The 576,716-nt window shown below is 45.2% G+C and overlaps 10 protein-coding genes and 4 long non-coding RNA genes across 33 annotated transcripts in view; 5 read left to right on the top strand and 9 right to left on the bottom strand.

The window, feature by feature from the left end:
- Window positions 1-74,571: 74,571 nt before the first annotated feature.
- LOC310766825 lies at window positions 74,572-86,190 on the bottom strand. Its single transcript, XR_014550429.1, has 3 exons — window positions 85,466-86,190; window positions 84,849-84,909; window positions 74,572-74,933 (listed from the first exon to the last, which is right to left on the bottom strand). It is a non-coding gene; the product is annotated as an uncharacterized lncRNA (long non-coding RNA).
- A 62,889-nt stretch (window positions 86,191-149,079) lies between these two features.
- LOC310764054 (potassium channel, subfamily K, member 16-like) lies at window positions 149,080-170,351 on the bottom strand. 6 transcript variants are annotated; one of them, XM_083617182.1, is made up of 7 exons: window positions 168,868-169,272; window positions 167,945-168,827; window positions 160,321-160,521; window positions 158,951-159,071; window positions 154,961-155,124; window positions 153,170-153,332; window positions 149,080-149,620 (listed from the first exon to the last, which is right to left on the bottom strand). In XM_083617182.1, the coding sequence occupies exons 2-7, from the start codon at window positions 168,413-168,415 to the stop codon at window positions 149,364-149,366; spliced, it is 1,377 nt and encodes a 458-aa protein (XP_083473308.1). In that variant the 5' UTR covers window positions 168,416-168,827; window positions 168,868-169,272; the 3' UTR covers window positions 149,080-149,363. The 6 variants fall into 6 exon arrangements, with proteins under 6 accessions (XP_083473308.1, XP_083473310.1, XP_083473309.1 ...); XM_083617184.1 differs by lacking the exons at window positions 167,945-168,827; window positions 168,868-169,272 and adding an exon at window positions 170,238-170,351; XM_083617183.1 differs by lacking the exons at window positions 167,945-168,827; window positions 168,868-169,272 and adding an exon at window positions 169,341-169,655.
- LOC310766573 lies at window positions 164,461-287,475 on the top strand. The gene is made up of 3 exons (XR_014550264.1): window positions 164,461-165,511; window positions 189,150-189,543; window positions 287,425-287,475. It is a non-coding gene; the product is annotated as an uncharacterized lncRNA (long non-coding RNA).
- On the bottom strand, window positions 174,636-219,292 carry LOC310765360 (potassium channel, subfamily K, member 16-like). Of its 5 annotated transcripts, none has more exons than XM_083620207.1 (6): window positions 219,154-219,283; window positions 185,737-185,937; window positions 180,191-180,314; window positions 178,090-178,253; window positions 176,936-177,098; window positions 174,636-174,898 (listed from the first exon to the last, which is right to left on the bottom strand). In XM_083620207.1, the coding sequence occupies exons 2-6, from the start codon at window positions 185,929-185,931 to the stop codon at window positions 174,738-174,740; spliced, it is 807 nt and encodes a 268-aa protein (XP_083476333.1). In that variant the 5' UTR covers window positions 185,932-185,937; window positions 219,154-219,283; the 3' UTR covers window positions 174,636-174,737. The 5 variants fall into 5 exon arrangements, with proteins under 5 accessions (XP_083476333.1, XP_083476332.1, XP_083476331.1 ...); XM_083620206.1 differs by lacking the exon at window positions 219,154-219,283 and adding an exon at window positions 187,634-187,782; XM_083620205.1 differs by lacking the exons at window positions 174,636-174,898; window positions 176,936-177,098; window positions 178,090-178,253; window positions 180,191-180,314; window positions 185,737-185,937 and adding exons at window positions 195,324-195,589; window positions 197,068-197,230; window positions 198,188-198,351; window positions 199,928-200,048; window positions 201,495-201,695 and having other exon boundaries at window positions 219,154-219,292.
- On the top strand, window positions 211,823-252,448 carry LOC310766563. Of its 2 annotated transcripts, none has more exons than XR_014550254.1 (3): window positions 211,823-211,938; window positions 251,086-251,225; window positions 252,345-252,448. It is a non-coding gene; the product is annotated as an uncharacterized lncRNA (long non-coding RNA). The 2 variants fall into 2 exon arrangements; XR_014550255.1 differs by lacking the exon at window positions 211,823-211,938 and adding an exon at window positions 246,883-247,130.
- On the bottom strand, window positions 235,121-251,169 carry LOC310765353 (potassium channel, subfamily K, member 16-like; the record flags this gene model as incomplete). Its single annotated transcript, XM_083620190.1, has 5 exons — window positions 235,121-235,508; window positions 244,707-244,869; window positions 246,720-246,883; window positions 248,407-248,527; window positions 250,975-251,169. 5 exons carry the CDS (start codon window positions 251,167-251,169, stop codon window positions 235,342-235,344), a joined length of 810 nt encoding a protein of 269 aa, XP_083476316.1. The 3' UTR covers window positions 235,121-235,341.
- On the bottom strand, window positions 256,229-283,889 carry LOC310765390 (potassium channel, subfamily K, member 16-like). Its single transcript, XM_083620238.1, has 6 exons — window positions 283,743-283,889; window positions 274,574-274,774; window positions 272,824-272,944; window positions 262,297-262,460; window positions 261,609-261,771; window positions 256,229-256,494 (listed from the first exon to the last, which is right to left on the bottom strand). Exons 2-6 carry the CDS (start codon window positions 274,766-274,768, stop codon window positions 256,334-256,336), a joined length of 804 nt encoding a protein of 267 aa, XP_083476364.1. The 5' UTR covers window positions 274,769-274,774; window positions 283,743-283,889; the 3' UTR covers window positions 256,229-256,333.
- Window positions 287,476-318,884: 31,409 nt separating the features above from the next.
- Window positions 318,885-501,789, top strand: DAAM1 (dishevelled associated activator of morphogenesis 1). 3 transcript variants are annotated; one of them, XR_014547560.1, is made up of 27 exons: window positions 318,885-319,172; window positions 378,692-378,914; window positions 400,029-400,118; window positions 429,280-429,351; window positions 438,380-438,474; window positions 442,995-443,328; window positions 444,951-445,061; window positions 445,786-445,889; window positions 447,081-447,147; window positions 447,982-448,099; window positions 450,276-450,414; window positions 452,657-452,715; window positions 453,661-453,848; window positions 455,896-456,204; window positions 457,118-457,225; window positions 469,625-469,654; window positions 473,108-473,211; window positions 482,067-482,151; window positions 483,197-483,303; window positions 485,965-486,053; window positions 486,735-486,903; window positions 488,308-488,415; window positions 491,359-491,419; window positions 492,795-492,926; window positions 496,089-496,259; window positions 497,107-497,494; window positions 497,532-501,789. XR_014547560.1 is itself a non-coding variant. In XM_083611704.1 (26 exons), exons 2-26 carry the CDS (start codon window positions 378,732-378,734, stop codon window positions 497,314-497,316), a joined length of 3,243 nt encoding a protein of 1,080 aa, XP_083467830.1. In that variant the 5' UTR covers window positions 318,885-319,172; window positions 378,692-378,731; the 3' UTR covers window positions 497,317-501,789. The 3 variants fall into 3 exon arrangements, 2 of the variants coding, with proteins under 2 accessions (XP_083467830.1, XP_083467831.1); XM_083611704.1 differs by having other exon boundaries at window positions 497,107-501,789; XM_083611705.1 differs by lacking the exon at window positions 469,625-469,654 and having other exon boundaries at window positions 497,107-501,789.
- LOC310767010 lies at window positions 469,661-471,336 on the top strand. The gene is made up of 2 exons (XR_014550574.1): window positions 469,661-470,790; window positions 471,044-471,336. It is a non-coding gene; the product is annotated as an uncharacterized lncRNA (long non-coding RNA).
- Window positions 501,790-510,234: 8,445 nt separating the features above from the next.
- Window positions 510,235-512,098, bottom strand: GPR135 (G protein-coupled receptor 135; the record flags this gene model as incomplete). Its single annotated transcript, XM_083609807.1, has 1 exon — window positions 510,235-512,098. One exon carries the CDS (start codon window positions 512,096-512,098, stop codon window positions 510,242-510,244), a length of 1,857 nt encoding a protein of 618 aa, XP_083465933.1. The 3' UTR covers window positions 510,235-510,241.
- Window positions 512,099-513,481: 1,383 nt separating this feature from the next.
- Window positions 513,482-523,944, bottom strand: L3HYPDH (trans-L-3-hydroxyproline dehydratase). Its single transcript, XM_083622247.1, has 6 exons — window positions 523,082-523,944; window positions 517,884-518,053; window positions 516,780-516,902; window positions 515,496-515,633; window positions 514,728-515,044; window positions 513,482-514,686 (listed from the first exon to the last, which is right to left on the bottom strand). The coding sequence occupies exons 1-5, from the start codon at window positions 523,701-523,703 to the stop codon at window positions 514,919-514,921; spliced, it is 1,179 nt and encodes a 392-aa protein (XP_083478373.1). The 5' UTR covers window positions 523,704-523,944; the 3' UTR covers window positions 513,482-514,686; window positions 514,728-514,918.
- A 473-nt stretch (window positions 523,945-524,417) lies between these two features.
- JKAMP (JNK1/MAPK8 associated membrane protein) lies at window positions 524,418-531,519 on the top strand. 4 transcript variants are annotated; one of them, XM_083619379.1, is made up of 7 exons: window positions 524,418-524,581; window positions 526,002-526,090; window positions 526,355-526,509; window positions 526,976-527,182; window positions 528,232-528,413; window positions 528,914-528,990; window positions 530,731-531,519. In XM_083619379.1, exons 1-7 carry the CDS (start codon window positions 524,578-524,580, stop codon window positions 530,947-530,949), a joined length of 933 nt encoding a protein of 310 aa, XP_083475505.1. In that variant the 5' UTR covers window positions 524,418-524,577; the 3' UTR covers window positions 530,950-531,519. The 4 variants fall into 4 exon arrangements, with proteins under 4 accessions (XP_083475505.1, XP_083475506.1, XP_083475508.1 ...); XM_083619380.1 differs by having other exon boundaries at window positions 524,427-524,581; window positions 526,008-526,090; XM_083619382.1 differs by having other exon boundaries at window positions 524,544-524,618.
- Window positions 531,272-565,755, bottom strand: CCDC175 (coiled-coil domain containing 175). 2 transcript variants are annotated; one of them, XM_083613755.1, is made up of 21 exons: window positions 565,613-565,755; window positions 560,409-560,494; window positions 559,724-559,835; window positions 558,118-558,253; window positions 556,804-557,032; window positions 556,387-556,509; window positions 552,123-552,232; window positions 550,973-551,054; window positions 550,348-550,484; window positions 547,982-548,092; window positions 546,927-546,998; window positions 545,461-545,596; window positions 543,412-543,543; window positions 541,753-541,891; window positions 539,965-540,044; window positions 538,234-538,386; window positions 536,367-536,469; window positions 534,689-534,732; window positions 533,353-533,514; window positions 532,325-532,445; window positions 531,272-531,382 (listed from the first exon to the last, which is right to left on the bottom strand). In XM_083613755.1, exons 1-20 carry the CDS (start codon window positions 565,689-565,691, stop codon window positions 532,425-532,427), a joined length of 2,247 nt encoding a protein of 748 aa, XP_083469881.1. In that variant the 5' UTR covers window positions 565,692-565,755; the 3' UTR covers window positions 531,272-531,382; window positions 532,325-532,424. The 2 variants fall into 2 exon arrangements, with proteins under 2 accessions (XP_083469881.1, XP_083469882.1); XM_083613756.1 differs by lacking the exon at window positions 565,613-565,755 and adding an exon at window positions 562,163-562,315.
- Window positions 565,756-571,716: 5,961 nt separating this feature from the next.
- RTN1 (reticulon 1) overlaps window positions 571,717-576,716 on the bottom strand; it is a 137,073-nt gene continuing 132,073 nt past the window's right edge. For 3 of the 4 annotated variants that reach the window (XM_083613653.1, XM_083613654.1, XM_083613656.1), the window contains 2 exons: window positions 574,433-574,491; window positions 571,717-573,068 (listed from right to left, as the gene is read on the bottom strand). In XM_083613653.1, coding sequence (XP_083469779.1) covers window positions 573,026-573,068; window positions 574,433-574,491 — 102 coding nt within the window. In that variant the 3' untranslated portion in view covers window positions 571,717-573,025. Of the gene's footprint in view, window positions 573,069-574,432; window positions 574,492-575,371 lie in introns of those variants that run through there. The other variant, XM_083613655.1, reaches the window with a different exon arrangement.

The raw sequence follows: 576,716 nt of genomic DNA, 5'->3' as shown, positions 1-576,716 counted from the left end.
TGTTCCTTAATTTATCTTAACACAATTTAACCTTGAATTTTACACTTTAACCCATTCTAATCATATTTAACAAAACTTCCAGGACTGATATAAAAAGCAATGGAGAGATTGGGCAGCCTTGTCGTGTTCCTTTCTCAATCTTAAATTCTTCCATCACTACATTGTTTACAATTAACTTGGCTTTTTGTTCTAAATAAATTGCACCTATACCGTTTCCAAAACCTTGACCAACCCCCATCCCCAATAAATTCTTCTTCATAAAACTCCAAGAAATATTGTCAAAGGCTTTCTCCGCGTCCACAAAAATCAAGACTGCTTTAGTATTAATCTTCACTTGTAGCTTTTCTATAATGTTAATTATATTCCTCGTATTATCAGACAAATGTCTACCCGGGAGAAAATCCGCTTGATTTTTATGAATTTCTTCTGCTAGCACCTTTTTTAATCTTTTGGCCAAAATGTCTGCAAAGATTTTGTAATCCACATTAAGCAGTGATAGGGGCGGTAGTTCTTAAGCTGCGTCTTTTCAGTCTCTGTTTTCGGTATGAGTGTAATGTACGCTTCCTTCCACGACTCTGGCGCCCTTTTCCCTTCCAATATTTCATTACAAACTTCCTTTAAAGGTTTTATTAACCATTCTTTCAAAGATCTATAATATCTAGAAGTCAGTCCGTCCAGTCCTGGAGATTTACCTAATTGCATATTCTGAATGGCCCCTTCTACTTCCTGTTCCGTTATTTTGTAATCCAACATTAATCTGTTTTCTTGGGAGATTTTTTGTAGTCCATTTATTTTCAAAAATTTATCAATGTCCATTTCTTTCTGCTTCTCCTGTGTATATAATTGTTTAAAGTACCTCTGGAAACACTTTCTGATTTCCACTGGACAACTCACTTTTTTTTTACCCTTCCGCCACCCAGCCATTTCCTGATGGTGTTTGCCACACCATGCCTTTTCCCCAGAACAATGGGCTCCTTGCTTCTGCACCAATAAACTTGCCACTTTCTCTTCTCTTGCCTCCCTAAAACAAACGAGTCCTTCTATCTGTTCTTTGTCTCACGCAGAGCTGGTTCTCCCAATGATTGCTTGCGGGCGCACAATTTCAAAGGGGCGTGTATTGAAACCACATGCTCTTCCTCATTTTAGCAAGTTTTCAGGACAAACTAGCGTCTCTGAAGGTGTGCTTCCACCTGATCGGTGCTGGGAGTGAGCCTTCAAAGGAGGCGGCTGTAACTCCCTGTCAGCTGATCGCTGGTTACAGACATCCCCATTGAACTTTGACAGGTGTCAGTCGCCTAATGTCATTGACAGTTGGGCAGTCCCACAGAGGGTGAAGGACTGAAAATACCTGTCTCAGGTACCAAAATAATTTGCCCAGCGTTGGATAGACTGCACTTTGACTTGTGAGTGCCATTTGATATATTGCCTTGTGAAGCAAAATGTCTTGGGCTGATCCTGGTGTCATGATGACAATGAACACTACACCTTTCCCTTTTTTAAGGTGCTGTCTTAAAAAGTAAAGGACCCCTGACAGTTAAGTCCAATCGCGAATGACTCTGGGGTTGCGGCGCTCATCTTGCTTTACTCGCCGAGGGAGCCAGCGTTTGTCCGCAGTTTTTCTGGGTCATGTGGCCAGCATGACTAAGCCGTTTCTGGCAAAACCAGAGCAGCACACGGAAACGCCGTTTACCTTCCCGCTGGAGCGGTACCTATTTATCTACTTGCACTTTGACGTGCTTTTGAACTGCTAGGTTGGCAGGAGTAGGGACCGAGCAATGGGAGCTCACCCCGTTGTGGGAATTCGAACTGCTGACCTTCCGATCGGCAAGCCCTAGACTCAATGGTCTACACCACAGAACCACCTGTGTCCTGGTGCTGTCTTAGTCCTGCTTATTTCAGGTGATGACGGATGAGTGAGAATTGCAGAGTGGCAGATGCTCATGTTAGAATATTTACAACCAGCAAAACTGACGGGAGGAGTTAGAGAAGTATTGAACCAGAAAATATTTGGAGAATGGAGAATATTTAAAGATTATATAAGATCATATTGTACCAACCACACCATATTAGCAGAACTTGAGTGATACTTGTAAACACAACAAATACCGTTTGTGGAGTAGACGGGAACAATATTAAAGAATATAAAACTGTGTGAAAAAACCCACGACAGCATGAAAAGTAAAATGAGAATGATTGGAAGACTCGTTTTGTCAGAAGTCTTTTTTTATTTAATTGTTTATTTAAGTATTAATGAGGAAGATTAAGGCTTTTTTATGCATGTAAATCTGCTTTTTCTTCTTTCTTTTTTCTGTATTTTCTTCTTCTCTTTTTTCTTAATTGTTTTTTTCTTTAATCTTCTTTTTGTAGTATGAGATTGCAAATTCTTTGTAAATTCTTTGTATATGTGTGTAATTTAAATTAATAAAGATTATTTAAAAGAGAGAGAGAGAATTGCTAAGTAACGCATAACAGTGTTTCGTATTTTAAAACATGTGCAGGGATGAAGGTGGAGACCGTGATCAAGCAGCAAGCTTAGCTTTGGTCCTGCCTCCAGATATCTGGGATTTGAACTTGGCAGCACTTTAGAAATTGCATCCATGGAGAGTTGCCAGAAATAAAATAAAATAAAATTTGACCTGCCCGAGACGTAACGTTCTAGAGACAGAACGTTTCCAGTCCAGTGAGCGTGTAAAAGTGATCCCATGAGTCGTTCAGATTGAAAGGAGTTAATGGACGAAAACTCTTGAAAGCCATGAAATAAATAAATAAAAAAGGCTACTGGGAATTTCCGCCCACAAAAGCTAGCGGACTCTCTGCTTACAAAGATCTTCACTCTGAAGCAATGTTCAGCTTTATTGCACTGCAAATAGAAAATTCTGGATGAGGCATTGTGTAATAGGGCCGAATTGTTACAGGTGTTTCCTGCAATGAAGTCCTCTGGGTATAAAAGCAAATTCTGAATTTTTAGCAGCATGTTAAAAGTTCTCTTAAATGTAAGATTAATGTGGACAAAGTGTCCAACACAGACTTAAGGGTTTAAGCACTCTTGACTCTGTCTTGGATTGTGGCCAAAATCTGTAGCCAGGTACAGAAAACTCTTCTTCCACCAACAAACGTTATGTAGAATTGAAATGTGTTAGGTGGGGTTGCTCAACATAAATTGCAAATCTGAAAGCTGCATGAAAATTGCAAACGATCCCAGAAAAAGGAATTATGGTTCCTTCCAGGCCAGTGTCAGAGCTGTTGTTGAGCATCTGCTGAAGTTAGGGACGAGGGAGAAATTTGATTCAGTTCTCATTTAAAGGTGAATCTACCACATTCACACTTACCCAAGGAATATGCAAACTGAAACATCGATGCCCTTTTAAATTTGCACTTCTTCAGATTTTGCAGCTAAGTTGTTGGCACCTGCCTGCTATGAGAGACCATCTCCGGGGGTGAAGTCAAACTACCGGAGAATCGCAGCACCTGCTGTGGCTGCAGAGACCGGTAACTTGTAATAATAATAATAATAATAAATTTTATTTGCATCCCGCCCTCCCCAGCTGAAGCCGGGCTCAGAGCGGCTAACAACAATAAAATAGCACAACATTCCAAAATCACTTCACTACAAAATTAATTTGAATCAAATTGATGGCAACCATTAGGCTAAAGTTCTGTGAAGATTGCCAAAGGAGGGAGTCAGGCTGTGCCCTGACAAAAGGCTTGGTGGAACAGCTCTGTCTTGAAAGATGTCAAGTCCCGCAGGGCCCTAGTCTCTTGTGACAGAGCGTTCCACCAGATTGGAGCCACAGCCGAAAAAGCCCTGGCTCTGGTTGAGGCCAGCCTAACCTCTCTGTGGCCTGGGACCTTCAGGATGTTTTTATTTGCAGACCGTAAGTTCCTCTGTGGGACATACCAGGAGAGGCGGTCCCGTAGGTACGAGGGTCCTAGGCTGTATAGGGCTTTAAAGGTTAAAACCAGCACCTTAAACCTGATCCTGTACCCCACCAGGAGCCAGTGCAGCTGGTATAGCACCGGGTGAATGTGATTTTGCAGTGAGGACCCCGTAAGGAGTCTCGCTGCGGCATTCTGCTGCCTCCCATATTGTTTTTGCTGTGTTAGCAGCATTGAAGCAACTTCCCTGGGGCACAAGCCTGGGCAGTGTGTATAGTGGTCCTGGGCTGCCCAAACAACAAGACCCCCCTCTCAGCCTCGCAGCCTCCAAAGGAGAGCAAAGCAAGACGTTTGGCACCAGCTTAGCTGCAGGAGATGCCCAAAGGAGGCATACAAGACACTATCCAACCATCTTAGGCACCCTCTCACCTTTGCAGCCTTCCCAGGTGTCCACACTTCAGCTAAAGCCTAAATACATCATGAAGTAATTCCCTGGGGTTTTTTTTTCCAGATCAGGAATTGCTGGCAGCCAGGGAGGCTGCAGAAATGTTTACTGAAGAGAAAGACACACCTCTCCGTTTGCAATGACAAGCTAGACTCAAGGCACCAAATGCACCCAAATTTCAGAGTGTCCTGAGAACAAGGCAATCAAACAAGAACCTCTCTCACAGGGGAAGAAAACTTTTGAAAAATTGCAGGGCAGATATCAGCACAGCACTAGTTTCAGTTGAGCCGCTTATGTACACAAGAAATGCATTCAGTTTCTGTAGTTCCAGCACGACTTGCCAGGAGCTAATATGTTTTGAAGTGACTTGCTTCCCCCTGTACTTGGGAATGAGCATTATTGAGGCTAAGGGAGCTGGGCATGTTTAGCCTGGAGAAGAGGAAGTTAAGGGGTGATATGATAGCCATGTTCAAATATATAAAAGGATGTCACATAGAGGAGGGAGAAAGGTTGTTTTCTGCTGCTCCAGAGAAGCGGACACGGAGCAATGGATCCAAACTACAAGAAAGAAGATTCCACCTAAACATTAGGAAGAACTTCCTGACAGTAAGAGCTGTTCGACAGTGGAATTTGCTGCCAAGGAGTGTGGTGGAGTCTCCTTCTTTGGAGGTCTTTAAGCAGAGGCTTGACAACCATATGTCAGGAGTGCTCTGATGGTGTTTCCTGCTTGGCAGGAGGTTGGACTCGATGGCCCTTGTGGTCTCTTCCAACTCTAGGATTCTAGGATTCTAGGATTCTAGGATTTCATTAGCACTTACTTCTAAGCTGGCATGTTTAGGGTTTTCTTGTTAATGAGAACAGAACATATGCTAGGTAGGCAGATGCTGAGGTTGGGAAAGGTTTCCAAGTTCAGCTGATCTGCACTTTTTCATTAATGCAAGATTTCTCCTGGCCCCAATCTTCTCTAAGGTCTTCCTGGTGGGTATTAACTTGGACTAGGTGTCAAGGGGCACACAGAACAGCTGTCAAATGGAGCCGTGTGCAAGTGTTTGGCAAGCTGGATTCTTGGCAGATATTACGTGGTAATAGTAGAGTAGTATCGCAACCTTTGTCAGATCCTAGCTGAATCCATCCCCATTCCATGCAATTATTGTTATGGCTAATTGTGAGGAGTTAAAGAATCAGTTGCTAAGAACTTTAAAGGAGGAGTTAAAGAAGGGAGTTGTTAAGAACGTCCTTTAGTCTGAACTGAAATGGGTTTTAAGTTGTATTCAGCCTTAGGGGCCCGAAAGTGCTACAGGGACAGGTGACATTGGGCTGGAGCCACACTAACTTAGTTACGCATTCATGGAGTTATGGCAAACTTTTCACACTGATTTCAGTGGGAACTAAGCTGAGGCTCCAAGACTTTGGCCACCTCATGAGAAGAGAAGACTCCCTGGAAAAGACCCTGATGCTGGGGAAGATGGAGGGCACAAGGAGAAGGGGACAACAGAGGACAAGATGGCTGGACAGTGTTCTCAAAGCTACGAACATGAGTTTGACCAAACTGCGGGAGGCAGTGGAAGACAGGAGTGCCTGGTGTGCTCTGGTCCAGGGGGTCGTGAAGAGTCGGACACGACTGAATGACTAAACAACAACAACAACAACAAGTGTAACTACAGTCGTACCTCGGAAGTTGAACGCCTTGCTACTCGAACGTTTTGGCTCCCAAACGCCGCAAACCCAGAAGTGAGTGTTCTGGTTTACGAACATTCTTTGGAACCCAAACATCCTCTGCGGCTTTCGCTTGGCTGCAAGAGCTTCCTGCAGCCAATTGGAAGCCGCGCCTTGGTTTCCGAATGTTTTGGAAGTCGAAAGGACTTCCGGAACGGATTCTGTTCGACTTCTGAGGTACGGCTGTGATTTAATCTGTATTTCATAGAATGTCCTTATTTACTAGGGTACAAAGTGTTTTCTGGTCACTTTTCCTGTTAAACCACTACCCCTATTTTTTTATTATTTATGTGGGCAACAACTCATAGTTTTTAGCACTGCCATTCTTCAGGACAGAGTAATCCAACCCCTCTTCCCTTACACCAATGGGGGTTTGTGTGCATTGGATCAAGCAGAGGTGTTCCTCTGCTCAGATGGCTGAGCTGGCCTCCTGTCAGTTGCCAGATGTGTGGTTGCAAGGGGTGGGGACCACATTCAGCACCAGTGGAAAGCCCAGAAACAGGTTGTCCATGGAATGACGTCTTCTGATCCACTGAGGTGGTGCACAGTGGAGGGTGACCAAGCTTTCCCCCCGCAGCTGTTGGAGCCTCCACCTCTCCCAAGCTTCTACCTTTGCCAAAACATGGATAATCGTTGCCTACCACCGACACAGAAAGTGTTTTGTTTTAATATTGCTGCTAGCAACACCTTCGTTATGGGCTGCAAGGCCACAGATGCAGTGAGAACGGGGAATTTCTGTGGCCCGGGCTTGGAGGAACTGAAGGCTGAAGGCATTCTGTTGACATTCACTTTGTCAGCATCAGGTCTCCGTTTCTGCTGATCATCTGTTCTTTCGGGGTGGGGGACACACACACACAGGGAGGGAATGGGGAAGAGTTATGATGAGAGAATGACTGATCCAGCTGTAAGGAGAAAGGGTCTGGCAAAGCCCTCTCCCCTTCTCTGGACCACACAAAGCTTTGATGGGGCGACCTTCGTAACAAGGAAGAGAGATTTATGTGGTGGGGAAAAGATTACAAAAAATAAAAATGAGGAATTTCTTTTTAACCCATAAGATAAATCCTAAATGAGTAGCCCTGGTGGATAGGTATGGCAGCAGAAAGACAACATACATACTTACACCACTGTTTTTATATGGTCATGGCTTCCCCCCAAAGGATCTTGGGAACTGCAGTGTGTTGAGGATGTTGAGTATCGGGGATTGCAGTTTTTTTTGAGGATGATTTTTTCCCCTTGCAGTATTTCTTTTCTCGTCAGCATTTTCGTATCAGTACTTACATACCAGATTTTGTATTCATTTCCCCTTAATTTAAGTGATCTTGCCTTTTTGCATGGAACTTACCTATGCATTTATATGCACATTTTACCTTGGTACATGCATTTTTGCACACAAGACTAGGCTGGAGAGCTTCACTGCAAAATTAAGAGAAGTGCAAATTTCAAAGGATGGGTGTGTCCCAGTTAGCATCTTGTTTCAGAAAGTGCAGATCTGAAGGTTCGCTTTTATAGATGCAAGCGGAATCAAATTCCTCCCACACACCCTATGGTCTGACCACATTCTCCATAGGGGGCGAGGGCAGGGAATCCAATGTCGAAACTGGTCACACAGAGCCTGTACCATAAGGCTGAGAGTTGTTTGGTGACCCCTAGTCCCTTCACAGAGCTATCATTCCCAGAGTTCCTTGGGGACAGACATAGACACACTGGGAACTGCAACTTTGTGAGAAGGCAATACGGGTGGCACTATGGGTTAAACCACAGAGCCTAGGACTTGCCGATCAGAAGGTCGGCGGTTCGAATCCCCGCGACGGGGTGAGCTCCCGTAGCTCGGTCCCTGCTCCTGCCAACCTAGCAGTTCGAAAGCACATCAAAGCGCAAGTAGATAAATAGGTACTGCTCTGGTGGGAAGGTAAACAGCGTTTCCGTGCGCTGCTCTGGTTCGCCAGAAGCGGCTTAGTCATGCTGGCCACATGACCCGAAAGCCGTAGGTTGGCTCCCTCAGCCAATAAAGCGAGATGAGCGCCGCAACCCCAGAGTCGGCCATGAGTGGACCTAATGGTCAGGGGTCCCTTTACCTTTTTAACAACTCTCAACAGCCTTAACAAACTACAGCTCCCAGGATTCTTTGGGGAGAAGCCATGACTGTTTGCAGTGGAATGATACTGCTTTAAACATTATAGTGCAGATGGGCCCAAAGCACCCCTGAGCCCCATCTCTCTTGCCCCTGCATCTCCACACCAGGAAAAGCGTCACCTTTAAAATTTGCACATGCCAAGTGTTACTAACACATTGCCGCTTTTCCCTGAAGGCTTATCTAGGAAGACGACCTCACTGATATAATCAGAGTCATCCATCTGCCTCTTAACAAGAAGCTATCATCTGATGGTTGTGCTGGTTTGTCACAAGAAACAGCTGCTTTTTCTGTTAGTCAGAGGGAAAGGTGTCTGGATGCCGAACGACTCAGTGGAAGCCCTGATGTGACAGACAGATTTCAACATTGTCGAACACAATAGATGTGATGACTGCAATTCATTCCTGGTCACTTGATTTCAAATGTTTGTTTGGTTAAGGGAAAGAGCCTGCGGTTGAAATGTGCTCCTATTTCACAATGTGGTCTCCAAGGCTGAAATGTAACCCGCTAAGTCACTTTAGCTTAGCAGGGTGTGTGTGTGTGTGTGTGTGTGTGTGGGTGTGTGTGTGTGGGTGTGTGTTCATGCATGCAGACACACAAAACAAACACCAACTGCAGGGTATTTTGCCAAACAACAAGGCCAGCCACTCACCCAGCCATAATCCACAAATCAACTGTAACTAAGCAGTCGGATTTAAGTCGCTCTAGACTGCTGCCGAAAGCTGGGAGACCATCCTTTGTTGAGCTAATGGTTTGCTAATAGACCAAGATTATAAGTAGATGTCATCAGTGGGAACTAACAGCAAGAGAAGGTAGTTGTGCCCAGTGGGACCACATTCATTACATATAAACCTTGTTAGATACTGTGAAGAAGTGTGGATCGAATTCCCTCAGAAGGTGGTGGACTCTGATTCACTGGAGGCTTTTAAGCAGAGGTTGGGTAGACATCTCACGGGGCTTCTTTAGCTTTGATTCTTGCATCGCAGGAGACTGGACTAGATGACTCTTAGGGTCCCTCCCCACGCTAGAATTCCATGGTTCTATGATTAAGCGCTATCCCGAGTTTCATATAGATATATACATGGCTAGGGAGGGAATTGTAAACTCTACAATTCTATGATCCTATGCTAGCCCAATGGGCTTTACCACCTCTCCTCCCCTGTGCCCCCTGCACCTCCCCAAATTCACTCTGCAGGGTGAGGAGCCCTAATCCAGTCTCAAGGTCACCAATTCATGGAGATCTGGGGTTTTGTTTGCAATTATCCAGGGATGGCTGCAGCTGGCTTATCCATTTAACCTGGCAGAAAGGTAATACAGTGGTACCTCGGGTTAAGTACTTAATTTGTTCCGGAGGTCCGTTCTTAACCTGAAACTGTTCTTAACCTGAAGCACCACTTTAGCTAATGGGGCCTCCTCCTGCTGCTGCACCGCTGAAGCACGATTTCTGTTCTCATCCTGAAGCACAGTTCTTAACCCGAGGTATTATTTCTGGGTTAGTGGAGTCTGTAACCTGAAGCGTATGTAACCTGAAGCGTATGTAACCCGATGTACCACTGTAATGTATGTACAGTGCTTGGCACACTTGAAATGTGCTATTAAAGGTTCGTTCAAAAACAGATCAAGAAATGCACAATTGTGAACAGTTATTGCAGGAATGTAATTAATGGTACCGAGCAACAAAAAAATGCTGGTAATCCTACCAAAACTCTCCTGGATTATCGGCAAGAATCTGCCCCGAGCAGATTTGTTACAAACTTTGTAAAATGACCCCAGTTTTATTTCCTTTTGGGACTCTTACAATAACACCACACTGCAATTCAACATCTCCATCTCTGAAATAATGCTGTAATATATTTGGGAGTTGCTGTTTTTTTCTCATGACCTTTAGAATGGAATTATTGCTTAAGATTGAAATCTTGCTATTCTCAAAAAGAAATTCCCTTCCAGTCCCTCCGGTGGAAACTGAAAGATACAATCTGGTTGAATCATTTCTTCTCCATCCTATGAATGAAAACTGGATTAATGGGAACCGACGGTGTTTTGACTTGTTACTTTTATTTATGTCCCGTTCTGGTTCTGCAGAGGAGATCACAAGGGGGAAGTGGGCCAGTAGCTGAAGGACCAGGTAAAGGTAAAGGGACTCCTGACCATTAGGTCCAGTCGTGACCGACTCTGGGGTTGCGGCGCTCATCTCGCTTTATTGGCCAAGGGAGCCGGCGCACAGCTTCCGGGTCATGTGGCCAGCATGACTAAGCCGCTTCTGGCAAACCAGAGCAGCGCACGGAAACGCCGTTCACCTTCACGCTGGGGCAGTACCTACTTATCTACTTGTACGTTGATGTGCCAACTGCTAGGTTGGCAGGAGCAGGGACCAAGCAACGGGAGCTCACCCTGTTGCGGGGATTCGAACCGCCAACCTTCTGATCGGCAAGTCCTAGGCGCTGTGGTTTAACCCACAGAGAGATCCAAATGACATTCGAATGCAAACTAGCCTTTCAAAGCCTCTGCCCCAAGATTGCCTCTCCCAGGCTCTGTGGCCTTGTTCCGAACTTCCTTTCTTAAAGGGCCAAGACAGGCAATCCTCTATGGCCTCTATGTTCTATGGCCTCCTGCCTAGTGGACAGGTGAGGTACTATTGGAAGCAGTCACTCAGGCTCAAAGGAAGGCACCTGTGAGGTTGCGGCTCTGGCAGTACAGACCTTGGTGCCAGGGCTGTCTTAAGCATATGCGGCGCTGGGTGCAAAGATCTGCCTGGCGTCCCCCCCCCCCATTACCCAGTCCCAGGCGCGCAGGAGGGCGGAGCCGGCTGCCTGCCTCAGCGTCTCACTGGCTTGGTCACCCCGAACTCGCAGCGCATAGCCGCCCACCGCAGAAGAGCCCACCACGGCGCTCCAACAGACAGACAGGCTCTTCCCCGGACTCAACTCTTGGGTCCTGGACTCTCCGCCTGGCACCCCTGAGAGCCCGGCGCCTGGGTGCCCCGCACCCCTAGCACCTATAGGTAAGACGGCCCTGCTTGGTGCTATGAGAGGTTGTGCTATGGGCTCCTGCTAGTCAGACTGAGTGGTCTCCCAGGGTTCAGTAGCAAGCTCAAAGCCCTGAACTTTGTCTTGCTCCAGCTCCATGTCTTGATCAGCGCTGGACTTGTAGGATATAAAGCTGTCAGTCAAGTCCAACATTCCGAGAGGACTAACTGCCTCTGTGTGGCAGGCAGTTTTGTCAGTTGGTCAGTTGGTCGGTGGCTGCAAGGAGAGTTAACTGGTAACTGCTCGGATGCAGTCTTCTCATGATTCACTACTATCTAGTTGTTATGTACTGAGTTGAATAGGATCCAAACTGCAGCAGCCTGATTGGTCCTAGAACAATAGGATTCAGAATGCAGCAGTCTGATTGGTCCTAGAACAATGCAGCAGTATGATTGGTTGGCAGGAACCACCCAATCATGCTCCAGATAGAAGTGAATCCACAACCTGATTGGCTTACAGTAGAATTCCGGAACTAGCCAATCATGTGCAGCCCATTGTGTAAATAATGTATATAAAGCAGATACTTTGAGGGGACTTCCATTCATTCCTCCTCACCACTATGAGCTGAATAAAGAGCATGAAATCACTTTGCGACTCTGAGTATATTACACTAGTATAGAGTTTATCTGTTATGTAACCTAAGTTGCCTTCAGGAACAACTCTGTAAACCTGAATGAATCTGATAGTAAAGTACAGTGGTACCTCTGGTTATGTACTTAATTTGTTCCGGAGGTCCGTTCTTAACCTGAAACTGTTTTTAACCTGAAGCAGCACTTTAGCTAATGGGGCCTCCCGCTGCTGACGTGCTGTCACCGCGCGATTTCTGTTCTCATCCTGAAGCAAAGTTATTAACCCGAGGTACTATTTCTGAGTTAGCGGAGTCTGTAACTTGAAGTGAATGTAACCCGAGGTAACACTGTAGTTCACGTTAATATGATTCAGATTCATGTGTGTTTTCTTTAAGAGGGAAAGAAAGTGCCTACAGAGGGTGGTGAATATAGCACAAGATATTATGGGCTGTCCCGTGAATCCACTGGATGACATTGCGGAAGAACGTTGCCTCAGAAGAGTGAGGAAAATTCTCAGGGATGATTATTCACACCCTAGCTGGCACTTTCTTGATCTCCTGCCCTTGGGCAGAAGATATAGAAGCAGGAGTAGCCGCACCAACAGGGTAAAGAACAGCTTCTATCCTGGGCTGTTAGGCTGCTGAATGAAAAGATAACAACAGGGCAACTGACTTTTGGGTTTGGTGGGTGTGCGTCAGTAAACGAGGGGAATTAAGACTAAAAGAGCTGAGTGGGGGGTGCTCGTGTAATCTCACTGTATACAAGTTTAGTCGTTGTTTAGTCGTTTGTTTAGTCGTTTAGTCGTGCCCGACTCTTCGTGACCCCATGGACCAGAGCAGGTCAGGCACTCCTGTCTTCTACTGCCTCCCGCAATTTGGTCAGACTCATGTTCGTAGCTTCGAGAACACTGTCCAACCATCTCGTCCTCTGTCGTCCCCTTCTCCTTGTGCCCTCCATCTTTCCCAACATCAGGGTCTTTTCCAGGGAGTCTTCTCTTCTCATGAGGTGGCCAGAGTATTGGAGCCTCAGCTCCGATACTTTGGCCAATACAATACAAGTTGTACAAGTGACAATAAAGTATTTCATTCAAAGGGATTATCAACCAGGAAGGTATGATTATTGATAGGACTCAAACGAGTTAGCAACCTGCTTGTCGCTGCATAAACTCAAACAGGGGATCGTTTAAACTCTGCTAAATTATATAAACATTCCCATAGGACTCATGGGTCACGGCAAGATATGAAGACCCTGTTGGATCTAGGCCAATGGCCCCTCTAGTCCAGCATCCTGCTCTTACAGTGGCCAGCCGGATGCCTGGGGGGAAACCACAAGTAGGACCCCAACACAAGAGCCCTCTCTCCTCCCGTGGTTTCCAGCAACTGGCATTCAGAAGCATTGCTGCCTCCAGGTGTGCAGGCAGAGCATAGCTATCATGGCCAGGAGCCACTATGGCTAGTAGCCATCAATAGGCCTCTCCTCCATGAATAACAATTTATTATTATCTGCCTTTTCATGGAATGTTCGGAGTAACAGATACAGAAATCTAAGGAGCTTCAAAAAACAAACGAACCAGATGACGTTTTAAAAAAGTATTCAAAGGTCTCGTAAAGACCAACAGGCATATTTTCCTGGGGGTGAGGGAGGGAATTCCGAAGGTATGGGGCCACCACTGAGGAGGTCCAGTCTCATGTAATGTAATGTAATGTAATGTAATGTAATGTAATGTAAAAAATAAAATAAAATAAAATAAAATAAAATAAAATAAAATAATAAAATAAAATAAAATAAAATAAAATAAAAAAATAAAATAATAAAATAAAATAAAATAAAATAAAATAAAATAAAATAAAATAAAATAAAATAAAATAAAATAAAAATAAAATAAATAAAATAAAATAAAATAAAATAAAATAAAATATAAAATGGTAAAAGGCAAAGGACCCCAGGACAGTTAAGTCCAGTCAAAGGCGACTATGGAGTTGCAGCACTCATCTCACTTTCAGGCCGAGGGAGCCGGTGTTTGTCCACAGACAGCTTTCTGGGTCATGTGGCCAGCAGGACTAAACCGCTACTGGTGCACGGAGGACTATGATGAATGCCAGAGCGCACGGAAACACCATTTACCTTCCCACCTATTTATCTATTTGCACTGGCATGCTTTTGAACTGCTAGGTTGGCAGGAGCTAGGACAGAGCAGTGGGAGCTCACCCTGTCGTGGGGATTCGAACCACCGACCTTCCAATCAGCAAGCCCAAGAGGCTCAGTGGTTTAGACCACAGCGCCACCCGCGAATAATAATAATAACAATAATATTAATAACATGCTGCCCATCTGACTGGGTTGCCCCAGCCACTCTGGGCACTTCCCAACAAATGAAAACACAGTAAGACATCAAACATTAAAAACTTCCCTATACAGGGCAACCTTCAAATGTAGCTAGCTGACAGTAAGCAAACACCTGAAAGAACTAGTGTCTGAAGAAATGTCAGGGAAAAAGAAGGGGTGATGCTGGTTTATCAGGACATGATAGGCCAGAACCAACAGTGCTTCCCAAACCCAAGCAAAAGTGTACCCGTTAAAAATTGTCATCACTGATTAACATTTGTTTCCCCCAGTAATTAATTTATTGCTTAACCTAATTAAAGTTCACAGCTCTGTAAAAAAAGGTTTTGTAACATGTAAATTTATTTAAATGCACTCTATTAATTAATTGATCCACTGGTTAAAAGCCAGGTAATTAATCAACAAGAAACCTCCATTCCCTGACAACCCTAAAAAATATGGGCACCATCTTTAAAAAAGCAAAAATGAAAATACCGGGCGTTGTGCCAACTAATCTGTCATGACTGAATGGGCTGTGGCAATATCGCATCTCTAGTTGATTGTCCCAGAATCCCACCTTGTGCCTTAGGATGTTGGAGACTTCCAGTGACAATGGGAGTGGAAATGGCCAGTTCCATTCTTATTCGTTCCATGTCTGAATGGAAAATCAATCCAGCGGATGCAGTTGATATTTGCCATTGATTTCAGTCCACAGACGATAACGTAATTGATCAAGCTTGCCCCCCACCCTATTTGCGTTGTGTTTCCTTTGCACGAAAATGAACGAGGTGGAATAACAAAGCAACGTAATTTATGTAAGTTGTGCAATTTCACCACAGCTGACGGCAAGATGAATAATGTAGTTTTTGGCAGAAGATGAATTGCAGCAGAACAGAATCAGTGCCGCATGCGACAAGTATGGAGCTGAAATTAAAATGCTGCCTTCTTCCATCCCTTATGACCAACTTAAGGGGCTGCAGTCAGCCAGTCAAAGTTGCTGGCTCCTTGCTGTGCCTTATTGCGTAAATATAGGTCAGCCAGACAATACGGCTCCAGCCTACAAATCTTCTTTTCAGAAGCCAAACTTCCAGCCTCATAAATGTGGAATTTGTTGAGACCAGGAACGTTAGCCCATTATTAGCCAATCCGAGCCTTATGAAAACAAAAAACTCTTGCAGCACAAGCCATGAGGAATAATTGTGAGTTTAGCAGCAACGTTGTGCTGTAACAGGGGATGCAGAAATCTTCTGTAATGTCTTGCCAGGGGGGGATTAACTACACAATCACAGCATTTTAGGCGGTCTGTTTTTTATGATGTCCCTCACTCCAAAACTGTTGTGGGAGGTAGGGCGAGAGCTGGCTATCAACAAGCAGTTGCAATGAGCTCTGCTCCTAGTGTGCTGCACATTTTAGCGGTTTTTCTATCTCATCAGCATTCTGTGCACATGAGATATCTTTAAACGTTTAGCTTTGAGCTAAACAGTATGGATGGGTCCAGGCATCTCTACATAGGATACAAAATTCATTGCTTTCCAGAGGGATGGCTGTGTTAGGGCACTTACAGGGTTGTTGCTAATTTCTGGGTGGGATTCATTCACGCCCCGGCAAACTCAGACCATACAATTGTAGTTGATTGGCAGGTCTTCCGCCAATTAAAGCCCCCCCTCCAAATCAGAATTTTTGCAACAAGGAAAGTGACACTAAAATACAGTGGAAGTTTGGGATAACTATTGCAAACAAATCTGAATGGATGTCCGTTCAATGGTCAACATCCAATCTCCGCAAACAAATCAGAATGAGGGCACAGTAAACAGGTCGCCTGTAGTCTGTTGCAACAAGGAAAGGAACACCTGAAAGAGTAACAAATTTATTCTGGCATATGTTTTCATGGACTAGAGTTCACTTCATCATATTCCTTTGGGATTCCCTTCCAACTCTTCAATTCTATGGCTGCAGTTCTGAGATAGGCTTTGGCTGCTTTAAATATTATTAACTTCGATGAGATTTAAGTAATCCAACTGCATGTCCACAGCTTCCAAGTTTACACTTCAATAAACGTGCTGTTACCTGTCCTATGCAGGGATCCAGGTCTCTTCGCTATTGAAAGTGTGTCTGTTCATTTATCTGACATTCAGATTTGATTGTGGTGAGCGTATGACTCCTTCTCCAGCTGGCAAACAGAAAATGTGCATTCCAGTGAACTTACTGCTACACGCACCCAAATACCTGATCAGTAAGCAATCTCAGGGGTCTCAGAACACACTCTGGAGTTTGTTTCCTTGAAATGAAGGTCGCTCGAGAGACTGCGGTGTCTTTGTGATATACGGTTTTATTTACACTGTATACAGGCTCAGCAAAAGATGGGAGGTTTGCAGTGTTTGTACAGATCTTGCTTGCCCACCAGGTTTTTGTGACGAGGCATCAAAGCCACAGCTTTTGATTTTGCACAGAGAGCAAAAATCAGACACCATCTCTCTCTCTCTCTCTCTCTCTCTCTCTCTCTCTCTCTCTCTCTCTCTCTCTCTCTCTGCAGTACCAAGACAAGACTGGCCTCAGGCCTGTTGTTTTCTTAAAGTCACCAGGGACATCTCCAGCAAGAGGACAGGAGAAGGCATGCCTCTCTTTCTCCACCCGCCTTTGTGAAAGCATCAGCCAATTTATTTTCGTGCCAACCGGTCACCTGTACGCTTTAGAAATACTCCACAGATACTTAACTTCAGAGATCCTTTTAAAGAGATACTTAACAAAGGAGATTCACATGACCACTTTAGGAGCCTTTCATTCTACAGAATCCCAGAGGCTTGGCGGAGGTTAAAGGATGACACCCTATAACAATACACTACTGCCTTGTTGTTGTTGTTGTTGTTGTTGTTGTTGTTGTTTAGTCGTGTCCAACTCTTCGTGACCCCCTGGACCAGAGCACGCCAGGCACTTCTGTCTTCCACTGCCTCCCGCAGTTTGGTCAAACTCCTGCTGGTACCTTCAAGAACACTGTCCAACCATCTTGTCCTCTGTCGTCCCCTCTCCTAGTGCCCTCCATCTTTCCCAACACAAGGGTCTTTTCCAGGGAGTCTTCTCTTCTCTTCACGCTACTGCCTTACAGCAGCCCTTTTCAGGGGGAGACTTTGGTCTTTCAGATTTCAGCGGCTCTCTGTGCGAGGTCAAAATCTGGCACCTCCCTGCCTTTCAACCTTCTGTTCCGATCAATTCTCTGTCCTAGTTGTGCCACCCTGCGGCACCCCCTAGACTCTGCGCCCATGTGGCGGAACCGGTCACACTGCCCTAAACCTTCCCCTGTCCTTTTCACATGTTCACATCCTGCACGGAAGGAACACACGGAGGAGAAGAGCAGGATCACACCTGCGGTCACTACTCCTGATCTCCACATGTTCACTGTCACTCAGAAAAAGTCATCACGCTTACAGCTTGCTAGTGCAAGGGCTTGGTACACACAGCGGATTACCAGGTTGAGATAAGGGCTGGGGAGAGCACTTTCGGGATCTTGCCACCAAAACAGCGGTGCTTTTTTTCAGGGTGAGAGTGTAGGAATGTTGAGGATAGTAGGAGAGGATATATTGATTACTGTAAATACTATCCTTCCTCACTCACGGTAGTGAGCTAGTAGCAGAGCACATTCCCTCGTACATAGAAGGAAGCTAGTTGATAGATTTGTTAGAACCATTTGAGTTAAGCAATCCAGTCTGGCTTGTCCAGATTTTGATGTTCCTGGTAAATCCCTTTGTTCCCTTTTAAAAACAATAATGACACAACAGTCTTCTTTTAGAAAGTAATGATAAGGTTTACTTACATTCAGTTCACAGTATGGTCCTGAAGGCAGGCTTTAGCTTTCAGTTACAGTTACAGAGAAAAGTGTGGGTTCATCCTCTTGTGAGGGATGAGCCCATGTGCTGCTGGCTGAGAGCCAGCAGACAGCAAAAGAGCAAGAGAGGAAGATGGCTGCATGATTGGCCCTTTTGTAGGGTCTGCCAGGGTCACGCCCATCTACACGCAGGGGGAGGATGCTCCAGACTAGGTGTGACAGGAAGTTCTCCTGGCTGGAGCAACATTCCCCTGTGTGTCCACTCTGGGCAAACAGGAAATGTTGTATTTGACTGCTTATGTTACATCCCACAGAGGGTGCAATGCTGGTAACGTGAGTGTATCCCAGAAGACGCGCGTCCCAGTTTTGGGTCAGGAAAAGTTGGATGGCATGGACACTGGCCAATATGTTGATGACTCTTGCCATGAAGTGCCCCAAAGCTGCCCTCCTGCATCTGGAACTAGGACATCGCTCAAAACGATAGCCTGGTTTCTGGTTAGGTTCCAGCCCTGCCCTTTCCCACAAGTCACCATTTCCACGGCTTTCTCGCTTCCAGCGGTGGAGGCTCTGCAATTTGCTCCATGATTTCAGTGCCATTTTGTTATTACAGATGAAAGTTGGTCATTAAGGGCTTAATTCCAAAATCACCGCCCCATTCTGCATTCGTCCCTGAACATTGCTTTTAAAAATAAAAAATAATTAAAAAAATCTCCTGCTTCCTTAGTTATTATTGCTAAAATGATATCTTAGCTCAGTAACACCACACACGCTTTCTCTTGGGCGTCTATGCCTTGCTCTCACTCGCATCGTCGGTTTTTGCCATCACGCCTCTTCTGATGCCAACGACGCCTAATACAAATAAGCATCTTTATGAGGTTTGCAAAGCTCCAGATTTGGAAGCGAAGAAATCAGGGTGGAAAAACAAACCAACACTTTTTCTGTGCTATGGAGAGCAGATTTATAGCAGGTCGCCTGCAGCCCAGCTGGTCCCTTACCACCACTGCCAACAGTGCTTGCAATAATAATTGTCATGGGCATGGCTATACTGTAGCTCAGGGCAAGAGTTTCTGCTTTGCAGGCAGAAGGTCGCAGGTTCAATCCCCGGTGACTCTAGGTAGGTACTGGGAAGACCCCTGCCTAAAACCCTGGCAAATCCCTGCCAGTCCATGTAGACCAGGGGTGCCCAAACTTTTTCAAAGAGGGCCAGATTTGATGAAGTGAACATGTGTGAGGGCCAAAGTTGTTGAGTTGTTGAAGTTGTGATACCCGGGTGCCAGGATGTGTCCACCATCTGGAGGTGCATGCCTGGGGATCCTTGGATCTGGGCTGTTTTCACACACTAGCAACACACCCTGTAGAATTCTCTCTGTTATATTTTATCTACACAATCAGAATGAATTTCAGGAACCCCAAAGTCATATTGAAAAGTGGCAACTAGACATTCTGTTTTGGTGACTGTATTTTTTTTTTTTTTTTTTTTAAAATATTTTTATTCAAAAGTTTTTCCATGTAAACACGACATACATAGACATACAAAAACAAAACGAAACAAAAAACATGTACCATTTCGTATCCTAATTTCTTATACCTTCCTTCCCCGACTTCCTCATACCTCCCATTTCTGTATTCCAAATTCTTATCAATTGTTCAGCAAATCTTCCCTTATTTTAGTTAAAGTTTAGACTAATCTTCCTTATTCTCCTTGTCTTAACCATTACTAATAGTAACCATTTACTTTCTAGTCCAACATCATTCTAACTTTCATTAACTTTATAATATTTCTTTAAATAGTCCTTGAATTTTTTCCACTCTTCTTGCGCTGTTTCTCTTCCCTGGTTTCGGATTCTGCTCGTCATTTCTGCCAAACCCATGTAGTCTATCACCTTCATCTGCCATTCTTCCAGTGTGGGTAGATCTTGCGTCTTCCAGTACTTCGCGATGAGTATTCTAGCTGCTGTTGTAGCATACATGAAAAAAGTTATATCCTTCTTTAACACCCCTTGGCCGACAATACCCAAGAGAAAGGCCTCTGGTTTCTTGGTGAAAGTATATTTAAATACCTTTTTAAGTTCATTATAGATCATTTCCCAGAATGCCTTAATCTTTGGGCACGTCCACCAAAGGTGAAAGAATGTACCTTCCTTTTCTTTACATTTCCAACATTTATTGTCAGGCAAATGGTAAATCTTTGCAAGCTTGACTGGGGTTATGTACCACCTATAGATCATTTTCATAATATTTTCTCTTAAGGCATTACATGCCGTAAATTTCGTCCCGGTGGTCCACAACTTTTCCCAGTCAGCAAACAAAATATTATGACCAATGTCCTGAGCCCATTTAATCATAGCTGATTTAACCGTTTCATCTTCTGTATTCCATTTCAGCAGCAAGTTGTACATTTTTGACAAATTCTTAGTACTGGGTTCTAGCAATTCTGTCTCCAATTTTGATTTTTCCACCTGGAAGCCAATTTTGCTATCCAATTTGAACGCTTCATTTATTTGATGATAATGCAGCCAGTCTCTCACCTTCCCTTTTAGTTTCTCAAAACTCTGCAATCTCATTTTGTCCCCCTCCTTTTCCAAAATTTCCCAATATCTTGGCCACTTGGACTCCATATTTAACTTTTTAACTGCCTTAGCCTCCATTGGCGACAGCCACCTTGGAGTTTTATTTTCCAGCAAATCTTTGTATCTGACCCAAACATTTAATAGTGCTTTTCTGACAATATGATTTTTAAAACTTTTATGTGCTTTAACCTTGTCATACCACAAGTATGCATGCCACCCAAAAATGTTATTAAAACCTTCCAAATCCAAAATGTCTGTGTTTTCAAGAAGCAGCCATTCTTTCAGCCAGCAGAAAGCTGCCGCTTCATAGTAAAGTTTAAAGTCTGGCAGGGCAAACCCTCCTCTTTCCTTTGAGTCCGTTAATATCTTAAATTTAATTCTGGGCTTTTTGCCCTGCCAGACAAATTTAGATATATCTTTCTGCCACTTCTTGAAACAATCCATTTTGTCCATTATTTGCAGTGCTTGAAACAAAAACAACATTCTTGGCAATACATTCATCTTTATGACTGCAATTCGACCTAACAAGGAAAGCTTTAAATTTGACCAAATCTCCAAGTCTTTTTTCACTTCTGTCCAAGTTTTTTCATAGTTATCTTTAAATAAATTCACATTCTTAGCTGTCATGTTTATACCCAAATATTTCACTTTTTTAACCACAGTCAACCCTGTCTCATTCTGAAACCTTTCTTTTTCCACCTGTGTTAGATTTTTCTCCAATACCTTTGTTTTTGACTTATTCAATTTAAATCCTGCCAATTGACCAAACTCTTGGATTATTTCCAAAACTCTTTTCATACTAGCTTCTGGCTCTTGCAATGTAAGTACTAGGTCATCTGCAAATGCTCTCAGTTTGTATTGTTTAGCTCCGACCTGGATCCCCTTAACCAACTGGTCCCTCCTGATCATATTAAGCAAAACCTCCAGGACCGATATAAAAAGTAATGGGGAGATAGGGCACCCCTGGCGTGTCCCTTTTTCAATCTTGAATTCTTCTGTGACCACATTATTTACAATTAGTTTAGCTTTCTGTTCAGAGTATATTGCACCTATACCATTCTCAAACCCTTGGCCTACCCCCATCCCCCGGAGGTTCTTCAACATAAAACTCCAAGAAATGTTGTCAAAGGCTTTCTCGGCGTCCACAAATATCAAAACTGCCTTAGTGTTTATGTTCACTTCCAACTTCTCCAAAATGTCAATTATATTCCTTACATTATCCGACAAGTGCCTTTTCGGGAGAAAGCCCGCTTGGTCCCCATGAATCTCCTCCATCAAAACTCTTTTCAATCTCCTTGCTAAAACATCAGCAAAGATTTTGTAATCCACATTTAGTAACGAGATGGGTCGGTAGTTCTTAAGTTGAGTCTTTTCAGTCTCTGTCTTTGGTATAAGTGTAATATAAGCCTCTCTCCACGTATCGGGTGCCTTCCTCCCCTCCATGATCTCATTGCAGACTTCCTTCAAAGGTTGTATAAGCCCTGCCTTTAAAACTTTATAATATTTGGAAGTCAGTCCATCCGGTCCAGGTGATTTGCCCAACGTCATGTTTTGAATGGCATCTTCTATTTCCTGTGCTGATATTTCCTGATTCAAAATTGTCTTACTTTCCTGTGAGATCTCTTTCAGCCCATTTTTCTCGAGGAATTGTTGTATATCTGTTTGTTTTTGCGGCCCTTGTGTGTAGAGTTGTCTAAAGTAGTTCTGAAAACAATTCCTAATTTCCGCTGGGTTGCTTATGTTCTTTCCTTCCACTTCTAAATTTGTTACCGTGTTGAGTTTTTGTCTCTTCTTTATTTGCCAAGCCAATAGCTTGCCACATTTATCAGCCGATTCAAAAGTCTTTTGTCTCATTTGCTTAATTTTCCACTCTAGTTCTTGATTCGTCAGTTCCATATATTGTGTTTGATATAGTTTGATTTCTCTTAAGATCTCTTGTGATTTTGGCTTCGATCTTAGTTTCCTTTCCCCTTCTTTTATTTTTTCCAGAATTTTTTCCTTCCTCTCATTTTGTTTCCTTTTCTTTAATGTATTTTGTTGTATCAAGAACCCTCTCATCACGGCTTTGCTTGCGTCCCATATTATTCTTTTTTCTACTTTAGTCCTTAGATTAATTTCAAAATAGTCTGTCAAGGTTTTTTGGGCCTTCTTACAAATCTCCTCATCTCTAAATAAGGTGTCATTCATTCTCCATCTGAAGGAGCCAGTTGTTGTTTGCCTCATCACCATCTTCACTGCATTGTGGTCGGAGAAAGTTTTTGGGCAGATTTCCACTCTCTTTATGTTTTGCGCCATACTGCTAGTTACCCAAATTTGGTTGATCCTTGTCCATGTCATTTTGGCTTCAGAAAAGAAGGTTCCCTCTCTTTCTAGTGGGTGTTTTGTTCTCCATATGTCAATCAAGTCCATATTGTCAGTCATTTCAAAAAAAGTCTTTGGTAGTCTTCCATCTTTTGTTACTACCTGTCTTTGTGCTTTGTCCATATTTGTTGAAACTACTCCATTCATGTCTCCCATCATGATGTTTTGGTGACTGTAACCCTGGTTTAAGGAGACATTTGACAACTAGTTTATTTATCAGAATTTCTAACTCTGCAGGCACTGTCCATAGACCAGGGGTGCCCAAACTTTTTTCAAAGAGGGCCAGATTTGATGAAGTGAACATGTGTGAGGGGCGATCAAAGTTGTTGTTGACCTTTTTTAAGGATTGAAGTTACTGAGCTTTTTTAAGGATTTTACCCCAGGACATATACTGCCAGGGGGGCTGGATTAAATCGACTGGTGGGCCAGATTAGGCCCCCGAAACAGACTTTGGACATGCCTGGTGTAGACGATAGTGAACTTTCCATTGATGTGTAGATCATGAGTTTCCCTTAAACATTTAATTGTTGACAGCTGTCTGTCTCGGGAAACAATAGAGTTTCAATGGAGTGTGCCTTTGGGGGTGAAGTCAAACCGTTGGAGAGTTACAGCATCTGCTATGGCTGAGGAGACCATCATATATTATGTTCACTGCATTGCACATCCCAACCAAAGCATTGATAGCCTGTCAGAAATCAATATAGAGCATCTGTCTAATGGTCTGATGTGGCACTGCCTTTCGTCTTCTTCTGGGAAAGCGAAGACTGATTCAGCCCCAGCGGTGAGGAATGTGGGGGGCAGAAGGATGAAAGGCCAACTTGTCCTAATATGTGTAATGTTTTCGCAGAGTCGCCTCGTTTCCTACCCCTGATGTAATCAAGGGCTCTGTGCCTTCATGAAGTAAGAGCTCTCTGGGGGCACATAACGTGAACCTTTGCAGCTTGCGCCACTGGAACATAAATTCCTGCCCGGTGACATATATGATGCCACTTCTCCTTTCTGAGTCCCACCTTGCCATCTGCTCAAGATCTCCAGCACTCCCTGCTCTGAAATGAAATTTCCAATGCGCAACCGCTTTCCGCATCCAGAAACGTCCTCCTGCAAGCCAGGAGTCACTTCTGAGCCTTTTGGCATGGATAGGCTGCAAAAGGCTTTGGGGAAACGAAATGGGTTGGCTTTTGGCGGCTAGGAAGAGGGGTGCACTAGGGTTCCAGTTGTTAAATGTTATGGGCTCAGGGTTGGAAGTGGAGGTGATGCTCACCTTGGGGTTCCTGCTTAAAACAGAAACCATGCATTCAGTTCCATCATATGCGTTTCACCACTCCTTGGCCCCGTAAAATGTGCTCCTTTTAATAAAAATTACAAGGGGAAACGAGGAGTGACGTTGCTGGTATGGGGTGGTCAATGTAGTGTTTACTTTTGGACTTAATCCACAGAAGGTTCTGTATGCAGAGGAATATAAGGCCATTGCTTAACGGCAGTGGTGAAGCTGCATGCTCTGGCACCGGGGGCAGAGAGCAGGTGGGGGCGTGGTGTGCCATCTGCAGGTGTGTGCCCTGGGGGCATGGTGCCCAGCGTGGTGGGGGTGCACAGCACATGTCCGGGGGGGGGCAGCCGCAATGGTACTCCTCTCCCCGATGGTGCTGCGGGCGGTACGCTCCCCCCACCCCCTGTCCCTCCACCAGTGCTTAACAGAACCATCTGGGTCCATGCTGGCTCCTCTGACTGAGAATAATTCTCCAGAGTTCTGGGCCTGCTTGCTGACTGACGGAGACACCAGGGCAAATGGGCAATTCATCTGACCTGGTATAAGAACATAAGAAGATCCTGTAGCCGGATCAGGCCAGTGGCTCATTTAGTCCACCACCCCGTTCTCACAGTGGCCAACCAGATGTTAAGTATAATTGTTTAACACAGTATAGTTGTTTCCATTGAAATGGAAAATAACTCCGTATGTGAACTGCTAAGAGCATAGTATGGAAACTTCCACGACAGAGTTGCAGAGAGCTTAACGTTAATGATGGACTGTTAATGTATCGCTGCTGCTGTCTCGAGGTGTTTAACTCAGATCACATGAGGCATTCAGTTGCAAGTCTCCCTTCTGGGTGTGTGGGTTAGTCTTTGTTCTGAAAGCAATCGAAGAGGAAGGACTGCTAATGGTTCTCTCCAGGGGGAAACAGCCTCGGGCCAATGGAGGTTGTTTGCAGGAGAGTCTTTAGCTCTCGGTAGAAGAAATTAATATTTCTAAGATACTTTACCTGTGCTGGGACCAGCATATGATATTATGCAACTATCTGGGTGTAACATTCTTTGTTTTGTGTCTGTTTTGGAGCAAGTTCTGCTAGTAAAGCTTTTGAACCATATTTTTGGACTGGACAATTTTTATTTCAAGAGGAGTCAGTTTTTATTCATCCTATTGCTTCCAAATGTGCATATTAATACCCGCAATAGATGTCTGTATGGGAAGCCTATGGGCCTCAGCGCATGATCACCCTCACCTCCTGAGGTTTACAGCAACTGATAATCAGAAACATTGCCGCTTCTGACAGAGGAGCTGCAATGAAGCGTCCTCTGTCCCTAAGGATGCTTAAAGCACCCTGCCTTTTACCGAAACTAGTTCCACTCTAGAGAAACACCCTCACACGACAGCATCATGTTACCCTAGCACCCTTCCAAGTCAACTCTTATTCCCCCCCCCCAGTTTGCAAACGATACCAATATTTCACACTTTTGTGTGCCTCTGCTGATCATTAGAAACTGCATGCTGAATAATTATAAGCATATTTGCGCGGCAGACTGTTCAAACACTTTGGAAGTAATGAGTCTTCTCCCAAGTATTTGCAATGGGGAATTTGCAACAATGACCTTTGATCTGGCGTCTCAGCTGCATGAGTTATATGCGTGCTTCATGGCTCGGTGTTCTGATTTTCACCCACATCAGCCCACAGAGACACAGCTTGTTTCATTCTTTAGAAATATTCCGAGTTTTGAGGAAGGCAATCTGGGCTCCATCTATTATGAGTTGAGTCTGAGGTGAGCACAGATTTCCACCACTAGAGTTCTAAAAGCTCATTAAAAGCTGCTTTTTCATCTGGCCCAGGATTTTTAATTATCTGCTTCCTCGCCGGTTCTCCATGTTCCATCATCATCATCATCTTCATCTTCATTGGAGATATGGAGAGCAGGCATGACATAAGAGCCTTCTCTGTTTTGGCACCTAAGTCGCTTCCAGACAACCTGTTTATTGTACATCTATCCTGGTTTGCTTACAGGAAGATTAGATGAAGGGCCTTTCCATTTACAGTGATCTCGTTGGTGGGCCTTTCTTTTGGCAAGCTGCAGACAGACCAAAAAAGACTCCAGCTCAGAAGATGGCTCAGCCATTCTGCTCACTTAGCCGATCTCTGTAAAGTCAGAATCATTTCACTTTGTCTACCTTACAGGACTGGGGTGAAGTTATTTTAATTACTGTTAATAATTATTTTATCTTTGGCCATGTCAAAAAAATTGTGTCAAAGTGAATACGGGTTCTTTTTAAGGATATAATACCAAATCAAAATACATCAATATAGATCTTGCTGGAATACCAAGCATTTCACCAGGAGCTAAGTGCCCACGCAAGGCATGAGCTGACCTAATTGCTGAGCATTAAGTTGCCTGTTCATCAGTGTACAGTCATACCTTGGAAGCTGAACGGAATCTGTTCTGGAAGTCTGTTCAACTTCCAAAACATTCGGAAACCAAAGTGCGGAAACCAAAGAGTTTCCTGCAGCCAATCAGAAGTCGTGGAACCCCCATCGGACGTTTGGCTTCCAAAAATAGTTCGCAAACCGGAACAGTCACTTCCGGGTTTGCGGCGTTCAGGAGCCAAAACGTTTGAGAACTAAGTTGTTCGAAAACCAAGGTATGACTGTACTTGGACCGACCTGAAGAAGCGTGACAAAACAGAGATTTTACCCGGATATTTCATTGTCAAGAGTCCTCCCTGTACAGAGTTTCTCAACTACAAGATTTAGCACAGAGAATCTGCACGTTGGCCTTCAGTACATTACAGTTGAACTCTTGAACCCTGGGACATTGAATAGTAATCTGTAAATATTTCTTCAAGATTGATCTGAGATGGTATATTCGTATTCTTTCAGCTCGCATTATTCTGAGTTATAGTACGTGTTGCATTGAGATATCTAGTGTACAATATGTTCTCATTTCGTAAACAGAGCTGTGCTTGATGAGGTTCTACTCTCTGTATTCCTTCGTTGTTTGATACGAAGTAGGATGAAAATGGCAGACTTGGACCAGAGATTCACAGAAGATTGGAAGAAATATACTTGAAGAGCAACTGTAATCAACAAATCACGCTACAAGAAGTTTTGTAAGGAAAAATATATGAAACATTGCAAAGTAGAGAAAGAATAGAGATATTATTTATGAGATTTAAATGTAATAGTGGAAGTAAGAAATGTAAATTAAGTGAATAGATTGGAAAATTTTCAGATGTGATTGATGGAAGTAAAAAAAACTGTATAAGATATAAAAGTACATTTAATTATTGTTGAAAATGATATGTTGAAAAACTAATAAAAAAATTATATATATAAAAAAAGAAAATGGCAGACTTGGGGCTTTCACATTTCAGCAGCGTCCTAAGGTGTGATGCCAAAATTTGGTGCCCTCCTTCTCTCGCTTTCCATTGTACATCATCGTCCCCCCCCCCCCGGTGCCTTTTTGGCTTGGCATGAGTGCAGGTGAACCAGTCGTGCTCCCTTAAATCTGCCTCTGCTCCCTTGGTCTTGAGACTTATTAAAAGCTGGACTCTTCAAACTCTTCGCTGTGAAATAATCCCACAGACTTCAAACAACAGACTTACCCCGTGCACGTGACTTACACTTAACATTGGCAGCCCAAAATGTGTTATTCCGCTCCCTATGAGGTGAATATATATTTAGGTTCTTTTGTTTTATCGCTGTGAATACAATACCAGAGTACGGATTTAGCCAAGCAAATTCCCCTACCCCTTTGGGCCCATAATGCTTCTTGTTCACGTTCGCTTTCCCTCAGAGTCTGCCGCTGAAATTATGCTAATTTGCTAGCCCACTGATGGAGAAGGAGCTGTTTTCAATGGGCTCACACTGGGCGTGAGTTTTAGTCCACAGAATTCGTCAAGGAGGAGAGGGAAAAACAGCCTGAGAAATTCTACTCTTGTAGTAGCTGACATTTCGACCTCATTATTCACATACATTTTCGTTCCATTATCCCCTAAACAATTCAGCCGCACTGTGCAAAATTAGCGGATAACGTCGGCGGCACTCAAGAAAACCAGGTGCCTGACAGACGAAGAAAGAGGTTTAGATCTCACCATTGCCATCACTCCCTCAAATATATTAAGTTTAGTTAGGACACAGTTCCAGGAAGGACCAATCCACAGTATAGCCAACCGTTGCACAATAATGTCTGACATCAAATTCTCTGAACCTGTCACTCAAAGGCCGTTACCCTCACCTAAATGTTAACCACTCTCAAATCATTTCCATCACCCAAATGGAATAGCAGCGCTTTGAAAAATTGCTGGTGCTGTGCTACTTATCATATCAATCGATTGATTGAATATTTAGCAGTTCCTCCCCAAACAAGCCCAGGACAGCAAACAGATAAACAATTTAAAAACAAAATTCTGGGCGCTGCAGTTTAAGAAGGAAATTTACAACACACTTACTTCCAGGTAAGTAGGGTTAGCACTGTAGCCTTATTGAGCCAGGAATTGACCGTGCAAATGTGCCATTCTCCCCTTTCATATCCTGGCTTGTTCGGAAACCTTAATCATAGTTTCCTGGTTTGCATATAACAAGAAACTATGGTTAAGAGATGATTCCTGCCTGGTTTGTTCTTGGGTAAAAGGGGGAACATAGGGGCTGCCTTTGACTCCACAGGGCTTGCATTTCCTGATTATTAAGTCCATATTTGACCTTGCAAATGAAGCTGTTCTCTGCTTTCTCCACCAAATTCACAGCTCCCTCCTTCCTTCCAGCGTAAATTGCAAAAGGGAGTAGAATTTGGCTAGGCTCCTCTGCCTAGACATGAGAGTCGTTCAAGCTGCATATGCCTTTCTGACAATGTCGTGCTTCTGTTCCAATGCAAACAGACTTGCAGGATCAACCCCCCGGCCCACTGCAGCTTAACAACCTTGACTTCCTTTCCGTGGGCGCTTTGTTCAACAGGAAGAGGAAACCCCACACCTTGGGATGGCAGCTCCAGTTCCGAATGTATGGAAAACCTTTGTACGCCTTCTTTAGAAAAAGCAGCTTCCACCTGGGCTAGCCTCTGGTTTCAATTAAGAGTTCTCAAAAAAAGCAAAGGGGAAGTTCTTCCCCTACTGAATCATTTATCTGTTGTTTAGGGTGTGAGCCAGGTTTTTGTTTTTTTTAAGGATAAAGGTCACTTGCCTGCAATGTGGACAGTAAGTACTTGACCATTCTCACTGAACAACCAAGAATAAACCTGCTTTTGAGGTTGCAATCTGGAGCGGCTGGGTTTCCAGCAATTCTCAAATTAAATGTATTCAGTTATTTTTTTTAATTACAAACTATGCCTTCAGTCATACACCCTTATTAGAGACCCCTTACAATTGTACAGAGGGGGCGGTTATTGTGGCGCTGTAGGGACGCGGGTGGCGCTGTGGGTTAAACCACAGAGCCTAGGACTTGCCGATCAGAAGGTTGGCGGTTCGAATCCCCACAACGGGGCGAGCTCCCGTTGCTCGGACCCAGCTCCTGCCAACCTAGCAGTTCGAAAGCATGTCAAAGTGCAAGTAGATAAATAGGTACCGCTCCAGCGGGAAGGTAAACGGCGTTTCCATGCGTGGCTCTGGTTCGCCGGAAGCGGCTTAGACATGCTGGCCACATGACCCGGAAGCTGTACGCCGGCTCCCTCGGCCAATAAAGCGAGATGAGCACCGCAACCCCAGAGTTGGCCACGACTGGACCTAATGGTCAGGGGTCCCTTTACCTTTATGCCTTCAGTCAAAAGGCCTTCAATCATACACCCTTATTAGAGACCCCTTACAATTGTACAGAGGGGGCGGTTATTGTTTCATTTGCTATTATGTTATGTACCGTATTTTTCGCTCGATAACACGCACCTGACCATAACACGCACATCGTTTTTAGAGGAGGAAAACAAGGGAAAAAACATTCTGAATGAAACAGTGGATGTATCATTTTTGTGCTTCATGCTGTGGCCACAGACATGTGATCTGATGGTGAATTTGGGGTGACCCAATGCAAAAATCCTGAGAATCCCTGTGGATCCATGCTTTGTAACCACGTTTTTGCACCATTGCAGCCCCAGGCAACAGTGGGTGTGTGATTTTGGGGGGGGCAGGCTGTAGCCATGGACATGCTATGTGCTCTGATGGTGAATTTGGGGTGACCCAATGCAAAGATCCTGAGGATCCATGTTTTGTAACCACGTTTTTGCACCATTGCAGCCCCAGGCAACAGTGGGTGCGTGATTTGGGGGGGCAGGCTGTAGCCATGGACATGCTATGTGATCTGATGGTGAATTTGGGGTGACCCAATGCAAAGATCCTGAGGATCCATGTGGATCCATGCTTTTTAACCACATTTTTGCACCATTGCAGCCCCAGGCAACAGTGCGTGTGTGATTTTTGGGGGGCAGGCTGTAGCCATGGACATGCTATGTGATCTGATGGTGAATTTGGGGTGACCCAATGCAAAGATCCTGAGGATCCATGTGGATCCATGCTTTTTAACCACATTTTAAGTGGGGAAGGAAGGAAAAATACAGAATGGACAAGGAGCACGAGAGGGGTGTGCAGAGAAGCAGCTGGCTAAGAATGCAGGAGAGGGGTATAACGGGAGGGAGGAAAGGAAGGCAAAAGTTTTCCCTCACCTACCCACCCAAGCCAGCCAGCTCTCTCTCTCTCTCTCTCTCTCTCTCTCTCTCTCTCTCTCTCCCCCTCCCTCCTGCATGTTTTCAGCAGCACCGGAGCACAGAGACGACACTCTGCTTGCCTGGAGGGGAGGGGCTTTCCCTGCTCTTTGTTCCGTTTGAGCAAACACAGCAAGGAAACAGAGAGGGTGGGCAGTAAGACCCTGAGGCAGAATGCAGGAAAGCAGCCACTTCCTCTTTTCAGGTTTCACTTCTCCGAGACGCGCGATTTGATTTTTGCCTGATTTTTTTTGCCATTTGGCTCCAGGGACCACACATTCGCTCAATAACACGCACAGACATTTCCCCTTCCTTTTTAGGAGAAAAAATCTGCGTGTTATAGAGGGAAAAATACGGTATTTTTTAATACAGTGTAAACCACTCTGTGACCCTCTGATGAAGGGAGGCTGGCAAATTAAATTAAAACAAATCAATACAGACCACCTGTCATGGTACACAGAAGTCTTCTACCTGGAAATATACTCTGAGGAGCAGCAAGAAGAGGAGATACCATGAAAAATGGGGAGTTGGGGGGGGACGGATGGACAAAAGACATTTCAAACTCTATCCCAGGATAACCCTGCCAATTCCTCGGTGACAGACCAGAGTCTACAACAGTGTTAAAACAACAAAGCAACAACAAAGCAGGGTTCATTCGTCATCTAAGGTACCGCAGATCCTTCTAGAGAGTCTTGTCTCATGCAACAAAAAATGAGAAAACCACCACTTTTGGTCATTCCCACTGAGATGCTAACAAGATCTCATGGTGCCAGAGGACTCCTGGGTTGGGGATGAGTTTGCGCTCACAGCCAAAATGAGAGAGGCCCCCCATCCTTCAAAAGAAATGGGCCATCTGTCTGGACACTGTGGCAACAGGATACTGGGCTCCATGGGCCTTTGGTCAGATCCTGCAGGGCTCTTCTTCTGTTCAGAAATCAAAGTGATAACCACCATCAAACGTAAGGAGCAGAGGTGTGGTTTTCTGTCCATACAAGCATAAACGACAGTTTCCTGTTGGTCTTTAAGATAGGCATAGTATTGCTCATTTGCTTAAATTCCTAGTCTGCCCCACTTCAGAGGCTTAGGGAAATTAAGGGTGTGTATGTGTGTGTGTGTGTGCGCGCGCGCATAGAATAAAATGACCAAGTGCTCCATTAAAACAGACCTAACATCTAACTAATCACCCAAGTATGAAAACATAAAATGTGTTAGACCAGTCACAGTCTAGCCTTGCATCCTAAAATCACTGGATGGAAGGAACTCATCTCGTCCAACCCATTTTCTAAGGCAGGATCAGTGTCAAAGCCCCACAATGGAGCTCAGGGAGGTGACAGCAAAACAATGCATTTTTAAAATAAAAACGTTTAAAGACAATTAAAAACATATAAAACCATTTTCAAACAGCCATATATCCTCACAGCTAATGATTTCTAGGCTGGTGGGAACAATATTTCAGCCGTCTAATGCCTGGGTAAACAAGAATTGTTTTAAAATTCTTCCTGTATGTTCACAACAAGGGAGACAGATGCCCCTCAACAGGGACAGCATTCGACACATATTTTTGCAAGCGACTTAATAAAATGCATTCCCCCCAAATACATTTATGGAAATGAGAAGGGAAGTAGAGAAGGCTTCTCAAGCGAAGTGAGAATGTCTCAGCTCAAATAATGCAGGGCTGTTGCCCAAAGTAAAAAAGAAATATTTTTTGTATAGTTCGAAGAGACCCCTGAGGGTCATCTAGTCCAGCCCCATTTTGCATGTGATTTTCACTAAGAAATTAATTTCTATGTACATTTCCTGCCAATATATGCAGGGGTTTTTTGGTAGACATTAGCTGCCAACTGCATCACGGCATTCGGATTAATTCAAATTTCAAGGTATGTCTGAAACTTTGGTTCTTGTGTTGTTTTGGAACATGCACCTTTGATAGATTCTACATAAAATGCAAACTGAATTGAATTTCTCTTCATCCCCACCGGAGTCTTATGGAATAGGATGGATTCCTGAACGCCCTGGGAGATTTTCCAGGTGACAGAACTGGAGGTTCTGTCCAGGTCCCGGCCTCGCTGCAGGATGAGGTGAGCTGTCAACACGATTTAACTCCTGCTTCTGCTGCGCAGACGTGCTTTGTAGCTCTGGGTGAGCCTAGCGTTCCTCATCCTTTGTTCCTCATCTGTAAAATTGTTAAACAGGTGATTTATTCCACAGAAGTGTTGGCAAAGGCAAGTCGATTAAGGGCTGAATGGCCCGCCACAAATGAGAAGTGCCACCTCTACGTTTGAAGAGGTATGTAGGAAATAATGCAAAACAAATACCATCCCATCCTTTATGCATAGATTATATGCTTGATTATTTCTACAGTTGGTTTTGCGAGGGGGAGGCTGAGGGGAAACGTGACTTGGAGCACATTTTCTTTTTTCCAATCAGAAAACCCTGCTGAATGACTCCTTGCATATCGTGCGCTTAAACTGCTAGCTCCGCTGACAATCCATCCAGCAGGATTGTATTTGGGGAACAGTACAAAACCTGTATGTTACATTGAGGGGGGGGTGCTTTTCATTATGCTGCTTGCAGATGTTTGGCCAGCCGCACAGGGAAACTCTTGTGCCCTGGATGTGGCAATGCAGCTGGGTGATGCCAGCCAACTGGGCCGCCTGCCAGGGCTGTGAGTCGAAGCCCCTCCACAGGCACACTGCAGAGTCTCATTCTTGTTTGATGGATGGAAAAGTGATAAAAACATCGGCAGGCCAAGAGACTCTGATGGTCTCGCCTGCCTGAAGAAGCATCTGCTTTGCATGCAGAAGGTCCCAGGTTTGCTTCGGAATGGCATTTTCAGGTAAGGCAGGAAGAGAAATTCCAGAAGGCCTCTGCCAGTCTATGTAGACCAGCATTTCCCTCAAGCGTCCTGGAAAAACTGGGATATCGCTTTTTTTTTTTAAATCACGAGAGAACAGTGACCATTTTGGTTGCCGTGACCTCACGGGATTTCACAGCACCATTTCTCCCCCCAAAAGCAGTTTTTTTTCCAGGGAAGGGGGGAACGTGGCACAGAATCACTAGAGATCATGGCAACCAAAATGGCTGCGATAAAAATAATAATGGGAAGATGGCGTTCCAGATTTTGGCTTCAAAGTGTTGGAGAGTATAGAGCAGTGGTTCTCAAACTTTCCTCCTGGGCCACACTTTCAGAATAAAAACTTGCGTGCACCACTCTGAATTTTTTCTGGGTAAGAAATACATAGAAAAAGATGTAGCAGTGCTTTATTGATAATGCGGAACACAATTAACTTTATAATATGAACATGGGACAGCCAGAAAGGATAAAACAACGCAGCTACATAAGAGCATGAATCATTTCCAAAATATAATTATAAACGAGCCTCTTACTTTTGTACCTTAAATACGTATACACTGAGAGGTGTGACCTTGTTTTTGCCAGGTAATCTCCTTTATATTTGGTCTAGTTTGACACAAACCCTCATCTCCTCATCAACCCAAAGAAGCCCTTCTCTTTTCTGATCTTTCATATTTGTCAGAGTTGAAAATCCCTGCTCACAACAAAATGTCATGGAGAACTGAAGAACAATAGCAAATGCTATTCTCCAGCACCCCAGCGATACTGGGTCACTACTAGGATTGTCCTCAACTAAATCACTGTCCACCACTACTGAAATTGGGGCAGCATCTTTGCATCTCCCTGTCCATCCGAGACCAAGGTAAGGTCGTTGCTTTGTCTTTCCTGATTAAGGGATTTGTGGGGCTCTGAATTTCATTTCATCAGATTCACATGGCGCGGTTGACTTTTTCAAGTTCAGTTCCTTTTTTAGACGGAGCTGCAGTAGCTGAGTAAGCAAATTATCCGGTTTAATAGTCCCATCTGCTTTAGACAGATCTGAAAGGCCAGTGTACCAAAGGCATTCTGCAAACACCAGCCTTTTACTGGAAGTATAAACTCAACACACCTCTCCAGGACACCAATAAAATGCACTGGGTAGCCGTCTGAACAACAGCCTGTTCAACAGGCAGCCTAATCTCATTGTATCTCTAGCGCCTAGTGTAATTCACAGGGGGTGGGTTTAGAAATATACTCTATTGCTCGGGGATCCCCCCCACTAACCTTTCCTAAATTGAAGGTCTTGCTTTTGTGAGGTGTGCCAATGGACTTCATGTGTCGTATCTCTTCTAAGCAAATTAGGGGATAGACCACCAGCCAGTTTTGCTTGCAGAAAGTCCCAGGTTCCTTGAGAGGAAGGTTGAGATACAAATTCAATAAAGAAAGAAAGAGAACCCAGTTGCTGCACCAAAGTGTGAACTGATCCTGACTCCTCGTTTATTAAGAACATAAGAAGAACCATAAAGAAGGCTGATTGCCGAAGAATGGATGCTTTTGAATTATGGTGCTGGAGGAGACTCTTGAGAGTCCCATGGACTACAAGAAGATCAAACCTCTCCATTCTGAAGGAAATCAGCCCTGAGTGCTCACTGGAAGGACAGATCCTGAAGCTGAGGCTCCAAGACTTTGGCCACCTCATGAGAAGAGAAGACTCCCTGGAAAAGACCCTGATGTTGGGAAAGATGGAGGGCACAAGGAGAAGGGGACAACAGAGGACGAGATGGTTGGATAGTGTTCTTGAAGCTACCAGCATGAGTTTGACCAAACTGAGGGGGGCAGTGGAAGACAGGAGGGCCTGGCGTGCTCTGGTCCAGGGGGTCACCAAGAGGCGGACACAACTAAACAAGAACAACAGCCTACAGGATCAGCCCAATGGCCCACTTAGTCCAGCATCCTGTTCTCACAGTGGCCAACCAGATGCCTGTGGGAAACCAGGAAGAAGAACATGAGCAAAAGAGTCCTCTCTCCTCCTGTGGTCTCGCCTTACTCGCCTTTTCTCTCAAAAGTCCCCAGCGCCACAACCTTTCCCCTCAGGGGAGTTGTCCCATCCCATTGACCATTTTCGTTGCTCTTGTCCGAAACTTTCTCTGCTCTACAATGCCCTTTTTGAGGTGAGGTGACCAGCACCGTACACAGTATTCCAAATGCACCATAGATTTGTATAATTGCATAAGGATACCAGCAATTTCATTCTCAGAAAACGACAGACAGCAGTCTAAATATGGTAAGATCAGTTCAGCCAAAGGCTTTCCAAAGGATCCAGGTTTATTGTTATTTCAAAGTCTTCTCTGGCTTATCCAACAACTACATCGGGGGATTTCATGCAAGTGAGACTGGGCCTTCAAAGCACTCCAGTTAACAGAGGTGTCAAGAAAGGATGTATACTGGCACTGTTCCTATTTAATTACTATATAAACAATCTCATTCCTGATATGGCATCCCCATCCTTCTTCGCCCCCACCCTCAGGAATCATAAAGTGCCAGTTCTGCTCTATGCCGATAACTTGAAGTTTTGTTCTCCCATAATAAAATCGGACTTAGAAGGATACTGGTTAAACTTGGACAGCTGTGTAAAATAGAGCATCTAAAAATCAACTACGTTAAAACCAAGGTCACTGCATTTGGCAAGAGGACTACCAAGTCCAGGTGGACGCTGTAGATGGTCACACCCTTGAGCAAGTACCCAGAATTAGTTGTCTAGGATTACTTATTGATGGGAAGTTATCATGGAAACCCCATCTGGAAGCAATTGAGCTAATACCTGGCTGTTCTACTGGGCAGCTATATAGGTTCTTCCATTCAAAGGGCAGCCAGTTAATCATCTAATCATTTTAGACAGATCTAAAATCATCGTCCAAATGCTCTATGGGGCTGAGATATGGGGAGTTGGTGTCAAATCTGAAATAGAGGTCCTACAACATGAATTTATGGGGCAGATTTTGAGCCTTCCCTGTGGGACACCGGCAGCCCATTTGAGAGCCAAGTTGGGCCTCCCCTCACTAGCAGCCAGAATTGATCCAGCCTATTTGAGATACTGGCACAAACTAAATGCCTTTGAGGGTCTTACCCTTACTAAGCTCTGCTGGTTAGAGCACCTAAGGAGGCTGGGCACAAAAATGCCAAGATAGGCTTAGGGCTTATAGTTTCCAAATGGAGAACTACTTAGTCCTTAGCCTGTGTGACTTTAGAAATTGGTTTTTTGATCAGGATGTCAACCAAGACAGAGCATCCTTCATTGCTGCCTGTTCCTCGGCTTGGCACCCCCAAATTAAGCCTCATCACTCAAGGCCCCATTACCTTGAGACTCTGACCTTCCCACATGTTATGTACTGAGTTGAATAGGATCCAAACTGCAGCGGTCTGATTGGTCCTAGAACAATAGGATCCAAAAGGCAGCAGTCTGATTGGTCCTAGAACAATAGGATTCAGAATGCAGCAGTCTGATTGGTCCTAGAACAATGCAGCAGTATGATTGGTTGGCAGGAACCACCCAATCATGCTCCAGATAGAAGTGAATCCACAACCTGGTTGGCTTACAGTAGAATTCCGGAATTAGCCAATCATGTGCAGCCCATTGTGTAAATAATGTATATAAAGCAGATACTTTGAGGGGACATTCATTCATTCCTCCTCACCACTATGAGCTGAATAAAGAGCATGAAATCACTTTGCGACTCTGAGTATATTTCACCACAACAACACAGCTCCTTTGTAGAACTAAGATTTCAATGGATGCCCTCTTCATATTTAGAGGGGAGATATAAGGGAATTCCCCTTACGGAACGCAAATGTATACATGGGTGCAATCAAGCAGAGGATATCACACTCTCTCTGCTGATTTGCCTTCTGTATACAATGCCTAGAGGGCAATTTATATTGCCAGTTCTTAATTGGCTTCCAGGTCGATCCGCACAGGAGCAACAGTTGAACTCCTTGCAGCTAAACGTCTATATGTTACACACCAGATAGCTAAATTTGCACTAGCAGCCAAGAAGCTCCGTTCCAACTATGCTGGTCATGTTGTGTGGATGCCTGATGATCGTCTTCCAGAGCAACTACTCTATTCCGAACTTAAAAATGGAAAGCGTAATGTTGGTGGTCAACAAAAGAGGTTTAAAGACTGTCTCAAGACAAATCTAAAAAAAAATGTAGTATAAACACTGACAACTGGGAAACACTGGGCTGTGAGCGCTCCAGTTGGAGAACAGCCTTTACCAAAGGTGTCATGGGCTTTGAAGACACTCGAACTCAGGACACAAGGGAGAAATGTGCTAAGAGGAAGGCAAGCTTGGCAAATCCACACCGTGATCAACTCCCACCCAGAAACCAATGTCCCCACTGTGGAAGGACGTGTGGATCCAGAATTGGCCTCCACAGTCACTTACGGACTCACTGTTAAAACCGTGTTTATGGAAGACAATCTTACTCAGCTACGAGGGATCGCCAAAAAAGAAGAATGATAACAGATGCAGCCCAGAATGCAGTGTTTGATATATATTTTTTTATCATGGGGCATACTACCAAGTAAACACGCCGAGGATCAATGCCTTTGTGTCTCTAGAACTTCTATTTTACATATATAAAAACTAGTTTTCCCTGTCCTGGAAAGTATTCTGTAAGAGAAAGAACTAATATTTATCCTGACATAAAAGTGCACGTTTCAGAACCAGAGTCCCTTATTATTATCTTACTGTAATAATAATATGTGCAGATTCTGCCATTCCTTCGTGAACTTTAGGGCAGGGTACATATTATCCTCAACCCTGTCTCTGTGTGTTTTTCATAGTTTTCATTAAAGATTTTCTTGTGTAAAACGCAAAGTAAAGCAAAAACAAAGAAAAGTGCATATAGTGTATTGACTTTCAAGTCGTAGAGTCTTTAAGCACCCCAAAGTTCTTGCAGCGAGCATCATGGGAGCAGGAATTTGAATCCGCCTCTCTCTGGGCGCAGGCCAATTTTCTGTCTACTGCATCATGCTGGCTTCTCTTTTTTCGAGGATTCCGACCTGACTGTTTTGCTCTTTTCTTTTCCCCTCTTGCAGTATATTTGCGCTCAGCATGGCTGCTTACTCCTTTCGGTGGGTAGCTTGGAATTCTCCGCTCTTGGAAAGAAGCAGATTTCTTTCTTTCTTTCTTTCTTTCTTTCTTTCTTTCTTTCTTTCTTTCCATGCATAACATGAACCACAGCGGAGTGCGGTTGTATCTGGGCCCAGTGAAACGATTGCATACATTTTCTCTAATTCAAACCATTTGTTGCTTTACTGAATCAAAGTCCCCTTGAGAGCGTCCAAACTCCACATGACGTCTTTGACCGTTGCGTTTCGTACGAGGCCATTTCTGAGACAGTTGATTGGAGGGAGGGAGACGGGCAAACAGCCTGCAAAATTCTCACACAACGCTCTCCTTTTTTTTTTTTAAGGGGTACATCTAATCCGCAGAACTTTTTTTTTTATCTTCTGATAATTACACCATCTGTTTTTATTGCCATTGCTGTACACCACCATGGCATTACATTAACACACAGCGGTTAAAAAAATTGTCAGAAAATAAACAAAGCCCTGCTACGTGGGGTGCTTTCACTGGAGAGAATAGAATCACAGAACTGTATACTAGTCCAACACCCTGCAATGCTGGGATCTCAGCTAAAACATCCAGGACAGATGACCATCCAACCTCTGCTTGAAAACCTCCAAGGAGGAGAGTCCACCACCTCTAAGGCTGGATTCAGACACATCAAAGAAGTGTTTCAGTTTAAAGCGTTGTAAATTTAAACAGGGAAAGCAGGTAGAGAAAAACGGGACCCCACGTCTCCAACTGGTGGCACAATGTTATATCGCACATACGTGGTGGTGTTATTTATTTATTTATACCCCGCCCATCTGGCTGGGTTTCCCCAGCCACTCTGGGTGGCTCCCAATAGAATATTAAAAACACGATAAAACATCAAACATTAAAAGCTTCCCTACACAGGACTTCCTTCAGCTGTCTTCTAAAAGTCAGATAGTTGTTTATTTCCTTGACATCTGATGGGAGGGCATTCCACAGGGCGGGCGCCACTACCGAGAAGGCCCTCTGCCTGGTTCCCTGTAACCTCACATCTCGCAGTGAAGGAACCGCCAGAAGGCCCTCGGATCTGGACCTCAGTGTTTGCTTTTTCTTTACCAGTCTTGCTGAATCCTATGTCTTCTTAAGTATCTACTTTAGCAGAGCAGTGTGTAGGATTTGGCTGTGAGGAAGGGGAGGATGCCAAGGACCACATTATGGAATTGTGAATTGAACTGGAATAGAATTGGGCCCTTTTCGGAGGGGGGTAAAATGACAATTCCAAGCACCATTACAAACGTTAACCGGGTGCTTGTTTGTCTGTGGGTGACGCTGCTGAGACTCAGGGAACCAAACATCCCACATTTTATGGATTACAGTATATAGAAATGGGGGGTGGGCCATCTAATATAGGGTGTGGTTTCTTTGTAGGTTTAAACCACAGGATAAGGTGCCAGACCACATGAACAAGCTATCAGATGCCCCGGAGTCTGTTTTCTCTGGACGGCACTTCTCCATATGCTTTGGAGTCTCTGATTTTAAGTCTCCCCACAACCACCAAACAATGACCGCAACGAGGACCACTTATTGGAGCTATTTTATCCTGCTAGTTCATGGGTTAATTGCTTCCATAGCATTCCCCAACCCTTGCCAGAGCTTTGTACATCCATCCGTGAAAACTTTTTTTTTCTTTTTTCTTCCACTCTTGGCCAGAGGTTTTCCTCTCCTGTGGTCTGAGCCCCCCACTCCATTGCAACAGGACGTTGCACGGAGATGAAGACATAGAATCTGGTTGCTCGATCGGCTCGCAAAACTATAGATGCAGCATAACAAGAACAGCCAGATGTAAGTTTGCAAAAATGGTCAGCACCTGTAAGCAACAATACACCCACCAGTACATCCTATGGGGCTTGTGAAAGTTTGCAGTAAATATCCCCTCAAAAACAAAAAAACCCACCATGCATAGAAGACCGTTTGCTCTTCCTGCTCAATTCCTGTTTGCACTAGTGTGGCCTTTCCTACGTTGAACATGCTCCCTTAAACATGTCCACATTTCACTGGACACCAACCCCATGGGTATGCTATCTCCAGGGGGGATGCCGGTGGTGCTGTGGTCTAAACCACTGAGCCTCTTGTGCTTGCCGATCAGAAGGTCGGCAGTTTGAATCCCCGCAATGGGGTGAGCTCTCATTGCTCTGTCCCAGCTCCTGCCAACCTAGCAGTTCAAAAGCACACCAGTGCAAGTAGATAAATAGGTATCGCTGTGGCAGGAAGGTAAACAGCGTTTCCATGCACTCTCGTTTCTGTCACGGTGTCCCGTTGTGCCAGAAGCAGTTTAGTCCTGCTGGCCACATGACCCGGAAAGCTGTCTGCAGACAAACGCCGACTCCCTCGGCCTGAAAGCGAGATGAGCGCTACAACCCCATAGTCGCCTTTGACTGGACTTAACCATCCGGGAGTCCTTTACCATTTTTTCCCCACCTATCTCCAGAAAGGACTGGGAAAATCTCTTGCCTGAATCTTTAGGAAGTTGCTTCCAGGCATTGTAGACAATCTTGAGCGAAATGAACCAATTGGTTTGCCTCAGGTTAAGGCAATTTCTTTTGCCCCTACTTAAACCGAGAAGTGTGAAAACTGGAATCTTAATATTATTGTTAAGGGAAGGGCCATAGCAATTGCTTTGCATGCATACTGCCTTCGGCATCTTCACTTAGGGCTGGGGTTTGCCTCCTGTCCAAAGCCTCCGAGAGCTGCTGCCAGTCAGTGTAGACAATACTGAGCTAGATGGATGAATGGTCTGACTCAGCCTAAGGTGGCTTCCTATATGCCAATGAGAGAGGAGTGAGGACGCTGTTCTAAGGGTACAGGACAACATATAAAATGTTAAATGGAGAACTGGGCCCAAGCTAACAAAATGAATGTCAACAGGGACAAATGTCAAGGTTCTGGACTTAGGCAGGAAGAACCAAGATGCACAAATATAGGATGGGGGACACCTGGCTTACTAGCAGGACATGTTACAGGTATCTGAAGAAGTGTGCATGCACACGAAAGTTCATACCAATAACTAACTTAGTTGATCTCTAAGGTGATACTATCCATTCTGAAGGAAATCAGCCCTGAGTGCTCACTGGAAGGACAGATCCTGAAGCTGAGGCTCCAATACTTTGGCCACCTCATGAGAAGAGAAGACTCCCTGGAAAAGACCCTGATGTTGGGAAAGATGGAGGGCACAAGGAGAAGGGGACGACAGAGGACGAGATGGTTGGACAGTGTTCTTGAAGCTACCAGCATGAGTTTGACCAAACTGTGGGAGACAATGGAAGACAGGAGTGCCTGGCGTGCTCTGGTCCATGGGGTCACGAAGAGTTGGACACGACTAAACGTCTAAACAACAACAACATCAAAGGTGATACTGGAAGGATTTTTTTTATTTTTTGTTTTTTGTTTTGTTTTGTTTTGTTTTGTTTGTTAGCAGCACATGTGAAAAGGATCTAGGAAGGTCTTAGTAGACCACAAGCTTAACTTGAGTCCACAGTGTGATGCAGCAGCAAAAAAAAACTAGTGCTGTTCTAGAGTGCATCAACGGAAGTATAGTGTCCAGATCAAGGAAAGTAATAATACCACTCTATTCTGCCTTGGTCAGACCACACCTGGAGTTCTGTGTCCAGTTTTGGACACCACAATTTAAGAAGGATGTTGACAAGCTGGAAGGTGTGCAGAGGAGGGCAACCAAGATGATCAAGTGTCTGGAAACAAAGCCTTATGAGGAGTGGTTGAAGGAGCTGGGAATGTTTAGCCTGGAAAAGAAGAGACTGAGAGAAGATGATAGCCACCTTCAAATATCTTAAGGGCAGCCCCATGGAAGAGGAAGCAAGCTTGCTTTCCTCTGCTTCTTCCTTTCAGGTTTTTAAGCAGAGGTTGGATGACCATGTGCCACAAATGCTTTAGCTGAGATTCCTGCATTGCATGGGGTTGGACTAGATGACCCTTGGGTGTAGCTTCCAACGCTACAATTGTATGATTTTATTATTCTTAGTCAAAAGACTCTCCTCGTTGCTCACGTTTAGGAGGAAGTAGGATATAGGTCTGTTAAATAAACAGGCATGTCAGCTGAGCAGAGTTCTCAGAGCACGGCATCTCTAAGCCCTCTTAACAAATCCCACCACTTGGTTAGAATCACAAAATGCATGTGGCCCTGCTTAGGGGACATCCTGTCTCTGGAGCTCATGGAATTTTAAAGCAGTTTCGTGTTTTCAGATCAAATAGAAAGACATGCGTTCCTGCCCTTAAAATGCACATAATTGCAAGGTCAGCAAACTCAGCTGCTAGATTCAGGATAGGAAAGTGATGCATTGAATGAGTAGTAGGATATCCTACTCTCGATGCTAGCATCTCTCAAGGGTTTGGGGCAAGGGATCTTCCCAACCATCTGCTCTCTGATCCTTTTTTTTAACAGGAGAGACCTGCCAGCAGGATTCGAACACAAGAGCCCTCTCCCCTCCCATGGTTCCCAGCAATAATAATAATAATAATAATAATAATAATAATAATAATAATAATAATAATAATTTATTATTTATACCCCGCCCATCTGGCTGGGCTTCCCCAGCCACTCTGGGCGGCTTCTAACAAAATATTAAAATACAGTAATGCATCAAACATTAGAAGCTTCCCTAAACAGGGCTGCCTTCAGATGTCTTCTAAAAGTCTGGTAGTTGTTGTTCTCTTTGACATCTGGTGGGAGGGCATTCCACAGGGCGGGTGCCACCACCGAGAAGGCCCTCTGCCTGGTTCCCTGTAACTTGGCTTCTCGCAGTGAGGAAACTGCCAGAAGGCCCTCGGCGCTGGACCTCAGTGTCCGGGCTGAACGATGGGGGTGGAGACGCTCCTTCAGATATACTGGACCGAGGCTGTTTAGGGCTTTAAAGGTCAGCACCAATACTTTGAATTGTGCTTGGAATCAGTCTGTGTGGAAATCTGCGCTTTGCTATGGATTAGGCTGAGAGATTGTGACCAGCCCATGGTCACCCAGTGAGCTTTATGCCTGGGGTCAGATCTGGACCCCAGTCTCTCCCACCTCGTCGTCCGCAACACTCTAACCCCTAGGCCACACTGCTTCTCTTTCTGAGACCCAGTTTGGCCGGAAAAGCAAAGGGAACGGCCCTTCCGTACCGCCTCTCTGAGGGCAGATTTTCCAGAAGGCTCAGCGAGGGACACAAGCGCGGCTGTGTTAATTGGCACGGGCTTAATGCCAGCTTTCCGAGGCATTAATTGGTGCTAAAGGCCTGCCCCTGTCCACTCCAGGGGATTGGCTGATCTGTAGCAAACCTTTCTGGACTCAGGTTTCCTATTAAAAATAAGTGTGCATAATATTCCTTTGGCAGCGGCCAAACCTCCTCGAGGAGTCTGGTTACTTTTGGCAAGTTCCTTGCCCCATTTCGCTCGGGGAGTGTTTTAAGTTAGGATATATTTAAACAGCTGTCTTGTACCGCAGTGATCTTACTGCCTTGTCTGAGGTACCTAAGGAAGGCTTTCCTAGTCCCCTTTCCCCAGAGATGCTACCAGGTTGAGACTCCTGGTACCTTAAACAGAACAGAGCCTACCCCTGCTGTTGTAGTTTGGCACTACGAAAACACATGGAGAACTGCAACAGAATGTTGCAGCATGCAGTGCAGATATTTGGGATTACAGCCATTCTGTTCCATTCCATCCACCCAATTCCTGTCTCCTATTCGCACCCTGACAGTTAAACAGGCAGCATTATGCAGTGGTTGAGTGTTCACAGTCCTCACTGCGATGTTTTTCAGTCTCCACCCCCCCCCCCCCGCTTTGGGGTCTCATCCCGCACTGGCCTGATCCAGGAGGGCTCCTCTTATATTTCTTATATTCTTACTTCACATTATTTCCACTAATTTATGCATTTGTATATACCCCCCCCCAAATTACATGCATATTATATGCTGGGAAACTGCACCGCGAAATTTCAAAAAGTGCAAATTTCAAAAAGGTGGCTGTGTTTTGCCTTTTGTCTCGTTTCAGAAAGCGCGAATGAGGTAAGATCTCGCGCTCTTTCCATGCATTTAAAGCATATTTAAAATGCACGACTGCCCATAAAGAATCCCGGGAACTGTAGCCCTGTGAGGGGTAAGTTCCCAGAATTCTTTCTGGTGCTTCAAACGTACGGTGTGTACACAGCTTGTGCTATGAATCGCTCACTGAATGCTTTCATTTGTTTGGTTTTGTTGTGTTTCCCTTTGAGTTTAGAGGCTTACGGAAAAGGGGGATAGGAGCTGATTAAGCTACTCAGGCCCCCTCAGAGCAGAAATAACAACAGAGGGTCGCCGCGTGAATTAACGACATGAAGATATGGAGCCGCTTAGAAGATGGAAAGTGTTCTGCTAATGGCAGGGCAGGAACATTTACTGAACACTAAGAGAGAAATTGCGGGAAGGTCTCCTTTAATGGCAAATGTCTGTCCCTTGTCTGGGCTTCAGAGAGGGGAGCCAGCTTCCTCTCCCGTCGCATTGACAAGTCTCCAAGGTTACCGGCAGTTGCCTGAACATGCAGCCGCCAGGACTGCATAAACAGCGAGCCGAGGGCCCGTGGAAAGCTGTGAAATTGCATCAAAAGGAGCCACAAGGAAAAAGGAAACCGACTGCAGCCAGGCTTCTCCAAAAGCTTAATGCAAAACGCAGAGCAGAAGACGGACTTGCCTTTTGGATTAAGCTCTCAAGCAGCTACGTCTGAATTTGATGCAGCGCAACGTTCCATCGTAACTGGAAACAGGCACAAAGGCTGTGTAAACATAATGCATTTAAAGGAACCCACCCCCTCAAGAATCTTGGGAGCTGTAGTTTTGCCCTTTGCAGAACTATGGTTCACAGCACCCTTCACAAACTACAGTTAACAGGAGATTTTTTTTCGGGGGGGGGGGTTAAGGAAGAGGATAAATAAATAAAAAAATTTAAAAGAATTATTATATATACCCCACCCGTCTGGCTGGGTTTCCCCAGCCGCTCTGGGCAGCTTACAGCATATGGGCTGCTTACAGAATGTGTTTTAAATGTATGGTTTGTTAATGTTACCCACTGTTAAAAACACCATGGAAGCATAGAATTGTAGATTTGGAAGGGACCCCAAGGGTCACCTAGTCCAACCCCCAGAAATGCAGGAGCAAATGCTTCACAGAACAAAGGGCAAAAAGGGACCCACACACACAACTGCATTACATTCGTATATGGTAATTTATATATAAAACTGCAGATTTAGAAATAATTGCAGCAATTTAAATGGGGGGGTATGATTTTGCATGGGGTAGAGAAAGTGGGTTGGGGGAAGCTTTTCTCTGTCTCTCGCAGCATTTGAACTCGGGGCCGCCCAACGAAGCTGAGCGTTGGGATGATTTGAAGACAGACGAACAAAAGGACTTCTTTGCACAGCGCATAAAACTCACTCCCGCGAGAGGGAGTGATGCCACCAACTTGGATGGTTTTAAAAGAGAGTTTGGAGCAGGGGTCAGCAAACTTTTTCAGCAGGGGTCTGGTCCACTGTCCCTTAGACCTTGGGGGGGGGGGCTGGACTATATTTTGAAGGGGGGAAAAGGTCGAATTCCTATGCCCCACAAATAACCCGGAGATGCATTTTAAATAAAAGGACACATTCTACACATGTAAAAACACGCTGATTCCTGGACCATCCATGGGCTGGATTTAGAAGGCGATTGGACCAGATCCGGCCCCTGGGCCTTAGTTTGCCTACCCATGGTTTGGAGGAATCCATGGAGGCAAAGTTACCAGTGGCCGCTAGCCACAATGGCTATGTTCCACTTCCACTGCTGGAGGCAAGATGCACCTGAATTGCCAGTCGATGGGAATCCCAAGCTGGGAGGGGCTTCTTGCACTCGGTTCCTGCCTGAAGGCTTCCTATAAGGGAATCTTGTTAGCCCCTGCAGGCCGCCTAGGCGGTCCTGGTGATCTGCTGCATCAGACCAAATAACCGGCAGATTGTGAAGTTATCTAGCAGGTTAACCAGATCTTAGGTTAATGCAAGCAAGCAGGCAAATGTTTTCTCAAGCAGTGTGAAAGTAGCTTGAAAGGGGAGAAGCCTTTTTCAGCCTGGCAGGAAAAACCCCGAGAAACTAGCCCTACAGTTTAATTTCTACTCCAACTCCGCTTTGATGTCATATCTGCATTCAGAAGAAAGACAGACACACACACACACACATATTAATTTCTGCCCCTGCTGGCGTGCCACCTGCATCGGCAGTTGTCATTTGTCATTCCCCCCCCTATGTAAATTTATTACTGACAGCTAATGACATGTACCAAACAGCAATTGGAATTATCACGGGGAAATGAGATTCAGTGAAGCATCTCGCCTCATTTGGAAGCTTGCGGTGCCTGAGTTTCTCCAAATGCAAATGCCATTTAAAGAGCTGTTTCTCAAAAAATAATAATAAAAAAGCACCGTCCTCTTACCAGTGAGGTTTGCCTTTCCTCCAGATTCTCCCGGTCTCCTTTGCATGGAAGAACGGCAGCCAACATTATTGCTGGGATATTCCTATAACTTGCCCAGCGTAAGGTTGAAAGCTGCACTGGGATATGCAACGTGCCAGATGTTGTGGGACTACAAATCCCATCATCCCTGACTACAGGCCAGGTTGGCTGCAGTTGTTGGGAGTTGTAGTCCATATAGAAGTCCCCTTGTTGACTACCCTTGATCTTCCCTACAAGTGACATTGAGAAAAACGGAACTAATCTCTGTATGTCAAAGGGCCAGTCTAGGTAAGATGTTAGGCCCTCGTGACCGGATTAATCTATAGGCTAAGGAGTAAACCCTACACAAATCCAGAGAGGAGGGAGGTCAAGAAGCAGAGGTGAGTCAGGCTGCTGAAGAAGCCAGGGAGTCTTCCCCTCCTGCTGCAACCAGCTCCCCTCCCCGCTGGTCTCTCAGGACCAGAAGAAGTATGAAGAGGGGGGGAGCAGAGACAAGAATGTCAACAGAGTCTCAGACTGCTTGGGAAGGGCTCTGGAGAAGAGGAGACCTAGGCAGCTCTGGGGAGGCAGGGAACTTCAGTCTCCACAACTGCCTCATAGGGGCAAGACCTACCGAGAAGAGTTGAGATGCTCGTGAAGCCTGGCGCTCCTGAGCTGACCGTATTTCTACTAACAAAGAGTTCACCTACTCCCTGTTAGGATACAGTTCCGTTCCACCTTTAGAACAGGCATGTGGAGTTGTTGTATGACACGTGTCTGTTTACTTCCAGCACAGTCTGCTGGGAACTTCCGTTGTATATTGCTTTTGCTTTGTTTTGCTTGAACACGAAGGGAAGCAGACATGTTTTTCCTTTGTCCTGCTGCTGAATAAATGCTGTAAATATGCTTACACATGTCTCTGTCCGCTACTTCTGCTGCAAAGAGTTCTTATCTCTGCTGGATTGCGTGCTCGGTCTCTAAAGGTTTCTGAGGCTTGAGTCGCAGTTTTGATGCTGTTCCGAAATCTGGAGTTTCGCCCGGCTGCCGGCCGGTGGCTAGAGCCAGCTGGGGGCCTGCCAATTGCCCCCGTCTCCCAGCACCATCCCAACACTTCCTGCGATTTATTCCTGACACCCGTGCAGTTGGGTCTTTTTGCTGAACAGAATCCAGTTGGGGAGGGATGGGCTGCTCAAGACATCGCCCAAGAATTTAGGAGTAATTCCACCCATATTTCTAAATTACACCAACATCTAACTTCTACTTAAAGAGCTCCAAAGGAGAGGCTACCATTTTCTGAAATAGCTTGTTCCACTGTTGAACAGCTCTTACCGTCAGAAAGGTCTCCCAAATGCTTAGTCAGAATCTCCTTTCTTGCAATTTCAATCCCTTGGTTCGGATTTTACCCTCTGGAGCAGCAGAAAACAAGCTTGCTGCATCATCCATGTGACAACCCTTCCAATGTTTGAAGACGGCTATGCTATTGCCCCTCGGTTTTCTCTGATTGACAGTCAGGTTGTCCCACCCACCGGTCAAAATTGGCCCATGGGAGGTGGGGTCATGGTCAGGAAAAAATCCATGCTTAATCTTTGGATTAAGGATATTGATGTACAGCACTCTGACTGCGGCTTGTAAAACTTGCTCTCCAATTCATCCTGGGTTGTCTATTGACTTTTTAAAAGGCCATGCCAATTATTCGGATAACCTGACTGTTCCAAAATATCCACTGATCTTTGTGGAGCAAGATTTAATTGCTTTCCTTCCACTGTGCTGGATGGCTGTTTCTCCCCCTCCTGCATTTCCTGTAAAGAATGGTTTTGTCTCTGCGGGGACAGAGGAAGAGACGCTTTAATGCCTTCCCTTTCTATAGGAAACATTTGCAGAAAAGAGCAAAATAGATAATTCACTCCTGGCTTACTAAAACACCCAGGAAGGACTTTTGTATGGGATCCGGCTTTCTGGCTGATATGGTCAAAAGAATAACCAGATTACCATTTTATTTTCTCTTATCAACCAATTGCAAAGATTCACAAAGGGATTCTCTCTGTTTAAGTGCAGCTCTGCTTTTTTAATTATTATTTTGTATCCCCAATATTAGCTCGTTTTATATTAGCAATTGCACAACTGCAGTGTTTTATCTCCTGTTTAACAGGTAGCTGTGACTGAGTACAGTCGTATCTTGGTTTTCGAACAGCTTAGTTCATGAACAACTCGGAACTCGAACGTTGCAAACCTGGAAGTAGGTGTTCTGGTTTGCGAACTCTGCCTTGGAAGCTGAATGTCTGGTGCGACTTCCAATTCGCCGCAGGATGCTCCTGCAGCCAATCAGAAGCCGCACATTCGTTTCCGAATGTTTCTGAAGTCAAATGGACTTCCGGAACACATTCTGTTTAAAAACCAAAGTACGACTGTATAATAAAATTTGATTCTGCCAGATGTTAGATGTGAAGGTTAAATGCCTCATTTATTTCACTCCAGATGGTTGGGAACACAGCGAGCAGCATTATACCAAATACAGTACACAAGCTCCGCCAGAAATAGTCAACGTGGTGCCCTTCCAGACATTGTAGGAGTACAGCTCTCATTGGCTCCAACCTGTTACATCTGTGGATTATTCTAACCAGACTTTATAGAGTTGGAAGGGATCTTGGAACTGTCCATGGATCCAAGACAGTTTTCGTTCACCCCGCTGCTTTCCCCAGGATGTTTCCTGCTGAATCAGAGCAAAATGCTTGTGGGTTGACGCTTCTTCCGACTCAGCAGTAAACTGAAAAAAGTAAAAACCTCTAAGTTTAGAAATAATAGAACAAATTGAAGAGTGGATTAGCCTATGCTCTTGGGAGGTTTCTCCAAAAGGCCAGCTGGAATCATGACTTCTCTCTATCTCAGTACGTTTCTGAGCACAATTCAAAGTGTTGGTGGTGACCTTTAAAACCTTAAATGGCCCCAGCCCATTATACCTGAAGGAGCGTCTCCACCCCCATCATTCCGCCTGGACACTGAGGTCCAGCGCTGAGGGCCTTCTGGCAGTTCCCTCCCTGTGAGAAGTGAGGTTACAGGGAACCAGGCAGAGGGCCTTCTTGGTAGTGGCACCCACCCTGTGGAACGCCCTCCCATCAGATGTCAAGGAAATAAACAACTATCTGACTTTTAGAAGACATCTGAAGGCAACCCTGTTTAGGGAAGTTTTTAATGTTTGATGTTTTATTAGTAGCTGGGCAAGCCCAGCCAGATGGGCTGGGTATAAATAAAATAACAATAATATCTCCTCTCCCTCAGTGTTGTGTTGGAAAGCCAGGAGAACAACTGAGCTTGACCTGTACTGCCTTCCTGGCCACTTCTGCAAAGTTCTCGCCATTCCTCATTGCCCTCCTCTAAGTCCACCCCAGCTGACCAGCACTTCACCCAGAACTGGACACAGCTCTCCAGAGGCAGCAGGAGCTGTCACCAAATGCACTCTCATCCAGAAATAAGACCCAGGAATCTCCCTTAGAGTGTCAGGCGATTGGTCTCTCAAGCCCGGAATTGCTGACTCTGGTATTGGCACAGACCCTCCTAAGTCCAGTGTCTCCTTGAAGGGTCTTTGCTAGCCTTGCTAGCTGACGTCCTTTCCTTTCAAGATGCCAGAGTTTAAGCTCAAGACTTTCTGCCTCCCTTCACCTACTTCTGCACTGCGCCCCCCCCCCCCCATCATCTAATCTCGGTAACGACTCTTAATTTGATACATCATGCTTTCCATAGATTGCACACATTCCAATTACACATGAAAATTATACGCCAACATCAGTGGGCTATGTACCTACATATGTTTACACAGGGATCATCTGCGCAAAACCATATACAATTACTCGGCCTCACACACAACTGTGCAACATATAATTCTCCGCAATCAAAGGCAGAAAGGCAATGCACACAAGCCATGCTCACATTCGCTGGTGCGCGCATGTAATTGCAAACAGCAGTGATCGAAACGCAAGGGCAGATTTAGCTGGTGTGTAATGCAGAGAATACTAATGAGGGGCTGGTGGGCTTGTGGCGAAGGGATACAGCACAAGTTCAGTCCGATGGCCTTCTTCAAATCCTGAGCAAAAGAGGGAGAGGAGAATGGGAAAAGGCATTTGCTGGGGGTAAAAAATGGATGTGACTGATCAGCGTCGACATCTCTTCCTGGGGGATGAGGAGGCTGCAGCCACTGCAAGATAAATGCCACTCAAGGCTGCACATCACCAGGTGAATCGAGGCTTCCAGGCCCCCATGCAAAACTGGGCATCAGCTTGGTTTCGAGGCTCAGAGAACAATGGACACAGTATGGGGAATAATAATAATAATAATAATAATAATAATAATAATAATAATAATAATAATTTATTATTATTTATACCCCGCCCATCTGGCTGAGCCTCCCCAGCCACTCTGGGTGGCTCCCAATCAAATGTTAAAAACAGTACAGCATTAAATATTAAAAACTTCCCTAAACAGGGATGCCTTCAGACGTCTTTTAAAGATAGGATAGCTGCTTATTTCCTTCACATGTGAAGGGAGGGTGTTCCACAGGGCGGGCGCCACTACCCAGAAGGCCCTCTGTCTGGTTCCCTGTAATCTCACTTCTCACAATTAGGGAACCGCCAGAAGGCCCTTGGCACTGGATCTCAGTGTCCGGGCAGAACAATGGGGGGTGGAGACACTCCTTCAGGTATACAGGACTGAGGCTGTTTAGGGCTTTAAAGGTCAGCACCAACACTTTGAATTGTGCTCGGAAATGTACTGGGAGCCAATGCAGATCTCTCAGGACCGGTGTTATGTAGTCCCGGCGGCCACTCCCAGTCACCACTCTAGCTGCCACATTTTGGATTAATTGCAGTTTCCGGGTCACCTTCAAAGGTACCCCACATAGAGCGCATTGCAGTAGTCCAAGCAGGAGATAACTAGAGCATGCACCACTCTGGCAAGACAGTCCGCGGGCAGGTAGGGTCTTAGCCTGCGTACCAGATGGAGCTGATAAACAGCTTCCCTGGACACAGAATTAACCTGCGCCTCCATGGACAGCTGTGAGTCCAAAATGACTCCCAGGCTGCGCACCTGGTTCTTCAGGGGCACAGTTACCCCATTCAGGACCAGGGAGTCCTCCACATCTGCCCGCCTCCTGTCCCCCAAAAACAGTACTTCTGTCTTGTCAGGATTCAACCTCAATCTGTTAGCCGCCATCCATCCTCCAACTGCCTCCAGACACTCACACACCTAGCTCTGGCACACCTAGCTCTGGTAACTGACAATATTTCCCAACCTACAAGGCTCAGAGACACCCCAGTGATCTGGATGTTTGCATGGTCTGGCTTGCGAGAGTTGGAAGCACATTTGACTTGTGAGATGAGAGAGAGAGGATGAACTAGACAGACTTGTCATCTCATCCAGGGAAGGCAGCTAACATGTTCTCTTTATTTTGTTTGAAATAATTTTTATCAAAAAAAATAATTGTTGGATTACAAAAGAATGTGCAATGTCTCTCTCTCGCACACACCACCCCGCAATGTACAGTCTTTTCTATAGATTAATTACGTTCAATGTATGTTGTATCCAGTATAAAGTTGGAGGGGAAGAAAGGTATTGTGCAGGAGTAGGGATGGGTTGATCAGTTCATCCCATGTCACATGTGAACCTTGGGTTCGTTAGCCCCTTTTTGTCCTGTTTCCTCGTTAATCTGTTTTATTGAATCTGCAAAAACATCGAGGATTCACATTTAAATACTTCTGCATAAATATTTTATCACAAAATATTATCTCACTGCAAACACTTCCAAACATTTTTGGTCTTTTTTTGGGGGGGAGCTGTAAATCAGTTGCAAAATTTGGAGACGTGCAAAATCCAAAGGGCCGTTGCCCAGGAGATAACAGCCCAGGAGTTTGTGATCAGGCCATCAAAATTCACTGAAAAAGAATTCCTCCAGCTTCTCTTTCCAGGGAGTTAAGAAAGATGTCTGCAATGGAAAGCAAATATTTCCTCCCCACCCTGGTTGTTAAAAACAGAAAGTCTGTGTTCAAGGCAAGGCTGTGGTTGAGCCACTACTGAGAGCACGGAAAGCTGAGCGAAAGTGGTTTAGCTGTGCTCCTGGCATCTTGCAGCACACTTCCATGAAAAAGACTCTTCTTCACTCATCACTGTGAGGCGCATTGAAGTTGGCTGCTCTCTCTCCTGAGATACAGCAGGGATGTGACAGCAGGCAGAGCCTTTTTCATAAAAACAAAAAACAAAAAATGGGGAAAGTGATGGTCCACTAAGTGCCCACACAACTTGCAATCTCACAAGCCAAACACACATAGATTGCCAACCAGGTGGCGTAGGAGCTGGGAGAGCTTGAGCAAACCAATATCCTGGCGGCCACGAAGGTAGGCAAATACTCTTTCCTGCTGGAATACGACAGCTTCCTAAGTGGTGTGCAATACTCCAAAGCCTGCACAAATCTCATATAAATGTTATTCTCTAGTGCGGCCTCCGCGATGATGGAACTATATCAATGTGGCATGGCACAACAACCTTGTTTTCATGCACTGGCTGGATGCAGAGGAATGGTGGGAGGAACTAGCTGGGGAAACCCCCCCCCCAAGGTAGGAAGGTTCAGAGCCTGGGGGTTGGTGGTGGGATGACAATGAGCAATCAGTGAGAGAAGGAGAAGACTGGGAGGAGGAGGTGTCAGAAGATGATGAGGCAACAGGGCTTAGTGAGCTGGAAGAGTCTGTGGCAGAGAGAGGTCCAGAATCAGAATCAGGAGAGGAGGGAGGCCAAGAGATAAGACAGGCTGGTTAAGAAGCCAGGGCATCCCCCCCTCCTGCTGCAACAAGCCCCCCTCCCCACTGGCCTCACAGAACCAGGAGAGGCATGAAGCAAGAGGAGCAAAGACAGACACGCAGGCGCAGTCTCCGATTGCTTGGGAAACACCCTGGAGAGGAGGAGACCTCAATGGCTGTGGGGACCACAGGGACCTTTAGTCTTGGCAACTGCTTCCTGTGGCAAGACCTGAGTTGCTGCGCTCATTAGGCCTAGCACTCCTGTGCAGATCCTGTCTTGCTCATAATTAACTCCAGCTGGTCTAGATAGCCAGTTGAATCTCCACCAACCCTACAGTTCTGTGATTCTGTGTCATTGTTCTGGAATGAAGGGCTGTGGGAGGGGTTCCTGGTTTTCTGACTCCCAGGGCACAGTATAGATAACATCATTATACTGGAAGGTGACCAGGCACCATCAAGACTGGATTTGCCTTTCCTAGACAAGAATCAGCCTGGAACCCCTTTCTCCACAGTGGCACCTAGCAGCTGTGGAGAGGGTACTGCAGTGTCTGGCTGTGGATGACCCAAACCTTGGAATGTTATAATCCAGTTTGATGCAGCTTTTGCATGCAACCTGTTGGTAGATATGGCTGCCCTCCTCAGACATGATGAAAGAACTGGATTGTGCAGCCTGGCGAGGAGCCCACTCAATGTCTCCTTAAATTAAATCTCCAGCATTCACAGCAGGGCAGTGGCCTCTGCCCGGGACATGTTTGATGTACCTTATTCCCTATCTCATACACCCATGGAAATCTGGATGCAATCTCCCCTCGTGGCTGTGCTCCAAAGCCCTGGAATTACTTTATTCCATACTTTGCACTATTCCCCGGGAGCCTCTTCCCCTCAGTTTGGCCATACACAGTGGGGCTTGTCTGCAAACTCACCATTATTATTATTATTCCCCACGCCACTTCCAAATATTCAAGTTATTCCTGTCGCTCCTTACAGCTTCGCCCCGTCTTTCCCAGACACAGCACACTTGTGATTGCCTGCAAATGTCTCCAGTTTCCACTCTGGCTTCCTGTAGAAAATTCTTCCTTCACCTAAAAGCGTGAGATTTGAGGCCCCGGGGGCTTCCGTGCTTCATTGTGCATGTGTCACGTTATTTAGCAGCCTGAATACTTCCCCCCACCCACTAAACTTCGTTGAAATTACCTAGCTGTTTGTAGAGGAACAGTCTCTAAAAGCTGCTAAGGCGAGTTGTTTGCCACGACAGCTCCAGGAAAAGTCTGCCTGAACTGTAAGGCAGGGAGATGTGAAAGCAACAGAGTAAGGGGTGTTTGCTAATGGGAGAGAGGGCCTGGCTCTGAGAGAATGGTTGAGTTGGAAGGGAACCTCAGGGTCATCTAGTCCAACCCCCTGCAATGCAGATGATGCACGAAAAACGGCCATCCAACCTCTCTTAAAAAACCACCAAGGAAGGAGAGTCCACCACCTTTCGAGGGAGACAGTTCCACCTTCAAACAGCCCTCACTGTCAGAAAGTTCTTCCTGGTGCTTATTCAAAATCTCCTTTCTTGCAATTTGAAGCCATTGGTTGGGGTCTTATCCCTCCAGAGCAGCAGAAAGCAGGCTTGCTCCATCATCCATGTGACAACCCTTCAGATGTTTGAAGATGGCTGTTGTATCTCCTCTCAGTCTACAGGGTGTGGTGTAGTGGTTAAGAGCGGTGGACTCGTAATCTGGTGAACCGGGTTCGCTTCCCCGCTCCTCCACATGCAGCTGCTGGGTGACCTTGGGCTGGTCACACTTCTCTGAAGTCTCTCAGCCTCACTCACTTCGCCCACTCAGTGCAGTGCAGCATTCATTTATGCTTAGACCTATTTAGCTCTGTATATAGTTGTATAATAGTTGTAGATAGAATAAAGAAGTTATTCTACAGAGCTGCTCTCCGAGTCGTTTATGCTCTGCTATACTCTGCTGTGTGATGACTGTCTACTTGTGGAAGTGAATCCGGTGCTCACAACTCTAAGCTGTGAGTCCACAGCACTTTGACCTGTTCCTGTGCAGAAGGTGGTCTCTGGAAGTGCTACGCAGCTTGCCTAGCCCAGTCGGGGCTGAAGTGGATGAGTCCAGTTGGTGGCACTGGCTCAAGGGCGATGCTGACACTCACAGAGTGTTTGTTGTGGGGGAGGAAGGGAAAGGAGATTGTTAGCCGCTTTGAGACTCCTTCAGGTAGTGATAAAGCGGGATATCAAATCCAAACTCCTCCTCCTCCTCCTCCTCTTCTTCTTCTTCTTCTTCTTCTTCTTCAAACATACCCAGGCTAAACAGGTGAAAGTGTCGCATGCCAGGGAACAGACAGAAGTTCATTCAGTATCTCAGAAAAAAGATTTCCACAAGAGTTTAGTGTTGCTCAACAAGTTGTATGGCTTTGAAAAGGGGATTGGACATTTCTGGGATATGATATATAATGAACTGAAAAAAATGTTTGAAATAACTTTTGTAAAAAAACAACAACCCAGAAGCCTTTCTGTTAGGAATTATAGCTACCGACATTCCAAAGGAAAAGGAAAGACTCTTTATGTATGTGACAACAGCAGCACGGATGCTACTAGCCCAGAGAGGAATGGCAAATTAAGCTGTTAGATTACGCTGAAATGGCAAAATTGACCAGAAATCTCAGGGACCAAGAAGACAAGAAAGTCAAAAAGAATGGGAAAAGTTTATAATTTATTTAGGATACCACTGTAAGCAGATGAAAACATTAGCAGGATTTTAATCTGACTTGTAATGTAACCAATACTATGGACAATATGGATAGACATAAAATATAATTAGGAAATAATATGCAGTTGACAATGTTGACAATAGACCCATGGAGAGGATGGGGGGGGGAGTCCCGAGATTCAGAGTAATCTCTTTATACGGATGTGTATTTGGTATGGTTATATAAATTCATATTTTTAAAATCAAATAAAAATTATTTTGAAAAAAGAAAAAAAGGATTGAACAAATTCATGGAGGAGAAAGCTACCATTGGCTGCTAACCCTGATGGTGATATTCTGTCTCCATTTTCAGAGGCAGCTTTTAAATTTTGGAGGCTTATTTTATATTTTAAACTTTGTATATTGTATATTTTATTGAGGCAAAGTGCTTGGAGACCTACGAGGCGAAAAACAGGATGCAAAAACCCATATATATATATATATATGTTTGAACTGTTTTCATAATGCAATAATACTGGAACCATTCCTGAGATGTGGACCTGTTTTCAAATGTGCCAAATTGATTCAAATGTGCCAAATTGATTTCAAATGTGCCAAATTGACCCAAATAATTACCGCCCAGTCAGTCTGACATCAATACCAGGGAAGATTCTGGAGCAGATCATTAAGCAAACAGTCTGTGAGCACCTAGAAAGGAATGCTGTGATCACCAATAGTCAGCATGGATTTCTGAAAAATAAGTCATGTCAGACGAACCTGATCTCGTTTTTTGACAGAATTACAAGCCTGGTAGATGAAGGGAACGCAGTGGATGTAGCCTACCTTGATTTCAGCAAGGCATTTGACAAGGTGCCCCATGATATTCTTGTAAAGAAGCTGGTAAAATGCGGTCTTGACTATGCTACCACTCAGTGGATTTGTAACTGGCTGACTGACCGAACCCAAAGGGTGCTCATCAATGGTTCCTCTTCATCCTGGAGAAGAGTGACTAGTGGGGTGCCACAGGGTTCTGTCTTGGGCCCGGTCTTATTCAACATCTTTATCAACGACTTGGATGATGGACTCAAGGGCATCCTGATCAAATTTGCAGATGACACCAAACTGGGAGGGGTGGCTAACACCCCAGAGGACAGGATCACACTTCAAAACGACCTTGACAGATTAGAGAACTGGGCCAAAACAAACAAGATGAATTTTAACAGGGAGAAATGTAAAGTATTGCACCTGGGCAAAAAAAATGAGAGGCACAAATACAAGATGGGTGACACCTGGCTTGAGAGCAGTACATGTGAAAAGGATCTAGGAGTCTTGGTTGACCACAAACTTGACATGAGCCAACAGTGTGACGCGGCAGCTAAAAAAGCCAATGCAATTCTGGGCTGCATCAATAGGAGTATAGCATCTAGATCAAGGGAAGTAATAGTGCCACTGTATTCTGCTCTGGTCAGACCTCACCTGGAGTACTGTGTCCAGTTCTGGGCACCACAGTTCAAGAAGGACACTGACAAACTGGAACGTGTCCAGAGGAGGGCAACCAAAATGGTCAAAGGCCTGGAAACGATGCCTTATGAGGAACGGCTAAGGGAGCTGGGCATGTTTAGCCTGGAGAAGAGGAGGTTAAGGGGTGATATGATAGCCATGTTCAAATATATAAAAGGATGTCACATAGAGGAGGGAGAAAGGTTGTTTTCTGCTGCTCCAGAGAAGCGGACACGGAGCAATGGATCCAAACTACAAGAAAGAAGATTCCACCTAAACATTAGGAAGAACTTCCTGACAGTAAGAGCTGTTCGACAGTGGAATTTGCTGCCAAGGAGTGTGGTGGAGTCTCCTTCTTTGGAGGTCTTTAAGCAGAGGCTTGACAACCATATGTCAGGAGTGCTCTGATGGTGTTTCCTGCCTGGCAGGGGGTTGGACTCGATGGCCCTTGTGGTCTCTTCCAACTCTATGATTCTATGATTCTATGATTCTATGATTCTATGATTGTAACTGTTTTACATATGGAACCATTCTTTATTGCTTTTACTCTTTTCTTTTCTTTTTAGGTTATAACTGTTTTTGTAGTCGTTTCATTTATCGCTGCAATGCACCCTGAGACCTTGTAGGCAAAGGGCAGGTAAGAAATAAATCAGACCAGACCATAAAAACTGATGCTCACGGATCTATCTATCTATCTATATCTATCTATCATCTACCTACCTACCTACCTACCTACCTACCTACCTACCTATATCTGGTTTTCCACATGAGTAAGACAAATTCGTTGTTGGGTTATCCTGGAAAAAGCGACACCCGATTCTGTTGGTATGAAAGCTACTTCACATTTATATAAGGCTCCCCGCAAAGAATCCTGGGAGTCGCAGTGTTTTTGTGGTGTTGCTGAGAGTGCAAACTACACCAAGACATTCTGTCATTTGGCCTGGAAGAAAAAGGTCCTCCTTAGGAAGAACAATCTTGTCCAAAAACATCTCCAGGGCACCAGGTTGGAGGAGGCTGATCTACGTCGTCAAGTTACGTGGCGGATTCCCCCGATGTTAGGCAAGATCTACGGCACGAATGCAGATAGTAGCCAGCCCTCTGATCTGCATCACGGCAGATTTCAAACAGACCATGGAAGTGGGTGGTCTAAGCCGTCTGCAGACAGCCTTAAATCCCAGCGAGAGAAAGTTCTCGTTCCTGGAATGCGTCTAATATTGCATATCAAAAGTGCCTTTGATTCCCAGAAACATTCTGGAGGCGCAAAACATCTCAATGTATCGCCAGCGTGGAGACGGATGGGCTTGCTTAGAGCGCCTGGGAAGACTCCTGCTTGCTAATCTCTGGGAGTCAAACGTTGATTTGATTTAGCACGAGTCGGGAGGAGTGTGTGGTGTGGGACGCAAGGGAGAGTCACTTTGTATTTCTGGCTAGAGTAGCTGAACACAAGATTCACACACGACACTCAGTTTAAAAGTCTATTGAATGTAACCAGAGGTGTATTGGTCCAGGGTCAGGGTGGGGTAGGAATTAAGAACCGTTACTGTTTCTGCAGCAGGGTGCCTGTAGGGTCCTGTTCTCCAGCATCCTAGAGCCGTCCAATCAGCATAAAGGGGAGTCTTTCAGCTCACCCAGCTGGAGCCAATCAGAGTGGAAGAAGACGAGTCAGCCACTGAGGATGGGCTCCTGGGGTCACTCTGCAGATGGCACCTGGGAAGAACATTGAAGAGTTCTTCTGTACGCTGCAAAACCAAGCATGTAGCAAGACTGAAATGCAACGTGTGCCACTTTCAAGAGAAAGAGTGCATGTTCTGTTCCATTCCATGGACGATCAAGGAAAACACTCCCTTGAGAGGGAGAAGATTGGGAAGAAGAGGTGAAGGGGTAACAGGGCTTAGTGAGCGGGGAGAATCTGTGGCAGAGAGAAGTCCAGAATCAGAGGCAGAAGCTGAAGCAGGAGAGGAGGGAGGCCAAGAGGCGGAGATGAGTCAGTCTGGCGAAGAGTCACAAGAGTCTCCCCATCCTGCTGTGACTGGAGATGAACTGCTGTGCTCATTAGGCCTGACACTTAGGCAAGTCTGTGAAGATTGTGTTTTTGGGCTTTTTTGAAATAATTTTTATTTGGTTTTACAAATATAAATTTATAACCATACCAAATATACATCCATATAAAGAGATTACGGTACTCTGAATCTCGGGACTTCCCCCCCATACTGTCAACATTTTCAACTGCGTATTATTTCATAATCTATATTTTATAACTATCCATATTGCCCATATTTCTTCTTTCCATCTCTGGGCTGTGAAGATTGTGTTTTTGCTAATAAAGAGTTAACTTCAACTTTGAACAGCGCGATTTACTGCCAGCTCACTCTTTGACATATGTATATATGTGAAGGCATCACTACCGGTGGTTTCTATGCCAACCCCTTGGTGCCTGGCTCTGAGAAAGGGCCCAGGAGATCTTTCCTCTCAGAGCTGGGCCTTCTGAATGAGGTGGCCAAGAGAATGCCTGCATTGCCTCTCTGGTTTCCCTCTGATGAGAAGGACTTTCTCAGAATCTTGCCAGCCACTGCAGATGGGAACTGAGCCTAGCACCCCCACAGTCTCATGCAGGAGCCTCTCCTGGCTCCACGTGCAGATGCCAGGGACCAAACCTGGGACCTTCTGCATGCAAATCAGATGGTCTGCCACTGAGCTACATGAGTCTGGTGCTTTACAGAGCTACAAGAGGGCAGGTTCTTAAGCAGCCTGCATTTTCACATTTGGCACAGGAAAGAGAGGAAGGGGAAGGGAGAAAATAACACACCATTATTTGAGGTATATGTATTTTGGCTAAGTCGCACACTTAGCTGTTGTAGTCCTGGGAACTAGGAGGTTGCGCCAAAGGCGCCGTGGAAAAGGTGCAACTTGAAGGATGTAATATAGGTGGCAGGTGGGTGGCTGCTCCCTCAAGGGGGCTGTATTATTTTCAAAAATGAAAATGAAAGCTGAGATGGTAAGGATACTGGAAGCAGTACCAACTGCTGCCCACATGTGGTACGGCCGTTGACTGCCAAAAGACCGGCCGACGGAGCACATGCACACCAACAGAGCGATTTCGCCAAAAGGGCACGCCGGAAGAACAGAAATAAATCCAGATTTTCCATTGGGATGAAGTTTGGAAAGCAATAAAAAACAGAAGTTCCTCCCCCCAAAAGTTTGCTTTTTAAAAAATACGTGACTGTCAATATCTGACAACTGTAAATGAACAGCTATTGAGCTGGAGGGAGTCTTCGGAGGACGGGGCAGGGAGTGTAATTACAGGTCGTAAAGACCGCATAATTTTTGCAGACAGAGAGGACTTTGTCTCCCGTGTGACATGCTGATTGCCATCTGGCCCAAAGTCCTACGGTTTGGCTAAGGAGGGTTTCCCCCTCGCTTTTCCGGGAGTAGATTCCCACTGCTAACGGAATATGGCACATTCTAATTTCATTAATGCTGCAGGATTATCACAGCTTCTTCCTTCCTGCGGGGAAAAGGCTGCGCTAGGAACTCTACCTCCAGATGCAATTAGCCGTATATTTTTTTTAACAGCAGCATGCCGTCCATATGCACGGCTGCATGGGAGGCACTGAGGTCGCATCCTGCCCAAATGAGGCCTATGCATGGGCAGCACGGGAGCAGCCTCCCGAATGACAGCTGTTCCGACTTAAAGGGAGGAGGCCGGACTGGAGCAAAGAAATGGAACAATGATGCAGATCACCTGGAGGCAGGGATAGCCCTGATGTGAGGCACGCTGAGCAATGTGGCTCAGGCAGTAGATAGGGGGAAGGTGAGCAACAGATCTTACTATCATCACTGCTGCTGCCTCCTTGGCCACTGCCATGGGCTGGTTGGATGCAGAGGAATGGTGGGAGGGACCAGCCGGGGAACAACCAAGGAAACAAGGCTCAGAACCCAAGGAATGGTGATGGGACAACGATGAGTAGTCAGGAGGTGAAGGTGTTGGAAGCTGAAGAGGTTAACAGGGCTTAGTGAGCGGGGAGAGTCTGTGGCAGAGAGAAGCCCAGAATCAGAGGCAGAAGCTGAAGCAGGAGAGGAGGGAGGCCAAGAGGCAGAGATGAGTTTGGCTGGTGAAGAGTCACGGATGTCTCCCCCTCCTGCTGCAGCAAGCTCCCTTCCTCCCTTGTCTCCCAGAACCAGAAGAGGCATGAAAAGGGCATAGGTTGCATGTAGGTGCAGTCTCCGATTGCTTGGGGAAAGCCCTGGAGAAGAGGGGACTTAAGATGGCTGTGAGGAGGTGGGGACTTTCAGTCTGGCAACTGCTTTTCATGAAGAAAGACCATCGGGAATGAGCTGCTCTCTTCATTAGGCCTGACACTCAGCCAGGTCTGTGGAGATGGTGTTTTTGTGAATAAAGAGTGAACTGCAACTTTGAACGGTGTGATTTACTGCCAGCTCGCTCTTTGACAGCCACTGCTGTCAATCTCTTGCTTTGGATGTCATCACCCATGCAACGGGCAGAGAGAAGGCAAGTAAAAAGAGCACATGATAAAAATACATGCAGTGCTTTTCCCCCCAGGGGAAGGTATAAGGGACGCGGGTGGCGCTGTGGGTTAATCCACAGAGCCTAGGACTTGCCGATCAGAAGGTTGGCGGTTCGAATACCTTCAACTGGGTGAGCTCCCGTTGCTCGGTCCCTGCTCCTGCCAACCTAGCAGTTCGAAAGCACGTCAAAGTGCAAGTAGATAAATAGGTACCGCTCTGGCGGGAAGGTAAACGGCGTTTCTGTGCGCTGCTCTGGTTCGCCAGAAGCCGCTTAGTCATGCTGGCCACATGACCCGGAAGCTGTATGCTGGCTCCCTTGGCCAATAAAGCGAGATGAGCGCTGCAACCCCAGAGTCATCCGTGACTGGACCTAATAGTCAGGGTTCCCTTTAATAATAATAATAATTTATTATTTATACCCCGCCCATCTGGCTGGGCCTCCCCAGCCACTCTGGGCGGCTTCCATAAAAACCAAAAATACAGTAAAATATCACACGTTAAAAACTTCCCTGAACAGGGCTGCCTTAAGATGTCTTCTGAATGTCAGGTAGTTGTTTATCGCTTTGACATCTGCTGGAAGGGCGTTCCACAGGGCGGGCGCCACTACCGAGAAGGCCCTCTGCCTGGTTCCCTGTAGCTTTGCTTCTCGCAATGAGGGAACCGCCAGAAGGCCCTCGGCGCTGGACCTCAGCGTCCGGGCAGAATGATGGGGGTGGAGACGCTCCTTCAGGTATACTGGACCGAGGCCGTTTAGGGCTTTAAAGGTCAGCACCAACACTTTGAATTGTGCTCGGAAACGTACTGGGAGCCAATGTAGGTCTTTCAAGACCTTTTACTCGAAGGTACGCAGTACCTGCACCTCTTTTTTGCTTTTAAAAAGTGTGGTGCTTCTGTAACAACTTCATGGTGGGTACTGGCATCTATTTTTCTAGGGGAAAAACCAATGAGTACATGAACTATGCCTGGTGTGGAGAAAGAAGAGAGGGAGAAAAGGTTCTCTCCTAGCCCTTAGGGCCATCCAATAAAGCTGAATGTTAGAAGATTCAGGACAAAGAAGCTATTTCTGCACACACAGGAGAACTGTGGGGGTTTGCTCCCAAAGGAGGAAGTGATGGCCACGCACATGGATGGGTTTAGAAGAAGACTGGAGAAACTCGTGGAGGACAAAGCTATAATCGGCTACTTGCCATGATGACTAAGCTCTTTCCTGCTGGAGGCAGCAATGTTTCTGCATGCGGGGAGAGTGATCTTGCAACCATGCCCTGCTTGCAGGCTCCCCCAGGCATCTGGCTGGGCCCTGTGAGAACAGGATGCTGGACTAGAGGGGCCATTGGCCTGATCCAGCAGGCTCTTCTTATGTTCTCATGTTTCTGCATGCTATTATGGCTTCTGGATTCCTACCAATTCAAATGGAAAGCTACACTGAATAAACACCCACCAATAAAAGATAATGGGAGAGGATTTACCCAGCAAATTATTTGTCAAAATTACAAATACCCAAATACAGACGATCATTCACCCTTGCTAGATTCAACGTGCTGCCATCTGCCTTATTGCAGGGCAGATTTGAGGGTAAACCATACACGGAACGAGTCTGCCCCTGTGGCTTGATGGAGGTAGAAACTGTCTCTCATGTCTTGTTACGCTGCCGTTTCTACGGGGATATACGCTCGGTATTTATCACTCCTGTTATACAAAAATATCCAAATGGGTCCGAACTTCAATGTCTAAAACTCCTGGTAGAGGACAAGGATCTAGAGATCATGCTAAGGGTGGCCAAATTCTGTGTGACTGCCATAAAACTTAGGGAACAAGCTGTACTAGCAAGATGATTAAGCTTTTAAATGACAATTTTAGGTTATATTTTAGTGATCAAGATTTAATACATATTTTTAACTGCCGCTATATCTGAATTGCCTCTGTTATACCCAACTGCAATTCAATGTATTCTTGTTGTGTTTTATGATTTTCCGATATTGTAAGTGAGCCAGAACTGGTCTATGACTGTAATAATAAAATTCATTCATTCATTCATGCTATTATGGCTTATAAATGCTTACATACACACTATTTACTCCAGTACAATTTACGTTATCTCAGTGCATGCTTTCTGGCTAACGAACTGCAAAACTACTCGGACCCCAAAAGCCTAGAACGCATGGGACAAGCGGTCACATACTGGTAAATACTGACCGCCACTGCCTGGCATTGGTGAGAAATATCATATCTTAATCCCAAATGCAAAGTATCAGCTGAGCACACGCGCATTTGGAGGATATTCACTATCCAAATTCACAGAGCGTCTCCAAAACTTGGAGAAGCAAACATTTCAAAGAATGGCTGCGCTTTGGCTGAAATGTTGTTTTGGGGAATGCAAATAAGGTAAGTTCAGGTTTAAATGTTGAACGGAATCAAAATTTCCCCCTGTTCCTATGGGTCTGCATGGCATCTAGCTGTGTGCCTCTTTTAATAAGGGAAGTATCGACAAGTGTGTTTTGGACAGCATTCATTTCCCAACGCTAGGGCATATTGTTGTTGTTTAGTCGTGTCCGACTCTTCGTGACCCCATGGACCAGAGCACGCCAGGCACTCCTGTCTTCCACTGCCTCCCGCAGTTTGGTCAAACTCATGCTGGTAGCTTCCAGAACACTGTCCAACCATCTCGTCCTCTGTTGTCCCCTTCTTCTTGTGCCCTCCATCTTTCCCAACATCAGGGTCTTTTCCAGGGAGTCTTCTCTTCTCATGAGGTGGCCAAAGTATTGGAGTCTCAGCTTCAGGATCTGTCCTTCCAGTGAACACTCAGGGCTGATTTCCTTCAGAATGGATAGGCTAGATCTTCTCGCAGTCCATGGGACTCTCAAGAGTCTCCTCCAGCACCATAATTCAAAAGCATCAATTCTTCGGCGATCAGCCTTCTTTCGGGCATATTAGCTACAAATAAAACCGAACACCACAATATAGCATGCAAGGCTTACTGATACAGAAGGGGGTAACTTATTATCTTAACCATATAATTCAGGAACACGGTAGCAATTTGAGTTTAATTTCTACCTGTTGGGATTTCCTGAAGCAAGGTTCACGCTTGGAATGATTCCATTGCCCCCCATCCCCATGGAGATGCTCTATATATAGTCGCATGAATTCAGTCCAATTATGTTGCGCTGGAAATCTTTCAAGTTGGCTGGTCATCATTTGCAGATCGTCTTAAACCCAATTGGGGCAGCTCTCATGTTGGGAATTGTGCAGAATTGGCAGCCGGTGTGGCGGCTTTTACCGAGAGTATAAAAGCTCTTTTATGGAGCTGGTGCTTGGGTCTTTGTTTGTTTGTTTTTAGCATAGCTGCCTTGGCTGATCAGCGGGAACTGTAATTCTCCAGCCATTGTCCAATAAATCACAGGCAGGGCTATCCTGATGCTTAAACTCCGAGAGCACTTATTTTCACAAGGGCACCGTGTGTTCTTACTAGCCACACAATTGCAGCACCGTCCCCTGGGCACGCACTGAATGCGCGGCCCGTTTCGATGTGGGCTGCCATTTCCATGAAATGTTATCTTGCATGACAAGGCCTCGGCCGTAACAAGGCATTTTAAAAGCAGCAGTACACAAGCAGGGAGAGCATTAACGCAAGGTGCACGCATTAAAATCCCTGCACAAGCCGAGTGTATTTTGTTCTCTCCTACTGCCCGGCTCAACAGAGTAGCAAATGCTTTTTTAAAAAAAAGAAGAAGAAGAAGCTAATCTTCATTGAATTTTTTTTCATTATGAAAAAAGCCAAAGAAAGAAAGGAAAATAAAATAAAACCAGAGAGAATTAAAATCCACACTCACAAGGAGAGACTCCAACTAAGTTTCCAGAATTTACAGTGTAAAAGCAGAACAATTAAATCAGCAACCAAATCTAAGAGAGGGGGGAAATCATTCTGGTATACAAAAGTGCCAATATACATGGAAACACGACATATAAATAGGGTACAAAGCAGTGAGAGAAATAAGAGAGCATGCTATGAGCCACAATTTATAAATATATACACTGCCCTGGACCTTTGGATAAAGGGTGGTATATTGTTGGAATCTGTTGCATACCCTCCAACGTTTCACTGATGAAAATAGGGATGTGCTATTCCATAATAGTAACAATAATTTTATTGTTTATACCCTCTGCGGGAGGCAGTGGAAGACAGGAGTGCCTGGCGTGCTCTGGTCCATGGGGTCACGAAGAGTCGGACACGACTAAACGACTAAACAACAACAACAACAAACCCCGCCCATGTGACTGGGTTGCCTCAACCACTCTGGGTGGCTTCCAACACACATAAAAACATAATAAAACTTTAAACATTCAACAAACTTTCCTATACAGGGCTGCCTTCAGATGTCTTCTATAGGTTGGCTTGGGGATTGCATAACTCCATACCCTCCAACATTTCTCCAGTGAAAATAGGGACATCCTAAGGAAAAGCAGGACACTCTTCTTAAAGGTGGAGTGGAAAGAGGAGCCAGGCAGCTTCCTCAGGTAGCGAAAGAGCAACGGGATCAGGCCCTCTTGACCTTTGAGGAGGTGTCTGTGTTTTTCACAGAGGAGGTGTGGACTCTGCTGGATCCAGGCCAAAGAGCTCTGCACAAGGAAGTCATGGAGGAGAATTATGAGATGGTGGCCTCTTTAGAGACTCTGATACTCAAGTCTGAGCTCATCTCCTCACTTGGAACAGAAAAATACAGGGATGTTGTCCTGGACCAATTAGAATTTTGAGGGGCCATCTGGTAAAGGCTGTTCTCCAACTGGAGCGCTTGCAGGCCAGTGTTTCCCAATTGTCAGTGCTTATACATTTTTTTTAGATTTGTCTTTGAACCTCTTTTGTTGAGCACCAGCATTGCGCTTTCCATTTTTAAATCTGGAATACAGTATTGCTAGAACGCAAAGGGACTTACACATTAGCTCCCTCGCCCCCAAATCTCAAGCAAGTCCTTAACTTCTGCTGTCCTCCAGTGCCCCCCAATCCCTGTCTTTCCTGCACTGCAGCTGAAGTACTGCTTGGTACAGCGATGCTCCAATGCAACCACATACAGGAAAAAATGGGAAAATAAAAAGTAGGGAGATTAATAATCATCATCATAATAGTTCACGTCTCACAGAGCTGCAATTCCCTGCACCCTTAGCCAGCCACAGTTCCCAGGATTCTTTGGGGGAAGACGTGGTCAGTCTATTTGGAGCTGGCTTTGGGGTCCACTCCTCACACACATTTTAGAATTGGCAGGTTCCGCGGACCCTGGAGCAGCTGGGAAGCGTCACAGCCCAGGCAAAAATCCCAGGAAAGGACACAGGGGTTAGGGGCAACGCTTCATGCTTTCATCCAAAACATCATTGCTGCTGCTCACACCATGGCAACAAGAAAAAAACACTTCACAAGAAAATTAGGGTGGTTTTTTTAGGGGGAGGGGAAATACAGTAAAGCGCACAACAGCTGTTGAAGGACCCTCATTACCATGGCAAAGTGAGACAAACAGCTATCCATGCAAATCAAAAGCTTTTCGTAATTCCAGGACTGTCCCTGGAAGATCAGGACACTTGGAGGGTATGTTCTGTGTCCTGTCAGGTGATCAGCTCCAGCCTGACTTGAGAGGTCCTTGGCTGAGTGTCCGACAGCATTAACGAGGCCCTGCCTCCCTCTTTGTCACCATATGAACCCCAAAATCTGGGATCCCCTCGATACTGGTGCCAAAGTTTTGCAACGTTTCGCAGCAACCCGCAAACAGAGTAATTGATACATCAAAACAGGGTTCGTGGTTAATTACCCCAATCTCAGTGTAATCCGATTCACTCCAAACCGGAGCCAGACTTTGGCAAAATGAGGAATTTGCACTGCAAAACTGTTGCCAAACTTCCTCCATCTTGGAGAAAGAGACACATACACAGAGGCATGAGGCTCCGTCCTGCTTTTTAATCCTCCTGCAGTTCCTCTCTTTATTATTATTATTATTATTATTTTATTTTAAATGCTGCCCACCTGACTGGGTTGCCCCAGCCACTCTGGGCATCTCCCAACAAAAGATAGTAAAAACACAATGCAACATCAAACACTAAAAACTTCCCTGAGCAGGGCTGCCTTCAGTTGTCTTTTACAAATCACATAGCTGTTTATCTGTTTGACATCTGATGGGAGGGTGTTCCACAGGGCAGGCGCCACTACTGATTTGGCCCTCTGCCTGGTTCCTGGTAACCTCACTTCTCACAGGGAGGGAACCGCCAGAAGGCTCTTGGTGCTGGATCTGTGTCCGGGCTGAACGATGGGGGTGGAGACGCTCCTTCAGGTATACTGGGCCGAGGCTGTTTAGGGCTTCAAAGGTCAGCACCAACACTTTGAATTGTGCTTGGAAACGTACTGGGAGCCAATGTAGGTCTTTCAGGACCAGTGTTATATGGCCCTGGTGGCCACTCCCAGTCACCAGTCTAGCTGCCGCATTCTGGATTAGCTGTCGTTTCCGAGTCACCTTCAAAGGTAGCCCCACACAGAGCGCGTTGCAGTAGATAACCAGAGTATGTACCATTCTGGTGAGGCAATGCACAGGCCTCTGTGTCCTGACACCCCCTATCCGTCCGCTCATAATAGTAATACATCTCTGGTGCCATTTCCGGCTGCAGCCCGACATGCCCGATTTGAGATTACTGTAATAATACTGCATGAAAAGGATAAACAGCCTTGTTTTATTCGGTGATTGGTTGCATGTGTTTGCCTAGGAAAGCCAATTCCTTAAGAGGGGAACATGTGGTTCCGGGAGACACATCTGCAGTGTATCTTGGTGCGTTGCCTCTGGTAAACGCTGTGCTCGCTTTAACGATCAGATGTCGGGCGGAATGTGCCAGAAAACAGCCTGAGTCTGCCAGTGCTTATTTTATTTTTATTATTTAAACGGAGGGGAGGGATAAAGTATTGCACCAATGCGCTTTCCAAGGCAGAAAGCTGCGTTTCCTGGCGGTGTGCGTGCCTTTTGCTCCTTCTCTTTCTATCACCCCCTTGAGTGCTTTTTGGGGTGGCTTCCGCCTTCCTCTCCACCTGTGTGTACAGCCCCAAAGGTTTCGCCCCAAAGCGCAAGATCTGCTTTCTGTTGAGTCTTGAGCGCTTTAAGAAAGGCACCACCTTCAGCCAGGATTCAATGTGGCTTTTGTTCGCACAGAAGTATACAAAAGCTCAGTTGTGATGGCTGTGCGTTTCGAAAAATCCTAGGGTTTCCAAGCTTCCGCCTTGAGGCTATGTTATATTTCACGTGAGATTCCAGGCCGTAAGAGAGAGGGTCTTGGCTGGCTTCTTTTTGAATGCACCTTCTTTCTGCAGAACCGTTTTAGCTACAAGCAAAAATTCGCAGCCAGCCCAACGACTTTTAGGGCTGGACCAATTAAAGCAGGAACTCCCAGGGCAGTTTCAAACAAGGGTGCCATTATCGGCACAGCGGTTGAGGTGAGGAGTGGGGGAGATACAGAGAGATCGTAAAACGAGAAAGTCGCCAGGATGCCAGTACAATAGCTGTAGTGAGCTGAATTTCCCCCACCTCCAGTTAGGAAGTTTAATAACCCTGCAATATTATGCTGAGTCTCTTGATCGCAAGCCTACAAATGCTTCTAAGTTCACTCCAGAACTCCAAAATCCCAAAGAAGGGCTTATCTGTGTGGGTCATTTTCAGCATTTCAGAAATGGCACAAATGTTCCAGTTATAATATGTGCCTAATAACAGCTGTGGCAAGGGAGATGAGCTCAGCACCCCATCGTTGCCTTTGACTGGACTTAACTATCCAGGGGTCCTTTACCTTACCTTACTATGACTACAGGGTTTGTTTGGCAGACAAAATGAATCACTTGCAATGCAGGTTCCAGAGAGGGAACAGCAATGGTCAGCTGCAGCAAAATCAATAAGGAGTCCTGCAGTATCCCAAAGACTCACAGTTTTATTGTGTCTTAAGATTTCAGGGGGTACGCAGGTGGCGCTGTGGGTTAAACCACAGAGCCTAGGACTTGCCGATCAGAAGGTCGGCAGTTCGAATCCCCGCAATGGGGTGAGCTCCCATTGCTCGGTCCCTGCTCCTGCCAACCTAGCAGTTCAAAAGTACAGTGGTACCTCAGGTTACATACGCTTCAGGTTACAGACTCTGCTAACCCAGAAATAGTGCTTCATGTTAAGAACTTTGCTTCAGGATAAGAACAGAAATCGTGCTCTGGTGACGCGGCAGCAGCAGGAGGCCCCATTAGCTAAAGTGGTACTTCAGGTTAAGAACTGTTTCAGGTTAAGAACAGACCTCCGAAACGAATTAAGTACTTAACCCGAGGTACCACTGTATGTCAAAGTGCAAGTAGATAAATAGGTACTGCTCCGGCAGGAAGGTAAATGGTGTTTCCGTGCGCTGCTCTGGTTGTCCAGAAGTGGCTTAGTCATGCTGGCCACATGACCTGGAAGCTGTACGCCGGCTCCCTCAGCCAATAAAGCGAGATGAGCGCCGCAACCCCAGAGTCGGTCACGACTGGACCTAATGGTCAGGGGTACCTTTACCTTTACCTTTAAGATTTGGGGGACCAGATCCCGCTTTTTCAGACACAGGAAGTGCTGTCTTCAATTTACTTCAAACTGCTACCTGTCAAATATCATAGAACCATAGAAATGTAGAGTTAACAAGAAGTAATAGGGACTGGAAGCATGAGTTAAAATACCTTCCTTCTCTGACTGTCAGGAGGGTGCATGTGATGGCCTGGGAATCCGATTCAGAGGCTGAACCGGAGGAACCCCAGCCTGCACAGGAGTCCCCGCCTCCAGGGCTGGCTGAGCTGGGGCAGGGCCTTGATTCTGAAGCACCTGCACCTGTGCCGGATCCTCAGGAGCAGGCACCAGGTGATTCCACTCTGGCTCCGGAGGTGATTGAGGACCCATTGCCTACAGGTGCACCTCTCCCAGCCCTGTCAGGGGAAGGTGAGCCTCCCCCTGGGTCCAGTAACCCTCCAGCCTCTCCTGAGCTGCAGAGGCTCAGGGCAGAGAGGCGGAGGGAACTGGTTTCTCCCAGGAGGAGTGCTCGCCTTAAGGCCAGGAGAGGCGGGTCTCCTGGGAGCCGGGGCCGCCCCTGGCCTCAGAGAAGATAAAGGCCAGTCAGCCCGGTCTCAGGTTGCGGGAGCAATGTCGTTGAATACCTGCTTCTGCCCGGACCCAGACCTGTCCTTCCAGAGTTCCCGTCCCCGCCCGGCTTCCTGCTTCGGACCCCGCCTCGCTCTTTGTGAACTGTTTCCAGACTCGTGACCCAGGACCGGACTTTGACCACACCAACAGTAACCTTCCCCCCGGGACCAGCACAGTGTATGAGGAGCAGTCGTCTCCATCTCATTGAGAGCAGAGGGCAAGGGAAAAGTCTCTCTAGTTATAGGTGCTTGCAGCAGCTGTCACCACTGAGACCAATTCAACAGGTGGATGGAAGCTTTGCTACATGTGGTGCCTCACACGGCCATTGTATGAACTGGATCTTGATGCCGGAGCTCTCAGCCTAATGCATCCATTTGCTTGAGCCGACCTTGAATTAGATGACATTTACAGTCTGTGCCTGACAGTCTTTCATGGCTGATTCACAAAACCTCTTGGAACAAGCTCACCCGATGCTACAAGAAGCAATAAGCAAAAAGTGTGTGTGATCCACAACCAACGTTACTTTAAAGCAGCAACAGATCAAAACCTTTTCACACTCCAAGCTGCTTTCTAAGTTGACAGAGTCCTTTTAATGCAAATTCACTTCAAACCGTAATTTCAGAGCAAACTTTAAAACCCTCCATAAGGCTTAGAACCTCTACAATGTCTCATTGTTTTTTGTTCCAAAACAGTTGAAAGAAAGACCCTCTCTTTTCCATCTGGAGTCAGCGAGGTTTGGCTTGAAGAAAATAACAATCCCAACACGCAAACGCATTAACTCGAATTGTTAAACTGAAATTCTTCTACAATAAGAGATCAATGAAATTAAAGACCATTCGCATTAAATTACTTCCATCCATTATCCACGACGCATTACATCTGCTGCACTTTTGCCGATGGAATATTACTTTCACTGTTATGAGGGCAAGGAATAAAGATCCCAATAAAAGAACACACACATCAAACATCGGTTCCTTGTGGCATTCCCCTTTGAAGTCTCATTGGCTTGCTTCCAGGATCCAGTCACAAATTGATTTAGAATTTTCATATATATATATATATATATATATATATATATATATATATCCCAGCCCCCCTTCTGAAGAGTGCTCTGGGACCGTTAACCAAGATGGAAATTCCAGTCTCTGATTGAATCTCCAGCCATGTTGCATTAGTAAGGGTACTGTATTTCAAACGGATTTCTTTCTTTTCAGCCAACCCTGTTTCTCCTGGCTACGTATGAAATGCACGGCGTTGCCTTTAGCTTGGCCGTGTAGCATTATCAGCCATGAAAGAATTTGAGCTCAACTGGCTCGCTTGATTCAACTGGATGATATGTTTCCATTGGCAAACGTCCCCATTAAAACCAACATCTTGAGAATACTTGGGTGAATTTAGTTCATGTCGGCTCTGTTTTCCCACAGGTTGTCGAGGAAATGCCAGAAACACACATTCTCTCTCGTAACGCTAGAACCCGTCGTCATCCAATGAAGCTTGAAGAGTGCGGGCTTCAGGGCAGACAAAAGAAATAGCTTATTCACACTGTAGAATTTGCTACCACAAGATATGCTGGCTGTCGCCATCTTGGCCACTTTCAAAAGGGGGTTAGACGAATTCATGAAGGATAAAGCTATTAATGACTATTTGTCATTGCAAGCCATATTACCTCCAGTAGGAATATTCTAGAAAGAACTTGAGAATTGGTCTTGTACAGGTTGCTAAGCAACAGAAAAATCTACCCAGCAACAGGATCCTTTTTTAAGGGCATGTGGTCAATCTGACCAGATTGGTTACAATATCATCAACTCCATGAGATATTTAAACTTGATAAACGAAATGGTTTTGCGATGGAGCCTTCCAGATTTGAAAAAGAATTGATTAACTCCAAAGGAAAAACTCTTTCTAAAATGTATCGACTCCTCCTTGACTGGGAAGGAGAGCCAGTGTGGTGTAGTGGTTAAGAGCGGTAGACTCGTAATCTGGGGAACCGGGTTCGCGTCTCCGCTCCTCCACCTGCAGCTGCTGGGTGACCTTGGGCCAGTCACACTTCTTTGAAGTCTCTCAGCCCCACTCACCTCACAGAGTGTTTGTTGTGGGGGAGGAAGGGAATGGAGAATGTTAGCCGCTTTGAGACTCCTTAAAGGGAGTGAAAGGCGGGGTATCAAATCCAAACTCTTCTTCTTCTTCTTCTTAAAACCGGTAATAGTTAAATGGGCTCAAGATCTTGGTTATAACATCCCAATGGATGCTTGGGAAAGACTATGGAAGGTAGATATGAAGTTCACCGTGTGTTATGTATTGAAAGAAAATTTTATGAAAATGCAATTCCGCTGGTATTTAACACCATTAAACTATCTAAAATGTATAAAAATACCTCAAGTAAATGTTAAATGCTGGAGATGTGGGGAAGCGGAAGGTACAATGCTACATATGTGGTGGAACTGTAGGAAAATAAAGGAATTTTGGGAGGTAATTTCTAACAAGCTCAAAAACATGTTTAAGATCTATTTTATTAAAAAGATGGAAGATTTCCTTTTGGGTATACTAGGTTCAGACATCCCTAAAAAGGTGAGGAAAATATTCTTGTACGCCACGGTAGCTGCAAGAACGTTAATCGCTAGAAACTGGAAAGGGGACACAATCCCGACCAAACTGGCGGGGGAGGAGCAGGAACAGGAGTCAGGAAGCCAAGAGTCCAAGGGTCAGAGAGCCAGGAGTCAAGAAGCCAAGGGTCAGGAAGCAAGAAGTCACGAAGTCAAGGGTCCAAGTCTAGCAAGGGTTAAATATATTGTTTGATTCACACAGAAATGAAAAATGTAAATGTATCAAAGAAGGTTTAAAATGGAAAATGGCTAAGTGTATGAAGCTAACCTTGGGGTTTCCCCAATGTTGTTTTATAAAGGACTCTGAGCTGTAACCAGTTGATGATTAACCTGTTGATCACTTCTCTGCACTGAGAGTGAACCTTTGATCATGTGATGAAGGTATTGAGTTGCAAATTTGCCATCTTGAAAGGGTGGTGGCTGTTAAGTCTTTCTGTGAACGCCGTGGAGAACAAAGCATGTCATCCTGAGTCCCCAAGAGCTGCATAACCTGGAGATTGGAAAGCAGGTTGGAGAGAGAGATGTTTGTTTGGATTATTTCATGTTTTGCAAGATGCTGAACACAAGATATTGTATGGATATTTTTGATGTTTTAATTCTTTTTTTTAAAAAAATAGTTTTTATTAAAGGTTTTATTGGATTACAGAAGTACATGCATTGTCTCCAGGTTCAGATTATAACCCCACCTATCTTCTCCCCTAACCTTAAACTGTGTACAATACTGAAGTCTCGCATCGAATAAAACATTGTTTTCTTTCTGTTTTAAAGAAAGTTATGCCAGTAAAAATTTGAATAATTTTTCCATGGGCCTGGACAATGCTTCATTTCCAAAGGAGTCAGTCGCTTCAAAGCATTCTAAATTTCAATTTCCAGTTGTTGGGAAAATTGTTGATTCATTTCATAAAATTCCCACGCTGCTTGGTTTTTATTTTTTAACAAACACTCACCAGTGGTTTCCAAAATGCATTTTTTAAACCCTTAGCACACGGAGAGCGCACGCTGTGTGCTGGGGGCTGACATGGGTGTCAATGCACCATCATAGGCACATGTCCTGCACCGGCTTCTAACACAGGTCATGATAAAACTATTTTGAGAAAACAGTGGGAAAGAGAGGTCAGCCGCCAGCGTAGGGTTGCCATATTTCAGAAAGTGAAAATTCAGAGTTGTTGAGCTTTCAGTGGGGGGCAATTTTTTTTGAAGCTGTAAAGGAAATTTTATAGGAAATTTGCCAAAATCTAGCCTTCCGACAGAGCCTAGGACTCGCCAATCAGAAGATCTGCGGTTCGAATCCCCGCAACGGGGTGAGCTCCCATTGCTTGGTCCCTGCTCCTGCCAACCTAGCAGTTCGAAAGCACGTCAAAGTGCAAGTAGATAAATAGGAACCGCTCCGGTGGAAAGGTAAACGGCGCTTCCGTGCGCTGCTCTGGTTTGCCAGAAGTGGCTTAGTCATGCTGGCCACATGATCCATAAGCTGTACACCGGCTCCCATGGCCAATAAAGCGAGATGAGCGCTGCAACCCCAGAGTCGGCCACGACTGGACCTAATGGTCAGGGGTCCCTTTACCTTTACCTAGCCTTCCGACATGGGTTGCCATACATCCGGACTTCCCCAGACATTTCAGCAATTACCATCCAGACCCTGTTTTTGTCTGCCATATTCCAGATGTATTGCAACCCTACGCCAGAGCTCACCCTTTACTCCAACTGGCACCCCTGAATTCCAGACTCTGAGCCTCAGGCAGGCCTATTTAATCACCTTAAATGTGATCATGGGTGAACACACACACTCATGTTCCTTCTCCATCTCCATACCCTGAGAAAAGACACACTCCCCCCCCCCGGTTTTTCAGCCCCCCAAAACAGATTTAATGTGTGTTGTTCCAGATTCAAGCTTGCCATGTGATTCTCTAATAAAATAATTAATATGTATGAGCTGACACAATAGGCTAACAGCTTTAAGGCACCCGCCGCGTTCTATTATGTATGACTTGCCGAAAAGCAAATACAATTATTATCCTAAGTTATAATAATTATGTAATATTTCCTTGATGGAAGCAATTGCCATCTATTGTGCTGGGGAGTAATTACAGCCTTCTGAAAACCTTGATGGTCTTTGGAATCTTGAACAGGCAGCAGAAATGACATGTGCGTTTAAAACAAAAAAAGGCCAACCTACAACACCGGGGACGATTTCTTCAAAAAATTTGGATGTGCCTAGAAGACTAAGAGGTTAAAGTGGTAACGGTTAGCTTTAAAATATGGTGTGTTTTTATTCTCTTAGCAGTTTGATGGGGTGCCTTCCAGATGTTTTCGACTACAACTCCCATCAGCCATAGCCGTGGCAGAAGAAGGTGTCCGATTTTGCACCATAGCATTTCTTCTCTCTGTGTGCTCCTCCCATTTATTATTATCATTTATCAGGACAGAGAAAAGAAAGTGCTTATTCATGCAGCGCGCAGTTAAAACTTTTGAACTCGCTCCTGCAGGAGCATAGCTGTCAACGTTTCCTTTTTTAAAGGGAAATTCCCTTATTCCGAATAGGATTCCTCGCAAGAAAAGGGAAAAGTTGACAGCTATGCACAGGAGGCAGTGATGTCCACCGGCATGGATGGATTAGGGTTAGACAAATTCACGGAGGCTATCGATGACTACTAGGCAGGACGGCTATGCTCTGTCAGGAGTGTGTGCAGGAGCCAGGCCCTGTGACCAATAGGACTCTGCAGGACTGGGGCCTTCCTAAGTTTGTTCTGAAGAGGCAAGGCGCGGCCACACAGGTGAGGCCGATTGGTAACTCACAGCACCTGGTGGCAAGAGCCGAGAAGGGTCAGCATTTTCCCTTTGGCTCTTTGCCACAGCAACACGTTCCCTGCCTTGCTGCGTTTGACTCCTTGCTTCTTGATCCTCGGACCCCTGACTTCATGACTCCTTGCTTCTTGATCCTCAGACCCCTGACTTCGTGACTCCTTGCTTCTTGATCCTCGGACCCTGACTTCGTGACTCCTTGCTTCTTGATCCTCAGACCCCTGACTTCGTGACTCCTTGCTTCTTGATCCTCAGACCCTGACTTCGTGACTCCTTGCTTCTTGATCCTCGGACCCCTGACTTCGTGACTCCTTGCTTCTTGATCCTCAGACCCTGACTTCGTGACTCCTTGCTTCTTGATCCTCGGACCCCGACTTTGTGACTCCTTGCTTCTTGATCCTCGGACCCCTGACTTCATGACTCCTTGCTTCTTGATCCTCAGACCCTGACTTCGTGACTCCTTGCTTCTTGATCCTCGGACCCTGACTTCGTGACTCCTTGCTTCTTGATCCTCGGACCCCTGACTTCGTGACTCCTTGCTTCTTAATCCTCGGACCCTGACTTCATGCCTCCTTGTTTCTTTATCCTCAGACCCTGACTTCATGACTCCTTGCTTCTTGATCCTCAGACCCCTGACTTCATGACTCCTTGCTTCTTGATCCTCAGACCCCTGACTTCATGACTCCTTGCTTCTTGATCCTCAGACCCCTGACTTCATGACTCCTTGCTTCTTGATCCTCAGACCCTGACTTCGTGACTCCTTGCTTCTTGATCCTCAGACCCCTGACTTCATGACTCCTTGCTTCTTGATCCTCAGACCCTGACTTCGTGACTCCTTGCTTCTTGATCCTCAGACCCTGACTTCATGACTCCTTGCTTCTTGATCCTCAGACCCTGACTTCATGACTCCTTGCTTCTTGATCCTCAGACCCCTGACTTCATGACTCCTTGTTTCTTTATCCTCAGACCCTGACTTCGTGACTCCTTGCTTCTTGATCCTCAGACCCCTGACTTCATGACTCCTTGCTTCTTGATCCTCAGACCCTGACTTCGTGACTCCTTGCTTCTTGATCCTCAGACCCTGACTTCGTGACTCCTTGCTTCTTGATCCTCAGACCCCTGACTTCGTGACTCCTTGCTTCTTGATCCTCGGACCCCTGACTTCGTGACTCCTTGCTTCTTGATCCTCGGACCCTGATTTCATGCCTCCTTGTTTCTTTATCCTCAGACCCTGACTTCGTGACTCCTTGCTTCTTGATCCTCAGACCCTGACTTCATGACTCCTTGCTTCTTGATCCTCAGACCCTGACTTCATGACTCCTTGCTTCTTGATCCTCAGACCCCTGACTTCATGACTCCTTGTTTCTTTATCCTCAGACCCTGACTTCGTGACTCCTTGCTTCTTGATCCTCAGACCCCTGACTTCATGACTCCTTGCTTCTTGATCCTCAGACCCTGACTTCGTGACTCCTTGCTTCTTGATCCTCAGACCCTGACTTCATGACTCCTTGCTTCTTGATCCTCAGACCCTGACTTCATGACTCCTTGCTTCTTGATCCTCAGACCCCTGACTTCATGACTCCTTGTTTCTTTATCCTCAGACCCTGACTTCGTGACTCCTTGCTTCTTGATCCTCAGACCCTGACTTCATGACTCCTTGCTTCTTGATCCTCAGACCCTGACTTCGTGACTCCTTGCTTCTTGATCCTCGGACCCTGACTTCGTGACTCCTTGCTTCTTGATCCTCAGACCCTGACTTCGTGACTCCTTGCTTCTTGATCCTCGGACCCTGACTTCGTGACTCCTTGCTTCTTGATCCTCAGACCCTGACTTCATGCCTCCTTGTTTCTTTATCCTCAGACCCTGACTTCATGACTCCTTGCTTCTTGATCCTCAGACCCTGACTTCGTGACTCCTTGCTTCTTGATCCTCAGACCCCTGACTTCATGACTCCTTGCTTCTTGATCCTCAGACCCCTGACTTCATGACTCCTTGCTTCTTGATCCTCAGACCCTGACTTCGTGACTCCTTGCTTCTTGCTCCTCGGACCCTTGACTTCATGACTCCTTGCTTCTTGATCCTCAGACCCTGACTTCGTGACTCCTTGCTTCTTGATCCTCAGACCCTGACTTCGTGACTCCTTGCTTCTTGATCCTCAGACCCTGACTTTGTGACTCCTTGCTTCTTGATCCTCAGACCCTTGACTTCGTGACTCCTTGCTACTTGATCCTCGGACCCCTGACTTCATGACTCCTTGCTTCTTGATCCTCAGACCCCTGACTTCATGACTCCTTGCTTCTTTATCCTCAGACCCTGACTTCGTGACTCCTTGCTTCTTGATCCTCGGACCCCTGACTTCATGACTCCTTGCTTCTTGATCCTCAGACCCTGACTTCGTGACTCCTTGCTTCTTGATCCTCGGACCCTGACTTCGTGACTCCTTGCTTCTTGATCCTCGGACCCTGACTTCATGCCTCCTTGTTTCTTTATCCTCAGACCCTGACTTCATGACTCCTTGCTTCTTGATCCTCAGACCCCTGATGTGCTGATCCCAGGGGGGTTACCATGAGGCGTGGTCAAAGTCCGGTCCTGGGCCGAGGGTCTGGAGAAGGTCCACCAAGGGGGAAGCTGGGTTCAAAGCAAAAAGCCGGGCGTGGTCGGGAACTCCGGAAAGACAGGTCTGGGTGCTGGCAGAAACAGGTTTCCAACATCGTTGCTCCCGCAACCTGGGACCAGGCTGACTGGCCTTTATTTTCTCTGAGGCCAGGGGCGGTCCCGGCCCACAGGTGACCCGCCTCTCCTGACCTGGAGGTGAGCACTCCTCCTGAGAGAAACCAGTTCCCTCCGCCTCTCTGCCCTGAGCCTCTGCAGCTCAGGAGAGGCTGGAGGGTTACTGGACCCAGGGGGAGGCTCACCTTCCCCTGACAGGGATGGGAGAGGTGCACCTGTAGGCAATGGGTCCTCAATCACCTCCGGAGCCAGAGTGGATTCATCTGGTGTCTGCTCCTGAGGATCCAGCACAGGTGTGGGCCCTTCAGATTCAAGGCCCTGCCCCAGCTCAGCCAGCCCTGGAGGCGGGGACTCCTGTGCAGGCTGGGATTCCTCCGGTTCAGCCTCTGAATCAGATTCCCAGGCCATCACACCTGACTTCGTGACTCCTTCCTTCTTGATCCTTGGAGCCCTGACTTCGTGACTCCTTGCTTCCTGATCCTTGGACCCCTGACTTCATGACTCCTTGCTTCCTGACCCTCGGACCCCTGACTTCTTGATTTCCGGCTCTCTGACCCTCGGACTCTTGGCTTTCTGACTCCTGGCTTCTGGACTTCCGTTCCTGCTCCCACCCCACCATCTTGCCCTCGGTCCCGACATCCCCAGCCGGGATTTCGATTGCCTGCAAACCGGACCGTGACATGCGCTGCCTCCAAAGTTGTGGGAAGCAATGCTTCTGAACACCACTTGCTGGAAACCATAGGAAGGTAGAAGGATAATTTGCTTGAATCTGGTTTGCGGGTTTCCTACAGGAAACTGGTTGGCCGGTGTGAGGACAGGTTGCAAAACTAGATGGGCCAGCAGACTCTTAACTGCTAGCCATCAGTAGTGTTGAAACAATCTCCAAGGTCACGGTGACATAATCATTGCTATAAAAGAAGTTTGGCAGTGATTTGAGAAAAAGAGGGGAGGGTATTCCAAACACACGGTTCATGTATCGGCTCAGTTTTCTAAAATGTTATTCTGACGCTGGCCTGAAAATATTTGGTGCTGAAAACGTAACAATATGAAAAATGTCACTTTTCCTGCTCTGCCATTCTGCAAAAACACACCACAGAAATCTGAGATGAAGACGCATGTTGGTTTGACCATTCTTATTCCACACTGGACAGTGTTTTCCAAAGGATTTCCTGAGGAGGAATAAGAGATGCTTAGGGAATAAAACCAGCATCTTAAAAAGCAGAGACATCACCTTACCAACAAAGGTCCGTATAGTTAAAGCCATGGTCTTTCCAGTAGTGATGTATGGAAGTGAAAGCTGGACCATAAAGAAGGCTGATCGCCAAAGAATTGATGCTTTTGAATTATGGTGCTGGAGGAGACTCTTGAGAGTCCCATGGACTGCAAGAAGATCAAACGTATCCATTCTTAAGGAAATCAGCCCTGAGTGCTCACTGGAAGGACAGATCGTGAAGCTGAGGCTCCAATACTTTGGCCACCTCATGAGAAGAGAAGACTCCCTGGAAAAGACCCTGATGTTGGGAAAGATGGAGGGCAGAAGGAGAAGGGGACGACAGAGGACGAGATGGTTGGACAGTGTTCTCGAAGCTACAAACATGAGTCTGGCCAAACTGCTGGAGGCAGTGGAAGACAGGAGTGCCTGGCATGCTCTGGTCCATGGGGTCACGAAGAGTCGGACACGACTAAACGACTAAACAGCAAGGGAATAAAACAAAGCTCCAAAGACATAAAATGTAAAAGACTTTGGTTCCTGCCGTGGTAACAGTTTGTGTTTCATGGAACGGGCTGGAGATGACGGAAAGGGTCAAGCGAGAGGTGGCAAAAAGGCAGACATGGGTGGGTGTGGAGAGGCCAAATGGAAAACACACACGCACTCACACACAAAGGGCCATGTTTGAACTGCTCCACCCCATGTCAGGTGTGCGTGCAGGAGCCAGGCCCTGTGACCAATAGGACTTTGCAGGACTGGGGCCTTCCTAAGTTTATTCCGAAGAGGCAAGACGTGGCCACACAGGTGAGGCCGATTGGTAACTCACAGCACCTGGTGGCAAGAGCCGGAAAGGGATATAAGGTCAGCATTTTCCCTTTGCCACAGCAACACGTTCCCTGCCTTGCTGCGTTTGACTCCTTGCTTCTTAATCCTTGGACCCTTTACTTCATGACTTCTTGCTTCCTGACCCTTGGCTTCTTGACTCCCAGCTTTCTGACCCTCGGACTCTTGGCTTCCTGACTCCTGGCTTCTGAACTCCCGTTGCTGCTCCCACCCTGCCATCTTGCTCCCGGTCCCAACGTCCCCAGTCAGGACTTCGATCGCCCATGAACCAGATCATGACACCCCAGCTGATTTTTAAAGGGCCCAATTAAAAGAAATTTCTACCAAGATCATGTTGGGGGCCGGGTGTTTTCTACTACCATCCCCTGCTGCAAGCCCACCACCCGTTCCCCAAACCTGCTGCACCAAGAGATGTACACTAAAAAGGATATACCAACGTGTACTTACAACGTGTAAGTACGATAGTTTTAAGGTAAAACGTTTAAATACAGGAATAATGTATTTGTGTTTAAATTTACTATCAGCTTCAAACTGTTATTCTTAGCAGAATATACACGTTTTTCTTTTCAACTCTCGAGTAGGAATTATTCCTTATATTGAAACTTGTGGCCTGAGCTCTTGGTATATCCTTTTTAGTGTATTTCCAACAAGAACTCCCATTTCTTTAACGAGCACCAAGAGATGTGGCAGCCATTTGCACATTGCACACACACAAGGAAAGGTGTGTCCATCACCACAAAAAAGGACATAGATATGCACATTTAATATAGGTGTATAGGTGCGAATTTAGAAATAACTACCCAAACTTAGATCGATAGCTAGATGCTATTTTTATTCATCTTTTTTTTTTCACTCTGTGCAAGAAGAAAGGAAGGCTGTGGCCAGGTGATAACTGCTGTCAGGCTGCTTCAAAGACCCTGCAGCTCGGAGGGCAATTTATTTATCCATTTCAGAATGGATATATGTATTGCTTTCAAAATTGGTTTACAAAACCAACTGCAATATGAACAACTTGGCTGGGTGGGGGGAATAGATAAGAATCATCCTTGTAATAATAAAAGAAACATATAATGGAGTGGGGGTCGGGGGCGAAAAATTCACAAAAATAAAAACTCTCATTGGAAATCATTATTTGCCTTTCTGTTTGTTGATCTACTGAATTGCAATTCTGACATAGCTGGAAAAGGGCTAACGTTAGGGAGGCAGCATGGTGTAGTGGTTAGTGTGCTGGACTAGAAACAGGGAGGCTGGGGTTCGAATGCCCACTCAGCTATCTTTCTTCTTCTTTGGCGACCACTTGGAGCTGAGTGTCTTTGTTCCAAGTTTATTTATTTAGGGAGAGAGGAACAGGGAGGTTGTTGACTGCAACCACTGAGAGATGATTCACCATGGAATCTATTCAAACACTTTGGGGAACCGACTTCCGGTTTTCAGGGGCTACCAAGAGTCAGGAAGTTCAATTTCCAGTGTCTTCCAGTCTGGCCCTAATTCTAACGTATCGCCAATATGTCCTCCACCCCCAGATATCTTTTTACATTAAAAAAAAAACAACCAAACACTTAAGAGACGATTTGTTCTCTTTCTATGCCCCCCCCCATTTTTGTAAGGTACTGACTGCATAATCTCATACAACTCAAAGAGAACAAGATTAGAGTGTATTCCCCAAGTCTCCTAGTGAGATGAGGAATTAATATTTGAAAAAAGTGAGGAAATCCTGGCTTAACACACTTCTGGGAGAATGCGCTACAGCCAGTCGCTCGACCATGGTAAATCCTCCTTTCTTGTTTTTTGTGATATGAGGATGCCTCCCTTTAAAAAGGGGGTTTAGCTGGAATTCAACGTGACCTATGAGGTGGGAAAGGACTTGAATAAGGGACTCTCCGAACCATTTCCCCTGTTCTTTGACCAGCTCTTTAAACTGTGATGCCCAGAACTACATACATACAGTACTGCAGGTGGGGTCTGACCAAGGCAGAATAGAGCAGTACTATTGCTTCTCTTGAAAAATCAGAGACTTGGACAGGACCCTGAGGATCATCTAGTCCAACTGACCTTACTATCTGTGAGTACAAACTTTCATGCAACTTAATCTTACTGGGGTGAGATACCAGTGGCATATAAGATCATAGCTGTCAACTTACAGATTTGAAAATAAGGGACCAGCAGCCTCGAAAATAAGGGATCAGCAGTCAAAATAAGGGATTTTGATTAGCTTATACAGAAATCTGCCACTGATGGAGCCATGCTGCTTTTGCTGCCACTGACTGTGTTTTGCAGGAGGTTGGACTAGATGATCCTCAGGGTCTACAACTCTGACCAAAGAAGAGGGGCAGACAAAAACTGATGAACGACGTCAAAATGGCAAAGCTTACAGGCAGAATTAGAAACCAGGAAGAGGACCTCTTTAATAAAGAATGGGGAAAGTTTATAATTTAGTTGAAAAGCTATTGTAAAGAGTTACATACATTGGTAGGATTGATAGAAAATTTGTGGTAAAAATTTGAACTATGGATGGACAAATGATTTATAAAAATAAGAGTTATGAAAGGGATGCAGAGGGGGAAATCACGACATTAAGATGCTGCACTGGTTGGAGGGTATGCTAAGCAGCACGTTGGGGCTGCCGTCGTCCTGGCGCGAGGAGTTCCATCGGCCCTTCCCCGCCTTATCTCGGTGGGGAGGGGTGTTATGTACTGAAGTTCTCACCCTGGGCCAGCAGGGGGATACTGTAGATAGTTTTCACTCAGGTCCACATATGCAAATAAGGGATCGAAAGTGACGTTCAGTGATTGGATAGTTACAGAAAGTTGTTACAGTTACCTTGTACTGGTGCTCTATATAAGCAGGCTGGCTGAACCCTTCAGTTCAGTTCTGTTCTGACCTGTGAATAAACAAGAGCTGTTTGGAGAATTGCTGTGTCGTCTGATATGTTCACCCACAACTTAACACCATCCCCTCCTCTTCCTCCTCCCTCAGGCTGCCTCCTCAGCTGCCGCCGCCGCTGCCACCTCCGGCTTCCCCTGGCAGCGCAGTGGAAGTCTTGCAAGAGAGGGGCTGCCTGTCCGCCCGCCGCCACCTGTCTCCTCAGGATGCGCCACTGAGGGGGGAAAGGGGAGACAGAGACGCGGCAGCTCATGCACGTGCTCTCTCTCGCGGTGGAGGACCCTGAGCCACTGCTTCCCTCCCAAGCTGGGCAGGCATGAAACCCTGGAAATTTAAGGGACATCATCAATAAGGGGCAGCAGCGGGACACAGCACTGGGATAAGGGAGTTTCCCGCCAAATAAGGGACGGTTGACAGCTATGTATAAGATACATACCTGCATATATCTTATTGCTGCAACCCCCACGGGGACCTTATGGTAAAGATAAGGTCAGGGAAGAATAAATGGAAAGGAAGCCAGAAGTAAAGCCACAGGTAACATACAGGTAACATACCTGCTATCTGGATGACGTGTTGATGTTGGACTGGGTAAAGGGCCTTTTAGTGGTGGCACCCCAGCAGTGGGCTGCCCTCCACAGGAGCTCAGTGTCTCCTCTGTTGTCATCTTGACCTTAGCTCCCCCTGCCCCTGCCAATATATTCCCAGACTCTTTCCCAACAGGCTATCTGGATTTCATCAAGAAGAAAGTATTGCAAAACATAATTGGATGCAAACACCCAACTAGGTTAAAGGAAAGGAGGCAAACTGTTCCTTTTCAATGCATCCAATAGCAAAAGGCTGTTGTTTCTTCTTCGTTCAATGAAGATCTACAAAATAATACAACAGCAGTTACCAGCCAGTTACAAAACCTTTGCCACAATTTGGATGTCGGCCTCAAAGTCTCTTCTTGGTACCCAGAAACAACTTCTGAGCTTCTTCTTCTGTTGTTTTAAACAAAGAGGAAGTTGCTGTTCTGACTACTGATGGGCCTCGGGGACATGTTCCTGGGTCACTGGTCATACCCTTGGCTCTCGTGTGCTAAAAGGAGGAAGGAAGGCTAACTTTCGTTAATGTCACAAGGGGATACAATTCTTCCACCAGTGCACGTTAGGAAAATATACAGGCCAGGCTTCAGGTTTTTGAAGGCCCTGAGAGGAAAAGATCTCCAGTGTTCCCTCATCCCCCATCTCTCTCTCTCTCTCTCTCTCTCTCTCTCTCTCTCTCACACACACACACACACACACACGGTGACTCTGCTATGAAGGAAGAATTAATAATAATAATAATTTCATTATTTGTATCCCACCCATCTGACTGGGTTGCCCCAGTTTGCAGTGCTTGGGACATTTTACTTGAGAGAAAAGGCAAGTAAGAGGAGATACCACCAAAGTTTATAAAATTATGGCACGGATTAAGAAAAGGTTTCCTTCCTCTCTCATTCCACAATACTGTAACTTCGTTGTTCTGTATGGGACAATGACAAAAATTATCGTATCATATTACATATGGTATGTACAGTTGTTTATGTTTTTTTATATTATTTTTGCTGTAAAACTGTGTGAGATTACAATATTGTATTTATTTGCATTAACTAGAGCCTGTTCTACTGATGAAGCCTAGGATGGAGAAAAAAAGCGAATATTCCGGAAATCCTTGTCTTAGACTCTGTGAAAGGATTCTGTGGAACTGTAACAACCTTTCATGTGGATTGTTGGACTCTATGAACCGACAGGTGGAATAGACACTTATACATGTATGGACCTTATGCATGAACTGACTAGAGAATGAACTGATCCACTGGGTCTCCTGCTTTTTTCGTTGAACTTTATGAAATCTACAATTTGATACAATAAATAGTATACCTTATTTATTCAAAAGTACAGCTGGTTACATCTTGTGTGTTTATTGAGTATGTTAACCATAGGTTTGTTGTTGTTGTTTTGGCTTTGGACAACGGCACGTTCATCCGGGTCTTCTGCTGCAGCAAATCTGCCCAAGGGATTCCCAGCTCCTTCCTTTGAAGAGATTTTCTCCAGGGTCTGGGCTGGAGGGACTCCTGACATCATGTATTTGGTGCTTTGCAAATACTCCAAGGTGCAAACAATTGAGCCAAAGTATATCTGGAATTAGTAAGGGACGCGGGTGGCACTGTGGGTTAAACCACAGAGCCTAGGACTTGCCGATCAGAAGATTGGCGGTTCAAATCCCCGCGACGGGGTGAGCTCTCGTTGCTCAGTCCCTGCTCCTGCCAACCTAGCAGTTCGAAAGCACGTCAAAGTGCAAGTAGATAAATAGGTACCGCTCTGATGGGAAGGTAAACGGCGTTTCCGTGCACTGTTCTGGTTCGCCAGAAGGAGCTTAGTCATGCTGGCCCCATGACCCGGAAGCTGTACGCCAGCTCCCTCGGCCAATAAAGCGAGATGAGTGCCGCAATCCCAGAGTTGGCCACGACTGGACCTAATGGTCAGGGGTCCCTTTACCTTTACCTATATCTGGAATTAAGAACACGTGAGAGTTCCAAGCCACCTCTGCTGGGGAGCTTTCCATGACGACAAGCTTCTCTTTCAACTCTGCGGCTTTCTGTGTTCAAAGTTGTGTAAACTTCAGGAAGGATTCCCGATTGCAAAACCAAGCTTAGCACCCAAGGAGAGAGCGTGTGTGTTGTGGTCTGCGGAGACCGCAGAACAGAGATTGCGAACAAAGAATGGGGCGAAGGGAGTGGCAGAGGCAAAGGGAGGTCAGCAGCCAAAGTGGCTTAGCTGTGGGAACTGTGTACAGCCCGTTGATTGGTTCTAAATATATACCAAATTCCTTCTCGAAAGCTATAATTAAAAAAACTCCCATCTATTTCAGGGGACTTGTGTGCCAGAAAGAAGATGATTTAATTACAGCTTTCAAAGTGGAATTTGACCATAAGATATACAGAAATCAATAAGCAAAGAGCAATGCAGTTCCTATGCAACATGCAATAATGTCATGTATCTGCTGACCTTTGGGAACTCTTGCTATGATGCCTCGAACGAAAAGGAATATGCTCCTATCAAAGGGAAGGTAGAGGAGATGGCCAGCCTGGGCAGCTGTTTCAGAGGTCAATTCCTCAAGTAGATCCCTTGCAGTCGCTAGATACCTGATTAATGTTTTATTTCAAAAGAGGAGAAATGGATCACTGTATGACTCTGACAGCTTAGCTAAACTTAAGAACCATCAATAAGTGCCAGAACTAAGACGCATACCCCCCAAAATCTGATGGATTTGAATTGCGGTTTACATAGAGGGAGCTTATTGTGTATAGTGTTTACTTAACTGAAGTAAAATTGGTTTTATATGGGTGTTTTAATTTGGAACTGTTTAAATTGTATTGTTTTGGATAAATTTTGATGTATTGTTTTCGATATGGGCCAATGGCCGCAATAAATCTACCTTGGTTTACCTCAGAGGTCAATTCCTCACATTAAAAATAAAATAAAATCCTTCCACCAAGACGTTCAGGGTGGTGTCCATATTTGCTCTCCCCTCTTCTTTTACAACAACCCTGTGAGGTAGGTTAGGCTAGGTTGAGAGAAGGTGACTAGCCCAAGATCACCTTGTGAGCTTCATGGATGAGTTTACTGAGGGGGGGGTGAGAATCAATTTTTAAGCAAACAGTTTGGATTAGCATATCCGATTAAAAAAGGAGATTCAAGGGGTGTCTGTGTTTACGTTTTAGAGATTTAGTGGTTGAGGAAGATCTACAGCTGGTAGTGAGAATCTTAACACGGGCAAGAAGAGGAATTTCAGCAAGATGGAAATTTACACAGATGTCTTGGGGAAAACATGGAATGAGGCAACACTGACTAAACTGAGCCCTTGTCATATGAGAACCAAAGAGGATCTCACACATTACATGTTGTATTGTCCCATCTATTCGGCCTTCAGGGATGCGATGCTACAAACTATTCCCAAATCAATAGCCAACTCTGAGGACCAAGTAAAGTTTTTACTGGTGGATGCTGATCCACGGATTTCTCACGTGGTAGCGGTCTTTGTGGTGAAGGCTATGAAAACTAGGGTATGGTTCCTGGAGGAAATGGTGAGGTTCCTCCCATTGCTCTCCTAACCTGTTGGTGTATCTTCTTTCCTGAATGGTGAGGTTTTTTGGGTAGTTTCCTTGCTGGGACAGCATGGCATGAATTTTAGCTTATTTTTATAATTTTATTGTTTATCTTTTAATAATGTTTTATGGTATTTTGTGTAAAGGCATGGACCTCACAAATCTAATAATAAACTTTGACTTTGACTAAACTGAGCAATTTTGTGGGAATCAGATCTTTATGGGACACCACTGCTGAGGTGCAGCATGAGATCTGTGTTATCCCCCTCCCATTCTCTACTCCTTCTTTCTTAGCCAACTTCTGCTTGTAAGATACCTGCCCTTTTATTCCATGACTGTGAAGTTTATGTAGGAGCTTCCAGTAAAGGGACTTTCTCTAAATATTTTTGGAAGGCCAATCATATGATGTACTTGGACTGCTCTTATCTACGGATTTGCTTGTAGCCTTTTAAAAATCTTTCAGGATTACTTGCCGACTGTAAAGCGGGTCTGAATGTTACTGTAAAAAATAAATTTGGGTCACTGGGGAAAGAGCTAAAAGCAGAAGAAATCCTTGAAAAAAGTAAAAACCTATGTTCTATCCAAACTAAAAGCAACACACACACACAGAGAGAGAGAGAGAGATTAAAGCAGTACAGTACTTGTAAATATAGCCAGAGTTCTGTGATTTTATAGCATTTCATATTTATGAACTATGGTTCACTAAAACCATTTAAAACAGTATCGCCAAACCCCACTGATCCACTGGGCAGACAGTGAGATGGTTTTCAGTGCTTTACTGCCTGCAAACGACACTAACAAAAAGAATTATAGGTGATGTGTTGCAGCTCTGCCGACAAAAACACCAAGAATGTTACACAGAGCCACAACAAAAGCATCTCCCTATGGAACAAGGTTTCTTCTGAGCCCCGATGTTCTGGCAAGAAGTAATTCAAAAGTTCAAAATTACTCCGCCCCCACCCCCACCCCCAGCCAAAGTTAAGCACTTGCGCTGATGCCTGAGAGATGTAAGGATGTGATTTGAACGCTTGGCAGCACCCTACCCTCCCATTAGTGTCCGTCTCCCCATTAGAATTTAGACTGCAAACTCCTTGGGGAAGAACCTTCGCTTCTTGCTTATTTAGGGTCCTATGGAATCCACACCTTTGCACAATTGGTTCCACGTGGCCAAACCATGGGCTCACCATGCAAAAACAACTGGCTGATTGCCAGAGGGTGTTGGGTAGGTGGGTGGGGATCTGCTCTTTGGGGAAAATTTTTTAGGGCTATCTCTAATCTACTCTTTGACTCCTGAACCATAATGGTAACAGGAAGCCGTGATTGCCACCAAGTTGTTAGGTAAAGGTAAAGGGACCCCTGACCATTAGGTCCAGTCATGACCGACTCTGGGGTTGCGGCGCTCATCTCACTTTATTGGCCGAGGGAGCCGGCGTACAGCTTCCGGGTCATGTGGCCAGCATGACTAAGCTGCTTCTGGCAAAACCAGAGCAGTGCACGGAAACGCCGTTTACCTTCCTGCCGGAGTGGTACCTATTTATCTACTTGCACTTCAACATGCTTTCAAACTGCTAGGTTGGCAGGAGCAGGGACCGAGCAATGGGAGCTCACCCCGTCACTGGGATTCGAACCGCCGACCTTCTGATCCACAAGGTTTGGACCACAGCGCCACCTGCGTCCCAAGTTGTTAGGTATAGTGATTTAATTTAATGAAATGGGGAATGCTTCAATGCATTACAGTGTTTTTAATTCTGAAATGTTCCCCAGTAACTCTCATGTGATTGGTTAGCTCTGGTCACACAAGAGGTATCTTATTACAGTGGTACCTCGGGTTACATACGATTCAGGTTACAGACTCCGCTAACCCAGAAATAGTGCTTCAGGTTAAGAACTTTGCTTCAGGATGAGAACAGAAATCGGGCTCCAGCAGCAGTGGGAGGCCCCATTAGCTGGTACCTCAGGTTAAGAATGGACCTCCGGAACGAATTAAGTTGTTAACCCGAGGTACCACTCTACTTGGATGCCTTTAAAAGATGACAGCACAAATTCGTGAAGGCTACCCGTGGCTACTAGCTGTGACAACTACGTTGACTCACTACTCGGGAGGCAGCGATGCTTATTTCCAATTACTGGAAACCATAGGAGAAGAGAGGGCTTTTGTACTCAGGTCCTGCTTGCCGGTTTCGCTAGGGATCTGGTTGGCCACTGTGAGAACAGGAGGCTGGACTAGAGGGGCCCCTGGTCGGATCCAGCAGGACTTTTCTTACATTCATGAAACACAATCTCCATTCATTTCGGTGCGAAGGAAACGCAACACAAATGGTCCGTTTGCAAAACAATTGCCTATCATTTGTTGCTTGAGGCCCACAACAGCAGCAAATACCAATTGCATTTGCTCAGTGGGTTTCCATTCCAGACATGGGACAAATAAGTGAGCGTTGACAATTACTGCTCCCGCTTTTGTCAGAGTTATCTGACACCTCTAGTCCCTATTAGTAGCACCTCAGAGAAGAGGTAAACAGGATTCTTCACTGTAATGAAGCTATCCTGCATCCAGAATCTTAGGCTGGGCAAAAGGAACTCTGGGAAGGAAGCAAAGGGCAAGGGGAAGTTGAGCTGGGCGAGGGTTAAACAAAAGTATTCCCAGACCTGAACTCTCCACTGAACATCTTGTTTTAAGTCCTGTGCCCGCAGATGCAACCAAAAGGCAGCAATGGTAGTTGGCCCTCAAAAATTTCAGCCCTCGAGTGCCTCAGTGTTTTGGATGGTGGCTTTGAAATCCAATCCATTTCCTAGAACTGGAAATGAAGAATTAATCCTTGAACTGTAAAAATAACATCCTGCATGGGAGAATTAATGGAAACAAGTAACAGGCCAGCCAGTAAGACACTTTCATCCTGGATTTTTAATTCTCTGGTTTATTTTGGACCAAACACTCGAAGCGTGCGTTGTTGTTTTTCTCCTTGCCCGCCCCCCTACTTTCTTGGTATCCAATGTACACATGATGGTTGCAATAAATTAGAATATTTAGCTGTTTGAACTCTTAACAAAACACTCTCCTCCTCCGCCTTCAGTTATGTTCCTTTAGGCTGTCCCCAAGCCAAGGGCAATTCAGATCTCAGGCAGATTTGGGCAGCATATGCTCAAAACATGTTTCAGCTGCTGACCTCACCAACCCAACACATGAAAGCTAAAAATAAACTTGGGATGGCAGAGCTAGACAAATGGGAGCCCACATTCCTTCCTGGGAAAGGAAAGAGAGACAGCGACTCCTCTGATCTGTTTATTGTAGGAAGATAAGATCTGATGTCAAATGTCCGAACGGAGATTGACTTTCTGGATTCTGTCTTCCGGACAGCACAGTCATCTTCTAGATGCATCCTCTGAGAATCCACAGTGTTCTCCATCTCCATGTTGCATCGAACCAAATCCACAATTATTTCCTCGACGTCCCCCATGCACTTATTTAATCCACCTAAATGGCTGGTTGAAGATCCTCTTTGCGAACTCTCTAGCAGCCCATCCAATTATTCCACTCTTCTGGGCGCTGGAGGGGGACCTGATGCTTAAACCATCTCCCTCTAGTTGAGCGCCTTCTAAACAGACATGGACCACAGTCCTCTCAAACGGTGTGTTGAATGACTGTAATGCACTAAAAAAAATTTATTAAGGTTCATAGAGGAAAATACAAAATTTAATATCTTCTCTCATTTTTTAACCAAACCAAGACTTTTATCTAGATACAATAAAAACACCAAAAAGGGCGGTGCAGGGGAGAGAAATAGAGAAATGATATCATGGGCTGTCCCTTGAGTCTGCTAGATGATATCGCAAGGGGTCATTGCTTTAGGAGAGTGAGAAAAATTCTCAGAGATGACTCACACCCCGGCCATCACCTCTTTAATCTTCTACCATCAGGCAGGAGATAAAGAAGTATAATCAGCCGTACCAACAGGCTAAAAAATAGCTTCTATCCGTGGGCTGTTAGGCTGCTGAACGGAAAATAACATAGCGAAATTGAGTTGAGAGATGGTGTGTTGTTTGATAAGCACACAGAGTGCAACGAGACTGAGTGTTTGGGGGGGAGGTTTGTTTAATTTCATTGTACACAGGTTGTACAATGACAATAAAGGTATTATTAAAGAATTTTTTTAAAAGAGTAGAAAAGAGAAAGATAGAAAAATAAGATTCAGAAAGTAAAGTACCGTACTCTCGGTTCTTCATCTGTCCTCTATACAGTTGTACCTCTGGTTACGTACTTAATTCGTTCCGGAGGTCTATTCTTAACCTGAAACTGTTCTTAACCTGAAGCACCACTTTAGCTAATGGGGCCTCCAGCTGCTGCCGTGGCGTGGCTGCGCAATTTCTGTTCTCATCCTGAAGCAAAGTTCTTAACCCGAGGTACTATTTCTGGGTTAGCGGAGTCTTGTAATCTGAAGCGTCTGTAACCTGAAGCGTATGTAACCCGAGGAACCACTGTATAAGAAAACAATATTCACTTTGCCCAATCCAATATAACAATGTGCTTTTTGATATGCACGTACGAAGATTCTATTGGCCTTGCAGAAATGGAGCATTTATATTCACATTTTAACTTCAATGTGCTTTCTGTGCTATTGGTTGACCCGGTATGTGCTTTACCGTCTTGTCAAACATCTTTTTTAAAAAAACAAATAAATGAAAAGGTGTGTGTGTTCTGCACCAGGCAGGAGAACAGCCTGTTGGATCAGGTCAAAGGCTCCGGCTAGTCCTCACAGTGGCCAAGCAGAACAGCCAGGCGACAGCATTCTCCCCAGCCGTGTTCTCTATCACTCAATGGCATTACTGCATCCAGCTATGGAGGCAGCACACAGACATCAGGCCCAGTAGCCACTGATAGCCTTACCCTCCACGAAGGAGAAGGTGGCTCCCTATGTAACTCACAATGAGATAAGATAGAAATTGATACGTATGTATATATATATTGTTGTTGTTGTTTAGTCGTTTAGTCGTGTCCGACTCTTTGTGACCCCCTGGACCAGAGCACGCCAGGCACTCCTGTCTTTCACTGCCTCCCGCAGTTTGGTCAAACTCTTGTTCGTAGCTTTGAGAACACTGTCCAACCATCTCGTCCTCTGTCGTCCCCTTCTCCTTGTGCCCTCCATCTTTCCCAACATCAGGGTCTTTTCCAGGGAGTCTTCTCTTCTCATGAGGTGGCCAAAGTATTGGAGCCTCAGCTCCAGGATCTGTCCTTCCAGTGAGCACTCAGGGCTGATTTCCTTCAGAATGGAGAGGTCCAAAACAAGCTGTAATCCTGGGGAACTTGTGCAAGAGGAAGTTGTGAAGCAACACACCCCGCGCGCCTGCAAATAAACAAGGCGTCAAACAAGCAAAGACTTTACCGTGTCCTTTTGAATGCAGTTTTGAATTGTGTTCCCCTTTTCCGTATAGCAGAATGCATCTCATTTCTGAATAGTGGCAAGGTGAATCCTTGGAAGCGGTGCTGATGATTCACAAGTTGTCATTAAAGCAGATTTGAAGCCACTCCCCAACACATACTGAGTTTGGCTAGGGGTGCTCTCTCTTGTAGGGCTACATCACAGCACTGTGGTGAGTACAGCTCTATTCACACAGCTCACGTCTGTCAAAGCAAAATGAAGAGGGGGTGGAGATCTATTCACGTATATTTTTTTCTCTACTCATTTTTGTGTCCTTTTGTTTTTTCTTTGCATCTTTATAACTGAAAACTTTTCAGTATTGATATTTGATATTAACATTAAAAAAGAGGGGGTAGGGATGCAGAGTCCTGCCTCCTGGTCTCATCCCTGACTTCTATACTGTTAGACATATAGGGGAGCCCCCCCCCCAAAAAACCCATTAATAAATGGTAGGATTTTTATTAGTTGGGAGTATTGAAGAGAAAATTGCAGGCCAGTGGAAAATACAGGCTAAGCTTCCTTTTCAAGCCAGGGCCTCACCTGAAAAAATAGAGGCATTAACATGACAAAAGTTGTTGATAGCCCATCTAAGAAGAATTCTTGGGCCTGGGGAGACAGAGGTTGCCATGGTGAAGGGGTGTGCGTTTGAGGTGTCAGGAAAAGAGTCTTTAGAGCAAGGTGTGCTGGGAAAAAGGAGGAGAGGAAAGGGACAGATCCATCTTGGGCAGGCTGGCTGAAGGCTGGCTGGGAAAGAGGCCTTGCTATGGGGAACAAGCCCTTCTTGAAATGACCGTGCTGTAAGTTCTGGACTCCCTCCACGCAGACAGAAGGTGTAAATATGTGAATAAATCGTATTTCGTATTACCAACAGCAGCCACAATATTGCTGGAAGTCTTGGAAGTATCACAAGATTCTTTACTGTTGTTCTATCTTGGGAAGGTTTCAGGCTGAGCAGGCATCAGGGATGGGTGTTTTACTTATATAACACCCCTGCCTTCGTGGCAAGGGGTTAGCTGTTCTAAACACCATCAGCACTGGCGAAATAAACATCATTTCAAGCCTCCTTTTTTAAAAGGTGAAAGAAAAGCACGGGGAGCAGCTACGAAACAGTACAAGGGACGGGAATGGAAACAAAGAGAAAGGAAATCCCTTATTTCATAATGGGGCAAACAGAAGCACTGGGAGGAATACATCAAGTGAAACCTAAAACCATCCCTAATGCATTTAAGAGGAGGCAAAATGCGAAGTATATCCTGCCTCTGGGAATAATACTGGTAGGAAGCTTTCACCAGGAAGGCTGGAGGACTTTCTATTTGCCCTGGAATTTGAGCTGTTGTTTGCAAAACCTTCCCAAGAGTCCGGTTGTTTTTTAAGTGTCCGATACTTCTGGCCAATCTGTTTTCCAGAATGACCAATTCCGCTTTCTCTCTGTTACATTATCAGAAGCCAGTTGTTGTCAGAACCAAGTGAGGAAAGCGACAACCCGTCTGCCCGAGATGCAGGAGGACAGAGGAGAACAGGGATTTTTGAGCAAAGTATCTTATGCGGCTTCATGCTACAGGAAAATAGGAAGCTGTCATCTGTTGAGCGAGACCAATGGTCCATCTAGCTCAATACTGTTGACGCCAACTGTCAGCGACTCTCCAAGGTTTCGGACAGGGGGGCAAGATGCTGGGGATTGAACCCTCTGCACACAAAGATGTTCTCTCACTGAGCTACAGCTCTATATATAGACAGGAAGAGCAGGACAGCTGAAAAGGCAGCAACCCTCAATCACAACAGGATTGCAGAAGGTAACATATTTTTACAGTGCCGTGCTTGGCACTAAATGCCCCAACAAAAGCTCCAGGCTGGTGTTTTATTGCAGGCAAATTCTGAAACATCTTCTTGAGTTAGGCTTCGTCTGCACTATGCATTTGAAGCAGTATCGTGCCACTTTAAACCGTCATTGCGTCTCCCAAATAATTCTTGGAGCTGCTGTTTGTCTAGGGTGCTGGGAGTTTGATTTGCAAACTGTAAAATACAGTGGTACCTCAGGTTACATACACTTCAGGTTACAGACTCTGCTAACCCAGAAATATTACCTCGGGTTAAGAACTTTGCTTCAGGATAAGAACAGAAATCGGGCTCTGGCGGCGCAGCGGCAGCGGGAAGCCCCATTAGCTAAAGTGGTGCTTCAGGTTAAGAACAGTTTCAGGTTAAGAACGGACCTCCGGAACAAATTAAGTACTTAACCCGAGGTACCACTGTACCTTGAGTGTTTTGTTTAAAAAAGGAGGATATGGGCCCAAGATGTGGGCCCAAGGGTGGGCCTGGCAAGAGGTGCAGGCACTGAAATTTTCCCACACCCTGAAATGTTGCCCCAAACTGAAGCCAAGCTACTTGAACCTGAATTTACCAATGCTTGGCTGTCTGCATAAGCAACCACAACTCTTTGGACCTCACTCAAAGTAAGATGTAACCCCCCAGGGCCATCTTACCCATGCCATTGAAACTAAGGTGTCAAGTGAGGCTGCATACTGGACCCACTCTTATTTAATTTCTACATCAGTTCCATGGTGGGCCACCTCCATAATACAAACGTTCACTCCCCAGAACACATCTCTGTTCTGCTCTATGCAGATGATGCAGCAATACTTTCAAGAATGGGATCATCTCAATAGATGGTCCTGGTTGCAGGCGGGCTCTCAACCTGGTTCCCCCCCACCCTGGCGTGGGCGGAGCTATCACCCTCACGCCGGGTGGCACCACAATCACCCAGGGCTATTGCCCAATCATATCAAAGGGTGATAGCGGGGGAAAGCATAAAAGCGGCAGCGCAACGTGTGCCAGGCTCCTGCTTCATGCTGCCAAACAGAGCTGAGACTTCTGTCACCTGCATTCTTCAAAGGCCATAGCTATAATTCTTGTCAACTGTCAATTAATTCTTTTACCTTTTCAGTACATTAACCTTACAGAAATAATAATAATAATAATAATAATAATAATAATAATAATAATAATTTATTATTTATACCCCGCCCATCTGGCTGGGCCTCCCCAGCCACTCTGGGCGGCTTCCATAAAAACCAAAAATACAGTAAAATATCACACGTTAAAAACTTCCCTGAACAGGGCTGCCTTAAGATGTCTTCTGAATGTCATGTAGTTGTTTATCGCTTTGACATCTGCTGGAAGGGCGTTCCACAGGGCGGGCGCCACTACCGAGAAGGCCCTCTGCCTGGTTCCCTGTAGCTTTGCTTCTCGCAATGAGGGAACCGCCAGAAGGCCCTTGGCGCTGGACCTCAGCGTCCGGGCAGAATGATAGGGGTGGAGACGCTCCTTCAGGTATACTGGACCGAGGCCGTTTAGGGCTTTAAAGGTCAGCACCAACACTTCTTTTGCCATTTCTATCCTTCCATTTGTCGCGTTAATCTTCATCCCCAAGCCCTCCGGAGCAGCTCCGCTGCCGCGTTAATTTTTCCATCCCCCACCCCTCAGAAGCGGCTTCGGCTGCTTCTGCCTTCCCCTTGCCCAAAACCATAAAGGAATTGTTGCCTGATAACCCCCCCCCCCATATACCCGTTGTGTATTTGTTCATTATTTTGCCTGTGTTTCTGCTTCGTTGCCCTCTACAGTGGTACCTCGGGTTAAGTACTTAATTCATTCCGGACGTCTGTTCTTAACCTGAAACTGTTCTTAACCTGAAGCACCACTTTAGCTAATGGGGCCTCCTGCTGCCGCTGCGCCACCGGAGCACGATTTCTGCTCTCATCCAGAAGCAAACTTCTTAACCTGAAGCACTATTTCTGGGTTAGCAGAGTCTGTAACCTGAAGCGTATGTAACTTGAAGCATATGTAACCTGAGGTACCACTGTATTTTGCTTTAACTCCCATCTGAGCTGTCATTCCTTATCTCCAATCTGTGCTCTGTTTTCTTATCTCCAATCTCAATTTGGGGCGCTTAGCGCCTGGGCCTTTTTTGGACTTTAGTTGTTATTGTGGTTGCACATTAAGAATTGTAAAGTCAAACTTGTGTTTTGAGAGTTGGGGGGGGGAGGAGTGGGGGGAAGTGGCTTATTGGGGGGCCTGTGGGGGGGAAATTGGGTTTGAGGGTTAGCTGTTCCTTGTTGCCAATTTTACTTTATTTGAATTGGGTTGCAAGGTTTGTTTGTCAAGAGGATTCTGTGGCATTTGAAGTGCGCGCTCTTGTATTGCAAAGGAAATCTTTGCTTTTTTATTGTGGGGAGCTAACTTGGGTGTCTTATTATTTGACCTGTTGAGTTTTTGCGCAGGTTAATGTAGCACAACGCTAAATTGAAGGGGTGGTTTTGCGAGCACTATTTGTGAAATTAATTCTTGTTAAAACTGCACTAGTTTGAGTGGCATCTTGGGCAGTTTATTTTGGCGCGAACAGCCATTTTACTGGTAATTTGCTGTGACCGCCATTGTCTAGAGCAATTTATTTAAGGGGGGGGGGAGCCTCATTAAAAGGGACTGCTCTTGTTCCTCTTTTTGCCAGTCAATTACAGTGGTTTTGCTGTTGTTTTTGATTTTGTTATTCCTTTGCCAGCAATTTGGCTGGTTTGTATATCTGCTGTTTGTGGTGCAGCAGCGCCACCTGGCGGAGAGGCTAAATAATAGCAGGGACAGTTGCAAGCCCAGCTAAATGGACTGTGATTAGCAATTGCTTCAAAATAAAATTCAAAAAGGCAAATGGAATCTACCAGCTGGTTTGACAATGAGTGCAAACAGGCTAAAAGACACCTGAAGAGAGTTTACCGCAAATATAGGAACTCTAAATCCCCCCCACTCCTATTCACTGCATATGTGTGATGGCCTGGGAATCTGATTCAGAGGCTGAACCGGAGGAATCCCAGCCTGCACAGGAGTCCCTGCCTCCAGGGCCGGCTGAGCTGGGGCAGGGCCTTGAATCTGAAGGGCCCGCGCCTGTGCCGGATCCTCAGGAGCACGCACCAGATGAATCCACTCTGGCTCCGGGGGCGATTGAGGACCCATTGCCTGCAGGTGCTCCTCTCCCAGCCCCGGTCTGGGGAAGCTGAGGTTGCCTCTGGGTCCGGTGACCCTCCAGCCTCTCCTGAGCTGCAGAGGCTCAGGGCAGAGAGGCGGAGGGAACTAAGTTCCCGCAGGAGGAGTGCTCGCCTTAAGGCCAGGAGAGGCAAGGCACCTGTGGGCCGGGACCGCCCTATGCCTCAGAGGAGATAAAAGCCAGACAGCCCAGTCCCAGGTTGCGGGAGCAACGTCATTGGAAACCTGTTTCTGCCAGCACCCAGACCTGTTTTTCCAGAGTTCCCGACCATGCTTGGCTTCTTGCTTTAGACCCCGCTTCACCCTTGGTGGACAGTCTCCAGACCCTCGACCCAGGACCGGACTCTGACCACGCCTCATGGTAACCCCCCCTGGGACCAGCACAATATGTCTCCCTCAGACAGAAGTATAAACTTCCAATAGAATGGAAAAGACAAAAAGCAGAAACGCTTGGCCCAGCTTAATAAAGGCCATGCGCGACAAGGACACCTCCCTCTTTTGGCATGCTATATCAGGCCTCCTGGAGCATGATCGCAATGTGCCAATTTTGTGCCTCAGAGGTGTCCCAGAGATGCAAGAGGAAGACATAGGAAAGAAATTAATAAAAGAACTGGCAAATTGGTTGGGAGTTGAAGAGGAAGAACTGCTCTTAGACATAGACAAGATATTCAGAATAAGGACTGACAAATCTAAGACGTATAAAGGGCTAGGTGACTATGATTTTCTTGAATTCTAGATTACGTAAAGATAAGATTCTACAAAAAAGGAAGTTAGTGACCGAAGGGAGAAACATAATATACAAGGAAATCCCAAGAGACAGAATTATAGTATCATAACAGAGGCCCTAAGGAAAAACGATAATAGGTTCTGTTGAGACATTGAGTTCATACAGCTTTTGGAGTAGACAGTTAGTAGGTTGGCAACAAGCCAAATTAAACAGAGTACGCGAGAAAGTCTGCTTGGGGACAGGGAAGCCTAGCAACAGGTGGTGATTGGCTAAGTTCTCCCTTATAAGCAGTATGACACAGCAGCTTTGTTGTTGGAGTTTTGAGTAGGAGTTTGAATCTTGTCTGTGTATATAGTAACTTGTACAAAGCTGTGCTTTACTCTGCTGTATCTAATAAAACTAACTAAAAATCAAGTTACTCGTCAGCAAGTTCTGTTCCTGTTCGTCGTCCTGGAATTCACTGATTTGGCAGCTGGTAGCAAGAGTTACGGTTGAGATCCATCCACAGGTTATGGAGCGCTGCATGTCTGCAAGGTGCTAGCCAAGTCGTGGACGCAAGGGTCGGAAGTCTCCCAGATTCCTATCGAAGGAGTTGGTGAGGATGTGCCGGTGGTGATCGGTGGTAGAGTGTTGTGGAGTCGATGCTAAGAGCTGATCAGCGGCAGACCCATGTCTACAGGACAACTGGATGCTGACTAACACAGACACCAGCTGTTGTATGCTGTAGCTGATTCTCAACGGGAGCTGTGAGTGGTCATACTGGTTCCGGGTTTGAGGGAACACTGCTCCGAAAGCATGGTGCATCCATTTGTGTTGCCTTTCAAACTGCTGAACAATCACAATTACTTGTTGTGCTCCCAGTGGATGCAAGCTACTTTACAGAGATCTCTGGGATGCTGTAGCCAAACCTCCTCTGAAACCTGATGCCGAGGAGATAGAGCAGGACCAGAGGGTGAGAGCCACTATTGTCCTGGGGCTGGATGATTTACAGTTGCCCCATGTGTGTGAGTGCAACTCTGCGAAAGCTGTGTGGGCGGCTCTGCGAAATCTTCATGTGCGGAAAACAGCCAGTTCAAAGCTTTTGATTAGAAAAGCTCTTTATAAATCTCTACTTCAACCAGGTGTGTCAATGCAGGACTATGGTCATGAGTTGTATATGAAGTTTGTTGCTCTTCAGGAGAGAGGTTGCAATTGACAGGTCTGCATAATTTTGAGTTCTCTTCACAAGTTGGGACAAACTTGTTCTTTCGCTGGAGTCTATGCATGAGCGGGATTTGACTCTGGACTGTCAGTGGAAGGTTGCTTGAGGAATGGCAGAAGTAGGAGTGCAGGCAGCCGGCAACTCTGGGTGTAACGATGGGTAGTCAGTCTGTGAGAAACGCCTGTAGTTTGTCTGATGAGAAGCAGTTGTCTCAGTGTTCTTGAGAAGCTATCAGTGAGGAGTCTGCGTTTGCTGTGCATCACTGCTACAGATGTGGTTCTACAAAGCATCTGAGGAAAGTGTGTCCCGAGGCGGCAGGTTCCGAAGGTCAGAGACGTCAGCAGCAGAAGCAGAGACAGCGCAATTCATCACCACGGTAGTCAAGTGTTCAGAAGATTAACGACACAACACTTGGATTATAGATTCGGGCAGTTCCAGGCTGTTATGGCCTGGGACTCGGGCTCGAACTCAGAGCCAGAGGAGTCTGAGTCCGCACTGCACCCTTTGCCTCAGGCGGCAGCTGAACCTAGTCTGGGGCCTGATTCTGAAGCTCCTGTCTGCCATAATGGGCGACCAACCGGAACTCCTTGCTTCTTGATCCTCACACCCTTGACTTTGTGACTCCTTGCTTCTTGACCCTCAGACCCTTGGCTTCTTGACTCCCGGCTCTCTGACTCTCAGACTCTTGGCTTCCTGACTCCTGGCTTCTGGACCCCCAGTCCTGCTCCCACCCCACCATCTTCCCCCCGGTCCTGACGTCCCCTGCCGGGACTTTGATCGCCCATGAACCGGACCATAACACAGGTCTCCAGGACCAGATGGATTAACGGCAAAATATTACAAAAAGCTAAGTGAACAATTAGTAAACCCATTGAAAGATGTGATAATGGATTAAATTAATAAGAGGCCAGAGATAAATACTGAGATATAAAAATTTAAAGGTTTCTTTTCGTCTTCTTCTCCCTCTGTACCTTCATCGTGGTGGATTAGGCCGACTAAGGGGCTGAAGATATTATTGAAAGACTGAGTTAAGGATTTTTCTTTTTTCTCCTGTTGCGTTTCCATTACGTAGATTAGGCTGATCAAGGGGCTGAAGACTTTATTGAAAGACTGAGTTAAGATTTTATGGAAGAATAGAAGAACAGAAGAGGACTTTTAATTGGACTAATAATAGGAGTCTTTATGTATTTTTTCTATGTTTTTTCTGCTCCTTTATTTTTGTAACAAATTATTGAAGTGGAATTGTTAAGGATTTGGTATTAAATGGAGTTGGGAACAAAGAGATAAAGTGAAAGTCACTGTGGAGGAGGGGAGTGAGAGGGGGACATCTAGAGGTACAGTGTTGAAATTACAAGGTTGTTTTGTTTTGTGGAGACTTTCCCTGCCCTCTAGTGGACAAAATTGAGTATTACAGCAACAGACTGAAAATGTCAGGGGGAAATGGGGGAAAAATTAGGGGGACACCAGGTGAAAGGAAAATTTCTAGACAAGACGAGATTAAAGATTTGGATATTTTGTGGTTAAAAATATGGAATTTAAACAGAATGAACAGCATATGGAAAAAAAATTAGGAGAAGTACAGGAAACGGATAAAAAAATAGAGGGAGTGGTGGGAGAACTCTCAAATAAAATTAAAGACTTGATTGTTAGGTCCAAGACGATTGAGGAATCAACGAAAAGGATTCAAAAGGAAGTTTGAAAAAATCAGTGAGGGAGATGCCTGAGGTAGCCCGAAAGAAAATTAGTAAGGAAATTAAAGCAGGGAGGGTAGCTGGTCCCTTTTCCATCCCTCCCATAGTGGGTCTTCACATATCCCCTCTAGGCATTGTCCCCCAAAAAGCACCCGGTGAGTTTCGCATGATTCACAACCTTTCTTACCCAGGAGGGTCTGTCAATGATGCGATACCACAGAAACTTTGCTCTGTGAGGTATGCCTCCTTTGACCAAGCGGTCAAACTGATTCACAAATTTGGAAATGGTGCACTGCTGGCAAAATGTGACATTGAGTCTGCTTTTAGACTCCTGCCAGTACACCCAGAGGATTTCCGGTGGCTGGGTTTCAAATTTGAGGGGGCTTATTTCATTGACAAGGCAATGCCCATGGGTTGCTCAGTGGCATGTGCAGCCTTTGAGGCATTCAGTACCTTCCTGGACTGGGCGCTTCGCTTTAGAACAGGCTCTGAGGGTATGTCGTAATACTTGGACGACTTTATCCTCGTAGCTGATAGTGAACCTAAGTGCTCAGAACTTCTTGAAGCCTTCATTTCTTTAGCGGGGGAGTTAAGCATCCCTCTAGCCACAGACAAAACGGAGGGCCCAGCTACAACTATGGTTTACTTGGGTATTGAATTGGACACTGTTGCCCAGACCTCTAAACTGCCCAAAGAAAAATTGATCGCACTCGGGGACCTCATTCGACAACTTCTCCCCCTAAGGAAAGTTACCCTCAGGCAGATTCAGTCACCATTAGGTCATTTAAATTTTGCTTGCCGTGTGGTTTCCCCTGGTCGCCCATTCTGCGGCCGCCTAGCGAGGCTGTCAGCAGGTCTGCGATCCCCTCATCACACGGTTCGCCTATCAAAGGAGGTAAAATCCAATCTGGAAGTCTGGTTGAAGTTTTTGAAAAATTATAATGGAATTTCCTTGTGGCAGGATAACATGTCGCTGCAAGTTGACTTCCAGGTACACTTGGACGCGTCAGGCTCTCTCGGGTTCGGTGTTTATTTTAGGGGGCAATGGTGTGCCCAGCGCTGGCCCGCAGCCTGGCAGGGAGGCCCCATTACCTGAGACCTAACCTTCCTGGAATTCTTTCCAATCGTAGTAGCGGTGCACTTGTGGTCTAAGGAATTTAGTAACCATAGGGTATGCTTTCACACTGACAACCAGGCAGTAGTAGCAGTCCTTTCCAAGCAGGCCGCCCGGTCTTCAAGGGTGGGGGGTCCTTCTTCCTTCCTTCGTTCTCCTGCGTTTAGAGCTCAATATCCACTTCTCCGCCAAATTTGTGCCTGGTGTTAACAATGACATTGCGGATGCCCTATCTCTTTTTCAGATGGACCGCTTCCGCTCGTTAGCCCCAGACGCACAACAGCTTCCTCAGCCGTTCCCGGAGCACTTATGGAGCCTTGGGAACCAGAAGTGATTCAGGAGTATTAACCTTGGTGGCGTCTTCCACGTTAAGATCTTATAAGAAAGCTTGGTCGGCATCAGATTCGGCTGGCACGCATATTTGTGGCGCAATAAGGAAAAGGTCCACAAAGGATTCTCTAATCATATTATTAGAGGGCCACTGTTGGAAGTATGGGAGAGAAATAAAAAATTATTGGAAAGAAGCACTCCCTGGTGGTTATCGCCAATCGACATCTTAACAACAACAAAAATAAATATTGAAGGAGAAAGATGGACTTGTGAAGATCTGTTAGTAAAAACAGAAAAAGGATGGAAGATCAGATCATATGAAGAGATAAAGAATAAACTAACAGGTTGGATTCAATTTCATCAAATTAATGCCTTGTGGATCGAAGACAAAAAGATCGGGATGAACGAAAAAAAATCCAGATTCCAGGTAGAAATATTGGAAGGCAAATCAAAACTCCTATCCAAAATGTACAACCAGCTGCTAGAATGGGATACTAAGGATGAAGAAATAAAAGAAGTAATGGTGAAATGGGCGATAGACTTTGGATACAATGTGGAATACGATAGTTGGAAGAAACTTTGGAATAATGGCATGAAATTTTCAGCTTGTACAACACTTAGAGAGAACATGGAAAAAATGATGTACAGGTGGTACATCACACCTGTAAAATTAGAAAAAATGTATAAAACCGGAGACAAAACATGCTGGAAATGTAAAATTAAGGAAGGCAATTTTTACCACATGTGGTGGACTTGTGAGGTAATTAAAAAAATTTGGGAACTTATTTACAATGAATTAAAAAAAATATTTAAATATACCTTAAAATATACCTTAAAAAAACCTGAGGCCTTCCTCTTGGGGATAATTGGAGAAGAAATTAAAAAGGAAGACCAAATAATATTCCAATATGCAACAGTAGCTGCTAGAATATTAATAGCACAAAATTGGAAGACACCAAAAACCCCAACTGTAAATGATTGGCAAATTAAATTATTTGAATACATAGAATTGGCAAAAATGACACAAAAAATAAGAAACCAAAAAGGTACAAAGTTTAAGAATGAATGGAATAAATTTTTGACATATATTGAAACGGATGTAAGAAATTTAAAAATCACAGTAGGCTCGATATAGCGCCTGCGACGTAAAGATATTTAAGAAAGTGAAACTGCAGAAAGAAAACCTTTTGTAACATAGTCCAAAACTGAATTGAAGGGAAGTCAACTATTGTCGTGTCATTTAGTTATTGTATGTTTAATTTGTTGGTGTTTTTCGTTATTGCAATGATTTTTTCTTTTTTGTTCTTTTGTTTTGTTTCTTTTGTTTTATTAGTGTTTGGTGTTGTATAGTGAACTGAAACTAATAATAATAATAAAAAACCACATAATTTTAATAGCAATATACTCAAGTCATAAAAAAAGAAAAAAAGAAAGAAAGCTTGGTCGGATTTCTTAAAATTCCGCAATAAAACCTACGCCGCTAGAAGCAATTCCCCTCCCGTCAAGTCAGAGGTTCTTTCCTACTTAGTACACTTGAGACGCTTGGGCCGCGCCCCTAAAACCCTCAACCTACAGGCGGCAATATCATTCTTTTGCAAGGCAGTTTATTCCTCTGACCCATGTGCCGATTTTGTCATGCGGAAGGTCTTGGAGGGCTGGCGCAGACTGCAGCCCCCCAGCTGCGATACGAGAAGGCCAATATCATTTGACATCCTTTGCCAGATTCATAAAAAGTTGAGAACTGTTTGCTGGTCTAAGTACAAGGCCCGCTTATTCTCAGTGGCATATTCCATCGCCTTTTTTGGCGCACTTCGCGTTGGTGAGGTGGTATACGAAGAGGGTCAGCGAGGTTCCTCCCAGGGTTTGCTATTAAGCGATGTCACGCTATCACGGGAGGATCTAGTCTTGCGGATACGCAGTTCCAAAACAGATCAGTACGGGAGGGGGGCTTTGGTCCGGCTTTTGGCAACCGTAAAATCAGGCCCATGCCCGGTTAAGGACACTAGGCGCTTGTTTTTGAGGGCTAATTCAGTAGGACCACTATTGATTCACGCAGATGGCTCACCCCTAATGCGGCACCAGTTCACTCGTGTCATGTGCTTAACAGTTGCAGAATGTGGCTTCCCCCCTGTGGATTTCGCGGCGCACTCTTTTAGGATAGGAGCGGCCACCACAGCAATGCACCTGGGCCTGACTGCCGAGAGGATTAAGGAGCTGGGCCGCTGGAAATCGGATGCTTATAAGCGCTATGTTAGAAAAAAATTATGACTGCTTATCTGGGGTTACCTGACCTTGGCCTGTTCTTTCAATTTTCTTGCAGGAGGGTGCGCATCTGGATAATCGGGCACAGCATTGTGCATTGGGCCAGGGTCCGCGCCATCAATTCTAGTCTCGGGCCACGCCTTAAATTACCGCTTGACATCAATATATCCTGGATCTCTCGGAGGGGAATGCGCTGCGCCGAAATGTTGCCCGCGATTAGGGCCAGAGCGGCAGCAGAGGGCCCGCCGGATGCTTTAGTTATCCAATTAGGTGAAAATGATCTAGCCTACCGAAAGGCAGTTGACTTGATGTGGCATATCTTTAGTTACTTTGGGCAGTTCCCTCCCTTCAGAAACAAATCTCCCCCCCAAGCTTTAAGTCCCTGAGCGGAATCCGCCTCCTGGTTTTCGGGAGACCCTGACTCAGAGGCAGCGCTGGTGGATGCCAGCAAGTTAAGTACTGTCCGGAGGGGTAGGCATGAGTCCTGTAACTTGGAGAGAGCGAGGGGTACGCTAGTTACCCAAACTTTGTCACCTCGTGAGGAAGTGGACGCTGGGATGGCCTCCACACGTCCTAAAGGGAACTATCTTGTTTACGCAGAGCCTCAAGAGATGGATATTTCAGCGGGTGCTGTAGAGTGGGTGCAAGACCCAGTGCACGGTGGATATCGGTGCAGGGATAAATATCTGAAGATGGGCCAGTCCATTCTGATGGGGCCAAGAGCTAGCCAGATGGCTTTTGAATATCAAGACCTGCCGCACCAGCTGCAAGAAGCGACTGTGGGAGACTGCCGTCGAGGACTTTCAGTGCACGACAGTCACCGGATGGTGAGACAGCATTCACCCAGCCCAGGTCGAGTCTACTCGCCGGAAAGAGCTCGGGAGGTGCGTGTGCCGGTGCGACGGTATGTGGCAGAGGAGGAGGAGGAATTTCTCCAGAGACCTTCACGTGGATACGCAACAGTGGCAGAACATTTGTGTCCAGAGGGAAGAGCGCCTCGACATTTTGTTTCAAGGTATGACTATAGTCCCGAGAGGGGAAGAGACTATCGTAGACAGTCTCTCCGGGGCTAACCCTGAGCAACCTTAATTAGAGGGCATTTCCGAAATATCAGCCCCATCACTGACGTTTTGAGTTATCTGACTCTTTTTGAAGTAACTTGCCAAGATATGGGGGTCGCCCCGAAAATGTACATGCCAATCTTGCGTTCCCTAGTCTGTGGGGACTTAACTGAACTGATGGGTGACCTCCCCTCATCCCAAATCAACGACTATGAGAGCTTTAAAAAGCTGGTCATGCAAAGGTATGGACTGCATCCTGAGAACTATTGGAGGGCTTTCCGAAAAGGGGAGAAGGCTGGTCCCACAGACAATACTGCTGTGTACTCGGCGAAAATGGAACAGAACTTTGAACTTTGGCTTGCAGCCGAGGGGGTGTGTGATTTTGGAGAGCTTAAACAGCTGATGTTAATTGAGTAACTTATGCGGTATTTACCCCCAGAAATTGCAAGTTTGGTTGCTGACCAGTCCCCACAAACTTTATCAGCAGCTACAGAGCTTGCAGAATCTTTTCGGCTAAATCGTTGTCATCTAACCAACAGGGGACCGGGTGGTGGGTACAGACCGGCATCTCCAACTGGAAAGTCTGCCCCCCCCCCCCAGTAAAGATCAAAGTAAAGGCTTCCCAACGCCTGCGAAGGACTCTACTGCAGCAGGTGGGGAACGTACTAAATTGTCTCCAAATTCAGGATTGTGTTTTTACTGCAAAAAGCACGTGAAAGGGGCTTGCCCCCAATTGAGTGACAAGAAGCCTCCCGTTCTGACTTCAACTCCTGCCGTGCGTCTGATTCAGCGGCTGGAGGAGGACTGGGAAGAGGAAAACCTGGAGTTGGGGAAAGCCCAGTCCTGGATGGGAAGGGTGGGGCAACTCCTGATGCTATGGCTTCTGAAACAGCTGCAGCCCCTGTAAATGCTGTTACAGTGGGACCGGTAGGTACCGGTGCTAGTCCAAGTGAGCCTCATGTGAAGTGGGCTAATTCAAAGTTTACAGCGCCCATTGAGATCAACGGAATTGCAGTGAACTCTTTCAGAGACACTGGGTCTGATATTACCAGTGTGTCCCGTGATCTGGTTATGCCTATACAAATGCAGGCTAAACCCTTAAAGATTAGCCCCTATGGTGTGAATGAGATTTATCAGCCCACTGCTATTGTATCAGTAGCCTATAAGGGGTTCCATGGAAACCTGTTAGTTATAGTACATGACCCAAAGGTGTGTAAAAGTCCTGTCCTGGTAGGAAACGATTTGGGATATCAGGTTTACCAACAACAGTGTACAGTAAACAATTAAAACATATGAAGAATTAAAAGATGGGTTGACAGGATGGTTACAATACCACCAGGTAAACGGTTTATGGAATGAGGATAAAAAACTAGGAATTAGCGAGAAAAAAAATCTAAATATCAAATAGAAATTTTGGAAGGAAGAACAAAACTTTTATCTAAGATGTACAATTTGTTATTAGAGTGGGATACTAAAGATGGGCTAATAAAAGAAGTGATGGTAAAGTGGGCAATTGATTTCGGTTACAACATAGAATATGATAAATGGGTAAAGCTGTGGAACAAAGGGATGAAGTTTACGGCATGCTCCACTTTAAGGGAAAACCTTGAAAAAAATGATGTACCGGTGGTATATCACCCCGGTCAAATTGGTGAAAATGTACAAAACGGGAAACAAAGCCTGTTGGAAATGTAAACTTAAGGACAGGGATCTATTTCCTATGTGGTGGGTATGTGATGAAATGAAAAGATTTTGGGAGCTAATATATAATGAATTAAAGAAACTTTTTAGATATACCTTCCCCCCAAAAACGGAGGCGTTCTTATTAGGAATAATAGGAGACGAAATAAAAAAGGAGGATCAAAAGTTATTTCAATACGCTATGGTGGCAGCTAGGGTTCTTGTAGCCCAAAAATGGAAGTCATCAGAGATCCCAACAGTTATGGAATGGCAGGCAAAAATTTTTGAATACACAGAATTAGCGAAAATGACATATAAAATTCGACACCAAAAAGGGGCAAAGTTTATAGAAGAATGGGGCAAATTTGTAACATATATATAAAATGTATAGCAGGATTAACATAAATCTTGTGACATATACAAAAAAGAAACTGTATGAGAAGATGTATATTAAGAAAACCGCAACTGGGAAGGAAGGAAGTCGAGGCGTGATTTAACGCAATGTTAATAAGATGATATTAAGAATGAATGTAAAGATGGTTTTATTTTGCTTTTTTGTTTTCGTTTTTTCGTTTTTTGGAAAACGTTAATAAAAAGCATTATGGGGTTTTTTTTTAAAAAAAACTTTGGCTCATGTTAAAGAAGAGCATTGTGGGAGAGCCAAATGCTGTAGAATCCTGGGAAAGTGTATCTGTTTCTTTAATTGCAGACTTTCTGTCTTTAAGAGTGTGAATAAGTTATCTTCATATCATAAGGACTGCTGCTGCTGCCCAGGAGGATTCCCCTGCATGAGTGCCTAAGGGCCCCACTCCTGTCACTCACCACCTGGCCCAGGGCGGGGCCTGACAGGCCTCAAAAGGACTGCTCTGCTGCCCAGGAGGACTCTCCTGTGTGAGTGCCTAAGGGCCCCGCTCCTGCCACTCAGCATCTGGCCCAGGGCAGGGCCTGACAGGCCTCAAAAGGACTGCTCTGCTGCCCAGGAGGACTCCCCTGCATGAGTGCCTAAGGGCCCCACTCCTGTCACTCACCACCTGGCCCAGGGCGGGGCCTGACAGGCCTCAAAAGGACTGCTCTGCTGCCCAGGAGGACTCCCCTGCGTGAGTGCCTAAGGGCCCCGCTCCTGCCACTCAGCGATGATCAAATTACTGTTATAGTGGCTGAATTTTTGAGTGCTGTCCATGAAGAAAGAATGGGCCATGATAGAGAGACTTAGTGGTTCTTAATGGTAGGTGATGTTGCTGTGTTGTATTATATTATCTATGTACATCGATTTATTTTTTGGAGTTAAGAATAGGACTGGGATAAATTGTGTTCGCTGAGCCCGTATTTTATACAGTCTGTATATGATGTTTGTTTGACAATGTGTGGTGTGCTATGCCTAATAAAGGATTTTGAATTGATAATTCCCTCGAGATTTTTTCCATCTTTGAAAACTGATCAGTTAAGGAAGGAGGTCACATTAACCCTGGCCCCCTCCAAGCGAGAGGGCCCCTGCCTGTGGTGAGACACCCGCCGGTTCCTCAGAGTGTGCACCAACCACAAGGTCCCCTTCCTCATCCACGCAGACACGCGCCCTTTGACACGATGCCAGTTCACGGCAGTCCTACATAAGGTCATGGCAGCCTGTGGCGGCAACCCCCAGGAATTCTCTGGCCACTCCTTGCGCACTGGTGCCACCACTTCAGTGGCAACCCAGGGCTGGGACCCCGCCCATATCAAGGAGCTGGGTCGTTAAGTGTTCCACGGCTAACGGGCTACATTCGTCCCCGCACGCTTTTACTTACTGTTGCCATTTAATTTTCTTGCAGGTGTGCCCAGCACAAAGGAGAAATTTCCCAGAATGGGCCAGTCCATCATTATGGCCCCAAGAACTAGCCGGATGGCTTATTGATGGGATGCTGGATGCTATGATCCTAATACATGACTGTGGCCTGATGGGAAGTCTTGCTCTCACGCTTCGCTCCTGCACATAATGCTGGACAAACCGTCCCAATACTAAGACATTCACTCACCACCTTAGAATGTTCAGTTCACATCGAGTTCAGGAAAACATTGTACTTTGACCCGTTCTTAATGCATAGTTGACCACATCTATTGGAACGTAATTGTTTAAGTCTTGCATTATCAATCATTAGTTATATTTTAATTAGGAGGTTTTCATGCCTGTCTAGTTCTGTGCTCCCTTTCCCAGCCCTTAATCTATCGGTGATTAATGCCTATATGCAACCTTTTGCTTTGTACTTGTGTTAACCAATCAGCAATAAGCACATGTGTGGCAATGCTGTAATATTCAATAAAAGGGACTCCCCGAGACTTGCTCGGGAGATGCCTCCCAGATGACACTCGCTACCTGTCTGTTGTTATTTCAACCCAACAGCTTATGAGTATCGAGACTTGCCGCAACAAATGCGGGAAGCATCTGTGGAGGACAGCGACTTGGAGCGTCCATCCTGTGACAGTCGCAGATCGGTGAAATGTCATTCGCCTAGCCCAGTCCGGGTCTACTCGCCAGTAAGAGCTTGGGAAACCCGTGGGCGGTGCAACAGTACAAGGAGGAGGAGGTCGAACCTCACCCCAAACCCTCGCGTGGATACGCAGAGGAGGAACTTCAGCGTCCGGATGGACAGGCGCCTCGTTATCGTTATGCTTTGAGGTATGATTACAGCCCAGAGCCACAAGGAGCAATTTCCAGACAGGCTCCTCCGGGACTTGCTTTGAGCAACCTTAACTGGCGGGCGTTTCCTAAGTACCAACCCCCCACCGATGTTTTGAGTTACTTAACTCTCTTTGAAATGACTTACCAGGATTGTAGGGATTCACAGGATGCTGTGTGAGTAAGTCTGCAGGCTTCAGTTTGCAACAGGCTGATGCAATACTCTCTGTGGAAGTGCTGGATGACTCAGCAGTAATGTGATTGGCTGTCACCGGTTTAAAAGTAAAGCCTGTCCAATAGTAATTGTGGTGGTGTAGATGAGTGTGGAGTCTTCTTTTGCCTCAAGGTGCAGCCAGGTACTCTGTCTGATTATATGAACTGCTTCTGTAGATATTTGTTTATATATTTAGCTCACAATAATAAATACTGCACTAAAGAACCTGGGACTCTGAGCATTCTGCTAAAGTGCCACGAGGAATTCGCGACAGGGATATGGGGGTGCCCTTAAAAATGTACATGCCTATTTTGCGCTCCTTAATTTGTGGGGAGCTAGCCGAGCTGATGGGCCATCTCCCTTTGTCCCAGGCAAATGACTATGAGCATTTTAAAAAATTGGTGACGCAAAGGCATGGGAAAGGGAAGAAGGAGAAGAAGAGGAGGCAGAAGAGGGAGAAGAGAGGGAAGAAGAGGAAGAGGACCTAAGTGACAAAACCACCCGAATTTGAACTCAGTTACAATTAAGGCTGATTTGAATATATAAAAAAATGACTTTGAAATTAATAACTTGGAATGTGAATGGTTTAAACGAGAAATCTAAGAGAAATAAAGTTGAGAATGTACTGAAGAAAAAAATCTCGACATAATTTGTTTACAAGAAACACACGTTGCAAAAAAAACACATTTTGAAAAATAAAAGGCTAGGGGCAGAATTTATTAATTCAGATGTGAATAAGAAAAGAGGAGTAGTGCTTTATGTCAAAGAGAAATGGGAGCCTAAATTAATTTGTAAAGATGAAGAGGGGAGAGTAATAGGGGTACAAATTAATTATCAAGGGGGGGAAAATTAATGTGGTTGCCATTTATGCGCCAAACACAAACAAGGCAGATTTTATAAGAAGTTAGAAGGAAGATTGACAGAAATAGAAGATCAGAAGATAATATTAATAGGAGATTACAATGGTGTGGCAACACCAGAATTGGATAGACTAACAAAAAAGAAGAAAGTTAACCAAGGGAAATTGCCAAGGTCCTTTTTTAATCTGGCAGAAAATTTGGATTTAATAGATGTTTGGAGACATAAACACCCAACCACAAAACAATTTACTTTCTTTTCGGAACCACACCAGAGTTGGGGGAGGATAGATCAAATTTGGATTTCAAGGCATCTAACTCCAAGAACACTGAAATGTGAAATACTGCCATGAACATTATCAGACCATAACCCCATAGTTTTGGAGATAAAAAGCAATGTGCAAAGTACATATAGATGGAGGATGAATGAAAACCTCTTTGAGAATTTAGAAGTAATTGAAAAAGCCAAGGAGACTCTGAAAGAATATCTTAAATGAAACTTAAATAAAGAAACAAATTTGGATATTGTTTGGGATGCAAGCAAAGCTGTCATGAGAGGTTATCTGACTCAACAAAATAACTATAGAAGATTATAAATAGAAGATTATAAATATAACCTTGGAGGGATGGTCAGGACAGGGAGAAAGATAATAATAACCAGATGCAGATAAATTAATAATCTCAGTACTTAAAACTTGGCAGAGGTAATAAAATAATAATAATAGAACGTAATGATAATAATAAGAAGATCCTAGGGACATAACACCGAAAGCGACCACCTCCCACTAATTTTAGCGCTCAATGGCCCATCATTTAACAAACCCACGGCTAACCTTTACTACACGCCCATCGTTAATCTGGGATCACTGGCCCCCAGAAGAATTAAATGGACCCCCATGCTCAATACAGAGCTAACTTATCTCCTCCATTCGGAAGACGTGAAGACCATCTACTCAGCCATTGTATCAGCTAATACCAGGGAAAAGGCCATGGACTCGTTCAACGAGTTATTAGCAAGACTAAAGACCTTCTTAACAACTGAGATACTTAATTCTGTTACAAAGCGGGCAAAGGATCAAGAGAGATGGTTTGATTTGGAGTGTAGACAAGCAAGGAAACGTCTGAGATCAACCTATCGGAATTACAGAAACACCAGAGCACCCTCGCTATTTATGGCTTACATCTATTTAAGATGAAACTACAAACAGCTATTAAAGGTAAAAAAACAAAAAGCTGAAAGATTGGCCTGGTGTAATTTAGTGAAGGCCTCGAATGAGAAAGACTCAACCTCCTTCTGGCGTACCATTATGGGCCTCCTGGGCCAGGAGCGGATTGGTCCCACATGTACTGTAGAACCCCAGGAGTGGATGAAATATTTTCAAACCCTCTTCTATGACGACAAAGCTCAGCACAATGATCCAAGTGCCTACTCCGAGAATTTACCATATTGGCCTCCAGTCTCCATAGAGGAGGTGGGGAAACTAATTGCCCAACTGAAAAACAACAAAGCCCCGGGCATAGACCACATTCCAGCAGAGCTCATGAAGAACAATATCAGTTGGTGGGCTCCTATAATGGCGTCAATATTTACATACATTGATTCAACAGGCATAATACCTGGTTGCTGGACAGAGGCAGTAATTATTCCAATCTATAAAAAGGGTCCTATGGCAGATCCAGCGAGCTATAGACCCATTAGCCTCCGTACTATCCCCAGCAAACTGTATGCCAAACATACAGCAAACTGTATGCTACCAACATTGACATTACTATTACTATTCTTGATAAAAAGCCTATATAATGACTCCAAGTTATATGTAAGAACCTCAGTAAATGGGCAACTAATTGGCCCTGTACCAGCCACCAAAGGAGTCAAGCAGGGCTGTATTTTAGCCCCGGCCTTATTCAACTATAGAAGAACATTGAGAGAAAAGAAAAAAGAAGAAATCCTAGCTCAACTGAAAGAATGTGAGAAGAAATTAACGATTAAACCCAAAGATGAACAAAACAAACAAGTAATAATAAGTTGCAAACTCAATTTTCGATATTAGTAAATCAAGAAGTGGAATGGAAAATTAAATTAATGAGTCAGAAATTTTTTGAATCAGCCAATAAAACAGGAAAACTTTTGGCATGGCAATTATGAAAAAGACAAAGTGTGATAAATAAAATAAAAGTAGGAGAACACCAAATAGAAGATCCGAAGGAAATAAAAGAAAACCTTTCAGAAATTTTATGAAGAACTATATAAGAAAGAGAACGAAGAGATAAGTAAAATAGGAGACTATTTAGAAGATTACAAAGGGAAACAAGTAACAGAGGAAGAAAGAGAACAACTGAATAAACCAATAACAAAAGAAGAGATTCAAAGTGCAATAAAAAAGATGAAAATAGGTAAAGCCCCAGGCCTGGACGGACTTTCAGCAAAATATTATAAAATCTTAGAGGACCAACTAAACCCTGTATTGTGTGATGTTATGAATAACATTTTGCAAGGAGGAAATATACCAAGAACATGGAAAGAAGCGCACATAACTTTGATTCCTAAACCAGAAGCTGACAGACTAAATACTAAAAATTATAGACCCATCTCATTGTTAAACAATGATTATAAAATTTTCACAGAAATTTTGGCAAACAGATTGAAAAGAAGTTTAAAAGATCTTATACACAAGGATCAAGCTGGGTTTCTCTCAGACAGACAGCTCAAAGACAATGTGAGACATATTGTAGATATTATAGAATATTTAGAAGTTAAAAACGAAATACCAGCTGCGTTAATATTTATTGATGCAGAAAAAGCGTTTGACAACGTATCATGGCAATTTTTGTTAAAAAGTATGGAGGCAATGGGGATAGAGGGCACATTTATGAAGGCTATAAGAGCTATATATTCTGACCAAACAGCTAAATTGATTGTAAATAACAATCTGACAAAGTCATTCGACATCACGAAAGGAACGAGACAGGGATGCCCTCTATCCCCCTTGCTGTTTATAATGGTGCTGGAGGTAATAGCAAACAGAATAAGAAAAACACCGGAGATACGTGGAGTCAAAATTGGTATTAAGGAGTTCAAACTGAAGGCCTATACGGACGATTTGGTATTATTGTTAGAGGAACCTCAAACTAGCGTTGGTAAAGTTTTGGAAGAATTAGAAGAATTTGGTAAATTATCAGGCTTCAAATTAAACAAAGTAAAGACTAAAATGATGGTTAAAAATATGGAAAGGAATATGAGAGAGCAATTAGAACAAAAGTACGCAATCAAAGTAGTGAAAAAAGTAAAATATTTAGGGATCTGGATAACAATGAAAAACATCAATTTAAGTAGTGACAATTACATTGCAACATGGAAAGAGATCAAAAGAGATTTGGATACATGGAATAGATTAAAGCTGTCTTGGACCGGGAGAATGACAGCAATTAAAATGAACATTCTCCCGAAAATGTTATTCCTCTTCCAAACGATCCCTGAAATTAGGGGATCTTATCAATTTAAGGACTGGCAAAAAACCCTCTCAAAATTCATTTGGCAAGGGAAGAGACAGAGGATCAAATTCCAGTTATTAACGGACCGGAAGGAAAGAGGTGGATTTTCCATACCAAATTTAAGACTATACTACGAAGCTTCCTGTTTATGTTGGATTAAGGAATGGATTATTTTAGAGAATACGGATTTACTGGACTTGGAAGGATTAAACAATAGATATGGTTGGCATGCCTATTTGTGGCATAACAAGGGGAAAGTCCATAAAGGTTTCTCGAATCATATTTTCAGAGGTGCCCTACATGAGGTGTGGGGAAAAAACAAAAGCCTCTTAGAAAGAAACACCCCTTGGTGGCTATCTCCGATAGATATTTTAACAACAACAAAACTGAATATGGAAGGAAAGAAGATAACATATGAAGATATATTAGTAAACACAGAGAGAGGATGGAAAATTAAAACATGAAGAATTAAAAGATGGGCTGACAGGGTGGCTACAGTATCACCAGGCAAATGGTTTCTGGAATGAGGATAAAAAACTAGGAATTAGCGATAAAAAAATCTAAATATCAAATAGAAATTTTAGAAGGAAAAACAAAACTGTTATCGAAAATGTACAATTTTCTATTAGAATGGGATACTAAAGATGAGTTAATAAAGGAAGTGATGGTAAAGTGGGCAATCGATTTCGGTTACAACATAGAGTATGATAAATGGGTAAAGCTGTGGAATAGAGGGATGAAATTCACGGCATGTTCAACTTTAAGGGAAAACCTGGAAAAAATGATGTACCGGTGGTATATTACCCTGGTCAAATTAGCGAAAATGTACAAAACGGGTAACAAAGCTTGTTGGAAATGTAAGTGTAAGGATGGGGATCTCTACCACATGTGGTGGGTATGTGATGAAATGAAAAAATTCTGGGAGCTAATATATAATGAATTAAAGAAACTTTTTAGATATACCTTCCCAAAAAAGCCGGAGGCATTTTTATTAGGAATAATAGGTGATGAAATAAAAAAGGAGGATCAAAAGTTATTTCAATATGCAACGGTGGCAACTAGGGTTCTTGTAGCCCAAAAATGGAAGTTATCAGAGATCCCTACAGTTATGGAATGGCAGGCAAAATTATTTGAATATACGGAATTAGCAAAAATTACATATGAAATCCGACACCAAAAAGGGGCAAAGTTTATAGAAGATTGGAGTAAATTTGTAACGTATATAGAATGTAATTGTAGAAGTTTAAGAACTACAGCAGGACTAATATAAATCTTGCGACGTGTACAGAAACGTAAAAGAAACTGTAAGAGAAGAGGTACTTCAAGAAAACCGCAACTGGGAAGGAAGGAAATCGAGGCGTGACTCAGCGCAATGTAAATAAGACGATATTAAGATTGATTGTAAAGATTGTTTTATTTTGTTTTTTGTTTTTTGTTTATTGAAAAATGTCAATAAAAAGCATTAAAAAAGAAGAAGGCATGGGCTTCATGCTGAAAATTATAGGTGGGCCTTCCAGAAGGGGGATAAGTCCAACCCCTTAGACAGTCTTTCTGTGTCTTCCGCGAAAATGGCTCAAAATTTTGACTTGTGGCTTTCAGCTGAAGGCGTTGATACTTTTGAAGGACTAAGGCAATTGATGTTAAAATAACAGTTTATGCGCCAATTGCCTCCTGAGATTGCGAGCCTGGTCGCTGATCAACACCCCGCTACTTTGGACCAAGTGACCGAATTTGCAGAGTCATTTAAACTGAACCGGTCCCATTTGGCGAATAGAGGACCGTCGGGAGGGAATAGAGCGGCAGCGGCAGCTCCAGCCAGGAGATCTGATCCTCCCGCCAAAGACCAAAGTAAAGTCCCTCCCATGCCTGCAAAAGACTCCTTTGTAGCGGGAGGGGATCGTTCTAAACTTGCTCTTAGTTCGGGACTGTTTCTATTGTAAAAAAACCTGGCCATGTGAAGGCAGCTTCCCCTCAATTGAGTGATAAAAAGCCTCCAGCTCTGACATCAACCGCTGAGGTGCGCATGATCCAGCAACCGGCGGAAGATTGGGAGGCGGAGCAGCAAAGTTCAGGAGCTGGAAAAAACCCGGATCCGGATGGAAAGGGTGGGGCAGCACCTGACGCTTTAGTTCCTAAGACTGCAAGTGCCGTTACAGTGGGGCCTGTGAGTACAGCAGCAGGACCAAGGGTGCCACTTGTTAATTGGGCTAATCTGGAATTTTCAGCACCCATTGAAATAAAGTTATTGTGAACTCTTATCGAGATACAGGGTCTGGTATCACCAGTGTATCCAGAGATTTGGTTTTGCCCATACAGATGCAGCCTAAACCCTCGAAGATCAGCCCGTATGATTTTCCAGCCTACCGCCATCGTCCCTATTTCCTATAAAGGTTATACTGGAAAGGAGCTGCTCTCCCTGTGCAAAGGTCAGAGGGGGCAGGGTTTCTGTTGAGGCAAGTGATTAGCTGTGGGAGGAGCTTATCAGAGCTTGCAGGGCAGCGGCGCGCACAGTTTGATCCATCTTTTAGATTTAGGGGAGCTAGTCTCAAACGTTTGTTGGGGGAGACCTAGGTTTTTTTGGGGGGGGGAGTTATTTGTCCTGTCTTCACGCTTTTTATGATGGAGGACCGCTATAGCCACCCCCAACGCCACGTTCTCAAGATGGAGGGGGAGGGAACAGCTGCAGTCGCCTGCAGTTCCTGCACAATGTTTGCCATCTTGCCAAAGGTTGCACGCAGCTTTACCTGCAGCAATTGCATGTTTATTGCCCTCTTAGAAGACAAAGTCCAGCAACAGGAGGAACGTGTAGCTACGCTCCAAAGAATTAGAGAGCTGGAGCTCTTCTTGGAAGCAACAGAGCACACTGTCTCCACCAAGGAGGAGACAGGGGACTCCCCTGAGAAGGAGGCTAGTTCACCAACACAGGAGCCAGATATATGGAGAAACGTGACTCAAAGAAGTAGGAGGCCAGGGTTCGCTCTGATTGTTTAGAAATACACAATCGCTTTGAGGTCCTCTCCCCTAGCATGGAAGACGAAGAGCAGACTCCATTTGAGGATCTCTCCCTCATTACAGTCGATCAGGTATATGAAGACGAGCAGCAAAGTCAGTCCTCAGGGAATGTGCAGGCGACCTTGGAACGGACAGCTCACGGAAGAACCCCGACCCATGGGCAGTAATACTAAAAGGAAAGGGAGTTCATGATGGCTGGGAGTTTGTTAAGAGGGAGATAGTAAAAGCACAACTTCAGGCAATACCAATGAGACGGAAACATGAAAGGTGCCTAAAGAAGCCAGGATGGGTATCTAAAGAACTTTTAACTGAGTTAAGATTAAAAAAGGATGTGTACAAAAAATGGAAAAGGGGGGAAACCAGCAAAGAGGAATTCAAACAAATAGCCAGCACGTGTAGACACAAAGTCAGAAAAGCTAAAGCACAGAATGAACTCAGGCTTGCTAGAGAGGTTAAAAGCAACAAAAAAGGCTTTTATGGGTATGTTCGTAGCAAAAGGAAGAACAAAGAAACAGTGGGGTCACTCAGAGGAGAAGATGGTGAAATGCCAACAGGGGACACAGAAAAGGCTGAACTCCTCAATGCCTTCTTTGCCTCAGTCTTCTCCGATAAAGAAAACCATGCCCGACCTGAAGAATTTGGAGCAAATGATTCAGCAGAGGAAACACAGCCCAGAATAACTAAGGAGATAGTACAAGAATACTTGGCTAGTCTAGATGTATTCGAGTCTCCAGGGCCAGATGAACTGCATCCAAAAGTATTAAAAGAACTGGCAGAAGTGATCTCAGAACCACTGGCAGTCATCTTTGAGAATTCCTGGAGAACAGGCGAAGTCCCGGCAGACTGGAGGAGGGCAAATGTTGTCCCTATTTTCAAAAAGGGGGAAAGAGAGGACCCAAATAATTACCGCCCAGTCAGTCTGACATCAATACCAGGGAAGATTCTGGAGCAGATCATTAAGCAAACAGTCTGTGAGCACCTAGAAAGGAATGCTGTGATCACAAATAGTCAGCATGGATTTCTGAAAAATAAGTCATGTCAGACTAACCTGATCTCGTTTTTTGACAGAATTACAAGCCTGGTAGATGAAGGGAACACAGTGGATGTAGCCTACCTTGATTTCAGCAAGGCATTTGACAAGGTGCCCCATGATATTCTTGTAAAGAAGCTGGTAAAATGTGGTCTTGACTATGCTACCACTTAGTGGATTTGTAACTGGCTGACTGACCGAACCCAAAGGGTGCTCATCAATGGTTCCTCTTCATCCTGGAGAAGAGTGACTAGTGGGGTGCCACAGGGTTCTGTCTTGGGCCCAGTCTTATTCAACATCTTTATCAACAACTTGGATGATGGACTCAAGGGCATCCTGGAGAAGAGTGACTAGTGGGGTGCCACAGGGTTCTGTCTTGGGCCCAGTCTTATTCAACATCTTTATCAACAACTTGGATGATGGACTCAAGGGCATCCTGATCAAATTTGCAGATGACACCAAACTGGGAGGGGTGGCTAACACCCCAGAGGACAGGATCACACTTCAAAACGACCTTGACAGATTAGAGAACTGGGCCAAAACAAACAAGATGAATTTTAAAAGGGAGAAATGTAAAGTATTGCACTTGGGCAAAAAAAAATGAGAGGCACAAATACAAGATGGGTGACACCTGGCTTGAGAGCAGTACATGTGAAAAGGATCTAGGAGCCTTGGTTGACCACAAACTTGACATGAGCCAACAGTGTGACGCGGCAACTAAAAAAGCCAATGCAATTCTGGACTGCATCAATAGGAGTATAGCATCTAGATCAAGGGAAGTAATAGTGCCACTGTATTCTGCTCTGGTCAGACCTCACCTGGAGTACTGTGTCCAGTTCTGGGCACCACAGTTCAAGAAGGACACTGACAAACTGGAACGTGTCCAGAGGAGGGCAACCAAAATGGTCAAAGGCCTGGAAACGATGCCTTATGAGGAGCGGCTAAGGGAGCTGGGCATGTTTAGCCTGGAGAAGAGGAGGTTAAGGGGTGATATGATAGCCATGTTCAAATATATAAAAGGATGTCACATAGAGGAGGTTAAGGGGTGATATGATAGCCATGTTCCAATATATAAAAGGATGTCATATAGAGGAGGGAGAAAGGTTGTTTTCTGCTGCTCCAGAGAAGCGGACACAGAGCAATGGATCCAAACTACAAGAAGATTCCACCTAAACATTAGGAAGAACTTCCTGACAGTAAGAGCTGTTCGACAGTGGAATTTGCTGCCAAGGAGTGTGGTGGAGTCTCCTTCTTTGGAGGTCTTTAAGCAGAGGCTTGACAACCATATATCAGTGCTCTGATTGTGTTTCCTGCTTGGCAGGGGGTTGGACTCGATGGCCCTTGTGGTCTCTTCCAACTCTATGATTCTATGATTCTATGATTTAAACCAACTTGTTATAGTACATGACCCTGAGGTGTGTGAAAGCCCTGTTTTAGTGGGAAATGAGTTGAGGTTTCAGGTGTACTTGCAGCAGCAGTTAACAGTAAACTCTGTAACCATAGAAACCCCCTCCATCTCATCCCAGGTGGGCGAGGACAAGCACAGGGTTGAATGGAAAATCCGGAGCGGAGGGAAAGCTCTCGACACTCAATCCGGAGTCAGTTGAGGAATTTGATGCCTCTGCTGAGTTGGGAGACCTGGGAGAGTTTGCAGCAGAGCAAAGATCGGATCCTTCCCTACAGGATTGTTGGGAGGCAGTCGGAGCTCCGCTCCGAGGAGAAAAGAGGGTCCAATTTGTGTATCAAAGGGGACTCTTATATCGCCAGTTCATGCCGAAGTGAAGGACAAGGATTTTGTTGCAGTTGGTGGTTCCAGAGAAGAAAAGATCAACTGTCCTGAGCCTGGCCCATGAGGACGGTTTGGCAGGACACATGGGTTTGCAAAAAACATTAGAGAGACTCAGTTGTTATTTTTATTGGCCTGCTGTGTATCAAACCACCAAAACTTATGTACGTTCCTGTGTTGTTTGTCAGAAAATTGGTAATGACCATGATAGTTTGTCTAATGTTTTGCAGAGTGTTCCCTTAGAAGCAAATGTTTTGGAAAAGTGGGGAATTAATTTAATGGGTCCTTTACAAAAAACCCGCTCAGGTAAACAGTGCATTTGTGTAATAATTGATTATGCATCCCGATATGTTTGGGCAAGGAGTTTGGCCAATACTTCGGCCAACAATTTGGTAAAGGCGCTAATTTCAGCCTTTTGTTCCCTGGGAATTCCTAAGGTCCTGGTGAGTGATTTGGGAACTAACTTTATGGCTAAGCTGACCCAGTAAGTTTTATGGTTATCTGATATCCGCCATCACTCCTCAATTGCATATCAACATCAGGGGAATGGACATCAGGGGAATGGATTGGTGGAAAGAGTACAAAAAACTTTAATTCAGATGTTGCACAAATGTGCCCTGGCCCATAGTTCCAGTTGGGACCAGGATTTGCCTTTGGTGGTAGATGCCTATAATGATGCGTATCAGAGAAGCCTTGGGTTTGCACCCAATCAGTTAATTTTTGGAAGGCTTCTAAACACTCCCCTTTCAATGCTCCGGAGGGAGTGGGAAGGATCGGAAGAAGCTATTAAACTACCCTTTGTTAGTGAATACTTTGCCCAGTTGAAAGGGTCCTTATCAGACATTTGGCAGTTGGCCAAAGAGAATTTGGAAAGTGCTCGACAAGAACAAAAGCGGGTACATGATACCAAAGCCGTGTCGAAACATTTTGAGGTGGGAGTTCAAGTGTGGATACTGAAGCCTTCCTGCCCTCACAAGTTGGCCATTAAATGGCAAGGACCGGGGGGTTGTGGAAGCGAGGCTAAGCTCTGTGCGTTATCTGGTGAGCTGCAAGGAATTGCACCCCACACCCCGCGAGTATCATGCTAATTTCCTGAAAGAGTTTGTTGAACAAAAGATCAGCTGCTGCTGCTCTTGTGAGTGCTGGGTAGACCGCTCCCTCTCCTGCCAACTCCATCTGGCCTAGGGGGCGGGGCCTGCACTCACCACTACAGTTTAGAGGCCTGAGCAGCTACCTGCAGCAAGGGACAAAAATGGTTTTAAATGTTTTAAGTGCTTTTAATTTGCTGCACCTTAAATGGTGGTGGTTGTTTTTTATAATATTATATTATTATATTATTTTATTATTTTATTTCTGCTTGGGGTGGGATAAGTATTTAGTCAGGGTGGGGAGTAGTTTAATTTGAGCACTATTGTTTCTTGCTTTGTTTTTATTTTTATTATTCTGTTAAGTTATTATATAGTTTGTATTTTGCTTTTTAAGGGGAAGGGTCAGGGCTGCCTGGGAGTGGGCCTCAGCCAATAGAATGACTGGGGCAGGTTCCACGGGGGGGGGTGTATTGGGACACCCGATCTCAGTGATCACGGGCAGGAGGAGGAGTTATGCTAAGACCAGACCATGTCATTACCGAGGAAGCAGGTTTAGTCGTTGTTTGAGGACTATCCCTGCCTCTAGGTCTGGTCTTGACCGGAAGGATACTGGAATCAGCAAGGGAAACCCACATGACCTGAAAGTGTTGCTGTGCAAAGCCACTTCCGGCCTGCCCAGGAGGTGGGGTTGCGGGCTTCACGCCCACCCCACGTGAGCGGGGGCTGGTTCCAGCCCCCCCGAGAGCAGGGGAATCCCGGCCGGGTCTGCCCCCCCAGCCAGCCAATCAGCTGGCTGGGGGGCGTGGCCTGCCCTATTTAGGGCCGGCGCGGAGGGGGCTCGCCCTCTTTTCGCCGGCTCGCCCTCACCAATTGACAAGTGATCTCATCTCTCTACTCCTTTAAATAATATTCTAATTTAACTCAGAGGTAATTTAAAAGGTTAGCTAAAGGGTGATCTAATTCTGCAAGAGATTCAAGTGGCATTTGATTTAATTGCATAAGGTACTGCATAAGGCAATCCAGCCTGCACCGCTGTACTTCCAGGTGTTAATTCATAGTATAGGTGGGTGTAAATGCCCTCGGGATAGCTCACCCAATTTCTTCTATTTTACTCTCCCGCTGGTATTCCAATAAAGGGCTAATCCAGTATAATTAAGTTAATCAAGTATAAGGTTCAGATCGAGGTAAATTGATTAGTCAAAGAAGCAAATAAATAACTAAATAACTCTGGTAAATTGAATAAATAACTGTATACATTAAATTTTGCTGATTCGAATTCTTTAAGTATAAAGCCGGCTAGAGTTCACACTGGTGCAGACAATACTGAGCTACTGTCATATTGCTTGCAGCTAAACACAACTGGTGGGTTTTCAGTTTTGGTTTGCATTGAATCTTACCAGTGCAGACAATACTGAACTACAGTACCACTGCTTGCTGCTCATGCATATAAACTGAGCTGCTTGCCTCCGATTGCGTAATCAAGAGCCTTGATTGCAACTATGTTGGCTCAGGGTAACCAGGAAAATGCCGCTGTATCGGGGGGGGGGGCCAAGGGAATCAGGAGGAGTCGCAGCCATTTATAATACCAAGTAACCCACAGGCTTTGGCGCAGTTTTTCACGGCTTTTCAGGAATTTTATAAACAAAGCAGGTCTGCAGGCCAAGTGACACCCGCACCAGGGGCAGCAGCGCCAATGACAGTCGCAACAGTGACAGCAGCACCAACGGCAGTTGTACCGGTGATAGCGGCGCCGGTGACAACTGCACCAATGGCGCTCACCCAGGATTTCATCCCAGACACTCAACCTAATGAGGTAGTACTTCCCGGTACCTCCGCGTCCACTGTGGCAGTGCTGACTGCAGCCAAAGTGGCAGCAGCCCGGCAAAAGAAAAACACCCGTGCTCAGTCGGCCACCTCAGGCAAGTCAAAAGGGGGCCAGAGGGGTGGCAGGAAGGGCAAGGCTAGTACACAGGGTTCCAAGGCCGCTAACCCACAAGAAGACCCAGGTGTCCCTAGTCTCTTTCAGATCCCGCCTCTGCAGGCGGCACCAGCCGAGGGCGCATCGGAATCCACTTCGGACGAGGAAGCGCAGGGCCTGCAGGCGGTACAGGCGAACAGCGTGCCGGAACAAGCCACCCCAGAGGTCCCTTCCGGGAAGAGGAAGGAAAAAAGGAAACACACATCGAAGAAGAGTAAGAGTAGGCGGTCGGAATCCGAGGATGATTCAGGTACTTCTTCCTCATCCGACTCTGATAGCGATGCTCCTAGGGAGGAGTATTGGGGCCATGGGGAGGACTGCGTGGGTCTTCCTTCATGGGCGCACAAAAGGAGGGCCAATTCCTACAGTAAGACCTTCAATGGGACCCTTGAATGGAAGGATGGCGTGCTAGTGCCTGATGTTAAAACCTCCACTCACCTGTCTACAGATTTCATTGTAGGTAACCATTTGTCTCAAAGAAAGAGGGACAAGATCCTCAATGGGGACTTTATTGACATATTCAGATTGTTGCCCCCGGCAAAGCTGACAGGTAAAGGAGAAAAGAGGCGCAGTTACGGAAAGCGCAGGTACAGAACACCCAGAGCTGAGCGTACCTTCGATAATTGGCTTGATGGGTTCCAGGTGTTCATGGGTGTGGTCAGCGCCGCTTACCTGAAACGGGCGATGCGTTTAATTGCATACTTGGCCCATGTTAGGAGGGCACGGGAACTAGCTGGGGATACTGCTGCTTTAAATTATGATGAGGATTTTCGTAGAAATGCTTCATTGTTATCCTCCACGCGCTGGGACCTGAGGGACCAAAACTATTGGTCAGAACACGTGGGCCCCTATGTTGACAAGAAACACCAGGACTCATCAAAATCATGGAAGACCGCTGCGAGACAAAAGCGACTGTGCTGGGAATTTAATAAAAGGGTTTGTGTGCGGCCTGTATGTAAGTACAGCCACGAATGTGAAAAATGCCTGGGTAACCACCCAGCCACTGCCTGCATTAAAGGGAGGCAGCCCTTTCGGGGTGGAAGAGGTTCTTACAACCAGGGACCCAGAGGTGGCCACAGAGCTCCTTTCGGACCTCAGGGGAACAGACAGTAATTTCAGTCTAGGCCTGGCCTGTTCCCCCATCAAGTTGACCCCGTTAAAAGACCTTTTAGATCTCTACCCCAACAGGACAGCAGCAGTGTACTTATGGGAAGGTTTTAGTACCGGTTTCAGGATCCCAGTAGCTTTCCCACCCAATTCAGGTGATCCACCGAATCAAAAATCAGTGAGGGAGATGCCCGAGATTGCCCGAAAGAAAATCAGTAAAGAAATAAAAGCGGGAAGGGTAGCTGGCCCCTTTTTAGTTCCTCCAATTGAAGGCCTTCACATATCCCCTTTAGGCATAGTTCCCAAGAAAGCGCCTGGTGAGTTTCGCATGATTCACAACCTTTCCTACCCAAAAGGAGGGTCCGTCAATGATGCGATACCGCAGGAACTTTGTACTGTGAGATATGCCACTTTTGACCAAGCGGTCAAAATTATTCGCAAATTCGGTAAGGGCGCGTTGCTGGCAAAATGTGACATTGAGTCGGCCTTTAGACTCCTGCCAGTTCATCCAGAAGACTTCCGGTGGCTTGGTTTCAAATTTGAAGGGGCTTATTTTGTGGACAAAGCGATGCCCATGGGTTGCTCAGTGGCCTGTGCAGCCTTTGAGGCATTCAGTACCTTCCTGGACTGGGCGCTTCGCTTTAGAACAGGCTCCGAGGGCGTGTCGCAATACCTGGACGACTTTATCTTCGTAGCTAATAGCAGGCTTAGGTGTTCAGAGCTCCTCAAAGCCTTCATATCGTTAGCCGGGGAGTTGGGAATTCCCCTGGCCGCCGACAAAACGGAGGGCCCAGCTACAACCATGGTTTATTTAGGTATTGAGTTGGACACGGTAGCGCAGACCTCAAAACTTCCCAGAGAGAAACTGATCGCGCTCGGCGACCTCATTCGGCAGCTCCTCCCCCTAAGAAAAGTTACACTTAGGCAGATACAGTCACTGCTTGGTCATTTAAATTTTGCTTGCCGTGTGGTCTCCCCTGGCCGTCCATTCTGTGGCCGCCTCGCGAAGCTGTCAGCAGGCCTGCGTTCTCCTCATCATAGGGTTCGACTGTCTAAGGAGGTAAAATCTGACCTGGAAGTTTGGTTGAAGTTCCTGGAGAACTACAACGGTATTTCCTTGTGGCAGGAGAACTTGTCGCTGCAGGTGGACTTTCAGGTGCATTCGGACGCTTCAGGCTCCCTTGGGTTTGGCGTTTACTTTAAGGGGCAATGGTGTGCCCAGCGTTGGCCCGCAGCCTGGAAGGGGGGGCCCATTACCAGAGATTTAACCTTCCTAGAATTCTTTCCAATTGTAGTGGCAGTGCACTTATGGTCAGAGGCATTTAGTAACCATAGGGTTTGCTTCCACACCGACAACCAGGCAGTAGTAGCAGTCCTTTCCAGGCAGGCCGCACGGTCCTCAAGAGTAGGAGCCCTTCTGCGTTCCTTCGTTCTCCGGTGTTTAGAACTTAATATCCACTTCTCCGCCAAATTTGTGCCTGGTGTTAACAATGATATTGCGGATGCCCTATCTCGTTTTCAGATGGACCGCTTCCGCTCGTTAGCACCGGACGCTCAGCCGCTACCGCAGCCCTTCCCGGAACATCTGTGGAGCCTTGGGGACCAGAGTCTTGGGAACCAGAAGTGATTCAGGGAGTATTAGGCTCATTGGCGCCTTCCACAATGAGATCTTATAAGAAGGCGTGGTCGGATTTCCTAAAGTTCCGCAATAAAACCCGCGCCGCCAGTAGCAACGCCCCTCCCGTTAAGTCAGAGGTCTTATCCTACTTAGTATACTTGAAACGCCTGGGCCGTGCCCCTAAAACCCTCAACCTACAATCTCCTTCTTTTGCAAGGCGGTATTTTCCTCAGATCCATGCGCCGATTTCGTCATACGAAAGACCCTAGAAGGCTGGCGTAGACTGCAGCCCCCAACCCGTGATATGAGGAGGCCAATATCATTCAACATACTTTTCCAAATTCATAAGAGGCTGAGAACGGTCTGTTGGTCGAAGTATGAGGCGCGCTTATTTTCAGCGGCATACTCCATTGCCTTTTTCGGAGCAATGCGTGTGGGGGAGGTGGTTTATGAAGAGGGTCAGCGCGGCGCCTCCCGGGGTTTGCTATTAAGCGACGTTACACTTTCACGGGGAGATTTAGTCTTACGGATACGTAGTTCCAAGACAGACCAGCACAGGAGGGGGGCTCTGGTTCGGCTCTTGGCAACCGGGGAACCAGGCCCGTGTCCAATTAAGGACACCAGGCGCTTCTTATTTCTAAGGCCTAATTTGGCAGGGCCATTATTGATCCATTCAGATGGCATACCCCTGATGCGTCACCAGTTCACCCGGGTTATGCGCTTAACACTGGCAGCATGCGGCCTTCCCCCTGCAGATTTTGCTGCTCACTCCTTTAGGATAGGAGCGGCCACCACAGCTATGCACCTGGGCCTCACGGCCGAGAGGATTAAGGACCTGGGCCGCTGGAAATCAGATGCTTACAAACGCTATGTGAGAAAAAATTTATGACAACCCAGCTGGGATTAACTGACCATGGCCTGTTCTTTTAATTTCTTACAGGAGATATGGGGGTGCGCGTCTGGATAATCAGGCACAGCATCGTACATTGGGCAGGGTCCGCGCCATCAATTCCGGTCTCGCGCCGCGACTTGGCTTACCGTCTGGCATCACTATATCCTGGGTCTCGCGGAGGGGAATACGCTGGGCTGAGATGTTGCCCGCATTTAAGACCAGAGTCGCAGCGGAGGGTCCCCCAGATGTGTTACTGATACAATTAGGGGGAAATGACCTAGCTTATAGAAAGGCAGTCAATTTGCAGTGGAACATATTTAGTGACTTTGAGGAGCTTAAGGCCTCTTACCCGAACGTCACAATCATTTGGGCCTCTTTGATGGAGAGGTGGGTCTGGAGAGATTGCAGGTGCCCGATAGCCATGAATAGGGCGAGGAAAGCCTTGGATCGGGCGGTGGTGCGTAGAGTGGCGGCCCTGGGTGGGAAGGTCATTGAACACCCGGGCATTCGTTTCAACTGCGAGGCCCTCTACCGGTTTGATGGCGTGCATCTTTCGGATGCTGGAAATGATATTTGGCTGTGGGACATAGCAAAGGGGATAAGGGATTGGTTTCAGGCATGAGACTATTGGCGGTGAGCGGTTGCTCGTGTGGCGGTAGGCATTGGTAAGAAGGGGTTAAGAGGATGGGGGGGAAGAACGCCATCACCCCCCCAGTGAGCGAAGGGTGGTCCGTTAAAGGACTCCGGGGGCGTGGCCCTGTCCGAAGCCTATGGAGGTGTGGGCCAAAGGCACGCCCCAGAGCGGTGACCCGGGGGAGCTCCTAGTCGACGTGCCTCGGCAGGAGACTCCCCCGATATAGTGTTAACCCTTCCCCGTGTCTCCAGCAAATGGGCTGGAGCCGGATAGTCGTTAGGACCAATGCCTAAGCCAATGCCTCTCATTCCTGAATTCAATAAAGTTGTGGCCTAATTCGCCCAATTAACCTTAAATTACGGTGTCTTGTGTCTTTATTTATCCTGGTGGGGGGCGGGAACTCGCCACGCAATGCCAGGTCAATGATGAATAAAACCACTGCCATCCATGACCTGATTGTGGATGGAGGATTTGACCTGGCATGTGTGACAGAGACCTGGTTGGATGAAGCAGATGGGCCTGTCCTTGCTGCTGCTTGCCCACCAGGTTTCTCTTATGCACAGCAACCCAGGTCATGTGGGCAGGGAGGGGAAGTTGCAGTGATTTTTAGGAAGTCATTAGTCTGCACCCGGCGTCCTATTGGGAAGACCCAGTTTTCTGAGTGCATGTTCTGGAAGTTGGGCAATAGGAGCAGTACAGGATTCCTATTGGTGTACTGACCTCCCCGCTGCACCAAGGATTCCCTGCCCGAGCTGCTTCAGGTCGTGGCGGATATGCTCCTAGAGACATGGTGTCAGTGTGGTGGGATTAAACCCCCTGACATTACTACAGGGGCATTGCACCGTCCACTGGGCAGTGACCTATGCCTCTTTGCATGACTGGGGCCACAATCTTGACATGCACCATAAGGTTCCACATCTATTGGATGGGCCGGTGGGGCCTGCGTTGGCGTGCCCTGATGCCCATGCTGCACTGAGCTGTTGCAAATGACCCACTGGGGGTATTGATATTGCACCTGGGAGAGAATGACTTGGCAGAGCGAAAACGCATCAGCCTGGTTCAAACTGCGAAGGGGGACATCAAAAACTTGTGTGCCATGTACCCAACAATGACCACCTTCTGGTCTGAATACCTCCCCCACCAGTGCTGGAGAGGGGCCAATAAGCCTTCTCACATCAATTACGCAGTGCAAAAAATTAACAGGGCTATGCGTAACACAATGCGCCGAATTGGCGGCCTCTCTATCTGCCACCCGAACATCAGAGTGGACATTTCTGGGCTGTTCAGGGCGGAGGGAGTGCATTTGACCCTCTCAGGAAACGACCTCTGGTTGTGCGATGTGCACCAAGGCCTCAAGGACTGAGTGGACGGCAGGGTGTGACTCTTCTTAGGGGGGAGGAGCTTTCAGCTGTAGGTTTCTTGGCGGCGAGACCCCTTCTCAGGGTCTCGGGTGGTGGTTTTAGGTCTTGGTCGGTGTCCTCATCTACCTTTGAGATGGGGGTAACATCTTCATGCACCCCCAGACGGTGGGCATTTGCAGGGCCAGTTAAACGGGTGATTGCAAGAGTCACTGGCCCTAGAGCGGAGGCATATAGGTCACACGCCTGGCTTTGGTGAAGTGGTAGGGCACCCTGTGTAAGTTCACGCTTTACAGCCCCTGTTACGGAGCGGAAGGGTGTGTGTCATATTTCTTACATTCCCATTCCCAGGATGCCTGTAGAGGGTTTGAGGCGATGACCTCGAGGGCACCCTGCCCTACTGAGACCCTCCAGCCCCTCCATTGTATCACACCAAGCACCACACAAAACCCAAGCCCGAAATAAAATTGCCTTCCCCCCCCCTCTGCGCCCGTCCATTTTCATGGGTAGACCGGGGGAAGCAAACAGCGTATTTTATGAATGAAAAGACTATTTGCGTATGGGAACGTCCCAACCAATCAGCCTGCACCGAACAGAGGCTGCAGCCAATCAATGCAATGCATTTCGTCTGCAGAGCCAGCTCAGCTTGAGCTCTTGAACGCCTCGTTTACCTTCTGACAAGCTGTTGACAGCTCCCTGCTGTGAGAATAATGGACTGACGACTTCCGCTTGGTGTGCCCGATCATGGCGGACAGGAACCCTTTCGTGGGAAGGGCACCAGCGCTTTGAAGATAGGGGAGAGCCGCTAGAGCACAGTGGCGCCCCGAAAAAACCTCAGATTGAGCGTTCTGAGGATGTGGAATTCCTGCAGGTGCTGGAGAAGACTCCCCTGCCCCCCGGTAAGCTCTAAAAAAAGAGCGCCGAGAGCGGGTGGGGTGGAGACGGTGGCACTAGGGAATCAACTCGCTTCCTTCAAAGCGTGAAGCTCTGAGTCCGGCGATTGTGAGCAACCAAGTCCTCTAAGGAAAAAAACAAAATAAAAATCTGGACTATCCTTCCTGGAAACTGTGAGTAAAAGGATTGAATTTGGAACTTTGATTGGGGAAGGAAAGAGATTTAAAAAACGGAGGTCGATCTCTTTCACTGAAGTAAAAACGAAAGCAGCTAACATAACCAAAAGCCGTAACTTTAGACTTATTGTTTAGAAACTTTCAAGTATTTCCAATATCTCTCCTCCTAGCAGGGGGAAGGGGGAAAAGATAAAAAACAAACCTACTTGCAGGTTTGTTGAGCCACATGAAATGGAAGTCCATCAACCTCACCAAGAAACCTGCACAGGTACAGCCTGATATCTTCTTTCTTACTAAATGCAAGAACCTGGACATTATACCCAAGGGTCTTAGAATTAAGAACCCTCTACAATCCACGTATCCCACTGAATATGCAAGAAAACTATGCAACACTTTCTCTAAGAAGCTGCTCAAACATCTGATCAGCGTTCTCTACTCTAAACAGAAGCTAATAAAGGAGGAACTCCTTGTATTGGACAACTCTATCAGGAACCACCAAGCTTGGCAAGAGTTCCAAAAGGAAAAACAAAACATTTACCACTCAAAACCTACTTGCAGAAGAATTAAGGATTTTTCCTGAATTGTATCTTCTTTGTGGAAGCAGATCCCCCAGGTGGGGGGAGGCTAGACTCCATTGTGAAGTAACAAAGGGATCGGAAGCTTTCAACTTTCGTCTTCCACTTTGCATAATTACAAAGTAACCACGGCTGCCAGAGCTCATAAAATATCTGGAACTGTATCCTCTACCCTCTGCAATTAAATTAAGGACCTGGATTTCACTTTTGGGGACTGTTTAAAGGAGAAAATAAAGACTTGTATCCTATTTACTAAACTGAAAGATTGTGGACAGGAAAGACTCTTACTCTGGAGTGGGGATTTCTGTAGTTGGGAAACAGCCTGTTTAGCCATCTGGCTCCCTCTTGTGACTGTAGCTGACCTTGAAAAAATAAAACAACTATGGATGGTGCTGACAAACCAGGTAAGACAGAGAGGTTAGAAAAAGGAAAAAGTAAACTTAGAAGGGATTCTAAAACACCAACATTTGAAGAATCAGTAATGAACCTTCTCATGGAAATTAGAACAGAAGTTAGAGGGAATCAGAAAACCATCCAAGAATTGAGGACTGATTTCTCTGAAGTGAAAGAGGATTTGAAAGCACTGAGGTCCAATATCACCTCGCATGAGGACAGAATTACACAACTGGAAACAGTAAAAATACGGGAATTAGAGTCTGTTCAGCAACAGGCATGAACTTCAATTGCGTATTTGGAGCTAAAAGACAAGGAAGCCCATCTGAGGCTGAGGGGAGTGGTTCAGAAAGAACAGGACAACTTGAAGGCTTGGCTCATTGAGGAATTTTCAACTTATTGGGGGATTTAAAAAAAAAGAGCTGAATTTGTGGATTGATAAAGCATACAGATTTGGTCCTAAAAAGGATTCTAAAATTACACATGACTGCATGGTGATTTTCAAAACAAAGGAACAAAGAGACACGATATTGGGACATCATTATAAAAAAAGCTTAAAGATAGAGGGTAGGGCCGTCATTTTGTTTAAAGAAATCCCAAAATACTTTTTATCCTTAAGGAGCAACTATTCGGATCTGACAACTACTCTAAGGAAGAAAAATATCTTCTTCAGGTGGGAATTTCCAGAGGGACTCTCCTTCAAATTTCAAGAGAGGAAGCAGAGGATCAGAACTGTAGGAGAGGAGAGGTTTTTGGAGAAAAACGCAAAAGAGGCTAAAGGACCCTAAAAAATCAAGATGTCTTTAAGAATTTATTCCTGGAATGTGAATGGCCTTAACTCTTCAAGAAAGAGACGCCAAATTTTTCATATTTTGGCAAGAAACAATTTGGATATAATATGCTTACAAGAAACTCATGTTACTAGATTACATAGAAAATTTTTACAGAATAAAAAACTCGGACAGGACTTTATTTCATCAGATAAGGTAAAAAAAAGAGGAGTGGTGTTCTACATTAAAGAAAAATGGAATCCCAAGTTTTTGTTTAAGGACGAGGAGGGGAGATACATTGCGGTTGAAATTACAGCACAAGGCGACAAATATCTTTTATTGGGAATTTATGCACCAAATGACGGAAAAGTGGACTTTTTTAGAAATTTGGACTTGAAGCTTAATGAATATTTGGATTATAAAATAATATTGATGGGAGATTTGAATGGAGTAGTCTCCACATTAATGGACAAATCACAAGAAAAAAAAGTACAAAATGCAGGCAGACTCCCAAAATTGCTTTTTGAGATGATGGACAAATATGACTTGTTGGACATATGGAGACTAAGAAATCCGATTGAAAAAGATTATACATTTTTCTCAATTTTTCCCTAAACATTTTCACGAATTGATCATATATGGGCTACTAGAGATATAGTTCCAAGGGTATCCAAAATTCAAATATGTCCTAGGACATGCTCCGATCATAATGCAGTATTATTGGAAATGAAACTGTATCTGCAGGGTTCTTTTAGATGGAGGATGAATGATGGGTTGTTGAGGAATGACTTGGTGGTGGGAAAGGCCCAAAAGACTATTTTGAATTAAATATAAATACAGAGGTAGAAGCAAGAGTCGTTTGGGATGCTAGCAAAGCTGTTATGAGAGGTTTCCTCATACAACAGAATGCTATAAGGAAAAAATTTCAAAACAAAAAAAAGGAAAAAAATCTTTCCCAAATAAATGAGAAAGAAAAGGAATTAAGATCAACGCCTAAAAGCCAACAGATACAAAAAGAAATTAAAGCCTTGTAGATTCAATTTTCTCAAATTATAAATCAACCACTTGAAAGAACCAACTAGGCCTAGGACAAAATTAGATTTATATGTATAATTAAGAAAATGCACTATAAGAAAGGTAAAGAAAGTGGAATATAACTGTAATATTGTTTTATGAAATAATGATATTGGAAACTGTTACATTCAATTTAAGAGGAAATTCAGATGGAGGAGATTAGAGGAAGTCAACTAAAATGTTTATGAAAACAGAGCTTAAATAATTAATTGATTCTTTTTTTCTGTTTAGGTATGTCAAGTCTGTTATTCTTTTTTCTTTTTTTATTTCTATATTGTTATGTTGTTGTGTTGTATATTTTTTTGTTTGTTATGTTTATTGAAAACTAATAAATATTGTAAAAAAAAGAAGAGAGAATAATGGACTGACACCTCGTAAACTTGCTAAGCCAATCAAAATTGATACAAAATGGACTGCCGCTGTTTTAAAGGGCTAAAATACATAAAAATTCCCATAAAATCGCCCGAACCATCGATTCTCTTGCTTCCAATGCCAATCTGCTCCATTTCCTTAGCACTTTGAAACCACCCAGTGCCCTCCATAATCCTTTGAGCAGGAGGTCATGTACACACAGGAAGGACCTCATTGATGCCAAATCACCCGAACCTAGCCCTTCCTCCAGGCTGGGCCAGGTGGCAGACTATGTAAACTAAGATCCATTGTTTCCTTATCAGCGGTACTTAAAATGTGTCCTTCAATACATGTTCCAACTCTGCATGTTTTCCCCCTCCCTTGCCCATATGTTAATCCTGTATAACCCACCCCTTCTCTGATGTAATTGTGATGTAGTGATGATGCTTTTGAACTGTATCTTGGGTAATGGTGGGAAGTTTAAAAAGTTCTTGACACCCCATCCTCGGGATTCAATCTTGCCTTGAACCTGTTGCGCAATAAACGTGGATCTTCTCCAACTTGCTCCGGTTTCTGGCTGTGCTCCTTTTGTTCCACAGGGACCCGCGGACTTAGTCCGACGAGCTAGGTGGCAGAGCAGCCTCGCACCTAGATTTTCCGTAACAGTCCCGTCTGTTGGGATCCACAGAATGCTATGTGAGATAGTAAGGCTGCAGGCTTGAGGTTGCTAGCTGATGCAACTGGCTGATGAAATCAGCCTGCAATACTTTCTATGGAGGTGCTGGGTCAGAATGACTCAGCAGTAAGGTGCTGACAGTTGATTGCCTGTCATCGGTTTAAAAGGTCCAGCAGTAAAGGTGGTGGTGTAGAGGCGTGTGGTCAGAAAGAGAGAGTCTTCCTATTTGCCTTAAGGTGCAGCCAGGTACTCTGACTGTATGAACTGCTCGTGTATTACAGCCTGTAGATATAGCCTGTATATATATTATAGATTATAGCCTGTAGATAGATAGATAGATAGATAGATATATATATATATATATATATATATATATATATATATATATCACAATAAATAGCTCACAAATAAATAAAAATAGCTCACAAATAGCTCACAAATAAATAACTCACAATATATATATATATATATATATATATATATATATATATATATATAGCTCACAATAAATATACTGCATTGAAGAATCGAACTCTTGAGCATTTCTGCTAAAGCGCCGCAAAGAATTCGCAACACCCTCCCACTGCACCTGCCTGCCCTGCACAGCCTCAGCCCCTGTTGGGTTGAGAGGAATACCTTCCAAGGCCTAAGCCAAGGTTCCTACACCTGAAATTCAATAAAGTTGTGGCCTAATTTAAACCCATACATTGTTATGTCTCATTTCTGGGGGGTAGGCTCCAGGGACAGAGTTTAGCGCGTGGACTCGCAGTTCAAACTTTTTTCTTTGTGGAATTGTTTGAAGGTTGGAGGGTAGTGTTTGATTGTTGGGCTGAGGAAATGCAGCCCGCCTTACGGGGTCAGCCCCTTTTGGTCACCGCTTCATTGGGGCAGGGGAGCCCCCACATTGTCAGTCAGTCTACACAAGTGTAGGCCAGGCACCACGCGAGAGGCATGTGACCCTCAAACCGGGGCAAAATCTAGGTTTCTCTTAAGTGAGAGCCAGGGGGAGGAGAGTAGCAAAGGATTTAACATTACTTCCGACAGTGTCGCACTGGGACTTAGCTTACTCTTCTGTGCCCTCCAGGTGAAAGGTAGAGCATTAATGCTTCCGGGTGGTCACACAATGTGTGGGAAACACGCAAGACAAATTTGAGCTTTTAAAACAGGGTGGCAAATATGACCTAGGATGCTCATGACTGGAATGTAGGAATTGACAAAGATTCTGGACTATATGGACTTTGGACCACCCTTTACAAATGGAGTCTAACCTAACTAAAGCAAGGGGAGCTTCTTCCATGGAGAAAAAGAAATCTGAAAAGCTGCAGCAGCAGGATTCTTAATTTTATGTTTAATTCTTGGCTTTTTCTAGAATTATGATAGACATAAAAGAGAAGTTGAGAAATTTAAACAATGACCAAACGCGCAATTAATATTCGGCATTATATTGAAATGGATCAGTGGGAAAAATTATGGAATTCAACAATGAACTTTTCAGCATGTTACCAAATTAGAGAAAACATGTATAAAATGCAGCATAGATGGTATTTTGACACCAATTAAACTGGCTAAAATGTACAAAAAAAAAAATCAACAATGTGCTGGAAATGTCTGGAAGTAGAGGGTTCCTTTATTCATCCATGGTGGAAATGTGAAAGGGCAAAAGAATTTTGGGAGATGGTGTACAATGAGTTGAAAACTTTTAAACTTCCCAAGAAAGCGGAAGCACCACTTCTAGGTGTAATTGGGAATGAATACCTAAGAAAGGCCACAACCTATTTTTATACACAACAGCAACAGCAAGGATAGTACATGCAAGGTATTGGAAATTAAGAGAAATCCCAGAGAAAGAATAATTACTATACAAACTAATTAAATATGCAGAGCTTGCCGGTATGACATTAAAATAAACAAATTGACAAGCAGTGAGTGGGAGTACCCAGGGGAATATTTATAAAAATTGGACCTTAAATATACTATCCAGGTAGGGGTACTTTGTGACCCAACAGCTGACATTATGAAAGATAAAGAGTGGGAAATTGGGTGAAGGAATCAATGTATATGCAGCCAAATAAGATGTATAAAAAACTGTCATGAAATGCTGGATTATTTCATTATAGTATGGAAAAGAATATGCAACTGTAAAACTGAAAAATAAAGGACTCCCTACCACCCCGCCCCCCACTCCAATACTTTGGCCATCTCATGAGAAGAGAAGACTCCCTGGAAAAGACCCTGATGTTGGGAAAGATGGAGGGCACAAGGAGAAGGGGACGACAGAGGACGAGATGGTTGGACAGTGTTCTCGAAGCTACCAGCATGAGTTTGACCAAACTGCGGTGGCAGTGGAAGACAGGAGTGCCTGGCGTGCTCTGGTCCAGGGGGTCACGAAGAGTCGGACAAGACTAAACGACTAAACAAGCTGACCATTGGTGAATTTAAACATAATCAATAATTTTGATTGGATCTGAGTTCCGTTTCCACGTGAGGTTTTAGAAATAAAGACCCTAGGAAAGAAGCTGTAGGTGCGCTCTGCAATCCGCCCTTCTGTCAGTTGCCATCCTGACAGTCGTCTTGTTGCATTCACATGCGTGTCTTTGTGATGAAGATTCTTACTATCTTTGAGATGCGGATTCCACTGAGGACTTTAAAACCATTCTAACTTTGCCTTTGTTCTCACTTTCTAAGTATGTTAGCTAGCCATATTCTACAATGTTATTGTTTTTTCTGTTTGAAACGTATAAGAGATGTGCCTGCTTTTTAAGTATGTTTAATCTTGTTTCTTAAATAATTTTTTTAAAAAGAGAACTTTCTTTTGTCTTGTGTGCCATTCTGAGGGAAAGCCTGAATCCAGAGCCTGACTAATCAGCCGCCTACTGAATTTGTTAAATTTCTGCCTGCAGTTTGTGGAAGCAACTGCAGGGTGGGGCAGCCGGTAACTAAGAAGGATAACCTTCTCCCTTGGGTGAAGCCTTCTGGTGCCCCTGGTACAAGGGAGTGGTGGCAAGCAACTACCTTTTTTGATGAGCTTTGTCCTGTAAAAAGTATATGCCTCCAACCGCCGTTTCTCTAAACCTGATCCAGCTGGGTGGTAGGACAGGTGAGGGAGGCGAGTGGCCAGAGCATTACTACAGATCCCATGGTCAGAAATCCTTTTTATTATTTATGCCCCACCAGTACATAAGGAGCTTACAGATAAGCCGAGAGTTAAGAAGGGAATGTGTAAGAAATGGGAAATCTTGAAGAATCACGTGGAAGCAGCAAGTGCCAGGGTGGCTAAAGCTCAGAATGAGCTCAGGCTTTCAAGAGAGATTACAAACAATAATTAAGAGTTTCTTTGGCTATGTTCAAAGCAAGAACAAGCGAGTGGTAGGTCTTCTGCCTGGAGAAGATAAAGAAATGCTGTTGGATGAAACGGCTCAGCACTACTTTTGCCTCTGTCTTCACCCAAAAGGAAAGCAATGCACAACCTGGTGATAATAGAATGATTTTGGCTATCCAACTGAAACAGAAAAATGGGAAGAGTTATGGGGAAAAGACTTAAAATTCACCACCTACTATCTGATAAAAGAAAACCAGGAAAATGATTTTCAGATGGTACCTGACCCCATCCAGATTAGCAAAAATAAATAACAGCAATATGTGTTGGAGATGTAAACAAAATGAAGGAACCTTATTCCACACGTGGTGGACATGCCCCCAAATTTTTAAAGAATGGAACATGATTGTTTTAAGTCTCTTTTTCCTGTCCCCGCCCCCCCTTCCAAGTTAGAAGTTTTTGGTGGCAATTTTCCTCTGCACCAGTTGTTTAGGGCTGAAACTCCAGCTCATTAACCACTTGGAAAAGATTGCACTCTTGCATATATATTTTTCTTATTTCATATGCAAATAATGTTTTCTGCCTATTCCTTGGCAAGGCTTAAAATTTCACCCACTTTCCTCCCAGAAATAGTTTTTTGTTTGGATTTTCTTGGCTCATATGCTTGACACCAAATTGATCTATGCAATGTGCATTGAAGACCATGAGAGGCTGCGTCCTGCAATTTCACTCAGATTTGGTAGTCCTGTTCTTCTCTTAAACTAAAACGGCTGGGGGAATTCCAGTGGACCAATGCAGGATTCAGGATTGGTCAAATTATAGTTAATTTTAATCTTGCATATTGTAATGTTTGCATGTAACTGGTATTCTCCAACACATATTCTATTTTTCCTGGCCCAAGATTCATTTAGGCATTTCCCCTAGCTAATACAGTCTGAATAAATCTATCCAAATGGATTTTAGCTTCACTGGATTTTAACACAGTCACTACCTTCTTGCTATAATTTAGGAAACTCAACACTCAAGTTGCAATTATTTAACACAAGATCGATTTACAGCATTAAATTACCTGTCTCTTGGACACAGGTAAGAGGTACACAGCCCCCTTAAGTAGGTTAGAGCCTAAGAAACGCAAAATGACTTAAACACAGTTTTAAATTTTATGGGGAGATCTCCCACTGATTATTGAAAGATTGAATTATAGTGAAGTTCAGGTAATAAACACATATGTATTGTAAAACAGCTAACAAAACGAAGTAAAAAGCAAACATCGAAAAAGAAGGGTGGGAAGTCAATGGAAATTTTGTTGAGGAGGGGAATTTATAAGACAATAAATGTTTTGGAGATTTAATAAAAATGAGATAAAAGGAAAATCTCAACTCTGAAAATAATCTAGGGTTGCAAGGTTTTAAAAGTCTACGAAGTTTTCAGCTTCCTTCCAAAGATTCCAAGCCAGGGAATGGTTTACAATCTCAGGGTGAGAGGACACAGCAAATAAATCTGTGCTAAACTAGTATCCCCACCAGCCCCGCCCTTCAAAGACCAGTTAAACCATTCAAAAAGCTGAGCCCCACAAACCAAGGTAGCCATCTTGAGTGGCTAACAGTATCACATGGTTGAGTTTTTATACCATAAGGAATGGGAGCAATTATTGCTTAATTTCTTGTAACACTACCCAATATTCTTGTGAAAACTTCAAATTCCTCTCTCCACTTGCCAAGCAAATGATTTGCAGATGATACCTGACCCCATCCAAATTAGCAAAAATAAATAACAGCAATATGTGTTGGAGATGTAAACAAAATGAAGGAACCTTATTCCACATGTGGTGGACATGTCGCCAAATTTTTAAAGAATGGAACATGATTTATGAGGATTTTTTAAAAAAAATTAGTTTTCTTTTTTCTCATTACAAATATAACATACAATTTACATAACATCTCCCCCCCCCCCCCGGACTTCCCTCAACTTCCATTTCTGATTTATTATCCTGATTTATGCGGAATTAAAATGAATGCTAAAACACACATTTTTAAAGAAACCAGAAGCTTTCCTATTAGGCATTCTAACGATAAGCATCCCAATTGAAAATAAAAGTGTTTCTTTATGTGACAACAGCGTCTAGAATGCTAATAGCAAAATACTGGAAAAGTGAGTTAATACCAACCAAAGACGAGTGGCAATTAAAGTTGTGTGAGTCCCTCGAACTAGCCAAAATGACAGAACTAATAAGATCACTCAGGGGACAAGGTAAAAAAGGAATAGGATTGCTTTAAAAAATGACAAAATATGGTTCCAAAAACAATACTTGGTTGTGCTTACATTAATTTCACAGATTTAATGGAAAAAAATTAATAAATACAGAATATTTGTCACTTTAAGAGAGGTACTGAAACCGCAAAGAGGTAGAGGGAAGTCAACTAATATAACGGATTCAAACCAATTTTTTTGGAGCAGAAAGAATGTGACTAAATAAAGGAAGAAAGAAAAGAAGGATTATAAATGTAGTTCTTTCTGAGAACCTGGTGTACAGAATATTCAAATTTTTGTTTGTATCTTTTGAACAGTTTTGTGTACTTGACTCATTCTTTTTTCATTTTTTTCTTTTTCTTTTTTCTATTTTTACTTTTCTTGTTTTTTTCTTTTTGTTTATTTTTTAAATATTTGGGTCTAATGTTTAATTTATGCTTTCTCTGTGATTTTTTTTATGCAATAAAGTTTAAAAAACAAAAAAAATGAAAGGTAATAGAATGAACAATGTAAGGAGGGAGCTACAGCCCAATAGAGCTTCTGGGGTGATCACATTCAGCATGCATGCAATTGCCCCCCTCCCAAATAAATCTGTGCTAAACTAGTATCCCCACCAGCCCCGCCCTTCAAAGACCAGGTAAACCATTCAAAAAGCTGAGCTCCACAAACCAAGGTAGCCATCCTGAGTGGCTAACAGTATCAAATGGTTGAGTTTTTATAGCAATTATTTTATAGCAATTATAGAATGGGAGCAATTATTGCTTAATTTCTTGTAACACTACCCAATATTCTTGTGGCAAACTTCAAATTCCTCTCTGCATTTGCCTAGGAAGGGACAGACCTTTTCAAAGCTCTCAGAGACCCTCCCAAACTAAATTCTTTTTTATGCTCTCCGCCCTCTACAAATGCCTCGGCTGGTGTGTTTTTTGTGTTTTGTTTGCAATAAGCAGCTGCAGCCAATTACTTTCAAAATGAGATTTAATGCTAAAAATTCCTCCACCCAAAAGCCTTAGTTGCAAAACCTTGCATTTAGCAACATGAAAACTGATGAAAACCGCCCTCAATCCCTCCCTCCTCATCCAGATTCACTTGAATAAACTCCTGCCGTTTAATTGGAAAATGCAGGATCTTACTCGAGCTAGCCAGACTGTTCTTAAGCTTTCCTCCTCAGAATTTTTATTCTTACTTTCCTTCCTTTGCCATTTCCCACACCCACCTTGTGTTTTGCAAGGCTGCAGCCCAGACTGCATTTTATCTGCAAAATAATGCAAGCAAGATAGTGCAAGAACACATCTGCTGCAGAAAAAAAATGTGTTTGCCAGAAGGCTGTTTCTGCAAACATCCTGGGTTAATCTGAAACCACAGGAATACTGTGTTTCATCACATAAAAGAGGCTGCACTTGTGTTGCTTGCAAGTAAGTCCTATGGAACTCATGGGGACCTGCTTCTGCACAGACATGAATAAATGCAATTATATCACTGAAGGGTGGTGGGTCCCCCCCCCCCGGCCCGGCCCTCCCTCTCTTTGTTAGCTAAAACTAGTGAGGTCGGTTTGTATTCTGGAATTCAACTTCAAACTTGAGGCTCGGAAACATAAGATGAGACTTGCTACGGTCATGTTCTTTTACATGCTAGATTATTATTTTGGTCTTTATATAGTTTTATTTAATATACATCCTAAACAGAGGATGGACAAGCTCAGAACATTAACATTGCAGCAAATCTTGCCTCAGTTTGGGGCTTTCCTGCAGACCTAAATTGCAGAGCTCACTTGAATAATGGTTTCTCTTTGAAAAGTAAAATAAAATCCCTATAACTGAAGAGAAGCCAGACCAGCAAACTTTGTATAATAAGTCATTTTCCTGTGCTCTCAGTTAGAAGCATTGAGACCCCCTGGGTATAGGGAGGTATATAAATTCAAATAATAATAATTAGATGCACTCAAAACAGCATTTTCTGCATTGACTGGAAGGAACAGCAGAATTTCAGACAAGGGAGATCCCTAAACTCACCGGGAGATACCAGGGATTGAACCTGAAACCTTCTGCATTCAAAGCAGATGCTTAAATAAACAATAAACCTAAAGCTTCCCTCATCTTCACATCTATTATAATTGTTGCTTCTACTGATATCCCAACCTTCTTCCCACACTGGGGGCTCAAGGCAGCTTAGGCAAATTAAAACAGATAAATTGCAAAAAAACAAACCAACCCAAAAAACTAAGAACGTGAAAGAGAAGCTCAAAAGCAAGCAAGGTCTAGTAGAATTAAAATAGTATATTTTTTAAAAAAGCAAAAATTTCACAGGCAGCAAAGCATTGCTGCTCTGTTAAAAGCCCTTTCCTTTTAGGAACCGCCAGTAGCATTATGTGCTTTGATGTTATCTAGATTTCTGCATCGAGGGACCCTCCGCCCGCAACATCCACACCCCACCAGCCCAAGCCTTTGCTCATCTCAGTGAAGGCCAGCAGTTTGAGAAGTCAGCCTTTAAATAGCAATGAAGCTTCTCATCACCTGCAGGGGAGGACCAAATTGGCATAGGGAGGTGGTTAACCCTTGGCTCGCCCAAGCTGCTTTCTGGAAGGGAATCAGTCCTCTTACCTCATTAAGCTGCTGATAGCCCCACGGAGGCAAAAAAGGGAAGGACCAATATTATACCTCTTATTTTCCCCAGCAGAGCTAATAACAGATTATTTAGTTTCAGGAGTGCATTGGTACAAGAGAGAGGTTTCAGCTGGGAAACTGGTAATTATTATTATCATTATTATATAAAATAGTGTTTAAAAAAGTGAAAATCTGGACACTTGAGCTTTTTTTTTGCAAAAGCTCTGAAAAAAGATGAAGCTTTTGAGCTATGTTTTGGGGACAATTCACACAAAAAAGAGCTTTTTCTTTTTTAATGATTTTATTTCAGTTTTATACATTTCAATAGTTTTACAATCATTTTAACATTTCAAAACTTAACTTCCTTCCCTCTCTTTCTGCGGTTCCCTGAATTTGTTATATCTATCTATCTATCTATCTATATTCTGCACATTCCAAATTAACATAATGGTCTGGTGCATCTTATAGAGCGAAAAATACGGTAGTTACTCAGAAGTAAGTCCCACTGGATTCAATGGGGCTTACTCCCAGGTAAGTGGGGGGGCTGCATCTTAAATGAAACCTGACTATTTTCAGGGATGGGGGGAGGGGTCTGTGCAAGAACTCACTGTAGTAGTGATATACTATCTAGGAGTCAGCAGAATTTTGAGAATACCGTATTGGCCCGAATATAAGCTGCAGCTTTAAAATTGGAGGGGGGGGGGAGAAAAAATACCTGAATATAAGCCACTCCCTTCCTGGCTGCATACCGGGGGGGGGGGCATACTGTGTTGCCTTTCCCCTTCCTCGCTCTCTCCCTTTCTGGCCTTGGGGGAGAGGAAGGGGGAATAACGTGTGGGGCAGCACTGCTTCACCGCACTCCTGGCCCTGTTTGCTCCACTCTCCTGGCTGCATACCGTAAGGTCATGAATATAAGCCACACTTTAACTTTTCGTGGTCGGAATTTATTTATTTTGGGGGGGGGGAATTGTGGCTTATATTCGGGCCAATACAGTAACCCCCATGTGACAAGTCAGAAATTAGGCATTGGGTTAGAACAAAAGGACACATTCTATTCCTGTAAAAACACCAGGCAGGCCCCACAAATAACCCAGAGGTGCATTTTAAATAAAAGGACATATTCTACTCATGTAAAAACACCCTGATTTCCGGACTGTCCACAGGTCCAATTGAGAAGGCGATCGGGCTGCATCCGGCCCCCGGGCCTTAGTTTGCCTACCCCTGCCTTAGAACGAAAAGGTTTAGACCCTTGTTATGCATAATGGCCCATAACCATTCAACTTTAACGGCAAAGACTTGCTGGAGCTTTTTCAAAATGCAAGGGTTATATGCAGCACGTAGTCCTGAGCAAGCAAATCATATGAATACACTGAGTTTAGCAGGTTAGTCTGTATGATGCCCGAGTTGCATCTAATTCCTTTTTATATACATATAAATAAATTTTATTTTCAATGCAAAATTACAACAAAAATTACAAACATTGTATCCAAAATAATACTATGCAAACAAGAAAGAAAAACAGAACACAGAAAAGAAAAGAAAAAGCACACATCTACAAATAAAACCATATTTTCATTCTAATCTAGTCATAACATACATATTGACTTCCTTCCTTTGTTCTAGTCCAGCCCCCCCCCCCCCGGTTTAAAATCTAAGGGAGGACTCCAATGTAGATTAGCCAGGCCAGCTTCTTGGTAAATTGATGGGCCTGAGTATGGACGTTAGTGTGACAAAGGATGTGGCTTTGTGAGGGGGAACAAATGGATCCCCTCCCTCCCTGGCTGGTAGTGGGTAAGACAAAGTTTGGGGCAGTAGAGACAGAGCCCGGTCTGATTTCTGGTCTGTGACTGGGAGAAACAAGACTTTCTGGGTGCTGTGAGCCCCTCCATCTTAGCCTCAGGTTATATACCTGCCTGCGAGCACTCCAGTTGGAGAACAGCCTTTACCAAAGGTGCCATGGGCTTTGAAGACACTCAAACTCAGGACGCAAGGGAGAAACGTGCTAAGAGGAAGGCACGCTTGGCAAATCCACACCGTGATCAACTCCCGCCCAGAAACCCATGTCCCCACTGTGGAAGGATGTGTGGATCCTGAACTGGCCTCCATAGTCACTTACGGACTCACTGTTGAAACCGTGTTTATGGAAGACAATCTTACTCTGCTAGGAGTGATCGAAGCAGAAGAATGTGTAAATAAGCCATATATCCTGAAGACACCAAAGACTCTGCTGCACATCAAACTCTAGGTAAGGAAACCCTGGAAGCTTGCAGCACTTGGAGATTGGGGTGGCATGCAACAATATATAATCATCATCATCATCATCATCATCATCATCTTTTATTTATATCCCGGCCGAAGTCGGGCTCAGGGCAGCTATCATCCGATAGATAACATTAGTATGAAATCAAACAATAATTAAATTACCTCCTAAAAGCAGGTCAAATCAAATTGAAGTCTAATTAGATGGCTTTCTACAGGGTTAGGGTTGGGAACAGTAAATGGCCCAACTGTTTAAGCTGATCTTATATGGATGGGCCTGTGAGAGTGCTGGGAGGCCTCTTTTATTCGAGTTCTTATACAAAAAGAGAAGGGGAATCAAACCCTGACCAAAGACCTGGCGGAACAACTCCGTCTCGCAGGCCCTGCGGAAAGATGTCAAATCCTGCAGGGCCCTGATCTCTTGTGGCAGAGCGTTCCACCAGGCCGGGGCCAAGGCCGAAAAGGCCCTGGCCCTGGTCGAGGCCAGCCTAATCTCTCTGAGGCCCGGGATCTCCAAGGTGTTATTATTTGCAGACTGTAAGGTCCTCCATGGGGTGTACCAGGAGAGGTGGTCCCGTAGGTACGAGGGTCCTAGGCCGTACAGTGGTACCTCGGGTTAAGTACTTAATTCGTTCCAGAGGTCCGTACTTAACTTGAAACTGTTCTTAATCTGAAGCACCACTTTAGCTAATGGGGCCTCCCGCTGCCGCCACACCGCCACCGCACGATTTCTGTTCTCATCCTGAAGCAAAGTTCTTAACCCGAGGTAATATTTCTTGGTTAGTGAAGTCTGTAACCTGAAGCGTATGTAACCCGAGGTACCACTGTATAGGGCTTTAAAATAAAACATTTGTCATGCGATCCTATATTTCAGGGGAGGCTATACTTCAGGGGGTGGGCAACTCCCAGTTTGGGAGCTTAATCTAGCCACCAGACAATTTTTTTCTGACCCTTCAGGACCCCCCACTATTTTTGGCGACGGCACGTACCGTATTTTTCGCTCTATAACACGCACCAGACCATAAGACGCACCTCGTTTTTGGAGGAGGAAAACAAGAAAAAAAAATTCTGAATCTCAGAAGCCAGAACAACAAGAGGGATTGCTGCGCAGCGAAAGCAGCGATCCCTCTTGCTGTTCTGGCTTCTGGGATAGCTGCGCAGCCTGCATTCACGCCATAAGACGCACACACATTTCCCCTTACTTTTTAGGAGGGAAAAAGTGAGTCTTATAGAGCAAAAAATACGGTATATCTAAATAGTAGGTGAGGCTCAGCGCCCTGATGGGGTGTCCTGGGAGTGGGGAGTTTGAACGCCCATCTATCTTTTGATCAATGGGGGTGCAGCTGCCACCTCCACCTCAGCTAGTCTTCACTGTCTTGGTGAGAGGGGGGACTCTGTGTCTCTGTGTTCACAAGCAGGCATGGACATGTGAGGGTGTGCAGTGCTCACTGGAAGGCAAAGGCCAGTGTGGTCCTCAAGACAGAAAATTCCACCACTTCCCGCCTGCTTTACGTGGGGACCCTGTGCCTCTCCTGATGTTGGATGAAAATGCCCCTTAGAATCATAGAATTGCAGAGTTGGAAGGGGTTCCAAGGATCATCTAGTCCAACCCCCTGCAATGCAGGAATCTCAACTAAAGCATCCAGGACAGATGGCCATCCAACCTCTGCTTAAAAACCTCCAAGGAAGGAGAGTCCACAACCTCCCGGGGGAGACCGTTCCACTGCTGAACAGCTCTTACTGTCAGAAAGTTCTTCCTGATGTTTAGTTGGAATCTCCTTTCTTGTGACTTGAAGCCATTGGTTTGAGTCCTCCCCTCCAGAGCAGGTGAAAGCAAGCATGCTCCCTCTTCCATGTGACAGCCCTTGAGATATTTGAAGACGGCTCTCATATCTCCCCCAATCCCCTCTTTTCCAGAATAAAAATACCCAGCTCCTTCAACCACTCCTCATAAGGCTTGGTTTCCAGAACCTTGATCATCTTGGTTGTTCTCCACTGCACACATTCCAGTTTTGAGAATCCAAGTAAGAATTTCTCTCCTTAGTGCTAAAACACAATACATATCCTGTAATGAAGAGGCATTATAATCTGATGCAGAAAACCCAGCTATTTCACAGTTTATTAGGAATTACCGTATTTTTTGCTCTATGAGACTCAATTTTTCCCTCCTAAAAAGTAAGGAGAAATGTGTGTGCGTCTTATGGAGCGAATGCAGGCTGCGCAGCTATCCCACAAGCCACAACAGCAAGAGGGATTGCTGCTTTCACTGCGCAGCGATCCCTCTTGCTGTTCTGGCTTCTGAGATTCAGAATATTTTTTTTCTTGTTTTCCTCCTCCAAAAACTAGGTGCGTCTTATGGTCTGGTGCGTCTTATTGAGCGAAAAATATGGTGCTAACTTATAGACCAGCTAGCCAGTTTTTAAGGAATCAGTTGAATGTCACAATGCCATATAATTATAAAAAGCTTAGCGGACGTTCTTGCATGTAGCTGATTTTTATGTAATTTTTTTTAATAACAATTTATTTTCCAAAAAGATGACATCAAAAGTAAACATAAAAACAACAGTATATAAAGCTGATTTTTATGTAATAGCCACCCTCCCTCTCTTGGTTGCCGAAACATGGCTATTTCACAGTTTATTAGGAACTGCATAACTTAAAGAGCAACTAGTGAGTTTTTAAGGAATACGCAGAATGTCACAATAGCATATAATTATAAAAAGCTCAATGGAAGTTCTTGAGTACAACTGATTTTTATGTCAATCTCCACGAGACTGCAATGATGCACTTGTACTCTCCGTCACTGAAAATCTAACAGACTGACCCCTTTGGGACAGTGTTATGTTGTCCCCACTACTCTGTCTTCGTGCGCTGCTTCTTCTTCTTACTGGAGCTGGAGGTTCAAGTAATGAGGATACGAGGTCAAACAGCACAGCTATCCAGGCCAGACCAATGACGATCCAAGTGGCTGCGAGTAGCCGGTAGCCCACAAAATATGACCTGTCATGCTTCCTCCCTGGAGACACAGAGAAAAGCAACAGTAAAGTGTGAGGAGGTGATTTAAAGGACCCGCCAACTCAGACTTCCGGCTTCCGACGATGAGATATGGCAGCCTCCCAAGAGATCAGACAGACAGCTGTGCCAGTAATTCAGGGTTAAATAAGTAACCCTGACACACACATCCGGGGGGGGGGGAGCTGCGCCGCACCACCCGCAGACCGTAGGTTATCTGCGTCCAAGGCACGAATTTAGCAACTCTCCAATGTCAGTCTCGTCAGCCGGGAGTCCCCGCTTCCTAAAAATTAAAAGGTTTGGCAAAAAAATCCAGGCGTGTTATGGACGGAACGAGTTAAAAGAAAAATCTGCTAAACTACACAGTTGCTGGAGGCCAAGTTTCGGACTTTAAAAAGACTCCTTTCTTGTCGTTTTGATGAATGAGGTGAGCGGCTGCCGTACTTTTATATTTGTTATATTTGGTATTTCATGACTTGGCGAACCCCACCAAGAAAGAATTAATTACCTAAAGAAAACGCAGGAGGCGTAAAATAATTGGACTTATTGGCATTATCGCAGTCCTCAACGAAGAGCCCTGATCAAAATTGGCAGAACAAGATCAGATATGACCAGATCAGCTCAGGATGAGGAGGAAATATGGCAACAGTAGAAGCTCTGGCACAGTAAGAAAAAGGATATGACCAGAAAACGTCTCCTTCAATGGGGGGAGATTGGAGATATATTTTTATTGGAATTACAAAAGGGGTGTTCTTTACAGAGGATGCATTTACTTGCATGGAATTCAGTGGTACCTCGCGTTAAGAACTTAATTCGTTCCGGAGCTCCATTCTTAACCTGAAACTGTTCTTAACCTGAAGCACTACTTTAGCTAATGGGGTCTCCTGCTGCCGCTGCGCTGCCGGAGCACGATTTCTGTTCTCACCCTGAAGCAAAGTTCTTAGCCTGAGGTACTATTTCTGGGTTAGCGGAGTTTGTAACCTGAAGCGTCTGTAACCCGAGGTACCACTGTATTACAGTTTGAGAAGAGAGTGGTGGTGAACTCTGGATGCCTGCCAGCTGTCCGAGGGCCCCGGAGAGCTGGTGTGGGTTTTTATGGAAAAACCGGAACAATCTTTGTGTGACTTACTGATTGCCAAGTACACTCCTACAATACATTTGAAACATTAAAGATCAAAAGACAGTGCGAAGTCGCTAATGAACTTCAAGCTTGGATGGAAGTCCAGAGCCTACTAGAACAACAATCAGCAGAAAAAGGAGGGGTCATTGAAGGAGGACTGTGCTTCAAAATATTAAGACTGAGAACAATGTGGAAAAAGCCCTCTGCATGATTATAGAAATAAGGAATGGTCAAATAAAACAAGATAGTTATACCAGCAACTGATTGACCGAGAGAGGAAATTGTCAATATCAGGACTGGAAAATTGTGAAGTAACAAAGAAGACAGCAGAAAGATAAAGGATGGACATTTAGCTCTTGAATCCAGAACACGGGAAGTCCCATTGAAATTAATTAATTCGGATTATATCATTCCTATTTTGTTTTTGAATGTGGAAATATTTGGTTTGATTTGTTATTAATAATGTTTTTTAATTGGAAAATGAATAAAAATTATTTACAAAAAAAAAAGAAGAAAGGACTCGCCAACTCAGTTTATCTAAACTTCGTTAGGTCATGTTCACACCATACATTTAAAACACATTTCTACCACTACACATAGGAAACTACCAATGTCCTATTTGTGATGGTTTAGGCTCATGATGATGTTTGAGCCTGTAAAGGCTTTGGTGTGGTTGCACTACCAAATTTCCAATCAGTGCACATCCTGTAACTTCCTGCTCAGTGATGATGATGATGATGATATTAATAATAATAATTTTATTATTTGTACCCCAACCATCTGACTATACAGGGGTGCCTTCAGATGTCTTCTAAAAGTTTTGTGGTTCTTTATCTCCTTGACACCTGATGGGAAGGTGCCACCACCTCTTCCTGGTTCCCTGTATCCTCACTTCTTGCAGTGAGGGACTGGCCCCAGGCCCTCAGAGGTGGACCTCAGTGTCTGGGCTGAATAATGGGGGTGGAGACGCTCCTTCAGGTATACTGGGCTGAGGACATTTAGTGCTTTACAGGTCAGCACCAACACTTTTGTGCTCAGAAACGTACTTGAATAGAAGTATAACCACCCCACCCAACCCCACTTACCATTCCTCCCTCCACCTCTTTCCCCCTCTTTTCTTCCTAATAGTTTAAACCAATTCATGAACCAAGAAATTGGTTCACTAATAATGAACCATGCGTTGTAGATATTACTCCACATTTATTATGCTATTTTTGTGATATACAAATGACATGAGAAAACTTGGTATACTTATTTGTATAACATTATTCTTGTTTATAAAACATAATAATAATAATAAATAATAATAATAATAGAAATGTAGAAACATTTATTTTCATCCCACATTTGTTGGCAACAGTTTGTTCCAGTTGTTGGCCTCAGGCAGCAGTGGTTGCAGTTGCTAGAATGGTGCAAAATCTATTCATTTTGTTAGATTGTGCCCAATTCTCCAGGTCATTCTGAATTCTGGTTCTGTCTTCTGCGGCATTAGCTATCCCTCCCAGTTTGGTGTCGTCTGTGCATTTGATAAACATCCTCTCAATTCATTCATCCAAGTCATTTATAAAGACAAAACCCTGTGGCACCCCACTTGTCCCTTTTTTGCAGGATGTCAACGAACCATTAATGAGTACTCTTTCGGTTCGGTCAGTCAGCCTGCTACAAATCCACCTAACGGTTACCTTCTTCAACCCACATGTTACCTGCTTCCTCTGGAGAAAATCATGCAGTACTTTGTCAAAAGCCTTACCAAAATCAAGGTATAATATGTCCACAGCATTTCCCTGACCCATCAAGTTTGTAATTTGATCAAAAAAAGAAATGAGATTCTTCTGGCATGACTTATTTTTGAGAAACCCATGCTGGGTCTTAGTAATCGCAGCATCCTTTTCTAAATGCTCACAGACCAAATGTTGAATTATCTGTTCTAGGATAGGGATGTCCTTAATAATAATAATAGTAACAATAGCAACAATAAGTTTATTGTTTATACCCAACCCATCTGACTGTGTTGCTCCAGCCACTCTGTGTGGCTTCCAACATATAGAAAAGCATAATAAAAAAGTAAACTTTAAAACACCTCCCTATACAGGGCTGCCTTCAGTTGTCTTTTAAAGTTTACTTATCTCCTTGGCTCGTGGGTCATAAAGCTCCATACCCTTCAGTATTTCTCCAATGAAAATAGGGACGTCTTAAGGAAAAGCAGGACATTCCAGGATCAAATCAGAAACTAGGATGGCTTCTGTAAATCCAGAACTGTTCCTGGAAAATAGGTATACTTAGAGGGTCTGTACTTGAGAAACTTAAAATATGGTTTGGGTTCCAAATTATAATCATTGCCAACCATCATTTTGTATGACACCTGATCTGAGCTTTCATATTCTTCAGCACAACAGTGAAGCCCACAATATGAAAGTATTTTGAAAGCCTTACCTATTAGATAGTCTCCAAAACCAATGGTGCTGAGTGTAATAAATGTAAAATAGACGGCTTCACTATAATTCCAGCCCTCCATCCATTGAAAGAGAAACGAAGGCAAAATAAGAAACATTTGAATCCCCAAAACCACATAGAAGAAAAGATATTTTGCTGTTTTCTGAAAGATAAAGCAAAAAAGAAAATTAAAAAGGTAGGTTTGATGCAACAGAGCTCAGTGTTCTTGGCCTTCAGCCATGCACAGGGATTTAAGGCTGCATTAACAGATAAATAACAATAATTCCACCCTAGGTAGACTTCATCTGGAGCACAATACCCAGTTCTCCATTCACATGCAATTGCTTGGTTCACATGTAATGACACATAAGCCAAGCCACGGTTTAGTGTGGCAGTGCAAGGGTGCAGGTGTTGGAGAAAATAATAATTTAATAAAACTGTATTTTGAACATTGAAATTTTACAGTACAGAACTAGCTGCTTTGAGGTACTGTGCATAGTGAATGTCCGTTCGCAAACACTGTTCGAATCTATGGGTGCCACTGTATGCCTAAAACAAGAATCAGCTAGGCATGGCAATTGTGATCAGTCTTGAATTGTTTTGTAAAAAAAAATATTGAAAGAGGACATTGGAAAACTTGTAATGAACAGAGAAATTAGTCAAAGTCTTAAAAAAGAAAGACACTGAAAAATGGTTGTATGTAATCACACGATATTATGATGAGGGCTGATCTGAAGAACCAAATTATTTGAATTGGTTCAGGATGACGACATGGGGTTGCACCTGTTAAGATTGCTGTGATCCTTGGATTGGTGTGTGTAATCTAGAAATGTATAAAGAACATGGCTTTGGATGTGGTTCTTTGCAGCCTTCTTCTTATGTGTGAGGCTGTCCCTATGCATCCTTTTCTTTTGGGTTGCTGTGTGGGGAAGCTACAGTCGAGGAACCTCCTTTTAAATTTCTCCAAGACAGGCTCCAGGAGAGGAGATGGTGGCTGCTTTGGCCACAAACTAAGGCATGGTTTGGCTTAGCATGTTTGTCCAAACTCAGGCTCATTATTTGTGCCTGCAGACAAACCACAAGCTGTAAGCAAATAAGAAACCTTCATTTTAGAAACAAGCAAGTATCTAAAAGCCTTGGTCTGTTGTAATCCCGTGTTAACTTGGCAAACTGGATTTTCTAAACATTGAAAAAAATGGAACTATAGGGGAAAGTAATCTCCGAGTTTGTAATATCCAAACTGTGTTGTACATTTTGTTAACGTTTACGCTTCAAAAGGTGACAATTCAATTTTTGTTCAGCAATTTTTGCACCCACCCTCACACCCACTAACATTTTGGAGAATTAAGAAGCATTAAATTCCATGAATTTGAGAAGATATATTTTGCAAATTTATACTGGAGCCATTTTCACTAAAGGCAAACAGCTGTGTTCCAAAAATATGTACTGCTAAAACAAATAATTTGGGGAGTTTCTCTCATTCCTATTTGAAGGCAGAGCTCGAGTTTATCTTCCTTACTTAATTAGAGGGCATAATTCACATGTCTAATTTATTCTTGTCTTCCTCCTATTATAGAGCCAGCTAATTATATATGCATATGTATATGCAATATAATAGAAGAAGAGCCCTGCTGGATCAGGCAAGGGCCCGTCTAGTTGAGGATCCTGTTCTCATCGAAGCTGACCAGATACCCACAGGAACCCTGCATACAGGACTTGAGAGCAGCAGCAGTCTATGTCACCCTCAGTCTTGTGACTGGTAAGATTAGAAATTATCTCCAGATGAATTACCTTGTTTTCTTTCCAATACACTTTCTCTGCACAGGTTTCACAGATTCTTGAGACAAAAAAGCCAATATAGTTCAAGCAGATGAGGTTGAAGGGGATTCCAAAGAGAGCAAAAATAACACAAAAGATCTGACCATCTGCTGTTTGAGGACAGAGGTTTCCATAGCCTGTTAAAAGATTAAGAAAGGGTTGCAAAGGACGTCAGCAACTGTCGATTTGCCAATTACCTTCAGATTTTTCAGTTCTTCAAAATTTGTGACACAGTTATTGGATTAAAAAACGAATTACAAAATTCTTATTTGTTTTGGGATAAATTTAGAAATGTATTTGATGATATGTCTTTGGTGATGAAATAGGGCAAGCAAGGAGCGTATCAGCGTATCAGCTAGAGGAACCACCATCGTGCCCAGATACCCCATAACAGCCCTCAGTGTAAGTCTTCTGCTCAGAAAAACCTCCATTTTAGTTTCCTTTGCAGTATCCCTGCCAAGAAAACTCCATGGACAAAGATTACCATAACAAAAGACAACAGTGGAAAGGACCTAACAGAAGCAGAAGACATCAAGAAGAGGTGGCAAGAATACACAGAGGAACTATACCAGAAAGAAATGGATGTCTCGTACACCCCAGGTAGTGTGGTTGCTGACCTTGAGCCAGACATCCTGGAGAGTGAAGTCAAATGGGCCTTAGAAAGCACTGCTAATAACAAGGCCAGTGGAAGTGATGATATTCCAGCTGAACTATTTAAAATTTTAAAAGATGATGCTGTTAAGGTGCTACACTCAATATGCCAGCAAATTTGGAAAACTCAGCAGTGGCCAGAGGATTGGAGAAGATCAGTCTACATCCCAATCCCCAAGAAGGGCAGTGTCAAAGAATGCTCCAACTACCGCACAATTGCACTCATTTCACACGCTAGCAAGGTTATGCTTAAAATTCTACAAGGCAGGCTTAAGCAGTATGTGGACCGAGAACTCCCAGAAGTGCAAGCTGGATTTCAAAGGGGCAGAGGAACCAGAGACCAAATTGCAAACATGCGCTGGATTATGGAGAAAGCTAGAGAGTTCCAGAAAGACATCTACTTCTGCTTCATTGACTATGCAAAAGCCTTTGACTGTGTCGACCACAGCAAACTATGGCAAGTTCTTAAAGAAATGGAAGTGCCTGATCACCTCATCTGTCTCCTGAGAAATCTCTATGTGGGACAAGAAGCTACAGTTAGAACTGGATATGGAACAACTGATTGGTTCAAAATTGGGAAAGGAGTACGACAAGGCTGTATATTGTCTCCCTGCTTATTTAACTTATATGCAGAATTCATCATGCGAAAGGCTTGGCTGCATGAATCCCAAGCCGGAACTAAGATCGCCGGAAGAAATATCAACAACCTCAGATATGCAGATGATACAACCTTGATGGCAGATTGTGAAGAGGAATTAAATAACCTTTTAATGAGGGTGAAAGAGGAGAGCGCAAAATATGGTCTGAAGCACAACATCAAAAAAACGAAGATCATGGCCACTGGTCCCATCACCTCCTGGCAAATAGAAGGGGAAGAAATGGAGGCAGTGAGAGATTTTACTTTCTTAGGCTCCATGATCACTGCAGATGGTGACAGCAGTCACGAAATTAAAAGACGCCTGCTCCTTGGGAGAAAGGCGATAGCAAATCTAGATAGCATCTTAAAAAGCAGAGACATCATCTTGCCAACAAAGGTCCGTATAGTTAAAGCCATGGTTTTCCCAGTAGTGATGTATGGAAGTGAGAGCTGGACCACAAAGAAGGCTGATCGCCGAAGAATTGATGCTTTTGAATTATGGTGCTGGAGGAGACTCTTGAGAGTCCCATGGACTGCAAGAAGATCAAACGTATCCATTCTTAAGGAAATCAGCCCTGAGTGCTCACTGGAAGGACAGATCCTGAAGTTGAGGCTCGAATATTTTGGCCACCTCATGAGAAGAGAAGACTCCCTGGAAAAGACCCTGATGTTGGGAAAGATGGAGGGCACAAGCAGAAGGGGACGACAGAGGATGAGATGGTTGGACAGTATTCTCGAAGCCACAAACATGAGTCTGACCAAACTGTGGGAGGCAGTGGAAGACTGGAGTGCCTGGCGTGCTCTGGTCCATGGGGTCATGAAGAGTCCGACACGACTAAACGACTAAACAACAATGATTTGATATCATAATAATGTGGCCTATATTGGAGTGTTATTAATGAAAATTAATAAAAATTATATCTAAAAAAAAACACCAGAATTCAATTTGGCTGCTGGTGTAAGAAGAGGCATTAATTAAGAGGCTGAAAAACAAAGCAAAAAGCTTATCTTAAATTATCGATGCTCAATAACGTTTACCAATGGATAAGGATGATCTGCTTAGTTTAAAATCATCTTATATTACTTTTAACTCTCCATTCCTTCAGTGAGATTAAATCCATTAGCGTGGGAATAATAATATAATTGTAATTTATTATTTATGTGTCACCCATCTGACTGGGTTGCCCCAGTCACTCTGGGTGGCTTCCCCTGTCCCATAGAAACAATACTTCGGTCTTGTCTGGATTCAGCCTCAAACCGTTGGAAAAGGGATAGACACAAGTTTTCAAAGCAGGGGCTGCTAAGGGAGAGATGAACAGAACTCAATATGGCAAAGACATGGCTGAACACACCATTGATTGTTAGTATCATCCCACAGTTATTGCATAAGCAATTGCAAGAGTTTAGTTTGGTTTTTATTGTATGTTGAAAAGTTTAAATATATAACCAACATGCTCCATGCATTTGTAAGGACCAGACCTGAGTTGTTTTCAGCTGAGATCCCATGAAGATTTTGCCAAGGACCTCAGAATAATCAGAGACCCAATTAGAAGACTAATAGTATCTACTGATTGAAATTTGCAAGTGGAAAGAGTCAAGAAATGAAGACTCCTGGGATACCTCAAGTCCAAAGGCTGAGAAACAGATAAGCCCTTCTCTTGGGTCTCAGAAGCCGCAGCTTTATGGCCTGCACTCGAAGAATGGATTATTTTATCCCTAGCACACTTGAATCAACAGTTTGTGCTTCACACCAGAAAGCTTACCCAGAGCTTTCCAAACGGTGTGTCGCGACAAGTTAGTGTGTTGGCTGCAGTGTGTAAGTGTGTCGTATGAATGCTGGAGAGGGGTTAGTTTAACCACCGGTTTGCTAAAGGTAAAGGGACCCCTGACCATTAGGTCCATTCATGACCGACTCTGGGGTTGCGGCACTCATCTCATTTACCATCCCACCGGAGCGGTACCTATTTATCTACTTGCACTTTGATGTGCTTTCAAACTGCTAGGTTGGCAGGAGCAGGGACCGAGCAACGGGAGCTCACCCCGTCACGGGGATTCGAACCACCGACCTTCTGATCGGCAAGCCCTAGGCTCTGTGGTTTAACCCACAGCGCCACCTGCGTCCCTCTACCGGTTTGCTAGTAAAACTCAATTACTGTGTCACAAATTGATGCATGTATAAAAACTGTGTCACCAACCTGAAAAGTTTTGAAAGCTCAGGATTAAACAGTGCTAAAATGGTAGGTTCGCCCTCTCATTCAGTGCATGGTTTTCTGCATTGAAGGCATTCATCTAGACATAAAGGGTGTGTGGTTTCTTGAGTGTATTTTGTAGCTTACTTGAAAGAAGTAATTTGCATTGGGAGACTGTCATGGGGTCAGTTGCACCTGGTGGGATTTGAACTTGTTTCCCTAGCCCAACTACTTTCCACAGGGTGGTTTTAATAATAGGTAGACCCCAGAAGGGTAGGGAATAAATAACTAATCAGGGAATGGCCTCATTGGGCATATAATAAATGAACTATTTATTTGGCCAGAAAGGGCAAGACAAAGATGAGATGTGAAGGATGATGAAAGAGCAAAAGCAAAGCCTGCACCTTAACACTATTTATCTAATCGAGAGCAGTTGAATGCCCTGCATACTATATTCGGGGAGAAGCCAGAACCAAATGACAGTACCTATTGTGGCTAACATAGTTCCCACGAAGAAGAAAGAATTAGTGAAATCCCAGCTGCTGTATTTATCATGAGGTTTGGTTCCTGTTGGATCTATTCCCAACCGAACAGCTTTTACCAGTTTCTGCAATTGAAGGCAAGACTCAGTTTGAATATTCCAACAATAAGAATAGCCTCTCCTCTGATTATCACTAGATACTGCTAACCAAATTGCTATGCACTCAGAAGGGAAGTTCTTCTGGATCCGTCGAGCAACCATGGCATTTCTTTCAGCCAGAACTTTCTGGAACTCATTTCTGGCACCTCTCAAGTAGGAGCCTTTGCCGTTAGAGGGGAATGAGGGAGGTTTCTCTCCCTTGAACCCAAGAGAGGGTTTTATAGCAATGCATAAATGGCTTGGCTTGCCTGTCTTCATAAATTCTTTTGGACAGAGTCTGCTTGGAGTATTGGCTCTCCCATATTCTCAGTCAACAAAACAATGGTGAGACGGCATCATCTCCCATCCTCTGTTCTAAGGCACAAACACACTTTTCAAGGCAGTTAACCAGACAATGATTCAGCTTTTCTGCGACCTTGAACAGAGTCACCTGTTTTGCAACTGCTATATGACGTATGTTCTCCTTTCCCCAATATAGTGGTACCTCGGGTTAAGAACTTAATTCGTTCTGGAGGTCTGTTCTTAACCTGAAACTGTTCTTAACCTGAAGCACCACTTTAGCTAATGGGGCCTCCTGCTGCCGCTGCTGCAGGATTTCTGTTCTTATCCTGAAGCAAAGTTCTTAACCCGAGGTAATATTTCTGGGTTAGCGGAGTCTGTAACCTGAGGCGTATGTAACCTGAAGCATATGTAACCCGAGGTACCACTGTATATTCTTTGCAAAATATGTTTCCCAACAAATGCAGTACAAATGGTAACAAAAACCTGCTCCTTATAACTGAATCAGAGCAAACGTCAATTTGGGTTTACAATGGATTGTCGTTAACAAGCTGGTTTTCACAAGGAAAGCCCCAGAGTAACGAAATGGTGCTCAGACACGGAGCTTTAAATCATGGCCAGGCTTGGAGAGAGTGGAGGAAAGCTCAGTGTGGAGAAGCCCATGCTGCCTTCAACAGTGTTGGCAGAACAGAGCCATAATGGGTAGTAGCCATGCCTTGTCTTATCCTCCAACAATTTGCCTAATCCTCCATGGGGATAAATTTTCACATGCAGAAGGAAGGGTGAGTCCTTATGGCTCTATGCTGGCCACTGATTCTGTCCCCACCTCAATTCCCACCTCCTAAACTGTATTCCCCCCATATATACTTTCTGATCTCTCAACCTCTGGTGTCCTGCCATGGTCTGTCATTTCAGTCTTGCTAAAGTAATGCCTTACCTGTATGAATACCTCCACCTCTTCTGGGCTGAGAGCGGTGTAGTTTGAAAAGAATTGTGCTTTCATACGAAACGTTGCTTCTTCTAGTCTTTTGTGGTGATCGTTCTCCAGAAGCTCAATGACAAGGGCACCCATCACTATGTAAGTCATGTAGCCAGCCAGCAGTAGTATGCCCTGCTTCCTGCTGACACGCATCTTGTCCTGTGTGGGAATGAGAGCCAAGGAAGAAGCAGACACAAGAGCAACTATAGTTTAGTAAGCAAGTCCTTATTTGTCTTGACCCAGACTCAACAGTACAGCCCCATAGCTGAGCACTCTCCATAGCTGGACCCAAGCTAACCAAATGAATTTCAACAGGGACGAATGTAAGGTTCTGCACTTAGGCAGGAAGAACCAGATGCACAAATAGAAAATGGGGGACACATGGCTAAGTAGCAGTACATGTGAAAAGGATCCAGGGGTCTTGGTGGACCACAAGCTGAACATGAGTCAACCGTATGTTATTAATACCACAAGATTTATCTAAATTAGTATCGTTAAACATCAACAAAATGTAAATGACATTCCCAGAGGAATTGAAGGAGGCAGTGGTGCACCCACTCTTAAAGAAAACATCATTAGATCCTTTAGATCTATCCAATTACCGCCCAGTTTCGAATCTTCCGTTCCTGGGTAAGGTGATTGAGAGAGCGGTTGCTGAACAGCTTGGTAGGTTTCTGGATGAAACATCAGCTCTGGATCCATTCCAGTCCGGCTTCCGCGCTGGTCATGGGACCGAGACGGCTCTGGTCTCCCTAACAGATGATCTCCGTAGGCAGCTGGACCGAGGCAGGTCGGGGCTGCTGATTCTTTTAGACCTGTCAGCAGCCTTCGAAATGGTCGATCACGAACTCCTGGACCACCGCCTCTTCGATGTGGGGATCCAGGGCACAGTCCTTCAATGGCTGCGCTCGTTTCTCTCTGGTCGGGGACAGAGGGTGGCGCTTGGGAGGGAATTGTCATCGCGCCACTCCTTGGTGTGAAGAGTGCTTCCGGGTGTGATACTCTCCCCGATGCTTTTCAACATCTTTATGCGCCCCCTCGTCCAGATTGTCCGGAGTTTAGAGTTGGGCTGCCATCAGTACACTGATGACACCCAACTCTATCTGTTGATGGATGGCCATCCTGACTCGGCCCCAGACATACTAATCAGATGTTTGGAAGCTGTGGCTGGATGGTTACGTGGGAGCCGGTTGAAGTTAAATTCTTCGAAGGATGGATGGCGGCTAACAAATTGAGGTTGAATCCTGTTTTGGGGGGACAGGAGACGGGTGGGTGTGGAGGACTCCCTGGTCCTGAATGGGGTAACTGTGCCATGAAGGACCAGGTGCACAGCCTTGGAGTCATTCTGGACTCCATGGAGGCACAGGTCAATTCTGTATCTAGGGCAGCTGTTTATCAGCTCCATCTGGTATGCAGGCTGAGACCCTAGCTGCCCACAGACTGTCTCGCCATAGTGGTGCATGCTCTAGTTATCTCTCGCTTGAACTACTGCAATGTGCTCTATGTGGGGCAACCTTTGAAGGTGATCCAGAAACTACAACTAATCTAGAATGTGGCAGCTAGACTGGTGACTGGGAGCGGCCCCCGAGACCATATAACACCGGTCTTGAAAGACCTACACTGGCTCCCAGTACGTTTCCGAGCACAATTCAAAGTGTTGGTGCTGACCTTTAAAGCCCTAAATGGCCTCGGTCCAGTATACCTGAAGGAGAGTCTCCACCTCCATCATTCTGCCCGGACACTGAGGTCCGGCACCAAGGGCCTTCTGGCGGTTCCCTCGCTGTGAGAAGCCAAGTTACAGGGAGCCAGGCAGAGGGTCTTCCCGGGAGTGGCACCCGCCCTGTGGAACGCCCTCCCCTCAGATGTCAAAGAGAAAAATAACTACCAAACTTTTAGAAGACATCTGAAGGCAGCCCTGTTTAGGCAAGCTTTTAATGTTTAATAGGTTATTGTATTTTAGTGTTTTGTTGGAAGCCGCCCAGAGTGGCTGGGGAAACCCAGCCAGATGCACAGGGTATAAATAATATATTATTATTATTATTATTATTATTATTATTATTATTATTATTCGAAGACAGAGGTACTTTGGCTGGGTCAGGACGATATGGGATTGGGGGGGCAACTCCCATCTCTTGCGGGGGCACAATTAGTGCCAGCACTGTCCGTTAAGAGTTTGGGTGTAATCTTCGACACCTCCCTTTGCATGGAGGTGTAGATTGCAGGCTATAACAAAGGTGGCATTTTTTCATCTCCGCCTAGCTAAGCAGTTGGCTCCTTACCTCTATTACCCTGACCTAGCCACTGTGATCCACGCGACGGTCACCTCCAGTCTGGATTATTGTAACTCACTCTATGCGGGGCTGCCCTTGAGACTGACCCAGAAACTCCAGCGGGTGCAGAATGCCGCGGCGAGACTCGTTACGGGGTCCTCGCTGCGGGATCACATTCACCCAGTGCTATACCAGCTGCACTGGCTCCTGGTGGAATACAGGGTCAGGTTTAAGGTGCTGGTTTTAACCTTTAAAGCCCTATACGGCCTAGGACCCTCATACCTACGGAACCGTCTCTCCTGGTATGTCCCACGAAGGACCTTATGGTCTTCAAACAAAAACATCCTGGAGGTCCCAGGCCACAGGGAGGTTAGGCTGGCCTCAACCAGAGTCAGGGCTTTTTCGGCTGTGGCCCCGATCTGGTGGAACGCTCTGTCACAAGAGACTAGGGCCCTGCGGGAATTGACATCTTTCCACAGGGCCTGCAAGACAGAGCTGTTTCACCAGTCCTGTGGCCAAGGCTCTCGCTTTGGTAATCCTCACAGAACTCTAGCCCAATTGTTGCCATTAATTTGATTTAAACTGATTTTATAATGAATTGATTTTAGAATGCTGTATTATTTTACTGTTGTTAGCCACTCTGAGCTCGGCTTTGGCTGGGGAGGGCGGGATATAAATAAATTATTATTATTATTATTATTATTATTATTATTATTATGAGGTATCAATGGATATCAAGAAATGGCAGACATTGAACCTGACCCTGTGGGGGAAAGTCAATGCTCTTAAACTGAACATAATACCTAGACTAGTTTATATCTTAAGAGGAATTCCAATTCACAAAATTAAATATTTGTTTAGAAAATATTTGGGAGAGAGCCTTTGGGACTCTTCAGTTCCAAGAATATCGATTCAAAAAAATCAAATATTGATAAAGGAAGGAGGATTTGGGATCCCACATTTAGGACTGTATCACTAAAAAAGACTGAGACTGATGAAATGGAAAAATAAAAGTGAGACTCCCTTCCACGATTGGATTTAAGACATACAAACTTGCAACATATGAGCAACTTGCGTTTAAAGCAGACTTGCCGTGGACAAATTCAATGATATGTTGAATCCATTCTTACAAATACTGTACGTAGTAGGTTAAGATCTGGTGAATTAGAATAACAACTCTGTAAAGGATACAGTTTTGTTTTTCCTCTCTCCCCTCTTTACTTTGCCTTCTATATGGTTTTAAAAAAAATTGTCTCTAGAAAATGATTGCAAGGAAGCTCTCAGATGACAAAACCATATGTGAATATGTTGCTAGAAAAACTCGAAAAAAATCTTCTTCATGTCGTATAGGCGTCTAAAATAAAAGATTATATTGACTGTGCAAAAAGCAACTGCTTCAATTACTTCTTGGGAAAGTTGTTTGGAGTGTTAGGATACTGCATGTCAAAACACACTTTCTCTTTCCAGGTTTGGTTTGGTTTTTTTTAAGAAATACAGTTCATTGGGAAACATGGAGGAAGAAAACCAGGAGGTTTTGTCATGTTGGAGCTAATGTGTTTTCCCACATCCATAACCAGCCCCAGGGTCATTTGGAGGAGGGAATTGAAAGGAGGGGAGAGGTCTTTGCTTGGCTCATCACTCACCCTGATAGGGACATTCGATTCCAAATCCTCTTAAATGATCCACTTCTTTTACTTCCAATATCTGATGGGAGAGTTTCAGTGCTTCCCTTTCACTAGGTAGCTATTTGGTAGGAGCAGCCTGACCACATCTTCATGGGCTCTATGAGGTCATGGGTATATTACTCTCTTTTGTGGACTGGCTTACCTGGTCCTCTGTGAGGTCATGCCCTCTGTACCTGCTGTGCTGCTGAAAGCCTCCAGGTCTGAGAGGCTGGTAGGAAGATCAGACCACAGTATTTTAGAAATGTACAGGGGCCAAATTTGACCTACTGCTACTTCGAGCAATGGGAATGCTCATCAGATTTGCAGATGGCACCAAACTGGGAGGGGTAGCTAATGCCACAGAAGAAAGAATCAGGATTGGGGGTTGCCATTTGTCCTCTTTGTCCTCATGGGCATTTGTCCTTATAGGCAGAGTCATCATAGTGATCCATAGTTAAAAGCAGAAGTCAGCAAATGTGTCCTCTTTTTTGCAACCCTACATTGAGCCCCAGCTAGCAAAATGAATTGCAGTAGGGACAAATGTCAGGTTCTGCACTTAGGAGGGAAGAACCAGATGCACAAATATAGGGGGTGGGGCTGGACAATCTGGCTTACTAGCAGTACATGTGAAAAGGATCTAGGGGTTTTGGTGGACCACAGGCTGAACATGAGTCAATAGTGTGATGCAGCAGCAAAGCTAATGCTTTTGTTAAACCCTCAGAATGAATAAATGCTAGGATTTTGGTTAATTGGGATATGGATTAGAACATATTCTGCAGAGCTGTTCCAGACAGATAATTCCTGGGCTGGCTTATGCAAATCAACCTGGCTGACCCAGGGCTATCAAGAGTACTATAGGGGTCGTTAACAATACAAGGGAACTTCCCTCTTGACCCTAGGTGTGAACAAAGACTGGGGATTTGGTAGGTTGCCAGGGAGCCTGCTCTGGGGGAAGGCAAGGGGTCTCTGGGGGGAAGAAAGAGGGGGGAGGAGAGATCCATCTTGGAGAGAGAGGCTGTATGCCTGTACTGCTGCCTCTTGAACTGACCATGCCATAAGATCTAGACTCCTTCCATGCAGACTGAAGGTTTAAATAGCTGAATAAACCCTATTTCTTAAAGTACAACAGTTTCCGCCGTGTCTTCTGTTCTCCAAAGTGACTCTCGGCTACATATCAACAGAAGCATAGTGTCCACATCACAGGAAGTAATAAAGGTATCCAGAGTCTAGAAGCCAAACCTGATGAGGAACGGTTGAAGGAGCTGGGTATGCTTATTCTGAACAAGAGGAGATAGGAGAATCATCTTCGCATTCAGGAGGAGCCAACCATTGAACCACGCTCAACATAGAGGGCGCCCAGCCCCCTGGCAGCAGATATTGAGGGGGCTGAAGACCCTTCCGTCCCTGGAAGTTGGGGTGCCTGTCCTAAATCCCGTCAGCTGGCAGACCATAGGAAACAACCTTAAATCAAGTCATATAATTGGTTCATCTGGCTGAGCATCAGCAACACTGGCCGGCAGAAGCTCTCCAGGGTTTTTAGTCTTCCCCAGCCCTACCTAGCGGGGCTAGAGGTAGAGTCTGGAACATCTAGCATTTAAAGCACGTGCTCTGCCACTAAACTGTGACCCTTCCTCATCTCTTGAATATCGGATTATGCCTTCAGAGCCTTTCCAGGCAATCGGTTTCTCCCAGAAGGAATACTGTGGTGTTTCTAAATTGCAAGGGGAGGTACAGCCATCTTTCTTCCAGTTAGCATCTCTTGTTGCAAGTCAATTGCATTTCCCCAGATATGATCCACAGCATTTGATCTCTGTGAAATGCACCCAGCTTGAACTTGCTTTGCACTAATGAAGTGCTTTGTGGCCTGGCAGCACCATCCCTGTGATAAACAGCAGTCCTCCCTTTTTCCTGCGCCGTGTTATGACTCTCATTTAAAACCTTTCTATATCTGAGGGCTGGGAAGAGAGGAGCATTTGGGTAGCTGTTTAAAGACAAACGCCTCTGAAAAGGCAAGGAACAACAGCAATGCCATCCTCTTCCCTAATAACTAGGATTGACTGATCTCATGGGGCCAGTGATGTACAGTGGAACCTCAGAAGCCAAATGCCTTGAAACTCGAACGTTCTGGCTCCCAAATTTCAGGACTCCCCCGCACCCCCTCCATGGAGTCCCATTTTAAACATTTATTTCTACATAGTCTTCCATATTCCAATTTTTATATCAAAATATATTATCCATGGTAATTGTTACACTACAAGTGAAATCAAAATCCTGCTAATATTTCCATCTGCTTACAGTGATCTCCTAAATAACTTATAATCCCCCCCCATCTGAAACCCAAAGTTTACCAAATGTGAAATATATCTGCATATTATTGTAATGATCTCAGGCAGGTAAGCAAGTCACGATAAAAATTTATGACTATCTGGCAGTTTTATGGTACGCTTATTTACAAATTATACCCAGAGCACGGCTCTGAGCCTGCCGCTCTTTGCTACGAGTCGGTCACTTTGAGTCTCCGTTCCTGTCACACCACGGAGGGTGCCAAAGTCCAGACCTTCCTCTTTCGCACTTCTATTGCACTTTAACCCTTTCAGCCCTTCTGATTTGGGGAGAAGGTGGGTGGATTCCCTCCCGCTCTCAGAAGAAGAGCCCTCTGAACGCTGTTTCTCTGCTGGTTGCATAGCAAACCCCTCAATGCCGTCTATCTCCCCCCTTCCTCCTGCCTGCAAGCTGTCCAAGTCTGTTGCTCTATCTGAGTCTGGGAACTCTTGGTGAAGGGGGGCCGAGCTAACCCACTCCTGCTCTGTCTGCATTCTGTTGTCTCCAGAGTCAGACTCTGGCTCTCTCTGTACTGGCATTCCTTCATCTTCAGAGTTTGACTCTTCCCAGGCATTCGATTCAGCCACGTCCCTGACAATTATTTTCAGCTATCCTACCCCACTAATGAAAATAGTGCTGTGCTGTACTCTTAAGAACATCATCAACACCCCAAGATGGCTTGCTTCCCCATTCTGTTTCTAGGCCAGGGAAGACAACAAGGAACCTTGCAGTACCTTAACAGCATGAAACAAGGTAAGAGGAAGATATTTAGCTCTCCCAGAAGCAGAGCGTCTCTGCAAATGTAGTAAACAGAAACCTGATACTTTGGAGCATATTTTCTTTTCTTGTGATTTTGGCATTTATGCCAGAAGACAATTATTAGAGGCCTTACAACTCAACAGGCTCAATTCTGTGCCACCAACGGTTCAGGACCTGCTCTCAGACAGGAATGATCAAATTACTTTAATAGTGGCTGAATTTTTGAGTGCTGTCCATGTAGAAAGACTAGGCCATTATAAAGAGATTTAGTGGTTCTTAATTGATTGGCGATGTGGAAGTGTTATATTGTATTATTTATGCAAATTGATTTTCTCTGGCGTTAAAGATCTGACTGGGACAAACCTTGTTATGCTGAGCTCGTATTTTGCACAATTTGTATACGGTGTTTGTTTGATAATGTGTGGTTTGCTATGCCTAATAAAGGATTGACTTATTATATGAGCCACCCTAGCCACTAGAAGGCTGTGAAAATTTGTGACCTTCCTCCTGACAGTGGTGACAAACTACTCCTTTAGGTTTGTATTGTGTAGGAGTGGTCCGCCTTACAGGGTTGTCGTTCTGAGTCCCAACTTTCTCTCTGAGTTTCCAGTCATTACTTTTCTTGAAGGGACTGGGTACTAATGCTCCCCCTAAGTCTCCTTCGATTTCATCTAACAAGGTAGAGACTTCAGTTACTGTTTCCAGTTTCTTATCTTTAAGGAACCAGCGTAGGTGTGCAGGAACCTGTCTATAAAATTGCTCTAAACTGATCAACTGTTTAAGTTCATCAATGGTTTCAATTTTACTTCCTTCCACCCATCTGTCCAGAGCTTTATCAATACGGCTACTCAGTTGGGCATAAGTCTCTCCTGGTTTTCTTTTAATGCCGTGAAAGACTTTTCTCCTTTGCTCTGCAGTTAAACCAAACCGCCCTTTCATTCTTTCTTTGAATGTGAGATAATCAGAAATTTCATCTTCTCTTAAAGCTGAGTATATTTCACTGAAAGTTCCACATATCTGTGGGTGTAAATACAGCATCCAGTTTTCCTCAGGAATATTTAAGTCCTTACAGGTCTATTCAAAACTTAGCAGGAATGCCTTTGACACACTTAGGGAAATCTCTTTACATTAGCTGAGGTAAAGTCTCCACCCCTACCAATGGATGTGGCAGTTCTGCTCTCAGCTTAATTTCCTCCATTTTTAAAAGAAACATGTATTTTTCATAGGCCATCTTGGCCTCCCTTTCTCTTTCTTCTTGGGCTAATCTGGCATTTCTTTCTTCTTTTCCCTCATGAGCTAATCTGCTCTCTCTCTCTGCCATATCTCTCTCAGCCTGTATCTGTGCTGACCGAATGTCAGCTGCAATTCTGGCCTGTTCAGCTGCTAATTTTGCTTTTTTCTTTCCTTTCTCTGCTTCAACTTATGTCTTTCTTTCTTTCTTTCTTTCTTTCTTTCTTTCTTTCTTTCTTTCTTTCTTTCTTTGCTTCAACTTTAGACAATTCTAATACCAGCCTCAGCATTTCTAATTCAGTATTAGGATTCTCCTCAGATGCAACAGCTCCCTGTACTGGGTCATCCCGAGTCTCTTTTGCCTGGCGCTTGCTGGCCATTTTCTGACAGAAAAAAATTCTTCTTTCAATAAAATAACCTCAGTACTTTATTAAACTGGATGTTGTATATCCGTGGGCACGTTTCTGTGGGGTTTTTAACTTCGTATCACAGCGCTGCCACTACTTAATATGCAACGGCGCAATGGCTCTCTCCCTCCCTGGCGCCGCTGCGCCAGCGCTCTGTTTCCCTTTCCCTCAGGTGAAATCCCCAATGGAGAATGAATCACGAGCGACAGTCACTATTTTCCGTCACACCATACCACTCTTCTTTTCAGAAGTTTGATCAGCATCGAGTATGCTCTCCTCAATGCTGATCAAACTACAAACTACATTACTTCTGGTAAATGAGCCACCTTAGCCGCTAGAGGGCCATGAAAATTTGTGTCCCAGACTGTTTCTTGTCTGCCCGTGTTGTATCTGAAACCCGAGGAGCACATTGGTTGCCAGATGTGAAATACATTGGCAATATTTGCATTAAGGGGCATGACGAACTCAGATCTATTAATTTTTAGTATGCCTGTTCTTACGGCCTTTTAAATGTGTTTGTTCGAGTGGAGGGCATTGTTTTGTTTTGGGCTTTGTTTTAACTATTTGTTTTGTCCTTTTACCCTGTATTTTTTTCCATGTGAATCTCCCTGAGACCTTCAAATGAAAGGCGGTGTATAAATTTAATAAAGAATGAAAAAAATAATTAGTTGGCTACAGCCCCTTGTTGTCGTTGTGGGAGTGCCTCCAGCTGTATGGGAGCTGAACATCCAAGCATCAAAATTGAGATGGAAGAATCTCCTTTCCCAAACTGAGCGGTAGAACATCTGCTTAGCAGGCAGCGAGTCCTGAGTCCATCCTCCAGCATTTCCAAACTCCTACTTGAAATTCTGAATTGCTCCTCACGGTCAGTCTAGACAGTATTGTGCCAAATGTCCCAATGGTCTGACTCTGTGTTAGGCAGCTCCCCGTGTTCCTAAGCATTCTAAATGGAGTGCATTTGTTAAGGAATGCAGACTCTCCAAGTTTCCATCCCTGTTTTTGATATGATCCTTAGGATGTCCCTATTTTCACTGGAGAAAAGCTGGAGAGTATGGGAATGACTCCATCTCACTAAGAACCAGCAGGCTACCAAGAAGCTGGGAATAATGTGGGATGTAACTTGCCCAGTTTCCCTCAATATTGTGGACCATTGTTCTTTGAATATTGTTGAAACAGAACATAGTTCAAATTCTGCATTGGGTTGAGATGAAATCTCTCCTTACCCGGATAAATAAATTAGAACTCTTTCCCCCCCAACATATATTTTTTTTCAAGGGAAAAAAGAAGAAACAATTTAGCACAGCATCCACAATGGCTTCCATCTGCAAAGCATGTTTTATCTATGCATATAGAATGTTTTTGTTGTGTGTTTCTCTGGGTATTACAGTCATACCTCGTGTTGCATTTGCTTCAGGTTGAGCGTTTTCAGGTTGCATCCCGCGGTGACCCGGAAGTACTGGAAAGGGTTACTTCCAGGTTTTGGCACTCACGCATGCGCAGACACACAAAATGATATGACGTGCATGCGCAGAGGCAGCGAATCGCAAACCGCGCACGCGGGTTGCGTTCTGCTTATGTTGTGAACGGGACTCCGGAACGGATCCCGTTCACAACCAGTGGTACCACTGTATAGAAATTACATTTGGCGCCACTTTCAAATCAAAGTCCAACTTTGACAAGCCTTTATCTCCTGGCCATGCTAGGCACATCACAAGGGGGTTGTGAGACTGTGTGCACGTTATTGAATTGCCTTTATTTGGGGCATCTTCTGTTACTGCACGAAGCGTGTGTTGCTGCCACCTGTGCACTTATAGCAAAGCTATATTTAGACTATCTTCTTTATGGTGTATTTTTTTCTTTGTCTTCCAGTGGAGGCCTGAGGTCTTAAGCATTCAGAATTCCCCACTCTTTGTCCAAACAAGTGCCAAGAGATCTTGGCTGTCCTCATTTTCAACTTCGCTCCGATTATACTATGACCCTAAAAAGGCTGCGAATTCAGGGATGAAAAAGAGTGGGGTGGAAAAGGTAGGCATACGCAGAAGGGGTTTTTTTTTCTCTCAAACTTTTTTTTTTATAAATCATATTTTATTAATTTTCCATACATTTATACCACTTTAACAATTTGCATTAAACTTTTCGGTTTTTTGACTTCCTTCAGCTTCTCTGCCAATCATTCAAATTCTAATTTTTTTAAATACACATTTCCAAATTTTAGTATTGCCTTTATACCTACCCCCCTCTTATATTTTGCTTTTTTACAATATTTCTTATTCTGTTACAGAGCTTCTTTAAATGCCACTAACGTTATTCCGTTATCACTTATACATTCCCAGTATTCTGCCAATTTTCTCCAGTCCTCGATGAATTTTTGATCTCGTTGATATCTAATCTTCCCAGTCAGTTTATCAAGTTCTGCATAGTCCATCAGCTTCGTTCTCCATTCCTCCAACGTTGGTATTTGTTCTTGTTTCCATTTCTGGGCCAGTAGTATTCTTGCCGCTGTCACTGCATATTGGAAAATTTTATAGTCCTTTCTGTTTATTTCATTACCAACAATTCCTAAGAGAAAAGCCTCTGGTTTCTTGACAAATGTATATTTCAACATTTTTTTCAGCTCATTATATATCAACTCCCAGAAGCTTTTCACTTTCTTACATTCCCACCACATATGAAAAAATGTACCATCTTTTTCTTTACATTTCCAACACTTCTTACATGTTTTGTACATTTTTGCAAGTTTTACTGGTGTAATATACCATCTATATATCATTTTCATAACATTTTCCTTTAATGCAGTACATGCAGTAAATTTAATACTTTCATTCCATAGTTTTATCCAATCGTTAAATTGTATATTGTGTCCAGTATCTCTGGCCCATTTTATCATAACTGATTTAACTTCTTCATCCTTTGTATGCCATTCCAACAATATCTTATACATTTTGGATAGGATTTTATATTCATTATTTATTATTTCTATTTGAAATTTAGAATCCTTCTCTGCATATCCATATTCTTTAAAATCTTTCTTAAACATTTCATTTATTTGGAGATAATGTAACCAATCATACACAAACTCTTTCACTTCTTCATAGGGTTTCATTTTCCATTTCCCCCCTTCATTAATCAAATTTCCATATGTAATCCAATTCTTTCTCATATTAATTTTTTTAACAGTCATAACCTCTAACGGAGACAACCAGTGTGGAATTTTTGCTTCCAGTAGGTTTTTATACCTCTCACATATTTCTTTTAATGGTCCTCGGAAAATGTGGTTTCCAAAACCTCTATGGATTTTCTTCTTTCCTGCCCATAAATACGCGTGCCATCCAAATCTATTATCAAATCCTTCCAAATCCAACAACTCTGTATTTTCTAATTTTATCCATTCCTTTAACCAACAGAGACATGAGGCTTCATAGTACAATTTCAAGTCTGGCAAGGCGAAGCCTCCTCTTTCTTTTGCATCAGTTAATAACTTAAATTGAATTCTTGGCTTCTTCCCCTGCCAGATATACCTTGAAATCACTCTTTGCCATTCTTTAAAAACCCCAGTCCCCTTGATTATTGGAATCGTTTGATACAAAAACAATAGTTTTGGTAACACGCTCATCTTTATCGTTGAAATCCTTCCCCAAAATGATAGTTTCATTCGTCCCCACACATCCAAATCTTTCTTTATCCCATTCCACACTGGTGTATAATTATTCTGATATAAATCTATATTCTTGGGGGTTATCCAAATACCTAAATATTTCACCTTTTTCACCACCTCTATACCAGCTTGTTGCTGTATATTTTCTATCTTATCTAGATCCATGTTCTTAACAATTATTTTAGTCTTTTTCTTATTCAGTATAAATCCTGCCACTTGGCCAAATCTCTCTATCTCCATAAGTATATTTTTCATACTTTCCAAAGGATCTTCCACCGTTATGACCAGATCATCGGCAAAGGCTTTCACCTTATATTCGTTCCGGCCTACTGCAACCCCTTTTATTGCCTCATTTTCTCTTAGTGATTTTAGAAAGACCTCCAGTACCATGATGAATAACAATGGTGAAAGTGGACATCCTTGTCGCGTACCTTTAGATATCTCTATTTCCTCCGTGATCACATTGTTTACAATTAATTTAGCTTTCTGCTCGGTATAAATTGCTTTTATTCCATTGAGAAATTCCTTCCCTACCTCCATATGTTCTAAACTTTTTAACATAAAGTCCCAAGATATGTTGTCAAAGGCCTTTTCTGCATCAACAAATATTAACATAGCTTGTTTCTCATTTCTGGCAGTCAGATATTCCAAAATGTTAATTATATTCCTTACGTTATCTCTCATCTGTCTGCCAGGTAGGAAACCCGCTTGATCCTTATGTATAATATCTTGCAGTATTTTTTTTATCCTTTTCGCCAAAATACTTGCGAAGATTTTATAATCTGTATTAAGTAGTGAAATAGGCCTATAGTTTTTTACTTGTGTTAAGTCAGAATCTTGTTTTGGAATAAATGTAATAAATGCTTCCTTCCATGTTTCCGGAATTTCTCTTTCTTTAAGAATATTGTCCATAACTTCTTTCAGAGGCACCGATAGGATGTGTTTCATCTCTTTATAATATCTTGCTGTAAATCCATCAGGTCCTGGACCTTTCCCTTTTTTAAGTTCTTTTATAGCCTCTTTTATTTCATCTAATTCAATTGGGGTGTTCAGCAGAAGGGGTTTTTCCTTCTGGTGGCAGCTGGACAGTCAATACCGTGGAACGGGAAAAGTGACCCAAGCAAAAGCACAGATCCCTTCTCCCCAGAGATGCATTCGCACACACTTCACTTGGTAGTACCTCAGGACATTCTTTCCTCTCAAAATGTTCCAAGAGCTTTCTCCTGCAATTCCATATTTCAGGGGCGGTTATACTTCAGTGATGGCCAACTCCCAGTTTGGGAGCTTGAAAAATTCCACCCCCCTCACTTTACATGGGGACCCTTTGTCTGTCCTGATGTTGGACGAAAATGCCCCTTAGAATCATGGAAACATAGAGCTGCAGAGTTGGAAGGGGTTCCAAGGGGCATCTAGTCCAACCCCCTGCAATGCAGGAATCTCAACTAAAGCATCCAGGACAGATGGCCATCCAACCTCTGCTGAAAAACCTTCAAGGAAGGAAAGTCCACCACCTTCCGAGGGAGCCTGTTCCACTGCTGAACAGCTCTTACTGTCAGAAAGTTCTTCCTGATGTTTAGTTCAAATCTCCTTTTTTGTGACTTACAGACATTGGTATAAGTTCTCCCTTCCAGTTCAGGTGAGAGCAAGCATGCTCCCTCTTCCATGTGACAGCCCTTGAGATATCTCCCCCAGTCCCCTCTTTTTCAGATTAAAAATACCCAGCTCCTTCAACCACTCCTCATAAGGCTTGGTTTCCAGACTCTTGATCATCCTGGTTGCTCTCCTCTGCACACGTTCCAGTTTTGAGAATCCAATTAAGACCCTCCCTCCCTCTCTTGGTTGCAGAATACCCGGCTATTTCACAGTTTATTAGGAACTGCATAACCTAAAGAGCAACTAGTGAGTTTTTAAGGAATCAGCAGGCTGCCACAATGGCATAAAATTATAAAAAGCTCAACCGAAGTCCTTGAGTGCAACTGATTTTTATGTCAGTCTCCACCTGAATGAAATGATAAATTCTTCTCCAGTGGACATGTAGCAGACTGACTCCTTTGGGGTGGTGTTATTTTTACCCTCTACTGTCTTTTTGTGAGCTTGGTTTTGGATCCACAGGTGCCAGGAATGAAGATACCAGTTCAAACAGCACAGCTATCCAGGCCAGACCAATGATGATCCAAATGGCTGAGAGCAGCCGGTAGCCCAGAAAATAGGTTCTGTCCTGCTTCTTCCCTGGAGACACAGAGAAAAGCAACAATAATGTGTGAAGAGGTGATTTAAAGGACCCGCCAACTCAGTTTATCCAGACCTCATTAGGTCATGTTCACACCATACGTTTAAAAGACATTTCTACCACTGAATTGTGGGAAGATGAACACAGGAAGCTGCCAATGTCCTTATTATTGCCTATTCATGATGGTTTGGGCACATGATGCTGTTTGAGCCTATAAAAGCTTTGGTGTGGTTGCGCTACCACATTCCCAATCAGTGCACATCCTGTAAATTCCTGCATATATATATAAGGTAAAGGGACCGCTGACCATTAGGTCCAGTCGTGACCGACTCTGGGGTTGCGGCGCTCATCTCACTGCATTGGCCGAGAGAGCCGACGTACAGCTTCCGGGTCATGTGGCCAACATGACTAAGCCACTTCTGGCGAACCAGAGCAGCACACGGAAACGCTGTTTACCTTCCCGCTGGAGCGGTACCTATTTATCTACTTGCACTTTGACGTGCTTTCGAACTGCTAGGTTGGCAGGAGCTGGGACCGAGCAATGGGAGCTCACCCCGTCGCAGGGATTCGAACCATCGACCTTCTGATCGGCAAGTCCTAGGCTCTGTGGTTTAACCCACAGCACCACCTGCGTCCCATATATATATATATATATATATATATATATATATATATATATAATATAATAAATAATAATAATAATAATAATAATAATATAATGGGGGTGGAGTTGCAGTTCCAACCAAGAGAAAGGTGCAAAATCACTGTCCAGTAAAACATATTGAGCATTTTCCTTTCTTTCATGTTTGATGCATCCAGCCCAACGCTCTGCAATGCAGGAATCTCAGCTAAAGCATCCATGACAGATGGCTATCCAACCTCTGCTTAAAATACCCCAGGGAAAGAGAGTCCACCACCTCTCAAGGGAGTCTATTTGCACAGCCGAACCACTCTTACTGTCAGAAATTTTTAATGAATGTTCAGTCAGAATCTCGTTTCTTGTAACCTGAAGCCATTGGTTTGAGTCCTACCTTCAAAAGCAGGAGAGAAGAAGCATGCTCCCTCTTCTATGTGACGGCCCTTAATATATTTGAAGATGGCTATCATATCTCCTCTCAGTCTCTTCTTTTCCAAGCTAAACATAGCCAGCTCCTTCAACCATTCCTCATAAGGCTTGGTTTCCAGACTCTTGATCATCTTGGCTGCCCTTCTCTACACATGTTCCAATTTGTCAACAGCCCAGAACTGGACCCAGTATTCCAGATTGTCAGATTGTTCTGACCAAGCAGAATAGAGTGGTACTATTCCTTCTCTTGATCTGGACACTGTACTTCTGTTGATGCAGCCTAGAATACCGTTAGCTTTTTTTTTCTACTGCATCACATGGTTGACTCATGTTAAGCTTGTGGTCCACCAAGACCCCTAGATCCTTTTCACATGTACTGTTAGTAAGCCAAGTGTCCCCCATCCTACATTTGTGCAGCTGCTTCTTCCTGACTATGTGCAGAACCTTACATTTGTCCCTATTGAAATGCATTTTGTTAGCTTGTGCCCAGTTCTCCAATCTGTTAAGGTCATTTTGAATTGTGATTCTGTCTTCTGTGGCATTAGCTACTCCTCTGAGTTCAGTGTCATCTGTACATTTGAGAAGCATCCTCTCAGTACATTCAACCAAGCATTTATAAAGATGTTGAACAACAACAGGTCCAGAACAGAACCTGGTGGCACCCTACTTGTCACTTTTTTCCAGGATGTCAAAGAACCATCAATTACTCTTTGGGATAGCTTCTGTAAATCTGGAGCTGTTCCTGGAAAATAGGGATACTTGGAGGGTCTGTACTTGAGAAACTTAAAATATAGTTTGGGTTCCAAATTATAATCATTGCAAGTCATCTTTTGTATGAAACCTGAACTGAGCTTTCATATTCTTCAGTCGAGCAGATTGGTTCCCACTAGTACCTTGAGGCCACAGATGACCTAGCTTTATCTCTAAAACCAGTTAAGCTCACAATATGAAAGTATTTTGAAAGCCTTACCAATTAGATAGTCTCCAAAACCAATGGTGCTGAGTGTAATAAATGTAAAATAGATAGCTTCATAATAACTCCAATCCTCCACCCGTTGAAAGAGGAATGATGGCAAAATAAGAAACACTATAATTCCCATAGTCACGAACAAGATAAAATATCTTGCTGAATTCTAAAAGATAAAGAAAAAAAGAAAAGAAATAAGGTAGGTTTGATGCAACAGAGCTCAGTTTTCTTGGCTTCCAGCCATGCACAGGGATTTTAGGCTGCATTAACAGATAAATAACAATAATTCCATCCTAGTTAGACTTCATCTGGAGCACAATACCCAGTTCTACATTCACATGCAAGTGCTTGGTTCACATCTATTCACTGGGAACCTACATCCTTTTCTTTTGGATTGCTGTGTAGGTAAGCTACAGTCTAGGAACCTCCTTTTAAATTTCTCCAAGACAGGCTCCAGGAGAGGAGATGGTGGCTGCTTTGGCCACAAACTAAGGCATGGTTTGGCTTAGCATTTTGTCCAAACCCAAGCTGTAAACAAAACAGAAACCTTTGTTTTAGAAAGAGGCAAGTATCTAAAAGCCTTGGTCTGTCGTAATCCCGTGTTAACATGGCAAACTTGATTTTCTAAACCTTGAAAAAAATGGTGATGATGCAATTTTTGTTCACTTGTACGTTGTTGCACCCTTGCACCCACGAACATTTTGGAGAGTTAAATAAATTCCATGAATTTGAGAAGATATATTTTGCAAATTTATCCCAGAGCCATTTTCACTAAATGCAAACAGCTGTGTTCCAAAAAATCTGTGCTTCTTGAAACAAATAATTTGGGGAGTTTCTCTCATTCCTATTTGAAGGCAGAGCTCGAGTTTATCTTCCTCATTTAATTAGAGGGCACATGTCTATTTTTTTCTTATCTTCCTACTATTATAGAAGCAGCTAATTATATATGTATATGTATATGAAATATAATAGATATAAGAAGAGCCCTGCAGGAACAGGCAAGGGCCCTTCTAGTTGAGGATTCTGTTCTCATCGAAGCTGACCAGATGCCCACAGGAAACCTGCATACAGGACCCGAGTGCAGCAGCAGTCTATGTTGGCCTCAGTCTTGTGACTGCTAGATTAGAAACCATCTCTAGATAAAGTAACTGAATTACCTTGTTTTCTTTCCCATGCACTTTCTCTGCACAGCTTTCAAAGACTCCTGAGACTAAAAAGCCAATATAGTTCAAGCAGAGGAGGCAGAAGGGGATTCCAAAGAGAGCAAAAATAACACAAAAGATCTGACCTTCTTTCGTTTGGGGACAGAGGTTTCCATAGCCTGTTGTAAGATTAAGAAAGAGTTGCAAAGTCAGCAACTGTTGATTTGCCAATTACCTTCAGATTTTTCAGTTCTTCAAAATTTGTGATACAGTTACTGGATTAAAAATGAATTACAAAATACTTATTTCTTTTGGGATAAATTTAGAAAAGTATTTGATGATATGTCTTTGGTGATGAAATTGGGCATGCAAGGAGCGTCTTAGATAGAGGAACCACCATCGTGCCCAGATACCCCATAATAGCCCTGAAGGTAAGTCTTCAGGGCATCTGCAGTAAGGAGGGAAAAGAGTTCCTCCATTCGTCACCATCAGTTGGCTAGAATCAGTTGCAATTCCCAAGTCCCTAAATTCTTTCAAGAATGCTCTAAGAATATGATTTCTTTCAATTGCGGTGTGACCTGACCTGATCAGTATGCCCAGGTGAGAGCTGGGATGGATAAGGGTTAAACTCTGCCTCTGATAGAGGGCTCTGAATCTTTTCTCCCTTATTCCCACCTTCTTTCCTTCCTTGCTTGCTTCCTTCCTTCTTTGATTTATTTATTTATTTGTTATTTATTGATTGATTTCTCTCTGTGTGTGTTTCTTCTTTTCTTTTACTTTATATCAGTTTGGTTTTTATTGCATTGTATGTTGAAAAGTTTCAATAACTAAGCAGCATACTCCATGCATCTGTAAGGACCAGACTTGAGTTGTTTTCAGCTGAGATCCTATGAAGATTTTGCCAAGCACCAGGAATAATCAGAGAACCAATTAGAAAACTAATAGTATCTACTGATCCAGATTCTCAAGTGGACAGAGTCAAGAAATGAAGCCTCCTGGGATACCTCAAGTTCAGAAGCTGAGAAACAGATAAGCCCTTTTCTTGGGTCTCAGAAGCTGCAGCTTTATGGCCTGAACTCGAAGTGCAGATTAGTTTATCCCTAGCACACTTGAATCAACAGTTTGTGCTTCACACCAGAAAGCTTCACTAGAGCTTTCCAAACTGTGTGTCGCGACAAGTTACCGTAGTCTGTCAGCTGCGGTGTGTACTGTAGGTGTGTCATGCAAACGCTACAGAGGGGTTAGTTTAACCACCAGTTTGCTAGTAAAACTGAATTATTGTGTTACAAATTGACGCATGTATAAAAAGTGTGTCATCAACATGAAAAGTTTTGAAAGCTCTGGATTAAACAGTTCTGGATTAAGCTCTGGATTAAAGGGACGCGGGTGGCGCTGTGGGTTAAACCACAGAGCCTAGGACTTGCTGATCAGAAAGTCAGCGGTTCGAATCCCTGCGACGGGGTGAGCTCCCATTCCTCGGTCCCTGCTCCTGCCAACCTAGTAGTTCGAAAGCACGTCAAAGTGCAAGTAGATAAATAGGTACCGCTCCAGCGGGAAGGTAAACGGCGTTTTTGTGCGCTGCTCTGGTTCGCCAGAAGCGGCTTAGTCATGCTGGCCACATGACCCGGAAGCTGTATGCCGGCTTCCTTGGCCAATAAAGCGAGATGAGCACTGCAACCCCAGAGTCGGTCACGACTGGACCTAATGGTCAGGGGTCCCTTTACATTTACCTTTACCTTAATAAGGTAGGTTCTTCCACTCATTCAGTGCATGGTTTTCTGCATCCAGACAAAAAGGGTGTGTGGTTTCTGGTGCATTGTGTAGCTTACTGGAAAGAAGTTGCAATCCTATGCAAATTTATTGGGGAGCAAGTCCCACTGAATGCATAGGGTTGTGCTGAGAGAGACGGATTTGCATTAGGTTGACCCCAGAAGGGTGGGGAATAAATAACTAATCAGGGAATGGTCTTGTTGGGCATACAATAAATGAACTATTTATTTGGCCAGAAAGGGCAAGGCAAAGATGAGGTGTGAAGGATGATGAAGGAGCAAAAGCGAGAGCAGTTGAATGCCCTTCATATTATATTTGGGGAGAAGCCAGAACCAAATGACAGTACCTATTGTGGCTAGCATAGTGCCCACGAAGAAGAAAGAATTAGCGAAATCCCAGCTGCTCCTCTGTTTTTCATGAGGATGGGTTCCTACTGGATCTATTCCCATGTGAACAGCTCTTACCAGTCTCTGCAATTGAAGGCAAGACTCAGTTTGAATATTCCAACAATAAGAATAGCCCCTCCTCTGATTATCACCAGATACCGCTAACCAAAACGCTATGCATTCAGAAGGGAAGTTCTTGTGGATCAGTTTAGCACGTTCTTCCCCCAGTAGCCAGCCCAATGCTCATGGGAAGCCCACAAACGACCTGAGCACAACAGCCCTCCCCTCACTTGTCACCCCCAGTAACTGGTAGGCATAGGGCTTTTGCATACTTAACTTTTTCTCTACTCTTTCCAGGCAAAGGCCCACACTCCAAGGGGTGCTTATTGTGGTTTGCACCAAGCTTTCCCAGTGAAAACTGTGATCTATGTTTGAGTTGTTGAGAGTGATGCAGCGGTTTCACCCTCAAAGCTTAGTGATAAAGTAAACTCCTTACACAAGACTTGAAAACAAGTCTTGACTGGTCAGGATGGCAACGAGGGCATTTTTCAGCAGGAACTCTCTGGAACTCAGTTCTGGCACCTCTCAAGTGGGCGCCTTTGCCATTATAGGAGAAGGAGGGAGGTGTTCATGGTGAGTTCCGGGAACTTCCAGTACCTCTTTTCCTACAAAAAAATAGCTTGATGACAACTGTATAACAAACTATTGTTTATATATCAAGTTCAATACTAAGTGTTTGTCTCCCTTGACCCCAAGAGAGGGTTTGGTCTTCTTGCTCCAAAAACATACTTTTGTAGCAATGCATAAATCATTACCCCTTGGCTTGCCTGTCTTACTAAATTCTTTTGGACACAGTCTGCTTGGAGTATTGGCTCTCCCATATTCTCAGTCAACAAAACAATGGTGAGACTACCCCATCTCACACCCTCTGTTCTAAGACACAAAGACACACTTTTCAAGGCAGTTAACCAAACAATAATTGAGCTTTTCTGTGACCTTGAACAGAGTCACCTGTTTTGCAACTGCTATATGATGTATGTTCTCCTTTCCCCCTTATTATCTTTACAAAATACGTTTCCCAGCAAATACAGAACAGTCCTACCTTGGTTCTCGGACACCTTGGTACTCGGACATTTTGGCTCCCGAATGCCACAAACCCTGAAGTGAGTGTTCCGGTTTGCGAATGTTTTTTGTAAGCCAAAAGTCTGATGCAGCTTCCATGGCTTCTGATTGAGTGCAGGATGCGCCTGCAGCCAATTGGAAGCCACGCCTTTGTTTTCGAACCGTTTCGGGAGTTGAATGGACTACCGGAATGGATTAAGTACAATAACCAAGGTTCAACTGTACAAATATTTAAAAAAACCCACACTTTATAGCTGAATTGGAGGAAACATAAATTTGGGTTTTCCGTGGCAATGATTCAGCTTTTCTGTGACCTTGATCGGAATCACTTCTTTTGCAGCTACTATGTGACGTATGTTCTTCTTTCCCTAAATTATTCTTTGCAAAATACAGTACGGTACAACAACAAATATAATAATAATAATAATTTTTATTTGTACCCCACCCATCCCGGTTTAAAAACCGGGCTCAGGGCAGCTAAAAACAATAACAGCTAAAAACATTGATTAAAATGTGACTTATTGACTTTAAAACTCTGAAGGAAGTCTGTAATGAGATTTTGGAAGGGAAAAAGGCACCAGAATCGTGGAAAGAGGCGTACATTACACTTATACCGAAAACAGAGACTGAAAAGACCCAACTTAAAAACTACCGTCCCATATCCTTATTAAATGTGGATTACAAATTTTTTGCTGACATTTTGGCCAAGAGATTGAAAAGAGTATTGATTGAAGAGATACATAAGGACCAAGCGGGCTTTCTGCTAGGAAGACATATATCTGACAATTTGAGGAATGTAATCGACATTTTGGAAAAGCTAGATGTGGATATAAATACTAAAGCTGTTTTGATATTTGTGGACGCGGAGAAAGCCTTCGACAACATTTCTTGGAGTTTTATGAAAAAGAATCTACAGGGTATGGGGTAGGCCAAGGTTTTGAAAATGGTATAGGTGCAATATACTCTGAACAAAAGGCCAAATTAATTGTAAATAATGTGGTTACGGAACAATTTAAGATTGAAAAAGGGACACGACAAGGATGCCCAATTTCCCCTTTACTTTTTATATCGGTCCTGGAGGTTTTGCTGAATATGATTAGAAGGGACCGGTTGGTTAAAGGTATACAGGTCGGAGTTAAACAGTATAAATTGAGAGCATTTGCAGATGATCTAGTTTTGACGTTACAGGAGCCAGAATCTAGTACTAAAAGAGTTTTAGAACTAATTCAAGAATTTGGTCAGGTGGCAGGATTTAAATTGAATAAGACCAAAACTAAGGTTTTAGAGAAAAATATGACATTGTTTGAAAAAGAGAAATTTCAGAATGAAACAGGTCTGTCTGTGGTGAGGAAGGTGAAATATCTGGGGATTAACATGACATCTAAAAATGGGAACTTATTTAAAAATAATTATGAGAAATGCTGGTCAGAAGTGAAAAAAGATCTCGAAATATGGTCAAATTTGAAGCTCTCCTTGATGGGTCGAATAGCAGCTATAAAGATGAATGTATTGCCTAAAATGTTGTTTTTGTTTCAAACATTACAAATTGTGGACAAGATGGAATGTTTTAAGAAGTGGCAGAAAGATATTTCTAAATTTGTCTGGCAGGGCAAGAAGCCTAGGATAAAATATAAGATTTTAACTGATGCAAAAGAAAGGGGTGGCTTCGCCCTGCCAGACTTCAGACTCTATTATGAGTCAGCAGCATTCTGCTGGTTGAAAGACTGGCTGCTTCTTGAAAACACAGACATTTTGGACTTAGAAGGTTTTAACAATGTTTTTGGATGGCATGCATATTTGTGGTATGACAAGGTTAAAGCTCACAAAGTGTTTAAAAATCACATTGTTAGGAGATCTTTGTTTAATGTTTGGACTAGATATAAGGATTTACTGGAAAACAAAACCCCAAGGTGGTTGTCACCAATGGAAGCGAAAGCTCAGAAAAAACTCAATAAGGAGGCCAGTTGGCCAAAATATTGGGAAATTTTGGAGCAAGAAGGAGATAGACTGAAATTGCAGAGTTTTGAGAAATTAAAAAACAAAGTCCGAGACTGGTTACATTATTTTCAGATAAGGGAGGCATACAATTTGGACAGGAAAATTGGCTTCCAGGTGGAAAAATCTAAATTAGAAACAGAAGTGCTAGAACCTAAAACTAAAATCATGTCAAAAATGTATAACTTGCTGCTGAAATGGAATACACAGGATGAAACGGTTAAGTCAGCTATGATTAAATGGGCACAAGATCTTGGACATAACATCATGTTTGCTGATTGGGAACAGTTATGGACCACAGGTATGAAATTCACGGCATGTAATGCCTTAAGAGAGAATATTATGAAAATGATATACAGGTGGTACATAACCCCAGTCAAGCTTGCAAAAATATATCACTTGCCCGATAATAAATGCTGGAAATGTAAGGAAGTTGAAGGTACATTCTTTCACCTATGGTGGACGTGCCCAAAGATTAAGGCCTTCTGGGAAATGATTTATAATGAAATGAAAAAGATACTTAAGTATACCTTCCTGAAAAAACCAGAGGCTTTTCTCTTGGGCATAGTCGGCCATCTGGTGCCAAAGAAAGACAGAATTTTCTTTATGTACGCTACAACGGCAGCAAGAATACTTATAGCAAAGCACTGGAAGACTCAGGATCTACCCACTCTGGAAGAATGGCAGATGAAGTTGATCGACTGTATGGGACTGGCAGAAATGACCGGCAGAATCCGCGACCAGGGAGAAAAGTCAGCAGAAGAAGATTGGAAGAAATTTAAGGACTATCTACAGAAATATTATAAAATTAATGAATTTTGAAAAGATGTTGGTTTGAACTTTGGTGGGGACTAGCTGTTATGATAAAGATAATGGGGATTATAATGGTTTATGTTATTAAATTTTTTTTAAAAAAGCTGAATGGAAAATAAGGTTTTATTTTAAAAGGAATGTTAAGAGATTAGGATTTGCTGAATTAATAAGGTGAACTAGAGAACAAGAAGGGGAGGTATGAGGAAGTCAAAGAAATATGTGATTGAAAAACTGTTATTGAAACTGAATTGTTTTTAATATTTTTCTTTTTCTCTTTTTTGTGTTTATATAAAATTGGAAAATCTAATAAATATTCATTTAAAAAAAAAGATTAAAATGTGACTTATTAAGAGCATAAAACAGCATAGAATACAACATAAAATGCAGCATCAATATCAATAAAATTCAAAAATTCAGGGGTCATTTTTTGGGGGGAAAACCCCAGTCAGTAGACATCGATTGATCACCAGGGCTAACTGGCCAAGTTGGTCCTACTAGGGCCAGCAAGGAGACCAAGGAAGAATTTAAATGTGGGGGTCCCACAAAGGGTTTCTTCACAGAAGAATAAAGGGAAAAGAGAATAGAGGATCAGGCTAATTCAGATTGAAGGCCAAGCGGAATAACTCTGTCTTACAGGCCCTGCAGAAGGAGATTAAGTCCTGCAGGGCCCTAGTCTCAAGGGACAGAGCATTCCACCATGTCGGAGCCCTCACTGAAAAAGCCCTGGCCCTGGTGGAACATAGTCTGGCTTTCTTAGGGCCCGGGACCTTTAAGCTATTATTCATGGACCTTAGGGTCCTCTGTGGGTAAGTACGAGGGTCCAAGGCTGCATAGGGCTTTAAAGGTCAAAAAACAGCACCTTAAACCCGATCCTGTACTCCAACAGGAGCCAGTGCAGCTGGTAGAGCACTGAGTGAATATGCTCCCATGGCAAGGACCCCATAAGGAGCCTCGCTGCAGCATTCTGCATCCACTGGAGTTTCTGGGACAGTTTCAAGTGCATCCCCGCGTAGAGTTACAGTAGTCAAGCCTGGAGGTGACCGTCGCATGGATCACTGTGGCCAGGTTGGAGCGGGAAAGGTAAGGGACCAACTGCTTCATACGGTACAAATACTAACAAAAACCTGCTCCTTATAACTGAATCAGAGCAAACGTCAATTTGGGTTTACAACGGATTGCCGTTAACAAGCTGGTTTTCACGAGGAAAGCCCCAGAGTAATGAAATGGTGCTCAGACACGGAGCTTTAAATCATAGCCAGGCCTGGAGAGAGTGGAGGAAAGCTCAGTGTGGAGAAGCCCATGTTGCCTCCAACAGTGTTGGCAGAACAGAGCCATAATGGCTAGTAGTCAGTCCTTGTCTTATCCTCCCAACAATTTGCCTAATCCTCCATGGAGATAAATTTTCACATGCAGAAAGAAGGGTGAGTCCTTATGGCTTTATGCTGGCCACTGATTTGGTCCCCACCTCAATTCCCACCTCCTAAACTGTATTCCCCCCGTATATACTTTCTGGCCTCTTAACCTCTGGTGTCATGCCATGGTCATCCCTTTCAGTCTTGCTAAAGTAATGCCTTACCTGTATAAATACCTCCACCTCTTCTGGGCTGAGAGCGGTGTAGTTCGAAAAAAATTCCTCTTTCATGTGAAAAATTGCTTCTTCTATTCTTTTGTGGTGATCGTTTTCCAGAAGCTCGAAGACGAAGGCACCCATCACCATGTAAGTCATGTAGCCAGCCAGCAGTAGGACGCCCTGTGCCCTGCTCACAAACATGTTGTTCTGTGTAGGAATGAGATCCAAGGAAGAAGTAGACACAAGAACAACTATAGTTTAGTCAGCAAGTCCATATTTTTCTTGACCCAGACTCAAGCGTACAGCCCCATAGCTGGGCACTCTCCATAGCTGGGCCCAAGCTAACCAAATGAATTTCAGTAGGGACAAATGTACAGTTCTGCACTTAGGCAGGAAGAACAAGATGACTTACTAGCAGTACATGTGAACAGGATCCAGGGGTCTTGGTGGACCACAAGCTTAACATGAGTCAACAGTGTGATATTAATACCATGAGATTTATCTAAATTAGCCTCATTAAACATCAACAAAATATATCATGAGGTATCAGTGGATATCAACAAATGGCAGTCATTGAACCTGACTTTGTGGGGGAAAGTCAGTGCTCTTAAAATGAACATAATAGCTAGACTAGTTTATATCTTAAGAGGAATTCCAATTCATATACCAAGAAATGGTTGTATGGAAGAGGTGGATGAATTTGGGTATATTAATGTTAGACCAGCTGATAAATAAAGAGGCTGTATTTTATATATATTCTGTTTTAGGAGACAAATACAGATTACCTACAAATGCTCAATGGCAATATCTCCAGATAAAACGCTTGCTAACCACCATCTACAGACCAGCAGCTTTTACAGCCTCAGAGAACCCAGAGATATTGAAGCAGTTAATTAATTCTCATGCAACAAAAAAGGGCCATCAACATATATAAATCTTTGTTACTAGCAAACCAATTTGATATACAGGTATTGAGGGAGGGATGGAATAAAGAATTAGAGACCTCAGTTTTCACCTCACAGTGGGAAACTCTTTTTAAGTGCTTTAACAGGGGTTCTCTGGACCTTAAATTGAGGTTCATGCAACAAAAAATAATATTTTGAATATACTGGACCCCATTACATTTGTTTTAAAAAAGGGCTATCTAAGGTATCTAACTGTTGGAGGTGCAATCAGTACAATGCTTCCCCAAAACCTATGTGTTTTTCATTGTCCTATATTGAAAGATTTTAGGCAGAAGGTAACAGAAACTATCAACAGAACTGTACGGAATAATCTTACATTTACAGTGCAAAATATCCTTTTGAATTATATACCCAGCACATGGAACCTTACAAAAGGAAAATATGAGTGGAGTTTCCGTGCCCTTACCAATGGCAAAAAGACGGATACTGATGAATTGTAAAAATAAAAAATGAGGCTTCCTTCTACCTTGCATTGAAGACAAACTTGCATAATATGAACAACTTGTATATAAATGCAAACTTGCCATGGATAAATTCAAGGATATTTTGAATCCATTCTTACAAATACCATAATAGGTTAAAATTAAAAAATAGTCCAGTAGCACCTTAGAGACCAACTAAGCTTGTTCTAGGTATAAGCTTTTGTGTGCATGCACACTTCTTCAGATACACCAGATACACATACTTCAGATACACATCTGAAGAATGTTTTGGACATGCAGTTTTAGGAACATTGCATGTCCAACACATTTTCCCTTTCCGGGTTTGGTTTGTTTTTTTTAAGAAATACAGTTCATTGGGAAACATGGAGGGAGAAAACCAGGAGGCTTTGTCCAGGTGGAGCTAGTGTGTTTTCCGACATCCATAACCAGCCCAGGGGTCATTTGGAGGAGGGAATTGAAAAGAGGGGAGAGGTCTTTGCTTGGCTCCTCACTCACCCTGACAGAGTCCTTCGAGTCCAATTCTTAAATTATCCACTTCATCAACTCCCAGTATTTGATGGGAGAGTCTCAGTGGCTTCCTTTCACTGGGTAGCTATTTGGGAGGAGCAGCTTAACCCCCTCCCCCATGGGCTCTATGAGGTCATGAGTACATTCCCCTCTTTTGCTTAGCTGGTCCTCTGTGAGGTCACCACCTCTGTACCCGCTGGGCTGCTGATAGCCTCTGTAGGTCTGAGAGGCTGGTGGGAAGATCAGCCCACAGTATTTTAGAAATGTATAGGGAGCAAGCTCTGATGAGCAATGGGAATGCTCATCAGATTTGCAGATGGCACCAAACTGGGAGGGTAGCTAATGCCACAGCAAAAAGAATCAGAATTTAGGGTTGCCATTTGTCCTCTTTTTCCAGGACCCGTCCTCTTTTTCATGGGCAGAGTCATCATAGCAATCCATAGTTAAAAGCAGAAGTCAACAAATGTGTCCTCTCTTTTGCAACCCAACATTGAGCCCCAGCTAACAAAATGAATTTCAATGGGGACAAATGTCAGGTTCTGCACTTAGGAAGAAAGAACAAGATACACAAATATAGGATGGGGGGCACCTAGTTTATTGGCAGTACATGTGAAAAGGATCTAGGGGTTTTGGTGGACCACACACTGAACATGAGTCAATAGTGTGATGCAGCAGCAAAGCTAATGCTATTGTTTAACCCTCAGAATGAATAAATGCTAGGATTTTGATTGATTGGGATATGGATTAAAATACAAACTGCAGAGCTGTTCCAGACAGAGAATTCCTGGGCCTGCTTATGGAAATAAACCTCGTTGACCTACAGCTATCTAAGAGTACAATAGGAGCCATTAACAATGCAAGGGAACTTCCCTTTTGCCCCTAAACGTAAAGGACCCCTGGCAGTTATGTCCAGTCGCGGACGACTCTGGGGATGCGGCACTTATCTCGCTTTACTGGCCGAGGGAGCTGACATTTGTCCGCAGACAGTTTTTCCAGGTCATGCGGCCAGCATGACTAAGCCGCTTCTGGTGAAACCAGAGCAGTGCACGGAAATGCCATTTACCTTCCTGCCAGAGGGGTACCTATTTATCTACTTGCACTTTGACGTGCTTTTGAACTGCTAGGTTGGCAGGAGCTATGACCGAGCAATGGGAGCTCACCCCGTCACAGGGTTTCGAACCACGCCCCTAGGTATGAACAAACACTGGGGATTTGGGAAGTTGCCAGGGAGCCTGCTCTGGGGGAAGGCAAGAGGTTTCTGGGAGAAAGAAGGTGGGGGGAAGGAGACATCCATCTTGGAGAGAAAGGCAGAAGGATGCCTGCACTGCTGCCTCTTGAACTGACCATGCCGTAAGAGCTGGACTCCTTCCATGCAGACTGAAGATATAAATAGCTCCATAAACTCTATTTCTTAAAGTACAACAGTTTCCTCTGCGTCTTCTATTCTCCAAAGTGACTCTGGAAGCATAGTGTCCAGATCATGGGAAGTAATAAATGTATCAAGAGATCAAGAATCTAGAAGCCAAGCCTGATGAGGAACGGTTGAAGGAGCTGGATGTGTTTATTCTGAACAGGAGGAAATATGAGAGCCATCTTCACGTTCAGGAGGAGCCAGCCATTGAACTATGCTCAACATAGAGGGTGCCCAGCTGCCTGCCAGCAAATATGGAGGGGGCTGAAGACCCTTCCACCCCTAGAAGTTGGGACGCCTGTCCTAAATCCCATCAGCTGACAGACCATAGGAAACAGCTGACTTAAATCAAGTCAGATCATTGGCTCATCTAACTGAGCATCACCTACACTGGCTGGCAGAAGCTCTCCAGGTTTTTTAGTTTGGAACATTTAGCATTTAAAGCATGTTTCCTGCCACTGAACTGCGACCCTTCCTCATCTCTTGAGTAAAGCAGGATGTAAGAGACCCTAACTACAAGAAGCTGAGCTCTGTTCTTTGGGATGTGTTGCCATTGCTTTCCTTCCTCCTCACGATTGAGAGGAGGGATGCAACAGAGAAATGCCCACCCAAAGGGGTTTGCTAAAACCCCGTGTGAAGGACACAGCTTTGCTTCAGTTTTGCCATTGCTTCTACCTGAGGCTCTGTGCCTCAACCCTTGCGAAAACAGCAAGAAGTCCCCAAAAATGTAGTGTGGTAGGAGAGCTGGGGGGGGAAATCTTATCTGGCAACAAATGTGCTCCTTTGGTTTTAGATTTGCTCCTAGAGCATAATATACATCAGGAGGCTTCGTTTGGTCAGAATATACACCTCCAGAGTTGATGCTAAATACATTGCTCCTGGCAAATGAGCCACCCGAAATGCTAAATGCTGTGAAAATTTGTGTTGTGGACTTTTTATTTATTTATTTTTTATATAAATTTTTATTGATTTTCCAACATGAATTAAAACACTTTACAACTAACAATACATAGACAAACAAACATATAGACACGTATAATTTCATAACCTCTTTTTCTTAAGCCTTATTTCAACGACTTCCCCATACCTCCCTTTTCTGCATCCCTGTTTTAAACTTTTTCAGCAACCCCTAATTTCAATTACTTATGATTCACTTTCTTTAATCCTTTTTCTCTTACCCAATCATTTATCGCTGCAATTCTGTTTTACGATACCCATGACATTTTAGCACTCATTGATTTTACAACAGTTCTTAAGATAAACTTTAAATTTCTTCCAATCTTCTTCCACCGTCTCTTTTCCTTGGTCGCGGATTCTGCCAGTCATCTCAGCCAGTCCCATATAGTCTATCACCTTCGTCTGCCACTCTTCCAGCGTGGGTAGTTCTTGTGTCTTCCAATACTTTGCTAAAAGAACTCTTGCTGCTGTTGTAGCATACATAAAAAACGTCCTATCTTTCCTTGACACCAATTGGCCTACCATGCCCAGGAGAAAGGCCTCTGGTTTCTTATAAAAGGTACACTTGAGAACCTTCTTAATTTCATTATAGATCATTTCCCAGAAGACTTTGATCCTTGGGCACGTCCACCAAAGGTGGTAGAAAGTACCTTCAGTTTCACTACATTTCCAGCATTTATTATTGGGCAAATGATAGATTTTTGCAAGCTTGACTGGGGTCATGTACCACCTATAAATCATTTTCATAATATTCTCTCTTAAGGCATTACATGCTGTAAACTTTATACCGGTGGTCCATAACTGTTCCCAGTCAGCAAACATAATGTCATGACCAATGTCTTGTGCCCATTTAATCATAGCTGATTTAGCCATCTCATCCTGTGTATTCCATTTCAACAGCAAGTTGTACATTCTTGACAAATTCTTAGTATTGGGTTCCAACAATTCTGTTTCTAATTTTGATCTCTCCACCTGAAAGCCAATTTTCCTGTCCTGTTTGAATACTTCATTTATCTGGTAATAATGAAGCCAGTCCCTTACTTTAGACTTCAATTTCTCATAACTCTGTAGTTTCACTTTTCCCTCCTCTTGTTCTATAATTTCCCAGTATTTTGGCCATTTAGATTCCATATTAAGTTTTTTCACTTCCTTAGCTTCCATTGGTGACAGCCACCTAGGGGTTTTGTTTTCCAACAGATCTTTATACCGAATCCAAACATTATATAGTGCTTTCCTAACAAGATGGTTTTTGAAACCTTTGTGAATTTTTACCTTGTCATACCATATATATGCATGCCAACCAAACCTGTTATTAAACCCTTCCAGATCCAAAATGTCTGTGTTCTCAAGAAGTAGCCAGTTTTTCAGCCAGCAAAAAGCCGCTGATTCATAATACAGTTTTAAGTCTGGCAGGGCAAACCCCCCTCTTTCTTTTGCATCAGTTAATATCTTAAATTTTATTCTGGGCTTTTTGCCCTGCCAGACAAATCTAGATATGTCTTTCTGCCACCTCTTGAAACAGTCCATTTTATCCACAATCTGCAATGTTTGAAACAAAAACAACATTCTCGGCAAAACATTCATCTTAATAACAGCGATTCGGCCTAACAAGGAAAGTCTCAAATTTGACCATATTTCTAAATCTTTCTTAACTTCTGCCCAACATTTCTCATAATTGTCTTTAAATAAGTTCACATTCTTAGATGTCAAATTAATCCCCAGGTATTTCACTTTCTTTGCTACCATTAATCCGGTTTCACTATGAAACCTCTCTCTTTCAGCAACTGTTAGATTTTTCTCCAGTACTTTCGTTTTCTGTTTATTCAGCTTAAAACCTGCTACTTGACCAAATACTTGTATTAGCTCTAAAACTCTTTTCGTACTAGTGTCTGGCTCTTGTAAAGTTAATACTAGGTCATCTGCAAACGCTCTCAGTTTATATTGTTTAGCTCCGACCTGAATCCCTTTAACCAGCTGGTCCCCTCTGATCATGTTTAGTAAAACCTCCAAGACAGATATAAAAAGTAATGGGGATATTGGGCACCCCTGTCGTGTCCCTTTTTCAATAGCACCTCAGATCGTATAAATCTTTCGCCTTTTACTAAAGATTTCTGTGTTGTGGACTTTTTAGACTTGTCTACCCATGTAACAAAGGGACACGGGTGGCACTGTGGGTTAAACCACAGAGCTTAGAGCTTGCTGATCAGAAGGTCGGCGGTTCGAATCCCCGCGACGGGGTGAACTCCCCTTGTTCAGTCCCTGCTCCTGCCAACCTAGCAGTTCGAAAGCGCGTCAAAGTGCAAGTAGATAAATAGGTACCGCTCCAGCGGGAAGGTAAACGGCGTTTCTGTGAGCTGCTCTGGTTTGCCAGTAGCGGCTTAGTCATGCTGGCCATATGACCCGGAAGCTGTACGCCGCCTCCCTTGGCCAATAAAGTGAGATGAGCGCCGCAACCCCAGAGTCGGCCACGCCTAGACCTAATGGTCAGGGGTCCCTTTACCTTTACCTTACCCATGTAACTATCTGAAACTCAAGGGTTGCCACATGTGAAATATATTGGCATATTATTTTCAGCTGTCCAGCCCCACTAATGAAAATAGTGCTGTGCTGTACTCTTAAGAACATCATCGACACCCCAAGATGGCTTGCTTCCCCATTCTGTTTCCAGGGAAGACAACAAGGAACCTTGCAGCACCTTAACAGCATGAAGCAAGGTGTGTGGTGGTCTGATTGATCTCAGGGTTCCCCACTACAGCTGTTGGGTCCCTGGTTGTGAGGCTGCATCCATGTCATACATTTAAAGCACACTGCTTCCCTCAAGGGGTCCTGGGAACTGTAGTCTGCCTCTGGCAGAGCTAATGTTTGGTGTACACCTTCCAGAAGCCCAGCAAGCAGATCTGAAAAACAGAATTTCATAGTACAATCTTATTAATATTTACTCAGAAGGAAGCACTCTTTGTTTTCGCCCAAAGTAAATGTGCATTGGATTGCTTGGCAGCCTTAAGGCTGCGCCGTTTTACTCAGAAGTGACTCCCACTAAATACCTAAAATGAAGATGGGGTGTCTGTGGCCCTCCAAACTTCCTTGGGCTCTGGCTCACATCTGCCCCAGATCAGAAGAATCTTTATTTGCGTCAACCACTAGCCATAGCAATAAATTAAAATAAAATAAAAAGTACTCAAGCTAGAGGTAAAAACGTAGCTATACAAAATTCATTTTGGATGTTTACATTAATAATCAAATAACCAGCCAAAGGTCAACGATGATGGCAGTTGTAGTTGAAGAACACCTGAAATTGTGTTCAGGATTGTATGACAAACACTGTGGAGAAAGTTAGCTACTTTGGTGAACTAAAAGCTCCTTTAAAATATACATATACATAGGGAGATGGGGCAGAGAATGTGCAATGCCTGAACTCAACAGCAGGCTGTAGCATTTAACCTTGAAGACTTTTTGCAGAAAAGTGTTCTGTACAGAAATATGACAGACACTAGTCTTAGCACTTTGTTCTGTTCTGCTTTGCAATGAGCCTCTGTCACGCTTTATTATGGCAACACCTTGCAGAGATCAAAATATAAAACTTAAAAGATTGCAATGTTTTATACCAACTCGAAATATGTGGTAGTCGAGGTGTGATGGAGGGAAGTGGTGGGGTGTGGTGATAGGTAGTCACAGGGGTGGGAATGACTTTTGTTCGTGTAAAGACTCATTTATTTTTGTCTATCTATGTATTTCATTTTCTTTCATTTTCTTTTTTTTCTTTCTGTAACATCAAAATTCAATAAAACAAACAAACAAACAAACAAAAAGTAAAGATGTTACAAACACAATATTCAGTTATAATAATTCAAGGAATAGAATAGAAAATAAAAAGGATGAAACAGAATTTTTTTTTAATATGCTAATAAACTAGGTAAATTACTGGCATGGCAGTTAAGGAGAAAACAGCATAAATTTAATTAATAAATTAAATGTAGTGGGGAAAGTAAAAGATAATCCAAAAGATACACAAAGGCAATTTGTAAGATATTATACAGAACTGTACCGAGCAAGTTCTGAAAATAAAGAGAAAATTGAAGAATATTTAAAACAAAAAAATTCCAAAAGAAAAAATAGATTTTCTAAATGCACCATTATCGACACAGGAGGTACAAGAGGCAATTACAGAAGCTAAAATAGGTAAAACGCCAGGGCTAGATGGACTGTCAGCAAAGTACTATTAAAAAATTGCAGGACCTACTGGTACAACCACTTAAATAGTTAATGAATGAGATACCAGTGACTGGGGAAACACCCAGTCACTGGTATCTCATTCATTCTGAAAAGTTCTGCAAAGAGGCCTTTATCACATTGATTCTGCAGAAGATTGCTGGTTCACTTTTAGTTAAAAATTATAGGCCAACTTCTTTTTTAAATAATAATTATAAATTATCTGCCAACATGTTAACCAAATGAAGAGGGTTTTAGTGGACTTAATTCATTAAGATCAAGCAGGTTTCTTGCCAGGCCACCAGATGAAGGATAATATAAGCAATATCATTGATATCATAGACTATCTAGAGGTCGGGAATGAGAAACAAGCAGCTTTAATGTTCATAGATGCAGAAAAGGCCTTTGATAATATTTCATTGACTTTTATGAAGAAGAGGATAGAAATGATGAACATCAGGGAGGCTTTTGGTAGAGGTATGGAGGCAATTTACTCAGACCAACAAGCTATGCTGATTGTGAATAATGGGATTACGGGAAAATGTAAAATAACGAAAGGGACAAGGCAAGGGTGCCCCCCCGTCACCATTATTATTTATTTTGGTGATAGAGACCTTAGCGAGAAAAATATGATTATCTTCCTTATGGTGTGTTTCATCTCCTTTCATTGGTTTGAGTCCTCCCCTCCAGAGCAGGAGAAAGCAAGCATGCTCCCTCTTCCATGTGACAGCCTTGAGATATTTGAAGACAGCTCTCAGATCTCTCCCAGTTCCCTCTTTTCCAGAATAAAAATACCCAACTCCTTCAACTACTCCTCATAAGGCTTGGTTTCCAGACCCTTGATCATCTTGGTTCTTCTCCTCTGCACACATTCCAGTTTTGAGAATCCAGGTAAGACCCTCCCTTTCTCTCCTTGTTGCTAAAAAAATTATCAAAGCACAATATATATTTTGTAATGAAGAGGCATTATAATCCGATGCAGAAAACCCAGCTATTTCACAGTTTATTAGGAATTACTTTAACTTATAGACCAGCTAGCCAGTTTTTAAGGAATCACTTGAATGTCACAATGCCATATAATTATAAAAAGCTCAGGGGAGGTTCTTGAATAGAGCTGATTTTTATGTCCGTCTCCACCAGAATGCAAAGATAAATTCTCCTCCAGTGGAAATGTAGCAAACTGACGCCTTTTGGGCAGTGTTATTTTTGCCCACTACTGTCTTTTTGTGAGCTTGCTTTTGGATCCACAGGTGCCAGTAATGATGATACCAGTTCAAACAACACAGTTATCCAGGCCAGACCCATGACAACCCAAAAGGATGCGATCGTCCGGTAGCCCGGAATATACGTCCTGTCATGCTTCCTCCCTGGAGACACAGAGAAAAGCAACAATAATGTGTGAGGAGGTGATTTAAGGACTCACCAATTCAGTTTATCTAAACTTTGTTAGCTCACATTCACACCATACATTTAAAAGACATTTCTACCACTGAATTGTGAGAAGATGAACACAGGAAACTGCCAATGTCTTTATAATTGCCTATTCGTGGCGGTTTGGGCTCATGATGATGTTTGAGCCTGTAAAGGCTTTGGTGTGGTTGCACTACCAAATTTCCAATCAGTGCACATCCTGTAACTTCCTGCTTAATAATAGTAATAACAATAATAATAATTTTATTTGTACCCCACCCATCTGACTGGGTTTCCCCAGCCACTCTGGGAGCATATATCAAAACATTATAAAACATACAACATTACAAACTTCCCTATACAGGGCTGCCTTCAGATGTCTTCTAAAGGTTGTGTCGTTCTTTATCTTCTTGACATCTTCCTGGTTCCTTGTAACCTCAATTCTTGCAGTGAGGGACCCACCACAGATGGACCTCAGTGTCTGGGCTGAATAATGGGGGTGGAGTTGCAGTTTCAACCAAGAAAAAGGTGCAAAATCACTTTCCAGGAAAACATACTGGGCATTTTCTTCTCTTTCATGTTTGATGCATCCGGCCCCACCTTCTGTAATGCGGGAATCTCAGCTAAAGCATCCATGACAGATGGCCATCCAACCTCTGCTTAAAATCCCCCAGGGAAAGGGTCCACGACCTCTCATGGGAGTCTATTGCACAGCCGAACCGCTCTTTCTGTCTGAAAGGCCCTTGATCATCTTGGCTGACCTTCTCTGCACATGTTCCAACTTGTCAACAGCTTTCTTAAACTGTGGTGCCCAGAACTGGACACAGTATTCTAGGTGTGGTTTGACCAAGGCAGGATAGAGTAGTACTATTACCTCTCTTGATCTGAACACTATACTTCTGTTGATGCAGCCTAGAATACTGTTAGCTTTTTTTTTTTTGCTACTGCATCACACGCTTGACTCATTTTAAGCTTGTGGTCCACCAAGACCCCTAGATCCTTTTCACATGTACTGCTAGTAAACCAGGTGTCCCCCATCCTGTATTTGTGCTGCTGGTTCTCCTTGACTAAGCGCAGAACCTTACATTTGTCCCTATTGAAATGCATTTGTTAGCTTGTGCCCAGTTCTCCAATCTGTTAAGGTCATTTTGAATTGATTCTGTCTTCTGTGGCATTAGCTACCCCTCCGAGTTCAGTGTCAGCTGTACATTTGAGAAGCATCCTCTCAATTCATTCAACCAAGCATTTATAAAGACGTTGAACAACAACAGGCCCAGAACAGAACCTGGTGGCACCCTACTTGTCACTGAACTGAGCTTTCATATTTTTCAGTAGAACAGATTGGTTCCCACTAGTACCTTGAGGCCACAGATGACCTAGCTTTATCTCTAAAACCAGTTAAGCTCACAAGATGAAAGTATTTTGAAAGCCTTACCTATTAGATAGTCTCCAAAACCAATGGTGCTGAGGGTAACAAATGTATAATAGACAGCTTCATAATAAGCCCAGCCCTCCATCCATTGAAAGAAGAATGATGGCAAAATAAGAAACATTAGAAGTCCCAGAACCACGAAGATGAAAATGTATCTTGCTGATTTCTGAAAGATAAAGCAAAAAAAGAAAAGACAAGGGCACTTTGATGCAACAGAGCTCAGTTCTCTTGACCTTCAGCCATGCATAGGGATTTCGACTTCATTTGGAGCACAATACCCAGTTCTCTGTTCACATGCAATTGCTTGGTTCACATCTTCTCACTTGGAGCCTGCATTCTTTTCTTTTGGGTTGCTGTGTGGGTAACCTCCAATCTAGGAAGCTCCTTTTAAATTTCTCCAAGACACGCTCCAGGAGAGGAGATGGTGGCTGGTTTGGCCACAAACTAAGGCATGGTTTGGCTTAGCATGTTGTCCAAACTCAGGCTCATTGTTTGTGCCTCCTCCAGACAAACCACAAGCTGTAAACAAAACAGAAACCATCGTTGTAGAAAGAGGCAAGTATCTAAAAGCCTTGGTCTGTCGTAATCCTGTGTTAACTTGGCAAACTTGATTTTCTAAACATTGAAAAAAATGGTGACGATTCAATTTTTGTTCAGTTGTATGTTGTTGCATATACCCTCACACCCACGAACCCATGAGTTTCTCTCATTTCTGTTTGAAGGCAGAGCTCAAATTTGTCTTCCTCAATTATTTAGAGGGCATCATGGACATGTCTAATTTATTCTTGTCTTCCTCCTAATATAAAAGCAGCTAATTATACAGTGGTACCTTGGGTTACGAACTTAATTCGTTCCGGAGATCCGTTCTTAACCCAAAACCATTCTTAACCTGAGGTACCACCTTAGCTAATGGGGCCTCCTGCTGTGAAATATAATAGATAAGAGAAGAGATCTGTTGGATCAAGCAAGGGCCCATCGAGTTGAGGATCTTGTTCTCATTGAAGCTGACCAGATGCCCACAGGGAACCTGCATATAGGACCCGAGTGCAGCAGCAGTCTATGTCGGCCTCAGTCTTGTGACTGCTAGATTAGAAACCATCTCTAGATAAAGTAACTGAATTACCTTGTTTTTTTTCCCATACACTTGCTCTGCACACCATTCAAAGATTCCTGAGACTAAAAAGCCAATATAGTTCAAGCAGATGAGGTAGAAGGGAATTCCAAAGAGAGCAAAAATAACACAAAAGATCTGACCTTCTTTCGTTCGGGGACAGAGGTATCCATAGCCTGTTGAAAGATTAAGAAAGAGTTGAAAAGGACATCAGCACCTGTCGATTTGCCAATTACCTTCAGATTTTTCGATTTTTCAAAATTTGTGATACAGTTATTGGATTAAAAAATGAATTACAAAATACTTATTTATTTTGGGATAAATTATGAAATGTCTTTGGTGATGAAATAGGGCAAGCAAGGAATATCTTAGATAGAAGAACCCCAATCGTGCCCAGATACCCCATAATAGCCCTGAAGGTAAGTCTTCAGGGCATCTGCAGTGAGGAAAGAACAGAGTTCCTCCATTCGTTACCATCATGGCTAGAATCAGTTGAAATTCCCAAGTCCCTAAAGACTTTCAAGAATGCTCTAAGAATATGATTTCTCTCTCTCTCTCTCTCTCTCTCTCTCTCTCTCTCTCTCTCTCTCTCTCTTTCTCTTTCTCTTTCTCTTTCTCTCTCTCTCTCTCTCTGTGTGTGTGTTTCCTCTTTACTTTTTCTTTATATTAGTTTGGTTTTTATTGCATTGTATGTTGAAAAGTTTCAATAAATAAGCAACATGCTCCATGTATCTGTAAGGAGCAGACTGAGTTGTTTTCAGCTGAGATCCTATGAAGATTTTGCCAAGCACCAGGAATAATCAGAGAACCAATTAGAAAACTAATAATATCACAAGTGGACAGAGCCAAGAAATAAAGCCTCATGGGATACCTCAAGTTCAAAAGCTGAGAAACAGATAAGCCCTTTTCTTGGGTCTCAGAAGCTGCAGCTTTATGGCCTGAACTCGAAGTACAGATTAGTTTATCCCTAGCACACTTGAATCAACTGTTTGTGCTTCACACCAGAAAGCTTCACTAGAGCTTTCCAAACTGTGTGTCGTGACACATTAGTGTGTGGGCTGCAGTGTTCAGGTGTGTCATGTGAACGCTAGAGAGGGGTTAGTTTAACCACCAGTTCACTAGCAAAAGTGAATTACTGTGTCACAATTTGAAGCATGTATAAAAAGTGTGTCACCAACATGAAAAGTTTTGAAAGCTCTGGATTAAACAGTTCTGGATTAAGCTCTGGATTAAACAGTGTTAATAAGGTAGGTTCTCCCACTCATTCAGTGCATGGTTTTCTGCATTGAAGGCATTCATCTAGACATAAAGGGTGTGTGGTTTCTTGAGTGTATTTTGTAGCTTACTGGAAATAAGTTGCAATCCTATTCAAATTTATTGGGGAGCAAGTTCCACTGAATGCATAGGGCTGTGCTGAGAGGGACAGATTTGCATTGGGAGACTGGCATTGGGCCAGTTGCACCGGGTGGGATTTGAACTCGTTTCCTAGCCCAACTACGTTTCACAGGGTAGTTTTAATAATAGGTTGACCCCAGAAGGGTGGGGAATAAATAACTAATCAGGGAATGGTTTTGTTGGGCATACAATAAACGAACAATTTATTTGGCCAGAAAGGGCAAGGCAAACATGAGATGTGAAGGGTGATGAAAGAGCAAAAGCAAAGCCTGCAGCTTTACACAATTTATCTGAGTGAGAGCAGTTGAATGCCCTGAGTATTATATTCAGGGAGAAGCCAGAACCAAATGACAGTACCTATTGTGCATAACATAGTGCCCACGAAGAAGAAAGAATTAGCGAAATTCCAGCTGCCTTGTTTGTCATGAGGTTGGGTTCCTACTGGATCTATTCCCATCTGAACAGCTGATATCAGTTTCTGCAATTGAAGGCAAGGCTCAGTTTGAATATTCCAACAATAAGAATAGCCCCTCCTCTGATTATCACCAGATACTGCTAACCAAATCTCTATGCATTCAGAAGGGACGTTCTTGTGGATCAGTCCAGCACGTTCTTCCCCCAGTGGCCAGCCCAATGCTCATGGGAAGCCCACAAACAGGACCTGAGCACAACAGCCCTCCCCTCACTTGTCACCCCCAGTAACTGATAGGCATAGGGCTTATGCACACTCAACTTTTCCTCCACTCTTTCCAGGCAAAGGCCCACACTCCAAGGGGTGCTTGTTGTGGTTTGCACCAAGCTTTCCCCGTTGAGAGTGTTTGGGTTGTTGAGAGTGATGCAGCAGTTTCACCTTCAAAGCTTAGTGATAAAGTAGACTCCTTACACAAGACTTGAAGATGAGTCTTGGCTTGTCAGGATGGCAACTTGGGCTTTTTTTCAGCAGGAACTCTCTGGAACTCAGTTCTGGCACCTCTCAAGTAGGCGCCTTTGCCATTATAGGAGAAGGAGGGAGGTGTTCATGGTGAGTTCTGGAAACTTCCGATACCTCTTTTCCTAGAAAAATAGCACTGATGGCAACACTATAACAAGCTGTGTTGTTTATATCTCAAGTTCAATACTAAGTGTTTCTCTCCCTTGACCCCCAGAGAGGGTTTGGTCTTCTTGCTCCAAAAACACACTTTAGTAGCAATGCATATATTATTACCCCTTGGCTTGCCTGTCTTCATAAATTCTTTTGGACACAGTCTGCTGGGAATATTGGCTCTCCCATATTCTCAGTCAACCAAACAATGGTGAGACTACCCCATCTCCCACCCTCTGTTCTAAGGCACAAACACACTTTTCAAAGCAGTTAACCAGACTTTCCTGTGACCTTGTTTGGAGTCACCTGTTTTGCAGTTGCTATATGACGTATGTTAAATTATTCTTTGCAAAATATGTTTCCCATCAAATACAGTACAAATACTAACAAAACCCTGCTCTTTATAGCTGAATCAGAGTAAATGTCAATTTGGGTTTACAATGGATTGCCGTTAACAAGCTGGTTTTCACGAGGAAAGCCCCAGAGCAACTAAATGGTGCTCAGACACGGAGCTTTAAATCATGACCATGCCTGGAGAGAGTGGAGGAAAGCTCAGTGTGGAGAAGCCCATGCTGCCTCCAACAGTGTTGGCAGAACAGAGCCATAATGTCTAGTAGTCATTCCTTGTCTTATCCTCCAACAATTTGCCTAATCCTCCATGGAGATAAATTTTCACATGCAGAAAGAAGGGTGAGTCCTTATGGCTTTATGCTGGCCACTGATTCGGTCCCCACCTCAATTCTCACCTCCTAAACTGGACCCCCCATATATACTTTCTGACCTCCTAACCTCTGGTGTCATGCCACGGTCATCCCCTTCGGTCTTGCTGAAGTAATGACTTACCTGTATGAAATACTCCACGTCTTCTGGGCTGAGATTGGGGTAGTTCGAAAAAAATTCCCCTTTCAGGCGAAAAATTTCCTCTTTTACAAATTTGTGGTGATCATTCTCCAGAATCTCGAAGACGAAGGAACCCATCACCACGTAAGTCATGAAGCCAGCCAGCAGTAGGACGCCCTGAACCCTGTTCACACGCATGTTGTTCTGTGTGAGAATGAGCGCCACAGAAGAAGCAGACACAAGAGCGACTATAGTTTAGTAAGTAAGTCCTTTTTGTCTTGACCCAGACTCAAGTGTACAGCCCCATAGCTGGGCACTCTCCATAGCTGGGCCCAAGCTAACCAAATGAATTTTAACAGGCTCAAATGTACAGTTCTGCACTTAGGCAGGAAGAACCAGATTCACAAATAGAAGATGGTTTCCTAGCAGTACATGTGAAAAGGATCCAGGGGTCTTGGTGGACCACAAGCTTAACATGAGTCAACAGTGTGATATTAATACCATGAGATTTATCTAAATTAGTATCATTAAACATCAACAAAATATATCATGAGGTATCAGTGGATATTGACAAATGGCAGTCATTGAACCTGACTCTGTGGGGGAAAGTCAGTGCTCTTAAAATGAACATAATAGCTAGACTAGTTTATATGTTATGAGGAATTCCAATACACATACTAAGAAATGGTTGTATGGAAGAGGTGGATGAATTTGGGTATATTAATGTTAGAGAAGATGGTAAACGAAGAGGATGTATTATATATATATTCTGTTTTAGGAGACAGATACAGATTACCTTCAAATGCTCAATGGCAATATCTCCAGACTGATTAATTCTCATGCAACAAAAAGGGGCCATCACCAAATATAAATCTTTGTTACTAGCAAACCATTTGATATACAGGTATTGACGGAGGGATGGAATAAAGAATTAGAGACCTCAGTTTCGAGCTCACAGTGGGAAACTCTTTTAGGTGCTTTAACGAGATCTCTGGACCTTAAATTGAGGTTCATACAACAAAAAATAATATATTGAATATACTGGACCCCATTATGTTTGTTTAAAAAAGGGTTATCTAAGGTATCTAACTGTTGGAGGTGCAATCAGTACAATGTTTTCCCAAAACCTATGTGTTTTTCATTGTCCTATATTGAAAGATTTTAGGCAAATGGTAACAGAAACTATCAACAGAACTGTACGGAATAATCTGACATTTACAGTGCAAAATGTCCTTTTGAATTGTATACCCAGCACATGGAACCTTACAAAAGGACAATATGACTTTGCCTTCTACATGGTTAAAAAAAAAAAGTCTCTAGAAAATGATTGCAAGGAAGGTCTCAGAGGACAAAACCATATGTGAATATGTTGCTAGAAAAACTAGAATAAATGAGTATTTTGAAAAATGTGCTTCCTGTTGTATAGGTGTCTAAAATAAAAGATTATACTGACTGTGAAAAAACAACACTGCTTCAATGACTTCTTGGGAAAGTCATTTGGAGTGTTAGGACACTGCATGTCATAATGCATTTTCATTGGGAAACATAGCGGATGAAAACCAGAAGGCTTTGTCATGGTGGAGCTAGTGTGTTTTCCCACATCCATAACCCGCCCAGGGGTCATTTGGAGGAGGGAATTGAAAGGAGCGGAGAGGTCTTTGCTTGGCTCCTCACTCACCCTGACAGGGTCCTTCAAGTCCAATTCTTCTTAAATGATCCACTTCAACTTCCAATATCTGATGGGAGAGTCTCAGTGCTTCCCTTTCACTGGGTAGCTATTTGTTAGGAGCAGTTAACACACACACCCTGTGGACTCTATGAGGTCATGGGTATATTACTCTCTTTTGTGGACTGGCTTTCCTGGTCCTCTGTGAGGTCACCCCCTCTGTACCTGCTGTGCTGCTGAAAGCCTCCAGGTCTGAGAGGCTGGTAGGAAGATCAGACCACAATATTTTAGAAATGTACAGGGAGCAAGCTTGATCTATTTTTACATCCAGCAATGGGAATGCTCATCAGATTGGCAGATGGCACAAAACTGGGAGGGGTTGCTAATGCTGCAGAAGAAAGAATCGGGATTGGGGGTGCCATTTGTCCTCTTTTTCCAGGACACAACCTCTATTTCATGAGCAATGTCATCATAGCGATCCATAGTTAAAAGCATAAGTTGGCAAATGTGCCCTCTTTTTTGCAACCCTACATTGAGCCCCAGCTAACAAAATGAATTTCAATAGGGACAATTTTTTGGTTCTGCACTTAGGAAGGAAGAACAAGATACACAAATATGGGGGACACCTGGTTTACTAGCAGGACATACGAAAAGGATCTTGGGGTCTTGGTGGACCACACGCTAAACATTAGTCAGTTGTGTGATGCAGCAGCAAAGCTAATGCTATTGTTAAGCCCTTGGAATGAATAAATGCTAGGATTTTGATTAATTGGGATATGGATTAAAACATAAACTGCAGAGCTGTTCCAGACAGGGAATTCCTGGGCCTGCTTATTGAAATTAACCTGGCTGACATAGGCTATCAAGAGTACAATAGGGGCCATTAACAATGGAAGGTGTTGTAAATAAAATTTGCCCTTTTCCCTTATGGGGTATCCAAGAGCCCATATAGAGTCCTTACATAGGTTCCCTATTGGTAGGAGAGAATAACAGAGGCCAACCAGAGAATATTGAGAAGCAAAGCAACTAGTAAGCTTGATCTTTATTGATCTATTGCAACAGGGTGCTCCCCTCACCTGCAGGAGAGAGGAGGGACCCCGAAAAATGGTGTGCAAGGCCTTATAAAGACTTTTGAAATTGCCACCCTGTAGATCAAGACCACCCCCAGAAACATCATACATACATCACAGAAGGGGTGTAACCTAAGACCACCCCTCAGATACCTCATACCTACATCAAAGAAAAGGCGGTCTTAAAACAGAAATTTGAATGTTGTTTTTCTCCTGTCGTTGTTTATCTCCTGTCTGCCAGGTTACTTGATTGGATTTCCTGGGGAGCCTGGCCATTCTTTTGTAATGATAAATACTTAGTTCCTGGGCCTTGTCACAGGCTCACACCCTATTAAATGTGCCCTTAAGACAGGATTTGTGAGGAAAGAGACAATGGGAGGCTTCCCACTTTGACCTTGCAGAGAAAACATTTGCTCAGTTTAAGAATCAAAATGGTTCCAGGTCGGTCTTCCTGTACTGATCTATGTACGGGCTTGGTTGGTACGTTTATGAACATTACCATATATCTAAGACCATAAAATTCCTATCACAATATTGTAGCACTATGGCGGTGTGAGACCAGAGGAGTTAGACCCCTTCTGTGATGTTTGGATTTGGATTTGATATCCCGCTTTATCACTACCCGAAGGAGTCTCAAAGCGGCTAACATTCTCCTTTCCCTTCCTCCCCCACAACAAACACTCTGTAAGGTGAGTGGGGCTGAGAGACTTCAGAGAAGTGTGACTGGCCCAAGGTCACCCAGCAGCTGCATGTGGAGGAGCGGAGACGCGAACCCCGTTCCCCAAATTACGTGTCTATCGCTCTTAACCGCTACACCACACTGGTATGTGCCAAATGTCCCAATGGTCTGACTCTGTGTTAGGCAGCTCCCCGTGTTCCTAAGCATTCTAAATGGAGTGCATTTGTTAAGGAATGCAGACTCTCCAAGTTTCCATCCCTGTTTTTGATATGATCCTTAGGATGTCCCTATTTTCACTGGAGAAAAGCTGGAGAGTATGGGAATGACTCCATCTCACTAAGAACCAGGAGGCTACCAAGAAGCTGGGAATAATGTGGGATGTAACTTGCCCAAGTTCCCTCAATATTGTGGACCATTGTTCTTTGAATATGGTTGATCACCAGTGTTAAAGCAATGATTCTTCAACATCAACTTCGTTGGACTGGTCATGTTGTGCGGATGCCTGATGATCGTCTTCCAAAGCAACTACTCTATTCTGAATTTAAAAATGGAAAGCGTAATGCTGGTGGTCAACAAAAGAGGTTTAAAGACTGTCTCAAGGCAAATCTAAAAAAAAGTAGTATAAACACTGACAACTGGGAAACACTGGCCTGCGAGCGCTCCAGTTGGAGAACAGCCTTTACCAAAGGTTTTATGGGCTTTGAACTCAGGACGCAAGGGAGAAACATGCTAAGACAAAGGCACGCTTGGCAAACCCTCACCGTGATCAACTTCTGCCCGGAAATGAATGTCCCCACTGTGGAAGGACGTATGGATCCAGAATTCGCCTCCACATTCACTTACAGACTCATCGTTAAAACCGTGTTTATGGAAGACAATCTTACTTGGCTATGAGTGATCGCCACAGAAGAAGAAGAAAGAAGAATATTGTTGAAACAGAACATGGTTCAAATTCTGCATTGGTTGAGATGAAATCTCTCTTTACCCAGAAAAATAAATTAGAACTGTTTTTCCCCAAAAATATTTTTTTTCAAGGGAAAAAAGAAGAAACAATTTAACACAGCATCCACAATGGTTCCATCTGCAAAGTATGTTTTATCTATGCAAATAGAATGTTTTTGTTGTGTGTTTCTCTGGGTATTATAGAAATTACATTTAGCACCACTTTCATATCTAAGCAAATCCACATTCAACAAGCCTTTATGTCCTGGCCATGCTAGCCACATCACAAGGGCAGTTGTGAGATTGTGTGAACATTAAATTGCCTTTATTTGGGGAATCTTCTGCACGAAGCATGTGTTGCTGCCACCTGTGCACAAATATGGGCATATCTCCATAGCAAAGCTATATTTAGATTATCTTCTTTATGGTGTGTTTCATTTCCTTTTTTCTTTGTCTTCTAGTGGAAGCCCGAGGTCTTAAACATTCAGAATTCCCCGCTCTTTGTCCAAACAAGTGCAAAGAGACCTTGGCTGTCCTCCTCATTTTCAACTTCGCTCCGATTATACTATGACCCTAAAAAGGCTGCAAATTCAGGGATGAAAAAGTGTGGGGTGGGAAAGGTAGGCATACGCAGAAGGGGGTTTTCCTTCTGGTGGCGGCTGGACAGTCAGTACCGTGGAACGGGAAAAGTGACCCAAGCAAAAGCACAGATGCCTTCTCCCCAGAGATGCATTCACACACACTTCACTTGGCAGTACCTCAAAACATTCTTTTCTCTCAAAACGTTCCAAGAGCTTTCTCCTGCAATTCCATATTTCAGGGGCGGTTATACTTCAGTGATGGCCAACTCCCAGTTTGGGAGCTTGATCTGGCCCTGAGACAATTTTTTTCTGGCCCTTCAGAACCCTCCACTGTTTTTGGCGATGGCACATATATATAAATAGTGAGTGAGGGAGACTGTTCCACTGCTGAACAGCTCTTACTGTCAGAAAGTTCTTCCTGATGTTTACTTTCTTGTGACTTGAAGCCATTGGTTCGAGTCTTGCCCTCCAGAGCAGGAGAAAGCAAACATGCTCCCTCTTCCATGTGACAGCCCTTGAGATATTTGAAAACGGCTCTCATATCTCCCCCAGTCCCCTCTTTTCCAGAATAAAAATACCCAGCTCCTTCAACCACTCCTCATAAGGCTTGGTTTCCAGACCCTTGATCATCTTGATTGCTGTCCTCTGCACACATTCCAGTTTTGAGAATCCAAGTAAGACCCTCCCTCCCTCTCTTGGTTGCAGAATACCAGGCTATTTCACAGTTTATTAGGAACTGCATAACCTATAGAGCAACTAGTGAGTTTTTAAGGAATCAGCAGAATGACACAATGGCATAAAATTATAAAAAGCTCAGTTGAAATTCTTGAGTGCAACTCATTTTTATGTCAGTCTCCACCTGAATGAAATGATAAATTCTTCTCCAGTGGACATGTAGCAGACTGACTCCTTTGGGGCGGTGTTATTTTTACCCTCTGCTGTCTTTTTGTGAGCTTGCTTTTGGATCCACAGGTGCCAGGAATGAAGATACCAGTTCAAACAGCACAGCTAACCAGGCCAGACCAACGACGATCCAAACGGCTGCGAGCATCTGGTAGCCCGGAAAATAGGTTCTGTCATGCTTCATCCCTGGAGACACAGAGAAAAGCAACAATAATGTGTGAGGAGGTGATGGTGATTTAAAGGACCCGCCAACTCAGTTTATCCAAACCTCATTAGGTCATTTTCACACCATACATTTAAAAACACATTTCTACCACTGAATTGTGGGAAGACGAACACAGGAAACTTCCAATGTCCTTATTATTGCCTATTCATGGTGGTTTGGGCACATTATGCTGTTTGAGCCTCATTGTGCTACCACATTTCCAATCGGTGCACATCCTATAACTTCCTGCATAATAATAATAATAATAATAATAATAATAATAATAATAATAATAAATTTTATTTATATCCTGCCCTCCCCAGCCGAAGCCGGGCTCAGGGCGACTAACAACAGTCAAATAATCCAACATTCTAAAAACATTTCATTATAAAAATTAATTAAAATCAAATTGGTGGCAACCATTAAGCAAAATTCTGTGCAATAAAAATAATTTATTATTTTTACCCCACCCATCTCACTGGGTTTCCCCAGCCACTCTGGGAGGCTTCCAGCATATATCAAAACATTATAAAACATACAACATTAAGAACTTCCCTATACAGGACTGCCTTCAGATGTCTTCTATTTTTTTATAAATATTTATTAGAGTTTTCAATTTTATACAAACAAAAAAGAAAAAGAGAAAAAAAATATTAAAAACAAATCAATTTCAATACCAATTTTCAATAACATATTTCCTTGACTTCCTCATACCTCCCCTTCTTGTTTTCTAGTTCAAATAGTTTATCCAGCAAATCCTAATCTCTTAACATTCCATTTAACTAACACCTTATTTTCCAATCAACTTCTTAAATTTTGTAACTTGAACAATATTTATACCAATTCTTTTGACCATAACAGCTAGAGACCACATAAATTCAATCCAGCATCTTTCAAAGTTCATTAATTTTGCAATATTTCTGTAAATAGTCCTTAAATTTCTTCCAATCTTCTTCTGCCGACTCTTCTCCCTGGTCGCGGATTCTGCCAGTCATTTCTGCCAGTCCCATACAGTCAATCAACTTCATCTGCCATTCTTCCAGAGTGGGTAGATCTTGCGTCTTCCAGTGCTTTGCTATAAGTATTCTTGCTGCCGTTGTAGCATACATAAAAAAAGTTCTATCCTTCTTTGGCACCAAATGGCCGACTATGCCCAAGAGAAAAGCCTCTGGTTTCTTCAAGAAGGTATATTTAAATACCTTTTTCATTTCATTATAAATCATCTCCCAGAAAGCCTTAATCTTTGGGCACGTCCACCAAAGGTGAAAGAATGTACCTTCAACCTCCTTACATTTCCAACATTTATTATCAGGCAAATGATATATTTTTGCAAGCTTGACTGGTGTCATGTACCACCTGTATATCATTTTCATAATATTCTCTCTTAGGGCATTACATGCCGTAAATTTCATACCGGTGGTCCACAACTGTTCCCAGTCAGCAAACATAATGTTATGTCCAACATCTTGTGCCCATTTAATCATAGCTGACTTAACCGTTTCATCCTGTGTATTCCATTTCAGCAGCAAGTTATACATTTTTGACATGATCTTAGTTTTGGGTTCTAGCACTTCTGTTTCTAATTTAGATTTTTCCACCTGGAAACCAATTTTCTTGTCCAAATTATAAGCCTCCATTATTTGAAAATAATGAAGCCAGTCCTGCCAGATGTCTTCTAAAGGTTGTGTAATTCTTTATCTCCTTGACATCTGAAGGGAGGGTGTTCAACAGGGAGGGTGCCACCACTGAGAAGGCCCTCTGCCTGGTTCCCTGTAATCTCACTTCCCACGGGGGGGAAACGCCAGAAGGCCCTCAGAGCTGGACCTCAGTGTCCGGGCTGAGCGATGGGGGTGGAGACGCTCCTTCAGGTATACAGGGCTGAGGCCGTTTAGGGCTTTAAAGGTCAGCACCAGCACTCTGAGTTTTATACCAGAAAGATTCTAGTTTATTTTGTTGGCAACAGCTTGCTCCAGTTGTTGGTCACAGGCAGCAGTTGTGGCAGTTGCTAGCTAAGAGAATTGTGCAAAATCACTGTCCAGGAAAGCGTTTTCTTTCTTTCATGTTTGCTGCAACTAGCCCAACACCCTGCATCGCAGGAATCTTAAGGAAAGCATCCATGAAAAATGACGATCCAACCTCTGCTTTAAATCCTTCAAGGAAAGAGAGTCCACCACATCTCATGGGAGTTTGTTCCACTGCTGAACAGCTCTTACTGTCAGAATTTCCCCCCAAATGTTTAGTCAGCATCCCTTTTCTTGCAACTTGAAGAGATTGGTTTGTGTCCTCCCCTCCAGAGCAGGAGAAAACAAGCATACTCCCTCTTCCATGTGACAGCCCTTGAGATATTTGAAGATGTCTCTCATATCTCCCCCAGTCCCCTCTTTTCCAGAACAAAAATACCCAACTCCTTCAACCAATCCTCATAAAGCGTGGTTTCCAAACCCTTGGTCATCTGTACTTGAGAAGCTTAAAATGTGGTTTGGGTTCCAAATTATAATCATTGCAAGCCATCATTTTGGATGAAACCTGATCTGAGCTTTCATATTCTTCAGTACAACAGATTGGTTGCCACCAGTACCTTGAGGCCACAAATGACCTAGTATTATCTGTAGAACCTGTTAAGCCCACAATATGAAAGTATTTTGAAAGCCTTACCTATTAGATAGTCTCCAAAACCAATGGTGCTGAGTGTAATAAATGTAAAATAGATAGCTTCACTATAATTCCAGCCCTCCATCCATTGAAAGAAGAACGCTGGCAAAATAAGAAACATTAGAATTCCCGCACCCACGAACACGAAAACGTATCTTGCTGATTTCTGAAAAATAAAGCAAAAGAAAAGGAAAGGAAAAAAGGCAGTTCTCATGCAACAGAGCTCAGTTCTCTCGACCTACAGCCATGCACTGTGATTTTAGGCTGCATTAACAGATAAATAATAATAATTCCACCCTAGTTAGACTTCATCTGGAGCACAGTTTCCCGCTGATGTCACAATTTTTGGTGGTCGAGCTCTATGGTGGTTACACACATTCCTATTTGAAGGCAGAGCAAGCGTTAATCTTCCTCGCTTAATTAGAGGGCATAATGCACATGTCTAATTTAGTCTTGTCTTCCTAATCAGATATGCATATGTATATGCAATATAATAGAAGAAGAGCCCTGCTGGATCAGGCAAGGGCCCATCTAGTCGAGGATCCTGTTCTCATCGAAGCTGACTAGATGTCCACAGGAAACCTGCATACAGGACCCGAGTGTAGCAGCAGTCTATGTCGGCCTCAGTCTTGTGACTGGTAAGATTAGAAATCATCTCCAGATAAAGTAACTGAATTACCTTGTTTTCTTTCCCAGACAGTTTCTCTGCACAGCTTTCGCAGATTCCTGAGACTGAAGAGCCAATATAGTTCAAGCAGAGGAGGTTGAAGGGGATTCCAAAGAGAGCAAAAATAACACAAAAGAGCTGACCTTCTTTCGTTTGGGGACAGAGGTTTCCATAGCCTGTTGAAAGATGAAAAATGTGTTGCAAAGGAGGTCAACAACTGTCGATCTGCCAATTACTGTACCTAGAGAAGTTAGTATGGAAGTGAGAGCTGGACCATAAAGAAGGCTGATTGCCGAAGAATTGATGCTTTTGAATTATGGTGCTGGAGGAGACTCTTGAGAGTCCCATGGACTGCAAGAAGATTAAACGCATCCATTCTTAAGGAAATTAGCCCTGAGTGCTCACTGGAAGGACAGATCGTGAAGCTGAGGCTCCAATACTTTGGCCACCTCATGAGAAGAGAAGACTCCCTGGAAAAGACCCTGATGTTGGGAAAGATGGAGGGCACAAGGAGAAGGGGACAACAGAGGACGAGATGGTGGGACAGTGTTCTCGAAGCTACAAACATGAGTCTGACCAAACTGTGGGAGGCAGTGGAAGACAGGAGTGCCTGGCGTGCTCTGGTCCATGGGGTCACGAAGAGTCGGACACGACTAAACAACAACAAGAGAAGTTACAGAGCAGGGTCCCTACGAAGGGTTGTTTCCAGTGGAATGCAGCATGTACATTGAGACTGACTGTTCCTTCCTTTCCTCTCTCCTGTACAACCCCCAAATCTGCTCCAGAGGATCCTCATACCCTCTGGAGCAGACATTGAGGATGCTCAGAGGGGTACAGAGAGGAGAAGAGGGGTCAGTTTCATTGTGCAAGCAGAGGTCTGTGCACAACTGAAATGGCAGCCTTGAATACAGCCCAGTGTATTTATTTTATGTACTGCACTCACTGACCTCCTTTATGCCCATGCACTTGGTGTTAGGATAATTATGTGGGAGCTTCAAGTGTCTCCCTCCTGTTCCTTGGACCGGACAGGCCCACTGTGGAAGAACTGACCTGAGATGCAATGGAAGAGGCCAAGTGTGCAGGTATGACTTTGGAGACCTTGTGAAACATTGGGTGAAATGGAGACTCATCATGGCAACCCTTTAAAAAACACACCAAAAGATTGATAATATATTTGTAACGTGAATCAGGAGTTCACTGCATTTTCGTGGTAATGAAAACAAATGTAGGTTCATCTGCAGTGAGGAGAGAGCGGAGTTCCCCCATTTGTCCCCATCATGGCTGCCAGGGAACTGCCATCAGCTGAGAGGCGAGAGATGGAAGGGCAGTTGGGTTACAGGGAGCCTCCAAAGATCGTGAGAAGCAGCTCTTCCTCCAGCGAGGAGGGAAGCCCCGCCTCCAGTGGGGAGGGGATGCAGGGATCAGAAGATGTTAGAGAGAGCCGCAACACCGAGCCTGAGCAAAGCGGGGGGAGGCAAGTCCCCCTTTGCTAATGCCCTCTCTGCGCAGTCGGTTTACGCGCAGAGAGGGGAGGAGAAGGATGGGGGTCAAAAGACTGTTATGCTGGGGAAAGTTTAAGGACCGCCCACTCCCAGATTCTGCTAGCAACTGAGCAGACATGGACTTGAGACGCTCTGCACTGTAAATGTTTTTGTACCGATAATAAAGCCTGGAAAAGGCCAGTGGAAGACTTGCCTCTTCGCTCTCGAGCAACCACGCTGGCACATAACAATGGCTAAAATCAGTTACAATTCCCAAGCCCCAAAAGACTTGTAAATGTTCTAGGAATTGGATTTCTCTCAATTCTAGTGTGACCTGATCTGATCTGTGTGCCCCAGACTGGCCTGTGAATTGAAACATGCTCAACCTTCAGGTTTTTCAGTTCTTCAAAATTTGTGATACAGTTATTGGATTAAAAAATGAATTACAAAATATTTATTTTGGGATAAATTTAGAAATGTATTTGATGATATGTCTTTGGTGATGAAATAGGGCAAGCAAGGAGCGTATCAGACAGAGGAATCACCATTGTGCCCAGATACCCATAATAGCCCTCAGAGTAAGCCTTCCGAGCATCTGCTCAGCAAAACCTCCATTTTAGCTTCTTTTGAGATTGGACTCAATTAAGACTTGACTGATCTATATACTACTTAATTCTTGTTAATTAATTCTTATCCAAAATGCAAATTGGCTGCTGATGTAAGAAGAGTCATTAATTAAGAGGCTGAAAAACAAAGCAAAAAGCTTATCTTAAATTATCAATGATCAATAACGTTTACCAACGGATAAGGATGATCTTGTTAGCTTAAAATCTTAATCTTATATTACTTTTAACTCTCCATCCTGGTGCTGCTTGTAAAAGATTGAATCCACTAGTATGGGAATAGTAATAATATAATTTTAATTTATTATTTATGTGTCGCCCATCTGACTGGGTTGCCCCAGCCATTCTGGGTGGCTTCCCCTGTTGCACAGAAAAAAATACTTCGGTCTTGCCAGGATTCAACCTCAAACCGTTGGAATGGAATGCACTGTTTACTTAAAGGGACAGACACAAGTTTTCAAAGCAGAGGCTGCTAAGGGAGAGATGAACAGAACTCATTATGGCAAAGACATTGATTGTTGGTATCATCCCACAATTATTGGATGAGCAATTGCAAGAGCTCACAGATGAGATACACAGAATGGGGAATGAAAATGTATCAGAGAAAGACCACAATTCTTTAAAACTCATAGAACCTTTGGGGGAAAATATTGATCAACATATGGCAGAGATAGAGAGAGAAAGGATCTTGTGTACAGGTGGAATTGAACTCAGAGGGAAAAACCACCAAGCATCTGGCAATTCATAGAATCGTAGAATAGTAGAGTTGTGCTTCGCACCAGAAAGCTTAACCAGAGCTTTCCAAACTGTATGTCACAGCACATTAGTGTTTCAGCTGCAGTTTGTAGATGTGTCGTGCGAAGGATGGAAAACAATTAGTTTAACCACAAGTTTGCTAGTAAAACTGAATTACTGTGTCACAAAATGTATAAAAAGTGTGTCACCAACATGAAAAGTTTGGAAAGCTCTGGATTAGACAGTGCTAACAGGGTAGGTTCTCCCACTCATTAAGTGCATGGTTTTCTGCATTGAAGGAATTCATCCAGACAAAAAGGGTATGTGGTTTCTTGTGTATTTTGTAGCTTACTGGAAAGAAGTGGCAATCCTATGCAAAGATGAGATTTGAACGATGATGAAAGAACAAAAGCAAAGCCTGCAGCTTAACACAATTTATTTGAGCGAGACCAGTCGGATGCCCTGCATATTATTTTCGGGGAGAAGCCAGCCAGAACCAAATTACCTATTGTCACTTCCGGCTAGTTGCTACGGAAGATGGCTGAAAATTCCATCGTCTCCATTTCACACGGGAAATTAGAGGCTGAGATGGGAGTAATCAGCCTCCTAAACCCCTCCAGGGCCGGAGGGAGCAGTCTCATCTGCAGTCGCCCAACACCTGGCCCCAAATCCGGAAGGAATAAGGGGCTGGGGGTGCTGGATGGAAAGCCCCCACACAATTCTGTCACTCTCTGAAGCTGTCTCCACGAGCAACAAGTCTCCATTTCTTAAGATGAAAAATTGGATTTAAACAATTAATTTAGCCTCTGAAGACTTAGAAGACTTGAATGGGAAAGGGATTATCATCTGAGGTGCCAGTCTGACGGAACAGAAAGTGGGTGTGGGCCTTTATTTACTTTACTTCGATATTTGCCTACGTGATAACATTTGGCAAATCTCCTCTGGAAGGAACGACTAGTGGATTTTTTATGAAAGCAAGCGAGATTAAAAATTTTGCATTTGTTGATATAATAAGGTTTTAACAACTCTAATAATTACTAACTGTGTGGAAATTACTGGGGGGGGAAGGAAAATCAAGGTTTTTGACTCTTGGTTTCCTGGAAGAAGATTAAAAGACTCCCTGATTTATTATATTGGAGTAGAAGCGACTTCTCATTAACAACTGGAGAGATGCCAAAGAGTTCTGGATATTTGCCCGGGAGATTTGTTACGCAGCATTAATTTGGCAGGGAGCCAGGAGGGAAACTGAAAGTAGATTGACCAGCTAGCTGAATCAAATTGTATAGCTACGGGGGGGGGGGGTGTAAACCTCTAATATTTTACTCTTCAATACTTGTATTTACAGATTTACTTTGTAAACCACCTCCGAGAAAAGCTAATGTTTGAATAGCAGCTGGTTAAGGAACAACATAGGGAAGACGCCCTGATTTGATTCTATTTGGACTGCGTGTCAATATGGCAGCCGCCTACAGTGGAAGTCTCCTGGACTGATTTGGCAGAAACACCAGCTTGAGAAGCGAGGATGTGAATTTACATAGGGGAAGCTTGGATTACAGATTGGGAGCATAAAGAAGAAGAAGGGGGGGACATAAAACCCACACAGAAATGTATTGTTGTCACTTAACTCACTTGCAGAATGAACGCAGAGGCTGTTGAAAATAATGATTAACATCAGAATGAATTATGGGAATTATTGTAATGATTATGAAAAGCAGCAGAACGATGAGGTGATTAGGATTCCCTCAGATCTCGAAGCATGGGAAGTCAGCTCAAAATTTATAATTAGGCATAATATTGGAACTGTTCGATTATTGGATAATTTGTATAATTTGGAATATATAATATGGTTTGATTGGATTGTTAAAATGGAAATTTAATAAATATTATTTAAAGAAAGAAAGAACCAAATTACCAATTGTGGATAACATAGTGCCCACGAAGAAGAAAGAATGAGTGAAATCCCAGCTGCTGTGTTTTTCATGAGGATGGGTTCCTACTGGATCTATTCCCGACCGAACAGCTTTTACCAGTTTCTGCAATTGAATGCAAGACTCAGTTTGAATATTCCAACAATAGGAATAGCCCCTCCTCTGATTATCACCAGATACCACTAACCAAATCACGATGCATTCACAAGGGACGTTCTTTTAGATCAGTCCAGCACGTTCTTCCCCCAGTGGCCAGCCCAATGTTCATGAGAAGCCCACAAACAAGACCTGAGCACAACAGCCCTCCCCTCACTTGTCACCCCCAGTAACTGGTAGGCATAGGGCTTTTGCATACTTAACTTTTTCTCTACTCTTTCCAGGCAAAGGCCCACACCCCAAGGGGAGCTAATAATAATAATAATAATAATAATAATAATAATAATAATAATAATAATAATAATTTATTATTTATACCCCGCCCATCTGGCTGGGTTTCCCCAGCCACTCTGGGCGGCTTCCAACAAAACACTAAAATACAATAACCTATTAAACATTAAAAGCTTCCCTAAACAGGGCTGCCTTCAGATGTCTTCTAAAAGTTTGGTACTTATTTTTCTTTTGACATCTGCTGGGAGGGCGTTCCACAGCGCGGGTGCCACTACCGAGAAGGCCCTCTGCCTGGTTCCCTGTAACTTGGCTCCTCGCAGTGAGGGAACCGCCAGAAGGCCCTCGGCACTGGACCTCAGTGTCCGGGCAGAACGTTGGAGGTGGAGATGCTCCTTCAGGTATACTGGACCGAGGTTTGCACCAAGCTTTCCCAGTGAAAACTGTGATTTATGTTTGAGTTGTTGAAAGTGATGCAGCGGTTTCACCCTCAAAACTTAGTGATAAAGTAGACTCCTTACACTCCTTACACAAGACTTAAAGACGAGTCTTGACTTGTCAGGATGGCAACTAGGGCTTTTTTTTAGCCAGAACTCTCTGGAACTCAGTTCTGGCACCTGTCAAGTGGGCAGCATTGCATTTATCGGAGAAGGAAGGAGGTGTTCATGGTGAGTTCCAAGATCTCCCGGCACCGTTTTTCCAAGAAAAATAGCACTGATGGCAACACTGTCAGAAGTTGTATTGTTTATATATCAAATTCAATACTAAGTGTTTCTCTCCTTCCTCCAAAAACATACACTCCATCAATTTGCCTAATCCTCCATGGGGATAACATTCCATATGCAGAAGGAAGGCTCTATGCTGGCCACTGATTCTGTCCCCACCTCGATTCCCACCTCCTAAACTGTATTCCCCCCCATATATACTTTTTGACCTCTTAACCTCTGGTGTCATGCCACGGTCATCCCTTTCAGTCTTGCTAAAGTAATACCTTACCTGTATGAATAACTCCACCTCTTCTGGGGTGAGAGCGGTGTAGTTCAAAAAAAATTCCTCCTTCATGTGAAACGTTGCCTCTTCTACTTTTTTGTGGTGATCGTTCTCCAGAAGCTCAAAGACGAAGGCACCCATCACAACGTAAGTTAAGAGGCCGGCCAGCAGTAGGACGCCCTGTGCCCTGCTCACATGCATGTTGTTCTGTGTGGGAATGAGGGCCAAGGAAGAAGCAGACACAAGAGCGACTATAGGTTAGTAAGCGAGTCCTTATTTGTCTTGACTCAGACTCAACAGTACAGCCCCATAGCTGGGCAGTCTCCATAGCTGGGCCCAAACTAATGAAATGAATTTCAACAGGGAAGGTTCTGCACTTAAGCAGGAAGAACCAGATGTACAAATAGAAGATTGGGGACACATGGCTAAGTAGCAGTACATGTGAAAAGGATCCAGGGTTCTTGGTGGACCACAAGCTGAACACGAGTCAACCGTGTGTTGTTAATACCACAAGGTTTATCTAAATTAGTATTTTTAAACATCAGTGAAATGTATCATGACTTATCAATGGATATCAAGAGATGGCAGTTATTGAACCTGACCCTGTGGAGAAAGGTCAATGCTCTTAAACTGAACATAATACCTAGACTAGTTTATATCTTAAGAGAAATTCCAATTCATATACCAAGCAAATACTTTCAGAATATTAAATCTTTGTTTAGAAAATGCATTTGGGGCTCTTCAGTTCCAAGAATTCATAAAAAAGGAGGATTTGGGACCCCAGATTAAGAAGTGTATCACCAAGCATATTTACTGTCAGGTACACAATTCTGGAGACCCACAACTGAAAATAACTGTCCAGATTGGGTACCTTAGAATATTCCTACGTAGCACTGCAAGAAAGATGGGTGGCACTCGGGTCTAAATACGTTAAGGTACTATTGAAACAATAACATCAATTTGAACAATATGGCATCACATGTCCAAAAAATATACATTTGACCTCTTCTCCCATGACAAAATGACTTTGTGGGGAAACCCATCTTTAAAAATCGGGAAAGAAATGGTTGTATGGAAGAGGTGGATGAATTTGGATATATTAATGTTAGACCAGCTGATAAATGAAGAGGATGTATTTTATACATATTCCTTTTGAAGAGACAAATACAGACTACCTACAATGGCAATATCTCCTGATATTGCTAACCACCATCTACGGAACAGCTACTTTTACAGCCTCAGAGACCCCAGAGATAAGAAAGCAGTTGATTCATTCTTATGCAGCAAAAAACGGCCATCAACATATATAAATCAATTTGATATACAGGTACTGAGGGAGGGATGGGATAAAGAATTAGAGACCTCAATTTTCACCTCACAGTGGGAAACTCTTTTAAGTGCCTTAACAGGGGATCTCTGTACCTTAAATTGAGGCTCATACAACAAAAAATAAAATTTTGAATATACTGGGCCCCATTACATTTGTTTAGTAAAGGGCTATTGAAGGTATCTAACTGTTGGAGATGCACTCGGTAAAATGCTTCCCCAAAACCTATGTTTTTTTCATTGTCCTATATTGAAAGATTTTTGGCAGAAGGTAACAGAAGCTATCAACAGAACTGTACGGAATAATCTTACATTTACAGTGCAAAATATCCTTTTGAATTATATACCCAGGAAATGGAACCTTACGAAAGGACAATATGAGTGGACTCTCCATGGCCTTACCATGGCAAAAAGATGAATACTGATGAATTGGAAAAATAAAAGTGTGGCACTCAGATGACAAAAACCATATGTGAATATGTTGCTAGAAAGACTAGAAAAAGTGAGTATTTTGAAAATGGTGCTTCCTGTTGTATAGGTGTCTAAAATAAAAGATTATATTGACTGTGAAAAATCAAGACTGCTTCAATGACTTCTCGGGAAAGTCGGTCGGAGTGTTAGGACACTGCATGTCAAAACACACTTTCTCTTTCCGGGTTTGGTTTGGTTTCTTAAGAAATACAGTTCATTGGGAAACATGGAGGGAGAAAACCAGGAGGTTTTGTCATGGTGGAGCTAATGTGTTTTCCCGCATCCATAACCAGCCCAGGGGGCATTTGGAGGAGGGAATTGAAAGGAGGGGAGAGGTCTTTGCTTGGCTCCTCACTCACCCTGATAGGGTCCTTTGATTTTAATTCTTCTTAAATTATCCACTTCATCAACTCCCAGTATTTGATGGGAGAGTCTCAGTGGCTTCCTTTCACTGGGTAGCTATTTGGGAGGAACAGCTTATCCCCCTCCCCCATGGGCTCTATGAGGTCATGAGTACATTCCCCTCTTTTGCTTAGCTGGTCCTCTGTGAGGTCACCACCTCTGTACCAGCTGGGCTGCTGACAGCCTCTAGGTCTGAGAGGCTGGTAGGAAGATCAGACCACAATATTTTAGAAATGTACAGGGAGCAAGCTTGATCTATTGTCAAGCAATGGGAATGCTCATCAGATTTGCAGATGGCACCTAACTGGGAGGGATAGCTAATGCCGCAGAAGAAAGAATCAGAATTTAGGGTTGCCAATTGTCCTCTTTTTCCAGGACATGCCCTCTTTTTCATGGGCAGTGTCATCAAAGCGATCCATAAAAAAATGTTCAGTAGCAGCTTAGAGGCCAACTAAGTACGTTCTGGGCTTTGGTGAAGCTCTGAAGAAGTGTGCATGCACACAAAAGCTTATAACCAGAACATACTTAGAGACCAACTAAGTATGGTCTCTAAGGTGATACTGGGCAATTTATTTATTTATTTCGACTGCGTCAGATCAACACAGCTACCTACCTGAATCTAATAGCGACCCATAGTTAAAAGCAGAAATCAGCAAATGTGTCCTCTTTTTACAACCCTAAACTGAACCCAAGCTAACAAAATGAATTTCAGTAGGGTTCTGCACTTAGTCAAGAAGAAGATGCACAAATATAGTATGGGGGACACCTGGCTTACTAACAAGTACATTCAAAAAGGATCTAGAGATTTTGGTGGACCACAGGCTGAACATGAGTCAACAGTGTGATGCAGCAGCAAAGCTTCTGCTATTGTTAAACCCTCGGAATGAATAAATGCTAGTATTTTGATTAATTGGGTTATGGATAAAAACATAAGCTGCAGAGCTGTCCCAGACAGATAATTCCTGGGCTGGCTTATGCAAATCAACCTGGCTGACCCAAGGCTATTAAGAGTACAGTAGGGGCCATTAACAATGCAAGGGAACTTCCCTCTTGCCCCTAGGTATGAATGAACACTGGAGATTGGGGAGGTTGCCATGGTACCTGCTCTGGGGGAGGGCAAGGGGTTTCTGGGGGGAAGAAAGAGGGGGGAGGAGAGGTCCATCTTGGAGAGAGAGGCTGGATGCCTGTACTGCTGCCTTTTGAACTAACAATGCCGTAAGATCTGGACTCCTTCCATGCAGATTGAAGGTGTAAATACTTATTTTTCCATGTATAAGACTATATTTTCCCCCAAATTTTTTAAGTTTAAAATTGGGTGTCATCTTATACACAGAATGTTGTAATTATTTATTTCTTAATTTTGGGCTCAAAAAATAGGGGGGGGGGCTTATATATGAGGGTGTCTTATACACAGAAAAATACGGTAGCTGAATAAACCCTATTTCTTAAAGTACGACAGTTTCCACCATGTCATCTATTCTCCAAAGTGACTCTAGGCTACATCAACAGAAGCATAGTGTCCACATCACAGGAAATAATAAAGGTCAAGGGTCTAGAAGCCTTGGACTTCCTGTTTCCGGCAGTGGGAAATGGTTGACTCCTATAAGACCGGACCGCGGCCGTGCCGATAATTCAGGGCTGATATGGGGGTAATTAGCTCTGGCAGCCTCCCCAGGGTAGGGGAGGACTGTCTTGAAGACCTGTGGCTTGTCCGAGATTGCCAGCGTGCATTAAGGTGCAGCCGGCAGGACACTGGGTCAAAAGAGCACGGTAATGGCCAGCAATCCCTGATGCCACTCCCATAGCCAGTCACATCTGTTTGGGAAAATATATAGATTTGGAAAACAAACAGACACGGTCTGAATCAAAGAAGCTGGGGAAAAAACGCTGCAGAATATACCGCCTCTGGTGTATGAGCTTGGACTTCAAAGAGATCCTCATCATGGTGTGTGGAATGCAGAGGTGATCGGTATGCTTTTCTTCTTTTCCTTCTTCAAGATCAATGTGATGGGATGGTGAGCTGCTTGTGCGTAAAATCCTGATCCCTCAGAGTTTGGCTAAGTCCCCAAACCTCTGTCTGTGATGGAGCTCCTTAAGCATGGCTCCATCAATCGCTCGTTGAATCGGACAGTGGGCGTTTACGGAACTTCTTCCAGCATAAAAGCTCCTTAACGGAAACGCGTCTTCTGGACTCTCGGCGTGACAGTTTCCGCCGAGGAGTGGGTGTCCCTACGGGAGGTCCTGAAACCTCCCCACTGTTCTCGCTTGAAGTGTCTCTGAGCCCTCCCTCCGACTCACTTTCCCTTGGAACTCCACTTCTCCCCCTGCTGGTCCCCTCCTCCGCTGAGTGGTCTCTCTCACCCTCCATGAGCCCTTTCACCTCCTTCGTCTCAGATGACAGTTCCCTGACATCCACCTCCCCTCCAGGGCCCCCTTCACCCCCTTCCCTCCCCTCCTCTGCGGGAGGCGAGGGAGCAAAACCCCTGAAGGAACCTCCCTCATCTTCCGAAGTTTCGAACACTTCCCTCCACCTTTTGCTGTTTCCGGTTTCCAAGTACTCCTCCTCCTCGGAGTCTGTACCTCCTTCCAACTCCGATTCCCTGAATCCCTCCAGTTCCTCCTCATCGTCGGTGGTGCCAAAGTACTCCCTCCGGAACCTCGCTACTGGCTGAGGTTTCCTGGGGAACCTTTGGTGGAACGTTTCGATCAAGACCTCGTCATGGACCTCCTCTGCCTTCACCCAGGTGTTTTCCGACTCCGGTTCCCCTTCCCACTCGACCAAATACTCCACCTGATTACCCTTCCACCTGGAGTCGATGATTTCCGCCACATAGTTGCGGCTTTCCCTTTCTTCTATGGCTGGCCCCCGTGTGGATACCCCTTCACCTTCCCCCCTGTATGGTGACAGTAATGACCTGTGGAATACTGGGTGCAGTTTCATGTGGTTCGGTAACCGGAGTCTGAAAGCCACTGGGTTGACCTGTTGGATGACCTCAAATGGTCCCAATCTTTTGGGTCTCAATTTCTTGCAACCCCCCTTGAACGGCAATCCTTGGGTAGATAGCCAGACCCGACTCCCCACCCTAATTGTTTCACCTTCCCTTCTGCTCTTGTCTGCCTGCCTCTTATATTCTTCTTTGGCCCTTTCTAAGTTGTGTTGGAGTTGACGATGGATCGCTTCCATTTCCTCTACAAAAGGTTCAGCGGCCGGAACACTCCATCTCTCTCCTCCTTCCCCTGGAAACGCCCTGGGGTGGCACCCATAATTAGCCAAAAAGGGGCTCATCCCGGTGGACACATTCTCTGCATTATTGTAAGCAAATTCCGCTAGTGCCAACTTTTCGACCCAATCGTTTTCTCTGTCATTGACATAACACCTCAGGTATTGTTGAAGGATACCGTTTGCCCTCTCCGCCTGCCCATTGGTCTCAGGGTGCCTGGCAGTCGAAAAGTTGACCTCTACATGCAACAAGCTCATAAGCTTCCTCCAGAATCTGGACGTGAACTGTTTCCCTCTGTCGGAAACTAGCCTCAAGGGGGCGCCATGCAGCCTAAAAATATGTTCTACAAACAATTTCGCTGTCTCTTCCGCCGTGACTGCATGTGAGCAAGCTACAAAGTGACCCATCTTAGTTAACTGGTCTACTACGACTAGTATGGCGGTTTTCCCCTGGGATTTGGGCAGATCAGTCATAAAATCTATCGACACCGCCTCCCACGGTCGTTCTGGTGTGGGTAACGGTTCTAATAACCCTGCTGGTGCCCGCCTTTCTCCTTTGGCTCTCTGGCATTGGTCACACCTTCTCACATACTCCCGTACATCCTCCCTCACCTTGGGCCACCAAAACTCCCTGGTCACCAACCACATGGTCTTGTGTTGCCCAAAATGCCCCGCTGTGGGATTGTCGTGCAGCTGTTTGAGTACTCTCCCCCTCAATTCCCCTTCGGGTATATATAGCGCCCCTTTGTAATACAATGCCCCGTTTCTTTCTTCAAAACCTCCGGGGTCTTCTCCCTCTCTCCTTAAACCTCTGAGCTTATCCTGGGCGTACTCATCATTTACCGTTCCCTCTACCAGTTCTCTTTGCCCCACCCAGGCCGCACCACACACCCAGTGGTCCTCTGGGATGATATGTCTCTCTTCTGGCGCTCCCTCCCCCTCCAAATATTCAGGTTTGCGAGAGAGAGCGTCCGCTCTGATGTTTTCTGGACCTGGCACATAGCAGATTTCAAAATGGAATTTGGAGAACTCCTGGGCCCATCTCACTTGGCGTTGGTTGAGCACTCGTGCCGTTCTCCAATACTCCAAATTCTTGTGGTCCGTACACACTTGCACCTTATGCTGTGCGCCAATTAGTAAGTGTCTCCATCTCCGGAACGCTTCGTGAATGGCGAGTAGTTCTCGGTCATATACCGTGTAGTTCCTCTCGGATTTGTTCAGCTTACGCGAAAAGAAGGCACACGGTCTCCATTCCGACTCATTGCTCCCTGGCTGAAGCAGCACCGCCCCCACCGCCCGGTCTGAGGCATCAGTTTCCACTCTCATGGGTTTTTGTAAATCCACATGCAGGAGCTGTTCTTCCGAAGCGAATGCCTTTTTCAATTCCTCAAAAGCGTGCTCCGCCTCCGCCGTCCAAACGAATTTCTTCTTGCTGCTTAGACAGTCCGTGATGGGAGCCGTTAAGTGGGCAAAGTTCTTGATGAATTTACGGTAAAAGTTCCCAAACCCTAAGAACCTTTGCACATCTTTTTTCGTTTTCGGTGTCTTCCATTCCAGCACCGCCTGGACCTTGCCTGGATCCATGGCTAATCCCTTGTCTGATAGGCGGTACCCCAGGAATTCCACCTCCTTGGTGTGGAACTGACACTTCTCCAATTTCACCCACAACTGGTTTGCTTGCAGCTGGCTCAGCACTTCCCTGACATCCTTTACATGCTGCTCCTCATTCTCTGAATATATCAGCACGTCATCGAGGAATGCCACGCAATTCTTGTAGAGCAAAGGTCCCAGTACATGGTTCATGAGCGATTGAAAACAGGCGGAGCCTGCTTGTAATCCAAAGGGCATAACAAGATATTCGAAAGCCCCTAGGGGGGTGAACATCGTTGTCTTCCATTCATCCCCCTTCTTTATTCGTATCAGGTTGTACGCTCCTCTCAGGTCCAGTTTCGTGAATATCTTTCCCTTCCTCACCCTGGTCAAAATGTCATCAATCCTGGGCATGGGGAAAGTCACTGGTTCTGACACGGCATTCAGCCGCCGGTAGTCCACGACCAATCTCGGTTTATCCGTGTTTTTTTTGTCCACAAAAAACACTGGGCTGCCCCCCACCGCTCTGGACTCTCTCATGAAACCTCTCTTCAGGTTTTTGTCAATAAACTCCCTCAACTCCTGCATTTCCCTGTCTGACATGGCGTACAGCTTGCCCACGGGGAGCTGGGCCCCAGGGACCAGGTTAATTTGGCAGTCAAAGTCTCTATGCGGTGGTAGTTTATCTGCTTCCCTTTCGCTGAAGACCTTGCTCAGGTCAGCGTATTGTTTGGGCACCTTCCCTTTGTCCGCCACTTCCGTCCCTGCTAGGGAGGCTTTTGCCCCTTCTGGCACCTTTCCCTCTTTGCAGTGTTCCAGGCAATGTGCTGACCCAAAGGAGACCACTCTCTGATGCCAGCCCACTAGCGGGTCATGCAACGCTAGCCAGCTCATTCCCAAAATGACTGGCGCCCCTCCCAGGGTGGCTACATTGAACGCTATCCTTTCGGTGTGCCTTGCCACCCTCATAACCATTGGGACGGTCTGTAGGCTAACTTCTCCCCCCAACAGCTCCCTCCCATCTATCGTGGTGACCTGCAGGGGGTTGCTTAAAGGGAGTGTCTGTATCTGGTGTTCAGCTGCAAACTCCTTGCTCATAAAATTACAGGAGCTGCCTGAGTCCAACAGCGCTTTGGTCTTTAGTGGGTATCCGTTTGCCAGTTCTAGCAACACCTCTATTACTAGGGCTGGTCTTGGAGGTTCCGGAGTGGGCACTTTTACTGCTCCTTGGCCTGTCTGCAGTGCCCTGACAGTGGCAGACAGGCGTTGGCTTTTACTGGCTCCTGGACTTCCTCCTCCTTCCCCCCAACAGCTCCCGCCATCCCTTGCCATTCCTTTCTTTGCGGGCAGACTCTGGCAAAGTGACCTGGCTGCTGGCAGAGATAACATTTCTTGGCGCTCTTTCCCTCCTTCTTCCTCCCTTCACTGGGATTTGAAACTGCGCGCACGCGCGCTGTTCCAACTTCCATCGGCTCTCCGGGCGGGAAACTTGGTTCTGGAATCTCTGGAATGCGGAAATCCCTCCAACGCTCTCCTTTCCCCTCCCGCTTCTCCAAGGCTCTTGCCTCCTGGCGCGCTCCAATGGTCAGCGCTGATTTGGTCAGCTGGTCCATAGACTCCGCCCTGGGCGCCCGGGAAAGTTCGTCTTTCACCGCCGAAGAAAGCCCCTCTTCAAAGAGCATTTGAATGGGTTCCGCCGATAAGTCCCACCCCAATTTATGTATCAACATTGTAAACTCAGTCCAGTACTCACGAACCGGTCGGCTCCCCTGTTTGCAAGCCATCAATTGCCTGCGCACCAGTCCCTGTTCAATCTCGCTGGAAAACATCAAATCCATGGCGCGAAAAAACTTCCTCGCGTCCTTCAGCATGTCACTATTCCCTGCCATCAGGGGCCTCACCCAGTCTCTCGCCCCCCCTTCGAGATGGCCAATCACAAACGCCACTCGCGATGCCTCATCGGGAAAGTCGTTAAACTGCAGTTCGAGAGCATACTGCATCTCTGTCCTAAAGGCTTGGTAGTTCCTGGGGTCCCCCCCAAACTTCTGCACCATTCCTGGCATCTTTCTTGCTAGTGTAGCGCCTTTTGCCTTTTCTGCATCCTGCGCCCTCCTTTCTTCTAGCCTCGCCGTTTGCATTGCTAGCTGGAGTTCCAACAATCTGTACCTTTCTTCCAGACTTGGACTTTCTCCAGCTCCTGCTGCTCCTCCGGCTCCGGCTGGGTTGCTCATGATGCCTCTCTGCACAAGCTGCTTTCAGGGACTGTCCGATTGCTGTGATGGGATGGTGAGCTGCTTGTGCGTAAAATCCTGATCCCTCAGAGTTTGGCTAAGTCCCCAAACCTCTGTCTGTGATGGAGCTCCTTAAGCATGGCTCCATCAATCGCTCGTTGAATCGGACAGTGGGCGTTTACGGAACTTCTTCCAGCATAAAAGCTCCTTAACGGAAACGCGTCTTCTGGACTCTCGGCGTGACAGTTTCCGCCGAGGAGTGGGTGTCCCTACGGGAGGTCCTGAAACCTCCCCACTGTTCTCGCTTGAAGTGTCTCTGAGCCCTCCCTCCGACTCACTTTCCCTTGGAACTCCACTTCTCCCCCTGCTGGTCCCCTCCTCCGCTGAGTGGTCTCTCTCACCCTCCATGAGCCCTTTCACCTCCTTCGTCTCAGATGACAGTTCCCTGACAATCAACAATTGGTTTTTCATGCCAAGCCTCATTAGGAACTTAAATTGCTTTTTTTAAAAATGAGTGCAGATGGAGTTTTATTTATAATTGGGACTCATGCGCAGTTCCCTTTATTTAAGATTTGAAATGCTTGTTAAAGAGGGGAACAAAGACTAAGATGGTGCCTCCTTACTACGCAATTATGGAAAATTTGGAATCCCTCTCTGATTAAGATAAACAGGAATTAATTGCCAGCTGACTACAATGGTTTGAGACAATATTTTGGATAATATACAGTGCATCTGTTTGCAAAAGATCTTTTTTCATTATGAGCGAGAGAAAAGGCTAAATGGATGTCTAGCAGCCTCCCTCTAGGGCCCAGAGAGGGGACTGGGTGGCTTCCAGGAAAGCTGATTGATCACCAAATGACTGATATATTGCAACACAGCAAGCAGTCTGCTTAAGAACAACTCAATAAGCCGTAAGACACTGCATTTCTAAATCGTAAAAGGAAGGTTTCAACAACAGCCAGACCGGAAAGTTTAATGATTTAGGAGCTGCCAAAATATCAAACTTCAGAGAACTGGACATAAGCCTGGACTGGCCAAAGCATTGAAAGCCAAACCGATAAACTATAAGTGGGAGTTTCTGGAAGGAATCTCATTCAACTTCAAGGGGAAGAGACGAATATTTGAGTCAGTTAAGGAGGCTAATATTTCTTGGAGGAAATATTGGAAGCAGTTAGGAGGGGAAAGACAGCCAATAGAGAGAGATCCCAATATTAAACAGGTGGTTTCAGATCGTGAAAGTGAGAGTGAGTAAGCAACCCAACATGCCCTATAGGAATTTTTTTTCTTTCCCCCTTTTTTTTCTCTTTTGTTCATTTCTTTGATATTTAATTCACTAGGACTTAATCACCGTAATTTTCCTCTCTGTTCTGTTTTTAACAATAAAGGGTGACTTTAAAAATAGTTACATGGAGCGTAAATCATTTGAATGACAAAAAGAAGAGAAACAAAGTAGAGCATATAGTGATTAAACAAAAACTAGATATAATTTGCATACAAGAAATGTATGTAAAGAGAAAACATAAGAGAATATTGATAAATCCCAAACTAGGAGTAGAATTTATATCCTCAGACCAAACAAAAAAGGGGAGTGGTGATTTACTGCTGCGCAGCTCTCGCTCTTGCTCTGCTGGTTTCAGCGAGTGCTGCACGGCGCCTCTTGCTCTGCTGGCTTCACACCAAACGGGAGGAGGGACAGACGAGAGCAAGCAAAGCAAGAACCGCTTACATGGCTTCTGTCCCGCTTTGCGCAGCTCTCACTTTGCTTGCCCATCCCTCCTCCCTCCTCGCTGTAAAGCAAGCAAAGCACCTGTCCCGGTGTCTCCTCCTCCTCTTTTTGCTCCAGTGTCGCCTCGCTTTACAGCGAGGTGGGTGGAGGAATGGGCAAGCAAAGTGAGAGCTGCGCAAAGCGGGAGAGAAGCCATTTAAGTGGCTTACATGCTCTGCGCAGAATATTTTTTTTCTTGCTTTCCCCCTCTAAAAACTAGATGTGTCTTATGGTCAGGTGCGTCTTATGGGGTGAAAAATAAGGCAATACAAACTAAAAGAAAACACATCTCAAAGATGTATAACCTCCTCCTCGATTGGGAGGTTAAAGAGGAGGAGGTGTAAAGTGCCATGATACGTTGGGCTCAAGACCTTGGTCACAACATTTATATGAACCAGTGGGAGAGATTATGGAAGGAGGATATCAGGTTTACAGCGTGTTGCAATCTGAGAGAAAATGTTATGAAAATGCTGTATCGGTGGTACCTCACCCCGGCCAAATTGCCCAAAATGTACAAGAATAGATCTGAAACTTGTGGGAGATGTAAAAAGGGGAGAGGTTCTTCTGTTCTTATCACTGTGCAACTGCTTGGAGTCACAGGACTGTGTTTACATTCCAGAGATAGTCCAGGCTATTGGAAGTCTCACGGGAGACTAGAGACGGATGTGATGTTACAGGTTTCCGGTTTCCTTTGTTCCTTTGCTTTCATGGTTCAGTTGCTCTCTGCTCTCAGAGAGAGAGGGTGTATATTTCTTAGCTGTCTGCGTAGCTAGAAAATAAAGTATAGCAATGTAGCCATAAATCTCATCACTTCCGCGTGCTGTTTTTATGCTCTGCTGGGAGGACGTGCCTTGGAGCCTCATCAAAGGCTCGAGGTCGTTAACACGTCGGGGGGCGATTCTGAAGGCTCAGGAAGAAAATGAGCTTTATCAGCTTGGCCGAGCAGAGATCCCGACACGTTTGCATATGTTGTGGAAATGTGAAAAAAATCAGAGCGTTCTGGGACATCGTATATGTCAGCTACGTCCCTTTGCTGACAGAGAATGGGAATGCTGGCAGACAGGGAGAAGAGATAAGGCTGGAATGTGGAACTGAGGAGGCGGCGGCAGGCCATAACTTGATCTCTGAACACAGAGATCAAAGAAGGGAGAGTCCAAGTGGAAAAACGCAGCCTGTCAGCTCAAGCACAGACTCAGACTCGGAAAGACCGCCTATCACCTCTCCAAAGACTCGTGGGCTCTCGAGACTTTGCAAGAGGCGAGAAAAGGAAAGAAAGTGGAGGTGGGGGTTTCTTGTTAGGGGGAAAGGGGGCGGAGCTCAGTCCTGGCAGCTGCTTCTTTGAAAGATGACACTAAGTAGCTGAGCTCCGTCATGATTTGTTTGTTTAAGCAATAAATCTGAAATCATTGACTGCCGGAGTTGTCTCACGTCTGTGGGAGAGACCCAAGCCATTACAATATATAATGAATTTTAAAAGATATTCAAATTCCCTTTCACAAAAAGACCAGAGGCCTTCTTATTAGGGATAATGTCAACAGAAATCAAGAAAGAAGTAAGACCACGCTTTATGTATGCAACATCTGCAGCCAGGATTCTAGTCGTAACGAATTGGAAGAGTGAAATTACACCCACAAAATCAGAATGGCAGGTAAAAATGTTAGAATATATTCAATTGGCAAAAATGATGGGGAGAGTTAGAGGGTACTCAGTGCAGAAGGTGAATAATGAATGGACAATATTTAAAGAATATTTTAAAAATTATTGTGATAGCAAAAATCTCCTGGCAGACCTTGACTTATTCTTTTAATGTATAGACAATAAACAAAAAAAAAATTCTGAATGAAATTAAGGAAACAAAATATAATGATATGATACTGTGTACAAAATAACAATGAGACTCAGTTTTTTGAGAACAGTTTATTTTATCTTCCTTATCTTTATTCTTTACTTTCTTTTTTTCTCCTTTTCTCTGTATCTTTCTTTTTCTTTTTCCTGTAGTGTTTGTGCAGGTGGTTTGTATAAACCGTAGCATGGTAATATTGTTGTGAAAATATGTGTTGAATGTTTAATAAAGATTAGAAAAAGAAAGTAAATTTTACTGTATATAACTGTAAACGTACCTGCTCAGTTAAATGCGAACGCAACTTAACAGCTTGCCCGCTTTGACATGTTTGACAGATCCACAGCGCCAGCTACACACCCAACACACCAATCCATAAACTGAAACACTTTATTGAATGGGTCATTCATAAAGCACAGGCAAGCCATTCACGGAGAATGTCGACAATTCATTCAAAAATTTGCCCATTCCGAGAATTTTCAATAACTGTATCTTCAAACAACAACAGGAGCCAGGAATGCCTGATCATTACCAGTGATGCCTGTCCGGCTCTTTAGCCTTCCATTACTTCACCAAGCATCACCTCTGGCATGTCCACCCCGTCATAGGCGTTCACACATGTGAGGGTGTGCAGTGTTACGAAAAAGGAGCAATGCTGCAGCTGAGTGCTCCAGATGGCTGGAAAGCCAAACAGGATGTTGATGTTTTGGGACTGTACCGTGGGAACAAGGGACAGTCTATTCTGTGCACTGAGCACCGGATGTTAGCTCAGAGTGTCACATGACCCTGTACTGGAAGTACATGGGAGGAGTTATTCTCTCTCTGCTGTTGATGTTAACAGAGTGCAGACACGCTTTCTCTGTACTGTTGGAAAGACAGAAATAAAGGCATGTAAATATATTTCTGTCTGTCTCTCTCCCCTCCCTGGGAATGGCAGGGGAGGGGGGAGTGGTGTGTTCTTCTCACGTTTGAGGAGAATCGCCGATAGAGATCTCGCCTTGTCTTGCCAGGAGTCGCTGACGGGGAGATCAACAAGGAATCCAAGCCGGGCACCTGGAGAGTGGCCAATTCCTCTGACTAAGGCTTGAATTCCGACAACTGGTAGCAGACGCCGGTGGTTATCTGATCCATGGGAATCAGCATGAGAGGTGAGAGGTTGATGGATCGTGTGCCATCCTCTGCACCAAGGAAAGAAGATAACGTCTGCATTGCAGCCAGAAGCTGAACAGACGGCTGGACACCGAGAGGGGGTGTTTTCCAAGCAACGGAGCCCCAAAAGGTATGCTGAATTTCGGGCTGAAAGTGTGAACGCAGATTGATTCATTCTCTGGTTCACAGGAGCTGCGTTTGGAAAAACAGCTCTGAGAGCAAAGGCTTGCATACCAGGAATACTTGTGGTCGATAAGAAATCCTGTCTGAAGAAAGGTATGCACAGTTGCTAGGCAACGACCGTCAGTAGGCTTGGAATGTTACTGGCACGTGGGGCTGGCTCAGTGAGAGCCTGGGAACTCAAAGTTGTTTTGACTTTGAGACAGCTTGCAGATTGCCTGCCAGAGAGGCAGTAAACACCCCGGAAAAGACTTTTGGAATTTACTAGCTCGAGAGTGAGAGCTGAGACTTGGATTCAAAATGGATGCCAAGAAGGGGGGAGGCTTACCTTACCCACCTCCACTGACTAATGACAATTATTCATCTTGGTCTGTAAAGATGAAGGCCCTGCTGCAGAATCAGAGGATTTTTGATGTGATTGATAACCCCATCCCTGCAGCACCAACGCGAGGTTGGGAATCACAGAATCTAAAGGCCAGGACGGCTATAATTCTGTGTGTCTCAGATAGCCAATTGGTGCATATTCAGAATTTACAGTATGCGCGAGAGATTTGGGAGACGCTGCGTAGAACACATCAGAGGGATGCTGGTTCTTCAGCGTTGCTGTATTTTGAGAAGCTGACCAATCTGAGGCTTGCGCCTGATGGAGATGTTCAAGCGCACCTGACGGAGATGAAATATCTGCGCCAACAGATGGTGGAACGCAATTTCCGTCTACAGGAGGAAGTGTTCTGCTTCATGATGATAAACAGCCTAAATCGGACTTACAAAACGGTTGCCAGTCAGCTTGGTTCCCTTCCGGCTCAAGATTTGACCACGGAGAGGGTGTGTGCCGTTGTTTTGAATGAACACGACCGCCTTGCTGCACTGGAAGTGAAGGACAGGGGGAGGGAGGAACGGAGTTCTAATTCCCCCACTGATGTTGCTACTGGAGAGAATGAGGTAGCTTTGAACGTTGTCCGATGTTACAATTGTGGACAGGCTGGGCATCTTCAGCGGAACTGCAAGAAGCCACGCCAGCGAAAAGGAGCTAAGGGCCGCTCAGCAAAGCCTGAGGCAGCAGGCAAAGGTCATACCAAGTCTTCGGTGAAACCTGCAAAGGCCATGATGGCGAAAGGAACCACGCCAGATGTTGGAAACTCGTTTATAATCGATACGGGCTGTACTGTTCATATGTCCCCACACAAAGGACTCTTTTCAACGTTTAAGAAGCAAAGCTTCGCTGTGAAACTAGCCAACGGTCAGGAGCTGCACGCGACCGGGATAGGAACTGTGTATCTTAAGAGTCTGAACCTGACTATACACAATGTTTACTTGGTTCCTGAATTGAAGTTCAATCTGCTGAGTGTTTCGCAGATTGCAAAGAAAGGACTGAAACTGTCCTATGATGCTGAGAGCTGCAAGATCTTCAAAGATGGAGAGTTGTATCTTTCTGCCAGAGAGAAAGATGGACTGTATTTGTTGACTTATGAGCAAAGTGATTACATGGAATGTAATTCTGAGTCTAACTTGATTTCTCTCGCAGGTGTGACCAAAACGAGCGCCAAGAAGATGGCCAGGGTCGACAGAGCGTTTCAGCGGGTGTATGCTGATGTGATTGGTCCTCTAGAACCATCTAGAGGCAATGCAAGATTTTATCTTGTGTGTGTGGATCATTTCTCTAACTTTGTCTGGATTTATGTGTTACAGAGGCCACAGGAAGCCTTGGAAAGGTTTCAGGAGTTTTGTGACAAGGTTAAAAATATGCATAATGCTGACATTGATTGTCTTTTAACAGATGAGAAACAGATTTTTCTTTTACAGGATTTTCAGGAGTTCCTGCAGAAGAAAGGGATAAGACACAAGGTTGCTGTTTCAGCGGAAGCGTGGAACAGGGGTGTCTGTGTACGGGTGAACAAAGAATTGCAAAAGGGGATGAATGCGCAATTGCTTAGTTCACATCTGCCACATGAGTTCTGGGCGGAGTCGCTAATGTCGTATTGTTATACGTGGTTGAGAAAGGTTTCAAAAGAGTTGGGAAGTTCTCCTTTTGAGAAACTGTTCCATAGAAAACCTTCTGTTGCCCATTTCAAGGTTTTTGGGTCTCATGTGAGGACAGAAGCTCCAGGTGGAGTAAAGAATGCCAGAGGCATTTTTGTGGGATATGAAAAGGGTCTCTACAGAGTAATTTTGTCTGAATCTGGTCAGGTGATTCTCACAAGATTTCTAGAGAGTGCTCCTGAACAGGAGAGAGTGATGGTACACACATTTCCCACAGAGGACAATTCAGATGATGATGATGATTTTACAGATTACAGTGGTACTGAGAGTGACAGTGATAGCTCAAGGAGCTCAGTTGTCACAGTCATTGAGAGGAAATCTCACACAATGGATACACCTTCACAAGTGAAGGATGAACCACTGTTTACTATTGGAACTGGTTCTCCTAAGAGTCCTGAGACTGAACCAGAAAGCAGAGAGGATCAGCACCTCATACGCAGGTCTGAGAGAGTTACAAAGGGTGAACCACCCAAAAGGTATTCAAAAGAGTTTGCTAACTTAGCTGTTGCATGTGTTGCTGTTGTACACAACCGAGGACAGGTTGGAGCTGTGTCTAAGTCAGAGACAAAGACACAACAGAGAGTTGCTAACCAAGGTAATGCAGATGCACTCATTCCTTGGAAGCCAGACAACCAGAGAGGTACACTGGGGAAACCAGTGGCGAGGAGTTCCAAGAGTGGAACTGAAACAACAGGGGAGTGTTATGTGTATAACAACTGTTTGTTTTCTTCTCTGGATCACGCTTTGCTTGCCGCAACATGCATTGATTCTTTTGGGGGAGGTTGTTACGAAAAAGGAGCAATGCTGCAGCTGAGTGCTCCAGATGGCTGGAAAGCCAAACAGGATGTTGATGTTTTGGGACTGTACCGTGGGAACAAGGGACAGTCTATTCTGTGCACTGAGCACCGGATGTTAGCTCAGAGTGTCACATGACCCTGTACTGGAAGTACATGGGAGGAGTTATTCTCTCTCTGCTGTTGATGTTAACAGAGTGCAGACACGTTTTCTCTGTACTGTTGGAAAGACAGAAATAAAGGCATGTAAATATATTTCTGTCTGTCTCTCTCCCCTCCCTGGGAATGGCAGGGGAGGGGGGAGTGGTGTGTTCTTCTCACATTTGAGGAGAATCGCCGATAGAGATCTCGCCTTGTCTTGCCGGGAGTCGCTGACGGGGAGATCAACAAGGAATCCAAGCCGGGCACCTGGAGAGTGGCCAATTCCTCTGACTAAGGCTTGAATTCCGACATGCAGTGCCCACTGGAAGGGAGAAGCCAGTGTGGTCCTCAAGCCATAAAATTCCACCACCTCCCTCCCACTATACGTGGGGACCCTTTGTCTGTCCTGATGTTGGACGAAAATGCCCCTTAGAATCATGGAATCATAGAATTGCAGAGTTGGAATGGGTTCCAAGGATCATCTAGTCCAACCCCCTGCAATGCAGGAATCTCAACTAAAGCATCCAGGACAGATGGCCATCCAACCTCTGCTTAAAAACCTCCAAGGAAGGAGAGTCCACAACCTCCCGGGGGAGACCGTTCCACTGCTGAACAGCTCTTACTGTCAGAAAGTTCTTCCTGATGTTTAGTTGGAATCTCCTTTCTTGTGACTTGAAGCCAACAGTTTGAGTCCTCCCCTCCAGAGCAGGCGAAAGCAAGCATGCTCCCTCTTCCATGTGACAGCCCTTGAGATATTTGAAGACAGCTCTCATATCTCCCCCAATCCCCTCTTTTCCAGAATAAAAATACCCAGCTCCTTCAACCACTCCTCATAAGGCTTGGTTTCCAGACTCTTGATCATCTTGGTTGTTCTCCACTGCACACATTCCAGTTTTGAGAATCCAAGTAAGAATTTCTCTCCTTATTGCTAAAACACAATACATATCCTGTAATGAAGAGGCATTATAATCTGATGCAGAAAACCCAGCTATTTCACAGTTTATTAGGAATTACTAATTTATAGACCAGCTAGCCAGTTTTTAAGGAATCAGTTGAATGTCGCAATGCCATATAATTATAAAAAGCTCAATGGAAGTTGTTGAGTATAACTGATTTTTATGTCAGACTCCACCTGAATGCAATGATAAATTCTCCTCCAGTGGAAATCTAGCAGACTGACTCCTTTGGGGCACTGTTATCTTTGCATTTTACTGATTTTTTGAGAGGCTGCTTTTGGATCCACAGGTGCCAGTAATGATGAAAACAGTTCAAACAGCACAGCTATCCAGGCCAGACCAATGACGATCCAAATGGCTGCAAGCAGCTGGTAGCCCGCAAAATAGCTCTTCTCGTGGTTCCTCCCTCGAGACACAAGAGAAAAGCGACAATAATGTGTGAGGAGGTGATTTATAGGACCAGCCAACTCAGTTTATCTAAACTTTGTTAGGTCATGTTCACACCATACATTTAAAAGACATTTCTACCATTGAATTGTGGGAAGATGAACACAGGAAACTGCCAATGTCCTTATAATTGCCTGTTCATCATGGTTTGGGCTCTTGATGATGTTTGAGCCTGTAAAGCCTTATGGACCACTTACCAACCCTTGTTGGAACCATATCCAGCATGGTGGCTGTTGCCATTAGAAGTGTTTTCAATTTAAAATATAAATATGTCAGATAATTGGGCAACATATAAACAAGTAGTAAGATAAGAGCAGGGCCAGTTAAAATTGAAAACAATTGAAGAAATTAGGTACCATCTCACGGGCTGGCTCCATCATCATCAACTAAATAACGTTTTTACCTTGGATAAAAAAAAAATCAGGCTTTAAAGAAGAAAAATCAAAATTACAAAAAGGATTATTAGGAAGTAACAAAAAATTACTATCTAAAGTATATGATTTTTTACTAGAATGGGATCTAAAGGATGAACAAATAAAAGAAGCACAGATCAAATGGGCCCAAGTTATCAGACATGCAATAGAACTAGACCAGTGGGAAAGACTATTGAAAATTGACTTCAGATTCACTTCCTGTCATTCTATAAAAGAGAACATGATGAAGTTGTTTTATAGATGGCACATGACACCACTGAAGATTGCCAAAATCTATAAGACCAAATCCAACCTTTGCTGGAAGTGATGCCCTTATGGTGGGGATGCGAAAAGGGGGGGGGGGAATTGAAGCTGCATCCATGAAGAATTTAAAAAGATGCTCAGAATATCTTTAGAAAAAAACCCTGAGACATTCCTGCTGAGCATAGTCTCCACAAGATAGGAGAAAATTATTTCTATATGCAATCGCAGCAGCCAAAATACTCCTTGTAAAGAACTGAAAAGGAAATCACATACCTACAAAAGAGGTTTTGTTAATTAAACTAACAGAGTTTATAGAATTAGCAAAATTAATTACCGTAATAAGGTATCAAACACACCAGAAATTAAGGGCACAAATGGTTATGGTTCAAAGAATATATGAACAAACACTGCTGTAAAGATAACATGCTGATATGTTTAGACTAAGCTTTTAAGGTGACTTGTAATTACAGCGATAAATGATAGCAATGTAAATAAGAACTTAAATAACTCAAAGATGTCGAGTGCTGGTGGAGGGGAGTCAAATGGGTGTGGTACTTCATCCTTTTTTCTTTCTTACCCTTTCCCTTTACTCTCTTTGGCTTTTGGGATTAAGTGTGTGTACTTTATTGTTTGTTTGTTTGTTTGTAAATATACTTAAATAAAACATTTTTTAAAACAAAAAATGAATTGTAGGAAGACGAACACAGGAAAATGCCAATGTCCTTATTATTGCCTATTCGTGATGGTTTGGGCACATGATGATGTTTTAGCCTGCAAAAGCTTTGGGGTAGTTGCACTACCACATTTCCAATCGGTGCACATCCTATAACCTCCTGCTTAATAATAATAATAATATTTGTACCCCACCCATCTGACTGGGTTTCCCCAGCCACTCTGGGAGGCTTCCAGCGTATATCAAAACATTATAAAACATACAGCATTATGAACTTCCCTATACATTTACAGGTAGGTAGCCGTGTTGGTCTGCCGTAGTCGAAACAAAATTTTAAAAAACACATCTGAAGAAGTGTGCATGCACACGAAAGCTCATACCAATAACAAAATAGTTGGTCTCTAAGCTGCTACTGGAAGGAATTTTTTAATTTTGTTTTCCTACGCAGGGCTGCCTTCAGATGTCTTCTAAAGGTTGTGTAGTTCTTTATCTCCTTGACATCTTCCCGGTTCCCTGTAACCTCGCTTCTTGCAGTGAGGGACCCACCAGAAGGCCCTCAGAGATGGACCTCACTGTCTGGGCTGAACAATGAGGGTGGAGTTGCAGTTCCAACCAAGAGAACGGTGCAAAATCACTTTCCAGGAAAACATACTGGGCATTTTCTTTTCTTTCATGTTTGATGCGTGTAGCCCAACCAAAGCATCCATGACAGATGGCCATCCAACTTCTGCTTAAAATACCCCAGGGAAAGGGTCCGCCACCTCTCATGGGAGTCTATTGCACGACCGAACCGCTCTTACTGACAGAATTTTTAAATGAATGTTCAGTCAGAATCTCCTTTCTTGTAACTTGAAGCGATTGGTTTGAGTCCTACCTTTATAGTATAGTGTATTTTAAAATGGGGTTTAGAGTTTTTAGGGGTTTTTGAATGTTTTATGTAGTTTTCATGTGGTTTTTATGTAGTTTTTATGTAGTTTTATGTAGTTTTTCAATTTCATTGTTCCGCATGGGACAATGACAATAAAGATATCGTATATTGTAAGAGCAAGAGAGAACAAGTCATGCGCCCTCTTCCATGTGGCAGCCCTTGAGATGTTTGAAGATGGCTATCATATCTCCGCTCAGTCTCTTCTTTTCCAGGCTAAACGTTCCCAGCTCCTTCAAGCATTCTTCATAAGGCTTGGTTTCCAGACCCTTGATCATCTTGGCTGCCCTTCTCTGCACATGTTCCAATTTGTCAACAGCCTTCTTAAACTGTGGTGCCCAGAACTGGACACAGTATTCTAGGTATGTTCCGACCAAGGCAGAATAAAGTGGTACTATTACTTCTCTTGATCTGGACACTGTACACCTGTTGATGCAGCCTAGAATACCATTAGCTTTTTTTTGCTGCTGCATCACACGGTTGACTCATTTTAAGCTTGTGGTCCACCAAGACCCCTAGATCCTTTTCACATGTACTGCTAGTAAGCCAGGTGTCCCCCATCCTATATTTGTGCAACTGCTTCTTCCTGACTAAGTGCAGAACCTTACATTTGTCCCTATTGAAATGCATTTGTTAGCTTGTGCCCAGTTCTCCAATCTGTTAAGGTCATTTTTAATTGATTCTGTCTTCTGTGACATTAGCTACCCCTCCGAATTCAGTGTCAGCTGTACATTTAAGAAGCATCCTCTCAATTCATTCAACCAAGCATTTATAAAGACGTTGAACAACAACAGGCCCAGGACAGAACCCTGTGGCACCCCACTTGTCACTTTTTTCCAGGATGTCAAGGAACCATTGATGAGCACTCTTTGGGATGGCTATTATTATTATTAAATTTCCATACTACATAAATTAAAAAAGTAAGATACCCTTTCAATACAAAAGAAAAAACACATAAACATATATAAACCTATATCCTCCCCCCCGCCATAAATTCCCATCACCCCACCATATCACTCCCCTCTGCCACACCTCAACTTCCTTAACTTTTAATTTCAGTACTCTCATTGCAATCTTTATATTATTGAATTTTAAGTTCCTTATCGCATCCTAATTGCTTTTATCCTTTCCTCTTTACTCCTTTAGTCTAAGCATAGCAACATGTTGCTGAAGAAGGAACAAAAAGGGTTTTCTTGTGTGAGTTTCTTGTGGCTGATTAGCTGCTTTCTCTGTGCAAAGGTCAGAGGGGGCAGGGCTTCTGTTGAGGTAGGTGATTAGCTGTGGGAGGAGCTTGTCAGAGCTTGTAGGGCAGCGGCTGAAGAAGGAACAAAAAGGGTTTTCTTGTGTGAGTTTCTTGTGGCTGATTAACTGCTTTCTCTGTGCAAAGGTCAGAGGGGGCAGGGCTTCTGTTGAGGTAGGTGATTAGCTGTGGGAGGAGCTTGTCAGAGCTTGTAGGGCAGCAGCTGAAGAAGGAACAAAAAGGGTTTTCTTGTGTGAGTTTCTTGTGGCTGATTAGCTGCTTTCTCTGTGCAAAGGTCAGAGGGGGCAGGGCTTCTGTTGAGGTAGGTGATTAGCTGTGGGAGGAGCTTGTCAGAGCTTGTAGGGCAGCAGCTGAAGAAGGAACAAAAAGGGTTTTCTTGTGTGAGTTTCTTGTGGCTGATTAGCTGCTTTCTCTGTGCAAAGGTCAGAGGGGGCAGGGCTTCTGTTGAGGTAGGTGATTAGCTGTGGGAGGAGCTTGTCAGAGCTTGTAGGGCAGCAGCTGAAGAAGGAACAAAAAGGGTTCTCTTGTGTGAGTTTCTTGTGGCTGATTAGCTGCTTTCTCTGTGCAAAGGTCAGAGGGGGCAGGGCTTCTGTTGAGGTAGGTGATTAGCTGTGGGAGGAGCTTGTCAGAGCTTGTAGGGCAGCAGCTGAAGAAGGAACAAAAAGGGTTTTCTTGTGTGAGTTTCTTGTGGCTGATTAGCTGCTTTCTCTGTGCAAAGGTCAGAGGGGGCAGGGCTTCTGTTGAGGTAGGTGATTAGCTGTGGGAGGAGCTTGTCAGAGCTTGTAGGGCAGCAGCTGAAGAAGGAACAAAAAGGGTTCTCTTGTGTGAGTTTCTTGTGGCTGATTAGCTGCTTTCTCTGTGCAAAGGTCAGAGGGGGCAGGGCTTCTGTTGAGGTAGGTGATTAGCTGTGGGAGGAGCTTGTCAGAGCTTGTAGGGCAGCAGCTGAAGAAGGAACAAAAAGGGTTTTCTTGTGTGAGTTTCTTGTGGCTGATTAGCTGCTTTCTCTGTGCAAAGGTCAGAGGGGGCAGGGCTTCTGTTGAGGTAGGTGATTAGCTGTGGGAGGAGCTTGTCAGAGCTTGTAGGGCAGCGGCGCGCGCCTAGCGGCGCGCGCAGTTTGATCCATCTTTTAGATTTAGGAGAGCTAGTCTCAAACGTTTGTTGGGGGAGATATAGGTTTATTTGGGGGGATTTATTTGTCCTGTCTTCACGCTTTTTATGATGGAGGACCGCTGTAGTCACCCCCAACGACACCTTCTCAAGATGGAGGGTGAGGGAACAGCTGCAGTCGCCTGTGGTTCCTGCGCAATGTTTGCCATCTTGCCAAAGGTTGCAGGCAGCTTTACCTGCAGCAATTGCATGTTGATTGCCCTCTTAAAAGACAAAGTCCAGCAACTGGAGGAATGTGTAGCTACGCTCCAAAGAATTAGAGAGCTGGAGCTCTTCTTGGAAGCAACAGAGCACACCGTCTCCACCAAGGAGGAGACAGGGGACTCCCCTGAGAAGGAGGCTAGTTCACCAACACAGGAGCCAGATATATGGAGAAACGTGACTCAAAGAAGTAGGAGGCCCAGGGTTCGCTCTGATTGTTTAGAAATACGCAATCGCTTTGAGGTCCTTTCCCCTAGCATGGAAGACGAAGAGCAGACTCCATTTGAGGATCTCTCCCTCATTACAGTCGATCAGGTATATGAAGACGAGCAGCAAAGGCAGTCCTCAGGGAATGTGCAGGCGACCTTGGAACGGACAGCTCACGGAAGAACCCCGACCAGACCTAAGAGGAGGCGTGTAGTGGTGATAGGGGATTCCCTACTGAGGGGAACAGAAGCAGTGATCTGTGGGCCTGACAAGATGTCTCGGGAAGTGTGCTGTCTCCCCGGGGCTAAGATCCAAGATGTAACTGAACGACTGCAAGGAATCATAAAACCCACTGACAAATACCCCTTCCTCTTGGTTCATGTGGGAACCAATGACACTGCAAGCAATAGCCTCCAGAAGATCAAAAGAGATTACGAGGCTCTCGGCAGGAAATTGAAGCAATTAAATGCACAAATTGTCATCTCATCTGTCCTCCCAGTTGAACGACGTGGCCCAGGGAGAGAGGGAAAAATAGTGGAAGTGAACAACTGGCTTCGCAAATGGTGTAAACAGGAACGGTTTGGATTCTTAGATCACGGAATGCAGTTTCTTGAAGATGGACTTCTGGCAAGCGATGGGCTGCACCTCACAACGGTTGGGAGGAATGTTTTTGCAAAAAATCTCAGAAACCTCATCAGGAGGGCTTTAAACTGACTAATGTGGGGGAGGGAGACAGTGCTCCTGAAGGTAGGAGTCTATCAATTGATGAAGATGATCATCCAAATGTCATAGACCGAATGGAGCAAACAGCACGCAGACCTAGTGGTGGGAGGAAAAAATCCTTAAATAAGAGACACGGGGGAATGATTAATGGACTTCAATGTCTGTACACTAATGCGCAAAGTATGGGAAATAAACAAGATGAGCTTGAGCTCTTGGTACAGCAAACTAAATATGACATAATAGGAATCACTGAAACCTGGTGGGATAAGTCCCACGATTGGAATGTAATAATGGAGGGATACAATCTATTTCAGAGAAACAGACCAGACAAGAAAGGAGGAGGAGTGGCGTTATATGTCAGGGATGTGTATACCTGTGAAGAGATCCAAGATTTAGAACCTCAAAGCCAAAGTGAGAGCATTTGGGTCAAAATTAAGGGAGAGAAGAATAACAGTGACCTCATTGTGGGAGTTTACTATAGATCCCCAAGCCAAACGGAGGACATAGATGATGCCTTCCTGGAACAGATGGCCAAGCATGCAAAAGGAAGGGAGATAGTAGTAATGGGGGACTTCAATTACCCGGATATTTGTTGGATGTCAAACTCAGCCAAGAGCATAAGGTCAAACAGATTCCTCACTGGCCTTGCAGACAACTTCATTGTCCAGAAAGTGGGAGAAGCAACAAGAGGAACAGCCATTTTAGATCTGGTCCTAACCAATGTTGATGACCTAGTTAGTGGGGTAGAAGTGGAAGGATCATTAGGCGCGAGTGATCATGCTCTTCTGAAGTTTACTATACAGCGGAAAGGAGCAGCCAAGCATACTAGGACTCAATTTCTCGACTTTAAGAAAGCCGACTTCATAAAACTTAGGGAAGTGCTTGGTGAGATCCCATGGACAGTAATACTAAAAGGAAAGGGAGTTCATGATGGCTGGGAGTTTGTTAAGAGGGAGATAGTAAAAGCACAACTTCAGGCAATACCAATGAGACGGAAACATGGAAGGTGCCTAAAGAAGCCAGGGTGGCTATCTAAAGAACTTTTAACTGAGTTAAGATTAAAAAAGGATGTGTACAAAAAATGGAAAAGGGGGGAAACCACCAAAGAGGAATTCAAACAAATAGCCAGCACGTGTAGACACAAAGTCAGAAAAGCTAAAGCACAGAATGAACTCAGGCTTGCTAGAGAGGTTAAAAGCAACAAAAAAGGCTTTTATGGGTATGTTCGTAGCAAAAGGAAGAACAAAGAAACAGTGGGGTCACTCAGAGGAGAAGATGGTGAAATGCAAACAGGGGACACAGAAAGGGCTGAACTCCTCAATGCCTTCTTTGCCTCAGTCTTCTCCGATAAAGAAAACAATGCCCGACCTGAAGAATTTGGAGCAAATGATTCAGCAGAGGAAACACAGCCCAGAATAACTAAGGAGATAGTACAAGAATACTTGGCTAGTCTAGATGTATTCAAGTCTCCAGGGCCAGATGAACTGCATCCAAGAGTATTAAAAGAACTGGCAGATGTGATCTCAGAACCACTGGCAGTCATCTTTGAGAATTCCTGGAGAACAGGCGAAGTCCCGGCAGACTGGAGGAGGGCAAATGTTGTCCCTATTTTCAAAAAGGGGAAAAGAGAGGACCCAAATAATTACCGCCCAGTCAGTCTGACATCAATACCAGGGAAGATTCTGGAGCAGATCATTAAGCAAACAGTCTGTGAGCACCTAGAAAGGAATGCTGTGATCACCAATAGTCAGCATGGATTTCTGAAAAATAAGTCATGTCAGACTAACCTGATCTCGTTTTTTGACAGAATTACAAGCCTGGTAGATGAAGGGAATGCAGTGGATGTAGCCTACCTTGATTTCAGCAAGGCATTTGACAAGGTGCCCCATGATATTCTTGTAAAGAAGCTGGTAAAATGCGGTCTTGACTATGCTACCACTCAGTGGATTTGTAACTGGCTGACTGACCGAACCCAAAGGGTGCTCATCAATGGTTCCTCTTCATCCTGGAGAAGAGTGACTAGTGGGGTGCCACAGGGTTCTGTCTTGGGCCCGGTCTTATTCAACATCTTTATCAACGACTTGGATGATGGACTCAAGGGCATCCTGATCAAATTTGCAGATGACACCAAACTGGGAGGGGTGGCTAACACCCCAGAGGACAGGATCACACTTCAAAACGACCTTGACAGATTAGAGAACTGGGCCAAAACAAACAAGATGAATTTTAACAGGGAGAAATGTAAAGTATTGCACTTGGGCCAAAAAAATGAGAGGCACAAATACAAGATGGGTGACACCTGGCTTGAGAGCACTACATGTGAAAAGGATCTAGGAGTCTTGGTTGACCACAAACTTGACATGAGCCAACAGTGTGACGCGGCAGCTAAAAAAGCCAATGCAATTCTGGGCTGCATCAATAGGAGTATAGCATCTAGATCAAGGGAAGTAATAGTGCCACTGTATTCTGCTCTGGTCAGACCTCACCTGGAGTACTGTGTCCAGTTCTGGGCACCACAGTTCAAGAAGGACATTGACAAACTGGAACGTGTCCAGAGGAGGGCAACCAAAATGGTCAAAGGCCTGGAAACGATGCCTTATGAGGAACGGCTAAGGGAGCTGGGCATGTTTAGCCTGGAGAAGAGGAGGTTAAGGGGTGATATGATAGCCATGTTCAAATATATAAAAGGATGTCACATAGAGGAGGGAGAAAGGTTGTTTTCTGCTGCTCCAGAGAAGCGGACACGGAGCAATGGATCCAAACTACAAGAAAGAAGATTCCACCTAAACATTAGGAAGAACTTCCTGACAGTAAGAGCTGTTCGACAGTGGAATTTGCTGCCAAGGAGTGTGGTGGAGTCTCCTTCTTTGGAGGTCTTTAAGCAGAGGCTTGACAACCATATGTCAGGAGTGCTCTGATGGTGTTTCCTGCTTGGCAGGGGGTTGGACTCGATGGCCCTTGTGGTCTCTTCCAACTCTATGATTCTATGATTCTATGATTCTATGTCCTGTTTTGGTTTGTTTGCCTTCTTATATAGGCAGTTAGCATGGCCATTTCTATGAACTCAGTTAGTTTGTATAACCATTCTTCTTTCGTGGGTATTGCTTCACTTTCCATTTGCTAGCGCATATTATCCTGGCAGCTGCTGTAGCATATAAGAAAATTCCTTTCATTTTCTGAGGTATGTCTTTTCCCAGTTAGCCTAATAAGTATGCCTCTGGTTTCTTTTGTATAGATGCTTTTAACATTTTTTAAAGTTCTTCATGGATAACACCCCAATAACCAGTTAAGCTCACAATATGAAAGTATTTTGAAAGCCTTACCTATTAGATAGTCTCCAAAACCAATGGTGCTGAGTGTAATAAATGTAAAATAGACAGCTTCATAAAAAGTCCAGCCCTCCACCCATTGAAAGAGGAACGATGGCAAAATAAGAAACATTAGAATTCCCACAACCACGAACACGAAAATATATCTTGCTGTTTTCTGAAAGATAAAGCAAGAAAAGAAAAGAAAAAAGACAGGTTTGATGGAACAGAACTCAGTTTTCTTGGCCTTGAGCCATGCACAATGATTTTAGGCTGCATTAACAGATAAATAATAATAATTCCACCCTAATTAGACTTCATCTGGAGCATGGTTTGGTGCTGATGTCAAGCTCTACTGCCCTCTGGGAGCTGTTCAGGCAGGGGAAAGCCAGGATTTATGAGGTAAGATTCCTGGCAATGCTCCTCAGATAGTTCTGGGGAGTACACTGCATCCCGCGGTGTCGTTTAAGCCCGTTTCTGCCAACTTGAAAGGCAGAACGGGTGTGCCCTGGGAAGGGTGTCCTTGCCATGGACGAACCTCCATCTCTGGCATGATTTGTGATCACCAGTTTGGAATATTGCCGTTAATCATGAGGCACTCCTGAAATGGTATATGATAATGGGCTGCAATCAATCAGATGCCGAAAGGATGGGATTTGGTTCTTCGAAGGTATTTGAATGTTTTTTCCCCTGAAGCTTGAAATTCCTTACAGCAGCCAAAAAGGAAAGGGGAGGACAAAGCACTTTGTGCTTTCATCCAAATGATTCTTTTCTCTCTTGTCCTCCCCTGCAAAAATGGAATAATTGTGTGTAGCCGTGGCTATGGTACTTTCTTACCAAGGAAAAGAAGGGGGAGGCTTTGATTCATGCTTAATAAGGAATTTAACAAGGTTTTACTATGCCCCCCCCCGACTGAGGCTGAATGGACTTTATTTTAAAATGATTGTTGGACCGGAGCGGGAGTGTGAGGGGGAAATGCTGAGTAAAGAAGATAGAAGATAGATAGGATAAGAGGCTTGGGGAAAAAGGATTTCATTTTAGAAACAGGCAAGTAACTAAAAGCCTTGGTCTGTCGTAATCCCAAATTAACTTGGCAAACTTGATTTTCTAAACACTGAAAAAAATGGAACTATAGGGGAAAGTAATGTCCGAGTTTGTGATATCTAAACTGTGTTGTACATTTTGTTAACGTTTATGCATGAAAAGGTGACGATTTGTTAAGCTGTACATTGTACATTGTTAAGCTGTACATTGTTGCACACACCCTCGCACCCACTAACATTTTGGAGAATTAAGAAAAACCAATTCCATGAATTTAGGAAGATATATTTTGCAAATTTATACTGGAGCCAGTTTTACTAAAGGCAAACAGCTATGTTTCAAAAATATGAGCTTCTTAAAACAAATAATTTGGCGAGCTTCTCCCATTCCTATTTGAAGGCAGAGCTTGAATTTATCTTCCTCACTTATTTAGAGGGCATAATGCACATGTCTAATTTATTCTTGTCTTCCACCTCTTATCGAGGCAACTAATCATATATGCATATGTATATGCAATATAATAGAAGAAGAGCCCTGCTGGATCAGGCAAGGGCCCATCTAGTTGAGGATCCTGTTCTCATCAAAGCTGAAATAATAATAATAATAATGATAATAATAATAATAATAATAATAATAATAATAATAATAATAATATATCCCCAGCCAAGACCAGGCTCAGGGCGGGTAACAACCGATAATAAAAACAAGTTGATTAAAATACAATTTAAAAATCAAGATTAAAATACAAAATTAAAACATTAAGATGCAGCCTCTTCACAGGAGGAGAAAGGAAAAAGAAAGAGGGGGAGGGAATTAAATTGACTCCAAGCCAAAGGCCAGGTGGAACAACTCTGTCTTACAGGCCCTGCGGAAAGAAATCAGATCCCACAGCGCGCTGGTCTCATGAGACAGAGCGTTCCACCAGGCCGGAGCCTCAGTCTGACTGGTCAGATTAGAAATCATCTCCAGATAAAGTAACTGAATTACCTTCTTTCCTTTCCCAAACACATTCCTTGCACAGCTTTCGAAGAGTCTTGAGACTAAAAAGCCAATATAGTTCAAGCAGATGAGGTTGAAGGGGATTCCAAAGAGAGCAAAAATAATACAAAAGATCTGACCTTCTTTCGTTTGCGGAGAGACGTTTCCATAGCCTGTTGAAAGATTAAGAAAGGGTTGCAAAGGACGTCAGCAACTGTTGATTTGCCAATTGCCTAGAGAAGTTACAGAGCAGGGTCCCTACGAAGGGTTGTTTCCAGTGGAATGCAGCATGTACATTGAGACTGACTGTTCCTTCCTTTCCTCTCTCCTGTACAACCCCCAAATCTGCTCCAGAGGATCCCCATACCCTCTGGAGCAGACATTGAGGATGCTCAGAGGGGTACAGAGAGGAGAAGAGGGGTCAGTTTCATTGTGCAAGCAGAGGTCTGTGCACAACCGAAATGGCAGCCTTGAATACAGCCCAATGTATTTATTTTATGTACTGCACTCACTGACCTCCTTTATGCCAATGCACTTGGTGTTAGGATAATTATGTGGGAGCTTCAAGTCTCTCCCTCCTATTCCTTGGACCGGAAAGGCCCACTGTGGAAGAACTGACCTGAGATGCAATGGAAGAGGCCATGTGTGCAGGTATGACTTTGGAGACCTTGTGAAACATTGGGTGAAATGGAGACTCATCATGGCAACCCTTTAAAAAACCCCAAAAGATTGATAATATATTGGTCATGAAAATCTGGGGATCACTGCATTTTCATGACAATGAAAACAAATGTAGGTTGATCTGCAGTGAGGAGAGAGCTGAGTTCCTCCATTCGTGACCGTCATGGCTAAAATAAGTTGCAATTCCGAAGCCGCTAAACACTTTAAGAATGCTCAAGGAATTTGATTTCTCTCAATTCCAGTCTGACCTAGCCTTGCCTGTGAATTGAAACATGCTTAACCTTCAGATTTTTCAGTTTTTCAAAATTGGTGATAGTTATTAGATTAAACAATGAATTACAAAAAACCTATTTGCTTTGGGATGATATGTCTTTGGTGATGAAATAGGGCATGCAAGGAGTGTCTTAGACAAAGGAACCACCATTGTGCCCAGATACCCCATAATAGCCCTCAGGGTAAGCTTTCTGCTCAGAAAAACCTCCATTTTGGTTTCCTTTACGATTGGCCTCAATTAAGACTTGGCTGATCTATCTGCCAATTACTTCTTATTAATTAATTCTTATCCAGAATGCAAATTGGCTTCTGGTGTAAGAAGAGGCATTATTTAAGAGGCTGAAAAACAAAGCAAAAAGCTTGTCTTAAATTATCAATGATAATTTATTTGGGGAGCAAGTCCCACTGAATGCATAGGGCTGTGCTGAGAGGGACGGATTTGCATTGGGAGACGGGCATGGGGTCAGTTGCACCGGGTGGGATTTGAACTCGTTTCCCTAGCCCAACTACTTTCCACAGGGTAGTTTTAATAATGGTTTGGCCTCAGAATGGAGGGGAATAAATAACTAATCAGGGAATGGTCTTGTTGGGCATACAATAAATGAACAGGGAGGACAAAAATGAGATGTGAAGAATGATGAAAGAGCAAAAGTAAAACCTGCTGCTTAACACAATTTATCTGAGAGCAGTTGAATGCCCTGCATACTATATTTGGGGAGAAGCCAGAACCAAATGACAGTACCTATTGTGGCTAACATAGTGCCCACGAAGAAGAAAGAATTAGCGAAATCCCAGTTGCTGTATTTTTCTGAAGGGTGGGTTGCTGCTGGAATTATGCCCTTCCGAACAGATCTTATTAATTTCTGCAATTGAAGGCAAGACTCAGTTTGAATATTCCAGCAATAAGAATAGACCCTCCTCTGATTATCACCAGATACCGCTAACCAAATCACGATGCATTCAGAAGGGACGTTCTTGTGGATCAGTCCAGCACGTTCTTCCCCCAGTGGCCAGCCCAGTGCTCATGGGAAGCCCACAAACAGGACCTGAGAACAACAGCCCTCCCCTCACTTGTCACCCCCAGTAACTGGTAGGCATAGGGCTTATGCACACTCAACGTTTTCTCCACTCTTACCAGGCAAAGGTCCGCACTCCAAGGGGCGCTTGTTGTGGTTTGCACCAAGCTTTCCCAGTGAAAACTGTGGTCTATGTTTGAGTTGTTGAGAGTGATGCAGCGGTTTCACCCTCAAAGCTTAGTGATAAAGTAGACTCCTTACACAAGACTTGAAAACAAGTCTTGACTGGTCAGGATGGCAACTAGGGCTTTTTTCAGCAGGAACTCTCTGGAACTCAGTTCTGGCACCTCTCAAGTAGGCGCCTTTGCCATTATAGGAGAAGGAGGGAGGTGTTCATGGTGAGTTCCGGGAACTTCCAATACCTCTTTTCCTAGAAAAATAGCACTGATGGCAACACTATAACAAGCTTTATTTGTTATATCTCAAGTTCAATACTAAGTGTTTCTCTCCTTCTTCCAAAAACATACACTCCATCATTTTGCCTAATCCTCCATGGGGATAACATTCCACATGCAGAAGGAAGGCTCTATGCTGGCCACTGATTCTGTTCCCACCTCGATTCCCACCTCCTAAACTGTATTCCCCCCAGATATACTTTCTGACCTCTCGACCTCTGTTGTCATGCCACAGTCATCTCTTTTCAGTCTTGCTGAAGTAATGCCTTACCTGTATGAATACCTCCACCTCTTCTGGGCTGAGATTGGTGTAGCTCCAAAAAAATTCCTCCTTCATGTGAAATGTTGCCGCCTCTCCTACTTTTTTGTGGTGATCGTTCTCCAGAAGCTCCTGAGCACAACAGCCCTCCCCTCACTTGTCGCCCCCAGTAACTGGTAGGCATAGGGCTTATGCACACTCAACTTTTCCTCCACTCTTTCCAGGCAAAGGCCCACACTCCAATAGCACTGATGGCAACACTATAACAAGCTGTGTTGTTTATATCTCAAGTTCAATACTAAGTGTTTCTCTCCCTTGACCCCAAGAGAGGGTTTGGTCTTCTTGCCCCAAAAACATACACTTTAGTAGCAATGCATAAATCATTACCCCTTGGCTTCCCTGTCTTCATAAATTCTTCTGGACAGAGTCTGCTTGGAGTATTGGCTCTCCCATATTCTCAGTCAACCAAACAATGGTGAGACTACCCCATCTCCCACCCTCTGTTCTAAGGCAGAAACATACACTTTTCAAGGCAGTTAACCAGACAATGATTCAGGTTTCCTGTGACCTTGATTGGAGTCACCTGTTTTGCAGTTGCTATATGACGTATGTTCTTCTTTCCCCGAATTATTCTTTGCAAAATATGTTTCCCAACAAATACAGTACAGTCGTACCTTGGTTCTTGGACACCTTGGTACTCGGACATTTTTGTTCCCGAATATTGCAAACCCAGAAGTGAGTGTTCCGGTTTGCGAATGTTTTTCATAAGCTGAACGTCTGACGCAGCTTCCATGCCTTCCAATTGAGTGCACGATGTGCCTGCAGCCAATCGGAAGCCACACCTTGGTTTTCGAATCATTTCAGGAGTCAACGGACTACTAGAACAGATTGAGTTCAACAACCAAAGTTTGAATGTACAAATATGAACAAAAACCCACCCTTCAGCTCTTTACAGCTGAATTGGAGGAAATATAAATTTGGGTGTTCCGTGGCAATGTTTCAGCTTTTCTGTTACCTTGATTGGAGTCACCTGTTTTGCGGCTGCTACATGACATATGTTCTCCTTTCCCTAAATTATTCTTTGCAAAATACATTTCCCAACAAATACAGTGCTAATACTAACAAAAACCTGCTCATTATAGCTGAATCGGAGCAAAAGTCAATTTGGGTTTTCAATGGATTGCCGTTAACAAGCTGGTTTTCACGAGGAAAGCCCCAGAGCAATGAAATGGTGCTCAGACACGGAGCTTTAAATCATGGCCAGGCCTGGAAAGGGTGGAGGAAAGCTCAGTGTGGAGAAGCCCATGCTGCCTCCAACAGTGTTGGCAGAACAGAGCCATAATGGTTAGTAGCCATTCATTGTCTTATCCTCCATCAATTTGCCTAACCCTCCATGGGGATAAAATTTCACATGCAGAAGGAAGGGTGAGTCCTTATGGCTTTATGCTGGCCACTGATTCGGTCCCTACCTCAATTCCCACCTCCTAAACTGTATTCCGCCCATATATACTTTCTGACCTCCTAACCTCTGGTGTCATGCCACGGTCATCCCTTCCAGTCTTGCTAAAGTAATGCCTTACCTGTATGAATAACTCCACCTCTTCTGGGGTGAGAGCGGTGTAGTTCAAAAGAAAATCATGTTTCAGGTGAAACACTGTATCTATTACTTTTTTGTTGTGATCCTTCTCCAGAATCTCAAAGACGAGGGCCCCCATAACCACGTAAGTCAGGAAGCCAGCCAGCAGTATGACGCCCTGTGCCCTGCTCACACGCATGTTGTTCTGTGTGGGAATAAGGGCCAAAGAAGAAGCAGACACAAGAGCGACTATAGGTTAGTAAGCAAGTCCTTATTTGTCTTGACCCAGACTCAACAGTACAGCCCCATAGCTGGGCACTCTCCATAGCTGGACCCAAGCTAACCAAATGAATTTCAACAGGGACAAATGTACAGTTCTGCACTTAGGCAGGAAGAACCAGATGCACAAATAGAAGATGGGAGAGCCAGTGTGGTGTAGTGGTTAAGAGCGGTGGACTCGTAATCTGGTGAACCGGGTTCGCTTCCCCACTCCTCCACATGCAGCTGCTGGGAGACCTTGGGCTAGTCACACTTCTCTGAAGTCTCTCAGCCCCACTCACCTCACAGAGTGTTTGTTGTGGGGGAGGAAGGGAAAGGAGATTGTTGGCCGCTTTGAGACTTCTTCGGGTAGTGATAAAGCGGGATATCAAATCCAAACTCTTCTTCTAAGTAGCAGTACATGCAAAAAGGACCCAGGGGTCTTGGTGGACCACAAGCTGAACATGAGTCAACTGTGTGTTATTATTACCACAAGATTGATCTAAATTAGCATTATTAAACATCAACAAAATGTATCATGAGTTATCAATGTATATCAACAGATAGCAGTCATTGAACCTGACCTTGTGGGGGAAAGACAATGCTCTTTAGAACTGTATCACTAAGCATATTTACTGTCAGGTACACAATTCTGGAGACCCACAATTGAAAGTAACTCCAAATTGCGCTACCTTGGAATATTCCTATGTAGCACTGCAAGAAAGATGGGTGGCACTCGGGTCTAAATAAATTAATATTCAAGATACTATTGAAAAAATAACATTAGTTCAAACGATATGGCATCACATGTTCAAAAAATATAAATTTGACCTTTTCTACCATGACAAAATGGCTTTGTGGGGAAACACGTCTTTAAAAATTGGGAAATACTTTAATAGGTTAAGATCTGGTGAATTACAATAACAACTCTGTAAAGTATAGAGTTTTGTGGTTTTTTCACCCCATCTCCCCCTTTACTTTGCCTTCTACACGGCTGCTGTTTCTCCCCCAAAAAATGTCTCTAAAATATGACATTGCAAGGAAGCTCTGAGGACAAAACCATATGTGAATATGTTTCTAGAAAAACTAGGGGGAAATGTGCTTCATGTTTTATAGATGTCTAAAATAAAAAATTGAAGACAGGAGTGCCTGGCGTGCTCTGGTCCATGGGGTCACGAAGAGTCGGACACGACTAAGCGACTAAACAACAACAAAATAAAAAATTATACTGCCTTTAAAAAAAAACTGCTTCAATGACTTCCCGGGAAAATCGGTCGGAATGTTAGGACACTGCATGTCAAAACACACTTTCTCTTTCCAGGTTTGTTTTAGGTTTTTTTAAGAAATACCGTTCATTGGGAAACATGGAGGGAGAAAACATGGAGGTTTTGTCATGTTGGAGCTAATGTGTTTTCCCCCATCCATAACCAGCCCAGGGGTCATTTGGAGGAGGGAATTGAAAGGAGGAGAGGGGTCTTTGCTTGGCTCCTCACTCACCCTGACAGGGTCCTTTGATTCCAAATCCTCTTAAATGATCCACTTCAACTTCCAATATCTGATGGGAGAGTCTCAGTGCTTCTCTTTCACTGGGTAGCTATTTGGTAGAAGCAGCCTGACCACATCTTCATGGGCTCTATGAGGTCATGGGTATATTACCCACTTTTGTGGACTGGCTTACCTGGTCCTCTGTGAGGTCACCCCCTCTGTACCTGCTGTGCTGCTGAAAGCCTCCAGGTTTGAGAGGCTGGTAGGAAGATCAGACCACAGTATTTTAGAAATGTACAGGGAGCAAGCTTGATCTATTGTTACATCCAGCAATGGGAATGCTCATCAGATTTGCAGATGGCACCAAACTGGGAGGGGTAACTAATGCCGCAGCAGAAAGAATCAGAATTAAAGGGTTGCCATTTGTCCTCTTTTTCCAGGACACGTCCTCTTTTTCATGGGCAGAGTCATAGCGATCCATAGCTAAAAGCAGAAGTTGGAAAATGTGTCCTCTTTTTTGAAACCCTACATCGAGCCCCAGTTAACAAAATGAATTTCAATGGGGACAAATGTCAGGTTCATTGTATATGCCATCAAATGCCAACAGTGTCCCTCAGCTCTCTATATTGGACAAACAGGCCAAACCTTACGCCAAAGAATAAACGGACATAAATCGGACATCAAGAATCACAAGACAGAGAAACCAGTAGGAGAACACTTCAATCTCCCAGGACATTCTATACAAGATCTCAAAGTAGCTGTATTACTACAAAGGAATTTCAGAAATAGACTGGAAAGAGAAGCTGCTGAATTGCAACTCATTACCAAACTTAAAACCATGGAGAGACCTGGTCTGAACAAAGACATTGGATTCTTATCTCATTATACATGACAAAGCCATTTTTCACCTTCTCACCCCTTGCTTTTTCCTGTAAGACCTATTGCAGTCGTTAAGAGTCGTCAACAGGCTCATCACAGCTATCTGCCAACCACCCATTCCCACCACCCTTCTGAGTAATACCCCTCCCCACCTTCTCACTATATAGAAGGATCTGGCAACTTCTGTTTCAGTGTATCTGAAGAAGTGTGCATGCACACAAAAGCTCATACCAAGAACTAACTTAGTTGGTCTTTAAGGTGCTACTTGAAAGAAAAAAATTTTTTTTTGTTTTGGCTTACTAGCAGTACATGTGAAAAGGATCTAGGGGTTTTGGTGGACCACAGGCTGAACATGAGTCAATAGTGCAATGCAGCAGCAAAGCTAATGCTATTGTTAAGCCCTCAGAATGAATAAATGCTAGGATTTTGATCAATTGGGATATGGATTAGATTAGAACATAAACTGCAGAGCTGTTCCAGACAGGGAATTCCTGTGCTGGCTTATGCAAATTATCCTGGCTGACCCAGGGCTATCAAGAGTACAATAGGGGCCATTAACAATGGAAGGGAACTTCCCTCTTGCCCCTAGGTGTGAACAAAGACTGGGGATTTGGTAGTTTGCCAGGGTACCTGCTCTGGGCGAGGGCAAGGGATTTCTGGGAGAAAGAAGGTGGGGGGGAAGGAGAGATCCATCTTGGAGAGAGAGGCTGTATGCCTGCACTGCTGCCTCTTGAACTGACCATGCCGTAAGAGCTGGACTCCTTCCATGCAGACTGAAGGTGTAAATAGCTGAATAAACCCTATTTCTTAAAGTACAACAGTTTCCACCATTTCTTCTATTCTCCAAAGTGACTTCAGGCTACATCAACAGAAATAGTGTCCCGATCACAGGAAGTAATAAAGATAAAAGGTAAAGAACCCGAGGATGGTTAAGTCCAGTCAAATTTAACTATGGGGTGTGCCGCACATCTCTGCTTTCAGTCCGAGGAAGTCGGCATTTGTCATCAGATACCCCTGGTAGTGAGGCTGCATCCATGTGATATAAGTAAAAAAACCTGCTCCTTTTCCCTTATGGGGTACCCAAGAGCCCATAAAGAGTCCATTTGTAGGCTCTCTATGGGTAGGAGAAAATAACAGAGACCAACCAGAGAATATTGAAAAGCAAAGCAGCTAGTAAGCCTGATCTTTATTAACTGTTGCAACAGGGTGCTCCCCCACATGCAGGAGAGAGGAGGAGCACCCCGAGCCATGCGTGCAAGCCCTTATATAGACATTTTTAATTGCCCGCCCTGGAGTCCAAGACCACCCCTAGAAACATCATACCTACATCACAGACTTGAAGCCATTGGTTTGAGTCATAGCTGTCAACTTTCAGATTTGAAAATAAGGGATCAGCAGCCTCACCTGTCCCAGGCACTCCTGTCTTCCACTGCCTCCCGCAGTTTGGTCAAACTCATGCTGGTAGCTTTGAGAACACTGTCCAACCACCTCATCCTCATGGTTCAATGTTACTAGTGAGCAAAGTTACCCAGTCAGGATTTGAATCTTGGTCCTAACTTTGGGGGTTAAGTTTCTATTTAGCTGTCCATTAATACTGACAAACCGTATCTCCCATTCATCTCTCAGATCCCCTTGTAAATCTAAAGTACTGACCTCACCACATCCTGCGGTAAAAAAATTCCCCAAGTTAATTACACATTGTGTGAGGGTAAGTTTGTGAAGCTACAGCATTCCTACTATCAGCTTAAGTGACACATTCACTCTCTCTCTCACACACACACACACACACGCACGCACGCACGCACACACACACAGAGAGAGAGAGAGAGAGAGAGAGAGAGAGAGAGAGTAGAGCCCCTCTGATCCAAAAGCCCAAAAGCAGAAAGCCCAGCCAGCAGCCAAACGAAGCCTCAAGAAGTGGTTCCTACAGTGCAGCAACCCGGCAAGGGGATACAGCACCAAGGAAAACCACACCGTCACCTCTCCGCTGGGAAGCGCTGAAGCAAAGGCGAGTCCCCAGGCAACGCAGCCGATTTGATGGGCACAAGGCATGCAAGCTCCACCCCCCAGTCGTTCTTAGACTCCTTATTGGATGAGCAACGCAGCCAAGCAACACAGTTGGAGCCTCCCTCCTCCCTGGCCAGCAGGGAGGGAGTGAGAGGAGCTGCTTCCTTTGAAATCCGGGAAATTTACGCGATATCAACAATCCGGGGTAGCAGCGGGAAACGGCGCTGGAATAAGGGAGTTTCCCTCCAAATAAAGGAAGGTTGACACCTATGGTTTGAGTCCTCCCCTCCAGAGCAGGCGAAAGCAAGCATGCTTCCTCTTCCATGTGACAGCCCTTGAGATATTTGAACATGGCTCTCATATCTCCCCCAGTCCGCTCTTTTCCAGAATAAAAATACCCAGCTCCTTCAACCACTCCTCATAAGGCTTGGTTTCCAGTCCCTTGATCATCTTGGTTGCTCTCCTCTGCACACAGTCCAAGTAAGACCGACCCTCCCGCTCTTGGTTGCAGAATACCAGGCTATTTCACAGTTTATTAGGAACTGCATAACTTAAAGAGCAGCTAGTGAGTTTTTAAGGAATCAGTTAAATGTCACACTGCCATACAATTATAAAAAGCTCAGCAGAAGTTCTTGAGTTTAGCTGATTTTTATGTCTGTCTCCACCAGAATGCAATGATAAATTCTCCTCCAGTGGAAATCTAGCAGACTGACTCCTTTGGGATGGTGTTATCTTCACCGTTTACTCTTTTTTGGTGAGCTTGCTTTTGGATCCACAGGTGCCAGGAATGAAGAGACCCGTTGAAACAACACAGCTATCCAGGCCAGACCAACAACGATCCAAGCGGCTCCGAGCATCCGGTAGCCCGGAAAATACGTCCTGTCCTGCTTAATCCCTGGAGACACAGAGAAAAGCAATAATAAAGTGTGAGGAGGTGATTTAAAGGACTCACCAATTCAGTTTATCTAAACTTCGTTAGCTCACATTCGCACCATACATTTAAAAGACATTTCTACCACTGAATTGTGAGAAGACGAACACAGGAAACTGCCAATGTCTTTATAATTGCCTATTCGTGATGGTTTGGGCACATGATGATGTTTTGGCCTGCAAAAGCTTTGGGGTGGTTGCCCTACCACATTCCCAATCTGTGCACATCCTATAACTTCCTGCTTAATAATAATAATATTTGTACCCCACCCATCTGACTGGGTTTCCCCAGCCACTCTGGGAGGCTTCCAGTGTATATCAAAACATTATAAAACATACAACATTACAAACTTCACTGTACATTTACAGGTAGGTAGCCGTGTTGGTCTGCCGTAGTCGAAACAAAATAAAAAAAAATCCTTCCAGTAGCACCTTAGAGACCAACTAAGTTTGTTATTGATATACCATATTTTTTGCACTGTAACACTCACTTTTTTCCTCCTAGAAAGTAAGGGGAAATGTCTGTGCGTGTTATGGAGGGAATGCTTACAGGTGGTGGGGGGATCTGCTGCAGTCGTGAGCAGAGGATCCATGGTTCCCCTTCCTTCCCTCCTCCGTGGCTCGCTTTGAAACAGCAAAGTGGGAGAAGAGCCGCTGAGTGGGGAGGAGAGAGGGACAGAGAGCCTGCTTCTTTAAAGGAGCAAAGCGGGAGAGGAGAGGAGCCGCTTACACGAGTGTAAGCGGCTCCTGTCCGGTTGGTTCCTTTAAAGCAAGCAGGCTCACTGTCCCTCTTTCCTCCCCACTCAGCTCGCTACATAGCAGCAAAGTTTTTCAGCCCTCTAAGCCGGGGATGAGCGGGGAGGAGGGAGAAAAGCAGAGCCTGCTTGCTTTAAAGGAGCAAAGTGGGAGAGGAGAGGAGCCTTCTCCCCTTATACCCCTCTTCTGCATTATTAGCAGCATCCTTCTCCACACACCCCACGCATGCTCCTTGTCCCTTGAGTGCTTTTCCTTCCCTCCCCACTTAAAACGTGGTTACAAAGCACGGATCCACATGGATCCTCAGGATTTTTGCACTGGGTCACCCCAAATTCACCATCAGATCACATAGCATGTCCATGGCTACATCTTGCACCAAAAAAATCACGCATCCACTGTTGCCTGGGGCCGCAGTGGCACAAAAACGTGGTTACAAAGCATGGATCCACATGGATCCTCAGGATTTTTGCATTGGGCTACTCCAAACTCACTGTCAGATCACATGTCTGTGGCCACAGCATGAACCACAAAAATCATACATCCACTGTTTCGTTTAGATTTTTTCTTCTTGTTTTCCTCCTCTAAAAACTACGTGCGTGTTATGGTCGGGTGTGTGTTATAGAGCAAAAAATACGGGTACATCTGAAGAAGTGTGCATGCACACGAAAGCTCATACCAATAACAAACTTAGTTGGTCTCTAAGATGCTACTGGAAGGAATTTTTTTACAGTGGTACCTCGGGTTACATACGCTTCAGGTTACATACGCTTCAGGTTACACACTCCGCTAACCCAGAAATAGTGCTTCAGGTTAAGAACTTTGCTTCAGGATAAGAACAGAAATCGGGTTCCGGTGGTGCAGCAGCAGCAGGAGGCCCCATTAGCTAAAGTGGTGCTTCAGGTTAAGAACAGTTTCAGGTTAAGAACAGACCTCCAGAACGAATTAAGTACTTAACCCGAGGTACTACTGTATTTTGTTTCCCTATACAGGGCTGCCTTCAGATGTCTTCTAAAGGTTGTGTTATCTCCTTGACATCTTCCTGGTTCCTTGTAACCTCAATTCTTGCAGTGAGGGACCCACCACAGATGGACCTCAGTGTCTGGGCTGAACAATGGGGGTGGAGTTGCAGTTCCAACCAAGAGAAAGGTGCAAAATCACTGTCCAGGAAAACATACTGGGCATTTTCTTTTCTTTCATGTTTGATGCATCCAGCCCAACCCTCTGCAATGCAGGAATCTCAGCTAAAGCATCCATGACAGATGGTCATCCAACCTCTGCTTAAAATACCCCAGGGAAAGTGAGTCTACCACCTCTCATGGGAGTCTGTTCCACTGCCGAACAGATCTGACTGTCACAATTTCCCCCAAATGTTTAGTCCGAATCTTCTTTCTTGCAACTTGAAGCCATTGGTTTGAGTCCTACTTGTCAGGGATCTAGCAGGGTCAGACGAATGGGAGGGATCTGACTTGGACAATGAGAGAACACAATCACAGGCAGGACAGGAGTGGGTTAACTTGACCCCCTTCCTTCTCAGTCTTACAAAGTTGGCAGAGTAACAGAGAATGAGACCCAAGGTAGAGACATCTTGAGGTTACTAGGCAACCATGAAGGCAAGAGAGTTCAGGGGAATCTTCAGTGGAGAACAAAAAGAGGGACTTCCCTCCTCACAGCAGGAGGGAGGAGAGGGTGAGAAGGCTATGTAAGGGTCAGAGGAGTAGGGCCAGACGTTGTCAAACCTTGTGTTGTCTGAGGAACGGAAACTCAGACTGAGCACCTGATTACCAGAGAATGATTGGTGTGTGCTGCGCTTTGTTTCTTTGATCTGTAAATATACGTACATGAATTTTCCAGAGGCTCGTTACTGCATACTGGAGCCATCTGACTGCCTGAGATCATTATACTACTCTAAAGATCAAGAGAAAACAAGCATGCTCCCTCTTCCACGTAACAGCCCTTGATATATTTGAAGTTGGCTACCTCTCAGCCTCCTCTTTTCCAGGCTAAACATATCCAGCTCCTTCAACCATTCCTCATAAGGGTTGGTTTCCAGACCCTTGATCATCTTGGCTGCCCTTCTCTGCACAAGCTCCAACTTGTCAACAGCCTTCTTAAACTGTGGTGCCCAGAACTGGACACAGTATTCTAGGTGTGTTCTGACCAAGGCAGAATAGAGTGGTACTATTACTTCCCTTGATCTGGACACTATACTTCTACAGATGCAGCCGAGAATAGAGTTAGCTCCCCCCCCACACACACACACTGCTGCATCACACGGTTGACTAATGTTAAGCTTGTGGTCCACCAAGACCCCTAGATCCTTTCCGCATGTACTGCTAGTAAGCCAGGTGTCCCCCATCCTATATTTGTGCAGCTGGTTTTTCTTGACTAAGCGCAGAACCTTACATTTGTCCCTATTGAAATGTATTTTGTTAGCTTGTGCCCAGTTTTCCAATCTGTTAAGGTCATTTTGAATTGTGATTCTGTCTTCTGTGACATTAGCTACCCCTCCGAGTTCGGTGTCATCTGTACGTTTGAGAAGCATCCTCTCAGTTCATTCAGCCAAGCATTTATAAAGACATTGAACAACAACAAGCCCAGAACAGAACCCAGTGGCACACCACTTGTCACTTTTTTTCCAGGATGTTGAGGAACCATTGATGAGTACTCTTTGGGATGGCTTCTGTAAATCCAGAACTGTTCCTGGAAAATAGGGATACTTGGAGGGTCTGTACTTGAGAAACTTAAAATATGGTTTGGGTTCCAGATTATAATCATTGCAAGTCATCATTTTTTATGAAACCTGAACTGAGCTTTCATATTCTTCAGTAGAGCAGATTGGTTGCCACCAGTACCTCCCCCCCTTTTTTTAATTAAAGACTTTATTGATTTACAAAAGTATGTGCAATGTCTCTCTCTCGTATTTTTTCCATGTAACATTTTTACAAATCAGTTTCATTTGTTGAGACATTAGGAAGAAAAGGGGAGGAAGATGAGTGGGGTTGGGGTCGGGTGGCGATGTTTCTCTTTTACTTACTATATGTAGGGTTTGGTGTCAGCATTGCTTGTGCAGGTTCTTTGCTGTTCACTTGTGTTCCTTTGGTGGTGAGAGAGGTTGAGGTTGGCCTAGGATGTGGTTATTCATTTGAGGTTGGCTGTGGTGGTCTTTGTTTTCATGTGTGAGTGGGGTGGGTGGATATCAGGTTTGGATCAGGGTTTGGGTTTGGATCAGGTTAGCCATATTGATTTGTATGCTGTTGATGGGTTTTTGTCATTGTCTTGTTGGGCTGTGTACGTGATAAAGGGGAGCCATACCGGGTTGAAGGTGTCTTCTTCTATTTGTCCCCTTGTCAGTTTCAGTTTATTGGATAATTTTTCTAGTCAGGCTGTTTCCCATACTATTTGGTACCATTGGTCCATGCTTACTCCTGACAGGTCTCTCCAGTGTCTGGCTAGGATGCTTCTGGATGCTTAAAGTAGGTGGGTTATGAGTTCTTTGCGGTGTAAGTGGGCATTATTGTCTTGGAAGATGTTTAGTAAGGCCAATTCTGGGGTGCTTTCTAATACTTGCTTGGTTATTTTACTTATTTCTCGTATGGTTCTTGTCCAGAATAGTTGGGTTTTGGGGCACTCCCACCACATGTGGAGGTATGTGCCTGTGGAGGTGCACCCTCTCCAGCATTTTGGTGAGGTTCCTGGGCATATTAGCTAGTTTTCTTGGTGTTAGGTACCACCTGTAGGTGAGTTTCAGGGTGAGATCTTTTCTTTTCATTGATATGGATTTAAAGGGGGGTTTAGAACACATTTTGTTCCATTGAGTGGGGTTAATCTCATAGCCTATGTCATCCTCCCATTGTTTTTGATTGCGTCTAGGGAGTTCGTGGGATTTTGTAGTAGTATTTTGTATATTCTGGATGCCATTCCTCTACCTGTCCCTTTGTTGTTAGAAGGAGGTTTTGAAGGTTGTCAGAGGCCTAGTTGCTGTTGATTTTACTGCTGGATTGTTTAAGAGGGTATGCAATTGGTGATGTGTTAACCAGGGCATTTGGGTGTCTTCTAGTTTGTCTTGTATTTCTTGTGTTGACAAGGGTTTGTTATTTTTGTAGAAGTCTATTAGACAATATAAGCCTTTGGTTTGCCAGGTTTTAATCTGGAGGTTTTGTGCTGCGTGGTGGAATAATGGGTGGTGCGGCAGGGGCATTAGTGGGGATGGGATTGGGGACAGTTTGCCTATTACTGCCACCAGTACCTTGAGGCCACAAATGACCTTGCTTTATCTGTACAATCAGTTAAGCCCACAATATCAAAGTATTTTGAAAGCCTTACCTATTATATAGTCTCCAAAACCAATGGTGCTGAGTGTAACAAATGTAAAATAGATAGCTTCATAATAAGCCCAGCCCTCCATCCATTGAAAGAAGAATGATGGCAAAATAAGAAACATTAGAATTCCCAGAACCACGAACACGAAAATGTATCTTGCTGATTTCTGAAAGATAAGCAAGAAAAGAAAAGAAAAAAGGCAGGTTTGATGCAACAGAGCTCAGTTCTCTCGACCTACAGCCATGCACTGTTATTTTAGGCTGCGTTAACAGATAAATAATAATAATTCCACCCGTTAAACTTCATCTGGAGCACAATTTCCTGCTGATGTCACAATTCATGGTGGTCAAGCTCTATGGTGGTATTTCATTCCTAATTGAAGGCACAGTTCAAGTTTATCTTCCTCAGATGGCATAACGCACATGTCTAATTTACCCTTGTCTTCCACCTCTTATAGAGGCAGCTAATCAGATATGCATATGTATATGCAATAAAATAGAAGAAGAGATCTGTTGGATCAGGCAAGGGCCCATCTAGTTGAGGATCCTGTTCTCATGAAAGCTGACCAGATGCCCACAGGAAACCTGCAAACAGGACCTGAGTGCTGTCTATGTCTATAGCAGTCTATGTCGGCCTCAGTCTTGTGATTGGTAAGATTAGAAATTATCTCCAGATAAAGTAGCTGAATTACCTTGTTTCCTTTCCCATACACTTTCTCTGCACAGTTTTCGAAGAGTCTTGAGACTGAAGAGCCAATATAGTTAAAGCAGATGAGGTTGAAGGGGATTCCAAAGAGAGCAAAAAGAACACAAAAGAGCTGACCTTCTCTCGTATGGGGACAGAGGTTTCCATAGCCTGTTGAAAGATTAAGAAAGGGTTGCAAAGGACGTCAGCAACTGTTGATTTGCCAATTGCCTAGAGAAGTTACAGAGCAGGGTCCCTACGAAGGGTTGTTTCCAGTGGAGAGCTGCTTGTGCATTGAGACTGACTGCTGCTTCCTTCCTCTCTCCTGTACAACCCCCAAATCTGCTCCAGAGGATCCCCATACCCTCTGGCGCAGACTTTGATGGTGCTAAGAGGGGTGCAGTGAGGAGAAGAGGGATAAGCTTCGTTGTGCAAGCAGAGGTCTGTGCATGACCAAAATGGCAGCCTTGAATACAGCCCAATGTATTTATTTTATGTACTGCACTTATTGACTTCCTTTTTTTTTTATAAAATATTTATTGAAGTTTTCAAAAAGTTTAAGAAAAAACAAAACACACACACACAAAAAAAGAAAAAAACCCAAAACAAACATATACCTTTCAATAACATTTTTCCTTGACTTCCCCACATCTCCTCTTCTTGTATTCCAATTCAATTTTTAGTTCAACAAGTTCCTGTCCCCAAATTTTACCTTATTATATTTAAATCCTTTTTGTTTAACCAATTTTAACATAAATCTCAATCTTAATACATCAAATCTTATTCTTAATACCTTTTTCTAAAGTCGACCCCAATTCCATTTTACGATTTCCCCATTTTAATCTAAAATAGCAAAACAGATTATTTACAAGAAAGAAAAAAAAAGAATATATTTATACCGCCTTTGGATAACCAAAACCCCACTCCCCGCTTTTCCCGGTTTCAATCTCCAACCACTGTCCATCAATCCATCTGGTATCAGCCTGGTGATCTCACATCCGAGGCCCTTAAGTCTCTCTCCTTTCCTCTCTGCCGGTTTTTTTGATAGTCCTTTGTGTTAAACACCAGATCTCGGAGAAGCTCTGTCCCCATAAGGTCCATACTTCTTCCTGCCAGGCCACCATATTTAAAATTGTAATCCAAATCTTGTTTTTTGCTTCTTTTAAGTCCAAATGTCCCAATAACTCCTGCTTCCACTTTGGTCAAATTTGTCTTTCCCTTTAAGTCCATCTTTACAGGCCTCTGGCCTGCCAGGTCTCCATATTTATGATTGTAATCCAGATCTTGTTTTTTGCTTCTTTCTTTAATCCTCTGCTGCCTTTGTGCCAATGCACTTGGGGCAATTAACAGTTTCAAACAAAGAAACTTCCTCCAGGCATAATTATGTGGGAGCTTCAAGTGTCTCCCTCCTGTTCCTTGGACCGGAAAGGCCCACTGTGGAAGAACTGACCTGAGATGCAATGGAAGAGGCCAAGTGTGCAGGTATGACTTTGGAGACCTTGTGAAACATTGGGTGAAATGGAGACTCATCATGGCAACCCTTTAAAAAACCCCAAAAGATTGATAATATATTGGTCATGAAAATCTGGGGATCACTGCATTTTCATGACAATGAAAACAAATGTAGGTTGATCTGCAGTGAGGAGAGAGCTGAGTTCCTCCATTTGTGACCGTCATGGCTAAAATAAGTTGCAATTCCGAAGCCGCTAAACACTTTAAGAATGCTCAAGGAATTTGATTTCTCTCAATTCCAGTCTGACCTAGCCTTGCCTGTGAATTGAAACATGCTTAACCTTCAGATTTTTCAGTTTTTCAAAATTGGTGATAGTTATTAGATTAAACAATGAATTACAAAAAACTTATTTGCTTTGGGATGATATGTCTTTGGTGATGAAATAGGGCATGCAGGGAGCGTCTTAGACAGAGGAACCACCATTGTGCCCAGATATCCCATAATAGCCCTAAGGGTAAGTCTTCTGCTCAGAAAAACCTCCATTTTAGTTTCCTTTGCGATTGGCCTCAATTAAGACTTGGCTGATCTATCTGCCAATTACTTCCTATTAATTAATTCTTATCCAGAATTCAATTTGGCTGCTGGTGTAAGAAGAGGCATTATTTAAGAGGCTGAAAAACAAAGCAAAAAGCTTATCTTAAATTATCGGATGATTGGGATGATCTGGTTAGTTTAAAATCTTCATCTTATATTACTTTTAACTCTCCATCCCTTCAGTGAGATTGAACCCATTAGCATGGGAATAATAATATAATTGCAATTTATTATTTATGTGTCGCCCATCTGACTGGGTTGCCCCTAGCCACTCTGGGTAGCTTCCCCTGTTCTGCAAAAACAATACTTCGATCTTGTTGGAATTCAACCTCAAACCGTTGGAATGGAATGCACTGTTTACCTAAAGGGACAGACACAAGTTTTCAAAGCAGAGGCTGCTAAGGGAGTGATGAACAGAACTCAATATGGCAAAGAAACGGCTGAACGCACCATTGATTGTTAGTATCATCCCACAATTATTGGATGAGCAATTGCAAGAGCTCAGAGATGAGATGCATAGAATGGTGAATGAAAATGGATCGGAGAAAGACCAGACTAAAGAATTCACAGGACCTTTGTTTTTTTTTATAAAATATTTATTGAGATTTTACAAAAACATAAATTTACAAAATACACACAAAAAAAGAAAAAAAACATACAAAAATACATAAAAAATAAAAAATAAAAATAAAATACAAAGTACAAAAAACAAATAGATACAAAAGAGTTAAAAACAAACCCATTTTTTGTAACTTTAAACTCATTAGCTTGTTTCCTTGACTTCCTCACACCTCCCCTTTTTGTATTCCCATTTAAGTAATCAAATCAGCAAATCCTTACCCTCTTTCGTTTATCTTAACTCTATATCTTAACATATTATAGTTCTATATTTTCATCCATTATCAACTCATTTTTGCATATTCTCATTAGCTTTGTTGCTAGTGCTTCTTATTTTCAATCCAACATCATTTTTAACATTCATTAATTTTACAGTGTTTCTGAAGATAGTCTTTAAATTTCTTCCAATCTTCTTCCACCAACTCTTCTCCCTGGTCTCGAATTCTGCCAGTCATTTCCGCCAGTTCCATATAGTCCATCACCTTCATCTGCCACTCTTCCAGGGTGGGTAAATCTTGTGTCTTCCAATACTTTGCAATGAGTATTCTTGCTGCTGTTGTAGCATACATAAAGAAAGTTCTATCCTTCTTTGGCACCAATTGGCCGACCATGCCCAGGAGAAAGGCCTCTGGTTTCTTCAGGAAGGTATATTTAAATACCTTTTTCATTTCATTATAGATCATCTCCCAGAAAGCCTTAATCTTTGGGCACGTCCACCAAAGGTGAAAGAATGTACCTTCATTTTCTTTACATTTCCAACATTTGTTATCGGGCAAATGATATATTTTTGCAAGCTTGACTGGTGTCATGTACCACCTGTATATCATTTTCATAATATTCTCTCTTAAGGCATTACATGCCGTAAATTTCATACCGGTGGTCCACAACTGTTCCCAGTCCGCAAACATAATGTTATGACCAATATATTGTGCCCATTTAATCATAGCAGATTTAACCGTTTCATCCTGCGTATTCCATTTCAACAGCAAGTTATACATTCTTGAAAGTATCTTAGTTTTGGGATCTAACAATTCTGTTTCCAATTTTGATTTTTCCACCTGGAAGCCAATTTTTTTGTCCAAATTATAGGCCTCTCTTATTTGATAATAATGAAGCCAGTCTCGCACTCTATCTTTTAATTTCTCAAAACTCTGCAATTTCAATTTATCTCCTTCTTGTTCCAGTATTTCCCAATATTTCGGCCATTTGGCCTCCATATTGAGCTTTTTCTGAGCCTTCGCTTCCATTGGTGACAACCACCTTGGGGTTTTATTTTCCAGTAAGTCTTTGTATCTTATCCAGACATTGAACAATGCTTTCCTGACAATATGGTTTTTAAATGCTTTATGTGCTTTAACCTTGTCGTACCACAAATATACATGCCACCCAAAAACATTGTTAAAACCTTCTAGGTCCAAAATGTCCGTGTTCTCAAGAAGCAGCCAGTCTTTCAACCAGCAGAATGCTGCTGATTCATAGTAAAGTTTAAGGTCTGGCAGGGCAAATCCGCCTCTTTCCTTTGCATCAGTTAATATTTTGAATTTTATTCTGGGCTTCTTGCCCTGCCAGACAAATCTAGAAATATCTCTCTGCCACTTCTTGAAACAGTCCATCTTCTCCAAAATTTGCAATGATTGAAATAAAAATAACATTTTTGGCAATACATTCATCTTTATAGCTGCAATTCGACCCAACAAGGAAAGCTTCAAATTTGACCATATTTCTAAGTCTTTTTTCACTTCTGTCCAGCATTTCTCATAGTTATCTTTAAATAAGTTTAAGTTCTCAGCAGTCATATTAACCCCCAAATATTTTACTTTCTTAGCTAATGTTAAACCAGTCTCCTTCTGAAACCTCTCTTTCTCAATCAGTGTTAAATTTTTCTCAAGAACTTTAGTTTTTGACTTGTTCAGTTTAAATCCTGCCACATGACCAAATTCTTGAATCAGTTCTAATACTCTTTTCGTACTAGATTCTGGCTCCTGTAACGTCAAAACTAGGTCATCTGCAAAAGCCTTCAATTTGTATTGTTTGGCTCTGACCTGAATACCTTTAAGCAGACGGTCCCTTCTAATCATATTTAACAAAACCTCCAGGACCAAAATAAAAAGCAATGGGGAAATTGGGCAGCCTTGTCGTGTCCCTTTCTCTATCTTAAATTCCTCTGTGATCACATTATTGACTATTAGTTTAGCCTTTTGTTCTGAATAAATTGCACTTATACCATTTTCAAACCCTTGACCCACCCCCATCCCCCGAAGATTTTTCTTCATAAAATTCCAAGAAATATTGTCAAAGGCTTTCTCCGCATCTATAAAAATTAAAACTGCTTTAGTATTAATGTTCACTTGCAACTTCTCCAATATGTTAATTATGTTCCTCGTGTTGTCAGACAAGTGTCTACCTGGGAGAAAGCCAGCTTGGTCCTTATGTATCTCTTCCACTAATACTTTTTTTAATCTATTAGCCAAAATATCAGCAAAAATTTTGTAATCCACATTGAGCAGGGATATGGGGCGGTAGTTCTTAAGTTGTGTCTTTTCAGACTCCGTTTTCGGTATAAGTGTAATGTAGGCTTTCTTCCTTCCACGACTCTGGCGCTTTTTTCCCCTCCAAAATTTCATTACAAACCTCCTTTAGTGGCTGAATTAACCAATCTTTCAAAGATCTATAATATTTTGAGGTTAAGCCATCCGGCCCTGGAGATTTACCCAACTGCGTATTCTGAATGGCACCTTCTACCTCCTGTTCTGTTATTTTGTAGTTCAGCATTATCTTATTTTCTTGAGAGATTTTTTGTAATCCATTTGTTTTTAAAAATTGGTCTATATCAAACTCTTTCTGTGGCCCTTGTGTATATAACTCTTTAAAATACCTCTGGAAGCATTTTCTAATTTCCACTGGATTCTGAATGTTCTTTCCTTCCACTTCCAAATTAGTGATAGTATTGAGCTTTTGTCTTTTTTTCATTTGCCAAGCTAATAATTTTCCACATTTATTAGCCGATTCAAATGTCTTTTGTCTCATTTGTTTAATTTTCCATTCAATTTCCTGGTTCATCATCTTCATATATTGCACTTGATATAACTTTATGTCTCTCAGAATCTCTTGTGACTTTGGTTTCGCTCTTAGTTTCTTCTCACCCTCCTTTATTTTTTCTAAAATTTTATCTTTTTTTCCATTTTGGGCTCTCTTCTTTATTGTATTCTGTTGGATCAGAAACCCCCTCATAACTGCTTTACTTGCGTCCCAGATTATTCTTTTTTCAGTAGTAGTATTCAAATTTATCTCAAAATAGTCTCTCAAGGTTTTTGGGGCCTTCTTGATAACCTCTTGATCTCTAAATAAGGTGTCATTCATCCTCCATCTGAAGGAACCGATTGGTGTTAGTTTCACCTCCATTTTCACAGCATTATGGTCGGAGCAAGTTTTTGGGCAAATTTCCACTTTTCGAGTCTTAGGTGCCAGTCCTCTAGTTATCCATATTTGGTCAATTCTTGTCCATGTCATTTTGGCTTCAGAAAAGAAGGTTCCCTCTCTTCCTAGGGGGTTCTTAATTCTCCAAATGTCAATCAAGTCCATATTGTCAGTCAGTTCAAAAAAGGTTTTTGGTAGTCTGCCATCTTTAGTTACAGTCTGTCTCTGCGACTTGTCCATATTTGTAGATACCACTCCATTCATATCTCCCATCATAATGATGTTGTGATCCATATAGTCTAACAATGTCTCGTGCAATTTCTTAAAAAATTCAGATTTCCCCTCATTTGGTGCATAAACTCCTACTATTAAAAAAATTTCTCCTTGTGATTGAATTTCGATTGCCACAAATCTTCCTTGATCATCTTTAAAAACAAATTTTGGTGACAGGCTCTCTTTGGCATAAATTACAACTCCTCTCTTTTTAACCTTGTCCAATGAAATAAACTCTTGACGCAATCTTTTATTAATCAATACTTTCCTATGTAGCCTTATCACATGTGTTTCCTGTAAGAATTCACAGGACCTTTGGGGGGAAATATTGATCAACATATGGCAGAGATAGAGAGAGAAAGGATCTTGTGCACAGGTGGAAATGAACTCAGAGGGAAAAACCACCAAGCTTCTGGCAATTCATAGTCACAGAATTGTAAAATTGCAGAGTTGGAAGGAACCCCAAGAGTAATCTAGTTCAACCCTCTGCAATGCAGAAATCTCAACTAGAGCATCCATATCACATGGCCATCCAACCTCTGCTTAAAAACCTCCAGTTAAGCAGAACCCACTGCCTATAGTGAACAGCGGTTCCTCCAATTCTCGATCAGAGCCTTCAGAGGGTCGCAGAGAGGCCTTAGCACTCTTGAAATCCTCTGAATCATCTGAGTCAGTTTCAGAATCAGAACCTTCATCAGTGAGTGTGGGGCTTTGCTGCTGTTTATCCTCAGACTCTTCACTGTCATCAGGATAACATTGGAAAATTCCCACATTCTCCCCCTACTTGCCATTGTACTCAACACTTCTAGTGAGCCTAACTGTATTAGAGTCAGTCATCATTACTCTGTAAGAACCGTTCTGATATCCTAGAAAAATACCATGCAAACCACGTTTGCCTAACTTGGAGCTTTGTGGTGTGTGAACCCACGTCAGAACCAAAAATTCTCATGTGCTTGATGTATGGTTTCTTGCCAAACATCTTTTCATAGGGGGTACAACCAATCGGTGATGACAATCTGCGATTATAAGTATAAACAAAACAGCTGAGCACTTCTGCCCAATAACTCTGTAAGATTGGCGTTATGCAGCAAGGTTATCAAGCCTTGAAGCCATGTTTGATTTGCCCTTTCACAAAGTCCATTCATCCAAGGAGACCGTGGACTTGAAAGGTCATGTTGAATTCCTTTCTCAGTCCGAAAAGCTTCAAACTTTTGAGAAGTGAATTCTCCCCCTCGATCTGTAAATAAACATTTCACCTGTTTATCATGCACATTTTTCAACCAAGTACAGAATTCCTTGAACCTAGGAAACGCTTCTGATTTCTGCTTGAGATTGAACACATGAATATATCTGGAATATGAATCAATGAGAACCATGAAGTACCTGGCTCAACCCAAAGAGGGTGTTAGTGGACCAACAAGATCAGCAGGCACTACCTGGTATGGTTCTGTAGCTTGTCTACTAGATACCTTACCTTTTGCAGTCATTTTGACCTTGTTTGCTACGCATGCCTTACACTTCATATGGTACCTGCAGAGTTTAATAGTCATACCTTTAACTAAGGCAGGCATTTTGGAAACTGCCTCGAAGTTAAAATGACCAAGTTTCCTGTGATAATCATGAATACATCCTGCATGCAAAACCTTGTTAGTATTTGCAATACAAGTTTCATCCTGCACAACATCAACAGAATCATCATAATGTAATACAAACAAATGATCAACATAATCAGCATGCAATACAAAGTCATCTTTCTTGGTGATGGTGCACTTCCTCTTCTTGAAGGAAACATCTATGTCCTGTTCAGTCAGCTGCAAGGCGCTCAATAGGTTGTGTGCAGCATCTGGAACAAAAAGAACGTTGCGTATTGATGCATCCAAACTGTGAAGCACAACCATTCCGTAGCCTTGACTGGAGATCGTGTGGTCATCTGCTTGGTGCAGAGTAAGGACACGAACAGGTGTTTGTCTTTGCAGATGTGCCGGGTGGCTCCCGAGTCTATGATGAAGAAAGATCTAGATGTCTTCTGGACCTTTGGAGTGTAGCGTGAGACCATGGCCTTGTGTTGCATTGTCCTGGACTTCTGACCCCTTGCTTTGGAATCCTTAGCCTCCCATTCTTGGGTAACTGGAGCTGGGGGGGGGGCGCGTCTGTTATGACATTAAACAGACCCTCTTTTCTTAGCAGGGCTTCTGCATACTGCACCCATTCCTGATAATTCCCTTTTGAGAGCTTTGGTATCCCCATTGCAAATTGAAGAGCCTCCTGTACTTTTGGATTGGCCATTGTGTCTTTAAAGCAAGCTCAGTCTGTTTCCCAGCAGCTGCATTTCAAACAGCACCCTTCTGCCGCAGCCGGTTAGTGCTTTGGCTTGAAGTTCAAAGTCCACCCTTATTGCCAATTAATTAGGGACTGGCAGGCTTCCCGGGTAATGAGCACCTACCTCCCATCAATCTTCTTGACACGCAGAGAAGATAATCTGCATTCCGTTCTTCTGGGCCCAAAACCAAAAATGTCGGAATCTCCGTTTGACCGAGCTCCTCCAAGCTCCTCCGGAATCGCCTCCGACAGTAATTAACGACCTGAGCCTCTTATAAGGCTCCAAGCACATTCCCATTACGCAGAGTATCCAGCACAGGGAAGGACGAGAAGTATGAGCTACATGCTAAGAGTTTTATTACTAAGCTATGGAGACAGAAAAGCAATACATCATCTCTCTGTGAGAGCAGAGAGCAACTGAACAAACAAAGGAACAGGAAACCAGTAATGTCACATCTGTCTCCCGTCTCCCGTGAGACTTCCAACAGTATGGAATCTCTGGAATGCAAAACAGGCTCTTGTGATTCCAAGCAACTGCACAGTGGCAACATACAGAAACTAACACCCACAACCTCATGATGGAGTGTGTTCCATTGTCAAACAACCCTTATTATCAGAAAGCTCTTACTGTCAGAAGTTTTTCCTGATGTTTAGTTGGAATTTCCTTTCTTGTCTTTTGAAGCCATTGCCTCGAGTCCTACCCTCCAGAGCAAGAGAAAACATGCATGCTCCCTCTTCCATGTGACAGCCCTTGAGATATTTGAAGATGGTTCTCATGTCTCCTGTCAGTCTCTTCAACCATTCTTCATAAGGCTTGGTTTCCAGACCCTTGATCTTCTTGGCTGCCCTTCTCTGCACATGTTCCAGCTTGCCAAAATCCTTCTCAAATTGTGGTGCCCAAAACAGGACACAGTATTTCAGGGGTGGTCTGACCAAGACAGAATGGAGTGGTACTATTGCTTCCCTTGATCTGGATACAATACTTCAGTTGATGCAGCCACCAAAAACCCGGATCCTTTTCACATGTACTACTAGTAAGCCAGATGTCCCTCATCTTATATATGTGCAGCTGGTTCTTCCTGCCTGAGTACAGAAGCTTACATTTGCCCCTATTGAAATGCATCTTGTTGGTTGTGGCCTAGTTCTTCAATCTGTTGTTTGGAATCCCAATTTGTGCTTCACACCAAAAAGCTTAACCAGAGCTTTCCAAACTGTGTGTCGCAACATGTTAGCGTGTTGGCTGCAGTGTGCCAACGCTGGAAAGGGCTTAGTTTAACCACCAGCTTGCTGGTAAAACTGAATTACCGTGTCACAAATTGATGCATGTATAAAACAGTGGATTAAACAGTGCTAATAAGGTAGGTTCTCCCACTCATTCAGTGCATGGTTTTCTGCATTGAAGGCATTCATCTAGACATAAAGGGTGTGTGGTTTCTTGAGTGTATCTTGTAGCTTACTGGAAAGAAGTTGCAATCCTATGCAAATTTATTGGGGAGCAAGTCCCACTGACTGCATAGGGCTGTGCTGAGAGGGACGGACTTGCATTGGGAGACCTGGCATTGGGTCAGTTGCATAAGGTGGGATTTGAACTCGTTTCCTAGCCCAACTACTTTCCACAGGATGGTTTTAATAATGGGTTGGCCCCAAAAGGGTGGGGAATAAATAATTAATCAGGGAATGGTCTTGTTGGGCATATAATAAATGAACTATTTATTTGGCCAGAAATGGAAAGACAAAAATGAGATGTGAAGGATGATGAAGGAGCAAAAGCAAAGCCTGCAGCTTTACACAATTTATCTGAGAGCAGTTGAATGCCCTGCATACTATATTCGCAAAGAAGCCAGAACCAAATGACAGTACCTATTGTGGATAACATAGTTCCCACGAAGAAGAAAGAAGTACTGAAATCCCAGCTGGCCCTTCCTTCATCACCAAGTCTTCCTATAGGTTCTACTCCCATCTGAACATATTTTACCAGTTTCTGCAATTGAAGGCAAGACTCAGTTTGAATATTCCAACAATAAGAATAGCCCCTCCTCTGATTATCACCAGATACTGCTAACCAAATCACGATGCATTCAGAAGGGAAGTTCTTGTGGATCAGTCCAGCACGTTCTTCCCCCAGTGGCCAGCCCAATGCTCATGGGAAGCCCACAAACAGGACCTGAGCACAACAGCCCTCCCCTCACTTGTCACCCCCAGTAACTGGTAGGCATAGGCCTTATGCACACTCAACTTTTCCTCCACTCTTTCCAGGCAAAGGCCGCACTCCAATAACACTGATGGCAACACTATAACAAGCTGTGTTGTTTATATCTCAAGTTCAATACTAAGTGTTTCTCTCCCTTGACCCCCAGAGAGGGTTTGGTCTTCTTGCTCCAAAAACATACACTTTAGTAGCAATGCATAAATCATTACCCCTTGGCTTCCCTGTCTTCATAAATTCTTCTGGACAGAGTCTGCTTGGAGTATTGGCTCTCCCATATTCTCAGTCAACCAAACAATGGTGAGACTACCCCATCTCCCACCCTCTGTTCTAAGGCAGAAACACACACTTTTCAAGGCAGTTAACCAGACAATGATTCAGCTTTCCTGTGACCTTGATTGGAGTCACCTGTTTTGCAGTTGCTATATGACGTATGTTCTCCTTTCCCCGAATTATTCTTTGCAAAATATGTTTCCCAACAAATATAGTACAGTTGAACCTTGGTTTTTTAATGCCTTGGTACTCGGACATTTTGGCTCCCGAATGCCACAAACCCCGAAGTGAGTGTTCCGGTTTGCGAATGTTTTTCGTAAGCCGAATGTCTGGCGCAGCTTCCGTGCCTTCCAATTGAGTGCAGGATGTGCCTGCAGCCAATCGGAAACCATGCCTTGGTTTTCAAACCATTTTGGGAGTCAAACGGACTACCGGAACAGATTAAGTTCCACAACCAAGGTTCGAATGTACAAATATTAACAAAAACCCGCTCTTTACAGCTGAATTGGAGGAAATATAAATTTGGGTTTTCCGTGGCAATGATTCAGCTTTTCTGTGACCTTGATTGGAGTCACCTGTTTTGCAGCTGCTACATGACGTATGTTCTCCTTTCCCTAATTTATTCTTTGCAAAATACCGGTACATTTCCCAACCAATACAGTACTAATACTAACAAAAACCTGCTCTTTATAGCTGAATCGGAGCAAAAGTCAATTTGGGTATTCAATGGATTGCTGTTAACAAGCTGGTTTTCATGAGGAAAGCCCCGGAGCAACGAAATGGTGCTCAGACACGGAGCTTTAAATCATGACCATGCCTGGAGAGAGTGGAGGAAAGCTCAGTGTGGAGAAGCCCATGCTGCCTCCAACAGTGTTGGCAGAACAGAGCCATAATGGCTAGTAGCCATTCCTTGTCTTATCCTCCAACAATTTGCCTAATCCTCCATGGGGATAAATTTTCACATGCAGAAGGAAGGGTGAGTCCTTATGGCTCTGTGCTGGCCACTGATTCTGTCCCCACCTCAATTCCCACCTCGGAATCTGTATTCCCCCCATATATACTTTCTGACCTCTTAACCTCTGGTGTCATGCCACGGTCATCCCTTTCAGTCTTGCTGAAGTAATGCCTTACCTGTATGACTAATTCCACCTCTTCTGGGCTGAGAGCGGTGTAGTTCGAAAAAAATTCCTCTTTCAGGTGAAACATTGCATCTTCCATTTTTAGGTAGTGATCCTTCTCCAGAAGCTCAAAGATGAGGGCTCCCATCAGCAAGTAAGTCAAGATGCCACCCACCAGTAGGAGGCCCTGTACCCTGCTCACACGCATGTTGTTCTGTGTGGGAATGAGAGCCAAGGAAGAAGCAGACACAAGAGCGACTATAGTTTAGTAAAGCAAGTCCTTATTTGTCTTGACCCAGACTCAACAGTACAGCCCCATAACTGGGCACTCTCCATAGCTGGGCCCAAGCTAATGAAATGAATTTCAACAGGGAAGGTTCTGCACTTAGGCAGGAAGAACCATATGCACAAATAGAAGATGGGGGACACATGGCTAAGTAGCAGTACATGCAAAAAGGATCCAGGGGTCTTGGTGCACCACAAGCTGAACATGAGTCAACCGTGTGTTATTATTACCACAAGATTTATCTAAATTAGCATTGTTAAACATCAACAAAATGTATCATGACTTATCAATGGATATCGACAGACAGCAGTCATTGAACCTGACCCTGTGGGGGAAAGTCAAAGCTCTTAAACTGAACATAATACCTAGTTTATATCTTAAGAGAAATTCCAATTCACATACCAAGCAAATACTTTCAAAATATTGAATCTTTGTTTAGGAAATGCATTTGCAGAAGTGGCAGGATTTAAGCTAAATAGGAATAAAACTAAATTATTAGTTAAAAACATGAAGGAAGAAGAAAGAACCGAATTAGAACAAAACATTGAGATTGAAGTCCAACATTGAGATTGAAGTCCATATTTAGGGATTTGGTTAACATCAAGAAATATAAACCTATTTAAAAATAATTATGGAAAAATTTGGCTTGAGGTAAAAAGAAATTTAGAAATATGGAGCAGAATGAATCTCTCAATGTTAGGAAAAATATTGGCGATTAAAATGAATGTGCTGCCAAAAATGCTATTTCTTTTTCAATCAATACCAGTCATCCTGAAAGATGAATGCTTTAAAAAATGGCAGAAAGAGATCTCAAGATTTATCGGGGGGGGGGGGGCAAAAAGCCAAGGATAAAACATAAAATACTTACAGATGTAAAAGATAGAGGCGGATTTGCCCTCCCAGACCTTAAATTGTATTATGAATCTGCTTGTTTGGTATGGATCAGGGACTGGATGAGATTGGATAAGCAAGAGGCATTAGAATTAGAAGGACATGATAACAGATTTGGCTGACACGCATACTTATGGTTCGGGAAAGGAAAGGTTCATAGAAGTTTTTACAACCATATAATCAGGAAATCACTAATGAGAGTATGGGAGAGATACAAAGACTTATTGGAACAAAAGACTCCATGGTGGCTTTCACCACATGAAGCATTACTGCTCAAACCACTTGGAAAGAAAGGAAAATGGCTCACATATGCTGATTTATTAAAGGAACATGATGGAAAATGGAAATTAAGAGATTATGATGAGATCAAAGACCACTTTCAGAGTTGGTTGCATTATCGACAACTATATGAAACACATAAAGAAGACAGCAAGAAAGGATTTAGTTATACTAGATCTAGGTTTCAAACGGAAGTGATTGAAGGGAAAGTGAAACTACTGAAGGCCGCATACAGCATATTATTAGAATGGGAGACGAAAGATGAAGAGGTAAAATCAGTTATGATTAAATGGGCACAAGATGTAGGGCATAACATTATGATGGAAGATTGGGTTAAGTTATGGAAAACTGACTTAAAATTTACAGACTGTTCCCTATTGAAGGAGAATTACATGAAGATGATGTACAGATGGTACACAACACCAGTGCAGTTAGGGGAAATGTACAAAACTAGTTCAAATATATGTTGGAAGTGTTGGGATACTGCCAGGGAGATAAAGGCCATCACTGCCTCCACGTCGACTCCGGACGTCCACCGATCTCCCGTAGATACGCAGTTTCAGCTATTAGCGACATGAGCTCACAGAAAATAGCTTCCCACATTCCTGGGCTCATGCACACTCTGTCAGCAGAATTCACACAGCAAAAGTCGCACTCAGGAGAGCATTATTTACAAGTTTAATTCAGCGTTGATCAGAACAAAAAAACATGACTGCCTGCTTCAGTGTCTTCGACACCAAGAGAGAAAACGAAAGCAACAGAAAACATAAACATCCTGTGAACAGGAAATGCGCAGGCTGTGACACAAACATCCTGCTCCCTTTTAAGGTGGAACGGAAATATCCTAACATCCTCCCCCTTTCCGTGTAACCTGTAGTACCTGTGGTTCAACCCAATTGCAACCTTTGTACGTAAACCTTAAGTTGTTCTCTGTTAACAACCTTAGACAACAGATCAGCAGGAATTTCATTTCCTGCCATGTAGGACACCTGAATGAGTCCTTTCTGAATACACTGTCTTGCACGATGTAGCTTAATCTGCAAGTACTTGGTTCTTTGCTTGCAACTCTCTGAGTTCAGCAAAGCCAAACAGAATCTATTGTCTTGATACACTTGTATAGGACATTTCACAGAAACTCCGATGTCCTTAAACAGTTGCATCAACCATTCACAATCCATGAGTGAAAATGACAGAGCATTGAGTTCTGCTTCACAGGAACTTAGGCTCACTGTCGTCTGCTTTTTGCACAACCAGTCAAACAAACAGTGGTTGTACATGTAGCATACTCCAGAAGTGCTTGTACCATCTGTGGTGTCACTTCCAAAACTTGCATCTGCAAAGATTTCAAGACCTCCAGTCTTCTGACTGGTGAACCTCAGCCTGTAGTGCATAGTCCCTTTCAAATAGCGGGCTATGCGCTTCAGAGCTTTCCAATCCTGAACAGTAGGATTATTAGCATGTCTGCTAAGCAGGTTAGTGCTTACAGCTATGTCAGGTCTTGAACATCTAGCAATGAAATTCAACTTGCCTAGAATGCATCTGTACAGCGTAGTGTCAGAAAACGCTTCAGCAGTACTATCTACCTGGTAACCTGTCACCATCGGTGTGTCTGCTGGGTTTGCATCAACCAAATTCAACCTGGTTAATACATCAGCAATTTTCTGTGTTTGGTGTACCAGAAAATTACCTGCTTGGTCCCTCTCCACCTGCAGAGAAAGATAGTTGGATACCTCACCAAGATCCTCCATGTCAAAGTGCTCCTTCAGCTGAGCTAGGGTGCTTTGATAAAAAGCCTGATTCTTCCAAAACATCAGAAGATCATCAACAAAACATAAACAATACAGTTTGTTTTGCCCCTCTTCCTTGACAAACACACACGGATCAGCTTTGCCCTGGTGAAAACCTAGAGAAAGCAACGTCTCAGTGAGTTTTGTGTTCCAACACCTGGCACTCTGCTTGAGACCATATAAGGATTTCCGCAGTTTACAGACCATTCCCTTCTGTATCTGCATTCCATCAGGTGGAAGCATGTACAGCTCCTCCCCCAAAATCCCGTACAAAAAAGCTGTATTAATGTCATGATGGGAAACATGCAGTTTCTCCTCTGCAGCGATTTTGAGCATCAGCCGAATGCTCTCATATTTGACGGTGGGCGAGTAGGTCTCGTGGTAATCCTGTCCTGGTACCTGTGAAAAACCTCTGGCAACCAATCTGGCTTTGTGTCTGACAACCTTGCCATTCTGGTCTGTCTTGGCCTTGAAGACCCATTTGCTGCCAACCAGTCTCATTCCTGGGACTACCGGTACCAGTTCCCAAGTTTGGTTCCTGTTCAAGGAATCAACTTCAGCCTTCATGGCATTAAGCCAAGGCTCAGCATCTTTAGAGGTTAACTCCTGAACTTCTTTGAAGCTTGAAGGTTCCCACACCTTCTCTGAGCTACTAAGAACAGCAGTTGCCGTCTTAGCAAACTCATCAGCAAATCTCTTTGGAGGTCTGCCTTTGGTCGCCCTTTCAGACCTGTGAACTAGACGCAAGTCTTCTGGACTCATCTCCTCCTTCTTAGGAGAAAAGTGACCAATGGTGAACAGTGGTTCTTCCAGTTCATTGTCAGACGCATCAGATGGTCTGACTGAGGCCTTTGCGCTCTTGTAGTCTGCTGTGTCATCACTGTCGCTGACACCAGCAGCAGCGCCGCCCACTGAACTGGAATCCGAACTCTGATCATCATCATCCTCCTCATCCTCAGCTTTCTCGGCTTTATCTGCCTTTTTCACATTACCTTCATCCTCCTCTGGGTAACTCTGGAAAATTCCCACATTTCCCCCCCACTTAGGATTGTACTCAACACTCTTTGTGAACTTAATGGACTTAGAGTTAGTCATCCATACTCTGTATGCACCTTTTCCGTACCCCATGAACAAACCATGTGCCCCACGCTTCCCAAGCTTGTTGCTCTGTGGGGTGTGTACCCACATGTCAGAACCAAAGATTCTCATGTGCTTGACATTCGGTTTCTTACCAAACATCTTCTCGTAGGGAGTACAACCAATAGGTGATGACAGTCTGCGATTATAGGAATAAACAAACGTCGACAGAGCTTCCCCCCAAAACTTCTCAGGGAGGTTGACATCATGCAACAAGGTTTTCAGGCCTTGAAGCAAAGTCTGATTTGCTCGCTCCGCAAGTCCATTCATCCATGGCGATCTAGGCGTTGACAAGTCATGCTGGATTCCCTTCTCAGTCAGGAAAGCTTCAAACTGCTGAGAAGTGAACTCCCCGCCCCGATCAGTAAACAAACAGCCAATATGTTTACTGTGAACATTCTCCAACCAAGCACAGAATGCCTTGAACCTAGGAAACGCTTGCGATTTCTGCTCAAGCATAAACACATGAATGTACCTAGAAAAAGAATCAATTAGAACCATGAAGTACCTTGCTCCACCCAAAGAGGGCGCAAGTGGACCAACCAGGTCTGCGTGAACTAGCTGGTAGGGTTTGGAAGCCTGCCTGCTAGACTCCTTGCCTTTTGGAGCAACCTTCACCTTGTTCTCTGCACAAGATACACATTTCATGTGAAACTTACAGGGTTTGATGTTCAAACCTTCAACCAACCCAGGCATCTTGGCCAGCGCTTGCCAAGACATGTGACAAAATCTTCGATGTTGATCATGAATACATCCTGCATGAAGAACTTTGTTAGTTTGTGCAACACAACAAGAATCAACATTTGAGACAGCAACAGCATTGTCATCATAAGTTATACAGAATAAGCCATCCATAAACTTTGCATGCAAAATGTCCTCTTTGCCTTTCCTGATGACACAGACGCTCCTCTTGAAGGAAACCTCAAAACCACGCCAGTCAGCTGTGGGACACTAAGCAAATTGTCCACAGCACCTGGAACAAAAAGTACATCTCTGATGGTAGTGTGCAGACTTGCAAGTTTCACAGTCCCTACTCCTGCAATTTGCAACATCCTTCCATCAGCCAGGTGGATCTCTCCGTCTTGAGGTGTGAAGGAGATAAACAGGTGCCGGTCTTTTGACAAATGGCGGCTCGCACCAGAGTCCATAATAAACCTGGCTTTGGCTTTTGGAGCAGGTTTTCTGGCAAGCAAAACCTTGTTTTCCACCGGCGTGGGCTTTTGCTGCTTGCCCCCCTGCTCCTGGCCATCAACCCTGCCTTTAGCCTTTGGTGAAGCTGTGCCAGCAAACAAAGCCTTGTTTTCCACTGGCGTGGGCCTTTCACCCCCCTTCTGCTTCGGGCCATCTGCAGGCATCTGTCTCTGTTTACTTCTGGCCTTCCGGCCTCTGCAAAGTTGACCTTGGCTCCCATGGGAAACAGAGCTCTCAGCTGCCGACTCCTTGGCTCCCCCTGGAGGCTGGAATGCTGCCTGGGATGACATCACAGTCAGCTCCCCCTGCAGCTTGCAACCGGTGCCCTCGGCATCCCTGCATTCACTCGCATTCTGGGAAACAGCCAGGACCTCCGATGCAGTCAAACTCTGGGCTGGGATGACCGGAAGATGAGCTACTTTCAAAGCATTCCACATCTGACGTGCAGTCGTGTTGCCAGCTAGCGTTGCAATTTCCTCCAGAGAGACGGACAAGACTATTACGTCTACGGCTTTCGAATTCTGAGCCTTCCATTTCTCTGTCAGAGGAACTGGAGGGGCTTCACTCACAGTATGCCACACTCCAAACTGTCGCAGCAAGCTCTCACACCACACAGCCCAGGTCACATAATTGTGCCGATTTAGCTTTGGGCACTCAGCAGCCTCAGAAGCTTGGAAAAACTCCATTCCAGCTTTTTACTTGGGCCATGAGTCTATTTCACTTCAGAGACTCCTTATCTTGGCTCCCTTTAATCACGAAGCCTGCTTGCCTCGGCTCCCAGGCCAATTAGGCCAGCCGGACATCAGAGACTCTTGCCGCGGCAAACAGAAAAGCCTTTGCTTTTGCTTTTCATCCACATACCTCTCAGCAGTCCGTCGCAGTCTTACTCTCCTGTAAGTGCTGTGAATCTGGGCCTGAAACCTTGTTGTTGGGATACTGCCAGGGAGATAAAGGCCATCACTGCCTCCACGTCGACTCCGGACGTCCACCGATCTCCCGTAGATACGCAGTTTCAGCTATTAGCGACATGAGCTCACAGAAAATAGCTTCCCACATTCCTGGGCTCATGCACACTCTGTCAGCAGAATTCACACAGCAAAAGTCGCACTCAGGAGAGCATTATTTACAAGTTTAATTCAGCGTTGATCAGAACAAAAAAACATGACTGCCTGCTTCAGTGTCTTCGACACCAAGATAGAAAACGAAAGCAACAGAAAACATAAACATCCTGTGAACAGGAAATGCGCAGGCTGTGACACAAACATCCTGCTCCCTTTTAAGGTGGAACGGAAATATCCTAACAGGAAGTGTAAGGAAAAGGAGGGGACATTTTATCATATGTGGTGGGATTGTAAGTTAATTAAAAAATTTCGGGAAATGATTTACAACGAATTGAAGAAAATGTTCCATTTAACATTTGTTAAAAATGTTAAAAAAGGCATTTTTGTTGGGGATTGTAGAGAAAGACCTGCCAAAAAAGTTGAAAAACATCTTCATGTATGCAACAACTGCCACGAGAGTTCTGGTAGCACTAGGATGGAAGACGGAAGAAACCCCAACTAAAGAATCATGGCAAGAAAAATTGACGGACTATGCAGAACTGGCAAAATTGACATATAAGCTACGGGACAAGGATAACAGTGACTTTAAGGATGAATGGGAACCCTTTACAAAGTATCTGAAGACGCAACGAAGCAAACTGGACTCCTTGGCAGGTTTTGAATAAACATTCACAAACCTTTTATTGATAATAATCAGCTAAATAGTTTGAGGATCTATACAACTTTGTAACATGCAGAAAACAGCATTCTTAGAGAAACCAAAGACTGGAACTGAGGGAAGTCGGGGTGGGAGGATTGTGTGTGTCAGGGAACTGCAGGCAATGAGGAAGGAAAGAAAGGGAGGATATAGAGAACGATCCCCTCTGATTAGCAGTTTCTCGTCCTCAGAGGAGAGAGAAGAGGAGAGGAGAGTGAGTCTCAGCGGGAGGGTCTACTTCCGAGAAAGAGTGCTCCTCGTCACAGGGAAAGACGGAAGGGACTGGGCGGATGGCTGTGCTGGGGGAAGCGAGGGGGAAAAGACGCCAGTCGGAGCAAGGCGTCATGAAAGTCGGATCACTTGGTTTATTTCTGCCTGTAATTGAGTCGGAAGGCAATAAAGAGTGAAATTTATGGCTGGCTGCCTGGAATGCTTTCTCTGCTGAAAGCAGCAAGACGAAGCAGCTGGAAAGCTGACAGTGTGGGAGGGGGGAGGAAGGAAAAATGGGGGGAGGACAAGGATGATATGTTTATGTTTTTGGATAATATGTCTTGTTATAATTTTGAATAAAAAAAAATTTAAAAAAATGCATATGGGGCTCTTCAGTTCCAAGAATATCTATTCGAACAATGCAAAAATTGATCAAGGAAGTAGGATTTGGGATCCCAGATTTAGAACTGTATCACCAAGCATATTTAATGTCAGGTACACAATTCTGGGGGACGCGGGTGGTGCTGTGGGTTAAACCACAGAGCCTAGGACTTGCCAATCAGAAGGTCGGCGGTTCAAATCCCTGCGACGGGGTGAGCTCCCGTTGCTCGGTCCCTGCTCCTGCCAACCTAGTAGTTCGAAAGCACATCAAAGTGCAAGTAGATAAATAGGTACCACTCCGGCAGGAAGGTAAACGGCGTTTCCGTGCACTGCTTTGGTTCGCCAGAAGCAGCTTTGTCATGCTGGCCACATGACCCGGAAGCTGTACGCCGGCTCCCTTGGCCAATAAAGTGAGATGAGTGCTGCAACTCCAGAGTCGGCCACGACTGGACCTAATGGTCAGGGGTTCCTTTACCCTTTACCTTTACACAATTCTGGAGACCCACAACTGAAAATGACTGTCCAAATTGGGCTACCTTGGAATATTCCTGTGTAGCCCTGCAAGAAAGATGGGTGGCACTCGGGTCTAAATATGTTAATATTCAAGATACTATTGAAAAAATAACATCAGTTTGAACAAAATAGCATCACATGTTCAAAAAAATATAAATTTGACCTTTTCTCCCATGACAAAATGGCTTTGTGGGGAAACACATCTTTAAAAATCGGGAAATACTTTAATAGGTTAAGATCTGGTGAATTACAATAACAACTCTGTAAAGTATAGAGTTTTGGGTTTTTTTCATCCCATCCCCCCTTTACTTTGCCTTCTACACGGCTGCTGTTTCTCCCACCACCCCCCACCCCCAAAAAGTCTCTTGAATATGACATTGCAAGTAAGCTCTGAGGACAAAACCATATGTGAATATGTTGATAGAAGAACTAGGAAAAACCTATTCATGTCGAATAGGTTTCTAAAAGGACTCCCACATATTGACTGTGGAAAAAACAACCGCTTCAGTGACTTCTCGGGAAAGTCGTTCAAGGTGTTAGGACACTGCATGTCAAAACACACTTTCTCTTTCCGGGTTTGGTTTGGTTTCTTAAGAAATACAGTTCATTGGGAAACATAGCAGATGAAAACCAGAAGGCTTTGTCATGGTGGAGCTAGTGTGTTTTCCCACATCCATAACCAGCCCAGGGGTCATTTGGAGGAGGGAATTGAAAGGAGGGGAGAGGTCTTTGCTTGGCTCCTCACTCACCCTGTCAGGGTCCTTAGAGTCTAATTCTTAAATTATCCACTTCATTAACTCCCAGTATCTGATGGAAGAGTCTCAGTGGTTCCCTTTCACTGGGTAGCTATTTGGGAGGAGCAGCTTAACCCCCCCCCATGGGCTCTATGAGGTCATGGGTACATTACCTTCTTTTGCTTAGCTGGTCCTCTGTGAGGTCACCCCTCTGTACCTGCTGGGCTGCTGACAGCCTCTAGGTCTGATAGGCTGGTAGGAAGATCAGCCCACAGTATTTTAGAAATGTATAGGGAGCAAGTTCTGATGAGCAATGGGAATGCTCATCAGATTTGCAGATGGCACCAAACCGGGAGGGTAGCTAATGCCACAGAAGAAAGAATCAGAATTTAGGGTTGCCATTTGTCCAGGGCATGCCCTCTTTTTCATGGGTAGAGTCATCATAGCGATCCCTAGTTAAAAGCAGAAGTTGGCAAATGTGTCCTCTTTTTTGAAACCCTACATTGAGCCCCAGCTAACAAAATGAATTTCAATAAGGACAAATGTCAGGTGCTGCACATAGGAAGGAAGAACAAGATGCACAAATATAGGATGGGGGACACCTGGCTTACTAGCAGTACATGTAAAAAGGATCTAGGGGTTTTGGTGGACCACGATCTTAACATGAGTCAATAGTGTGATGCAGCAGCAAAGCTAGTGCTAGTGTAATAGATTGGAGGGGAGTCCCCCCCCAAACCCTAGGAATGAATAAATGCTAGTATTTTGATTAATTGGGATATGGATTAAAACATAAACTGCAGAGCTGTTCCAGACAGGGAATTCCTGGGCTGGCTTATGCAAATTAACCTGGCTGATCTGTGGCTATTAAGAGTACAATAGGGGCCATTAACAATGGAAGGGAACTTCTCTCTTGCTCCTAGATGTGAATGAACACTGGGGATTTGGGAGGTTGCCAGGGTACCTGCTCTGGGGGACAGCAAGGGGTTTGGGGAGGAAGAAGGGGGGAGGAGAGATCCATCTTGGAGAGAGAGGCTGTATGCCTGTACTGCTGCCTCTTGAACTGAGCGAGAAAGCTAGAGAGTTCCAGAAAGACATCTACTTCTGCTTCATTGACTATGCAAAAGCCTTTGACTGTGTCAACCACAGCAAACTATGGCAAGTTCTTAAAGAAATGGGAGTGCCTGATCACCTTATCTGTCTCCTGAGAAATCTCTATGTGGGACAAGAAGCTACAGTTAGAACTGGATATGGAACAACTGATTGGTTCAAAATTGGGAAGGGAGTACGGCAAGGCTGTATATTGTCTCCCTTGTTATTTAACTTATATGCAGAATTCATCATGCGAAAGGCTGGGCTGGATGAATCCCAAGCCGGAATTAAGATCGCCAGAAGAAATATCAACAAACTCAGATATGTAGATGATACAACCTTGATGGCAGAAAGTGAAGAGGAATTAAAGAACCTTTTAATGAGGGTGAAAGAGGAGAGCGCAAAATATGGTCTGAAGCACAACATCAAAAAAACGAAGATCATGGCCACTGGGCCCATCACCTCCTGGCAAATAGAAGGGGAAGAAATGGAGGCAGTGAGAGATTTTACTCTCTTGGGCTCCATGATGGTGACAGCAGTCATGAAATTAAAAGACGCCTGCTCCTTGGGAGAAAGACGATGGCAAACCTAGACAGCATCTTAAAAAGCAGAGACATCACCTTGCCAACAAAGGTCCGTATAGTTAAAGCCATGGTTTTCCCAGTAGTGATGTATGGAAGTGAGAGCTGGACCATAAAGAAGGCTGAACGCCGAAGAATTGATGCTTTTGAATTATGGTGCTGGAGGAGACTCTTGAGAGTCCCATGGACTGCGAGAAGATCAAACCTATCCATTCTTAAGGAAACCAGCCCTGAGTGCTCACTGGAAGGACAGATCCTGAAGCTGAGGCTCCAATACTTTGGCCACCTCATGAGAAGAGAAGACTCCCTGGAAAAGACCCTGATGTTGGGAAAGATTTAGGGCACAAGGAGAAGGGTACGACAGAGGACGGGATGGTTGGACAGTGTTCTTGAAGCCACAAACATGAGACTGACCAAACTGCGGGAGGCAGTGGAAGACAGGAGTGCCTGGCGTGCTCTGGTCCACGGGGTCACGAGGAGTCGGACACAACTAAATGACTAAACAACAACAACAACGAACTGACCATGCCGTAAGATCTGGACTTCCTCCATGCAGATCGAAGGTGTAGATAGCTGAATAAACCCTTTTTCTTAAAGTCCTGTTTCCACCATGTCTTCTATTCTCCAAAGTGACTCTACGCTACATCAACAGAAACATCCAGATCACAGGAAGTAATAAAAGTAAAAGGTAAAGAACCCGAGGATGGTTACATCCAGTTGAATTTGACTATGGGGTGTAGTGCACATCTCTGCTTTCAGGCCGAGGGAGCCGGCGCTTATCATCAGATAGTCCATGCCATACATTTAAAGCACACTGCTTCCCTCAAAGGCTCCTGGGAACTGAAGTTTGCCTCTTGCAGAGCTATAGTTTTGGTGTACTATAAAGGCCAGAAGGCCAGCAAGGAGATCTGAAAAACAGAATTTTATAGCACAGCTATTAATATTTACTCAGAAGGAAGCCTTCTTTGTTTACAGCCAAAGTACCGTATTTTTCACTCTATAAGATACACCTGACCATAAGAGGCACCTAGGAGGAAAACAAGAAACAAGAAAGCCACGCAAAACCTCTTGAGCGAAGGAGCGCTCTGGAGGCTTTGTGTGGCTATCCCTGAAGCCAGAAGAGCAAGAGGGATCAGTGCGCAGCAATAGCTGCGCAGCCTGCATTCACTCCATAACACACACACACATTTCCCCTTACTTTTTAGGAGGGGAAAAGTGCATCTTATAGAAAAGCACTATTAAATGTCTGGGTTAGATATAAGGACCTGCTGGAAAATAAGACTCCAAGATGGCTATCACCAATGGAAGCCAAGGCAGTCAAAAAGCTAAATATGGAGTCGAAATGGCCAAGATATTGGGAAATTTTGGAAAAAGAAGGGGACAAATTGAGATTGCAGAGTTTTGAAAAAATAAAAGGGAAGGTGAGAGACTGGTTACATTATCATCAAATAAATGAAGTGTTTAAATTAGACAGTAAAATAGGCTTCCAGGTGGAAAAATCAAAATTAGAGACTGAACTGTTAGAATCTAGTACTAAGAATTTGTCAAAAATGTATGACCTGCTGCTGAAATGGAATACACAAGATGAAACGGTAAAATCAAGTATGATTAAATGGGCTCAGGACATCGGTCATAACATTATGTTCGCTGATTGGGAAAAGTTGTGGACCACCGGGTTGAAGTTTACGGCGTGTAACGCCTTAAGAGAAAACATAATGAAAATGATTTATAGGTGGTACATAACCCCAGTCAAGCTTGCAAAGATCTACCATTTGCCTGATAATAAATGTTGGAAATGTAAAGAAAAGGAAGGTACATTCTTTCACCTCTGGTGGACGTGCCCGAAGATTAAGGCATTCTGGGAAATGATCTATAATGAACTTAAAAAGGTATTTAAATATACGTTCCCAAAGAAACCAGAGGCCTTTCTCTTGGGTATCGTCGGCCAGGGGGTGTTAAAGACGGATATAACTTTCTTTATGTATGCTACAACAGCAGCTAGAATACTTATTGCAAAGTACTGGAAGACACAGGATCTACCCACACTGGAAGAATGGCAGATGAAGGTGATGGACTACATGGGTTTGGCAGAAATGACGAGCAGAATCCGAGACCAGGGAAGAGAAGCGGCGGAAGAGGAGTGGAAGAAGTTTAAGGATTATTTAAAGAAATACTATAAAATTAATGACAGTTAGAATGATGTTGGGCTTAAAATAAATGGTTACTATTAGTAATGGTTAAGACAGAGAGAATAAGGACGATTAACATAAATCTATAATAAAATAAGGGAAGATTCGCTGAATAATTGTAAGAACTTGGAATACAGAAACGGGAAGCAAGAGGAAGTCGAGGAAGTAAGGTCTAAGAAATTAGGACATGAAATGGTACTTGTTTTTTGTTCTGTTAACGTGTGTGGTTTGTTTTTGTATGTTTTGTTTGTGTTAATATAAAAGCTGTTTAATAAAAAATATTACAAAAAAAAGTGCATCTTATAGAGCAAAAAATACGGTAAATGTGCATTGGATTGCTTGGCAGCCTAACAGCTGCAAAGTTTGCTCAGAAGCTATTCCCACAGAATACCTAGAACAAAGGTCTGTGGCCCTGCAGACTCTCATCTGCCCCAAATTAGAAGAATCTTTATTTGCATCAGCCACTAGCCATAGGAATAAAATAAAATAATATAAAATAAAATGTACTGAAGAAAGAGGTGAAAACTTAACTATACAAAATAGATTTACATTACTAATCAAATAACCAGCATGACCAAAAGTCAACGATGACAGAAGTTGTAGTCCACCTGAAATTGCGTTCAGGATTGTATGACAAACACTGTGGGGAAATTTAGCTATTTTGGTGAACTAAAAGCACCTTTAAAACATACATAGGGAGATGGGGCAGAGAATGTGCAATGCCTGAACTCAACAGCAGGTTGCAGCATTTAACCATGAAGACTCCCAGTTACAGAAAAGCGTTCTGTGCATAAAAATGACGGACACTAGACTTAGCACCTTGTTCTGTTCTGTTTGGCAATGAGCCGTTGTCATGCTTTATTGCAGCAACTCCTTGCAGGGCAAAGGCTCTCCACAATCACATGTCCAACTAGGGCTGCAACACTGACCAGTGAAAAATCTTCAGGAAATTTAAGATCTTGACCCTGATGAATTGGGCATTGCCTCTGAGCTAACCCACAAACCAGCCTGTTGAATTTGGAATCCCCTGTGGACCTGCTGGGGCAGAGCTTTGTTGGCACAACAGGATGCAGACAAACCTCAGTTGGACATGGGGACGTGCCACTCTCCTTTTCGGAGGCTTGGTTTAGTCAGCATTGAGAATACGCCCCCAGAGTTAACACTCAATGCATTACTTCTGGTAAATAAGGCACCATAGCCGCTAGAGGGCAGTGAAAATTTGTGTCCCAGGCTTCTTAGACTTCTCTGCCCATAATTTATCTGAAACCCAAGGGGCGCATTGGTTGCCAGATGTGAAATATATTGGCATTATTCTCAGCTCTCCTACCTCACTATTATTCCTACAAAGAAATTAAGGAACATGACGGACTTAGATCTATTAATTTCAGGTGTTTTAGAAAAAGATTAGTTGGCTACAGCCCCTTGTTGTCATTGTGGGAGTGCCTCCAGCTGTATGGGAGCTGAACATCCAAGCATCAGCGTTGAGATGGAAGAATCTCCTTTCCCAAACTGAGTGGCAGAACATCTGCTTAGCAGGCAGCGAGTCCTGAGTTCAAACTCCAGCATTTCCAAACTCCTGTTTGAAATCCTGAATTGCTGCTTGCAGTCAGTCTGGACAGTATTGCAGTGGCGTAGCGTGGGTTGTCAGCACCCGGGGCAAGGCAAGTAACTTGCGCCCCCTAACCCGTGGATTTGCCCTAACCCCAGATGTTGCGCCCGGTGCGGCCGCCCCCCCTGCACCCCCCACGCTACGCCACTGCAGTATTGTGCCAAATGGCCCAATGGTCTGACTCTGTGTTAGGCAGCTCCCCGTGTCCCTAAGCATTCTAAATGGAGTGCATTTGTTAAGGAATGCAGACTCTCCAAGTTTCCATCCCTGTTTTTGATATGATCCTTAGGATGTCCCTATTTTCACTGGAGAAAAGCTGGAGAGTATGGGAATGACTCCATCTCACTAAGAACCAGCAGGCTACCAAGAAGCTGGGATGTAACTTGCCCAGTTTCCCTCAATATTGTGGACCATTGTTCTTTGAATATTGTTGAAACAGAACATGGTTCAAATTCTGCATTGGTTGAGATGAAATCTCTCCTTAGCTGGATAAGTAAACTGTTTCCCCCGCCCCCCCCCATTTAAAAATAAAATAAAATAAGGGAAGGTAGAAGAAACCATAGGGGACGCGGGTGGCGCTGTGGGTTAAACCACAGAGCCTAGGATTTGCCAATCAGAAGCTCGAATCCCCGCAACGGGGTGAGCTCCTGTTGCTCGGTCCCTGCTCCTGCCAACCTAACAGTTTGAAAGCACGTCAAAGTGCAAGTAGATAAATAGGTACCGCTCCGGCGGGAAGGTAAACGGCGTTTCCGTGTGCTGCTCTGGTTTGCCAGAAGGAGCTTAGTCATGCTGGCCACGTGACCCGGAAGCTGTACACCGGCTCCCTCGGCCAATAAAGCGAGATGAGCACCGCAACCCCAGAGTCAGTCATGACTGGACCTAATGGTCAGGGGTCTCTTTACCTGTTTAGAAGAAACCATTTTAACGCAGCATCCACAAGGGCTTCCATCTGCAAAGTGTTGTAACCTTAATAGAATGTTTTTGTTGTGTGTTTCCCTGGGTATTATAGAAATTACATTTGGCGCCACTTTCAAATCAAATTCCAACTTCGCCAAGCCTTTCTCTCCTGGCCATGCTAGCCACATCACAAGGGGGTTGTGAGACTGTGTGCACGTTATTAAATTGCCTTTATTTGGGGCATCTTCTGTTACTGCACAAAGCGTGTGTTGCTGCCACCTGTGCACATATATGCGCATATCTCCCTAGCAAAGCTATATTTAGATTATCTTCTTTATGGTGTGTTTCATTTCCTTTTTTCTTTGTTTTCTAGTGGAGGACCGAGGTCTTAAGCATTCAGAAATCCCAACTCTTTGTCCAAAGTGAGTGCCAGGAGATCTTGGCTGTCCTCATTTTCAACTTCACTCCGATTATACTATGACCCTAAAAAGTCTGCAAATTCAGGGATGAAAAAGAGTGGGGTGGAAAAGGTAGGCATACGCAGAAGGGGGTTTTCCTTCTGGTCACGGTTGGACAGTCTATATCGTGGAACGGGAAAAGTGACCCAAGCAAAAGCACAGATGCCTTCTCCCCAGAGATGCATTCACACACACTTCACTTGGCAGTACCTCAGGACATTCTTTCCTCTCAAAACATTCCAAGAGACTTCTCCTGCTTCCAACGCACTCAGCACCTTGGGATCCATTGCTTAAGTCCAGCCAAGCTACTGTGGTGTTGTGGTCAGAGTGTTGGACTAGGACCTGAGTGGCCAGAGTTCAAATCCCTGCTCAACTCTGAAGCTCACTGGGTGACCTTGAAGTCAGTTTTCAGGCTCTCAGTGTAGCCTGCCTCACAGGGTTGTTGTGCGGATGAAATGGGGAGGAAGAGAACCACCACCTTGAGCTGAGAAAAGGTGAGATATAAATGACAAAAGATCAATGAATGAACGGCAGTTAGACTGGTGATCATATAACACTGGCCCTAAAGGATCTACGTTGCTCCCTGTATGTTTCCGAGCACAATTCAAGGTGTTGGTGTTGACCTTTCAAGCCCTGAACCGTCTTGGCCCTGTATATCTGAGGGAGCATCTCCACCTCCATCGTTCAGCCCAGACACTGAGCTCCAGCTCTGAGGGTCTTCTGGCAGTTACCTCATTGCAAGAAGTGAAGTTAGAGGAAACCAGGCAGAGTCTGCCTCCAAGCACAAGTTCCTCCCCATGGAAAATGGTGCCTAGCTGGCTGCGTAGTGGAGGAAGAGGAGTCCGTAAGTGACAGTGGAAACCAATTCTGGATCCACACATCCTTCCATGGTGGGGACATAGGTTTCCGGGAGGGAGTTAATCACGGTGTGGATTTGCCAAGCACGCCTTCCTCTTAGCTCGTTTCTCCCTTTTGTCCTGAGTTCAAGCATCTTCAAAAGCCATGACACCTTTGGTAAAGGCTGTTCTCCAACTTGAGAGGTCGCAGGTCAGTGTTTCCCAGTTGTCAGTGTTTATAAAGTACTACATTTTTTTAGATTTGCCTAGAGAGAGTCTTTAAACCTCTTTTGTTGACCACCAGCCTTACGCTTTCCATTTCTAAGTTCAGAATAGAGTAGTTGCTTTGGAAGACGATCATCAGGCATCCGAACGACATGACCAGTCCAACAAAGTTGATGTTGAAGAATGTAGTGCATGTGATGTCACTCATCTGCATTGCGGCAGTGGGCACCCACAATCCTGTGGGTGAGAAGGAATCTCTGGTGACCATGCACATGCATCGCACCGAACCAGGAAGTGACCCCCAAATGTCATAAAAAGGTGCAGAGTGGGGGCAGAATGAGGTGTTTGCAAGCTTTTTCAATGGGTGTTCTGATTGCACACAATTCATGCAATGACTCAAAATGCAACCGCCACAGAAGTACTGTTTTTGGGGGACAGGAGGTGGGCAGGTGTGGAGGATTTGCTGGTCCTGAATGGGGTAACTATGCCCCTGAAGGACCAGGTGTGCAGCCTGGGAGTCATTTTGGACTCACAGCTGTCCATGGAGGCACAGGTTAAATCCGTGTCCAGGGCAGCTGTTTACCAGCTCCATCTGGTATGCAGGCCAAGACCCTATCTGCCTGCAGACTGACTCGTCAGAGTGGTGCATGTTCTGGTTATCTCTCTCTTGGACTACTGCAATGTGCTCTACTTGGGGCTACCTTTGAAGGTGACCCGGAAACTACAACTAATCCAGAACGCGGCAGCCAGACTGGTGACTGGGAGCGGCCGCCGAGACCATATAACACTGTTCTTGAAAGACCTACATTGGCTTCCAGTACGTTTCCGAGCACAATTCAAAGTGTTGGTGCTGACCTTGAAAGCCCTAAACGGCCTTGGTCCAGTATATCTGAAGGAGCGTCTCCACCCCCATCGTTCTACCCGGACACTGAGGTCCTCCTTCGAGGGCCTTCTGGCGGTTCCCTCACTGCGAGAAGCCAAGTTACAGGGAACCAGGCAGAGGGCCTTCTCAGTAGTGGCACCCTCCCTGTGGAACGCCCTCCCACCAGATATCAAAGAGAAGAACAGACTTTTAGAAGACATCTGAAGGCAGCCCTGTTTAGGGAAGCTTTTAATGTTTGATGTATTACAGTATTTTAATATTTTTTGGGAAGCCGCCCAGAGTGGCTGGGGAAGCCCAGCCAGATGAGCAGGGTATAAATAATAAAATATTATTATTATTATTATTATTATTATTATTATTAATATTATATAAATGGAGTTGCCTGCACTTCATGCCATATAGCTCAATATTGTCCACACTGACTAGCAGCAGCTCTGCCAGGTTTCAAGTAGGCATCTAGGTGGAGATGCTGGGGGGCGGTGTTTAAACCTGAGATCCTCTGCATGCAAAACAGATTCTCTACCAGGAGCTATAGCCCTCCTGCCTCCCCCTGCCAGGTGTGTGTGTGTGTTCCTGTGCTCCTCCAGCCCAGCATTTCCCACAGAAGGCAGCTGCTTAGAATCAAGGAATCACAGAATTGTAGAGTTAGAAAGGACCCCAAGGGTAATCCAGTCCAACCCGCGGCAATGCAGGAATCTCAGCTAAAGCATCCGTGACAGATGACCATCCCACCTCTGATGAAAAGCCTCCAAGGAGTCAGTGTAGACAATATTGAACTAGATGGACCAATGGCTTGACTCTGTACAAGGTCCTTATATTTCACACATCCATCCATATTCTGATTTCCTTTAATAAGACAAGCCTTGTGGGTGGGCAGATCTTTGCTATGTTCTAGGGGGCGGGGATAATGTTTTGCAGGAATTATTCATAGGGAATAATTTGTTCTCTGTGGTCTTCTAGGCACATCCAGTTAAAATCTACACCACCACCCCCCGCCAGGAATAATTTCAACCAATTAATTGTTGACAAGATGTAAAGTTGCAAATCTCAAGGGGTCTGTCTGCATGAGGAAATGCAAACTGCAGGGGGGGTGGTCCTCTTACTTTCTTCTCTCCAGCCCCCTCTACGCTGCTCTTCCGATCCTGGGTGATCGGATGGAAACTATTCCTGTCTTGTTTAGCTGGGAAAAAGCTCTTTGCTAGAAACAAGGGAGACACACAGACAGAGGGGGAGAGAGAGAGTGGAAAGCAGGCATCCAAAAATAGGCCAGTCGTTCAATGGAAGAAGCCATCTGTAGTAGGTAGCACAAACAGATCAATCACTCGACATATGCTTGTCCCACGCTGCATTTAAAATGTCATGCACACACAAAGGAGCTGATAAGGAGCAATGGAGACTCTTTTCTCTCTGCACATAATGAATTGTACGTGCGAGACTGAATGGAGGGGAAACCGCCTCTCATCTATATTATAATCTATCCTCCTCCTTGGCCTCCTCATCAGACATCATCATCCTCCCTTTATTGAAATCGGCAATGTTTTCTTTTGGTCCCCGAAAGACTAATGGATCTATTAGGGCATTGGGCTATGCCTTTACACAAATGCTTATGTCCCTCAACATCCACTAGTCTTTCAGGGGACACGAAAATCACAGAATTGTAGAGTTGGAAGGGACAACGAGGGCCACCTGGTCCAACCTCCTGCAATGTGGGAATCTTTTGCCCAATGTGGGACTTGAACCCACAACCATGGGTAGACTGTGTGAGAGAGAGGAAGCTCCTCGTCTGAGCACTGACATCAGGAGCCAACTGAGGCAAACCAAGGCAAACCTGGTAATCTCTGGACCTGGGTCCGGGTCAAAAGATTTCAAGGGCTGTGATGTCCTCTATACTGGCAGCCTGTTTTATTTATTAAATGATTTCCATGTTGTGTATTCTACATTGGGTGTATGGGGTGTTAGAGGAGGGGTAGTACCTCTGGTGGGTGATACATTGTACTTTCCATCTTTGGTCTCCACCCTGCACTTTGCTCTCACCTGTGGCTCCTAGAAGCTGTCAACATGTGACAGTAGCCACACCCCAGGAATGGCTTCGACTGGCTGGCTAAACCAGGTGAGGGGAATCATAGAATCATAGAATCATAGAGTTGGAAGAGACCACAAGGGCCATCAAGTCCAACCCCCTGCCAAGCAGGAAACACCATCAGAGCACTCCTGACATATGGTTGTCAAGCCTCTGCTTAAAGACCGCCAAAGAAGGAGACTCCACCACACTCCTTGGCAGCAAATTCCACTGTCAAACAGCTCTTACTGTCAGGAAGTTCTTCCTAATGTTTAGGTGGAATCTTCTTTCTTGTAGTTTGGATCCATTGCTCCGTGTCCGCTTCTCCGGAGCAGCAGAAAACAACCTTTCTCCCTCCTCTATATGACATCCTTTTCTATATTTGAACATGGCTATCATATCACCCCTTAACCTCCTCTTCTCCAGGCTAAACATGCCCAGCTCCCTTAGCCGTTCCTCATAAGGCATCGTTTCCAGGTCTTTGACCATTTTGGTTGCCCTCCTCTGGACGCGTTCCAGTTTGTCAGTGTCCTTCTTGAACTGTGGTGCCCAGAACTGGACACAGTACTCCAGGTGAGGTCTGACCAGAGCAGAATACAGTGGCACTATTACTTCCCTTGATCTAGATGCTATACTCCTATTGATGCAGCCCAGAATTGCATTGGCTTTTTTAGCTGCCGCGTCACACTGTTGGCTCATGTCAAGTTTGTGGTCGACCAAGACTCCTAGATCCTTTTCACATGTACTGCTCTCAAGCCAGGTGTCACCCATCTTGTATTTGTGCCTCTCATTTTTTTTGCCCAAGTGCAATACTTTACATTTCTCCCTGTTAAAATTCATCTTGTTTGTTTTGGCCCAGTTCTCTAATCTGTCAAGGTCGTTTTGAAGTGTGATCCTGTCCTCTGGGGTGTTAGCCACCCCTCCCAGTTTGGTGTCATCTGCAAATTTGATCAGGATGCCCTTGAGTCCATCATCCAAGTCGTTGAGAAAGATGTTGAATAAGACCGGGCCCAAGACAGAACCCTGTGGCACCCCACTAGTCACTCTTCTCCAGGATGAAGAGGAACCATTGATGAGCACCCTTTGGGTTCGGTCAGTCAGCCAGTTACAAATCCACTGAGTGGTAGCATAGTCAAGACCGCATTTTACCAGCTTCTTTACAAGAATATCATGGGGCACCTTGTCAAATGCCTTGCTGAAATCAAGGTAGGCTACAAGGGAGCTGGTGGGTCTCAAACCCTCGGTGAGCTAGGGGCTTCCCCTTCATGTGAAGACAGGCTCCAGTGGACGAGACCAAGAGTGGGTCCGATGGTCAAGAAGGTGGTTTCTGCACGTGCTGTAGAGGGAAGTGAGGGGCAGGTGGGGCTCGTCCGCCTGGGAAGGGAGACCATCCAGGAGAAGGAAGACTCTGATCCTAAACCTCTTCTGCCTTGCGGAATATCTTTGGGAGAAGAAAAGGCTCAGGAGTAAGCCCTACACAAATTCGGAGTGGAGTCCCTAAGACAGTTGGATGGCACCTTGCAGCAGCCCCAGGCTCCTTTTTGTCGCAACACGTCTTTAGGTCTAAGCGATCATTGTTCTTCCTTGTTTTGTAAACAAATAAATAAAATAATAAGAATGGTTGAGCCAGCTTAGAGATTAACAAGCTCCAGCTGTTGCTCCAATGATTAAATATAAGCACATTTTCGAACCCCCTAGCTCAGATTTTATTCTTCCATGTGTTTTTCCTTGACAGGGCCAGAACAAATTAGGGGCGGTTTTGTGCACAATGACACTCACACACAAACCACATGCACAGAGGGTTTCGGACTATTTTAAGCTGCTTATCTAAATTCGGCAAATATTTTTAGGTCAAAACCACTTCATTTTGGTTCGAAAGGAAACAGGCAAGCTGTTTGAACTAAAAGGAGCTGAAACTGGGCTGCACAGCTTTATTTGAAAAGGGTTAGTTCAACATACGCCCCTCAATTGCTAAAAAAGAAGGGCAATTAAGTCTTTGTTGGGTTACTTTCTCTCCCTCCCCCCAACATCGGTTCAATTGTGAAGTTATGAAAAATTGGTATAAACAGGGCTGAGAACATGCAAAGTTTTATTTTGCTCTTTGAAATCTAGGGATAAAAGCTGCTTTATCCTGAGTCAGATCACTGCTCCATCTAGGTCATGCACACTTAATCCTAAAATGGGCATTTTGGTACATATTACCCAGCCAGAGAACTGCATTACAAAATTTGGAAAGCTGCAAATTTCAAAGGGTGGCTTTGTTTAGCTCCTTGATTAATTATTATTAATTACCGTATTTTTTGTGTATAACACGCCCCCATGTATAAGATGACCCCTATTTTTTTGAGACTTCAAATTAATGGGGGAGAGTGCCCAGAGTTGTTTTATTTGGGGGGGGGGACTGCAGCTGCCAATCGCATGCTTTGCCGAAGCAACCAATCGTCTGTCCGCTCAACGCAGACAGCCAACAATCGCCCGTCCCCCGCTCTGCACTATCCACGTATAAGACGACCCCCAATTTTTATTTTAGTAACAAAAAAAAATTGTCTTATACACGGAAAACTATGGTAAATTTCATTGAAATTTATTGATTCATTGAAATTCATTGATGAACTACCATTCATCCAGAGATCTCAGGGTGGTTCACAGCATAGCAATACAATATAAAGACACAAAATACATAATAAGAACAAAACAAACTGATAAGCCGCTGCCCACAACCACATTAAAAAGGATAAAAGATGTTAGCTAGCCCAAAGCCCATTCGGAGAGGACCGTTTTCACCTGGCACCCAAAGGTGTCTACTGTAGGCACTGAGCGAAACTCCCTGGGGAGAGGTTTCACATTTCAGTTTTAAACTGGGTGCTAAGGACCTCCTAGGTAGTTGTGTTATTGCAGACGGGGGGGGGGGGGAGGCAACAGAGGAGGAAGGCAACAGGCAGTGCCAGCCACTGGACTGTTTCTAAATAAGAAGGCAAGCAGCTGCCGGCTGGCTAAGGTTGCTGGGACGGAGCCTATTTGCCTTAATGCAAACCTGCCTCCGTTGCGCTCCTTAAAGGAAAGAGGATGGTAATTTAGCATGAAAGGGGATTGTGCATTTTGTGACCCTGGCATACAGTCCTCGGTCTTGAATCTGTCTTCACTGGACTCTGATCTTTCTCGAGGTTAATCTTTAACAAACTAATGGTGAGTGGACAAGGTCAGGCTTGCACCAGGAGTACTGCTTGGAGCCGCTGGGAGTTGTAGTCTGAGCTGCCCAGTGGCGTAGCGTCGGTTGTCAGCACCCGGGGCAAGGCAAGTAATTTGCGCCCCCTAACCCGTGGATTTGCGCCCCCTAACCCGTGGATTTGCGCCCCCTAACCCATGGATTTGCCCTAACCCCAGATGTTGCGCCCGGTGCGGCCCGCCCCCCCTGCACCCCCCACGCTACGCCACTGGAGCTGCCCAATGCTGCAGTCGGACTGCAAGGATTTCTTTTCTTTTTTTATAAGATATTTATTAAAGTTTTTTTTTTTAAGTACAAAAAGAAACATCCAAAAAAACATCCTTTTAAACAAGACAAGATGAAACACACACAAAAAGAAAAATCACAAAGAAAAAAAAACAGAGAATTAACATCCATTAGACAAAAAGAAAAGTCAAGAAAAAAAATACAGCAACTTCCCATTTGTTTTCTTTCATTAGCCTATTTCCTTGACCTCCTCACACCTCCCTTTTTTGTATTCTTGGTCACTTTTCCATTTCAGCAAATCCTTTCCCTCCTTTCAAATTTTTGTCCTGTAAATTTATCTTGATATTAATATAAATTTACTTTCCCTCCTTTCACCAATTAACAGTCTGTTTTTTCCTAAACCTTTATAACATTTCTGCTAAAGTCACATAAATTCATTCCAACATCATTCTAACATTCATTAATTTTGCAGTGTTTCTGTAGATATTCTTTAAATTTCTTCCAGTCTTCTTCCACCAACTCTTCTCCCAGGTCTCGGATTCTGCCAGTCATTTCCGCCAGTTCCATATAGTCCATCACCTTCATCTGCCATTCTTCCAGGGTGGTTAGATCTTGTGTCTTCCAATACTTCGCGATGAGTATTCTTGTGCTGTTGTAGCATACATAAAGAAAGTTCTATCCTTCTTTGGCACCAATTGGCCGACCATGCCCAGGAGAAAGGCCTCTGGTTTCTTCGGAAAGGTATATTTAAGTACCTTTTTCATTTCATTATAGATTGTCTCCCAGAAAGCCTTAATCCTTGGGCATGTCCACCAGAGGTGAAAGAATGTACCTTCAGTTTCTTTACATTTCCAACATTTATTATCGGGCAAATGATAAATTTTCGCAAGCTTGACTGGTGTCATGTACCACCTGTTTATCATTTTCATTATATTCTCTCTTAAGGCATTGCATGCCGTAAACTTCATACCTGTGATCCATAACTGTTCCCAGTCAGCCATCATGATATTGTGTCCAACATCTTGTGCCCATTTAATCATAGCAGATTTCACCGTTTCGTCCTGAGTATTCCATTTCAACAGCAAGTTATACATTCTTGACAAATTCTTAGTTTTGGGATCTAACAGTTCTGTTTCCAATTTTGATTTTTCCACCTGGAAGCCAATTTTTTTATCCAAATTGTATGCCTCCATTATCTGATAATAGTGAAGCCAATCTCGCACTCTATTTTTTAATTTTTCAAAACTCTGCAGTTTTAATCTGTCTCCCTCTTGTTCCAAAATTTCCCAATATTTCGGCCATTTGGCCTCCATATTGAGCTTTATCTGAGCCTTCGCTTCCATTGGTGACAGCCACCTTGGGGTTTTATTTTCAAGCAAATCCTTGTATCTTATCCAAACATTAAACAGTGCTTTTCTGACAATATGGTTTTTAAACGCTTTATATGCTTTGACCTTATCATACCACAAATATGCATGCCACCCAGGACTGCAAGGATTTCTTCAACCTTCTTAGGCTGCTGCCCACACAAAGAACTAACAGTATCCAATCTCAGCAGACCGAGACGGAATCTGCATTCTCAGTGGCGTAGCGTGGGGGGTGCAGGGGGGGCCGGCCGCACCGGGCGCAACATCTGGGGTTAGGGCAAATCCACGGGTTAGGGGGCGCAAATTACTTGCCTTGCCCCGGGTGCTGACAACCCACACTACACCACTGTGCATTCTTCCCAGGCACAGGCATGTTGATAAATAAGATCTGCAGCTGGGCACAGAATGCTCTCTCTCCCTAGCGTGTTCTGCCTGGCCCCATCATTAACATCCTTTGGGGGCCAAGGAAAAACCTCTCTCTTTCCCAAGGCATTTGACGCAATGGTGATAAATATTCTGTTTCCTGAAAACTGTGTTCTGCTGCTTTTTGCTGTGCCACTGCGACGGTTGTATTGCAATGCAGTGCCAGTGCAGTGCCAGTGTGGTGTAGTGGTTAAGAGCGGTAGTCTCGTAATCTGGGGAACCGGGTTCGCGTCTCCGCTCCTCCACATGCAGCTGCTGGGTGACCTTGGTCTAGTCACGCTTCTTTGAAGTCTCTCAGCCCCACTCACCTCACAGAGTGTTTGTTGTGGGGGAGGAAGGGAAAGGAGAATGTTAGCCACTTTGAGACTCCTTAAAGGGAGTGAAAGGCGGGATATCAAATCCAAACTCCTCCTCCTCTTCTTCTTCTTCTTCTTCTTCTTTGGTTTTACAATATGCTTTTGACGCGTAATTTTTGGAAGTCACTTAAGAGTCTCCTTTGCAGCAAGTAGCTAATAAATGATAGTGATGATGATGTTGTTATAGTTTTTTTTGGGGGGAACCCCCTAATCCCTAGAAATTAAAAGATGCTAGGATTTTGATTATTTGGGATGTGATGGGAGAATAGAAGTTGCAGATGAATTCCTGCTCTAGCCTATGCAAAATGACCTGGCCAAGCTAGGGCCATTAAGCAACAATACAGGGCCATTGAAGGCCATTCGCAATGCAAGAGACCTGCTCTCCCCCCTCGCCCTGGGGTGTGAACAGAGACAAGGGGTTAAAGGTTGCCAGGGTAACTGGGTGTGAGTTGATGGGGGGGGGAAGAGTTTTTAGCATGGTGTTCTGGGTAGAAGGGAGAACAAAGAATGGGGTCCATCTTGGGCAGGCTGGCTGCAGGCTGACTGGGAGAGATGCCTTGGACTGTACTGCTGTGGGGTACAAGCCCCTCTTGAAATGACCATGCTGTAAGATCTGAACTCCCTCCATGAAGACTGAAGGTGTAAATAGGTGAAAAAATCGTATTTCTTAAAGCTAGGACAGTCTCCTCAGTGTCTCAATTCTCCAAAGGACAACAGACCCTGGGTGTGTGCCTGGAAATTCATGGGCTCTTGCTACTGCTTGGCAGAGAGAGGGGGAGGCACCCAACTTTTATAACAACAACAACAACAGAATCCACATCTTAAGGCTATGATTTCACAATGTGGTTGTCTGAAATGTGAATGGGGGGCATGTTCAATGTCTTCTTCTTTGGCGATCACTCATAGCCGAGAAAGATTGTCTTCCATAAATGAGTCCGTAAGTGACTGTGAAGGCCAATTCTGAATCCACACATCCTTCTACAGTGGGGACATAGGTTTCCGGCAGGAGCTGACCATCGTGAGGGTGTCCCAAGCATGCCTTCGTCCTAACGCGTTTCTCCCTTTTGTCCTGAGTTCGAGCAATGCCCATGACACCTTTGGTAAAGTCTGTTCTCCAACTGGAGCACTCGCAGGCCAGTGTTTCCCAGTTGTTGGTGTTTATATTACATTTTTTTATATTTGCCTTGAGACAGTCTTTAAACCTCTTTTGTTGACCACCAGCATTACGCTTTCCATTTTTAAGTTCGGAACAGAGTAGTTGCTTTGGAAGATGATCATCAGGCATCCGCACAACATGACCAGTCCAACGAAGTTTATGTTGAAGAATCATCACTTCGACACTGGTGATCTTTGCTTCTTCCAGTACACTGGCATTAGTTCACCTGTCTTCCCAGGTGATGTGTAAAAATTTTCGGAGACACCGTTGATGGAATCTTTCAAGGAGTGGGGCACATGTTCAATGTACAAGAAGCTGAGCAAGTGCAAATAGGAACGGAGCAGACAGTCCCTCATACATTGTGGTTTTTTGAAGCAATATTTCCTGAGACCTTTCATGGGTACTGTAGGAGGCACACTGGCACCTGCAGGTGATTCTTCCTTTAGGTAACCTAGCGTACATTCATCCCAGTATCTCTTCTGATAAGAGAAGATCTTCAGGTTTCAGTTGTGTTGCATAATCCTGCTGAACCTGTTTGGCCAGACAAGAGAAACATGGTCCTTCCTAACTAGACCAAGGTTGTGTCTGTGCCAAACCGCTTTCGGCTCTCTTAGGAGTTATCGCCTGCACCTTGCCTTGTGCCACACACTCTTCATTGATTGAGCAATTGATTAGATTTCCTTGCCACCTTCCTCTGGAACGCTTTGTGAAGAAGTGCAATTTTGAAAAGCGCCATAAAACAACCAATAAATGAGTGGAATAAAAGTGGCAATAAAACCAGATGATAACGCTCGACGAGTGAGGAAATGAAGTCTTCAGGTGAGGCTAAAAGGACATCAATGTGAGATGGGCTTTCTAGAAAGAGGATGCCACATCAACAGGATGCCACAAGAGGAGAGGCTTCACGCCAGCTGCCACCAACCTTGGGTCAGATGGCAGAGGCAGCAGGAAGATCTCCAGAGCAGAAGTGGCCACAGGAATTTGACTTTACTGAGACAAACCACTGATCCACGTAGCTCAGCATTGCCTACACTGACTAGCAGACACTCTCCAGGATTTCAGACAGGGGACATTCCCAGCCCAACCTGGAGGTGGCTGGAGTAAGGGTAGCAAAAACAGTGCTGAGAAGCTCAAATCATATATATGACTGACACCTTTCTTTGGAAATTGAACCAGTGTCCAGACTATAATATTCAAAAACTTTACTTGAAGAAACATAGTTATAGATTAATTCAGTGCTTTTTTTCTGGGGGTACGCAGGGGTACGAATACCCCTAAACCAGACAGAGGCCTTCTCGGTAGTGATGCCCACCCTGTGGAACGCCCTCCCATCTAATGTCAAGGAAATAAACATCTATTTGACTTTTAAAAGACATCTGAAGGCAGCCCTGTGATGTTTTATTGTGTTTTTAATATTTTGTTGGAGCTGCCCAGATGGGCGGAGTATAACTTTGTTGTTGTTGTTGTTGTTGTTGTTGTTGTTGTTGTTGTTGTTGTTGTTGTTTGACCTCATTGAGTAGGAAAATGAAAGTACCCCTAAACATTTTTTTAAAGAAAAAAAGCACTGCATGAATTAAAACATGATATTTACAGTCACCTGCTTCTCTAAGCATGGGCTTACAGTCTCTTCTTCTAACTTCCAACTAACTGCATTTTCCTCTCTTTCCAGAGCTCAGCATTTTAGGCCATGCCTTGCAGCTCCTATGAGAGTTTTCCACTTTTACCTTCTCCTGCAGCTTTGCTTTCCTTCTTCCAAGCAGAGAAGATGCTCTCTAACACTCCATTCAATGTAGCAGTGTTCACAATGGATTCTAAAACACAGTCATCTCGTTTCATGTAAGATGGAGTCTCTCCTTCACGAGATACCTCCCATGTGACCGACATTAGCCAGAACTGCTAGAGAACTCTCTAGAATTCAGTTACCAGCCAATCAAATTTAAACACATAGTGATGCATACAAGCATTTACAATTTTAGTGAATTAAATTACTATATTGAACAGAGATAGCACAGATCAAACCTGGGCCTACCACTGAGCTGCAGCCCTTCCCTGTTATGTGTTAGGACATGCAAACATGATGCAAAGGGGGAATCTCTGCCGATTACATCCTTGCAGCAGGCCCCTATTGTTCGACTTGGAAGAACTCTTGTCTCCAGGATTGACAGTGTCTTGGTCAGACCATCCCATGCTTTGCCCTGTTGTCCTGATCTCAGAGACAGCAGGACTCAAGCCAGGGTCTGTTATTGCTGGCCGAGCTATCCGGGAGAGGTCAGAGCAGAGAATCAGGTGGCGCTCCAAGGCGGCCATCACATGCGAGTGTGAACTGGGACAACCTTGGGCTCCAGCTGTGCAGCCTGTGTCTGGCAAGCCTTCTGGTGTTAGGCAATATGGCTCGTTGTATAATGTCTCTTTCCTCCCCTGTTAGATATGCATTCCTCCAGCAGAGCACAGGCCAAGAGAGTACAAACGATTTTAGAGAAGTACCATCGGTTGTGGGAGCTTATCAAGCTGCATTTGGCTATGTCTCATGCCTGCACATTGAGTAGTGGATAGAGTGTTGGATGGGGACCAGGGAGACCCGGGTTCAAAAACCCCTCCCTCTGCCATGCAATTATACCCTCCAATATTTATCTGATGGAAATAGGGACATCCTATTCCATAATAAGAGCAAGAGTAAGAATAAGAATAAGGATATGACTAAGAATAAGAATTATACCCCACCCATCAGACTGGGTTGCTCCAGCCACTCTGGACAGCTTCCAACATATATAAAAACATAATAAAACATTTAACATTTATAAATTTCCCTATACAGGGCTGCCTTCAGATGTCTTCTGAAGGTTGTATAGTTACTTATCTCCTTGGCTTGGGGAATCGCATAACTCCAAACCCTCCAACATTTCTCTGATGAAAATAGGGACATCCTAAGGAAAAGCGGGGCTTTCTGAGATCAAATCAGAAACCAGGATGGCTTCTGTAAATCTGGGACTGTTCCCGGAAAATAGGGACACTTGGAGGGTCTGTGCAACTGTGTGGATGGGCCTGAGCTAGTCAATCTCTCTCCCTTTCTCTCTCTCGGGGCATAACCTAAAATCCCAGCTTATGGTGAGAAGAAAACGGAAGACATTGCACCCTGCATGTTTGCCACCTTGAGCTCCTGCTAGGTAGATACCCGTGCAAGTCAACTGGCAAAATCTGCAGCTCTGACACTGTGTGCTCCCATTGCACCATCTCTGTTGTGCTGGCCACCTACTTTAAAAGATTATTAGACCAGTTCATGGAGGAAAGGCTGTCAATGGCAACTTGTAACAATGCCTAGGCTCTCCCTCCATGGTCAAAGGTATTATGCCTCTGAATGCCAGTTTCTTGGAGTCGCAGGTGGGCAGTGTGCTGTTGCGCTCAGGTCCTGCTTGCGGGTTTCCCACAGGCGCCAGGTTGGCCACTGTGAGAGCAAGATGCTGGACAAGACGGCCCATTGGCCAGATTCAGCAGGGCTTTTCTTGCAGTTCCTGGATATCTTTTTGGGTTCCAAGAAGCTGTTGTGGGCATCACACAACTCTGCAACAAAGCACATGTCATAACCTATTTTGTTGGTGAAATATACTCGGAGTCGAGAGTGGATTTCATGCTCTTTATTCAGCTCATAGTGGTGAGGAGGAATGGAAGTTCCCCAGAATGTCTGCTTTATATACATTATTTACACAATGGGCCCCATGTGATTGGCTAATTCCAGGATTCTCCTGTAGGCCAATCAGGTTGCGGATTCACTTCCACCTGGATTTGGATTGGGTGGCTCCTGTGGACCAATCAGACTGCTGCATTCTGGATCCTATTGTTCCAGGACCAATCAGACTGCTGCATTCTGAATCCTATTGTTTTAGGACCAACCAGACTGCTGCATTTTGGATCCTATTCAACTCAGTACATAACACCTGGCGATGATGCTTCTTCTGAAGCCTAATTTCAGTGGGAGAGAGGACTGGGGACTCCCCATGGAACAGGGAAGGTCTCTTCATGCACTTGTGTACTGACAGGCCCCATATTGACCATCCCTGCCTTAATACACATCCCAAATGAGGCTGCAGAGCAAGGCAGGAGCAGTCAGAAGAACTTAAGAAGCTGCCTTATAATACCCATACAGACCATTGGTCCCTCCAGCGCAGAACTGTTGACGCTGCCTGGCAGCAGCTCTCTCTGTGGCCGGAGGCAGGATTCTCTCCCAGTCTTTCCTGGAGATGCCAGGGATTGAACCAGGATGCAAAGCGTGTGGTCCACCAGTCTGGACAACCTGTCCCAGAGAAATTCCCCAAGAAATTCTAGGGCATCGCACGAAGAGTGAGTCCTGCTCAGAGGGCAGCTTGTGTGACGTGCTACCAAGAGTAGACATTTTTGAAAGGTTGCTCATAGTTGACCTATTGATCACAATCTCCCCAGGGCACTTAACTGGCTGACATTCCTCAGATTAGCCTAATCCGTCCAGCTGTTGCAAGGGTGCCTCCCTAGGCAGCAAGAAGAAAGCAGCAGCCAATTAACTGGCAAAAGCCTCTTCCCAGGCTAGCGCAGTGGGAATTCTGCCAGTAGCTTTGGCAAGAGCAGGACCTCAGCCCTTTCCAGAGAAACATCTGCGGCACTTGGTCAGAGCCCAGCCTCTTGAATGAAGTGGCAGCAGTTGGCTTCTCTTGATCACGAAATATTATTTTAGCGTAAGCCAGAAACCTGGGTAACCACTGGCTTCTTGGTAGGCCACTAAAACATCCTCCCTATAAACCTGTGTAACCACCAGCTTCTTGCAGACCCTCCAAGTGTTTCTAATTCCCAGGAACAGCACCCTATTTTCAGGAGCCATCCCGGTTTCTGATCTGATCCCAGAATGTCTTGCTTTTCCATAGGACGTCCCTGTCTTCATAGGAGAACCAATGGATTCAAGTTATAAGAGAGGAGATTCTGAGTAAACATCAGGAAGAACTTTCTGACCCTAAGAGATGTTTGGTAGTGGAGCTGTCTCCCTCAGGAGATGGTGGACTCTCCTTCCTTGGAGGTTTTTAACCAGAGGATGGATGGCCATCTGTCTTGGATGCTTTAGCTAAGATTCCTGCATCGCAGGGGGTTGGACTAGATGATCCTTGAGACCCCTTCCAGCTCTACAGTTATATCACTCCTTTGTGTTGGACACAAATTTAATAAACAAACATCAAATTCAGTCTTCATATCCCTTTATCTGCCCACTACATTGTAGATAGCCCTGACAGCAAAAGGCAGGGTGTAAATAAATATGCATTGTCTCCTAAAATGCATTTTTTGGGGGGAGGAGGGTGGATGTTGAGTGCACTTTAAAGTATTCTGGGATGGAGAGGATGGGATTTGGCCTAACTTCAAATCTGCACTCATGCATGAAGCTCCCTGTGAGGGGAGGGGAGAGGGGGTGTTTAGTAAATAAGTCTCAGTTTCTCAGTCTTGCTTACCTTAGAAGGCTTTTGTGCAGATGAATTAGATTAGGACGATAACATCCCTTCCAATGCCACAGAAACATTGAATAGTATTAGAACAATAAATGCTTTGAGAATAAGCTACTCTCAGAGGCGAGCAAAGCCATTGGTAGGCAACTCTCTTTTGTAACGTTTATGTAGCTTGAGTTATGCATAGCGATTCATGTATATTTATGGGGTTTTTCCTCAGTGTGAGCACGTGATACAGCCCTCCCGGGGCTTCCGACTCTTTAGGATGCAGGTTAGTATGTCAGAGGGAAGTGCTGGCTGCAACACATGATTTTCCTAAATAACTTTTGAAGCTCTTAGATTGGAACGAGCTCTTAGAAAGGACGCACTTGGCTGCCACCCAATTCGACAGCACAGTGTGGTGTTCTGCCCTGCCTTTGGTGCAATATTTTCACCAGTGATGTTGTGGGACAAGGATGGGATGAAGCACATAATCTCCCAGGGTGCTACATGAGGCTGGATGAACATTGCCCGGCTGTGGGGCGTGAAGGCTGCTCCCCACAAGGCCCTTTCCACCTGGCCTATGAGGCAGGGCCCACACTCACCAGCCCTACTATGTTAAATATGTATTCTGCAGTTGACCTCCTTTGTAATGTTTTATTTTGAAATCTTCAAGATAATATTTTAGCTTTCTGTTATGTTGCTTTGACTGTATACTCTACTTTCTTCAGATTGTTTTATCTATGTTTTATTGGTTTAATATGCTGTAAACCACTGTGAGATTTTTCTTTAAAATATAAAGCGGTATAGAAATTTTAAAAATAAAATATAAATAAATAAATATGACAATCCTCTGCACCCCAAAGTAATCAGAGAGAGAAACTCACCAAATAGTTTTCCAGCCAAGTAGTGGGGCAGGAGAGCTGGGGGGGGATCACATCTGGCAACCAATGTGCCCCTTTGGTTTCAGAGAGTACATGGGTAAAGGTAAAGGGACCCCTGACCATTAGGACGACTCTGGGGTTGCAGCGCTCATCTCGCTTAACTGGCCGAGGGAGCCGGCGTACAGCTTCCGGGTCATGTGGCCAGCATGACTAAGCCGCTTCTGGCGAACCAGAGCAGCGCACGGAAACACCATTTACCTTCCCGCCGGAGCGGTACCTATTTATCTACTTGCACTTTTATGTGCTTTCGAACTGCTAGGTTGGCAGGAGCAGGGACCAAGCTATGGGAGCTCACCCCATTGAGGGGATTCAAACCGCCGACCTTCTGATCGGCAAGGCCAAGGCTCAGTGGTTTAGACCAAAGCGCCACCCGCGTAGAGGAGTCTAAAAAGCCTGGGACACAAATGTTCATGGCCCTCTAGTGGCTATGTTGGCTCTTTTTCCAGAAGTCATGTTTTTGGAATTAACTCTGGAAGTGTATACTTGATTCTGACCAAACAAAGCTTCCTATGTATATTTTGCTCTAGAAGGCTTATTGTAAGAGATGCCCTGGGTGACCTTTGGCCAGTCACCATCTCTTAACCTGACCTACCTCACAGGGTTGTTGTGAGGTTGAAATGGGGACAAGGAGAGCCATATACATCATCTTGAGGTCCTTGGAAGATCAGGGTAGTATATAAAGGTAATAAGGAAGACAGTGGTACCTCAGGTTAAGTACTTAATTCGTTCCGGAGGTCCGCTCTGAACCTGAAACTGTTCTTAACCTGAAGCACCACTTTAGCTAATGGGGCCTCCTGCTGCCGCCGTGCCACTGGAGCACGATTTCTGTTCTCATCCTGAAGCAAAGTTCTTAACCTGAAGCACTATTTCTGGGTTAGCGGAGTCTGTAACCTGAAGCGTATGTAATCTGAAGCGTATGTAACCTGAGGTACCACTGTAAAGCATAATATAAGAATGTGAGGAACTAACCACAGAACACACTGTCTGTCTGTCTGTCTCTCTCAAAACTGTCAAAGACAGATTTGATCAGCTTATCATTGCAGGCGTTTGAATGAATGAACTAAAGTAGACTTCCTGTTTGAATCATGGGTCTGGTGGGCAAACAGGAAGCAGCAGTTAGGATTTAATCCGTAGGCTGTGCGTATGTCATTATGAGAATGAAAGCAAGAAGACAGTGCTCACTCCACAGCCAAAGAACTTCTATTGACGGATACATTTGCCTTCACCCATGACAGTCTTGGGTTGCCAGAGAGAACCCATGATCCCGAAACAGAAATCAGGCTTCAGAAGCAATATCCCTGAATGGAATGCGGTTAGTCTGTACGCAATGGATTTTGACCAAGTAGATATCATATGGTCTCATCTGATTCGCATCTCAATTCTCTTTTAAAGCCATTCAAGTCGGCCATCACTGCCTCCAGTGGGAGCGTGTTCTGTAGTTTACGATTTGAAATCACAAGGTTACATGATTAACATTAAAACATGTTACAGTCAGAAGAATAGGGCGGATCCTAAAACATATCTCTCAGGTGTCAACGGTCAGGGAAATGAGGTTTGTTGCTGGCATGTGCCAAAAACTAAACAATGAAAGTGCCAGATGCACGCTGAATAATGAATTTTGTTTTAAGGTGAGTGAATTAAAAAAAGTAGTCACAAGATCAGGGATGAAGAATAGTTGTTGGACTCCAGTTTCCAACATCCCTGGGGGCTGAAGAGAGCTGTAGCGCAAAACACCTGCATACCCTCCAACATTTCTCCAGTGAAAATAGGGACGTCCTAAGGAAAAACGTGACATTTTGGGATCAAATCAGAAACCAGGATGGCATCTGTAAATCCAGGACTGTCCCTGGAAAATAGGGGCACTTGGAGGGTCTTCATGTGAGGTGAGGACAACAGGAGGGGAAAAGGACTAGGGAGAAAAGGCGGCTGTGATTTCAAGCATAGTGAAGCAGTTGGGAGTGTGCTCTTCCCTCGAATGCAGTGATTGAACGGCACTTCAGTGCCCGGCTGAGCTCTATAAGAGAGTCTGAGGGGATTCAGTCTCCTCTGATGATAATTGGAGTGTATTTATGGAACTGGAGAGATTCTCTTTGGCTGTGCGCCAACAACAGTTTTCCTGATGAATAATTGGCCCGATAAGTATGTCTTTAAAAAAAAAAACACCACCACCACCACCACAAAACCATTAACTCACATTGGGAGCGTCTTGGATCCTGAGTTAATATTCCTACTCCTTCCTTCATTTTGCTGCACCAAACTCTAGGCTTCTAGTTAAGTGAGAATGCAAAGTTGTGGCTTCATTTCCCCAGGGAGGTTTGCCTGATACCTTCACTGCGCACCTTTAGGCACCAGGCAAAAACGTTCCTCTTTAACCAGGCCTTTGGCTGAATGGCAGTGGCATGCAATGCCCTTTTAAAATGTGCTGGGGAGGGGAGTTTATTGGGTTGCTTTGTTTTTGTTTTTATTAAGTCTTTTTGTGTTTTTATATTGTGATTTTATGTTGTAATCGCCCTGAGACCTGTGGGTATAGGGTGGTATACAGATTTAATAAAATAATAATAATAAATAATAATAATAATAATAATAATAACAACAACAATAATAATAATAATAATAATAATAATAATAATAATGCACTTGAGTCTAAGCAGACTGTGCTAAGTTTTATTCACAAAGTGAATGGGCTGGGAGGTTCCTGTTTCTGATTGAATTTTGAGACACATATCAGCTTCCGTCTGGGAAGCGCTAATCAGAGACCACGAAAGTTCCCACCTTGGCTTACGTAGTGCCACAGCACAAGCCCATTTGTTTGGCGGCAGTGAACCCTCCGAGTCGTCTTGGCATGAGAGAATGCCAAGAGACAACCACGTCAAAGCATTGAGAAAAAGCCATTGAGACGGTTGGGCAGGCGCTTAAATCTCAGGTTATTAATGGCTTCCGATGTCATTAGCAAGACAGTGAATTCCGTACATCCCATTATTGCTCCTCTGAGTCATTTGGTCTCTGCAGGTTTAAGCTGTTTACAGAAAGGAAGCAGTAAAAATAATTGCACCACCGACAATGCCTGTGATGGACAGCACTCGTGTTCCATTCAGGCCCTCCAAAGTCCTTTACGGCAAATTCTGTTCCTGGATTTGCATCATGAGAGCCCAGGGAAAAATGCAGAAGGGATCTAGCATCCCACAAAATTACGCTGATAGCGTGCTCCCTTTATCTCTGACTCTTGACCTTTTGTTCAAAAGATTCAGCGGACTGATCTCTGGCTTTTCTCCACCCCACCGCCGTCTGTGCCCAAGCAAGAGTTTGAATTCTCCTCTAAAAGGTAAAGGGGCGCCTGACCATTAGGTCCAGTCGTGATCGACTCTGGGGTTGCGGCGCTCATCTCGCCTTATTGGCCGAGGGAGCTGGCATACAGCTTCCGGGTCATGTGGCCAGCATGACTAAGCTGCTTCTTGCGAACCAGAGCAGCGCACAGAAACGCCATTTACCTTCCCGATGGAGCGGTACCTATTTATCTACTTGCACTTTGATGTGCTTTCAAACTGCTAGGTTGGCAGGAGCAGGGACTGAGCAATGGGAGCTCACCCCGTCGTGGGGATTTGAACCGCCGACCTTCTGATCGACAAGTCCTAGGCTCTGTGGTTTAACCCACAGCGCCACCCGCGTCCCCAGACATGGGTTGTACCATGGTCTAAACCACTCTTGCTGATCAGAAGGTCAGCGGTTCAGATCCCTGCGATGAGGTGAGCTCCCACTGCTCTGTCCCAGTTTCTGCCAGCCTAGCAATTTGAAAGCATGCCAGTGCAAGTAGATAAATAGGTACCACTGCGGCAGGAAGGTAAACGGTGTTTCCGTGCGCTCTGGTTTCCGTCACGGTGTTTCCATTGCACTAGAAGCAGTTTAGTCCTGCTGCCCACATGACCTGGAAAGCTGTCTGTGGACAAACGCCGGCTCCCTCGGCCTGAAAGCAAGATGAGTTCCGCAACCCCATAGCTGCCTTTGACTGGACTTAACCATCCAAGGTCCTTTACCTTTTTTTACCTCATGTGGACACCTAACTAAGGTTGGCTGACTCCAAGATGAGATGTAACCCAGGAAAGAAAGAACAAGGAGAGTTGAGGGTAAGCAGTTTCAAAGAAGGTGGTCAGAGCATCGGACGCAAGGTGAGGAACCATTTCCAGCCTTAGGGTAGCTTTCACTTCTGGGCAACTTTCTGGTACCCGCATGCCAATAGCACCTGCTATGGTAAAAGAGAATAAGTGGAATGACATCACATACCAAGATTAAATTGATTAATTAATTAAACAAATCTATAAATATATAAATAAACAAATAAAATAAAAATAAAATAAAATTCATTAATAATAAATAATTTACATATATTTCGGAACCCTCAGTTGGTTAGAGCGTGGGGACGCGGGTGGCGCTGTGGGTAAAACCTCAGCACCTAGGACTTGCCGATCGCATGGTCGGCGGTTCGAATCCCCGCGGCGGGGTGCGCTCCCGTTGCTCGGTCCCAGCGCCTGCCAATCTAGCAGTTCGAAAGCACGTCAAAGTGCAAGTAGATAAATAGGGACCGCTTACTAGCAGGAAGGTAAACGGCGTTTCCGTGTGCTGCGCTGGCTCGCCAGATGCAGCTTGTCATGCTGGCCACGTGACCCGGAAGTGTCTGCGGACAGCGCTGGCTCCCGGCCTCTAGAGTGAGATGAGCGCACAACCCTAGAGTCTGGCAAGACTGGCCCGTACAGGCAGGGGTACCTTTACCTTTACCTATGGTTGTAGAGACTGACAAGGTGGGAGACAGCAGTTACGAGTTACCGGTTTTTGCAGCCACTGCAGGCGCTGTGATTCCCCAGCTCTTTGGCTTCACCCAAGAGGCACACACCATCGTTTCTCGAGGCAGATGGACGCCAACATCATCATCATCATCATCATCATCATCATCAGTAGCAGTAGTAGTAGTAGTAGCATACAGTGGTACCTCTGGTTAAGAACGGAATCCGTTCCGGAGGCCAGTTCGCAACATGAAAAGCCCGCAACCTGAAGTGCCGTATCTGCGTAGGTGTGTGGCGTGATTTGGCGCTTGTGCTCATGCGCAAAGCGCGATTTAGCACTACTGCGCATGCGCGAGCAGCAAAAGCCAGAAATAACCCTTTCTGGTACTTCCGGGTCGCCGCAGGACGCAACCTGAAAAAACGTAACATGAAGCATAACATGAGGTACGGCTGTACTGCCCTATAACCGCGGGTCTCAGGGCAGTTCACAGGACAAAATGAAATAACCACAGCCACACTTATGGATAGCAGGAGCTAGATTGAAAGCAACACGCTGCGGATGAGCAGGAAAAATTTGGCATTTTTGTGCTATGAACAGGTGAGCTGATTAGCAAGCGATTGCCACCCACCTGAGAGAGAGATGATGGTTAGTTTCCCAGCTCTCCCAGACTCAAACATATGTGATCCGAAGGAAATTAAGAGACCCTTAGCGTGAAACAAATATCTTCTTGGACAACCTTGCCAGCTAATTAGGAGTGGCGCACGGCAATCAATCAAGACGCAAACATCGTTTAACGCATTTCAGCCTCCTGGATTGTTTATACCTGTTTCGGAGGTTAATCAGAGGGTAATGGATGCTGGAAGGTTGATAGATTCCCAGTTTTGTAGCCTCCAGCCGCCATCCTCTCTGACGGTTGGCAAGCTGGATGAGGCTGATGGGAATGGGAAGCAAAAGAATCTAGAGGGACCAGGTAGAGGGAGGCCGCTGCCCGCTAAAGAGCTGTTATACTGGGAACCAAGTTGCGGGCACATCTCAGACTGGGGAGCAGAGGGGTAGCAGGCGTCAATTCACCCTGCGTTCTGCCACCTAACTGGGGCTAAGGGAGAACCCTGCAATAGCCTCTGTAATAAAAGGGTGGGGAATCTGTGGCCCTGCAGATATTTTTCTCTCATATATATGAAAAAAGATTTTCAGTTTTATACATTTCAATAATTTTACAATAATTTTAACATTTCAAAACTTGACTTCCTTCCCCCTCTTTCTGCGGTTCCTTAAACTTATTTTTAATATTTTCTTCATATCCAAATTAACTTAATTTGCTCATTTATTCATCTACTTTAAATATATACTTTTATGAAACTGCAGGTTGTTCTAATAATCACCCCAATATTCTTATCTGTTTACTATTTGCTTGTAAATATTCCATAAACCATTTCCATTCTTTTATAAAAAGTTTGTCATTTTGATTTCTAATTTTTCCGGTAAGTTTCACCATTTCTGCATAGTCCAAAAGTTTTTGAATCCATTCTTCTTCTGTTGGGACTTCTTATCCTTTTCATTTTGGGGCAAGTAATATTCTTAATTAATTGGGATATGGATGTAAAAGGTAAAGGTAAATAACCCCTGGACGGTTAAGTCCAGTCAAAGGGGACTATGGGACTGCGACTCTCATCTCACTTTCAGGCCGAGGAAGCTGGCGTTTGTCCACAGACAGCTTTCCGGGTCATGTGGCCAGCATGGCTAAACTGCTTCTGGTGCAAGGGAATACCAGAGCGCACGGAAACACCGTTTACCTTCCTGTCGCAGTGGTTCCTATTTATCTACTTGCACTGTTGTGCTTACAAACTGCTAGATTGGCAGGAGCTGGGGCAGAGCAATGGAAGCTCACCTGTTGCGGGGATTCGAACTCCCGATCTTCCAATTGGCAAGCCCGAGCGGCTCAGTGCTTTAGACCATTTGGACACGCCACCTGCGTCCAAATACCCGCTTGTACTTGGATGAAAGTACAAGCTGCAGAGCTGTACCAGGCAGGGAATTCCTGGGCTGGCTTCTGCAAACCAGCCTGGCTGACTTTGTTGTTGTTTAGTTGTTTAGTCGTGTCCGACTCTTCGTGACCCCCTGGACCAGAGCACGCCAGGCACTCCTGTCTTCCACTGCCTCCCGCAGTTTGGTCAAACTCATGTTAGTAGCTTCGAGAACACTGTCCAACCATCTCGTCCTCTGTCGTCCCCTTCTCCTTGTGCCCTCCATCTTTCCCAACATCAGGGTCTTTTCCAGGGAGTCTTCTCTTCTCATGAGGTGGCCAAAGTCTTGGAGCCTCAGCTTCAGGATCTGTCCTTCCAGTGAGCACTCAGGGCTGATTTCCTTCAGAATGGATAGGTTTGATCTTCTTGTAGTCCATGGGACTCTCAAGAGTCTCCTCCAGCACCATAATTCAAAAGCATCAATTCTTTGGCGATCAACTTTCTTTATGGTCCAGCTCTCACTTCCATACATCACTACTGGGAAAACCATAGCTTTAAGCCTTTGTCGGCAAGGTGATGTCTCTGCTTTTTAAGATGCTGTCTAGGTGACTTGTCCTGGCTGACTTAGTGAAGAGCAAATATGTTAACATGACAAAAGGTGTTGATGGGCCACCGGGGAGAGGAATCCTTTATCCTGGGGAGTGAGATGTTAGCAAGATGACGGGTTGTGTGTTTGAGGGGACTGGGAAAGGGAGCTTTCCAGCAAGGGGTGCTGGGAAGAAGAAGAAAGACTGGGATCCATATTGGAAAGGCTGGCCAATGACGTTCTTGCCGAGGATGTTGGAAATCTAGTACGCAGTCAAGAAGGTGGTGGTGGTGGATCAACAGCTGGCACCCCTGGGTCAAATCCAGCCTTTTGGAGGACACTGCCTGTCCCATTGCTGATCTAGAGGCAAAAGTGTGAAAGGAAGGAACAATGAGGGCAGTCATGGAACTTGACAGCTGTCCACCTTGGGTAGCAGTATGCAGACTTGCCCTGCCAACTTAGACAATAAGCTCATTGGGGAAAACAGTTACCGGTAATTCCGCTCTCTTAAGAAGCTGCAGGAAGGGAGGTGCTTCTTCTGTAGACTTCTTGGTTTCCTTAGTGTTTCCCTCCATGGCTTCCCCCAGCAACCTGAGTGTCTCTGCTTAGTTCCGTCACAGCAATCTGCTCCTCCTCCTACTACTGATGCAGCTTCATTAATGTGACCCCAAAATCCCAGATCGCCCCCCAAACTGATGCCAAAGTTTAGTGCCAACTTGTGACCCTGATTTGCTGTGCCAGTTACTTGGCTTGGGGAAAAGTGGCACAAAACTTGGGCTTTGTGGCACAAAATGGGTACTAAACTTTGGCATCAGTTTGGGGGGGATCCAGAATTTCGGGGTCACACATTAATAAAGCTTTCAGATGCCCCAATAATAGAATAAGTTGTTGGCAAGGGCTTTAGGGTCATCCCAAAGCCTCGCCTTGGCACAGACTGAAGCTGCAGACAGTTGCTTTGATCTTCAGAGCTTGGTTTGCTTTCAAGAGACGTCATTAATTTCCCTGCGTGGATGAAGTGCCCGTCCACACAGCCTTATCTTATCTAAATAGGTTGTTACAGCAGACGTTGCACTCCAGTCGCTTGGGATGGGGCGTTAGGAGAAAGGAGGAGGGAAAAGGGTGCTGACTTAAGCGAAACGCACGGGGAAAGAGCAATTTGCAAAATGCAGAGCGACAGACAGGGAACATTGCAGGTTAAGGAAGCTGACTAGGAACACTTAAATCACCAAGCTGACAACCATTCCTCTCAAGGCCAGGGCTATAGGAAAGGTCTCAGCTTGTACCTACATTGGTTGGCATCCATCTGTCTCGGGAGACGATGGAAGGGTGCACCTTCAGGGGTGAAGTCAAGCTGTTGGAGAATTACAGCTCCTGCTGTGGCCGTAGAGACCAATACAGGAGAGACATGTTTTGTGGCAGCTGGGGCAGATGAAGGCATCCTGTTGGGCTGCTGCAGATGCACCACGGCATTTATTCTCTCTGTGTTCCTCCCAGAGGTAGAGCTGGGAGATATATCAGTATATAAGGGTCTCTTCCAACTCTGTGATTCTGTGATAAAGGGCACATCGTGATTCTTGTAATTTGTCTCATCTCCAGGCACACGGGAAAATGCATCATATTTTTGTTCCACTTTTTAAAAGAATGCTTTTAATAGTCAAAGACTCTTGCAGCAGGACCCAGGTTTAAAAACTCTAGCATGTCTTTGCAGCAGAGAGCAGTGGTGTTGGTTTGGGAGGTGGACACCCCCTTTAGACTCATTTTCCATAGCAAGAAAGAGATGCTAATTTGAGCGAAGTTTTCCGCAATTAAGAGGAAAATGAGAACACCCCGCTGCTTGCGTGATTTAGAATGCAGTTATTACTACAACAGCTGACAGGCCTGTCTCCCTGACATGAGAAACTGCAAAGGCTGTGGGTTTCACTGTGTTATTTCTAGTGAATGGCCCTGTTATTTTGCCCGATTAGCCTAGTGAACTGTGCACCATAGTTTGATCTAACCCCAAGTTTTACATTGTTGTCGTCGTCCTCGATTCTCCACTCTCCCCCCCCCCCCGCCCAATTATGCAATAGACTAGGAGAACTGGAGTGAGAAAGGGCTTTTCTTTTACAAGCCGGCCCTACTACTAGAGTGGATGCATAGTAAAATCCACCCCCTCTATCCACTGAAAGCAAATGGAGTGCAGGGTCCTGGTGATTTCTAAAATTCAGGTGCTTTTCACACACAGAGACACAATCTCCACTTCCATGTGTCTTCTAAAACTGTACAACATAAATGAATTTTTTGACCATTGAATAATAATAATAATAATAATAATAATAATAATAATAATAATAATATATTTCTACCCCGCCCATCTGGCTGGGTTTCCCCAGCCACTCACTTGCAGGCATGAAAGGCTTTAATACCAAAACAGATTCTCTCTCTCTCTCTCTCTCTCTGATACCACACCAAACATCCATTCTGCCAACCTGATGGAAATCAAAAGCTCGTTCCCAGTTTTGTGACATTTTAGATAGTTACAGCAAAGGGACTCTGTGGATTTTTGCAAAATAAAAAAGTGGCAGTTCAACCTCTGTTGTAGAATCGTGGAATTGTAGAGTTAGAAGGGACCCCAAGGGGTCATCTAGTCCAACCTCCTGCGGCAGGATTCAGAATCTTTTGTCCAACGCGGGTCTCAAACCCACAACCCTGGGATTAAGAGTCTCATGTTGCAACAACTGAGCTATTTATGAATGTTAATAATGTCACCTACCTTTTCCTTTACTTGTTCCCAGTACGTTTCTAAGCATAGTTCAAAGTGTTGGTGCTGACCTTTAAAGCCCTCCTTAATGACTTTGGCCCAGTAGACCTGAAGGAGCGTCTTCACCCCCATCGTTCAGCCCAGACACTGAGGTCCAGCTCCGAGGGTCTTCTGGTGGTTCCTGCACTGCGAGAAGTAAAGTTACAGGGAACCAGGCAGAGGGTCTTCTTGGTAGTGACACCCGCCCTGTGGAATGCCCTCCTGTCTGAAGAAGTGTGCATGCACACGAAAGCTCATACCAAGAACTAACTTAGTTGGTCTTTAAGGTGCTACTGGAAGGAAAAAAAATTTTGTTTTTGTTTTGACTATGGCAGACCAACATGGCTACCTATCTGTAACTCCTGTCAAATGTCAGGGATATCAAGAATTACATAACACTTAGAAATCATATGAAGGCAGCCCTGTTTGGGGAAGTTTATAATGTCTGACATTTTATTACTTTTTAATATTTTGCTGGAAGCCACCCAGCGTGGCTGGGGGGTGTTGCGGTGCCGTCCCCTTTCAGCAGCAGGGCGCTCAGGGCTGCGCAGTGGAGGTGGCGGGCAGCAGGGCGATTGCAGCTGTGTGGCGGAGGTCAGTGGCCAAAGTTTTTATTTCCCCCCTGCAGCTAAAAAAAGCTAAACAACTGTGAGTGGGAGCTCCCCCTAATAAAAGGTCAACAAGTTCCGGCACCTCTTTTTCTAGAAAAGAAGCCCTGTTGGACACAGTATTCCAGTTGTGGTCTGAAATTCATTTTGTTAGCTTGGACCCAGGTTTCCAATCTGTTCGGGTCATCTGGGTTCCTGATCCTGTCTTCCGTGACACTGACTACCCCTCCCAGTTTGGTGTCAAATCGCCTCCTTTGCTGACCAAAACGAAACTCCCCGTCTTGGTTTTTGGGGAAAAGTCAGCCAAGCTACAGCAGCAGCAGCTGGTGCTTGGTGGAGAGGGAGGGAGGAGGGAGACCGCGCCGTGCATCCTGGGAAACGTAGTCCTTTCCGGAGCGCCGCGCGTGCCCAAGGATGCCGGCCTCGGACTCCATCTCCCGGCGGCGCGCGGGGCGGCAGGCAGGCGGGAGCGCGCGGGGGGGGGGCGGGCGGGTTGGTAGGAGCGGCTTGCTCCGCGCGAGCCTCCCTTTACGCACAGCCGGAGACTCGCATTGTATCCTATCGGGCCAAAAGGGGATGATGTCACCTGCGGGCTGGTAAGGCGAGGGGAGGCAGGCGCTGCTGCCGTTGCTGGTGGCGGCGGCAGGAGGAGGAGGAGGAGGAGGAAGCGAGATCGAGCCTGGTTCCCGGGCTCCTTTTGTAAGCAGCCGGGGACAGAGGGATCAGAAGCAGCCGGAGTGGGCTTCGCCTCCTCCGGGATGGAGCGAGCGCCAGGTAAGCCTCTCCTGCGCCTCTCGCCCTTCATCGGACGCGCCGCTCGCTTGGAGAGCCGGGCCGGGCTCTGCGTTTTTACGCACGGGGCCGGAGGAAGCGGCGCTACCTTCCGGGGAGGGGGAAGCGCTGGTGGGGAAGGTGAGCTCCGGAGCAGCGCTTTCCTTCTCCCTTTTCCGCAGGGGAGAAGGACCCCGAAGGAAACGGACTATTTTGGAGGGTGGCGGCGGCGGCATGGGGATGCGGTGTCCGCTCGGACGAACAGAGGGCGGGTGGGGTGGGAAAGGGAAGCGCCCAAGTCTGCCAAGGGGGCGGCACGGGCTGGGAACAAAACCAGCCAAACTTTAAACTCCCAGCCTTTCCTTGGGGGGGGGGATCTCTCCGGGCGCTGGAGGCTCTGCATCTCTGGGAACAGCTGGGGGGCGGCGGCCGGGGAGGGGGCGCCCTAGGTTTGTGCGGCTTCCCCGCTGCAGTTTGCGCCGGGAGGAGCGAGCCTGTGTGTGTGTGTACGTGTTTTTGTGCCTGTGTGTGGTTTTTTGGCTAACAAAAGGGGCAGATGCGGAGAGGGCGGGTGGAGAGAGGCTTCGCTGCTCCCTTTCTTTTCGGCTGCGGCTTTCTTTTCCTTGCAATGGGACCGGCCGGGGTGGGGTGGGGTGTCGGTTGGAGAGAGGGAGAGGTCGAGGAGAAAACCTCCTCCACGAGTTCTCTCACTCTCTGTCTCTCTTTTGGGAGGGGTGTGTTAAAATGTGCTCTCACCGCACCCCTAGCCCACCCCTCGGGTTCAAAGGTGCCTGGAGCCGGGGGGGGTTGGGGAGGAGAGTTTTGATTCCTGCAGATTTCTTGGGGTGGCTTTTCTCCATCCAGGGGGAAAGGAGGCGTGGATGTCTCCACTGGTTTTAGCAATACCGCAGTATGGGAGCGTGTGTCTGCACGCGTGTTGCCACCTTGGGATCACAACACCTTTCCCCCGTTTTTTCCCCTTCCCAATTACCTATCCTAAAGAGTTGAGCTGTACACTTGCAGAAGGGGTTGCAAAAACAGAAAAAGAAAATAAAAGAAGAACGCCTCCTGGTTGCGGACAGCTGCTCCCTCCCCCCTCTGATGTTTCTTACAGTCCCTTTAAGAACATAATAGCACCCCCCCCCCCCCGCCGGATCAGGCCAGTGGCCCATCTTGCCCAGCATCCTGCCCTCATATTGACCAGCTGGATGCCCCCATGGGAAGCCTGCCAGCTAATATTAATGACTGCGCTAATATTGAAATGCTAATACCCGGTGTCTAAAGGAATTGGAATCTTAATGATGAAGGAATTGGATGTCTAGGAGACAAAAGTTGCAAGGCGGAGCCAGTTTTGCCTTTTCAGAAATATGAGTTTGGAATGCCATTCAGAAAAAAATAGAGACTTCCATGTTTACGCATGCACAGATGCACTCTTCCTTTTAAAAAACACTGTTGCTTCACATTTTCAGGGGAGGACATGTCTCGATCTGTGCCCTCCCTGTGTTTCGATAAAGAGCAGCCAGGGTTCCAGATAATCAGCTATTTAAACCTATTTTCTCCAGGGGAAAAGATGGGCTAATCAGGTTTTTTTTTTCCCCTCCCCCTGTGGAAGATGCAGAAGCTGCTGTTGGCTGTTTCTGCCACCTGGTCTCTCTATCTTCCTTCCCTTCTCTCTCTCCCCCCGAAACCCAAAGGATTTAGGGAGATGAGGCTTGCTTCCGCTCTTTGCCTTATTATAACTAGGTGCACCTTTAACATACCCACTGAGGGTTCTGGGTGGTCTTTCCCTGCTCCCCAGATTCAGGGGAAATGAATCAGTTGCACAATTGCTTGGGCGGCAGGCCGTCAGAAAACCAGTGGCCAACTAGGTGAGGCAGGAATTGCCTGTGTGCATATAGATGTATCTGTTGAATTTCAGTTCCGTTTTCTCCTATGTGCGCTGCATGCTGTGTCTCCCCCCCCCCCCACGGTAACAAAACCTCATCCGAGTTGAGGATTTTTGAAGGAGAAAGTGTCTGCAACAGGAGAGAGAAAGAGAGGGGAGGGGGCATTGGAAATCTGGTTGCTATGGTTACTCTTGCAGTTGGAATCATTGCGATTTTTCACACACAGAGCCCCCTCCCCAGTAGATCTAGAGTCTTCTCCACCCCTTTGCCTGGTAACTGGGAGGGTGTGGTCTCCCCCCCACAAAAAAAATAATCTCTCAAAAGACAGAATTCAGATGAGTGTCTGCGGTCTTGAGTCTTGTGACGGCTGTGTTTCATTTTATGGTCAAAAGAAAAATGAGTGTCTGCCTGTAGCCGTTTCATAGCTTTATTTTATTTCATGGCGACAGTGCAACTGAGAAGCCCATTTTGCTCTCTCTCCTTGCTCTGTCCCTATATTAAAGCAGGGAATATGGGTGGTTTGGGCGTGTGTTGTACGACACGCTGTGAACAAGGAAAGCTGCTTTATTAGCAGTGGGTGTGGGTGGGTTCCCCTGTTACGTTTGTGGAACAGCCTTGAGTACCTACTCATTTTCTAGAGCTGTCTCCGTGCAGATGCGTAGGCAGGCATCGCACACTCTTAATCCCATGGGGTGTTTCCCTCTCCTCCTCCTTGCTGACTCTACTCCACGGTGACACTTTTGCTGCTCACTGGCACTTGTTGCAAGAGGCAGCGGGGAGAAAGACGGTTCAGCTTTGTTGTTCTTGCACAAGCTCTGCGATGTGGGGAGCCTTGCAAAGCCTGGGTGGAGGCCGAGACTGTCGGAAGAAACTCTTGCAGAGAGGGCGTTGAGAAATAGCTTTGTTGGTTACGTTTTCTTACATGAGTCAATAGCTCACCTTGCTTCCCATCATGGAAGTGTGTTTTGTGCAGTGTTAGAAACTCAGGTATATAAGCTAGGTGCCAAATGGCTCCTTAAACCAAGGCTGCAGTCGCCAAAGCAGAATGTCTAGTTGCCATTTTGGGGCAAGACGGCGCTAAAGTCGTCTTTTTTCAAATGATGGACTGACTGTGATTGATTCTCAGTTAAACATCTGGCTAGTTCGGATGACTACCTTGAGCTAGTTTAAGAGCTTTGAGAACTTAAAGAAGAAAAGTCACTTGATCCAGGGACAGTCCACACATATATTGACCTATTCCGACCTCTTTTTCTTAATGTTGACATGGACCATTCATAGCGTAAGAATATTCTTCACAACTGGGAGCAGGGCAGTGGGGTGGGGGGAAGTGAAGACAAGCTATAGGGACTAACTAGAACATTGTTCACTGCTCCTGCTCAGGCTGCACAGAAAAAAAAAGGCATTTTGGTTCCTGAAATTTATTCTGATGGTGCAGATGAGACATAACTGATAGAATTCTACAGGATGGGGTATTAGTGTGAGAAAGCAGTCCAGACCCAATGACCCCCAGATGGTGGAGATGTCAGGCACCATCTTGGCACCCAGAAATCTTCACTTGGTCGCAAGTGGCCGATAGCCGGGTGCAAAATGCGCATGGCTAATTTCAAACACTGGTTATGTGTAGCTCTTGGTGCTCTCCTACCCAGGCACTGGCCAGATGTGGCCCTCTGCTTAGCTTAGGTGGTGGTGACCTCATTTGCCTTCATGCCATCCTCTGGGATTGTCCTGGGCTTCTGTTCGGTAGCGATGTACTATAAGAATCTTGCTGAGAGCTCTTCATTGTGTCCGAATGTCACCCCACGCTAAAACCTGCTCAGTAATTTCATTTTCTCTGCAGGATCTGTGTAAATATATACAAATGCAAAGTCTTCTTTTTATGCTCAGCGTAAAGTGTGGTCATAGTTCAGCGGCAGAGCAAGTGTAGAAGGCAGAGGAGGAAGAAACCGCTGCCTGGGGCTTTGGAAGTCGTCTGCCAGTGACAGTAGACAAGGCTGGCCAAGACAGACTGACTTTCATAGCACAGACGCTCTGTGTAAGTCATAGCTTCCCCCAAAGAATCTGGGAGATGTGGTTTGTTGGGGGGCAGGGTTCTTAGGAGACCCCTATAGTCCCCTTGCAGAGCTACAATTTCCATAGGGGACTCTGGGCGTTGCTGTTCTGCGAGGGGAATAAGGGTTTCCTTAACAACTCTCAGCTCCCTTAACAAACTGCAGTTCTCAGGATTCTCTGGGGGAAACCCATGACCGCCCAAAGTGGTATGATATTGCTTTAAATACATAGTGCAGATGGGGCCCAAGTCCCAGAAAAGGAAAGAGGAGAACAGTCTCTGATGCTGACTGGTAGACCTTTGTATTGTAGCTCTGTGCATTTCAGAAGAACGCTTCTTTCAGGATCACGGAAAGCTTGCTAGGCCTAGAAATTTGGGGAGGGATTGTCCTTAAAATCTGACCGACTCAATGGCTAGCTTGAGAGAGTGGCAGTCTCCTCCCTCCCCAGGCATCTGATTCCAACATATATGGCCGCCAAGATTTGTATTCATGTGCATACCTGGATGTGAAATGGACATGTGGCTGTGTCATTTGCACAAGATGTTGGCCAACAGTCAATGGCATCCTTATCTTGGAAGCTTCAAGTGAGCAACGGGTGTTTATAATCCTTATCTCTTTCGAGTCCAGTAACCCTGTGAATGACATGATGACGATTCCCTGCCTTTTTATGCAGGGAACCGGAGTCCAGGATTGGTGGCTTAGCCCAGTCTCCTGTTGAGTTCAAAGACAGGCAGGGAGTTGAACTTGGGCTGTTGAGACCATCGCGCTACTTGATGCAGCTCCAGGCTGGACAGTAGATATTCTCACTCGGCTGATGTGTTGCCAATTTTGATGTAGCTGAATCGACGCTCAGTCCATGTTCAGGCCAAGGGGCTGAGGCAACATTGATGTTAGCGGGAACTGACAGGCTTGAAACAACATCTCGGCAACAGGCCGTATGGCATGAGGGAATAAGTCTCAAGTTTCTGCAGCGGTCAAACAATAGACCTTAAATCTTTTACCGGAAGGATTTTGCAGGGAGTGACATTTGCATTGAGATGTACCACATTCAATTGTCAGCATGGACTTCTTTTTGACATTAGGGGGACAGAAAGAGCATGATGGGAGTTGTAGGTGAGAGGATGATGGGAAATTATTTTTATTAATTGCACTTATATCCCACCTTTTCCTCCTCAAGGTGGTGTATATGGGTCTCCCTCTCCTCATTTACGTCACATAAAACAATCCAGAATAAAATTCACGCTTCAAGGAGAATATTTCAGATCCTTCGCTAAGCGCTTTCCCCATATTCATTTGCCTACTTGATTTATAGAGCTGCCCAATAGCAGAAGTACTATAAGAAGCCATTGTAGTGTAATGGTTAGAACAGGGGTCAGCAAGGTTTACCTCGCCTGGGCCAGTTCACTCCCACGGAGATCGCTCCATGGGCCGGATCGCATCTGCGCAGACGCGATTTCCGGTGTCTGCGCAGACGCGATTCCTGGCGCCACGGAAGCAAGTCCCCGCTCCGTGCTGCACCGGTTTAGCGCAGCGCACGGGGACTCACTGAGTGGGCGCCTCAGTTTGGAGATGGCTCATGGGCCTTTTAAATGACCTCTGTGGGCCGCTTGTGGTCCATGGGCTGTAGGTTGCCGACCCCTGGGGAAGAAGAAGAAGAAGAAGAAGAAGAAGAAGAAGAAGAAGAAGAAGAGGAGGAGGATTTGATATCCCGCTTTATCACTACCCGAAGGAGTCTCAAAGCGGCTAACATTCTGCTTTCCCTTCCTCCCCCACAACAAACACTCTGTGAGGTGAGTGGGGCTGAGAGACTTCAGAGAAATGTGACTAGCCCAAGGTCACCCAGCAGCTGCATGTGGAGGAGCGGGGAATCGAACCCGGTTCCCCAGATTATAAGTCCAACGCTCTTAACCACTACACCATGCTGGTGTTGGACTAGGGCCTGGGAGATCGGGACTGAAATCCCCACTTCGCCCTGTCTAAACGGCGCCATCCTTTTCTCCCTCTGTCGAAATATAGGCCAGTTGCAAGCTCCTTGCAGGCAGGGACCTGTTCTCATATTGCTCTGACACGCCGTGTATATAGGTGGCACTGTCGGTGGTAGAACGATTGTGCCCACAGTCTTCCAGCATGGCCAAAAGGCCTGGGCACGCTGCCAGCCAGTCACTGTCCTTTAAGCCTCTCTTCCCAAAAGTTGGAGTTGCCGACGTCTTTGCAAAACCGCCTTTTCCATGCATTCCTTCGCAGCATCTTGGGCGATCTCTGCTTGCCTCGTTGAACTGGTTGTTTCCCTGGCTTTGCGTTAAACAGAGATCAGGAGGCAGAGATTCCCCCACTTTCTTTCTCTGTTTGCTGGTGGCTTGATTGCTAATTCTGCCATCTGTGTAAAGAGAGACTGCATAGCTCTAGGCAGGGGTGGAGACGGGGCTTTTGCAAGAAATCCAGGGTGGTTTATTATTGATTACAGAGCTTGTTGCAAATCCGCAGAGCTAGCATTTGCTCCCTGAAGAAACGCTCGCTTGGGTCGCTGCTAAGCTAGGACCGCTTCCAAGTTGTTTGGGTACAGGTGGGGGACATTGAGCACATTCTGTTGCCATGTTCAAATTCCACATCCTCCTGGATCAGATCCAGGGCTTGCTTTTGGACATTGTTCTCTTTTTAGCAGGGGCTAGCCAGATTTTTATGGCAAGCATACAGGTAGCAAGAAGGCAACATGCCCCATCCCTGTCCCCTAGGAATAGATGCCCCCCATGGCCAATTGGAGGGCTGTAGAATTGGCATTTGAAGAGGAAGCCTGAATCCTAAAGGCCAACAGACAGAGATTCCTGCATTTCAGGGGGTTGGACTAGATCAGAAGCAGTCCAGAGGAGTGGAGCTGGTTTTCGGGTTTCTCAGCCTCAGTGTTGCTCTTCTCGAACTCAGCAGGATGGAGATGAAACTGGAGCTTCTCTTTCTCCAGGGAGCTTAAGGTGGCATCCATGGTTCTCTTCCGCCTCATTCCCCCCCCCCCCCAACTACCCTGTGAGGTGGGCTAGGCTGAGAGGTAGTGTCTGGACCTAGGTAACCTAGCGAATTTCATGGCCAAGTGGGGATTTGAACCCTGGTTTCTCTCAGGTCCCAGTCCGACACTCTAACCACTACACTGGCTCACTACCCCGGTTGACTCTGTCTATTATTATGCTCTGTACAGGCATACCTTGGTTCTCGAACGTAATCCGTTCCAGAAGTCCGTTCGACTTCCAAAATGTTTGAAAACCAAGGCATGGCTTCCGATTGGCTGCAGGAGCTTCCTGCACTCAAGTGGAAGCTGCGTCAAACGTTCGGCTTTGGAAAAACGTTTGAAAACCAGAACACTTTCTTTTGGGTTTTTGGTGTTCGGGAGCCAAAACGTCGGAGTACCAAGGTGTTTGAGAACGAAGGTACGACTGAATTATGTTTTTATTATTATGCTCCATAAAATATGTTCTTAATGTTGTGCACCGCCCTGGGATCATTGGATATAGTACAGTATATAAATTTAATAATAATAATAATTATTATTTTTTATTTATACCCCGCCCATCTGGCTGGGTTTCTCCAGCCACTCTGGGCGGCTTCCACCAAAATATTAAAATACAATGGTCTGTATTTTGTGTGTGGTGTAGTGTGGTATAGTGGTTAAGAGCGGTGGACTCGTAATCTGGTGAACCAGGTTCGCTTCCCCGCTCCTCCACATGCAGCTGCTGGGTGACCTTGGGCTAGTCACACTTCTCTGAAGTCTCTCAGCCCCACTCACCTCACAGAGTGTTTGTTGTGGGGGAGGAAGGGAAAGGAGATTGTTAGCCGCTTTGAGACTCCTTAGGGTAGTGATAAAGCGGGATATTAAATCTAAACTCCTCCTCCTCCTCCTCTTCTTCTTCTTCTTCTTCTTCTTCTTCTTCTTCTTCTTCTTCTGTTAAACAATAAAAGCTTCCCTAAACAGGGCTGCCTTCAGATGTCTCCTAAAAGTCTGCTAGTTATTTTTCTCTTTGACATCTGGTGGGAGGGTGTTCCACAGGGCGGGTGCCACCACCGAGAAGGCCCTCTGCCTGGTTCCCTGTAACTTGGCTTCTCGCAGTGAGGGAACTGCCAGAAGGCCCTCGGCGCTGGATCTCAGTGTCCGGGCACAATGCAGGGGGTGGAGACACTCCTTCAGGTATACTGGACCGAGGCCATGTTTCCATGTGTTTCCATGCTCTGGATCAGAGTATGCTCTCCTAGACTGCTGTTCCTGTAGCTTCTCAGAATTTGTCATCTTCTGGGTCCCCCAAGTAGCTGAGCTAAGCATGCAGCAGCCCAGAACTGGTCCGACCATGTGTTGGAAGGGTGGGATAAAGGAAACTTGACATGTGCACAACACCTTGCTGGGTCAAGATCCAACACTTGCAGGTGTGTAGTTATTCAGTTATTTTACAAGCGATGCTCCCAAGTTTTTATTGCTATTTTTAAAAATGCAGTGGGCTTCCAAGATCAGAGGCTGCCTTTGAAATGACACACGGTGTTCTCCTTGAAGTAGCTTGTATTTACGGTCTGTGCCCGGGAGTTATTGCTGCCTCCGCCTCCCGCCTTTCTGAAAATGTGGCAACCTTTCTTTTTTTGATAGCGGGAGAAGCTCAGCTGGGAACGGGGTGGGCCTTTCAAGCAGCGACTGCAGGGACTAAAAATAACTCTTCAATGCCACGGCTTATCACAGAAGTGAAAGCAAACCTGGATCCCAAACTGGCCTTGTTGTGTGTGTGTGTGTGCGTGTGTGTGTGTCTGAGAGAGAGAGAACGGCACTTGTGTACAGAGACATACAACTTGCAAAATGTAGGACTGGAAGATGGTATGGAAGCAGTTGTGTCCACAGGGAAATACAGTGGACGCTCGGGTTGCGAACGTGATCTGTGCGGGATGCATGTTCTCAACCTGTGTCTGTGCGTCTGTACACGTGCGGGTTGCGATTCGGTGCTTCTGCGCATGTGCAAAGCGCGATTTAGCTTCTGCGCATGCGCGACCGCCGAAACCCGGAAGTAACCCGTTCCGGTACTCCCGGGTTTTGGCAGTCCGCAACCCAAAAAAACGCAACCTGAAGTGTCTGTAACCCGAGGTATGACTGTATCCTATTTTGGGGGACAAATGCTTGCGGACATCACATGCTCCGGAAAAACACAATGCTGGCTAACACTCTGTGGCAGTTAATTCATTAAAATAAATAATATCTAATAGATGTGAAATGGGATGTTGGTCTAAACCACGGAGCCTAGGGCTGGCTGATCAGAAGGTTGGTGGTTCGAATCCCCGTGACAGGGTGAGCTCCCATTGTTCGGTCCCAGCTCCTGTTAACCTAGCAGTTCGAAAGCACGTCGAGTGCAAGTAGATAAATAGGTACCACTACGGCGGGAAGGTAAACGGTGTTTCCGTGCGCTGCTCTCATCTCCAGAAGCGGCTTAGTCATGCTGGCTGCATGACCCGGAAGCTGTCTGTGGACAAACGCCGGCTCCCTTGGCCTATAGAGCGAGATGAGCGCCGCAACCCCAGAGTTGTCCGCGACTGGACCTAACGGTCGGGGTACCTTTACCTTTTAATAGATGTGAACACATGAGCAGCCCTGATGGATCAGTCCAGCAACTTGGTCTCACAGCCCCACATCTTTAGCAAACCCTCCAGCAGGACCCCTAAGCACAGCTGCACCCTCCCCACTTGGGAATTGTAGAAACTGGTATTCAGAGTAGAGAGGAATGGATTTGTCCATCTTCACTCTCTTGGTTTCTCATCTTTCCAGTTGTAAATTCAGTTCTCCACATTTCTGTGTTTGTTTTGGACTGAAAATTATTGTTACCGTTATCATTATTTATTTGCATACCCCCCAAACCTGCAGGTCTCAGGGTGGCTGCAACGTAAAATCACAATATAAAAACACTAAATACATAATAAAAACCAAAACAAAAGCAAATCAATAATCCCCCCCCTCCCCAACACATTTTAAATGTGCATTGGATGTCAAAGGCCTTGTTAAAGAGGCCTAAAGGTGTAGTGGAATAATAATAATAATAATAATAATAATAATAATAATAATAATAATAATAATAATATTTATTTATTTATTTATTTATATCCCGACCTCCCCAGCCGAAGCCGGGCTCAGAGCGGCTAACAACAGTAAAAATAACACAGTTTACATAAACTCACAATCAATTAATTGAAATACATTCTAAAATCAATTCAAAATCAAATTAATGGCAACCATTGGGCTAGAGTTCTGTGAAGATTACCAAAGGAGGGGGTCAGACTGTGCCTTGGCCAAAGGCCTGGTGGAACAGCTCTGTCTTGCAGGCCCTGCGGAAAGATGTCAAGTCCCGCAGGGCCTTGGTCTCTTGGGACAGAGCATTGCACCCGATCGGGGCCACAGCCGAAAAAGCCCTGGCTCTGGTTGAGGCCAGCCTAACCTCCCTGTGGCCCGGGATCTCCAAGATGTTTTTGTTTGAAGACCGTAAGGTCCTCTGTGGGGCATAGAAGGGGAGGCGGTCCCCACAAATGGGGAGCCACTGCAGAAAAGGCCCTTTCTTGTGTTGTTGCCTTCTGGACCTCTCGTGAAAGAGGCGCACAGTTTCAGTTAGGGGTGGTGGTAGGAGCCGGTTCAAAGGCTACAGAGGTCCTGGCTTTTAGGGAATTGTGAGTTGCCTTCATTTCTTCCTGACTATCAATAATGACCCAGAAACTCATCCATCTAGGTCAGGGCTCAGCAAACTTTTTCAGCCATGGGCTGGTCCATTGTCCCTCAGACCTGGGGGGGGGGGGGCGGCGCACGGACTATATATATATATATTTTGGGGGGGGGGGTGAACGAATTCCTATGCCCCGCAAATAACCCAGAGATGCATTTTAAATAAAAGCACACATTCTACTCATGTAAAAACACGCTGATTCCCGGATCCTCTGTGGGCCAGATTTAGAAGGCGATTGGGCCGGATCTGGGCCTTAGTTTGCCTACCCATGATCTAGGTTGAGTGCATTGCAGGGGGTTGGACTAGACAACCTTTGGAGGTCCCTTCCTATTCTACGATTCTAGGAGTGTACGACTGCAGCGTGTCCCCAAGCAGCATGTGGCTGGAGCAGCCTTTGTATCTCCCGTTTCCAGGAAACCCTTGTTCTCTCCTAGCGTAGCAGATGATTGCGTAGCATTGTGCTTGTGCTGTTTTGGTCCCAGAAACCTACTTTGCATCTCCTAAGTAGGTTATGTTTATGTTTTCCTGGCTTCCCCCTCAGCCTGTCACTTTCTCTCTTTCTCCCTGCTACAGCTCCTGGAGGTGTGAAAGAGATTTGCTGAAGGGCGGTCAGCCAAGGTGGCTCACCTGCTGTATCCTTCTGTCTGGGTTCCTGGAGTTGTTAGCAGTTCCTAGGCTCTGGACAGAGTCCCTGGACAATTCTTTTCTCTCTCCCCCCACCGCCTGCCCCTCTTCCTGCACCAGACTTCCAGGTTTAAAAACTGCTGAAACATTTGCTCCTGCAAGGAACGGTCTATGCTGGTGCTCTCAGAAACCTCTCCCTCTTGCCTAGAAATCTGCATAGATTCAGAGCTCTGACTCAGAGTTTTCGCCAGGCATTGTCCACTGCATTTTGGGGAGAGGGGAAAAACAATCCCTTATGGCCTAGAAACTTGATTTTTTTTAAAAAAAAACTACAACCCTGAAATGACATTACAGTGGTACTTCTGGTTGAGAATGGGATTCGTTCCGGAGGCCCGTTTGCAACCTGAAAAGAGCGCAACCTGAAGCGCCGTATCTGTGCAGGTGCGCGGCACAATTTGGCGCTTGTGTGCATGTGCAAAGTGCGATTTAGCGCTTCTGCGCATGCGCGAGCGGCGAAACCCGGAAGTAACCCTTTCCAGTACTTCCAGGTCACTGCAGGACACAACCTGAAAAAACATAACCTGAAGCGTCCGTAACATGAGCTATGACTGTAATTCATGTTCTGAGCCTTGTATTCAGTCCCCCAATCTGAAACTGTATAAAGGTAAAAAGGTAAAGGACCCCTGACAGTTAAGTCCAGTCGCAGACAACTCTGGGGTTGCGGCGCTCATCTCGCTTTACAGGCCGAGGGAGCCGGCGTTTTTCTGCAGACAGTTTTTCCGGGTCATGTGGCCAGCAGGACCAAGCCGCTTCTGGCGCAATGAAACACTGAAACCAGAGCAGCGCACAGAAATGCCATTTACCCCCCCCCCCCCGCCGAGCAGTACCTATTTATCTACTACTTGTACTTTTTGACGTGCTTTCAGACTGCTAGATTGGCAGGAGCTGGGACAGAGCAACCGGAGCTCACTCCGTCGTGGGGATTCGAACCGCCAACCTTACCTTCTGATCAGCAAGCCCAAGAGGTTCAGTGGTTTAGACCACAGCGCCACCCACGTCCCTATGAAACTGTATAAGGTGACTGTAAATGCAATTGTAGTCCTGATCTTTGTTTTGGGAGCTGTTCAGCTGTGTATCTCTTGGGAGTGTAAGAAACTCAGAGAAATAAGCTAATCGCCAAATGGCGAGTTAAACCTAGGTTACAGTTGCCGCAGCGGAATGGCTGGGTGCCTTTTTTTTTTCTTGCAATGAAATTTCTTCTTCTTCCTATTATTATTAATTTCATTTCTATACTGCTTTATATTTTAGAGGAAAATCTGAAAGCGGTTTACAGCACATTAAAACTTCAACTAAAACGAATTCAGAATGAAAGAAATTCAAGCTTCCAGGAAAATATTTCACATCCTTCTCTTTGCTTTCCCCGTATTTATTTACCTACTTCATTTATAGACCTGCCCCATAGCAGAAGGGCTCTAGGAAGCCATTATGGTGTAGCAGGTAGAGTGTTGGACTAGGACCTGGCAGAGCAGGGTTCAAATCCCTACTCCTTGGGCCAGTCACAGCCTCTTCTTAACCTACCTTACAGGGTCACTGTAGGGATTAGCTGAGAATTGAGGGTGAACCGTGTACTCCTTGGAGAAAAAGGTGGGAGATAAATGCAGTAAATAGGGACACGGGTGGCGCTGTGGGTTAAACCACAGAGCCTAGGGCTTGCCTATCCCTGCTCCTGCCAACCTAGCAGTTCAAAAGCACGTCAAAATGCAAGTAGATAAATAGGTACCACTCCGGTGGGAAGGTAAACGGTGTTTCCGTGTGCTGCTCTGGTTCGCCAGAAGTGGCTTAGTCATGCTGGCCACATGACCCGGGAGGTTGTACGCCGGCTCCCTTTGCCAATAAAGCGAGATGAGCGCCGCAACCCCAGAGTCGGCCACGACTGGACCTAATGGTCAGGGGTCCCTTTACCCTTTACCTTTAAATGCAGTAAATAAGATATTCTGTTTAGTCTTAGGGTTAAGGTTAATAAAGCTGGAGGGGTCAGCCAGATGAAGATGTCAGTCTACAACCTGGCATCTAGAGATCTCTATGTGGTTGGAACTGGACCCATGCCAGTCGCAAAATGTGCCTGATAACTGGGGGGATTTCAAACTCTGCATGATGGAATGGGCTTATGACTGCTAGATTGACAGCTCTTGACGTGGAGATCTAACCCACCTCCATCTCTATAGAGGTGCACTTGGGATTTCTGTATGCAACCATGGTATGCATGGCACATTTGTACTGAACCTGTGGATTATTTTTTTTTTTTGATGAGTCTGCAATGAAAATTCCAGAGCACTGGACCCTAAAACAAGACACCTGTAGCTCTTTCTCACCCAGCAATTGGGTACTAATTTAATGCATTTGTACCAGGGTTATATAATTTCAGGGATGCGGGTGGTGCTGTGGTCTAAACCACTGAGCCTCTTGGGGTTGCCGATCAGAAGGTCGGCGGTTCGAATCCCTGTGACGGGGTGAGCTCCCGTTGCTCGGTCCCAGCTCCTCTCAGCCTAGCATTTCAAAAGCACACCTGTGCAAGTAGATAAATAGGTATCGCTCTGGCGGGAAGGTATACAGCTTTTCCGTGTGCTAATCTGGTTTTGGTGTTCCATTGCGCCAGAAGCGGGTTAGTCCTGCTAGCCACATGACCCAGGAAAACTGCAGACAAACCCTGCAGACAAATCTCGCCTGTAAAGCGAGATGAGTGCCACAACCCCAGAGTCGTCTGCGACTGGACATAACTGTCAGGGGTCCTTTACCTTTTTACCTTTTTAAAAACATAATTTCATCAAAGCGGTTTCGCTAAGTCACCGGTAGTGCAAAACTGCGGGGATACTGTATAGAGCCTCACTAGGAAAGTAAGTAAGCAGGCTGTGGAATCTAGCAAATTGGCATTCTGTTCTGACCTTGGGAATGTCTTAAAAGTAGCTGTGGAGCCTTATCTTTATGTATAAGAAGGCTGGGAACAAACACAGTTAGAAATGCATAAACATCCTAAAAATCTCACTGGCTACAAAAGTCTTGCTGATCATTCCTCCTCCCTTCTGGAAGAGGAAAGAGCAAAAAGTTTCATAGTTTCAGCAAGCCCTGGCGTGGATTATATGCAGTACCTCTCACAAATTAGGATTTTTGCAATGCTTCTGGGTTTCTGCCTTGATACCTATAACCCCCCCCCCCAGTAAATTTTGCCAGTTTTACAGCCCACCAGGTTTAAGCAGAAGGTGGTTTCTGTCTGGTGGTTGAACCTGATTTTAAAAGGAATGACTTAAGTGTGGCACTTAAAAAAAGAAAAAGAAAATCTTTGCTCATGCTGGAAAATTTACATGTAGCTGGTTAAACAGTGCTAGTATCAAACCTCTTTTGCTGTTCTTAATAATGAAAAGGGTTTTGTATCAAGGCAGTTTCACTCCAGGTTGTGGGTTTGCATCTGCAAAAAGTGGCTTCAAGCCTTTTGCTCAGCCTTATGCTGCAAAAATGGTTAGTGGTCGAACCATCCAACGCTTGGTGCATTCTGTTTCACAGTACAGTCCTACCTTAGATCCCAAACGCCTTTGTAGGCGAACATTTTGGCTCCCGAGCGCCTCAAACCTGGAAGTGAGTGTTCCAGTTTGCAAACGTTCTTTTGGAATCTGAACGTCCGACGGGGCTTCCTATTGGCTGCAGGAGCTTCCTGCAGCCAATTGGAAGCCGTGCCTTGGTTTCTGAATGTTTTGGAAGTCAAATGGACTTCCGGAATGGATTCCGTTTGACTTCCGAGGTACCGCTGTAATCAGAAGGGCTGATGTCAAAGGATCCAAAAGCGACGTCTGCTATGATATTCCTGTGATAACTGCTGACACCTCCTGCTTAACACCCCAAAAGTCAGGCAGGACGCAACGCCCTGCATTCACTGTTTTCATCCTGAAAATCAAGATTAAGCGAGGTTTCTGCCCTACCTGAGCTCACCTTAGAATACCTGCATTACGGTTCCACAGGTGTACTAACCCCAGTCAGACTCCCTCCCTGATGTGCTTCCTGGAGCAAGAACTGAGAAGCCCCCCGTGGGACTCAACCTGCCCGCCCACCTCTCCGGGAAAGTGAAAAAACAAAAAGACTTGATATCCCTGTCTAACTAGTCCCTAGTTAACTAGCATCATGCTGATGAATCCTCGCGGCATGTGATCTATAGCCTACTTGTATCACATGGAGTTCGGGTAGTTTTTCATGGAATCAGAGTTGTAGAGTTGGAAGGGACCCAGAAGGTCATTTCATCCAGCCCCCTGAAATGCAGGAATCTCAGCTAAAACATCCAAGACAGATGGCAACCCAGCCCCTGCTAGCGTACAATAAATGTCAGCATCTGTATCTGCTAGCTATCTTCCTTTTTTATAACAAAACAAAAAAAAAAATTCCCTTCCAGTAGCACCTTAAAGACCAACTAAGTTAGTTCTTGGTATGAGCTTTCGTGTGCATGCACACTTCTTCAGATAACCTGAAACAGAAGTTGCCAGATCCTTCTATATAGTGAGAAGGTGGGGAGGGGTATTACTCAGAAGGGTGGTGGGAATGGGTGATTGGCAGATAGCTGTGATGAGCCTGTTGACGACTCTTAACGACTGCAATAGGTCTTACAGGAAAAAGCAAGAGGTGAGAAGGTGAAAAATGGCTTTGTCATGTATAATGAGATAAGAATCCAATGTCTTTGTTCAGACCAGGTCTCTCCATGGTTTTAAGTTTGGTAATGAGTTGCAATTCAGCAGCTTCTCTTTCCAGTCTATTTCTGAAATTCCTTTGTAGTAATACAGCTACTTTGAGATCTTGTATAGAATGTCCTGGGAGATTGAAGTGTTCTCCTACTGGTTTCTCTGTCTTGTGATTCTTGATGTCCGATTTATGTCCGTTTATTCTTTGGCGTAAGGTTTGGCCTGTTTGTCCAATATAGAGAGCTGAAGGACACTCTTGGCATTTGATGGCATATACAATGTTAGACGATGAGCAATTAAATAGTCCCGAGATGGTATGTGTGATGTTGTTGGGGCCAGTAATGGTGTTGTCCGGGTGTATGTGGCAGCAAAGTTGGCATCTGGGCTTATTGCAGGCTCTGGTGCCAGTGTCCGTGTTACGTCTGGTTGTAGTATTATTGTGGGTTAGGAGTTGTTTAAGATTGGGTGGCTGTCTGTAGGCAATGAAAGGTCTTCCTCCCAGAGCTTGAGAAAGAGAACTGTCATTGTCCAGGAGAGGTTGTAGATCTCTGATGATGCATTGTACTGTTTTAACTTGGGAGCTGTATGTGATGACTAGAGGTGTTCTGTTATTTTCTTTTTTGGGTCTGTCTTGCAGCAAGTTCTCTCTGGGTATCTGTCTGGCTCTGGCTCTGTTCCTTTTTTATGAAATCATTTTTATTTGATTTTACAAATACAGTGGTACCTTGGTTTATGAACTTAATCCGTTCCGGAAGTCCGTTCTTAAACCAAAACCATTCTTAAACTGAGGCGTACTTTCCCTAATGAGGCCTCTCTCCACCGGTGCTCTTCCACCATTCGGATTCTGTTCTTAGACCAAGGTAAAGTTCTCAAACCAAGGCACTACAGTGGTACCTCGGGTTAAGAACTTAATTTGTTCTGGAGGTCCGTTCTTAACCTGAAACTGTTCTCAACCTGAGGTACCACTTTAGCTAATGGGGCCTCCCGCTGCCGCTGCACTGCCAGAGCACGATTTCTGTTCTCATCCTGAAGCAAAATTCTTAACTTGAGGTACTATTTCTGGGTTAGCGGAGTCTGTAACCTGAAGCGTCTGTAACCTGGTCCACGGGGTCACGAAGAGTCGGACACGAATAAACGACTAAGCAACAACATTATTCTATAATCTATATTTTATATCAATCCGTATTGTCCATAATATTTGTTACATTACAAGTGAGATTAAAATCCTGCTAATGTTTTCATCTGCTTGCATTGGTCTCTTAAATAGATTATAATTTTTTCTCATTCTTTTAAAAAGCTTTTTGTCCTCTTTGTTCCTGAGCTTTCCACTCAGCTTTGCCATTTCTGCATAGTCCATCAGCTTAGCTTGCCTTTGGTCCCTGGTAGCGACTGTTTCTTCTTTCTATCCCTGGACCAGTAGCATCCGTGCGGCTGTTGTCACATACATAGAGACTTTTCTGGTCTGTTGGTACTTCTATACCTATAGTTCCTAATAGAAATCTTCCATTTTTTAAACAAAAATTATTTTAAACATTTTTCCCATTTCATTATATATCATCTCCCAGAAAGCTTTTATTACCTTACACAACCACCACATGTGATACAAGGTACCTTCTTTTTCTTTACATTTCCAGCAGGTGTTTGTACTTGTTCTATACATTTTTGCTAACTTCTTAGCTTCCAGGGAGGCAAAGTGTTTTGCTTACCAAGAGGCACATTAGGTAAAGGGACCCCTGACCAATAGGTCCAGTCGCAGACGACTCTGGGGTTGCGGCGCTCATCTCGCTTTATTGGCCGAGGGAGCCGGCATATAGATTCCGGGTCATGTGGCCGGGTCATGACTAAGCCGCTTCTGGCGAACCAGAGCAGCGCATGGAAATGCCGTTTACCTTCCCGCCGGAGTGGTACCTATTTATCTACTTGCACTTTGATAATGCTTTCGAACTGCTAGGTTGGCAGGAGCTGGGACCGAGCAACGGGAGCTCACCCCGTTGCAGGGATTCGAACCGCCGACCTTCTGATCGGCAAGTCCTAGGCTCTGTGGTTTAACCCACAGCGCCACCCATGTCCCAACAAAGAGGCACATTGGAAGCTGCCTTATACTGAGTGAGACCAGCGTTCAGTATCGTCTGCTCTGACTGGCAGTGGCTCTCTAGGCTATTTGGTTCTGAATATTCCATGGAACAAGTCCTTAAAGCACTCACTGTATGCCCAAAAGTGTTCTGTAGATGCTTTTTGAAGGATGTGCCGCTAGAAGTTCTTCACGGACCGCTGAAGGGTGCCCTTTATCTTTTGGGATCTGTGGGGTGGAGATCTGAGTATGCAGAAGACGAGAAGGCAAAACAAAAATCTCAGGAATTCCGAAGCTTGATAATCATCTTCCCCATGCTGCCCCGTGCATCTTGTTTTTCCTGATCTGTGCAATTCGGAGTTAAAAGTCTTTGCTCCTTGAGAAGGGGGAGAATGTCAGGATTTAACTAGTAAATGCTTGTGAAACTAAAATATTGACGGTTCTCTTTCCTGCCCCATCTTCTCTCTTGCTTGTATTCACTGGTCTGGATGACATGGAAACCGTGGTTTGTTGTGAAAGTGTGGGCTGTAGGAGAAGCGATTGCATCTGCTTGGCTCCTTCCCAGACATTTTGTCGCTGTGCCCCTCTGAACCCCAGCCATCGTTTGGCCTAGCACATTGCCCAGGCTGGTGGTTTAGCTCTCTGCAGGCTAAGGTTTAACCAAGGCCCCTCCTATGGTTTGCAGCCCATGGTTTATCTAGGAGACCTAAATCACAAGCCCAGGTTAGGTCAACACGCTAAGCCAAACCATGGTTTAGCTTTGCATGGCTTGAATTCAATTCTCCATAGTTCTGTGCTTGCGAATTTCTTTCTCTTTTCATGGCTTTCTAGTGGATATTTCCCCAATGCCCCCTAATATCAGCCTTTTGGTAGGAGATCCGCATTGCAGAATTTGGCAAGGGTGGCGGGTGGGCTGTTTCTTCCTCCCAGGAGATGACCCCCCCCCCCAGCCTGAAGATGTCCTCTTTGGGCTCTAGGAGAGATCTTCTGAGGGAGGTGCATTCCGGCACATTTTGGTTTAGAAAATAATAATAATATAATAAATTTTTATTTATACGCCGCCCTTCCCAGTTCAAAAACCAGGCTCACGGCGGCTAACAACAAATCTAAAACACTTTAATTATAAAAACAGCATAAAATACAGTATAAAAACATGAATAACAATAAAATTCAAAAATAAAAAATCAATTTGATAATCCCCAGGGCTAGCTGGCTGAATTGGTCCTACTTGGGCCAGCGAGGAGGCCAGGGGAGAATTAGCTGTGGGGTCTCAGAGTGGGTGATCTTCATAAAAGGGGAGGGGGAAGGAAGAGAAGGGAAATAAAAGATCAGGCTGAATTCAAATTAAAGGCCAGGCGGAATAGCTCTGTCTTACAGGCCCAGCGGAAGGAGGTTAAATCCTGCAGGGCCCTGGTCTCATGGGACAGAGCATTCCACCAGGTCGGAGCCATCACTGAAAAGGCCGTAGCCCTGGTGGAGGATAGGCTGACTTCCTTAGGGCCCGGACCTCTAAACTATGGTTATTCATGGACCTTAAGGTCCTCTGCAGTAGCTTCCTGAGCCCTTTCCTCTCCCAAAGATATCCCCAAAGACAGCAGAGGTTTAGGATCAGAGTTTCCTTCCCCTGGATGGCTTACCACCCCCACCCCCAGATTGAGAATCCCTATCTGTGCCCCCCAGGTGACAAACAGTTCAGTAATTGAAAAAAAACACAATTAAAAATAAAATAAAAACATACCTAAAACATTGAAACAGTGAAAACAATAAACTTTCTTTAGATGCTTAAATATGTTCTAAGACCAGATGCGGCCAGGTCCCTGCGTTGGGGTAGGCCTGCTGAAACACAAAAAAAGTCATTTTGAAAGAGTGCAGTGACTAAGAGTCAAGTGGCAGGGAGTTCCACAGTACAGGTGTTGCAACACCTGTGGAACGACTGCTTACAAATGTGGCAAAGTGCTCTAAGTCCTTATGCTCTAAAAATACTAAGCCTTGTTTTAGCGGAGCTCGCTGCGCTCCTGTCAGCAAACACGTCTTCCAGGAAGGCTCTGCCTCTTCGTTCTCAGTAACCTTCCTCCAGAAGCGCCGCTTGCAGAGTTCCTCGGGCGCTCTCTCTGCTGTCAGCTCCCACGCTGCGAAGGGCGAAACTCTTGCTCCCTCGGTGCGCTTTGATAGGCAAGTGTCTTCATGCTCCTTATCTCCCCAAAGGAATGTGCTGGGCAGTACACAGCGATGTGCAGGAAGGATGATCAGCTTAGTCACGTCTTCTCTCTGCATGGTTTTAAGAGCTTATGGTTGGGTGCCCTAAATATTTACTCTTGTGTTGCTTTTGAGAGGGGATGAGTGAAGGAGAAGAAGAGCATAGAAGGCCAGAGGTTCTGGAATAATAATAATAATAATATTTATTATTTATACCCCGCCCATCTGGCTGGGTTTCCCCAGCCACTCTGGGCGGCTTCCAACAAAACACTAAAATACAATAACCTATTAAACATTAAAAGCTTCCCTAAACAGGGCTGCTTTTAGATGTCTTCTAAAAGTTTGGTAGTCGCCGTATTTTTTGCTCTATAAGACACAACAAACCACAAGACGCACCTAGTCTTTGGCGGAGGAAAACAAGAAAAAAAATATTCTGAATCCCAGAAGCCAGAACAGCAAGTGGGATCGCTGCGCAGCGAAAGCAGCGATCCCTCTTGCTGTTCTGGCTTCTGGGATAGCCGCGCAGCCTGCATTCGCTCCATAAGACGCACACACATTTCTCCTTACTTTTTAGGAGGGGGAAGTGAGTCTTATAGAGCAAAAAATATGGTATTTTTCTCTTTGACATCTGGTGGGACGCCGTTCCACAGGGCGGGCGCCACTACCGAGAAGGCCCTCTGCATGGTTCCCTGTAACTTGGCTTCTCACAGTGAGGGAACCGCCAGAAGGCCCTCAGAGCTGGACCTCAGTGTCCGGGCAGAACGATGGGGGTGGAGACGCTCCTTCAGGTATACTGGACTGAGGCCATTTAGGGCTTTAAAGGTCAGCACCATCACTGGAATGCCAGAGGAGGTGGGCACAGGGTACCTACAGCTGCTGTGAGCATGATGAAATTATATTTCTTTTTCAATCTGGGAGAGAGGCAGAGGATGCTGCCCGAGAACCAGTGTGGTGTAGTGGTTAGAGTGCCGCACTAGTCCCTGAGAGACCAGGGTTCGAATCCCCATTAGGGCACAAAACTCACTGGGTGACCTTGGGTCAGTCATTGCCTCTCAGCCTTAACCTACTTTACAGGGTCGTTGTTGGGGGTGAAAGGAGAAGGGAGGAAAACCATGTTCACCACCTTGAGCTCGTTGCTGGGGAGTGCATGGAAAGGTGGGAGATAATTGCAATTAATTAAATAAAGCCTGGCAAAAGAACAGGCAGGGATATAAGGGATCAAGAGGTCTTTGAGGGATCCTGGACCCAGATCGGTTAAGGGCCTTGTAAAATTTATTATTATTATTATTATTATTATTATTATTATTATTATTATTATTAATTGAATTTATATACAGTGGTACCTCGGGTTACATACGCTTCAGGTTACATACGCTTCAGGTTACAGACTCCGCTAACCCAGAAATAGTGCTTCAGGTTAAGAACTTTGCTTCAGGATGAGAACAGAAATCGTGCTCCGGCGGCGCGGCAGCAGCAGGAGGCCCCATTAGCTAAATTGGTGCTTCAGGTTAAGAACAGTTTCAGGTTAAGTACGGACCTCCGGAACGAATTAAGTACTTAACCCGAGCTCCCACTGTACTGCCCTATACCTGGGGGTCTAAGGGCGGTTCAGAGAATAGAAAACCAAATTAACGCGAGAACCTTTGTTCCTGCGTTTGAAATTTGGAGTATGTTGGCGGAAAACACTGTTCATGAGAACTGCTGCTGCTGTCGCCCAGGGAAGTCATGTAAATCCTTTCATATTGTATGCCGCCTTGAGTATTGTTTTAACTGTGGAAAGGTGGGATACAAATCAGATGATGATGATGATATTGGCCAAATATTATTTTCTAATACAGTGGTACCTCTGGTTGCAAACGGTATCCGTTCTGGAGCTCCGGTCGCATCCCGAGGAATTCGCAACCGGAGGTGCTGCTTCTGCGCATGTGCGTGGCACGCATTAACGCTTCTGCACATGTGCATGGGGAGAAACCTAGAAAAATACTTCCGGGTTTGCCGTGTATGTATCCCGAAGGATACATAACCGGAGGTCAACGCAAGCAGAGGTACCACTGGATTAATACTGCATTTTGGTGTGTCTGCCCATATTAAGTACCACAAAAGGTTATTAATTGAATCAAATACCGTATTTTTCGCTCTATAAGATGCACCAGACCATAAGACGCACCTAGTTTTTGGAGGAGGAAAACAAGAAAAAAAAAATCTGAATCCCAGAAGCCAGAACAGCAAGAGGGATCGCTGTGCAGTGAAAGCAGTGATCCCTCTTGCTGTTCTGGCTTCTGGGATAGCTGCGCAGCCTGCATTCGCTCCATAAGACGCACACACATTTCCCCTCACTTTTTAGGAGGGAAAAAGTGAGTCTTATAGAGCAAAAAATACGGTAATTGCAGAGTGGGAAAAGGACCCCGAGGGTCATCTAGTCCAACCCCCTGCAATTCAGGGATCTCAGCTAAAGCATCCCTGACAGATGGCCGTCCAACCTCTGCTTAAAAACATCCAGCGAAGGAGAGTCTGCCCCCTTCCGAGGGAGTCTGGTCCACTGTCAAACATCTCCTACTGTCAGAAAGTTCTTCCCGCTTTTCCTGTTGGAATCTCCTTCCTTGTAACTTGAATCCGTTGGTTTGGGTCCAGCCCTCTGGAGCAAGAGAAAACAAGCTTCAAAGGCGGCAATATATAGATACATTGATCCTTTAAGGGTTAATGAGCCATGTTTGCATTCCTTGAGCCCAAGGGGGAAGGTTTTGAATATGAAAAGCTGATCTTGCCTATTTCAGGCTCCGGTAAACAGTATTATTGAGGGCGGCTTAAACTGCATAAATCCCAGAGGACTGTGGAAAAACTCTGTGCATTTTGAATGTGTGCCCTGTGATGTGTGTGTATTGAAAGAAAAGTTTGCATGAGAGATTTGCATACCAGGTGTTCATATGCTTGTGTTTGGATTTGAAAGCCAAACAGGCTCTGTGGTTGGAGGTCAGCGTCTAATCCTGTGTGTACATTCCTCAAGCAAAGGTTGTGGGGTATTTTTTTGAAAATAACTGTTCTCCATGCGTTTGAGAGGGCCACATTTTCAAGCGGTATTTTCAGCCGAAAGGCATCTGACTGAAGAAGGTGGTTTTCTTCAACTGTCTCCCGCACAACCAAGCCTTGCCTTGGTTCTCCAGAGTTTGGCCTGCAATATGAACCGAGGTTCGTCTGCAGTGAAGTCGCCCTGATTGTGCAAAGACCTCCACTTGCACCTCGGGACTTGCCCTCCTGTTCTGTGCATCATCCCAAATCTGTCCTGCAATTTATTTATTTTTGGAGAGGGTCAATGAAGAGTCCTCTTGTGTAAGCAGAAGTCCTTGCAGAACTGGGGCGACTTCATTGGCTCCAACCCTGAGTTAACATTGATTGAGGCTGTTGCAAGGTGTCATGGAACAGGGCCTTTTCTGTGTTGGCATCTTGGTTATATAGAATGGCCTTCCTTCTGAGTTACAATCAGCGCCATCAGCACCTACAGTGGTACCTCGGGTTAAGTACTTAATTCATTCTGGAGGTCTGTTCTTAACCTGAAACTGTTCTTAACCTGAAGCACCACTTTAGCTAATGGGGCCTCCTGCTGCTGCAGCGCCGCCGGAGCATGATTTCTGTTCTCATCCTGAAGCAAAATACTTAACCCGAGGTAATATTTCTGAGTTAGCGGAGTCTGTAACCTGAAGTGTATGTAACCTGAAGTGTATGTAACCTGAGGTACCACTGTATTTTTTTTACTTACTGGTGCCAGTTGAAGACTTTCCTTTCTTTGCCCAGGCCTTTACTGTGGCACGATTCAAATTGTGGTCAGCTGGAGATAAAGGATTGTCTCCAAATTTTATCATAAATATTGTTCTGGGTTTTTATTTGATGCTTAGTCTTCACGTTTGGTCTCTGCCCTGTGTTTTTTGTGGCTCGCAATTTGCATTGTAAGCTCGCCCGGGCATGTAGGGTTGGCTAGAAATTGAAATTAATACCTTAAAGTGCTACCAGTTTTCTATTTTCTCAGGTATTCCCTCTACCTGTACTGTTTAGGTATAGATTCATGGGTGAAAGCAGTCTTGCCCATATGCTACTTTCTCCTTGGGTGGAAGCTGAGCATGCCTGAAGCGAGACTATCCTGCATCTATTATGGGATAGAAATGCTCATTTAAACAAGCCATGGACAACACTTCTGAAAGGGACCTATTTGCTTAACCTTGGAAAGTTTCCAAAGGGTTTGATTTCTCCTCGTTTGGTTTACATGGTGATTCTGGTTGCATTGGAGGACCTGAGAAAAGCATTGTCTCGTTCTGGAAGTATTAAATTTATAGTCGCTTCCTCCTGCAGAGGGGTGCCCTGGAGCATCTAATGACAGATTAGCAACTCTTATTTGCCGAATAACCCTTCCTTGCCCAGGTCTTGCTGAAGCCCAATTAAGTCTGCCTTGATCCCTAAATGAGATTTTTGCCAGCCGTCTTGTCCAGCTGAAGTGTTTGCTTCCACTAATAGCAAAGAGGATTAATTAACGGAATGTCCTGACCAAATATAGAAGCACACTTTGCGGTGTTTATTGAGTTGCGGTGCGTATTGGGTTTTCCTCTCGCACCATTTCTCAAAACTGTGAGATCCTTCAGTGATGCGCTGTCTCGCGGGTTCTGCCTGCGCAAGCATTTTGGCTTGACAGGTGGAATTATCCCCCCCCTTTCCCCCATGTACTGTTCTGGGGGTTCTCCTGGCCTCCCAATTTTGGGGGGCAGGTGCAGAGGAGGAAAGGAAGGGAAGCTCCCTTGTGGAAGTGGAAATCCAGCCATTTGGGTGGGTGACTCCTGGCCACTGTTACCACAACTGTTCCTATCTACATGAGCCTATCACGAAACAGCTGGCATAAAGGAATTAAAAGAAATTCCTCGCTGCATCTGCTGGAGACAACTCTTGTTGCCGCAAGCGAGCGGTGATCTTGCAAGTCTGGCGAGTTTTACCACGTGATCCCATGTCTACAGGTGCCAGGGGTAATTCTTGAGCTGGCACTGCTGCATTTATATTTGATTTTAAATGGGAGTTACCTGCCAGTTGTTCCCTGTGTGGGTGTGTGGGCTTTTAAAAACCACGGCTGTGGAATATTTCTACAGAACACATTTCACGATTTTCGCTTTGCTTTCCTTCTCACAACCGCCTCGTGGTCCCTTCTAACACTGCAATTCTAAGCCCTGTATGGTATGTTAAGTTGTTTTAATGCCCACCAGGGTGTTTTTTTGGTTAAAAATGAGGTGCCAATACTCACTGCTTGCTATAAGTGCCCTTGGTGCCTCCCCATGAGGAACACTAAAGCTAGAGCAGAGATTGCCATGGTGCCTCTGGGCACAAAGAGGTCCTTCAAATCTTCCCCTGGAGCCTCAGATGTTTCTGAGCCCCTTTCCCTCACTGACCCCTTGGTCATGCGTTGGTGAAGGTTGTTACCTTCTTCTCCCCTGAGAAGTCAAAGAGGTAAAGGGACCCCTGACCGTTAGGTCATGTCGCAGACGACTCTGGGGTTGTGGCGCTCATCTCGCTTTATTGGCCGAGGGAGCCGGCGTACAGCTTCCGGGTCATGTGGCCAGCATGACTAAGCCGCTTCTGGCGAACCAGAGCAGCGCACGGAAACGCTGTTTACCTTCCCGCTGGAGCGGTACCTATTTATCTACTTGCACTGGTGTGCTTTCGAACTGCTAGGTTGGCAGGAGCAGGGACCGAGCAATGGGAGCTCACCCTGTTGTGGGGATTCGAACCGCCGACCTTCTGATCAGCAAGTCCTAGGCTCTGTGGTTTAGACAGGAGTGTGTAGCACAGGAAGCTGTCAAATACTGAGTTGGACTACAGTGGTACCTTGGTTCTCAAACGCCTTGGTACTCAAACAACTTGGAACCCAAACACTGCACACCTGGAAGTACGTATTCCAGTTTGTGAACTTTTTTTGGAAGCCGAGCATGCTCCGTTTTGCGTGCCGCATTTCTGTTTTGAGTGCTACGCTGAGGTCTTGTCTGTTTTTGCTATTTATTTTGCATTTTTGTGGCTTTTTTTGTTTTGTTTTTGTGACTGTGGAACCCAGTTCAGTTACTGATTGATTGATTGTGTGACTGCAGTACATTGTTTATTGCTTTCATTTTACGGATCAATGGTCTCGTTAGATAGTAAAATTCAAGTTAAATTGCTGTTTTAGGGGTTGTTTTTAAAAGTCTGGAACGGATTAATCCATGTTGCATGACTATCGGAAACCACGCCTTGGTTTTGCAACGGACTTCCGGAACGGATTAAGTTTGAGAACCAAGTACAGTGGTACCTCGGTTTAAGAACAGCCCTGTTTATGGACTATTCGGTTTACAAACTCCGCAAAACCGGAAGTAGTGTCCCAGTTTGCAAACTTTTCCTCGGTCTAAGAACGGAATCCGAATGGTGGAAGGACTCGGGCGGCGGGAGGCCTCATTAGGGAAAGTGCGCTTCGGTTTATGAACTGTTTCGGTTTAAGAACAGACTTTCAAAACTTATTAAGTTCATAAACTGAGGTACCACTGTTTTGGGCTGTGTTAGGATTGCCATATGTCCGGGAAAACATGGACATTTCCTCTTTTGTGGGCTCAACATGCCCATCTGAGTGGAATTTTACAGGAAATGTCTGGGTTTTTTGCTTGGGAGCGGCTTGGGCTCAGGCTGCTCTTCACGCTGCAGCCACTGCCAGCCCGAGCCAGCGAAAGAGGGTCACGGCGGCAGCCCTGCTTGCCTGCACGCCTCTTTCCCCAGCTTGGGCTGGCAGCGGCTTGGGCTGTCCTCTTTTTTTTCCACTTCAAGATATGAGGATGTTGGGGATTGATCCGGGCGCTTTCTGCATGAAAAGCAGGTCCTCTGCTCCTGAGCTGTGGCCCTTCCCTGATGCTTTTGGGCTGCAGCTCTCATTGTCCCTGACTGTTGTTGATCCTGGTTTGGATCCAACAACATCTGGAGGGCACCACATGTGTGTGTGTGTGTGTACACACACACGTTAGCATTTTGTATCTCTTGACTGTGGCAAGTGCTATGGGAAGTTCCCAGGCAGAGCAGGAGGGGATCAAAGATCTGGTACCCGAATGCAGAAATTCGAATGGGTAACAAGGCTTCTTAACCCGCTTGCTGTGCGGCTGCTGGCTTTCCCCCCCCCTTCCTGAGCCCTTGTAAATTAACTGCTTTGCCGTAACACTTCTGGGAAATGTTCCACAGTGGTGTTTCTAATAGCAAGCCATCGGGTTTTCATTTACAACAATGCTTCTCATTGTAGTGGTTTTCCCCTCAAGAGGTGCAGACAACATCCAGTGTGGAGATGTTATATACATGCATTTAAAACCGATAATAATAAATCTCCCTTCGCAACAAAATGTATGTAAAGTCGAGAGACATCTTAGCTGAAGGCAACCCAGTGAACTATCTAATGGAATAGATACCTGAATATGGGAGTCTTGCATCCCAAGCAAAGTGTTTTTGCCACGACACTGGCTTCAATCCAGCCTTCCTCAGCCTGGTGGCCTCCTGGTGCTTTGAACTATAATTCCCAACAGCCCCAGATGACTCTCTGCAGTTGATGGGAGTTACAGCCTGGTGTATCTGAAGGGCAAGAGTTTGGGGGTGGCTGCTGCAGACCAGCGAGTTATATTTGATCTGTGCACAACCCCACACAAAATCGACTGACGATGTGCGTATAAAATGGTTTGTCTGCAACCACAAAGGTGCAAAAGGCTGTCTTTTCAGAGGTGTAAAATAGCTGGGAGAGCAGTCTGTTGCATGTAATGTATTCTTGCTTGTGCAATTTCATGCGGACAAGCAGAGCATGATGCAGATTGCATGTTCAACCCCTTTCCCCCCAGCTGGCAGTCATTTCACCAGGCACTCAGCATTTGAAATTTGCCAGGCGCATTTTGCTCCTGGCTATCGACCAGCTGTGACCAAGTGAGGTGCCAGAGTGGCGCCTGATGCGTCCACCATCTGGAGGTGCATGCCTGAGGATCCTTGGATCTGGGCTGTTTTCACACACTAGCAACACACCCTGTAGAATTCTCTCCGTTACATTTTATCTACACAATCAGAATGAATTTCAGGAACCCAAAAGTCATATTGAAAAATGGCAACTAGACATTCTGTTTTGGTGACCGTAACCCTGGTTTAAGGAGCCATTTGACGCCTAGCTTATTTATCAGAATTTCTAACACTGTGGCAACTGTCCATAGACTTTCAAGCAGCCTTAGGGACTAGAAACCTGTGTTGTATGGTGTGTGTGTTTTAAGGAAGACCTGGATCCCATGGATGCTGAAATTGTGTCCAGGTACAATCGCCTGTGTTTGCACGGTACAGTCATGCCTCGGGTTGAATACGCTTCGAGTTGAGCGCGTTCGAGTTGCGCTCTGCGGCAACCCGGAAGTAATGGAGTGTGTTACTTCCAGGTTTCGTTGCTTGCGCATGCGCAGACGCTAAACATGACATCACGCGCATGTGCAGAAGCGGCAAAAAGCAACGCGCACAGATGTGCCATTGCTAGTTACATTTGCTTCTAGATGAGAACAGGGCTCCAGAATGGATCCCGTTCGTATCTAGAGGTACCATTGTACTGGCTTGGCTTCCTTTCTCAAAGGAGGGGGAGACTTGATGCTAAATGGCTTAGAGATGTGCTGCCATTCGAATGCTTGGCGTGGCTTGACAACGCCTCTCGAGAAGATGACTACAACTGGAATAGACAGGGCAGCAGAGATTTCCTAGGGCTTGTCACTTCAGCTACAGAAGATGAACTCTTGTCTTCCAGCTTCCCAGCAGGAAGGTAGTGTGTGCCCTTTTCTTTTGGGGGAGAACGGTTTGGAAAGTATTTTGGGCATTCTCTAAAGATAAATCAGGAGTCACCAAAGCATGTTTTGCAAGACTTGTTCACTTAAAAAAAAAGGTCGCCTATCCCTTGTTGCAGAGGCAACCTTGAAATTGTGACGGCAGGTGGTTTTTGTTGCTTATTTATTTATTTATTTTAAACCCTCTTAATTAAATTTATACACTGCCCTTGGTCAAAAAGGCACAGGGTAGTTTCCAGCGTAGCAAGCAACATAATGTATATACATAACGTAACAACCATACAATGCAGAAAATTAAAACACTTGTATAAATACAATTCATAAGAATAAGCAATACATAATACTGTATCAGATAATGCATAATGCGCAATGCATAATAAGCAATGCATAACAAGCAGCAACGTCAAATTACCCACAGTGTCGGCAATAAACCCAGCCATAAACTCTGCATCTCATCCCCTGCGAAATGCAAAAGTCTTTAATAAAACAAAAGTTGTTGTTATCTGCTCATCTTGGATCGAGGCCATAAAACATAATGTGTTGTTTTTTAAAACAACAGCAGCGTTATGAGAAATGCGAAGGAGTGACAAACCGGCGGCAGCGCATGGAAGCCGTGCACAAAGTCCTTTACGCCAGCTGTGTGCCACTCTCATGGCATGGGCAGTCCCTGACCCCGGGGTGGAGCAAGGGGTGTGTGGTGGGGGCAGTCCGCCACATGTGTTGCCACTGAGGGGGGTGACAAAATGGTGGGCGGCACTCACTGCGGGGCCTGCACCGCGCTCGAGCCACTCCCGAGAGTGATGCAGTGGCTTGGGTGCCCGCAGGCTTCGCGTTGCCCCAAACCATGGGTAGGCAAACTAAGACCTGGGGGCCAGATCCGGCCCAATTGCCTTCTCAATCCGGCCCACAGATGGTCTAGGAATCAGTGTGTTTTTACATGAGTAGAATGTGCCCTTTTATTTAAAATGCACCTCTGGGTTATTTGTGGGGCATAGGAGTTTGTACATATTTCCCGCCCAAAAAATATAGTCCGGCCCCCCACAAGGTCTGAGGGACAGTGGACCAGCCCCCTGCTGAAAACGTTTGCTGACCCCTGCCCCAACGGTCCAGCCGCCGCCTCCCCCTCAGCTGCAGGGTGGCAGACTCCTTGGAGGCCCCATGGAGCTTCCTGCCCCGGCTGCATGCAGGTCACATGTGTTGCCCCAGGTACCCGATGAGCTTGCTCCACTGCTGCCTGACCCCTAAAAGCATCTGGAAGGAGAAACAACCCGCTCTCGCCACCGCTGGCATCAACCCGAAAGACAGAGTCCAGTCGGGCTGCCTCCGCTCAGGGGTACAGTGGTACCTCGGGTTACAGACGCTTCAGGTTACAGACTCCGCTAACCCAGAAATAGTAACTCGTGTTAAGAACTTTGCTTCAGGGTGAAAACAGAAATCACGCGGTGTCGGCGCAGAGGCAGCGGGAGGCCCGTTAGCTAAAGAGGTGCTTCAGGTTAAGAACAGTTTCAGGTTAAGAACAGACCTCCAGAATGAATTAAGTTCTTAACCCAAGGTACCACTGTAGTGCTTAATCAACACACTCCTGTGTGGCAAACAGTAAGGAAAAATCCTTGCAAACTAGCTGCAGCTGTGAAAGGGCAGGGAGTTGAGGCGTTTCAGGCTCACCTCCCTTTCCTGAATAACCTGACTGCCAGCACTGCCGCTGTAGGATGAACCCTTCCTGATCACGGGTGGTTGGCTGACAGCTAATCCACAGCAGGTCTTCTGGAGCCCAGGCTGCTTTCAAGGTTGTATGTTGCTTACGGATCCTCCGAGTGTCCGTATTTTCCAGGGACAGTTCTGGATTTGCAGGAGCCCTCCTGGTTTCTGATTGGATCTCAGAATGTTCCGCTTTTCCTCAGGATGTCCCTGTTTTCATCGAAGAAATGTTGGAGGGTATGGAGTCATGTGACCACTGAGCCAAGGAGTAAGATTCAGCGTTTAGAAGACATCTGAAGGCAGCTCTGTATAGGGAACTTTTAAAATGTTCAGTGTTTTATTTTGTTTTTATATATGTTGGAAGCTGCCCAGAGTGGCTGGGGCAACCCAGTCAGATGGGCAGGCTATGAATGAATGAATGAAATAGGATGTCCCCATTTTCTTTCTTTCTTTCTTTTTTTTTAAATAAATTTTTATTAGTTTTCAATACATTCATACAATTTTATCCAAATTTTACCTGATTTTAACAAAATTCAAATTTTGGACTTCCTTCAACTTCTCTGATAATCATCCATTTTTACCCTTTAATACGCATTTCTTTAATTGCATTGCCATTTGTCTTCCCTCCTTTTTCTATTTACTTTCAGCAATACCTTTTAAAAATTTTTACAGTGCTTCTTGAAACCCCACTAGCGTTGTTTGAACCTCACATACATTTTTCAGATAATCTACAAATTTTCCCCAATCTTCGATGAACTTTTGGTTTCGAACATATCTTATTTTCCCAGTCAATTTGTCCAGTTCCGCATAGTCAGTCAATTTCATTCTCCATTCTTGAAGTGTCGGTATTTCCTCTTGCTTCCATTTCTGGGCCAATAAAATTCTTGCTGCCGTAACTGCATACTGGAAAAGTTTATAGTCTTTTCTTCTTATATCTTTTCCTGTAATCCCTAAAAGAAAGGCTTCTGGTTTCTTAACGAAAGTGTATTTTAACATCTTTTTCAGTTCATTATATATTGCTTCCCAGAAGCTTTTTACTTTCTTACATTCCCACCACAAGGATGTCCCCATTTTCATCCATCGGAAAAATGTTGGAGGGTATGCAGTTGCTCTCCTGAAGCCACACTGAAACTGTTCACAGCATTGCTTGGATGTGTGTGTGTGTGTATAAATATGTACACACATTATTAACTACATTATTTCATTATATTTTAATCTAGTCATACCTCGGGTTACAGACGCTTCAGGTTGCGTTTTTTTGGGTTATGGACCACCAAAACCCAGAAGTACTGGAACGGGTGACTTCCTGGTTTCGGCGGTCACACATGTACAGAAGTGCTAAATCACGCTATGCGCAGAAGCGTCAAATTGTAACCCGCATGTGCGCAGATGCGCTGCTGTGGGTTGCGAATGTGCATCCCGCATGGATCACGTTCACAACCCGAGCGTCCACTGTATTACAAAAAGTTTCTCTCTCACAGTTATTTTGTCATTTTTCTTCCGCTGCTCTTATCTCGAATCCTGCCGTGATTTAATTTGACTGCGATAACATATATATAGCAGCTCTTAATTTCGCTGTCAGCTTTACCATTTCTTCATAGTCCATTACTTTCAAAAGCCACTCCTCCTTTGTTGCAACTGGCTCTTCTTTCTATTTCTGCGCATATAATATTCTAGCTACTATTGTCCAAACGCCGTTCAAGCACCAGTTGCCTAGAAAGCAAGACTGCTGCGTTTTCCGCGACCTCAGAGTGCTGCTCTTTAAAATCCCCCAATTTCACTGCCTTCCTTTTGAAGGGCTTCCTTTCTGAGGGCTCGGTGAAGGGATAAAATGTCGTGGCGAGTTGGCGCAATTGGTGATCTTTGGGCTTTCCCCTTCGAAGTTACCTTGGGCGCCTGTTTGTTCGACTGGGCGGATGGCGACTCTTTGCTGTGTTCAAAATGAAGCCTTTGGATTTTTACTTTAGCTCCAGGTAGCGTTAGGAGATGGCCTTCCTTTCCTTCAATGCAAAACATTTCTGTGTCTCTGGAAAATTTTCTGCAGCTCTTATTTTTCCGCTTTCCGGTTACAAGAAAAACCCAACCCCTTCGTTTCTAAACACTGTGTCATTTCGTAAAATTAGCCTGCAGCTTGATGGATGAAATAGCTGTCAAATTGCACAGTTTCCAGAGTTTTTAGTTTTAGCTGTCAGATAACCATACTTGGGGAAATATCTATATATCCAGTGCCTTCTAAATATTTATCCCAAGACAAGCTCTGGATTTGTTTGACTTGAACATTTAAACAGCATTAAGTGTGCTTAGTTCCCCTGCCCGCCATCAATCACATAATTGTGTTCAGATAGAAATCTAGGATTGCCTTATACAGAATTGTGGTTTGTTTCTCCATTTAACGCTATTGTCTTCACTCCAGGGTCCCCGTCCGTCCGTCCCCCGCCAGCCCTTTCTGGAGATGTTGGGGACTGGACAATGTGGTCTTCTGCATGTGCTAAGCTGCAGCCCCCCTTGCTATTTGAGATTTTTATGGTACATCAAATTTCTCTTTGGTTTTTAGGCACATTTCACAGTAATCAATCAAAGCCACTGGGGGGAAGAACCCTTTCCTCTTTAAGTGTCTGGAAATTCTTCCAACTAAAATTATTGGAAAATCCCCGGCATTGAAAGGAGGCGTTTTTATATTCTCTAGAAACACCTGATGGCGCAACCAAGGGGAGCTACCGTATTTTTCGCTCTATAAGACGCATTTTTTCCCTCCTAAAAAGTAAGGGGAAATGTGTGTGCATCTTATGGAGTGAATGCAGGCTGCGCAGCTATCCCAGAAGCCAGAACAGCAAGAGGGATCGCTGCTTTCGCTGCGCAGCAATCCCTCTTGCTGTTCTGGCTTCTGGGATTCAGAATATTTTTTTTCTTTTTTTCCTCCTCCCCTCCAATAACTAGGTGCGTCTTATAGAGCGAAAAATACGGTATCTCCTGGTGGCCGAACCCTTTTGGGGCCCCCCAGTAATTTGGGGGGAGGGGGCCAGGGCCCCTCCAATATTCAAAAGCAGCAAAGGAGGTCAAGCATGAAGCCGAGTGTGGCCAGCTTCAGTGGCCAGCTTATTCTCCTCCTGCCATGGAGAGGGAGGAGTGGGGAAGGGGTGCACCATCATGGGTGAAGTCAAACCGTTACAGCACCTGCTGTGGCCATAGATGGTAATGCAGGAGAGACATGTTTTGTTGCAGCTGGGACAGAGGAAGGCGTCCAGTTGTGCTGCTGTAGATGCACCACGGCCTCTTTTCTCTCTGTACTCCTCCCGGAGGTCATTCCTCCTCCTCCTCCTCCTCCTCCTCCTCCTCCTCTGGCTGATTGTCTCCAGGCACTGCGTAGCATAACTTAAAAAAAGAAAAATGTAGATACAACATTTCGAACGGAAAAGACAAAGAAATGCATCGGTAAGAATGGAGGAGCCACCAGTAAAAAACAGTAAATATCAGTGAATGACCAGATAGTGAAGAATGTGATGAATCTAATGAACCTGGGAATGCCAGCTTGAAGAGATGGGACTTCAGGAGGTGTTTAGTAATTATTATTATTATTATTATTATTATTATTATTATTTTATTTATACTCCTCCATCTAGCTGGGTTTCCCCAGCCACTCTGTGCGGCTTACAGCACCAAAAAATGGTAAAATATTAGACATTAAAAACTTCCATAAACAGGGTTGCCTTCAGATGTCTTTTAAAAGTCAGATAGTTGTTTATTTCCTTGGCATCTGATGGGAGGGCGTTTGAAGCTTGCTGCTCTTTCCGCTGCACAAACAACACACGGACGGGTGTTTGACCTTTGGCTACGTGGACTGTTGCAGAAGAGAGCCCAACCGGCCTCAGGTTCCCCCTCCCGGGTTCAAAAGATTTTTGGGGTGGCTCTCAGGCAAAGCATGAAGGACGCTGTAGCAATGAAACAGTTTGCATTGCTTAATATGCTTTCTAGCAGGCCTGTCCCACAAGGAGCATGCGTTGCGCTATTGTGTTTTTAAAATGCCCTCTTGAAATTTAAGAGGGGCAGAACAAGACACCTGGCCCTTAGACCAGGGTTGAGGACACCTGCGCCCTTTGCTTTCGAGGTAAAAGTGAGCGACTGGAACAGAACGGCGGAGGGACGGGTGCTTTTGGGTCCTCTTGCACCGAGTTCATGCCCTGACGCCTCAGCTGTTTGGAGACGTCCGCGTCTGGTGGGAAGTCAAACAGAGACATGACGGTGACGTGTAACCTGCCCCTCCCTCACCCCCCCAATCCCTGCCGGTTGCTCTGCTGCGACTTGGGGGAAAGCGTCCTGGCTTCCTCTCGCATGGGAAGCCGTCTGTCATCTTGTCTGATTGGCGGGGGCCTGCCAAAAAGGAAACACCTGGGCCCTTTCCCGTTGGCTATCGTTCCGGCACGTTTGCAGCTTTGTGTCTCCCTTTGGACGGCCTCAGCAGGCTTTATCGGGGGGCACAGGCTCCTGAACTCAAGCTCAGCTGCTGCCGGGGTCCTGGCCTGACTTCCCATGTATTAGGGATGCCTTTTGAGGTGGCTCAAGTGAGAAGTTGTGGCCTTTCCAAAACCGTGCAGCCTGCTGCCTTTGCTTGCTCCTTAATTCAGCTCCTTAATCACAGAAGGGCTTGTAACTTTTTTGTTAAAACAAGCCTTCTCTTATATCTAGCATGCTGATTGTTGTTTAGTCGTTTAGTCGTGTCCGACTCTTCGTGACCCCATGGACCAGAGCACACCAGGCACTCCTGTCTTCCACTGCCTTCCGCAGTTTGGTCAAACTCATGTTGGTCTCTTTGAGAACACTATCCAACCATCTCATCCTCTGTCGTCCCCTTCTCCTTGTGCCCTCCATCTTTCCCAACATCAGGGTCTTTTCCAGGGAGTCTTCTCTTCTCATGAGGTGGCCAAAGTCTTGGAGCCTCAGCTTCAGGTTCTGTCCTTCCAGTGAGCACTCAGGGCTGATTTCCGGATATCTAGCATGCTGATATTTAATCTATTTTTAGTTCATTGCTGATTTTTTTTGGAACGTTCTGAATTACTCTGGTTCTTTTTATCAATAACTTTCCGATAATTTTATTTTTGGGTAAACCACTCTGAAGGTTTTTGGTGTTTTCTTTTGTTTTTATGAATGGATGGTGAATTAATTTTATGAAATAAAAAAACAGCAAAGGCATAGTCTTTTTCTTGAAACAGTGTGAGACATCTTCTAGCTCAGTGTTTCCCAAACTTGGGTCTCCAACTGTTTATAGACTACAACTCCCATCATCCCTAGCTAACAGGGCTAGTGGTCGGGGATGATGGGGATTGTAGTCTGAAAACAGCTGGAGACCCAAGTTTGGGATACGCTGTTCTAGTGCAATGATGGTGCTGCCATGGTAATGGTTGGAGGAGGGCTGCAGCTCATTGGTAGACTATAATAATAATAATATTTTATAATAATAATTTATTACGTATACCCCACCCATCTGTCCGGGCCTCCCCAGCCAATCTGAGCGGCTTCCAACAGAATATTAAAAACACGAGAAAACATCAAACATTAAAAACTTCCCTAAACAGGGCTGCCTTCTAAAAGTCAGATAGTTGTTTATTTCCATCACATCTGAAGGGAGGGCGTTCCACAGGGTAGGCGCCATCACCAAGAAGGCCCTCTGCCTGGTTCCCTGTAACTTAGCTTCTCACAGGGAGGGAACCGCCAGAAGGCCCTCGGCGCTGGACCTCAGTGTCTGGGCAGAACGATGGGGGTGGAATACTGGGCTGAGGCCGTTTATAAATGAGGTTACCTGGCAAAAGCAAGCTCACCCCTCTTATTGAGCTTAGGTACATACATAAGATGCTTGTTTAGAATTATATTTTGCAAATGATTTGTGTTCTTACGTAGGTGCACTGCTTTCTACTTTCTGGACGTCCCATGATTATATTGCAAAGTGGTTGTAAATTAAGGCTTGCTAGGAGTTGTTTCACCTTCCAATTTCGTGACCAAGGAATTTCTCTTCTTACCAGTAAAATGTTTGGTACGCCAGCAATTTTTTATTCTGAAAATGTGGCTCAGTGAAAAAAGGGTTTGAGAACCACTGGTGCAGATGTGTGGCTAGTCTGTGGTCGTTGGTGCTCGGCCACATCTCCCATCATTCCTGCTGGCTGTGCTGGCTGGAACTGAATTGAGTTTTCGAAAACATTTAGATTGTTGAGGAGGTTGGACCTAGAGAGCCCATTCACCATGGGTTAGCCAAGAAACGGTTATGTGTGAAATAAATAATAAAAATCCTTCCAGTAGCACCTTAGAGACCAACTAATTTTGTTACTGGTATGAGCTTTCGTGTGCATGCACACTTCTTCAGATACCATGCCCACGAAAGCTCATACCAATAACAAACCTACCGTATTTTTCGCTCCATAGGATGCACCTTGTTTTGGAGGGGGAGAACAAGAAAAAAAAAATTCTCCCCCTCTCTGCTCAGCGCCCCTTCAGCGAAGCGACAGGAGAAACGGAGCCCCTTCCATTTCTCCTCCTGCTTCGCTGAAGGGGCGCTGCGCAGCTCTCCCTCTCTGCTGAAGCCAGGAGAGTCTTGCTCTCCCGGCTTCAGCAAAAGGAACCTGAAGCCTTCAGAGCGCAGCGCGAGTTCCCGCTGCCTCCAAAGGCTTCAGGCGGCTATCCCTGAAGCCTGCAGAGCGAGAGGGGTCAGTGCGCACCGACCCTCTCGCTCTCCAGGCTTCAGCGAAAGCAACGCGTAGCCTCCAGAGCGAGGAGGGAGCGCTCCCTCTGCGCTTCGGAGGCTGCGCGTTGCTATCGTTGAAGCCAAGGAGCCTGCATTCGCTCCATAGGATGCACACACATTTCCCCTTAATTTTTGGAGGGGGAAAAGTGCGTCCTATAGAGCGAAAAATATGGTAGTTGGTGTCTAAGGTGCTACTGGAAGGAATTTTTTTATATTTTGTTTCAACTACGGCAAACTAACATGGCTGCCTGCCTGTAGCTAGAGTTATGTGCAAGTTGCATTAAGAATGACAGAAGTGGAGACAGTTCAGATATTGAATGCATTGTAGGTCAGATGACCCCGCAGACAAATGCTAGTGAGTTAATGTCTGGATGCAGCCTCCTGTTTCCTTTTTTTGACAGCGAAGGGCAATGACCTCTTTGACTTCGTGTTGCTCTATAGATATAGGGCAACGCATCACAGACAGCATACCCTCGTTTCGTGTCTCCTTGTTCATCCAATGTGAACTAATTTCTCAGGGCATTTTCCATGGATCAATGGTAAACAGCCATCAGTATTCATGCCTCAGGAGGTGGAGTTGCCTTATATAACACCATAGTGTGCTTGCTCTGCCCTCCTACGGAACTCTTCGATTCCAAAACCGCCAGTGGAACAACAGAGATAATGTGTGATTTCCCAGGGAAAAGGCATTTGAAAGGTTGCACGTGCCGAGTTGGTTTGGTTAAGGCAAACTGGTTGACAGATACCGCGGTTTGATATGCGCTTCTCAAACCAGCTTCAATCCAGCTAGAAAAATCGAGCTGCATTCTCATTGCACTTAAGAATGGTGTGTGCATTTGAGGCGGGCGTTTGGGCATGACAATTTCACAAATTGAAGTTTTGGAAAGGGGGTTTGCAAGGGGGAGGAAACAAGGAAGTAATAATAATAATAATAATAATAATAATAATAATAATAATAATAAATTATTTGTACCCCGCCCATCTGGCTGGGTTTCCCCAGCCACTCTGGGCGGCTTCCACAAAGACCAAAAATACACTAGTTACAGATAGGTAGCCGTGTTGGTCTGCCATAGTCAAAACAAAAAAAAATTTTTCCTTCCAGTAGCACCTTAAAGACCAACTAAGTTAGTTCTTGGTATGAGCTTTCGTGTGCATGCACACTTCTTCAGATACTAATATGTCATACATTAAAAACTTCCCTGAACAGGGCTGCCTTAAGATGTCTTCTGAATGTCAGGTAGTTGTTTATCTCTTTGACATCTGATGGGAGGGCGTTCCACAGGGCGGGTGCCACTACCGAGAAGGCCCTCTGCCTGGTTTCCTGTAGCTTTGCTTCTCGCAATGAGGGAAACGCCAGAAGGCCCTCGGCGCTGGATCTCAGCTTCCGGGCAGAACAATGGGGGTGGAGGCACTCCTTCAGGTATACTGGGCCGAGGCCATTTAGGGCTTTAAAGGTCAACACCAACACTTTGAATTGTGCTCAGAAACGTACTGGGAGCCAATGTAGGTTTTTCAAGACCGGTGTTATGTGGTCTCGGCGGCCGCCCCCAGTCACCAGTCTAGCTGCCGCATTCTGGATTAGTTGTAGTTTCCGGGTCACCTTCAAAGGTAGCCCCACATAGAGCGCATTGCAGTAGTCCAAGCGTAACTAGAGCATACACCACTCTGGCGAGACTGTCTGCGGGCAGGGAGGGTCTCAGCCTGCGTACCACGTGGAGCTGGAAGGTCATATATGTAGGGTGAAGACATCCCTGCCCTCTCTCAGAGATACAAATTCATCTTGAAACACAAAGCTGGGGGGCAGGGGAGACATAGAACTTAGTTACGTTTCATAGAATCATAGAATTGTAGAGTTGGAATGGACCATGAGAGTCGTCTAGTCCAGCTGCCTGCAATGCAAGAATCTTTTGCTCCATGTGGGGCTGGAACCCACAACTCTGAGATTAAAGAGTCTCATTCTCTACCAACTGAGCTTTCTCAGCTATGTTTTAAGCTGATAACGTGAACCTACCCATAGAAACCTGTGTAGCGAGTTTAGGAATTGTTGGATCCCCAGCAATAATTAACAGTTTTGCAAAGTACTCGCCTTTTGCCAAGGCCTAATTTTAGCAAAGGTTGACAGAATCTCCTGCGCTAGTATAAAAATACCTTCTGTAGCTCTCTAGCCTATTAAGATAAGAATGAAGCAAAAATATGTGCAGGTGAAGGATGCAAAGTATCGGATCGGAGAGCATGCAAAAAATGTCACATTTTGTTCCCGGTGTTGTTGAGTAATTCGTGTTTGTGTGTGTTTTCGAAGCCCTTAAAAGCCTTCTTAGGATAATGATTTACTGTCTACATTTTTGGTCTTCCCTCCCCTCTAGAACTTCCAAAGGGCGTATTTACCTTCCTGGCTGTTTTTGTCTGAAACCTGCTTAATCAGCTGAGACAGCTTCTGATCTTTTCATGCACTCGCCCTCCTTATATAACTTCTAGGTTCAGGAGTGTGTGTGGAAAGACCTGGCAGATGTGATTGGCGCATGGTGCGCTGCTACACGAATCGAGCTTGGAAGGTTTTTTATTTTAATGTTGCTGAACTTCAAAAAGGCACATGATCCTGATTTTTGCGTCTGATTTTTACAAGCGAGGAGCGCATCTAGCTTTGCCTCTTACATGTAACCGGACACCCAGGATCAGAGTCCTGCCTTTTAATTTAAATAAAAGCTGGAAATCCTGTCTGGGGAATTCGATGAAAAAGATCACAGCATGTGTGCTTTCTCCAGAAGAACATGATCCTATAAGCTGGTGTGCTTGTTCTTTTTCACTGTCAGGTGTTGTTTTCCTTTTGTACTAATAGTTTTGTTTGTTTTTACTGACTTTTCCAAAAAGAAGCATAAACAAATACAACCAAACAATGCAAACTAAAACATAATGGATCAGGACATGTTCTGTGCATGCAAGTAATGCAGGGACTGTGAGGTGCCATTTATAATTGAACTTCTTTTCTTAGGTATTTTTTTGGCTTGTGTTTGCTTGAAGATTTGTGGATAGGCCTATGCTCATTGATGCTCCTTTACCTCCAATCCTACCTTAAATAGAACCTGTGTCTTGCTTGCTTTTTTCTGACCTGGGGTCTGAACCAAAATCCATCCCTAAGACTCTCCAGTTACAATTGGAAGCAAGTCACTTAGAATAGTCTCATGTACAGTGGTACCTCAGGTTACAGACGCTTCAAGTTACAGATGCTTCAGGTTACAGACTCTGCTAACCCAGAAATAGTACCTCGGGTTAAGAACTTTGCTTCAGGATGAGAACAGAAATTGTGCTCTGGCGGTGCAGCGGCAGTGGGAGGCCCCATTAGCTAAAGCGGTACCTCAGGTTAAGAACAGTTTCAGGTTAAGAATGGACCTCCAGAATGAATTAAGTTCTTAACCTGAGGTACCACTGTACTATGGTTTGCGAGACCTCCCATTCCCGACACAACTGTTCTTTAATTTTTTTAATTAAATGATTGTGTTGCATGATATTAATAACACAATTAGCATTTGTACATATGAGCAGTCCTCTTTACAATGAAGCGAAGGTGTTATTTTAATACACTACAAAAGGATATTCAATTTCCCCATCCCACCCCCATAAACTTTTTGACTGTGCAATACTAGCTCAACAAGTGAGGTGCAGGGTGCCACATTGATTTTTACTCACGTTCAAGAAAAGCTCACCTTCTTTTGCAGCCAAATAGACGCAGCTGCTTTGGTAGATGTGTTCCGTTTTTTATTAGCTGCAAATTTGCACGCCAAAAACCAGTTAGAAAGTCGACAAACAGTTCTTATGTCATATTGCTCCTAAGCTAAAGGAAGCAGTACTGAATGTGATAAGCCAGAAGAACTTCTTGTGATTTATCTCACTCCTGCATTTAAACACACACACACACACACACACACACACACACACACACACACACACGGCTAATTTGAAGCATGTTTTAGAGACAAAAGCCTATTATGTGGTGTGCTTTACTGAATTTACCTTGAGTTAAGAATCTTAAGCATTGATTTTACAGCTTTGCCTAGAGCTGGAAAAGAATTACACGATTAGTGCATTCCTATTGCACATCTCTAAAAGACTTGCACTCCAGTGACATACCTTCAGGCAAAGCAGTGATTTATCCAACCTCCTTTCAGCGCATAATATGTTTGTAGAAGTATATTTGCGGAGTAAAATGGTTATTAAGAACTAAGATATCGGATGCTAAAATGGCAAATGTTAGCATCAGAAGAGCCTGCTGGTGGCCCATCTAGACTTGTGTCGTGTTCTCATCAGTGGCCACCCAGATTCCAAGCAGGATTCTTACCCAAGAGACCTCTCCCCTCCTGCAGTTTCCAGCAACTGGAATTCAGAATCACTGCTACAGCCTGCATGGCTAGTGGCCATCAGTAGCCCTCTCCTCCATGAAATTGCCAACTCTTAATCGTTATACATTGGTACCTCAGGTTACAGATGAATTAAGTTCTTTACCCGAGGTACCATTGTATAGAGATTACTCTGAATCTCAAGACTTCCCCCCACCCCCTTTCGTGGGTCCTAATGTCAGCATTTACAACTGCATACAGTGGTATCTCTGGTTACGTACTTAATTCATTCTGGAGGTCCGTTCTTAACCTGAAACTGTTCTTAACCTGAAGCACCACTTTAGCTAATGGGGCTTCCCGCTGCTGTTGCACCGCCGTCGCGCTATTTCTGTTCTCATCCTGAAGCAAAGTTCTTAACCCGAGGTATTATTTCTGGATTACCGGAGTCTGTAACCTGAAGCATATGTAGCCTGAAGCGTATGTAACCTGAGGTACCACAGTATTATTCTATAAAGAAGGCTGGTCGCCGAAGAATGGATGCTTTTGAATTATGGTGCTAGAGGAGACTCTTGAGAGTCCCATGGACTGCAAGAAGATCAAACCAATCCATTCTTAAGGAAATCAGCCCTGAGTGCTCACTGGAAGGACAGATCCTGAAGCGGAGACTCCAATACTTTGGCCACCTCATGAGAAGAGAAGACTCCCTGGAAAAGACCCTGATGTTGGGAAAGATGGAGGGCACGAGGAGAAGGGGACGACAGAGGGCGAGATGGTTGGACAGTGTTCTCGAAGCTACCAGCATGAGTTTGACCAAACTGCGGGAGGCAGTGGAAGACAGGAGTGCCTGGTGTGCTCTGGTCCATGGGTTCACAAAGAGTCGGACACGACTAAACGACTAAACAACAACAAGCACAAGACGCTGAACCAAGCATGGGGAGAAACTGCAGCTCCTGTTCTTCAACATGGGAAAAAGCTTCCTCTTCCCCTCGCATTATCTTGCTGAGCTTTGCCTTCTCCTGTTCCGCGAGGATTACGGTCTGCGTTCCCGTCCCTGCTGGCTTATTAAACCTAGAAATGCAAGCTACCTGTACGTGACAGATAAAGCCTTGGAGAGCGTAGAGAAAAGAACAAACTCTGGGCTGGTTTGAATTTTGGGAGGGAGTTGAAAGGCTTCTGCACACATGGCAGCGAAGATTCCAGATGGACTTCAAATGGGAGGTGAGAGCTTTGATCATGGAAGCCATAGATCAGGAGAAGCCCTTTCAGTTTCGTTGGGTCAGAAACGAGCTACGTTGCAGAGTGTAGCTTTTGGACAGACACAAGGCAATAAAGACTTTGATCTAAGACTTATTGGAAAGTTGAAATGAAGGGCAATGCATGCATTCATCGACGCCTTGGGGGAATCTGCCCCCCTTTGAATTATCATATAGCCAGGGTTGGAGTCAGTTTTTATTTTATAGAACTGGCTACCTCCACCATGTTTAAACCTTTAAACAAACCCAGTTCCTTTAATATGCTTAGCAATTTTTGTCATATCCTGCTTCTCCTAAAAATGAGGAAGCTGAATTAAATATATATATATATATATATATATATATATATATATATATATATATACACACACACACACACACACACACACACACACATACACATAAACGATACCCCAAATGTAGAAACGCTACAAAACCCACCTGGGAATAATTGCAGTGACAGCAACTCATATTTTGATTTTTCTTGATCTACCTTCCTGAAGATGTAACAAAAATACAGTCGTACCTCTGGATGCGAACCGGGATCCATTCCAGAGCCCCGTTCGCATCCAGAAGCGAGTGCAACCCACGTCCGCATATCTACGCATGCACAGGTCGCAATTCGCCGCTTGTGCGCATGCGTGGGGCGTCATTTTGACCATCTGCGCATCCGTGAGCAGCGAAACGCGGAAGTAACGTGCTCCGTTATTTCCGGGTTGCCGCAGCGTGCAATCCGAAAATACAGTGGTACCTCGGGTTAAGAACTTAATTCATTCTGGAGGTCCGTTCTTAACCTGAAGCACCACTTCAGCTAATGGGGCCTCCTGCTGCCGCTGCGCCGCCAAAGCACGATTTCTGTTCTCACCTGAAGCAAAGTTCTTAACCCGAGGTAATATTTCTGGGTTAGCAGAGTCTGTAACCTGAAGCGTATGTAACCCGAGGTACCACTGTACTTCTCCCGAAGCTACTTCAACCTGAGGTATGACTGTAATAATAATAGTATGTTGGCAGTTTGCAGAGGTGAGCCTTGTCTGTTTTCTGAAAAATGCAGACATGTCCTCTGGTAATTTCCCCCCAGAGGTTATGATAAAGAAGGAACCCTAATCTTCCACGCTGCTATCCAAAGTTGTGTTACTTCTTTGCAGGGAAGACTGGATATATAATGGATGAAAAATTGTTTCTTTTTATCCTGTGATGGAAAGCCCAAACCTTCACAAAATGTTTTAGAAAATAAGAACATTAACAGGGTATTTTTCCTTCAGATAACTACAACCCATGAAACAAGCCCAGATTTAAATATGGATAACTGTAATAAAAAATGAGAAACAGCTTGAAGGAATAAAGGTTTTAGGGACCATATCAAAGAAGTGATTCCCTGCAGAAAGAAGTTCCAAAGATGAGGGGTTATTACTTAAAGCCCCCGTCCCTGGGATATGCTAGCTTGAGCTTTTCTTAGAGGAAAATTACAAGCTTCACCCAACCCCTCTGTAGCCGCAAATATATGAAAAGCCCTCAGTTTGAGACTTAATTGCTTGGCTCCTCATGGTTTTTTGAAGACCGTGCGCCAACAGCAGCTATTTCATTCATACACACTGTGGGCAGTCAGTGCTGCCTTGTTTAGGCTCTGCTTTTAAAATGCTGCATTCTTTAGAAACTGTATCCGCACACATTAGCAGGATGGAACCAAGAACAGTTGCCAGTAATCTGTGGGGGAAGAAAAACATTGAGTTTGGAGGCTTTTCAAAGACTGTGCCACTGTTGCCTCTGGTTCCCTTCATCCCCGGTTCGTTCTCGTTCTCTTTTATCCATCTGGTGGTGAAAAGTCATTTTGGGGAATACTGAATTATGCTGCCCACCCCTACTGCTAGAAAGGCAAATTCCACACCACCGGACTTCTAATATTTGTGTTTAGGGTAGACGGCCTCTAAATTAGATATGAATGAAGCTTTCTTGGGTCTCGCTGGGGAAGGAGTGAAATACCTCCTTGGTCCAAATTGGTTTAGTGAAACTCCCTAGAGTCTGAACTGATTGCCCTCAGGCATGTTTGGACCACAGGTCCCTTAACCCCCAGCCAGCCAGCTTGGCTCAACAGATACCAGGACGCACAAGACTGCTCTAAATGGTGTTATTGTTTTTCTTTTGAAAATTGCACGGCTTTTATTTTCAGATGAGGAGTAGATAACCACAGGAGATATTTCTGTGGAGTGGAAGATTTATATAAAACTGATAAGGCTCCCCAGCCTCACCAGCATATTTTATTGATTTCACTGATTTATACAAGAAGCAACAATCAATATTCAACCATCCTGCCCACTCCTTGCCGAAACACCAAAAAATGGACTGCAGTTGACAGTTGTGATGTGTGATTAACAGTATACCTGTTCCCACGCCCATTCCCGTTTTCCTACTCCTGTGGTAGCGTTTTGAACATTGCAATGGGATCTTCTGAAAAGCACAGAAATTTCTATTCTGTTCAGTGTGAGAAACTCAGACATATAAACTAATTGCCAAATGGCACCTTAAACCTAGGTTACAGTCGCTAGGCACCTTTTGTGGTGATTTGTTTTTGGCAGTGAGATGATGTTATATTTTCATTTCTGTACTGCTTTATATTTTAAAGAAAAAAATCCCAAAACAAAAATGGATCTTGACTGCCTGGGCAAGATCCATAAGGTGCAAAGTGGAGGATCCCCAGGGTTGATCTATTTTTCAGTACATGCATCCTATTCAGTGGAAGTAAGCTAAAATGGACCGTGATACCTTGGCTTATTTGACTTCTGAAATCTGAGAACAGATTGTGGGTCCGTTCTCTTCATGTGCCAGATGTGGTTTAATATAGAAATAGCTGCAGCTGTTCCTCATACAAGACGCAGAACATCTTTTATCAGACTCTAAGCCCAGAGGTCACCGATGTGGTGCTTGCAGGAGCTGTGGTGATCTCTTCTGGTGCCTGAAAACCCACTGAGGCACCGAAGCACTGCCCCCTTGGTCATGAGGTAGCGAGGGCCATTCCTTAATTCTCCCTGGAAAAAACCATAGAAGAGTAGCTCTCATTTCCACTTCCTCTTACAGCTCTATGTGCTCCCCATGACTCAAGATAGGTTTCGTTGGATCCGATTTTGACCCTGAGCCCTTGGAAAAGCAAAATTTAAGGGTTGATGGGGATAAATGATCTGTGTGCATTGGGGGAGGGAGAGAGAGCTAGTGTGGTGTAGTGGTTAAGAGCAGTAGACTCGTAATCTGGTGAACCGGGTTCGCTACCCCGCTCCTCCACGTGCAGCTGCTGGTCACACCTTGGGCTGGTCACACTTCTCTGAAGTCTCTCAGCCCCACTCACCTCACAGAGTGTTTGTTGTGGGGGAGGAAGGGAAAGGAGATTGTTAGCCGCTTCGGGTAGTGATAAAGCGGGATATCAAATCCAAACTCCTCAATCCAAAATCCAAATATGCACACTGATCGGAAAAGGTTGGCAACATCTGATCTCAGAAATGTAGAATCACTGCTCATATAGGCAGTAGGGTGTGTGTGTGTGTGTGTGTGTGTGTGTGTGTGTAGTCTTCCCTCTCTGTGTTGTGACACACTGACTTCACATCGGAAATAGGGGGTGATCTTCAATTAATAAAACCTGAAAGAAGGGCTTAGGGCTGCCATTCCACCACCCCACCCCCCAATTTCCCCAAAACGTAGGGAAATTCTTGTTTGTAAAGTGGTCCCTTATAACTGAATACAGATTTCTCTTTCTCTCTCACCCCCATGCCTCCCGGAAGCTGTACTTAAACTGGGCACATGCTTCTTTTTATCTGAGAGTAAATAAAACTGGTTACTGTGTTTGGCTGAAACGGGGTAGGTGGCCTTTCAGTCAGACCCAGTGCCCACATTGTGAACAGCCAAGAAAAACTCAGTCGGGAGCTGACTTTCCCGAGGCAAATGCTAACTATTGAATTGGATTGGTCGACTCCCAAACCCCACAAGGTGGTAAGTGGCATTTCCAGCCTAACTGCAGCCGGCTTCCTTGCGTACATTAGGATTCTGAGAAGCTCTCGTCATAGGTTGTACCCACAGCACACATTGAAAACAAATAGCTTCCCCCAAAGATTCCTGGGAAGGGTAGTTCCCCCCTCCCAGAGCCTCAGCTCCCATCGTCCTTAACAAACTATAGTTCCCAGGACCCCGACTGCCTGCTGTTGATGGGTCCGGCCTAAATATTTGAGCCCCTCTGCAATCTAAGATTGTTGTTGTTGTTTAGTTGTGTCCAACTCTTTGTGACCCCCTGGACCAGAGCACGCCAGGCACTCCTGTCTTCCACTGTCTCCTGCAGTTTGGTCAAACTCACGCTGGTAGCTTCGAGAACACTGTCCCACCATCTCGTCCTCTGTCGTCCCCTTCTCCTTGTGCCCTCCATCTTTCCCAATATCAGGGTCTTTTCCAGGGAGTCTTCTCTTCTCATGAGGAGGCCAGAGTATTGGAGCCTCAGCTTCAGGATCTGTCCTTCCAGTGAGCACTCAGGGCTGATTTCCTTCAGAATGGAGAGGTTTGATCTTCTTGCAGTCCATGGGACTCTCCAGAGTCTCCTCCAGCACCATAATTCAAAAGCATCAATTCTTCGGCGATCGGCCTTCTTTATGGTCCAGCACTGCATTAACTGTGCGCTGTGTACAGATTTGCCCTGGACAAAGCTCCAAAAGTGGAAGAGTCTCTAGGGATGCAGGAGCGATCTTGACTCATCAGGAGCAGAGAGAGAGAAAAGTAGGGCAAAACTCTCGGTGGCACAGAAGCTCATCTTCATGTCCCCGGCTTTGCAGGTCAGTAATTTTGACATTTCTGGATTGCGGCAGGGAATGCGCTGGGTTTGCATCTTGTAAACGGTAGAGCCCCCTCCATGTACTGCAGATCAGTTCCTTTTTGACAACTCCCACCTTTGCACCCTTAAATTTAATTTGCTTTAAGGGTTTCTAATCCACTTAATATACAACATCTAGTCAGGGGACAAGTGTGCATAAATAACATGCACAGTATAAAGTTATTTGTTCCATTGATAGCTCACCTTTCCTGAAAGTGGAATACATCATTCTCCCTTTGCTCATTTTTTTTTTTAATTCTCACAACAACCCTGTGAGGTAGTTGAGACTGAAAGGCAGTGACCAGCCCAAGGTCACCCAATGTGCTTTGTAGCAATGTCTGGATTTGAATCCTGGTCTCCCAGATCCGAGTCTGACACTCTAACCTAGGGGTCGGCAAAGTTTTTGCGGCTTGGGCCTGTTCACGATTCCACAGACGTTGCGGTTGGCCAGAGTGCGCATGCAGGCGCAAACGCTATTTCTGGTGCTCCTTCCGGCACGGAGGAGGCGTCTGCAGCTTCCCATTGGCTGCAGGAGCTTCCTGCAGCCAATGGGAAGCTAGCCAGCATTGCGGAAGGCGGTCCCCTATCTTCCCCGCGCCGGTTTAGCGCAGCACATGGGAGCCGACTGAGTGGGCAGGTCCATAGGCCGGTTAAACGACCCCCATGGGCAGCTTGTGGCCCATGGGCCTGAGGTTGCCGACCCCTGCTCTAACCGCTACACCAAACTGAAGGAACAGCGCAGTTAGCAAGCCAGTTTCGACTCTATTCCGCTCTTTACAAGTGCATTTCAGTCACCTTGTCTGCCTGCTGTGGTGACTTGATAAAAGGGGTTGAGCTGTGTGTTGACTTTGATCTAAAGATAGGCATTTAAAAGTCAAGCACATCATTAGCTGCCGGAGAAGCACTTCCTTGTAAACAACTTTTTGGTGACTCAGAATAAAAAATGCTGAAAACTGCCGCCTTCTCCTCCCCAGAGTTGACGGGCATTTGGCATGTGTTTTTCCCCCTACTCCTCCCAAAGCAGGGATGCTGACACGCCAGAACTTCCTGGCTCGGTGCCAATGTGTTAGGAAACATTTTTTGGGTTCCATAAGCATTTTTCCTTGTTTACAGTAACTTGTGATGTTCCTGAGAGAGGCTTTCAAGGTTTGGCATGCCCTGCCGCCTGTGCAGTACAGATCATGCAAATCTTGTGCTTCCTTGCACAGCTTGCTAAGCGGAATGCATGTGCCGTCAGCTGCCTGGCTGCCTGGCATGTTGGGCTTCCCTGTAAGAGCAGAACAAAACATGTGTGTTGCCTTGTGTTAATAATCTGGGGAATGCGGCGACTTGAGTGTGGCAAAGCAGGTTAAAATTTTGGGGTACGGGGGGGGGATTTGAGACACAGCAACACTGAGAAGAGGCTAAGCAGAGCTCACAGCTGCAAAAGTACTGTTTTGTTGTTGTCGTTGTGTGTGTACAAGTATGTGTACATTGCATTGCTTTTCTTTTCTTGCATTTATACCCCATCATTTTCTCCAGTGAGCTCAACAGAAGCGGTACAGAAGTTGTATTTTCCAAATACAGTGGTACCTCGGGTTACATACGCTTCAGGTTACATACGCTTCAGGTTACAGACTCCGCTAACCCAGAAATATTACCTCAGGTTAAGAACGTTGCTTCAGGATGAGAACAGAAATCATGCAGCGGTGGCACAGCGGCAGCGGGAGGCCCCATTAGCTAAAGTGGTGCTTCAGGTTAAGAACAGTTTCAGGTTAAGAACGGACCTCCAGAACGAATTAAGTTCTTAACCCGAGTTCCACTGTAAATAGAAGTTGTCTCTTGCAAGTATACCTCCTTCTCCTTCTCTTGATATCACCAACAATAAAAACATGTATTAAGCAATTGCATATAGAGTTTGACCCCCCACAAATCTCCCCTTTCTAAAGCCATTCCAAGCTGATGCTCCTGATACCTTGAGGAAGTAAACCTCATAATCAGCCAGCTTCCTTTTACCTGTCCTGAACCTCTTGCCAATCTGCTTCGTTGCATGACCCCAGGTTGAGCTCCTACCTGCCACTCTCTGACCGCCTCTCTAAGAAGGAAGCCATTCACCAGAGAAAAAGAGTTAGAATCATAGAATCATAGAGTTGGAAGAGACCACAAGGGCCATCGAGTCCAACCCCCTGCCAAGCAGGAAACACCATCAGAGCACTCCTGACATATGGTTGTCAAGCCTCTGCTTAAAGACCTCCAAAGAAGGAGACTCCACCACACTCCTTGGCAGCAAATTCCACTGTCGAACAGCTCTTACTGTCAGGAAGTTCTTCCTAATGTTTAGGTGGAATCTTCTTTCTTGTAGTTTGGATCCATTGCTCTGTGTCCGTTTCTCTGGAGCAGCAGAAAACCTTTCTCCCTCCTCTATATGACATCCTTTTATATATTTGAACATGGCTATCATATCACCCCTTAACCTCCTCTTCTCCAGGCTAAACATGCCCAGCTCCCTTAGCCGTTCCTCATAAGGCATCGTTTCCAGGCCTTTGACCATTTTGGTTGCCCTCCTCTGGACACATTCAAGTTTGTCAGTGTCCTTCTTGAACTGTGGTGCCCAGAACTGGACACAGTACTCCAGGTGAGGTCTGACCAGAGCAGAATACAATGGCACTATTACTTCCCTTGATCTAGATGCTATACTCCTATTGATGCAGCCCAGAATTGCATTGGCTTTTTTAGCTGCCGCGTCACACTGTTGGCTCATGTCAAGTTTGTGGTCAACCAAGACTCCTAGATCCTTTTTGCGCTTGCAGTGTTAGAAGCTCAAATATACACGTTTTATCATATGTGGTGGATTTGTAAAAGGGTAAAAGAGAAATCCCCAGGTGTCAAAAAAGGCTGTTTATGTACACTACTACCACGGCCCGTGTTTTGTTAGCCCCAAAATGGAAAACAAGTGAGGTCCCAACTAAAGAAGAATGGCAACTTAAACTGATGGAATACGTGCTGCTTGCAGACTTAACTTATAGAATAAGAGAACAAGAAGAACAGACATTTAAAGAAGACTGGAAATTTTTTTTTGCTGAATATATAGGTGAAAATGGTGTTTATTTAAAAACACTGGCAGCATTAAGATAAATTCAACAGTGTAAATAAGTTTTGATGGATGCAACAATGGATTACTGAATGGTTTACTTCATGTAAAATATGCAGGGGTGTGTGGTATGCAAAATGAACCACGGAAGGAGAAGAAGGGAAGTCGTTGATTTAAGGTTGTTTGAATATTTTGAAATGTAATTTAGAACATTTAATAAAACGTATATGAAAAAGAAGCTCAGATATATAAGATGGCTCCTTAAACCAAGGTTGCAGTCAGCAAAACAGCATGTCTAGTTGTTGTTTTTGGACAAGACGGCTCTAAAGTATTATTTTTCAAATGATGGGCCGTCTGCGATTGATAATTAAACATCTGGCTAGTTCCGATGACAACCTTGAGCTTTGAGAACTTAAAGAAGAAAAGTCATGTGATCCAGGGACCGTCCACATATATATTGGCCTATTCCGACCTCTTTTTCTTAATGGTGACACAGACCATTCATAATGTAAGAATATTCTTCACAACTGTGAGCAGGGAAGTGGGGTAAGTGAACACAAGCAACACCAATTCACTATACCGTGGTACCTCAGGTCAAGAACCTAATTCATTTTGGAGGTCCGTTCTTAACCTGAAACTGTTCTTAACCTGAGGTACCACTTTAGCTAATGGGGCCTCCGGCTGCCGCTGCACCGCCAGAGCATGATTTCATTCTAAAACAAACTTCTTAACCCAAGGTAATATTTCTGGGTTAGCGGAGTCTGTAACCTGAAGCGTCAGTAACCTGAAGCGTCTAACCCGAGGTACCACTGTAACATCATTCACTGCTCGTGCTCAGGCTGCACAGAAAAACCATTTTGGTTCCTGATATTCATTCCGATCAGGGCAGATAAAATAGAACGAATGCAATTCTACAAGATGCGGTATTGGTTTGTGAAAACAGTTCAGATCCAATGATCCCCAGGCATGCATCTCCACATGGTGGAAGTGTCAGGTCCCATCCTGGGGCCCAGACGTCTTCACTTGGTCGCAAGTGGCAGATAGCCAGGTGCAAAACGCACCTGGCGCCTGGCTAATTTGGATCACTGTAGCCTGGGATCTGGAAGGGGTCTTTAGCTCATTGGTAGAATGTCAGTTTGCATGCAGGTTCAATCCTGGGCATGTCCAGGTAAGAACTGAGAGAGGCATCCTGCCTGAAATCCTGCAGTATTATTAATTAATTTTTTATTAATTTATTATTTATACCCCGCCCATCTGGCTGGGTTTCCCCAGCTCCTCTGCGGGGCTTCCAACAGAATATTAAAATACAATAATCTATTTAACATTAAAAGCTTCCCTAAACAGGGCTGCCTTCAGATGTCTTCTAAAAGTCTGGTAGTTGTTGTTCTCTTTGACATCTGGTGGGAGGGCGTTCCACAGGGCGGGTGCCACTACCGAGAAGGCCCTCTGCCTGGTTCCCTGTAACCTCACTTCTCACAGCGAGGGAACCTCCAGAAGGCCCTCGGTGCTGGACCTCAGTGTCCGGGCAGAACGATGGAGGTGGAGACGCTCCTCCAGGTATACTGGACCGAGGCAGTAGCAACATTACTGAGTATTCTTGCTGATTTAAACCAAAAACATGCACGTTAGGACCACTTTCCTTTGCGGCAGCAGGGGAGGGGTAGTCTATAAAATGTGGGGATGTTAATGGCCTAATTCCTGGGTCTGTTAATACGGGGTGGGGGGTGGGGTGGAATAAGCACAGCGAATAGTTTCCACTCTATTCTCCCACATAAACAAAATGATAGCCAGTCTCTGCTTCCCTTGTTTTTTGTCGTGGCATCTCTCTTAATTACTTTTTCTCGTGTGTCTGCGCCGACCGGCCGTTGTTTGCCAAGTACAAAGCTGCGTTTGCTGGGCATTCCCTTTTGCCTCTCGCTGCTCCATTGTTGATTCCCGGGGCGCGACAAATTGGAAGCCTTCGCGGCGAGCTCTGTGTGTAGGCTTTCCCCATCTTAAGCCTCTTATCCGGCAGCCGGATCAGAATTCCCAAACGGTTCTGCGCCGAGCGTTTTGGTGTGCACAGATGCAGAGCCATCGGTCCCGTGCGGGCGCCATGGCAACGGGCCACCATGGTCTCCGGCACCGTGTCACCTCGGTGGCTGCAAAACTGCATTTTTGAGATTTTCATATTATAACAGGTTAAAAACACAAACAAAACCCACACACCTCCCAACACCTGTTGCTTGCATTGAGGGAGCTAATGTTTTTGTTTTTGCTTAATTTAATTAAGTTAGCAGAATGGTGTCTTAATTCAACAGAGGCCGCCACTGTTTTTAAACACTACTGAGCAGCCTTCACCAGAAGGCAGCACTGTACAGTGGTACCTCGGGTTACAGATGCTTCAGGTTATGTAATTTCGGGTCGCGCACTGGGACGGGTTACTTCCGGGTGTCAGCGCTCACGCATTTGCAGAAACGCCGAATCGCAACCCGCTGTGGGTTGCGAGCACTGTGGGTTGTGAATGTGCCTCCTGCATGGATCATGTTTGCAACCCGAGGTTCCACTGTATCGGGAAGCTTTTAATGTATCTTGCGTCATTTTATATTTTGTTGGAAGCAGACCAGAATGGCCGGGACAATTTAGTCAGGTGGGTGGGATACAAGTACAGTAAATTTATTATTATTATTATTATTATTATTATTATTATTATTATTATTATTCACCAACCCCTAGTACAAGCTGTATTCTACCCGTTCCAGGGAATTGCAGGTGAGCAGAGTGCTGTTGTGTCCACCTTGCAGACATCCCTTTGACGCATCTGGTTGGCTACAGACTATCTTGCCAGAGTGGTACATGCTCTGGTTATCTCCCGCTTGGACTACTGCAATGCACTCTACGTGGGGCTACCTTTGAAGGTGACCTGGAAACTACAACTAATCCAGAATGCGGCAGATAGACTGGTGACTGGGAGCGGCTGCCGAGACCATATAACACTGGTCTTGAAAGACCTACACTGGCTCCCAGTACATTTCCGAGCACAATTCAAAGTGTTGGTGCTGACCTTTAAAGTCCTAAACGGCCTCGGTCCAGTATACCTGAAGGAGCGTCTCCACCCCCATCGCTCAGCCCGGACACTGAGGTCCAGCGCCGAGGGCCTTCTGGCGGTTCCCTCCCTGTGAGAAGTGAGGTCACGGAACCAGGCAGAGGGCCTTCTCGGTAGTGGCACCCGCCCTGTGGAACACCCTCCCACCAGGAAATAAACAACTATTTGACTTTTAGAAGACATCTGAAGGCAGCCCTGTTTAGGGAAGCTTTTAATGTTTGATGTTTTATCATGTTTTTAATATTTTATTGGGAGCCTCCCAGAGTGGTTGGGGAAACCCAGACAGATGGGTTGGTATAAATAACATATTATTATTATTATTATTATTATTATTATTATTATTATTATTAGAACGGAATGTTGGATCAGGTGGGCTCCCTTTGGCCTGATTTGACAAGCTCTTCTTATGCTCTTACGCCAGAGGTCAGCAACCATTTTCAGCCGTGGGCTGGTCCACCGTCTCTCAGACCATGTGGTGGGCCGGTCTATATTTTTTTTGGGGGGGGGGGGATGAACGAATTCCTATGCCCCACAAATAACCCAGAGATGCATTTTAAATAAAAGCACACATTCTACTTATGTAAAAACACGCTGATTCCCAGACCCTCCGTGGGCCGGATTTAGAAGGCGATTGGGCCACATCCAGCCCACGGGCCTTAGGTTGCCTATCCCTCCATGTTTTCAACTACAGTTGCCATAGCTCCAGCCACCACTGTCCTATAGGCACCGCTGGACAAAGCCCACAGCAGTGATGCAGTCTAGATCCAGCTTGCGGACTGCTGTAGCGAGGTCCCTTTGAAAAAGTATTGATTGGTGGTGTTTGATTGTCGGCTGCTTTTGATAGCCTGTTGAGTGGAGTTTCACTGAACTTGCTTTGACCTTGTCGCTAACGTCTAATCTGTGCCTTGTCAATAGCCTCCTGTGTCCTGCCTTGGGGGGTCTCCTCCAGCCAGTCCACCATGAGAAATTGTGTTAGAAAATCAGATCTATAAGCTAATCGCCAAATGACACCTTAAACCTAGGCTTCAGTCACCACAATGGAATGTCTAGGCATCTTTTGCTTGGCAGTAGAAAATATTATTATTATTATTATTATTATTATTATTATTATTATTATTATTATTATACCACTTTATATTTTAAAGAAATATTCCAAAATCAAATAAAGGCCCAGGAGATTTCCTTGTCAGGGAAGCCATAGATCAGCGTTGGAGCTGGTGCTTGCTTGCAGAAGGTCTCAGGTTCAATATTTTATGTCTTCAAGTGGGTTAAGAAAGGAGCCCTGTCTAAAACCTGGGAGGGCTATTGCCAGTCAGTGATGGGCACACCTGTGCAATACAAGGCTTATTTATTTGCCTACTTTATGGAGTTGCTGCAAAATATTAAAGTAAGGCAATGTATGTAAAGCCCTTTGAACATTTTAAAAAGAATGCTAAGCGAATGCTGGGCTAATAATACGGTAGCAACCTTGTAAATAATCCCACAAAGGCAAAACCATCATCACCATCCTTCTGTGGATTGGCAGAGGATAGAAGCAGAACTCCATCCTTTTTGCACCAGCTGGCTGGATTTTTCTTTCTAATTCTCCCCCTGCCCCCCAAAAACCACTTTTATTATAAGAAACTAATTATTACCAAATCTGTCCTTTTTTTTGCCATGGTAATTTGCTTCAGAACTTAACTGAATAAAAAGGCTGACGTCTACTCACATATTACAGATAAATGGGCAGTAAGCATATTAACAAGAACTGGTCCTGTCTTTCAGGAGCGTTGAAGGGATTGTAGGATATGTGTTTGATGTTTTAATTTGTTGGAAGCTGCCCAGAGTGGCTGGGGCAGCCCAGTCAGATCGGTGGCATATAAATTATTATTATTATTATTATTATTATTATTATTATTATTATTATGGCCAGATTTCTGCATTGGGCATGAAAGAGAGGGAGCGTCTCACTTGGTTTCTGTGCTGGGTACAGAAGAGGCGTGGAACACTCCATTCACTCCCTGGCCAGCCCATACACAATGCCTTGTTGCCTTGTTGCTTACCGCTGTGAGGCTACTACTTAATTACAAGGCTATATAGCCTGGTGTGAAGAATTGATGCTTTTGAATTTTGAATTCTGGTGCTGGAGGAGACTCTTGAGAGTCCCATGGACTGCAAGAAGATCAAACCTCTCCATTCTGAAGGAAATCAGCCCTGAGTGTTCACTGGAAGGACAGATCCTGAAGCTGAGGCTCCAATACTTTGGCCACCTCATGAGAAGAGAAGACTCCCTGGAAAAGACCCTGATGTTGGGAAAGATGGAGGGCACAAGGAGAAGGGGACAACAGAGGACGAGATGGTTGGACAGTGTTCTCAAAGCTACCAGCATGAGTTTGACCAAACTGTAGGAGGCAGTGGAAGACAGGAGTGCCTGGCGTGCTCTGGTCCATGGGGTCATGAAGAGTCGGACACGACTAAATGACTAAACAACATAGCCTGGTGTCAAAGTGCAAGGGTCAAAGAATCATTGAGTTAGCAGGGAGTGAGGCCCAGTTCTGTTTTTGCTCTGGTTGAAATCATTTTGGCTGTGGACGGACCCCATGCAAACACAATGGCATTTCTTGTTTGTGGACTCATGTGTGTGTGTGGTATCACAGTGCCCAAAGGCACATGAGTCCTGGTGGATTGGTTCCAGCCTCTACCTTGAGAAGCTTTCCTGCGCCTGTAAGTCCCCGTATAAATGTCTCGCCCAACCTACTTTTGAAAACCTTGCTTCTGCACCGTTGGGAGACTGAGGGCAGGAATGCGGCGCAGCCTAGCCAGACTGCATGAGCAACTTTTGTGCTGTCTAAGCTGGCATCTGCCTCGAGGGCATTGTGCAACGTTGGGTGGGATTTCTGTGGAAAGTCCGTGGCAGTGTGTTGGCAGAACTCCTTCCTTTTCATGGAAACACTGGCGGAGCTGAGGAATGGGACTGGGCTTCTGCCAAAAGCGGGTAATGAAGAAGCCTTGCGTGATCTTCACATGCAACGCAGCCTGGGACTTGCTTGAGTCTTGCTGCTGTTGGGAGGTTGGAGTTTGCTTGCTAATCTGCCATCCTAGAGACTTGATTGTCCAGGCTGCTCGGAACTTGTTTCCAGTACGTTGCCAAAATAAACTTTCCCCCATTGCCTTTTAAAAGGGGGGGGGGGAGCCTTTACAATAACCAAACCAACAGGTGCCATTTGAGACTCTTCCAATGGGACCACTTAGATCTAGGCTGTTGGCTCTGACTGGCAGCCACTCTCCAGGTTGCCGGGATGAGATCTTCCTGATAGGGATGGGCGATATCTGGTTTTCAACATTGCAATATACCACCAGCTAAATGTCAGCAATATATCAGTATATCATGATGTCTGAAATAAGGATGCAACTTTGTAGAGGCAAACAGTAGGGCCGGGTGAGAACTGGTTTTCAACATTGTGATATATCACCCGCTAAACATTGCAATACAGTGGTACCTCGGGTTACATATGCTTCAGGTTGCATACGGTTCAGGTTACAGACTCTGCTAACTCAGAAAAAGTGCTTCAGGTTAAGAACTTTGCTTCAGGATGAGAGCAGAAATTGTGCTCCGGCGTTGCGGCGGCAGCAGGAGGCTCCATTAGCTAAAGTGGTGCTTCAGGTTAAGAACACTTTCAGGTTAAGTACGGGCCTCCAGAACAAATTAAGTACTTAACCTGAGGTACCACTGTATACTGATATGTCGCAATGTCGGGAATAGCGATGGAGCTCTGCAGAGGCGTCGGCTGGCTTCACAGTTTTTCCCACATTGTGATTTTTGCATAGCAAACACACACATATCATGATTCCCAATATATTACCAGGTCACTGTCACAATATGGACTTCAAAGTGGTTTTGGAGGATATACAGCAGACGCTCAGGTAGCAAACGTGATCCATGCTGGAGACACGTTCGCAACCCGTAGCACTGCATCTGCACACGCGCGGGTCATAATTTGGTAGTCTGCACATGGGTGAGCGCCGAAACCCAGAAGTAACCCTTTCCGATACTTCTGGGTTCAGCGCAGTGTGCAACCCCAAAATGCACAACCTGAAGCGCCTGTAACCCGAGGTACGACTGTATTGCCCAGCCCAACTTCCCTGTTGCCTATTACCTCTCATTTTTAAAAACGGGCGGTTCTAGGATGGAACGTGGGGTGTTCTGCATGTAAGGCACGGCCTGCGCCATCAAGCCACAGACTTTTCCCATAAATACAATCACGTTGTACCATTTGCCTACGTGAACTAGTTGTTGCCAGCCTAGTTTTGTAGATGTCACATGACAACACATTTATCATTATTATTAATAATAATAATATTAATATTATTATTAAATTTGTATACCGCCCTTCATCCGAAGATTACAGGGCGGTTCACTGGTGGCAAGACTAGCGTCTCCTCCTGAGAAGCTCCACTTCTTAGCAATGCTGCTTCTTAACGCATCCCTCGCTGCAAGCATGAAGGTTCGGCCGTGATCTGCAACTAACAACAAGCGTTGGCGTGTCTATTATCTCTTAGTAATAGAGAAAACAATGTAAATTGCTAATTCCAGGCTTTTTGCAGCAGACGTGCTCCCTGGGAGCGAGCCTGTTAGACAGACGCTGAACTCTTAGGTTTCTGTATTTAAAGATGAGTTCTTCTCTGTGTCGGGGGGGGCGGTTGTTGTTGTTTCTGTTTTGCTTTAGCCTCTTATGAGTTTAATGACTGGGGAAGCAGGGAGTGGTGTGGATGAACAGGAGCTCGCCGAAAAGCAACTAGTACTTTGTGGCTTTCTTCAATCAACTCTGCAGACCAGCTGGCAGAAGAACTGAGGGAGGGGAGGGGAGGGGAGATGATGACATCCTTCTGAGCACTGGGCTTTCCGCTTCCAGAAGTTTCCAAGTGGCACCCATCTCCCTGCAAAACTTGGAAGCACGAGCACCCTTGCTTTAAAAGGCCGGCGGAGAAAAAGAACATTTTAATAATAATAATAATAATAATAATAATAATAATAATCTGCTGAACGAGGAAAATAACCAGCAGGGTCCAGTCACAGCGAGGGGATTTGAACCCTCGTCTCCCAGGTCCTAGTCTGACACTCTATAACCACTGCACCGCACTGTCTCTGGTGTTATTCAGTACACCTGCAATGACCATTGGTGCACTTCATACTCCCATATCGTTAAAAGGCATGGCAGCCACTCAGTCAGGTCCTGCCAGCAAGCGGTTTATACTTCCAGGATGATGGTGTTCAGGCCAAAGGCTCCCCGTCGGAATGATGTACTGGGGACTACTTATTGAAGAAAAGGGCTTTAAATAGAGGCGGGTAGTGGGATTGGTAAAAGGAGAATAGTGCTGGGGGTAGCCCAGCTCAGCTGCTAGCCCAAACTGTTAACACGTTCTCCTCTTCCCTCCTTTGTAGGGTTTAGCGTCTAGGAAGGCGAACCAGGAGAACTCCAGCCATGGCCCCACGGAAAAGGAGCGGGCGAGGGATCTCGTTTATCTTCTGCTGCTTCCGGAGTAATGACCACCCGGAGATCACTTACCGGCTGCGGAATGACAGCGCCTTTGCCCTGCAGACGATGGAGCCGTCGCTGCCCATGCCTCCGGTGGAAGAGCTGGACGTTATGTTCAGCGAGCTTGTGGTGAGTGATCGCCCCGCGCTTGTCTGTATTGCTGCTTTTATTTATTTCTATTAAAAATATATTTATTATTCATTAGAAATAACAGTAAAACCAGACCTTAAGCAAAATGATGAAAACGTAGATTAGGTCTGCTGTTTTTATTTTTTAATGTACAGGCGGGGGGTTCCCCCCTCCCCGTTCCTGACCCCTGTGCGCATCGATGGAGCAGGCATAAGCCCGCCCTGTTCTGCCCTGTTTTCCGGCCACTTCCGGGTCGGCAGCGATGAGCACGTGTGTGATCGCAAGCCAACTGGACACGCGTAAAATGCTCGCTACCTGCTCATAATAAAACCACAGTCCTGTCTTGGTAGGCTTGCCGAAGCAAAATAAGTTTTTGGACAGGTGTTGAAAGCAATACGATGGAAGTAATGGAATGGTTTACTTCCGGGTTTCGGCACATGCACAGAAGCACAAAATGACGTCACGCGCATGCACAGAAGCAACGAATTGCGTCACGCGCTTGCGCAGACACAGCGCTGCGGGTTGTGAACGCTGCAGGTTGAGAACGTGCCTCCCACATGGATCACGTTTGCAAACCGAGGTATGACTGTACATTATTTCTGCGGCCCCCCTGTGGGGCTCAGGAGCCCAGTTATGTCCCCCCTTCCCTGCAGAGCTGGCAGCCCCTCACCCCTTTTCGAACACCCTCCCTTGTGGAGTGTTCCCTCAGCCTCCTCTCCTCTCCCCTCTCCTTGTGAGTCCTCTGGGCAGCCGCTGCTGCCGCCCCTGGTCTCTGAGCTGCCCCGGAGACAGGTGCCTCCTCACACTGCCCCACAGGGGCCTGGGATTTGTCTGTCCATTCCCAACAGCAAGGGCTGGTGGACTGGCTGGCTGGGCTCCCTTGCTTGCTTGCTTACTCTGAGGCCGCCTCAGCTCCTGGCACTCAGCACCCCCTGGCCAGCCCCAGAAGCACCATTCGCCTGGAGAGCTTGTAGTCAGAGCTGCTGCAACAAACAGCTGTGCAAGCCTTTGGGAGGCAGAGACTTGAAGGGGCATCAGAGGAGGGAGGGGGAAAAGAGGGACAGAGCCCAGAGTTGCCTGCAGCCCCCCTGACCATCTTTCCAGGCACCCCAGGGTGCCACGGCACACTGGTTGAAAACAACTGACTGATGGGATGATGTACCTAATAAATCGAGGAGCAAGTTTTTAATCAGAGAGTAGGTGCAGAATGTATCCTTTTGAAGAACAGAGGATAAAAGAAAGAACCTATCATAATAGGTTTCATTACTTGTTGTTTGCCAGTTTGGGCTCCTTTAGGAGAAAGGATGGGATATAAAGTTTAACAGCAATAATATAATTTCATTTATCTTATAGATGCATAAGCCATCCTTCAGTATAGAACTCCCAGTATGACTGTTTATGATGAAGCGTGTGTTTCAATTTTCTCGCAGGCGAGGGACTGCCAACCTTTTTAGGGACATTGGGATTTTTGAGGAAGTGCTGTAGGGGCCACCCCACCTGATCAGCCCCCCACCCACAGAAAGACACCTATAGTATGCTCACAGGGTTCAAGGAGGAAGTGGGGAAGAATGTCGCTTTTTCAATTTCCTGCTTCTGCTTGGTGCACCTTTCAAGGGAGGAGAGAATAACATCCCTCACTGCCTCAAGACACCAAAGGGGCACTAAATGTATTTGTTGGGTTGGGGGCTCAGAGGCTTCATTCGTCCGTTAAGAGTTTGGGTGTAATCTTCGACACCTCCCTTTCCATGGAGGCGCAGATTGCAGCTATAACAAAGGCGACATTTTTTCATCTCCGCCAAGCTAAGCAGTTAGCTCCTTACCTCTCTCGCCCTGACCTAGCCACTGTGATCCATGCGACGGTCACCTCCAGACTGGATTATTGTAACTCACTCTACGTGGGGCTGCCCTTGAGACTGACCCAGAAACTCCAGCGGGTGCAGAATGCCGCGGCAGGATTACTTATGGGGTCCTCGCCACAGGATGACATTCACCCGGTGCTATACCAGCTGCACTGGCTCCCAGTGGAGTACAGGAGCAGGTTTAAGGTGCTGGTTTTAACCTTTAAAGCCCTATACGGCCTAGGACCCTCGTACCTACAGGACCACCTCTCCTAGTATGTCCCACGGAGGACCCTACGGTCTTCAAACAAAAACACCTTGGAGAGCCTGAGCCACAGAGAGGTTAGGCTGGCCTCAACCAGAGCCAGGGCTTTTTCGGCTGTGGCCCCAATCTGGTGGAACGCTCTGTCACAAGAGACTAGGGCCCTGCAGGACTTTCCGCAGGGCCTGCAAGACAGAGCTGTTCCACCAGGCCTTTGGCCAGGGCACAGCCTGACTCCCTCCTTTGGCAATCCTCACAGAACTTCTAGCCCAAATGGTTGCCATTAATTTGATTGGAATTAATTTTATAATGAAATGATTTTAGAATGTTTTACCATTTTACTGTTGTTAGCCGCTCTGAGCCCAGCTTCGGCTGGGGAGGGCGGGATATAAATAAAAATTATTATTATTATTATTATTATTATTATTATTATTATTGACAGAGGAAGACCTCAAGGGAGGCACCTTAATTACCCCTGCTATAGACCCCCCAACTCATTTGCCATTTCCAGTGCCGGACAAGCAAAACTGAATCCAAGCATGCCAGCGCCAGCTGTGTCTTTGGCTGGCATGTTGGCTTTCCCCTTGTGCCAAGGCCCTTACACACAAATGGCCGCACGCTTGGGCATTGTGAGATGAGGGCGAGCCGCTTGTCTCGCTGCCTGTCAGGGCTTTGCCTGCTTTTTCCACCACACACAAGGAGAGAGGGGCTTGTGGAGGGGGAGAGAGGCTCTCACAAAAGGGCAGCCACCCCTGGCTTTGCTTTTTGACGGGGTGCAGTTTCGCAGCTGCTTGGAAATGGATGGGGTTGCCGAGGCAACCTGCAAGGCTTCCTCAGATGGGCGATGGGGGGGGGGACATGCCTTGTTGACTTCCAGTGTTTCAGCTTTTGGGTTAACGCTACCTTCAGGCTTCGGGGAAGAATAGGAGAGGGAGCAGCGGGGTCATTGGGGAGGGATGGGGGTTGGTGCGGCAGGTGGGTGGGCAAAGCCCGTGACCATGGGATCTTCGGACAATTACCAAGTGAATACCTTTGGTGCTTGCCAGACCAGAAGGTCGAATTCTTCCAGGCTCTTGTCTTGCTCCCACCCCTAAATCTCTTTGTGCTCCAGCCCCATCTGGCACCAGCTGTTGCATAATCTCACCAATTCATCTGTCCATCAAGACATTGAGCACTTCTGGGATGTTTACAATGGAAAAAAACCCAGGCATGAGACGTCTTGTTGGGAGGGTAAGCAGTTCACGCAGATAGGACTTGTTTCGTCGATCCCAGAAATCATGAAATCCTAGAATTCTGCAGTTGGAAGGGACCCCAGGGGTCATCCAGTCCAACCCCCTGCAGTGCAGGAATCTCAGCTAAAGCATCCATGACAGATGGCCATCCAAGCTCTGCTCAAAATCCTCCAAGGAAGGAGAATCCACAGCCTCCCAAAAGAATCCGTTCCACCATCAAACAGCTCTTCCGACAGTTCTTCCTGATGTTTAGTCACAATCTCCTCTCTTGTAACTTGAAGCCATTGGTTCAAGTCCTGCCCTCCAGAGCAGGAGAGAGCAAGCTTGTTCCCTCTTCCATTCCCTCTTCCATGTGGCAGCTCTTGAGATATTTGAAGATGGCTATCGTATCTCCTTTCAGTTTTTTTCTTCTCCAAGCTAAACATCCCAGCTCCTTCAACCATTCCTCATAAGGCTTGGTTTCCAGTCCCTTGATCTTCTTGGCTGCCCTTCTCTGCACATGTTCCAGCTTCTCAATATCCTTTTTAAATTGTGGTGCCCAGAACTGGACACAGTATTCCGGGGTCTGACCAAGTCACAATAGGTAAAGGGTAAAGGGACCCCTGACCATTAGGTCCAGTCGTGACCGACTCTGGGGTTGCGGCACTCATCTCGCTTTATTGGCCGAGGGACCCGGCGTACAGCTTCCAGGTCATGTGGCCAGCAGGACTAAGCCACTTCTGGCGAACTGGAGCAGCACACGGAAACGCCGTTTACCTTCCCACCGGAAGGTAAACCTATTTATCTACTCACACTTTGATGTGCTTTCGAACTGCTAGGTTGGCAGGAGCAGGGACCAAGCAACAGGAGCTCACCCCGTTGCAGGGATTCGAACCGCCAACCTTCTGATCGGCAAGTTCTAGGCTCTGTGCTTTAACCCACAGTGCCACCTGCAACCAAGTCACAATAGAGTGGTACTATTTACTTCCCTTGATCCGGACACTAGATTTCTGTTGATGCAGCCTAGATTAGCACTAGCTGCTTCTTCTTCTTTTGCTGCTGCTGCTGCATCACAATGTTGGCTCATGTGGTCCACTAAAACCCCTAGATCCTTTTCACACATACTGCCAGTGAGCTAGGTGTCCTCCATCTTCTGCTTCTGCTGAGACAGACTGGAAAACAAGGCTTGTTGCTTCCATTAATGGAAGATGCATTCATGCCTTTTAACAGTGGCATTAGAGGTCGAAAATCAGGGAGCGCACCTTTTCTCGTTGCTCCATATCTCCATGGCAGAGGAAATGTAGCTGTTGCCTTCTCCCGCGCCTTTGAACGGTGTCGCCTCTGCCTTTAGAAGTGATGGCCCTGATTCCCTATGAGAATCAGGATTACAAGAAGGAAAAAGCTTGACATCCTGATTGCTGGGGTACCTTTGAAAGCATGTGAGCCGCACTGAGGAACCTGAAATCTTGGAAGTTTGATTGGAATGGGTAGGGCCGAGTTGGGTTTTTCTAGAGGAGCAGCGAAAAAGCAGCTAGGTCTTTGCTCATCAGTGCAATGGGCGTAATTTGTACAGTTTTTGGCATGCCTCTTTTTGGGGGATGCAGAATTCTCATTTCCATTCGTCAGTGCGCACACGCTCCCAGCAACCTATTGAAGCACTTTAGTATTCAGAGTGCAATGGAATTGATATCCCTATAATATGGTATAATCCTCAGGGGCGCAAATGTACCTCGTTGCAGTTAAAAGGCATGGAGCAACCATAGCTCTGAGGCAGATTAACCCCTTTGGTTTGGGAGGGCGCTTAAGCCAGTGGCGTAGCGTGGGGGGTGCAGGGGGGGCGGGCCGCACCGGGCGCAACATCTGGGGTTAGGGCAAATCCATGGGTTAGGGGGCGCAAATCCACGGGTTAGGGGGCGCAAATCCACGGGTTAGGGGGCGCAAATTACTTGCCTTGCCCCGGGTGCTGACAACCCACGCTACGCCACTGGCTTAAGCCTTCCGTGTCATCAGCAGCCATTACAGACGCAGAGCAATTTTAATCATTAGATCATGCATTATGGATCATGCTTGCTATCAGAATGGGGGAGACAGCGTTGAAGGCACAGGTAATCCAAGCCTGAGACAATGACTTCCAGGACAGGTGCGTTGTTGAGCAGCCTTAAGTGATACTCTCTGGAAGGGAGTAAGTGCCAACTTTCCAGTAATATGTGGATTTCCCCTCCAGTGGGTATAAGAGAGAGAGAGAGATCATCTTATTCTTATCTCTCTTGGCATAGATACTAGTCATGGACTCTGAGGAGCCAGGATGAGGGGTGGGAGCCACCCAAATATTTATTTATTTGTGAAAATATTTGTATACTTCTGTCATACACACACACACACGCAATCAAAATTATTCAACCCCCATTGCAAATCAGGTTTATTATCAAAATCCACAGACTTTCAGCTGCAATTTCATTGCAATTTCAATTGCTTTTGTTTGATTTGCTCATTGCAAACAGCTGAAAGTCTCCATATGGTCGCAATTGGAACTGTGCCAGTCGCAAAATGCGCTGGGGGGGGGGATTTCAAACACTGCCGGTGACCAATTCCTTGCTTACGCACCATTCCGATTTGAGCAGTAAAGTCTCTAGCAGCAAACAAAGTCTGAGTACTTTGTCCAGGTGAGGACATCGCTGCACCAACGAAAGCATCCTTTCCAAAGCTGGTTCCCTGCAAAAGTCTGGGATTACAACTTGCATCCAGCATCAACAGCATGGAACTGGAAGTCTGTTGAAGGAGGCTGAACCCAAAAGTGGTTTAATTTAGGATGGCAAGCTGCTTTATTGGAAAGACTCTTGCAGCAAATTAAGGCAGCAAGACAGACAAACCCCAAAGGGAAACTTTTTAGGTCAGTGGTTTGGCTTCATATACAGCGGGCTGGAAGCAAATCTATTATATTATCTGTTCCCGTTCCAAATGGATCTTGACGGAGGGGTGTATTAGGCTGTGAATATACTTGACGACTTACTTTGTATTTACCTGGGGGAAACGCCGGTGGCGCTGTGGGTTAAACCACAGAGCCTAGGACTTGCCGATCAGAAGGTCGGTGGTTCGAATCCCTGCAACAGGGTGAGCTCCCGTTGCTCGGTCCCTGCTCCTGCCAACCTAGCAGTTCGAAAGCACATCAAAGTGCAAGTAGATAAATAGGTACCGCTCCAGCGGGAAGGTAAACGGCGTTTCCGTGTGCTGCTCTGGTTCGCCAGAAGCGGCTTAGTCATGCTGGCCACATGACCCGGAAGCTGTACGCCGGCTCCCTCTGCCAATAAAGCGAGATGAGTGCCGCAACCCCAGAGTCGGCCACGACTGGACCTAATGGTCAGGGGTCCCTTATACTTGACGACTTATTTCGTATTTACCTGGGGGGAACGAAAAATGAGGAAATAAGTTTCGGTTAATTTTCTCAGGACTAATACCTCAAAATACGTCATATCATAAGAGCTGATGCATGTTAATCTTAGAAAATGAACGTGAAAGAGCTCCTCAGTTTTGCACATGAAGGTAGGCATCAATAAGGTGATCTCGCACTTATTATCATGTTACCTCCTAGAATGGCTTGAATCCTAATAGCTGTGATTTCAGAGGAAGTGCATGAGGCTAAGGAAGCAGGATGGGATACTAAACTGACTCTAATTTAGGGATTAGTTGAGGAGGGAGAAAAAGGCCAACCGACCTGCTTAGCATTTTCTGAAACAGTACACCTAAACACAGGTGTCATTCGAAATTTGCACTTCTCTGAATTTTATGATGCAGCGCTCCCAACAAAACAATGTGTGTAAAAAAATGGGCATATTAGGGCAATTACACCCGTTTAGTGAAAATAACGTACACAAATGCATTGTGTATGGGGAGATTGCTGGGGTGTGTACCAGGCAAAATTGCTTATAAAATCTTGATGCTATGAGAGATGCACACTAGAATGCTGATGGGTTTTCATGAGGACATTTTTAAAAAGTGCCATAGATAGATGCGAAAGCATGGAGAACCAAAGGTTAAGTTTTGAAAAATGAGGTGCTGAATGCTGGTAGATAGATTTCATCTGCAAAGTGAAGTTTCCTGCATGTGGGCCCTGGAATTAGCTTCAGGGACTTGGTGAGCTTCAGACAGTGCATCGTTGTTGTTGTTGTTGTTGTTGTTGTTGTTGTTGTTTAGTCGTTTAGTCGTGTCCGACTCTTCGTGACCCCATGGACCAGAGCACGCCAGGCATTTCTGTCTTCCACTGCCCCCCTCAGTTTGGTCAAACTCATGATGGTAGCTTTGAGAACACTGTCCAACCACCTCGTCCTCTGTTGTCCCCTTCTCCTTGTGCCCTCCATCTTTCCCAACATCAGGGTCTTTTCCAGGGAGTCTTCTCTTCTCACGAGGTGGCCAAAGTATTGGAGCCTCAGCTTCATGATCTGTCCTTCCAGTGAGCACTCAGGGCTAATTTCCTTAAGAATGGAGAGGTTTGATCTTCTTGCAGTCCATGGGACTCTCAAGAGTCTCCTCCAGCGCCATAATTCAAAAGCATCAGTTCTTCGGCGATCAGCCTTCTTTATGGTCCAGCTTTCACTTCCATACATCACTACTGGGAAAACCATAGCTTTTACTATACGGACCTTTGTTGGCAAGGTGATGTCTCTACTTTTTAAGATGCTGTCTAGGAGCGCATCATTAGAATCATAGAATTATAGAAATGGAAGGGACACCGAGGGTCATCTATTCCAACCCCCTGCAATGCAGGAATCTCAGCTAAAGCATCCCTGAGAGATGGCCATCCAACCTCTGCTTAAAAACCTCCAAGGAAGGAGAGTCCACCATCTCCCAAGGGAGACCATTCTGCTGTCAAACAGCTCTTCCGACAGTTCTTCCTGATGTTTAGCCGAGCTCTCCTTTCTTGCAACTTGAATTTTGCAGCTTGGACTGAAACCAGCAGAGGAGAACATTTCCCTGTTACTCCCTCCTGCTTGAAGAAGAGCTGTCCCATGGAAACTCTGACGGGGGGTGGGAATCAAAGACAGTGGGTTAAGCCATGGCAGGCAGACTTGTGTCAGTGAGCAGCTTTTGAAAACTTGGAGGTGTTTCGAAGAAGAGGGGAGAGAGAGAGAGAAATATTAAGTCTTTGATTGGCTCACAAAATAAATACTAATAATGATGATGATGATGATGATGATGATGATGATGATTTATTTATTATTTATACCCTGCCCATCTGGCTGGGCTTCCAACCAAATATTAAAATACACTAATGCATCAAACATTAAAAGCTTCCCTAAACAGGGCTGCCTTCAGATGTCTTCTAAAAGCAGATAGTTGTTTTTTCCTTTGACATCTAATGGGAGGGCATTCCACAGGGCAGGTGCCACTACCGAGAAGGCCTTCTGCCTGGTTCCCTGTAACCTGGCTTCTCGCAGGGAGGGAACTGCCAGAAGGCCCTTGGCGCTGGACCTCAGTGCCCGGGCAGAACGATGGGGATGGAGTAAAGGTAAAGGTACCCCTGCCCGTACGGGCCAGTCTTGCCAGACTCTAGGGTTGTGCGCTCATCTAACTCTATAGGCCGGGAGCCAGCGCTGTCCGCAGACACTTCCGGGTCACGTGGCCAGCGTGACAAGCTGCATCTGGCGAGCCAGCGCAGCACACGGAACACCGTTTACCTTCCCGCTGGTAAGCGGTCCCTATTTATCTACTTGCACCCGCATTGCTTTCGAACTGCTAGGTTGGCAGGCGCTGGGACCGAACGACGGGAGCGCACCCCGCCGCGGGGATTCGAACCGCCGACCATGCGATCGGCAAGTCCTAGGCGCTGAGGTTTTACCCACAGCGCCACCCGCGTCCCTCCTTCAAATATACTGGACCGAGACCATAGGCCCAACAGAAGAAAAGCCCTGCTAGTTTGGACCAAAGGTCCACTTATCCCAGCATCTCCATCTTACAGTGACCATGAAGAGCATGCAAGCAGCTGTAGGTGAGATTTACACTTTCACAATGGGGACTCCCTACCCATCTTCCTAATTTTTTTCTGGGGTTTCCCCCAGCCCCCCTGGAGCAGACTCGGGGTGGGCATGGGGTACTTGTGGGGGTAAAGTTCTGCTTGGCAAGCATAAAACCATTGCACCATGTTAGATAGTTATCCATTTCTTTACATTTATATTCCTCCAAGGAGCTTAAAGTGGCATACATTGTTTTTCCACGCCACCCCACCCGTTTAATCCTCACAGCGACCCTGAGAGGTAGGTTAGGCTGAGAGGCAGTAACTGGCCCAAGATCACCCAGGGAGCTTCGTGGCTGGAGTGGGGATTCGAATCCTGTTCTCCCAGGTCCTGGACCGACACTCTTAACCACAACACCACCACTGGCTATGAGCCACTCTCCCCGCTTCTGATTCCCAGAGCTGGTATACTTTCCTCCTGATTTATTTATTTTTAAAGCTGCATAAAATTAGCATTTTGTATGTATTAGCTTTTTCGTCCCCCATAGCCCACCTGCCCCAAATTACACATGTCTTCAGATGGTAATATATTTCTGGAGGGCTTTTGCGTGTTTCTTTTATCTTTCTGAAACAGAAAATGAATTAAGTGCCACTTGCTAATAATAAAGAGGTGGGGAGTCTGAATACCCCAGCAACGACAGGAGCAGCAGCAGCGGCAACTGCCTGCCAGATATCATTGATGGATTGTATCTCTCCATAATCTCTCCACTTTCTAGTTGGAGATAACTGCCTGGTCTGGATGGAGACTCTTCCCTCTGCCTGCCTGCCTGCCTGCCTTTTCCAAAACTTTGAGCGGTGTCAGCGGCGTTTACAGCGACGCTATCTTATAAATTAACCACCAGCTGAGATCGCTTACTTCATTTGATCCTCTGAATTGTTAAACTGACTGAGCACTTCAGGGCTGCGTGAAACTCACAGGATTCCTGAGGGTATCTTTAAATATCTTTTTTTTTTTAAGCAATGGAGAGCTGAAGCTAAGGGTTAGAGCAGGGGTCAGCAAATATTTTCAGCAGGGGGCCGGTCCACTGTCCCTCAGACCTTGTGGGGGGCTGGACTATATTTTGGGGGGAAAAGATGAACGAATTCCTATGCCCCACAAATAACCCAGAGATGCATTTTAAATAAAAGCACACATTCTACTCATGTAAAAACACGGTGATTCCCGGACATTTCCCCACCCAGATGAGAACGACACACTTTGAAGCGCTCGACGCTGCTGATGCAAGGAAAGCAATCCGGCAATAAAAAATTGGGCTGTGAAGTGGTAGCAGCCTTCTGAATCATTGCGTCTTAAAAACGAGCATCGAGTGCTGCTCCGCCTTGGTGGTGACGCCTGAGGTCTTTGATGATTGCTGCGTACAAAGCTCATCTGCACGATGCCTTTAAAGCAGCGTCGTACCACAGGCATGGCTCCCCCCCAGAGCATCCTGGGAACTGTAGTTTGACAAGGGTCTCCCTCCACGGTCACCAATGCTGCTTGCAGGTTCCCCATTAAGCAGTCTGCTTGGCCGTTGTGAGAATAGGATGCCAGAAGATTCTTCTGGTGTCTTTAGATCACAAGTCTTCATCTAATAAGCAGAGGGAAGCTGGGAGGAGAGAGTTACTCTTTCCAAGAGCCTCTCCCTTGTTTATTCCTGCTTATTAGTCAGAGATGTCTGACTTTGGCTTCTGGTCTAAGTCTAAAGAAGGTGTGAATTTGTTTTCTTGGTAACGAACGATTTAGCACAAGCCAGCTGAAGAAATGTCAGGCAAAGCTTTTATGTTAAAAGGTTTAAGCGTAACCCGACACCGGGAAGGTCACTGTGCTATGAGTATCCAACCTGCCTTATTCTTGGGGGTGTGCATTACACTCTTTAGTCCTGACAGGTGCCTGCCTGTTCCTGGAGATTTTCATCCGAGGGAGTGCGAACAGGTGGCGTTAAATGCACATTATTTATTCCGTTTATATCCCTCCTTCCCTCTCAAAGGAGCCCAGAGGGTTCCGTAGGTCCCCACTCCTGTCATTCTCCTACAAAACAAAATTCTGCAGTGCTCTGCGTGCTAAAACACAAATATAAATTGCAATTATGCAGGACGAGGTATTAGCGTCCTGTTCCCAACAGCGGCTAGCCAGATGCACACAATCAGGGCCAGAAGGTAAAAGCTTCCCTGTTTCATTTTCCAAGATATTCGCAGATACACTGCCTCTGAAGCTGGAGGTTCTATTTAGCTACCTAGCCTTTGAAGGGACGTGGGTGGCGCTGTGGGTTAAACCACAGAGCCTAGGGCTTGCCGATCAGAAGGTCGGCGGTTCGAATCCCCGCGGTGGGGTAAGCTCCCATTGCTCGGTCCCAGCTCCTGTCAACCTAGCAGTTCGAAAGCACATCAAAGTGCAAGTAGATAAATAGGTACCGCTCCGGCGGGAAGGTAAACGGCATTTCTGTGCGCTGCTCTGGTTCGCCAGAAGCGGCTTAGTCATGCTGGCCACATGACCCGGAAGCTGTACGCCGGCTCCCTCGGCCAATAAAGCGAGATGAGCACCACAACCCCAGAGTCGGCCACGACTGGACTTAATAGTCGGGGGTCCCTTTACCTTTACCTTTTAGCCTTTGAAAAACAGTCCTCCATAAATTGGCTTAACTCAGTTAGGGGCCATTGCAATATCTTGTGGTAGCAAGTTATTCAATGTATAGGGGGAAAGTGCTTCCTCTTATTCTCCTTGCCTCTACAGTGGTACCTCTGGTTACGTACTTAATTCGTTTCGGAGGTCTGTTCTTAACCTGAAACTGTTCTTAACCTGAAGCACCACTTTAGCTAATGGGGCCTCCTGCTGCTGCCGCGACGCTGCCGCATGAGTTCTGTTCTCATCCTGAAGCAAAGTTCTTAACCCGAGGTAATATTTCTGGGTTAGTGGAGTCTGTGACCTGAAGCGTATGTAACCCGAGGTACCACTGTATTGCCCATCAATAAGCAGGAGACACAGACTAGTGTCTTTATACAGTCTGTTCAGCAGGGGGCTCCAGACTTAGTTGTGACTGGGTGGAGTTGGGAGTTGCCTGTTCTGTTCTTGTCTAGCCTCCCAACTTGTATGCCCTCTAAGGCTTCCTGCCATTAGAGCTAATTAGGCCTCTTTATTACAGCCTAATTGGATACACGCAAACTAGAACTACAATCAATTTGCTTGCTTTTAACTTTTAATTTTATTTAAATGTTTGGTTGGCTTTTTGCAGTTTTAATCCTACCGTGAGCTGCGTTTTGAAAACCTTTTTATTGAATTGAGGGAAATAAATTCTGGAGAGTGGATGATATTGTGAAGCATATCATTCTAATCTATCTTTGGGGGAATTTACAGAATATTACAGTGGTTCCCATACTTACTTTCACCTCCGGTTACGTATCCTGTGGGATACGCACACGGCAAACCCGAAACTATTTTTCCGGGTTTCGCCGCATGCGCAGAAGCGCTCTACTGTGCCATGCGCATGCGCAGAACAGGCACCTCCAGTTGCGGAAACCTCGGGGTCTGGCCGGAGCTCCGGAACGGATCCCGTCTGTTATGTACTGAAGTTCTCACCCTGGGCCAGCAGGGGGATACTGTAGATAGTTTTCACTCAGGTCCACATATGCAAATAAGGAATTGAAAGTGACGTTCAGTGATTGGATAGTTACAGAAGGTGGTTACTGTTGCATTGTAGTGGATCTCTATATAAGCAGGCTGGCTGAACCCTTCAGTTCAGTTCTGTTCTGGGTCTGTGAATAAACAAGAGTTGTTTGAAGAATTGCTGTGTCGTCTGATATGTTCACCCACAACTTAACACTGGAGGTACCGCTGTACTTTTCTAGTAATGCCAGAACCAAATGCCTTTCAAAAACGGGGACACCTTCGTATCCCTTTGGTACTATAGAAATCTAGATTTAAGAGCCACTTGACAAACATTGTCAGCTTCAGTTTCCTGAGATGGTCTTATTGTTTTCCCCCTGGAATTAAAACATTCCTGCCAGGTACAGGGTACAAGCAGAAGGGAACATCCATTTTTCTCTCTGTCAAATTTGAAAAGAGGAAACCAGCATGGATCCTCCCTCCTTTCCTGGTGTCGTTGGGTCCTTCAGTCTAGGGCACCCCATGGATCTCTCTAGGGCATTGTAAAAAAACAAATCTGTGATTAAACTATAGCTGATCTACCGCTGTTAAATGGATTAGAGCTGGCACTCCTAATAAACATTGATTTGGGAGAAGCTTGTTGAATGTTGTGCCCTGGGAAGGAGCCCACAATCTGTGACGAAACGCCGCACAAACCGATGGGAGCACAAGAGAGATGCTTAATCTTGCAGCGCAGCCCAAAGCCCTTGATCCAGCTATATGAGAAATAAGGGATGGAGCAGCTGTGTTCATATCTGCTGACTCTGCGTGTGTGTAACTGTGTGGTGCAAGCAGGGTGTGCGCACACCCTGAATGTTGACTTTTGCTCGTTATTTTCCGGGCGATTCGAAATGGAAATGTAGCCTTACGTTTCAAAGGATGTTGGCACACCCATCAAACTGGGTTTTGGATGACATCAACGGAGGATTAAAAATGGGCTGATTGGTACCAAGTATTAGACTACACCCAGTTTGATAGGCTTTATGAATTGAAATTATTAACTCAGACGGTATGTTGAAAGCAGGAAATAATAAGAATGATGATGATGATAAATTTAATTTAATTTCTATGCCGCCGTATACATGAAGGTCTCAGGGTGGTTCACATAAAATATCAAATACATAAAATCAAAACAAAACCAACAACCCAATAAAAAACCCAAAAAGAGCAAGCATTTTTAAAAAGAATACAGTGGTACCTTGGGTTACAAACACCTTGGGTTACAAACACTTCGGGTTACAGACTCCACTACCCCAGAAGTAGTACCTTGAGTTAAGAACTTTGCCTCAGGATGAGAACAGAAACTGTGCGGCGGCAGCAGCAGGAGGCCCCATTAGCTAAAGCGGTACCTCAGGTTAAGAACGGTTTCAGGTTAAGAACGGACCTCCGGAACGAATTAAGTTCGCAACCAGAGGTACCACTGTATAGGACATGGGTAGGCAAACTAAGGCCTGGGGCCAGATCCGGCCCACTCGCCTTCTAAATCCAGCCCGCAGACGGTCTGGGAATCAACGTGTTTTTCCATGAGTAGAATGTGTCCTTTTATTTAGAATGCACCTCTGGGTTATTTGTGGGGCATAGGAATTCATTCATTATTTTTTTTCAAAATATAGTCCGGCCCCCCACAAGATCTGAGGGACAGTGGACCGGTCCTCTGCTGAAAACGTTTGCTGACCCCTGGTAGAGGATGTAGATCAAGTCAGGCAAAGGCCTGGTTGAAAGGGAATATTTTTTATTTTATGTAAACTGTGTTACTTTTACTGTTGTTAGCTGCTCTGAGCCCGGTTTCGGTTGGGGAGGGCGGGATATTATTATTATTATTATTATTATTATTATTATTATTATTATTTTGCCTGGCGCTTAAAGGTGTATGGAGAAGGCACAAGGCGAAATATTGCTTCTTGCCCTGAAAGCATTGCTAACACACCGGGAAGACAGTATTCTAGCTATCAGCATTTGCTGTCAGAGATGCACATGCTCCCTTTTCGATGCTGTGCTCACCTGGCAAACTGGTTTTGCAGGAATCACGGCTCCCTCTAGAAGCATGAGCAGCACTCCTGCAATCTGTGCCTGGCTTTTGTTTACTGCCTTTCTTCCTCTCCTGGCCTCCAAGGCACTCAGGGAGAACATAGTTCTCTACCCACCCCATTTTTATCCTTGCATCGTTCCTGTGAGGTCAGGGAAGAGCTGTAGCTCAGTGGCTGAGTGTATACTTCGCAAATAAAAGGTTTCGGGCGCAATCCCCAACATTTCTAAGTAGGATTGTGAATGCCTCCATCAGCCTAGAGCCTGATGAGACTACTCAGTGGCTACTAGCCACAAGGGCTCTGTTTATCTTTTATTTATTTGAACAATTTATATAGCACATTTACTTTTTTAAAAAAAAGGAACCCTAAGTGGTTTGCAACATACAGTATGTTTGACCTCCACTGACAGAGGCAATGTGTGCATCTGACTGCCCCTTGGTCAGAAACGCAGGGGGTGCTGTTGTATTTGACTTAGCCACCGAGAACAGAACACTAGACCAGATCGTAGAATCATACAGTTGGAAGGGGCCCCAAGAGTCACCCAGTCCAACCCCCGGCAATCATCTTCTTCTTCTTTGGCGATCCCTCGTAGCCGAGTAAGATTGTCTTCCATAAACACGGTTTTAACAGTGAGTCCGTAAATGACTGTGGAGGCCAATTCTGGATCCACACATCCTTCCACAGTGGGGATATTGGTTCCCGGGCAGGAGTCGATCACGGTGTGGATTTGCCAAGCGTGCCTTCCTCTTAGCATGTTTCTCCCTTGCGACCTGAGTTCGAGTGTCTTCAAAGCCCATGACACCTTTGGTAAAGGCTGTTCTCCAACTGGAGCGCTCACAGGCCAGTGTTTCCCAGTTGTCAGTGTTAATACTACATTTTTTTTAGATTTTTCTTGAGAGAGTCTTTAAACCTCTTTTGTTGACCACTAAAATTATGCTTGGGATGCAGGTGGCACTGTGGGTTAAACCACAGAGCCTAGGACTTGCCAATCAGAAGGTTGGCGGTTTGAATCCCCGCAACAGGGTGAGCTCCCATTGCTCGGTCCCTGCTCCTGCCAACCTAGCAGTTCGAAAGCATGTCAAAGGGCAAGTAGATAAATAGGTACCGCTCCGGCGGGAAGGTAAATGGCATTTCCGTGTGCTGCTCTGGTTCACCAGAAGCGGCTTAGTCATGCTGGCCACATGACCCGGAAGCTGTACGCCGGCTCCCTCGGCCAATAAAGCGAGATGAGCGCCGCAACCCCAGAGTCGGTCACGACTGGACCTAATGGTCAGGGGTCCCTTTACCTTTAACATTATGCTTTCCATTTTTAAGTTTGGAATAGAGTAGTTGCTTTGGAAGATTACAATCAGGCGTCTGAACAACATGGCCAGTCCAATGAAGTTGTTGAAGAATCATTGCATTTGGGTTTAAGCGTACAGCTACCTGCTCCTGCAAAGTACTTTTTTTTTTTAAGATTTGCCTTGAGGCAGTCTTTAAACCTCTTTTATTGACCACCAGCATTGCACTTTCCATTTCTAAGTTCGGAATAGAGTAGTTGCTTTGGAAGACGATCATCGGATGTAGGAAACTCAGCTAAAGTATCAGTGACAGATGGCCACCCAACCTCTTCTTAAAAACCTCCAAGGAAGGAGAGAGAGTCTGCCATCTTCCAAGGGAGACCGTTTCTCTGTTGAACAGCTCTTACTGTCAGAAAGTTCTTCCTGATGTTTGGTTGGAATCTCTTTTCTTGTAACTTGAAGCCATTGGTTCGACTCTCCAGAGCAGGAGGAAAAGAAGCTTGCTCCCTCTTCCATATGACAGCCATTCAGATGGCTCTCATATCTCCTCTCAGTCTACAGTGGTACCTCAGGTTAAGAACTTAATTCGTTCTGGAGGTCCATTCTTAACCTGAAACTGTCCTTAACCTGAGGTACCACTTTAGCTAATGGAGCCTCCCACTGCTGCCGCACCACCGCTGCACGATTTCTGTTCCTATCCTGAAGCAAAGTTCTTAACCCGAGGTACTATTTCTGGGTTAGCAGAGTCTGTAACCTGAAGCGTCTGTAACCTGAGGTACCAGTGTACTCTTTTTCCAGGCTAAACATGCCCAGCTCCTTCAATGGTCCCTCAGAAACTCAGATATATAAGCTAGGTGCCAAATGGCACCTTAAACCTACAATGCAGTCGCCACAACACAATGTCTATTTGCCAGGGGGTTGGACGCTACAATTCTATGATTCTACGACATCAGCTGCATTGCTTGACTGTAGCTTGCTCTGACAACAATTGACTTGCCCCAGTATGCGAGAAGGAGAAAGATGCACAGTCAAAATGGAAACGAACTAAGGCAGAGGTTTTTAAACTGTGGTGTGTGAGTTCCTTTTGGGTGGCCAAATTATTTTTACTTTTAAATGAACCAAAACTAATACGACACGAGAATGCACGAGGCCTGTTCAGAGACAATTGATTTGAAAAGATAACAAGATTGGTTCTAAAAATATTGAGACTTGGAAATACTGAGTTGAGGCTTTTCCTGCTTATGTTAGAGGTTCCAGCAGGACTTGTGGTCGTTCAGCAACCTGCCCCCCAGCCCCCTTTCTAGCTACCTAATATGCAAGCTCCATTCATGCCCAAACGGACAAATGCAGATGGGCTGTGAAGCTAATTGCCAATTGGCATCTCCTGCTCACTAATTAGTCTGCTTCGTGATTGTTAATTGAAACTGCTTGCGATGAAGCTTGTGTGCAGATTGCTAGAGGGATTTCGTGGCAGAATTTCAAGCTGGGGCGATGAAGGCAGCGTTCCGTCACTGCTGCAATGCCTCCCTCTTAGAAAAGCATCCTTTCCCTCATTCAGACTGATTTTAAGGGGCCATTTTCTGTTCCTTTATATCCAGTTTGTGAGTGTGGCTGGAGGCAGCTTTGAATTCTTCCCTTCTTCAGCAGCCTCCTGACTCGGCGCCTGTCAATCTGCTGGGTCCAGAACTCTGGGGTTTTCTTGTGCACCCCTCCAAAAGCTGGCTCATCATGCATAAGATTGCCAGCTAGCCAGTATTCTTCATGGTTCGCAAATGTGCCGCGGTGACCCCATGTGCTCATAACCTCAAGAAGATCATTATCGCCATTATTATTAATTAAATTTCTTTACCACCCTCCATCCAAAGATCACAGGGCGGTTTACAATGTAAAAACACAAAAATACATAGTATAGTAACAAACAGAAATCACAAACCCTACTCACAGTTTAAATGGCCATGGAATCCCGGGTTTTTCCTGTGAGAGCACGGCTGCCATTTTTGTTGCCATGTTCTCGTGCAATTTTGCCCCCCCCCCCAAAGCGCTTTTGGGGGCCGTGATCTCGTGTGGCACTCAAATGCGCATTTTGGGGCACTGTAAGAACACACCAAAAAAGTGCCTTTTGAGCCCCGTGATCTTGCACAGGAGCGCAGATGGGAAGAACTTGGTTTTGGAACTCATCATGTTGGAGGATATGCCATAGATTGTTTAATTAGCCAAAGGCCAGGGAGAAGAGGGTTGGTTTTCCTGGAGTCTAAAGGTGTATAAGGGAGAACACTCCACAAATGGGGAGCCACCGCAGAAAAGGCCCCTTCTTGCGTTGCCACCCACCGGACCTCTTGCAGAGCAGGCACACATACAAGGAAGGGCCTCAGATGATGATAGCAGGGTCCAAGTCAGTTCATATGGGGAGAGGCGATCCTTGATGATCACTGTAATGTGCTCTTTGTGGGGCTGCTTTTGAATCTGACCTAGAAGCTGCAGCTGTTGCAGATCCTACTCTGGCTAGGCTCCTGCTGGGGGCGGCTTACCACGAGCATAAAAGGCCCATAAGATTTCTTCAACGATGATACCTCCCCAATTTGAAACACACTTCCTGCTGGCATAGGAGTGGTGTAGATTTTGCTAAGCTTTGGGTGCTGTTTAAAGACACAGTTGTTCACCTAGGCCTCTGCTGGAGATTAATATCAGGCTGTTTGCTTATCTATCAGATGCAGTTGTAATTTAGAGTGCGTTAAAAATATTTTCAATAAATAAATGGGATGGGGTTAGGGAGATGGGATAATACCCGGGTGCATCATGAATGCTTTTGATGGACTTTTTTCTGAAAGCTAAATGAGTATTTCCTTAGCTTTCCACATTGAGAGCAGCTGGCGATACTAAATTGTTTGGGGTTGCTAAAACAACAAGAGATTGTGAAGAGCTCTAAAAGGGGACACAGAATTCACCCGTCACCTTATTTATTGCCTGTGATTCATAGTAACTTGTCTCAATATTCAGCGAACCATCTACAGAGTGACCTGAGTTTTGGAGATCAATTTGGCTAATTAATCCCCTAGTGACCCATGGCGATGGCTTGTCTTGTAGATCACCTCTAATCCAAAGACGTGCTTATCCCTTTGCCATAAATTTCAGTAGCTGTGGAATTCCCCATCTTGGCGTCTGCTCTAAGCAAAGGTCCTAGGAACTCTCCCTTCTACATAGCTGTTGAGCAGCCTTCTCCAGCCTCTTGCCTGAGGTCTAGGGTTCCCAACTCGCATCAGTCCCAGGCAGCATGGCCATTGCTCAGGGATGATTGGAGTTGGGAGTCCAGCATCATTTGGAGGGCACCAGGCCAGCGCACAGGATGCAGGATAAAGCTCTTCAGAGGCCTCCAAAATAATTCCATTGGCAGGTTGAGCCAGATCTTCCAGGAGCTCTTTCTGCTGTGGGCTGGAGAAGGAAAGGGAACCTCATCCAGAGATTGCAAACTCTCTTGTGGGAATCACCCAACATAGGGGAGGGTGTCCTAGAAGCTTGTGAGCTACAGAAATTATAGGTGTGTGGGCATGGAGAGGTATGACCCACCAGACATGATTGCCCAGAGGTACTGCAAACCTGGATGGTTGGAGGCAGTAACACGTCTCAATATGAGTTGCTGGAAACTGCAGGAGAGAAAAGAGTTCTCTCGCACTCGGTCCTGTTTGCAGGTTTCTCGTAGGCATCTGCTTGACGGCTGTGAGAAGAGGAGGATGGACTGGGTGGGCCATTGGCCGGATCCAGCAGCAACCGCATAATGTGTCGACGTTTGAAACGCACTTCCTGGGTCAGGAGGGCCAGGAGGCCAGCTGGCAAGCCCCAGCTGTGCTGTCTCCTTCCATCGGCCCCTGCACCAACGTAAATCAGCGACCCGGGCTTCAAAGCCAGGGCATACTATCAGCAGATCGAACTGCGCACACAGAATAGGCGTGAGGCTTGTGGAAGCATACTACAACTACAGATTTATGAATCATAAATCAGGACAAAGAAACATGTCGTCTCTCTCTTGTGTCGTCTCAGAGAGAACAGCTAAAAGCAAAACACAAACAGAAGTTGCCAGCATACTGTGCTGGAATGTAAACAGACATGTGACACGTGACAATCCCATGCCTGTTCCTTAAGGTGGAATGGAAATGTCAACATAATGCACATTGGCAGTGCCCAGGACAAGGCAAGGATTAGGCCCCCTAACCTCCTTGTATGCGTCAGGCAGGAGGCAACAGGCAGACTTTGCTCGCGGCGCCTCTGCAGTGGCCACTTCTCACGAAGGTTGCCTGCCGGTCGCCGTGTTCACCCTTGGCGAGCTTCCAGCAGTCGGTGCTCCTTAGTGGACCTAGCAGCATCCCAGCAGTGCCAGAGCTGCAATAGGCCTAGGAGGAGGGGAGGGGAGAGCAGGCCAAGGTGCCAAGCACAGCCCTTTCCCGGCCACTTCTCCTTGGCACCAAGGTGGGTCCTGGGTGAGCGGGCGACTCTCATCTCTGTGCTCCTGCTGGAGGGCACATGCTGGAAGGGAGGACCCTGGGAAGGACCAGTGCAGGCTGGGAAAAGTCCAGGCTCCGACTCAGCTGCAATGAGGAGGTACCACTGTGGCCGCAATGGCCCAGCCTGGGCTCAGCTCACCTCCCCATGGCTCCAGAAGGTGGCAGCCACACAGCCTCAGCAAGAAAGCCTGTCATGGGGGCGCTGGGTTGTGCCCCCTCAGGATTATGCGCCAGGGTCCAGGGCTCCCCTCACCATCACTGTCCAGCAGGGCTTTTCTTTTGAGGGTTTCTCCCCTCCTCCTTCACAGTTGTTAATGCTAATCTATACAATAAATTGGATGTTTTCATGATGTACGGCATCTCTCTCTCCTCAGGATGAACTCGACCTTTCGGATAAGCATAGAGAAGCCATGTTTGCTCTTCCAGCAGAAAAGAAATGGCAGATCTACTGCAGCAAGAAAAAGGTAAGAGAAGGATTTAAAAAGTATGATAATACTGCCTCTGCAGCTCTTTGCTTTCTCTTCTGTGGGCCAAGTTTGAGAAACAAAGAAGAGAATCTTGCAGGATGTGTGGGGCCGGGTTTGAGGAACCCCTAAAGGCAATACAGTTTTACTTTGGTTTTCGAACAGCTTAGTTCCCAAACGTTTTGGCTCCCAAACACTGCAAACCCTGGAAGCGACTGTTCCGGTTTGCGAACTATTTTTGGAAGCCGAACGTCCGCCTGGGCTTCCGCAACTTCTGATTGGCTGCAGGAGCCATACTTTGGTTTCTGGACGTTTTGGAAGTCGAATGGCCCCCCGTTCGACTTCCAAGGCACAACTGTATCCTAAATCAGGAGTTCCCAAAATGTGATCTGTAAGCTTTATTCAGGTGATCCGCACATCTGTAGATTTACAATTGAAGACAGGAGACAGCACATCCATCACACTGAATATGCATTTTGACATTTGACTGTATTTTTATAGCTGCTTTTATTTATAATATAGCATTTTATTGAATTACAGTTTGAATTCTTTGCCAACCATGCCACATCTACTGTGATTCTTGCATTGGTTGGCCTAGATTCCTCTTGGGGGGGGGGGTCCCTTCCGACTCCACAATCCTATGGCCTAGCACAGTGCGTTTTGATTGCTACAGTAGACTGAGAAATCATTAAGTGATTCCCCCAACAGCTGTTTTCAGGTGTGGGAACTTTGGGAACCACCTCTCTAAATCCGTAACTGAGAAAAGACAGGTCACATATCTTCTGTGTACATCGCAAAGGCAGATCTGTATCCATGTGCAAGGCGAAGCTGAAAATTGCAATGAAACAACTAAAATCTTAAGAAGCCCGCTTAAAACAAAAAACAGCAATTAACTCGCCAATTGAAAACGAGTGTTGGCACTGACTCCAGCAGAGGATGGGTGCAGAGTGTGAGCCTTCTCCTCGTACACAGGAACACTTTTAGCCCTCAATATTTCCCTTCTGCACTAAAGAGTCTTCTGCAGAGCATTCTGCTATTTCTGGCCTGAGCCTAGAGACCAGATGAATCTTATATACCGTATTTTTCCGTGTATAAGACTAGGGTTTTTTAAACCAAAAAATTATGTTTAAAATTGGGACTCATCTTATACACGGGTAGTGCTGAGGGGTGTTTCTTAATTTGGAGTCCCCAAAATAGGGGGCATCTTATACATGGGGGGCGTCTTATACACAGAAAAACACGGTAATTTCATGGGGTGGAAAGGATGCCCTCAAAGCATCTTAATACAACTCAGGTAATGAAAAGGCAAGGCATGTAAAATACAACCCTGCAAAGGCCCAAATCTTTTCTTTAATGCTGCTTTGTGGGCTCTTTATGGTCTCCTCTCATGACCCCAGGGCCTAATATATCCTGCATGATTAAAACAAACCGATGCTTTTTTGGGGGGGGGGGAATTTGCCTACTTGCCCATTTTCATCGCCCGTTAGACTTGCATGCGCTTGGTAGACTCCCATGTCGAATTGTGGCCACGTTTCCCAGGCTGGTGCAGAATTTACGCCTAGCTAGCAGGCAGCCTTACAAGCCATCGCCATGAAGACGTGTTCAGTTTAGAAAGCAGCGAGTGCGAAAGCAACGTTGCTGTATTTATGGCGGCAAGCCATCTGGGTGATCAGTGATGGGGGGGAAGCGAACAGGGCTTGGAAGGAATGAGGCGTCTCTAGAGGAACGATGCAGGGAGATGGAGATGGCTCTTTTCATAGAGTTGTAGCATTGGAAAGGGACCAAAGGGTCATCCAGTCCAACCCTGGCCAATGCAGTAATTTTAAAGTAGGGTTCCAAAACTGTGGTCTGTGGACCACTGGTAGTCCATGAACTTCATTCAGGTGGTCTTCACGGTGTCTGTGAACAATGCTTATGGTTTGAATTCGGCGTAATTGACTTGCTGATATCCATACGGGACTTCCGGGTTGGCGCCATCGCCGAATGGCGGACTCCCTCCGAGCTCCGGAGGGAGCCGGCTCGGCAGGGGCTGGGTTTTACCGCACCGGCGATGCGGGGACCCTTAGAAACCACGGCCACGGGGGCCGTGGACTTGGAGACTCGGCTAGCACCGCTAGCGCCCTCCCGACTCGTGAAGGAGCCTTTTTAAAGGCTACGGATCGGGTGCCGGGGAGAAGCGTGGTGCTTTGAGTCCTCTGCCATCCCTGCCGAGCGAAGCCGCATGCCATCCGGCGGAGAGCGCTGACTTCTTCCATTGAGAATTTGGACTTTTAACAACAACCCGTGAGTAAATTGGAAATCGGGTTTAAAAGAAGAAAAATTTTTGGGATTTGAGACGAGCGGGGGGGGATCTAAAAAGGAAGTCAGTCCCCCTCCCTATTGTAGACATTTTAAAACAAGGATTGGGAAGCCAAGGCCCAAAAAGAACGGTATCTTTGCTAAATTAAGAATTCCATGATGGGAAAGTACAAGAATTGTGCTGGAGGAAGAATTGAAGGAGAAGGAAAATGCACCCCCCTCCCTGGGAACCGGGGCGATTGAGGAGTGAGCCTGGTGAAAAGAGCCGGTGATTTTGACAGCTGTCAAAGTAGCTGTCAAAGTCGGAATATTAAAGAGGATTTTATTACAAGGACCTTGCTGGTCAAATTTGTTACAACTTGATATAATTTGTTAAGACTTGAATACAAAATGGCGAAAATACGGAGAACAATCGGATTTTTGGAAACAAAGTTACAACAACCCCCCTAGAGGAGTTTCGGGACATTACAAAGATGGGCGTAAGCCGGGAAAAATACAACACTCCGGAATTTCACAGAACTGGTTATCTCCTGGGAAAGCTGCAAAACGGAAACTGAATCTTGTCTACAGGGTGTTTAGACTAAAAGGAGACAACAGAATACCTTACTGAAGAAGGAAGGGACTGAACGCAAGTTTTTGTTCCTGAATAACAACAACCCATGTAGAGTTACTAAACTTCTGAATAAGAAAGTTTTAGCAGCGGAACAAGAGGAAGCTGGACTATAACCTTGAAAGAACAATGGGGGGAATTTTATAATTTGACATTTTTAAAGATTTAGGAATTAATTTTTAAAGAAAGTAATCCTAGAAATGGGAAATAATTCTGCAAGGAGTTGGGGGAAAAATGGGATTGATGGACTTAAGATTTCCAGGCTGGAAACATAGATTGGAGGATAAGGGAAATTAAACCGGGGAAGGGGAGGGAGAATTAGAATCCAAAGGCTTGCAACTATTTTCTGAATTGGTTTTCTTTTTTCTAATATATTTTTTATTTTTTTATACTTTTATTCTGTGTGCTTTTACTTTAATGGGAAAAAAGGGGGACATTGTGGAAAGAAAAGGGGGTGGGCTATGGGGAGAGATCTTTTGCTTTTTTTTTTATCAAGGGTGTTGCATAAGGTTTGTATAAATTTAAATTTGAACAATGGGGTATATAAATTGTGCTTTAAATCAGAAATAGAACTTGTGGAAACAACAATATGAAAGGGGAATACGGTAGGGGTGGGGGAAGGGGGGAGTCCCAGAAAGTGGATGTTTGAAAATAAGGTTCTGAATGTATCTTCATAATTTCTTTTCTTCTCTTTCTGTATTTTGGAAACTTCAATAAATATTATTTAAAAAAAAAAAAAAAAAAAAAAAAAAAAAGACTTGCTGATATCCATACGTCTCAAGAGACAATGGCGTTCGCCTCCGGGGGTGAACTCAGACTGCTGTGTTAGCAGTACCAAAGTGACCTCCTTGGGATGCAAACCTGGGCAGCATGTATAGGGGTCCTGGGCTGCCCAGACAGCCTCGCTGCTGTGGTCCAATGGAAAGCAGAGCAAGACATTTGTTTTATTTGTTTTATTACTTATTTATTTGTTGAATTTATATACCGCCCTATACCTGGAGGTCTCATGGTGGTTCGCAGAATAAAATCAAAATATAAAACCACAAAATGCATAATCAAAATAAAAACGACATCCCAAAAGCCCCTTCTGCTTGGCTGTAGGAGTTGCTGGAAGCCATACAAGGTACCGTCTTAGGGACTCCGCTCCCAATTTGTGTAGGGTTTTTGCCTTTTCTTTTCCTGAAAATGTCCCACAAGGCAGTGGAGGTTTAGAATCAGTTTTAGGATATTTAGATGCTGCCCATCTGTCTGGTTTGCTCCAGTCACGCTGGGCAGCTTCCAACAAACACATTAAGCACAGTAAAACATCAAATATTAAAAACTGCCCTGTACACGAGATATAGGGAAGATACTCCACAAGGCAGCAGAGGTTTAAGATCAGAGTTATCCTTCTCCTAGGTGGGCTGCCTTACCAGGTTGACAAGCCCCACCTGCCCCTCTACAGCACGGGCAGAAACCGCCTTCCTGACCATTGGGCCTACTCTTGGTCTCCTCCGCTCAATCTGCCAGAACCTGTCCTTGCACGCAGTGGTATAACAGTGCTTTAAATGTAAAAAAGGTAAAATGTAAAGGACCCCTGGACGGTTAAGTCCAGTCAAAGGCGACTATGGAGTTGTGGCGGTCATCTCGCTTTCAGGCCAAGGGAGCCGGAGTTTGTCCACAGACAGTTTTCCAGGTCACGTGGCCAGCAGGACTAAACCGCTTCTGGCACAACAGAACATCGTGACGGAAACCAGAACACACGGAAACGCCGTTTACCTTCCCGCCTCAGTGGTACCTATTTATCTACTCGCATTGGTGTCCTTTCAAACTGCTAGGTTGGCAGAAGCTGGGACAAAGCAACCAGAGCTCACTCCATCGCGGGGATTCAAACCGCCAACCTTCTGATAAGCAAGCGCAAGAGGGTCAGTGGTTTAGACCACAGCGCCACCCGTGTCCCTTTGCTTTAAATGTATGGTGTGAATGCACCCAAAGAATACCATAGTTGAGGGGACCAGTCCTTAATGCCTTCATTCACAAATCCCTGAACTATTGAGAAAATGGCTTGGCAGGGGCCTCCGATGAGTGCCGAGACTCCACAGGCGTTTGATGGTGTGTTTTCAATACATTATGAATGCCTAAGCTGCGTCGAGATGCCAGAAAGAGGACCCCTAGATCTCTCCAAAGGTGCCCCCTCTTCCCACACCGCTTGCATCCAGTCTGCGGAGGAGTCTAGCCTCCCACTTGAATAGAGTCTGCCTTTTTCCTCCTCATTTGCCTGCCCCACCCGTCCTCCCCTTCCTCCCCATGGCTGCCAAATGGTTGTAGAAGCCTGTGCCGTGCGAGCGATCAAGGGGACTCCAAAGCCGTGAGGAACAAAAGCGATCCTGATTGAGGGGGATCTGGATTTATTACATAATGGCTGCGGCGAGATATGGGAGATTGAGGCTGGCTTGGCTGCTTCTGAAAAGGGAGGCAGAACCAGAGAAGAGCGAAGCTGTGGAGCAGTAATAGAAAGTCTCTGGGCAGTGACCCCGAGAAAGGAATGCAGCGCACATGAAACAGTGAAGCCCAAGCGATGACTCCGCTCAGGGGAGGGATTTTCGGATTACGATAGAAAAGGCCTTTGAAGTTCGTTTGGATTTTGTGGGTTTCTGGGTTTTTAAGGCCAGTGGGTGGGTGGAATAAGAAAGGGAAATGAGGATACTGAGTTCTCCTTCTCAGATGGATATGGGGTGTTTAAATATGAAGGAGTACTTTAAAAAGCAGAGACATCACCTTGCCAACAAAGGTCCGCATAGTTAAAGCTATGGTTTTCCCAGTAGTGATGTATGGAAGTGAGAGCTGGACCATAAAGAAGGCTGATCGCCAAAGAATTGATGCTTTTGAATTATGGTGCTGGAGGAGACTCTTGAGAGTCCCATGGACTGCAAGAAGATCAAACCTATCTATTCTTAAGGAAATCAGCCCTGAGGGCTCACTGGAAGGACAGATCCTGAAGCTGAGGCTCCAATACTTTGGCCACCTCAGAAGAGACGACTCCCTGGAAAAGACGCTGATGTTGGGAAAGATGGAGGGCACAAGGAGAAGGGGACGACAGAGGACGAGATGGTGGGACAGTGTTCTCGAAGAGACAGACCAACATGAGTTTGACCAAACTGCGGGAGGCAGTGGAAGACAGGAGTGCCTGGCGTGCTCTGGTCCATGGGGTCATGAGGAGTCGGACATGACTAAACGACTAAACAACAACATTTAGTTGGAGCAGGTGGCGGTACGGTTAAACCCAAATGCAATGATTCTTCTACAACAACTTCATTGGACTGGCCATGTTGTTCAGATGCCTGATTGTCGTCTTCCAAAGCAACTACTCTATTCCAAACCTAGAAATGGAAAGCGTAATGCTGGTGGTCAACAAAAGACTCACTCAAGGTAAATCTAAAAAAACATGTAGTATAAACACTGACAATTGGGAAACACTTGCCTGCGAGCGCTCCAGTTGGAGAACAGCCTTTACCAAAGGTGTCATGGGCTTTGAAGATGCTCAAACTCAGGACGCAAGGGAGAAACGTGCTAAGAGGAAGGCACGCTTGGATTTGCCATGATCAACTCCCGCCCGGGAACCAATGTCCCCACTGTGGAAGGACGTGTGGGTCCAGAACTGGCCTCCACAATCACTTATGGACTCACTGTTAATACTTTGTTTATGGAAAACAATCTTACTTGGCTACAAGTGATCGCCAAAGAAGAAGAAGAAATATCCATTGGTGCTGCCCTGCAAATGTCAATAGCAGTTTTTGTTGGAACTCTTCTCTCCTCGGATGTAGCTGTGCCCTCAGTGCTAAGATGGCAAAAGATAAAAAGTGGAATTCACTGACCTTGAAGCATTGCAATTGATGGTCACTGGCAATCCTTCAATTGTGTGCATTTAAAGAAAGAAATGAAGCTGTGCGCACAAGTGTAAACTGAGAACAGGGAGTGGGGGAAGAATGTGGAATAATAACCTGAGACCGGGTTCAAGCCAGATTATAGGCATATTTCAATAGCTTAGTGCAAACAGCCAGATGGAGATCACTGAAACTATTCAGCGGGCGATTTTACAGACTGAAAACTGTTGCTTTCTTAAGTCAAAAGCAGCTTCCCCCAACCCAGCGCCCTTCTGATATTTTGGACCACAGCTTCCGTCAACGTCCCTGCCATCTGATGAGAGTGTTACGCTCTGAAGCATATGAAAGGAGCACCAGGTTGTGGGAAGCTGATATGATGTTTCCTGAATCCTGAGAAGGGCTTTTGCTAAATTGCCAGAGAAAGATTTGCACAGCCCAAAGCTGTTCAGGCATTGCAGGAGTAGCTCGTTTAAAGTCCGGTTTCCAGGCTTTGGTAATTAACCAAGAACAGGCAGTAAGCTTTTCTTTTGAGCTGTGAAATCAGCAACTTTATATCATTTAAAAAACCCAACAGCAGCAGCATCACCTTCATTCAAACACAACCTCCCTCCCTGTCTCCCTCAGGTATTCAAACTCTTACCTTTGTGGATAGAAATTCCAGTCGCCAGACAGCCTGTGATAAAAATCGCGGGCGGCTAGCAAGAATGACTGCTTTGTGTAGATGGAGAACAGCATAGGCCACGTTGATACCTTGCAGTTGGTACCTCTTCGGATTTGCTATTTTGCTGCAGGTTGCAAGGTTTTTGCAGATGCAGAGTTAGGTGTCTCTGGGCAGCAGAATGAACAGCAGCCCACTGTATTATAGTGACTGTTGGCATACTGTGGGGTTTTTGTGTTTTTTAAGGAACAAATGCACAAGACAATTCAGTACACAGGAAGCTGCATTATACAGAGTCAGACCACTGGTCTTATCTATCTCATTTTGTATTGTATTATGTTGTACACTGTGGTTTGCTGTTGTTTTATTGACTGGAGTTTAGAAATTGCTTATTGTAACTGTTAAGAGTGGATTTCTGTTTAATTTTGAAATGCTGATATTTAACAACATTATTCTATATTATTTTAATGAATGTTGAATGTTATTTTATTTGCATATTGTATATTGCATTATGCATATTGTCTTATTTATATGATGTTAGCCGCTCTGAGCCTGGGGAGAGTGGGATACAAATAAATTTATTATTATTATTAACATCGTCGTCATCATTATCCTTTTTTTCCTTCAGTGATTTTTATTGATTTCCCCCCCCCCAAATATCTTAAACACAATACAGCTTAACAATATTATTCTCCTTAAAATCTATATCTTATCTGAATTAACTTCCCTCCACCCCTCTTCTGGCTTCTTTATATTGCTCTTACTTCAGTGTGTTTACTATATATACATTCTATATATATATATATATATATATATATTCTATATACATTCTAAATATTTATAATTCCTTAAAAAGTTTTTGTATTATGCTTTAAACATACAGTCCTTATTATATTACCGCATTACATCTTACGGTCTAACCAAATGTTTACAATAAACGCTATGAGTTTTATTTCAGTCCTGTGAGTGTCTTTATTTATGTACAGTTTTCTCTAAGTAGACCATGAATTTGGACCATTCTTTTTGGAATTTCTCATTGTCCTGCTGTCGGATTCTTATCTGTATATTGGCTACATTGACTGGCAGCAGCTAGCCAGTGTTACAGTCTTTTCCCAAACTTACCAGGAGCAGCTAGGAACCAAACCTGGGGCATTCTGCATGCAAGACACCTGCTCTGCCATTGGACCACAAGCTCCAGGGCTTATTGATGTCTGGGGCTGTGAACCCCCAGGTACCAGTTTCTCGGAAACCAGCAATGAATGAAGACTGGTGTGCTTCTGTCCTTCCTGGAGAGACACCTGTTTGGCCAATGCTGGAAATCCTTTAGTGATATATGGAAGTGGAACCTTGAAATAATTCCCCCTTTTCAATACCTGCTCTTGTTTCTCCCCCACCCCCAGAGCAGCTCCCCTACCCCACTCCCGTCTTCCCGTCTGAAGCCAAAAAAAGGCATCTGTTAGCAATCTTTAGGGTTTTAAACTGAAGCTTTTTAAACAATGAGCCGTTTGACAATGCAAGGTATTTGATCATGCTGTATTTGCTTATTATGTGGGGGGGATGGATGGATGGATGGATGAACAGAGAACCTGGGAAATACAAGCCTTTGGTTTGGGGGGGTGGCGTGTGAAGCAAAAGGAAGGCCATTCCATAAAGGGACCCCTGACCATTAGGTCCAGTCGTGACCGACTCTGGGGTTGCGGCGCTCATCTCGCTTAATTGACCGAGGGAGCCAGCGTACAGCTTCTGAGTCATGTGGCCAGCATGACTAAGTCACTTCTGGTGAACCAGAGCAGCGCATGGAAATGCCGTTTACCTTCCTGCCAGAGCGGTACCTTTTTATCTACTTGCACTTTGACATGCTTTCGAACTGCTAGGTGGGCAGGAGCAGGGACCGAGCAACGGGAGCTCACCCCATCGCGGGGATTCAAACCACCGACCTTCTGATCGGCAAGTCCTAGGCTCTGTGGTTTAGCCCACAGCGCCACCCACGTCCCTTGGCCATTCCATACCATCCAACATTTCTCCAATGAAAATAGGGACATCCTGTCAGTACAGTAGATTTGCAAAGTCAACGTTGATCTGAATCCTTTCCTGACTGGTCAGCAAGAAACGCTGTTAGGTTACAGCCTGTCCAGGGAATCGTTGTCCCACAGGGGAGGAGCTGTGGCCCAGTGGTTAGAGCACCTGCCCTGCATGCAGAAGAAAGCCCTGGGTTCAATTCCTGTCAATTCCATGTAGTAGTAGTAGTAGTAGTAGTAGTAATAATAATAATAATAATAATAATAATAATAATAAAAAATTTTATTTATACCCCGCCCTCCCCAGCCAAGACCGGGCTCAGGGCAGCTAACACTAGGTATAAAAACAATTGATTAAATATAGCTTCAAAACAATATTAAAATACAACATTAAAAATGCAGCCTCATTTCAGTAGAAACTCAAATCAAAAACTTTTTTGGGGATGAAATGTCAAATCTTCACCAAGGCCAACTAACCAGACTGATCCTACGTGGGCCAGAAAAAAGCCAGGGAAGTCCCCAAATAGGAGTTCCATCACAGAAGGAGAAAGGAGAAAGGAAAGAGGGGGAGGTAGAGGGGATCAAGTTGATTCCAAGCCAAACACCAGGCAGAACAACTCTGTCTTACAGGCCCTGCAGAAAGAAATCAGATCCCATGGGCCCTGGTCTCATGAGACAGAACGTTCCACCAGGCTGGAGCCAGTGTTGAAAAGGCCCTGGCCCTGGTTGAGGCTAATCTGACTTCCTCAGTGGCGTAGCGTGGGGGGTGCAGGGGGGGCCGGCCGCACTGGGCGCAACATCTGGGGCTTAGGGTTAGGGGGCGCAAATCCACGGGTTAGGGGGTGCAAATTACTTGCCTTGCCCCGGGTGCTGACAACCCACGCTACGCCACTGCACTTCCTTAGGGCCCGGGACCTCTAGGGTGTTGCTATTTATGGACCTTAAGGTCCTCTGCGGGGCATACCAGGAGAGGCGGTCCCATAGGTACGAGGTAGGGCTGTGAGTGACCCCTCTCAGAAACCCTGAACAGCCACTGCTGGTCAGGGTAAGACAATGCTAAGCCAGATGGCCTGATTTCTGTGTCAGGGAGCTCCTTATCTTGTCTGGAGAACAGCCGCACAAAACTTAGGCAGTTTCTTAGGGTCCCTTCCAACTCGTATTTACAGGACCGCCTCTCCTGGTCTGCCCCGCAGAGGACCTTAAGGTCCATGAATAACCATAGTTTAGAGGTCCCGGGCCCTAAGGAAGTCACACTATCCTCCAGCAGGGCCAGGGCCTTTTCAGTGATGGCTCCGACCTGGTGGAATGCTCTGTCCCGTGAGACCAGGGCCCTGCAGGATTTAACCTCCTTCCGTCGGGCCTGTAAGACAGAGCTATTCCGCCTGGCCTTTAATTTGAACTTAGCCTGATCTTTTATTTCCCTTCTCTTCCCTCCCCCTCCCCTTTTATGAAGATCACCCGCTCTGAGACCCCACAGCTAATTCTCCCCTGGCCTCCTCGCTGGCCCAGGTAGAACCAATTCAGCCAGCTAGCCCTGGGGATTATCTAATGCTTATTTCCCCTAAATTGATTTCTGAATTTTGAATTTTATTGTTATCCATGTTTTTATACTGTATTTTATGCTGCTTTTACAATTAAGTGTTTTAAATTTGTTGTTAGCCGCCCTGAGCCCAATTTTTGAACCGGGAAGGGCAGGGTATAAATAAAAATTTACTATTATTATTATTAAGATTCCGTGATTCTATGATTCCTTGGAGGGGGGCAGCGTTTGCGCAAAGCGATCCTGACCGGGAGACGCAAAAGCAACAAACCAACCAACCTTTGCTGCCAAGGAGTGTGGTGGAGTCTCCTTCTTTGGAGGTCTTTAAGCAGAGGCTTGACAACCATATGTCAGGAGTGCTCTGATGGTGTTTCCTGCTTGGCAGGGGGTTGGACTCGATGGCCCTTGTGGTCTCTTCCAGCTCTATGATTCTATGATTCTATAACCTCCAAACTCTTTAGGGGCCAAGAGTGGATCATATCATTTGGAGAGCTGGCGCAGCTCTCCAAATTTTAATGGAGTCGTTCCAGTATTTATTAATATACGGAATCTCTTGTTGGATTCCTCTTCTCTCTCTCCACCCCTTCCTTTCCCAGACTTATCCATTGTTTTCGGGAGCCTTGAGGCTGGCAGGGGGGATTGCTGAAGTGAGCAGAGATGCTGGATTGTGTCTCCAACCTAGGCTGCAGCCTGGGTGTGCCTGTATATGTTGTGCATCCCAGCTGTCATAACTTGTCTTCCTCCAGGGCTTCCTGGCCCCTTCCCAGCCAACTCTCATTTCCTAAAGAGAGAAAAGTTGCGCTCTTTGCACTGATTGTCGAGATACCAGGAGGAAACCAAATTGTATTTTATTTAATCAATAAATGTAATAAACGTCACCTCCCGGTGCTTTGACCCATGAGTCCAAAGCTGCAGGAATAAACTGATGATGAAAGCAATCAGATTAATATTTAATACAATTTTAAAAAATATTTAATATGATTACTTTTTGGCTTTCCAGTGCAAGTAGGAACACAGGGAGCTAGCTGCCTTAAAAAGCGGCAGACTGTTGGTCCATTTCCCTCAGTATTGTCGGCACTGACTGGCAACAACTCTCCAGGGTATCTTTAAGAGTCTTCCCACCCCACCTCCAGCCTTACCAGGAGACATTGGGGTTTGAACCTGCAGCCCTTTTCATGCAACCCCCTGAAGTATGTTTCTTCCCTCTTTAAGGTGATTCACACAAGGCCATCTGCAGATAAAATAGCTTAGACACAAGGACTTGTATGCTAGGAAAGAGAGAATTTATAGTGTTTGTTTCTTTAACATATTTATAAGCTCTTAGGGTACCTGAATGTAGGTTTTCGCTGTTCTGCTTGGGCCTCTTTCCGTGGATGCACCCTTAGGGCCCTAAATGACAAGATTTCTGGCTACAAGCTTGAGCTCAGCAACCCTACCAATGATATCTTCAAATATCTCAAGGGCTGTCACATGGAAGAGGGAACAAGCTTGTTTTCTCCTGCTCTGGAGGGTAGGACTCGAACCAGTGGCTTCGGGTTACAAGAAAGGAGATTTCCGACTCAACATCAGGAAGAACTTTCTGACGGTGGGAGCTGTTTGACACGGGAAAGGTCTTCCTCGGAAGGAGGTGATGGACTCTCCTTTCTTGGAGATGGCCAAAGCAAAGCAGAGACATCACCTTGCCTACAAAGGTCCGTGTAGTTAAAGCTATGGTTTTCCCAGTAGTGATGTATGGAAGTGAGAGCTGGACCATAAAGAAGGCTGATTGCCGAAGAATTGATGCTTTTGAATTCTGGTCTGGAGGAAACTCTTGAGAGTCCCATGGACTGCGAGAAGATCAAACCTATCCATTCTGAAGGAAATCAGCCCTGAGTGCTCACTGGAAGGACAGATCGTGAAGCTGAGGCTCCAATACTTTGGCCACCTCATGAGAAGAGAAGACTCCCTGGAACAGACCCTGATGTTGGGAAAGATTGAGGGCACAAGGAGAAGGGGACGACAGAGGATGAGATGGTTGGACAGTGTTCTCGAAGCTACCAGCATGAGTTTGACCAAACTGTGGGAGGCAGTGGAAGACAGGAGTGCCTGGCGTGCTCTGGTCCATGGGGTCACGAAGAGTCGGACATGACTAAATGACTAAACAACAACAACAACAGATGGCCATCTGTCATGGATGCTTCAGCTGAGATTCCTTCATTGCAGGGGGTTGGACTAGATGACCTTTGGTGTCCCAACTCTACGATTCTATGATGTGCATGCACCATATGGCTTTCCTGCAAAGTTCTTCTGCCTTTAATGGGATATTTCAGTCTCATTTGCCACTTTGCCCCAGGGCGCTGGTGACCACTGAAATTGGCTCACCCTTTTGAGTGTGTGTGTGACTGGTAGGGTAGCAATTTACTCTCTTACCCTTCCAGTGATGGTGTGAAATGAGCACATTAGCGCATCTGTCCGTTTCAGCGCTCTAGGAAGAAGCTGACATTTCTGGCACACATTTTTGAATCCCTCAGGCCAGATCTTTGGAGAGCAAGAACCTCCGAAGGAAATGAAAGCAGGGGAGGTAAGAGGAAAGAAACCACATTGGGTCATCCTGTTCTATAGCGATGGGAATATTCCGATATCTAGGGCTGGGGCTGTACAAGGCGAAATGTCCTTTCTCTAGCATACGTGGGTGTGGAGTTTGAGCCTTTGGAGCTGCCTTGTCCAGCCCAGAATCTCCACATCTTGTTGAACCACTGCCCCAGCATGGCGCAGTGGCAAGGGCTGATGGGAGTTGTAGTTCGGCGTCACCTGGGGGCACCCATGGTTGGGGAAGATGGCTTCAGAGGAGGTGGCTGTTGTTTATCTCCCACCACCTCTCTGGGACAACTTTAGCTGGTGGGCGGGACAGGCTGCCTACCACTCCTGTGATATCATGATGACACAGAGTGATGGACAGGTGGGCAATCCACCTACCAAAATTGGCGCACAGGGTGGGGTGGGGGAGAGTTAGCGAGTGACTGAGCAGGGTCAGACCCTCATGTGCCAGCAAGAGTCAAATCCTTCTTTCTCTGTGAGGAATTAGCATACGCAGCTGAGCCAAGCAGGATTGAACCCCATCCCTTAAGAACTTGGATCCAGGAGATTTCAGGGACCTCCTGACCCCTTATATCCCTGCCTAGGCAATTGAGGTCTTCTGGGCAGTCTCTTGTCAGTGGTCCCCCATGGCTCATATGTACCTGGAGCCGGGAGTTCTGCATTATGAGCTCAATTTCATGGAAACCCCTTCCAGTTTCAGTCAGACAAGTCGCCCTCCCTGTTGAATTTCTGGTGGCTACAGAAGACTTTTAATTCCAGCAGGCAATTTGAACCAAGTTCTGATTTTATAGCTTTTTAACTGTTATCTATATTGTATTCTTGGGACGTGGGTGGTACTGTGGGTTAAACCACAGAGCCTAGGACTTGCCGATCAGAAGGTCGGCAGTTCGAATCCCCACGACGGGGTGAGCTCTCGTTGCTCAGTCCCTGCTCCTGCCAACCTAGCAGTTCGAAAGCACGTCAAAGTGCAAGTAGATAAATAGGTACCACTCTGGCAGCAAGGTAAACGGCATTTCTGTGTGCTGCTCTGGTTCACCAGAAGCGGCTTAGTCATGCTGGCCACATGACCCGGAAGCTGTACGCCGGCTCCGTTGGCCAATAAAGCGAGATGAGCGCCACAACCCCAGAGTCGGCCACGACTGGACCTAATGGTCAGGGGTCCCTTTACCTTTACCTTGTATATTGTATTCTTGGTTGTACACCACAAGATGGTTGTCATTAAGAAGTATGTAGATCCCAAACTTGGGCCTCCTGCTGTTTTCAGACTACAGTTCCCATCATCCCTGACCACTGGCCTTGCCGGCTAGGGATGATGGGAGTTGTAGTCCAACAACAGCTGGAGACCCAAGTTTGGGAAACACTGGTATAGATTGTTGAAATAAACAGAGCAATAATCCATCTTTTAGCCCTATCTGCAGCATGGATTGGGGGCGGGGGGGGGGGGAGAGAGAGAGAGACAGAGAGAGAGAGAGAGACAGAGAGAAGGAGCCTTCAGCCCTTCAGATGCTCTTAGATTTGTTGTAAACAAAATCTACAGATTCCAACTCCTATCATTCCCAACCAGGATGGCCACCATGTGCGCCAACTCTCTAGGGGCAAGGTGTCTTTGGCCCCCCTCAGTATCTGCTGGCGGGGGACTGGGCCCTCTCAATGTTGAGGGGGCAGAGGACACCAAACATGGCGATGGTTGCTCCTGAGCATATGAGAGGCGCTGCGCCACGCCGGGCTCTGTGATTGGTCTCCTGCCAATGATGTGTTGCATGCCGTGCTCCTCAATCTTGGGCACAAAATGGCGCCTCTCTATTGGACTCTGAGGCGATAGGAACTGGAAGCCAGCAACTTCTCAGGTGCCACAGCTTCCTCATCCCCGGACCGGAAAGAACATTTTTAGTACGTTTTGTGACTTGCACCTGCGATTCTCCCCCTCCCCTTGTTTTACTTAAACCCTTGTTTTTATTAAACAGAACTTCCCAGTCTACAGTCGTGTGAGGCCCTCTCTGCCTCTCGTTACCCAGCCAGAAGGTCACGTACCCAAATGCTCCATAACAGGAACAGGGCTGGGCTGAGTCTGCGAATCCTTCCTCGCAGCTGTTTACCTCCCCCTATAAAATGGGGGCAACTGTAATAAACACACAGTCTCTTATGACCCCCCCCCCTTTTTAAAAAAAGGTTGAACTTTTGAGTGGAGCAGATTTCAGAACTGCAACTTGGGAGTATTTGCAGCCCTCCTGGCTTGCCAAATTGTTGGCAACACAACAGCATAATAAATGAAATAATAATAATGTTTTTTGTGTTGCCGTGGTGTTTTGCAAAAAGGTGGCATATACATTCAATAGTATAATGAACTTCTGTATGGTGTTTTCACTAGTATACACAGTTTTAGGCAGGCTAATATAATGCATCTAAGTTCACGTTAATTTTGTTCGGAGGATCACACTACAAAATGGTGGGATAACTGTGTTTCAGTTCTTGTGTTGCCTTGGGAAGTATGACAGAGATAGGTTCGCATGGAAACGGGAATCTCAACTGGGTGGCTTACTCCTGTGTAATGCATTTCAAAGATTGGCCTTGGGGGAAAGATAAGAACAGCAGCGTCCTTCCACTCTTTCGCTGCCCACAGATATCTGTCCCAGGTTTGATTTCCTCGGTTGGGTTTCTGTTGTGCTTAACTGAGAATGCTCTTGCAAAGCATCCTCTCCCAGAGGAGGAAATGATTGCTCTGGGAGGTGAGGAAAGAGGAAATCTCCATCTCAGCTACATAATTCTGACCCGGCGCTGCTATATTTTAGCTTCTTTCACTTGCCACTCTTCCTTTCAGAGACCTCCCCCCCCCCTGCTCCCTTGTTTCCGTCTTTGGGCTAAACATGGCTTGGTCACCTGCCTTTCTCCTTCGCAACCTGACCCCAGACAGGGATGTCACAGCGCCGTGTCCTGCTTTGTCTGCAAATCAGCAAAATCCAGGAAGCTGCTGTGAGCCTACAGCTGGGATTAAGCCACAGGTGCAGAGATAAGGAGGTTTCTGCCTTCCCACTCACCCCCAAAAAGTTGTACAGCCAATGGCCTGTTTTTGAGCTAGAGCCGAGTTTCAGCCTTCGTGTTGAAATCCATATGTTCAGTGTGGCAGGACCTTTGACCAAGCAGCTGAGCAAACTGCATGGGAAGCATTTTTCTGCAATTCATCAAAGAGCCTGTGTGCTACTCAGAGCTCAGCAGCTGTGCAAAAGCAGCCAAAATGGGAAATTCTGCAATTCTTGAAGGAGCGCACAGCTCAAAGAGGTTCCTGAGCCTTGGGAGGAAGGGAGATTTAGTAACTCTGCAGCTTGCTTGTGGAATGCTCTCCCAGGGAGGTTCGTCTGGCGCCTCCGTTATACACCTTTAGGTGCCAGGCAAAAACGTTCCTCTTTAACCAGGTATTTGGTTGATTGACTTCTGATGCCCTTTTAAAATGAAAACCAGGCTCCAGCGACATCCACAGGGGCAGAACTCCTGGCTCCTCTCTCGAGTCCCTGCCTGCCACCATCCTCTGGCTCAGAATCTCCTGAAGTTCCTCTTCCAGAGGCTATAAGGCAGCCTTCCCCAACCTTGGCCCTCCAGATATTTTGAGACTACAATTCCCATCATCCTTGACCACTGGTCCTGCTAACTAGGGCTCATGGGAGTTGTAGGCCAAAAGCATCTGGAGGGCCAAAGCTGAGGAAGCCTGCTATAAGGCAAGCACCCTCAGCCAGAGAGCCAGACAGCATCTCCAGGTAGATGGAGCCTACCGCACTTCAGCATTGATCACCCTCCGTAAGGCTCCAGCTCCCTGCAGAAACACCTTCTCTTGTAGCTGTCCAAGGTCCTACATGCTGTCTGCTTGACTGGGGGCTTTGTGACCCACTGCCTGCTTCACCTGTGGGCCTCAAGTGCCCAGGGTTGCTTTAGGCAAAGTCCCTCTATATTATCCAGTTAAGGGCATTAAGATCCACGAATGGGGCCTCATTAGTATTGCTGTGGCCTAGCGATGATTGCAGAGGTGGACTGTCCCCACTGAGGGCTCTTGCACCATGGAAAGCTCTCCCTGCTGAAATCCGAGGGGCCCCATCAGTATTGGCATTCCGCCGGCTGTGGAAGACACACCTGTTCAGAAAAGCGTTCCCGTGGTCTTCTGACTTGGGAACTGCCTGTTGAGTGGTTAGGCTGTTTTAAAGGGCTTGTTTTGTTGCATCTTTTGACTGGTTGCCTATTTTGGTGCTTTGACGGAATTCTTTCATTTCGTGTTTCAATTATGTGCGTTTCCATTTTTTATCATTGGTTTTATGCTTGTCAACCACTCAGAAACCACTTTGGTAGTTAAACTATGCCGTTGTTGTGTTGTTGTTACACTCTGTAAGCCCTTCTCCCAACCCATGTGACTGGTTGCGACTCAGCCCATCCTAATAAGGTTTGGCCGTTTTGTGGGCATCCTAAAGTTGCCGGCTGCCTAGCATTTCGTTCTGCTCTGAATTGCTACCTAGGGAGCGTAGGATGCTAACCAGCTCTGTATTCTGACGGTCAGTGGCTGTCCAGAATTTCTCATTCCTAGCTTGAGATGCCAAGGGTTGAACCCTGACTCCTATTACATTACATGCGAAGTGTGTGCCCTACCATTGAACCACAGCCTTTCCACTGATTGAGCATGATTTCACCACCACAGAGGAACTGAAAAATCTGGACTCTGCCCAATTCTGTTCTGATCTTGGTAGTATTTTTGAGATCCCAATTCAGATTTCCCCTTTCCTCCTGCAGCAAATGAAATGTAAATGCATGCACTGTGTGTATGTGGGCTGCTGAACCTTCTTTTGGTTTTTTTTAATAGAGAGGACAAATATAAGTGATGGAGTCTTCCCTGGGCAGCAGTGTGTGTGTGTGTGTGTTTAAAAAGCCATACCTTGTAACGTTTGCCAGATACAATTAGGTCCCCCTGCTCTATACATCACGAGTACAATTTTCAACAGAGAGTGCAAGGCAAGCGATATGTACAGGATGGTTCTATTGGGCCCAATTTGCTGGCATGGTTTTTCAACCACTGGGAGTTGAAATTGCTTTAAAATTGCCTTAAGGTGCCTGCTTTATGATAGATGCCTTTAATTGATTTTAATGTTTACATTGGAACAAATTGTTTTATTACGGTATCTTTTCTGAACTGCTTTGAGGGACGTCGTCAAAATGTGGGATAAGGATTCTAGAAACGAACATATTCTTAGTGGACATTTTTGTTTATAGCCTCTCTAAAATATCCACTTCCCTAGCATCCAGAAAACTCAAACATCTATTGTAGGGAGTATGTCTCTGAAAGCCAGTTTCCGGGGTGCCCAGGTGGGGCTCACAAAGAGGCCCTTCTTTAGTAGTTCCCATATTCATTGCCACCTCCCATTATTGTATCAATTTAATAAAAGCACCTGAATTTACTTGCTGCCCAAGCCTGAGATGTTCCTTGTCACATATCTCTCCCTTGAGGGGATGTAAAATTAATCCTGGATAGATGTGCAAAAATGCTTCTGCTGATTTTGCTCCTTAAACAAGCCTTAGGTCTTATGCCCATCCGGGATCAATAAAATATATAGCAAAATCTCTTCCGCCCCCCTCTCCTTTGCCCTTTGGCAATGCTTTAGGCTTTCCCATTCTCCTAGTCTCCCAGGAAATCTTCTCATTTAACCTTTCTTCCACCACCACCCCCCCAGGCACAAACCGGCAGATGGGAAGAAGGGGATGTTGGGTCAGGGCCAGGCTAATAGCCTATTGCCTTCGGTGACACTTCCTATGTAGTCAATGAAGCATCCTCTGTTTTCACCCCTTCCTTGCTGATTAACATCCTGTAATCAAAACGAGTAGTCTGCTGTTGGGGGCGGATGAGATCTGGCCTCTGTATAGCCTGGTCCCGTACGTTCCTTGGGGAATTGGAGTGAGAAGCAGAGATTTCCCACTGGATCTATGCTCTTTGTAACGTTGGGTGGTTCTAGTAGGGTTGGCATACATGTATGTAGGGGATAAGTTGAGATACAGCACTTTCAATGAACAGCTGAAGTATTGCAGCTGAGTTTAACATCAGCAGTGTTAGAAACTCAGATATATCACCTAGGCGCCAAATGTAAACCAAGGTTAAAGGTAAAGGAACCCCTGACTGTTAGGTCCTGTCGTGACCGACTCTGGAGTTGTGGCGCTCATCTCGCTTTATTGGCCAAGGGAGCCGGCATACAGCTTCCAGGTCATGTGGCCAGCATGACTAAGCTGTTTCTGGCGAACCAGAGCAGCGCACAGAAATGCCATTTACCTTCCCGCCAGAGCGGTACCTATTTATCTACTTGCACTTTGATGTGCTTTTGAACTGCTAGGTTGGCAGGAGCAGGGACCAAGCAACGGGAGCTCGCCCCATCACGGGGATTCAAACCGCCGACCTTCTGATTGGCAAGTCCTAGGCTATATGGTTTAACCCACAACGCCACCCGCGTCCCTTGTAAACCAAGGTTACAGCCCCTGAAATGGAATGTCTAGTTCCATTTTTGAGGAAGATGGCTCTCAAGTCTTATTTTTCAAATGACGGAATGACTATCCCTTCAACATCTGGCTTGTTTAGATGACAACCTTGAGCTAGATTAAGAACTTTGAGAACTTAAATGACGAAAAGTCACTTGATCCAAGGACAGTCCACAAATATATTGGCCTCTTCCGACCTCTTTTTCTTAATGGTGACACGGACCATTCATAACGTGAGAATATTCTTCGCAGCTGTGAGCAGGGCAGTGGGGTAAGTGAAGACAAGCGACAACAATTCACTATAATACTGTTCACTGCTCCTGCTCAAGGCTGCACAGAAATTCCTGAAATTCATTTGATGGTGCAGATAAAATATAACCGAAAGAATTCTACAGGATGTGGTATTAGTGTGTGGAAACTGTCGAGATCTGATGATCCCCAAGCATGCACCTCCAGATGGTGGCAATGTCAGGTGGTTTTTTGTTGTTGTTGTTTAATCGTGTCTGACTCTTTGTGACCCCCTGGACCAGAGCACGCCAGGCACGCCTGTCTTCCACTGCCTCCCACAGTTTGGTCAAACTCATGCTGGTAGCTTCGCTAACACTATCCAACCATCTCGTCCTCTGCCGTCCCCTTCTCCTTGTGCCCTCCATCTTTCCCAACATCAGGGCCTTTTCCAGGGAGTCTTCTCTTCTCATGAGGTGGCCAAAGTATTGGAGCCTCAGCTTCAGGATCTGTCCTTCCAGTGAGCACTCAGGGCTGATTTCCTTCAGAATGGAGAGGTTTGATCTTCTTGCAGTCCATGGGACTCTCAAGAGTCTCCTCCGGCACCATAATTCAAAAGCATCAATTCTTCGGCGATCAGCCTTCTTTATAGTCCAGCTTTCCATACATCACTACTGGAATACATCACCTTGGGATACACTTCCATACATCACTACTGGTTTTTAAGCAACATTAAAAGAAACACCTTCCAAATCTGCAGAGCTTGAAAAGCGCTACCTCCATTTGAGTGGAAGACCCACGTGACTATTTTAAGAATCTCTGCCCGTTGTCCCTCCTGAAACTTTGCGCTTCGTTGCGTATTCCTTGTGGCGGCACAACAACCTTCCCTCGAACCCCAGTGGCGACTGAATGGCATTCCTTGGCTTGAGCTGTAGGTGTTAAATTTCTTGACAGTTGTGGAAGCCTCTTTCTTACGGTGAATGGATGACTTCAGTCAGCCAAACCAAGTCTTGGCAGGCAGAGATTTTAATGTGTGCTGGTAAACGAGGCCAGAAATGGAACAGAGATTGGCAGCTATAAACATGTAAGATCCCTGTGGTTACTTGGAGGAGAAGGAGGGGTTATCGCAGTGCTGCAATTGCTTTCCAAAAGAGACAAAACTTTTCTAGTGAGCAAACTCGCTTCCTTCATTTGACATTTCTGCTTGGGCCAGCGTAGCACATCGTTCGGTTTTTAATCAAGCGCGCACATTCTCTGCAAGAAGAGTGGAGATATATATTGACTGGGGGAACTGTACTTTTTGCTGCGTATGCTTCCATCTCGCTCTCTTTCTCGACGTGTTTCATTTGGTCTGCCGTGTTGATGTTTTGTGTTTGGGTCTAGGGATGCTCTGTGGTTTTGAGAGTTTGGCCAGGCCTGCAAGGAAAGACAGAAGAACAGGAAACGTTTTATTGCTGAGCTAATTTCTCCCACCTTTTCCAAATGCGATGCCATTTCCTGGGCAGTGGGCGGGTGGAAATGACCAACATCCTTTCATATAGAAATGTCGCATTAAAATATAACTAGATGCGGTCAGCGGGCGGGTGTAAAGGGGTTAAGGCAGGGTAGTGCAGCCCTGAGACTTCCTTCCCCCACCACCAAATCCCCAGAAAACAAATGAGGTGATAAAGAGGCTTTCAAGTTTTCAATATTATTTGTGGCAGAATACCCTAGAGCAAGGGTGAGGAACCTTTTTCAGCCAGAGGGCCACATTCCCTTCTGAGAAACCTTCCAGGGGCCACACGCAAAAGTGAGCCCAGCAATGGATATAAATTTTACCCTTGAACACTAGCAAGGTGTGTCAGGAGGTGAAATCTAATTTTCGTACATTTCTTCAGGGATGGGTCTTAAAAATACAGTTTTGGGTGTGAGGAATTCAAATCTGCTATTATTTTTGTGACTGAACAACATTTAGCTTAGTAAATCTTTGATGAAGAAGCTGTTGCTGGACTACAACTCCCATCATCCCTAGCTAGCAGGACCAGTGGTCAAGGATGATGGGAATTGTAGTCCAAAAACACCTGGAGACCCAAGTTTGAGAAACACTGCTCTAGATGTTGCTGGACTACACCACCAAGCTGCACCAGGCAGCATGACCAACAGTCGGGGGTGATGGGAGTTGTAGTCCCACAACTTCTCTGGACGGCATTGCATTGGCTTCTCCTGTCTGAGAAGAAATCAGAGGGTGAGAAAAGTAAGCAAGGACTGGGTCCCTTTCCTTAAGGTTGTTGTTGTTGTTGTTATTCTTGCTTCACACTTAAAGTGTGAATTGTAACACTCCATTGCGAGATTGTTTGCATTTCTGATTAAAAGCAGAAAGGCTGGTCTGGGATGCAAATCCATGTCTCCCCAGCCAAATAATGGCGTCTCCCACAACCAGCTTCTATGACTCTGGGCTAATCCTAACAAACGGGGACATTGTGTTGATTCCCTGTGTGAGTGAGCAAATGAGTGTTTGTGTGTGTGTGTGTGTGTGTGTTGGATCACGCTACCTGCAATTTTTGAATTTGGGATTGTGACAGTGAGGCATGCCATGGCACTTCAGAACTTACCTCATCGCCACTGGAGGTGGGATCATGAAATGCTTAGTGATTACGACCCATATAGAAATGTATAGAGCAAATAGGATATATCTTCCTTAATATCGTTATGAGAAATCTAAAACGGGGTGACCGGTTAGCGAATAACTCAAAGTATTTTTCTCTTTTACTAAGTAATATTAGAATATCTGGCAGTGTTGCTTACTATTTTGTTTAATGCACAAGGGTGGGCTGGGAAGCAGAATCGCGGACTTATATAATCATAGAGTTGGAAGGGACACAGAGGGTCATCTAGTCCAACCCCCTGCAATGCAGGAGTCTCAACTGAAGCATCCATGACAGATGGCCATCCAACCTCTGCTTAAAAACCTCCAAGGAAGGAGAGTCCATCACCTCCTGAGTGAGAACATTCCACTGTCAAACAGCTCTCATGGTCAGAAGGTTCTTCCTGGTGTTGTGTCAGAATCTCCTTTCTTGTAGCTTGAGGCCATTGGTTCCTTCCCTCCAGAGCAGGAGAAAACAAGCTTGCTCCATCTTCCAACTTAGTTATAGTAATTTCTGTGGGTAAAACTCCGCCACCAGAGGCTGTTTGCCTCAATACTAGTTGCAGAAAACTGTAGCTGCTGCGTTCAGGTCCTGCTTGCAGGGTTGCCATAAGCATCCAATTAGCTACCGTGCGAATAGAGTGCTGAACTAGTTCAAAAATAAATTCTATTTAAATTCTATTGTTGTTGTTGTTTGGTCGTTTAGTCGTGTCCGACTCTTTGTGACCCCAAGGACCAGAGCACGCCAGGCACTTCTCTCTTCCACTGCTTCCCGCAGTTTGGTCAAACTCATGCTGGCAGCTTCGAGAACACTGTCCAACCATCTCATCCTCTGTCATCCCCTTCTCCTTGTGCCCTCCATCTTTCCCAACATCAGGGTCTTTTCCAGGGAGTCTTCTCTTCTCATGAGGTGGCCAAAGTATTGGAACCTCAGCTTCAGGATGTGTCCTTCCAGTGAGCACTCAGGGCTGATTTCCTGTTATTCTATTATTTCCTATTAATTCTATTATTGATAAAGTCTATTTAGTTGATCAGACACCAAGTAACTGTTGTGAACTGCCCTGGGATGATGATGGTGATGGTGATGGTGATGGAAGAAGAAGAAGAGCTTTAAAAAAATGTTATACTCCTGTTGAACTTACTTGTAGGATCAGTGGCTACTTAGATCCCTATCCCAAGATGGCCCTTTTCATATCACCCCCCACTCTCTGCCTCCCCCCAGTAACATCTATGAGAGAGTGGGATTTTCCAATTGTAGAGTTTCCTCTTCCTGCAGTTAATGAACATGAAAAGGTTTTGAGCGCTAGCAAATCAGTTTTCTGCTCTGGAACGAGGTGGTTTTGCTCACTCAGGATAATTCAGGATCACTGCTTTCGAAGAGGTCTCAAACATGTCCTGGCTTTCTAGCTATTCAGCTCCCAGCGAAAAGTTTACGATGCTGACCTCTCCGATTCCTCCACTGCAATTAAAATCTCCACCAAGAGCAGCTCCAGCCACGGCTGCCAAGAAATCAGCAGAGACTGTCTCTGTAATTTCCTCTCAGGCTGTCGACTCTTTCTCCTGGCCACAGACTTACACTCGCAATCGCATCGATGGGTTCACTTAAAGACAAGGAAATGAATGTTGCTGCATTTCTGAACACAGAGATGAGGGAAGTGTGGCCTTGAGGGTGCTGCTGGACAACAAACCCCCCCCCCACTGACCATGCCAGGTGAGGCTGGTGGGAGTCCATCACCTTCAGAAGGGTCAGAGGTCAGAGATTCCCCATCGCCTCTTAGCCAGAAGACTTATTTATTTATTTTTTAAACATCTCTATTGAAAGGTCAAGAAGTCCATAATTATATGTGCACTAAACATTGTGAGATGTAAGTAAAAGAGAAAGAGAAAGAGAATCCGTGTAGAAAGGAAAATAAAGGGGGGAGGGGGGAAACCCCCAAACTGTATACTTTACAGTTATTGTACTTCACCAGATCTTAACCTATTACAGTATTTGTAAGAATGGATTCCAAATATCCTTGAATTTGTCTACGGCAAGTCTGCATTTATATGCAAGTTGTTGATATGTTGCAAGCTTGTATAATCGTAGAAGGGAGCCGCATTTTTATTTTCCCAATTCATCAGTATCAGTCTTTTAGCTGTGGTAAGGGCACAGATAGTCCACTCATATTGTCCTTTTGTGAGGTTCCATGTGCTGGGTATATAATTCAAGAGGATACTTTGCTCTGTAAATGTAAGGTTGTTCCGTTGATGGTTTCAGTTACCTTCTGACAAAAATCTTTCAATATAGGACAATGAAAAAACATGTTTTAGAGAAGCATTATCCCTCTTGCATATCCAACAGTTAGATACCTTAGATAGCCCTTTTTTAAAACAAACTTAATGGGGTCCAGTATATTCTAAATATTAGGGTTTTTTTTCATGAGCTTCAGTTTAAGGTTCAGAGACACCCTTGTCATAACAGGCCAGAAGACTTCACCTTTTCCTGTCATGTCTGCTGGGGGAGTTGGGAGCACATCTTCACCTGGGAGGTCTCCACCTTGCAGTCCTTGATCAGTTATGGATGGTCCCCTGAATGGGTGAAGTCTGAGATGAACCTAGAGAGGGATCTGCAAGTTGACTACAAGTAGATGCTACTTATACCATACATTGGTCCACCATGCTCAGTACTGTCTACATTGACTAGCAATGACTCATCAGGGTTTCAGGCAAGGGACATTCCCAGCCCTACCTGGAGAAGTCAGGTAGTGAACCTGAGACTCTTGGCATGCAAGGCAAATACTCTACCACTGAAGAAGAAGAGAAGAAGAGTTTGGATTTGATATCCCCCTTTATCACTCTCCTAAGGAGTCTCAAAGTGGCTAACATTCTCCTTTCCCTTCCTCCCCCACAACAAACACTCTGTGAGGTGAGTGAGGCTGAGAGACTTCAGAGAAGTGTGACTAGCCCAAGATCATCCAGCAGCTGCATGTGGAGGAGCGGGGAAGCGAACCCGGTTCACCAGATTACGAGTCCACCACTCTTAACCACTACACCACAACTGGGAATTATGTTCACATGTGGTGGGGGTGTAAATATGTAGGATTTTTCTGGCAAAAGGGGTTTAAGAAGATAACAGAAATCACTGGATTAAAGCTAACTGAAAGTCCAGAGATAGCATTATTATCCGTTTACGATGGGGTGGAAGGTTTGCAGGCTATGAAGGACCTGCTCACAAATTTATTGACAGCTGCAAAAATTATGATAGCTAGGAAGTGGAAGGGGCAAGCGGAATATAAAATGGAAGGATGGTATAAAGAGGTGTGGGATACAGCTATTAATGATAAATTAACATGTGCCATTATGGTAAGAGGGGGAATACGCAGGAGAAACTATTTTGAGGAGAGTATTTGTAGAAGGTGTTTGTGGAAGGTGTTTGTGTAGAATTTGTACTGTTAAAATGGAAAGGGCTCAAACCATCGCAAGAGGTGCTGAAATTTTGGGAGGTTGGATAGTTATAATGGAATGGTCTCGGTGGTGGGGTGCACATTTTTATTCTTAGAACTTTATCGAAAAAGAAAATAAAAGAAAATAAAGCTAATGCTATTCTAAGCTGCATCAAGAGAAGTCTTGTGTCCACATCAAGGGAAGTCATGGTCCCACTCTACTTGGTCAGACCACACCTGGAATACTTTGTCCAGTTCTGGGCGCCACAGTTTAAGAAGGATGTTGACAAACTGGAACATGGACAAAGAAAGGCAACCAAGATGATTGAGGGTCTGGAAACCAAGACCTTGATTGTGGGAGCTGGGTATGTTTAGCCTGGAGAAGAGAAGACTGAGAGGAGATATGAGAACCATTGGCTCCCAGTACGTTTCCGAGCACAATTCAAAGTGTTGGTGCTGACCTTTAAAGCCCTAAATGGCCTCGGTTCAGTATAACTGAAGGAGCGTTTCCACCCCCATCATTCTACCCGGACACTGAGGTCCAGCACCGAGGGCCTTCTGGCGGTTTCCTCACTGAGAGAAGCCAAGTTACAGGGAACCAGGCAGAGGGCCTTCTCAGTAGTGGCACCCACCCTGTGGAACGCCCTCCCACCAGATGTCAAAAGGAACAACTACCAGACTTTTAGACGACATCTGAAGACAGCCCTGTTTAGGAAAGCTTCTAATGTTTGATGCATTACTTTATTTTAATATTCTGTTGGAAGCCACCCAGAGGGGCTGGGGAAAGCCAGCCAGATGGGCGGGGTATAAATAAATTATTATTATTATTATTATTATTATTATTATTATTAATTAACAACCATCTTCAAATATCTAAAGGGTTGTCATGTGGAAGATGGAGTAAGCAATTCTATGATTCTAAGTTAGTCGTGCCCAGTAATTTCAACGGGTGTAGACTTAGATGCAGCTCTCAGTGTTTTGGGTTAGGCCGCTGCTTTCCTCACATCCTGATCCTTGGGCAGCGCTCTCTTGGAGCAACACCACAATTAATCCAGCGTTGCAACGTGCAACGTGAAAGCAGAGCTGTTTTCTTCTTCTTCTTCCTGTGAAGTCGTCGCTCCAGCCCTTGGCTGTTTGCCAGCCGAGTGAACGGTTTTGTCTGTGAGTGACCTAATTCTCCTGCAGTGGATTGTTCAGTGATACCCAGCGCTCGAGGCAGCTGGTGCTCCCCGCCCTCCGCGGGGACGGGGAGAAATGACCGTGAATCTGCCAGCTTTTTGTAAGCAGGGATAACTGGTTCACTGGCAGCAAAGTTGGTTTTCTTATCACATTCCGCACCTCTCTTTTCCTTGGTTCCTAATTTGTAAGAAATTGCCTGTCACTTGGAAGGGTGACTTGAGAAACAAGGGCCAGGACAGTGAGGCCTACTTAAAACCTGACGTTCCTTTTGACACATGAGCATAGCTTTCTTCATGTTTGGCTCATTTAGGGCAATGCTAGAAACTCAGATATATAAGCTAATTGCCAAATGGCACCTTAACACTAGATTACAGTACTCACAACGGAATGTCTAGGTGCCTTTTTCTTCCCTTCAAGAAAGTTGTTACTATTATTCATTTCATTTCTGTACCGCTTTATATTTTAAAGAAAAAAATATCTCTTTTTTATTATGCTTTATTATAAACACCAACAAAAATCAAAAAGAAAAACCATACATCTACGTCGATTGTTACACCAAATACAAAATAAACAAAAGAATAAAACCATATATTCTGACAGTAGATCTTCTTAAAGTACATCTAACTTCCCATCTTCTCCACACTTCATTTAATATTTACTTATTGCCTAAACCTATCTAAAGAAAAAAATCTCAGAGTGGTTCACAACACATTAAAACACCAAATGAAACAATCTAGAAAGAAAGAAATTCAAGCTTCCAGGAAGATATTTCAGAGCCTTCTCTAAGTGACATTTGGCTTTCCCCATATTTATTTACCTACCTCATCTACAGAGCTGTCCCACAGCAGAAGGACTCTAGGAAGCTGTTGTGGTGTAGTGGTTAGAGTGTCGGACTAGGACCTGGGAGATCAGGGTTCAAATCCCCACTCGGCCCTGAAGCTTGCTGGGGTGACCTCGGATTTAGTCGCAGCCTCCTAACCTACCGTACCTCACAGGGTCGTCGTAGGGATTAACTGAGGAAGAGGGTGAACCATGTACTCCTTGGAGGAAAAGTTGGGAGATAAATGCAACAAATAAGGTCTTCTGCTTGCCTGCTTAAGAAAGCTGGAAGGGCCAGCCAGATGGAGAGGTCAGTTACCAGCCTGCAATTCAGAGATCTGCATGTGGTTGCAAAGTTGCCAGTTGCAAAGTACACCTGGGGGATTTCTAATGCCGATTTAGGGGCAGTTAACATGAAGCCCCCCCCCAAATGTCCAAAGGCTTGTGGGCTTCTCGTAGTCATCTGGTTGGCTACTCTCCGCAAAGGATGCTGGACAGGAAGGGAATGAGTTCCTTGATTTAAAATAGGTTGTCCACTTCTGCTGTGTACACTAAAGAATGATCTTCAGGTCGTAATTTTCTTGTCACTCAAGTAGCATTTTTTCTGCAAGAGAATAAACTCTTCCCCGTTTAGTACCTCTTTTAAAAAATGTCACGTCTCAAGAGTTTCCAGTTATAATCTGAACTATTTGGGTAACTTTTATCAGCAAGTTTCAGGAGGGTGGATCATTGTGTACCAAATCATCTGTCTAGGGAGCAGCTGTGAGTTGCTTGGCGTAATGCAAAACCAATGTTGTGTTTTCTGACCTGGTTCCCTTTGTCTCTTTGTTTCAGGACCAAGAAGAAAATAAAGGAGCCACGAGCTGGCCAGAGTTCTACATTGATCAGCTTAACTCCATGGCTGCTGTAAGTGGAGGATTGAGAAATCTGCTTTCTGGCTTCTTTAAACAGAAGAATGGTTCTGAGAACTAAAACCAGGGCTGTGTTGCAAGAACCCTAAAAAGTGGTTGATCTTAGCGATGGTTAGTGAAAGCAAGCCAGCTTCGTAGACCATGGGTTGAAGTTTGGCATTGTTTCAACTAACCATAGTTTAGCCGAATCACAACCTTCTGGGTTTGGACTCTGTTAATCAGAACATAAGTCAGACCTTCTGAACTCACTTTGTGGGCTACACAGTGGGGAGGCTTTGAGTCCACGTAGCCTTGGGTTCATTCTCATAACACAAAACTATGGTTTAGCACAGGTATAGTCAATGTGGTGCCCTCCAGGGGTTGACACCAACTCTATTAGTATTAGTATTAGTATTAGTATTAGTATAACCTGCCCACTCTGTGCAAATATAACACATACCGGTACTGGAAGCCAATGTAGGTCTTTCAAGACCGGTGTTATGTGGTCTCGGCGGCCGCTCCCAGTCACCAGTGTAGCTGCCGCATTCTGGATTAATTGCAGTTTCCGGGTCACCTTCAAAGGTAGCCCCACATAGAGTGCATTGCAGTAGTCCAAGTGGGAGATAACTAGAGCATGCGCCACTCTGGCGAGACAGTCTGCGGGCAGGGAGGGTCTCAGCCTGCGTACCAGATGGAGCTGGTAAACAGCTGCCCTGGACACAGAATTGACCTGCGCCTCCAAAGGGTGGGCTAATAGAAGGGACCCTGAAGTTGGAAGGGATCCTGATGATCCCCTAGTCCAACCCCCTGCAATGCAGGGATATGGAGTTGTCTCATTTGGGGATCAAACCTGCAACCGTGGCATTAAGAGCACCACGCTCTAACCACATGAGCTATCCAGGCGTGCTATAACATGGAAAGAAATAGGCATACAAAAACGGCAGCTTCCCTGGCAGCCGTTGGGAAAGGGCTGCACATATCCAGGGCTCCCAGACCCCCCACAATCCCCCCCCACAGGTCACAGCTCCTGCCCTGGCCCTTGTCAAGGGATCTGCAGATGCTGCGGTTGCAAAAAAAAGAAGCAGCCTCTATTCGCCCTCTGTAAGAATTCCGGCCCCCTCTGCTTGCTCCTGTTGGCGTAACGAGGCAACACTTGCCCAAAGGGCCTATAAATCAGCTCACTTAAAAGACAAGCCGGGTCTGTTTTCTTTGATCAAGGGGCTCTTGTTGAAGTCATTAGAGAGTTTGTAGAAACAAATCTTCCGCGCGTTTGCAAACACACACGTGGCATGATGCCACCAGAGTTGCTTGGACAGCTGCAGGCAGGGCGTCGCTTGACGTCTCCCGTGCAACCTTCACCTCTGCTGTATCTGATCAGTCCGGCCTCCTCTCTCTCTCTTTCTCTTGGCCGTAGCAGGCTAAGCCGAATGCCACCCACAGCTCTTGGCACCCAGAAGCACCTGAGAGTGCAGGAGAGAGCTCCCTACGGAGCAAGCTCCAAGCGGAAAGACCTGCAGAAAAGTCTGATCTGCACAGAAGCAGAAATGAATTGGGAAACGGAGCTGCTGGACGAAAAACTTTGCACACAGAGGGCCTTCATTAGGGATGTGAGCTTGCGATTCTGCAGAAGAGATGTTATCTCGGTGGACGTTATTAAAAAGCAAGCTTTCCGTCCTTCTAGCAACCAACCCATTCTTGAAAGTGGGCAGGTTGGGATGTGTGGCTTAACCAGGGATAGCCAACGTGGAACTCACCTGATTTTACTAGACTAAAACTACCCAGCTCTACCTCTCCTTTAAATCAGAACCAGTGACAGTGGTGAATGCCCAATTTGAGTGTCTGGAGGAGGTTGGTAAATGGATGATAGTTAACGGATTGAGATTGAATCACGACAACACAGAAGTACTGTTTCTGGGGGACTCCCTGGTCCAAGATGGAGTAACTGTGCCCCTGAAGGACCAGGTGCTCAGCCTGGGAGTCATTTTGGACTCAGAGATATCCAGGGCAGCTGTACCAGCTCCACCTGGTACTCCAGCTGAGACCCTACCTGCCTGGGCACTGTCTCACCAAAGTGGTGCATGCCCTGGTTATCTCCTGCTTGGACTACTGCAATGCACTCTATGTGGGGCTACCTCTGAAGGTGACTTGGAAACTACAACTAATCTGGAGTGAGGCAGCTAGAATGGTGACTGGGAGCGCTTGCCAGGACCATTTAACACCAGTCCTAAAGGATCTACACTCGCTCCTGATATGTTTCCAAGCACAATTCAGTGTCGGTGCAGACTTTTAAAGCCCCAAACGGCCTCAGTCCAGTATCCCTGAAGGAGCGTCTCCACCCGGACACTGAGATCCAGCTCCGAGGCCCTTCTGCCAGTTCCCTCACTGCAAGCAGTGAGGTTACAGGGAACCAGGCAGAGGGCCTTCTCGGTGATGGCGCCTGCCCTGTGGAACGCCCTCCCTTCAGATGTCAAGGAAATAAACAACTATCTGACTTTTAGAAGAAATCTGATGGCAGCCCTGTTTAGGGAAGTTTTTAATGTTTAATATTTAATGTTTTATTGGCACCTTGGTTTAAAAACAGCTTAGTTTATGAACAACTTGGATTAAGAACGCCACAAACCCCGGAAGTAGGTGTTTTGGTTTGTGAACTTTGCCTTGGAAGCAGAACATGTTCCGCTTCCTGTTGGGTGTGTTCCATTTGCAAATTGAATCCCCCACTGCTATGGGAAAGCATGCCTTGGTTTAAGAACGCTTTGGTTTAAGAACAGACTTCCAGAACAGATTAAGTTTGTAAACCAAGGTACCACTGTATTCTGTTTCCCCAGAGTGGCTGGGGAAATCCTGAGGGCTACTGCCATGTGAACAGGTACTGAGCCAAACAGAACAATGGTCTTACTTAGAATCATAGAACTGTTGAGTTGGAAGGGACCCTGGGGGTCATCTAGTCCAACCCCCTGCAATGCATGGGGTCCAGCTTTCTATGTTACTAGATCATTCAGTAAAGGACCCTAGCTTAGTAAAAGAGCAGCTGTTTTCCATGCAGACTGTCCCGGGTTCAATTCTCAGCATCCTCGGGTAGGGAAGGTCTGAAATTCTGGAGAGCTGCTGACAGTCAGTGTTGATAATATTGACCCAATGGTCTGATTCGGTATGTGCTCCTACTGATCCCAGGACAAGCTACGACAGAGTTATCAACCCCTCCAATACAGAGCAGCACTAAAATATTACAAATAAAAACATTAAAAAACATGAACCACGTTTCTAAAGGGGGGAAAACTTGGGGTAGTCCTCTTTCAGACAAATGAGTTGATTCTCATTGAAACCAGAGGCAGCTTGAAAGCTTTCTACCTTCCTCGTGCCGATCTCTCCAAATCATTTTGGATGCAAACAGTCTCGACTGTGGGCCACCAAACTTGTGAAACATATGAATGTGTGTGTGTGATTTTTCTTCACTTGTGGTGAGATGTAGCGTTCTGGACATAGCTTCAGATTTTCAGCTTCTCAGATGTGGGCACTTCTCTGCTGGAACCATAAAATGCCTTGCAAATGTTCAGTGTCCCCATTGCACATAAAACACTTCAGCTCCACTTAAGAGGAAAAACCTTATCCCCTTGGATTTTTACGGTGAATTGCTGCCATGAAAGGATGACATCATTGGTTAAACATTTCTGCAGGGCAGCTTCCTCCCTTAACATCCCGGTGACAGCTGTCCGATTGCATCACCGCCTCCAAGACGGCTTTAGAGGAAATGTTAACAACTTTTTACACACACACACACACACACACACACACACACACACACACACACACACACACACACAGGATCTACCCATCCCAGTTTCATTATTCACAGACGGCTGGACCTCTTCTCTTGCTGGCACTCTGAAACCAATTCCATGTAGCTACTGGGACAGGAGAGATGATAAGGATTTGGTGGGTTTTCTGATCTCTCACGGAAGAAATGGAGGCAGTGAGAGATTTTACTTTCTTGGGCTCCATGATCACTGCAGATGGTGACAGCAGCCACGAAATTAAAAGACGCCTGCTTCTTGGGAGAAAAGCAATGACAAACCTAGACAGCATCTTAAAAAGCAGAGACATCACCTTGCCAACAAAGGTCCGCATAGTTAAAGCTATGGTTTTCCCAGTAGTGATGTATGGAAGTGAGAGCTGGACCATAAAGAAGGCTGATCGCCGAAGAATTGATGCTTTTGAATTATGGTGCTGGAGGAGACTCTTGAGAGTCCCATGGACTGCCAGAAGATCAAACCTCTCCATTCTGAAGGAAATCAGCCCTGAGTGCTCACTGGAAGGACAGATCCTGAAGCTGAGACTCCAATACTTTGGCCACCTTATGAGAAGAGAAGACTCCGTGGAAAAGACCCTGATGTTGGGGAAGATGGAGGGCACAAGAAGAAGGGGACGACAGAGGATGAGATGGTTGGATAGTGTTCTCGAAACTACCAGCATGAATTTGACCAAACTGCTGGAGGCAGTGGAAGACAGGAGTGCCTGGCGTGCTCTGGTCCATGGGGTCACGAAGAGTTGGACACGACTAAACGACTAAACAACAAGCTGTTCACCTGGCCCACCCACTCAGCATATGGGAAGAGACGTTAGCTCATTGGTGCAGGATTGGCACACAGAATGTCCCAGTTTTAATCCCCAGCATATCTGGGTGGTTTTTTTTTAAAAAAAAGAAGGTTTGGGAAGCAGGAGACAGGGAAGATACATCCTCCATCACGACCAGACTTATTTCTGCACACCATTTGCTGAACAGAGAGAAAAATGAGAAAAAGCAGCGACTATAGCAAAAGGCAATAACTTCTTGACTCCCCTTCCACAGTGCAGTCTGTTATCATCTCAGGAATGTGGGAAACGTCCTTGATGATTCCAGGAGAAGAAAACCACACGTGCGCTAGGGTTCGAGCACCTCACAGTCAAGAGCTGCGTTCAGTGCTGGAGGAAAGCATCTCAGTAATGCCAGGACAAGCCAAGAGGCGGGTGGATAATTCAGCTTCAAGAGAGCCTTTAAACAGGGTCTCCCAACTGAGTGTGGGGAAGGCCAGTTAATACTCATGGAAAACTAGAATCGTAGAGTTGGAAGGGACCCCGGAGGGTTATCTAGCCCAACCCCCTGCAATGCAGGAATTTTTTTTGGGCCCAACGTGGGGCTCAAACCCACAGCCATGAGATTAAGAGTCTCGTACCTTACGAACTGAGCTATAAAAGCAGGAAAACATTTTGGGAGCGCAGTCACAGTCACAGTCTGAAGGGCAGAAAGTGCTGCCAGCCAGTGTAGGCTAAGCTAGGCAGACCCAGTGGTGCAGGGCATCATCTATTTAGGGAAAGGACTGTATAGCTCAGTGGGCAGAGCATCTGTTTGCATGCAGAATGTCCCAGGTTCAATCCCTGGCGTCTCCAAGTAGTAGTAGTAGTAGTAGTAGTAATAATAATAATAATAATAATAATAATAATAATAATAATAATAATAAATTTTATTTATATCCTGCCCTCCCCAGCCGAAGCCGGGCTCAGAGCAGCTAACAACAGTAAAATGATAAAACATTCTAAAATCATTTCATTACAAAATTAATTCCAATCAGATTAATGGAAACCATTGGGCTAGAGTTCTGTGAAGATTACCAAAGGAGGGGGTCAGGCTGTGCCTTGGCCAAAGACCTGGTGGAACAACTCTGTCTTGCAGGCCCTGCGGAAAGATGTCAAGTCCCGCAGGGCCCTAGTCTCTTGTGGCAGAGCGTTCCACCAGATCGGAGCTGCAGCCGAAAAAGCCCTGGCTCTGGTTGAGGCCAGCCTAACCCACTGTGACCTGGGACCTCCAATATGTTTTTGTTTGAAGACCGTAAGTTCCTCTGTGGGACTTACCAGGACAGTAGGGCTGGGAAAGACTCCCTGCCTGGAACCCTGGAGAGTCGCTGCCAGTCAGAAAAGACAGTATTGAGCTAGGTTGGCCCGTGGGTCTGACTTCCTCTGTGCAAACAGGCAGCTTTCTCCACTACAAAAAAAAGAGGGAGGGAAAGAAGAGGCTGAGTAAACATTAGAAAGGGATTCCTTTCTTAGATGTCCCTGGCAATGGAGCAAAGGCTTGGAGGCAGCTTATAGAATCCTTTCTTAGACTCTTCCACTTGCCATGGGCACAAGATAATGTGCTGTTGATTAGATCACTTATGAAACTCTCTGATGTTGAAGTGCTGTTTGCAGAATGCCTGGGCAGCTTTGAATATCAGCGGGTGGCGTGTGCGTGAGTTTGTGTTTGGTAGCTTGGCAATGCCATCAGGAGTTCCTCTTTGCAGTGTCCCCTTTAAAACAAACATGGGATGCAGATGACAAAGTCAGGAGGGAACGGGGCCACCGCAGCTAGAGATCCCATGTTGTTGCTCGCCACCCTGACCTCTGAGCGATGCAAGATTCCAGGGGTTCCAGGCGCTCCCCTAGGGCTTGTTTCCTTTGGCAAAGGAGGCACATCAGAGACTGCGGTATCTTTAGGATATAGATGTGGTTTATTTCCACATATATGCAACCTGAGCATACGATGGAGGGGTTCACAACATCAAAGGGTCTTGCCTCTCCCATAGCCGCAGCCTTGGACTCTAGCGGAAATCAAACATCCTGCTTTGCCCCTCTGGCTTTTCAGCCTGCAACTTTTTACTTCTAGGTCACATTGCACACACTCTTCAACTCTAAACTCTGGCTTTTGTCCGTCTCGCTATCTGTGAGCTGGAGGAGTGGACTCACCCATTGGTGTTCTGGCACAGAGCCCCCTCTGTTTGGCTCTCTTAATGGCCCATCACCTCTCCTTCTTTTTCTTAATGGCCCTTTGCCCAGGCAATCACCTCCTGAGGAAGTTAGCCTGGCTTATTTTATAACACTTGCTAGGTGAAATATACTCGGAGTCAAGAGTGGATTTCATGCTCTTTATTCAGCTCATAGTGGTGAGGAGGAATGGAAGTTCCCCCAGAGTGTCTGCCTTATATACATTATTATTATTGGCTAATTCTGGGATTCTCCTGCAGGCCAATCAGGTTGCAGATTCCCTTCCACCTGGAGCTGGATTGGGTGGCTCCTGTGGACCAATCAGACCGCTGCATTCTGGATCCTATTGTTTTAGGACCAATCAGACTGCTGCATTCTGAATCCTATTGTTTTAGGACCAATCAGACTGCTGCCTTTTGGATCCTATTCAACTCAGTACATAACACTAGGATTATAAGGATTAAAAATCTGGCACCCACAAACTCATGTCACTATAAAGAGTGTGTTGGGTAGAGTTTTCCAAAAGGAATGTTTTGGAGACAGGGACAGAGAGGAAGTTATACTGAATCAGACCATTGGCCTGTCTAGCAACACATTGTCTATAGCAGGGATGTGGTACATTTGCCCCTTCAGACTCCAACTCCCATCAGCCCCAGCCATAATAGCCTGTGATCAGGAACTATGGGGATTGTTGTCCAATAGCATCCAGGAGGTCTCAGTTTCCCCAGCCCTGGTTTACACTGAGGGTGACTCTCCAGGGTTTCAGGAAGAGGTCTGTTGTCAGTTTTAGAAATTAGCCAGGCGCATTTTGCAACTGGCATGGGTCCAATTGCAACCATGTGGAGATTTCTGAATGTCAGGTTGGTGTTTGGGGAAAATGTCGCTTAGAGAAGGATTTTCCTTGAAAGTTGAATTTCAGGACATGGTTTGGCACAGAGAATTTGTGCATTTGTGCAAATCCACACACGTCTCTTGAAATTTTGCAAAATGTCTTGATATCCAGTTTGGGAAATTTATGAGGCATCCATGCTCTCCCCAAACTGGAAATCTCACAAAACCTCCTTTCCTCCCCATGAAATTGTAAAAAGTTGAAACACGTGTTTCTCAACTGTATTCACTTTTCCTAAACTAGATGTAGGAACCCCATTGGTTCTGTCTTGGTTCGCAATGGATTTTGATCTGTCCATTACCATACACTTTTGAGTCTTACAGGGCAATCCTGCTTATGTTGACTCAGAAATCAATCCCATTGAATTAGATAGAGTTTATTCCGAAGTATGCACAGGATTGCAGCCTTAGTTATCAGTTGCTATTCTCCTGTGTCCATTTAGACTCATGTACTCGGCACAATAGAAGCCATTTCGGCTATAAGCAGGCACTATGCTAATAATGCTATATTGCTAAATGAAATTAAATATGGCCTAATTGCTAGTGTGCCGTTAAATGCTTCTCTGCCCTTCCTCCTTGTCCTTTGTGATTTCTCTTCTGTTTCATTAGCATTAACTTCCTACAGAATCGGTTGCTCTGGGGCTGAATATTTTTCAGCTCAGTATGAATTGTTGCATATTAAACAGGGTGTCACAAAGCAATGGAAATGCAAGCATATGAATCTGCTTTTACATCAAGCCTGCACAGACTTTAGGCTCACAGGATCTACTTGCTCCACCACCACCTATGAGGTCCACCAATCAGAGCCTGGTGCAAACCAGTGACTTGCAGTGGTGGAGCAACATACTCCTGGAAGTAAAGAACAGGGCGCTCTGTGCCCATGCTTAGCTTAGGAATCAGTGCTAGAACTGAGCTCCCAGTCCCGTCACACAAAAATCCACTCCTGGTTTCCCCCCCAAGCTTTTTAAAATTAGTAGTGTAATTTACAGGGCAGCAGAGTCTTTTTTTTGTTATTAGTGTTACTAAACAATTGGGAGTCTGCCTCTTTGCTGATCTGCTTCACGTTGTGCTGGGATTCTAGATTCGGGTAGGTAGCCGTGTTGGTCTGACGCAGTCAAAATAATAATAATAAAAATAGTCCAGTAGCACCATAGAGACCAACCAAGTTTGTTCTAGGTATAAGCTTTCGTGTGCATGCCCACTTCTTCAGATACACACTGAAACAGAAGTCACCAGACCCTTATATATACTGGGAGGGGTTGTGTTTTGCTGGGATGTTCATGTTTATTGTGTATTATGGCTTCCGTGCAAAATGCTGTATGTAAATAAGCTGGCTGTGCCTAACTTATTTCTTGCGTTGATTTTCTTTTTACCTTTGGCAGAGAAAATCGCTGATTGCTTTGGAAAAAGAAGATGAAGAAGAGCGCAGCAAAACCATAGAGAGTTTGAAGACTGCGCTGAGGACCAAACCAATGAGGCAAATGATTTTCTTTCTTTTTTTAAAAGATATTTATTAAAGTTTAACAATTACAGAAAAAAGAAAAACAGACAATAATAATAATAATAAAAGATTACAATACTTCAAAAATAAAGGAAAATACAATACTAAAAAGAAAAAAGAAAGAGAAGAAAAAAAGAGGAAACCCAAAAACAATACAGCTAAACAATAACATTTAAAAACACTAACATCCAGTATTTTCATATCTTTATCTTTCATTTACTTATTTCCCTGACTTCCTCACGCCTCCCTTTTTGTATTCTAATTCATAATTGTTTCAGCAAGTCCTTTCCCTCTTTCTCAGATTTTGTTCCATAATTTATCTTAATGCAATTTAACCTTAAATTTTACACTTTAACCCATTAACAATCCATTTTAACTTAATTCTTTATAACCTTTCTGCTAAGACCATGTAAATTCATTCCAGCATCTTTCTAACATTCATTAATTTTACAGTGTTTTTTTAAATATACTTTAAATTTTTTCCAATCTTCTTCCATCGACTCTTCTCCCTGGTCTCGGATTCTGCCAGTCATTTCCGCCATTTTCATGTAGTCCATCAGTTTCATCTGCCATTCTTCCCTGGTGGGTAGATCTTGCGTCTTCCAATACTTTGCAATAAGTATTCTTGCTGCTGTTGTGGCATACATAAAAAACGTTCTATCTTTCTTTGGCACCAATTGGCCAACCATGCCCAGAAGCAAGGCCTCTGGTTTCTTCAGAAAGGTATATTTAAATACCTTTTTCATTTCATTATAGATCATCTCCCAGAATGCCTTAATCTTTGGGCATGTCCACCAAAGGTGAAAGAAAGTACCTTCTGTCTCCTTACATTTCCAGCATTTATTATCAGGCAAATGGTAAATTTTTGCAAGCTTGACTGGTGTTATGTACCACCTATAGATCATTTTCATTAAATTCTCTTTTAAGGCATTGCATGCCGTAAATTTCATACCAGTGGTCCATAACTGTTCCCAGTCAGCCATCATAATATTATGTCCAACATCTTGTGCCCATTTAATCATAGCAGATTTCACCGTTTCATCTTGAGTATTCCATTTCAACAGCAAGTTATACATTCTTGACAAATTCTTAACTTTAGAGTCTAGCAGTTCTGTTTCCAATTTTGATTTTTCCACTTGGAAGCCTATTTTTTTGTCCAAATTATATGCCTCCATTATTTGATAATAATGGAGCCAGTCTCGCACTCTGTTTTTTAATTTTTCAAAACTCTGCAATTTTATTCTGTCTCCCTCTTGTTCCAAAATTTCCCAATACTTCGGCCATTTAGCCTCCATATTGAGTTTTTTCTGAGCCTTTGCTTCCATTGGTGACAACCATCTTGGGGTTTTATTTTCTAACAAATCCTTATATCTTATCCAAACATTAAACAATGCTTTTCTAACAATATGGCTTTTGAACACTTTATGTGCTTTAACCTTATCATACCACAGATATGCATGCCAACCAAATACATTATTGAAACCTTCCAAATCCAACACATCAGTGTTTTCAAGAAGCATCCATTCTCTCAGCCAGCAAAATGCGGCTGAGTCATAATAAAGTTTAAGGTCTGGCAGGGCAAATCCACCTCTTTCTTTAGCATCTGTTAATATCTTAAATTTTATACGAGGCTTCTTGCCCTGCCAGACAAATCTAGAGATGTCTCTCTGCCACTTCTTAAAACAGTCCATTTTATCCAAAATTTGCAATGTTTGAAACAAAAACAACATTCTTGGCAATACATTCATTTTTATCACAGCAATTCGGCCTAACAGCGATAGCTTCAAATTTGACCATATTTCTAAATCCTTTTTCACTTCAGTCCAGCATTTTTCATAATTATCCTTAAATAAATTCACATTCTTAACAGTCATGTTTACCCCTAAATATTTCACTTTCTTAACCAGTGTCAATCCTGTCTCCTTCTGAAACTTATCTCTCTCAATCTCAGTTAGATTTTTCTAGAGGCAAATGATTTTCCTTGCTTTGCTACCCAACTTCTTGCTTTCCTATTGGTTCAACTGCTTGCTTTCCTTATTGGTTCTCTAGCGAAAAGGTTCCTGGAATTGATTCTCTAGCCAAAGAACTCTTAATGTTAATCTCCATAAGGTTCTGGTCAGTCATTGCTAAGTTTGCCGAAAGGAGCTAAGTAGATATCACTAGAACCAGAGACAGAGGTTACTGGGTTACTTTTTTTCTGGAATAAAAAGTGCCGGGACTCACCTCCACACTCGCCAACCCAGACGCTGCCAACGCTGCCATCTTGAAGCAAAAATCATGCAACAAGATGCTGGTCTGCACCATCTTATAGGGAGCTGTGCCTCTTGTTCAGAGTGATAGACTCACTCTGACCCTGGAGGTTCCACTGAGCCGTCGTCGCTAGTAGCCTCAACCTCTCCCGGCGAAGGTGTTTCCCCAGGGGGTGTCCGTGTCAAGCCCACCCACCTGCCTATGCATGCCTCCCATTCTCTCTTCGTCCCCCACCAGCCCCATTTCCATGAGGGTGGTACTTGAGGCTCAGAATTGCAGTGACCTCTCTGTCATAGAATTCTACTCAATATTGATCCAGAGCAGAACTCCAATGTGTAGTTAGCAGAGTAAAAAATTAAACACATTGCAGGATCCCCCCAAAATAGACCAGAGGCAATTGTATTTCATTCAGCCCAGTTTACTATTTCTACTGAAGGCAAATGAGCATAATGGTCACAAATCCAATACAGTGGTACCTCTGGTTACGTACTTAATTCATTCCGGAGGTCCGTTCTTAACCTGAAACTGTTCTTAACCTGAAGCACCACTGTAGCTAATGGGGCCTCCTGCTGCCACTGCGCTGCCGCCGCACAATTTCTGTTCTCATCCTGAAGCAAAGTTCTTAACCTGAGGTACTATTTCTGGGTTAGCGGAGTCTGTAACCTGAAGCGTATGTAACCTGTACACTGTACATTCAGGATTGGCCCAGTCCATAAGAAATCCAGTTGCATTAGACTTAACTTAAACTTACAATAACTTATAATAAGTCTAAACTTTAACACGATATAGCATACTATGTACAGAACACCACACCAGAAGGAAAAGCGATAGAAAGAGAAAGTGAAACACAGGCTCCTTCTGGCCTGACTTTTATAGTCAACATGACCTTGACAGAAAGAGGAGAACCAGTTTAAGCCAGCTGTATTCAGCTGTACCCAAACATCATGAACCTTCTGCTTGTTTCTTCCACACAGAGAAGCTTCCAGAACCCTCTTGAATTAAGTAGAATAGGAAAGATCTCTACACATCAGATCAATACCTTCTGTACCAATAAGTTCAAACTGACACTTGTTTAAGCTTTTGCTCTGCTAACTATACATTGGAATCTACTCTGGATCAATACTGAGTAGAATTTTGTGACACTCTCCCCAGCCTCCCATCCTGTCCGCTTCCCCTTTCCCCCTTTGACAACTGGTGGCATCAGAAGATAGCAGGACCATGTCAGAAAGCCACCCCACAATGGCACCCGCCACCTGAGAGGTGCCGGAACTGCACTCGGGCTGAAAAAATGCCCTGACTCTAGTGATTTCTGACCATTGGCCATTTGGGGAACTGGAGTCCAACAGCTTCTGGAGGTTGCCATGTTGTAATCCCAGCTAAAGCATCCAGGACAGCTGACCATCCAACCTCTGCTTAATGTAATTTGTAATTTCATCGTCATCAAACCTTTTATTGGCATCACATACAACATCCAAAACAAATCAATACAGAATTACCACTTTCCCAGTGGCACAAAACATTTGCTTAAAAAAAAGAAAAAGAGGCAGAGCAGTCTATCGTCACATCTCTTGGTCTCCAGGGAGATCAGACGTCTGCAGTGTATTTCGACAACAAATAGAGATTTTTAGCTGCTAACTTGGTGAGCTCCTGATCATTCCCCAGTAATAGAAAATGTATGACCTCTGATTCTGGTTTCCATTTGGGGATACAGAGTTGATCTAGAAATTGCTGGTGGAGATCAGCATATAGTTTACAATTGAGAACCATATGTGTAAGGGTTTCCACCAGTTGGTCTTCACATGGTCTTCTCCTTCCACCCTGCCTGAGAACCTTCCCCAAAGGAGGTTTGATGGATTTGAATTAAACCTGGCCAGCGAAAATGCCCTTCTTTCTTGGGGGTTAAGCAGAAATTCAAGGTAATTATGGTTAGTTTCATGTGCCCAAGAAAGTTGAAAATAAAGAGGGGGACATGTTTTCTCTGCTGCTACTGTTAGTTCTTGGGTTTCAATATCCCACAACCTAGTTTTGATTATAGCCTTGGCAGATGGTAGGGACATCGATCGCAAAAGTTCCACTGACAGCCCAAGTTGCTGTACCTTCTTGTTAAACTGTTGTAGCCCTGGGGAAAGAAAGGGGTCTAACAAAACTTCGCTGAGGAGAGGATCTTTATCTGATGTAAAACTTGCGTTGTGTGGTGTTTTTTCCTGACGAACGCTCTTGTATTCATGGCGATCTGTTTCTGGCAGGTTTGTAACCCGGTTTATCGACCTGGATGGCTTGACGTGCATTCTGAATTTCCTGAAGAGCATGGACTACGAGACCTCTGAGTCTCGGATACATACCTCTCTCATCGGGTGCATCAAAGCTCTGATGAACAACTCTCTGGGGAGAGCTCACGTCCTGGCCCATTTGGAGAGCATTAATGTGATAGCGCAGAGCCTGAGCACGGAAAACATTAAGACCAAGGTCGCCGTGCTTGAAATCATGGGTGCTGTGTGCCTGGTTCCCGGGGGTCACAAGAAGGTGCTGGAAGCCATGGTGCACTACCAAAAATACGCCAGCGAAAGAACTCGCTTTCAGGTACGGACTTGCCTCTTGCCACTTAAGTTGGTTGTACGTTGGGAAATATGGGACGCAGGTGGTGCTGTGGGTTAAACCACAGAGCCTAGGACTTGCCGATCAGAAGGCCAGCGGTTCGAATCCCCATGATGGAGTGAGCTCCTGTTGCTTGGTCCCTGCTCCTGCCAACCTTGCAGTTCGAAAGCACATCAAAGTGCAAGTAGATAAATAGGTACCACTCCAGCGGGAAGGTAAACGGCGTTTCCGTGCGCTGCTCTGGTTTGCCAGAAGCGGCCACATGACCCGGAAGCTGTACACTGGCTCCCTCGGCCAATAAAGCGAGATGAGCGCCGCAACCCCAGAGTCGGTCACGACTGGACCTAATGGTCAGGGGTCCCTTTACCTTTACGTTGGGAAATAATGAAGGCAGTTGGAGAGACGTTTTTTCCTTTCCGCAGAGTATCAGTGCTTCTTTTGCCCCACGGCTTCTGTCTGATCAAACAGGGTTTGCAGGTTTTTGAAAACAGGCAATGCCTGTTTTTACCAGAGTCAGCAATTGGACAAGAAACCTCTGCTTGCATCGACCCTTTAAAGCTTATCCTCTGCCTCCAGTATTAACTTTTACTTAGTGTTTTGAGTTCTACATCAGTTTGGGCAATCTTTGGATTTATTTTTTATTTTAATGCTGTCTGGGGTCATCTCAGTCTGGCTCCCCGTTTGTGGAACGCTCTCCCCAAGGAGACTTGCCTGGCGCCTTCATTATACACCTTTAGGTGCCAGGTGATAACATTCCTCTTTAACCAGGCATTTGGCTGACTGACTTCCAATGCCCTTTTAAAATGTGTTTTTTTGGGGGGCGGGTTGTTATTGTTTTTGTTGTTATTATGAATTTTGTGTTTTTATATTGTGATTTTAGGTTGTGAACTGTCCTGCAGGTATAGGGCTGTATACAAATTTTAATAATAATAATAATAATTTTTTATTTTTGCATTATTTCAGCAGCATCTGCCCTTCACCTTAAGGTCCCAGGGCAGGTGGAAACAATTTAAAACACAATATCAAAATGCATGGTCCCAAGAATAGGGTGCTTGTTTGAGTGACACCTGAGAGATATGCTTGGAAGCTACCATACATCAACTGGGTTGTGGGGGAGAGGTTTATTGGTTTGCTTTCTCGTTCTTGATTTTACATTGTATTTTTATGCTGTGAACCACCATGAGATATACGGATGAAGGGCAGTATACAAATTCAATAAAGAACAATAATAATATTGATATTTTTTTTGCAATTAATAAATGGGTGCTTAACTCAGAGACTCTGTGGTTCTGTCAAAATATGTAAAAGCTATCTGTAGCCAGTTCATTAGCATGGACAGGTAATTCCAACCCAGCCTTCCCCAAGCTTTTGTCCTACAGATGTTTTGTCTCACCGATGTTTTGCCAGCACCTGGGAGCTGCCCAAAACATCTGGAACACACCACAGTGGGAGGGAAGCTGTATGGGTGGGCCATACTTTTTTTGTGATCCTCAGCATAAAAAACTAGTTCTTTTTTTTCTTAATGTAATGGGTTTGCACTGGTGGCATATTGCCCCTGCACTTCTGCACCTGTAGACGTCATTAATTGAAAACCTTGCACCCCGCAGACACTAATAAATGACCTGGACCGAAGCACAGGCCGATACCGGGACGAAGTGAGCCTCAAGACGGCTATTATGTCCTTCATCAACGCAGTTCTAAGCCAAGGGGCTGGAGTGGTAAGTTTGGGGGCTGGAGGGATATGTTTCAACCATTGAGGCTGGCGAACACTTGGCTGGTGGGGTGGAGGTCCAACAGGAGGTGGCGCCAGAGGCAATGGCCGGCAGAGCCAACTAATCCTAGTTTTGCCCCTATTCTCCTCCATGCTACAAGGGGCAATACTCAGATAGGGGGTGAGCTGGCAGGCAGGTGGAGGTGATTTAAGGTTGGTAGGGCAGGGCGCCGTTCACCCTAATAGTTTCTTCCTTCCTTCCTCCCTTCCCTTCCCTTCCTTTCTCTTTCTTTCTTTCTTTCTTTCTTTCTTTCTTCTCTCTCTCTCTCTCTCTCTCTCTCTCTCTCTCTCTCTCTCTCTCTCTCTTCTTCTCTCTCTCTCCTTCTCTCAACGCTTTTCCCCTCAACAGAGTTCCTGAGAAAGCTTAGGTGCATGATAGAGGGGGTAATTTTGTACAGCCTTTTTCTGGGAACACATGACGGGCACCTTGCCAGAGGACCCCAAAATTCCATTGTGGGGCAGGAAGCCCAAGTGCTTAGTGTTTGATTCCAGCCCTCTTTCCTGGTGTGCCTAAAATAAGATTGGCTCGTTTCTGCCGCCTCTTCCCTTCTGGTTTGGGGATGATGGGAGTTGTAGTCAAGAACAACCAGAAGACACCAGGTTGGCATCTAAAAGGATATTCAAATCAGACCCACAGTCCTTGAAAGGTCTCCTCTCTTCCTCTTTTCCAGGAAAGCCTGGACTTCAGACTCCACCTCCGATATGAATTCCTCATGCTTGGGATTCAGCCTGTGATTGACAAATTACGAGAACACGAAAACTCCACGTTAGATAGGTAAGTGTGGTTGATTGGTTTGTAGTCCGTGAGGTTTATTTTCCCCCATCGTGCCTTCTTCTTCATTCTTGATGGATTTTGTGTTTGCATCCATCTTTAGGCTGAAGCATTCCAATTACAAGTTCAAATGGTACCTGAATGCTTCTTGAAACATGTCTAATGCCAGCAGTACTTAAGTGCAGTTGTCAGTCAAATTTGTGCTGTATTATTAGTTTACAAAATGCTTTACAATCTCTCCTCACCCACCCCCTTGCAGTTTTGTTTTACTTTGTCGAACTCATGCATTTATTGGTCTATTCTCAGGCAACTGGGCAATGTTGTTGTTGTTGTTGATTCAATTTACATACCGCCCGTTATCAAAAGGTCCCAGGGTGGTGTACAACATTAAAAACGCATTACAGAACACCAATGATAAAAAACGTAATAAAAAGCATCCTGGCAGACAGCCTAATAATAAAATAGTCTTCTCCAGAGATGTACACCTCTGTGGTCCCTAACCCCTTACTTACTGGCAGTTATGTTTGGCTCCCACACAAATTTGAGCAAGAATGAGAAGCTTTGCATTGTTAAGAAGATGAATTATGTAAGGGCTTCAAACTCTACTGGATGAAATGTCAATAAATGGCTTGCCTGCTCTAGAAATTTCTAAATAGGAAAAGTAGTATAAGCCTTCTAAGACTCCCCCCCCCAAAATTGATTCAATAATAATAATAATTTATTATTTATACCCCATAATAATAAGAATTTATTATTTATACCCCACCCATCTGGCTGGGTTTCCCCAGCCACTCTGGGCAGCTTCCAACAGAATATTAAAATACAATAATCTATTAAACATTAAAAGCTTCCCTAAACAGGGCTGCCTTCAGATGTCTTCTAAAAGTCTGGTAGTTGTTTTTCTCTTTGACATCTGGTGGGAAGGCGTTCCACAGGGTGGGTGCCACTACCGAGAAGGCCCTCTGCCTGGTTCTCTGTAACTTGGCTTCTTGCAGTGAGAGAACGGCCAGAAGGCCCTCGGCTCTGGACCTCAGTGTCCGGGCAGAACGATGGGGGTGGAGACACTCCTTCAGGTATACTGGACCGAGGCCGTTTAGGGCTTTAAAGGTCAGCACCAACACTTTGAATTGTGCTTGGAAACGTATTCAGTAGCCCATTACAATAAATGTGTGTTGACTCTTATCTCCTTCCCAGGCATTTAGACTTTTTTGAAATGCTTAGAAATGAGGATGAATTGGAGTTTGCCAAAAGATTTGAACTGGTATGTATGCATCTATCCATCCTTCTTAACTACTCTGGCGCTGGGTGCTTGTTGTTTTCCTGTTGTAAGAATAAAAAAGCATAGAATTCTACTTGCCTCGAATCACTGCAACAACTGGATCCCTTTGCAGTGACCTCTGAAAATGGGGTGAGCAGGTGGGGTGCTTTTAAATGAGCATTTTCACAAACCCCCCACATCCCAAATGGGCCCAGCATCACTATAAGTGAATCACACTCCTGAACACTTTATGAATTTTACAGTGGATGTCGAAATTTACATTGAAATGGAAGAAGCAAAAATCCCACAACAGTGGCTTAAAAGTCATATTGCTTTCTCCATGATTTGGACATACAGTGGTGATTGCCGCATCTTCCTAAACATCAGCACTCACATCTGTTTGACAGTGGAACAGACTATCTTGGAAAATGGTGGACTCTCCTTTGTTGTAGGTTTTTGAACAGAGGTTGGGTGGACATTATCTCAGGGTTTCTTTAGCTGTGATTCCTGCATTTCAGGAGATTGAACCGGATGGCTCTTCCAACGCCACAATTCTATATTCTGTGTCAAGAGCTCTTGTACACCTGGAAAGTCTTGACTGGGATTGTGAAAATGCACGTGTGGATATAGACGCATGCAAAATTTTGAACATTCATTGGGGGGTGAAATGTGTGTGTACACCTGCCCCCATTATATATAATAAAGACCTGATTTGAAGACAGATTGTTCTGGGTTTAGTGCAATTGAGGGCAGCAACTTTTGACTCCCTGTGGCAATGTCAAGCTATACTTGGGGCATGGAAATACGAAACGTAACCTTTTGCCTATCCAAACACAGGTCCATATAGATACGAAAAGTGCAACCCAGATGTTTGAGCTTACGAGGAAGCGGCTGACCCATACAGAAGCGTACCCCCACTTCATGTCTATCCTCCATCACTGTCTCCAAATGCCTTGTGAGTAAATATATAGAGATGTATTTTTGTATCTGTACATCTGTATTTTGTATCTGTAAAACAGGCTGTGGGTGGTTTCAAGACTCTTGTTTTCTGTTGACTGAAGTTGGAAGTGTTGTAGCTGTAACATGTTCCATAAGGGTTATTAGAATGGGTTGTTTAAATCTTCAGTGTTCTGCAAAAGCAGCAACATCTATAGGCTACATACCACATTATTTCAAAGGACTGTTTGTGTGTGTGCTCACTTCAGCCCCTCTCTGCGGAAGTGGATGAATGAGCTGGTGTCCTCATGATGAATGGAATGGTGTCCTCTTGGTCAGAAATAGGAAATATGGCTTGCAATCAAAGTAGCGCTAAGGGGGGACATTGAATCATCTCAAGGATTTCTACTTGTGCAGCAGAACATTCTCCCTTTTTCCTGTCACCGTGCACCCTTTAAATCTGTCCTGAGACAGAATTGGGGACAGCAGGGGGGCACGCAGGGGGAGGAGATGGGTGGGCAGTTGCCTTTCTCAAGCGGAACTCGTTCTGTTTGCGCAATTAATTAGTTCAGTACTGCCCCAAATTTTTAAAGACAACATCATCTGCCCCAAAGGGCGTGGAGAAGGCTTCTTAACCCTGGCAAGAGAAGACAAAATGACAAGACTGGATTCGTAGCATATATTTAAAACCTGGGATGAGCGCTTGCAATGGGAGGTGAGGGAGGAGGTGCAGCTTGGGCTGCAAGATCGAAGGAAAGTAGGCTTTCCTCTTGAGTTGGTCCCTAGAAATCTCTCTGGAGAGAAGATGCTGGGATCCCCACCACCCTTCCTGGGTCTCAGGTTTTCTGCTAATTTACATCTTTGTGCGCCCCAAGGACTTGTTGACTGTAGGTTGCCATGTTGCTTTCCGTAGAATGTTATGAAAGGAATTGAGAATTGAGCCTGGTGTTTGCGCAGGAATATTTTTGAACCGGCTCTTTCAATCGTTAATTACAAATGTAACAAAGGAAAACAGAAGTCCTTCCAAGAATGGGATGAGTTTGCTAGATGCAACCCCTAATTATCTCCCCACCCCCCAAAAGAAACAAACCCTCTTCCTCCCCTACAACCATGAATACACCATCTTGCATACACCAGCATGAATATATGTTAAAATCTGCAAAGTCAAAACTTCGGTGCTTCTCATTTGCAATGAAAATGTAATATAGCAAAGCCTCTTCCCACTGAAGGAAGTGGAGGGCTGGAGGCGATGTATGCTCCATTTCCCCCTTCCCTCCTGCAGCCACTTCCTGTGCTGTTCTAGAGGATCTCCCCAACTCCCTGGAACAGGTTTCCAAGGGGCTATGGGGTGGGGGTGGGGAGGAGAAATCCTTGAAAAACACCCCCACCCCACCCCTCGCTCATGTCAGCATGAGCGAAGTTCCGCTCACGGGAACACAATGGAAGCTCTCTGACAACGTAAGAGGTAGCTTAAATTGATTGTGTGCCATTCCTCTTCCCTCGAACAACACAGCTGCTATCCCAAACAACAGCAACAAATTTCATAAACAATGGATTTTGGGCTTTTGCTTATTTTTACACAACCCCCCTGGAGCATCCAGGAAATACATTCAATCAAGCTCTGCTGTCATTGCAATCATCTGCACAGAAGATTTTCTCAATTAAATCCAATTGCTCTTGATTTGCCTGAGTTTTCCTAGAAGTCCCATATCTAGCTCAGCTTCTTGTGTGATTTACTTCCCTGATATTTGATTCAAAAGTTGTGTGCTGGGGTAATCCCATAGACTTTTAAACATTATTATTTTTATTTATTTAAATCCCGTATGTTTCCACGATGTCCCTTGCTACTTTTCATCCTGTCTGACACACACAGATACACACACCCCAACAGACCACCTTTCCCTCCACAGCTCACCTGAATTTATTCAAGCATCTGCCTTCATTGCAGAAGCATTTTGAAAGATGCCAAACTCTCCCAAGGCCCCTCCATCCTTGCCAAAAGAGGTCCATTGAGAGCTGTTTTCCTTAAATGTTTTGCATAGCTGCCTCTACAGTCTTGGAATGGTTTTGTGTTTGAAACATGGAAGCAGCAGGAATTTCAGCAAAAACCACTGGGTCTCTGCTGCGGGGGTCTAGCATGCATTCTCCCATGTGAAAGTCTTTGTTAATCTCTATCTCTCCTCTGCCTCCTTTAGATAAGAGAAATGGCAACACAGTCCATTATTGGTTGCTGCTCGACCGCATCATACAACAAATAGTTATTCAGAACGACAAAGGGCAGGACCCAGACTCAACACCCCTGGAGAACTTTAATATTAAGAACGTTGTTCGAATGTAAGACCCTCTTCCTCCCTCCTTCTGAACCAAATGCTAAATTAGAAGACTTTTTTCGTTCTTTCTTTCCTGGTTTTATTCTGTATTTGGTTTGTTTTGCTTTTTGGACGTCTTTTTTTTTTTAAAAAAAGCACGTGCTTGCAAGTTGGGTTTCCTGTATTGACGGGGGTTGAGCTGGATGATCTTTAGAGATCCCATCCAATCGCGATTGCATGGACTACATAAGTCTGAAAGGGGGATGGGTTTTTCTCCTTCCTCCGTCCTCAGTTGGGGGCGAGGCATTCAGTTTTAATCCTTTGTGTTTGCCCCGGATAACTGTGAACATATGTTCCCTGTGATCACAAATACAGGCAGCGACCAATTTATGCTTGTCTGAAATGTGTATGACCATGCATGCACACACCAGACCAAACCTGGAAGTGACCCAAAAATGCCACCAAAATGAGCGGAGGTGGAATGGGGTGGCCTTATGCAGGCCCTGCTGGCATGCACAGGGATCCGGAATGTAACCCTCCGCGAAAATCGGTCCCTGCCTGTACAAACTGTGTTTTGAGAGCATGAGGCTCTGTGGTGTAAAGTTAAGGAGGTAAGAAGAGTCCTGCTGAATAGGGTCCAAAAAGTCCATCTAGACCTGTTCTCCATAGCTGCCAACAAGATGGCTCCAGGATGCCCATATGTTCTACATGAAGTCAGTAATACAGACCTCTCCACACTGTTGCCCCTGACCAACCAGCAATGAATAGCGTGCAACCTCTGGATCAGTAGAAGCTGGTCTTCCTCTCAACCAGCTTCTTGCACCCTGCCTGCCTTCTGGCTTACAACCAGTTGAGGGGTGGGGGCCACTGCCTGTCAACTTCCTCTTCCTTGGTCTCAGTATTGCCCTTGTAACCTCTGCAGGGAGGCCGATGGAGACAAAACTAGCATTGGTTGTCCATGCCTGCCATTGCCTCTAGCGCCACCTGCTGTTGGACTCCCTGTTTCCTGCCCTACCACTTTCCGCTACTGTTCTGAACCATGGAAAGTCCATTTTTAGCCACCATAGGTGATACACCAACCATGAATTTATCTGGAGCAGACTCTAGCACAGGGCTAAATGAATCTTTTTCCCTGCATGGATTTCTGTTTGAGCGACAGAATATTCTCCCCCTATGCAGCCCATAAATCTGTTCTAAGGTTTTCCCCAAATTTGTGGAAATCCTCACATTGACGGGACAGGTTGGTTGAGTGCTTCTTCTGATCTCCTTTTTGAGCAGTTAATTCCAAAAGTTATCCATTCATTGATACTTCACATGGCCCTTGTTACATTCAGAAAAGGCAATTCCTATTTTTCATTCTCCCAGTCCGCTTCATCCATTTAGCATAACCTGTTTCTAATCCTGTAAGAGAATGGCTGCCTTGAAAGGTTTTCAAACATCTTTCTTCCCTATCAAGAGTCTGCTTTTGTTTGCCAACATTTTGTTAAGTTGTGGGTGAACATATCAGACGACACAGCGATTCTTCAAACAGCTCTTGTTTATTCACAGGCCAGGACAGAACTGAACTGAAGGGTTCAGTCAGCCTGCTTATATAGAGCTCCAGTACAATGTAACTGTAACAATTTTCTAAAACTATCCAATCACTGAACGTCACTTTCGATCCATTATTTGCATAACTATCTACAGTATCCCCCTGCTGGCCCAGGGTGAGAACTTCAGTACATAACACATTTCATGGCTGATAACCTCATCCCATAAGGTAGGGTTGCCATATTTCAAAAAGAAAAAACCAGGACACCCTGAAAGTTGTTGAGCTTTCTTTAGGAAGACGCCAAAATTGTTAAGCTTTTGCAAAAATGCGATTTTTCAATTGATCCAGGATTGATTTCAGAAATACCCCCCGGACGTCAATTCTGCCTTTGAAATCCTGGTAATGTCCAGGAAAATCCAGACATATGGCAACCCTACCATAAGGAGTGGTGTTGGTAAAGATTCATAGCATTGTAGTGGTTCAGACAGTGTCTAGAAAGGGTCTAGATTTCCTCATCATCTCTCAAATGCTCCTGGAAAATAACCCGGCAATACCGAGTGAGCCCAACCTTAGGCCTAGTGACCCAGAAGCAAAACATTGCCATTGTAGAAGCTTTTGTGGGAGGGAAATGGACAAATTGAGCAAATGCATATGGGTGAAAACTTCAGGCTTTCCTTAATCCTCGTTTCCTATTGTATGTGGTGCTTATTATTTTCATGGTTTGTTTTCTTTCCAGGCTGGTTAATGAAAATGAAGTGAAGCAATGGAAAGAACAAGCAGAAAAGATGAGAAAAGGTGACTGATGAAAAATAAACAAACATTCCGGCCTAAACCAGAAGGATAGGTGTATGGTAAAGCAGATCAAGGATGAGGAAGGAGTGATCTTCTGAGGTGTAGGTGGACTCCAGCTCCCTTCTTACAAGGCTGCTGGTGATGCTCACTGGGCCTGATGGGTGCTGGAGTTACCATGACAACCAGGCCTTTGGTGAAGGATACCATATAGGAGAAAGGACCACAGGAGGAAATGGCGGAGTGGTTTGCTTAAGGCACCAGGTTCAAAGGATCTTGGGCAGCTAGGACTCAGGTGGGAGAGAAAAGTTTTGGAGAGCCAGCCTCAGTTGGGGTTCTAAGCTAGATGCAGCAGTGGCCTCACTTTGATTAAGGTGAATCGTTGCATATTATGGTCATGAGAGGAAGTGACATAATGGAGGCGGGAGGCCCAGACTCCTCCTAGCCGTGTGGACAGGAGTTAGAACAGGTTAAGTAGTAAGCCTGAGCTTTGAGGGTCGTGTGGGGGTGGTCTATAAACATTGGGGTTGAGGAGCACGGAAGCTAGAACCTCTATAGTGTGGCGTTGGAGGCAATTGGTTAGTTGACACAAGTTTATTGCCTTTGACCGTAATCCAGACATCTGCTACACAGACAAACGGTTTCACCTTCCTCGAGCATTCCTCAGAGGGAGACGTGGGCTTTTTGTGGGTGGGAGGAACGAGAGTTCACAACTTCCTGAGGTAATCCTTATCAAGAAAGGAGCAAATCCAAAGAATCAGGAGCAGGAGCAGCAGGAAATCAGAAGCTTGAAGAGGGGATGTGGCTCAGTGGCAGAACATCAGCTCTGGATTGCAGAAGGTGGCTAGGAATGCCCCCTCTCTGAAGCTCTGGAGAGCTGCTGCCAGCCAGTGTTGACAATACTGACCTTTCAAACAGTTTAATCTCCTGTCCCTTTTTCTTATCACAAAGAACATCACGAGCTCCAGCAGAAGCTGGAAAAGAAAGAGCGGGAATGTGACGTCAAGACCCAGGAGAAGGAGGAGATGATGCAGACCTTGAATAAGATGAAGGAGAAGTTGGAAAAAGAACTGTCGGAGCATAAACAAGTCAAGCAGCAAGTGGCAGACCTCACGGCGCAGATCCACGAACTGAGCAGGGTGAGGCCATCTAACGTGGGATTGGGCCAGATCTCGCCATTAGCTAGTGTCGCACACAATCCCAGTCTCCGAGCAGCAAGACTCCAGAGGTTCCCATGTTTCCCCTGGGTTCAGTTTCCTTGGAACGAAGGTCAATGGAGACTGTGGTGTCTTTAGGGTATATGGTTTCATTTACACATATACACAACCTGAGCGTAGGAGGGAGGGGTTCACTGCATTAACACGCCAGCAGATCTTGCCTCCCCGTTAGGTTTTCAGGGAAAGTTGGGTCCAGGACAGAGCATTACAAGCCTCTGTGTCTCCAGCATCAGTCCAACTCATAGATGCACAGATCCCTTCACCTATTGTTCCCCATCCTAGGATGTCCTGGCATCTAGCCAGGTGAGGCGGGAAGAGACTCGCCCACTTGTCTCTATGGCAACAGAGCTCACTCTTTAAGATGTCGGTGGTGGGTAGGTACTTAGCTGAGCGGCTACAGCCATTACCTTAACAAAGAAACTGGTTTGACTGGTTTAGCATGTTTCCTCTTGTAAATGCTAACCTCACAGATACAGGAGCACCTGTGGACATTATCTAGACTGACCCCCTGAACCTATAAGGCTGGTTTTATGAAAGAAAAGGTTCGGCTACAGAACATGATACAGACAGGTCAAAGACCTTTCTCGTCACTGAGAGGAGAAAGAGGCCAAAGTCAGGTGCTCGTATCTTTGCCTGAGTGAGACTCCAGCTAAGATCTTGCTCTCTCAGAGGAGAATTTAAGATGGCGGCACTACCTTGAATAGTCTGGGATCACCCAGTTTTGTAGCGTTGCTGAAGATAAGCATGGGTGGATTTTGATGAGAGTCAACAAAGAGCACAATATAAGCTGCTCTTTGTAGCGTTCTTCAACCTTGAGTCCTCAGATGTTGACAACTCTCGCCAACCCTTAGCATTGGTTAATCTGCCTGGGGATGATGGGAATTGTAGTCCAACAACATCTAGTGGCCCAAAGTTGAACACTTCTGTGAAGGAGAAGGTGGTAATTCTTTGGTGTCATTGGGCATCCAGTATATTTCAGGACTATCAACTGATTGTGGAGCAGTGCATTATTTTGCTATGGGATCCCAGTGGTGAAGGAGACTTCGTATAGCATGGATCCTTGCCTTTAACTTCAATGAGGACAGGCTCACACCAGCAGTCAGCCAAGGTTCTGGAGCCCAAGTTTGCCTCTGGGTGCTGTGCCATCAATCCCAGGAGCCATTCTCCATATGGACAGAGAAGCTAAGGTTATCCAGTGATGAAGGAAAGGCACTGAAGTGTCATCTATTAAAACAGAAGAGTTTTCTCACAGCATCCTGGACAGCCCCAGCATGATTTTCTAAACTAGTTTCCTGCACTCCTTGCAATTTTGGGATAAATTAGACATTATGGGGGAAGGAGCTAAGCTAGGGCAGGGGTAGTCAACACAGTGCCTTCCAGATTCTGTAGGATTGTCAACTCCCATCAGCTCCTCCTGGCATGATCAAGGATGATCAAGGAGTTGTAATCCAGCAACATCTAGAGAACCATAGCTTCTTCACCCTTGGGCTTGAGGAGCCTCTTCCCCACTTTCCGTTCCCTGTTGCTGCTATCCCTCACATCCCAAATGCAAGGTGGAGATTCCTCACTTTCCCTACGTCAAACCTTGCTTCTCTTCCTCATTTTCAGTTTCAGTGGCGATGTCTTTTGGATCCATCACTGGTAGGCTGAACGCCATCTAACTTCCTTATACAGCGGATGCTTGGGTTGTAAACGTGATCCATGCGGGATGCATGTTCGCAACTCGCAGCAGCGCGTCTGCACATGCTCGGGTTGCGATTCAGTGCTTCTGCGCATAGCGCGATTTAGCACTTCTGTGCATGCGCGACCCCCAAAACCCGGAAGTAACACGTTCCGGTACTTCCAGGTTTTGGCGGGTGCGTAACCCAAAAAAATGCAATAGGAAGCGTCTGTAAACCGAGATATGACAGCATATTTTTCAGGTTCCTTGCAGTGACCGTATGTTCTCTCTCCCCTCTTTTTCTTCCAGAGAGCAATATGCGCTCCTGTCCCAGGGGGGCCCCCTCTGCCACCAGGTGCTCCTGGGGGCCCCTTACCAACAGCTTCCATAGGTTCTCTTCTCCCGGTCCCTCCGCCGCCACCACCTCCTGGCGGGGTTCTCCCACCACCGCCTCCTCCGCCACCGCCTCCCGGTGGACCACCTCCTCCACCAGGGCCACCTCCGCTTGGCGGCCTCACCCCAGCCCCGGGAGCACCCTTGGGATCAGGGCTCAAGAGGAAAAACATCCCGCAGCCCACAAACGCTCTCAAGTCCTTCAACTGGTCCAAGCTGCCTGAGGTAAGGAGCCTCTTCCATGATGTGTGAATCAATGCTTCTGGCTGTGTGGTCCTCCTCTGTGGCCATCGTCAAGTTGTAGTTTGGCTGGTGGCCTCCAAGTGGTTCAGTCAGCCCTAGCCATGCACGGCCGTGTTGGTTGGGGCTGGTGGAAGCTGTGGTCCATCTTGAAGGCTTCCCACAGGGATCTTGGCAGCCATTGTGAGAATAGGGTGCTGGACTAGTTGGGCTTTGGGGCCGCCATCTTCCCTGTGGCATCCTGCTGTCTTCTGCTTGAAGCAGAATTCTGGACTAAATGGACTATTCTGGAGAGATGGAGAGAGAGAGGGAGACATTTTATCCCTCTCTGGCAAATCCACCCAAATTTGTGTGTTAAGGCAAAGGTGACATTGACAAGGGACTCTGTTCCCATAGCATATGGTTTCTTTATATATATATATATATATATATATATATATATATATATATATATATATATAAATAAATATATATATATATATATATAATGTATACTTTTCAGATATATACATTTCATTGATTTTACAATCATTTTGACATTTTAAAACTTGGCGTCCTTCCCCCTCTTTCTGCGGTTCCTTAAATTTATTTTTAATACCTTCTGCATATCCAAATTAGCTTAACTTACTCATTTATTTATCTTCTTTAAATATTTACTCTTATGTAGCTGCAGGTTATTACAATAATCCTGCCAGTGTTTTTATCTGTTTACAGTTTGTCCGTAAATATGCAATAGACCATTTCCCTTCTTTTATAAAAAGTTTGTTATCTTGATTTCTTATTCTTCCGGTAAGTTTCGCCACATCTGCATAGTCCATAAGCGTATGGTTTCAGTTTACAAAATGGCGGCTTGTATGGGATAAGTGGTGCTTACCCCATCCTCTTCCCTTCTTCCCAGAACAAGCTGGAAGGCACCGTATGGGCCGGCATTGATGACGCAAAGGTGTTCAAGGTGTTAGATCTCGAAGACCTTGAGAGGACATTTTCCGCTTACCAAAGGCAGCAGGTAGAGTACTGTCAACGAGTGTTTTGTAAGATTGTCCGAAACCGCCTCCGTCGGGTGATCAATCATTGGAATGCAACATTTTGGCTTTTATTTTTACCATCCTTCATTTACTTGTGTAACAACATTTTAATTTGTCCTGTCAGCTGAACGCCTCTGGGCATGTCCGTGTTGGTGATTTTGATGGTTGGCGCTTAGCCTGACAGGGGAGGTCTTGGGAGAAGTTTGTGCCGTGTGACAGCATTTTGAGAGGCAATGCATGCTGTGCTCAAGTGACGAGTAACAACATTTCTGGGAATGGCTAAAAACTAACCACAGATTTAACTGCATGGGAATCATCCCACACAACCCCAATTTCGAGAATACGTTTTCAGTTGCGTATCTGAATGACAACTTTATTCTCGTAGCTCTTGGTAATTTCTCTGAACTGTTCGCAATGTAACCTGTTCTACTTTGTAGAAAAGGAAAACAAGAAGAGATTTGATAGAGTTGTCTGAAATTATGTCTTGTGTAGAGAAAGAGAACCCTGGGCCCAGGCGTAGAAGGTGAATGTTGGAAGATTCACGGCAGACAAAAGAAAGCATTTCTTCACACGGTGCATAGTTAAACTGTGGAACTCGCTGCTTCAGGAAGTAGTGATGGCCACAATTTTGGGTGGCTTTAAAAGAGGATTGGGCAAAGGCATGGAGGACGAGACTATTCAGTGGATACTAGCCACAATGACTAAGTTATAATAGAATATATATATAATATAATTTATTATTTATACCCCGCCCATCTGGCTGAGTCTCCCCAGCCACTCTGGGCGGCTCCCAATCGAGTGTTAAAAACAATACAGCATTAAATATTAAAAACTTCCTTGAACAGGGCTGCTTTCAGATGTCTTTTAAAAATTAGATAGCTGCTTATTTCCTTGACATCTGGTGGGAGGGCGTTCCATAGGGCGGGCGCCACTACCGAGAAGGCCCTCTGCCTGGTTCCCTGTAACTTGGCCTCTCACAGGGAGGGAACCGCCAGAAGGCCCTGGGCGCTGAACCTCAGTGTCCAGGCAGAACTATGGGGGTGGAGATGCTCCTTCAGGTATACAGGGCCGAGGCCATTTAGGGCTTTAAAGGTCAGCACCAACACTTTGAATTGTACTTGGAACAAGTATCCATGACAGATGGCCATCCAACCTCTGCTTAGAAAGCTCCAAGGAAGGAAAGTCCACCATCTCCAGCGGGAGACCGTTCCACTGTTGAGCAGCTCTGCACCCAAGAATCATTCTGCAAAGGAGTTGCTGGTTAAATCAGAAAGTCAAGAATTAGCAGAGACTCCTCTGCCATCTCAACCTGCCCACAGTCACCCAATTTCCCAGTTGTAGGCACCTAAGCCCCCTCTCCTGCTCTGCGTGTATATATCACACAGACACAGTTCGTGAAATCCACATTTCCAAGTGCACCCTCTCGCACATTTTGCTACATATAAAGCACTTTCACGCTGGACAAACCACACACACACAGTCTTGTGTAGATGTGGCAATTGTGCAAACATGTATTTCGTGTCAATGCATCAAGTGAAATAGGTATGGCAGCTGTGGGAAGAGAGCCAGTGTGGTGTAGAGGTTAAGAGCAGTGGACTCGTAATCTGGTGAACTGGGTTCGCTTCCCCTCTCCTCCACATGCAGCTGCTGGGTGACCTTGGGCTAGTCACACTTCTCTGAAGTCTCTCAGCCCCACTCACCTCACAGAGTGTTTGTGGTGGGAGAGGAAGGGAAAGGAGAATGTTAGCTGCTTTGAGACTCCTTCGGGTAGTGATAAAGTGGGATATCAAATCCAAACGCTGCTGCTTCTTCTGTATACAGTGGTGCCCCGCAAGACGAATGCCTCGCAAAACGAAAAACGTGCAAGACGAAAGGGTTTTTCGGTTTTTGTGTTGCTTCGCTAGACGATTTTCCCTATGGGCTTGCTTCGCAAGACGAAAACGTCTTGCGAGTTCGTTCGCTTTTTTCTTAAAGCCGCTTGAAGAGGCGCAATTGCGACGGACTGTGCTTCGCAAGACGAAAAACATCGCAAGACAAAAAGACTCGCGGAACGAATTAATTTCGTCTTGCGAGGCACCACTGTACTTCTTCTGACAAGGAAATTGTCAGGGACTCAGGAGCAGGAGCACTGGGGAGAGAGGAAATGGAGAGCGAAGGGGAAGAATCTGAGGGCAGCATAGGGGAGTATGACAGTGGCCCGAGAGATTCCATGAGCTTCTCCAGCGAATCAGAAGATTCCCAGAAGGGGGCGCCTATGGTCAGGGCAAGGGGGGTCCCAGGGGGGACGCACCAGAAACAAGGAGCCAGAGGGGAACCCCAAAGCAGCAGTGGGGGATTGGGACCAGTTTCCCCACCAGAGCGTAGTGGGGGGGAAGAGTCACATGTGTCAGGGCCAGCGTCTCCTCCAGCGGGGAGAGAGAGTGAGTCAGGGCTGACCACGCCTCCAACGGAGGGGAGGTCAGTTGCAGCTAGCCCCCCCAGAGGGGGAAGCAGTGACAGCAGCAGCAGTGAAACGGTCAGGAGAAAAGTTACCGGCTGGGCGCACGCGCCAAGTTCAAATGTACAGGCGCGGGGAACAGCAGGAGACCCGGATGGGGAACCAGCTCCTAAAGCCCGCCGGAGGGAGGGGGAAGGCTCAGGGGACTCAGCGTCAGAAGAGTCTAGAAAGGGCGAGACCCCAACGGCCAGGCGGAACCAGAGGCGGAAGGAACTGAGGAAGAGGTGGAGTAAGGCTAGAGTCTTAAATTGGTGTCTGGGGGGAGGAGACTCAGACGGAGCATCAGCGGTCTGACACTTGAGACGTGGAGCTGCGCGCTGCGGCTCTGGAAGTGAAACTGAACTTCAATAAAGACTTTGTACCTAACAACGAAGCAGCGTTGGTCCTTTGTGAGCTGGGACCTTGGGCAGCTCTGACAGAAATGCTTTCTTTTTTCCCAATGCAAGTGTCTCCGGCGACTGTCCCCGGGGCTCTTCTCTCACATTCTCAGGCAGCCAAAGGGAAGAGAATTTCTTCTTTTTCCTATTGAAGACTAATGCTAATAGCTGTGCAAGAGGCTATTTATATTCTCCTTAAGGACACACGCGGGCAATGCACACTTTGCGTCGCAAGTAGGTCTCTGCGTACACCGTTGTCGCCAGCTTGTAAACACAGGAGGGTGCTGCGACAGGGAGCTGTGAAAGATCAAAGCTCCTTAGAGAACCTTTTCTGCGTGCCTCTCCCAATGCAGTGTTTGGAAACCGGTGTCTCCATTTGATACGTCACAGTGCTGACTTCTCACGTGAAGTCTGAACTGGACCTCAAGCGGCCACGTTTGCAGGGACCAACCCAATAACACAAGCGGCGTTGCTTTGATGCGCCTGCGCTTTTCCTGTGCAGTGAAAACGCTCACCTAAAAAAAAGAAAAGGAAGAGTTGTGTGCATCCGCCTGCCATATAAGCACACACAAATGCTTTAAAAATTAGGCAAAATATCCGCAGCACGCTACAGAAAGCTGTATAGATTTTCTCTCAGGTTTGCATTTGCAGGTTGACTTGCTCTCTATACTAGTTTGCTACCTGATTGCTTGTTTTGTTTCCTTGCTTAGGAATCCATGTGCACAGACCGTTGGTTTGGATTTCTTTTAAATCCCAGGTGGGGCATTTGTGGACCTCCGGGTGTTGCTGGACTGCAGCTCCCATGAGCCTTTGCAGCCAGTATGTCCAAAGGCTCTGGGGATGATGGGAGTTGTAGTCCAGCAGTATCTCAAGGGCCACAGGCTCTCCAGCCCAGTTTTGAAGAGAGGGTTTCATTCCTTGAATCTGAAGCGTAGATAAGGAAGTGTCTCTCTGTGTGTAAGTAAACGACAGCAGAGTATAGAGGAGGAGTTGATGCTTATGTGAAGAATAATCGGCTTTGTCTAGTCTGGTGGAGTAATCCTTTGGCACTCTGAAGGTTGAGGACTCAGACACAGTTTCAGGGAAGAAGCAGCGTCAACCAGTAAGCTCTTTAGAAGGTGCAAGTTTAATCTCTTCCTGATGCTAATCTAGGGAAGGATGACCCACCATCTTAGGAGCAAGATCAGATGTCAAGAGTTACCAAGCACTGATGTCCAAAAGAGCAACTTTTGGTCTTCATCGCTCTTGATCAGCCTGCACCAACCTGGTGTTCTTGGGAGGTTCTGGGTCTGGGCGTGATGGGAGCTGTAGTTCATAGAATAGAATCATAGAATCATAGAATTGGAAGAGACCACAAGGGCCATCGAGTCCAACCCCCTGCCAAGCAGGAAACACCATCAGAGCACTCCTGACATATGGTTGTCAAGCCTCTGCTTAAAGACCTCCAAAGAAGGAGACTCCACCACACTCCTTGGCAGCAAATTCCACTGTCGAACAGCTCTTACTGTCAGGAAGTTCTTCCTAATGTTTAGGTGGAATCTTCTTTCTTGTAGTTTGGATCCATTGCTCCATGTCCGCTTCTCTGGAGCAGCAGAAAACAACCTTTCTCCCTCCTCTATGTGACATCCTTTTATATATTTGAACATGGCTATCATATCACCCCTTAACCTCCTCTTCTCCAGGCTAAACATGCCCAGCTCCCTTAGCCGTTCCTCATAAGGCATCGTTTCCAGGCCTTTGACCATTTTGGTTGCCCTCCTCTGGCCACGTTCCAGTTTGTCAGTGTCCTTCTTGAACTGTGGTGCCCAGAACTGGACACAGTACTCCAGGTGAGGTCTGACCAGAGCAGAATACAGTGGCACTATTACTTCCCTTGATCTAGATGCTATACTCCTATTGATGCAGCCCAGAATTGCATTGGCTTTTTCAGCTGCCGCGTCACACTGTTGGCTCATGTCAAGTTTGTGGTCAACCAAGACTCCTAGATCCTTTTCACATGTACTGCTCTCAAGCCAGGTGTCACCCATCTTGTATTTGTGCCTCTCATTTTTTTTTGCCCAAGTGCAATACTTTACATTTCTCCAGTTCAAAGGCGCCAGGTTGAGGGAGGCGGGTCTTGATGCTTGGGAGATGGAGAAATGGTTACAGGTATGAAGCCGTTGAGGAGTGTTTGGCAAAAGGTAAAGTGCAGGTACAAGGCTGCCTTTATACTTGGCAGCTTCCAAGAAGGTGGGTTGAAGTATATTTAGCACAGAAGCAGGTGTGCAATGCGGGTCTCCTAATTTATTGTCTCCTGTCCCCAAATTTCAGCCAGTGTGGTGTAGTGGTTAAGAGCGGTAGTCTCCTAATCTGGGGAACCGTGTTCGCGTCTCCGCTCCTCCACATGCAGCTGCCAGGTGACCTTGGGCCAGTCACACTTCTCTGAAGTCTCTCAGCCCCACTCACCTCACAGAGTGTTTGTTGTGGGGGAGGAAGGGAAAGGAGAATGTTAGCTGCTTTAAGACTCTTTTGGGTAGTGATAAAGCAGGATATCAGATCCTAACTCCTCCTCTTCTTCTTCTTGCCATTACCAGTTTTCATTCTGCAAATGAAAATCACCTTGAGCAAAGAACAAAAACCCTCGCCCCACAGAACCTGTTGATATTTGTGTTTGGGGTTCTCCTCCCGCCCTCAGTATTAATCTAATGGGGTAAAAAATGACCTCTGCTGTCCCATAATGCCTACAGACACCAGAAGGATAGGGGGATACTGGTCCTAGGATTGTAAAATTATGGAGTTGGAAGGGACCCTGAGGGATGCAGGGATGCAGGAATTTCCCCCTGGAATGCAGGAATCTCCACTAAAGCATCCATGACATATGTCCATCCAACCTCTGCTTAAAAACCTCCAAGGAAGGAGAGTCCGCCACCTTCCAAGTGAGATTGTTCTACTGTCAGACAGCTCTTACTGTCAGAAAGTTTTTCCTGATGGAATCTCCTTTTTTTTTGGTAACTTGAAGCCATTGTTTGGAGTCCTAGCCTCTAGCGCCGGAGGAAACAAGGTTGCTCCATCTTCTATGTCAGTGATGGCCAAACCATGCCCTCCAGCTGTTTTTAGACTACAACTCCCATCATCCCTAGCTAACAGGACCAGTGGTCAGGGATGATGGGAATTGTAGTCCCAAAACAGCTGGCGGGGCAAGTTTGGCCATCACTGTTCTATGTGATATTTGAAGGTGGCTCATATCTCAGTCTCCTCTTATCCAGGCTAAACATACCTAGATCCCTCAACTGTTCCTCATATGGCTTGGTTTCCAGCCTTGTGATCACTTTGGTCACCCTCCTCTGCACACCTTCCAGCTTGTCTATATCCTTCTTAAATTGTGGTTCCCAGAACTGGACACAGGACTCCAGGTGTGGTCCGATCAAGGCAGAACAGATCAGTTCTTTGACTTCCCTTGATCATGTCTGAAGCATCCCACCCCTCCCTCCTGCTGTGCTTTTACACAGCTCAGTTTTATTGTTCAAGAAGCTCTTACTTCCAGTGGACTCTGGCAGCATTCCAGTCCCTGAGCTGAATTCTAATGCCCTGGGTTGCTTTGATTGCTTAAATTCCCCCAATAATTTCGACTTGAAATATTTATAGCACATTGTCATGATTTAAGCACACGTTCACCCGGGTGGGGCGGGGCGGAGAGGAGAGTGTATTTCAACTCCTAATGACTCACCGACTTCTGCAACAGAAAGCAACCTTTAAAAAAAGTGCTTTCCGTTGCCTCTGCAGTCAAAATATTTGGCACCAGCGTCTTGACATTCAAATCTAGGTGGATCCGTAGACGTATAACTAGGCTCTCTTTATTCTCCTGGTAATCTAAGAATTCTGGCAAAGAGGAGGAATGCAAATGTGCGGTATTAGTGGACTCAGAAACAGTGCCAAAGTGCGACGAGTCAGCTGCCTCTGAGCAGAGAATTTTCAGTGCTGTGTTGGGGATGGGTGTGGGATATAGCTATGAATGATAAATTAAGGGGACGCGGGTGGCGCTGTGGGTTAAACCACAGAGCCTAGGACTTGCTGATCAGAAGGTTGGCGGTTCGAATCCCCACAACGGGGTGAGCTCCCATTGCTCGGTCCCTGCTCCTGCCAACCTAGCAGTTCGAAAGCACGTCAAAGTGCAATTAGATAAATAGGTACCCCTCTGGCGGGAAGGTAAATGGGGTTTCCGTGCGCTGCTCTGGTTCACCAGAAGCGGCTTAGTCATGCTGGCCACATGACCCGGAAGCTGTACGCCAGCTTCCTCGGCCAATAAAGCGAGATGAGCACCGCAACCCCAGAGTCTGCCACGACTGGACCTAATGGTCAGGGGTCCCTTTACCCTTTACCTTTAGTAAGGTAAGACGGGGAATATGCAGGAGAAATGATTTTGAGGCGATATGAAAGGTCTTTGTAGAATTTGTACTGTTAAAATGGAAAGGGGTCAAACCATCGCAAGAGGTGCTGAAATTTTGGGAGGTTGGGTAGTTATAATGGAATGGTCTCGGTGATTGGGTGCACATTTTTATTCTTATTACTTTGTAGTTTATTATTTATTATTTATTTTTATATTTTGCCAGTGGTCTTCGTAAAGATCATATCCGGGAGGAAGGATATAGATCTTTTAAATAAATGAATGGGGCCCTTTGCTTAGGCACTTCTGGTAGGCGGCAAATCACTTCGGGGTGGGTCTCATTTTGCCTTTGCGCCTGAGCCAGAACTGGGGTGAATCAAGTCCTTTCCCCCCTGAATTTGTAAATATTTGCATAGGGAAGATTGCCATGAACATCAGAAAAGGGCTGTTGCACTTGTAATAACAAACACATCCATGCTTGCTTATTTACAGGGCTAGAGAGGGGGAGGGAGGTTTGGCCCTGGGCCACTTTCTGTCCACAAAAATCTGTCCTCATAGCAAGAGGGAATGAAAGAGCAGCCTCTTCCATATAGCTTTTGAATTTGAAAGGCATTCACATTCCTGGCTGTGCATCATTAGGGATTTTTAAAATTATTATTATTATTATTATTATTATTATTATTATTATTATTATTATTTACTCATTTAATTTATATACCGTCCTGTACCTGCAGGTCGAAGGTCAGTTCACAGAATAAAATAAAAATAAAAATCCACAAAATACCTTCTCAAAACAAAAACAGTAAGCCTCAGCCATGTGATTCCGTTAAACTGTTCTTATCAGAACTTATAATGTTCTTCATTTATGTAAGCTGTGGGTTAAACCACAGAGCCTAGGACTTGCCGATCAGAAGGTCGGCGGTTCGAATCCCCACGACGGGGTGAGCTCCCGTTCCTCGGTCCCTGCTCCTGCCAACCTAGCAGTTCGAAAGCACGTCAAAGTGCAAGTAGATAAATAGGTACCGCTCTGGCGGGAAGGTAAACGGTGTTTCCGTGCGCTGCTCTGGTTTGCCAGAAGCAGCTTGGTCATGCTGGCCACATGACCCGGAAGCTGTATGCCGGCTCCCTCAGCCAATAAAGCGAGATGAGCGCCGCAACCCCAGAGTCGGTCACGACTGGACCTAATGGTCAGGGGTCCCTTTACCTTTAACAGCACCCGTTCTAAGGGATGGCAATAATGTTAAAACACAGCAGAGCAGCATTAGACCAATAAAACATTCACGATTTCAATAACGCCATAGCTGAAATGCGTCCATTTCTCTCACAATTCACCAACACCACGTATACAGCGTGTGGTCGCGATCCATCCAAACTGAAGCACTTTCAGGTGCAGCTTCTCTGCTGTTGCTTAACTTTGTGCTCATAGTGCTCCTTGGGGGGTGGGGATCACAATTAAGCAACGCAAGTGAAACAAAAGGAAAAAAAGGAAACCATAAGAAACAACAATGGCCGTCAGCCAGTGACATGAGCTTATTATTGCAGGGGCCACCGAGATGTCTCAAACAGAAATCTGCCAAGCTGCACGGCAAATCTGGAAGCCTGGGATAAGGGCCACTTTCAGACATGCTCCCTTTTCTGAGTCATTGTTCGCATTCTGCCCTTGTACTGAGAGGGCATCTGTTCTTGCCCCTCTTTGGAACCTCACCCTTGAAGCAGAGAAGAAATCATGAGTCATTTGTGCTGCTTTTAATGTCTTAAGCCGCACTAAAGCAGGTGGATTCCCTGGCGGTAGGGGCCACCCCGGAAAAGGCCCTGCAGTGTATATGAAACGAACCTGTGGCCTTGCAGGTTCTTTTGTCCTCTTATCTCCCATCAGCTCCCAAGTAGGCTGGGGCTGATGGGAGCTGAAGCCCAATACCATCCTGGGGGTGGGCACAAGTTCCCCACTGCTGAACTGCCTTGCCACAATCTCTTCCTCCCCCAGAAAAACGTGGTAGTAAAAAGCAAGCGCAGCAAATAGCAGTTGTTTGGGAAGGTGCAATATTAAAAGAGCAACAATTCTGTTTCAGTGCAATTATTGGCAACCCAACGTAGCCTGAAAACGGGGGCAGAGGGAATCAGTAACATATACGTTTCTCCTTGGTTATTACAAAGTGGTTTGGTTTTTTTGGTTTTTACGGGCTGAATGATGCCAAGTGCATCTCACTTTCCTTAGGCTGCCACCCTGCACAGTGCATATATTTGAAGATCCTCTCTTCTGACACTGCAAAAGCAATAAAGCTGCCGGCTGCAGAGCTGTGTGCATAGAGCCATCTCGGTGGAACTGAATTTATGAGTCATTTCTGTAGTGCTTGCAGCGTTCCTCTGCCGTGCTTTGACCCGCTATTCCCAAAGAGCGCCTTCCTTTTCCTTCTCCCTCCAGTCGGATGGATGCAAAGTGTTTTGCCCCCGAACCATTCGCTAATGAGAAATGGGACGAGGGCTAGCATCCATCTTCTGTGGCATTTCAAGCTAATGGCGCAATTAAAGGCCACTTTCCGCTTACATTGGTATAGTTTGCTAAGAAATGGGTCCCTGGTTCCAAGGGTTTGCGAGCTGAGACTCAGAGCGTGGGAGACGGTGGGAAGCTTGGCAGACTTCTGTTTGAGACATCTCGGTGGCCCCTGCAATAATAAGATGCTGGACCTGAAGGGCCCAGTGGCCTGATCCCCCCAAAATCTATTTTATTATCTTAATCATCACACAGATAACTTCTGCATGGTGGTTCTCTGATACTGAAAACAGGCCTCTCTAAATATGGAGATGCTGTGTAAACTTGCAATAGAAACCCATCCATGGTTTTGTTTTCCTGCAGTGATTACTCAGCCGCACAAGTTGTTAAAGTAATCCCCTGGGTATTGGGACAAAATCCAAACTTACTTTGGTGGTTTGAAAAACTCTTTGTAACCCAAACTCGTTTACCCTCCTATGATCTCGTATAATGGGCTTAACAATAACTAACATTCTGTTCCGTCCCAGTTCTGTAAAGGATATTTACCTAACCTTGGAAATGTTGGCATATCTCAGCAAAGTTCAGTGTTGGGGGGGTTGGAGACCTGCCAAGACCCATATACAGAGAAAATCTAAGATGGCAGCTCATTCCTAAGAGCCAGCTCTTCCGGGACGCTGCAGAATTTGGCTTGGACAGAGGTGCATTTATGCAGCTCCTGTTGGTTTCAGTGGGACTTGCGCAAGAGAACCTCTCAGGGAATCATGCCCGGTGGGATCATGCCCAGTGAAAGTGGACAGAGCCATTTGAGTTTTCTGCCTTGGATAGGAAAATGTATTTCGCTGCCCGCAATTCAGGTGCACCCCAGATGGGGCCAGCGCAAGTGGGCATATCATATTTGTGAGAAGTGAGCAGCTTTTGTATCTAGTGGACCAGAGAAACTGCTCATCTGGTCTCCATACTCATCCGTCCAGAGCCGCCAAGGTCAGCAAGACCTTGGTTTATCTGCCAGATTGAAAACCAAATGTACAAAGATTAGGGCTGCCAAGGATTAATCTTCTCTAGCTGGCCCGTTTCTGAAATATACTCGGAGTCGAGAGTGGATTTCATGCTCTTTATTCAGCTCATAGTGGTAAGGAGGAATGGAAGTTCCCTCAGAGTGTCTGCCTTATATACATTATTTATACAATGGGCCCCACGTGATTGGCTAATTCTGGGATTCTGCAGGCCAATCAGGTTGTGGATTCCCTAACACCTGGAGCTGGATTGGGTGACTCCTGTGGACCAATCAGACTGCTGCATTCTGGATCCTATTGTTCTAGGACCAATCAGACTGCTGCATTCTGAATCCTATTGTTCTAGGACCAATCAGACTGCTGCATTTTGGATCCTATTCAACTCAGTACATAACAGTTTCCTTTCCTTTCAAATACTCTGAAAGGGCAGTGTTCGTGCCTTAACCATTGCCTGCATTCTGAAAACCTCTGCCGCTTCCTTTCCCGTACCGACCTCGTGACCTGGCTCTAGCCAACGGGCTCCAGGTCACTGAGGAGAATGCAGAGCGCTTCCTAAAGTTGGCAAACCTCCCGTCTGGCCACAGGGCGGGGGGCGTTGGTAGCCAAGCAAAAAGGGGGCCAGGTGATCTGTGATGTGTGTCAACTCTGGTCCCCCTGCGCTCTGCACCAAAGGAGAGTGTGCTCCTCCTCTCAGAATCCTCAGGGACAAAGGAGCAGGGGATTCTGGGAGCCACTCTCATTCAGGCCACTGCAAAATTGGATGCGGCTTGCAGTCTTGGCAGGCTCCGCCTGAAGTGAGATGTACCATGGAGTCCCCTTGGGGCGGCAGAGGGGACCGTGGCAGGTTGCCTAAGGGTCTCACATGGTGGTTCCAGCACGTAGCTACGCAATGGAGTCGGTTGCCTTTTGCAGCGGTGGCAGCTGCCAACTTTTACGACAGCTTTTGCAGGGGATTAGGCAGATGAGGCCACTGGCCATGATGGCTGTGTGCTACTTCCATGGTGCTTCTACGTGATGCTCGCTGTTCTGGTATCGCTGCAGGCAGCAGCAACCTCCCTGCCCTCGTAGCATAAGAACCAACCCAGCATCCAGCGCGAACGCCATGAAATAATGAATCCGCAGCCACCTTGGGCCATCTCTCTTGGCGTTGACAAGCCCCCGGGGGATGGAATAATTGCTTGTTCACTTTCATGTGCGGGTTCCATTCTCCGCCCTGCGTTGGCACAAATATGCATGACCGGCGAAATGAAACGGCGTCTTCCTAACAAGCAGCCTTGCCTTGCCTTGCCTGTTGCCTGTCTCTGCCTCTGCATGCCTGTCTGATTTGGTGCACCCCATCTGCTAATCTCCATTTACTCTGCCATGTCTCCTGGTCTGCACTATCGGGACCGCAGCTGGTCTATCCAGAGAGCTGTGGGGGCTTGTTGGCTTCTTGTTTCGTTTTGCAAAGGGGGGGGGTTGAGAAGAAGGGGGTGAAGAAGAGCACCGCTGAATTATATAAATATACCCTTTCCCAGCTGTACTGTTGACTCTTCTCTCTTGTTTTGTGGTTGTTCCTTTTGTTTATTTATTTTTTTGCTGTGACCACTGAACTGCTCGCTTTTTTCCCGCCTATCCCATGCTTCTGCTCTGGCTGTAGGACTTCTTTGTGAACAATAACTCCAGACAGGTAAGTGTGCTTCTGGGCCCCCCACTCAAAAACCCCCCACCTTCCGTTGAACGAGTTAGTTCCAGTGTATTCCCTTGAGCGATAAAACGCTGGACTCCCAAATTTTATTGGTTTTATTTCAAAGGGACAGAAGCTTAGGTGGGGTTGGTGGGCTCTGGTGCTTTGAAGTAAAAAAAAAAAAACCTACACCCTTGTTTGCATCTGCTTGCAAGGAGGTTGTTAATGTAGCCTTGGGTGTATTTTAAATTCATTAAAATAACTTCCTCGTCTCAGAACTGCAGTAGCTGGAGAGGAATGAATCTGTCTCTTTTTCAGCAGATCCAGCACAGCTGAATTTGGGCTTTTACTTCATGGTCAGTAGTTGTTGACAGAGCATCTAAATTGCAGCTCAGAAGCCAAATCATGTGCAATACCGACTCATTTCTTGAAATCAAAACAATGTCCGAACACTTGTTAAAGCATTCAGAATCTTTTACTTGCAGAACATACAGCTAATGAAGAATATATGCAAAGTATTTACATTCACAGGCTTATCAAAGCACGGGCCTAGTTTTTCTTAGTTGAAGTTTGCAGCTTCTTCCTTAAACTTTCGAACAAACTGTGTCTTTCTCTCTTTCCACTCATGACCCAGCCGGGCCATCCAGATCCTTCTGAGAGGTCTCTGCTTTCTCCTTCCAGCAGACTTCTTCTTACTGCTTCTTTGGGAGAATATCAACTTCCGTACTTCTGTCACATGCATTCACACAGAAACATTAGCACGCCTCTCCTCGATTGCTCTGAGAGAGAGGGGACTCAGCTATACAGCTGCAAATATAACGTTTTAAGTGCGCTTTAAGTACATTATACAAATGTGGCACTAGATGGCGCCGATCAGCTAATGGCAAATTCCATATACGGTATATTTTACAACTTTTTTAAAAAAGCATTTTCGCAGCGTTTTTTATATCTGTGTAGTTTCAGCCGCAGTTATCTAACACTGTCTCTTCCTCAGTGTTCATGGAGATGCAGCCATTGCAGTCAAGTCACTCACACACAAAAAACAAAATCAAGACTGTAATAAGATACCTCCCATGCGACCAGATTTAACCAATTGCATTAGGGTTACTGGGGAGCATTCCAGAATTAAACACAATACAGTGGTACCTCTGGTTAAGTACTTAATTCATTCCGGAGGTCTGTTCTTAACCTGAAACTGTTCTTAACCTGAAGTACCACTTTAGCTAATGGGGCCTCCTGCTGCCGCCGTGCCGCCGGAGCACGGTTTCTGTTCTCATCCTGAAGCAAAGTTCTTAACCTGAAGCACTATTTCTGGGTTAGCGGAGTCTGTAACCTGAAGCGTATGTAACCTGAAGCGTATGTAACCTGAGGTACCACTGTAATGCAATTAAGCATTCCCAGGTTCAGTAAATTAAATGACTGTGCTTAACAGCAGTGACTTATTCCATGGTTCTCTAATCCTTACATGCGTGTTTCGCACTCGGCCTGTGCTGTGTCTTGTTGCAGAGAGGCCGCAGGTCACTCAAGCACTGGACATTGTGTGCATATGTGTTGGTAGAATGAATCTCTCTCTATTTTATGTTACTAGTTTGTATTTATGTGCAAGGTTACTGGACTTCCCTTATCTTGTGCAGCAATCCTAGGGCATTTTCCCATATTTGCGCATTTCGAGGTATAACTTCCAAGGTTCGAGACAGCTGTTGTCATTTCAACGAGCCACTGATGTCTCAGAGAGCCCCTTGTGTACTTCCCAAACCAATCTCACATTTGCATTGCTCAGCTTTTGGGACTGTGGGTGAAAAATCCTAAATGTTTCTGCCTGCAGCCCAATGTTTTGTTGGTTGTCTTTTGAATTGAAGCTTCTTTCCCCACCCTAAGTCCTCTAGCTCTGTCCCCAAAGTCTTCTATGGTAGGGTACCATTGCTGGGCCAAGTGCGAAAATAGAGCACATTCTTGGCAGCAAGAAATCCCAGGTTCAGTCCCTGGGACCTCCAGGTACAGCTGGCAAAGACCACCCCCAGGGACCTAGAATCATAGAATTGTAGAGTTGGAAGGGACCCCTAAGGGTCATCTAGTCCAGCCCCCTGCTGCTAGTCAGAGTAGACAGTATTGGAGGAGAAGGAGGAGTGTTATTGATGGCAATGATTCAGTTTATATCCCGCCCTTCCTCCCAGAGGAGTCTGGGGCAGCAAGCACATCAAAAACAAGATAGATAAATAGATATTTCTCTTAGTGATTTCAGGAAGTGCTTTCCAGCCATCAAATTCAGTTTTTAGATTCCTTCCAAAAGTCAATAAGGAGGGAGACAGGGAGAACACACCAGGGAGGGCATTCCGCAAATGGGGAGCCATCCCTGAAAAGGCTCTGTCAAGTGGGGGGTCAACACCAAGTAGGCAGCCCCCAGTAATGGCACAACCACCAATACTTCACCTGCTGACTGTGGGATCCAAGCTGGTTGGTGTTAGCTGAGGTGCTATTTTAGGTTCCAGTGCTCTGACTTTGTATAAAATAGGTTTGTATGCTATTGTTCCCTTTTGAACACGAAGCGTCTGTATATTGAATCGGGATATTGCTCTTCCTAGGCCAGTATTGTCTACTCTGGCTGGCAGCATCTCTCCATAGTCTCAGGCAGGAATCTTTCCAATCCCTGGCGATGCCAAGGATTTGAACCTCTGGCACTGACCTGGGGCTGTAAGGTAAAAGGTAAATGACCCCTGGACGCTTAAGTCCAGTCAAAGGCGACTATGGGGTTGCGGCACTCATCTTGCTTTCAGGCCAAGGGAGCCGGCATTTGTCCACAGACGGCTTGCTGTGTCATGTGGCCAGCAGGACCAAACCGCTTTTGGCACAAAGGAACATCGTGACAGAAGCCACAGCACACCGAAACGCTGTTTACCTTCCCACCGCAGTAGTACCTAATTATCTACTCGCGCTGGTATGCTTTCGAACTGCTAGGTTGGCAGAAGCGGGGACAGAGCAATGGGAGCTCACCCCGTTGCGGGGATTCGAACCGCCGACCTTCTGTTCGGCAAGCCCAAGAGGCTCAGTGGTTTAGACCACAGCGCCACCCCTTCAAAAAACGAAACGGGGCTTTGAAACTCCTTCATGGAGCTCTGCAGTCTTCCCAGCTGCTAGGCAAACAGTTCCAAATAGAATATTGTAATTTGTGTGCGTGAGGAAAGCCTTTACATGATCCCCACTTGCGGGTTCTTAAATCTTTCCATCTGGATAAATATTTATACACTTGTAACCAATAGCTCCCCCCCTTTCTTTTCCCAAAAGAACATTCTGGTTTATGAAACAGCTGATTGTATTTCAGTTGCAGGCTCCGGGTTTTTCTCGTCTGCCGCGGTAAAGGTTCTTGATTGATGTTTGGGATGCTGGCATGCGCCGGAAGTTCTGAAACGTCAGTGTGCGCATCTGCTTATTAATGGATTCTTTTCATGCTCCCTGCAGAAAGAAGATGCTTTGGACGACGCCCACAGTTCGCGGCATAAAGTCAAGGAGCTTTCGGTTATAGACGGGCGGAGGGCTCAGAACTGCAATATTCTCCTCTCCAGGTACCTCTCCCATCCTTTTCCCTTTGGAACCTCCCTGCCTTAAGGTGAAGCAAATCTTGCAACTATCTCAGCTGAATGGTTTTCTGTAGCTGGAACCGTAATTGCGTAAAACAATACAGCAATTGCTCACTAACCGCAACAGTAATTTGTTTTAGCGCATGGACAGTGCAATAGCTCCTTTGAGTCCAAAGGGGGGAATTTGGCCAATCTCGTTCCAAATTCTGGAGCATTCTAATCAGGTTTTCTCTGATCTGCTGGTTTTCAGCTGGTGGGTTGCAGCAGAAGCACTACTACCATAGAAAAAGATTATTATTATTTTTAAAAAAGGATTGAGTCCCCAAATGCATGTTTGGGTTAAAGTTTATTCTCTGAAATGGTTGAAGACTATTGCATCTGATCCACCCAGGTGCTGGATGCTTCAGAGTTGCTTCTGTACAGATAACTCAGTTGGTAGAGCACGAGACTCTTAACCTCGGGGCTGTGGGTTCAAGACCCCCGTTGGACAAAAAGGTTCCTTCTTTTCATCAAGGGGTTGGACTTCCAACACCAGAATGCTATGATTTTCTGTTGCAGGGCAACTGCAGCAATTGCAAAGCTGTTTGCAGCTTGTTATTCATCATGATCATGCCACTGAAAAAATAATTTTCTTTATGGATCTCTTTCCATGAGACATCCTGAAGTGATTTACAGTGTTATTTTTTTTAAAAAAAAAATACAATCAGTGAGCTGTTTGAAACAGGTATAGCAATTGCATATATCAGGGGTTCCTAAGCTGGAGTCTGTAGACAGCCGGTCATCTGCGAGCTTCGTTCAGGAGGTCTGTGGCATGTCTGCAAAATTGCAATGAAAAGCCATACAGCGTCTAGCAAAGCACATTACGACGGACAGAACAATTATTAAGTGGTCCCCTAAGACTCTCAGCTCTTTTCAAGGGGTCTGTAGGTGGAGTAGAGAGATGGGGAGCTATTAGCGTATATAAAACATTTTTTAAAAAAACCTACCCAGAGAGCGAGAGAGAGAGAGATTGGAACAACAGCAGACACAAAATAAATTCAAATCCAATGGAGGTACCAGTTTGGATGAAGATCTCCACTTAAAAATCTTGTTGAAAGAAGAATGCCTTTGAAGGACATATCCCTTCATACAACTATAGAAAATAATGCCAGATGTACATTCCCTGTCTCATTGCTAATAATAACCACGCATGTACATCATTTCAGTTTATCTTACGATAAGCTGAATCGCCTGAATTGCTGATTGCTGGCAAGTGGGGTGAGTGGTCTTGTGTTCGAATCCTGCTCGAAGGTTTCCCAATGGCATCTGGTCGGCCACTTTGAGGGCAGGAAGCAGGAGAAGACGGGCCATTGGCCTGAAACAGGCTCATCTTACGTACTTCCATCTGTACCTCTCCTGCAATTGCCTTGATACCTTACACAGAGTCACACCATCGGTCCTTTCAACTTAATGGTGTCGACACTGGCTGGCAGCAGCTCTCTGGGGATTCAGGCAGGAGGTCTTTCCCAAGTACCGTATTTTTCACCCTATAGGGCGCACCGGCCCATAGGGCGCACCTAGTTTTTGGTGGGGAATAAAGGGGGGGAAATTATTTTTTTTCCCCCAGGCACAGGGCTGGGGCGGGGGAAGCCCGAGTTTCCCCCGACCCCAGCCCCCAGAACAGGCTGTTATCCGCCGGGCTTCCCAGGCTTGCGGATATCTGCCCGAAGCCCGGGGTGCGCTACTCAGCCCGCCCCAGGCTTTGGGATGCAGGCTGCTATCCGCAAGCCTAGGAAGGACGGCGGGAACTTGCGGATAGCTTCCTGAAGCCTGGAGAGCGAGAGGGGTCGGTGCGCACCGACCCCTCTCGCTCTCCAGGCTTCAGGGAAAGCCTGCATTCGCTCCATAGGACGCACACACATTTCCCCTTCATTTTTGGAGGGGAAAAAGCGCGTCCTATAGGGCTAAAAATATGGTAGTTGGAGATGCCAGGGGTTGAAATTTGGACCTTCTGCGTATAAAGCAGATACTCTACCACCCAACTACCAAATGAATTCTCGTTTAACTCCGGTAACCTACCTTTAGAGCCAGTGCTTTGGGGTTAGGTCTGCAACTTCGTGATTATAAATGCAGCCCTTGCCTCTTGGGACAGACACAAAAAGCACATGAAGGAGAAGAGTTTGGATTTGATATCCCGCTTTATCACTCCCCTAAGGAGTCTCAAAGCGGCTAATATTCTCCTTTCCCTTCCTCTCCTGCAACAAACACTCTGTAAGGTGAGTGAGGCTGAGAGACTTCAGAGAAGTGTGACTGGCCCAAGGTCACCCAGCAGCTGCAGGTGGAGGAGCGGGGAAGCGAACCCGGTTCCCCAGATTACGAGTCCATCGCTCTTAACCACTACACCACACTGGCTCTCACGAGTGGCATAGTCATCGTCACAAACTTTATTATACTAGCCAAAGGCCATGGCATCATCCAACAACAGTCACTACATATGCAATAAAACCACCGTCCCAATTGGGTTTTTGCTAACTGGTCTGCTAAAATTCTTCACTACATAGGATAAGAGGTAATTCTCACATAAAATACACAAGTTTAATCTCTTAGGTAAAGGTAAAGGGACCCCTGACCGTTAGGTCCAGTCGTGACCGACTCTGGGTTGCGGCACTCATCTCGCTTTACTGGCCAAGGGAGCCGGCGTACAGCTTCCGGGTCATGTGGCCAGCATGACTAAGCCGCTTCTGGCAAGCCAGAGCAGCGCACGGAAACGCTGTTTACCTTCCCGCCGGAGCGGTACCTATTTATCTACTTGCACTTTGACGTGCTGTCGAACTGCGAGGTTGGCAGTGAGTAGCATAGCATAGCAGACTAAGGTTACCAGAACATCCCCGTTTCCCTCGACAATCCCCGGATGTACAAATTAGTCCCCTGACAAAATCCATCTATTTAATGTTGTTGTTTAGTGATTTAGTCGAGTCCAACTCTTCGTGACCCCATGGACCAGAGCACACCAAGCACTCCTGTCTTCCACTGCCTCCCGCAGTTTGGTCAAACTCATGCTGGTAGCTTCGAGAACACTGTCCAACCATCTCGTCCTCTGTCATCCCCTTCTCCTTGTGCCCTCCATCTTTCCCAAAATCTGGGTCTTTTCCAGGGAGTCTTCTCTGCTCATGAGGTGGCCAAAGTATGAGTCTGAGCTTCACAATCTGTCCTTCCTATCTATTTAATGGGAAGTTGAAAAATGTCCCCAGATCCATTGAAAAGAAATCTGGTCACCTTATAGTAGACAGGAGGCTGGGTCCATTTCCCTCAGTTTTGAAGCTAACTGGGTGGTCCTACCCCATTGGCTTCCTCTAAGCCTGGCCTGCCTGGGTGGGGGGTTGTCCTTGAGGATGACCTTGACCTCTGGATGCTCTTGCAGTCAACAAAACAATCCTGCAGTTCTTTGCCTAGGAGGCTATGAGCCACATTTCGCAGCTTTAGCATTCCAATGCCATTATTTGCTGCATTTCTCCTCGCACCATGGAGCTGATGGAGGACCTCTGCATGCAAGCAGTCTCCTTATTTATCCTAGACATTCGTAAAGCAAACCAGATATTGTCTGGCATGCCGCAAAGAGAGAGGTTCTGTCCTGCGAGATATTTTATCTCTCTCGCTCTGGGGGAAATGATTGCACGGTGAGGTCATGTTAGATTTCGTCTCGTGCAGGCGAGTATTTTTGCCGTTCCGATTTTCTCCCAGTGCCCCCTTCCTGCAAGCGCCGCATGGCCATCTAACGGCTTCTGCGTCCGGGGGCTTCAATTGTGCTGGACCGGGCTAGATATACCTGTTCTTTGCATCCAGGACAGGTGTGCTTCTGTAAGCATCCCTGCCCTCATTAGGATGCCAGTGGGGGAACTGATATAGAAACATAGGTAAAGTTAAAGGGACCCCTGATCATTAGGTCCAGTCATGACCGTCTCTGGGATTGTGGCACTCATCTCGCTTTACTGGCCGAGGGAGCCGGCGTACAGCTTCCGGGTCATGTGGCCAGAATGACTAAGCCGCTTCTGGCGAACCAGAGCAGTGCACGGAAACGCCGTTTACTTTCCCGCCGGAGCGGTACCTATTTATCTACTTGCACTTTGACGTGCTTTCGAACAGTTAGGTTGGCAGGAGCAGGGACCGAGCAACAGGAGCTCACCCTGTCGCTGGGATTCGAACCTCTGACCTTCTGATCGGCAAGTCGTAGGCTCAATGGTTTAACCCACAGCACCACCCGTGTCCCTGATATAGAAACATAGAAAGCTACTTTTATGGTCTCTCTAGCTCAGTGCTGCCTGCAATGACTGGCAGCAGCAGGTTTTCAGGTAAAGGTCTCTCCCAGTCGTACCTGGCGATGCTGAGGATTGAACCCCACAGTCCTTCCGCTTGCAAGGCAGAGCCTCTGCCACTGAGCTATGAAATGGAGAATCTGTCACCATTTCACCTTCAGTCTGTTCCTAGCAGACTCCCCCTTTCCATCTTTATCTCTTGCATGCTAAATCATTCCCTCCCACTGCTCCAAAGCTGCCACGCAGAATCATAGAACTGTCGACTTGGAAGGGACCTGAGAATCATTTAGTCCAGTGTTTCCCAAACTTGGGTCTCCTGCTGCTTTTGGACAACAGTTCCCATCATCCTCTTTTTCTGAATTTTATTTATATTCTTTTCATTATTACAGTTTCCAAAACCAGAGTCACATTAAAATCAACATTTCCCCTCATTAATAAGGTAAAGGTAAAGGGACCCCTGACCATTAGGTCCAGTCGTAGCCGACTCTGGGGTTGCGGCACTCATTTCGCTTTATTGGCCGAGGGAGCCGGCGTACAGCTTCCGGGTCATGTGGCCAGCATGACTAAGCCGCTTCTGGCGAACCAGAGCAGCGCACGGAAATGCCGTTTACCTTCCTGCTGGAGCAGTACCTATTTATCTACTTGCCCTTTGACGTGCTTTCGAACTGCTAGGTTGGCAGGAGCTGGGACTGTGAAATGGGAGCTCACCCCGTTGCGGGGATTCGAACCGCCGACCTTCTAATCGGCAAGTCCTAGGCTCTGTGGTTTAACCCACAGTGCCACCCGTGTCCCTCATTCATATCTTACTTTAAGTTAAAACAGCCATTTGCATCCTCCCTTCTTCCTCTTCCCTGGTTCCTTTGATCTTCCCACCATTCCTGCATATTCTTATATATGCATTTAGTTCTCTTTTCCCTTTATTCTTCCCTTATTTTGTATTACGCTGTTGCTGAATTTACTGTAATCCTGCTAACGTTTTCACGTGATTACAATTATTTGCCAAATACTCCATAAAGTTTTTCCATTCCTCTTTATATACAGTGGTACCTCTGGATACGCACACCTCTGGTTGCGTATCCTTCAGGATGCTAACGTGGCAAACCCAGAAGTATTTTTCTGGGTTTTGCCACATGCGCAGAAGCTCGCTACTGAACCCAGGACCTTCTGCATGCAAAACAGCTGCCCTCCCATTGAGCTGCGGCCCCTTCCCCCAAAATCCCCATTTGTACAGTAGGTGCCATCCAGGTCAGTTCACATCCACAGCCCTTTGCCTAAGAAGGAATTTAAGATGATAGTCCTCATGTTTCAGAACAAAGGGCTGATCAAAATGGAAACACAGGAAGCACCCTTAGCCAGAGTCAGTCCATTGGTCCATCAAGCTTAGTATTACCAACACTGACTGGCAGCAGATTTCCAGGGTTTCAAACAGTGGGCATTCCCAGGAGATGCACGGGATTAAATCCATCACCTTCTGCATACCAGGCAAGTTCTCTACCACTGAGCCTTCCCTAGTGAAGTAAATTTCTGTTCCATCTCCTCGGTGCCCAGGGCATGGCTGCCCCCAATGGCAGCACCCCACGACCCATAAAAACGGATTCTGGAGAAGCCCAAAGCAGGTCAGAAGAAGCCATGCCAGGCTCAGGAACTGCCCGGTTCCCTGGACCCTGACACAATCTTGACCTTCACCATGTCTCCACTGCTGGTCGTCCGTTTAGGAGTCCAGGCACTTTCTACTTCCTCCTCCTTATTTTTAAAAATCTCATTCGATGTATGATTCTTTCCAAACCCCTGGACTGAATCCCCCCCCCCAAAAAAAAATTAAGCTGCCTGTGCAACTCTGATTTCTTGGGTTTGCTAACATGTTTCTCCCTTGGTGTTGCTCCTCTTCAAGCAGCTAAAAGGAGCCTGGATGAGGCCAAAGGGGGAAGACAGTCCCCTATGGGAAGCCCCTGCGTGTTTGTTTTTCACCCCCTTTTCCAAAGCTGCCACATCCCATTGACAAAGTTCGGGGCTTAAATCCTCGCGGCGGCCGACACCGTGACCCAGTTCCACCCGCTGCCCGTCTGCGCCCAGCAGCTGTTGCCAACAAAAGATAATTATTGTGTGTTTGGGCTGGGGGGCTTCCTCCTCCTCCCTCCCTCCCTCAGTTATCAGCTTAAAGCTTTTTTTGGCTGGCCTCTTTCCCATGATATTGTCGGAGCTGAGGCTGTTCTATTTTGGCACTGGGAGACGTCTGCTTCCCCCACCGGTGCTCAAAGAGCCTCTAAGGGCACTTTCGTACAGAGGTTTTCTGTTTTCCTGGATGCGCAGAGCTGGTTTTGAGCCTGTCCTGTACCTCAAAAGCCCCACGAAGGTCTTGCTGACACAGAGCTGATTCCTTTTGCTAGTCCACACAGCTGACAGGCACCACCAGGGCCCACACCCAGGAGAGATGTACAAAACCTCTTCAGAAATGTGTGGTTCCATCATTGTTATCAAATCAAATTCCTATCCTACCCCTTCCCCTAATGTTGTGCCCCTTCCCCTAAAGCAGTGTTTCCGAAACTTGGGTCTCCAGCTGTTTTCGGACTACAACTCCCATCTTCCCTAGCTAGCAGGACCAGTGGTCAGGGATGATGGGAATTATAGTCCAAAAACAGCTGGAGACCCAAGTTTTGGAAACACTGCCCTACAGCTTCCTGTATTCCAGCAAACCTCTTATTCTTGTCATCACTTAGCATGCAAATATAGTGGTACCTCGGGTTAAGTACTTAATTCGTTCTGGAGGTCCGTACTTAACCTGAAACTGTTCTTAACCTGAAGCACCACTTTAGCTAATGGGGCCTCCTGCTGCTGCCGCGCCACCGGAGCATGATTTCTGTTCTCAACCTGAAGCAAAGTTCTTAACCTGAAGCACTATTTCTGGGTTAGCAGAGTATGCAACCTGAAGCGTATGTAACCTGAGGTACCACTGTATTCCTTCCATTGTCTCCTTTTTTCTTTCCCCCTTTCCCTCTTGACTGCCTTTTCAGGCTGTGATCGTAAGGAGGGTTCAATGAGACAAAAAAAAATGGGGGGGGGGGAGGTAAAGGACCCCTGACAGTTAAGTCCAGTCGCAGACAACTCTGGGGTTGCGGTGCTCATCTTGCTTTTACTGGCCAAGGGAGCCGGCGTACAGCTTCCGGGTCATGTGGCCAGCATGACTAAGCCGCTTCTGGCGAACCAGAGCAGCACACGGAAACGCTGTTTACCTTCCCACCGGAGCGGTACCTATTTTTTTGCTTGCACTTTTCAGTGTGCTTTTGAACTTCTAGGTTGGCAGGAGCAGGGACTGAGCAACGGGAGCTCAACCCATCGTGGGGATTCGAACCGCCGACCTTCCGATCAGCAAGGCCAAGGGGCTCGGTGGTTTAGACCACAGCACCACCCGTGTCCCTTCTGAAACCGGAAAAAGTGCATCCTTTAAAAAAGAGATTCCCCTCCCCCCAATTTACCCTAAACATGTGCAAAATAACATAACCATACAAACAATATTGTAACCATGCATAGAGCATATGCCATATAAAAACACAAAGATGCAGTTACATATAGTAAAGGGTTTTTTAAAAAAATTAAAAAGTAACATTCTATAGCCTTTTAAAGGTGTCTGTGGGAGGGGGGCTATTGGCTTGTTTTGCCTTTATTAGGCATTTTGTGTTCTCATTTTGTGTTTTTGTGTTGTCAAGCAACCTCTGATCTCCTGATGAAGGGCAGTATACATTTTTATTATTATTAATTATTATTATTAGAGTTTATATATCGCCCTATACCCAGAGGTCTGTTAACAACAGTAACAGTAATAACAATAGCAATGTTATTATTCGTACACCACCCATCTGACTGGGTTGCCATCCACTCTGGGTGGCTTCGAACATATATAAAAACATAATAAAGCGTTAAACATTTGAAAACTTCCCAGTACAGGGCTGCCTTCATTTGTATTCTAAAAGTTCTATAGTTACTCATCTCCTTGACAATCCAGTCAGATGGGCAGGGTAAAAATATTATTATTATTGACAGCATCAGACAGGAGGGTGTTCCACAGGGTGGGTGCCACCACCGAGAAGGCCCTCTGCCTGGTTCCCTGTAACATCACTTTTCACAGTGAGGGAACCGCCAGTGCCCGGGCTGAACGACCGCAGTGAGGATTGGCTCAGGATTCCTCTCCTATATAACCAGAAAGGCAGACTGTTTACATGTGTTTTAATCTGTTTTTAGCTTGCCAAACGTTCTGATATTGTAATTAATGTCTTAGTGTTTTAAACAGCTGTCTTCAGCTGTTTATACTGGTATTTTTATTCTTTTTGTAAATCGCTTTTGAAGGTTGGGTTTTGCAATCAGTCTGTAAATAAGTTGTATGCAATACATGAATAAAACCATAGCTGGCATGGACAGTTTGGGTGAATACCCTTCTTGCCTCCACGTACGAAACTGGGCTTGTCTGGGACCAAAGCTGGAACTGAGCCTCAAGATTTTGGATACTTGTCCGGTCTGCTTGCCTAACAAGGTGTCCCATTGTTGCTTTTCCAGGCTAAAATTGTCCAACGATGAAATCAAACGTGCCATCTTATCAATGGATGAACAAGAGGACCTGCCAAAAGATATGCTAGAACAGGTGAGGGCGCCTGGAATCACGTGAAAGAGCTGCGGCTTTTAAAAATGAGAATATGTTTAACAAAACACTTGGAAACCTGGGCCCCACTTCTGTGGGTCTTATGTGCCTTTCCTCCTCTGTCAATTGCTGCACAGCCATTATTCCATCCCTCTCACACAACCCCAACCACATTCTCTATCTTAATATATTTTTTAAAAATCTGAATTACGTTTTTGGGAAGTTGGGAGAATCCTTGTAAATGTGCAAACACGGGTTTGCTTGTTTTTAATGTTACTCACTTCTAAAGTGCAGGTTGGGGGCAGTGCCATATTTACATATAAGCTAAACAAGCTATAGCTTAGGCCCCCCACTCTCTTGTGGGCCCCCCAAAAAAATTAAAGAAAAAAAACCTGGATGCACATTTCCAAAATATAAGATAAAAAACAAATAAAATGAAACCTACATACAGCAAGTGTGTTTTGTTTTGTGTAGGCTACTATGATATAAGTCATGGGCCCCGCCTGCTAGCCTGCTCCCTCAAATATCACTGGTTTGCTCATTTCTACATATGGGGTGCCTACATTCTTCATGTGCAAATGGCTTTAGATACCTATTAGGTCCATAAATTGCCATATAGCATATATTCAACGCAAAAAAAAAGAGCGGCAATTTGTTGTTGACAAAGGACAGCTGGACATATAAGGGCCCCTTTACCTTCAGTAGCTTAGGGCCTCATCAAACCTTAATCCGGCCCTGGGTGGGGGCCTCCCCTTCAGGTTAAGTAGGAATGGCCCTCTCTGCAAACAGCCATTCCGTAATGGGTTAACTGGGTACAGATGAGGGCAAGTCTCCTACAAGGTTACCCACAGGATGATCGGAGTTGTAGTACAAAACGTCTGGAGGACACCAGATTGGCAAAGGCCATGTTAGAGGACCTTGGTCCAGTTTCACAGCTGCCCTTTGTCTGTCCCACTCGAGAAAGATGCTGACCACACAGGAGAGGTGCAAGTGTGTTTTAAAGTGTTATCTCTCTCTCTAACCCCACCCCCGAACTCCCCTTTCTCAGCTTCTAAAATTTGTTCCGGAGAAAGCTGACATCGACCTGCTGGAGGAGCACAAGCACGAACTGGACCGAATGGCGAAGGCAGACAGGTTCCTCTTTGAAATGAGCAGGTGATTTTCGGCAGGAAAACGCAGTTGCCCTCTGGGCCATGGCAGACCGCGGCCCCTTCTCAGGGCGGTTTGCAAAAACATAACAGGCAATAACTGGAAAAAAATAACAATAATTATTGTGAATTGCAATCAGGAGTCGCCAAGATGGTTCCTGTGGGTGACATTGCGGCCACTAGGACCTCATATGGCACCCGTATAAGGTCCCAGCAAATGTCCCCTCAGAAATCCACAACGCACGAGGCACTGTTTGTTCTTCCTGCTCAGTTCCCATTTGCACTGGCTATGTCACTCCTAGACTGAACACCCCCTCCCCTTAAACATTCCCATATTCCATTGGATGCCAAGGCTGGGCACACACTCTCAATGGAAGAGGTGCAAAGCAGTGGCGGAACTTGGGCTCTCAAATTTCAGCAGCTACAATTTGGAGGTCCCTGCCTCTGGTGCTCCATTCTCTAGCGCGGTTGTGGTGACCCCAGCAGCATGGTGCCCAGCCTCTGCGCAAAGAGCTTCCGGGCCGAAAAGGTTGGCGATCTCTGCGTTACATAATTAGCAATGCCAGTACATATGACTTAACCCACTGGACTCTTAAAGGTCTGGCAAAAATGGCAGATCTTTATCTAAAAGTGTCCCAGGCAATATAAGGTTGGGTTGATACACACTTTGGTCTCCAGACCTGTAGCCAGTGTAACAACCGAGTCTGGGTGGTGGTTTTAGCTCCTAGGAAAGCTCAGGGATCCTTGCAGTAAACACCATTGAAAGTTGTGCTCGGTCAAGGGCATGGAGATGTTTTCTGCAAATGGTTGGCTTTGCCAATCCAGACATCAGCAGGCACTGTCATGTTGGGAAAACGCCCTGGGGTGCCCCTTCTACAGCCCCCGAACTCCGAGCATCCTCCGGTATGGCCAGCTCTGGAAAGGCATTTCCCTTCTTCTCCAGTGCGCTTCAGCGACATACATCAAATGATTGTTGTTGTTTAGTCGTTTAGTCGGGTCCGACTCTTCGTGACCCCCTGGACCAGAGCACGCCAGGCACTCCTGTCTTCCACTGCCTCCTACAGTTTGGTCAAACTCATGCTGGTACCTTTGAGAACACTGTCCCACCATCTCGTCCTCTGTCGTCCTCTTCTCCTTGTGCCCTCCATCTTTCCCAACATCAGGGTCTTTTCCAGGGAGTCTTCTCTTCTCATGAGGTGGCAAAGTATTAGAGCCTCAGCTTCACAATCTGTCCTTCCAGTGAGCTGATTTCCTTCAGAATGGATAGGTTTGATCTTCTTGCAGTCCATGGGACTCTCAAGAGTCTCCTCCAGCACCAGAATTCAAAAGCATCAATTCTTCGGCGATCAGCTTTCTTTATGGTTCAGCTCTCACTTCCATACATCACTACTGGGAAAACCATAGCTTTTACTATACGGACCTTTGTTGGCAAGGTGATGTCTCCACTTTTTAAGATGTCTAGGTTTTTAAGATGCTGTCAAATGATATGTGCACGCTAATCTTCTAGCATAACACAGCAAGAAGCGTGAGACATCATAGAGCTAATCTACGTATATATTTACACACTACGTAGCGACAAAGGAGTCATAGCGTCTTCTCTCTCCAGCTCCGAGAGAAGAACAGGCAGAAGTAAAAGCAAAAGTACAGTACATAGTACATACAGCGGAAGAGATAAGACTGTCTTCCATTCCCACACTCTTCCCAGACAGGCATGTGATTTACACCAATCTCATCTGCAACATCAGAGGCATGAAATACTAACATCCTCCCCCATTTCAGGTAACTGAAGCTGCATAGGCTAACGCAGCAGTAAGTAAAGTAAACATACAGTTGTCATACACACAGTATACCTCTGTGGTACCCGTTGCACCTTTGGAACTACCTGCAACTGGGCTGGTCTTGTGCCTGACCACCTTGCATTTCTGGTTACCTTCCTTCCATGGGACGAGCCCTAGCTGTGCCTGTCTTAAGGAAACAGTGTTGACCCTTGCAGCCTTTGGGAGTGGTTTCACGTCCTTTGAGGACAAACCCTGTACCCTCTGCAAGTCATCAGATTTCAAAACCTATTTTGAGCTACTTTGTTGTTGTTATTTAGTCATTTAGTCGTGTCCGGCTCTTTGTGACCCCCCTGGACCACAGCACGCCAGGCACTCCTGTCTTCCACTGCCTCCCACAGTTTGGTTAAACTCATGCTGGTAGCTTCGAGAACACTGTCCAACCATCTCGTCCTCTGTCGTCCCCTTCTCCTTGTGCCCTCCATCTTTCCCAACATCAGGGTCTTTTCCAGGGAGTCTTCTCTTCTCATGAGGTGCCAAAGTATTGGAGCCTCGGCTTCATGATCTGTCCTTCCAGTGAGCATTCAGGGCTGATTTCCTTCAGAATGGATAGGTTTGATCTTCTTGCCGTCCATGGGACTCTCCAGAGTCTCCTCCAGCACCAGAATTCAAAAGCATCCATTCTTCGGTGATCAGCCTTCTTTATGGTCCAGCTCTCACTTCCATACATCACTACTGGGAAAACCATGGCTTTAACTATACGGACCTTTGTTGACCTTTGTTTTGAGCTACTAGCCACAGCTATATATATATATCAATCCGAGACACAGCCCTTTCTCGCCAGATCTTTTACTAGTTGCCAACTCGAGGTTTGTTCTTTCCGTCTCTTGCAGGATAAACCATTACCAGCAAAGGCTGCAGTCCTTGTATTTTAAAAAGAAGTTTGCTGAGCGAGTTGCTGAAGTTAAGCCTAAAGTGGAAGGTAAGTCTTGTGTTATAAGGGGAAAAGGTGCTTTTTAAATCCTTGGGTGTTCCGGCTCGGATCTTCCTAAACAAAGCAGAAAAATTAACTTTAAAAAAATATATATTTTCAACAAAATGATAGAGATGCAGGGATAAAGATCACATTCCAGTACAATTACTGTTACCCTGCTCCCTGAACTCTCCTTCCTTCCATGAACATACGAAAGACTTCTACAGTATATGAAGGATTAAGTTATTTTCTAATGGCAGTGCAGGAAGTCTTATTCCGACACGGTACACACCACTTGCTCAAAGAAAAGTCTTCATGCACAAAATATGGCAGGTACCTGTTAGCTGCACTTTCCAGATAAAATTAAATGCATCTTCAATCCAGCAGGCTTTCCCAGCTAGATGAAAGGGTATGTGCCATGGGTTTTTTAAATATCATTCATTCATTCAATTCATATACCACCATTTATCAAAAGATCCCAGGGTGGTGTACAACATTAAAAATACATTACAGAACATCAATTATAAAAAGCATAACAAAAACATAATGGAAAGCATACTGCATAGCTGCTGGTTGTGTTCTGAACTGTTTTCTGCTGCACGCCTTCTTGGGGCGACTGTGTGGGATTCATAAATCAACGATAATGACGATGATAATAATATTACTGACAAAATCTTTTCCCCTTTGCAGCAATCCGCACTGCTTCCACAGAGACATTCCAGAGCAAAAGCCTGAAGCAGCTGCTGGAGGTGGTTTTGGCCTTTGGGAACTACATGAACAAAGGCCAGCGGGGAAATGCGTACGGGTTCAAAATCGCCAGCCTCAACAAGATTGCGGACACCAAATCCAGCATTGACAAGTAAGCCCAAGCCGCTTCTGCCTCGAGAGCGTGAGTCCAGTTCCTTTCTGTGAGAATGAGATGCAGGAAGAATCTATTTTTGTGGGATTGTACTCAGTGCCCACAAGGGGACGCAGGTGGTGCTGTGGGTTAAACCACAGAGCCTGGGACTTGCCGATCAGAAAGTTGGCAGTTCGAATCCCCGTGACGGGGTGAGCTCCCGTTGCTCGGTCCCTGCTCCTGCCAACCTAGCAGTTCGAAAGCACGTCAAAGTGCAAGTAGATAAATAGGTACCGCTCCGGCGGGAAGGTAAACAGCGTTTTCGTGCGCTGCTCTGGTTTGCCAGAAGCGGCTTAGTCATGCTGGCCACATGACCCGAAAGCTGTACGCCGGCTCCCTCAGCCAATAAAGCAAGATGAGTGCCGCAACCCCAGAGTCGTCCGTGACTGGACCTAATGGTCAGGGGTCCCTTTACCTTTACTCAGTGCCCACAAGGAACAGCTGCAGAAACACTTTTTGAGATTCAGCCCAGGTTTACATCGAAACCCTTCATGTCACCTAAACTTTGCCTGCTTCTACCTTGCTGCCAAGTGTTCAGGACCTTTATCAGCTAAAGGGTTATCATAACGCAACGGTTGCTTTGCAAATGAATTCTCACCCCACCATTATTATGTCAGGCACCCTCATTCAAGGCGATGTGTCTGATGTCTGGAGCCCGGCTATTTAGCTGTTTATTAAGTTCATATCCTAAAATAGTTCAGCATCTAAAAAGTTGTAAAACAATCAAATATCCTGATAGTGAATAATTTTAAGGGTGCCAGGGAAAATTAGAAGACATCTGAAGGTAGCCCCGCATAGGGAAGTTTTTTAATGTTTAATGTTTTATTAAGTTTTTTGAGATGGAAGAAACCTACTGGGCTATTAAGCTGCTCAGAGTGACTGGGGCAACCCAGTTGGATGGGCGGGGTGTAAATAATAAAATTGTTCTTATCCTTCGGCCAGCAAATGCTTGGGTAAACAGGAATGCTTTGGATTTCTCCTGAAAATTAATAAAAATACAACACACCATGGAGGACATTCCACAAATGGGGAGCCACCACCAAGAAGGCCGTATCATGGATAAAACTACAACTGCGCAGCACCCAGCAGTGGCACTGCTATTTGTTATGACTGCCTGTCTTGCTGTTGCACCTAGTAAAAGTCTGTTTCCCAGAAGACCTTTCTCTTGCACCCCCGTTCCTGTACTGTGCAGGTGGCTTGCCCTGTGCGACGAACCCCTTTTCACAGTAACTTTTCAGAATCCTGTTGCTTCCTCCAAAACAATTCTATCCTTCACAAATAGAGGCAATTTTTGCAGCTGAATACAGGAGCCCCAAACCTTTGTTGCATCCATATATATCCATCACTGCCCTTCTTGTGTTGTAGGAACATTACCCTGCTGCATTATCTCATCACCATCGTAGAAAAGAAGTACCCCAAAGTCCTCAACCTGCACGAAGAACTGAAGGATGTCCCCCAGGCTGCCAAAGTAAAGTGAGTGTCGTACGATTGGGTCAACGCCTGGGATTGCGGGAGGCCAACTGTGTTCATGATTTTTAGCATGTTTCTATGGAGAGCTGAGGGACGCGGGTGGCGCTGTGGGTTAAACCACAGAGCCTAGGACTTGTCGATCAGAAGGTCGGCAGTTCGAATCCCCACGACGGGGTGAGCTCCCATTGCTCAGTCCCTGCTCCTGCCAACCTAGCAGTTCGAAAGCACGTCAAGGTGCAAGTAGATAAATAGGTACCGCTCCGGCGGGAAGGTAAACGGCGTTTCCGTGCGCTGCTTTGGTTCGCCAGAAGCGGCTTAGTCATGCTGGCCACATGACCCGGAAGCTGTACGCCGGCTCCCTTGGCCAGTAAAGCGAGATGAGCGCCGCAACCCCAGAGTCGGCCACGACTGGACCTAATGGTCAGGGGTCCCTTTACCTTTACTATCGAGAGCTGAGCCCTAAGCAAAGCGAAATGAGGACATTGCTGGGAGGGTTCTCCCCAGGCTGAAGAGAGTTTGGATGAGGCCAAGGTGTGCCTCCACCAAGAAGGAGAGCCTGCTGATGGGGGAGCCCCACTGCACCCACCCAGATAGAAGTGAACACCCAGCAGCAGCTGCCAGAAACACGCACACACCCCAAAAAACCACTGGCTTTATTTAGCTGCAAGCCAGGGTGGTTTAATTGTCAGCCAATTAGCGCGCACTCATGTTCAAGAAATCCGTGGTTGCAAAGATGGGGTATTTGGTTTTTAAATCAGATACTTGCTCTCTCCCTCTCTTCACTTTCTTCCTTGCTGGTTTTAATCAACACGCTTTGAGGGATTTCACCATTAATTGGTATGCGCAGGCAGCCTCGTAAAGGAGTTTGAAGTGAATTAAGGAGAAGCCAACAGGTCTTTATTGGGTTTATAGGGAGGCCCTGCAACAAGTGGAGCAGGAGAGCACAATGATCGACTCTAAAATAAATGCACCTGTAGTTTGCGGGAGTCGAAAGCCAGGCGCCAGTTTTGAGCTTGATTGTTTGTGCAAAAGGTGAGCGGAGGCAGTCTGTCTGGGTCCAAGGCCTGCAGGCCTATTTCCTGCAATGCAGGAGATGTTCGGCGCCAGTGCTGCAGATTCAGAATTTCCACCCTGGGTTTAGTGGTGCAATGGGGATCCTGACACGCTCCTCGGCTGCAACATGTGTTACTCCATTTGATTCGAAATGTGGCGAGCCAGCCCTGTGGCGTTTGGGGGGACATTCTGCTCACTCTGTTGTGGGGGGCCTGGACATTTCCTGATGCTGAGTCAGAATCTCCTTCCTTGCGACTTGAAGCCATGGGTTCGAGTCCTACCATCCAGAGCAGGACAAAACAAGCTTGTTCCCTCTTCCATTTGACAGCCCTTGAGATATTTGAAGATGGATATCCTATCTCCTCTCAGTCTGCTCTTTTGCAGGGCGTGAATGTCATAACTCACAGGCTTGTCAATATGAAAATTTGAATTTTACATAATGCACATTGCTACAGCCACTTTATGGGACGCGGGTGGCGCTGTGGGTTAAACCACAGAGCCTAGGACTTGCTGATCAGAAGGTCGGCGGTTCAAATCCCTGTGACAGGGTGAGCTCCCGTTTCTTGGTCCCTGCTCCTGCCAACCTAGCAGTTCAAAAGCACGTCAAGAGTGCAAGTAGATAAATAGGTACCACTCTGGCGGGAAGGTAAACAGCGTTTCCGTGCGCTGCTCTGGTTCGCCAGAAGCGGCTTAGTCATGCTGGCCACATGACCCGGAAGCTGTACGCCGGCTCCCTTGGCCAATAAAGCGGGATGAGCACCGCAACCCCAGAGTCGGCCACGACTGGTCAGGGGTCCCTTTACCTTTACCTTTACCTTTACGGCCACTTTGAATCTTAACACACATCGCCCGAAATTATTTATTTGTTTGCATGTCAGACAAATGCCTTCTCTAGCATCTTTTTGGTACCTATTGAAGATCTTATCCTTGTTTTTAAGCAAGCCTTTTAAGTGGAAGTTATTAGTCCCAGTTTGCTTTTGCAATGTATTTGAAATTGGCGGACGGATGAACAGATGAGGCAGGCAAACAGATGATCTTTTTGTTGATAAAGTTATGGTTATGTACGATCAATTAAAAAACAAGTCAGTCCCTTGGAAGCTTGAAGTCTAAAAGACAGGGCACAAAAGGAAAGAGGCATGCGGAGGGGAAAGGGGTGGGAGCCAAATTCTGGCACCAGTTTTTAGAGGAGATGCTGATGCAAAGTTTGCTGCAGGCAAGAGCATAACCCAAAAGCAGGAGGAAATGCAAACTATGTACCGTATTTTTCGCTCCATAGGACGCATCAAGTTTTTTTGGGGGGAAATAAAGGAAAAAAATTTTATTTCCCCCCCAGGCGCTTGTGGTGCCGGCAGCGGGGAGAAGCGCTCTTCTCCCCGCCGCCCGCCTTGAGATCAGGTCCGGGGACAGCGGAGAGACGCGCTGCGCCACCCAGCTGTCCCTGGAGCTTGCGGGGCAGGCAGCGGGGAGAAGCGCTCTTCTCCCTGCCGCCCGCCCTCAGACCAGGTCCGGGGACAGCGGGGAGACACGCTGCACCTCCCCACTGTCCCCGGAGCTTGCGGGGCAGGCAGCGGGGAGAAGCGCTCTTCTCCCCGCCGCCCGCCTTCAGACCAGGTCCAGGGACAGCGGGGAGACGCGCTGCGCCTCCCAGCTGTCCCCGGAGCTTGCGGGGCTGGCGGCGGGGTCTCCCCTCTCACTCTGCAGGCTTCAGCGAAAGCCTGCATTTGCCCTATAGGACGCACACACATTTCCCCTTCATTTTTGGAGGGGAAAAAGTGCGTCCTATAGAGCGCAAAATACGGTATTTTATTTGTTGTTGCTTTTCAATGGGAGACATGCAGCCGGCTTTGGAGCTGTGTTTCTGGAAACGTAACTGGCTTCCTTTATTTCTGGCAGCATGACTGAGCTGGAGAAAGAAATTGGCACCTTGCGAAGTGGGCTGAGGGCTGTGGAGACAGTAAGTATTGTTCACCCACTTAATGGTCCCCCTGCTTTTTTTAAGCACCCATCCTTAAGGGAGGAAGGAGGCGAAGGCGACTGGAGCTGCTTTTATCTCCCTTCCCAGAGGCCGTTCTCCTTCTCCTCCTTCCTGGCCTGCAGCTCATTACTGCTCGTTATGGTTTTATAGAACTCTTAAGGACCTGAGTCGCTTGCCTTTGTCTCTTTAATTATAAGCATTTTTTTAAAAGGAAGTTTGTTTGGGGATAGGCACAGCTGGTGCAGATGTCTACCTTCCTGCCAGTTTTTGCCAACCTGGTTCCCTGCATATGTTCTGGATCACAGCTTCCGTTAGAACCCCGGCCAGCTGTGCTGGAGAAGACCTGATACTGTATGCTTGGAAGTCTTCGCGTTTTTAGAAGAGTTTTTGCTGATGGGGCTTAATATTCTTAGACTCAGCCTGACCGATCTTGTTATATGCTGCTGTGGTTGTGTTTGCTTGTGTGTGTATAATTATTATTATTGTTATAGTTTGTATGTTCATTTTCTACTGCTGTTTTTGTTCTTTGCAAAGCTATTCTTTCTTTTTTATGTTATATTGGTTTTTAAAAAACAACAATGTAAATGTAAACTTATTTGATAATGAAAAGTGGAATATAAATGAATGGGGGGGGGAAACTGTGGATAAGAGATAAGGTTGTAGGTTGCACACACAAATTCCCTCAAATATAATCTGGGTCATTATAACTCGCCAGTCATCAGGAAGGTCTTAAGAGCAGGTCGCAGCAATATAAAATATAGCATGAAAAACAGTTTAATCGTAGAATTGTAGAGTTGGAAGGGACCAAAAGGGTCCTCTAGTCCACACACACACACACACAATGCAGGAATCTTAGCTGAAGCATCCATGACAGGTAGCCACCCAACCTCTGCTGAAAAACCTCCAAGGATGGAGGGTGTGCCCAGCTGATACCTAACTGGGAGGGAGGATAATTCTTGGGTTGGATAGAGCCAAGGGTGGCAGCTCAAGGTAGGATATCTGCTTGGCATGCAGAAAGTTCCATCCCGAGCATCTCCAGGTAGGGCTAAGGATGTGTCTGGCTCACTATAGGGCAGCTTTCTGTGTTCCTGTGATCCACACAATAATCCCTACGCCCATGTGGTTGCAGTACTCAACACATGTACCTTAAATGCATGAGGTAGTGCCACACGGAAGCAGCTCTCTCATGCTGGGTGAGCGTGTGTTGAGCATTGGGTTTCTGCCGTTCAGGTCTTTGTGGATCCCAGCCAACACCTGGGTGGGTGACTGCCATGGTTCCTCTCCTTGAACTCCCAATAACCAAAATTAATTTCTCTCTCTCTCTCTCTCTCTCTCTCTCTCTCTGTCTCCAAAGGAACTGGCATACCAGAAATCTCAGCCATCCCACCCGGAAGACAAGTTTGTTTCCGTCGTCAGCCAGTTCATCACGCTGGCCAGCTTTAGCTTCTCAGATGTGGAAGATCTCCTGGCAGAGGCCAAAGAACTGGTAAGAAAGTGAAACCTCTGGAGCTCCTGGCACTCCAAACCTCTCTGCTTTGTAGGGATAGGACCTTCATCCTCAGTTCCAGGAGATATAAGACCCTCACCAAAGGCAGTTGCCAACATTGGCAGGGCTACAGTTGCGTCAGTCCAAACAAGCCAAGGTCAAGCACATAGAATCAGTCTAAGTCCAAAATGTGACCCAGAAGCGAAGTTATGAAACAATCCAAAGTCTGGGATAGCCGCAAAGAGGAGTAACTAGAATGAGGAGCAAGGACAGAGAGCCACTGGAAGGCTCAAGGAGGCCTTATATTATCTGGCTTACCAGATTTCTTTTCTTCTTCTTCTTTGGCGATCACTCGTAGCCGAGTAAGATTGTCTTCCATAAACACGGTTTTAACTATGAGTCCATAAGTGACTGTGGAGGCCAATTCTGGATCCACACATCCTTCCACAGTGGGGACATTGGTTTCCAGGCGGGAGTTGATCACGGTGTGGATTTGCCAAGCGTGCCTTCCTCCTAGCACGTTTCTCCCTCGCGTCCTGAGTTCGAGTGTCTTCTTTTTTTTCTTTTTTTTTAAATAAAGTTTTTTATTGATACAACAAGAAAAAAGAAAAAAACCACAAATACCAAATTACACACAAGAATAACCATAGACACATAATTTTCTTAGCAAACAATAAAACATCTATTGGTCTTAACACTAAAGACCCAACCTCCCGTCTATTCCATATTTCAAATTCATATTACTTATTGCCAATACACACTTTTATCATATTTAAACTTATTCTTAATAAATCTAATTTCTTATATCTACCTTGCAACTATTACTGAAGTTCCTCGAATGCTGCAACAGAATTTAAACTACTATATTTATTTAACAAATATTCTTTGAAAACCTCCCATTTTGAAACAAATTCCTGTTTTGATTTATTCTTTCTGATAAACCGTCTAATTCAAGCGTCTTCAAAGCCCATGACACCTTCGGTAAAGGCTTTTCTCCAATTGCAGCGCTCGCAGGCCAGTGTTTCCCAGTTGTCAGTGTTTACACTACATTTTTTTAGAAAGAGCCATGCCACTACTCTGCGTCCATAGATTCATGTTATGTTGCTACATGTCAGCCTGAGCCTTTAGGTGCTGGCATTCTTGAGGACGCTTTTCATCTCCTCCTCTTGACTGTTCCAAGGCTTCTTAAGCAGGAGTTGGGGATCCTCAGCGCTGGTTCCAGGAGACCCTGCCTGCTCATTTGCCCCAAGGTCCTCGGCTTGTGGAGTGTCTGGTTCATCCTCCGAGGACACAGTGCCTGTCACCAACTCAGGGCTAGGCATGGCAGTCTGTGGTTTGGGTCATGGTTGCATATTCCCATTTTACAGCTGGATAACTGAGACTGAGGGAATGTGGCTTGCCTGAGGCAACCCATTGAATGGGTGACTAAACCGGAACCTTGAACTCCCAAGTTCCATCGCAGACCTACAGTTCCCAGAGTGGTTTAACAACCAATCCCTCTTCTCAGGGAACTCTGTGAATTGTAGCTGTGTGACAGGGAAAGGGGTCTCCTAGCAGCTCTCAGCACCCTTAACAAACTACAGTTCCCAGAATTCGTTTTTTGGATGTCCACAACTAATTCTCTCATTCTTTTTTTAAAACCATCTAAAGCCAGTGACCCTAAAGGACCACCAAGAAGCCCCTTGGGATCTGTTTGTGTTTCTTTATTTTACAAACCCTTGACATTGCTACACACGTCTTGCATGAGCGTTGCTTTGGCTTGCAAATTTTATCTGCTTTGCGCAGTTCTGTAGATAGCACAAATTTCGTGCTTTTGGATGGGCAAAGTTTCGTTTTTGAAAAAAAGGGAGGGGAGGAACACCTCCTTTCCAAAAGATTCAATAGCACATTTGGTTCTAATGCTGAAGCATGTGGCAACGATAAATAAAATACAAGCGCAAACCTTCAAAGAGAAGTTGGAAATGCGAGTTTGCCCCTCTCCCTGTTGTGCTTTCGAGTTTTATTATCACCTCTGCTGCAGTGTTGTTCGCCGTTGGTTTTATTGCTCCTGAGTTAATAAAACTAATAATGAAAAAAAGAGGAGGTAGAGGATAAAGGGCATTAATTGAAAGCAGAGGTGTGACTTCCTTGATGTCTTCAGAATGGCAGAAGCTGTTCCGACAGGGGAGGCAGAACAGACCTTTGGAAAGGGAAGTTTGGCGAGGCCTGGGGTCTACCTCTAGCCACCAGAATTCGGATTTGGGGGCAAGGAATGGTGTAATGCGGCAAAGCAGAGCAAGGCCTTGGCTTGTACTCTCCAGATATGTAAGGGATTAAGGACTTGCATCATGAGCTGAACTGGCCAAAGTCTGACCTAACACTGGTTGTTTGGGACCTGGTGAAATTAGGAAACAAATGTGTTTCGATTTTGGAATTATTTGTATTTCATTGCATTGCACCCTGCCCATCTGATTGGGTTACCCCAGCCACTCTGGGCAGCTTCCAGCATATACATTCTTGACATCTGATGGGAGGGCATTTCATAGGGCGGGTGCCACCACTGAGAAGGCCCTCTGCCTGATTCCCCGTAACCTCACTTCTCACAGGGAGGGAACTGACAAAAGGCCCTCAGAGCTGGACCTCAGTGTCAGGGATGAACAATGGGGGTGGAGACGCTATACTGAAGTTATACTGGGCCAAGGCCATTTAGGGCTTTAAAGGTCAACATCAGCACTTTGAATTGTGCTTGAACGTACTGAGAGCCAATGTAGGTCTTTCAGGACTGGTGTTACATGCTTCCAGCAGCCTCTCCCAGTCACCTGCCTAGATTAGTTGTAGTTGCCAAATAGTTTTGGCTTCCTTCTTTAGTTATTATATTTTTACACACACCCCAAATTTCCCTCCAAGGAGCTAAAGTCAGCTTGTGTGATTCTTCACAACCTCACCCCCCCACCCAACACAACAACCCTGTGATCCAGGTTAGGCTGAGGGAAGATGAGGGGGTTGAGGTCACTCAGTGATCTTCATGGCCAGTTGGGGATCTTCATGGCCAAGAAGAATACAAAACAGGTTGATGCATGCAGAGAAAATCTCCTTCCTGAATCAGCGACTGATTTAGACCAAAGAGGCTCTCTTTGAGTGAGTCCCCACAAAGAAAACAACATGCGTATTTTCTTTCTCTAGTTTGCCAAGGCAGTGAAGCATTTTGGGGAAGACGCTGGCAAAACGCAACCGGACGAGTTCTTCGGGATCTTTGACCAGTTCCTGCAGGCTGTGACCGAAGCCAAACAGGAGAATGAGAACATGAGGAAAAGGAAGGAGGAAGAGGAGCGACGGGCGCGCATGGAAGCCCAGGTGGGGATAATCGTGTAGGGTGGGATTCCATCGCATGTCCTTGACAGCCCATAGCTGAAGGGGGGGCCCAGGTGGCTCGATGCACCTGTGGTTTTGACTCCATTTCAGACAGCTGCTTTGCAAACGACGCAAGCTATGCAAGTCAAGCTGTCGGTGCATCTAGTTGTTGGGGTGTTAAGTTCCCATGCGTCTGTCTTGGGATATGAGGGGTAGAGAAATTGCAAGAAAAATTGTGTGCAAAAATGAAGACCAATAAAAATTATTGGGGGAATGCATAGGTAAAGGTAAAGGGACCCCTGACCGTTAGGTCCAGTTGTGACTCTGGGGTTGTGGCACTCATCTCACTTTATTGGCCGAGGGAGCTGGCGTACAGCTTCCGGGTCATGTGGCCAGCATGACTAAGCCGCTTCTGGCGAACCAGAGCAGCGCACAGAAATGCCGTTTACCTTCCCGCTGGAGCGGTACCTATTTATCTACTTGCACTTTGACGTGCTTTCAAACTGCTAGGTGGGCAGGAGCTGGGACAGAGCAATGGGAGCTCACCCCGTTGCGGGGATTTGAACCGCTGACCTTCTGATCGGCAAGTCCTAGGTTCTGTGGTTTAACCCACAGCGCCACCCGCCTCCTGTGGGGAATGCATACATTAACACAAATGCACATGGACAAATTTCATGTGGGCTTAAAAATATATCAGAAGGTGATGCAGACACAGGGCACACTGAGCTCAAGGATGGAGAATCTGTCGGTTTCGGTTTATCGCTTTTGCAGTGTTTTAAGTTATAGCGTGCTGCTTGTAGGGTGTGCCAATTCCCTGCCCATTAACCCTTCCTTTTTCCCTTCCCGTTAGCTCAAAGAGCAGCGAGAGAGGGAGCGCAAGGCGAGGAAGGCGAAAGAAAACAGCGAGGAGGGCGGGGAGTTTGACGACCTCGTCTCGGCCTTGCGGTCCGGTGAAGTCTTTGACAAAGACCTGTCCAAACTCAAGCGCAACCGCAAGCGCATCACCAACCAGCTGGCGGATGGCAGCCGCGAGAGACCGGTCACAAAACTCAACTTCTGAGCGCCGTGTATATATATATATACATATATCTATATATGTATATAGATATTTCAGAAGAAAACTCTAAACCAACCAACAATCGTCTTGGAGGACCCCAGGTCTTTTTACCTTCTGCCTTGCCAGCCCATCAGTGGCCCTCCCTCCCTCATCTCGTCCTGCCTGTGCATGAATGTTTTCAGTGGGAGCATGAGCGCAGGTGCGCTGCGCCCAAAGAGTCTGGTGGTGCGGCTGGGATTCAGAACTGTGTGCATGCGCGAGCGCGGGCGTCAACATGCACAGGCACCGCTGCCTGGATGACTTCTCCCTTTTCTATCAGTTGTGGGAGGTGTGGGGGGGCCAGCGTTGTCGCAAAAAGTAGCTTTCATGCTGTCTAAGCACAAGTGTCGGTGATCAAGAGAGAAAGAGAGGGGGAGGCGAAAACATCCCCCTCAAAACCACGGAAATGAGAGAGGCTGGTGGGCGATACCACTTGGGTCCGTTCTGGGGGGTCCTTTTATTTTGATATAAAGTTGGGGTGGGGGGAAACAGCTTGGAGTTAAGAGTGGGAAAGAAGTGCTGCTATTGTGCTACGTTAGCACAAGGGCATTTTGACATGGACAGGCCAGCCTCGGGAACCTGCTCCCATTGAGGCTGCAGGTGGCAGGAGACGTCCATTAGAAACTGCTCTTGTTCAGTATGAACGTAGCATTGTTGGGGGGAAGCCGAGATTATTATTTTTTGTTTCTGTTTTCACTCAGAACTTGAACATCCCTCGTGGCCATTGTGCCAGCTCCTTTGTGTTCCGAAACCCCCATTTTTTTGGGGGGGGGCAATCGTGCTTCTGTTCCTTTTGAACGAGACGCACCTCTCTCTTTGGGAGCCTTTAGGGAACCAGCTGAAGGCGACCCAAAGGATCTTCTCATTGCTGTAACAACACCGATGTAGAATTCACTCGTGTGTGGGGGTTTTTTGCCTGAGACCAGTTGGTGGGGTGGGGGTGGGGATTACGGGGAGGGGGCTGGGTCTCTTCTTAACTTTTCGTTTTAACAGAAGAAAGCGTCTGTGTATTCATTATCGTCCGTTTCCCATTCCCCGTCCCGACAGGACAAACTGTATTCTCTGTAAACGTCACTCAGAATTGGCTCCGTTCAGGCCAGTTTCGCTGTAACGCACCCGGCCGATGCAGGATAACTCCAGGAGCGCCTTGGGCATAATGTGCAAACTTTGGCCCATATCCAGAAGAGCCTTTCCTGTGCATGGCAAAGGTTGGCTAATGAACTCTCAAGTATTCATAGCTGGGCTTTCCATTATGCAGCCTGCCCCCCTACTCCTTTCCCCATCAGACAGACTGCCCTCTTAAGGCTGCCTCTGTTTACAGATCTGTGCCAGAATGATGAGCATGGATCTGGGAAGGGCAGCCATGCTTGCCGGGGGCGTTGCTCCAGGGTTTCCCTTTCCCTCGAAAGAGGTTAGTAGGGAGTTTCTGCAAAGAAGGGGTCTGGGAGATGTTAGGGACCTAATGCATAGCGCAAGGGTAGCAGGAAAAAGGCCGCGAAAATTCTTGTTTCTTGCAAACGGGCTTTGCTGTTCATAGTGTTTTTCTCCTTGCAGATTTGTAAGAAATTTGTCAAATTGTCAATCCGAAATCTCCTTAAACCCAGATTGCTCAGGGAGTAATTAATAATTTAAAAAACAAAACAGTAATACAAAATATTTAAAAAATTAGAAAAGTTTAAAAAAAAAGGCCAATCTTATAGCGTGGCTTAATATCCTTAAATTATAGAGAATATAGAGGACTGTTACTTTCTTTCTTTTTTGCTTTTATTTATTTGCGGGTTTTTCTCTTAAGTGATTTTTATACCATCCACATCGTGATCCAAAACCGAACGGGGATTTTTGTGTGTTGTTGATGTTGCCATTGTTGTTGTTGTTTTCACTTCTTTCCTGTGGAGGTTTTGAGTTGTGTTTTTTTCTGTTGCACTAGATAGCTGATGCTGTTTGAAATAGGTTTTTAATTGATTTGTTTTGCTTTGCTATTGTAAAGGATGTTAACTGAAGGGGGGACGGGGGGACGTTCTCTGCCCCGCCCCTTCCCCCAGTTGTGTACTGTACAGCAAATGTGTGGATTTATATAGAAACGAGTTTGTACAAAATGCAGTTCCTGTTGCCCGGGATCCCCAAATCCCGAAGCAACACGAAAGCTGTGAAGATCACACCAGCGAGAGCTGCGAAAGAGCTCTCTGTGTGTGCGTGAGTATAAGGGTGATCCCTTGCCTCTTTCCCCCTTGTTCTTACGATTTAGTTTTTCTTCATCGCAACTTTTTCGAAGGACCCACGTGTACTGATGGCTCTTCAAGTAGCTTGTCAACGGTAAGAATGCAAACGCCTGATACTCTGGAGTTCTGCAGAGTGCGAGGCGTGCAAAGGCAGCACTTTGCTCGAAAAGTAAAATAAAAACCAAGTTGTTCATTACTGTTACTTAAACTAAAGTGCCTCTATTTTATATATATTTTTATTTGTAGCTGGGAGAAAATTTGGTCGGATATGGTATTGTTAGGGAGTTGACTTTCAAAATGGAGGGTGGGAGAGAGTTCAGACTGGTCAAAAGGTTGCGTTAAAATGATTTGAGATTGGGGGGGGAGAAGAGAAAAACAATGCAGCGTGCTTTGGAATAGAAAAGCGCAGAAAGGGTGCCGTCGCTCACGAGGTTCAGTCTGGTCGAGGGATCTGCCCTGCAGCCTAACAGATTTAGAGGGGCATCTAAAAATTCATCAGGTTCTTGATCTGCAGGATAAGTCCTGGGGAAAGGAAGGTGCCTTTTTTGCAGTGGCGTAGCGTGGGTTGCCAGTGCCTGGGGCCACACGGAGGGGGTGGGAGGGCAGGAAAAGGATGGAGTGCGCTTGCGCATTCAGCTGCCCAATGGCATCCACGTCACCCAGCCACAGAGATAAGAAAAGAAGAGTTGTTCCATTATCTGGAGAGGTCACTTCCTGGTTTGCATGAAGAAGCCGAGCCCTGTGACAAAAGCACACAGTTGCATTGAGGCAGCACCGGGGGTTGAAATTTTGTGCCTGGAGCAACCGCCCCTGTGGGGGCTCCCTGCGCTATGCCACTGCTTTTTTTTTTAACCTCTAGGACAACATGATATTTCATTGGAGGAAGCAGGTTGTGTGGAACACCTTTAAGCAACAGCTATTTGTCCCAGCACAGACCACCATGATGAATTTGAGACATCCTGCAGTTGTTTGTTGCATTATGAGAATCAAGGCCCCCAATCTACTATTTCTGATTCTCCCAGTGGGCTCATCCATAAGTGCGTCAAATGCTGGAAAACGCAGCATTCCCCACTTCTCCCACGGGAGAGGGGGCGCTTTGTGCAGTCTGCAACTGTGCCCCCCGCCTACATGCTGCAAAACGGCTTTCTGTAGCTGAACCTCAAACTTCTGGTTGGAATAAGAATTGCCTCATGCAAGCTTTCTTTGGGAGGGAGTTCAGTTGGGTCCGGCTCAGTCGAAAGGAAAGTGCAAGGAAGCAATTTTGCCAAGTGCCTCCACCATTACACAAGCCGTTTCGCCGTCCCACTGGAAGCGAGGTCACTGGGGATGTGGCCGCAGGAATGGGGCATGCAAAGTGACTGTTGCGTCCCAAGCCTGTTCAGTCCAGCTGAGGACAAAGTCAGTGCCCTAAAGGAAGCTGTGTCAATCTTGGCATTGGTTTTGAAAGCTCGCCCATAGCGGTTGCAGCTGCTAGCACCACGTTCCCATTTACACTCAGAGTAGACCTGGGCTTAGTAGTTGAATCCATCACAATGACCTGTTGCAAAGTTGGGACTGTGAAGTCCTCTGGCGTTTATTGCATTAAAAGCCACCCTTTCAGCTGGATCTTGACGGACTCTTGTCTGCGCTGTACAAAACATTGAAAGGTGAGTTTGTGTCTGTTACGCAGCCTGGGTTGCTGGATCTTCCGGGATTTCCAGGGATCCACGCTGAACTGATTGCAGATCGGGGGAAGCAAGAGCACCGGTGGGAAATCTTTCCTTGTGCTTCCAAAACCATTCTTGCTTTGCAACAAGCCTTGCTTGTTGGGCTACACTTGCCATTTCCTCTCGAGTTCTCATTTCCTAAACCATCTGCGTGCAGATGAAAATTCCATGTGCCATTTGTTGCAAACTTACATGTAGACTGGTGCTGGTGGACATAGCCACTCTTGTGTTCTTGTTTTTCGTTTTATTTCCTCTCTTGTGTCTCTCTCCTGGGTGTGTCATTCTAAATTTTTTTTTTCCAATTCATGCCAAAAAAAGAAAAGAGACAAAAAAGTGATAGTTTGTAAACTGAAGTATACTAATGTAGCTTAGTGGTAGCAAACCGTTTAGTGATTCCTAGGTGCAAGGATGTTTTTTAGCTAGCAGGAAATGCTGTGTATGTTATGAGACTGTACATTTTTCTTAAAAAAAAGAAGAAGACGGCAATATGCAATAAAGAGTGTACATAACAATATGTGCGTGGAGGCTTATTTCTGGAGTGTATGGTTAAAATTTATAATTGTTGTTGTTTAGTCGTGTCCGGCTCTTCGTGACCCCCTGGACCAGAGCACGCCAGCACTCCTGTCTTCCACTGCCTCCCGCAGTTTGGTCAAACTTGGGGAATAGATGTTGTTGAACTACAACTCCCAACAGCCCCAGGCGGCCTGGCCAATGGACAGGGGTCATGAGAACATCTGGAGGGCCACAGGCTCTGCCCCTGCCGTTCTAGAGAAGAGCGTGTCTGAGAAAATTCCCAGTGGTCAGTGAGAAGTAAGGAGATAAAGCAGAATCCCATGATTGATCTGATGTGGAAAGAAGCATTTGGGACCATTTAGTCCAAGTGTCATGGAATGGACACAGAAGAATGGTGGGAGGAACGGGGAACCCCCAAGGGAAGAAGGTTCAGAGCCAGGGAAGTAGTGATGGGACAATGATGAGTGGTCAGAGGGAGAAGAGAGAGAAGACTAGGAAGAGGAGGTGCCAGAAGCTGAAGAGGTAACAGGTCTTAGTGAGCTGGGAGAGTCTGTGGCAGAGAGCAGTCCAGAAGCAGAGGCTAGAAAGGAGAGTGGCAGAGATGAGGTAGGCTGGTGAAGAGGCACGAGTGTCTCCACCTCCTGCTGCAACAAGCTCCCTTCCTCCGACTCCCAGATCCAGAAGAGGCATGAAAAGAGCGGAGGATAAGTTAATTTCATGCAGATGCAGTCTCAGATTGCGTGGGGAAAGCCTTGAGGAGGAGAGGACTTAGACAGTTGTGGGAAGGTGGGGACCTTCAGTCTCCACAGCTGCTTCATAGGGGCAAGAAGAAGAATGGTTGTTCTCATGAGGACTGCCACTCCTATGCAGACTCTGCTTCTTCTAATAGAGAGTTAACTCCACTTCATTTGATTTACTGCTGGCTCATTCCCGACACGTCTTCAGTGCACGTGTGTGACCATCCTTCCCTTACAAAGGTAAAATGCTTGTGGATGCTCATCGGTCATGGATGCTTTGGTTGAGATTCCTGTACTTCAGGGCTTTGGATTAGATCACCCTCAAAGTCCCTTCCAGCTCTATGATTGCCAGTCCCACGATGGATCTCACACACACACACACACACAAATATAAACAGGAGCAGATGATACATCAATATACCACAGGTGAACTAATCATAACTACCCTCCAGCCCAATCTGGATCCATCTGCCCAGCATTTAAGCTGAGTCATCCAACATTATGCTGTGTAAACTAGCAGCCCACAAATGGCTGGGCAAATTGGTACACCGCGAGTCAGCACTGAAAAGAAAATGCGTTGCCTCTCAGCCATACCTTGAGGGCGTTCCACAAACAATGCCACCCGCCACCAAGTATTTTACACAGTGATCACTGTTGTGTGGGGAAAATAAGTGAGGATGTAAAGTGTGAGTTGCCAACCTGTGAGGAACCAATGGGCAAAGTTGGAGGTTTGCGAAAGTACTATGTCTGCCATGATGGTATGGCAGGAGGGCCTCCATGTTTGCTGGAACAGCAAACAGTCTCTCACGCACTGTGAAATTACGAGGGGATTGTTACCTGATGTCAGGGACCGTGCTGAGGAGGGCTGCACTGAGGAATGGCGGGAGCCTCCCCCTGATCCTGATCCTGATCCTGATCCTGATTCTTCCCAGGAGCAGGAGGACAGTATAGATTTTGAACAGCGGTTTGCAGAGGGGCATAGTTCAGAAGGCAGAAGCTGGGAAATACTGGATGGGGAACAGCCAGCAGAAGAAACACTGGAAGAGAGAGAGTTAAAAGATTCACAATCTCTGGATAGCATTCACCCCCCTTCTCCAAAGTCACAGAGAGCTCAGAAAGTCTCAGAACAGAAAGAAGCTCAGATTCCAAGACGTAGGAGTGACGTAGATTAATAGGGCCGGGGGGGTGAGCCTTAATTGGTAGCACCGCCATTCTGGGTTGACGCTTTATTTTGCCCTTTGCTGTGTTTATTAAAGAAACCAACTGGTAAGAATTCCTTTCAGTTGATCTGCTCATTTATGGCCACAGGGGAGGAAACCGATTCCCCGAAGCCTGACACCTGAGACCTTTTCACAGATGCCACAGGAGGTATTGGCGGAGCCACTGGTGCCCACAGATGCCATGTTGACAACCCCCCAAAAATCTGAATATGCAGCTTGCATTCTTAACCACCTGTGCTTGTATGTGGCCACATCACGAGGGCTCAACAAAATGGTGCATCCAGACCCAGAGGCTCAGCTGCTGCTGAAGATGAATTGCCCATGAAAGAGAACCTGTGTGAAACTGCCCTGCACGTTTTAGGACAGCCGCAGATGGTTTCAGGCAGGCAAAACCTGCCTACAATGGGAGCTTTCTAAAGTACTCCTGGAAAGCTTGCAACAGGCTTAGGTGACGTCTTCTCCCAGCTGCAGCCTGATCAGATTTTTATGTCTTCCGCCAGAAGCTGTTTAGTCCTTGCATTGTAAAGCTAACCAGTTGAAGATGTCTTCTTTATTTTCCCTTCCGCCCCTCTGTGACCCTGCACACAGTCACACTGCGAGGGCTGCTAATTTGATTCAGCCCCTAGATCTTCTCACGGGAACCTATATTTGCTGGGGGGGGCAGTGATGTTGCCGGTTTACAGGACGTGTGATCCCTGCACAAACTGCTGTTGCAAGAGCCAGCTGGGCTGACTTATTTCGTAGGTCAGTTGGCCACCTTCTCCCATGCTTTGGGGCTGCATTTCACTCTGGAGTCCATGTCAATGAGCCAGGAACAATTTCCTCCTCCTTTTGAGTGGTCACATGCGGGCACATCAGATGACTCGATCCCTGGGAACACAGGAAACTTCCGTGCCCTGCCATTGGTCCAGGTAACTCACTCTTGTTTGCTGCAGGGCAACTGGATCTGCTTGGAGAGAAAGATTTTCCTCTCACTTGCCCTATGGGCCAAATTTGACAGGTGGGCAGAGCAATCCATCTATCAGCTACGGTGGCATTAGAAGCCATTGGGCTTGGGAATGGGTTTTATTTTCTCTTTGGCTTTGCAAGCAGCCACGATCTAACCTGTATGGCCATAAATTCATCATACGCAGCCCCTGCCAAATCTGCATCCCCAGGGCCCTTCCAGGAGAATTATTGTGTTTCTCCCAAGCGCAGACTCAGAAGAAGGTGTACATTAAAATAGGAGAGGATTTCCTCCACAACTTCCTTTAATTTCTCGGGAGAATCCTCCGTGTTGGTTGCAGAGCTTGGGAAGATTCCTTGACCACCGGCTTTATTTTCTTCCTTTCTTTTTAAAAGAGACTAATTTAATCGAGATTGCGCAGAGATTCCTCCTACTGCATGGAGTGAAAAGCAGCAGCTCCATCTACTGGTTCAAAGTCTCCTTCCTTCGGCATCTTCACCTGTGCTGCTCGCATCTTTCTGGCAGTTGCTATATCAGAGTCCTTTTAATAATACTGAACAAATAGCTAACAAATCAGTGTGGGTCTCACTTTACAGATTAACATATGCAAAACAACAATACAACACACCACCCCAAAGTAAATTTAGACAGTGGCAAAGTGGCTGTGAGTGGAAGTAGCATTTTTTTGTTTTCTATGAGAAATGTTGTGGCTCAGTGCTTAGGGCGTCTGCTTTAGGTTTTGCATGCAGACAGCTGCAGGTTCAAACCTTGGCATCTCCAGGTAGAGCTCCTTCCGGAAACCTTGGGCGGTTGCTGCCAGTCAGTGCAGACAGTATTGAGCTAAAAGGCAACTTCTTACGATTCTTGGAAGCAGAGCAAGTTACTCAAAACAGGCAGGTGGTTGACTTCACATGTTATCCTAAGGCAGTTAATAGTATGAGAATTACTGTATGGGACAAAAATGGCAAACAGAGGAAAGACCAACAAATTTTCGGCAGCTGGTGGTTTGTTTGTTTTTAAAAAAGACACTTTAATAGATCTTTGGTGGTCAGGCACCCAAAAACATTTGGGAAACTCCTGCAAAAAATAAAGGAGCAAAAGCTTTGTGTTGTAGCCAACACTGCATGAACAGTGGTCCAGCTCCGAGGGCCTTCTGGCGGTTCCCTCATTGCAAGAAGTGAAGTTACACAGGCAGAGGGCCTTCTCAGCAGCGGTGCTCTCCCTGTGGAATGCCCTCCCATCACATGTCAAGGTGATAAATAACTATACAGTGGTACCTTGGGTTACATACGCTTCAGATTACAGACTCTGCTAACCCAGAAATAGTACCTCAGGTCAAGAACTTTGCTTCAGGATGAGAACAGAAATCATGCAGCGGCGGCACAGCGGCAGCAGGAGGCCCCATTAGCTAAAGTGGTGCTTCAGGTTAAGAACAGTTTCAGGTTAAGAACGGACCTCCGGAACGAATTGAGTACTTAACCTGAGGTACCACTGTACAACATTCTGAAGATATCTTAAGGCAGCCCTGTATTAGGAAGTTTTTAATGCTTGATGTTTAGCTGTGTTTTTATATTATGTTGGAAGTCGCCCAGAGTGGCTGGGGCAACCCAGTCAAATGGGCAGGGTGTAAATAATAATGTACCATCATCATCTTCCAAAACGCGTCCTTAATAGTGAGCACCAGGCAGGCATCAGGTGTTTAGGTAGGTGCCTGCTTCAAACTCACAAGGGCTTTCCATGATAACTGATCCAGCCATGTTAATGTATAAATCTGATCTTCCAATTTATGGTGCATTTTGTATTTGTGTTATGAATACAAATTTGCTGCTTGAATGCTGCTTTTCCCCATGGTAGCAATGGTGGTGCAGATATAAGTCAACAGTGTGTCGTAGCAGCAAAAAATAAAAAGAAAAGCTAATGCTATTCTAGGCTTCATAAACTGAAGTCTAGTACCCTGATCAGGGGAAGTACCATATTTTTTGCTCTATAAGACTCACTTTTTCCCTCCTAAAAAGTAAGGGGAAATGTGTGTGCGTCTTATGGAGCAAATGCAGGCTTAACAGCTATCCCAGGAGCTATAACAGCAAGATGAATTGCTGCTTTCACTGTGCAGCGATCCCGCTTGCTGTTCTGGCTTCTGAGATTCAGAATATTTTTTTTCTTGTTTTCCTCCTCCAAAAACTAGGTGCGTCTTGTGGTCTGGTGCGTCTTATAGAGCAAAAAATACGGTAATAGTACCACTTTATTCCGCCTTGGTCAGACCACACCTGGAATACTGTGTCCAGTTCTGGGCACCACAGCTTAAGAAAGATATTGACAAGCTGGAACATGTGCAGAGAAGAGCGACCAAGATGATCAAGGGTCTGGAAACCAAGCCTTCAAAGTTAGTTATGTTTAGCATGGAGAAGACGATATCTCTGAGAGGTGATCATAAAATCACCAAGGGCCATCTAGTCCAACCCCCTGCAATGCAGGAATCTCAGCTAAAGCATCCATGACAGGTGGCCATCCAAGCTCTGCTTCAAAGGCTCCAAGGAAGGAGAGTCCATCACCTTCCGAGGGAGACTGTTCCACCATCAAACAGTTGTTACTGTCAGAAAGTTTTTCTTAATTGGAATCTCCTTTCTTGTAACTTGAAGCCATTGGTTTGAGTCCTAGCCTCTAGAGCAGGAGAAAACAAGCATGCTCCCTCCTCCATGTGATAGCCCTTGAGATATTTGAAGGTGGCTCTCATATCTCCTCTCAGTCTCCTCTTTTCCTGGCTAAACATACCCAGCTCCTTCAAGCGCTCCTGGTAAGGCTTAGTTTCCAGGCACTTAATCATCTTGGTTGCCCTCCTCTGCACATGATCCAGCTTGTCAACATATGAAAGCCATCTTCAAATATCTGAAGAGTTGTCATATGGAGGATGGAGCAAGCTTGTTTTCTGCTGCTCCAGAGGGTAGGACCTGAACCAAAGGCTTCAGATAGCAAGGAGATTCCAACTAAATATTAGGAAGAACATTCTGATAGTAAAAGTGTAAAGGTAAAGGACCCCTGGACGGTTAAGTCCAGTCAAAGGCGACCATGGGGTTGCAGTGCTCATCTCACTTCAGGCTAAGGGAGCCAAGCGTTTGTCCACAGGCAGCTTTCCAGGTCATGTGGCCAGCAGGACTAAACCGCTTCTGGCGCAATGGGACACCGTGACGGAAACTAGAGTGCACGGAAACACTGTTTACCTTCCCGCCACAACAGTACCTAATTATCTACTCACGCTGGTATGCTTTTGAACTGCTAGGTTGGCAGGAGCTGGGACAGAGCAACAGAAGCTCACCCCGTCACGGGGATTCGAACCACTGACCAGCAAGCCCAAAACGCTCAGTGGTTTAGACCACAACGCCACCCGCTAGTGTATACTAGCTAGTGTATACTAGCTTACTGCACAAATAATCACATTGTTTCACCTACTTTTGCTTCCATCGCTTCCATCGACCACTGGTATATTTAGCCCCCAAAATCTTTTCCAGAGAGGAAAGTGGCCCCCAGGATGGAAAATGTTCCCTACTCCCTGTTGAAAGGAAATACTTTGTGCTCCTTTGCCGGGGGGGGCAGGACCCCCAAGCACCTGCTTTATTTCTTCTCTCGCGAAATAAGGTAACATCACACTTACAAAAAATGATATATACATAGAGGGTCTTTGTATTTGTAACAGTTTCACACAGAGTAGGGCAAACAGTTCAGTTAAGGCCTCTGGGGAACACATGGAAATAACTTCTCCGCCAGCTGTGTCCTTGGCGCCACGGCACTGGCAGAATGGATCATGGGCTTTGGAGTCCCAGCTTTCACCTGAACCACAGCCCCACTCACCTAGGCTCACCTGGCCGAAATACAGATCCGCCACCTTCTTTTTAAATACAACCCCCAAATGTTCAGGGGGCACAGCTGGGGCTTCTGCTTTTCTCCTAAGTGTGCTGAATATTGTGAGAGCCCTGCTGTTTGAGGCCAAGAGGCCAGCACTTGATTCTTACGGCTGCCAGACGGAGGGCCACAGGAAGCTTGCAAGCAAGACCTGATTGCAACAGCACACTGCACACCTGCAATTCCCAGCAGCTGGCCTTTAGAGTCATACTGCCTCCAGCGGTGGCATGGGGACATAGAGCCATTGTAGCTAGCAGCCATGGATAGCCTCATCATCCATGGAAGGGGGATGCAAAAGGTTAATGATTTTTGTAGGGCGGTGGGGGGGTTGATAAGCACTGAAACAGGTCAGCTGTGACGAGAATGGGGAATCCTGCAAGTCACAAGTGACAACCTCACCTGCTAATGCAACAAGGACACCAGCAGAGCTGCCTGCCTCCACAGCTAGTGCCTCTTGTGATTGCAAAAAAATGGGGGGGGGGTGCAGAGACTGGCACAACAGACCCCTAAGGAACATCGGAGCAGCCCAAGAGGGAACCAGCCCCTTTGCAATGCTCTGCTTTCTGGTCTTTTTAATGTAAGATATTTTAATGTGCCAAGTTGGGAGAGGCTGTGCTCAAACCTTCCACGCTTGCTATCCAAACAGCTTGGTGCTCTCTCTCATTGCTGCTGGGGTGGTGGTGGTGTCTAGCCAGGTTTTTTGTCCCTGGTGATGCCTCTTGGGGGTCGCCCTTGAAGGTTCCCAGCCTATGTGTTTGTGTACACAAATGTGCATGGCGGGGGGGAGTCAAACGGGATCTTTGAACTGGGTGAAATAAAGCCTCGTTTTGCCCCTGCACACAAACACACACCCCCTTTCTCTCTTACCTCCATAATTTATTATTTATACCCTGCCCAACTGGCTGGGTTTCCTCTGCCACTCTGGGGGGCTTCCAACAGAATATGAAACAGAATAAAACATCAAACATTAAAAAATTCCCTAAACACCTTAACAATCATCAAGGACCTGCCTCACCCAGGGAGAAGGACTTGATGAGGTGTCACGGCAAGGTCAGCAAGGGGCATAGTTTCCTGAGCTGAGGGCCAGGAGAGTCGCATGTGGCCCTCAGTTCCTCACCTCTGCCCTCAAGCAAACTCTGCTCACTTTCTCTCCCTTCAGCTCAGTGCTGGGCTCTTGATGAGGCTCAGCCAGTTTCTTACACACCTTTTAATTCCCATGTCCCAAGGACATGGAAAGAAGCAGCACCCACATCCCCTTTCTTGCAACAGCTGCAGCGATTTTACAGATCAGCCAAGGGAATAGTTGGGCTTGTCCAAACTCCCTCTCGTCCTGCTGCTTCTCCCACCTGCTTGCAGGCGGGGGGGGGGGGATGCTCTTTAGAGTGAAGTTGGAGCAAATGGCAATTTGGGCTTTCTCCAGATTGATGTTTGCACAGGCCCATGCCTCAAAATCTGCTCGGACCCATGTTTTCTAGGGCAAGAGAAAGAGTGGATGAGCCCAGAGACTGATTGGGAAAGTCCTGGGTTTCAGAAAAAGACACAGGATTCACAGTGACGCCTTTGATTCACAGCACATCCTTCCAGTCTCTGTAACAATGTTCCAGTTGTGAGCACTTGGCTTTCCCGGCCTTGCCATTACCCCGACAATGTTTCACAGGCTGGTATCGGCAGCGCCCGTTTTTCCTTGCTGCAAGCCGCCTTCGGAAGCAGTGTCCGGCCACCCATCCCGGCAGAAGAGCAGCGCCGGGTTCCTGCAGGCCCACACCCCCAATTCCCCTCCGCTGGCCGGGCTGGAGGAGGTGAGGGTGCTCCCCACGTTGCCTCCGCTCCCATGGCTGGCGTACCGCTCCGCCCGGCTCTTGCCCTCCAGGCGGCGGCCTTGGGTGGCAGCCAGCGCCACCGCAGCCACGTTGCCCCTCGTCCTGTACCCCCCTTCCCGGTTGCGCCCGAGCAGCATGGCGATGTTGGGGTTCCGCGCGGCGTAGATGAGGGGGTTGATGGCTCCGTTGGCCCAGGCCATCCAGCAGGCCACAGTGTCCACGGCGGGCGAGAAGGAGACGTGGCCCGTGGCGGCGGCCAGGCCCAGGACACAGTAGGGCCCCCAGCAGCAGATGATGGAGACGATCATGATGAGGACCGTGGTGGCTGTCCGCATCTCGCCGTAGTAGCGCAGCAGGTGCCCGTAGGTGGTGAGGGGGCGCACCCTGCTCTCCGAGCGCCGTACTGCGCGGCAGATGTTGTAGTGGCAGAAGCACATGAGGGCAAAGGGCAGCAGGTAGCACAGGACGATCAGTGCTGCGCCGTAGGGGGGCCCCAGGCGCGAGGACCCCCAGGGCAGGGCATACATGCAGTGGTAGGCCTCGGGCCCCGCTTCCTCCTCCTCTTCCTCGTTCTCCCTCCGGCCCAGCAGGTACCAGGGCCCCGAGAAGCCCAGCGCGGCCAGCCAGACGGCGGCCAGGAGCTGCGCGGCCCTCCGACGGCCCATTTTGCGCCTGGGCTGGCGCACGATGGCGCAGTAGCGGTCGAAGGAGAGCAGCGCCATGGTGAGCGTGGCGGCGATGCCCAGGCCGGCGTGCGCGGCGGCGCTGGCCAGGCACAGGCGCGGCCCGAAGAGCCAAGCCCCGTGGGGGCGCCCGCTGAGCAGGCTGGCCAAGGCGGGCGGCAGGCACAGCGCGGCGCCCAGCAGCTCCGACAGCGACAGCGACAGCACGAAGGCGTTGGTGACGGTGCGCAGAGGCCGGTGCCGCGCGATCACCACCACCACGGCGCCGTTGCCCAGCGCCGACAGCGCGAAGATCAGCAGCAGCAGCAGCGCCTGCGACGCCAGCGACGCCCCGGACCAGCCCCACGCCGCCTCCGACGGGGCCTCCGGCACGGACACCTGGCCGCCGCCGCCGCTCTCGTTGCGCCCCGGCGCCGAGCCGTTGATCAGGAGCAGCAGCGCGGATCCCTCCATGGCCAGGCACCTTCCCGGCCCCGAAAGGGAGACCGGCGGCTCCGTGGAGCGGGAGAGGCGCGCTCCGGCCGGCCCGAGGTCCCGGGGGTGACTTAAGGCGCACTTGGAGAGCCCCGGGCGCAAAGCTCCATCTGGGGACTCTGCCCTCTGCTCCTCACCCGCGCGTCTGGTCTGGCCACCGGCGCCAAAGGCAGCTGGAGGCGCCGACCTTCGGGATCGTTGCCCGGCTTCCTCGTCGGAGGGGAAGGGGGCGCCCGGCGGGGACGCGGCGGCGGCGGCTCCTTGGGTGGCGCGGCCTCCGCTTGCCGCAGAGGCGCGGGATTGCTTCGGCGCTCGCTGCGCGCCCGGCACATCTCTCGCTCTCTTCCGCGTGGCAGAGAAACCTTCGGGGGCTCGGGGAGTCGCTGACGTCTCCGCAGTCGGTTGCCCCGGGAAACCACGATGGCGCACACGCCGGAGAAGCCGGCAGCCGCGACGACCCCATTCTCTCCCCCGCCCGCCCCAAACGCCCTTCTGGCCCCTTCTTTTCTGCCGCCGTGCGGACGGGTCCATGCATTTCTTCCTGGACGGCTGCCTCCTTCAAGAGCTGCTTCCCAACAGCGCAGCTTCTCACCCGTTGCGGCATCTTTTTGGATTTCTGCGCATCGCGAGGGAGGGGGCGTTTGCTGTGCCAGGCAAGCGCGCAGGGGTCAAGCGTGCAGATCCTTGCGGATGGGCGAGAAAGGAGAAGTTTGCAGCAGGCAGGGCGGAAATTTTAAAGGGCTCCTGCGCTGTTTCGAGTTGTCACCTGTTAAGTGGCTCAAGAATAAACAGCGCCGGACACACGGTAAAGGAGTGAAGCCTCGCCATCAGGTTCCCTCTCTGCTAGGAAAAGCATTCGTTCTTGCAGACCTTGGAGAAAGGTGACACGCAAGAACTAGATGGAGCAAGGCCATTGATTCATCCAAGTCAGCAGAAGCAGCTTTTTCATTCCCTTGGATAACCATGTCAAGTGAGGGGTGAGGGCAGACCAAGGGATGCGATTCCTAACTTTTGTTCGGAATCTAACGAATAGCATTTGTTCAGTAGCCTAGGCCAAGTCCAGCCACATACATCCAAGAGGTCTTAATGCACGCACACTGATTTCTTTGTCCAGGAAAGTTCAGTCTACAGCAACCCCAAAAGCACTTGAGGGGTGCAGTCTGGGGAGAGGATGGAGGCTGCCAACAGTCCCAATGGCCAGATACAGAGGAGTGAAGGGACATATTTTGGCCTCCAGGCCTGGGGTTCACCATTGCTGCTGCACAGTCTCCACTCAGCCCTGGGTGACCAAATGCAGCATTTTGTGAAGAGGCAAGTTAAAGCAGTGCAGCTTTTTTCTTACCGTTGCACAACTGGAACTGCCAGTCTCCGTGTGCAGTTTGCCAGGCCCCCCCCCCCACTTTTCCCACGCAGACAACAACTAGAATGATGGGAGCTGCAGTTCAGCAACAGCAGCAGGTTCCCCACTCCTGTTCTAAGCCAAACAGTCCCTCAACTTTTACTTGCCATGACACACAGCTCACAAATGCAATGATGGTCATCATAAGGACATGTGGCTGAGCAGGTTTGCTATTAAACAGGGTTCTGAGGTCAATGAAACTATTCCAACACTTTGGGTACAAAGGATTTTCTCAAGCTGAAGACTTCAAAGTGTTCTGAATAATTCATGCAACCCACACTTGGGAAGATGCTATCCTGATATGAGGTACCAAACAGTGCAATGATAGAGGTATATGTCTCAGCTGTTCCTTCTTGAACAGGTTTTTGGGGTATTCAGAGAAACCTGCAAAAATCTATTTAACCAGACGTACAGCAGGACACCCTAGGGAAGAATGGCTGCATCATACTATTTTCAAACCAAACTATTTGTCTCCAACGAAGGTCACAACCTAAATCAGTTGCCCTTCACAACTCTTAAGGAGGCGATGTTTAAATTTTTATTATAGACAGAAAGCATAGTATGGCGACATAATTCTTTAATTTTATTTTACAAGGTGGGGCTGCAGCATGCTTAGTATTCCACTTAAAAACAAAAAGCCCTAAGTGGTTTTACATAAGACAATATAAAATATTAACTAAAATACTGATGAATTTAAATGTTAAAACTAAAGCATATTTTAAATGAAGCTTGTGGTGCGGAAGTCATACCTTCTTCCTCTTTTGAGAATCAGGATTCCAGAGCTTGACTTATTGCTAGAGTCTGTTACAGGAAATAAAGAACTTATAACACATTCTTTAATCAGGTGCCTGTTGATATCCCAGGAACTTCACACAAAGAAGGGAAACGTTAAAGTATTGCGTTCAAACATTTGCACCTGCACTGCAGCATTGCAGTAAAGGTTAAAGAAGTTCAGCAATGAAAGCAGCGTGAAGAGACATAACAGCCATCAAAAAGCTCTAAGAAATGTAACATACAAATTCTGTAGCACTTTGAATATAAAAACGGCCCCCTGCAGGGGTTATTTCGCAGTCTTGTTCATTAGGGTACTGCATTCACCTCAGGCAGGACACAAGTCCGAGGTAGGACCCTCACCTTTGAAAAAATCAAACTGTCTTGGAATTTGAAACAGCTTGGCTCCAAAGCTGCGGCAGCCAAAACAAGCTGGCTTTGGAACAGTTTTGAAGCCTTCAGAGGTCTTCTAAGTCGCTGTTTTTAACTAGTTTGACATGTTTTTACAAAGTCACGCAAGTTGAAATTGAAAGTGCCAGGCAGACAGGAGGGGGACATGTAGGTGTTTCAAGGATAATCAGAGTATTTGGTCAAGAAGGTACAAGACTACCCAGATAAACTTGTGGGGTTATACAGGTATGCCCAAGCTCTCATCTCAAGAGTTGGAGGCTAATGGCAAAGACATGTTCAACACCGCCCCGCCCCCCAGAGAATCTCCCACATAAATGAGCTTTCATTTTATTCTTTATCAGACCAGACCAGGTGAATGAGCCTGTGGGGTTGGAGAAAGGGGAAGAAACCTCCATCCTTTACCTGCTTATCAGTCTTGACCAGCCTACTGCTAGTAACAGGAACAAGCATTTATATATGTATCTTGGTAATCTTTACAACAACTTTGTAAAGCATGTCAGTATTATCATCTCTCTACTGAAGATGGGGAGGGCGTAGACTTAGTAGGGCCTACCTAAGGTGATCAAATGAACCTGCTACTTCACAGTTCAGTCTTAAGTCATAGTGCCACACTATGTATATTTTATATACAGACAAGGAGCTTCAGAACCACTTTGGTGAAACTGAATGAGAGCCTTAATCACCAGTACGATGGAGGGTTATGCCAGCAATTAAAAGAAAGCAAAATACACATATCAAACAGGGTTATTGGAAGCAGTATAGTAGCACAGTCACTTAAGAAAGAAACCGTATTTCAGTGGGTCCTCCTCCTCAAAAGTGAAGGTTGACATTCCAGTATAAAAGGATTCTCCAGAGACTTCTACAATAACAGCATTGTGGTCACCACATTTGGTTTCCTGGGTCAAAAGAAAATGCTTCAGATTAATTAGGAAAAATACACTGGTTTACTTACAGCACAAACTTTTGTAGGCAGCATCTGAATACATGTGATGATGTATACATCTAAACTAAAGTGACAATGAAAGAACAGAACAGAATATAAAGCCAGTATTTAAGGCTTAAATTGTTTACATTATGTTTTAAGCAAAACTGAGACAATTTACTAAAATTAATGAAAACCATTAATCATTTGGTCCTAATTAATATAATGGCATCATGATCTTATAACAAGATCAGTTTTTCTTGCCTTGCTGAGAGCATTTGATCCACAATTGAAGTAACCCTGCTGTGAATGTTGGAAGAATTCAAGCTATCCGACTAAACAAGACCCAGGGCACAGCAAAGCCGCCAGTCCATCACATACTTTTTATTTTTCTAAATTACCAAAGATAAATGTTTGGAGCTTGCCTTTATTGCTTTTCCAGTGAACAGGGAACCAGTTGTACTGCTTCTGAAGGTCCTGGTCTGGTTCAGCTGAATGAGTCCTTTATGGTATTGTAGAGCAATGCGAGCTGTCACACCCGACCCGGTAGGACTTCGGTCAACCTAGTTTGGAGAAAAGCAGACATCTTTTAGCTGCATCATTCAGAAATGCAACAAATGTAATTAATGACTTTTACTTTTTTAAAAGGTGCACGTGCCTGAATTATATCCCTGAATTATGCTATTCAATATTAAAGAGAGAAAGTGGCCATGTGCACCCAGAAACTTAAAGGCTACCTAGAACAAATTTTCCCAACCTTTTTCTGACTGTGGCCCCCTTCTGACTTTCTTTCCTGTCTCTCCCCATAGGCGTAGCTGGGGGGGGGGCGGGGACAATTGCCCTCCCTCAATAATTAAAAATCCATACAAATCTGAGGTTCTGCCCCCCCTAACAAAAACCTGCCCCCCTAACAAAAATCCTGGCTATGCCCATGCCCCCTCCCCGTCCTATTGGTAGAAAGGTAGCTGTTTAAATATTTTGTTTGTACAATTACATAGAATGATAGGAACATAATGAAATATTGTTGAAGCAGAAAAACATAGAATAATGGAGCTGAAAGGAACCCCAAGGGTCATCTTTCTAGTCCAACCCCCTGCAATGAAAGAAACTCAGCTAAAGCATCCATGACAGGTGGCCATCCAACCTCTGCTTAGAAACCTCCATGGAAGAGTGCAGAACCTCCTGAGGGAGATCCATCTTCCATGTACTATAAAAAGTAAACAACACCTATTTGACCCATTATTTGACACGGAGGGGAAAACCTACAGATACAGTCCAAAAGACACACGGGGAGTTCTGTATATATGGGAGAATTTTAAAAAGGAGGGGTTCTTCACTGACCTGGTGCAAAAAGTTGGAAGTTGCCTAGCTCCACAACAGAAGCCAAGTCTTTCTTTTTTCCTGGCCAAGATGGTAGATACATTTCCCCATCAAGCATCATCTGGGTCAATTTGTCAGGCCGGGAAATATTTTGTTTCTTTCTCGATTCACTAAATTTGTCAATCAGATCTTGGACTTTGTTACTATGTTCCTAGCTCTATACAGCTCCTAGAGTCTCTCAGAATTTAAGAGTTGTATACAGCAAAGAATGCAGAACTGAGCATCCTACAGATATGCTGCCTTTTTCTTTTCTCTACTACAAATACAAATTGAAAACCCCTGTGATGAAAAGGGGCAAGGTGGAACTTCTCTTGCACAGTATTCTCTACCTGTGCATCTGCAAACACACATATGTTGCTTGTTGGTTCATCACTAAATGCATCTTTCCCATCTGTCAGGATAGTCCCATAAATGAAAGCCGTGTCTTCAATCTCAGGATGGTGAACTTTGAACTAGAAGAAAACAGAAAATGGCATCAGATAAATGCAATAAAATAGCAATAATATAATAAGGACCTCACAGACTATGTGCTCATCTAGTATTATTATTAAGAGGATGTGCAGCTCAGGAGAAGGAATTGACAGTCTCTTTGTAGTAGTGGAACCACGTGCTTAAAGACCATCTAGGTCCCATTGCTCCTAGCTAGCAAAGCCAATGGTTAACAATTTTGCAGTCCAAAACATCTATACGGTGCCATGTTGGCTACCCCTGGTCCAGGTCATTACAATATGCCTTGAGGCCAAGTTTGTACAGATGTTAGGAGGCTGCTGCACTTATTTTCAGTAACCTCCCAATGAGAAAACAGCAGCTTCCATGGAATTATCATTGAGGATATCACAGTTCAGTTTCTGCTGGAGACTTTTCTTGGATTTCACACACACAACACACAGCCTTCTCCCTAGCACTGAACACCCCAGTTCCCACTCCCAACTGCTCCAAAGCATCTCACTATATGAACAGCAAACCACTTTTAGATACTCAAGAATGGACAAAACTGCATAAACCTGTTTCTAAGACAAAGCTAGTCAAAGTGTTATCTGTCTAACAAAATAATGTATATGTTATATTGACAGGATTATGGAAAAAGATTAGCTGCCCACAAAAAAACAGGACTTTGATATTTTTTAACAATCAATGCATGATTTGCATCAGCTCCATTTGGAAGAGAGAAACCTCATTCACAATATTATGCAGTCTGCCAATCAGGCTTGTAAACTGTAACTTGGTAATCTATGGCAAGGAAGACTTGCTTCCAAGTGAACTTGAAGAGGCATAACAACACTGGTTTTCTTTTGTTTTACGTTACAAATAACTAATATAGGCAATATATGAACAAGTAGATTAGTAATTTAAAGACATTTAACTTATAGATTTATTTAAAAATATATAAATAATTTAGTTATATTGTACAATACAGAAAAATCAGACTATACCTGAGCCTTTACTGCTTCAGTTACTGCAGATGCTGCATCTACTAGATCCCTAATCCTTGAAGAAGAAAGATCAAGTCCCAATCGATCAGCACTGACAAATGCATAGAAAGTGCCGCCATATCCAACATCCACAACTACTTTTCCATAGCCAGGAACATCAACGGTTAAATCTAATAATCAAGAAAAGGACAAGGCATTACTGCAAATAATTCAGGTTTCCCCTCTGTAATCTGTTCTGACATCCGCTCACCCCAAACAACAGTGCCTATCTACCTATTATGGTGACAGTAATATCAGTTAAGAATGCTGAAAAGCAGTCTGGTAACTAAAGACTAAGGGAGCAATGCAAACCCCAGATCTGCTGGGATGAGCGAGGTATCTGGTTCAACCAGCCTATGCTGGCATAAGCACATTCCAGCTCAGCCTGACAGATGCCAGCATAACTCCCTCAGGACAGCAGAGCTGGCTGAGATCTATGGCAGCAGAAACCCTGAAGAATGGGTGTTCTGGGGGAGGGACTGGACAGGGGGACTTATATCAGGGGGACTGTATCCTAGGTTTGTCTTTCCTCTACCAGGCTTAGGCCAATTCAGGCAGTTAGTACCCTTGTTACTGAACAGTTTGGAATAGGGGTGATTTATGCCAGCTTAGTTTAAACCGGTTTAAATTCTGGCTTCCTATAGTTAGGTCTGCTCCTTAAGAGTAATTAATCGGGCACCAGTCATCAGAACATTTTTACCATCCTGCAAATTAGAGACTTCTTTTTCAGGAAGCACAACAGACACAGAAACAATTAGGATCCCCCCAGTAACTTAAAGACTATTATTTGAAACAAGTGGAACAACACCGTGCTATTACAATTGTTCTGCCTGTGCAAGCATTGCTTGCTATATGGAATGATCTCCCCCCCCCCCCCCATGTTGTTCTGGAGTTCTCCCTACCCGCAAGAGCTGATACAGAGGGCATGCAGAAGATCAGGGGGAAGCCCTGTTGTGCTAAGATGACTTGTGCTGGTTCCCAGTAGCACAACTATTTAGTTGAATCTGGCCCAATATATCCTTGCCTCCTACCAGGAGAGCTCCTGTTCAAGGTTCCAGCCAGCAAAGTCCATTTCATTCCTCTCCCTTTTCTTTTCCAACCAATGATCAACACTGCACGACTACAGAGCATGATTTCACTCAGCATGCACTGGGCAAATAGGGGGGTGTTATTTATTTTTAAAAATAAACTGCAAACTTAGTGTCTCAGACAGCAAAACGTACAGCTCACTAGAACATTCAAGAAAGGAAGTGTCGTGCAGATAGGTGTTCTTTCCAAGATGCAAAGTTAGAGCCTGGGGAATAGCAGAAAAGAAGGTTAGTCATATTTGTCGATTATCTAGCATGCAGGGTCAGAATAATAAAAAGCATATTCCTACACACCTGACCTGCACTTTTTGTGCAAATCTACACATTTATGAGCCTTGTTATCAGTTAAAATTGAACTATTGTGGTTTCCCAAAAAGGATCCTGGGAATTTTAACTTTAGAGAGGATACCAAGAATTATATTAGAGGTTCCTGCCCACACCCACCTTCACAGAACTGTAGCTTTCAAGATTCCTTGGGGAAACCAAACTTTTATTTGAAGTCTTAAGTGGAGGCAAGTCATTTACTACTGTGGAACTATTCAGACCATGAGAGAATTCATGACTTCATTTAGATTCTCCCCACACCTGGGAACTAAATAAGAAGTTCATTCTAAATTTCTCCTACCAGTTATGGGATTGTGCAGTCAGAATTTAGGAGAAAATGTGGTTAAAAAAAAAGAGGATCCCATTAAACTAAAGCTAATTGTCATTTTATGTTACAGGTGGGTAGCCGTGTTGGGACTTCCGTAGTCTCAACAAAATAAAAAAAATTCTTCCAGTAGCACCTTAGAGACCAACTAAGTTTGCTATTTTATGAATTGTGCAATTAACTTGCTGCTTCCTGCAAGAAAATGGTACTGGATCTCCATCTCCACTCAGTGTGATAAAAAAGTAGTTAAGTGCTTCATACCACCCAGGCACAGAGGGTGGGCTATAAATTTAATAAATAAATAAAACAAATAGCACTAGTGAACAAAAGATACCTGAAACCACAGCAAGGCAATTATGTATGGAAAACAGAGAGGAAGCCCACCTTAGATAGAAAGTAGAGCATGATGTACCTGTAGCTGTAACAGTGGAATGAGAAAATGACCTGCCTTGCAAATCAAGGAAAGCCACACAATGGCTTTCTGGGACTACATGATAATGGTGGCTCCCAGAGAAGATCTCACATCCACTTTGCTTCTCGTCATGTCCTGTAACTCAGTGCAGTGCAAATCAAGGTTTGGCTTAGCATGTTGTCCAAACCCAGGATTGTGGATAAGCTCTCTCTTCTTAACCATGATCTGTAGCCAAGAACAAACCTTAAGGAGAGAGTTTAACCAAGATCCCAACGACTGAGGAGGGGAAAAGTGAGCTCTTACATGGGAGCCAGTGTGTTTGCACTAAACCATAGTTTGGTTTGGTTATGTGAAAATGTGGCCAATGCAGATGTACCTAGTAGCCAATAAATATGACAGAACAAATGGCCAAAAGACATTTGATCGACCTACAAACGAGGACAGCAAAACAAAGCACAATAATGAAGTAGTAAGTTTTGTAACTCAGTGGTGCTTACTTCATAGAGATGGAAGGGACCCGCAAGGATCATTTACTTCTTAGTAAATGAACCCAGGATTACACTACACTTCTGTATAGCAGCAAGAGTAGGCAAAAGTGACATAGGAGAGAGATGGAAAGTGTACAGAAGCTACAGGGACATGCTCTGGTACCTACAGAGGTGTGTGCGTGAATGTGCATAAGTGAAGAAAGGATATCAGGGACATACCTGTAGCAGTAACTTATGAAAGCACACTGCAGAAGTAAACGGCCTTTAGTATTATTATAGACAGAGCTATAACTACAGTACTTTGTGGCAGTAATGCTCGGCAGGTACCAGTGGAAAAAGACAGCTATCTTGCAAGCAATGCACATTATGTCCATTTGCCCCACTGTTTACAACTGCTTCCTCGATATCCTAATGTATGTTCACATATGATTTGTAAACTGAGGATTCCACTTCATGCATCTGACTATAGTCCACAAAGGTTCATGCCACAACTCTGTTAGCCTTTACGGTGTGGCCCACCCTCTTTTGTGAAGTTTTACTATAACCACCCTAGACCATTAACAATTTGGCTGACAAAGAAACTGCATGTCAGCAGCCACATCAATAAACCACCATGACTGCCTGCAAAACAGGCTAGGAAAATGTCATCTTATTGCTCACAGAACTGAAAAAGCCACAAAAAGTAAAAATGAATTGCTTTATTTGGTTGGTATATATAAAACATCATTTTCTTTATTATTATTGTGTTTGGTGGGTATGCGTCTTTCCCCCTAGTGGCATTGCCACCTTTGTTCTAGCCAAATACAGGGCTTGGCAGGGCAGTTGGGGCAGGGTTATTATTTTTTCATCTGGTGCTGAAGTGACTTCAAAGCAATTCATTACAATCTATTGCAGCCTAACAGGATGGCCCTCTAAAATTTGTCACACATGCAGAGTTTGTAATTCTGTTCGTGTTCGGCTACCCAGAGCTTAAATACAAGCGGGAACAAGCTTGTTCCCCCTGCTCTCTTGCTCCTGCTCTGAAGGGTAGGACTTGAACCAATGGCTTCAAATAACAAGGAAGGAGATTCCGACTAAACATCAGGAAGAACTTTCTGACAGTAAGGTAAAAGGTAAATGACCCCTGGATGCTGAAATCCAGTCAAAGGCAACTATGAGGTGTGGTGCTCATCTCGCTTTCAGGCCAAGGAAGCTGGCATTTGTCTGCAGACAGCTTTCCGGGTCATGTGGCCAGCAGGACTAAACCTGTTCTGGAGCAATGGAACGTGACGAGTGCCAGAGCACACGGAAATGCCGTTTGCCTTCCCACCACAGCTGTACCCATTTATCTACTCATGCTGATGTGCTTTCGAAGTGCTAGGCTGGCAGGAGCTGGGACCGTAAAAGCTGCTCAGCAGTGGAACAGACTGCATCCGAAGGTGGTGGGCTCTCCTTTCTTGGAGGTTTTTAAGCAGAGGTGGGGTGGCCACCTGTCATGGATGCCGTAGTTAAGATTCCTGCATGGCAGCAGGTTGGGCTAGATGACCCTTGGGTCCCTTCCAACTCTAAGATTTTGGATATTAAAAACTGGTAGGCCATGATAATGTCATGTATTTCGGTAATGAAAAGGGCATTGTACTTTTGCTCACCTCTCTCATTTCTATAATCGCTATTTAAGAAATGTAAGAAGCCAACCAGATAGCCTACGGGAAGCAACTGTGGTTTCTAGCAAGTGGCCCCCGGGCAGGGCCGGATTTGGGTTTGAGGAGGCCCTAAGTTACTGAAGGTAATGGGGCCCTTTATATGTCCAGCTGTCCTTTGTCAACAACAAATTGCCGCTGTTTTTTGTGTTGAATATATGCTATATGGCAATTTATGGACCTAATAGGTATCTAAAACCATTTGCCACTCTTGCTGTATGTAGGTTTTATTTTATTTGTTTTTTATCTTATATTTTGGAAATGTACATCCAGTTTTTTCCCCCTTTAAATTTTTTGGGGGCTCCCAAGAGAGTGGGGCCCTAAGCTGTAGCCTGTTTAGCTTGTAAGTAAATCTGGCACTGCCCCTGGGGGTCCCTTCCAGCTCGTAAGATCCTATGATTCTCTGTTTCACACCCATGCCTTTGGAGAGGATCCCTAATGTTATGCACTGAGTTGAATAGGATCCAGAATGCAGCAGTCTGATTGGTCCTAGAATAGGATCCAGAATGCAGCAGTCTGATTAGTCCACAGGAGCCACCCAACCCAGCTCCAGCTGGAAGGGAATCCGCAACCTGATTGGCCTACAGGAGAATCCCGGAATTAGCCAATCACGCGGGGCCCATTGTGTAAATAATGTATAGAAGTCATTCTGGGGGAGCTCCCATTCCTCCTCACCACTATGAGCTGAATAAAGAGCATGAAAGCGACTCTCGACTCCGAGTATATTTCACCTAACTTGGCAGAGAGAGATGCCCCGAAACACAGGACAAAAGCGCGTCCATACAGGACGCAGCGTTTGACATGGAAAGACGGGACAGTCCAGGCGGCAGCGCTGCCCCCTACCGGTGGCGGCGGCGAAGGCGGCGACGCTGTGGAAGCGGACTCGGCTGCCGCTGCGCTGGCCGTCCCAGCTGGCGAAGGCGGTGACGGGCCCGCAGGGGCAGTGGATGACGACGGCGGCGGCGGCCTGGTCGGGTCCCGGCGGCGGCGGCGGGCAGAGCCCGTAGTCGAGGGCGAAGCGGGCGAGGCAGAGGACGGCGTGGCCGCACATGGCGCTGCCGCCCTCGTTGTGCACGAAGAGAGCCCCGAAGGCGGCGCCCGGCAGCTCGCTGGGCACCAGCGCCGCCCCGTACATGTCGCGGTGCCCGCGGGGCTCGTGCATCAGCAGCCGCCGGGCCGCGTCCAGCTCCGGGAGCTCCAGGAGGAGGCGGCGGCGGGCCAGCAGGGGAAGGTCCCGGGGGGGCTCCAAGGGGCCCAGGCCGCCCGGAGGAAGCACCCGCAGCGGCTCCCCGCCCGCCTGCATCTCCACCGTGAGGAAAACGGGGGAGCCGGGCGCGCGGGGAGGGAGAGGCCGGGAGGCCCCGGCTTGGGCCTCAAGCGCCGCCATGGCCGTTGAACGGCTTTTTACCTCACGCTGGTTTGTAACGGACGCCACCCGCCCAGGCCCCGCCCTCCGAGCAGCCATTGGCTGAGAGAGGAAGGGCGGGGAGAGCCGGTCCGTTTATGGGCCGTTGGCTAAGCCTGTCAGAGGTGCACGCCCGGGATTGGTGAGAGAAGGCGAGCGTCACCGCCCAATGACGCACACCGAACGGGCATTGGCTGAAGGGTGTGCTCGTTTAAAGCCTATTGCGACGGGCTGTTCAGGTTCGCCTGTCCAGGATTGGTCAGCGGGGCAAAGGCAGCAAAGATGCAGGCGGCGTAAACAGAGAGAGAGAGAGAGAGAGAGAGAGAGAGAGAGAGAGAGAGAGATTGATTGTAGAGTCACACACCTCATTGAATTTTTTTTGTGGCACTTCCGGGTTCGCTTCCATATGCTTCGCCCATTTTTCTTCTGACGCCGTGGCGTCTATTTAATTTATTTATATGAAAAAAATTATATCTCGTTTTTTAAAAAAAATATTACCACAGCTGGACTCCTTAAACTTATAAATGAAGAATTTAACAAGGATCTAGAACATGACCGCTTACTGAGAAATCGCATCTTAAGGCATCCGTGCAAAGTAGGCGGCGTTCTCATAGAAGAGAGTCTATAGAGTGGCAACGTCCTTGAAGCTCCCGCCGTGCGCCGCTCTTCATTTTTCTAGCTCTACTATGAAAAAGAGCCGAACATAATAGACCACGCCCCCTCCCCGTTCAGACCACGCCCCCTCCCCGTCCCCCCTCCCGAGAGGAGGCCCCGAACGCGACCGCCGCGCCTATCGGGGGCGTGGCTATGTGAAGCCGACAAACCAATCAACGGGGACTGGAGGAACCTGAGAGGAAGTGACGCAAAGCCAGCCGCTGTTGCTGCCCGGTTAGCTGTCAAGAACCCGGATGATTTTGGGGGTGAATAGGTGGAGATGGGTGAGTTTTGGGTGCTGAGTTTATTACCTTTCCCCAGGTGAGAGGGGCTGTTTCTTCCTGCTGGGCAGCTGACCAGGCCGGTTTCTTAGCTGCAAAAGCAAGCAGCCTTCCAATATCCTAAAAGCATAGCTGGATAGGTAGATAATATAAATAGAATTCTTTATATAATACAGATAGGTAGCCGTGTTGGTCTGCCATAGTCAAAACAAAAAAATTTTTTTTCCTTCCAGTAGCACCTTAAAGACCAACTAAGTTCTTGGTATGAGCTTTCGTGTGCATGCACACTTCTTCAGATACACTGAAACAGAAGTTGCCAGATCCTTCTATATAGTGAGAAGGTGGGGAGGGGTATTACTCAGAAGGGTGGTGGGAATGGGTGATTGGCAGATAGCTGTGATGAGCCTGTTGACGACTCTTAACGACTGCAATAGGTCTTACAGGAAAAAGCAAGGGGTGAGAAGGTGAAAAATGGCTTTGTCATGTATAATGAGATAAGAATCCAATGTCTTTGTTCAGACCAGGTCTCTCCATGGTTTTAAGTTTGGTAATGAGTTGCAATTCACCTTCTCACTATATAGAATTCACCTTCTCACTATATAGATCCAGTTACAAATAGGTAGCCGTGTTGGTCTGCCATAGTCAAAAAATTTTTTTTGTGTATCTGAAGAAGTGTGCATGCACATGAAAGCTCATACCAAGAACTAACTTAGTTGGTCTTCAAGGTGCTACTGGAAGGAAAAATTTTTTTTCCTTTATATAATGTTATAGGGGAGGGGAAGAGATATTTTTTGCATGCCAGCTTTCGTGGGCTAAAGCGAGGAAGCGTTGCCCTCAACAGGGGAGAGATGCTACAATTCCCCTCATCCCTCAGCCCTGGTCCTGCTGGCCAGGGGGACAGAAGTCCCACCAGCATCAGGGGAACCGAGGTTGGGACAGGCTGAGTTTTAAGTTCCTGGAGGGGAACCTGTGGCCTTTTAAATTTAGCATTCCAACTCGTCAGCTGGCACAGCGAATGGCTGTGGATGATGGGAGTTGCAGTTCAGCAACATGGGGGGGGGGCTGCTGCTCTTGCAGCAACAGGAATAGTAATAATTGGTGGTGGCGGCGGTGAGGACGACAACGAATTATAAGCCCATAAGAAGCCCATAAGGGTAGGGTATCAAGGCTGTAAAAAAACATCTTTTATGGCCCAGGCTTCTCTCCCCTTTTCCTGTAGATAGACCCCCTCCCAACGATGTCTGAATTTCTGTGTCAGATGACAGAACTTCTAAACATTCCCTTTCTCTGAGCTCTCTGATGTTGAAATAGTTTTAATGTGGAAGCTGTTGCATGTCTGTTTACCTGGTTCTGCGTTCCGTGCAAACTGTTATTAGCTTACAAGTATCTGCCACTCTTTTGGCCTTTCTATCTTTTGTATAAGTTGTAGATATTCAGCCAGATTGCCTTGGGCTTTATTGTGGAAGAACAGCGGAATTTATAAATGGGACTGAAATCCATGGCGATTGTGGGGTAAGTAGAGGATCGTGAAAAGACATGAGTATTTGAAGCTGGCGCAGTATAATGTTTTAGCTGCTATTATCCAACCATTAGTGGGTTTGGCTCAGGAAAGGATGGCCTGAGCACATCTTGGGCTCAACGAAACTGCTTGTCCTTCAAATACAGCACATTATTCAGTCCTGTTCATTTGTCTGCATCCCTTTCCCAAGCCATTTTGTGTGTGTGCAAAACGTTAATAGGTATCTTTATAAAACAATATGTGATTAAACTCTCCAGGTGTGTCCAAGAGGGCAAAGGACAGATGTTCACAAAATTTGTCGGCCATGTATGGGATCTCCAGAACGCTATGATTGGCTTTACCTTGGCTTTATGGCAATGCTTCCTCTGATTTTGCATTGGTTCTTCATTGAATGGTATTCAGGGAAAAAGAGGTAAATGTTTCCTAAGCCCTGTTTCAAACAAGAAACCGAATGTAACTTTTGAATCTAAAGGTGCACTTACCTTGCTATTGAAGGCGCTGGGGGGGGGGGGACCAACTACTCTGCAAGTTGGAGGACTGCTAACCTGGCTTTGGGGAGGCAGCACAAGGGCTCCGGGATGCTGACAGAGCCCTCACGCCTCCTTCCCTAATCTGGGTGTCTCGCTTACCTGGCTTTGGGAGGGTGGTGAGAGGGCTCTGGGATGCTTCCAGAGCCTTTGTGCTGCCTTCCCAAAGCTGGGTATCCCCATGATCAGAGTTCTGCATGGGTGAGACGGTGGGAATAAGTAAATGGAGTGGGTTTCTTCTGCTCTTCTTTTATTTATTCTCTCCCACCCACTCAAAGCTACAATTGTACAAGTCTAACAAGATACAAATTACCTGTACTGATTTTGATTCCTTCTTTTCCCTCTTTCCAGCTCCAGTGCTCTGTTCCAGCACATCACTGCTTTAATCGAATGCAGCGTGGCAGCCATCGTTACTCTGCTTGTAAGCGACCCCCTGGGCTCCTTGCATATCCGCTCCTGCAAGGTGGTGATGCTTTCTGACTGGTACACCATGCTCTACAACCCGAGTCCTGATTACATTACCACTATTCATTGTACCCACGAAGCAGTCTACCCTCTGTGAGTATCTTTTCTGTGGCCTTGTCTGTGAGATTGCAATTGTTTTGTAAAAACCCCTACCTCTTAGCAGCTGTTCCCAGACAGGTAATCTTGGTGTCTTGATCTATGCATGCTTACTTAGAAGCAAGCCCTATTGATGGGGATTACTCTCACCCTTATATAGTTGCAGTGTCTTTTTTACTACTCTGCCCATATTTGCTAGGTCAAACCATGGCTTAGAATGAATGCATCGGCTCCTGGGGAGGAAATTGAATCTGCTTTGCTCCTCCTTGGTCATTTCAGCTCCATGCTGCAACTAAGCCAAGGTCCGGGTTAGCATGTCATCTGAACCTGGGATCATGCTCAGAGGAATCATGGAATTGTACAGCTGGAAGGGATCCCAATAATCATCTAGTTCAACCCCCAGCTGTTCCCGAAACCCAAGATCAAACCAGAGACCTTTAGAGCTTCAATCTAACGCCATCCCAACTGTGGTTAAGTTCTCCCCTCCATAACCACAACCTGTAGCCAAATTTTGTTCTTGGCTTAGCTGCTGTGCCATGCTGAGCTAAAGGGACCAGGAAAAGAAATAGCAGGTGTGATCTCCTCTCTGGGAGCAAACACATTTAAGTTGTGCCAGTAAGCCATACTTTGACATGGTGAACATGCCTATGACCAAGAGGAATGGTTAAGCCCTTCCCTCCCTGTCGCTCATGGCTCACATGACTCTCAAGGGAATGGAAGAAAATGAATGGGAATAAGACACTACTGTGCATTCGTGCTGGAGGGAGAATAAGGATAGGAAATAAGATAAAGAGGAAATTATGCAGATTGCCATAACTTGAGGTACAAGATCTCCAGGGCCTGGATTTGTGGGCCAGGAGGGCGTAAGAAAGTAGGAGACAGTGTTGATGTGAAGAAACAGCATCATAGCAAGGATTTTGCATAATGGGGGGGGGGGAGGTATAGAACTTGTGGCATATATGTGTCTTGTGTTTATTGACCATATTGAGTGAGGTGTGAAGTTTTTGGCACTACTGTGCTCTGAAATAAACAATTCTCTCTTCCAGCTACACCATTGTATTTATATACTATGCCTTTTGTTTGGTGTTGATGATGATGCTTCGGCCCCTTTTGGTGAAGAAGATTGCTTGTGGGCTAGGGAAGTCTGATCGATTTAAGAGCATTTATGCAGCTCTCTACTTCTTCCCGATCCTAACTGTGCTTCAAGCAGTTGGAGGTGGCTTGCTCTGTAAGTCGTTGTTATTTTCCACCCCCTCACTTTCCCCTCTGCACAACCGGTAGAACAAACCAGTTAGTTGCACCTAACATGCAAACCAAGAACTATGGTTAATGGCTTCCAAACAAGCCACATTTGGAAGCTAACTTTCAGTTTAATCTGGCATGTTTGGAAGCTGTTAACCATAGCTCATACCTACCCTGGATTATTAAAGCAGGATTTGAGTGTCTGAGTGTGGCAGCTGCCTAAGGGCCATTTCACCTTGTGAGCTGAGCACTGTTCATACCACTCACTTTTGCTTACTACAAGGATACAGAATTTTATTATTTCTATCCAACCTTTGCCCCCACTCTGGCACTGGGTAAAGTCAGGCTGATAGAACTCAGTGGGACTTACTTTTGAGTAGGCATGCTCAGGATTGCACCCCATAACAACTATTTATAGCTTCTGCATGACTGGTGCGGTAAAATCGTGTTGGTGTGTCAATGTAACGTACAACTGTTTTCTTCCAGACTATGCTTTCCCTTATATCATCATAGTGTTATCTCTTGTCACCCTGGTTGTGTATCTGTCAGCTTCCGAAGTAGATGTAAGTAAAACACTGTTTCATTTTAAAATATATACTTTTAAAAAAGTGACCTACAACTGAAGGGAGAAAATGGAAAACAGAGGAAATGGTCAGCAATAAGTGATTGAAATTCCTTGGGCTATTCCGCCAGGGATTCCACTGTCCCACACCCACCCCAGGTTGGCAAAGAGGTCTATCTTGCCATTCTTTAATTGTTTTATCTTCAAAAGCCTGAGACAGCTAAAGTCTTTGTTCACACGTTCTACACCGGAGAGGGAGATAAGCTCTCTTCTTGTTTAGATTGGAGGGGGGCTCTGGTCAGCATTCTGTGAACAGTCAGCGAATCAGGAGAGGCTTACGAACTAGCTGGTTACCATCTCATACAGTCAGGAGGAAAAGCAGCCGTAGTTATTGCATAAGAATCCTTCCTCGTCAGTATTATTGCCTGGCTTTTCAAAGAACCTGTTCCCTGCCTGATGTCGGCCGACTATTTTAATCTTTAGCCAAGGATTTCTGGGTGGGGTTGCACCAATTATTAAAACAGCAAATGCAAATAAAGAGTGAACGACAAAATAATAATCTTACACATGGTGCCAAAATGAAAAGAGGGTTGGTATCAGGTGGGTCTCTTGAGGAATGAGCATTCCACCAGCAGGATGCTGTTATGGAAAAGGGCTTAAGCAAAGGCATCTGTAACTGCTGCAACTGCTAAGTGGCTTCTTTTAAAGGAGAGCAGCAACAGTGCTAAAGAGGATGGGTTGATATTGGGGAATGTGTGTGCCTGCTTCCCCTCCTTCAGAGAGAATAATGAACAGTGGACCCTCTCCTGCCTTTCCAGTTAGGGGTTTGTTTGTTTCGTAAAATTTGTACACCCCTTGATTGTCAAAAGAAAACCCTCAAAGCAGTTCACGGAAAAGGATAAAATTATCAGTATGAAAAATTAATTAAGATCTAAAACTTTTTAAAAGTTGAAGCAGCAGTGGATTAAAACTTGTGCCAACTTTCTAAAGATATGGGAAGGCTTGTCTGGACAAAAATATTATTAGGTAAAGGTAAAGGGACCCCTGACCATTAGGTCCAGTCGTGACCAACTCTGGGGTTGCGGCGCTCATCTCGCTTTATTGGCCGAGGGAGCCGGTGTACAGCTTCCGGGTCATGTGGCCAGCATGACTAAGCTGCTTCTGGTGAACCAGAGCAGCGCACGGAAATGCTGTTTACCTTCCCGCCAGAGCGGTACCTATTTATCTACTTGCACTTTGACGTGCTTTCGAACTGCTAGTGGGCAGGAGCAGGGACTGAGCAACGGGAGCTCACCCTGTCACGGGGATTCGAACCACTGACCTTCTGATCAGCAAGTCCTAGGCTCTGTGGTTTAACCCACAGCGCCACCCGCGTCCCAAAATTTTTAGCAGGTGCCAAAAGGAGCACAGTGAAGGGGCCTGCCTGATGGCAATGGGCAGGGAGTTCCAAAGTGTAGGTGCTACCACACAAAAAGACCAAATTATTACAAATGCAGAACGGGTATTATGTGGCACCTGCAGTTGTGCCATTCCCTTCCTCAGAGCTCTCCCAAAAATATGATAAAGAGAGAAACTAAGAACGGCTTAGTTCAGATAACTTTCTCCACCGAGAGACAAGATAAAAGGAGAGGCTTCAAAAGGCACCTTGATTTCATTCTGCCCCTTTCTGAAATCTCTGCGTTAGCCTCAGACAACATCTGTGTAAAAACTAACGGCAACATCTTGTCTCCTGTTTTACAAGACTTTCAAGGATCTCCTTGTCAGGAAGAAAAGGCTCATTGTTCTGTTCAGCCACTGGCTCCTGCACGCCTACGGGATCATCTCCATCTCCAAGCTGAACAATGTCTACCAAGACTTGCCCCTGCTGGCTTTGGTGCCGGCACCTGCTCTGTTCTACTTGCTTACTGCAAAGTACACGGATCCTTCGCGGATACTCTCCGATGGAGCAAACGGACGTTGAGCCAAGAATCCAGCGTTGAAGGCTGAGGTTCTCTGGGGCCCACCCATCCTTCCCCTCTTATAGGAAGCTGTCAGTTCTCTTATCAGCCAGCTTTCAGGTAAAGTTTCTTTAGGATCAAGGCTTAGTCCTCCCCCATCAGCTAGATTCTATCCTCCTAAGCAACATCTGGACGCACCTGTGCATGTATGCCTTAGAAGTGTTCCATCAGCCACAGGAGCCAGAGTCCCCGCTGCTGTTCATGGTGAAGGATCAAGGCCCGTCCCTGTAAATATGTTTATTATCTGCCCATGCTGTGCAAGCGTGAAACATTTTGTACAGCGTATCTGGAAACAGTGTAACTTTTATTTCTGAGTGCAGTATTTTATCACGTCTTTGAAGAATGATATGTAGAAGAATAAAACTTCAGTCCACAGCTCTTGCAGTCTCTTCATTTCTAGATAAGAAGTTTGGGAGAACAATGCAGTTGTTATTATTTTTATTAATATCTGTTTGTAACAACACTTTGAGGCAGGGTGGATAAAAATCAATGATTTAAAAAAAGCAGATTTTTAAAATTTCAATCGGATTTTTTTTTATTTCAATCAGATTTTTAAAATAAAATGCTTTTGGGGGGGAAATCTTTCTAAAGATAATCTTCTATTTATGTTACACTATAGTCTAAAGGCTATTCATCAGGAAATAAGGATTTGTTTAAGTTTTTCATGTGTACTAAAACTCAGTCTAAGTTTTTTTAAAAAAAATTGTTTGACCACATCAGTGAACAAACATGGATACATATGCTATAATGTTATTGTTTTAGTTAAATACATTGTTTAAATTGTTAAGGAAATGATTATTTTTCTCCTTCCAATAAAGTACAGCAGAAAAGTTGTCCAAATATAAACAGTTAACTTATCAAACCTCACAATAATTTCATAATTATTGGTCTATGTATTTCTAATAGTATACCCAAATCAGAAATTTTTGATATAACTGTAAAACTACTCTGAAAATTTATTATTCCAAAAATGAAACCTTCATCTGGTTGTAAATGTTAAGATTACACCAGCAAGAATAAGTCTTTCTGTAAAAAAAAAAAAGATTTAAATCAAGTCTTACGGGCTAGTGATTTAAATCGTGATTAGGAAAATCTCCCAATTCACGTCAGCCAATTTTGCAGAGGAAACATTTTTGTGGGAGAGCGTGCTCTTTCAAGCACCTACCAGGTTTTGCACCTTGCTTTCCCAGAATAAATGTTCTACCTTTTGCCGGAGCAAAAGTTCTCTTATAGAGCCACCTATTACTATTTTTAATTAACATTCTGTGTCAAGGTAATCCAAATTTTGCAGTAGGGAAACCTGAAATCTTCAATCCCTGTATGATGTGCTCCCCCTACCTCTGACCATTCGCAAATACGTACTGTCAGTCTTGGGCTTCCTGCTGCAGGAAAGGTAGGATAAGAAAGAAGGATATATGCGGTTGCAGGGCCTTTGTGATTACTGTTCAGATTCCTGCCCCTAGCAAAAAGAAAGAAAGAAAAAGAAAGAATGAAAAATTAAAGCTCTTTTGGTGTGTTTCCTTTTCCTTTCTAAGCAAGTTTATTAGGGAGTAGGAACAGAGAGAACGGTGTTGGGTTGTTGTGGGTATCAGAGTTATCACTCTCCGCTAAGCAGAAATGCTGACTCAGCAGCATAAAGAGATATGGTTGACTCCCCTACCCTGGCTTCTCCCCTGTATGTGTATGTGTGTGCTGATTCCTGGATGGAAGAAGACTGCTTGATGATGATGCAAGACTGCAACTGGAATAAAGCCCTATTGGAAATACAGCTTGACTCCTGAATGTCTCATGTAGGGTTTCTGTAAAGGTAAAGGGACTCCTGACCATTAGGTGCAGTCGTGACCGACTCTGGGGTTGCGGCGCTCATCTCGCTTTATTGGCTGAGGGAGCCGGCGTGCAGCTTCCGGGTCATGTGGCCAGCATGACTAAGCTGCTTCTGGCGAACCAGAGCAGTGCATGGAAACGCCGTTTACCTTCCCACCGTAGTGGTACCTATTTATCTACTTGCACTTTGACGTGCTTTCGAACTGCTAGGTTGGCAGGAGCAGGGACCGAGCAACAGGAGCTCACCCCGCTGCGGGGATTCAAACCACCGACCTGATCAGCAAGTCCTAGGCTCTGTGGTTTAACCCACAGCGCCACCCGCGTCCCGAAAGGGTTTCTGTACATCACAACAAATGGCACCTGTCTTGAGCTACTGAAAATTGTAAGTGCTGCCAGAATATATTGTTCCAGATCTTCCCCAGCCGCCTTGTGTGTGGTATATTTCTGTTGCCAAGAATCTGCTTCGCGGAGTAAGTTCTGCTGTTTCAGCCGCCCTTTGTGTAGAACTGAACCAATGCGCCACCACTGCAGAGTGAGCTCACCTCGTCACCCAGGTCCGATCTGCTTTCTAACAGAGACTCCATTGCCATATAGTTTAGCTGCAGCCCGTCGTAAACATAGTCAAGCTTGTCATTCCTTTTCCTGTGTTTCCTTATATACTCATCCAGAATAATCATGATGTCTTTCTGGTACCTCAAGAAAAACTGCAGCAAAATAAAGATGGCTCACCTTCAAGTAGGGCTGTTAAAATTTTCTATTTCAAGAGGCTGGTTAGGGTTGCCCCAGCTTATTTTCTTGAATGCCCACATTCGAATGTGTAACCCTCGTTTCCATTGAAAATTTGTCCGTAACTTAGGTTTTACACAGATGGCAGCAATAGTGTACAGTCGTACCTTGGAAATCGAATGGACGTTCAGCTTCCAAAAATAGTTCGCAATCCGGAACAGTCACTTCCAGGTTTGCAACAGTCGGGAACTAAGCTGTTTGACTTCCAAGGTATAACTGTGTATAGTTTTGTTATAGTACGATCACATCTAATGTGGGACATTCCAGAGGTTCTGCGTATACACAAAAATCATGTATACCCAAAGCTTTGGAGCTGCTCCTAAGACTAGCAGGTGAAGGGGAGAGAATAAGAAGAAGAGTTTGGATTTGATAACCCGCTTTATTACTACCCTAAGGAGTCTCTAACATTCTCCTTTCCCTTCCTTCCCAACAACAAACACTCTGTGAGGTGAGTGAGGCTGAGAGACTTCAGAGAAGTGTGACTAGCCCAAGGTCACCCAGCAGCTGCATGTGGAGGAGCAGGGAATAGAACCCGGTTCACCAGATTACGAGTCCACCGCCCTTAACCACTCACCACACTGGCTCTCAGGGAGAGGGAGAATCACCTCTCCTCCCAGAGCCCATACATCAAGTAAGCCTTGCCCAGCAAGCAAGGCTGAGAGCGTGAAAAGCTCTTTTCGCACTGGGGAACTCAAGCGGATTTGGCGCAAAAAGAGCTTTTAAGCTCTCCACCTTGCTTGGATTTCTCACGAAATTTCAACCATCCTGCCTTCAATAGTTGAAATTGCGCAAGTTAAATGCATGTAAGATGCAACTGTACTGTATTTGAATCATTTTTTTAAAAGTACAAGTGGGACTGCAGTTTCAAAAGCAGGATACCCGCATGAGCTATTTCAACCAGGGGCTAAGGGCAGAAGTAGTCAAAAGCATATTTGTTATGCAACTCAAGTCCAATATGCAATATGTATTTCTTTTTTCCAGCCCAACAGCCAATCCTGTATAAGCTGCTCTCGTTCCAGGGGGATAAGACAGGAGAAAAAACCCAGGGCATCGTGTCCCAAAAGCTGTTCTTAACCCAATACTGCATCATACCTTTTGAAGCTTTGTGTCCCTTATCCACTTCTTGACATAAAGTCCTAAAAGAAATTAAGACATTTTAGAGCGTTTAGGGAAATGTCGGCCAAAAAGCCAAACTTTAAAAATGCTCCATTTAAAAGTGATTTTTATACTATCTATAGAAAGAGAAAATCCAGACAGCAACTCAGACCAAATGAAATACTTTTATCAAAAGCATTGGATACCTGGTACTTCTAGAGTGCCAGTTAGCTTAATAAAATATCTTTCTGTTATAAACAGAAGCATTAAGAACACAATCTAACCGCTGAAAACCCACAGCTAGGAGGGGGGATTGGTCCCAGTGGTTGGTGACAGGGGCAGGTTTAAATCCCACTCCGGTGCAAGTGACCCCTTATTCCTGCAGGGGAAAGGGAAATTACACAGGTGATGTTTCTGTGGAGAAGGCAACCTGCCCTACACCTCTGAACTTGGGTAGCTTACTAATAGGAATCCCACTGTGGTTGTTGGCACTCTCCTCTCTCAATAATGGGAACACTGCAAATGCAAGAACGAAACAAAAAACTGCCCTATGTATTGTACATGGGGTGTCAATCCAGGGAGCAGATTAAGATATATTTTTATCATTCGTACATACCTCTCTGTATGTCTGTGTGTGCATGAATACACACTGATTCCCCCCTTGACTGGCACCTCTGTTTCCACCTGGCCTTTTATGCTGATCTATGGCAGCCCCAAGGAATCCCCCATGGCATGCATTGTCTTCAGCCAAGCTTCCTCAACCTCAGCCCTCCAGATGATTTTGGCCTACAACTCCCATGATCCCTAGCTAGCAGGACCAGTGATCAGGGATGATGGGAATTGTAGTCTCAAAACATCTGGAGGGCTGAGGTTGAGGAAGCCTGGTCTTCAGCGATAATGCAGCTTCGAATCATAGAAACGTAGAGTTGGAAAGGACCTTGAGGGTCATCTAGATTTCTGCATTGTGGGGGGGTTGGACTAGATGACCCTTGGGGTCCCTTCCGACTCTACAATTCTGTGAACCTCCTGCAATGCAGGAATAGGAAGCTGCCCTGCAGTCAGAGCACTGGTCCGTCTGGCCCAGTGTTCTCTACACTGACAATGGTTCTCCAGGCTTTCTCCAGTCCTCTCTGCATATGCCATGGACCAGAGACCTTCTGAATCAAAAGCAGCTGCTCTGCTCCCCTGGGCTATAGTCCTTCCCCAGAATCTCATACTGCAGCACTGCATACGTGGGTCTGTGGCTACTCAGTGCAGTATGTACATTCTGGCTGAGAACCAGCTCGGAGACACAATTCAGAGAAGACAGTTTTGATTGCTCAGCATGGCAGACCAGCCATGACGAAAGGCAGCCATAAAGCCACAGACCTAAAAAACCTCTTGGTGAAGCCAGCCACGGCCCACATTGCTGGAGATGTGTGATGGCCAGTTTACTGAAAATTCATTCTGATCTGTCTGTACAGAGGGATGTTATGTCAAGCAATGCGGTGGTTTTTTCTTGGGGTGGGGTAAGTAGGTTTGTTGTGCAAGAGTGCCAAATCCACTTTGATTGTGTGACCTGAGTCTGCAGGTATGTGATTGATTCCCACCTGCAAAACAGCAGCGGTCTGGAAGGAACCTTCCAATGTGGGGCTTTTGTATTGCAGCAATCAACTTCATGCCACACATCACTCACCATGAAGCTCTTTTGTAGCTTTCTGGGTTTCTTGCCTCTCTGACCGAAAGAGTTTTGCCTCACTTTCGATTTCAGAGATATCTTCTTTGAGAAAGGCAATGCCCTGCCGGGGTAAAAACGTTCCCAGAGTGTCAGCATCTGACGTGTCCTTATTGATATACAACAAGCCTATCACTTCTTAAGTCACATCTTGTTTTTCTTGCGGGAGATTGCAGTCAAATACAACTAGCAGGCATAGGACTAGTTAGTGCACAAAGTGGTGAAGGACCACAGAGTTGTATTGCTAGATAGGCTCAGCTAGGTCACACCCTCTAGAGGGAGGAAGTGAAGCCTTTTGCTCTTCCTTTCTCTCTGCACTGAAAAAGACATGTCTAGGCTTGCTCCCAAGCTTAAAACACATGTTTGAAACTATATTCTGTATTTTCTACACAAGAGTATTTTGCCTATGTTATCCTTGCTGCTGCATGGAACAATGCAGGATTGAGACCTTGAATCTGTAAGTAAATAATTTTAAACTTACTTAACAGTGTGTAGTCTGCTCATTGCACGAGGGGTAAAAACAGGTCAGCTGCTGCGTACAGCTGAAGGGGATTAAAAAGGTATAACAACCTATATTCCTAACGCTTTACTGTGCTGCTTATTTTTGTGAGTTTAATACTCTGCCCTGTGATTTGAGTCCTTGTAAGTACCTGAAAGTACCCTTGCACTCATTAAACCACCCAATGTTTACCCCTTCAATTCTGGTTCTATTTAGAAATTTCCTGCGACCTAAGAAGGTTCAGATGAAAACACACAAAATTTACAGTGAAAATAATATCTCTCCATTCACTTCTATATGCCTTTTTCACACATATCTGCACCTTGTGTACTCTGCCCCAAGGAAACCTGAATTCCACGGGCAGGACTGAATATTTAAAATTTGCATAATTACTGAATTTCCCCAAGCTATCTCGGATAGAACCACACCAGCAAATTCTCTGTAAACTTCAGTGATTTAAGAAGGAAGCCTGGGCTGGGGCAGCTGGTGATGTACAAACTTTTAAGAAAATGGAGGGATGGCAGAGATTTGGGTTGTGGACCACATTTCAGATGGAAAGGCATAGCAGCTCCCCCCAGGTTCTGTGTGGAAGGGTCATAGTTCTGTGGTTTGTATGCAGAAGGTTCACTCTCTGGCATCTCCAAGAAGGGCTGGGACAGATCAGGGTCTGAAATCTTGGTGTGCATATGCAGTGAATGGTCATATAGCAGCTGAACAGCAGACAAGTAAGTTTTCATGGGCCAGGAAGCCCATGGTGTCAAATGCATGACAGAGGCTCCTAACAGTACAGAGGTAGAGAAAAAGAGGGGGAAAATATATATATATATATATATATATATATATATATATATATATATATATATATATATATTTTTTACAAAGTGAGGCCAAAGGCAAGAGAGAGCAGCAAATGGGATCAGTCACTGTACTGGGAATCCACAACCCAGTCAAATGTGCAAGCACAGTGAGCATGACACCCTCCCTGCAGCCAGCAGCTGCCAAACAGGCAGAGCAAGATCACCAGGGTAAAATAACGCCTAAGAATAGCTTCCTGCAGTGGGGCAGCCATTTCTAGGGTTTGCAGAGACCAAACTGCACAATGCCATCTTTTCCCAGTTTGGCAGCTTCCTATTTTGGTGCACCCAGAATACATGCATTCCTCGCTACAACCAAAATATCCCAAAAGCAATAATGAAGTCCAATAAACAACTTTTTCAAAGCTCTTCCTGGTACTTGTATTGGTTTGTGTGTCACGCTATTGCGCTATGTTAACTTCCACTTCCTGAAGGTGTGGGCTTTATGTGCCAGAGCCAGACTCGGAATACTCACTGCTCTTAATCTGTCGTTTTCTCCGTTCAAAATGTACAGCCTCCTATTAATCTCATAGATGTCTCTCTCAAGGTACTTCAGAGAATGTGTGAAGCTTTGCAGCTGATGCAATGCTTTCTCCCTGTTGGTCTTTATTACATTCTTTGCATAAGACTGTGAGGAAAGAATAGTTAGTTAGTTAGTTAGTTAGTTAGTGAGCACTGACAGTCTAATAGACACTATATAAAAGGAATGGGGAAGAGGCAGGAAAGCAAAGTAGGGCACTAATTCTTCCTATGTTCAGGGCTGCTGCTCGTGCTACTCTAGCTGTGACATCCATTGTTTCCATGTGCAAATGTATCACCATGGGGCAGTTGCCCCTGATACAGCTTCCATTCTGCCCAGTGTCAACTCAAAAAGGACCACCCCAGTGCTTGTGCCAACCAAGGCAGAAGGGAAAAACACCCTTTTGCTGCAACAGCTCCCATGCTGGCACCGAGAAGAGGCCTGGATTCTGCCCGCTGTTGTCACATGGTGGCAGCAGGGTCTACACAGGATCCATCAGTCCAGCCCCTTCCTCAAACTCCCACTGGTGGTAGATTCTCTGCCTGCACACCTTTTGGTCAGGTGCTCTTTGCTAGCAGGACTTCCCCACCAATGGAGGTCACCTGAGGGAGGGGCACCTGCACCCCATCAAACGGGTGGGAGTTTGGATTGCTCGGTTATTTATCCAGCAACGCCTTGGGCCTCTCTAATTGGCTCCTGGGATTCTCCCCAGCCACACCCCTCACTGGCCCTCTTTCACATCTTGGGGTGTTTGTGCCCAGCTGGAATGTGTCCTTAAACTCTGATAACCCTTTTCCTGGACAGAAGGCAGAAAGGGATGTGTGAGGGGTTATAGGAACAAGCCTACTATACAAAGGTAAAATACTACAAACTGCATAAATATTTTGTATGTTTTAAATTAGGGTTGTAATCTTTTTACTGGCTTTACAGTTTTATCGTTTGTAAATCGCCTTTACTGTAGGTTGTTTCCCCCCCTACAATCTAGCAATGTATAAATTTCATGTCAAATTTGTTATTCTGCCCATCACTGATACGCACACACACAACCCCTGCCTAGAAGCTGGAATGCAGTCTTTTTTTAATAATATTTTTTATTAGTTTTCAATTACAATAAACCAATAATAGCCTCATTACAATTCCTAATACAAATGATTCAAATACCAAATTATACAATTTAGGTTCCCCCCCCCACCCCCACCCGTGTGCTAGAATTGATGGTTTGATAATTTATTTTATTTCTGGATTTCTATCTTTGGGCCACAAAAGGTTTTCCTCATCTTAGCTAACGGCCACATTCTGCAGTGGAGCCATCCATCCCATAACCCAGGCCTGAGGAAGAGGCCGTTACTGTGTGGCCTCCTTGTGTGACCTATTTGAATAAGCTGCATGCTGCGCTGTGCCACTTCTCCATGAAACTGGTCCTTCTCACCTTAAAGTTCCCAAGTGACCAGCTTAATTAACTCCATCAGCAAAATAACGTGGAGATGATGGTCAGCATGTGATGTGGTCGTGTAGTATACTAGCTGTGCTTAAGCATTAGGATTAGGAAGATTTTACTGGTCTGCAGCTTCAAGTTGTGTGCATATTTTACCTCTGGGGTGCTTGGATAAGGGACCAAGCACCACAGAAGCCGAGCTGCCAGAAATGTGATGCCCCCCAAAGCACAGATCACACCAGAGTGATTACCTTTAGCCTGGTGAGTTTGGCAGTCTCCTTTGTCGACTTGTCTATGCACTTAGTTAGTGTGAGCATCTCTTCCTGGAGTTCTAGGAACAAAACAGGAGGAGGAAAGACTCCATTTTACTTAAGCTAATATAAGCCACAACAGCAGCCAAATAACCTAGTAAGGTAAAGGTGAAGGGACCCCTGACCATTAGGTCCAGTCGTGGCCGACTCTGGAGTTGCGGCGCTCATCTCGCTTTATTGGCCGAGGGAGCCGGCGTACAGCTTCCGGGTTATGTGGCCAGCATGACTAAGCCGCTTCTGGTGAACCAGAGCAGCGCACGGAAATGCCGTTTACCTTCCCGCCGGAGCGGTACCAATTTATCTACTTGCACTTCGATGTGCTTTCGGACTGCTAGGTTGGCAGGAGCAGGGACCGAGCAATGGGAGCTCATCCTATTGTGGGGATTCGAACCGCCAACCTTTTGATCGGCAAGTCCTAGGCTCTGTGGTTTAACCCACAGCGCCACCCACGTCCCAAATAACCCAGTATGATCTCTATAACAGAGACCAGAGAGCTGCAGATGCTTTTCATTACACACAAGTTCAGACCTGCCTGCTCTATCTTAATTCCTGTATCTGGAGAATGGCTCTAGTCCCTAACATTTTCTGCAACTGCCTGTGGCAGGCATAGGCAAACTCGGCCCTCCAGATGTTTGGGGACTACAATTCCCATCATCCCTGACGACTGGTCCTGTTAGCTAGGGATGATGGGAGTTGTACTCCCAAAACATCTGGAGGGCCGAGTTTGCCTATGCTTGGCCCATGGATTTTCCTCTTCCGAGGCAGCAGGGCCCATAGGCAGTCAGGAAGGTAGGGGGTCCAGCCAGCTGTCAGGGCAGGAACCAGGAACAAGGAGGACAGTCCATTATATTGGGAGGCAAGGAGGCAGACAATACAGATCCAGGGTTCAAGAGAAGAGGATCAAATGGAAGGCCTGTAGGACCATGGACAGGTAACTGAGTGCTAGAAACGTACTCCACCCACATGGTTTAAGTTCCTCAAAGGTAGTGGCCTCTTGGCTCTGTGTCTAGCATTCTGACCCTTTCCCCTGACTTGCTGCATTCTCTGCGCCAGGAGTGTTCCAGGCCCTGAACTTTGTAAAGTTAATTCAAAGTTTTGAAAGTTAACTGTTTTTACCCAAATCCATCTCAAATCTAGCCAAGGGAGTGGAGAGCTCACTGACCTCTAACTGTGCCTCAGAAGAAAAGATTTAAAACCTGGCCTACTGAACAGTCTTTTGATGGCTAACTTGCTGGTGGATTTCTTTTAATAGATTTGTTCTTAATGGCTGTGTTTTTAAGGTTGTAGGCTGCATTTATAGTTGCTTCTATTGCGTTTTGATGTTACGAGCTGCTTTGATTACCCAGTGGGGTTAAAAAGCAGTTGTGTCTTGTACATAAAATATAAACCCCCGAACATCACCCCACAGGAAGCTGCCTTGAATTGGGGAGTAAAAGTATTAGTCCACCTGGTCCAATGCTGTCTGCTAAGATTGGCAGCAGCATTCCAGGTTAGCTAGAGAGGGCAGGGATGGCGCCAGGCACTTCAGCTAAGAAAACATGGGCTCCATCCCTGACCTATGTCCCCCGCCTCCTATCTGCAGAATACAACATACTAAGAAGGTTTGGGGGAAGAGGAAGCCTATGCTCCCTTGTGCTCATTATTGCTCTGTGATCTCATGGGATGTACAAAGTTTAGAAACAGGCAGGAGAAAAAGCTGCTGTCCTATGGAAACTACTCAAGGCATACCGTCATACAAGTCCTTCCGGATGGTATATTCAGCATTTAGTTCCTCCAATTCCACTCTCAACTGCTCCGAAAGTGGGATATTAACTTTCAGTTGTTCTTCCTTTTCCTCTGTAAGTTTTGTTACGGTATGATATTCGTTCTTTAGAGAAAATGAATAGCCATACACAAGGAATGAACGAAGAGGCAATGGGCTTCCTAAATGGTCTGATGCATTAAACAGCTGGCTTGTCTAAAGTGTTTGGGATTCTCAAAACAGCACAGTTAAGCCGATGGGTCTCAAACCCTCGGTGAGTTAGGGACTTTCCCTGCACGTGAAGACAGGCTGTGGCGGATGGAGCAGATGAGACCAAAAGTGGGTCCAACAGTTAAGAAGGTACCTTCTGCACATGCTGTAGAGGGAAGTGAGGGGCAAATGGAGCTCCCCAGCAGGGGAAGGTAGCCCATCTAGGAGAAGGAAAGCTCTTATCCTAAACCTTCGTGGCCTTGCAAGATATCCTTGGGAGAAGAAAAGGATAAGGAGTAAACCCGACACAAATCTGGAGTTGGGTCCCTAAAGTGGTTGGATGGCGCCTTTTACGCCTCCTTCTGGCAACTCCTGCAGCCAAGGTGGTGCCAGATATACTGCTTTGCTTTCCTTTGGACCTCATCAGTAAAGCCAAGAGGTGGGTTTTGTAGTCTGGGAAGCCCAGGACCTCCATACACACTGTGCCCCGGGGGGGGGGTCACTTTGGTGCTGCAAACACAGCAGTCTGACTTCACCCTTGGAGGCATACTCCATTGTCTCTTGAGACAGACAGATGCTAACAAGGCAAGCAATAGTGACATATTAAGATGGGTTGCTGGGCCAAACTTTCCAACTGCTAGATGACCAGAGGTCATGGCTATATTTTTTTGCACCAGCTTTGATGAAGGAGAGGGCTGGTAGGGAAGCCACTCTATCTATCTATCTATCTATCTATCTATCTATCTATCTATCTATCTATCTATCCATCCATCCATCCCATTGTGACCCAACCTCAGCAGGACATCTGCCCACACAGCCCCTCCCCTCCCTAGGACTGAACAGCCCTCCCCTGCATCTCCAGCTGAGCCTCCTTCCCACAAACCACTGCTTGCCCTTCATGCCCAGTCAGGCATCTCTCATCATCTTGATGCTCATGCATCTTTGCTACAGACCAGAGGTCAATATTCCTTCCTGGCTGCAAGTTTAGAACACTTCTTCTGACCCCCTCACACGTGCAGCAGTAATTTATACAGAATGGGTGGTGTTGAGGCATGCCGTGGCAGAAGGGCCCTTAACCCTACCAAAGCCATGTCCTCGACAGGTCAGTGTCTGGTGCCGAGTGTGGTGGAGACTCTATGGGCTACACTTGGAACCTCTAAAGTTGGGAGAATCTCTGCCCTGCAGGCCTAATTGGGCCCACTAAACCTCTGAATTTGGCTCAGAAAACACACCCATGATGTCAGTTATCTGACATCATACTATGTCGGGCAGAGAGATCTGTCCTCTCTGATCTCAGCACTAAATCACAGAAAGGGAACATGTTACCCATTAGATGCCATCATCCCAGCCCATGAATATGCTGGTTGGGGATAACGGGAGTTGGAGACTTACATACAATACATTTATGCCACATAACAAAAAGATGGCTCTCTTGCCTCAAGTTTAGTGATTTCCGCTTCCACTTTGGCATCACGTTTTTTGTAGTAACCTTGCCTTTTAAGCAGTTTGCTGGCAAGTTGCTTGGCCATGTCTTGAGTCCTCAATAGTTCTACTGTGAGTTCTTCATTCTAGTCACAGGGAATAAAAGCAAGGGCAGGGATCATTTCTGCTATTCTTGGCCCTCAAGAGACTGGGAGGCACAATTTGACCAGACTGAAAAGGAACTCTGGGCTTCTGTATATTCTTGCATTTTCTGTTGGAAGCTGCCCATATGTAAGAAGGATGTGTTTGGGGGGCAGAGGAGAGTCCCATTTAAAGAGGAAAAAGACACATGGGAAGGGAACACCTAACTCACAGATCAGGTGCCATCACATCTAGTCTAGCTCTAAGCATGATGCAGTTTTGACTGGCAATTTCAATCAATTTCCATGGAAGAATTGATGAGAAAGCAGGTTCTGCTCCACAGCTGGGCTGAGAGAGGACTTTGGCTCCTCCCATCCCTAAGCATGCTTGTTTTCTCGAACCAATGGCTTCAAGTTACAAGAAAGGAGATTTCAACTAAAAATTCGAAAAAACTTTCTGACAGTAAGAGCTGTTCAGCAGTGGGGCAGACTCCCACAAGAGGTGGTGGACTCTCCTTCCTTGGAGGTTTTTAAACAGAGATTGGATGGCCATCTGTAATGGATGCTTTAGCTGAGATTCCTGCATTGCAGGATTCCATGAACTGTTTCCACTCAAGCTGCCCATTGTAAGGACAATGTAACTTAAGGACTGGTCCTTGAGTTTATTTCCCTCTTCCTGCCCTATCCCTTTTTCCTTTTGTGCCGTGCCTTTAAGATTGTAAATATTTGAGCATGGGTGGTCCTGTCTTTAATCTGTGTACAGTCTAGGAAGCTGTTGAATACTGAGTCAAACCATTGGTCTGTCTAGCTCAGTATAGTTTGCACTGATTGGTGGTGGCTCTCCAGGGTGACTTTCACACCATATGCCATATGTACATATGTAGAAAGCATGAACTTTTTACACTTAGGATGTTTTGCGGCTAAGCTGAACCCACTGACAATGTCGCTAAACTAGACTATTTGAAATGGCTTGAAATAAAGACTCCTGGGAAATACAGCACAGATATACTGCATGTTTCTGTGAGGAATCAATGCACCCCTAATAAATAATAATAATATAATAAATTTATTATTTGTACCCTGCCCATCTGGCTGGGTTTCCCCAGCCACTCTGGGCGGCTTCCAACAAAGACCAAAAATACACTAAAATAAAATGCTGAGTGGCAGTGATAATTACCATTCCTGTGAAATAGTGGGGTGGGGGACCTGATGAAGAATGTGTGTATTTAAATGTTAACCAGGGAGAGCACAAGTCTAGGAATCTAGGTTATGAAACCCTGCTATATTCCAGGTTTCATTTCACCTCTAGAAAATGCACGTAGCCCTGTGATTTCGTTTCAGGCATGTAGTGGGTATCTGACAGGAGCGGGTCAGCAATAAATCACACCAGGTAAGTAGAGTTAACTCTTTAGCAGAAGGAACAAAGTATGCTCAGAAGTGCCAGGCCTCATGAACACAGCAACTCTTTTTGATAGATCTTGCCTCTATGAGGCAGTTGTGGAGACTAAATGTCCCCACCTTCCCACAGCTACTTAAGGCTTCTCCTCTCCTGGGAGGAATCTGAGCAATTCACTCAAGCAATCTGAGACTCCACTGGCAAGTCTGTCTTTGCTCCTCCTGCTTCATGCCTCTCCTGGTCCTGGGAAACTTGCATCAGCCTGACTCATCTCTGCCTCTTGGCCTCGCTCCTCCCCTGCTTCAGCTTCTGATCCTGGACTTCTCTCTGCCACAGACTCCTCCTGTTCACCAAGCCCTGTCACCCCTTCAGCTTCAGACACCTCCTCCTCCCAGTCTTCCCTTTCCGATCACTCGCTGTAGTTCCAACACCACCCCCTGGGCTCTGAGCCTTTGAACTTTGGGGGTTCCCCAGCTGGTGCCATCCACCATTCCGTTGCATCAAGCCAGTCCAAGACAGTATCATACCTGCTTTATTAAGGTATTAAGGTGCATTTTACCAGCGTCTGACTTTTCCTTTGAAGTGGTCAGTAACTCTTCCTGATCATTCAAAACTTTCTCATACATGGCTGTGATTTCAGCAAGTTGGTTCTGAAGCGTTTCTCTAGCAGGAAGAGAGCCACACATATTAGCCATCACAGTGTTAAACAGAAGAGTCAATTAGAACAGTGATGTTGGGTTCAGTCACCTTTCTTGTAGAAAGGATCTCCTGATGCTGATAATGTTTATGGCAACGGTAACAACAACACAGCAGTTGCAAATGTTCAAAGTGCTTCTTCGTACACGGTAACTCGGAGATCAAGAGTTATTTCTTAAAATAAAGCAGCTGAAGAGACAGTTTTGAAAGGTATCTCCAATGTTTCATCATTTTTAAAAAAAACAACTGCCACAGTCCCAGAAAAGAACAGGATATTTGGAACAGAGAAAGCTTTCCAGAAAAAGAGAGCACTAATTTAGTCTAATTAATTTACTTGTGCTTAAATATATATACTGCCCTTCCTCCCAAAGGAGCCCAAGAAGGCAAACAACAAGCAATAGTATGCAGGCTGAGAAAGATCTCTATACAGGGGATGCCAAACTTGTTGGATGAGTGGGGACATTCTGAATTTGGGGAGAGTGCTGGTTGCGCCAGTCACAAAATGGCTCCTATGGGAGAGCGTGTGGCAGAAAGTTCTTCCTGATGTCAGAATCTCCTTTTTTTTAACTTGAATCCACTGGCTGGAGTCCTACCCTCTGGAGAAGAAAACAAGCTTACCCCATCTTCCATAGGGCAGTCCTTGAGATATTTGAGTATGGCTATCCTATCTCCTCTCAGTCTCCTCTTTTCCAAGCTAAACATCCCCAACTCCCTCAACCATTTGTCATAAATCTTGGTTTCCACGACCACTGATCATCTTGGTTGCCCTCCTCTGCACACCTTCCAGCTTGTCAATATTGCTCTTAAATCATGGTGCTCAGAACAGTTTTCCAGGCGTGGTCTGACCAAGGCAGAGATTCCCAATCTATATCCTAAGTGCTCTTGAAATTATTAACCCTTCTGCTTAGCCACTGCCTTAAATCAACTGCACTTTTCCATTTCTGGCCAGGATTTCCATTTGGCCAATGGAGAATTTTGTGATCCTCAACGGTTCAAATTCTGCAAGTTGCACAGGGGATTTTGCACCTTGGCGAGGGTGTGCTTGAAGGTTTGGTAGGGCTAAGGCTGATAGAAAGAAAAGGAAAACAAAGACCCAGTAGGCACAGAAAATCTGGCACTTGCACCCATGTTTGCATTACCCAATTCTATGAATTGGGAAGGGGTAGTTTGATATCCAGACCTAAACAACAGCATTTATTTGGCAACACCAAGGGAACTGCACATGTATGTTTATGAATCTGACACAAATGTCCTGCAAGTCTTTAGTGCAATATTTTACTTTCAGATGATATTTTACCTTCTCTCAGCTTCTTTGTTTAATGTTACCTCTAAACCTCCTAGCTCTCTGCTATAGCCGGTCTGTGAAGAACTGAAACGAGAAGTGTGATACTGAATAATAAATTTTTCTATGATCTCCTCCCAAACCAGAGTTCTGAGGAACATTCTCCAGCTACTATCACCAAGCAGCGGTAGTCAAAATCTCGGGGGTCCCCTCATGTGCACAATCTAGTGGGATAACATTGAACTAAGGAGGCTTGGTTGTAATTTTCTTCGAAGACTAAAAGAGTATTATTTTGATTTGTTGTCGCGGGGCCCTTAAGAGGTGTGGGGCCCATAGTCTACTCTGCAGTAATCTGGGATGTAGATCAGGCCAAACACCCATTGAGTCCAGCATCCCATTCTCACGGTGGCCAACCACAGAGGCCTAGTGGGCATTGCCCTGGGCACATTTTTTAAGGGGGCGCCTGGTTGCACCCCATGACAGGCTCCTCCTCTAGTCCAGAGCTGCAGGGAGAGAAGCTGTGCCCAGGCCGGGCCTTTGGGGCTGAGGTAGCGGCAGCGTCTCCTTCTCTTCAAGACCAGTGAAGGGATGTCCTAGCGTGCCCCACCCCTGGCCGCCTCTCCTCCGCTGGGCTCTGGTGCCAAGGAGGTTCCTCGCGCAACAACCCAGCACCACCCTGCTGGAGCTCCACTCCCAGGTCAGGCCTGAACCAGGGGCAGGCGAGAATGAGAGGCAGTGGCAGAATCTCTGTCTCTCTCCTCTGCTGGGCTCTGGCTTGCGAGTAAGTTCCTTGCTCGGCAGCCCAGCACCACTAGGCTGCCCAGTCCACCGGGGGCACCACACTTACCCCGCCCTGGGCACCAGCACCTGACGCTACACCACTGGCCAACCAGATGCCTCTGGGAAACCCACAAGCAAGACCTGAATGAGACGGCGCTCCCAGCGCTTGCAATTCCAAGCAACCGTTATTCGGAGGCGTGATGCCTTCCGCACTAGATGTGGAGCATTTCTGTCAGGGTCAGCAGCCACTGATGGTCTATGAACAGGTAAGCACTCAGAATGGAACTTACTCATAGAGGTTCTGCAGGCGATCCGTCTCCTCCTCCAGGTCTCTCAACTCCACCAAGCGCTTTGCTACGAGGTCAAGCTTTTCGGTGAGCTTGTTGGACAACTTCTCAAATCTATCAAGGGAAGGGCAAGGGAAGAGCCGGTTACACATCTGGTCATGTGCAATTTATTTTAGAGATTTATTTCTCTTCGTTAAAAGATTACTTTAAAAAAATATTTTTTGGGGGGGCAGTTTTACAACATATGAAAATATGATACAGGACAATCAAGATAAAGTGAAGAGCTGGTCAATTCCCAGAATTCCCAAGCCATGATAATAGCATCATAGAATTGGAAGGGGCTGCAAGGGTCTTCCAGTGCAACCATCTGCAATGCAGGAAGCCTTTGCCCAAAATGGGGCTCATACTCTACCAACTGAGCTACCCTAGCTCATAATAATAACAACCATAATAAAATATACTCAGGCGACGGAATCAAGACTAGTTTGTTTACATAAGGGTGATGAGAACAAAGGAAGGCCTGAACTGCACTGAGACCTCTGGGTATAGGGCAGTAAATAAATTCTAATAATAATAATAATGCTTTCCCCCCAAACACCACTTTTAACCTATGGTGAAATTACAGCACCAGACATGCCACAGGATTCCAATTACATTGGTGTCCAATGACTTCAAAGGGCATTTCTGCCTAATTCACACGGGATGCTCTGAAATGCACTTCCCCATTCGCTTATGGGACTGCAGAGAAGAGGCCAGAAGCAGCCACAAATTCCAGACATGGGTGAGGAACTTTCTTCCAGCTCAAGGGATACACTGGCTCACAGGCAACAGTCTTGGGTCTGCATGCTGGTGGCAAGCAGAGCTGGAGGCAGAAGTGAATGGAGTAACAATACGACTTTTAAATAGTAGGCCACATTCAAGGCATGCAAAGGTCACAGTTTTTCTAACACATGCCTCTTTCCGCCCAGGCAAGCAGGAGGCATGATCTTAGTTCAGAGACATATTGCAGCCATGCAAAATTACACAACAGGCCTGGGGCAGGAGAACCGACTGGGGAGAGTTATGGAAGCTGCACTGAAAGGCCTGAGAACCCCAAGTATGAGGCGCCACACCCCTAATTTAGTAGGATCAACCCATTACATATGGTGGTAATGCAATTACTAGATTGGTGGCTGGGAGTGGTGGCTGAGACCATATAACACCGATCCTAAAGGATCTACACTGGGCTCTCAGTACATTTCCAAACACAATTCAGAGTGTTGGTGCTGACCTTTAAAGCCCTAAACGGCCTCAGCCCTGTATATCTGAAGGAGCATCTCCACCCACATCATGCAGCCCGGACACTAAAGTCCAGCTTCAAGGGTTTTCTGGTGGTTCCCTCACTGTGAGAAGTGAAGTTACAGGGAACCAGGCAGAGGGCCTCCTCAGTAGTGGCACCCGCCCTGTGGAACGCCCTCCCATCAGATGTCAAGGAAATAAACAACTATCAGATTTTTAGAAAACATCTGAAGGCAGCCCTATAGGGATGTTTCTAATCTTTGGTGCTTTCTTGTGTTTTTAATATTCTGTTGGGAGCCGCCCAGAGTGACTGGGGCAAGCCAGTCAGATGAGCAGCATTAAAATAATAAAATTTATTATTATTATTATTAGTAGTAGTAGTAGTAGTAGTGTAGTAGTAGTACCTCAGTTCCTGCTTCAGGGGTTTATTGTTGTGGTGGCACGATGGCTCTGTTTTCTGTGACAACCCCATTAGCCAGCCTGGGCTAGCAACCATCAGCACTGGGGAATGGGTAGTTTGAAACTGGCCAGCATTCTGCTTCAGAGAACAAATCTCCTGCAAACCTGTTCATTTACAAGCAGTCCACCCTGAAAGCTTTATTTGATTTCAGTGGGTTGTATTCAGCTATCCCCACTGAAATTAATGGTGACGACTAGCTTCAGGGGGCGAGGTGCTTTACGGAGTACAAGAGAGTACGTCCCTGCTCCAAAATTTGACATGGGGAGAAATGGAGGCAGGGGTAAATACAGAAGCAATTTACAGTTGTTTCAATTTCACATGCTTAGGCTTAGTTACATACTCATTAACAGTAGGGCATGGGAACTAGGAGGACATCTCTGCCCAAATCACACAAGACATCCCTATAGCGACTTACAAACTGTATTAAAGGACCACTTTTGAACTTTTAACAATCTCTGCCCTTGCATTTGATTTACACGTTCTTAAGTGAAGTGTAATTCAATGCACTATGGAGAGTTTTCTTCTCCACAGAAAAAATCTCATTCAAAGAGCTGGGTTCCTTATCATGGAGCACTACAATAGAACCTTGTACTTCTAGTAGCATTCAACAAGTCACTAAAAGTCACTGTACTCTTCCGCAAGCTGGTCTCTTAGAGCACAGGCCTGATCTTCCTCTTCAGATAAAATATTAAACTGTGTGCTGAGAGCATTGTTTTCGTTTTTTAGCTTTCTATAGGCTCGCATAATCGTTTCCAGCTTCTCTTCAGCCTAGAAACAAATTGCAGTGCTGGTTAATTTTACTGAACAAAATCGTTGTCAAAAAGTTACACTTTCAGAGGACCACAGAACATAAAAATAGACCGAAACCTCATCGAGTCTAGTTCTCAATGTGGCCAATCTATGATTTAATTGAATGAAATAATGGGACTGACAGCTATGCCTGGGAGTTAGGAGAAATCCCTTGGCAAACGGGGACCTGCGTGGCAATTCTCTAGCTTGTCAGTAGCCGGGGTTTTGTCTACCTGTGAAAGAAGCCGCTATTACGCCACCGCAGTTGCTTCGAGGGTGGAACAAAATCTGGAATTAATCCCGCCCCAGCCCTGCAAATCAATCAGCACAGCTAGAGCCCTTTTAAAAAGGGAACTGTGCACATGAAGAGTGCACACTGTTGGACTGGGGCCAATAGTCCCCGCTTTATAATATTTCTCGAGTCAGGAGAACAGCTTGTCAAAGGATACATATCCTTGTCTTCATACCTCCTTTATCCGTTGTCGCAGCGCTTCTGCTTCCTGATCGAAGTCTGTACCCATTTTAGCTGCCTCATGTGTAAGATCAGACCTGAAGAATAACGTAGAATAATTAAGACAAGCTATTTCTGCGCAAAGGAAGGAACTGCCATCCATTGGATGTTGCATGCTGCCATTTTAAGAGCACTGCAGTATCAGATTTATTAGCAATACGTAAAAATGAGAGTCAGGTATTGGCCTTGCAGCTGGAAGACTAACAGAGCAATCATACTCGCTGGATCATCACCTTGTCGTGGTGAATGGGCTTGTGAGCGAAGCCGACTACTGGGAAACACTGGCCTGGGGGCGCTCCAATTGGAGAACAGCCTTGACCAAAGGCGTCATGGGCTTTGAAGACACTCGAACTCAAGAAGGGAGAAACATGCTAAGAGGAAGGCACATTTGGCAAACTCTCACCGTGATCAACTTCCGCCAGGAAACCTATGTCCCCACTGTGGAAGGATATGTGGATCCAGAATTGGCCTCCACAGTCACTTATGGACTCACTGTTAAGACTGTGTTCATGGAAAGCAATCTTACTTGGCTACAAGTGATCTCCAAAGAAGAAGAACAGAGCAATCCTATATCTGCTTACTCACTAGAAATAAGTCCTCTTGTTTTTAATGGAGCTTATGCTCAGGGCTGCAGCCTAACCTTCCCTCCCTTCCCTATGCAGCATGGTCCTTTGTCTCCCCACTCTGCACCCCCACTTTAATGTGAATGGTTATTATTGTTCTTGTTATTGAACCACACCCACTTGCACAAAAGAGGTGCTGGAGCTCATCAGCAGAATGCAGGCTCAGCTTGAAGGTTCAGCCTCTGGGATTTCCCATTAAAAAGGAGAAGGGAACATGTCATTAGAAAGGCCTTTCTCTATCTGAAATCCTGGACAGCTGTCACTAGTCAATGCAGAAAGCGCTGACCAGGATGCATGTATAGTCTGATCTGGTATAATAAAGCAGCTTCTGTTGTGCCTTGAAACCTATGGATTGGGAAAATAATATATGCAGCATATCTTGTTTCATACCAGAGCAATTGTTTGGCCTTTTAAAATAAATAGATAAATTTCACATTTTAAAAAATCGTATAAAAATGTAAGAAATGTAAAAAATTTGCTTACTTTTTTTTGATGAGATGCTCCTTCTCTGCCTTTTTTGCTTCATATGTTTTAATTAGTTGTCTGATGTTCTTGAAGAGTTCTGATAGCTCATCCCTCTGAGAACTGTGGAGCTACCAAATGCAAAAGTAAAATTCAGAACTGCTAACACTCCTATTGAAGCATTGTGTCCTTGCTTTAAGAGAGATGTGCTTCTCTTCAGGCATGAACAGCCTGATTATTTAGATTTGTATTTGGAATTATGGTTGCAATCCAAACAAGCTCAGGGTGGTTTTCGCATTAAAACCAGGCTTGGCACACTGGTCCTAGAATCATATAGAATCATATTAACTGTAGAGATTGAAGGGACCCTGAGGGACATCCAGTCCAACCCTCTGCAATGCAAGAATCTCAACTAAAGCATCCATGACAGATGCATGACACCCAACCTCTGCTTTAAAACCTCCAAGGAAGGAACGTGTACCACGTACCACTTTCAGAGGGAAACCGTTCTACTGTCAAACAGCTCTTAGCATCAGAAAGTTCTTCCTGATCAGGCAAATATTGTAAATTGACTGGCCAAATTTTCATTGCTGGCATCTCTCTGTCTCAAGACACAATGAAGTGTGCCTCTAGGGGTGAAGTCAAACCACTGCATTAGCAGCACTGAAGTGACCTTCAAAGGGGCAAGCCTGGGCAGTATGTATGGAGGTCCTGAGACCCGCCCCCTCTCGGCCTTGCTGATTTGGTCCAAGGGAAAGCAGAGCACTACGTCTGGCACCAGCTTGGCTACAAGAATTGCCAGAAGGAGTACAAAGTGCCACCCAACCATTATCATAGAGACTCCACTCTGGATTTGTGTAGGGTTTACTCCTTAGCCTTTTCTCCGCTCAGAGATGTTCCACAAGGCAGCAGAGGTTTAAGGTTAGAGATTTCCTTCTCCTAAATGGGCTCCCTTCCCAGGTTGACAAGCCCCACCTGCCCCTCACTTCCCTCTACAGCACGTATGGAAAGTGCCTTCTTGACTGCTGGACCCACTATTGGTCTCGTCCGCTCAATCTGCAGGAGCCTGTCTTCGCATGCAGGGAAGTCCCTAACTCAATGAATGTTTGAGACCCATTGACTACCTTAGCCGGCCAGTGAAAGCCATTTCCCGAGGTAATAATAATAATAATAATTTATTATTTATACCCCGCCCATCTGGCTGGGCCTCCCCAGCCACTCTGGGCGGCTTCCATAGAAACCAAAAATACAGTAAAATATCACACGTTAAAAACTTCCCTGAACAGGGCTGCCTTAAGATGTCTTCTGAATGTCAGGTAGTTGTTTATCGCTTTGACATCTGCTGGAAGGGCCTTCCACAGGGCAGGCGCCACTACCGAGAAGGCCCTCTGCCTGGTTCCCTGTAGCTTTGCTTCTCGCAATGAGGGAACCGCCAGAAGGCCCTCGGCGCTGGACCTCAGCATCCGGGCAGAATGATGGGGGTGGAGACGCTCCTTCAGGTATACTGGACCGAGGCCGTTTAGGGCTTTAAAGGTCAGCACCAACACTTTGAATTGTGCTCGGAAACATACTGGGAGCCAATGTAGGTCTTTCAAGACCAGTGTTATATGGTCTCGGCAGCCGCCCCCAGTCACCAGTCTAGCTGCCGCATTCTGGATTAGTTGTAGTTTCCGAGTCACCTTCAAAGGTAGCCCCACGTAGAGTGCATTGCAGTAGTCTAAGCGGGAGATAACCAGAGCATGCACCACTCTGGCGAGACAGTCCGCAGGCAGATAGGGTCTCAGCCTACGTACCAGATGGAGCTGGTAAACAGCTGCCCTGGACACAGATTTGACCTGTGCCTCCATGGACAGCTGTGAGTCCAAAATGACTCCCAGGCTGCGCACCTGGTCCTTCAGGGGCATAGTTACCCCATTCAGGACCAGGGAATCCTCCACACCTGCCCGCCTCCTGTCCCCCAAAAACAGTACTTCTGTCTTGTCAGGATTCAACCTCAATCTGTTAGCCGCCATCCATCCTCCAACTGCCTCCAGACACTCACACAGGACCTTCACCGCCCTCACTGGTTCTGATTTAAAAGAGAGGTAGAGCTGGGTATCATCCGCATACTGATGAACACCCAGCCCAAACCTCCTGATGATCTCTCCCAGCGGCTGCATGTAAATGTTGAAAAGCATGGGGGAGAGGACAGAACCCTGAGGCACCCCACAAGTGAGAGCCCAGGGGTCTGAACACTCATCCCCCACCACCACTTTCTGAACACGGCCCAGAAGGAAGGAGCGGAACCACTGTATAACAGTGCCCCCAGCTCCCAGCCCCTCAAGACGGTCCAGAAGGATGTTATGGTCGATGGTATCAAACGCCGCTGAGAGATCCAGCAGAACTAGGAAACAGCTCTCACCTTTGTCCCTAGCCCGCCGGAGATCATCAACCAGTGCGACCAAGGCAGTTTCAGTCCCATGAGGCCTGAATCCCGACTGGAAGGGATCCAAATGGTCCGCTTCTTCCAGGCGTGCCTGGAGTTGTTCGGCAACCGCTCGCTCAATCACCTTGCCCAAGAATGGAAGATTTGAGACTGGGCGATAGCTGGCCATCGTGGCCGCATCTAAAGATGGTTTTTTAAGAAGCGGTTTAATAACCGCCTCTTTCAGCGGGTCTGGGAAGGCTCCCTCATGGAGGGAAGCATTCACCACCTACAAAGCCCATCACCCAGTCCTTCCCGGCTAGCTTTTATAAGCCAGGATGGGCAAGGGTCCAGGAGACAGGTGGTTGGTTTCACTCGTCCAAGCAGCCTGTCCACATCCTCGGAGGTAACAGATTGGAATTGATCCCACTCAACTTGACTAGACAGAACTCTAGCACTCTCCCGCCTTGGCCCTGCTCCCACGGTGGAGTCTACTTCTTCCCGAATCTGAGTGATTTTATCTGCAAAAAACTTTGCAAAATCATTGCAGGAGAACATGTGGCCCGTACTGGGCCCCGATGTTGCAGGTGGTTCCGCTAAATTGTGAACCATCTGAAAAAGTCTCCTGCTGCTGTTTTCTGCAGATGCAATAGAGGCGGTGAAGAAATTCTTCTTCGCCGTTGCTATCGCCACTTGGTAGGCTCGACGTTGAGCTCTAACCTGTGTCCGGTCAGATTCGGAATGAGTTATCCGCCACCGGCGCTCTAGCCGTCTCAACGATTGTTTCATTGCCCTCAGATCCGTGGAAAACCACGGGGCTGTCCGGGCTCCATGCAATCGGAGAGGGCGCTTCGGAGCCAAACAGTCAATAGCCCTGGTTAACTCCACATTCCAGCGGGCCACCAGGGAATCAGCTGAAAGGCCATCAACATGGGATAAAGCATCCCCTACCACTCTCTGGAAACCATTTGGATCCATTAAGTGGCGGGGGCGGACCATCCGAATTGGTCCCACCTCCCTGCAGAGGGGATGGGTCGCAGAGAAGTCCAGTTGCACTGTTGCATGCTGACAGCTTCTAGGAGCCATAGGTGAGAGCTGAGTGCAGGATGGGGACCAAAGGTGGGCAAACTACTCCTCCCCTAACATCCACCTTCTCACAGCTCGATTCCACAACTTTCGAGTACATTGTGTTCAAGCACAGATTGGGAGGCCACCTGAGATCCTGGCCACTGCACAAAGCCTTTAAAGCTCAGAGCTCCCCCTGCCCATCCCTTTGCAGCACTGTGATCCACCATCTGTAGTCCTGCTTGCCGCAGCAAGTGAAGCAGATTCTGAACAACAGGGAGGGATCGAACAGGAAAACCTGTGGCTGCTCTGCCTATCACCTTAAGACAAGATTTGAAGGGCTATGTCCAAAACGTTGGCGATCCAATGCCAAAGCCCACAACGATATTAGGAGCTCGGTTCCCAATTTACTAGGATGGCAATCCACCAGGCAGTGCTCCTGTGTGCAACCCCAATTCATTCTAAAATCAAGCGCTCACTGGATCATTTCTGCCTGTCCCCCATTCTGTCAAGTACCGTATTTTTTGCTCTATAAGACTCACTTTTTCCCTCCTAAAAAGTAAGGGGAAATGTGTGTGCGTCTTATGGAGCAAATACAGGCTGCGCAGCTATCCCAGAGGCCAGAACAGTAAGAGGGATCGCTGTGCAGCGATCCATCTTGCTGTTCTGGCTTCTGAGATTTTTTTTCTTGTTTTCCTCCTCCAAAAACTGGGTGCATCTTATGGTCTGGTGCATCTTATAGAGTGAAAAATACGGTGATTAGATTATGCTTCGTTTACCAAATAGCTCATTACCCAAATACATCATTTCTTTTACCTTCTGAAGCTCAGCAATTTCCCTCTGCATATCTCTCCATACATTATACAATTCTACATATTCTTCCTTCTTCTGTGCACCTTCAATCTTCTTGGCCGCAAGCCTACTTTTGATTTCTTCAATCTACAGTCAGAACAACTTTAATATAAGCAGAGCAAGGGGAAGGGGGAGATGGATCTTTCGTATTCTAAATAAAAGCAGACCAGCTTGCTGTTGATTTGTTAACACTCAAAGGAATCATCCTTAAATTGTAAGGTGCTTTCCACAAACTGCCCAGGCATCGCCTGTTTAAGGTAACCCAGGTACCTGTTTGATTCAGTGGACAGCTGTGCCAATACTGGACCAGACAGCCCAATGTCCGATACCGTCCGAGCAAGGCAGCGCCTCTTTATGGAACTGCAATTCCAGAAAACATACCTGTGCATATAGCCACTCTTTCTTTGTTTTAAACTCAGTGGCCTCTTGAGCCATTATTTGCTTCAGCTCTTGGATGGCACTTTCTTGCCTGCCAATTTCTTCCTCCTCATATTTTTTCAAATTGTGAAGCTCATTTATCTCAATGTTGACCTTATGTTTCGCTTCCATCGTCTCGTTCAACAATTCAACAGCTTCTTCGTGCTCAGCCCACAACTCCATTTCCTCCTCGCTGTCAAAAGAATGGCAAGTTTCCTTCATGGTGACAGAAAACAGCAGAAACGTGCCATCACTTGCCATCACCTTATTGCAACTTTATCTTATGCTATGCAACCCAGAAAAGGGCAAGAGAGTCTTATTGATTGATTGATTGATTGACTGATTGATTGATTGATTGATTGAGGATAGGGCAGGGCTACAAGGAGCTGTATCCAATGCAGTATACATGCAAGGATGCTTAAGCAAAGAGAATGTGCTACTTCTTCTTTCCCACTGCAGCCCCCTAAGATGCCTCTCCTGAGGGTTAGGAACATCAGGAAAGACAGGTCCTGGCTACATGATGGATCTCTGAGCAAGCAGCTGCCACCTGATTCCCCTCACTTCACCCCTCCACCCAGTGAAACCTCCACCCCTCACCCCAGGCTTTTCCTGGGGGGCCCTTGACCCCCAGGAGTAGCTTTGCAAAGGACACAAGGTGTTGCAGTGGGAAGAGGGAATTGTGTGAGCATCACTGGACACAAGGCAATGGGCTGTAGGCAATGCAGCAATAAAGTGAATGTTCCGTTCACACATTTAAAAAAAAAAAAAAATTCTATACCACCCTTCATCTGAGGATCACAGGCTGGTTTGCAATATAAAAACATAAAAGCAAAGTAACAACCAAAACAATTCCCTCATTGCAAGGATTCTCCTTGAGCAATGGAACGTTCTCACCCACCCACACCCAGCATTCACCCTAAAACTGTTCTAGAGGTTTTCCCAACCCTCTGGAGCAGATTTGGGAACAGCACAAGGTACATGAAGGGGGAGGAGAAAGAGGGAAATCCGATTTCTCTAGTGCTAATCCTTGCACAAGCACAACTATTTAGTTGCACACTGCCCAATGTGTATAAATAAGAGAGTAGCAGTTTTAGGTTAAACATTAAGATAGAGCTTATTAATAGCAGTTTTGTGATGGAACAACATTATCTAGTCATGTTATAGAATCTCCTTTCTTGAGGGCTTTCAAGACACCCATCAGGGATACTTTTAGCACAGGACAATTTAGGCTGGACAATTTCCCAATGCTATGATTTTGGTTGAACAAATCATGCCTACCACAGGTGAGCGTTTTGGTCTTTAGAGACAGTCTGCTTTGAATATGCCGATTCTATTGCAGTGGAGATCTCGTTTATGGACGTCTCAGTCTCATTTATCTTGATAAAACGATAGCGCTGAGCAGCAGCCACGAGTTCTGGAACAAGAAATGTAAGACAGGCTTACAAATACGCACACCCATGTGTGCGCACGCACACACACACACACATCATTAAAATTCCCTGTGTGGTGTTTCTGTCTGACTTCCTGGCTTTGTGTAGCCGCTCTGACACTCATCCCATGAGAGCAACATCAGGAAGTCTACACACTCCCAAGAGATCAGGTAAGGTAAAGGGACCCCTGACCATTAGGTCCAGTCGTTGCCGACTCTGGCATTGCGGCGCTCATCTTGCTTTATTGGCTGAGGGAGCCGGCGTACAGCTTCCGGGTCATGTGGCCAGCATGACTAAGCCACTTCTGGCGAACCAGAGCGCACGGAAACGCCGTTTACCTTCCCGCCGGAGCGGTACCTATTTATCTACTTGCACTTTGACGTGCTTTTGAACTGCAAGGTTGGCAGGAGCTGGGACCGAGCAACGGGAGCTCACCCCATCGCAGGGATTTGAACCGCTGACCTTCTGATCAGCAAGTCCTAGGCTTTGTGGTTTAACTCACAGGGTAGCTACATTTAAAGAGAGGCAATTGATAGGTACACCTGGGTGAAAGAACCCAGGGTCAGATGCAGATCCTGAATTCAAGGGCACATTCCAGCCAGGCAAAACCACTCAAAATGCAAAGCAGTGCCAGTGCGATAGAGTGGCCTGGAGGGCCAACTCTGGCTCCCAGACTTATTCTCCGTTAACTTGTCTGCTCCTCTCTTAAAGCCAATACAATGGCTCCTCCCTAAACATTCGTTTGCCTTTCCAGCATGAGGTTCCTGGGGCAGCACCCCCCCCCCCAGGGAGTCATGGTCCACCCCTCCTTTTCAAGGAATCCCACAGGGATTACAGTCCACGCACAGGGAAAACTTTCACAATTGATAACGCAACGTACTTTGCACGCTGCCTCTGTGGGCATCCCACTCTTCTCACAGCGCTAATCCTCCGTAAAAATTATTGCAACCAATTTCTCTGCGCTTCTTTTTGCCCCCTGAAGCAGTAAGTTTTTAAAACAAGGCGATTCAAAACCTAATGGGAAAAGAACTTTTTGCAACAGACCTCCTGCCGATCTAATATTTCATGTAATCTATTTGCATTCGCTGATGGCTATATCAGGGATCCAGAAATGTACAGAGCTTTAACACTAGAACTCATTATATATATTGGTTTTATCATTTTATTTATGCTATTTCAGTCACTTTATCTATGGGAAGAGAGGCGAAGCAGATATATAAGAGAGTGTGTGTACACAGATAATTGCTTTCTTTTTTTCTTTAAAGTATTATTATCGTCATGTCCCTGCTCCCTTGAGAAAAACAATATCCCATCTTCTGTGGTCCAAAGTTTAAATTCTGCCACTAAATTAAACTACCTAAGTACAATCAATCATGCTTTAAATGAATGGTTATACACGCTACAAATACATTATATCTGCTGCTACATGCTTTTATCCCATGACTCTGAAATACCTTCAAACTCCTTCATTACAAGCTCTGGGAACCCTTTGATTTGGACACGGAGATTGCTGTTTTTGATGGTCTCCTCTTCCCACAGTTCAATAGTATGTTTCCTCTCCTCTTCCTAGAAATGGACACATGGCCGAAAAATGAAATTCAGCATGATACGCCTGCGCTAATTTAAGTACCACTCCAGTTTTATTTGAGAACAGACATACAGAAACCAGGATCACTAGCTCTGGAAAGCACATTCATCATGGTACTGTCCATAGTTGGCAATGTTTCCGTTTTTTAAGGGAAATTCCCTTATTCCAAATAGGATTCCTCGCAAGAAAAGGGAAACGTTGACAGCTATGGTACTGTCCTGTGCGCAATATTATGCCTGCTCTAGAGTAATAGAGGTATCCTGGACACAAGGCACTCAATGCCCTGGGTGTAGGATGGAACAGAATGTCAGTTTCAAGCTAAATGTATGGCTCTTGAAGATGGAAGATCTACTAGCAAAGACCCTCTCTGGTTGTTAAATTCTAGTAAAGCAGCAGAATGGTCTAGGGAGGCAGCTGACTGCATCCCAAATAACCAGCTGTAAATCCAAGGCAACTCATTTGATCAGGTCCAAGTTTGGTAATCAGAGAAATGAACAGTTCCCTATTTTTTATGGGTCCCAAAGCTTTGCTTGTTTAAGTTCTGACATTACCAGTTTCTTGATGGATTTAATAGCATCTTCAAAGTGCTGCACAGTTTCCTTGTTGAACACAAGCCCTTCATTCTGAAGCTGTTTTTCTAAATAAAATTTGGGGAAACAATAGAATCTTAAATCTCCGTAATATGCTGCAGCTTTCAGATTTACTTGTTATTCTATCCCACCCTTCATCTCTTTCATGATCCCAGAGTGGACAACAAAACATTACTAAATTGAACAATTTGCAAATTTACAGTAAACACAATAGCAGCCAGCAATATTATTCAAAGCCTACTTGTCAATATCCAGCAGCAAATGCCAAAACCATCCCCAGCATTACAGCAGCAGCTCCACCCAGCAAAATATCCCCCACAGTCCCCCCTAAAACTCAAGGAGAATTAAAATGTTTTCAATTGGCTCTTAAAGAGGGCCAAAGATGAAACCAATTGTATTTCAGAACCCTACTGGCCTGGCTTGCATGTCCCACTAATCCAAACTTTGTCATAGTGTGTGTGTGTGTGTGTGTGTGTGTGTGTGTGTGTGTGTGTGTGTGTTGGCTCCCAGAAAGGAGCTCACAGCTGCTTTACTTCGGCCTTTCCATTTTGCTGGCACACTGAGCTAAGCTAAGTTTTGGCTGAGTGTCTTGTCCAAGCCTGGGCTCAGCTCTTTCTAAACTAACCCTATCCCTATGACTTTACCAAAAAAAATTTTTCCTTCCAGTAGCACCTTAAAGACCAACTAAGTTAGTTCTTGGTATGAGCTTTCGTGTGCATGCACACTTCTTCAGATACACGTGCATGCACACGAAAGCTCATACCAAGAACTAACTTAGTTGGTCTTTAAGGTGCTACTGGAAGGAAAAAATTTTTTTGTTTTGACTATGGCAGACCAACACGGCTACCTATCTGTAACTGGACTTATGACTTTAATCTGTTTTAACAGTTTTCAATTCTGAATTTTATACTGTTGTAACCCACCTGGGGTACCTGCTGGTAAAGGGCACATAATACATTTTATTAAATTAAAAATAATAACCACCATCAGCTGTAATTTCTCCAGGGGTAAGTAATGCCAAAGGGAAGTAAATCTTGACGAACTAAAGGCGTAATGAAAGAATATAAACAAGCTAATGTAATACAAAAAAAGTTAATGTAATATAGTACCAATTAAAAATGAACAATATGGATCTCTAGCTGTATCCAAAGCAAAAAAATTAAAATCCAAACATGAAGAGTATAAATAAACCCAATATTCATAAACAGAACAAATGTGCCTCATTAAATATCACACAGCAAGCAAAAATATCAATAGACTATAAACAGTCAAAATCATGTTGACCTTGGTCTTCCTCAGTGGTCTCATGAACTCTGCTTGGTTAAAAAGAAACTACAGCTCAACAGATAATAAACTAAATGTTATTTGAGTTAATCGCGAAGTAGCATTACCAGTTAGAGCTATAAATGATAATGATCAGGCCTTTGAGTATACCATATAAATGAATGTCACATTGTTCAATCTAGCTGGCACTCAAGGTTCTTCCAACCAAGGCAAGTTTTTTGAAAAAATAATCTGGCTAGTGAGCCTTGAAATTGTGCTGCCTGGGTCCTCACGTTAATTAAAAATGCTGTTCTAATTTGAAGACAGTGTGGCAATCTGGGAGGTAGATTGCGAGATTTATGCATCAGATCAGCTGAAAGGAACAGATTTTAGTTTTCTTTTGCCAGCTGCTAAATATTATGTACCAATGAGCACATTAAAAGGGAACTCACCTGCACTTAAGATTTACAGCTGTCTTGTGATGTTATGTCATCTCCTGCTATACTGACTGCAATACTCTGCTAATGGTTCAGTTCAACACACTCTTTGATACCTTACATTTCACTGTCAGGGCTGGTGGCCCAGAGGCAAACAGTCAAAAGGAAGAAGGCAGTCAATGAGGAGCTGCAAGCCAGAATCAGCAGCTTTATAGTGCCAGATGAAACTCTTACTGATTCTACACAACAGCAGTTCCCTGATGGAGAGGGAGCTGCAATACCACCTTCTGGCCATTGGTGGTGATGGCGCTGCAGAGCAGCAGAGATCAGAGACATCATTCTTTCAGTCTGCAATGCAGTGCAGAGAATAAAGGGCCAAAATTATATTCACATAATTATGCCGCATACAGCCACATATCATTTCCTTAAATAATTGCAAGCATAGGAGAGATTGAGTCTTACTGGGAAGGAAAAGCACAGGGAGAGGAAGGCTTAAGTCTTCAGTTTCCTCATCCTGCCTTCCCGTTAAAAATTGGGCTCTTAATTATTTACGGAAAAACCTCACAGTGTAATTAAGTGAATATATAGTTTGGTCCTTAGATGTCTGGGCTCCACCATCATACTGCCAGTCCAAGATTCCCAGCACCTTAGATTATCAAACCTAGAATAGGTGACAAAAGGGTGGCTTTGTTATTCATTTAAAAAGTGTTGCAATCCCTATTTAGGCAAGTTCTTTTTATCAAGTTTATGAAAGACCTACATTGGCTCCCAGTACGTTTCCGAGCACAATTCAAAGTGCTGGTGTTGACCTTTAAAGCCCTAAACGGCCTCGGCCCAGTATACCTGAAGGAGCGTCTCCACCCCCATCGTTCTGCCCGGATGCTGAGGTCCAGCGCCGAGGGCCTTCTGGCGGTTCCCTCATTGCGAGAAGCAAAGCTACAGGGAACCAGGCAGAGGGCCTTCTCGGTAGTGGCGCCTGCCCTGTGGAACGCCCTCCCATCAGATGTCAAAGCAATAAATAACTACCTGACATTCAGAAGACATCTTAAGGCAGCCCTGTTCAGGGAAGTTTTTAATCTGTGATATTTTAGTGTATTTTTGGTTTCTATGGAAGCCGCCCAGAGTGGCTGGGGAAACCCAGCCAGATGGGCGGGGTACAAATAATAAATTATTATTATTATTATTATTATTATTATTATTATTATTATTATTATCATCAGCTTTCCTGAGCCAGCTTCCATTTTTCAGCGGTATCATCCTAAGAGCATTCAACATATTTCCAAGTAGTTCTGAATGACAGAAATCAATTTCGTCTCTCTCGTGAGAACACAACAAAAACAACCATAAAGATTCACAGCCTCCAACTTTTGAAATGAGCCTTGCAACATATTCCCAGAAAAGTCCAGTCTGGTGAAATCTCCACTAGCTATAATTAAAAGCTACTACGAATTGTTGGCATCTGTTGCACAGAAGCTGCATCATCAACTATTCCATTCCTCCTGTAACAGACCTCTAGTCTGTATTTGGTATGCTCTGGACGTGAGATTTGTGTACCCGAAGATGTTTTTGTACAGCTGGTATTACTATTACTTACTTTGGAGCAATAATGGAAGGGTTTAGCAACAAGATTGTGGTACTTATTTTAACAGCATTATTATTAATAGCATAGTTATTAATAGCATACTTATTCAGAGGGGAGATAATTATTCCTTAAGGTTTTTAATTATGTTTTAATACAAATTTGGATTCTCAAAGTTTTCAGCGCTTTTTGTTTTAATATTATTATAAACACCTTGTCAATGTGCACAGGGAACTTCAGGACATGTCAAAAATATTCCTTTGCTTGTGGTTTTGAACAATTCTGAGGTCAACTGAGCATTTTTCTGTCACTTTCCTTATTGCAAAAGGTCCAATTTTGGAAGGAAGTAAGCTTGCTGTAGCAGACCTCCAAACCAACTTTAGCGATGCAGCTTTAATTCATTGCTATGTGTCTGAGGCAAGCTTTACCTACTACGGAAGCAAAAAATGCAGAAGATTTAGGACAGTTCCAAATGGTTTCTGTTTTGGGGTGGGAGATTCAATCACATTCCAGCAAATTTAGGTTGGGCAATTAAAGCTGATTTGGAGAGCTGGCTCAGCAAACATGCTCCCCCAAAGTGAAAAGGAAAGGTGGGGCAGGTGTGGCACTTTATTTATGGAACTTCGTCTAATCTTCCCACTTGCAAACAAATAAAAAAACACACCGCTCAATAAAAACACATCAGCTTCATCTAACCTCCCTGCAATGAACGCTCAATAAGCAGGACGTGGGAAAGAACCCTCGATTTAACTTTCTGCATCAAGAGTGCTCTTAAAAATACAACAGGACTAATAAGGGCGAAAAGGACAATAAAAAGGGGGCTAAGCTTCTGTATTTTCCTTACACCACAAAGCACAGAGGTTGGGTGGCCATCTGTCAGGGATGCTTTCGTTGAGATTCCTGCGTTGCAGCGGGGTCAGACTAGTAGACTTTCAGGGTCCCTTCCAACTTCTATGATTTATGTGGAAATTGCTCAATCATGGGCTGCCCTACATGTGGAATTTCCCAGACATAGCTGGGATTCGGCCATTGGAAACCCTCCGGGCGGGAAATTGCAGAATTGTCCGCGAAAATCCAGATGTATGGCAACCCGTGTAGATTTCGGCAAATTTTTGTATCTTGATTTTCACTCTTTGAACGTGGCAACCCTATTATGACTGGGTACTTCTCAATGTGTCTCCTGCCAACCTAGCAGTTCGAAAGCACGTCAAAGTGCAAGTAGATAAGTAGGTACCGCTCCGGCGGGAAGGTAAACAGCGCTTCCGTGCGCTGCTCTGGTTCGCCAGAAGCGGCTTAGTCATGCTGGCCACGTGATCCGGAAGCTGTACGCCGGCTCCCTCGGCCAATAAAGCGAGATGAGCGCCGCAACCCCAGAGTCGGCCACGACTGGACCTAAGGGTCAGGGGTCCCTTTACTTTTACCTTACTTCTCGATGTGCATTGGGCTGGACTAGATGACCCTGGGGGGTCCCTGCCAATTCTACGCTCCTATTATTCTACTTATGGTTTATGACTACTTCTGCTATGTTTCTTCATAATAATAATAATAATAATATTTATTTATTTATACATACCCCGCCCATCTGGCTGGCAAATTGCCTTGAGCATGGCTCTAACGATGGGAAGGCGGCGTGCAGATTAAATGATGGCGAGATATAATTTAAGAGAGAGAGAGAGAGAGAGAGAGAGAGAGAGAGAGAGAGAGTGGGCTGGACGCGGGGAAGAATAATGTCTCCCCACTCCAGCTCAGAGAGCAGCACCAGCTGTGCGCCAAAAAAAAGCCAAAATTGGGGGTTCCCCTCATTCTCCCCCCCAAAAAACCCTGATCCCTGTGAACCCCCGGGAAGGAAACTGCTCCCGCGGCGTGGAAGAGGGAAAGCATCTCACCCACGCTGCCCAAGTGGCCCAGAGCCGTCGCTGCCGCCGTGGACTCTGGTCGGGTGCAGGGCGGAGGCCGGGGATCCATCGCTGCCGAAAGGCAGGCTAGGCCGCGCGGTTGCCACGGCAACGGGACGGAAGGCGGCCTAGCGCGCGGGCCGCGATCCTGCGCGCGCCTGCCTGGGAGCAAGAACCATGGAATCCTGTGGGGTTTGCCTCTGAGGAGGCCTGCAGGGAGCTGCGCTGTTTGCAGGGGCCGGGCAGCAACACCGCAGACGCTTCAAATGGGCTGCCCGGCTTTAAAAACAACGAACAGAACCGTTCTCCCTATTTTTTGTTTATTTGAGGCTTTCATTGATTTTTTTAAAGGGGGTGCTTTTAATAATAATAATAATAATAATAATAATAATAATAATAATTATTATTATTATTATTATTATTATTTATACGCCGCCCATCTGTCTGGGTTTCCCCAGGCACTCTGGGCAGCTCCCAATAGATTATTAAAAACATGCTAAAACATTAAGCATTAAAAACACCGTGTGCACTTGCATGTGCGATAATGCACCCTTCCCTGTTTAATAATCACGTCTAACTAATCATTATATCCTAAGTACAATGAATTGATCAATATTAGCCCCTCCCTTTCAGTTCACATGAAGACTGATGTAGTGGAAGCGGAAAAAGCTCAATATGGAGGCCAACTGGCCAAAATATTGGGAGATTTTGGAACAAGAAGGAGACAAATTGAAATTGCAGAGTTCTGAGAAACTAAAAGATAAAGTGTGAGATTGGGTTCATTATTACCAAATAAGGGAGGCTTATAATATGGATAAAAAAACTGGTTTCCAGGTGGAAAAATCAAAACTGGAAACAGAATTGTTAGATCCCAAAACTAAGATACTATCAAGAATGTATAACTTGCTGTTGAAATGGAATACGCAGGATGAAACGGTTAAATCTGCTATGATTAAATGGGCACAAGATGTTGGACATGACATCATGTTTGCTGACTGGGAACAGTTGTGGACCACCGGTATGAAATTTACGGCATGTAATGCCGTAAGAGAGAATATTATGAAAATGATATACAGGTGGTACATGACCCCAGTCAAGCTTGCAAAAATATATCATTTGCCCGATAATAAGTGTTGGAAATGTAAGGAAAATGAAGGTACATTCTTTCACCTTTGGTGGACGTGCCCAAAGATTAAGGCTTTCTGGGAATTGATATATAATGAAATGAAAAAGGTATTTAAATATACCTTCCTGAAGAAACCAGAGGCCTTTCTCCTGGGCATGGTCGGCCAACTGGTGCCAAAGAAGGACAGAACTTTTTTTATGTATGCTACAACAGCAGCAAGAATACTTATCGTGAAGTATTGGAAGACACAAGATCTACCCACCTTGGAAGAATGGCAGATGAAAGTGATAGACTATATGGAATTGGCGGAAATGACTGGCAGAATCCGCGACCAGGGAGAAGAGTTGGTGGAAGAAAATTGGAAGAAATTTAAAGACTATCTGCAGAAACACTGTAAAATTAATGAATGTTAAAATGATGCAGGATTGAAATGAGATGGTTTTAGTAACAAAATTAAAAGAATGTGCAAAAAAAGAATTGATAATTAGATGAAAATATGATGTTTAATATGTTAAGATTTATAATTAAGATAAAAACAAAGAGGGAAAGGATTTGCTGAATTAACTATGTGAACTGGAATACAAAAAAGGGAGGTGTGAGGAGGTCAGGAAACGAGTAATTGAAATATAAGACATGAAAAGTTTGATTCGTTTTTAATTGTTTTTTATTTTTCACATATTTTGTATTTTTTTTCTGTACTTTTGTATCTTTTTTCTTTGTCCTTTTTTATTTATTTTTTTCTTTTCTTATATTGTAATTTTCTTTGTTTGTAAAATCTCAATAAATATCTTTTTTAAAAAAATGAAGACTGACGTAGAAGGGAAAAGAATTTTTAAAAAAATTATTTGTTTGTTTCATAAAATGTATACACCTTCAGATTGTGAAAAGGAGGAAAAAGAGAAAGAAAAACAACAACCCTCAAAGCGGTTTGTTTAAAAGCAATATGAAAAGGTCCTGAAACTACGCGTGGTGTTTATCACCTGTGCTGGGCAAACTATTTGATTAAAAAAAAACACTTGTGGTTTAGCCTACAGACTCTTCTGGCCCCAAGACAACACTCCTCTCCACAATGTTTTCCTTGCAATATGCGGCTCCCCCCCCCCCCGAGTTTCTTTCTCAGCTTTTTAAATATATTTTTTATTAAAGATTTTCTTGAATTACAAAAATACAGTGTAACAACGCAGCGTAAGCTGGTGCATGGGGTTCTGTGTACAAATGCGAAAATATGTAGCATCCGAGCTGCTAGCCTCTTGAATTATGCTCAAAAACCATGAAAAATGAAAATTGAAATACAACTTTCCGTGATGTATTTCCCCCTCGGAGCTTCTCCAGACTCGAGTTTCATTGCAGGTATATATATTCTGCAACATCTACTTGATGGTGGAGTTATTCTGCTTTTTGAATTGTTCTGCAGTGCTCTCCCAAGGCTACCACATTATTGCTGTCTGGAGGGACTATAGCACAAAAGTGGGGCAACCTCCCTCGCCCCCCAAAAAAGACCAATTGTGGTTTGAAAAGCTACAGGATTCAGAACAGAAGTTACAGGATATTCACTGAAACAGCAAGACCACTCTAAAACTTCTGCAGGTGGAAATAGTATTGAAATTGCAGATGGCTACCCTGAAATGTCATGTGCACAAATCATCATGGACAGACAATATAAAGAATGGAGAAGTCAGTAGAGGGACATTTCTGGTTGATTATAAGCATAACAGTTCAAGAGAAGTCACTATGAGTTCTTCATGTGCAGTGCAAATCCAGCTTCATAAATTGCCTTACATCCCAGCAAGTCAAATGCTGGATCAGCCGTCAGCTTTACTCCTCTCCTTATCATAGCTGTCAACTTACAGATTTGAAAATAAGGGACCAGCAGCCTCGAAAATAAGGGATCAGCAGCCAAAATAAGGGATTTTGCTTAGCTTATACAGAAATCCGGCACTGATGGAGCCATGCTGCTTTTGCTGTGATTGACTCTGGTTTGCAGGGGGTTGGACCAGATGATCCTAAGGGTCTACAACTCCCACCAAAGAAGAGTGGCAGACAAAATTGATGAACGACGTCGAGATGGCAAAGCTTACAGGCAGAATTAGAAACCAGGAAGAGGACCTCTTTAATAAAGAATGGGGAAAGTTTATAATTTAGTTGAAAAGCTATTGTAAAGAGTTACATACATTGGTAGGATTGACAGAAAACTGTCCATTTGAAAAATTTGAACAATGGATGGACAAATGATTTATAAAAATAGAGTTATGAAAGGGATGCAGAGGGGGAAATCACTACATTAAGATGCTGCACTGGTTGGAGGGTATGCTAAGCAGCACGTCGGGGCGCGAGGAGTTCCATCGGCCCTTCCCCGCCCGAGAGAGAGGGGAGGAAGGAGAGAGACTCTCGCTCACACCGCCCGCGAGCCCGGCATGAGGTGGTTGCAGCGCCACGGCAGCTGCTGAAGCGCCACCCTTCTGCGTCCCTCCCCATCCCCTCCTCTTCCTCCTCCCTCAGGCCACCTCCTCAGCTGCCGCCGCCGCCGCTGCCTCCAGCTTCCCCTGGCAGCGTAGCAGAAGTCTCGCAAGAGAGGTACTGCCTGCCTACCCGACGCCACCTGTCTTCTCACGACGCACCTGAGGGGGAAAAGGGAGAGACGGAGACGCGGCAGCTCGTGCAAGCTCTCTCTCGCGTGGCAGAGGACCCTGAGCTTCCCTCCCGAGCCAGGCGAGCATGAAACCCGGGAAATTTAAGGGACATCATCAATAAGGGACAGCAGCGGGACACAGCGCTGGGATAAGGGAGTTTCCCGCCAAATAAGGGACAGTTGACAGCTATGTTCCTTATATGTACTAGGTGGGATATCTGCCTTTTCATTTTTTTTAAAGCAGCATGTATACAGTTACTGTATACTCCCATCCTCCTTCCCCTATCACAAAACATCTTTTTAAAAAAGTTTCAGAATTGTTTCAGAGATTGGAAGAGATATTGTATGTATTGCTGGCATCATTAGCTAGTTGCTAATAAACACTGCCCACAAACACCTCCCCATCCCCTGCTTCTTGATGTAAATTAGCCATCTGGAAAACTTGCAGGATGTGTTTTGTAGAGCTCATCCCGGGGCAGAAAAGAAACATGTTTGCATGTGACGCCGCAATTGCGTTCATATCCACAACAAAGATACAAAGCACACAGCTTCCCTTGAATTCTGAAGACTGTAATATGTTAAGGGTGCCGGGAATTGTAAGCATTTTCAAACCACCATTGTCCCTGTCCTAAAAAAAATTATCTTATATGTATCTTCAGCACTGAACACATCTGGAGTTGGAGAAACTAGGCAGCCAAGCAAGTACAGAGTGATCTGCAGTGAGGCATACAGAGAATATACCTTTCCCTATTAATAATCTGTCTCTTTGCTTCCAGGAGTTCAATATACCCAAATTGCTCCCTGCTTGACTGTGTTGGCTGGTTCCCATTGGGACTGGCAAGGCAGAAGACAGGGAAATCAACAGGAGGTGGAGACAGAGCCATTGAGAGCGGAGGCACCTAATTCCAATTCCCCACTGGTACCATTCTCTCCCCTGTTAAATTCTTCAAGGGAAACCCAGCCAAGGCCACCACATGGACTGGATTGTAATTTAAAAGGCAGGAGTACAGAGGCTGGTTGAGGGCAGATTGAGGTTGCTGGAGCGGTGCTCCATTTTTACTAATGGACCCCCCCCCGTTACTTGTCACACTTTCCACACTTTCCATCGGAGCGAGATCCTTACTACAAACTGTACAAACCATTCAGAAACAAACGCTCCTAAAGCGTTGAATCTGGGTGAGATCGTTATTCGGTATGGGGGGAATACATTCAGAGGAGGAAGTAGGTAGATATTCAGTCTTCTGGCAAAGCTCTAGGGATAAATCAGGCCATGTTTGGCATTGGATTTGATACAGGGGAGGAGCCATATAAATGCTCCATTGTGAGAAGAGCCTTAACAAGTGTAAGACTTCCCTCAGAATCTCCTGGTTCCTTCTGCTCCATTTCCAGTCTTCCCTGTACTTAAAAGAACCATAAGTTGCCACTTCATTGCAGCCAAAAAACCCTCCAGAACTATTTGGCTATATTAAGCCATGCAGAATGTACAATGTTTGCAGGCAATTTAAAGGTAGTGACTGCAGGTACGATCCTGGAGTCCAAGATGGTTTTGAATCAGACTGTCTTGGGGATTGGAAGCAAAAGCATAATGATTTCCCAGGACTCTGGGAGCCAGCACTGATTCTGCCTTGAGTACTCTCACGGACTGCCTTTGCACATAACACTAAACCATAGTTTAGTGCCACAAAAGTGAGCCTCCATGAGCAAGCCCTCAGCTTGTGCATTGCCTTCTCCTTGTGCGCAGGACTTCAGCTGAGTTTAGTTTGATTTTAAATAATCTTGACACAGTGTTATGTATTAGTCAGGTGTAACAGTGGTCAGTTGTGAAGCATGTCAACTGCAAACCATGGTTTAACTACTGCTTGTTTTAAACCAGGATGCCTGGTTCTACTTCATGCTGAGATTATTTGAAAAGCAGAAATAAACTTGGCAGAAGTCTGTGTCTTGACCGCATAGGAGGGGGAGAAATGGAGCACATGAGCCAGAGGTTCAAGCTCATAGAGGCTCATCTCTGGAGCACTAAGCCATAGTTTAACAATTCATGCAAACCAGGCCACTATTTATGGTAGCTGCTGGCACTGTTTATAGTTTCCCTACCACTGCTTCCTATGCAACAGAAAGCTGATTTTTCTGAAAGATATTATCCAGTTCCAGTGCTGCCAAGATGAACTTACATCCTGCTAAGGCTACTGAAGAGCCATTTCTCAGAGAGAACCTAAGCAGTGTCAGCAGTGATGTGAAGTGGAAGGTATTGCTGCAGTCATATTATTATGAGGACCTTTTGCTACATACGCAGTATGAAACTAGGATGACAGCTGTGATTAAAATGGCAAAGAGGACCTCTTTTTTTTAACATTTAGTAACATTTATTTCTGCATTCGGTATCAAGTACATAAGTGCAAATATTCAGAGTCCATAATTAAGTCCTACAGAGAACGTCATACAAATTTGTGATACATGTTACAAGCCGGAAGTCTTCAATTCCCATACACGTTGATCAGCCTGTTGATCTCTTAAGAACAAAAAAAAAGTACTGGGTGGGTTGGTTTTGCTTGATTCTTCTTCTTCTTTTTTTTTCCTTTTAGAGAGTTATACAAAACGGCTTATACCATATCATTACCGGTTTCTCTTTCATTTTTCATTACTTGTGCTGGAAAAAACACAACAACACTTAAGGACGTCTGTCTACGATTCTAGATAAGTTAGTAAAGATAAACTCAACCAGCAAACCCAGTGGACATAGAAGCAAAACCGCATCAGTGCACTAAGCAGGAAAGCCCTAGCGACATGTAACATTAAAAGTTATCGAAGCAATGCCAATAGAAGGAGGAGGAGGAAGAAGAAGAAGTAGTAAGAGAAGCACTAGGAAATAAAAAATAGAAAGTTCAATAGTATTTTTAGGCTCTCACCATCATGCACTTGAGAAGCAACACAAGAACCACACTTAGAACACTTTTTCTCTTTACTATACTTTAGTGCTTGACACACGTGATTGCAAATAGTCTAAGAGAGAACAGAAACAGCAGGAGAGGAGAAAAAACAGCTGCTTCGTTGTTTCACATCTCTGAGATCATGGTGTTTGAAAGAGAGAGAGGGGTGAAGGCAGATGTACCATGTTTAGAGCCCTCCGAAGGGCACCTCAGCTGCGTTCAGTCCAAACGTCCCTTTCCTTTCCAGGGTCGAGCTCTGGGTGGAAAAGAGTTCTGCAATTCTGAAGCAGGAGTTGGCTGTGGACAGTGCCAATTGGCTGGCTCCCTATGACGTCACCCAGACACTTGTCCCTCCCCATCCCTGGAGTAATTCTGCACTTAAAAAAACAACAGCACAACCCAAAAGTGCCTGAAAATTCAAGTGAAGTTCTCGTTTTTATTTTTAAAAAGAAAAAGCTGGACAGCCAACCTGAAGCAACAGGGACTTGGGGAGGAGAGTCAGACAGCCAGCTGAAAAAGTGTTCAATTCACTCACACTGCAGCTGAGGGACACTCTGTAAGCAATCTTTCTATTTTACGTCTGCCTTCACCCAGAGAGAGAGAAAGAGAGAGAGAGAGAGAGACAAACAATAAATTATAAGTAAAAAGTAAGAACAGAGCTGTTTTCATCCCAGACTCCCTCATCATTCACGCCTGTAGGTGAGGAATTCTTGCTGCTGTTTCTACTCAGCCTTCCTCTTTGCGCCTGGGATTTTTGCTTGGATCCTAGAGATGAAAAGGGGAGATTAAAAAGAGAGAATTAAACACTGATTCAGGCAAGCCGCTCCACAGCGTGTTTCATTTTCTCTGCTAGACAGCGCTCATATGGTACAGCTCCTTTCACTTAGAAATATTTTCAGCTAGGCTGCACTCACTGCATGAAAAAGAGGCAATCTCTTTTTGTATCTTCCTTTCTATTTAACCTAATTTGTACACCGATTAATTGCAGGAACCTCTCAGTGGTTTGCGTAAAACATCAAAGGTGCTTTAAAATGATTAATAAAAGTCAGAAGTTAAAAAGAAGTTGACTGAAAATATTTAAATACAAATAAAACCAGCAGTTAAAATATCCCGCCCCCCGCTCTCTCCCCTTACACACAGAAATGTGCATGTCAACTTTGCATACGTGGGTAGTCTTGCTTAAACAAAAACACTATTACCAGGTGCCAAAAATAGGACAGTGGTTTGCCTGATTAAATCTCTGAAAGCCCCTCACCGCATGCCCAGTGAAAAGCTCCACAGATTTGGAGAGACCAGATCAGGGCATGAAAAAGCTAAGCAAGTGTGTTTGGCTAGGACTGGAATTCACATTAATCACATGGCGAGGAGTCTGATTCTGCACTTTAAAAATCCTGACAGGCCCATTTCAAAAAAGCTGCCTTGATAGGCAGGGAAGGGGGCTCAGTGTAGGATTGCAATGCAGAATCATAGAGGGGAGGAACCCTTTGGTTTCATAGCTGATATAAATAAATTGGTATTGTTAATATTATTTCGATTTCTTACCCTGACCTTCATCGTAAGGTCCCAGGGCAGGTTAAAACAACATAAAGAAAAGTAATATTAAAATCAGTTAAAACAATTTACACCAGAAGAATTGGGGGTTTGTATTTGTGTGAGAGGTGTCAAAGACCAGGGTAAAGAGATATGTCTTCAGAATAGTGCAAAAGCTGTACAATGAAGGTGCCAGACAGACCACGGCAGGGCGGGAAATCCACAGCTTAGGGGCTTGCCTAGCAAATCCCATCTCCCCAGCTGCCTCTCCCAAAATGTCCAAGGGCAGTGGAACTAACAACAGCGCTCTCTCTGCTGATCTGAACCCTCCATAAGGTCTGTGGGGAAGAAGGCAGTCTCTTGCAATACGAGAATCTTCCCTAACAATAGAACGGGAGAGGATCAGGCAAGATTAATCCTTTGTAAGATTCTGCCACCTGAAAAATATGTAACTGTGAGGAATTCAATTGGAGAGGCGAGCTGCAGGCTGTTTGTGGACACCCCCAAGGGAAGGTTTGACCCTTCTGCCCTGAACCATCCCTACTGTAGAGTTGTCAGTAACTTGACCCTCTAGGAAAACATTGCGTTAGGAGACTCACTTCGCCACGACGGTATTTATGTGGGTCCTCACAAGCCCCAAGTATTGGTCAATCTGTGCCTGAAAAGAGAGGAGGATGGGGGAGAGAAATCAGTGAGGCATCAACATGGAAGAATCACAGAAGAGTTGGAAGGGACTCTGAGGATCATCAGGAAGCCCTGTTCAGGGAAGTTTTTAATGTGTGACATTTTAATGTATTTTTAATCTTTGTTGGAAGCCGCCCAGAGTGGCTGGGGAAGCCCAGCCACATGGGCGGGGTACAAATAAATTATTATTATTATTATTATTATTATTATTATTATTATTATTATTATTATTATTATTATTTTGTCCAACCCCCTGCAATGCAGGAATCTTTCACCCAATGTGGGGCTTGAATCTATACATTTGACAGAGGTGTTCTCCAGAGCTGATGTAGCTAAATCATCATCATTTCATTATTTATACCCTGCCCATCTGGCTGGGTTTCCCCAGCCACTCTGGGCGGCTTACAGCTCTCAACAAACACACACTTTGGTCATAATCCCCGAGTGAAAAATCTTCCATACTTTATAGTAATATTTCCCATTTGCCCACTGTCCATTTTGTAATAATTTGTGTGCAATGGGGAGAAAATAATTAGTTAAAAAATAAGGGGAACCGGGGGAGGGGGGGACACACTCTCCCACTGCCAAGAATAACTTCTCCCTGAGACCTATAGATTGCATTAGGAAAAACAGAGCCAAGTGTGCTAAGTGGCTCTCGGGGTGGCGGGAGGCAATGGGGCCAGGAGAGAGGAGGGCAGGATCTGGTGTTGGAATACTGCAACAAAACTTGTTAAACCGTTTTCCCAAGCTTGGGGAGCGAGGCATTTGGGCTCTGCTTCAGACAGAAAAATGTATTTGGCCTTTATAGATTATGCTAAAGAAATAAATAAATAGAAAATCTTTTTTTTTTAAAGAAAGAAACCCACACCAAATGGCTAGCAGCCAACACTTTCTCCAAACTATCTATGCATTACTCACCAGTGCATCTCATCGCTTCACTATCTTTGCAAAACAGATTTTTTGTTTTGTAAGAGGAAAAAAAAAGATCTAGAAAAGCCCCAAGCGTGCTTTCAAAATAAAGAACACAGACTGAGAAGTAAAGAGAAATCTATCTATCATCTATCTATCTATCTATCTATCTATCTATCTATCTATCTATCTATCATCTCTCTATCTGCACAATGGATTCGGAGAGCTGCATGCAACAATCATTAGTTTGAGGCCACTTTGCACATGACAGCCACCATATGGCGACCCTTCTGAATCACTCCACGGAGTGGGTGTTGCTTCATGGTGAGCTATTCATGTCCAGCATGCAAACCATGCAGTTTAACTTTTCTCCATCCCGCCCACCACAAAATACTGGAAAAGGAAAATACTGCATGTTAGGGAGAGAACAAAACTACCTGAACCCCAAGAGTGAGCTCCAGCACGCAAACAGCTTCCACACATGAATAGCCGCAACGTGGAAGGATTCACTGAATCGGCTTTCGCTTGGTGGCCCCTGACATGTACACTGCCCCATCGAAAATGGTTTCTCTTTGATCAAACCTTCAGCAATGTACAGAACGGACCTGATGGCTGCTCAGGCCCCCAACCTTCTACCACAGCCCTGCTGCATATAGCTCCACCAGCAGAGCTGATTAGGACTGCACCCTAAAATGGCAACCCAGGGCTGGATCAAGACCTTTAGAGGCCCTAAGCCAGGCATAGGCAAACTCGGCCCTCCCGATGTTTTGGGATTACAACTCCCATCATCCCTAGCTAACAGGGACCAGTGGTCAGGGATGATGGGAGTTGTAGTCCCAAAACATCTGGAGGGCCGAGTTTGCCTATGCCTGCCCTAAGCACTTAAAAGATTTCCATAGGATCATAGAATTGTAGAGTCGGAAGGGATTCTTGGGCATCTTCTAGTCCAACCATACGCAGCCGTCCAAAACAGGGATCGAACCTGCAACCTTGGCGTTATCAGTACCATGCTCTAACCAACTGAGCTATCCATGTTTTGGTGTCCTGATATAGATCTAATTCAAAATATAAAAAATAATAAGCTGTAAAATAACTTTTTATTCTTCGCAATGAAATGAAACCTACAGTAAGATGGGAGATAATGTTTATTTTCGCATACTTCTACTTTATTCCATTCTACGAACAAGTTAATTACTAGCTTACAGCTGAATCTTGTGCTTTCATGCTTTAATTAATAGAGACACAATTTTGTCTCAGACTTTGTAAACTGAAAAGTGGACCTGCTGATCC

The sequence above is a fragment of the Podarcis filfolensis genome (genome assembly GCF_964270895.1).
Source record: "Podarcis filfolensis genome assembly, chromosome: 1".
Taxonomy (NCBI): Eukaryota; Metazoa; Chordata; class Lepidosauria; order Squamata; family Lacertidae; genus Podarcis; species Podarcis filfolensis.
This window is presented reverse-complemented; position numbering and strand designations above follow the sequence as displayed.

Bases quoted from the DNA above. Each gene is read 5' to 3' on its own strand.
- LOC310764054 (XM_083617182.1), bottom strand. From the start codon at position 168,415: ATGCTGTATTTACACCCACAGATATGTGGAACTTTCAGTGAAATATAC. The intron at 160,522-167,944 runs GTAAGGCGGACC...ATTCCCACACAG, and splicing joins GGACTCAGAACGACAACCCT to GACAAGATGCGTGTCAGCAG. The intron at 155,125-158,950 runs GTACTGTCATTT...ATCTTTTAACAG, and splicing joins AACTATGTTAGCCACAATAG to GCTATGGAAACCTCTGTCCT.
- LOC310765360 (XM_083620205.1), bottom strand. From the start codon at position 201,689: ATGCGTGTGAACAGGGTTCAGGGCGTCCTACTGCTGGCTGGCTTCATG. The intron at 200,049-201,494 runs GTAAGTCATTAC...CTTCAATTGCAG, and splicing joins ACGTGGAGTATTTCATACAG to AAACTGATATCAGCTGTTCA. The intron at 195,590-197,067 runs GTAAGGCTTTCA...CTGTGTCTCCAG, and splicing joins TTTTGGAGACTATCTAATAG to GGAGGAAGCATGACAGGACG.
- LOC310765390 (XM_083620238.1), bottom strand. From the start codon at position 274,768: ATGCGTGTGAGCAGGGTACAGGGCCTCCTACTGGTGGGTGGCATCTTG. The intron at 272,945-274,573 runs GTAAGGCATTAC...CTTCAATTGCAG, and splicing joins AGGTGGAATTAGTCATACAG to AAACTGGTAAAATATGTTCA. The intron at 256,495-261,608 runs GTAAGGCTTTCA...CTGTGTCTCCAG, and splicing joins TTTTGGAGACTATATAATAG to GGATTAAGCAGGACAGGACG.
- DAAM1 (XM_083611704.1), top strand. From the start codon at position 378,732: ATGGCCCCACGGAAAAGGAGCGGGCGAGGGATCTCGTTTATCTTCTGC. The intron at 452,716-453,660 runs GTGACTGATGAA...CTTATCACAAAG, and splicing joins AGCAGAAAAGATGAGAAAAG to AACATCACGAGCTCCAGCAG. The intron at 457,226-469,624 runs GTAGAGTACTGT...CTCTGGCTGTAG, and splicing joins CCGCTTACCAAAGGCAGCAG to GACTTCTTTGTGAACAATAA.
- L3HYPDH (XM_083622247.1), bottom strand. From the start codon at position 523,703: ATGGCTGCTCGGAGGGCGGGGCCTGGGCGGGTGGCGTCCGTTACAAAC. The intron at 515,634-516,779 runs GTAGAGAATACT...TCTCCAAACTAG, and splicing joins GTGTGTTTGCAGATGCACAG to GTTGACCGAAGTCCTACCGG. The intron at 515,045-515,495 runs GCAAGCTCCAAA...CTTTTGACCCAG, and splicing joins TCACTGGAAAAGCAATAAAG to GAAACCAAATGTGGTGACCA.
- JKAMP (XM_083619379.1), top strand. The intron at 526,091-526,354 runs GTAAGTAGAGGA...TAAACTCTCCAG, and splicing joins AAATCCATGGCGATTGTGGG to GTGTGTCCAAGAGGGCAAAG. The intron at 527,183-528,231 runs GTGAGTATCTTT...TCTCTCTTCCAG, and splicing joins CACGAAGCAGTCTACCCTCT to CTACACCATTGTATTTATAT.
- CCDC175 (XM_083613755.1), bottom strand. From the start codon at position 565,691: ATGGATCCCCGGCCTCCGCCCTGCACCCGACCAGAGTCCACGGCGGCA. The intron at 545,597-546,926 runs GTAAAATATCAT...TCTTCCTGCTAG, and splicing joins AACAAAGAAGCTGAGAGAAG to AGAAACGCTTCAGAACCAAC. The intron at 533,515-534,688 runs GTATGATGCAGT...ATTTTGCTGCAG, and splicing joins GGGACACAAAGCTTCAAAAG to TTTTTCTTGAGGTACCAGAA.